The sequence below is a fragment of the Pezoporus occidentalis genome, unplaced genomic scaffold (genome assembly GCF_034315485.1).
Source record: "Pezoporus occidentalis ecotype Australia unplaced genomic scaffold, CSIRO_AGI_Poc_V1 ctg11, whole genome shotgun sequence".
NCBI classification, from domain to species: domain Eukaryota; kingdom Metazoa; phylum Chordata; class Aves; order Psittaciformes; family Psittacidae; genus Pezoporus; species Pezoporus occidentalis.
The window spans coordinates 3,288,699-3,803,341 of NW_026912886.1; the positions used below are offsets into that span (position 1 = coordinate 3,288,699).

The 514,643-nt window shown below is 39.0% G+C and overlaps 9 protein-coding genes and 1 long non-coding RNA gene across 34 annotated transcripts; 5 read left to right on the forward strand and 5 right to left on the reverse strand.

Annotated features, from left to right (window-relative positions):
• Window positions 1-1,828: 1,828 nt before the first annotated feature.
• On the reverse strand, window positions 1,829-54,758 carry RNF111 (ring finger protein 111). Of its 11 annotated transcripts, none has more exons than XM_062627352.1 (14): window positions 44,878-45,152; window positions 33,270-34,165; window positions 25,914-26,040; window positions 22,433-22,596; window positions 19,153-19,389; window positions 17,975-18,294; window positions 16,884-17,139; window positions 15,792-16,143; window positions 13,724-13,849; window positions 12,819-12,945; window positions 5,881-5,973; window positions 4,863-4,958; window positions 3,943-4,070; window positions 1,829-3,451 (listed from the first exon to the last, which is right to left on the reverse strand). In XM_062627352.1, the coding sequence occupies exons 2-14, from the start codon at window positions 34,144-34,146 to the stop codon at window positions 3,334-3,336; spliced, it is 3,021 nt and encodes a 1,006-aa protein (XP_062483336.1). In that variant the 5' UTR covers window positions 34,147-34,165; window positions 44,878-45,152; the 3' UTR covers window positions 1,829-3,333. The 11 variants fall into 11 exon arrangements, with proteins under 11 accessions (XP_062483336.1, XP_062483346.1, XP_062483317.1 ...); XM_062627362.1 differs by lacking the exon at window positions 44,878-45,152 and adding an exon at window positions 44,585-44,825; XM_062627333.1 differs by lacking the exon at window positions 44,878-45,152 and adding an exon at window positions 40,956-41,068.
• Window positions 54,759-54,802: 44 nt separating this feature from the next.
• On the forward strand, window positions 54,803-80,698 carry SLTM (SAFB like transcription modulator). 8 transcript variants are annotated; one of them, XM_062627262.1, is made up of 21 exons: window positions 54,803-54,997; window positions 55,756-55,843; window positions 63,935-64,008; window positions 64,288-64,473; window positions 64,921-64,968; window positions 65,914-65,941; window positions 67,297-67,765; window positions 68,327-68,376; window positions 70,305-70,423; window positions 72,071-72,220; window positions 72,311-72,420; window positions 72,508-72,668; window positions 73,007-73,098; window positions 73,322-73,485; window positions 74,539-74,713; window positions 75,656-75,780; window positions 76,859-77,029; window positions 77,903-78,217; window positions 78,641-78,791; window positions 79,532-79,689; window positions 80,042-80,698. In XM_062627262.1, exons 1-21 carry the CDS (start codon window positions 54,803-54,805, stop codon window positions 80,148-80,150), a joined length of 3,138 nt encoding a protein of 1,045 aa, XP_062483246.1. In that variant the 3' UTR covers window positions 80,151-80,698. The 8 variants fall into 8 exon arrangements, with proteins under 8 accessions (XP_062483246.1, XP_062483216.1, XP_062483238.1 ...); XM_062627232.1 differs by having other exon boundaries at window positions 78,653-78,791; XM_062627254.1 differs by having other exon boundaries at window positions 72,508-72,587.
• Window positions 80,699-85,140: 4,442 nt separating this feature from the next.
• On the reverse strand, window positions 85,141-117,063 carry MINDY2 (MINDY lysine 48 deubiquitinase 2). Its single transcript, XM_062627379.1, has 9 exons — window positions 116,259-117,063; window positions 109,222-109,279; window positions 107,312-107,376; window positions 104,750-104,908; window positions 103,772-103,874; window positions 103,040-103,182; window positions 94,369-94,542; window positions 93,168-93,341; window positions 85,141-91,781 (listed from the first exon to the last, which is right to left on the reverse strand). The coding sequence occupies exons 1-9, from the start codon at window positions 116,931-116,933 to the stop codon at window positions 91,662-91,664; spliced, it is 1,671 nt and encodes a 556-aa protein (XP_062483363.1). The 5' UTR covers window positions 116,934-117,063; the 3' UTR covers window positions 85,141-91,661.
• Window positions 116,932-119,230, forward strand: LOC134170380 (uncharacterized). Its single transcript, XM_062631735.1, has 3 exons — window positions 116,932-117,169; window positions 117,328-117,662; window positions 119,136-119,230. The coding sequence occupies exons 1-3, from the start codon at window positions 116,932-116,934 to the stop codon at window positions 119,199-119,201; spliced, it is 639 nt and encodes a 212-aa protein (XP_062487719.1). The 3' UTR covers window positions 119,202-119,230.
• A 591-nt stretch (window positions 119,231-119,821) lies between these two features.
• On the forward strand, window positions 119,822-162,348 carry ADAM10 (ADAM metallopeptidase domain 10). Of its 2 annotated transcripts, XM_062627374.1 has the most exons (16): window positions 119,822-120,115; window positions 128,117-128,267; window positions 139,572-139,690; window positions 140,920-141,078; window positions 148,148-148,251; window positions 149,620-149,769; window positions 150,918-151,010; window positions 151,594-151,777; window positions 152,511-152,674; window positions 153,776-153,959; window positions 155,088-155,238; window positions 156,716-156,899; window positions 158,034-158,142; window positions 158,423-158,643; window positions 159,502-159,628; window positions 160,094-162,348. In XM_062627374.1, the coding sequence occupies exons 1-16, from the start codon at window positions 119,839-119,841 to the stop codon at window positions 160,186-160,188; spliced, it is 2,472 nt and encodes an 823-aa protein (XP_062483358.1). In that variant the 5' UTR covers window positions 119,822-119,838; the 3' UTR covers window positions 160,189-162,348. The 2 variants fall into 2 exon arrangements, with proteins under 2 accessions (XP_062483358.1, XP_062483361.1); XM_062627377.1 differs by lacking the exons at window positions 119,822-120,115; window positions 128,117-128,267 and adding an exon at window positions 135,182-135,357.
• A 3,284-nt stretch (window positions 162,349-165,632) lies between these two features.
• LIPC (lipase C, hepatic type) lies at window positions 165,633-219,339 on the reverse strand. Its single transcript, XM_062627391.1, has 9 exons — window positions 219,189-219,339; window positions 181,422-181,609; window positions 179,455-179,634; window positions 177,505-177,622; window positions 175,913-176,146; window positions 174,321-174,563; window positions 170,666-170,786; window positions 169,712-169,930; window positions 165,633-166,766 (listed from the first exon to the last, which is right to left on the reverse strand). Exons 1-9 carry the CDS (start codon window positions 219,268-219,270, stop codon window positions 166,661-166,663), a joined length of 1,491 nt encoding a protein of 496 aa, XP_062483375.1. The 5' UTR covers window positions 219,271-219,339; the 3' UTR covers window positions 165,633-166,660.
• Window positions 174,506-300,351, forward strand: LOC134168090 (uncharacterized). 3 transcript variants are annotated; one of them, XR_009966404.1, is made up of 6 exons: window positions 174,506-174,660; window positions 175,399-175,519; window positions 283,460-283,613; window positions 285,330-285,470; window positions 292,223-292,328; window positions 300,283-300,351. It is a non-coding gene; the product is annotated as an uncharacterized LOC134168090 (long non-coding RNA). The 3 variants fall into 3 exon arrangements; XR_009966398.1 differs by lacking the exons at window positions 174,506-174,660; window positions 175,399-175,519 and adding an exon at window positions 256,514-256,941; XR_009966408.1 differs by lacking the exons at window positions 174,506-174,660; window positions 175,399-175,519; window positions 292,223-292,328; window positions 300,283-300,351 and adding exons at window positions 256,522-256,941; window positions 293,028-295,372 and having other exon boundaries at window positions 285,330-285,466.
• On the reverse strand, window positions 270,159-296,764 carry AQP9 (aquaporin 9). Of its 3 annotated transcripts, XM_062627406.1 has the most exons (8): window positions 296,659-296,764; window positions 296,245-296,373; window positions 293,761-293,814; window positions 284,986-285,112; window positions 281,335-281,472; window positions 278,698-278,816; window positions 276,890-277,107; window positions 270,159-271,529 (listed from the first exon to the last, which is right to left on the reverse strand). In XM_062627406.1, the coding sequence occupies exons 2-8, from the start codon at window positions 296,344-296,346 to the stop codon at window positions 271,367-271,369; spliced, it is 921 nt and encodes a 306-aa protein (XP_062483390.1). In that variant the 5' UTR covers window positions 296,347-296,373; window positions 296,659-296,764; the 3' UTR covers window positions 270,159-271,366. The 3 variants fall into 3 exon arrangements, with proteins under 3 accessions (XP_062483390.1, XP_062483400.1, XP_062483406.1); XM_062627416.1 differs by lacking the exons at window positions 293,761-293,814; window positions 296,659-296,764 and having other exon boundaries at window positions 296,245-296,621; XM_062627422.1 differs by lacking the exons at window positions 293,761-293,814; window positions 296,245-296,373; window positions 296,659-296,764 and adding an exon at window positions 296,094-296,238.
• A 5,100-nt stretch (window positions 300,352-305,451) lies between the features above and the next one.
• Window positions 305,452-361,449, forward strand: ALDH1A2 (aldehyde dehydrogenase 1 family member A2). 3 transcript variants are annotated; one of them, XM_062627452.1, is made up of 13 exons: window positions 305,452-305,577; window positions 331,476-331,580; window positions 331,756-331,896; window positions 333,498-333,627; window positions 338,409-338,470; window positions 341,204-341,332; window positions 341,466-341,579; window positions 350,853-350,955; window positions 353,859-354,043; window positions 354,788-354,952; window positions 355,380-355,537; window positions 356,332-356,406; window positions 360,029-361,449. In XM_062627452.1, exons 3-13 carry the CDS (start codon window positions 331,822-331,824, stop codon window positions 360,099-360,101), a joined length of 1,269 nt encoding a protein of 422 aa, XP_062483436.1. In that variant the 5' UTR covers window positions 305,452-305,577; window positions 331,476-331,580; window positions 331,756-331,821; the 3' UTR covers window positions 360,102-361,449. The 3 variants fall into 3 exon arrangements, with proteins under 3 accessions (XP_062483436.1, XP_062483444.1, XP_062483427.1); XM_062627460.1 differs by lacking the exon at window positions 305,452-305,577 and adding an exon at window positions 307,041-307,091; XM_062627443.1 differs by lacking the exon at window positions 305,452-305,577 and adding an exon at window positions 307,469-308,058.
• Window positions 361,450-449,212: 87,763 nt separating this feature from the next.
• Window positions 449,213-508,449, reverse strand: MYZAP (myocardial zonula adherens protein). The gene is made up of 15 exons (XM_062627494.1): window positions 508,243-508,449; window positions 502,121-502,210; window positions 491,584-491,742; window positions 488,974-489,066; window positions 486,388-486,501; window positions 485,384-485,536; window positions 482,504-482,629; window positions 481,561-481,689; window positions 478,927-479,012; window positions 476,056-476,161; window positions 463,748-463,831; window positions 463,231-463,331; window positions 452,057-452,749; window positions 451,189-451,411; window positions 449,213-450,249 (listed from the first exon to the last, which is right to left on the reverse strand). The coding sequence occupies exons 1-15, from the start codon at window positions 508,324-508,326 to the stop codon at window positions 450,118-450,120; spliced, it is 2,373 nt and encodes a 790-aa protein (XP_062483478.1). The 5' UTR covers window positions 508,327-508,449; the 3' UTR covers window positions 449,213-450,117.
• Between the last annotated feature and the right edge of the window lie 6,194 nt (window positions 508,450-514,643).

Consider the following 514,643-nt stretch of genomic DNA (forward strand, 5'->3'; position numbering starts at 1 on the left):
GGATGCTCTGCACCTGCAAAGCTTTCGGTTTAAATGCCACTCATGGCACGGAGCTAGGAACAGTCACGTTAACGACTTCCCGGAGCTCAGGACTAGTTCACCTCCACAGCAGTTGCCTCAACTTACATAAAAGTCTAATGAGAACCATTCTGCACTCTCTTCAGCCTCGCATTATGTTTGCTCACATACACAGAAGTTATGCACGACAACATAAGGGCAACACAAAGAAACACGAGGGCAGTTTCACAGGTGATTCTGTTTGTCAGCATATGCTAGACATCTCTGGGGCTTCGCACCGCACAGATGCCTCCCATTGCACCAGGAGATTGCGTATTAGATGGGGCTTTGAACACCTGGTTCAGGGGAAGGTGTCCCTGCCCGTGGCAGGGGGCTGGAACTGGAGGAGCTTTAAGGTCCCTTCCAACCCAAACCATTCTATGCTTTGATATCCAAAGGTTTCAAAAAAAGAATTCTTTCCTAGGCCATAGCTGTAATAACACATTTGCAAAAGAATCTGCTTACAAAGGCAAAACAAGGCAAAAAGAAAACTTACATAAGAAACAGATTTTGAATTATACCAGACTAACGTTTTATTTATTGCATACAAAAGGATTTCTTTTGACAATGGAATTTTGTATGAAAAGTAATTTGATGCATACTATTGAGAATCTTATCTTTAAAGTCAAAGATGCTGCAGAAAACTTAAGGCAATGCATCTAAGCATATAAAGCACAGTAAGTGGTGGAAATTCTCAAAAGCAAAAGCCTATTCTTTTTCCTTCCCTTAAATTATGGTTAAATCACAACTTTCTGGAATAGAAATAGGCTGCATCTTTATTAGCCCCTGCAATAGCATGTAAGATCAGAACACTGCGATTCCTGACAAATACCTAAGTGTTCAACATCACATTACAATGTTATGCATACATTTAAAAGCAAGACAGTATCAGTAGCAGTTTATAAAACAAGTCAATTCATGGACCACTAAAATACCTCTAGTACCTGGCACCCAGAGCGGGTGCATAAAATACTTCCTAAAAAGAAAATTAAATAATAATTATCCCCCAACCTGTGCTTCTTTGTCCTGTAAGGAAGCCAAAATAGACTTTATCACATAACCAGGAGCCTCAACTATTTCAGAGCAGCTCCCCCCCACCCACCCCCCCACCTTTTTTTTTTTTTTTTTTTTTTTTTTTTTTTTGTCCTATGTCTCTGAAGTACCTTCTTGGAAACTTTAAAAGTGAGTATCACCAGATTTAAAGCATCAGTGGTCAAATAACTTCTCTCCTTTTCAACACTCACTAAAGAACAGAAAGCCTGTTCAGTCCTTCCAGTTACTTTTATTCATTTCTACCAATGCAGCTTCAACTTCATACTCACTTTCAGTTTCCTACACCCATAAAGTTTAAGAACCTTTAGCATAAAACCATGTCAGGTTTTGAAGCAGTCAAACCATGTGTTGCCTCTCTCCCATATCCCCCATTGTACAAGCACATAGTGGTTTTAAGTTCAGTTTTAGCAATACAATTAAGTTTAAAAATGTCCATTTATCGCACATGCTGGAATAAAATTTCTCTCCACTTAAAGCCTCAGTGCCCAAGATGTTAAGTTTATTGCCAGCAATAGACACTGCACTGGCAAATGCTACTCCTAACAGATGAAAAAAAAATTAAAATGGAAAGGAAGCAGCTTTAACCAGACAAAAACAGGCATCAAATTAGATAAGGTAATATTTATAAATGGATCAGTTAGTGTAAACAACAGTTCATCTTCTAGGTTTACTGTAAACCATTTTACACTTGATCTGGTTATGAAAGACAAAGACAAGAGAAACTGAAGGTATTTATTATTCAATCCACTTACAAAGCAGGTGGCTTAATGCAAGCTTATGGACATGTTCATATATGATCCCCGAGGAACATCTTTTCCAAAGTGACAGTAATACTGTCTCAATGGTTTTACACATTTGCATTTTGCAACATTGAGCACATTTAAATAAACCATAATCTATTATATGTGAAAGAATGTTGATAAGCAACTTGAATCCCGATGTGGATTTAAAACCTCCTCCAAAGGCGAAATGTTAGTACATTATAACTTAATTCTATATACTATATTATTCAGCAAATCTTAACTATAGAAAATATTTCAATCAGTGATGGACTGTTGGTAATTTATAGAGGGAATCTATGATCAAGGCAAAAACTAGGTAACCACATAATTTGTGTCTCAGTTTCTACAGAAATTTACAGGCTTTCAATTTACTAATGAAAAAATAAAACAAGAGGCAAGTGGATTTAGCTAACTTTATTAAACTAATCGAAATCCCAAGACACACCTGGAACCCTCAGAAGTTCTATGAATGCATGTATATCTGCCTCCCCCACAAACAAAACCCAAAATGAAAAACACCAAAACAAAAACCCTGCAGCTCTAAGTCCTCATTGAATGGTTTCATAGTAAAAAAAAACCCAAAACCTCAGTGTGCGGAGATACTTCACTTAAGTTCGCAGAAGACCAAGCAGTTTCTAAGCTCTTTTTCCACTTCCCTAATAATTCTGTCAATCTGCAAGTATCTACAACCCAGCTAACTGAAATCAACATTTAGTGTTCACTAGAGCTGTTTCACAGCAGCAAGTATTTAAGTTAGGGATTCAAATTTCTAGACACAAGAAGAAAATGATAAATACAATCTGAACAGCAGTCTAAATGTTTAATATTGACATTCAAATATATCTGCATTGTGCTGAAATTTCAAAAACGAACACAAAAATCTGATCAGACAAAAACTCTGGTGGTGAGTATGCTATATGTATCAGTCAAACTGAATATAGTTCATATTCTGTTCCCAGTATTAAGGATGTTATTTGACTCAGAACTGATATTGTAAATATACAGCAGCCATTTCTTCCTAATTAAGGAATGTCTCAATACATATTGTCATTTTCTAGATGATCTTTATACATTTAAACTAAATATATGACCAATTAAATTAAGGAATCCAAGGTTAGTAATGAGTGAAATTATACTTTCAAAGCTTGATACTATGTAAAAAACCAAAAAACAAAACCAAAAAACAAGAGACCACACAATTCTACTTCCTAAAGCAGCTAGTCTTGCCTGCAAGTCTGGGGTCACAAAGCCCATAATATGTGCAAACAAACGCAATACAAGGAACCATGCAAAAATACAGTAATGAAAAGAAAAAAAAAAAAATGTAAAACCTAAAAAGTTTTATAAATACACTGAAACTCAACTGTCTTCTCTTTGGTTGACTGCAGTACCAGGAAGGATAAGGGAGGGAGAGGGACGATAAGAGTTCTGGAAAGCGGCGTCAACTTTCACTAGGCAGTTGAGCCTCAATGTCCACTCTGCAAATGGGGCACTTCTTATTAGTAATGAGCCACTGGTCCACACATACTTGGTGGAAAAGGTGCATACATGGCAGGCGCCTGTCATCAGAACAGAAAAACATTAGTGTTAATAAAGCATTTCCACATCAACATACCTACTGCATAAAAACAGTAATGTGGGCTTTGCTATTGAAGTGTCAGGGTTTTTTTTTGCACGTGCATGTTCTTCCCCAAGTTTCACTGGCCTTTCCAGTTGAACCTGTGTTTTCTCTAGTTCCAAGAAGAAATACATACGGGCAATGAAGTCAAGCATCAGCTAGCTTCTGCTCTACTATACCAATTTAAATCTGTCTTAAGATACACTGAAAGCCTGCTTAATTGAGGGTTCTTGGCTTGGGCTTATGTTATAAGACAGGCAGTCAACTTATGGAAGACTGTAAAACATAACCTACATTCTGCCCGAAGACAACAGAAACTGAAAAGTGTGTTTTCAATTGCAGGGAGTATTGCAGAGTAGTGTTCTATACTCAAATATGGTCTCAAACCCAGAATATTAACACTATGTTCTGATATTCAGTGGTACAATTTACCTGACATCTTCACCCTCCTCCAATATAGACAAACAGATGGTACATTTTTCTTCAGTGTCTTCTTCTGTTCCTTCCTCCCCATCTTGCTTGCAGTGCAGTTTCCTCTGTGAGAACCAATCAGTTGTTACCTTATTAGCAGAGATGACATTATTGACAAACTGAAGAAAAACTGTTTTTAGTACATATTCAACACATACTTTTTTGAAAACTTTTCATAATATTTATTCAAATGTATTTGAACCAGAATCAATCTAGAACAAGCACTTGGAGCAAAATCACAGGACAAATCAGATTTAACCATTGTTAGTTACAAAAATCCATTGGATTGACAATATATTAATTTCATATTGTTGCAACCAATCCTTTTACCTGTAGTCTATGTATAAACATATTCATTTCATTATGTGGATAGGACTCTATATTATGGTATCATAGACTCAAACTGAGAGACAACTTAGAGTTGCCCAAATTCTGTTCCAGATTCAAAACTTTCTAATGTCCCAGTCTTCCTACTGTGATCACAGTAAAGGCTAGAATGATACATACCAAGCAGATAAGCATCATTAACAATTTTATTTAATGAATTATCACTTGAGTCCCTTAACAATATAACTGTTACCAATAATTTCATGCTCACAGGGCTACTCATAACTGCTGGAAAAGTTAAGTCTTATTAAACCACTTTTGTTTCTCACATTATAGTAGCTCTTTATCTAGGGACCAAGCTTAAAATTATCTTTGTGAAAGAAGTGGCATTGTAAGCTTTGCCACATAGGCTTTGCTTACAATCCTTGAAACTGCAAGATACAGAAAACATGCACTCCCTGAATCTGCCCTTTCTGCAGATTTAACCTAGCCATAAACATTATTGCACTTTCAAAGAAGTAATACAGATGGGCCACAATTTGAGAAATCCTCACCTTTTTGTATTTATGTGGATATGTGCATCTTTCTATAGTTCCCTGTGTTGCTCCACGATTAACATTGCCTAATCGTTCCTCCAAGTGAATCAGCTCCTAAAAAAAAAAAAAAAAAAATCAGTAAGGCATAAACCGTGTAAAAACTGCTATTTCAACTATTTTGAGTGATTATTCTCACGTATTTGCAGAATGACAAACTCTCAATTCCCAAATTACTGAAATACAGACAAAGCAAACGAGTATGCCAGGAGGGAAAAAGTATGAGTTTCTGTAAGAAACCCACACCAACACTGCCTGGTATTTTAAGATGTAGGGAAACACTATTTCACTACTAAAAAAAAAATAAAAATCAGAAATTGTTTGTCAGCTAAGACTGGTTAACAGTATGTTCACACATAATTGCGTATCTAATGAGGAAAATGGAACTGAAATGTATTATGTAAATATTTGCTTTCTAACAGTCATTAAGGCTTAGCAGAAAATGCGTTGCTTAATTTGAAATACAATGATTTATTTTTCTCCAGCAATGAAGTTTATCAGAACCATGAGATGTCACTGATGATGTTTTCAGTGGACTAGGTCATTAACTCTCTGCATCTGATACCTTTTATTTTTTCTTCCCCCTGCCTCTTCTTCCCTCAGTTTCAATTCCTGCACTACATAACAAAGAGGACAGCACTGTTAAAGTTGCCAAGTTTCACCCTCACTAGGAGGATCCTGGCACAGTTATTTGGAAACATCACTAACATTTACCAGCTTATGTGAATAGAACATCCTACTAACTGGGTGGTGGGCAGAGCAAGATGTAGTATCAGTTAATAACCACCTAAGCCTACATTGTCCAGGGTACCTTTTACTGATTACCTTTTATCCCGGTTCACAACAGTGAGGTCACTCTATAAACAGAGGATATTTTATGACTTTTACATCTATATACAGAACTAGCTCTATCATACACCCTCCCCATATTCCATCATGCCACATTTTGACATATATCTAGTTTTATTCTATTACAAACCTCAAAATTGCCCCTGAAAGGGCCTCTGAATGATGTTCCATCCAATCCCGATGAAATGTAACGGATGTGAGGGTAGCCCGCCATGTCTGGTACCTATTCAAACAGCAGATGTTAAGTTAAACCTATTCAGAACAGTTTCTGTATTTTACTGTTCACTTTGTAAAATTTAAGATCCTTTTGCTTTTATTGAATCACTTATTATTTATACTCCTCAACTTAAACGTGCAATTCCAACCAACAGCATAGAACACCACCACTCTGAGCTGTCTAAATGTAACTAGAAACAGAAGTGAGACAAAATCCTCTGTTATTTCTCCACACCTGTATGACATACTGCTTGGTCTCACTTCCAAAGTCTCAAAATCTCAACCTACTTTGTATAAACCACCATAAATATCTACCTACTTTTGTAAACAAGACACCTTAAAAGCTATGCATGAAGTTACAAAAATGAGTTCCTATATATTCTCAAATACAAGTTTTTCATACCAGAGAAGAAACAAGGCTAATACTAAGTCTGGAAAAAGAGCCAATATCCTGATCTTACTGCAAACAACTGAACATCTGCAGACATGCTTGAAAATGAGAGGCAGATCAAAAACGTAACACTCAAAACTCGGATCTAAAGTCAGAGGCAACTCAATATATACTCCATATTCAAGCATCCACTAACTACCTTGCATGTCAGGGGAGACAAGCAGTGAACAAAATACCACCATCCAGTGATACTACAGGCACTTCAACCACCAGGGCTTTTCATACAGGAAAGCAGAAAGGTAGCTTATATACAAAGGACCACCTTCACAGCAGGTCTTCCATGTTTCACTTTCACCCCAGGGAAGATGAGTATAATAGCATTCACTTTTTGTCAGAAACATTTTAATGAACAGGTGAAGAATAAAAAAAATCCAAAATAAGCAGCAGATTGTTTGCTTAATCATTTAGACTGCACTGACAGAAGGGTTGTAAGCAGCAGTTTGTTTGGAAATAACATTAAGTACTATCTTCTGTGCTATCAGCTGGGAATGTCTCTGCGGCTGTATATGACAGCTCAAAATTCATCAAGTCAGACATCCCAGATATTACTGAATCAGGTATCCATGTGTGACTCTTCTTACTTCCAACAGACACTTCTAAGCTTGACATATATCAAGGTGTAAAACTGAAAAGAATTGTGAAAGCATAAACCTAGACTATGTGAGTTACAAAAGAGACAAATAAGGTACTTTCAGATACTTGTCAAATGCAGTCTGGTAACAAAAAGCTAACATGGACAGAAAAGATTCCTCTGCCATAAATAACTTTTTTTCAGAAAAAAAAAACCAGAATCTGACTGCAGCAGTTTACAGCATGGTGCTTGTTAAATGATGAGCATGTAGGGCCAATATAAACCACATACATCAATATTTGAGTTTTACAAACCAGAGAAATAGAAACTGAAGATTTAACTTTCAGAATGTTTGCAGAATCCCAATACAGTGTGTCCCTCTCATAAGCAGGCTCAATATCTGTTGGTCTGGTACTAGTTAGAGTTGGAGATGGGAAACAAGCAAGACAGGATGACTGCAGCAAACTCGAATGTATCAATGTAAAGTTCTGTTGTTGTTACGAAATATGCAGAATGTATTTACAGAGATTATATACACCAGTCTGTGAATTCAATGTGATTGCAAATACAGAATTTTATATCACAACATATATATAGTCATCTGCATACCTAAATATTTCATGTAAGTAACAATCTGTTGGTGTCACAGGACTTACTCTTTGACAATATAAACTATGGCTGTAATAAAGGAGAATGCATTAAAAAATACAGCATGTAAAAACCACATTGTAAGAAATCAATCTCAGATAATTGGTGATTTATGATCCATTCTCCATTTAATTGTGCATTTAAAGAACCAGGTCACTCATCCACACTATGAAAATACTTGTCCCAGGTTTTTACTATTCACAGATCTGTTTGGCATCAGTTGGGAGTTTTCACTGCCTGTTACTACACTGTGAATTGATTGCCTCCACCCCAGAGGAGGCTCCCGACAAAACCTAACCCATGTCTCAGGACTGATTTTCATTAATTGTTGTTTTTTTGATTCACCAGGATTTGAAGAGAGACTGCTGGAAAACAGTATGCCTGATAGCACGGGCACTGCAACATTACCAGAGCTGTGAAGTCACAGGTGTATTGCTGTAATGCAGTAATTCCAGTTCCAACTGCCTCAGAGGTTGGAGTTTACAAACTACAAGGACATGCACCTGGACAGGTCTCCTGTTTGGAACAATTTCTGCTACTAGACACTATTTAAAAAGCCTACTAAATTTTAACATTTCAAAACCAACCAAGAAGTTCTCAGAGTACACACCATAACAAACTACTGAACTTTGACAACAGAAATACTTGATTGGAACTATACCTTTTTATGCTAATAAATAGGCCTTCAAAATACGCTGCTGGGGAACAGTGTAACACCTCTGCCAAATTCAAGGAAAAGTTGCAGCTTTCATAGAGACAACATGCAAAGGAACAAGTAATGGGTGCTGTATAACTAAGACCTAACTGTATCAGAGTCTGAGGGAAACATAGTGAGTGCTATTCAACAGCCTATATTCTACCACCCACCGTCCCCCCCAAACAAGCCAGTAGTTTATATTAAGGGAAGAAGTAGCAGCTGCATTACAAAGTCCATTTTCTTTTTCAAAAAAATGCAGCTAAATTTGGTTCAAGGTGAACTTTTGGTTTGAAAAAGCTTCTATTAACTACCAAATTTATTTACTTAAACAAGCGCAGAAGTACACTAAGTTATAAAGCAAAAAGGAAACACTGCTTACTTCAGGTCTATATTCCATCTGAAATTTGGTTATCAGTTCAGAGCTGAAGAGATTTTACCTTTCCTCTTTGAAAAGGAGAAGATGGAAGAGGGAAGAAGTAACATCTTCTAGTTTTAACCTTCTAGTTTAACCTTCAACCGCCATCCACAAAAAGGAACAAATCCAATTCATAAAAAGAACACTCTCTTTAACAGAGCTGGTTTTAAATATAAAGCACTGATTTTTTAAGTGTCCAAGTAACAAACTCATATTCAGAGTAAGTCCCTGTTTCAAAGCTCAAATAAATCACAATTTCTGAATTAATGTCTGCAAATTTTTGAAACTATAGCAAATAACATTCTCTATTTTTCTAATACATTCTTGTTTTATGAAGCCTGAAAAATGTTAAGAAATATTTTCAGCTTTGCAGTTATAAAAAGTAATTGTTTTACAGCTAAACACAGCTGTAAACAGTCATTTAGGTAAACGGGTAACATCTGGGAAACAAGACACCATAGAGCTGGCAGTACAGAGAGGGGGGGCCATTTCAAGGCCTCCTCAGGCCAAATTAGGAACACCTTCTGGTGATTTATTTTTGTACCTTTTCCCTTCCAAATTTCATTACAAACTAGGATGCCTCTTTCCTGAAGCAACAGAAGAAAAGGAATTCTGCTTGGATACTGCTTACAGCAGTAAGTCAGAATTACAGCTAATATCTAGCCCATTATGAAAAAGTCATGCTCTTTTTAACATCTATCGCAGCTTATTACATTATGGAAATTTCCATCCTGTCCACCCAGATGTGATAACTGGTGCTTGGCACTCAGGGACAAAAAGCCTTTCATCTGCAGTGCCCAAAGAGCAGACAAGGTCATTCAGAGTAAACAGATACTGAAGTGGCATCTAACAACAAGCGGTCACAGCAGAAAACAGACAAAACAGACAAAACTCCCATCTTCTGTGCCTCTCTCATGTGAATGTTTCATTAGTTATGCCATGCACTGATCTTTAGTTGATTCTTCCTGAAAAGGTTTAAGTTTGCAGAATGGGTATTTGTCCAGAATGAAATCCATCTCAAAAAATCACTGACAGAGATCTTTCTGCAACATATACACAACCTTAAAGCACTAACAATGGGAACAAAGACTACTCTGAGCCAGGGTCACCCTTAAAGTAACTTATATCAAGGAGGGAAGCAGCCTAATCCTTGTCACAGATATGCAGGAAGCTCTTTAACTGTTTTTCATCTAGGATTCCTCCTGAAATAACATTTAAACAGGTGAAGGAAATTTTACTTCTCCCATGCTCTATTTGGACTGCCAAAGCTGCTGAACACTAATTATCTCCCCCAACTTATCCTGAGCATTTCTCTCCCTGAGGATTAAATGGCAGTCTTACATTCCAGCACTGATTACGTGAAAATAGGGTTATCTGCATCCAGTTAAAAATCTGAAATTTGATACATCAAATATCACAATAATTTAATAGCACAATACTAGTGCTATTAAAGCTCAAATCCCCCATTATGCCCTTTATGGTCTGGCAGTATTTTGAATGGGTTTTAGTACTTGAGAACAGAAAATAATGGACACTGCTTATTGGGCAGCATGCTATTTCAGAAAAGTGGATTTGACACAATTTTTTTAGTTGAACTACTGCATGAGTTACTTTAAAAGACACTCCACCCCCTCATAAAGAATGGAAAACATCAACATTTGATGACCTGCACCAAGAATACTACTAAGGAGCCTTGTAAATTGCTATTTAGTACCCTCTGTATGTACTGAAAGAAGAAAGCACTCATAACATTAATCATTTGACAGAAGGACTCTAATCACAGTTCAGCCTCTCCTCCCCTGCCTCTATTCCTGAAGCTACAATTAAAAAAAACTCAGGTGACAGCTGCAATTGATCTGCTGCTCTTTAATAAAAACTAAAATGGCACTTTTGCTTAATATCCAGTTAAGTTTATTAGATGAAAAACTTCACTAACTGCTGTATATTCAAAGTAAATTTTGCTGACAGATCTGTATTCTCACATATATGCAAACGAAGAAACCTCTGGCATTCATTATTGCCACAGAAGGGGTAGAATCATCAAAAAGTATTTGTAATGCTTTGAACTCATTGTATATATAATGCCTAGCAGTGCTCTAACCTGCTTCTGTGCTCTTCTAGTCTGCAATAGGAACACACTTCAAATTAGTCAGACTCAGAACACAACTTCAAAGTTGTTCCACTCGGTCTGATCACAGCAAAGTTCAAAACAGATCCCAAACACGTGATGAAGTACTGCTTACAGCAGTCTATCCACACTGTGAAACACACTGTCAGTACAGTGTGTGCAAAACCTCAAAGTACAAACAACTTCAGTAACATTTCATCCGGAGATTCATGAATTACTGTTACAAGGACTAGATATCCCTACACAAACACATTTCTGTAGCGTTAAAAAAACCTATTTTGTCTGGCACTTATCAATTAGTAACACCAGCCCCTGAGCAGAAGGGCAAAACTCCCTCAAGTATTTTAATCACATACTCAGGAAATGCTTCTGAAGATTCTCTATCACAGCTTCCTTCCATTCTACTGCTAAAAAGACGATCAGTGGGGTCCCATCTGCTTGCCTGTGTAACATTTCAGTTGTAGGAATATCCCTATGAAAGTTAAAATACAGCTCCAGGTTTCTCATCACACTGTAATATAATGATCAGCTGAACAATGAAGTTTCTCAAAACTTCACAGCAATAGTGGAAATAAATCCCATAATTGCCTTATCAGCCCTGATACAAAATGAGATAAAAAAGGCGTATGTTTAACTTGCTGCTTCCTAATGCAGTTGCTGGTCCCTGAACTATTAGGAGGGCCCTTTCCCTTTGAGAATCTAAAGCAACTGATACTATCTGCTAGAGTACCACACATGAAATACCAGTAAGAGAGGCAAGCCTCTTTTTCATCTACTTAAAAAGACACCTAAGTGAATGAGAGTACAGAAAAATCTTAATTTGACTAGATGATGCATAGGAGGTAAGGTTTTGCAGTAAGAAACTTGTTGGCCGCAATAATACACCAGATTCTACACTAGAAAGTGTGTGCTTAAGTATGCAAGCTGTGAATCAATGGATTACCAACCCTGATATGTCAGGGAAGTACTTCAGGATTCTAAATAGCAAGAAGCAAGCAATGTGAAACCAGACTATGAAGCAACAGCTATTACAGTATTGGCTGTAAATTTACTTTTCAATTCCTAGATGTCAATTCTGGCTACTAACAGAGGGATTCTGAACAGGCAAGACTTGCAGGTTGATTTTTAATTACAATTTCAGTGTTCATTTACAGATGAGCCCACAATTTTTATTAGATTATCTAATTTTAAGAACATCAAATAATGTGGTTTACCTACACAGAATACCACGCAGAAACACTGAACATACTCCGCTAAACTAAAATTTGGTCTTGAGTTTTCATTAAACAAAGAAAGAATATTTTAAATAAACCTACAAACACTCTTTGAAACGTAATATTCTGTAAAAGTCAGTTATGCTGATTTTCCTTAGTTTTCTACTGTAGATTACGTGTAGCATGGGACTGGTTTTACCCTCACACTTCCTGCTGCTCAAAATTATGTACTTTATCACACAGAATTAGGGTGATGAACACCAAATGATGAACAAACAACTCTAGATGGAACTCCAGCTGTGCTGTATGCTGTATACACACTGTAACAAAGCATCAGTGCTAATTCTCATGCACTGGGTGGAAAGTTGGTACCTTTAACAATACAAAATTTATTAAAAAAGAATCTAAACTTTAAAAATCAGATGCAGAGGGTCAATGCATTGCAATGCAAGTGGCAATTTAAACTCAAATATGTTCCATTTTACAAGAGCTGAAGTTAGAAATGTTAGTGTCCTATACTGTTTCCTCTTACTTGACAATGAACCTATTCTAGCTCCCTGTCTGGGAGCACCACACAAACACTGGAGCACTTTCTTCTTCAGAATAACCATTAAGTTTTGCAGCAACATATGTATGTCCAATTAAATGCAGTAAGCCATTAAGTAATTTTCCTAACAAAATAATTACAATGAGCAATGATCTTAATTTTTCATATGATATCACCTTACCATTAGAGGAAGAGGCCCTATCTGCAAGTGATGAAGCCGAGGAGGTGCATGGTAGTGGGCCAAGTGAGGATGCAAGGGTCCTGGAGGATAAGTAGCTGCAGTCACACCAGCTTCAATTCCAAGTTCCCTGTCACAAGAATGAAAGTGGCATTACAGTAAAGGTAGATCTTAACTCCTAGATACTATTCCACTGCTTTGGAAAGCATACAATACAGCAGTGCTACCACTACAGTTTTACATAAGTTTTTTCTAAAAACTTGTTTAAACCCTGCTAAAGAACCATCATAATGTAACTGAAAGTTGGTTTTGAATCAACTGTGAAGATTTAGTATGATAAATCTGTAGAGCCATCTCCACATTTATCATGTCCAGAAATATAATGAGCATGGAGTCTCTGTAGCTTCTGCTGTGGGAACAGCAGCTGTCACGCATGCACCTCTTCCCTTATTGAAAACAAACAAACAAGATGTACTTGACCATAATAAATATACTGTGGTATTTAAATGTTACCTTCATGAGTGGGCCTGATACAATTTGAAGTAAGTTCAAAGATGAGAGAAAACAGTATGTAACTCAAATCCAAAACTCTACAAAGAACATAAATGTGCTAATAGTGTTCAGCAATGCTTTACTTGCCTATTTTAAAAATCAACACTTGAAGTAACTAGAGTCAGTAACACTTAATTCCGTTTTAAAATCAATGGATAAAACCCTCTAGCAATAAATTTAAGATACCGAGTACTCAAAACACTATTTCAAAGCCATTAACAGCCTCATCACATTTTAAACTACAGGTGCATGCAGCACTTTCTAAAATCATTATCAGCATTATCAGCACTGTGATCAGCATATTATGGTCTTCTGACCTGAGTCCCGAACAACTAAAACAGTAGCTGATTACTAACCAGGCAGATCTCTCTGGAGCTTGTCGAGGATGGGAAGACATTGTCTGAGGCACATGAATGTGATGCCCATGACCATAATTGGGATGCATTCTGTGAGGATGCGGAGGAGGCCGCTCATGAGCACGCCTGAACAACATAAAACAAGAATTAAATTTCACGTAATTGTTATTATCAAGTAAGCAACATCCATGATCAAAACGTTACTCACGGAATTCATGGAATGCATTTAAAATGAAAATAATACTCTGCACACAATAATTTCAACTTTAGATACAAGTTAGAAACTAATTACAGTACAACTATCATATTCAAAGACACAGCCAGCTTCAGCTACTGTGATCTGTCTTTGGCAGACTTCACTACAGAAGGACTGACAAAGCGTTTAGTCCTAACGTAAAACTGCAGGTAGGAAAGCAAAGGCCACATGACAGTCATGTTGACATTCAATCATTCACAGTTATGCTGCAGCTAATTTTCAATAAAACCATAAAAGCAAAAGTAATGAGGGGAAACTTAATACACTAATCAGAGGACACAATTGCCTCATAGATCAAGTAGTAAGAATGCAGAGTTTTTCCATACCAGCTGGTACAGAACTACAGGTTTGGAAAAAAACCAAATCTTTGGAAACCTACTGGCTGACTTCTGTTGCTTTACCACTTCCCAGTTCCAGAAAGAAATGATTTGGTATTTTTCACTGCATTACTTCCAATGAAGAAAGTTTTCAGGGTTTTTGGTGTGGGTTTTTCTTTTTTTGTTGGGTAGGTTGTTAGTTTGGTTTTTACGTCAACATAGAGACTTGGATTGTGTGAGAAGCAGTACAGTGTGTTCAGATTAAGTACCACCTTAAACTACTTGACAAAGTACACTAGACATTTTGTAAATTTACCTGTCTAGAGAAATAAAAAGTTACTTTACAGCACACTGTTCTAATCACTGTAAATTGCCACTTCTCCAGAGAACTCTATCAAGCTTGTAGACAGTAGGCTAGAAGTACTAGTTTCCTTCAACAATACAGACCAATATAGGAATAGACCGATCAGCAGAACCTACTCCTAGTCTCATCTTCCTTCAGTTTATACTCTGTATAGATAACTATACAGAAAAAATCTAGAAGAACATTTTAATACAAAAATACCCACAGAACAACTTCCATTATTCCATAAAAATTTTATGTCACGTAGGCCCATTTTTCCTAAAATGAGTCTAAGATATAAATTTGAAATTATTTCCGTGAATGTAAAACTTCCAGGCTGCCTATCCCACAATTTTAGTCTAAAACAGGTGATGAGATTTAAAAACAGAGAATCGATATGTTCTACAAATGCAGTGCACCTTTACACGCTGCCTTTTCCACATTTCATGGCTGATTCAAAGACTGTAAGGAAGTTAGAGCTGTTGTACCCACACTTGAGACATGACAGTGAGGACTGCTTTCTGTTCATATTAGTGTCATAAATCTAGTTTAACAACAGCGGCATCTCTTAAACAGCAACATCAAAGCTGCATCTCAACACTGGTCGCATTTTCATACCGATACTATTCAGTCTTTCTTCTAAACACATAAAGGCATAGCAAACCTAAGTATTAAGTTCAATCTGAATTTAACCTGGTAAACAGTCTCTTAAAGATAAATTGTTCATTTTGTTTTAAAATGTTTAAAATTTTATATAAATTAGTTATATAAAAAGAATTTCAGCAGCATCAACAAGGTAAAACACAATGTCAAGGAACACATCCGAAAAGAAGTTATGATGTACTTTCCAAGCTGTTCAGCTTGAAAAGGAATTCCTGCCTGTTATCTGGAGGATGAGAGAAACAGAAGCTTCTCTTCCATGCCCATTCATGCCTTACCTGAAGACATTATTCCAAGATGCAAGGGAAAAGGTTCAGTCTTAATATGCTCACATGACTCTGGTATGTATGTAAAGACACCTTTTACCATGGTTTCATACTAGTAGCTCCTAATCATGCAACTAAAGGTTTGAGATTCACTTGCAACATTTTACAAACCTGAGGGAAACGAATTATATGTTTAGATATTGCTCTGAGTACATTTGTGACATACGTTGGGTGTTGCATCATTCTTCTTCTCTGGACCTCCATCCTCTGGATCACTTCATGAGGATGTAGCCTCTGTGCTGGAGGTGCTGTTGCAGGGATGTGATGGGATATAGGCTGGTGTGTTGCAGGAAGATGCTGTGGTATTGGAGCAGCTGCACTGGCTAGAGGATGAGTCGGTGGTGGAGGTGGAACAGGATGAGAAGATGCATGAGAGGAGATTGAAGGATGGAAAGGATGCACTGGATGAGGGATAACATAATCTACTTGAGGTGGAGGTTGTGGCTGTGGTGGAGGATTTCCATGAGCGTGAGGACATGCAGAAGCTTGATGGTGAAGAGGTCTGGTCAAAGAAGCATCTGCAATGAAAACATCAGGTGATTTTAATCTGGTCAGTTGCAGGTTATGACTGAAATTTATTTTAAAAACTATCTTTACACAAATGCTTCAATATTATTCCACCAATGTAAAAAGTGACAATGGGAATATGTGCCTATCCAATTTTTAAATTAAGTAATTCCAGCAATATACCCTACAAGAAACTGATACTTTCTGCAGCCAAAAGTATTCCACTTGCCAGTGTTGGTAATACAAAAATAATAATTAAAAAACCCCAAAAACACAAACAAGCCCCTGTGTGATGCATGCTGGAAAAGGGATATATGGGGAGAAAGTTTACTTCAAGTTTTTTGTTTATTTTCAATACCCACCCTGCCCCACCATTCTGTAGAGACATAAAATCCAAACAAAGAAATCACAAACAAATTAGTCCACTTTCTGAGCTTGCTCAAGCAGAGTTCACTGGGGGAATGGGATGGCACTGCTAAAATACAAAAGGAGATGAAAAATATTTTCATAGTAGATACAGTTTTTGAAGTCTGAATATTATTAAGGTCACTCAGAAGAAAATACTTTCACCTCACCTTGATGCCATTCAAATCCTTTACACAACCTGAACTGTTTAAATACATTTCTTAACATATGTTTTGCTAGGCAAGTTCCAAGGTCAAACCAAGCAGGTAGTAATAGTTTTCACAAGCAGCCAGGGAAGGTGTTTTCATGTTTGACTGGGTCCCTCCCCCATATACCTGGTACTTACAAGGAGAATGCATATAATGCCGACAGGAAGAGAGTGATGCCTGAGGAGGAGGTTGAGGCTGTGGCTGCGCAACCATACTTGATCCATATCCATCTATTGTTATTGATTGGCTCGGGCCAGCACTAGCCTGGTGCCCATAAATTGCAGTTCGAGAAGATGAACCAGGACAGCAGGGATCAAAAGCAGATGTTCCATGAAAAGCACCACTTCCATGACTTCTTATAGCGCTGCTGCTTAAGTCTACTGGCAATGCCTGCTGGGTAAACAAACCATCTTTTTTCAAGCAATTCTTCAGACATTGAAAACAGTAACCCTCAAACAATGTGATTAATAAAACCCGAATCAATCACAAGCAACTCAGATCCAAATTTTTAAGGCTCAATTCTGGAACATTCTTTAAACTATAGTTGACATTTCTTACTCCTAAGTTCTTGAATCTGGTGAGAGAGACCAAATTCATTACACCATGCTGCGTAAAATACAAACCCCAAAACCCCATGATGGATAAGTCAGTGAGTATGTGGGAGCTACATACATTAAAACATTTGGAGACAAAACCCCTTATCTTTAATGTTTTCAGTTGCAGAAACGTATTACGCTTAAAACAGAAACTAGATTAACAGTTCTGCACGATATAAATTAAGTTTCCTCAGTATTGTTCTTAATAATAACTGTCTTGGTTTAGAGCTGTGGTTTTAATTAAGTCTTAAAACCCAATGGTTTTAGAAGAGCAACTCTCTTACATCTTTTATAAACAGAGCATTAGATTTATTTTTTTTTTTTTCTTCTCTTAAAGCAGCTGAAGCATTTGCATTGCGAAACTGCTATGATCACTAGAGTGTATTTCAAGGTATTTATGTTTGGTTTGCTTAAACAGCCACTATTATCTTACAGTCGTCAAAAGGATGTCAGCTGTCAGTGACAGGATTATGACTGTAAAATTTCAGGTTTTGTGTGTCCATATATTATAGCTCAAATTTTCCTTTAGTTCCCTTCTGTAATGCCTGCTATAGAACAAACATCCCATTCCGTTCTCTCATAAATGTAATGACTTGAAATCACAAAGGTGGAGTCACAAGAATTAAACATGCCTGGTCATGGTAACTGGTGCCAGAACTGCTGCTTGCTCCACAAGGTGCAGGCACTGGAGGTGGCCTTTCAACAGGGCAGCTGGAGTCACTGAATGAAGGAGATAGTGGAACAGCTGGATGAGGGTTGTGGTGGTGGTGGTGGTGATGCTGAAAGTGGTGGCCATGCTGCTGAAAGCAGCTTGTATGTGGGTGCCCCAATGCATGATGAGTCTGTGAAGGTCCTCCACAAGGAGAATGCTGAGGGCAGCACGATGGTAACCTTGGCATGGCTGGAGGGCCAGTTTCAAGTGTTGTATTAGATGCAGCTCTTCTGATATCATCTTGAAGATAAAGAAAATTTGGTATTAAAATGAAAGAAATTAGTAAGGCTGATCACCATAAAACCATCTTAAATAGAAAAAAGTATTGTACTTCATGATATTATACTTCAGACAAATAACTGACTGAAAACCAGATCTAAACTAAAACAAAACAAACTGGATACAGAAAAAGATTTAGGTATGCCTTTCAAATGAACTAAAGCAAAATGGTTCAGGTGGATGTACTCAAGTGAACCACTGACTCTTGCCGTATTCCACTTATTTAAGCCATGTTATCAGCAGGGAAAGGAGGAAAAATTGTACCTGTTGTTAGTGCACAAGGACCTCAAATTCTTGTGCAGCTGTGGTCAGCTCAGATTTTCTGTACCTCACCTGACCTGCAGATAGCACCCATGTTTCAGGTATGTTATGAATGCTATGTAGATACAGTTTTACTACAGGCCAGTATCTAACAGGTCTGTATAAATGTGCTTCCAGTCAGGTAATATACAGGGATATTCAGGAATGTACATACCTCCTTCACTTTCTTACAACACACATTACAAAACACCCCTGTAACACATTGCAATGGAAGAATCAACTCCCTATGACATATATTCTATATAGGTCCCTGTGAACTATATTCCTCAGAAAGTAAGGTGGTTCATTGGGTACAACTAAATAATTCCTACAGGCAAAAGCAGAAGGCTCCAGCACAACTTCCTTCATCTCTGGGGAGAAATCAGATTCCTGTCCTCTCAAATCACTACTGTAACGTTCAGTAGTTAAAGTTCACATGCCATTTAATCTAGAGAATGACCATTAACCTCCTCTGTACCAGAGGGCAACACAACAGTTTAGAAAGCTCTCATTCTGTACCTCCAGGTGAACTACCAGCAGTGCCGCCACTGGGAAGACTAGCACTCGTCTCTGGTGTTGCAGAGGGTTGGATGTTGGAGACGTCTGGAGATGAATCAGAGGTCTGCTGAGATGAATCAGAGGTCTGCTCTGAGGCAGACCTACTAGAACTGTTACTGGTAGAAGAACTGGTGACCTGAGGCTCCACTCTAGCTGGTGTGGTTGGCACAACTGTAGGCTCTAGCAAAATAAAAAAAGCTTTCATGTTCCTTAAGCTTTAAAAGCAGCTGGTTTGATTTGGTTGATTTTGTTCTGTTTTTGTCTGGTTGGTTGGTTTTGGTGAGGTTTTTGGGTTGGTGTATTTGTTTATTACTGTTGCTGTTTTTAAATAATTTTACAAGAAATTCTCAATTCTGGTCTTGCCAGATGCTGAGCAAGTTGGAACACAAGAACCTGACAGGTACAAAAGACAAAAGTTAATTCTGTTTCACTTGTGCGTGGAAAAAACAGCATTAGAAAAAAAATTAACTCAAATTTTAAGGATTAATATAAAAATCAAGTCCCAACCGAATCTGACAGATCAAGTTTTATTTACTGAATAACATATTGCTACAAAGGAAATTAAATTACTTTGGTATTTTGTGATCAGCATTTGCTGAAATCCTTTTTAAATCCAGAGGCAAACTACTCTCTGGTTATTACCATTACCTTTTTTTTTTTTTAATGCCTACAAAGCAAAGACTTCTAGATAACTAACCAAGAGCAGCATAATACCATCTAAACTAAACAGTGCCACTTTACAAACTTCAGTCATTCCAGATGCAGAGTACCAAAGGCTAGAGCAAGATAAACTTGGTTTCTAGACTCAATTAAAAGCAGATTCATTAAATCAGTATTTGAAACTTCTGTTAAAAGTACATGTATGTTCATTTTGCATATTGTAAAGGTAATAGTTGAGAATATATTTAATATAGAGGGAAACAGACAAAACACTTCGTAAATCTTGTTCTCTACTACACAGCTGTAAACAGGTTAAAATTTAAATGGATACTTGGGGGCAAAATTCAAATCTAGTCTTTAAAACATCTGCCTTTGACTGCAAGTTTGAATTTATCTCTGATTACTGAAGAAGGCAATGACATGACCAGGAATATGAGATACCATAAAAGGGAATATCATCAGAAACAGCTCAGGTTTGATTTGCTAATGAAAATGCCTGCATGGATGTCAGGGGAGAAAAAAAAAAAGGGGGGGAAAAAGCATCATGGCACTTCAAATAATTTTTACACAAAGTTTCAAAACACAATATGACTAGCTTTCAAGACTGCTTTCTACATCTACTAGGTGTATGAGCAAGTCACAGGAACAAGCTTATCTCCCTTCTCGCAAGTCTTTGAACTCATTACATTAAAAAACCATGACCTGTTACCTACATTTAAAATTCTGTGCATTTTAATGTGGCATTCAAATATACTAGATTTTATTTACAGGAAAACATTTTGGGAGAAATGTATTAATGTTCAAATTCAGAAAAAAAAACAGCATGCCCTATAGGACACCTATAGCCTAACATGTCCATGTGATCACACAGTGGCTCAAGACTGGATGCTAATATGTTCTGAAAGCAATCCCGCAGTCAGACAGTTCTCAATTCTAACAGCCTCAATCACCCTGCGAGCCTGTTACTGTGTGGACTCACCATCAGCAATACAGACAGTTCTGTCCCATCATAAATATACACACTACAAAAGTAAAAGTTCATTGAGCAATAGTATTTTTAAAAATAATTTGATTCCTGAATTTAAGACTAAATTCTATAAGTTCAAATGTTTAAAGAGTACAATTAAAGCAATAGATGGCCTCTATTCTGCTCTTGTGAGACCCCATTTCAGTTTTGTCTGCAGTTCTGGTATCCTCAACATAAAAAAGGACATGAAGCTGTTGGAGCAAGTCCAGAAGAGGCGCATGAGGCTGATCGGGGGCTGGAGCACCTCCTGTATGAAGGCAGGCTGAAAAAATTGGAGCTGTTCAGCCTGGAGAAGGGTACACAGAGACCTCACAGCAGCTTTCCAGTATCTGAAGGGGGCCTACAAGGATGGTGGAGAGGGACTGTAGTGATAGGACAAGGGGGTAATGGGCTCAAACTTAAACAAAGGAAGTTCAGGACAGATATAAGGAAGAAGCTCTTTACTGTGAGGGAGGTTGCCCAAAGAAGTGGTAAATGTTCCATACCTTGCAGTGTTCAAGGCCAGGTTGGATACAATTTTGGGCAACATGGTTTAGTGTGAGGTGTCCCTGCCCATGGCAAGCGGGGTGGAACTAGATAATCTTAAGGTCCTTTCCAACCCTAACCATTCTCTGATTCCCCTTCATTGATACAGTTATGATACTTCATAGTAAATCTATAAAGAAAAGAATCTGTAAATTAACCCACCCTCTTCCTTAAAAACCATCAGAAAACAAAAACCAATTACAAACTCTTCCAACTCTCCAACCTACCCCAAAAATCAAGACAATATGAAGAATAAGGTATTGCACGGTACTAGCTTGCAATATGCTAAGGGATGGAAGTACAGCAGGACAAAACTTTTGTTAAAAATTAAAAGTAACATGAACCCAAGAAATCCCCCAAACCACCACCAACAGCAAAAAATGAAACTGTAAAAAAGTACAAGAACTTTAGTTTCTCCTTCTCAAATTCTGACAATACATGGAAGTTGCTCTTATGATTTTCAGCAGAAACAGATTTATTAAATGCTAGCAGATTTTAATGTTAGAAAACAAAGGTAAAGCTTCAGAAACCTAACAAACTTTACTAGTTTGGGGTTATTGGTTTGTTTTCTGGCTTGTTTGGTTTTTGTTTTGTTGGGGATTTGGTTCTGGTTGGATTTTTTCCTTCCTTTTTTTAAAGTAATTTTTACTCCAAAGCCTACAAGAACAGTAACTATTCCAAAGCACAAGGAGTAATAGATTTTACAGTGTTGAAGTGCATATTACAAAAAAAGCAGTTCCAACCTGTTCTATAATTTCTGCCTGGTGAGTCAGCCTTCAGACACACACCACACATACTCAGGTCAGTTTTGGAAGAAAAACTCTATCTAGCAGACCCATTGGGGATGGATAAACTTTAAAAGTAAAGCCACAAGAGGGTTTTCTGACAGGCCTGGAAATTGGTTTGTTTAGAATTAAGACATTTTCATAGAATAGTTTTGTTGTAACCAATGCAATTAATTTCTCTCCCCTTACACTGATCATCCTGCTTCTGAAAAGGGAGGAGATTTCTCAGATCAATGCAACTTACCATCTTCATCCACTGTAAGGTCCACTACTTCTGCTGCATTCTGTCTCAGCGGCTGTATGACTGTGGAGATCCTACTGCGGTTCCGCTGTTCTTGAGGTCGTGCAGCATGAGAACTAGAGCTTTGTCCCCAGTGTGATCTTGTGTGTCCAAGTGTTGAACGAGACCTTAAAACAAGATAACACCTTAAGCACTGGCCTAGTTTTTGCCAATATTAATTTTTCTCCTTAGTGTTTGAGAAGACTTGTAGTATTTTTTAATTATTATTTAGTCTTTTTATTACTAGAAAAGCATTCTGTTGTGCTGGAATACCCCGTTCCTCCACATTCACTACATGTGTACTTACAAACATTACTGCAGCCTTTACCATATAACATAATGCCAAATACTCAACAAGGAGAGTTTAAAGGTCTTTAAACCATGTTACTGTGAAATACATACAAGAAACTTATAAAAAAAATTCACTGTGAAACTCTACAACCACAGTCAGGCAGCAGTTACTTCTGATGCCATGTTTTAGCTTTGTTAACAGTAAATAAGGTCTCCAAATCCTACACTATTCCTATGCAATCTGAAACGGCAGATTTATGAATGCTGGCAGAACTGTAAAGACAACGAACATCTGTAAACATTAAGTTATTGTGCATGTTAACTTGGGACAGAATATTTTCAGAAGGTCATTTTTGTATTTTCTATTTCAAAAATGTCTTAAAAGTGCAAAATCTCTGGACTTTTCTCTCTTGAATATTATGTTTCTCCTCTTCTCAAAGAACAAGCACAACTTTGTGTAACATTTATATGATGAAACACGGTTTGAGAGAAAATCATAAGCCTGTAACCCATGCCTAAGGACAGAGGTGGTTTTATCTCTGCAGTATAACACTTAGCACCTCTTCAATTGAGCCATACAAACCCAAGCACTCAAATCAGTGATGTTCTGGAATTTAAGTTAAGAGGAAGAATATTTTTACAGCATGGTATTTACCAGTTACTGTTAAAAACCTGACTCTCCAGTATTTACACAGATCAAGTGGCTCTTATTTTCCAGGTCGAAAAAACAATGTACTCAGCCTTCAGAAATTCAGAAGAGGAAAATGTGAAGAAAAGGGAATGACTTCACTAAAAACAAACCAAACCCACTGCACATATCACCATGGAGCTCAGAATACATTTCTCTTCTGTCTGTACTCCCTTTAACCCATCTGTGTAACTCGCTAACAAAGATCAGTATATGTTCCTGTAGTGCAAAAAGCATGTTTGCTACAGTCTTAACTGACTTACACTTCCGCTCCACTTTAGTAATCACTGTACTTTAAAGACTGAGCTGGTACAAAAAGGTTAAAAAAAAAGTCCTTCAAGTCTGGGTTTGCATTATATCCAAATTGATTTGTTTGTGCTTTGTGTGTGTCCTACTGACCATCCAGAATAAAATTTACCTTTCTGGTCACCTCTTTGGTGACTCAAGGTGCTCTCTTGTAATACAAAGAATGGTTAATGTCTCACCTCCTACTTCATCTTTGCCTCGCCTGCAGTTAAGATGGAAAATGCCATCTCTATGTTCATTATCTATCCTGCCTACAACACACTGATAAAAGTGAAAGACTATCTTATGTACACTAACACGTTCCTGGGTCTACATCACAACAGATGCTTTGCCTCAACACTTCCAACACAAAACTGTTTTTGTTTCTAGCTTTTTGAAGTCTAAACACAAATTCCGAGTTTCTAAGAGATCCATGGGTTGTGTTGTCTGGAGAATGCTGGCTTCCTTCCTTGCTTCTTCAACTAGTTTTGTTTTATCCCACAAAAAAAAAAAAAATAAAAAAGAAGATATGACTAAAACGAAGATTCAGGAAGAGACAGATTAAACACCTCATGAATTTTCTTTCCTTCTTTCTGATCTTTAAGTCTTCTTTCTGATCTGGGCTAAAATGCCCAGCATGCTTGTATGCATGCTCAACCATCAGCTGACCCTCAGGTACTATCAAGTACATTCATACAAAAAAAATCCCTGTATTCAAGTGAGTCAATTCCTTTCAAACTAAGTTTCACCTGTAAATTGTAAATTTCCTGCATAGGAAATACTCTATGTACAAGGCACAAAAGATTAATTCAGCAGTTTTTGACATTTCAGGCTCAAGATGTGAATTTAAGATTCTTCTTAATCATAGAGAGGAATTCCAGAAAGCTTGCCATGCGTATTACATAAACAAACAAAACCAACCAACACTAAACACACAGAATCACTACTTTTTCCATTAACAAACTAAACCCCAGGTATTTCTTTGATCTTCTCAAAAAGTTTTCAGCTGAACATTTTCAGTGATGTCTTGCTGCAACAGTTGAGAGCAAGTATAGTAAAAAGTTAAAGAGCAAAACCTAATTTGACCATTCTGTTACAATCTTAAGAGAGATACATAATCAAATGCCTTTGGGAAATCTTCATGTTAGAAGGTCTAACAAACCAAACAGGCCAGAAATTTAAATCACCAGAACTGATTCAATCTCCTTCTCACTTAAGGCACCAGGCAAAACAAGACTAACATCAATTAAAAGAGAGAGGCCTGCTGCTCCTGTTTTGGCTGTAGGTAGGGTAAGAAGGTAGTAATTTATCCCCCCCCCCAAGTCTTTTATGGCTAATGCATAAAATACTCTCATTGGTGCCAGGAAGACAGAAAGCTATTTTCTAAAAGCATCTTTATGTCTTATGAAATTTGATTTCATGTTCCATAAGCACAATCGCTTTCATCTAGCCTTATTTTTTTACCTGTTAAAGCTTTTCATGCAAGTTGTAAGAAGCTAAAGCGTTAACCTGATGTAGCTCAAGTCTTTCCAAGCATACATGTTGTTCTTAATAAATACATTCATGTGAATAAATCAACTATTTCTAGAAACATGTTTCTAAACCTCAAAACAGCATTTGTCGATTCTGCAGCTTTTGTTTTCTTTTAAATGGAAGGAAATAAATATTGTTGAAGAAATTAATGTTGCTTTCTCTTATCTCTCCCTACTTCTTTGCTATAGATTGAGGCAAATATGGACCAGAACTTCCAGAGAGGCATGAAAAAAACAGGAAAGCATACACAGCAGGAACTTCAAAAGAGTAGGATGCTTTAGTGAGAAATGCTCAACTAATCCTTAGTCAACTCAGCCTACATTCACTCATTCTAGGAGCTGTACAGTGGTACAGCTTTGCTTCCCTAAAATTCTGCCCATCAGTCACACTAACTACAACCACCTCAACAACTCCCAGTTAGCTGAATTGTCAAGCTTTGGCAAAGCTGTGGTTTGGGGCTTTGAGTTTTAGAGGTTTGGTTGGTTGGTTTTTGTTTGATTGGGTTTCTAAATAAAAAAAAAATGCACGCTATGCATCCTGGGTAGAATTTCTATGACACTGCTTTAGGCGCTTTTAATGACACAGAGCCTTGTGACGAACTTGGGAGTCAAGAAAAACTGCATTAATTCAAATAGATGCAAATCTCACCTGTAGCTTTCACCAACTGTGACAATCTCCACTTCACTATCAGTTGAGGTAACATTTATTTCTTCATTAGCAGTAACCTGGGGAGTGGAGGATGCTTCAATCACCACAACATCTTCATCAATACTTCCTGATGAGGAAAAAGGAAGAAGGAAGTTTGTATATTTCATCTATCTCAGAAGCTGTCATTATAAGAGACTGTTTTTTTACTAGACTTTAAATGCATGTAGGTAAATTTCACTGGGTATGTCAAAACTGTAAGTATAATTGTCAACTACACGACCTAGTTATTAAAGGTATCAATTCTGCTGGAAATGTTGGAGTAAAATAAACAGAGGCAGAAGATTGGAGGGAGTGGATATACAAGCTGACATTCTACCATGTATTGGAACAACCACAGTGAATTTTACTAGATTTAACACAACAAAATTCAGTCACTTAATATAAAAAAACCCCAAGCTTTCAAACTAGCAAAGCAGTTGTGGTTTGTTACCATTAATAGGTTTTTTTAATGTTTTTTGTAGATATTAAAGTCTCAAGGCTAAACAGTGGCAACAGGAGAAAATATTATGCACCAACTAATATGTGTTAATTTATTTTTACAACAAAATGAACCCCACAAATCTATAAACGTCTTTACACTTTCAATGGCATTCCCAATCATATATTAGAGGAAGTTAAAATGAAACTACCTATGGTAAAAAAACAACCACCGATACCCCACAAATACCAATTTAGAAATGAGTTTCGATAGGAAACAAGTTTCACTTCAGGAAGAATAACTACAGTTCCAGCCCATTACTCAGATGCATGGAAACACTTCTCTACAGATGTAACACTGACAGTGACAAATTTGAGCTACCTAGAATACTTAAATTGAGCTATGGATTATTCAATATAGGAACACCACAGGGCCAAAAGAACTAACTAAGTAAATGAGCTAGATTTCTTGAAGAAATCTGCAAAATTTCAAATGGCAGTTTGCTATTTCTAAGCTAAGCACTTCAAAGCATTTGCTCTCATTCAAGTGAATGCTTAGATCCTGTATGGACTGAATGTTCTCAGCTGCTCTACCCCATGGCAAGGCAAGGCAGATTATTTCTTCTTCTCTTTCCCCCTCCATCAACATTTTTGTGTGTTGAAAAAAACAAGTTGTACTCCTTGTTTTCCAATGGCCTTTATCTGTTTCTGGTCATACTTATCCCAGAGAGACTGGTGCCTGAAGCAATGCTTCCAGATACAGGTACTCACCAAATTCTCATTATTGGAAGTTATATGTGACAAAATTAATTCTCAGAACTTGAACATTTGGGGAAAGATTGAAAATATTAGTGTTTAACACATACAGCCACATGCTAAAATTTAAAACACAGAGAGGCCAAAATGTAATATTTAAACTAGTTAAACACTACATGTAAGACAGTGAAGGCATTTTACAATACACAATTTCACATGAGACAGACTGACCAAGCCACAAGTGAAAACAGAAGAGATTTAAAATAAGCAGTCACATCCCAGTGACAGAAATAGCTTAGAGTTACAAGTTTTCACCAGATCAAGCAAGGGCCTGCTGAGGTCTACAGCCTCTCTGCCAGCTGCAGGAAGCAAAATTATGCAGTCAGAGTAGAAAGTCCAGGCTACAATCTTTAAGTGAAAGCTCTCACACCACCCAGCACCCACAACAGTGTTACAGATGTCAGAGAGCACTTCCTTGTCCATTCATTGCTCATGGACAGCTGTCAGTAAGTGTGTCTAATGTGTTATTTAACTTGCTGGTACTTTGTACCTCATAGTAATTCAGCTTGAAATGGATAACATTTTACAAATAAATACCCTATTAGTGTTAACAAGTACTAATTTCTTCAACTTTCCAACTTCTTGAATTAGGTATAAGCAGTATGCCCTGCTCCCAAACCCTGGTAATACAGTTAGCATAGCTAACGCCATTCTGATGCACGCAGCCATTCTCTGTGACCGAGCAGGTCACGTACTCATTCTGTTCCCCCTCATTCTCAGGCTCTGAAGGTCCTGTGAAACAAGCAGACAACCCAAACATATTTCTTCTTCCCCTCCCTAACAGCCTCAGGATTCCTGGGCTCCAGGACTATTACTCCCCTCCTTGCGGTCCTTGAAGGTCTCAGGCACCCGGCCAACCAGGTGTTGTTGATCACCCTGTCACAGAGCAGGAAAGCTTAACAGCACACAGAGCACTGCTTATAAAATCACCAGTTACAAATCTTAAGTGGGAACATGGACCAGAACTGCTGCTGGACAGTGAGAACTGTGACCCCCAGTGGCCAGTGATACCTCCACCACTGGCTGCTTCCTCTGAGGACCGACTCACTCTTCTATACAATTTTTGAGTCTAATTATGATTGTTACATCGATGCAGCAAAACACATATCAAAATTTTACCTGATCTGCAGATGGTCCAGGTGATTAGAAATTTTAAGTTGTGTTATAAACTTTGTATTAAGCTATAGACTGTACTATATTGGTTCTGCTTGCAGAAATGTTGTTCCATTCTAATAATAAATTCTGTGCTATACTAATCGTAATATCCTGCTAAGAAAATAAATCTTTAATTGTCACTTTGATTTAGAGCCATCACCACTCTTACAAGGATCCCTACCAAAAAACCTGCTGGTCCCCTTGGCGTTGGGTCACACTTACTAGAAGATGACAGTTTTTCTGTACCTGAGACTTATTTGGAATGCACTTTCCAATAGCAGCAGTCCATAACGTGAGAAAATTTCAAAACCATACAAATTACTTGGGAGTCTGCACCCTGGTGGAAAAGACAGTAAACAGAATTGTCCGACTGTGAGCCATGATAATACAGGCTAATCCCACACTCTACTGACTGTTCTTAACCAAGCACATAAATCTTAGTTCTATCAGCAATACTACAGCAAGCCAATTCTGGAAGTAGCATCCTTACACCACAGAAAGCTGCATCAGCTACAGGGAAGTGCTGAAGTGAATTCCACGCTAACTTCTATTACAGTAGCTATTTAAAGCTCCAATTCACAGTAGCTAGATATAGCAACAGTGGTTAATGTCAACTGTCACAAAGCCAGGTGCTTCTTTCCTCACCTCTTTCCAGTTCTTCCTCAAGCCCTCTCTATGAAAAGGCATGATAAAAAGGATCTGTATTCACTTCCTTGTCCACTAATGCTGTTGTGACAAAAACTCTGAATTATGAGCTGCATCTGTCACCGTGAGAAAAGGAGTGAATATGCTGTAGTTTTAGGAGGGATTAAATAACTGAAAAATAATAAACTCTACTAACAGGCAACCCATTTCTACTTGATACATGTTTATCTCAAAACTGTTAAAATAATCTCAACATGAAGTGGTGGTATATGTTTAATATTTTCACCAGCCTCTGGCTTTTAAAACATTGGATGTCTACATTCAACATGTCTGGGAGACAGACAACATATACATTTGAGGAACCAAGAGGATGATACTGAATAAACTCAGTCTTATCTTTCTAAGCAGCTCTGAACAAAAACTGGAGCAGCTTCTCAACAGCTCTATACTCTGAAAGTAGAGGAAAAGCCTGTCTATCACTAGCTGCTAAAAAATATCAAAGTAACATGTCAGACCCTGAAGGGATTTAAAGTGCTATTAGGTGAACAATTCATGACAATGCAAAATTCTACCAGGTTTTTTTACATCAACACTTTAACATTTCCTGGGCTTCAGCTTCACTGCCAAATCAAGATTATGTGAAGCTAAAACCTTCTTCCAATTTTAACTTTGGCTAGATTTCACTCCACTGACTGGATGTCTCCAAATGGCACCCACAGCCCTTTAAATCCAAGCTGAAAACCAAATACCTGTTCAACCATATCAGAAAATATACATTATTACAGAGATCCAGTTACATGAAAAGTTGAAATTTTGCCACATTTGACAAGGAAAGTCAAAGAGGATTCTCTCTATAGGTGCATATACAGGTCCTCCAAGTACCAGAGAAAAGTTTCTGAGCTACCTAAAATCAAAATCTGCATTTCACAGCAAAACTGCTGCTGTTTGCACTCATTTTAACTGTACAACCAGCAGTCCTATTAAAAGCAACTGCTAAACATTCACACTAGCATACCCCTGAAAGCACCTGCACCTTCAACTGTAACTGTATTGTTAAACTGCATGACTGCTCTTACACTGTCCTCATGCCCTCAACTCTCCTTCTCCTCAGTGAGGTTCATCTGGTCATCCCAGATTTAATGACAGCTGCCTGTTATGGCAAACAGTTGGTAAAACAATCTAATTCCCAGGTGTCTGGATTTTGTACTTGTTCAATACTCTCCCACACCCAAAGCAGAGTTAGACCTTTCCTGATAGAAAAGGAGGAAAAAGCCTATATAGGTTGTTTGGGGTTTTTTTGGTAAAGGTTTTCTAAAAGAATTTGTTGGAAAAAAAAAGCCAACAAAAAACCCCACAAACAAAAAACATAAAAAACCCCACCACCTTCACCAACAACAAAAACCAAACAAACCCCAAAACCCCACACCAAACCACAAAAAAAAACACCACGAAACAAAAAAAAAAATGCCAAAAATCCCCATCCACATATCTAATTTTCCAAAGATTGCTAAGTTAATAACTACAAGAACTAACCCACTAAACACTCAGTTAGAAAAATCTATTACTGCCATTTCTTGCAGTAATCAGAAAGAAACATCCAGCACAGAATACACTAATTCTTTAAATGCCCTGTAACTTCAGGTAATCCTCAACATGCAAAGAAATATTTTGTGACACATCCTTAATACAAACTGCTGTTAAGTGGGCTACAAGACTAATCACATCTCTTTGATGCCTCCTTATTAAAAAAAATCAGTTATTACCGTATCTCCTTGCATTTTCTTTTCTGATTATTTTCCTCCTTTCTTTAGTCTGTCCTCTAGTACCTTTACATATATGCTGTTGGCCTTATACATTTAGCAGAAGTTCTTTGTCCTTCAGTATATTCTGGGACTTCAGCAGATGCATATGTAACCTTCACATGCCAATCTAGAGCAAAAAATTCTTCCCTAACATTACCAGGCTAGTGTAGCATTACTAGCAATACAACCCTTTCCTGCTATACAAGCACCATCCTGCTTGCTCAGTATACAGATAAGTTGCATAGCTATTTTTCCAGCTGGCCCCATTTCTGTCCCAATTAACTCAGTAACTAGAAATGCTTTATGTAACAGCAGAAGGCTACAGAAAGCGTTAATCACACTTCCATTTTTACTAAAAATAGAACACTCTTATATAGGAAGTCTGCTCAACTTCCTGTTTTATCTGCAATGTAAATAAAATGCTCAAAACCTTCCCATCAATAATATTTCCACTGGAAAAAGAAACAATACAGCATTCACATACTCTAAGCCAAAATTACTTCTCAGCTCACTGCAAGTGTTAGTCCTGAAGTACAGACAGCATAATATGCATTAAGATGTACCTTACTGCAGTTACAACTGATGTCAGTGTTTTAATCTAAAATAACTGCTGCAGCGCTAATAATTTTTTAAGTCATTGGACAATACACTTTTTCACATAACTACATGAAGCAAAGTGCAAGTTTCAGTCTTCCTACCCTCAAAATAGCCCTGAATTAGCAGAAGTTACCTTAACAGCCTGAATATTTACTGATTATTACACAATTTTTTTACAGAGATCTCTCTCCAAAAAGAATCTTTTGAAATGCCTTTGGAAAAAGGCCTAACAGAAATACATCAAGGGAAATAAAAGCACAGAAACTGTATTAACTGAATCTGTGTTAGCACAGGTAGTAGTTTTTAATAGCTCAAATAAATGATTTGACAATTCTCTCTTTAAATACATTTATCATGGTTAGAAATAGATGGTCACCTAAGAAGCCATAACCTACATTTTCTCATCTATATATACCAGTGCCATCATCGCATGCTGCACTGTGTTAATGGTTCTGCATCATCTCTCAGTTACATGAAACTCCATCCCCTCCAAAAATGAGAATAAACTATTAACTTGGGAACAGAAATGTAGTTTCCCACATTGTCTTTTAATATGAATGCATGCATACCCCCACACCTTAATTATTTACAAGTCATATCTTCAATATGCTTGAACATGCATGCCAAGTATAACTTTTTAGGCTTAAAAAAAATGACATTTCTCTCCCCACAAATATGCACAAAGATAATTAAGGCTCCGCAATCATTCTTCCGTTTCAGAATTATTTATGCAGCCTGTGTGTGTGTTTGGTTTGTTTGCTTTAACAACAGCAGCAACAATAATCACCCCGAAACAAAAGAAGAGCCCTGTCCTTGTATGTTATTTTTTCTCAGTTGAATGATCAGCACAGTCTGAGATATGGTTTCACTTTCTAAAAGACATATATCATAGGGCAAAACCCATGGCTGTGCAGGTTAACACTATGCTGTGTTCTACGCACCTGCTCTCTAAAAAGCTGAAATGATAAACAGAAGGCACAGCTACAACACTGTGAATACTGTGGGTCCCAGTCTTGGGACCACCTTTTACTTGGCAAATTTAAGATTATAAAGGTCCAAGCAAATTGGTAGATGGGGAAAAAAGAAAACCCCAAACCCAAACCAACAATTAAACAACATATTCCCACACCCTCCCAAAAAAAAAATCCAATCAAAAAACCCAAACACCCCCCCCCCCCCAAAAAACCCACTCCAAACATTCAAGTATGCCCTCATATACTGTGTCAAGACATACTAGAGAAACATCTGTGTAAGTCAACTGCAAGATTACTGCATCGAATTTATTGAGGTAAAACATTTGGTATATATTCAATACTTTTCACAACTTCAGAGCTTAGAATTTTCTACAACAATACTAAAGCTACTACCTTCAACTGAATCCTATTTCAGGTACTTATCACAATGACCAACTCCGCCCACCTCCCCCCAGTTTCTTTGTCAAGTGCAATTAATTAGGTTTTAGCAGATATCTCTACATTCTGAAACCAGAGAGAATTGTCATCCCCACAGTCAGTTAACAAAGCTATTGCAGCTAAGATTTTTAATACAACTCAACAGCTAAAAAAAAAAAATAAGGAACAACTCCACAGCATGTGACTGATCAGGTTCAGCAACCTTCCAGTACAGTGTTGAGAAATCATTAACTTTACCTATTAAAGATTCTAGCTTTGTTGTAATTTTACTGGAAGTTCTCAATATTTCTTTTCCCATCAAGAATTTATGTTCAGATTACTTGCAGTAAGTCTATTTGTAGTAGAACTTCTGTAAACACACAAGAACAACTGCTCCAAAGCACTCACAAACAAAGCATATTGTACATGAGGAACGCTCATTAATCAGAAGTACCTCAGGAATTGAGCTTTACCTGAAGGAACAGCTGTACTGTTCTGGTGGTTTTCACCAGGCGACACAAATAAGTCTTCCTCCCCTTCAGTAGATGAACTGGAAGAAGAATCACTAGTAATGTCATTTTCACTGGAACTGCTAGAGCTGGGCAGTAAAGCGTACTTTCTTCGAGCTAACACTTCTCGCTTTTTCCTCTGCATTAAAATTCGCTCTTTTTGGTTCTGTGTCCTCTGTGATGAACTTGTTTTCACAAATCTCTTCCTATACGGAAGTCTTCTTAAGGAACTGCTGTGGAAACATGGCCTTTTCATTAATAGCTCAGGTACAGAGTCTGCCTCAGTTCGAGGCCACTTTTGTGACCTTGCACTGTGAGTTCTACTCGTAGTATTCAACACTGCCTGAGGGTGTCTCACAGGAGCATCTTTTTCTTCATCAGATGTTACTGTGTCAGAGTCTCCAAAATGTAGGCTAGATGAAGGTGAAGAGATACAGTCACTAAAAGAAGAATCATTGTCTTCACTCTGTGTTTCTAGATGTTGTCTTAATCCTATGATTTTCTGGTTTTCCTTCTCAGGACAATTTTGAGTATATGAAGGACCAGCCTGCTGGCTCTTGCGTTTTTTTCGCACCACAACACTTTTGTCTTGGTCTGTACGGTTGCCATTCATGTCCTTTTGCTTTTGAGAATTGCCACATAAGTGAGAGAACTCATTCCCTACTTTACTAGCAATCATCTCAACTTCTGCAGGGAAGCTTTTGGCTGCCACAGTAGGCTCAGGGTTCAAGAGGATCCCCTTCAGACTCTCCTGTCTCTTTGGTGCATCAGAAGGAACTTCACTCTTCATATCCGCTTTTAGAGTATAAAGTATGTTACATTCAGGAGTCCATTTAGACATGGAAAGTTTAAAGAAAGGCCTAGAAATAAAAACAGATATGCATCAAGAAAACAAGCATCAGATTTTGATAGCAAAATTGAACTAAAAGACATTCATTGCTAAGACCAGCCCATTGTTGGGAAAAGCGAAACAGCAGTAACTGAAGTACGAATGTTTCATAATATTAAGATTACTGCTTGACAATGTAATTTTGAAGTAAAACAGAACTCTCATAACTTGCATTGAAGGCAAGTTCTTATAGCCATTGAAAACATCGTAATTTTCACAGAGAAAATGTATCCTGACTGCAAAACGTATGGACGATGTCCATTTTACAGGCTGCCACTTATAAAGTTACATAACTTTCAGCTAAACAACCATGAACTAAACTGCATGCTTAAATAGGGCCTACATCTCCCTCTATTGCTGCATGTATATGGATAGTAAATACCTGGAACACAACACATGGTACAGTATGGTGACAACTGAGCTACAAAAATCAGCTACTTAGAATTCATGGTTCTTTTCTGACATAAAAAGGAACAGAACAGGAGAGATTTTGAACCCTGTTATTTTTAAGGTAAAGTAATAGAAATCTATTACCTAGATTTTCTTTAAAAAAAAATAATAATCACACAAGAATAGTGCCATGTACAGAGCTATTTTCAGTCCATGTAATTTTAACTCTATCCTACAACAGAAACTGAGCATACCACATGTTCCCTCAATAGTTGGTAGCAGGCAAACTTCCCTCCCTGTCAAAATACTAGGCCGTCAACATACAACAGTGCAGCATTAACCTCAAAGATTGTTTCAAAGAAAAACTTTTGTACTGGCAGACTATTGAGACACACAGGCAACAGTAAGCTCTGTAAGATATTCACCTTCAATCTGCTTCATCTGGCATCTCTGCCTTCTGTTTAAAGTCCCCAAAGGAAACAACAAAAGAATTTGGTTCCCACTGTGATAAACCACTGAAGTACTCTTTACTGTAACTAATATCACATTTTGGGCCTCAGATGAGTAAGGTTATAGCACACATTTGACACTTGTACTACTTAAGCAGTCACGTGTTCCCTCTTTCCTCCCTCCCTCACCACTTGTTTGAAGGAACACCTCCTATGCTGTTCTAAAAGAGATGTTTATGCACTGAACCAGAATGTACAGCTGACCCACCTGAAAGATCAGTTTCCCAGCCAGATCAGACACCAATCCAATTCATCATGCAAGCATTCAAACAGCTACACCTGGCTTACAGCAGGTTGTGCTGAACCACCAGAAGGCTGCTCAAGAAAAATATACCCAAGTATACCTAATGTGGAAATGAGGATCTTTATGCAACACAGCTGGAATATGCATGAAGCCATAAAAAAGTCTAAGGTAGCAACAGCAAGATCTACGGCAAGTTAAGTAGCATTGCGTACTCAGGTCCATAATCTCCTGCCTGTACCTCTAAACTCTTCAAAATGCTAACATACTATTCTATCTGGTGCCAATATTTCAAGTTCTTTATTTTGTCACAGAATGAACCAATACAAGATTGAGAATACTCAGAGTCAAATCAGCATTTCTTATATTGTCTCACAAACTGGTGCTTTTAGGAGCAGCTGTGAGCTAGTTGTGCCTAACAGACCTTGAAGAATGACTTACCTCACTTTGTAACAGTTATAAACTGATGCATTCTCTCAGAGAGCCTGTGTTCTCAGCCATAAGCAACTAATTCAGTTCTTCAACTGATGCAATTGGGAACTAGAATTTAGCAAAAGGCACATAGGCTGCAATACTAACATGTAAAGAAGCATAAATTCACTGGATCTTTCTGGAGATCCAAGAGTCTTGTGGATCCTAGAACCTCTGCTGAAAAGATCCCTTTGAATGTTGTCACTAGAAATCCTACAAAACATTTGTAGCAATTACTGTTAAATGCGAAGCCTATACCCCATGGTAACTGAGAAAGTGGCGCTGGTTTCTACTGGAATTACAGCAGATGTTTTACATCAGCAAGTCAAAAGCTAACCACATCCATGTTGGACTAAACCTCCTCTTTTGGCAAATTAGTCCAACAACAGAACAGGTTCTTTCACTTCAAAGTAGGAAATATTTCTTCTTTTCAAGTGTTAAACAGAAGACTGGCATTCTGGACATACATATTTCATTGCAATCAGTTTTAGTGGAATGCACTATATAAGAATACCCACTTCTCTAGGACTGCATAAAAGCAGTTGTAAAATTGGGAAAAAAAATGGATTAAACTTAAGAGCGTAAGACATCTACACAGTAAACAAAGAAGCCTCCATTAAAGCTGTGAAATTCTACCTATCCTTCTCTGCTCCTGACAGCTCTGGAGAAAAATACCAGCTCTCCCGTGCTCCTCTCTGGGCATGTACTTAGCCTCAGACACACACACCATCTTTCTCTGGTAAAATTAAGTTCAAGACTTCCATTTTATACAATTTCTAACAAGCACTGCTTGTTCTTTGTGTGTCATAAGCACACAGAGAACAAGAAGTACACAGCCTTTTCCTCATCCTCACAAGGTCACCTTAAGGCAGTATTTTTGTTCTGTTATTTACACGCCACTGTTCTACAGAAATGCAACACTCAGTGTACGCAATCTATTCCACAGTCCAAGAGCAAGCCAGCCCCTCCTGCAGTAACACCATATTCCATCTCAAGTTTTAGAAAATCCACAAAATCTTTCGGCTTGGGGAGTGGGGGTTTGGGACAGTTTCCTATCTTTCTAACATGATAAATTAAGGGGCCAATTTTATTTAATTCTGAAGTTTTTTAAAGTAAGAAAAATCTGACCATTTTCTCATTAAGTGAGCACAATCAGGGGCTCATTAACAAAGGACTCAACCCACTGGAGTGCTCACTCACACACCCCCTTCTATTGTTAAACTCTGGTGTGGAAAACTTCAGTATGTAAATTCTGCATTCTGAATGGGATTATCTTTGTATAAATGCTGTTTACTTTAGCACAGAGGCAGCTGTGCTAAAATACAGATATTTAAGTTACAGCAAAAAAAAAAAAGGCAAAAAATTAACATTTTGAGAAACATCAGACTACTGTAAGATGACAAAACTCCTAAACCACCACACAGTGAAAACTAGTGCACTTGAAACACTATTTACTAGCTTAGTTTTATTCCAACAGGCAGCCTAGATATAACAGCCAGTTAACTCAAATGTTTTGTGTATCTGCACTGTTACAACCATGTAAAAAGTCTGCAGTAACTGAACTGAGTAATCAAGAACTCTTCAGTTTTGTTAACCAATACAGAGCCTGAAGAACTGCTAACTCACCAGAGAGCTGCTGGCTTCCAATTACAAATCACACAACTTACATGCAAGTACATTTTTTGAAGTGAAGGGTACCAATCAACAATGGCAAATAATTCATTCCTTCACTATTTGGAAATGATACGACAAAGCTTTGAACAAAAGATTTGACCAAAACAGACAGAAGCTCGAAGATGAGCTTACATTTAGCTGGATTCCAACCCACTGTATTTTCAGTGGTTAGGCGTTAAGACCCACACTACATATAAGTCCAATGCTTTTTATACAGAAGACAAACTTTAAGAGGGACTACAAAAATATTATGCAAATAATTAAGACTCATTAGAATGAGATCATCTGCTGTTAAACATTTAGAAGTTCCTATGTAATGTCCCTAATTAGAGCTCAAATTTTCCAAAAAGCAGCAAGATGCAGAAAGCTCAATAAGCATTAGTATTCCTCCTTCCTACTCAAAACATTTTGCCTATTAACCTACAGAATAAGGACTTCAAGAGGAAAAATTGGGTAGTATCTTCTTCTAAGCCAATAGGTCTCAATGAAGAGCTGTCAAGACAGCTACCTGAAAACTAGAGATAGATATTCTAACTGCCCCTCTAAACTGTGTAACTGCTCAGAATCATGAAGCATACATGACTTTTATTCATTCATGTCACAAATTAAATACCTTTGATATTAATCATGCCAAGACATACAGCAGTGCAATAAAATTTATGCAAACAGAGGAACTCTTTGAAATTCCTAAGTAAAAACTAGCTCAAAGTTTGAGATCTTTACAGCAGACAAGTTTATGATCACATACAAAAGTACATGAGTTACAAGAAGGAGCAAAGCATTTTGTCATTAAGAATGAATACCATTACTAGCATTCAAAAAGTAAGATAGCACTGAAACTCTGTAAGTGAAATGGTTCATTACACCATGAACCATTTGCTGTAAACTTGTTTGATGAGTACATGTAACCTAGTATATCATTACCTCAAAAATGTATTTTCAGTTACATTTTAAAATATGGTCAACTACCTTCACCAGCAAGAAATAACCTCCTTTTTAGGCGTCAGAAAGCACCATGATCAATTCTCTTGGCTACAGTATGTACACAGTGATTTGACACATGACCAGCCAACCACTTTGCAGAAGATGCCTCTCAACAACATGCTTCTTACATAACCCCAAATTACTGGTCTTTGTCCTGTTGGTGCAAAATACACACCTAAACACAGCTAGCCAAGCAGTTTGTTCAGCAAATAACCAGACTTCTAGCCAACTTGAGGAAAAGCAGTGAACAAAAAGGCTTCATTTACAAAGCAGTCTATTTCTCAATTTTCCCCATCTGTTCTCCTGCTTCTCTCTCATTACAAACACAGTAACCTCCCTTTGTTTGATGCACCCTCCACCACTCAGACCATAAACCCACTTACAGGCATTTCTGGTATCTGGTAGGGCTGAGCCTAGAAGCCAGCATAGACAAAACTGCTTCCCAACATGACAGCTCTCAAGACTACCAAGAGCTTCTGGAACGCACAGTCATGATAACCTCAGAGAGAACACTGCAGTTCTGCTTACATAAGACAATAGACCACTTACATACCCAACCCAACTGCCCACATACAAAATGCTACCAGGCAAGAGAGTATTTAAGACTGTCTCAGAAAGGAAGCTTCTATCAGCTGCATCTGTACTTCCTTTATTCAGTCTTAAGTTTTACTTTGCATATGTTCACTGAACTCATGATTAACTTTTAAAATTAATTCCCTTCCCTAATATGTAGCCTTTCTCAGATTTTACTTCTAATGTTATTTTTACTCTAACAAGCTAATACTGGTACTGTTATCTTAATGAGAAAATCTCACTGTTGGGTTCTGCAGAGAAATTTTATGTTGTGTATCCTATTCCTACCACAGTACTTTTTTTTTTTAACTGGCAAACACAGCTATCAAGAGCTCAAAGAATGGACCAGTGAATGAAAGTATTGCATAAGCTGTATTTTGGAACAATCATTTCTTTACTCTCATTAAAAAGATGCATTTTTTTTTTCTTTCAGCAAGGCTGTTTCATCAGGTAAATCAAGACACCAAGAAACAGGATAATGGAAAAAAGCTTATAATATTAGTACAAGACCTTCAGTAAAAGTATGATAACCCAAGTACTACTACTTCCCTTTCTCAAGGGCAGAGTGCCAAACAAGACTGATTCATGCATAACCCTGATGCAATGGATGTTGACAGAGGACTTAGAGCCATTTGAGAAGCGGCACCCTCAACACAATCCCATGAAGATCAAATCTCAGCCCTATCATGCCCTTTTTCCATTAAAAATAAGTGGCAGAACAGTTCACAAAAAGAAACCCCCTTGTTAGTCTAAATGGGCAGTCATGCCCTACTCATTTAATTTCTATCAAGCAGAGACAACCGGTACAATGCAGAGTAAGTAGCAAGTACCCAGATATCCAAATTCAGTTCCACTTACTGGCAAAACAAGTGCAGCCTTTGAAACCCTATTGCATTGTTCTTCATTTTTTGTTGTTCTTCATTTTTACCACATTATGAGACAAACAGTGCTTTTTTTTTAAAGCCCATTTTAACTACTAAATTTTAGCATACTATATATGTGTCTTTTAATCTTCGCCAGAAAGTAAGCAGTTGATGGTTAAAGATCTATGATTTTTTATAAAACAGCAACAACCAGAATGCAATCATAGAATCACAGAATCGTTAGGGTTGGAAAGGACCTTAAGATCATCTAGTTCCAACCCCCCTGCTGTGGGCAGGGACACCTTATGCTAAATCATATCACCCAAGGCCTCGTCCAACCTGGTCTTGAACACTGCCAGGGATGGAGCATTCACAACCTCCCTGGGCAACCTATTCCAGTGCCTCACCACCCTAACAGGAAAGAATTTCTTCCTTATATCCAACCTGAACTTCCCCTGTTTAAGTTTTAACCCATTACCCCTCGTCCTGTCACTACAGTCCCTAATGAAAAGTCCCTCCCCAGCATCCCTATAGGCCCCCTTCAGATACTGGAAGGCTGCTATGAGGTCTCCAAAACTCTATTATGTCTGCTTTGATATTATGTAGCATCAAACATGCCTTTACTCACAGAACAATGAGAAACACCATTGCAAACCACTCTGAATTTCCTGTTTGCTTTAATGCAGCTACAGTGATGACACACTCCAGATGTTTGAATGACAAAATTACCCAAGAATTCCAAGCAGAATACTTGTCTTTTGTCCTACAGAAAAGTACAGTATTTCAGAATAACATGCACAGTATTAGTTACTAACTGCATGATAATGTTCTGGAGACAGGTTTCTGCCTACGATCTCCCAAAGACACTCCTTGACATCAGCCCAGACAGAAAAGTTTGTCTGTGCTTCACAGAGGGGTGCTACCGTTACATCAGCCACAGCAATGCAAACAACCTTACTCACTCCCTACAGCCAATTCTAGGAATCCTCACTGAGTTGAAAAGTCTACTTTTAAGTAAAACAAGATTATTTCAAGTTCACCACTACTCTTACTAACCTTTGTAAAGGCATCTCAAAGATAAATCAGACCACAGTGACTGTACTGGAAAGCATTGTAACAAATAGTATCCACCCTCTTGGACAAGCAAAGCCTCCTTAATTTTACCTCTGTAAAAGAAAAAAAAAATTAAAAATAAAAAAAATCCCCAAGTCCTTCAAGATTTGTTTCCTCATGCATAAGTCAATTCAGACCAGTAAAATTACCTTGAAACAGAAACGCAAGGCCACCTACAGAAGCCTCTGTAATGCCGTGCTACCTCATGTCAGAGATTTACCACTGCTCCATTCTTACGGAGAGACTACAGAAAGTGCCTGCCTCTCACACCTTTTAACAGAATCCAGCACAGGACAGCTATAAACGGAAGAGCTCTTCCCTACGAGTGGATCTATGGCCTGGCTCCAGATGGAATAGACAGAATGCGCAGCTGGAAGCACCTCAGCTACATGAGTTGGCAGGCCAAGAGAACTCTGCACAGAGGCCTATGAGCAATTTAGTTCTCCCACAATACACTATGAATCAGCCCAAGACCATAAGGCACCCACAGAAATTCAAGCATCAATCATCAGTGAAGCATTAGCATGCACATACCCACCTGGGCAGGGAATCTGTTTGGCTTTGCACAATGGATGCAAGCAGGTGGATTTGACAAATGTGGTGCTCACAAGCACATTCTTCAGTCTAGACATTTCTTTGCTCTGACCTACAGTTAAACTCAGTTAACTACATTACCACTATGTAAATCATGATTTTAAGACATAAGCATTATGATTTGGCAATTAGGAATGTTTTGGCTTCAGTGAACTCCCAAGACAAACATGACTGCAATGAACTTGGGAATAAGGAGTTGTAGCTTTATGAAAAAAATTACAAAATACACTTCTTTTTTTATTGGTGCTTAAGATCTTAACTAGGAACTCTGCTTCCAGAGTCAGCTAAGGAAGTTCTGAGCTACACAGCCACCAAAAATAAGTTTAAAATTATTTCTTAGTCCCCCTGGCAGTTCTGACCTTTGAGGTACATGTAATTGTTCTTAATGCAGTGTCACTCTGCAAGCACTTCTAGATAAAGCAAAATAAGACAGGATCTTTGACACAACTGCTAACAAAAACCTTGCCAGCAAGAACTATGCAATTAACCATTAGGACAGTTTTATGCTGTTCTTCAGGAAGTAGGGGATATTGCAGATACTAAACTGAGTAGATCTATCAGTTTAAGAGGGAAGGACAGTGAAGCAGGACTTCCTCACACTTCACTGAGTAGAGCCAAGCAGCAGTGGGTAAAAGCAAACATTTTACCTGACAGCAGCCAAGTATCAGGATGGCATTTTATTGACAAAAAATATATCAAAGTCTCTTGCTAATAAAGTTGTGAGCCAACCTTCACCTGGTAAGGAAGTTTAATAAGAAGACATCATTTTAATTCACACGTAGTTACTTGTCCAAATAGTATAAACTATATAAAACATATAAAAAAGCAAAATAATCTTATAAGCAAAATTTCTGGGTTAGTGAAAGAAACGTTTTCCTTTCTTTCTTCCTTCTCCTCTGTTCCATTAGGGGTCTCTGTGAGGCCTGACATCAGCCAACAAAAAAGAACACTAATCTAAACTTAAGCCTGCAGGAAGTTCACTCCTGTAACCCTTTGGCTGCAGATACATTTTGTGTTTAAGAGCACTGTAGAATTTGGAAGCAATTGATCACTGTCATTTACAATGACAAACCTTAAGGGACTATGACTGGGAATAAGCATCCTATTCCTATGCTGTAATTGCGTCGTATATGACATTACTCAATATGCACACTTCTAAATCTCAACCTCACTGAGATGCAAACAGCTAAAGTGCTACGGATCTGGTGATAAAGCTGACTTAAAGGAGGTTGCGCATGGTTAAACCTGTTTGGAAATCTTTATACAACATCTGCTTATGGTAAATTCATCTCTGTACTACCTCCACTGTTTACATGTGAACTAAACCCATTCCTCATCCCGTCCCCCAGAGCCATATTTTTTCCATTTATTAAGCTGCCTGACATCTAAGCCTCCATAGCTCATCAGCTAGGGAGGGGGGCACTATTACCTGTATCTTTTCAAAAGACTATCCTCACCATTAGAGGAAATATAAACAACTGAAAGATTCTTCATTCGGGGAGGGGGGGAAAGGCAGTAACTGCTGTCAGCTAAATGTAACATTAACTGTACAATTAGCTGTCAGCTAATTGTAACATGGCCACCTGCACTGAAAGACAAGAGCGTTACAACCGATCTGGTTACATAGGCTTACAAAGTCATTAATTTAAAGATAAAACACAAGTCACAGATATGTTAAGATACACTCTTAATACACTTTAATAAAAGCCACTGCTTCATAAAGGACACATTTCTGAAAGGTCAGAATGTTCCCATCCACATTGTGAAAAGACATGTGAAATATGCATGAATACTAAGAGCTGTTGTTCACCCCCAAGCTCCCAATACTAGATGTAACCACAGCTGTAGCTGCCAAGGCTTCAATCGTCAAAACAAACAGACTTTTAAACACACAAGACTTCAAGAGTGTTAAAACAGGAAGTTTGGTGCCTTACACACTTTCATTTGACTAGAGTCAGATGCTAAATACGTGCATAGCCTTTTCTGTCTTATGAATTCAACAGGCCTTTTTATACTGTGGATGAGAGCACGAGACAGGTGACCAGAAGTCCATCCAGTGAACTAAGATCCTATCTTTCCCTATCAAGGCTTGCACATCAGCAAGAATACAAATTTGAATTTGTGATAATCTTGGCTAACAGTTTTTTGTTTGGGTTTTTCACCTTAGGTAGTCCCTCTAGCCAACAAAAAGATGACTAAAAGCTTTTAAATTGGTGAACTGCTTTGATAGAAACACTACAGGTATCTGAAATACAGAAAGCTTCCATTTTTAAGAGTGACAAAATATTCCAGTTCTTTAAATACTGGTTTTCCTCAAAAATGTTTGTACTAAATACCTAGAATTAATTTATCTTCGGAGTTTTCTACTGGTTACAAAAAAGCCAATGTAAGGCCTTTATTTCACCACCTGAAAACCTCATTTTCCTCTATTAGTTTACAATACAGATATTCCACCATAATAAATGCTACCTAGGTCTCTATGCCGAGCAGTCAGTTCTTCTATTAATTTTGTCAGATATTTGTTTCTGAATTAATTGCATTAAAATCAAGTAAAGTCAAGCTGCTCCAGCACAACCTTACCTCCTGGGTTATATTTTCTTTAGGAGAATTACTCGAGTACCAGGAATTAAGGGTATCATTTAATCAGCTAATGCAATCAGGCCTTCTGATTCCACAAAACCACTTCAAGCCACAGAAGAGCTTACTCAACACAAAAATTCCACAAATGTGTGCTCAGCTCTAATCACCAAAACACAGACACTTAAAGAAGTACACGGACCCTTAACACCTGCCCACTGCAGTGAGTTACAAACCCGGGTCCCCCCGGAGGATCCTGGCCTACATTTCTGAATGAACGCCGCTTCCTTATGAGGCAAAGAAACCCGACAATGATTTTATTTTTTTCAATATGGGGGAAGAAACAGGATCCCAACTTCGCAAGCACCACAAATGACGTTCTAAAATCCACTATTACGCACACGAATAAAACTCATTTCCGTAAAGGAGAATTTGTGACCAATTCTCAAGGAGTCAGCCAGCCCCGAGGAGTGCTGCGCTTCCCGCAGTGAGGACGCTGCTTTGTGCGCCAGCGAGGCACTCAAACACACAGAAACACCCCCCGCGAAGCGCCCCTCGCCGAGCTGCCCCGCGCCCCTCCGGCCGGCTCCGCGGGAGGGCAGGGGGCCCAACGCCCGCTGCCGGCCAGCCCAACCGACACGGGATAACGCCCCGCAGGACGCGGGCAGCACCGCGGCCCCGCCGCCCGCCGTACCTGAGACGATAAGGCCGAGGGGGAAACGGCGGGTACCGCCGGCGCCCTGCTCAGGGCCGGAGTGTGGGAAGCGGCCCGGCGGTCAGTCACAGGAACCAACAACGCCGGCTCAGGCCGCTGGCTCCGCTCGGCCGGTCCGCAGCCGCCGGGCCCGTTGACACGCCGCGCGGCGGGCGGCGTTTTGTTGTTGCGCAGCCCCCGCGACTACCGCCGCTCCCTCTCCAGCGCAGCGCGACGCTCGGCGCTGCTTTACAGCAGTCCGCAAAGCGCAGCCGCGCCGGCTCACGCCCCTCCTTCCGATAGGCGCCGCTCCCGGAGCAGCGCTCCCTGCCGGGCAGCAGGGATACTACAGCGCGAGGCTCCCCCGAGCCCCAGGTGCCCGGCACGGAACCGGCGTCCGCAGCGCTGCCCGGCCGCGGGTCACAGTGGCTGCTGTTGCCACGCCTCGCCTTTAGATCCCGTACGAAAGCAGCAGCCTCTACCCAGAGGTGTCTCTTCCCCTCGCCCCGCGGTGCCTGACGCTGCTGGGCTATACCCACTATGCCGCCCCGCGGCACTGCCTCGCTGTGTCACATCACTGCGCGTCCTTGGCCACCGCCAAGTCTGGCTCCAGGGACTGCAGTCCTGCTGCACCGTACTGCCTTCCCCGGAGCCAACAACAGGAACAGCGGCTAGGAAGCGCACGACAACCCGCATTTACTGTCTTTAGAAACAGAGACTAATTTGCATTTACTGCAGTAATGCACTTTCTGATTTAGGAACAGGTGAGCCTGCCTACTCTGCCACACTACCAATGTCAGCAGATCTTGTACGGAACTTCTCCAGCGCATAATGTGCCTTCTGCACATCAACCAAGTCCCACACCTCCCTAACAGCACAGTAAGCATCAGAGCTTTGTGGAGTCTCTCCATGTTTATTAACTTTGTAACTGCTCAAGTCTGCCAAAGGCCATGCTATCTTTGTGCTAGAGAAGACTGTTCATCAATGTTAGTGTACACATTCGGAATAGTACCAGCTTAAAACACCGCATAGAAGAGCGTTGTATACTCTCAGTGACAAACAGATACATAAACCCAAGATTTCGGAACAGAAAGTGCAGCCTGATCTTCCAGTAAATATCTTGCTCAGGCTGCACTGCCACCACAGTCAGCAGTACATAAGCGTTCTTGTTTTGGAGGAGCCAACCAACCTTCATGCATCATTATGAAAGAAGCGTTCATTGGGGAAAAAAAATGCATTTTGAGACTATTAATTGAATAAGTTTCCGAATGGAATTTCCTTAAAGCAAAAGTGGATGACATAACAGAAATTATTTCTCAAACAAGGTAAAAAAAGGGTTTAAGGAAAGACTGTTTCAACAAATACCTACTTCAAATAGAAATACCTTCAAAAGGACATACTTCTAAGGGCAGGAAAAAAAGATTGCTAAGCAAAGGAATAGCTGAATGTCAAAGCAGAAACAAAGTGCAAAATATGCTAGACCACATAAATTATACAAAAATAAACAAGTTTTTCGGCTTTATGTATAATGTGAGAGCACAGGAAAAAGTGAGACCCACATACAGCGAAGGCAAAAAAAGATCACAGGTGATTTCCTGTGGTTCCAGAAATAATAATACATTTCAGTTCTCAATAAAGGAAAAAATAGAGGTCATCCATCATTAACTTGTTACCTTTTCTACATAGGGTTTTTTTTTTGTTTTTGGTTGTTTATTTGTAGAATCAAGGAAATACAGTACCCCACATCCAGCCAATGACATTGGGCCACACAGGAAAAACACTGAAAGGGAAGAATAGGGATCAGTATAATGCTCAAAAGGACATGGCAACAGTTGGAAGAAGGTCCTATCATCTTCAACAGAGGTCACTAATGGCTTGACTGTGTAAGGTGTAAGGAATTTTAGTATTTTTTGTTAATGACTGGAACCAAAGTTGGAATAATAAAAATCTGCTGGGGGGAGGGGGGGGAGATAAGCCAATACATAGGAAGAACTGAATGACCCTGAAGACCAGACTAATTGGAGCAAGGTTAAAAAAAGTAGAGTGAAATGTAAAGAATGTGCACGTAAACATTGACTAAAAGTTTTGGGATATATTGGGTATTTGTCAGGTAGAAGGCAGCTGAGAACTTCAGCTGAGATGAGAACTTCAGCTGAGATGAGAACTTCAGCTGAGATGAGAACTTCAGCTGAGATGAGAACTTCAGCTGAGATGAGAACTTCAATAAATTCTGTAGTTAAGAAAATGACCAACAGCCAACACCATGATGTAGACATTAATAAGCAAACATGTCTGTACAGTATTTTAGTCTAAATATTTTTGGGGGGAGAGGTTTCAATGCTATTTTAATATAATTTGTTAAATTAAAATAAATAAATATTCTAAATATTAAAAATGTATATAAATAGAAAACGTTTATATATAATATATAAAATAATGTAATATAAAAATAATAAAAATTCAACAAAATAGAAAATATAAATAAAATATAAAATAATTTCTGATGTAGTCTTACAACTGCTTTATCCAGCTTTTTTCATATGTATCCGGGAAGATGAACTTTAATCTTAACAGGACACTCAAGGGCACATAGCATATGTGCAAGGAAGCTAATGAAATCTGGCTGGATTACCTTAAGAAATGAGACAGGAACATTTTCTGTAAACTGATCAGAGGCTAATACTAATTAAAAAAACCCCACATACGAACTAGTTATGTATTTACCAACTCTCTTAATAATCATTCTGAGTGCCAAAGATGACAGAAAGGTCATTCTTGGCAGAGAAAATATAGTCACTATGCTCACCTATTAAAAGACATACAGAGACCATCTCAAAAACAAAACACAAGGGGCTAAAGAGTGGCTAGAAATTTCAGTTCACAAATAAAAAGCAATGCAGGGTAAGTATAAATACTTAATTTTCTCATAGTGCCAGTCAGAGTGGCCACATAATCTGCAAATGCTTTAACTGTGTATCATATGATAGAACTTTCCTCCTTGGGTAAATTTAAATAAACTAAAGGCAGAATTCCTAGGATCTTTATTAGCTATGATTCCCTAAAGCCACTATGGGCTACCAGACGACAGTAATCTAGTACGCTGTGGGCCAGCTCACCCTTTAATTAACACTTGATAGAAATTAGTTTGTCAATTATTGACTGGTTATTAACATATTTTTTAAAGAAAATTGATGGAGAAATGAACTTCAAAGCCCAGAATTATTCACAATTACTTTGAAATAGTTTATTTAAATGTTTAACTTCTATCTATGTCCTTTGATACAGCTATTAAAGTTACTGCTGCCATTACTTTAGGATCTCACAGAGACAGACAGTTGTCTTGAAAGTATTTTATGGACTCCTTCGACAAAACCAATTCTCCTTTTCACACTTCTTAGCTACAGAAGACCAAAAGGTTAACTTCATTCATTCAGATCACTAATGCAAATTTCAGAATAGCTGTCAGGTTATGGTGTCATCAATTCATACTGAACTCTTCAACTTCCAACTAGAGCAAACCAAAACCACTTATACACACACCCCAGGGCCTGGCAGAACTAAAGACAGAGAACAAGCTATCTTATCTAAGATAAGCTTTGATCTTATCTCAGATCAAAATATGCCAGCCACCAGGAGGCTGCACTTTACATTTTTGGCAAAAAGACAAAACAAAGCAAACCCCTATCTGAGGTACCTTCAGCAGCTTGGCTTCATAATTGGACACAGCTCTATGCAGAACTGCTGTATCAGTCTGCTTGCTCACAAATGAAAGTGAGGGACAGCCTTTTCCAGATGCACACACCAGCTTCTGGAACACAGTCCCACTGGGCACACGGCCAAGATGAAAGCTGCACACTTTCATAAAGACACGTCTTTGATCAGAGCTCTTTTAACTCCAAGCCTGGTAGTGTCCAGGACAGTAGGAACAGTATACACTGACAAATCTGCCTATACACAGGACTATCTATCTCCCGTCACAAATACTGCTTCTGGAGTAGCTCAAAATCACTTGCAGCCAGAATATTAGTCCAAGTGAAACAGCTCATCCTTGACATTTACATGATCTGTAGTTGTGTAGATTTAAAATAGACCATACTTAAGCATTTATCTAAATGTAAGTGTTAAGTCAATTTACAGTTACTAATACTAATCAACTGTAAAGCCTGTCATGGTAGTATGTTGTGAGAATAACACAAACATATCACAAAAATGGGATTGATAATCTGATGACACAAATTGCCACAGCTCCAATCAATCCAGACGATTGACTAGAGAAACAGGGAAGAGATTAAAAATGTTGCATGATTTGTGTAACGAAAAATTGCTAGTAGGAAACAAGAAACGACTAATGCATTTGCAGCATCAAACATAAAACTTGACAGCTGTCTGTGCTATATGTTTTATGGTGGTAAACACAGCAAATTTTCTAATGCGATTGACCTAAGAGCTTTCAAAAGCTCTGGAAAATAACACGCACCCCTCAGGTAACTGTGTATTTTAAAGATACATGGAAGAACAAAATCCACTACATTACAGCAAAACGTAGATACAGAAATGACCCACTAGTCACTAGCCATTTAATTTCTTACGGTAAAGCCTCATAGAGATGTGAAAGGTTCGAAACAGCATTTTCGCAACACGGTACTTTCAGAAATTATGCAAATCCCTGCTAAGGTCTCGAGCAGTTAGATATTCCAAGTGAGATATTTCAAGTAATTGTCATGTAATTATAAAGATGTGATATATGTAATTGCTTAGAACTAACAAGTTTGTTGACAATATTTTTAATGGGTCTTTTTCTTATCAAAAAACAAGTATGCCATCAATCTGTTAATAGAAAGATCACATGAGAAATTCCTTTATATTCTTTCAGTGCTTGTACAATAATGAGGCCAAAGATGTTTCTGCATTTAAACAATGAATCATTAGCTAATTTTAGGGCAATTACATTTAAAACAAACAAAAACATCCTGCATTTAATGATCTGATTTTACACCAAGAAATTCAATAGCCAATTCCTAGCATGTACATGTATTTTCAGTACTAAAAAAAAGAAAAATATTCATGTTTGATTTACAAGTAGATCCATGTTCTTCTGCTTGCTGTTCTGTAGAAGAATTACAAGAAGAGCTACTTAGGGATCAGAAACTCACTTCTGTAACCTTCTTCTCTCTTCTTCTGACTGATCATCATACAGTGTATCAATAATACATCAAAAAAGAAAACTACATATTTGGAGTGCAAAAGGCTGTTTTTTTTACAGAAGTAATGCAAATGAAATTATCAGTGATTTTTAATCTTAAAATTTATCTATTGTCTGTCAGGTATAGAAAAATGTCTCAAATTACTCATTTTTGCTTTGTCTTCAAAGCAGAGAAACAGTGCAGCAAGCATAACAGCTAATAATTTTTACATATAAGCTTGATGAGAGGTTTGAATACAGTCAGATTGATACCAGGAATTACTAAAACCAAAGTTTGGAATTGTAGTAACCAGACAAGGTAACGTGAGAACTGGGACAAAACTCAGTGCCTTTAAAGGTAAAAAGGACTCTTCCTGTTGTTTTCAGTTAACCTAGCATCAACCCAATGTCACACTCTTTTTAAAGAAGGGTTTGGTTAGATCCCAAAAGGAACTGAGTCATTGCATCATTTATTGCTGTAATAACTAGCTTTGACGTAGTCAGCACCCAAAGTAGAATCCAAAATACTGTACTTGAAACTTGGATTTCTGAAGCCAACAAACAAAAGCTTAAAGTTGAAAGGAAAGCACACATTGAAAACATGAGTTTTTAAACCACTAGTATGTTAAACAGAGAACAGAATACAGCTTCACTGATAAAAAGATACGTCTCAGATGAGACAGGATCCTGTTTAACTGTAGGTACTTTATTTGGAGATGATCTCCCAGCACCCTCAAGCCCTCCCCTTTCCTTAAACCAACATCTCTCGTAAAGGGATATGGACAAACGCGTGGCTGTGCAAAAGAAGAGAAAACTGAGACAGGATGTTCAGTGCTAGCTGAAGGCTCCAGCCAGGAGGCTTCCTCACAAGAAAAAAGGCAAGAACTACTTCCCTATGTTTTAAAAACATTGACTGTCACTGCACTTTTACAGATCCCAACCATGTTAAAACTGCACAGAGTATACCAACTGCATTATGCCATAAAAGAAGATGAAACAGCTAGTGTTTGGTCTTTCACTGCATTTTACTGTGAGGCTGACAATAGGCTGGTCAGCACCGTTGAAACCAGGATAATTTTCTATGCAGAGAAAAACAAGATGACAGAGCCTTAAATTAGATTCAAAATCTAAGGACATTCATGACTTGCAAGAGTCTCACACGTAAGGGACAAAAAAGAATTTACACAAGCACAATTGTGGACTCCTTCTTTGTTGTCATTTAAATATAAATATCTGGGCCAAACATTTTTCCTCTTCAGAAGTCTATTACCATTTCCTAATCAAACTTTACCAAAATTCCAGAAACTAATGGTATAAAACAAGCTTTTCGAAACAACTACAACTTTTTCAACAAGAGACAACAAAATGACAAAGACAGTATTTTTCTTAAGAAAAACCTGAAAACGCAACCATAAAATCAAACAGAAACTAACAAACTTGAGTAAAATTCCTGAACAAATTCGAAGTATTTGTACATACCTGGAAAATAAAAAAGTGACAAACAACTAGCATCATTTGTTCCTGACAATCTATCAAAACAATCTAATTCCCATTTATGGTTCTACAGACACGAATAAACTGAAAATCTTCACTTCATGAGGATATGCTTATAAACCCACAGCTGACCAGGCTGAGAGGTACTATAATATGCAGAACTCAAGAGTCTGAAATCACTGCAGAGGGTGAGGTGGGAGGAGAAAATTCTATAAATGCTAGTTCAGAGTTCTGCACTTAGCAAGAAATAAGCAATTGCCCAGAAAAGAGATACTGTAATAAACTTGCTGGAAAGAAACCAATAGGTAGAGCAGATCACAAGCAGAATACATCAACAAGTTTGTAAGGTTGAAAAAGGCATACATCCTACTGAGATACATAATCAGAAGTGTGGTCACCAAGATAACTTTGAGAAGCTGTGGAAAGACTGGACAGGAGCTAGAAGGGTGCAAGAACAAAAGGTCATCTTGTTTCAGAATCCTGATATAAAATAGGAAAGAATCCATGCTTTTAATAAAAATAAAATAGACTGAGCAAAAATATAGTAATAACCTTAGTTTATGCAAAAGGACGCTGCAAAAATAAAGGGAACACTGTCATAGAATAGAATCATAGAATAGTTAGGGTTGGAAAGGACCCTAAGATCATCTAGTTCCAACCCCCCTGCCATGGGCAGGGACACCTCAAACTAAACCATGCCACCCAAGGCTTCATCTAACCTGGCCCTGAACACCACCAGGGATGGAGCATTCACAATGCCCATGGGCAACCAATTCCAGTACATCACCACCCTCACAGTAAAGAATTTCTTCCTTATATCCAATCTAAATTTCCCATGTTTAAATTTAAACTCATTACCCCTTGTCCTGTCACTACAGTCCTAGATGAAGAGTCCCTCTCCAGTCTCCTTGTAGGCCCCCTTCAGATACTGGAAGGCTGCTATGAGGTCTCCATGCAGCTTCTCTTCTCCAGGCTGAACAGCCTCAACTTTCTCAGTCTGTCTTCATATTCACTTTGAACAAGTAGGTTAAACTGCAGCAAAAGGGATTTAATCTAAACATTCAAAAAAGGATAGTTAAGGACTAGACTAAGCTGCCTGAGAAATTAGTGAATCTGTGTTTAAGACTTTAAGATCACTTTAGGTTAAGAGGTTAAGTATCAGTCAAGGTTGTTTTAATAATCCTGCCTTGAGGCAAGAGGATGACCAAGAACACATTTTAAGGTCACTTTTGGCTCTGTGCCTGTTTTCTTATTTGGGAGGTGGGTTAGGTGTACAGCTGTAACATCTGCATTACATCACCCAGCAAGCAGTAAGGTTCAGGTAAGTCAAGCAAACCCCATTAAACAGTGCAAGCGCTGTTTGTTAACCCTCTAATCTTCTTTCCAGAAAGTAGACACATTAAACTTTTCCTCACCAATAATAGAGCCTAACCCGCTGGTTTTGTGTGTATTTGTCCAACAGTTTACCACAGTAACACTGACTGTCCTGATTGAGACTGTTGCACTGATGAATTCAATATAATATGTAAATGAAACACACTTAAGACTTTTTCATGCATTGTTCAAATGTTATACAATCACAAAACCCTTTTTCTATGGTCTAAATTTAAGCTACAGAGCTGATTTACTCACCTCAAAAGTGAAATCTAATGTATATGATGTTAATACAAATGTTACTGCAGCAGATAGCATATAATTTATTTACAACTGTTCTTTTTATAAAATCTTGGTACCAAGTGCAACAGCAGCATTATGTATTTAAAACACAGATGCAGTTATCAGTCCAAGCTGTGTTTTCTCTTATACTTTTGTGTGTTCTTAACTTTTAAGTACATGAATATTAGTCTTTGTTAACTGATAACTAGCTAAGCAAAGTATTATTTAAATACTTCAAATGCATTTTGAAAAGAAAGAAAAGGGTAGTGTTAGAAATCTTTTAGGATTCAGGACTTTATTTGCACAAAAGATTGTTTAACCAAACTTTATTAAGTAAGATAACCCTTTATTTGCCCATTTTTATCAATATGTAATTTCTGAATGGATAGGCAAAGCAAGGACTGTTGCAACTTATACTGATTTAGACATACTTAAATTCACAGTTTTGTCTCATTTCTAGATTTAATAGCAGCTGTAACATCTAATATCGACAAAATAACTTCAAACGCTCCCTACAGAAAGTGAATTAAAGTTTCATTACCTATTCCAAATGCAGCATAATAAATCATAACAAAAAATATTTGTTAACAACTTAAAACATTAGTATTGTACTGCTATAATACTTCCAATAAACAACTGTTATGCCAATAGATCTACTTCTCCCTAGGTTGTTCGTCCTCTGATCTTCAAAAACCACTAGTGCTACTGATTAAAGAAACTACTATTTCACCTGAGTAAAAGAGAGAAACCCAGCATCAATTATTTAAGCATATTTACTAAACCCTGCGAAGTCAGTGGCCAGAGCAAGCAAGAAGGTACAACCCAACTTGTTAATGGAAACGCAGAAACACCTGTACGCATTTTGCGGTTATATCAAAGAATTAACCTGACACGAGCTCAATGAACGCTTCGCTCCAAGAGCCTGCAAACCTTTCACATCCCACGGCAAAGAGGAACCCGGCAGCAGGTTCCCTCTCCAGGAGCCCCCGCACCGGTACCCCGAGCTCCACAGAGCAGCCTCACGGTGTTCGCACTTAAGTCTAACTCAGACGCACACGCAATCACCGCACGCTGATTATCTGGTAGTTTTTACTGAACAACCCCGCAGCTGCATGAAGTCTTCGACCAGAAGCTCTCAGGAGAAACCAACGAACCGCAAGGCCAAAACATTCGCGGTTAGAGCGGTGCTTCTAGGGGCCGGTCCCAGCCCAGGAGCCGGCGGCACCTCCCCACCTTAGCGCAGGCCCGCAGCCCAGCGCCTCCCGCCAGCCGCATCCCGCACCGCCCCGGGGCACCTCATGGCTCTCGGCGCCGCTCCCTGTAGAACCAAGAGCCCAGCCCCTCGCGGCACCAGGCGTGCACAGCCCGTCCTTCCTGGGCGGGCTCCGCGGGCCTCAACACAGCCCGGCACCCCCCGCCCAGCCCGCCCGCCGCCGCCAACCTCTCGCGGGGAGGTCTCGGCTTCAGGTGAGCAGCAGCGCGCCTGCGCTGCGCCTCCAGGTCGGCCGCGGCCTCCATCCGGGTACTCTTCGGCCCGGCCGGGCGGGGGGGGGTTTCATTGTGCGTGCAGCTGCCGCGCTCAGTCGCTCTAAAATGGCCGCCGCCGCCTCGTCTCCCGCCGCTGCGGGGGCTCCCGCGGCACCTGCTGTGCCGGCGTCGGTGGCGTTGCCCCCGACCGAGAGCAAGAAGATTACCGATCTGCGGGTAATTGACCTCAAATCGGAACTGAAACGGCGCAACCTGGACATCACCGGGGTGAAGACCGTGCTCATCTCCCGGCTCAAGCAGGTGAGAGGCCGGTGCAGGCCGCGGGAACCAGCCCCCCCCCCCCTCCCCTGCTCGGCCTTGTCCTGTACTGCCCTACCCGACCAGCCGAGGGGCCCGGCCCGCCACCGCTGGCTGCCTGGCTCCGGGGGCGGGGCCCTCGTCGTCCCGCCGGCTGCCCCCGGTGTGGGGGGCGGGACCTGTCCCCGTGCTGCCTCCGGTGTAGTGGTGAGGGTCTGCCGTGGTCGGGCAGCCTGGCGGCTGTGCGTGGCCCCAGCAGGGCGGCACGCCCCTCTCAGCCGCCGAGGTAGTGGGCGGCGGCCGGGTCCGGCTCGGTGTCCCAGCTGGTGGAGCTCGCCCCGCGGCCTTGTGGCCCGCCCGCCACCCTGGGCGTAGGAACTCGTCGGGCGGCCGCTGGGGCGAGCCCTGGGGCTGGCTGTTGCTGTAGGGTTTCTGAGCTTCCCTTCCCCCTGTTTTCGTGCTGCCCTTAATGCTATCATGGATGTCATACTAGCCTTCTGCTGATGTGTTTCCAAAGAGAAATGTGCAGATCCTTGATAAGCTGTGCTTTGAACATGCCATTTTAACAGCTTAAACTCTTGCCATTATTACTAGTGTTCCCTCCCTCACTCTAAGTGAAAGTTTTAACCCAAAGTGTTTTCTAAAATGCTTTTGAGATGGAAAAAAAGTAATTGTCTCACTGACTTCTTCTAAAATCGAATTGTCTGGAGTCCCACTGAAATCCATTAAAAATTGAATTTTTGTTTTTTGGTCTTATTTAGGCTATTGAAGAGGAAGGAGGCGATCCAGATAACATTGAAATAACTGTTTCGGCTGACACACCCACCAAGAAACCAACTAAAAGCAAAGGTTAAGATCTTTGGATATATATTATATTCTTAACTGGTTTTTGTGGCATATATCACCTTAAAGAAGGAGTGTGGAACTGTGGCCTGTAGTTTAGATACAGTTATGATTTTACTGTTCATGATTTCTGTCATCTGAGACATGTCTTGCATTACTTGTCTGGTTTTAGTCACTATATAGGCAATATATAGGCATGCCGGAAAGACATGGAAAATGGGTAGGTTAAGAGATGTGTTATGAGTTAGCAGCTGTCCTGCCAGCAGATCTTGTGGGCTTGTGCTGTGTGTGCTGAGGCTGTGTAGGTGATCTGTGGGCTTTTTGGAATATGCTGTGTTCACTTCTGAATGTGGAGTGCCACAGGTTTAGAGTGGGTATAAGAACTGCTGTGTGGCTCTGGGAGCAGGGATGGGTATCTCTATTCTCTTAGAGTGTCTGTGGTTAGCAGAGGGAGAACTAAGAGGTTGTTAAGCCATGAGAAGGTGTTGGACCTAGGCTGGTGGTGGGTGTACAATATGTGCTAGGGGCTCACTAGCTGAAGGGTCAAGTTCTGGTGTCCTCAACTAAGAAAGGACATGGAACTGTTGGAACAAGTCCAGAGGAGGGCCACGAGGATGATCAGGGGACTGGAGCACCTCCCGTAGGAAGGTACGCTGAGAAAGTTGGGGCTGTTCAGCGTGGAGAAGAGAAGGCTGCGTGGTGACCTTATAGCAGCCTTCCAGTATCTGAAGGGGGCCTACAAGGAGGCTGGAGAGGGACTCTTCCTCAGGGACTGTAGTAATAGGACAAGGGGTAAAGGTTTCAAACTTAAACAGGGGAAGTTTAGATTGGATATAAGGAAGAAATTCTTTACTGTAAAGGTGGTGAGGCACTGGAATGGGTTGCCCAGGGAAGTTGTGAATGCTCCATCCCTGGCAGTGTTCAAGGCCAGGTTGGACAAAGCCTTGGGTGACATGGTTTATTGTGAGGTGTCCCTCCCCATGGCAGGGGGGTTGGAACTAGATGATCTTAAGGTCCTTTTCAACCCGAACTATTCTATGATTCTACAACTGTATTTGGGTTTATTAGCATACTTTTTACTGAAGACAGGATTCATAAATAGGAATTTCCTGAATGGGCTCTGAAGGCTCACTCTGAAATGTCTAATGAAGAGATTTTAGTTTTCTTGTTGTAAAAAATAATTATTTAGATTCTATACAGATTTGTTTGGCAGGGATTGTTGCCTCTGTTTTCTTTTGCATACATATTTATTACAGTATTTAATAATTTTTCTGAGCTTAAGTTCTGTGGGGTATTAGTTTGGGTTTTTATTTTCTGTTGTTCTGAGAGCATTCATAATCAAGTAATACTGGGAAATGTGTGGTTTGTGCATGGCATTCCTCACGGAATGTATATGCTAGGAATGTTTGAAAGTGTGGTACAGACACCTGTTTTGGAAATGATCAATATTATACCACTGTCACTTAACTGAGGCTGAGTTTTGTGGTAGAAATGCTTATTCATGCTTTTGTCTGGTGCTGTGAATGGGGAAACAAGTAATAAATTCTGCTTAGAAAGTTTAAATAACTTACCTGTACTTACCTGTACTCAGTAGAAAAGTAAGAGGGAATAAAACTGTTTCACAATGTGGTTTCATTTTCTTCTGCAACATTACTTTATTATCTACTCTGGAAAAGTAATTGATGCTTAAGGAAACTACTTAGAAGCTAAATAAGGAAAAGCTTCTACAATTTTTCATGTAGAGATTTAAATGGCTACTTGCTCTCCTGTAACGAACACTTACCTCCTGCTTTTCATCCTCCTGTTCTCCAAACTAGTATCTCCATGTGCATAATGTTCTTGAGCCAGCATCTGGTTTAATTTTGCTTCTGCAGAGGTTGCTGCTGCCTGAGGCAGGGTTCAGTAACTGTTCCCTGCCACCTCTTCTGTGGAATTTTAAGGTGTATGTGTAACGTGTATGTTCTTGGTAAACTTCAAAGTAAAATATGACCTTCATGAAGTTCTTATCTGCCTACTTTGCAAGCTCAAGAGTTTTTCCTCATTACTTTTTGGATTATAAAAGTCTTGTGAGCAAATTTTGTGCCAAAAATAAGAAGGTTCATGTTATATTAATCTTCACGTGTTGAACAAGTTAAAACTCTGTAATTTGTCTGGGGAAAATCTTTTTTTATCTTAATTGGTTTACTTATAACTGTAAGAAAGAACTGTTGCTTGTATGTGTTAACTACAGATTCTGATCTTATCTCCCTTTCTGATGTTTTCTGCTGAAATATGTTTCTAGTAACCAGAAAGTATTCCTCAAAACTTGTAAATCTGGCACTTCAAAAAAACCCGTTCCCTAATGTGTCACTGGAAAAGTTTCAAAGGCTTGTGGGAGATGTATGCCCATCACTTGAATCCAGTAGGACTGAATTTTCTCTTAAATTAACTGTCTTGATCCCCTTGTGCTTATACACGTTCTTCACTATGCATAGTGTTGCCTCACTTACTGATTTTGCTGACAGATTGCTCTAGGCCTTCTGCTAGTGCTTGCTTCCTCCCTGCCCCACAGCTCAGCCTAATGCTGATAGATCTTTAATTATTTCCTGGTGTCCAGGCACTACTAGTTTTATAGTATTTTTTCCTGATGCTGCTATTGCTATACAAAGGAGGGTAGATATATCATATGGTAATTTATGAAGAAAATACAGCCTCAGAAAAGGCCAGGAAGTGGGAATAATGACTAAACCTCCTCACAGCAGGCAGAGGTGAATAGGAGAGACAGGTGAAGGAGGTTTCCCTTCCAAAAAATCATGAACTGTGTCAGATGGAATCGATTTTAGACTGAATGTCTTCTGTAGCCATTTTCACTGCAACTGTGGAAAAAGTGAGATGTCTAATTCCTTAGCATTGTCTGTTAGAAAAACTTAATCTGGAATGTTGATGCAGGCTTAAGTAGAGGGGGAATAGTGTGTGCAGGGGTGTGTGTTGCATTTGTTTTCTCTCTCGTTGATTTTTTTGTATGTATATTGACAAATATGGAGAGGAGTAGGAATAAGGCTAAGAGTGGAATTTACTTCCGTAGAACAGGATCTTGTAATGGCCTGATAAGTTGATCTATCAGCTGAGTATATACTGCAGCTTTTTACTGGACTGTGACAACCTTCTGACAGTGTGATGGTACAAAGCCAACTTCCTGTGAGACAGGAAAGAAATAACTGTAAAACAGAGTAGAATAATAAGACCTTGACTAAACTGGTTTGAATGTAGACCTTCTTTAAACAGCAGCTTTCCAGTGTCCCATACCAAGTTCCACAGCATAATGTACTGTATGAAAAAGGAGCCATATTTAGAATGGGGTGTTTACTGACTTGCCCAAAATTGATATAACACAGAGGGAGCCATGTGGATCTTCATTGGGAAAGTGGACTTCGCATCATGACTTAAAGAATGTTTGCAGAAGGATTCTGTAATCCAGCAAGAATCCTTGATTGATCCTGTATGAAAAGTTAGTCAAAATACAACACTTTTCCTAGAAGCTAATTTAATTAAATATTTGGGGTAAAGAAGAACTGCAGAACAGCTGATCAGAAAAACTGTGGAGGTGGGATCAGTTGGTTTTGCCAATTAAAGTTAAAAAGCTTAAGATGGAACAAATACCAAGTGCCCCATCTTTAATTGCCTCAGCTGTGCCTTTCCACACTGGAATTTAGTAGCTATGGACAAATTTCTCTGTTTGTGAAATGATAAGAGTTTTTGGAAAAAGATGTTCTTTTCAAGTCTGAACATTCTGCTGCTGCTTCTGATAATCCAGAGGAAGTTACTTCTAGTACGAAGTATTTTCCAAATGTTTCCGATGTGACCATTCCTTTGAACTATTTGCAGTCAAAAATACTGTGGCATATTGATACATCATGACTTAGTGATTGAAAGTTACTTTTCTGCCAAGTTTTGGAATTGGTGTGGGTGAGGAACAGATTCTAGGCTAATCAGTTTTAACCTTAGAGAATTAATGTGAGCAGAGATGTTTATTTGCAGCTTTTCAACTTTTTAAGGCCAGTCAGATACCTATTACTTCATGTCTTAAGTACCCCTCTAGTTTCTGACTGAATTTCCAATTTGATGGTGCTGTTAGATCAAATGCTGTAACCAACAGGTTTTGACTTCTTTATTAAAACTGTTGAGTTACTTAAAAAAAAACTAAGCTGTATACCGTTGGCCTTCAAAAGGCCTTCCTTTCTAAAAACTGTAAGCGAGTAAGAGCAGTATCCTGCAGATAATGGGGAAGACTTAAATGTTCTTGTTCCTCTGTGATACCGTTTAAGAATACAGAAGTATAACAGGATAATTTGCTTTCATTAATACTGTGGCAAATTATATTATTCGAATTGCAGCAGACCTCTTAACTAAATAATGCTATAAAGAGTTTACTCCATTGTAGAGGTTTTTTTTGCCTCCTGTTGCACATTTTTGATGAATCTTTGGCATCAGCTACAACAGAAACCTGTTGGGGCTCCAAAAGAAGTACCAGAAGAAATGCAAACACTGATTTTTCCAAAATTTTATAAGTGTGTCAATATACTTCTGCAGGTACCTAGCTTAAGGCTTCTCCAGAATACTTCTGTAATTCTGTATAAGCCTGAATTTCTCATGTAGAAAACCATTAATAGGTAAAACAAGCTTATGCAACTTTTAAGGCCTGTAAATGAGAGAAAAGCTAAACCTGTGTGGCTTTAAACCAGCATTTTAAAGATGTTCTACATCTCATAAGGAGAATATTCATTCTCTATTTAAGTAGTGGGTTGCAATTTTATGATATGTAGCCATTGCCTGAAAAGGGAGTAGGCATGGCTTATAAAGGAGTGCCATCATTCCAAGGTAAATTAATATTTATGGTGTTAGGCACCCAGCTTTGTGATGACTGCTGCTTACACCACTGACATTTTCAATAGCCACTGCATGGATAAATCTGTACAGAAATTTTATCATATTTTGACAACTGCTGTACCTGTAAGACGACTGCTGTCTGCAGAAGGTCTAGCTGTTCTGACTGTGATTGTTAATGTACCCTTTAATTCCAGTTATTTTCCCCAAAGTGATAGCAGTCTTGAATAAGGTCACTGAAAGGTGTTTGCTGCAATCTGATTCTGATCCTGTGTAACTGAGACAAGTGTGCCTTCAGTAGACTGCTGTGGATGAGTGTCAGTGTGGAAAAGTTTTGAATATCTGGGGACTCTGGAAGTTGTGAATTTTTGTGGATGCTGGCTTTTTGGAGTGTTAGTGTGCCAAGTTCTGAAAACGATTTGTATCAGAACCTTGGAAGTGCTGCTTTTGAGCAGTGTGACTGACCAGATCAGAGTGACCCGCAATACAGAGCTGAGAGGGGAAAGCAGATTTCCTACCGTTCTGTGGCTTGGCGCTGGAAGGTGAAGGTCATTGTTCAGGTCTCCTTATTTGTACCAAGTACCTCTGGTACTTGGAGTAAATGAGACTTGGTGCGAACAAAGACAGCAAGACTGAAGAAAGGCTAATGAAAACATGTATTCCTGTTTGGCCTAATCTAGCACCAAACAAAATATATGGACAGCTTCATTACTGAAAGGTACAACTTCCTCTTGATGAGGACATGTCAATAAAATGCATTTCTCTAGCTGCTATTGCAGAATAATGGGATTAATTTGAGGTAGATTTTTTTTTTTCTTTTAATTCCCTAATAAAGTCTAGGTTCTAGTTCACCTGTGAGACTTCCTCAGGCAAAATAAGTGAATCTAAATAGCTTTCATGGTAGTATATGCCAGATAGTTGCTAAATATGTCTAGCATCTGATGTGTGGTTTTGGCTGTCTCTCTGCACAGCTAGATATGGGATGCAGGGAAAACTTGGTCTTTTGGGTTTAATAAACTCAAGAACTGAAATGTGAGAGGGGCAAAACAGAAAACACTTGAATGTGTGTAGAAATCCTTGCTGTTTCTCACTGTGTTTTTAATTTACGTTGAAGACACATGTTGCTGTACATTCTATCACAGAGTGCTGAAATAGTAATACAGGATTTGGGTTAGTCTTGCTTTCAGACATCAGCTGTGATGCATATCAAAAACTCTCTAGTGTTAAGTGCATGCTTCTTTTTGAGGGAAGGTGGCTTTCCTAAGTATACCTGTGTTGCTGGCTTTCTGCACGAAAGTCTTGCAAATGTATTGCATTACAAATATAAATCGGGAATGTTTAGTTTGTTTTAAATGAATTAAAATCAGGGACAAGATCTCTTTATGTATTTGGATCTGAAGGCTTAGATCTCATATTTTGCAATCATAGAAGTAACTGGGGACTAGTGTGTGTCTAAAATTCAAAACAGTATGCTGCATATAGGAGTACTGTCAGAGTGCCATCTTTCAGTGAAATGAGTAAAACCAAAACAGTAGTCTCTTCTTCCCCTGTAGTTGAGCAGTTCCCAGCTTTGAAATACAATTTAAGAACTCTGTATGAAAGACTATGAAAATTAGCTGCTGACAAAATTGACTGTTCCAGGTAGTAGAAATCTCCATCTGTGTCAAACTTTGGCTGATGTTTTTCTTTTCTACTCCTTTTGAACATCTATAGGATTGATTTAGCCATTCATTAGAGGATGAAGGGATCATAGAATCGTAGAATGGTTTGGGCTGGAAGTGACCTTAAAGATCACCCAGTTCCAGTCCCCCTGCCGTGGTCAGGGACACCTTTGACTAGACCTGATTGCTCAAGGTTCTGGGCAACCTGTGCTAGTGCCTCACCACTGTCACGGTGAAGAATTTTTTTCCTCATGTCTAATCTAAATCTCCCCTCTGTCAGTTTAAAGCCATTCCTCCTTGTCCTGCCACCACATGCACATGTAGGAGTCATTCTCCAGGTTTCTTGTAGGCCCCTCTAGACACTGGAAGCTGTTCTTGCTTTAAGGTGTCCCCAGAGCCTTCTCTTCTCCAAGGCTGAAAAAGCCCAGCTCTCTCAGCCTGTCTCCAGAGCAGAGCTGCTCCACTCCTCACAGCATCTCCATGGCCTCCTCTGGACTCACTCGAGCAGGTCCACATCCCTCTTCTGTTGGGGGCCCCAGAGCTGAGAATGGGAAAAGATGTGATGTCAAAAAATAAAGCATTAAGTGGTGATCATGACTGCCATCTCATTTGCATCTGGAATTGACATGAGTTTCAGTAGAAGATGGTAAAGCCACGTCCTAACAACTGCTTTTGTGCCTTGAGTTACTGAAAAACATCGCATAGACTAATCTTCGATAGAATGAATCAGAGAGAGAATGCTCTGCAAAGGGGGTGTGTGTGGAGGTATTTGTATCTAGTGTTCTTTGGTCTTGTTTTTACTGAAGATTAAGGAAATGCAGTGGGTTTCAAAGGGAACTGTGTCTAGTTCTGAGCTCCACAGAGACAACTTTATTAGAGAAGAGTGTGCATGTCCTGGAAGAACTGAATTCTTTGATGATACATGCACTAGTACAATAAAGAACATGTAGAAAACACAAGGGCTTCACCTGACTCAATTCTTCTGCTGGTAGTTCCCTCTAGTGATGAAAAGCACTGGAAAAGGTGGCTTGGAGAGTCTTGCAGTTGCCATACTTGTGGATAGTCAAAGACATAGCTAGATAAAACATGAACCATCTGATCATACTTGGAACTTGGCTCTACTTTCAGCAGGAGGTTAGGTGGACTAGATGACCTTTAGAGGACTCTTCTAACCCAAACTGCTCAGTGATGCTAATTACACTAGAAGGCAAGACCTTCCCAATGTCTGAAGTCATAATGTCTAGATAACTCCAGTAATTCTAGAAACGTAGCTTGATGTTCTCCTGAATTCCATTATCAATCAAAATAGAAGGATTGGTGTTAAAATCTCTAACTTGGATGTAACTGGTTGTATATGCAACAGCATTAATTGTTCATGCTTGCTTAGCTTGCATTTTTTTCTGCTGACCTTAAAAATACTCAGTTTGGGAAGGGTCATCTTAATAGTGAACAGTTCAGGTAAACTAAGGCCCAACACAATATTCAGTATTGAAATATTTAGTATATTTTCAGTATTGAAAGAAAGCCTGGTATATGGAGTAGCTCTAGTAATCAGTATATCTTGTCATTCCAGGTAAAAAGCATGAAGCTGATGAATTAACTGGTGATGCTTCAGTTGAAGATGATTCCTTTGTCAAGGTAATAAAAGTATGTAATTTTTTCTTTTCTGAGTTTAACCTTAATGTTTGGCTTTATTTACCAAAATAAGCTTCCACTTCCGTTGTGGAAATTTGGAGCATTGTTTTTACTGTGCTCACAGCTGTGGTACCTAAGGGTGTGAAGGTGTGTGGGTTTTTTTAAACATGCTATGAATTTTTGTTATGGATGTGTTACAGCATTTTGCAGAAACAGTGATTCCACCCATTAGTTTCTCAGAATACAAGTAACACCCTTGTAATGTCAAGTAATTGTTTTTCACACCAAAAGGAAAGTGAATTGGAGACTCAAGATGCAAGTGATCTAGATGGAAATGATGAATTAAAGGACTTTAAAGAATCTGTTGAAGATGAGAACTTGAATTCAAAAGAACTGCCATCTGCAGAAAAGAAAAGATACCGGGACCCAGAGCCAGCAGAGACAACAGAAGAGGCAGAAAAGGATTCTGTGAGTCAGGTACTTTGTTATATTTTACATGTACATTTTTCTGAGCGTGTTTGTATTCCTGGGAAGTCAGAACTAGGGATTGGGGTTTTTTCTTCTAGTTTGTCTTGCTTATCTGTAAAAGATAATTTAGTACTTTTTTTTTCTTTCTGTTCTCCTTGACTTGTGTTTGAATAGTCCTGAAACAGATGTGGTGTGGATTGACTGATAAAATACTACTACAGTCCATGCAGAGTTCCTAAGTGGGCTTTTTCCCTGATACTAGTGGTGACATACATAATCTGGTCACTGAACTGAAAGATACAAGTAATGAGAACTGCTCATTGATGTTCACCTTACTGAGTGTGATTCCACTTAACTATAAAATGTTTTATGAGTTAAATGAATCTCTTGACTCTCTGAATGTTGAAGTGTTTTACAAATACTTTGCTGAGCAAGTCCTTTTTTATGTTCTCATAGGAAAATGAAGGTCAAGACGTGGAAGATTACACTTTTCCAGCTGTCCATGTAAGTTCCAAATAATTTCTGTTAAGATGATTTTCATATCTGTTTAGTTGGAAAAGATCACTTTAGACCAGCATGTATCCTAGAGTCAGATGATGTAGTACAACACAGGTAAGCACTATAGGAAGCTTTTATTCATAATTTTTTATAATGCAGATAATAGTGATTTCCAAATAAGATGCCCTGTTTAAGTGCAAATTCCTGTCTACAATTTGGGCATATTTAGTGCATAGACTTGGAAAGCAGTATGTTTCAAACCCTCTTAAAAACACTTCAGAGGGCTATGTCAAATGCTAACATAGTATATATGCCTAAACTCCTGTTTGAATGTAGAAATCTGCCTTTAGAGAATGGGAGGGGGGAGGAAGGGTTGGGTTTGGGTGGTGGTGGTGTTGTTAATACATCTGTAACATTTTTAAGCTCAGAAATTCTTTTGAAGTTACATGGAATTGATGTTTGAAAATGAGATCTTCTACAGCATGCCTTGGTCTGCGAGCCTAATGATAAATAAGTAAATACCTTTTAAGATCTTGTTTTCATTTTCATGTACTTAGTGGAGGAAGTCTACCTAGTTTCTGACTTCTGTCCTAAGATTTTAAACCTAATGAGGGATTGCTTGCATTGAAAGTAGTAATTAGACAGCCATTCTGAAGGCTTTAGCGAGATACAGAACAGTTTAGAAATGTCCCATTGAGTTAAAGGGAAGAAAATAGCTGTGTGTTGCAATTGCAAACTGCAGGTGTTGCAGATACACACCAGTGAAGTTTCGTAAAAATTTTCAGTGATTTCACAAGGGAGAGCTGCACAGGCTTGGTTTCTAGACCATTTTTTCTTTGGAAACAGTTTGGGTTTTATTAATTTGCCTTCAAGGGATAGAAATTCTGTGGAAACTACAAACTGTTCTGCTTAAAGTAGGAGCTGTTTAGTCTTGACTTTCTTTTTTTGCAGGATGGTGAAGATGAAGAAAATCAGAAAGGTATGTTTAAAGTTTAATAGAGTTCAGAGGTCTTAGTCTGGTAGAGCAGGCAACTTTCTCTTGTAATATTCAGTCTCTTTCCTAATACTAGGCTTGTCTCCAGTACTAAGTATCAGTTGTCTTCTTATTAAGCCCAGCACCTGGAATCATTGCAATCAGTGGGTTTATTTCACTCCTAAGAGTTATTTTACTCTTAAAGAGTTGATTACAGTACTTATCAGTTACTGTGGTGGATGTATAATATAGCTGTAATACTATGATTCTTAATGAAAAACCATAGTATTCAAGGACTCCAATTTTAATATACGGTAAGTCTTGATGTGAGAGCTTCCAGCTTGCACTGCAGTAACTGATTTTTAATTGAGTGAAATGATACACCGTTACACTGAGCTTGAGCACCCAACAAATGTGTGGACCATCATATCCTTGGCTTACTGTCACTTAGAAATACCAGTTGTATATAGGATGGTAAAACAAGTGTTTGGAAACCTGTGGAGTGGCTACATTTTGTAAGCTATGCTCATTAGTGAAACTATAGAAGGAATGTAATGCACTTGGGCAAACAGACTTCCTGGACAGAAGTCTTAAGGATTCTGCATATTGTGGACTACAAAGGACATGGAACATCATCACTTTACAAAAGATGGGATAAACACATTACTGAAGCTACAGGATAAAAATACAGACTCCATGTTTACGAGGGACCCTATGGCTGAAGTGCCCCATCTGCACAAATCCAAGAATATGGTTGGAGATGCCTGTGTCGGACTGAGATGGAAAATCTCTCCAGTGGATGAAGACTGAGAACCGTTTGTCTACGAACTCTGGATTAAGGCTCACTTCGTGTTCTGCAGCAGCCTTGTGCAGCTAACTTGACTGCCTAACAACTGCTTAGGAATGGAAAAAACAAAGGAGATCCCCAGCGTGGAAGACTGGCTGAAATTCTCCAAGACTGTAATTCTTTCGGATTTGGGAAGAAGTCCTAGAACCACGAAGATTCAAAGACGACTTAAATCAAACTGTGAGCATTCAAAGCAACTATTTTCTTCTTTAACACTAAATCCTAAACTGGAAAATGGATACTTCTTATGAAGAACGGGTATCTCCAGGATGGAACCATATTCCCCTTCCTAATGTTTTGGTATTTGTCTCTAGAAAATGTGTTTTGCCATGGAAGAATAAGTGATCCCGGGTAAAGGATTTATATATGTGTTAATACACCTTGTGTTTTTTTTTCTAACCTTCCATCAGTGCTAATAACTGGCTTTGTATTTTCTAGGTCCTATTCTAGCTTATGCATATGAAATTGTTTAAACTTCTGTTTTGCCATATTTATTCCTGTTAAATCCTCTTAGATAAAGCAGGTTCTGGTGATGGTACACAAGAAGTATCTAAACCTCTTCCTTCAGAAGAAAGCCTAGCTGAGGCTGATCACACGGCTCATGAAGAGATGGAAGCTAACACCTCTGTGAAAGAAGCTGAGGATGATAACATATCGGTTACAATCCAGGCTGAAGATGCCATCACTCTGGATTTTGATGGTGATGACCTCCTAGAAACAGGTAAAAATGTGAAAATTACAGATTCTGAAGCAAGTAAGCCCAAGGATGGGCAGGATGCCATTTCACAGAGCCTGGAGAAGGAAAGCAAGGACTATGAGATGACTGAGAACCATAAAGATGGTAAGAAGGAAGACTGCGTGAAGGGTGATCCCGTCAAGAAGGAAGCCAGGGAAAGTTCAAAGAAAGCAGAATCTGGAGACAAAGAAAAGGATACTTTGAAGAAAGGTCCCTCGTCTACTGGGGCCTCTGGTCAAGCAAAGAGGTTTGTTTTTCTATGTCAGTTCTTTACGATACTGAGTACCAGCATTCAATAAGATCACTCTACATTATGGGGGTAGCAGCAAGAATCTTATAATTAGTATCCTATGCTCCTGCCTATAGATTTTTTTGACCGCCATAAGTTACTTTTTAAAATTCAAGATCTTCGTATAGACACTATGTCCTTCTGATTGCATTGTCGCATTGTCAGCATTTATTTGTTTTTTTCAAATTGACGATTTTTTAAATGTCCTTGTGATGATGGTAATGAACAGCTATCAGTTCTAAGAACACAAAATGAAGTCAAGTCCCCGTCCTGAAATCTGGAGAAGATTGCCATATATCCACTGAATAGAGTTGTCAGAAAATCTAGATCTTCAGGCATCTTGGGGAAAATCAGTGCAAGAATCCATAAGGGAATCATTTGTTCAAATATACAGTCTAGCCCTTTTTTATTTTTATTTTTTGCAATGCTAACTTGTCTACTAGTATTAGTAGTGTAAATGCAACACTTACCACATGCTGTATTTTCAATTTTCTTCTGATCTTTAATTTGCTTCTCTAGCTCTACTAAGGAATCTAAAGAAAGCAAGACAACATCAAAGGATGATAAAGGTAACTATTACAAATTAGGGTAGTATTGTCCAGAACTAAATGCTTCCCCGTTTGAGAAACTGCTTGCCACATGCTAGCACAGCTTACATGACTGAACTCATACATCTGTAGTAAATTATGCTAGAGTTACAGTAGACACTAGTTATATGCTCATGTCTATGTTTTGGTTTGTTGTTTTTTTCCCTGTGTCAGATTCCTCATAAGGTCAAAAATACTTAAAAGACTCCATGAAAATACATTCTCTTATTTCAAAATACTTTTGGGAGCAAATTGCACTTAACGTTTCGCAAGTCTTTGTTTTGATGAAAAGGTGTAATTTTCAGAGAAGCCTGCTGTACTTTGCATACTACGGTTTGGGTTGATGTTATATGCAAGATCAGCAAAAAATAATTGCAAGTAATTAAACATAATGCCAATAATTTTTTTTTGTCTTGTTTTTAATTCTAGCTCATTTTTAAATAAAGTGAACTTTTAACCAAGTATAACAGCTCTTCTGGTTGTTCAGTGCATTAAACTTGGACCTATTTGTCTGTGTTGGAATTTCTGTCCATTTACTGTAAAACCCTGTATTACAATTACAAACTCATACTTGAGTGGAGCTCAAGAGCACGTTAATGTCACCAGTTACACCAGTGCTTCATACTTGAGCAAGTGCATTTGTATAATCTCATGAGTCTCCTTGTTTTGCCTGCAAGCTCTCTGCCAAAAACCTGTCAAAAAATCTCTCTCATATTACTAATGGATGAATGGAATTTTATCTGATAAATTAATTTCTGAGGAAAAATTTTTGCGATAGAGATAATTCAGTCTTCTGTAGATGCGTGTCTTTTCATGGTAGTTATATGCTTACAAGGAAATTAAGATACTGCAGATGTGTTTTCATGTAGCATATATAACTGTAATCGGAGCTATTGTAAGGCTGTCTTAAAGTACATAGCCAAAGCCAGCCATGGCTCTTTAATGATATCTTATGACATTCTAAGTGTGTCATGATTTATCAAGATATCCTATTTTGACAATAGCTGATAACTGAAATCTGTTGCTTTCAGTACTGAAGAAGGAAAGTTATTATTTTCTTCAAGGTGGTTAAATTACCTTTAAAAACTCCGCATACCACCAAATTTTCCAGCTGTTTAGCTTAAGATCCAGTCCTGGTCTTGCCTGTATGACTGGCTACAATTTAACATACTCAAAAGCAGTTCATACGTTTGGCAGCAAACAACAAGCTGAACTAACAATGTAAGGCTAAAAGATTTGGGAATAAGATTGCATGAATCTCTTGCTCCCAGTTCTATATTGTTGCAAAAATGATTGCTATCTGTGGGGAGCACATAAGGTTTTCCTGTTTTTTTTTCTTTAGAATCTTCCTTAGTTTGGAGGACTCATTTCAGTGGGTTGCATCCAGTTCTACATCCAGCAGCATTTTAAAAAAGCTGTTCTGGATGGAAGGCATATATTTGAAGAAGTTAGGGAATTGACTGCATTGTTCTGGAGGCTCAGTCTCCTCAACTTACCTTACTGCTATCTTTTGGTAATGCGAGTACTGTTAAGACATACTGATGAAGGACAAATGGGTGCTAAAAAAATGTTCTTGGGTTAAAGTTATTGATAAGTTTCAGAAGTTGATACTGAATGTACATACCCAGATGAGGGGTAAAGCATGCCTTTAACAAAGAACTGTATGATTTTTCTAGCTGTGTCATGTGGATATGTGTTAGCCAAGCTGTTGGTTCCAACACATGAGTAAATGAATGAAATCTTACTGCGTGTATTTTTTTTCATATAGAAGTCTTTTCAAGAAAGGTAGCCAGATAAACAGTTACTTAAAGGTAACAGGCTAAACTTCTCTTTCCAGCAACAGTTTAGTTCAAAATTCATGGTACCTTTGTCACCTTAATTTTTTGGCTGTTTTGTAAAACTTGTTTCAGGAAGTGCAAGCAGTGTTAGTGGTAGCAGTGGAAGTTCAACTAGAAACCTGTGGGTTAGCGGACTGTCTTCCAACACAAAAGCTGCTGACTTGAAAAATCTCTTTGGCAAATATGGAAAGGTATTTCGTGGGGTGTGATACCATGTGTGTTGTATGTGTCTCTTCCCCCTCCTCTATTCAGTTACAGAAATTGAGTAATACTTTAGAGCCTGAATTAAAATATCCAAGCAGTGTAAGCTAAAAATACCCTATATTTTCAGCATCTAAAAGAAGAGTGCATGCTTATGGGAAGAATCATCTTAATTTTGTAAGAAATTATTCTTCCCATAGGGGTAAAACCCATAAATTATTCTTCCAGTAAAATAATAAAAAAAATATTTATTAATACTAAAAAATTATTCTTCCCATAGAGGCAAAAGAAATGTCACAAATGTGACTTATCAGGACTGGCTTAAATTGTCATTTTATTAATTAAATAATGATGGCTATGTTCTTTTGTAGCAACTGTGTTTAACTGTGAGAGGAAGGTAATGTGCTAACTGGGAAAACTGTAATGTGAACAGTTTCTATAGAACCTGCTGCTTTGTGACGCTTTTTAAAACGTGTTCTGAGGGTCTGTGAATAAGAAAAACAGGTAAAAAGTTAGAGTCAGTGGCTGTTCATTTAAGGGTCTCTTTAATGACTTAATGAATTTTTTACAAGCTGCTTAAACTAAGTCTGTTTTCCTGGATTTTAGATTCAATTGAACATACAAATTCCATAGAACAATGCAGAATCCATATAAGCTAAGCAGTCTTCTTGAAAACAATTTTTATTGCAGTTCTCATTTTCTTGAAGGAGCTGCTGATAACTGAAAATTCAGTGTTTTTATAAGTCTTTGCAGTTATGACATTATTGTATCTTGGGCACTAGCTAGAACCTTAACGCTGTGAATATCACATATGTGTGCTGATTATTGGGTATCTGATTTTTCTAATGAATTTAGTAGGTGATTTTTATTTAATGCCGTCACAAGTGCTGAAACCCAAGGGTATGTTTTGTTAAAACTTCCAGTTCTTTAGCTGGTTTTGCTGTAAAGATGCTTGTTACCTGTATTTACTTAGCTTCCCAGTTTTAAATTAACTGGGAAATATATGTCTAAATGACTGTACCTTACAGGCTGCTAGAAAGACAAAATTGTTGCGTTAGAGCATGACTACATCAAGGTAACTGGCTCCAGTAATTACAGAAATTCTAGCAAGGAACACAGTGCTTTCTCAAGAACCAGGTGTCAAAGAGCTGGTTGCTAAAATTGCTTGATGCATTTGATAGATGCCTTTGAAGAATTGGCCCCCTTATTGACTTACTACGTCATACAACTTGCACCTTGCTGCCACTTACTTGGCAGCTTTCGGGGCGATTAATCTGTCAGACATGAACTGTCAAATTCAGATCAGTGGTGTTTCTGTGTATTGATTCTGACAGTAACTTTCAAAAGAAGCATTCAGATAATGTGCATGAGGTTGTGACTTCTCAAAATGGGATGTAATCATTAACATGCCTGGATGTGAAAGCTGGGATAAAGTTCTCAAAGCTTCAGTTTCTTATGGAATTACATGCCTTTGGAAACTTGGGAGTGTCAGTCTTCCCGGTGGGGTGGGGTTTTTTGTTGTTGTTGGGTGGTTTTGCTTTGTTTTTTACATACTAGGGTAAAAATATTATTGGAATACTATTAGTTCCTTACTAGAAATGTCTCTCTCAAAACCTAAATTTTACCTGTTTATGTAGGTACTTGGTGCAAAGGTGGTCACAAATGCACGAAGCCCAGGGGCAAAATGTTATGGCATAGTAACAATGTCCTCTAGTACAGAAGTGGCTAGATGTATTGCACACCTTCACCGAACAGAGCTGCATGGACAACAAATTTCTGTTGAGAAAGTAGGTTTAATGAGATGAAAACTTCCCAAAATAGACCATCTTATGCAAGAATCTGTATTAACCTATTTGCTTTTGGGGAAAAAAACATAGGTGAAAGGGGATCCTTCCAAAAAGGAGCTGAAGAAAGAAAGTGATGATAAATCTGGTTCTAGTAGGAGCATGGGAGATAAGAAGACTGCCTCAAGTGATAAAGCCAGCAAGTAAGAAATTGCACATGTCTTCTGAAGTTGTGAAAATCCTTTTAAGTTGAATTGTCCTCATTGCATTTGTGTTTCCTTCCTAATAAGAACTCCATCAACCAAAAAAGAAGAAAAGAAATCTGAGAAATCTGAAAAAAAAGAAAGTAAAGAAGCCAAGAAAACAGAAGGTAAAGATGAGAAGAGTGATAATGGAGCGAGTGGCCCCAGTCAAGAATCCACTAAAAAAACTGAAGAAAAGAAAAGAATAAGTATGCAATAGAGCCATGTCTTCCTCGTGTTGTATGTGTGTGTGTGACTTATTTTGTGGGCATGTTCTTGCCCTTATTGGAAACCAGACAATTAAAACACTTGTTCCTTTTTTACCCTCAGTAACATAATTACTTTGAAGCTGATGTAAAAGCTTCCAGATTTTATATTGCTACTTAATTACAGCCATGTGCTGGTATGCTGCTTCTGTCAGTAACACTTCTGTTCAGGGATTCAGACATTTCACTAAGGAAAAGCTGTAATAGGTGAATAGGGATATATGTGTGTGTTAAACTCTTTTTCTTTTCTTTTTCTTCTTTTCTTCTCCCCCTTTCACCAGGTGGTAAAAGCCCAGGTCAAGTTGTAGTTTTAGACCAAATGAAAGGAGACCAAGGCCACACTAGGACAGTTAGAAGGGGAAGGTTTGATAAAGTAAGTATCTATAGATTTGATGCAATGCTTATCTGATTAGATACTCCTTTACAGTTGATATTTTCACTGAGAAGTGAAGAACTACCACAAACTGTTAAGCTTAGATAGAAGCTTTGTATGCTTTGGGGATAGCTAAGTAGTTAATGATACTTGAACATAGCATCCAGAAATCTCCCTAAATGAATGAGACTTCTGAAATAACCATTGTAATCTCTATCTATAGCCACAGATATTGAGGAACAAAGAGCGTATTATTCAAGATAAAGTGAAATTCAGGGAATACAGGGGTAGAAAGGATATCTTGCCTTTTGAAAAGATGAAGGAACAGAGATTGCGAGAACACATGGTTCGATTGGAAAGAATACGACGAGCTGTTGAACTCCGAAGGTAGTAATTCATCTTTTTGCTAAAGGCTATTTTCTGCATTAATTGATCAGATACTATATTTAGAAACCCACTCAGAATGCATTCTGTCAAGCCTTTTGCTCAGATGCTGGAAGTCTGGGACTCTGCCTGTCAGTACCTTTATGTAAATTAATGGACTCCAGAATTTTTATTTAATCTGTTAATAGCCATAAATGTAAACACCCAGCTTAGTGCTGGTTATGGGGGGGTATATCTCGTAACTGTTACTGCATGCCAGTTTTCTCTTTGAAAAGATGAGAAGTTGACTAGGAGGTGTGGACAGAGGTAGTATTTGGGGGTGTCTGTTTTTCAACAGAGAACTGTTGTATATCTTAATGGCAAATTGAGCATAATAATCTTGTCCCTTTAAGTAAAAGGACTAAACAGCTATACTGTTCTGTTCTGCTCTTTTCATTTGTCCAAAAGCTTGCAAAGGATAGTTAAATGACTTCTGTTAGCTGGATTTCCCTAAAGAAAGGAATTTGTAGCAACCATAAAGCTTAATGAGAAAATGCCTTTCCTGATTCTTGTAAGGTACTGGGAAGATGAAAGCAAAACGAAGCTTTGACAAGCGTACCTAACCTGTGCAAGTCAAGTGTGGTGACCACTAACTTGAGTAGTCAAGTTAGTCTGTCTTGGTTTTGGACAGAAAACAAGTAAATTTTTTGTTAGCTTGAAGAGGACAGGAGCTAAAATAGCATTTATTTTTAAGATCCAAATCCTATTCTTTGCTAAGCTGTTGTTATTGTTTGCCAAATGGCAGCATAAAAATATGAATCCAGCATGGAATACATCAAGAATAATGATAAAACTTTTCCTAGATCTGCTGTCTGCTTAAATGGTTTTATAGAATATGCTAAAACCAGTTTGGCTACTTGGGGCTAAAAGGAGACTTCTTATTCTGGGACTTCTGTCAAGACCTTACTCTGAAATAGCTTTTTTTCAGTGTCTGTACCTCAGGTGATGTTAGTTTTGGATGAGAGATTTTAGATCAGTTTCTGCCACATCTTTCCCTTTTTCTCCTTTTTTCTTTAGGCGAAGAGAAATTGCTGAGAGGGAGCGTCGTGAGAGAGAACGCATACGAATAATGCACGAACGAGAAGAGTGCTTACAGAGAGAAAGGGAGCGATTAGAAATTGAAAGGCAAAAGCTAGAGAGGGAAAGGATGGAACGGGAGCGGCTGGAAAGAGAACGTGTCCGTATTGAGCAGGTGTGCGTATTTCTGTTTTGGCTTGCAGTGCAGTATCATTTTGGAGTATAACCCAGTTGGCATTTGCAGTGAATTTTGATCCTCACCTTTTCACCCAGCCCATAAAAGAACCAACCAAACACTACAAAATCCAAAGTGTACAACAGCAGTAATCTTTACCTTTTTTGCTTGACTTGTAATTTGATAGCAAATTCTTATTACTGGTTTATGTGGAGGCTATACATGTCTGTCTCTAAAAACAGACTACATCAGAGCATATTGTCCTACAGACCTTCCATAATTTTACTAAGAGAAGGCTGTGTGGAGACCTCATAGCAGCCTTCCAGTATCTGAAGGGGGGCCTATAGGGATGCTGGGGGGGACTCTTCATTATGGACTGTAGTGACAGGACAAGGGGTAACAGGTTTAAGCTTAAACGGGAAGTTTAGATTGGATATAAGGAAGAAATTCTTTCCTGTTAGGGTGGTGAGGCACTGGAATGGGTTGCCCAGGGAGGTTGTGAATGCTCCATCCCTGGCAGCATTCAAGGCCAGGTTGGATGAAGCCTTAGGTGGCATGGTTTAGTGTGAGGTGTCCCTGCCTGTGGCAGGGGTTGGAACTAGATGATCTTAGGGTCCTTTCCAACCCTAACGATTCTATGATTCTATGTCAGTGGCAGCTTGATGGATGTGTGCCTGAACAACAAACACGGTAGCGGTGCAGGAACTTACCTGGAGGTATTTCTAATAGCCAATAGCTTCTCCAGATCTGTTGTCTACTTTTTGTTGGAGAAATATACCATATGCTGTTTAATCTTAGATGCTATCCAAGGATTAATTCCATTAGATAGCCTTTGCTAGAAAATTATCAACTATTAATTCCATATACTTGCTAACTGTTACAAATATCTTTAATAAAGGGTTATTGTTTGTTGTGTTTATTGACCCTTCGCTCTCATGGTAGGAACGTCGAAAAGAAGCGGAGCGTATTGCGCGTGAAAGGGAGGAACTTCGTCGACAACAGCAGCAACTTCGTTATGAACAAGAGAAGAGAAATTCTTTGAAACGACCACGTGATGTAGATCACAGGTAATCTAATTCTCAAACCATGGTTTGACAGTGTTTAGTAAACGAAACAGATACCAGCCTTGTGTCAGACTTGAAAATGCAATTGTACCTGAAACAAGTCTTTACAGAAGAGTTGGTTTTCAGGTGTTTGGTTTTGACATCAGTTTATGCTAAGCATGAAACATACCTTATCTATAGGAGAGAGTTTTGAAATAAGCATCCTGTGAATTAATTCTTACTGTACAAAAAGAGTGTAACGCAATTCAGTACATTTGCTGAGAAAAGCTGAGAATGGCTGAAATTCCTAGCTTCTGCTTTAAGAATTCACATTTCTGGTAAGTGGATGCTTCAGGAAGTCAAAGTGATGGCTTTCATTTTTACTGAAGCTGATGACAATCTGTTATTTGGCATTTGAGCCACATGGATGAACTGGTTTTGGTCTTTACTTGGCTATAAAAATAGGGCTGAGACCTCGGCCATAAAATTGATGTATTGGGTACAGTGGAAGGTAAATGTAAGTTGTCACAGTAGATACAGTAGCAGAATATTAATACTTGTTCACTAGAGGACTAAATACAGCTACTGATAATAAGCTTAATATCTCACATTCCTATCACAGAGTAGCTGAATGTTTTTAGTGAGCAAGGCTGTGATGTTTCCTACACTGCTGTTTCCGGAGAAAGCTGTTCTGGTTTGTGGGTGTTCATTGTTTGGTTTGGGTTTGGGTTTTTTTTTTTTCCTAAAGGGCTTCATTTCTTTTTCCCTTGGAAGGCTGGTTTTTGCTACATTGATGTTTTTCTTTGGGTTTTGGTTTGTCTGCTGGTTCATTTTAAAGTGCCCAACACTGTGCTATTGCTTAGATTTTATTGCATATTTTATTGATGTTTTTCTCTTTAATTTGCACTTTAAACGGGAGTGCGTGGGTTTTTTTTCTTTAAGTGATTTTGTCCGCTATTTAAAGAGTCCACTTCTGTTAGTAGCTTTCTAAAGGTCAAATGCGCATCTTTAAAACAGACAGCTGACTCATAACAATTTTCTGTGTATTAGGCCTTGATTTGGATCCATGCAACTGATGAGAATTCATTTGTTTTGTTTAAAGGAGAGATGATCCTTACTGGAATGAGAATAAGAAGATGGCTCTTGATACAGATGCACGGTTTAGTCACAGTTCAGATTACAGTCGCCAGCAGAACAGGTTTAATGATTTTGATCACAGAGAACGGGGACGATACCCAGAAGGTTCTTCTGTTCCATCATCATCTTTTGATAGGTAAGCTTCAGTAACAGGGCAAGTATTCACCTGCCCACATCTCTTTGCATTTCACTCATAACTGTTCAAAATTTAAAATAGTGCTAAAGGCTTTATAGAGTTCTGATGCAATAGAATTGCAGCAGTGTCCCAAAATTTCTTGTCTTCAGGGTTGGCAATTTATACCATGGAATCCAGTTTGATTTTCTCTGAGGACTTTTAAGTTAACTGCCCGATGGTCTCTTCTGGGTGACATTTCAAAAGAGTTGTTGTGATCATTCCTCTTTCACATCTAGTCATAAGTGGGTTCCAATGGATTAGATCTGTCCGATGTGCTTACTTACCTGCTTAAGAAGCAAGGCTAGAAGCAACTTCCTTTATCAGAGTTAAGGGTATTTCTTGCACAGGTCACATTCACGAGGATCCTTGCAGTAAATTTACTGTGCATTAAATGCTGGTTCCAGTTCCAGTTTTGTTTCCATTAAACTTCTCCAGTAACCAGTTGTTAAGACCACGTAATTGTAGCTTCCGGACTTCTACTTCTGTGCTGCAGTGAGCTAGAACTATATTTTCTAGGTGACTTGAAATCTAGCATTCCCTCTGCTTCATACAAGGCAAAAAGAAAGCCCTACAATTGCTTAAATTATACTGACTAAAAAGTGAACTGGTAAATGCATAAAGAAATGTTAAACTGGCTGTAAGAACTCGAGATCAAAATCACAACTGTAGAAATAAATGCAGTTTAGATGGGAAGGATCATTGAGAGACATGTCGCATATATAGTAATGAACGTGTATAAAGATATTTTTTGTAAGCTCACATTGTGCTTCCATGTGCAGAGAAGTGGGAAAATGGGAGACAAATACATGACTTTTTTCTGCTTTAACAACTTAGGCGAGAACGTTTTGTAAACCAAGGTGAAGCAAAAAAGACTCGTCCAACAGCACGAAGAGAAGAGCCAGGGTTTGAGAGATATCCCAAGAACTTCAGTGAGTCCAGAAGAAATGAACCACCACAACCAAGAAGTGAACTTCGAGACACAGACAGACGAGAAGTGCGAGGAGACAGAGATGAAAGAAGAACAGTGATAATTCATGACAGACCTGAGATACCACATGGTCGACATCCAAGAGAGACTGGTTCAAATCCACCTAGGCAAACAAATTGGAAGAGTGAGGGAAGCATAAGCACAGACAAGCGGGACGGCAGGTAAATATGCTGGCTAACCAACGAACTGGTGAACATGCTGATTCTTACGGAGTTTACCCGTACCAGCAATTCCTCAAGAATCATTGTGTAAAGAGAGAACAGACCCCTCCCTAAAGAATGGCAAAGTCACTTTCAAAATGCATTAGAAAAGATGGTGTGTATGTTGTCACATACACTAAACCTTATCTGTAAACTTGGTGCTGACTCCCAGCAGCCTGTACTTAACAGTGTGTAGCAACATAAAGTAAGGAGGCTTTTCTGCAAGAGTGTGAACAAGTAACATGCAAGGTTTAACTCTTTAGAGAGCTACATAGATGTAAAAGAAAAAAGCTAACCTGAAAAACAAAAGGGAATCCTTGAAGTCTGCATGTGCTGTGATTCGGTACCAGTTCTATTATACTGAAACCAAAATTTTGATAAAAGCAATTTTTACAGAAGCGAGAGGTCGGATCGATCGGGAAGAGAAGTGTCTGGACATGTGAGAGGTGCACCTCCTGGTAGCCGTAGCAGTGCTTCTGGATATGGAAGCAGAGAAGGAGAACGAGGTGTGATGGGAGAGAGAGGTGGAGGACAAGTGAGTCGTCTTCTTGTGTTTGTATGTATGAGTGAGACAGGAAAAAGCAAAATCACAATGGAAAATGACCGTGTAGCTTCACAGAAATTACCACCAAGTGTTCTGGCTATTTGAAAGTTAGTTTATTTTAAAAGTTCTTTTTTGGTGGGGTTTTTTGTAAGCCAAGAAATGGCAGAAAACATCCCCAATTCTTTTTTTTGTCTAGCACCTTTCAGGTAGATCAGAACAACATCTGAATGAGTTGCTGATTAGGCTTTTAAGAATTCATTGTCATGTGTTTTCCGGGTCTCAACCTTATATTACCTGCTACTTCAGTGCAGTTTGTTCTAATCTGCATTGTGTTGTTACTGAGAGAAAAACCTTCTGTAGGACTTGTCTTTAAAGCCTACAGACCAAATTGGTCCATGCCACTAGATCTTGAAGCATTTAAAAATAGTCTTTCTCTAGCTGTATGGAACATAGTGATTATACGAGATCAGGGCAGAATTGGGAGTAAAGTATGAGCTCACAGAACTTTACTCCCTGCATACCCAAACACCCATTGCAAATTGGGTGTTTGTTACTTTTAATAGGACTCTTGTAAGTGTGGGTTAGCTGCCTGTGGACTAAAATCTTAAAAGATGCTTGAGTTCTGTATATTACAAGTTTATAGTGTGAGTTTAGCTGTCTTGAAAAGCTTGTTTCCTGTTGATAATCAAGTACACCTTTAGTTCTGAAAATGACTACCGCTTTCTTCCTAGCACTATAATGAGGACAGACATGGTGTCGAGCGCCATAGTCGTGAAACTGGACCAAGGAAAGAATGGCATGGACCTAGTTCTCAAGGAAGTGGGTATCATGACACGAGGAGAATGGGAGATGGCCGTGGAGGAGGTGGCATGATGTCTCCACATACAAGGTACAAGAAGTATTCCTTCCTCTCAGTTCCCTCGTGAGCTCTCAAAGCTTTGGTTGTGCTTAGGAAGTATAATGGTCTCAAGTGCAAGCAGTGTTACTTTCTGTGGATGGGTTGTTGCTGCACAGCACACAAACCCATCTTTCCCATGCCAGCACATGACTCCATAACTGTTGTACTGCTAGTGGCAGTACTGTGCACCTGCGCAGAAACAAGTGACAACTTGTTAAGTCTCTTTTGAGACTCACAGTTTAACAGTGGGGTGATATGAGACATAACAATGTTCTTAACTTGTACATCAAGAGTTTGGATACTTACCATGACTTAACATTTTTTTTAAAACCTTTGTTTCCAGTAATTCTTCACCAATTAATAGAGTTGTACAGATCACAGGGAATTCCATGCAGAGGGTAAGTGGCTCAGGATTTAAACCATTTAAAGGTGGACCTCCACGAAGATTCTAAGATCTACAGCTGCTTGGTTTCAAGATAACTTATTGAAATCTCTTGTAAACTTTCTCTGATTAAAACACAGGAAACCTTGTCTGGAAGTCCTGGTTAAATTTTTTTAATTTAACATGATTACTTTCCTCTCAATTTTGGAGGCATTTTAATAGTTACGTTGTAATTTTGGATAGTTTTTGTGTATCTTTGATAAGCGTTTTCCCTGAGGCACTAGAGCTGTGTAAAAACCAAATTGGAACCAAAATATTTGTTAATCCTGTATAAAAGAATAGTTTGCAGCCATGTGCTAGTAGTTTGATTTACCAACATTAGCTCTGTGGTGTCATGCTTTAAAGTTAGCTACTTCTCACAACATACACAACTATAACCTCCATTTTGAAGGTTGTCCAGGCTATTCTCTCTGCTTTCTAATTTGTAGAGAACTAAGATTGTTCTTTCATTACTGGGTATTATGTAACCTATTTTTGCAGAAGGTACTGTTACATCGAGTGCATTATGTGTATTCTTGCAAATGTATTCTTTTGAAATAAACCTTCATATTCTGTATAGCTTCTAGTAAGTCTTTGCAGCAGTCTTTGGGGAAGGAAGACAGAATTAAACAGACATGTTGCTATAGCAAATCAAAACACAGGTGCCATTAGCTTCCAACTAAAACTACTTTGTCTCCTTCACTATGATTGAATTGAAAATCTAGAAGCACATTTGATAGCACAAGAAAGATAAGTACAAAAAATATAGGAATACTCATGGGAGGCCTAAAGAAATAATTTTACAGTATGTTCTTTAGCAGAGCTCCAGCAGAACATTGATACAACTGTGTTTTACACGAGACTACCACAAATGAACTCTGCTTATAGTGCCTGGGGAATCTTACACATTGTTCAGGTAAATCTACAAGTGTTGATGTGGTCTCAAGTAAAAGCAATGAATCTCTGAAAACCTTTTGGTTTTGTTTAACATTGAATGGCCCATGTTACATTTTTCTTGATGAGGCCCAATCAGAAATGTTAGGTAGTCAGTCTAAGACTCATCTATCACCCAGTCACCCTAAGTCTGTAGTTAGAGCGCTGCTGTTCAGCAAGGAAAGGCAAATGTAATCCACCACATAGCTTTACCAGACTGGATAGTTAACAGAAATGAGCATAGGACCTTGCTAACAGAACATGAGAAGAGCTTGTAAAATAGTACTTGAATAAGAGCTGCTTAAGTTCAAATTTATTGGCTCAAATTATCTTTTAAAGTTACGAATTCTAAGGCAAGAGCATGCTGATGTTGCACGTGGATCTTTGATACATTCAGCTACAGTCCTGTTTGCTGTGTGGAAAAACTGGTAAGTATCAGCAGTATTCTGGAAGAATTAATAGCAGAAACTGACTTAAACAAAGCTGGTTTTCAGTAAGGAGCAAAGATGGGAGGAGAGAGAAACCTGGTATAACAGTATTTTCTGGAATTAATCTTGTCTGAATATCCAAAACTGTCAAATATTTATGTTTAAACAGAATAAATACACTGCATTAAGCAAGTGTGTCAGGACACATTTATCCAGTAAGTAATTTATCTTGATGCACTTAATACAACTTCTCCATTGTTCAGTTCTTAGAAAAAAATGAAGTTCAGTTTACTGAGGGTTTGGGTTTGTTTGGTTTTTTGCAGGAATTTCCAGAAGAAAGTAGAAGTTAAAACTTGGTTTCAGAAACTACATATCCATTTGGCTGGAGCACGTACTGCTTTAGGTGTGACAACACATACAGAAACGTTTGCTCTAGCATGAATTTGTAGTGACTAATGGATCAAATGGGAAATATGAAAGTTTAAAAGACAAAGCTATAGAGAGATACAAAACCAGAACTGGAGCTGCAGCTAATCTTGCCAACAGTAAACAAGTCTAGATTTTATCATTTAACATTTGGAATGCATAAATAGTATTTCATGACGTTTTTGCTTACTTAAATAAAAGTTACTGTGCGTAAGAAATTTAAAATAGTGGAACAAACTAGGGTGATGGGAAAGGTGGGGATGTCTGATTGAAATAAAACTGCCAAACCCCTTGTGAATTTATGAAGTATTTAGATCAGAAGTCTGGAAAAGGACAGGGAGGTGTTTTGTTAGGGGTTTTTTTTTAAGGGTTTCATCCAACCTTTGTTACTAGGAAAGAACATAAATACGTAAATGAAAAGTTTATTTAAGTTTGCTCACTTAAATCTGTTTACATACAACAAATATCAGAAGAATGTTAACCAAAATAAATCTCAGTAGATTAAATACCTTAAACTATAGAGAGACTGGTAACTGCAGATGCTTTATAAGAGAAAAGAATGTAATACTGTTTTCTTCACTCACACAAAAAGGAGTATTAAGATACAGCACTGGACTTCTCTGGAACTTATTCAAGTGTTCAAAATTATTTTAACTATTTACAAGGAAAATGTTGTTTCCTTATAGTCTTTAAAAACATATTAATGCAATAAAAACAGTTAAGGCTTTTAAAATGTGAAACATTCAGTAGTTGAACTAGATGCCATTACAACATGGGATAATGGTGTAACATCAGGATGAAAAGAATTTCAGGCGCATACATTGGTACAACTGGTACTGCAGGACCAGAGTCAATGTCGTGTACTTCTAAGCTGTGATTTTTAAAAGTGTAACTTCTTCTCTCTCTTGGTAAATAAAGTAGCTTGGCATTAGCTTTGATTTTTGGATTTCCTTTTAAAACCAGCTATAGAGACCAAGGTAGACATTAGGTAACTAACAGGCTCACAGCTACACTGATGTTTCATCATGGCAGTTGCACAGTTCTGGTGGGTCTAAGCATGGTCTCTTGAAGACTTACTAATCTGTGTGTGTCTTAAGAACTTCCCTAAAATACACAAGTATTTATATAGATATATAATTTGAATCTAAAAAGAGCCAGTCAAGACAGTTAATGTAATAAATCAAATTGACTTGACACCGTTCAACTAGAGGGAACTTCTGTAGGATTCATTTTTGTATGTCTGTTCTGCTCCTGTGAGACCTCACTCTATTATGTACAGTTCTGGTGTCCTCAACATAAGGACATGGAGCTGTTGGAGCAAGTCCAGAGGAGGGCCATGAGGATGATCAGGGGGCTGGAGCACCTCCTGTATGAAGATAGGCTGAGAAAGTTGGGGCTGTTCAGCCTGGAGAAGAGAAGGCTGCGTGGAGACCTCATAGCAGCCTTCCAGTATCTGAAGGGGGCCTACAAGGATGCAGGAGAGGGATTCTTCATCAGGGACTGTAGCAATAGGACAAGGGGGAATGGGTACAAACTAAAACAGGGTAAGGTCGGGTTATATGCAAGTAAGAAACTGTAAGAGTGATGAGGCACTGGAACAGCCTTGCCAGTGTTCAAGGCCAGGTTGGGCAGTGCCTTGAGCAATCTGGTCTAGTGCAAGACATCCCTGCCCATGGCAGGGATTTGACCTAGATGAGCTTATCATTCTATGATTCTGTTTCATCAGTTTTATCCATATTTTCTTTAATAAGCTTATGTCTCTGTAAAAGGTGATTATCAAATGTTGTATAAATAATAGCTATGCATCTACTGACCAGCTAAAAGGATAATCAGAAATTATGTATGTACACTTTGATGAGAGCTGCTTTCACTGAAAGCTATAATATGAAAGATAAACCAAAACTGCCACTTAAAGCTCTATAAGGTTATTGTGGAGGAACTGATGACAGTACCTCCATATTGTTCATTCCCTTATAAAGAAAGTTGCTGTAAGGTATTAATATTCTGTGACTTTGAAGTACCACTATCAATTGTTTTGAGGGCTGACCTGTAAACAGTGATTATACACTGCAGAAATAGAGGGGAGAAAACCTCAAACCATCCACAAGTGACATAATTTGTCCAATAGCAATGGGGGTAGGGGGTTACAATTACAACTCCTTTGTTAGGTCTGCCAGGGGTGCAACTGGCCAAAAACCCAAAACATTCTTACTACTTACCTCACATAGAACCTGGTTTCAAACTTTGAAGGATCTCACTAGAATTCAGTTGTAAACTAAACTGTTAATTATTAAATCAGCCCTTTTTGGCTCTGGCTGATCTACAGTAACAAAAGCCCTACAATTAAGAGACCAGTTAATGCCCTGACACCAAAATATGGAATAGAAAATGAAGTGTCAGTGGAAATAGGCTTAAAATGCTGAACAGGTAACATGCTGAAAAGCTTGGAAAGCTGGAGACACAGTTAAATTCAAAATTGAACTGACTTTCTTCTCAGATTACACAGGATAATGTAACAGCAGCTTTCCTCTTTTAGAAAGAAAAGCTAAAGGTAAACCCAGCATAGATTAAAATATATTTGGTCTGTGACTTATTTCAAAAGAATAGTATTGGTCATCAGCTTCCTCAGCCCTTTGGAAGCTCCAGCTGAAGCTGCACATACTGGCAGAGCTGAAGCTGCACGTACAGCAGTTGTTTCTCCCAGCTCTCTGCTTGTAGAGCTGACGCACATTGGTACATAAATATCAGACATTTCAATAAATGCTAGAACTGGCTGGTGTAAGTCTGCACTGCAGTGTCCTGTTCCTCTTCATGGCTGTGTCTGGGGGTGTGAAGTTGGACTGAATAGACGTTTAACAAAGATTTGGGACAAGTGTCAAGTATTGCAGTGCTGCTCCAGAAGTTTAAAAGGATCCTAAGACGCATTCAGCCACCACTATGTCCTGACCTGTCCCTACTGCAGTGCACAGGAGACCATAGGAAAGAAACAAAATGTTGCATTACTGTGTTTACAAATAATTCTTTTCCTGAAATTTATTCGATCCTTCCAGTGAAATTTCTACAGCTTAGGTTTGCTACTTATGAAACAGTTGGTTAGTTTTAAAAGGTGACTGCAGCATACGTAACTAAATACAGCATTCTCTTACAGAATCAAATGGTAAGGTGGGTTTTAAAAAAAATACTGTATTCCATACAGACATACTACAAGACAAGGAAAACACTGTGTCAAATCACTACATTTCTGCAGAAACTTCTACATGTTCTTTAATTTCCTAAGACCGAAAAAGACAGTGTTACAAAGAGCATTTCAAGGTAGTTTCAAAGTCTATAGGAAAACAGTCATCTAATTTTCTGTTTTTCTTCCACAGAAAGGAAGTGCAGTTATAGCATGGACAGAAGTAATCACGCTAGCTTTATTATAGCTGGCACATTAAATTATAATACAGACTTAATGACAATATGCACTTGGAATTAATACATTACATGGAGCAGTCCGTATCATTGTCCTCGGTATTAAAACTGTTAGCAGTAGCTAAAGATGGCATGGTTGTGTCTACTTAAACTACACTGTGTCTTCATGACATAAATGCATAAATTCATGAGCTGCATGAATTTACAGTAAAGGAACTGGGGCACCAAATCAAATGGGGCCTTTCAACAGCATCTGGCTAACACAGCTAGTCTTGTACAACTCCTGCCTATTCTGTATTCATTGAGATGCAGTGCATAACACCACTAATACCTTGTTATCTCTGACTTCATAGTTTCCATTAAATTTTATAATTTGCCATTGCCAAAAATAATGTTTTAGCAATGGTAAAGAGCTTTATTTAGATTTTCCTTTAACTATTCTACATCCATTGTATGTAAAAGCATCAGAGTTGGTAAGCGTAAATACTGACTGTCAGTGTTATTTCTGTGCCTGAAGGCAGAAGTGTTCCTATGTGTATGCTCAGCAGCATTTACTAGGTTACAAGCATAAACATTAATCCAGCAGCTTCACAGACTTGAAGCACATAAGCAAGCCTTAAGAAAAGATACTCAATGCAAATACTGACTGGATATGGACAGTTCATCTAAAGGGGGGAAAAAAGGTCTGTTTTTGTATTGTTATTTTGGAGCTTCCCCAAATCACCGATGACCCAAACCCAAGGATGTACCCACACTCAGCTCGCTTCAGTTCACTGACACACTGATGTTTCTTCTAATTGCAGTTTTGACCCTTTCCTTGGCATGTGCCAGTGAGCCAGAAAAAAGAAGGCTGCAGACAAAACTAGCAGTTATCCCAGCTTTTCCTGAAACACATTTAGAAAGCTAAGAATGCCAGGCTATGTCAATGGAAGTTTTTCAAGACTGCTTAGCATAATTCAGCTTCAAAATACCACAGCTGAAGGCTTAAGTCTATGCAAGCTTTACTAATGGCTTCAAAATGAAAAGAGAATAGGAACTTCAAGTTAAAACAGACTAAATGTCACATTACTTCATCCAACTCTGTGATGGAGAGTCTAAGATTCTGTGAGTTTAAAGGCATCACCTCATGATCATGACACTGGTATATCACTTTGGATCCTTATGAATTTCACAATAGGTACAACTTGAGCTGGATGGGACCTAAACTGAAATCGGGGTCAGCACTAAAGGACAGTTAAGAGTTTAATTTAAAAAAATGTGTAACTTACACAATTCTGTGTCCCTGTCCACTTCCAAGATCTATATGCATTTGTCTTAGTGTTTGACCGTATCAATCATATTTCACCCTTAGCCCCAGCAAGGCTCTTAGCGACAGCACCACCACCTGCTTCCTTAAATGTGTGATTCACCTAGTGATTAAAGCGCTTGCAGTGTCTTGCTTCATGTTTCACCAACAGATTAGAGAATGATTTATTTTCATCATATTGTTATTATGCTTACAAAAATTACAAACTTTTTTGTGAGCATAATGTTTATACTAAGCTAGCAAGCTCTTCAGTTGATCTGAGTACTGAAACTGATCTGAATTGTTCCCTATGGATTTCCCAAACCCAACAACATTGTGCTGAGAATTCTTCTATGCTGTCAAGTAAACACAGGATCATGACTTCTGAAGATAGACAGCTGAAGTTCTTAAATGCTAAAATCCAAGGAATTTCTCATTTCTGCACATGAAGCTTCTCCGTTAGCACAAGTTAAACTACAAATCAGGGAACATACTGTAAATGCAATAAAGAACTTTGAGGTTTCAGCAAGTTCTCCAGAGCTAACTCTCCAGGGTAAAGAGAGCTTAGGGCAGACGTGGTAAAAGCTGACACAATGACCAGGACTGAACAGCAGGGAACTGACAAGTACTGTAAATTATCAGAGGGTAAGAACAGCTCATCTTGACCTACAAGCATTACGAGAGCACAAAACAGAGTGTACAGGGACAGACAGTCCCAACCCAATATGAAGTAAGTTTGCTGGGCCTTACCTAGATGAGAAGACTTGGCCACTGCATGCTGTGCTGCAGCTGTTTATATGTGAAATAAAAGCAAAATTAAGGACAAATCCCTAAACAATCTCAAAAGGTGATGTAGGGACTTTTATGTTCCAGCCTCTTTCCCCCTCAGCATTTCCCTATGGCAGTTCTTCCCCATCAAAGCAGATGATAGTTGAACTTAAATGCATTGCTTTTTTACTGGACAACTATCAGAACAGTCTGTGAACAAGAAGCTATATGAAAACACTACAAAAGTTAACATCAAATTGACTTCTGTATAAACGATTTTGTATAACAAAGTGTCATTCATCTCACCAAATTTTCCCACTCAAAACAACACTGCTAACAGTTTATTGCTAATTATGCTTAAAAAAAAGCAACTGCACTGAAATCACAAGATAAAATGCATATGTTTAAGTTCCTGCATGTAACATTTGCTATCATTAGACTATATGAACGTTTTTCAGTGTCAGACTTTTCTTGCTACTGAGGTCTTGTTATCATAGCATATATGGAAGAAATGTCAGCATTATATTGCAACCAAACTAAGGCTTGTTACTTTTGCTTTTCTGTAATATGCTTTGTAATGCTGATACTGCATCAATTAACTTGCATTTCATGAGTCACCTGCTGCTTACAGTTACAATATTAAAGACTACTCTTACATAAAATGAATACAGCTCTTAATTCAGTACGTTGTCTTTAAGAATGTACTTTGTATAAACTTCAGCAATTGACTATGATAAGCATCCTAATGGTAAGAAAGCTGATCTAAGCAACGAGCTAGCTTTGTATTGCAGGTCTATTGTAGCAGGAAAGAAGAAAGGTTCAATTAAATGTACATTATCTTCACCTTTGACTTCAGTATTTCCTGCTGAATACACCAAAAGTTCAATTTCAAGAACTCAAATTGCCTTTTATTACATACTGGAATTTTTTTTTCCAAGAACTTGTGTGTACAAGTTTAAAGAAGCATTTGACAATAACGTGAAATACCAAATGGGAGTGGAGATTAGCAATCCAGTGCAAGTGTACACAGAAGAGCATATGCTTCACTTGTAGGTTGTGTGCCTGTGATCCACAAGAGCAGCTCTAAAGACAATCTGAACACATGCTGACTAGATGACTAGCTACAAAATGTATTTTTTGCATTGTATTGAAGTGAATTTTCAGGAATGCTAATTTTATCCTCGTGTTACAATCTTCCTTGGGATCTGCTGTGTTGGGTTGCAGATTCCATAAGCATCACAAGAAAAATGGTTCATTTGAGCATTTAAAAAGTGCCTTTTAGAAAAACATTTATCACTGTGGCAGTGCTCATTGTTTTTTGCCAATTCCAAGAATACCTGTATTTAGCTTTATTTCACAACTACAATGCAACAACAAAAAATTCTAGGATTCTGTCTTCTGTGCTAGCTTTTATCTAGTGGAAAACAAGTGCTACTCTACTTTTCTGCACACTTTCATATATATTATGTAGGCATTTGGAGCATGTGCATGCTAAATTTTATAAACAGATTTAAAGTATAAATCTGCCCTCTTTCACCAGGACGTTAGCTTCAAAAAGGAGGCAGATGAAGCAGTCAGAAGTAAACACTTGTCTTTCGGGTACTCCATCAATATTTTGTTTTCAAAGCTCACTGTTACAGATAAAAGCAATTCTGTTCATTATTTTTAATCATCAGATGCTGTCAAGAGATACCAACTGTGATAGTTGCTTTTGGAGTGCTTAGTCACAGTGGGGTACAAATAAAGCTTCCAGATGCTTCTCATTTTGAATACTATCAAGCTCATCCACTTAAAACTTTTGCTACTAACAAGCTCAGCCTGTGCAGAACAATGTACTAGATTTCACAAATTCTTTACCTTTTTTCCAAAGCTTCAAGACCTGTAAAGTAAAAAGGATAAAAACAGAGAACTGTTTGAACATCATGTTTGCCATCTCATCTAATCTGAAACTCTTTACTCCATTATTGAAAGGAAACCTGAATTATCTGGGAGTTCAGACTTCATGATGACTATTGACATTTTTTCCTCTGTGACCACATGACAACATTACTGTAACTACAGTATATTAGGTTTCAGGCACAGCTGTCTGAAACTGGAAATGTTACATGAATTCTTCTAATCTGAGCAAGTATCTTGGGGTGAAAAGATACACACAATAGCCACAATGCTGCTCCAGCTAGATTTGTTGAAAAAGGAATTTAAAGTGGCAGTACTGTCACTGAAAATAATAAGATAACAAACACTTAGCGCGACATATTTATTTTTCAAGGTCAATAAATAAATGTAAATACACAAATTTGGAAAAATCTTAGTAACAGAATGTTTTTAAACAACATTCTGGCTTAAAGTCTTTGTTATTGACACTACTGGAATATTTTCTGATCTGCTTAAAGTAGGTAAGTCATTATGTTGGTGATCCTCCATCACATTAATTTGAAGAAGTTAGGCTGCTGCAAAGGAAAGAAGATGTCCACCTTTGCTTTGACAGGGAAAATTATCTGCATACATTAAGTATTAAAATTACTTTTCTGGCCATGACTTTTCTAGGTAATAGAGAAATCTTTAAATTTGCAGTTTGTGTATTAGAGACCTCCTACTGTTCATTACCTCATTATTATAAAAGGGAAATTGTAACAAAAGAGGGAAAACCAAAAGAGGCATGAAAGAAAAAAGCGATACAAACTGGCCCTTTAGTTAGTAAGACATTCTTCCTCTATCCATCTGATTTTCATTCTAGGTTCCTAACAGCAGCTTCTTACTGGTGGACGTGTGTTTAGACACACTCTCCCTCAGACATTCTCCGAACACCTGAAACCAGGAATGTCATATCCCACCTGTCTGCCTTCGCTTTCCCAGATTATTGTACACTAATGCACTTACCCGGGCTTAGAGCGCAAATATGTATCTTGTCCGGGAGAAGCAGCCTTTTTCAAAAGTATCTACAAATTGCTAAATAGAAATCTTTATCAAAAAGGTTCAGCAGGAAGGTAACTGTTACTGACTTCAAAGTGGAGGAAGATCTGCAGTTCCCTCAAAATTCAGCAAGAGTTCTGTTCCTGCAGTCTATAAATATTACAAGACGCAACGTGTTTATTTGGTTCCCATAAATTAGAAAAATCTGCTTTCCAAAAATTCTAAATTAGTGATTTAAAAACAAAATATTACACCTGACCACCTTCCCAAACAGTCTCAGAGAACAGCCTCGCTTCTCACCACCCTTCAGAAGTGTGCTTTTTAAGGATACATGATTTATAAAACAAATAAGCGTTTTTTTATCTACAGTACACTTGCTTAAATATACAAGTGGACATGTTAGCATCATGTTAAAGTTCAAGGTACTTCTGGAAAAAAGGCAGATAGTTATTTTAACTCTGCATTCTTACATAGAATAATGATTATTATAGACCTTAGTCACTTCTCATCATTCACCTATCATATAGAGAGGTCAATAAATAAGAACTTATCTGGTCCAGTTTACCTACAAGAGAAAAAATACTAAAAGAAAAAAGAAGTTACCTATAAAATTACTTATTTAACCCTGATAACATCTGAGTTGCCATACCCAGTTTGTAATTGCAAGAAAAGCAAACAATATTCATCTTGCTTATAAATAAATGCCCCATTCTCTATGACAATTTTTTGTGTGATGCCTATCAGGTCACATATTCTTGGGGCAAGAAAGCTGGCCAGGAGGTGCAATGATAGCAGTAACACAGTATAAATCTGGGTTCAAAAAAAACGAACATACCAGATCCAGAAGCAAGGAAATCTGGACACACTGAGGAGGCAGTGCCCAGCTGTTATTCAGGCTCCTGTTTCATGAAGACTATACCGAGCCTAAGATATAGTTTCATACCATGTAAGTAACACAGAACTCCATTGTGCTAGTGTAAAGACTTCGGGAAAAAGTCTTACACAAAACAAATTACCTCCTTTGTTCAGAGTAGAAGATAAAATAGCTTACTAACTGATGTAATGAGTAATGGATGTCACTATGACACAGAACTGCCAAGATTTGTGTGTTCAGCTACAAGGTGCAGTATTTCTTATGACTAACTCAAAGCACAGCCGCATCCAACTGTGATTTGGAATTCCATCTTGAGCAGCACACACCATGACTTTGAAGAAAGTCTGTATGATTGTAACAAAGTCACCCATCCTCTCTTGAAACATGAACAAAATCCATGGGGTAATCAGGCACAGGCGGCATGTAACAGGTTTGTCTTCCTTTTTACTCCTTGTTTTTGCTTCTGAGGACATGCACTTGGCTCCAGACTAAATCCATTTTCTCTTACAAGAGAACACAGCTATTCTTCTCTTTTTCTCTCTCTTTCTCTCGAGGCTCTTTTCGTTTGCGTTCATTACTCCCAGATTGTCTTCCGCTTGCTGGAGAAGCAGCACCTTGTACCTGCTATGTAGAAAAAATAAAGTGAACAAAACAAACATCACTGTAGATGCAATCTGAAGTTATTACTCCATGGTCAAGTTCACAAACAGAAGGTTTAACTATTATGCGAACCAGCAGAACTCAGGTAGGGTCTCTGTGTATGAATACTCCAGAGCTGCCAAAACTTAGTATTTCTAAGAAATTGAGTCAGCTGAAAATGAAAATATATTTCAAGTCCTGTGTGTCCCTTCCATTGTATCCACATACTCAGATCAGTTGTTTCAATACTAAAATGTGGCTTCCAGCATTTTCTGACACTTGTATTTTACCGTACTGGAATTTTTTCCAAGTTTCTTTTGTAAGAGTATAATCCACATTTCAGAAGTTGCAGTTAAAAGTGCTGGTTTTGATAGCTAGATATGGCAAAGCAGCAGCTTTCTGTGACTAGAAACCAGTTAAGAACTTGGCAAGGGAGCTGCTATACAAAGGCAACGTAAGCTATTCCAGCTGCTATCCATTCACAGCCGCAAATGAGCGCATGTTGTTAGGCAGCATTAAGCAGATTCTTCAGTTCTACCTTTTTGCAACCCGCAGTAGTGAATCTGTGTCTTAGAAATAGCTACTGATGATTTATTAAAGCAACATGCAGTGGAAATAAGACTTTTATTTGCCACAATTCTTTCTTCATCCTTAACATCAATTAAAGGTTTTGATGCTTTAGGCCATCAAAGACTGAGCCTTCACACAGATTTTTCACCTATTTGTAAATAAAAGTAGTTTTAAAAGTCTTCCGTAGTTAAGAACTCTCTGAATCCAGAACACCAACTTAAACACTGCCTCTTGCACACAAGATTTAGTTACATGGTAATTTTGTCTATTAATGTGCATGAATCACATTTTCCAACCATGCTCATAGGGATGGGACAGAAGTTGCACAGGGAGAAACTATAAATTTCCTAATTTGAAACAGGACTGAATAAAATCGTGTATCAGAGTGAAACACCTAAAAAGGTACAGCAACAAACTTCTGCAAGACAAAGACCAAACTTTGACTACTATCAAAAAGCTCTTGTTTGAATGCTATTTTGCAAGTAACACAAATATTGGCTAATATAGTCTATGTAACCTTACATATTAACTCATCCCATTATTCCAACTTAAACCATATGAATGAAACCCTAACTTTGGTTAAGCTTGCTTTTTAGCATTTAAGTGGGAGCAACTGCCATACCTGCATGCACACTCCAACAATTACAGCATAGTTCTTAAGATTCCTATATTCATCTCACCACTTGCCATACAGAATGTAAATAGTCTTACCAATGCAAAGGAGTTACAAATGCAGACGTGTGTATGTAACTTAACACTCTGTAAAATTCATTATCATAGTCTGTAATGATGCTTTCTTACCTGGACCTGAGCAGCTGCTTGTTCTTGTTCCTGATAGTACTGAGAAGCTCTCCTGTCCTCCTCTTCCTGGAGCTTCTTTGCTAGCTCTAGATCGCTGATTCCTTCTGGGATCTGTTCCCAGTTAATCTCTTGATTTTGCTGCTCTTGTTGTAGAGACAATGCCATCAGGTAATCCTAAACATTAAACTTGTTTATTAATGCTTTTCCATATAGACAACAGTCAAGTCATATCAGTGAATTTTTCAGCACACAATACCTCACTTTTCTTACAGCCTCATCTTCAAATAGATTTACCTCATGGAAAAGAGGAATTTGAGAACAAATCCATAACCTCACCTGCAGAAAGGCTGAAAACAGCTACTTTACATTTTTCCTTTCGCAGTGCCTATGTCATACCATACAAAACACAAGAGCTATGTTGTGTACATATGTGTTTTTGATAAATAAAATCTCTATCAGGTTTTCAATTCCATTACCTGGACAGCAGCAAAAGACAGTGTCAGCTCATACAAGTTCTAGGTAGAAGTAAAGATTTTATTACCGTTACTTACGTCAGACTCTTCATTCTGCGAGAGATGCACTGCTTTAATTTATTAAAACCCACCTGTTTATTCATTTTCCCCCAGTATTTAAAAAACATTGGTGGTTATTATAAAAATAAACTTATTTTGCTTATTCAAAATGTCAGGTTTCCCAGGAGCTTCTTGCTATATGCTTATATATTACAGATGAGTTCCATCTCAGACACTAATTCTATGTAGTTAAAAAAACAAATGACCACCATCACACACGATCCGCTATGAGTTTTGTCCTACAGTCAGCAAGTGGGCATCAGAAGGCAAAGTTCAGTTATGACAATATTAATGACTTGAAATTAATTTGTTTTGGGGACAAGTTTTGCAGTGCTGTTTCTGTTTCCATATACAAGGCAGATGTGACATTTCACCCAGGTTCTTTGTAGAAGGAGATTCTAAGAGATTAAAATGAGATTTTCCAAACTATTCACAGATGACCCTGCTCTTCTTCCCTTTAAGTCATGCTAATACTTCGAAGTATCACATGTGAGAACCCCAAACTAAGTAGCTGAAGAATTTTTTATAGTCCTATATATGCACAAGTACATGACTAAAAACACATAGTAACTGTTGCACACAGTCACAAGCAAAAAGAGAAGTACAATAGAAAAGCAGAAATACAGTACTTGATCTATTTGATCCTGCTGCCCTCTGTAGACAGTTTCAGGGTCTGATGGAGGCCGTAGGTGGAACTCAGAATCACAGAAGTTTCCATCACCATCCACATTGTGCAAGCTTTCCCAAACAACTTTCTCTTCTGTGAGAAAGCCCTGATCTGTCACCAGCAGGTAAAGCTGGCCCTATGCAGAAGAATAAAGAAAACCTGTGAAACTAAAACATTATTTTTTACGGTCTGTTAGATTTAGCAGAAATGCTCAGCTAACACAACTGCTGCATTCCAGTAAAACATTCATTTAGATTTTTTAGCAAGATTAAAACATAAATGAATCAGTACAGAGCACTAAACCACCAGATACTAGCATTCATTGCTAAATTAACAGTCACACAGTTTCTGGATTCCATCTTGTAATTTTGTACTATTAATGAAAGTTCACATTCACTAAAAATTTATATAAAACATGAATATATACCTTTGATATCTCCCTGTAAATGCAATTGAGAAGTATGCCTCAAGACTTGTAATGTAAATTTGAAGTCCCAGGACAAACCACATTAAATTCCAAAGGCAAGATCTGGAGACAAAGGTGATCTTTCCAAATAATCCAAGAGGCATTACCTCAAAACAACTGCATCCCAGACTTCATGTTTTATAATGGGGTTTAGCAGAATGAAGTTTATTTCAATTGAAAAAAAACCTGAATTTAAAATTCTTGCTATCACTTGTCACCAGTAACTGCTTTTGTTGGATGTTGGCGTTTTTACAGTTCCACAAGGTCAGATTTCTTGATTTAAACTCTGAAATTATAAAATGGGCTGGTCTGGGAGTGAAAGAGACAATGCTAACAAGTCCAGAAGCCAAGGTACAAGGAGGATGAAATGCAAGTTCAGGCTGAAGGAATGGGAGAGGAGCTGAAATTAATGGGAAATTACAGAAGTGGTTCTCAAGTAAAAGGAGATGGAGCTGCATGTTTGAGGGACAGCAAAGCAGCAAAAAAATCCATGTTTAAATTTCAGTTTAAATGAGGTCTTAATCTTACCCTATTTATAATGTTTTTTAGAATTATACTCCAAAGCAAGAACATTATTTACGCTAACAGCCATATACCACAGGCACACACAAGGCAGTTCCTGTTCTAATGATTTCCTAGGTTGACAGGCAAAAAATGAAAACATCAGCCCTACTCAACAAGTATAGGACTGGCTCATAGACTTCTCTCAAGTCATTAGAAGACTGTCTATAGGATACAGTGAAATCCAAATCAGATCTTTCTAATCCTACTAAGTTACAGCCATCCCTTCTATGGCTGGTAGGTCATATGACAAAAATATTCTTTGAGGATTCACATGCAGCAATTGTTCTAATATTACCTAATATCACGAGATGTGCTTATACAAAAGGCCAAAGAGAACACGTAAAAAACCCACAAAGGACACAGTTTTATCTTCAAGCTTTGGAATGGCAGTTATTACAGCACAGGTGGGCTTATAGACATAAATGTAACTGTCAGCAGTAAGTCTGATCACATAACATGATCTAAGGATTATCTTTCCCTCAGAAACCTACATAAAACCTGATTGCTACTTCTGATGCTTAAAAACCACAGGAAGAAAATTTTTATTATTATTATTAAATTATTAAATTATTATTAAGAAGTAATTTCGAATCACCTCTAGTTCATACAAAACACCTTTTTCACAGCAGCTTAAATCTAAGTCTTTAAAGAAGTCTTTAAAAAATGTAAAAAAAAAAAAAATAAAAAAAAAAATCACAGAATCTTTAAGGTAAGTGTATTTGAACCTTTTCAATTTTATTTTGTCCAGTGCATTGACTCTAACAAAACCTAAAAAGAAAAAAAAAGGGGGTTGAGGGCTCTCAAGTTTTTTTCTATTATGCCATATATTTTGCGTTACTTTTTAAACAGCTCCGTGTAGCTTACTAAGAATACTGAAATAGAGAAATTTTAATGCTTTCATAATCTCCCAAGTATTAGAAGATGAACTTTCCACACACAAATATTAAAGTACAGAATTACTTCTGTGGGATTAGAATCTAGTATCTGTCATTCAAAGACATTTTAAAACTAGCAGCTATTTGAAAGAGAAATGTTTAAAACAAAATTCATATTCTTACTTGGGTTTTAAGACTTCCTCAGCGGAACTACACAGGGACGCTGATTTTTAAAATGTCATCTTAAGAGTAAATGAACATTTTAACACAGCTCCCTGATGAAAGGCAAGAAACTGCATTACGCATCACTGTATTACCTAAACAATACCACCCTAATTCCAGTATCAATTGCAAAGCTTCACTTTAACAAAACTTAGCAAAGTAACAAACACAGCCTCCCTAGTACTTGTGAAGAGATGGAGTTCTTTTAACTTTATTGGAATGAAAGAACAATGGGGAAGCACAGGTCAAAGATCTAAAGTCATCTTTCCCTTTTTGTTTGTTTATCAGTCACTCTGATCTCTACTTCATATTAGTATAATTGCCCCAAAAAACCCAAACAGATTCCCAAGGACCCTCATAACACTGCTAATACTCACATAACTTTGGTAATAACTGGGCAACTTTCAGCTTCATATACAAAATACGAGTGAGCTCTTTTTGTACTAGGCATCATCTCCACAGATATCAGTCTTCCTAAAACTTAAATGTTTTGCTCCATCTACTTGAAACAAGCAAATAAAGGCCAAAGGTACAGACTGTTTTTACAGGCACCGCTTTAATGCCAATGCATGTTCTTTTCCCAATTCTAAAGGCTCACAGGCCAACTTCACTGACCCAGCGAAATTCCACTGAGGGGATTTTGTGATCTATGAAAAGCTTTTTATGATACAACCTTCAACTTCTTATCATACGACCTTCACCTTGCCTCTATAATTTGAGTTGCACTAAGGAATGATATGGCTGGTGCCAGGAACCAGCCACCATTCTTCAGCACTTAACAGATCAGCCTTTGGTAAGAGACACTGATGTACAACCAGTATAACGTAACACTGGGATTTCTGACTGGATGTGTCCAGTAGTTCTACAAGACATTTGCAGCCTACCAAAGTTTCTGCACTTCAGCTCCACTCAGTGCAACACACAGGAAGGAAAAGTGTAAGAGGGCACACAGTGACAGAATCAGTAAGAATTATCCAGTGTTGAAACATTCATTTACACTGAAGTAAGAATTTAGGAAGGAGGCTTTAAAATAGGTAAAAATCAGAATGTGTTCTACTTATTAGATCATGGTGCTGATTCTGCATTTACTTTCTAGTCAGGGTTAAAGCTGAAACAGGATGATCAGCACACCAAGTTCATGCAATTAAGCTAATGAATGTACATGAATATGCTTTTCAAATACACACTGCAAAGAACAACATCATACTTGACAAAATAAATGTGTTTCTACCTTCATAAAATCTTAACTGGCCACTTCTAAAGTATTACCAGCTTATCTTTAAGGTTTATTTTTAAATATGGGGCTTTTTAATTAATAGTCTCATGGGTTAACACTGCCCCCAAAAGTACTAGCACATACTATGAGTAGTAACAGAAAGTAGTACCTGCTCTTAATAGGGAATAAAACAGTAAAATAAAGTCTTAAGTGGATAACTGTTAATGTAATCTGTCCCTACACTAAAGTTACAAATAATTATTTATCCTAAGACTCAATAGCTAGATATTGTAGACCAATGCCCAGATTTTATAGTTTCACATATAAAAAGCTTGAAATAAAGCCAAGGAAGGATAAAAGTAATACTACTCTCCTGAAGAACAATCTCTTAGTCTCTGGTTTGTACAGAAAACTACTCTGAAATGCAAACAGATGTAACCAGTAACATCACCTGCAGCCCACAAGACCTCCTTTCCTGGCTTAATTCCATGACCAGAGTAAATAATTAAAATTAATGGTTTTACAGTCCTTGTTCTGAAGCCAATTACCAAGTTTCCAGCAATTTAGAAAACTGAAAAGGAAAACCAAATATCTCACCAATAGCTTTTACAGTAAAGACAAACATTTAAAGCCTTATCCTTCAAAATCTATGAAAATGTTTTCTTGGGCTTCTGGATCAGACCCCTTGGTTCTTATTAAGAGGTCATATATATTTTACATCAATGTGAATGAGTGCTTTCTTGAGATTTTTCTAATCTATCTGAATGTTTTAACTGTTAGAGAAAAGTATGAATTGTTTTAAAAGGTAAGCACCGTTTGATTCAACAGAGTAATCCTGAGAAATAAAACCTGCACACTTACTAAGAAACGGAAAAACATTTAAACATGTTTTTAAGAAGTTATATACATTACCCCTACTATGCCAAACTCAGACATCATCTTAAACACCAAAGGAAAAAGTGCAATTATTGCTATGAAATATACTTTGTATTTAATTAAAAGTCTGTACTGAGTTCTGCAATAGAATCCCGATATATATAAACTAGAAAACAGAACTGCACCACACATAGTTAAAATCCAAACAGGTAAGTATCTTGTCACTTTTCAGTAAAGAAAATAGGTTGTATTACAGTCACACCAGTGGGAAAAACATTCCAACTGAACCAAGATACTCTTACCAAACTGATCCCCTCTTTACAGTCCTGTTTTTCCTTGATCTAGGGAATTATCATTTGATGTATTTATTATCTGTGTAATGAAAAGCAAAGGCAAAAAAAAAAAATAATAATCACATCTTTAAGTGCTGAAAATGATTACTGTATAATCACACGAGCCAAGACTATTAATATGCAATTAAAGGGACAGGAAGTAGAATAAATGACTACTCAGGCAAATGGACAAATAGTACTGAAAGAGATGAAGAATCTGATAACTGAACTGCCATTATTAACTAACACTCACCATACTTCAGCAGATGTCTAATACAGTGTTGCCATATTTGCTTTTCTTTTGTAGGTGATAATTACATTTTTTTTTTCCATAGGCATAAACACGATCCTAATACTCAGACTTTGCCCAAAACAGAAATGACAACATATTGTATTATGCAAATTTAATTCAATTTTCAGAAGAGGACTAGTAAAATATTTATTATTCAAGACCACATTAAATAATAGAACCTGAGTAAACAAACTGAATTTAACTGATGGTCTATTCTGAAATGCAATCTGTGAATTGTCACAATTACATTGCAATTATCAACTCAGCAGTTTAAAAAAATACCAACACAACACTCAAGTCTTTAGAGAAGGATCACTTCAAAACTTTTCCTAGTAATATCTGAAAAACCTCACTGTCACCATTATTCTACTACTGCTACTTTACTCATCAAGCTTCCATTATTTTGATGTGAAAGCTGTAACTAAAACAAAAAATATTACTGAATGAGACCCTTCCATTTAACTCTTACTCTTGGAGTCAAGAATTTGGAAGATTTGTAAAAATGGCACAAGTTACCTGGCTGAAGATTAACCTTTTAGAAGTGTCCATATATTAAACTGGAATACTTCAAAACAGTAACGAAAGGCTTCAAGTACAGTGACAGTGAACTAAAACCAGTTTTCTTCCTTTGACTTTTTCTCTTGTTCATAAATCAAAAACTCTTAAGTTTTCTAATACTTTTCACCTATAATTGTCCAGCTCAAAGCCTGAAGTATTGTCATACCCATAACTCGTGTAGAAATGCCTTTTAAATATCTGCTAGCAGAGACTGTTAATAAGCTTTTGCCTACAATATATAAAGCACTGATACCTTCTTACTCTACACCAGGAATTCATAATGTTGCTCTATGTTCATAACCATTCTATTTCTGTTCTTGCAAGAAGTACTTAAGTGCGAAAAACCCCAACCACCTATTTTATTATTGTTAATTTAGTAACAATTAAAAAAAATATTAAAAAGCCACATTTATGAGGAGTCACTCCAATTCCTTTCCTTACAGATTCCTTTACTATCCATGCAAAACCAAAAAAATCAATACACACTGGACACAAAGGAAGCACGAGTAGATTAACCAGCCTAATAAATCATAGAAGTTGGGCAAATAGTACCCCAATTGTTTCCAAGCAGTTCTTGTCACTATGCAACATCCTGTAACAGCAGCTTGTGAAAGAAATTTCAAACCAAAGACACAAGAATTCAGAATACTGCGCTGTTTATTCACACTTCCAAGTAACTCTCATTTGAGTAAAACAGCCCTCTAAAATAAGCAATTCAAAAGCAAGGTAAAAATCCTTTGATCTGGCAGTGGAAAGCCACTCTAAACTCAGAACTGGGTAGTGTTGTCAGTTTTAGTAAATCTTGCATTTTTAAATTTATACTATGTGTCAAATAATAAATACTGCAAACTCTTTGTAATAAATACTTCAAAACCAGAGAATTCAAATTATATGCACAAAGGATGTTACCAGTCTCCACCTCTCCCATATCTGCTCTAAAATATCCACAAGATTATCCCTCCTTAAAGAAGAACAGAAACCAGAAAATATCTATCACGTCTAAAACTACTAAAACTAGCTCACCAGATGGGATGTGGACCGGACTTTAGTACAACTTTAAAAAAAGTAATCTGAACAGCCAAGCACCACAAATATTAAAAATGGCTCAAACACAATCATACGATTGTTTCATGGCACCAATAAAGAGCAGAATTAAGGTTATTCTGGTTCATCTGTTCAATTAGAATAACATGTTGAACTTGAAAATGTCTCCAATTTATGACTTTTGCTCTTTGAATTATTTCAGTATCACCAAGTATTTTCTTTCCTAAAATTACACAGACTCTTCAATTCTAAAGCAAATTCCAGAAAACATAAGCACATAAAAAAACAGGCTTCTATGTTTCCTTTAAAAAGGATCAGTGATCTGGTTTGGTTTCTTTTGTTTTGTTTTTTTCTTTTAATTTCCTCCAATAAGTGCAGTTAAGATCAGCCTACATTCTACTTCCTTTGAAACATAACACACTGGAATCCTTCAAACACAACACACTGAAATCCTTCAAATACAACACACTGAAATCCAAGCCCCTTCACTAAAATATTGGCCTGAAAAACAAAAAGCTGAACTTCAGAAGTATCTCCATCATACAAGTCACTGTATCAGCTGTACATGAAAGTTTCCAAATAAAAGTTTTAGCTTCATTAGAATGATACTTAAATGGCCTAATATACCCAAGGGATTTTAATTATATATTTCTGCTAATTATTCAGACTGTCATTGTCTCTAAAACCGCACAAGTTTTATTATGTGCACATAGCTTTTATTATGGGTGTAATTCCCTTCTGTTTAACTTTGCAACTGTTTCTTTTGTCTGTTTCCATATATTGGTATGGAGGTGTAAGAGGGAAGGGCAGTATTAGACAGACAAACATATTGCGTAGTTCTTGCCCCAAAAGTTCTACACCTTCCATTTTCTCTGGTATATGTTGTGTCTTCAGTTTTCATAATTAATGGACTTTTCACCATAGTCTGGCTACTGCTGAATACTGCTCAAACTGTGACGTAAAGGAAACTCCATTAAAAATCTGCAGAGCTAGCATTAAACCTAGTAAAAGGAAAGAGTAAAGCAGTTGAAAATTATCAACTCTGTGACAACAATACATTTTGATTTTATGTGTGTATCTAGGAGGTCCAATAGTTTCTGCATTGCTAACCTTGGCTAAAAGCATAGACTGTTTCTGACTTCCTTGATATGAAATCATGTATCTATTGCAAATAGCTAGGTAGGTTAGAAACAGACAGAAAGGTTACTACTGGCTTTTAGAAATAAAGATTTTACGTCTTTATTAAAAGTTTCTTGATATCTCAAATTCTGTAATGTACTACTCACCAGAAGTCCAAAGGAAAATGAACAACAATGCTTAAAAAAGGCAGCCTCAGAAACTAAAAGCCTGTAGATAACATGAAAATTCAACACTAGCTGCACAAGGTCACCATAATGACTATGAAACGCAAGAATAATGGCTCCAAATTCCAAAACTTAGCATTTCAGCAGTCCAAGACTTTTCAAAAAGGACAAGATTAAAACCATACTGACTGAGAATTAGTAAAGCTTAAAATGCACAACTAATAAATAATACTATTCTTCAAATATTTTAATTCAGTATTTCTTAGGATTTAGTTCTTACAGTTAAAATTCAGAGGAGGAGTCCCAAACGCATTAACTAAGTTGTCGTTTGCTTTTCCTATCCTGGAATACTCTTTTCACAATTCTTACGGTTTTCCTTCCCCTGTTTCAGATTCAAAAAACCCAATCCCTTTAACAAAGGGAACCAGTACTGTAGCTCCCCCCTCAACTCCGCCAAACGTCTGGCATTTTGAACAACACGATGGAGCTACTCATCTGTTGGCCCAAACATAAAGCAAAGTTTTATATCCCCAGAAACAAAAAATTAATTAACTTCTTCACTGCCAATCACTGCCAGTAAATTTAAGCCATGTAAGAGACGTAAGTAATTATACATAACTGCAAAGGGAGTTAACACAGGGAACAAACTAAGCAAAGTGAAGAGATACAAGAAGATTTAAAGTGAGAATTCATCCCGGTATCTAAAACACTGTAATCAATAACTCACAAGTAACATTTGCTACACACCTTATATTCACCATAAGCCATACCTACATATGGCCCTACTCTGGAATTTATTTCTATTTCTAGAATGAGGAAAACCAAGATTTGCTTTGAAATGAGAATATAAGCCACAACAATAACGACAAATATGCTGAATATACCTTGTATTTGGTCATGGTGCTGAAATGATTATTCCTGAAGAATACACAAAGCTCTCCCTCCTGGACAGCTGAAGTCAACTCACACAGTCCATGGTATGTCAGCTGTGTAGCTGTGTTATTTAGAAATTGCTCAGCTACAAATCCTACAAAAGCAATACATACTGTTATGTGTGTCTATTACGTACTTCCTAATGTATAAAATCTGGGTACAATGGTAATATTTTTCCATCTCCTCCCTATGAGGATGCCCCATATTGCCACAAATCTAAGGGAACACATTTAGAGAGGCAAAAATGAGTTGAAAGTTCAAAAACCTCAGCATTTTAGATAAACCTCTCATGTTCAGAAATGCTACATCCACTTCCAGTATTACTGCTTTTTACCTTGTCATCATGTAGTATATAATTCATATTCTAATTATAAGAGACAATAAATAGCCAAGCTGAAATTGAAGTGGTGCCTGTAATACCTTTTCAGAAAAGAAGTCCCCTCCAGCTTTTTAAAAAGTATACTTAATAGATCCGAGAGAACAAGGCTGACCCTTGGCTTCGAAAGTGCATCAGGGAAGTTTAGAAGACAAGTACAGTGCTGTCTGCCCGCCCAGGGAAGAAGCTCAGCAGACAGAATGTAGCTCTTCACACTTGTATCTACATACCAACATCACATACAAAATACGTAACTAAGATTTGATAGGGTAGATACTTTGATGAAGCACAGAAGAAAGTTACCCACCTTCACTAACCAGTTCACTGTTGTCTGACTGTTTACAAGAAATTATCTTCTCCACCAGCTGATTGTAACTGCAGTTACCAACTGCTTTTACTATGTCAGCAACCTGCAACAGGGAAGACCACAAAACAGAGAACTTACCTTTGTAAGAACAGAAGACAACAGTGAGCCTATAGCAGTTATTCATAATAAGAGTTTCAATAAAGGACGGACATTATCCCCCCAGAAATACTATGACAGAAAGTTTTAGCAAAATGTGTAATAGTCTGGGCTGGCTTAGATCCCATTTTAAGTCCTTAAGTTAGCACTTAATATTGAAAGCTGTTGCTAAAGCAGATGGAGGACAGAATGGGGCATCAGCTGGCTCAGTCGGGTGGGTGGGTAAATTCCAATGGGGTAAGAGAACAGCAACTTTCATGACCAAGGTATGAAAAGAAAAAAACAAGGCAGATTATTTCAGCCAAACTCACCAGTTTCCCCCTAAGTAAAGAGAACCATTTTACTGTTTATTAAATACTAACATTAAAAATAAATTATATGTTTGTTAAAGATGCTGTTCTCTATAATTGGTTCTAATGCTCAGTTCTCAGAAGCACTGACTAGTAAATCAGAAGAAAGGAGAAAAGTAACCTTGCATTTCTTCCAAGTGCTTAGTGAGCTTTCAAAAACAATGACCGGGACACAGTATTTGGCAACTTTCTACTTCCTGCAGCACAACAGTTCTCATTTAAACAGTCATCTATTCAGCACAGACGGTTTTTAAAGTTAGTCTGACTATAACTGTAGTCTCTGCAAAGTCACCACACTAAAAACCAAGGGGGTCCAGTTTTTCTCAGTAGATTTAAAAAAAAACCATTAATCATTATTATTGACTCCAGGTAAAATTCTGAAACCTCGCCTTTCCCCCTGAGAAAATTCAGAATTACTTATATTCTGTTTGAATTATTGAAAAAAAAAACAAAACACAACAAAACAAGTTACCTGAGGGTCCACTAACCATCCATGGTACAAGGGGATATCAAGAAGATCAAACACTATGCATTCAGGTGTGTATTCAAACACTCGTACACCTGTAAACTTCACATTGACATCCAGACCCGTCTGTAACTTATGTAGAATCGCCATTGCATCACTCATATTCTTACAGCAGAAAGAAGGAAAAAAGAACAGATGACCAAATAGAGCTTTGTACACTTGGGGGTTACTCTTGTAAGCCTTCCTCATTCAGTACTCATCAATTCAACATTTTTGAGGGGGAAAAAAAAAGGGCAAAATTACAAAAGCAGGAATTAGCTAAACAACTGTTTCACTGCATATTCACATTATTAATTCTCAGTTTGCTGATCTCTTCTAGCACAATGAGAACTCTCCCTCCAATCAGCTGTATCCAACTATTTATTCTTCTGCACTCATAAGCTGCTTTTAGGCAGCTCTTATTTCTTTTAACTCTATCCCTATAACCACAAGCCAGTTATTTGCAAAAACTAGATTATAAAGGATTATCTCAGGGACCATCCTGAGGGTTCTTATCCTCTTGTAAGTCCTGCCTTATGAGTCAGGCTGAAGTACTTGCCACCACACCACAAATGAGCAAAGTGAACAGATCTACTTGCCAACTCTAATTTGGGAGTTCAATACTTAAAAGTGGTGACCAAAGATGAAGAGATCTGATTTTTTTGTTGTTTAATAAAAGTTTTGCTCTGCATTTCATCAGAAGTGACCAGGTATCAAGCTTTTATACTTCAGGTGTTTTAAAAGAAATAATTACATACTCTGCTAAATGAACAGAAAAAAGTCTATAGCAACTCCGTTAGCCATACGCAAATTCAGATCATACATCTAGAAGCATCAGTTGAATTTGTTTTGTAATGTTTACTTTGTAAACAAAGCAGCAATAAAAACTGTCTAGAAAGCTGCAGAAGTTCCTCACTACAATTTGAACAGTATCATTCCTGTTTTAGCTATTATTAAGCAAAGCAACAGACGTCTAAAAAAATGGATGTAAGTGAGGATATAAATATACAGAACAGTTGAGTTTGGAAGGGACCTCTGGAAGTCGTCTGGTCCAGCCTCCTCAAGCAGGGCCACCTACAGCCGGTTACCCAGGGGCATGTCCAGATGACTTTGACTACCTCCAAGGATGGAGGCTGCATAACCTCCCTGGGCAACCTGTTCTTAAGTTTGTGCATTTGAACTTGTATTTGAATGAAAAAATTAAATCCCTCGAGTATGATAAAAAAGAAAGTCGCAACTGAAATTAGTATCTTGTCATGGTATAGAAATTATTGTAATATCAAGCATTATAAATCACGCTGTCTGAAAAATTCACTTGAATTTCTTGTAAGAAGAAAACATTGTTTAAGGCAAAGAATATTAACTGTGTAACAAGATGAAACACAAAATTATGATTAACATCTAGACTTAGTTCTAATACTTCTGAAATGCAATAACTTTGTAAAACTCAATAGTGTAATTAGTTTCTTTTTCCCCTCTCATGTGATACCAGTCATGCATTCATAGAGCAGAAGCCTTCTTTGAACTCGTTAAGTTAAAGATTTAAGGAACAGGTTTGTGACATATAAATAGTAAACCCATATATCTGAGCACAAGAAAGTCATAAAGGTTGTACTTTAACCAGGTATAGAACTTTCATCACACTCCTGTGGTTGGTTCTGTTATCATCCATAGTACAGAATTGTGTGGAAAAAAATATAATAATCTTGTTATTACAAAATACAGAATTTGATATTTTGATATAATTTGGATTATTATTAAACGAATCCACATTCAGTCTTCATTCCGATTTCAACTATCCCAAGATACTAGTTTTGATTTTCAACACTGAATAAGACCAAGAAAAGAAGACCTAATAATAAACAGAAATAGCCTGAAACCCAGCAACTATAATAAATTCAAATCACTTTTCCATGAGTAACCAAAAAAAACAGCTGTGACCACAGAGCGTGAAAAACTTGCTCTGAGAGAATATATACTACACCAATATTTCCTTTAAAATAATAGCATCATCTTTAACACAGAAAGACCTCTGTGATGAACAAAAAATTGTGGTCAGTGCAAATAATATTGCCTTTCATAATATGGAATACACCTCCTTCCGTCCATCATGACTTAAGAATGGAGATCTCTCTCTTGCCCAGTTTACATCCTTGGAGCAAGTCTAGCAAGCATCACGTAACAGAATACACTTAAGGATGCCTAATAGAAGATTTCAAAAGCAACCACCCTGTTGCATGCTCCCATCTGCACTTCCACGTTACAATTCCCCAATAAAACCAAAATTCTTTCATTATACTCCTTACAGGCAAATAAAAATAATTTCTTACCTTACTAGATACCGAGTTTTCCTCCATTAATAGAAAGTATTTATAAATTATACTCTACATAAAGCCTAGAAAAAAAGGAGAAACTAACTACAAAGAATGGCTTGTATGCTTCTGGTTTTTAACAAGGTAAGCCTGAGGTAAGAAGAAAAAGGTTTAGTTCCTTTAAAAGTAAGCAACTATTTCAGGAGCAGTTCCTTACCTGCTCATAATTTAGACGCTGAATTTCAGATATCTCTTTAGGTTTTGCATCAAGAATATAGTCTCCTAAAAAAGGCAAAAATAAAATTAAATTCATTCCACACTCAAAGTTTCAACACTTTGTTGAACACTTCTGATTGAAGCTGACTGGTCATAAATACTGCCATTGAAGATTTCTACCAAATTAATGAGACTGCATTGTTTTACAACCTGAATTATAATTATGAAGTAAAACATGAGTATAAAACCATAGTAAGAACATATTAAGAAATAAAATTCAAATGGCCAATGCTGTTACTAAAGCAGCACTTCATAATCTCTTGGGGTATCACACTACTCTCTTAATTATTCACATAGAAATTCACCTTCCTCTGTGCCTCAATTTAAAAACAGCAAAAGGTCAAACTGTGTACAATAAGGTATGTAATTGCATTACACGATTACAAAGGCAACCACTTATTCTCACTGATACTATGAGTATTTTGGAATATGTTTCCATGCACCAGTAATTCTGACAGGCGTGTATTCCACCTGTGTCTACAACACAAATGTAATTAATCAGTTAATCAGCACACTGGAGTTCAAGAGCTATAAAATCTTTAGTGACCAGTATCCATAAACTGCCTCTCCAAAATGCTTCAGTTTTTATTTCAGTGCTTTTTGTATTTATTCTCTTGCTCCATTACTAAAAAATACATCTATAGCCAAAGAAAAACATCATTACAGGTTTCCATACTGATGATCTTTAAAGTTAAGATTGTTCATAGTGGTTAAAGAGCTCTTTTAGTTTTCTTTTAAGCTGTAGAAACCATTTGGGAACTGCTGATCCTGCTGATAGACTAGGAACCTAGATAATTTGGGCTGATAATTTTGTTATTCAATTTAATAAGGTAATTCCAGAAGCTAATATATGCCTGCAAGAAAGAATTCTAGTTATGTAAATGCATGTATTATGTGTGACTTCAGACAGTATTATTCTATCCAAACAGAAGAAATGTTTAGACACAGGCAGCAATATATCTTAAGATTTGTTTTTCTGAAGTTATGTAATTAACTTTCTTCTTCCACTGAAAGGTTCAGTGCTAGGCTTTTGAAAAGAACAAGCTACACTCTTTACAAGCAAAAAATAAACAAAGAAAATACAGTACTTGCTAGACTACAAAGGGGAAGAACTATGGTACACATAGCTTAAGTACTATAGCAACTGCACTTTTAACGATCATTCTGGGCTACCGACCTTACTGACATGTCAGAAGAAAACAGTTGCAGTTTTGCTGGATAATTGAGTAACGCCTGGAAATGAGACTCCTATCACTGTGAAGAACAAATTATTTTTTCCTGTTATTTTAATTGGGTCACACTATTAAGGATTAGAGTTACTGCAGTCAATTAAAGGCCCAGCTGAGTTACTACATTGTGTCAACTATAATAAAACAACATTGTAACAGACATTAATAAGTTTAAAGATACCACAAGCCATAGCAACTGCATCACTAAACTAATCACTCTGGAGAGCAGTACAGGAAACTTCTAAATGCAATTAAGGAAAAGCACAAGCAACTGAAATCCATAAGCAGTTTACAAAGTTGCCTTTGTAAATTGTGCAATGCAGTTACATACCTTACTGTATAGAGTTTGACCTTTTAATATTGTGAAGTTAAGGAACAGAGGGATGGAAATTTCTGTGTAAAATTTCTATGTGAATAATTAAGAGATTAATATGACATCCCAAGAGATTATGAAATGCTGCTTTAGTAACAGCATTGACCATTTGAATGGCCAATGTAACTATTTTTTTTGCAGCCTGTGTTCAAATAAAGCTGAACAGTAAATAAGTAAACCAGTTCTCCTGTATTACTCCTCACTGGTAAGAATAATACATAATTGAAACAATTGATTTTAATTACTAACCCAAGTATTCCATCAGCTGTTCAGCCGTTATGATTTCCATCATTGGTGGCAGCTTAATCTGTGAAAGTAAAAGCATATTATCCTTAAAATGTCAAAACACCACGATTTAGAAAGTATCAACATGGTATTTCTAGACAGAAGTCATCTGATCACATCTGCCTCACCAATTTATAAGAGCATTAGTAAACTGGGACCAAGAGCCTTCCCAGTACCTCTACTAAATAACAGCTACAAGAAGAGATTAAAAAAAGGCATTATGGCTTTTAGAGAAAGCACATGTACATGGTACTTTCTCTCACTTTAAGCTCTCTGCATAGCACTCCCTCCTCCCACCAAAACATTTCACCAGCATTCCCCTCAACTTCGTAAGAGTTCACACCACTCATTGCACTAGCTCGGCTGCAAGCACCTGGGATGAAAAGACTGGGAATTGTAGCCACACTTAAGAAAACTTCACTTTATTCAGAAGTCTTTGACTCCCTGCCTACATTGAAACTCTTTACTGAGTCTTAACTCAAAAAGTTCCAGCATAGAGACAATAGGCTGCAGAGAATCTGGTAGCAGCAGCTGCTGGGACAGGAATACCAAGACGAGGAAATGACCTCCCAGAACTCTCACTCTGTCCTGACATTTCAAGGGTTTGGTTTAACTCCACACAGAAGAGACTGGAAACACAGAACTTGGTGGTAAAGTTTCTGTTCCACTCCCTCCTGACCCATTCCTGTCATTGGCACCTGCTAAAACCAACCACCCTGGCAGCCACCAGAGCCAAAAGCTTCTTACATATTCTCATGCCTAAGGTTTAATAGGCTCCAACCACTTTGCTGGTTGCAGAGAGGAAGGAGGAACTTCCTCCATGAGATGAAAAAACAATACATATTGAAGCCTTTGATGTAGCATCTCCTTCATCAATCATCCTGAGTAAACATTTTGCTTGCGCACTTCCATTTACACATCTCCCTGCAACTACAGCCAGAGCACAAAGGCATGCTTCTGGCTATCTGAAGGAATACCATAGGAGTGTATCATCTTTAACCATACTGTGCTCAATTTTTCCTTGCATAAGTATGTATTGTATTTTGCTAGGGTTTGGGTTTTTTTTTTTTAAGCTTTCTCTTCCATTTTTAATCTTTTCATCCTCTTTTCAACATCTTACCACTGGAAGTCTAGAAAGTCTGGTATTTATTTTAAGAATTTTTAAATCAAGTTCCTGAACACTGTTCACAGTTCTCCTTGACATGAAAGACACAATGTGAGATAGGTAACTCATGCTTAAGGTTTAATAGGCTCAGACTACTTTGCTGGTTGTGGAGAGGAAGTTCTTTCATCAGATACATATAAAGTCTTTGATGAAGCAACCCAAACTCAAAAATACACTATAGCAACAGAGTACACTGTTCACGTTGTGATGGAGAGGGCTTCCTTCCCAAACTGAAAGCTAAGCCATTTTAATAACTTCAATTTAGTGTGATTGCACTAGATCTATCTCTCCACTGATTTTATTCATATCTGACAAAAGGCATATGGATTTACAAGAAGTTTCATTAAATTTGGAAGAAAGAGATCCAAGTTAATATGGCCTTGCTATTTATACACTAAGAAATATGACCATACTTAGGTCAGAATTGGCCACACAGCATATGCCACACACTAATCAACCTGGAGATGGTGGCTATAGAAAGAAGCTGATGGTACCAAGATCTGATGAAGGAAGGGAATGAAAGTATAAATTGTTAGTAAAACAGAAAATTCCTGACACATAAATTCATCAGAAAGAAGGCTTAATTAGTTCTGCTCATAAAAAACAATGAAAACGATATGAATTAAACAAGAAAAATCAGTCATGCATGCACAGGCACATGAATTTTTGAAAACATCTTTTAAATGAGTGACAACTGACTGGAGCTTACAAAATTTCTCAACCTTTCCCCAAAACTAATACTCAATAGGATAAAGGTTTTCATAATCTTTGATCTTGTTCATAATATTCATACTGACTATTCATATAAACATAATATTTGCATACACGTAAATGTAAATAACAGGACTACACGTTCAAAATGCTGATTCTTAAACTTCTAGTTCTGAATTGGCAGCAGTCAAGCCTTAGCTAACATCAGCTTGCACATCCCTGAGTTGGTTCTGGTTCATTACAGCTTCTAAGGCACGTGGATGTAATGGCACAGAACAGAATTACTTACGCTAGATCTGCTTGAAGTAGTTCTGGGACTACAAACAGTACACATGTGCCAGCATAATATAGTATAATAGCACTGCTCCCTCAAATATTAGCAGGAGTACCGTGATGACTCAGCACCAAAACTAGCTCTTTTTAGTATTTATTTAAAACCTTTTGCATCAGCTCAGCCAGCATTGCTTGGGGATTTCTGCTCAGCACCACATTTGGGAACCTAGAAGTATGCGTGTACTACAAAAAGCAGCTATACATGGGTTACCTGTATTTGAGTTCTTCATATTCCTGGCATAAACATACTAATGTTTCAGGCTTTATGGACTTATGGTATTATTTGTATCACTGATTAACAATCTGAATTTTCCCTCACAACTGTAATGCTAAGCAACTTATGTTTTTTTACTGCAGAACCAAAGCAGTTTTATTTGTATCTGCAGAACTGCTCACTTGAATCCTAAACAAAGTTAATGTATTACTTCATGGCATAATTTTAGGGCTGGCACGTTTTGTAGGACCTTGATCACACCTTTAAAGTTTCCAACACAGTCACAAGTACTTCTAATAGAGCTAATGTAGGATATAGAGAGAACATGACATTTCCTAACTGTTTGGAACTTCATTACGAGTGCTTAAGCTATAGGAAACAGGAAAGAAAAACACCTCAAAGCTTGAGAGAGGAAAAAAAATCATACAGAACCACAGTCATTCTCCAGATAAATCAACAGAAGAAAACAATTTAAGCAGCTGCTGTCCATAGCAATTTTATTTTGAGGAACAGTTTTCTCCATAGGTTTCAATGCTTAGTTTCTAGATTTCACATTAATTTTACATTTTAGGAAAAACATGTTTCCTCAGTTCCCACCCACTTCCTTTACCCCTCTATTGCAGCTTCCTAGTCTTTCATCTTACTCTCTCTCTTCCTAACTCTAGCTACTTTTCATTTCTGACATTCAGAAGTGGGAAACTAAATCTTTCTCACCCAACTATAATGTGAGGTACAGCTGAGCTCCCTTTGTAATTAAAAGAAAGACTGGTAAATAATTTTTGTATTGAACAGTTGCTGCAGTACAACTTCCACACTTCCTATGCATTAGAGTACAAACTAGAAAACTACATAATACTAATTTTAAATATTTCCCACTGTATTCTCCCACGCTTCAGAAAGGCTTGAAAAAACCAACTAAGTGATAAAGTCCCACATAGATGCTAACACTTCCAAAAATACTACATGTACAGACCATGCAAATGTCTAATGGCTTATTATTTATAGTCTCAGAGCATGTTTATCTAAAATATGCAACTCCCCTATATTCAGAGTTCTAGAAGAGGTAAGGGTAGCTTCAAGTTCCATGACAAAATCAATTAATACTCCCTGCAAATACATACCTTTTGCATTGTAGGAAAAGCTTCATGAACTTGTCTCGACAGCCTAATAGCACATGCTGCTACCCAATAACCTTAAGATCTTCCCCCCTCAACCAGGTTTCCTTCAGTCCCTCAGAGCAGTCTTCCTGATCCAGAAAATACACTACAGGTCTGCAAGCTCAGCTCATCCCACAGGTGCAGGAGAAAGGTTGCCAAGGCCTCTGCTGAGCAGTCATCAGAAGCTCACCAGCAGCTCACCTTCAGAGGCTAAGACACTCCATCTGAGCAATCTATGCAAATTCTGGCCATAGGGAGGTTTACCTCAGTAGCAAGAAAAAGTAGATCACGCACAAAGGACCGGTGCCAGACCTCAGACCTGGCACCACCACTGCAGACTCCAACAAATCCAACGGGTATCAGCAGGAGCATACTGTACTCGGCTCCTCTGAAAAAGGGCCATTTTTATGAGACCTAAAACTAAAAAATTCTAACTAGAATGTTTTTACTCTATTTCTCTTCCGCACCTCAGTTTGAATACATCTAAACATAAACAGTTCTGTAACACTTACTTACATAATTGTCACAATCACCTAAATAAGTAAATCATACAGTTCTAAAAGTTACCAGAATTTTAGTACAACTCTGCATGTAGGGAACACAGCTCCCAAAACCTTCCATTCGTTCAGAGGGCTGTCACAGAAAAAACTTTTAAAGACACTGTCAAATACACTACTGGGGTTACTCTCGCACATGAAAAGCTGTAAGGACAAGATATTCCATATGCACTCACTTCAAGGTGATATTAATATTTTTTGTATTGCATTATGTTCTCCCTTCGGCTTATTTTATGGTCCAAAACAATTTGTTTCTCTGTCCCCTGGACATTTCAGATATGTCATTTCTGTGCAATGCATTAAGGTTCAGAATTCTTTGGCTACATGACATCATCTCCTACCTAAGAATCAGAGCAGAATTACATGGCAAGCTTATTAAGCTTTAAGCATCTGCTGATTGCCATGGAGTACATCCTGAGGAGGGCTACCCCCCCCAAATTACAGCTTAATGCAATGCCAGAAGTTATCGGAAAGTGATGCATGAACCGTATGTAACAAAGATCATAAAAAGTACTTGGAAAAGCAAGCGTTGCACTGCTAAGCTTAACTACATAGTGAGCCACAGCCTCGAGGGAAAACTGATCAGCCTTCAGATTTAAACAAGCTGAAAGTCAGTGCCCCACACTGGGACAACCCATGCTTGTACACACATTTTAAATGTTTGTTTTGATACTCTAATAATGCTTTTCTTTCCATCACAGAAGCCTAAATGGTTACCACAGTTTCACAGTTACTTTTTCAAGTTGGTATGATACTGCTTTTGTTTTATTCTTTCTTAGAACATCTTTGTAACACTTGTGTAAGCAGAACTCCTCAGCACTATGTCCTTAAGGCTAAACTGCAAGTTACACTTAACACAAGCAGTCTGCAAAAACACTCTAAAAGAAAAGTGATAGCATAATTGTAACATTTAAAAGTACAGCTTCTGCAGTCTGCCACCTCAAAGTTGTATGCTCATACTCTATTGAAAGTATTGGATAAAAAAAGAGGTAGCAGTTTTATTGCAAGTTTACTTTCAAAAACTGGTGCTATCAAAAGGGAATCCAAGAGGTGCCAAGAGGTGCTACTATTTTTGAATTTCAAAAAAACCCAAGCATTGTCAAACCACTGCTTCACAGATGACAGCATAGAAATGCAAAATTCAAAGAATCAATTATTTTTAAGTAGTCTTTCTACCTGTATTTCTCAATAAAGAAGTGAATTCTAATATCAAAAAATACCTATTAAAAGTATAATAAAACCTGAATAATTATTAGGAACAGAGAATAATCTCGCTCCATTAATGAACAAGATCTTCTAGCTACTAAGAAGAAAAATTCTGAATATGTGGTACTTACCTAAGGTACACCTTATGTCTTCTTGTTATTGCAACCCTTTATGCAAATTAACAAACTACCTCTCTCAGTCTCTCCTCCCTCAGCGAGGACTATCCAAAAAAACCCGGAAGCATGGAATTGACCATGCAAATCAGAATGTTCATGAAAACCTGAAAACTAGTATTGCAACTGTGGTTTCTCAGCTTCGAGCATTTGAATCTATTCAGTTATTTGAGAACATACCTACCTACAGGATGACGAAAACTCTCAGCCTTGTCAGGATAAAGTTTTGAGATGGAAAGTTGGTGGCTGATGCAGGGAAGAGAGCCCAGCCCTTGACTGTTTATCCTTTTATTCTCTGTTGTGATTTCACCTCCCATCCTCATCTCCTCTTTACATCATTTCCCCCCCCCCCCCCCCCCAGCTTCTATTCACCTAACACATACTATGGTATTCTAGTTCTGCTTTTGTCTATTTTCATCTCTTGGTCTGCTCCCTTGTTCCCAAATTATAATTACTTGACCTAATCTAATGTTCATAATTACATTATGCCTTACTTTAATTGCTTAAAAGTTAAAAAGAATTATTTTAAGACTATAGTAAATCCACATCCATGATGGCTATTAGAATATAAGCACATTCAGGTCTCAGAGCTGCATTTATTACAACCCAGTTTTACTCGTTAATTTAAATACAATCTATTCTGCGTAACTGTACAAATGTACCCCTACTCTTAAGGCAGTTAACTTGCACAAATCTGTATTTTATACAACTCTGCATACACTTCATTGTACAAAACTAACTTTATTTCCCAAAATACCACCTATGTTTTCAGTGCTATAAATAGTAATGTTTACTTCCTAGAAACATGCACGCATCTGCAAATAATGCATCGCTTTGTTTAATAAAGGATCATCTAGATTTTTATTCTATTTTAAGGCAACAACAAAGTCTACCTATTGCAGCAGCATCTAAGTAGCATATTGGCAGTAGACTGCCAATATTTATTTTCCAAGTTCTGTATGTAAGATACGTGATTAACAGCAGAAATAAGTCTTTCTTGACAGAATCATAAAGTGGTTTGGGTTGAAGGGACCTTAAAGCTCATCCAGCTCCAATCCCCTGCCATAGGCAGGGACACCTTCAACTAGACCAGGCTGTTCTAAGCCCCATCCAGCCTGGCTTTGAACACTGCCAGGGATGGGGCAGCCACAGCTTCCCTGGGCAACCTGTGCCAGCGCCTCAGCACCCTCACAGGAAGAGCCTCTTCCTAGTATCTGAATCTCCCCTCTTTCAGATTAAAGCCGTTCCCCCTTGTCCGATCCCTATATGCCCTTACAAAAAGCCCCTCTCCAGCTTTCTTGATAACGTTGTCTTACTCGGTACAAAGTTCTGGCTGCGCATTAACGCGGTGTCGGCACAGGTGCCTCCCGAACGCTTTCAGCACTAAAGGAAACGCCCCGCCCGCAGCGGCGATGTCGGCGTTCAGGTCACGGCACTACCCAAGCGGCACCGCCCGCACCCGTCATGGCACCCGCAGCACGGTACCTTCCAGGCCAAGAGCAGTACGTTCATGATGGCCAGCAACGGGCAGGGTCCGTTCTCGTTCTGTGTGATGACGGGAGTGTTTTCCTCCTTCCAGCGGACCCACTTGATGTGATAGACCGACTGGCCCGGGAAGCGCTCCTTAGAGGCGGAGAGGAGCTGGGAGCCCGCAGCGGGCCTATCCCCTTCGGGCTCCGGAGCCGCGCCCTCCGAGGAGGCCCCTGCCACCACCGCCTCCTCGGCATCGCTGTTGAGCTCGGAGCTGCTCGGGCAGCAGGAGTGCAGGTTAGAAAAGGAGTCCAACGAGTCCAGGCTCCGGGACTCTTCCCCCGGGGGACTGGGAGCCCCGCTGCTCCCGGAGCCAGCCCCCGCGGGACCGCTCTCCGATGTAGGCGCCGCTTCGGGGCTTTCCAGCACCGCCAGCCCCGCGCCTTCCGCCGCCGGCGTGCTGCTTTCAGGGGCCAGCGAGGGAGACGTCGTACAGGGGACCACGGCGAGAGCGGGGGCCCGGGGAGGGGAAGGGCTGCGCCGCCCGCCGCCCTCCTCAGCCGCCGCGGGCCCGTCGCGGCAGCCGCCCTCGCCTGCCGCCGCCTCTTCCAGGAGGAGCTGGCTGGCAGCGCCCCCGCCGCCCGTCTTCAGCGAGCCCGGAGGCGGCGGGGGCTGCGCCAGGCTCTCCATGCCCGGCCCGCCCGGTTCCGTCGCTCTCTATTGGCACCGCAGCGGCTGTTCCTTCGCCAACAGCGCCCAAGACGCCATAACACCAGCGACGGCTCCGCCCCGCCGGGGACGTGTGGGCGGGAGCGGGAAGCAGCCAAGGGTGACCGCGGGGCCCGGGGCGGGGGAGGGAGCCCCGAGGGCGTGGCCGGCGGAACCTGTCGGCGGACGGGAGCCAGGGACCAGCAGCGAGGACGCCGGTGCCCGGGGAGTGGGAAGGGGGCAAACAGGGAGGAAGTGCTCGCGCCCCCCGTGAGGGGAGCGGGAAGCGCGCAGGCCTCGGCGCGAGCCCGGAAGGGGAAGCATGAGGCGGGGCAGGGTCGGGCCTACATCCCGTAGCCGGTGGGCCGCGCATAAGCGGGACAGCTTCCTGAGGCGGCGCGGGCTCTGAGGGTGCCCGCTATCCGCTCCGCACCGGCGCAGCGCCCGCCAGCGGGCGTACGGCAGAAACTTCCTCGTTGCCGCGCCCCTCTTTTGCAGGGAGGTGGCGGGGGCGGGCCGCGCCTGCGCGCGAAAGGAGGTGTGCGCAGTGAAGGGGGATACCTGCCTGCGGACGCTGGGCTGAACCGCGCCGGGAGCAGCGAGGGGAGGTCTGTGCCCGCGGGCGCTGAGGTGAAGCGCTGCGGGAGGAGGCCGTCGGCGGCCCGGTTGTCCCTGTGGAGGCGTTCAGAGCTTCCTGCTGCAGTTTGTGAGGTACCGATATTACTGAAGTACCCATACGGTGAGTGTGACCGGTAACTTAGGAACTGCTGCAGTCGTATTACTCCATTCACCTTAATGAATCCGTTTCCTTCTCTCCTTATAGAAACCTTCAGCTTTTAATCAAAAGTTTTGAGTACAGTTTTGGGAAGATAAATTCTTATGTTCTCTGTTCTTGGTAGTCAGACCTCTTATCTGAGGTCTTGCTAAACAACATTAGCAGCCTTATCTGAAGTACATTAATTGTAACTATGCTTACTTACACATTTATGTAACTTCTCCCTGCTGTACCTGTTGGGGTGTGTGTGTGTAATTTGAGAATTTGGGTTTTTTTATTCTGACAGGGCAATAGGGCTGGAAAAGGAAAAATAAAGGATGAGAGTATAAACTGAGAAACTTGTCACAAACCCTAATATAAATAATAAATCTTTGGGTGAGCATAGTTAAATGTAAGAATTAGCATATTGACTGTCAAGAAATTAATATCTTTAATGTCTTTATTGATGATCTGGTTAAGAGAATCAAGTGCACCCTCAGTAAATTTGCAGATGACAGCATCTTGGGTGAGAGGTCTGCTGGAGAGTAGAAAGCTCTGCAGAGGGAACTGGACAGGCTGGATAAATGGGCTATGGCCAGCAGGATGAGGTTCAACAAGGCAAAGTGCCAGGTCCTGAACTTTGGGTCACAACAACCCCACACAATGCTCCAAGCTTAGGGAAGAGTGGCTGGACAGCTACTCAGTGGAAAAAGACCTGTGGATGTTGATTAACAGACGTTGAACGTGAGGCAGCTTGTGCCTGGGAAGCCAAGAAGGCCAGGGGCATCCTGGCCTGTATCAGCAATAGTGTGGCCAGCAGGTGCCAGGGCAGTGATTGTCCTCCTGCACTGGGCACTTGTGAGGCCGCACCTCAGATCCTGTGATCAGTTCTGGGCCCCTCTCTAGAACAGAGATAATTGAGATGCTGGAGCACATCCCAGAGAAGGACAGTGAAGCTGATGGAGGTTCTGGAGCACAAATGTGGTGAGGAACAGCTAAGGGAACTGGAGGGGTTTAGTCTGGAGAAGAGAAAGCTCAGGGAGGACTCCATTGCTCTCTACACCTACCTGAAAGGAGATTGTAGTGAGGTGGGGGTCTGTCTCCTAAATAAGTGGTAGGACATGAGGTAACAGCCTCAAGCTCTGTCAGGGAAAGTTTAGACTGGATATTAGGAAAAATCTATTCACTGAAAGGGTGGTCAGACATTGGAACAGACTTCCGAGGGAAGTGGGGGAATCAGTCCCTGGAAGTGTTAAAAAATGTAGATGGAGGCTCCTAGTGGCATGGTTTAGTGGTGGGCTTAGCAGTCCAGGGGTAGAGGTTGGGCTTGATGATCTTAAAGGTCTTTTCCAATCCTGTGAAGCATTCTGCCATAATGGTTCATGTTTTATCTTCACTGGAGGATTTTCCTTTATGCTTGAACCATGAAGGTTACTCAAAATAGCCTCACAATGAAGAAATCCCTGTTCAGTGGGGACAACCTCAACATACTGTGACACACAGAGCACCAAGAGAAATAGGTGACTTAAAACTTGAAAAGTAAGTAAATTGGAATCTTCAAGGAAAAATGTATATCGAGGCCAACTGATACAGCTAACTGATGGAAGGTATTTACACTTCCATCACACCTCCTTAAAGGAAGGAGCCCCAAGGCTGCTCACACAAAGGTGTGAAGGGGCTGAGAGATGCTGCTCGGGTACGAGCCAAGTTTGGGCACCAGCTCGGTTCTTTTTTCACCGAGGATGCAGATCCTTGTGGCCCACGGAGATACCGGCACCACTCGGCCCCAGCAGAGCCCTTCAAGGGTTCAGAGGCCACAGCTGCCCCGCCTCGCCTCGCAGGCAGCCCGAGGGTGACGGCAGGCGCGGCCTCAGCCGAGAAGCCGCCCGGTCCCTCCGGTGCCGTGGGCGGGATCAGCAGCTGATGCCTTCCCGGTTACACCGCTGAGGAAACGCAGCTTCAACGGACCCGGCCGGGCCCGCGGAGGCAGCCGGGAAGGCTCCGCCCTGCCGCCATTGGGCGTCTCCGCTGACGTGCCGTCTTGCCCCGTTCGTCCGGGCCCCGCCCGTTGCGTGGAGAGGGAAACGGAGCTGCTCGTGCGTCCTGGGCGTGCCTTGCGGCCCCGCCTCGCCGATGGCGTCGAGCGGGAGGCCGGAGGAAGCCGTGGAGCGGAGCTTAGTGGGGCGGGGCGAGGCGGAGCGGAGCGCTGCTGGGCGGGGGGCGCCGGGGCAAGCTCGGCGGGGGACAAAGCGGAGGGAGGCGCGGAGCTTGTCCCTCCCCATCCCGGCGCGCGACAAGGGCGGATGTGCTGTGGGTAGGCGGCGGCGGCGGCGGTGGGGCCTGGGCCCTCTGAAGATGGATCTAGCGGGGACGATAATCCTGCTGTGCTCCTGTGCTGCAGGCGCCGGAGGTGAGGACGCGGCCAGGCCCTCCCAGCCCACGGAGCCCTGGCTTGGGGCTGCCGGCCTCCCTCCTTCTTCTCCTCTTCCCTGATCCCTCTCCGCCGCGGCGCGGCTCGGGGCTGGGGGCGGCTGGCCCCTCTCCCCTCAGCGCCGCGCTTCAGCGCCCCGGCGGCAGGCCGCGGCTGGGCCGCCGGCCCGGGCTCTCCTTTCTGTTGCCAGCTCCCAGACGCGTCCCCTCTGTCTTGCCCAGGCTTTTTTCCTCTCCGCCTGTGACTGCCCCGGCTCCCCTGCCCTTTTCCCGAGACTTTTTTTCCGCTGAGGTCCGACCTAGCTGTTCTCTCTTTTCTTCCTCGGCCCCTTTTCCCTACCGCTCTCGGCTGTGCTTCCCGTGCCCGGCTCTGTGCTCTCGGCTGCGCTTCAGTTGCTCGGGACTTTCCTCACGGTCCAAGTAGCCACTTCCCGGTTACCTTCCTCCTCCCCGCCCCTAGCCCGCGGACGGAGTTAGGCGGCGGCTCTGGGGAGCGGTGGCGGGCCCAGGCGGCTGCTCCCGGGAGGGCCGAGAGGCGTCACGGCAAGTGGGGAGCGGGCGGGCGGGGGGGCGCGCAGGTGTCCCGCTGCCCACGGAGCGCCCCTCACCTCGCCTTCCCTGCGGCCGCTTCCCTGACCCCGAAAGCCGGAAGCGCGGGTAGATGGGACGCTCAGATTGAGGAAAAAAGGCGAGCCCGGGTTTTTCCCTGAATTGTGACCGTAGCTTCAAGGAGGGTCTGTCTCCCTCTCTCCTAGGCCACAGGAAAACGTGCTTGTGTTTATGGGGACGAGTAACTTTGTAATGACTCCCGTTATGAGTTGATTTTCAGCAGGGAAACTGTTAGGGCAGTTTGTTGACTGTGTCTGGTAACGTTTAATTGATCAAATGATGGGTGGGAAGTAGTTTCAATTTTTTACAAGGGTAGACTTTTAAAAGGTGGACTTCGGAGGGTATTTCTAGAGAAGGAGTGGCAGAGCAGCTGAGAAGTCCTCTTTTCCAGTTTGGCCCCTCTCCTATTTATGTGGGCTCTGCATCTGTGTACATTAATACCTATGTTTATTAACGAAGAATTTAGCCCTAAATCCTGGTCTTTTGCATGTTATCAAAAAGTAATATCAACGTATGTGGAAACTTAGTTGGTTGTACTTGTGGCTAAGCAGTGAGATGAAAAGCAAGCTGATTTGAGTGGTCAGAAGTCATCCCATTATTTCTAGGATTAGGAGTGATATACAGAAAAGGTTTTGGTGATTTTCTCGTTAATAGATTCTTGTAAACTATCAAGATATTTTAGACTTAATTATTGGCATGCATTTCAGGGCCTCTTTGTTTTCTGAACTAAACAGTGCTGGCACAGAATTAACACAAAGTGATTCATTAACCAGTTGTGAGGGTTGTTCCCACTGTTTAATGCCAGGCAGGCAAATGTGCCTTAAAGTCATAGTAAGCATAATAAGTACTTTCCTCTGGATATATAGAAGCAAGCTCATGAAGTGTATTTTAATTTAGAAATTCATGTTAATTTTTTTCTTTGAGAGAAGAATGGGCACCTTCAAGATCTCTTGCACTAGGAAGCATACCTCACTAGCAGGTAACAGAAGCACATCTCTTGGTGTTTATCAATGAAGGTAAATGTCTAAAGAAAGCGTAATAATACTGGATAGAAATCTAGTAGTGATGTCTAATACACATCTCTGAAATACCCTATGAAACTTTTCTGGTAAAAGTCTCAACACTTACGAAAGACTTACTGTAACTGTGTAGAATCAAGATTGGTTTTAAATATTAGGACTTTCTGTTTTAACTGCTCACATTTTTAGAGTTTCCTGTATTTTTTTTTTAATTTACTGAAAAAAAAATAGAGGTCTTCATTTGCATGCTTTTCTTCTAGGCAGGCATTAATATCTGTGTGAAAAAGGATAAATTCATGATTCTTAACAGTTTTACTGTGACAGCAGTGCAGACTGGAAACAGCTGAGACCCAGCAATTTGCCTTGTTTCATTTGTGGACAGTGCTCATTAATTTTACGCAAATCTTGAAGCTAAGTTTACCTGTAATGTGTCTAGTTTTAAGCATGCAGGTATATTAAGCAGTACTTAATTATCCATATTTAATGGTGCTCTTTGGGGAATGGAAATAACTGATAGAATCATTCTACCTGAGCACCATTAAAAGAAAAAAAAAAGGGGGGGGGGAGGGAAGGAGAACAGAAAATATTAAAAGAGAACTTACGAGATCCACCAAAAGCTGGAGTTTAATTAGAGTGATCATGCCTTGTCTAGGCTGATCAGATGCTGACTCTGTTACAGATCTGTGATAAATTGCTTGTATTCACTGATACAACACACCCTTCTATGTTTTGCTAGGACTTTCAAGTAGTATCTTGGTGTCCTGTGCTGCTGGATATTGAAGTACCTATTTCCCTGTGAGCATAGGAGAAATTCTGTTTTTTCTGGACACATGGGGGAGTTGTGAGAAGGCATTTGTGAGATATTGGTGTCTGAGCAATTTAGTTTGCATCCTTGCTATAAATTGGGAAGAATACTAGCCTTCATTAACATGGCACTCAGCCTCAAGCATTCATCTGGGGTTTAAAAGCATTATGAATTCTATATGACTGGATGAGACAGTGTCTAGCAAAGACAGCTGTCAGATGGTTGCTTCAGAAATGCCCAAGGTAATTAAAAGTAAATAAAATCAGGTGTTTAGTAACTTCAGAACATGGTTGCCAAAAACCCTAAGACTGCAGTTTATTTTTGCTTTTAAAAGAATCTAGATGTTCAGTTATGCAGTATGGCAGAGCCACTGTAATGAATTACTGCTGTCTGGTGGTCCTGCTTGGCAGTTCATTCCCACCTCTCCTTCTTCACTGCTTCTTGTTTGATGGCATGTGGGAGCCAATTCAGCTGCTGATTTAAACAAAATAAATTAATCATTTCCTGCCAGACATGTAACAGTTTATTGTGCAGACCCAAGCCCAGTGGGAAGAGCTGAGACTTGCACAGGGTGGAGAGGAAGAGGGTAAAACAAAAAGAGGCCATCTGCTTACACGAATGGTGCTGTACTGTCTAACTGTGCCCTAAATGTGAGTTTTCAGTGAAGGGAAATGATCCTGACTTGGACTTTCTGGTTGCATGTTTTTCTTCCACTAAAGGCTAACTTGACCAGAAGTGTGGTTTTTCAGCCAAATCTGTTTTAGTGCCAGCACAAGGGAAGAACAGAAATGGAGTAGAGGAAAAAGGGCAGTGGGACCCGTCTGTCTGCTAGCAGCTATGAAACTACAGCCTGAATAAATTCTTCAGCGAGATTTAAGTCTGGAGGTATATGGTAGGATTACTGGCTTTCAGTATACTTAAGCATGGAAGGGCTAAATCTGAATGCTATGTACGCTCTTTAATGTTCCATGTAAAGGAAACGTTTTTTTTTTAAGAGGAATAAACTTGACATTGAAAACTGCTTGAAGAAGTGCATCTTGCTTTGATTATTTTAATTAAAATTATAATAATCTCTTAGAGATTTATCATATGGTGGCATTTCCAATCTGCAAATTAATTATGACAAAGTAAAAAGAGTTGTCTGGTAGGTTAGCCTGGCTGCTGAACAATTTCTGATAGTCTGTCAGGTTGTGTTCTGGGCTTTATTTTTCACTAACAAACTTGAGTTATATTTGAACTATTTGCCTTTGTCATGCAAATCTTAATGTAAGTTGTTTAGTGTAAACCTCATCTTTTAGAACAGTGCATACTTGATTTATCCTTTTCTGGGAAGGTAAATGTTATTTTTTGCCACAGTATGTACAAACTTTAATGTTTTTTTTTATGTTTACATTGGTAAACATTCAGTAGTTCTTTACCAGTTGTCTTTATATGCATGAAGCTAGCTTCTGTAAGGACTTCCTCCATAATCTTTTGAGATGATTATGAATGTTGAATATTATGCAGGAGATTGTGTATCAGTTGCAGACTTTAACTGCTATAGCAATGTTAACATTATACATGCTTCTGGAAGTTAATGTTCATTTGAAGCCTTGATTTCAACCCTGTCTGAAATCCCTTTTCTAAAAAGCAGTAAAATAGCATATGCTCTAGGTGATACATAGCTGCTTTTGTTTAGCAAGAGGAGAGCAGCAAGAGTGTTTGTGTTAAGTGTGCACTATGAGAGTAGTTAAAAGATAAGGATTTCTTTTAAGTTTTTGAGGAAGGGAAAAGAAATAGCATTGTTTCCCTACATGATCAGATAAAGTATATAAATTCTGGTTAAGAAAAAGGTGTTTTGCTTAAAACACTCTCCTTTTGCATAGTAGAGAGAACAGTTATAAGGCTGCTTAATGTCAATAGTCTTTTGCTGCCTTGTAACAGTAGTTAGCACTGAACAACTATTTGTGACTCAGTTGAGTGCAGCCTCTCAGTTTTCCACATGGTCATGAGACCTGGATTGGGTGGGAAGTATTATTGGGTCATCAGTAAATTTTCATGCTTTAAAACTTTTTTCCTAGGTGCCTGAAGCTGTTCAAGGAGTACCTCACAATACCGAGAAAAGAATGGCCTATAACAATATAAGGAATGACTTGTTAGAAGCCTCCTACCATAGAAAAGTTGGAGATAATTTAACTTGTTAAATAGTCTTGGGATTATGGAGCACAGAAGTTTTCACGTTCTGCAGCATACTGACTCCTGAGTTCTGATTAAGTTTTTAAATTGAGTTATTAGTATCATATTCTAGGTTTAGGTTAATGTTTTAAATTAAAACTTCAGCTAAGTTTTAATGTTTATCAGTTAATTTTGAAGTTTATGTTGGCACTTTGGGTCACATACCTGGATATGTGGAAAGCATGTATCTGAAGTCCATTTAATGTATATTATGCATCAGTTTGCTGTAACAGGGGGACTTAGATTAATCTTGTTTGGTTTATAGAAGTTCTTGGGCCATGGGAGGCTTTTCTGCTTCTGGGATTATGTTGAAAGTAATTAGAGAAACATCAGACAGGTGCGACATCCTTCATGCTGCAAATTCCTCATGCTGGTTGCTGAAACTTTGGATTTGTCCTGCATCTTATTTTGATTAGATTTTTTTCATAAATGTTTAGGATACTTAAGAGGTTTCAGGAAAGCTGGATGAGGATGGACTTTGGGACTAAGAGTGAGAGGAAATTAGGATTAAGTTGGTTTTTCACTGGACTGAATTTGCACTCAGCAGTAAAGAGTCAACATTTACATAAGCCTACAGTACTGCAAGGAAATTTGAATGGGGTTTTTCTGTAGTATATAATTACTTGAATTTTAAAAAGGTATAGCAGTATCTTATGCACGTTGTTAAATGCAAGCAATGTATTTGAAAATATTAATTTACTTAGTAATTTGTGTGTTGCTTGTAGAGCTTATTGGCCATCAAGTACTATGAAATGCAGTTCCTATGATATGGGAAAAAAAAAAAAACAAACCTTAAAATAAATCTTATACTCTTCATGAGGATATGTTTGAAGATTACTGATTCAACCTAGAACTGGAAAACTAGCAACTTGCACTTTGTGTTCTCATTTCATGTCATTAGTGTAGATAAGATTGTGTTTGTGTACCACAGCTTTCAATAGACAACTTAGGTTTTATGTGGCTGACAGTTGAATTTGTCTTTCTTGTGAAAGATTGTGTTACAGCTAGTACAAGTGATGCTATATATATACTGCACTAAGTTTGTCTTTGTATCATCGCATTGCATCTTGGTGAACTAGAAAGGTGTGTCCAACTTTTTTAAGTAAAAAGCAGTAGTTCACTGAAACATCTGAAGTTTTGGGATATGCTTTTTTGAAGGGGTCATGTAGGGAAGAACTTGTATAGCAATTTTTACTAAATACTGACAGTGCTGAAACATTCCTTCTACAAATACATTTGGCAATATATTGCTGTCAGGTTGCTTAAAAGAAAACTCGACTTTTTTTTTGCATAATAGCACTAAGATGGTGTTTACCTTTAAGTGGTTTGATACACGAAGTAGTTTCTGTAATGAATTTGCTCTTCAGAAACCATTGCTTGTATGGAGTGACAAGAGAAGAATTGGTTGTATATTTGTTGCACAAAGTGTATAAAAGAATGCTGCAAGGCTTTGTTTCAAACGGTGCTAATGATTTCATTCTAGCCTACTGATAAGTTATGTATCAAAACACGCACTTCTTGGAGTTTTGAAACATTATACATAACTTAGTATCTTTAATTCTTTGCTGTCTTTAATATTTAGTACATCTAGAAGCAGGACATAATTTAGGTCATAATCTGCTTTTGAAACCAGAACCACTGAAATGATCTCACTCTTGACTGTACCTTATGCATATTGATATCTAATTCCCTTATAATTTGATATTTTAAACTGTTTAAAAACTGCCTTTCAACTGTGTATGTTAAACATACTGTGTGCATTATCTGCATTGCAAAGACGATTTGCTCCATGAGTTGTTTTGCAGGTGGTTTGGGTTGGTTGGTTTTCTGTTGTATTGGGTGTGGCTGGGAGGAGGCTTTAGTGGTAGTGGTTTTCTTTCTGTTGAGGTATTTTTCCCCTATTTCTGCACATTATTTTATGCTGTTGGAACTTCTGTCTTTTTTTTGGTGTGATCACAGTTACTGAATCACATCACCTTAGTAATTCCTTCTACAGTGTCTGTTTTTACTTTTGGCAGGTGGATGAAATATTTTTCATGCATAATGGTCTAGTGCTAGTGTTTGATATCAAAGTGTCATAAGACTTGTGAAGTGTTGAATGTGCAGAGGCAGGGGTTGGAAAGCTTGATAGCAGTCAGGATATAAAGATATACTTATTGTGAAATACATGCTGTACTGTCCATTTATTGTGCATATACTTCTATGGTTGCTTGAGTTAAATTAACTAATAAGAAGGTGAATCCTGTGTGGAAACTGTGTACATATTTGGAAGAAGTGACCAGAATCAGAATTAACCAAATATCTGTAATGCATATAGTGGTTCCTTGTCTGGAGGAAAGTAATGTATGCTAACTTTTTTATGGTTTCAGTTCTTGTGATTACTGGCCTGTTGGCTGTTCAGTATGCAGAAGTACATCTGAGGGGTATGTTTGACAGGTGTCTGGGCAGTGCAATTTGCTTTTTAGAAAATTCCAGCAACTTGGAGTGAAAAATACTATATTTTGGTAAAGTATCTCCTGTCTAGTATAAATATAGAGCTGAGATGGTGATCCTCTGTATGCATGTCATACGTCTTTGAACAGCTCTCAGATGTTAGTGTCTCTGGTTATTTCTGCATGTCTCTTCCTTCATCAGGATAGGAGGATCAAAATCTTTCCCTGTTTCCTGTCATGCACTCTTAATGCAAAAAAAATACTACCTTATCAGGAAGTATCCAAACTAGACTGAGCTGGATCTGCCTTTTTGGAGATACATCTTTAATAAAACAACTCCATGTGATAGAACATCCCTTTTCATACAAAATGTTGTGTTGCTAGGTGGCATGATTTGCTCTTAATTTTTCTGGATATTTGGCATGTGGAACGTAAACATTCTGAGCAGATACCTTGGTGTCATGAGTGCAGAGTGAACCTGGAAGTATAATTCTTGTAGGGAACTAGAAGCAAGATGTTCAGCTGTTGCACTGCTTGTGTTTGTGTCACAAGTGCATTTCTGAAACCTCTTTCAAGCTTTTTTGTCTACAGTGATGTAGGTTGCATTGTGAATTAATTTTGGAGTAAAAGAACTAGTTTTGGTTGAACTTGGTAGAAGCTGCCTTCCAAGGTCCATGTAACTCACTCTAACTGCAAGTGTGCTTTCAGTCTGTGGGACCAGGGTATAATAAATTTCAAGGGTACAGAGAAGAAAAAAAGGAATCTGACATGCATGTAATAGGGAAGTTGGGTTTTATTCACCCACTGTTTTACACCACAGTTCTGCTGTACCTGGTGTTGTGATTGTAACTGTAATAATTTCTCAGGCATGCTAAACTTTACTTTTTTTTTTCTTTTTTCAGGCCAGTATGGAAATCCCCTAAATAAGTACATTAGACATTATGAAGGATTATCTTATGATGTGGATTTGTTACACCAAAAACACCAGCGTGCCAAAAGAGCAGTATCACATGAAGATCAGTTCCTGCACCTAGATTTTCATGCTCATGGAAGGTTAGTGATATTTGAAAAGGTATTTGTTTAAAGTATTTTATTCATGCGCTTATAGTGAAATGTAACTGGTGAAAGACAGCCATAAAACTGGTGCTAGGTAGAATACACAAAAATGCAGTGCATACAGTTTCTATGAAGTATTTGCTCTGATGTCCGGTATAAGTGTGAAAATGTTGCTTGTAATCACTCACTCAAACTGGTGGTAACTGTTAATGTACTTTGAAGCTTAAACAATGGAATCATACTGGGAGCACAGTGGTAGTTGATTCTGAGTTTCTAATGCAGCTTTGGTATTTTTTTTACAAAAATAATGCCAAACTGCCTCAGGAGATTTATTTGAGAAAAAGTAAAATTTCAAGTTGCACTTGAAACTACAAAATATGCCAGAGAAGTGTTCTGTTTCATGTGTAATGGTGTTGTCTGCTTTCTCTACTTTTGTGGAATTTGGCTATTATTCGATGTGGGGAAAACATAATTCCTGTTTCAAGACTTGTTTTGCCTTGCATTTAATGTGTGATGGTAACACGTTAGATATTTGGTGTGAGCCGCTGAGGTATAATTTGTAAGCTTCACTTATCTCTTTGTACTTCAGAAGTCTCTGCTGTATGTATAACTGAGGAGAAGCCGGAAGAAAAAATGGAACTTGATACATAATTGCTAGCTGTATGTAGAAACATTGTAAGTTTGACAGCAAAGGTAAAAGCAGGTTTCCTTAACCTGTTTTGAATATTGTTTTCTGAGTAAATGTTCTGCTTCTGTGCTGGCCTGTAATTTTTTCAGGGAATGAAGGGTTGCTACTGGAGGTGTACCCGGTAGTGACTGAATTTCAGTGAATGCTCCCAAAAGGTTAGCATTAGGGTTGTATTTGCAAGTGCTCTAGAACTGCAACTGAAATTCTGAATTTGAAATTCTGTTCTTAACACCACATTTTTGGTTGTGATTTTTAGTCCAGGAAATTCTGTTATTTAAAGAAGAGTCATATCGCCGCTGCATCTGCTGTAACTTCACAGGCAGTTTCTAGTCTTTGCAGTCTAATGCTGCCACTCTTAAGCTGCAGGCTGATGCTTAATTTAGACTTACCAAAGTGTGTACTACTGCAGAGAGGAACAGGCCTGTCTGCATTTCCAGCATCGTCTTTGTGCTAGCACTAGTAGTCTTAAAACCGTGCAAGGAATAGGATCCGGGAACTCATCCAGCTGAAAATTATTTGGCAAAAAAAAAATCAGTATGTCTTGGTGGAGGGATGCTGAGGCCATTCTTTTGGGGAGCAGCCCACATTTCGGTCCACTTGGGCAGGTTCATCTTGTCGTTGGTAAAGATCCCACAGTACTCTTTTGTAAAACGAAGGTCTTGGAATGTACAGGCTGGGCTGTGTTAATAATGTGGGCTAAAAATCCTTACAGTGTAGAACTGTTAACCATATCTATGATAATGAAGTCTAAAAATTACTTCCTCTCTTGCTTCATGGATCTTAGTCACACCAGACTTTAGACAAAAAGGTTTATAAAGATTTTTATAACAGCTGCTATTACTCATGAAGGAGAGTGTTGGTATTTATATGTGGAATTGATTCTAAATCCCTATGCTTTGAGGCACAAATCCATCACTAACTGAGGAGGCTGAATGGAAACTTACTATAGGGTCAAACCAGTCCATAATTTAGGATTTTGGTGGTTTCCTGTGAGACACCTAATGCTTCCTGCCAAAGAGGGATAGTTGACAGGCTGGAAATTTAGTCCACAGATTTCTGTTAATCAGTCTGAGTGTGCTCTTACAAAATATTTTCATTTTTCCTTGAATATGAATTAGGAAGGCTCAAGTGAATTGTGTTTTACTTCATGCAGTCTAACAGCTTTGAAGGTGTGTAGCAGTTTGAAAAATTGTAGTATAAATAGGATTGCCTTTTTGTAGTTGCAGATAGTTTATTGTGAATGACTACTTATAAATGATGGATCTCATCACCGAGAGCACCAACAGTAAAACCTTTCTATGAAATATTCTAGTAACTTTGTGGTAAGGTAGAAAATAAAGATTTTGCAAAATACTTAAACCATTTATATTTAGCCCACAGACTCTAAAAGTGTTGTATTTAAATACAGGTGTTGAAAGTTAGAGACATTCAGTCAGTGTGAAGTTTGAGATTTTGAAAACTTAAACCTGATTTTTTTTTTTAATGGCCTTATACCAAATGGTTAGTTAAGGGTTTGCCTGGGTGCAGAGGTGTGTTGGCATACAGCTGTCCAACCTGTGTCTCCTTAACTTCATTGAGAATTTGTTTCAAACCTCCTGTTGTTTAAAATACAACTTGTTATGGCAGATGTAATGAACTAAACTAAACCAGCCTCTATTCAATGCTGAAATACTAGCTTAATAGGACATTGAAACTGCTAAAACTCAGCTATGGATACCTATTAATTTCTTTTAAATCATAACTATGTAGTTTAGATGAGTTGACTTTACTGCTTCACCAGTGGTGCAAAATGTGTGCATTTCTAAAATGAAGGGATGTGAAGTTTTAAAACTTGGTTACGTATCATAGCTCTTCCACCTGCCAGTTTATATAGAGTGTTCTGGTGTGGGTTAGTTTAAAACTGTATTCTTGAGACCTGGATGCATGCAGAAAAATAAAGGGACTACATCTGTGTAGCATTTAACTGTATTGTCAGTCTTTTTACTTAACCCATTTCTAGTAACTTGTGCTTTCTAATTTTTTTCTTGATTTGGCCTCTTAATCACCCATCCACACCCATTTCCACCCTTTCTCCTTGATCAGTGGATGACTCTCACTTGGGAAAGTTGCCCATGCAACTTGAGTGAAGAGTTCAATTTTCAAGTGGTACTTGAACGCATGGTAATACCTGCTTATTACTAAATTAAAGATATGTTGAGAACTCCTTTCAGGTGTTTTGCGACTTAGCTACAGGTTTCCTTAGATTTTTACCTAAACTTTTTTTAATACTGTAATGTTTTAAGTTCAAACATGTTTGTTGGAATGTATGTTCTATACATGATGCTTGTAATAGGAGAACTGTCACTGGAAATGCTTGGAAAATTGCTTCTTTGTGAATCATACAAATAAAAAGACTTGTCATATGATTTTCCTTGTGACTATTAAAACATGCACTTGCTGAATATTGCTAGGCTCTAGAAAATCTGAGATAGTTTGAAAATATGAGCTTCACTAGTGAAAATGTTGGACTCAAAAGTACTTACTTTCTTCTGCCATGCTCCAAAATGTAATAGACTATTATATTTTCAGATCAGTCTGCATGAAATCTTGTAGAGGTTTGAGTTACAATAGTCAGAAACTCAGATATCTTCTAACTAATGATGAAATGCAAGCTTTGCTTCCACTGTATTAAAATAATCAGTGATAGTGATTGTTTGTAGTAATCCTTGGTGACCATTAAATGTTTTCCTTCTCTTTGTTTTCTTATTCACCAGAATGTCCTTGCTTGCTCTTCTGCAACACCACAAGGACATACCCCTATGTATTAAAAAAAGCAGGCATCCAGCTCTACTCTGGAACTTTAGAAATACAGCAGTAGGTGGTTTTTGTAGGGGAAGGAGTTTAAAAAAATCTTGCTATCCTATCTTTCTTGGGTTTGTATGGGGAGGGAAGGAGAAAAGAATTCTCCTTGGTTCTGTATAAAAAGGCAAATAGTGTACATGTGGCAAGTCCAGTGGGCACCAAGATTTGGTCATTATTGCTTTAAATAACTTGACAGCTAAAGAGCCTGTCAGTGCTTTCAAAAAAGGACACTGTGCCAGAGTCATGAAGATGCTATAAGGTAAGCTTCCCCTTGAGGTTTTTTGCCTGGTTATGTCAAAGTGCCAAAAGTAGTGTTTGATCAATAAGTAGCTGCAAAAAGCTGCATCAAGTCTCACTACTGCTATTGATAGGGGACTGCAGGTAACCTTTTTTCCCTGTAGTTAATGAACAAATTTTTGACAATGTCTTTATTATCAAGCATGCACTTTGTAAAGCTGTAATATGTTGCAGTGACTGTGGGATTCACCTGCTAGGTAGAAGTGCTTTAACTGACACCCAGTGTGGACTAAAGTTCAGTAAATAATTGGCTCTTAAATATTCTGCTTCTTTTTTACAATGCTTTTCCTTGAGCAGATGAACTTTTATAACAGGGAGAGCTTGCATACTGTGAAAATGTGACATAGGGTCTTAATCCATGCTCACTGTACAATTTGGCAAAGCGTTTTTTGCGAAGCGGTGTTTGTTGATTGGCTTTAATACTGGTTTTCTCTGAAGATACCTTTTTTTCATAATTATTTTGAGCAGCTACCAGTCATACATTATTTGAGCTTTCTGGTGCAGTTTTGGATGGCATGAGTGGACCACAAAATTTTAGAGTTCTTAAGTATGAGGATTTTTGATTCTTGGTTCTTTGTAATCCTTTGCATTGCCTTCAACAGTTGTTGACTCTATTTGAATAGATAAGGAAACTGAAGGAGGCTACCTGCACAGATACTGTATTTGATATGTTGAATTTCAAAGGTGACATTCTGAGCGTGCTGCTGTGCTGGCTGAGGTGATCTGACGTAGCTGAGCTTGGATTAAAGACTTTATATTGTTGTCTTCTGTTTGATACCAAATACTAGATGTACTCTTTATGGAATATATTTTTAAGTACTTTTGTAATTGTGCACACAACATAGTACTCAATTCATGAAGTGGCTTTGTCTTCTATGTTCTGTGAGCCTGTCAGAACATAGAGCAGATTTGCTGTTACTGGAGTACTCTGAAAGTTGTTGTGTCCGTGTTTCAGTTCCATGTGCACTCAAACATGCTCTTAAGAAGTTAGTCTGTTTAAATAGGTTGATTTAGCGCTCATCAAATGGGACTGACTGGTTGGCTTCCATGAAACTTCTGTGAATTATTTCCATGAGGTTTACTAAGGGAATTTTTTGCAAGGTTTGCTTACTGCAGCTCATTTTGGGCTTTCTGGAATTTAAAAAGAAAAGAATTAAAAATCCCTTTAATTCTTACTGCCTCTTTTACAGCTTTACTCAGTACTCTGTCACCGTTCTTCGATCATCCCCCATCTTTTGTACCTTGTAAGTTACGTACCTGGACGAAAAACTAGCCTGGTAAGAGACCAGTAAATCAGGTCTCACTTTCTATACCTGTTTTGTAAATAAACAAACGGGGACCGGAGTTCTTACTCATTTTTAAATTAACTGAATCTAAAAAGTATTTTAGAGGCTGGATCTGTTGGTTACATGTCTTGCGTTTTGGTTTAAATACAGTGAGTTGGAATATGTGTAGCCTGGGGGGGGAGGGGGGGGGGGAGGCATTTAGTGCTTCACTTGATTTTTGTCTAGGAGATGCCTGGTTCAGTGGACTGGGGAGAGTGGCCAGCTGAGACACAGGGTTTCCAACTGTACTCCTAAAATTGGTGTTTATGCTTTAGAACTTCGCTCCTTGGCCGACAAACTTCAATAGGGATAGTTTTGTTCTCAAAAAAAACATCTTAAAATTAAAAGCAGTGGACTTAAAGTGCTTAAGCTATGTGCTTCATGTGTGCTCATATTATCAGCTAGCAGATGTCTTTCTGTATCTTTATTTCTCTACGAAATCTGCTTTCTAAACTACTAAGTTTGAATTTGTGTGTTAGCTTTCATACCTTCTGATTTTATTTTAGTACATCTTTACCCAGTATTTTATCTCATGGGTTTTTCTCATTATGTTAGAACATTGCACTGCATATAAATATTCAACTCTATGTAAATATAACTGGTAAGATTATTTTAGGTAAATAGGAAATGAAATGACAGAATCTGCACTTAACTTCCAAAAGAAGTTTTACTGAAAGGGGGGGGAAATATCAATCTTGTGTAAAAACTCTTCTGCTCTTAAAATCTCTCTGTCATACTCTTCAGGACAGAAATACTTGAATTACTTTATTAGAATGTAAGTTAGCCAACATGTAGCTACTTGTAATCCTGCTTGGATGGTTTCTGTTATCTAAGATAGCATACATGTTTGCAGCTATGCATATCAAGAATAATCAGTGGCAAATTGTTTAGGATGAAGATTGTGTCCTCAGCTGTTTCCTAGAATAACAAGCTTAGCAAGTCTCACTTCTGAAGGTCAGGAAGGAGATCTCTGAACAAGTGCCACCCTAGGGGTGTGGATAGAAAATGAACTTAAGCTGCTGCAAGCATTTTGTCTGGGATTGCTGAGTGTTGCAATGCTGTAGAGATTTATTTTTTTTTAAATACCTAGGAGATGGTGATACCCTGTAACTGCATCCAGTTGGGTAATAGATTGATAAACCTGGAAACCCTATCATGTTCTGTTTCAAAGCTATGTTTTCTTTAGTGTCAGTAGCAGGCCCATGGGAACTGACAGTTAAATGACAATGGAATGTGTTGTGCGGATTTAATAGTAAGTGAAAACAGTGTAAAAAGTAATAATGTCCAGAAGTATGATGGTTCTGTAGACTTAGCTTCAGTAGTTTAGACTCACCATTAAGTTGTTAAGCTGTCTTCTATTTAATATAGCTCAGGGTTGGAGTGAGTCTGACAGTCTGTGAGAAATGAGTTTACATTTTGATGCCTCATGTGGAAGCAGTAAGAAAGAAGCGCTCAAATTATTATCCCCTGCCATTTATAGACCCCCCCCATTTTTCAGAGAAGCATCTTTCACTTCTTAAATAGGAAAAGTAAGGATAAAAGACCTGCACCTCAAGCAGAGTAGCATCTTCTAGATCCTGACTTGTGAGGAGGCTCAAGGAGGCACTGCTGCAAAGATTTTTCTGGTTCCTACCGAACCAACCTGTCACTTTTTGTTCCCTTTTTCCAGCCACTTCTTCCAGCTGTGGAGTAACTCTTCCATCTCCTTTCCTTTTTTAAATCTCCTCTGGTCACTGAATGCTTTTGTCTGCTCAGCCTGCCATTGGTTACAGCATTTTGACTGAGGAAAGGTAGGAAAGGGAAAGCACCAAGAGTGCCCTTTGGGTGTTCCACTGGTAGTAGCTCTTTCTTCCACTTTTGGAGAAGTCTGCAGACTTGCCATCAGTGTCCCAATATATTGGACATTTCATCATGGCGAAATAACTGATCTTAGAAGGTAAGTCAAAAGAAATGGAATAATAGATTAAGCGTTAACTCTTACATGTACACCTTTATGTTCATTTTACCAAGTGCTGTCTGTATATACACGCAGCTTTTTTATTTCTCTAAAGTACTTGCTCTGTGATTAGAGCATGGGATTGCTGTAACTCAAGCCCATGGGAAACTACTGGATTTCAGCTAATCATGATGTTCTCAACTTTTTTTCTTCAATTATCACTGAGTTGCTGTGGTACGTACTTGGAAATCTGACATAGTCTCCCTGAGGTAAGCTAAAGTGAATTCAGAATACCATTCTTGATAGTCTTTAGGGTGCTGCCATCAATGAATAAAATGTAGTTTATAATCAGAACAGATTGTATATAACAATGTAAACAGTTTTAGTAAAAATTCTGCCTTCAACCAAATGAGCTACCATACAGTAATCAAGTAATGGTCCGTTACCATGCCAGCTTTCAGGTAAGTCTGAGACAGGAGCAGTAACAAATAAGAAAGGTCAAGACATGGTCTTAATTGATTTAATTCTATTCTAGAGACCACTAAGGCTGGGAAATGTCTTGTGCAAGGTAGTAAATGTGTAAATAAAAAAAAAAATATTTCTGGAAATAGTTAATCTTCTGCCTGGTGTGTAGCTAGGCTAGGGAGTAGCTTAGTTTACGTAGGTGCTGGTATACAGAACTTGACGCATGCTGTAGAAACGGTAATTGCCAAAAGTCTTACTTGAAGCCTTATTTTTTCCATTGTGGTTAGTTTTAGAAACTCTATTCAGGAATGATACAGAAAAAATTTTTGAACTTCTCTGGAGACTCCTGTCCTTAAAAGATTCACGGAGTTCCTGGATTTAAGCCAGGAAAGAAACCTGAGATGCATTCTCTTCTGCATCATTTTGAGAAGGATAGCTACTAGATTATATTTGTTTCAAGAAAGGGGAAGAAATACTGGTTTGAAGAAATTCAGAGTGAATGTTAGGGAAACTTAGTATTGGGTGAGATACTGAAATGGATTTTGTAGGGCCTTTGAAGATTTCTTACTGAGAAATTAAAGTGAACTGGATGGGGGAGTAAGGTCCCTGGCAACTGTCCATTTGTTTGATTAAGTCATTACACTTTCAAGTCTCCCCACCTATGAACAGGCATCTTTTTAGTGCAGTGCATTTCATTGACGTTTGTAAGCAATACATCAAGATATCTCTACATATTGAGAAAGTAAATTCTGGTTTTATGCTTGTAGGCTTTATGCAGTGCATAGGGGTTTTAGATTTGCCATTGCTTAAAGTTTGGGGATTTGTTAAATTTGTTAATTCTTGGAAGTAGAGATGAATATATATTTGTTTTCCATGCCCAAGTTGCCTCTCATTTCCCTTCCCATTTTTGGTGGGGGAGAACTAAAGGAAGGTTTATCACTTTACATTTAGTTATTAAAAGGATGAACAGTTCAGACAGATCATCCTGTTTCCATCAAGCATGTTTGAATGGCTAGGAAAAGACCTGTTTAAAAATAGTGTGAGATGATCGAGTTATCTATGGTTTAACTAAATTCAGAAATAAATGGTCAGAGACTTGTTACTCTGAAACACAGCTGTTTTTTTGTATTTAGAATAGTTCTCTGATCCTGCAAAATTAGTTACTTCTATTAATAAATCATTAACAGCACAGCACAGGTTAGAATTTGTAGTGTGAGTTGTGTACCAATGCAGAAAGTAAAAAGGGGGGAAATGAAAGAATTATAAATAGAGGCTTCTTGATTTTAAAACTAGTGAAACTTTCTATTTGGTATATACAGCTTCTAACAGTCCATTTTGAAGTGATAGATAGGGTAATATTGATGGAAGGATATCTTACCCAGAAGGTAGGTTGGTTTGTTTGTTTTCTTGTTGTTGTTGTTTTGTGGGGTGTTTCTGTGGTTTTTTTTTTGTTGTTCTTTTTTTTTTTTTTACTCTCCCTCTCTTCCCCCCTGCCCCCCACCTGCTTTTTTCACCAGGAAAAAGTAATTTTTGCCCTAATAAGTGCTTTTGCTAGCATTAGTCGATACTTCCCCTCATCACAGGGGCAGAATGGCAGACTGCTTATGGTAAGAGTCTTCTGTCAACTATTAGAGAAGGGAGGAGAGCTCTTGTAATTTAACTTCAGTTTAGATGCTCTTGAAGAGAGTGTGATCCATCTTTGGTAACTCTGGAGAACTTGGTCACTGGGAATACTCAAACTAAAATGGACTTTTATCTCTGTAACACCTTAACCTATTGCAACCAAAGTGAGTGGAGCTTTTTGGAGTACTTGAATGAAGTTCATCAAATTCCTGTCAGTGCCGGTCTTAACTTTTTTTTCCTGACTGTTCATTTCTAACTTCTGTCCAAAAGATCCACACAAGGTGGCTTGAAGGACTTCTCCCCTGCCTGCTCCCCTCCTGGGAAAATGTATTGCATAATATTGTAGCATTCTGCCCTATGGTGATGGTCTGGGTTGATTGTTAATGTTATCTCCTCATCATCATGAACCTCTGTGATACCAGAAGGCAGATTTACAGAGCAAATAAAGACATTAACTTAAGAATAATACTTTTCATTTATATGTGATACTATAAGTACTTGCTGTCTGTTACAAAACATGCCTTTCAATGCGGGTGTGGATAGCTGCTGTTGGCTGGTGTGTTCTTCAGTGGCTCAAATGCTCAAGTGCAACTGTACTGAAGTATTTCTTCCTTTTTAATAGCAGAATCTGCCCTCATACGTTCATACCGAAACTACAATACAAGCACTGGTTGGCTTGCAAAAAGCCTGAGAGTCCCAGGGAATTGCTGAAATTTAACCTTCCCCATATACCAGCCACATCTCAGAATTCCATAACCTCATTGTAGATAACACATCACCAGAGGAGAACACTTGCTTTGAAGCTTTATTAACAGTGGCAACAACAATAATAAATAATGATAGTTTGTGAAGTACTGTTTGAATTACTAGTCAACATGAGTCAGTAGAGCCCATATCAGGTTTTAAGTGTAGGCTTGGCTTTTTTCTTTGATCTTGAATTCTGCATCTTAATGTACGGTTGTATTTATAATGTAATGTTATATTTAAAGTGCAGGTGAAGACAAGATATATTTTGTATATGCTTCAGCTATACTGAAAAGCAGTTAAGTTTATTCAACTTTATACTGTGGCACTTAATTGGGTTATTTTGCCGTTAACACAAACGGATACTAGTTTTCACTATGGAAAGTCAGCTCTATTAGTGTACTGGTCACGGTTTTTTTAGATGAAGACTGACAGATGTAGTCGACTTACAGAGTTACTTGCTGTGTAATAAATTGGTGACATAACTATAATATTCCTTCAATTTTGTGATAGTGCAGAAAGAGGAAAATATAGGAAGAAAATCAAGACTAAAATTGGAATGACTGAAGTTTCGAAACTTCACTGATCTGTATTTGCACAATGTTTTATACAAAATGTAAGAGAATACCAAATGAAATTCTGAAGCAAGCTAATGGTGGTCACAGGTATGAATTCACACAATGACAGGCATTTTAAACACTTTAGTTACGTTGCTTGACTTCACTGAACCAAACTTTTGGTTTTGTGCAAGGAAAATGTGGTATGTTTCATGTAAAGATAGCAGTAGGATTTGTATCAAAGAATGCAGTACTGTAATTTGAACAAGATCATTCAGTGAGTAAAGTAGTTATGCAGTTGTGCATGTAACTACCAGTGTAAGTATTTTTGTACTAAATGTTGTTTTTCTTATTTTTGGAGTTTCAATTGAAATGGTAATTAGCTCACCTACGTTTCATTTACACTACTTAAATGTTGGCAATGAAAGTGAAATAAGCGGGTGGTTGCTTTTCTTTTCTGCTCCACAGTGCTGTAAAATAAGATAGTTGCTTTTTCCCTTAGGCTACATCTGTGTCTTCTGGAGGAATGGGAACAAGTGTATAGTAAAAGTCAGCATTTTAGATTTATGCATTTAAGTCTAACCCTTTTTACTGGGTTAAATTTTGTAAATTTAGCTACTTGTGTCAAAAGCATCTAAATAATCGTGCTTAAGAAAATCCTTCTAGGCTGTGGTCTAATTCTCCTATAGTATAAACATTTTATATAGATAAATTTTACATGGTCTGCAAATTGTTTGGCTGAAAATCTTGGTTAGAAGTACTTTGCTTAGTGCTTCGGTAATTGAAGCTCAAAGCCAACTTACTGTCTTGTTTTATTCACTTTAGACACTTCAACCTTCGAATGAAGAGAGATACATCTCTTTTCAGTGATGACTTTAAAGTACAAATATCAAACCAACTAATTGATTATGATACCTCCCATATTTACACTGGACATATTTATGGTAAGTACAACACTTTAAAGTGGGTTAAAGTGCAGTCATTTTAAATAAGAGGGGTTTTAATTGTACATGCAAAAAATTAATATCTGTATGATTAGGGTTACCTGTATTATTAAACTTTAATAATGTGTCTAAAGGAATTTAAACTCCAGCTGCTTTTATTCTTATGTCACATTTAACAAATGAGTACTAATAATTTTCATATCCATAGAACTTGAACTTCAACTGTGTTTATGAACATAATCTTTGTAGAACTCTGCATTATGAAAAAAGGACATCTGCACTTAAAAAATTAGGCACTATTCTTAGTTTAAAGGAGCTTAAGGAGTGTGGAGCTACTATCATTAAGGGTAATACACCTAATTTCAGTAAATACAAAAGATAAAATTTATTAGGAAGGAAAATTAAGGAATTTAAAAATGGATGAAAAGAGGAGGATTAAGACTTTGTCCCTCTTTATACAGTATGGTTCTGAAAGGAATCTAACTGCTTCCTCAAGATCTCTTAGTAATATAAGTAAAGCCTTGAAATGTTGTGTTGGTTTTTTGTTTTGTTTTTTTTTTTAAACTGAGAAAGAAGTATACAGGCTTAGCACTTAAAATGAACCTGTGGAGACTAATTTACCAGTTGACTTAAGTAGGTCAGAGGGCTAAGTTTAAGTTTTAGGAGCATTATGCTTGAAAAGAAAAATGGTTGCCTTGAATATAGGGAATTTTCTCCTTGAAAGCTTGCACTCTGATTTTTTATTATTATTATTATTATAGTTGTATGAACAGATGTAGAAGAACAGGACTTGGATATATGTGCTCTGTATGTGACAGCTTTAAAATACGGAGTTGAATTCTTCATTATATGCTTCTTAAACATGTCACTTATGCACCTGATTAGGAAGCTATTGAACTTGGTAACTGGTTTTGGGATAACTGTATGTCTTACTATTGAACAATCTTAGTCTTTAAAATTTGGACACAAACTTCTGCAAGTCTTACTGCTGTTACTCAGAATCTTACTGTTATATATTTCATACAGGTTTTAGCAGTTGTGAGCTGGGGTACAATCAGTGTAATGATTCAAGTATCATTCTTTATCATTGACTGCTTAACACGTTTAGTGTGTATGCTTGAAGTTTGCACAGGACTGAAAGCTTAAAAGCAGGTTTAAGAAGGTATAAAAGGTATACATTTATATAGAAAGATATAAAATCTCTTAATGCACATTTTTTTCTTTAACAGGTGAGCAGGGAAGTTTTAGCCATGGGTCTGTTATTGATGGAAAATTTGAAGGATTCATCCAAACGCACAGTGGGACCTTTTATATTGAGCCAGCAGAGAGATATATTAAGGACAAAACTCTGCCGTTCCACTCTGTCATTTATCATGAAGATGATATCAGTGAGTCCATCCATTTTTGCTATAGATAAAATATTTTTTCTTTATTGAATGTCAAAACCTGTAAGCCATTTGTAAGCATCAAATGAAACTTTGCCTGCGTATGACACCAAATCATGCTGTCCTGACATGGTCCATATACAGTTATGTTCTGAAAGAGATTTATGGCAAACCAAACCAGTGTGAATCTTCCTTATTCTGCCATTTTAAGAATTCTTTAAGAGTATAAGCAGTGTATTTTGATACTCAATGGATACATGTACATGTTTCTTGTGAAAAATGCAGTCTTAAATGCTCTATACTGAGTGTTTTTTTTTTTCTGGGAACTGGAGAATAAAGGATAATTAGTGTTCAAGTCACTACATGTTTACTTGCATCTAATGAAGGTGGTACTTGTGGGAAACAAAAGCTTTCTCTGTTTTCATTGCCTTCAGATATCTCTTTAGAAGATACGTTGGCACCCAGTATGTCCCATTTTACACAGTAGATGGTGGAAGTGTACAGAGAAAACTATTTGAATTTGAAGAGTATAGCCCCAGAAGTCTAGTCTTAGTTAAAATGCCCAGCAGGATGAGAAAGTACCATGGAACACTTCTACACCTTCAGAACTGGTGCAGTAGGGTTCTCCGGCACTCCACCTGCCTTTTTATGTATTACCAGCCTTCAGCTGTAGTACAAGTAATTTTTATATGATGCTTACGGTAACTTTATGCTGAACCCAAAATACACAGCAATAAAGTTGTGATTCCAACTTTAAATTCCTTAAAGTAGATGTTGGCAGAGAGTCATTCTAAGATAACATTTTGATTATTGAAGCTAGCAAGTTGTGTGTTACAAGCTCGCTTCATGTAGGACTTCAATCTTGCTTAAAAATCAATTTAAACTATAACTTCATTTAAAAACTCATCCCATCAGGCCATTGTGCAAAGTGTAGAAGACTTGAGTTTGAAATCCCATTTGAATTGGATGAGCAGTCTTGGGTTAGGTCGTTAAAATTACTTGAGCCACTCTCGTGATCATTTTCAAAGTATGTCATAATGAAACTGTGTTGTGAAATGTCAAAAATAAGATAGATGAGAAAAATCCCTGCTTGTGACTTGGCTGTATATATTATAATTTTCTCTGTGCTGTAAGCCAGTGAAAAACAGGGTTGTTGCATAATACTCTCTCTGGTTACTACTCTTGCATGAATACAGGGAAGAGAAATGATCTCTCTCTGTTAAAAAGTCAGCAAATACTGTTTACTTTGTTTCTAATTGAATAAAGCTTCTGGAATACAGCTGTATTTTTGCATTCAGTGGCAAATATATATGCTGTCTTCAAGTATGTTAAAATTGCTGTAAGCTAGCAGATACGGTTGTCCTTCCTGTTACACCATTCTGTAATATGATTACTAACCCAAAATCAAATAGAAGTTGCAGAATTTCAAAGGGCTTCTGAATGAACACAGTTCCTGAATTTTATGTACATTGTGAGCTACACTTGTTTTCTGACTGACTAAATGTGTGTCTTCCTGGTGCATGCAAGACCCATATTCTCAAATAAAGTAACTTAATAGGATAGTGTTCCATATACTGCCTTTGATTCCCAAAGAGAAGTTGCAGCATGCATTTAATTTTCGGCTCTACAGAGCATTGCAGATGGAAGTCTGAGAAGACTGTTTGCCTTGCTAGCTGATAGTGGAGTATTATATGGTTTGCTGTAACAGGAGAGTAGTGTGGAAAAGTAGTAAGAAAACCTGGCAGAAGCCTGAAATGAAACTGTAAGATGCGACTCTTATAACATGTATTTCTTATATTTCTGTGAATAATTTGAGCATACTTCTAAATTCTTTGGTATGTCTTGTACGTCTCATCAAACCATACAATTCACTGCTTGATAGTGGAATACTAGACTACCACTTACATAGCACTTTCTGTGAATAAGTCACTGTCTGCTTTACAAAGGGTTTTATTAATCCTGTTGTAGAAAAGAGAGGGGAGGAGGGAAGTAAAGGGACATAAGGCAGTAAAGTGATTTGCCCAGTTTCCAAAGGCTAAGACAAGCAAGAAGATTGTCTTGTGTCACCCATGCTGTGTGGGTGACTAAAAATTTTCTCTTTTGACAGAAATTGAACTGTACCTTAAACAGAATTTGATTTTATGAAAGTTAGTATTGTTAATGTTAGTATTGTTTTGTAAGTGATCTCTGTTGGAGGAATAAATGGATTGTTTGAGAGACAGAAGAAACTAGTGATGAAATTGGTTCATATTAATGTGTTATTAAAGTGAATGGGAGCAGGATATGAATTTTTTAATTGTTTAGGTGATGTTATATTGGCTTACACTGGTTTTCCTCTTGAATCTAGTGCATAAAAATTATCAGTTAGAAACAAAATCAGGTTATCAGAGGGAATTCTCTAAACCTATTTTGAAGTCACATGGAAGCAACGGTACGATACAGCTTCCAGATTGCCAAGTGAACGACCATTGCTGCTCGCTCAGCGTGGTTGAAAGCAGCCCATCCTGTAGCTATGTCTGAGTGGCACTGTTTGGAAATGTGGCACTGCCAGTGGATGCTGTCCATACACAGTCTGATGTGCATGCATACTGACTGTATAATTTTTTTTTCATTGGTATCCTGGAGGCCTCTAGGATTTCTGTGGTCTGAAATATCTGGAGTATGTAACTGCTCCTGTCACTTTCTGAATGGTGCTTTTGAGGCCGATTTTTTTCTTTTCATGAGTTATTTTTGCATTGAACTGCAGCTTAAAAAAAAACCCAAAATAACTAAAAAAGCCCTAAGCTTTACAGTAGCTTTAAAAATAATAATAATAAAAAAAAGCCAATCTGTTGTTACTGCTCTAATCTAAAGCTAACTTTTGTGAAACAGTCAAGCCACTGGTATCTTGCACAGAACAAAATGCTAACATTTCTAACTCGGGAGAGACTGGGGGAAGAAGTCATCTTTGCTTTAATTTGTGATTTTGGTCACCCATGTTTCAGCCTTTTGAAACAATATGCTTTTTAGTGCTTTTCAGAAATCACAATGCAACATATGATTAGCATCTCAATGAGCTCTTATTCAGTAGTTAAACAAAAGGAGGTTTTTATAAGTGGGGATTATATTGTCAACTTTATAAGGCAGCTTTTGTCTGTTACAGTGGATGTGGTGACCAGTGGAAGGCAGCCTTCTTTCTATTCATGACTTGAAACACAAGTTGAATGATTTTTAGTTTCTAAGTCACTCTTGGTCAAACTGTTCTATAATTTAGTGCTAGAAAGATGCAAATTGCTATTTTCATTAAAATATTTTGGAAACTTTTAAGGATTAGGCTTTCATTGGAACTGTATTTACTTTATTTAAATCATATATGTTTCAGAAGTACCCCTGAGTTCAGACTGTAAAATACAAAATCTGTATTTCCTCAAATCAACAGTGGACAGGAAAATCGTGTTCAGACCTTCAGGAAAATAAACACGGTCTTTTAATTGCCTTTATTGTCTTGAAAGAGCTGTACAGCCGAGAACAGGAAGTCAAGTATCGTGTAATTCTGGAAAGCCCTAGGTCCTGAATGAACTGACCATTGCAAACTATGTGTTAGTGAGAATTCGGCTTCTTTTTTTTTCCTCATATCATGGTTGTCAGTTTAATAATGAAGGTCACTTGGCAGCTGTCATGGGAGCACAGTGTGACCAACTGCTCAGAATGCAGTCAGTAATAAGGTGGGGTTTTTGTATCTGCTTAAAGTTAGATTTTGTTTTGACGGTATTGCTTTTGCTAGAATTGGGCACATCTCTATGGTGGCTGAAGCACTGGATTTTCAGCATTTTTAATAGAAGTTTACTATACTCTTGCCCCAGTCCAGGATCCAATAAGTAGCTGACCTAAATGCTTAACAGATCACACTATTTACTGACAAGTAGAAGAAAAAAATTCGTGTGACCAGGAATTGCTGTGGGTAGGTGCCTTTCTTAAAAAGCATCTGTAGTTGTATATGTATTTATTAATGATCTGCCATCTAGTTAGAAAAAGATGTCACTGTCAAAATCTGAAATGTCAGGATTGAGGCAGGAGGGGTTAGGTTTGTTATTGTTAACGTTGTTCACAGTTTTAACATTTTGTCAGGATGTTCAGTAATTGAAATTGGGAAATGGGACAATATGGGAAAAGAAAAATAAAGCGTTTGTTTTGCTTGAGGATTTTTCTCTAGTTAGAGCATTGATCCTGTCATTAAAATCTTCTTTTAGAGATCTGATGGAAAGTAGGCTTCCAGTTTTTTTTCTCAACTCTGCATTCACTGTAAGCTGTCATTTAATGGTAAAGGCACGTGTGTTCTCTGGATCAATTCACAGGGTTGTGGTAGGGATAGACTGAGAAGCTGTTGATTTCAGAAAGCTGGCAGAAGGCTGTTCCTCTCAAAGCATTTAAAAGCATCACAAGAACATGGACCAGATTTCTGTGATGTGGGTCAAAATTGCCCAAGTCATCTGACACCATGTAATTCCTGATTAGCTCCAGATATTTAAAACTGGAACTGCAGAAGGGGGTGATGGAAATAGGAAGTCTGAAAACATGAGGAGGGAACAGTGCCTTCATGGTTTGAGGTAATGCAGCATTTATCAAAAGAAAGCTTTGTATGCAACTTTGTAGGCTAGACATGGTTGCAAGTGAACTATTCTATATTACCTGCCTCCTGTGGTTAGCAGAGTGTATTCAAATCTGTCCCTGGGGAATTTGCCTTTTCCAATGCATGCTAAACCATGGCAATAGCTGCTGCAGACTGTTTCATGTTCTTTTTACTTTTAACTGACTTAACATGTTTCTTACTAGATTATTACTTTTTAAGTGAGAAATATGTGTTTGAATTGCAGGAAGTCAGTATTAAAAATGTATTAAGGGATTTCCTAACATCTTTGGGGAAACAAAATACAGAGGAAAGACTGCTTGTTTTGTGTAATGCACTGAGAACACTTATTTCTAGTACTGCTCTGTCAATTGTCATAATGCCGCATTATGACATGAATAGAAGTGGTGATAGCAGAAAATGGTATTTTGTGCTAGTGTAAAATACGCTGTGCAGCCATGTTTCCATTTAATTTCTGTGGATTCCTGCAGTTACCACCTGCAGGAGTTGCTTCGAAGTTTCATGTAGATGAAGGGTGCTTATGGTGAGGCAGAATGGTCCATTATTCCCACCCTTGTCTAATATCCTTTTGTTGCAGAGATAAGTGGTTGCTGATGTGACATTGGTAGTGGGTAATGAGAATTTTAGCTAAGTTAAATACAGTAGGTACTTTTTTTCATTTAATACTATGATGGGGAATAAAAATGGAGATGAAGCGTCATATCTGTAATGCGTTGCTATTCACTCCCATCTACAGATAGTAAACAGGATCCCAAAAAGTACAGATGACTTCAACAGTGAGTGGTACTTTTTGTTTAAAATTGGCTATAGCAGAGCCAGTGTTCCACTACACTGCTAACCAAATTGGGTGAGGTAGCTGCCAGTAAGAGGGGTTTTTTTTCCCCCTTTCTCTCTTTATTCTTCTGGCACCGTGCTAGGGCTAAGCATACTGTCAGACGAAATTGTAACAGAGTACATACTCTTAAGGGTGCGAGGCTCTGTTCCAGCTGCTAAAAGGCTTTGATTTCACAGACCCAGACCAGAGCAAGTCCAAGGTAAAGTCCCTTAAAATGCATATAATGCAGGCATCAGGTCCTTGGTGCCAGGTCTTAGCCTTTATAAATCTACTCTGGTCTGTATGTCCTATTTGCTCTGTGATTCTGGATGCTCGCACTTTCATACAAAGGGGGGGGGGGGTGCGTTTGGCAAACCGCAACAACAAAAAACAACTGAAAACCAACCCACCACCAACTCCCCCAAAACAACAAATCTTGGTATAGTTTACACATTTCTGACAAAAGCTGCACCCCCTTGACGTGATGGTAAAACTGTGGTTTGCCGTACAGAAACTAATTCCTTAAGTGTTTGCATATGTGGCTCCCATAATCTGTACTTCATTTACCTCTTACTGGGACACCAGTTTATAATGGGATCCAGTCTGCAGAGAAGCTGAAGGGGCAAAAGCTCTTACCTTCAGTACTTCTTATCTCCAGAGGAAGCTTCTGCAAGTATGGGTTGCTTATAAATCTCCAATAAGTACTAACAGTCAAAACCTAACCATATGTGTCTAAAACACATTATATAGGTAATGAGAGCTGCATTAACAAGCACTGAAAGAATGAGGGTAAGCAGCCAATTGTATGATATTCTCACTGAGCCAGTTTGAATCTCCAGCATGGAGTCTTGTTTTACTTTACTCTAAGTTCTAAATACATCTGTAAATTTTGTAGTCTGTAGTTCTGTAAGCTTTAAAATTATACTCATGCATACACACATGCACACGAATATATGCATGCACACACTGATCTCTTATCCTTAATTGTACTGTTTACTTTCCATAATGGAAATTGTACATTTTATCTTGTCAGTCACATTGAGAGCAAACTCGTGATTCTAGAATTGTAGAATTGAGTTTGAGGCCAAGGATCATCAGAGTTTCTGTTCTTGTGATTGGTTGTTAAGTTGCATAATATAAAATTTTTTCAAAAATTCTATGGAAGATGAGTAAAGCACTAGTATCCTCTAGGAATATTAGCAAGGTTTCTTAGTTTTAGTTTGCCATGTAGAATAAAGAGAACCTTTCTCTTATCTGAGCAGTCTGTAATATACTTGATCTGTAATAGTTTTCTATTGTGAGTTCACTTTTTTAAGGCTGCTGTTAGCTCAAGTTCATTGGTACATCTGTATAAGTAATAGCTCTTATGCTAGATGATGCTGCTCATATTTTCTTTTGCTTTCTATAAGAAAACAATGTTAAGAAGCAATAGTCAGTTCTGTTTGTAAAACTAAGAATGTATCTTGGTAGAAATGTTTAATGAAAAACAGCAGCATAAAGCTTGAATAATAGAATGTTTCCCTCAAACCACATGAGCAATATTGGGTACGTCCTGAGTGAGTTGGAGTGATACAGCCATGTTTTGCTTGTACTTGGAATTTGAAAATTCAACCTGGCCTTCCTCTTTTTAGAATATCCACATAAATATGGACCACAAGGAGGCTGTGCAGATCATTCAGTATTTGAAAGAATGCAGAAGTACCAGATGACTGGTATAGAAGAACCAATAACAGAGGTACAATATAGACTAACAGATTATGTTGATTAGAAATTAGCGTAATAACTTTCTATTTCTTGTATGTTGTCTCTTCTACTTTTGGTCAGTCATCATCCCTCAGCATTGTGAGGTACTTCAGTTATTGCTAGAGGTTTCTTATTAACGTATTTTTCCGAATTCCTTTTCTCATTGCTTCTATAGCATAGATGTGCTAGCTCATAGTCTTAATCCTACATCATCTCAAATTTTTCAACAATTGGAACTTCAGATGGATGTAGAAATCCAGCCTGAGATGAGGAATCTACTTTATTGCAGTTGAGAAGGAGAGTTTCAAGATCCTTTGATCTCTAATATATTGGTCCTTAAAGAGTAATAACTTTCAAGTTTTCAAGTTATGTTAATGTAGCACACTTTTAATATCTGAGTGGTTTTAGTGGTAAACGAAGTCATATGAGTGAGAGGGTTTTAGTAGCAATATTGAAAGATTGAAGGGGTTACCACACACTACAGATTGCCAGTAATAAGAGGTAGGTGGTCTGTGTTTGAGTCCTGCAGGTTTTCTGGCTTCAGGTTTGCACTACTTGTCATAAAACTAGATTCCCCCTTTTAAGGTACAGTAATAACACAGTAAGTTGAGTTTCTCTTGCTATGTTCCAAACTGTTCCAAGTTTTGGCATCATTTTGTGGTATTACTTAAGTATACGCCAACTAAACCAGCAGTATGTCTTGTTAAATAGCATCAACAACTTAAAGTTTTACATTATGACTCCTAAATTATCAACAGTATTACACAACTGGGTGTTAATAACAATAACGTGCTTTCCCAAAAATTTACTTCTAAAACTTCGTGGTGGGGGTGGGCCATCAACCTATGAATACCTTGAGGCAAATGTGTTAACAGATACTGTTCTCACCAGCATTATTTTAAATTCACATTACTTCATTTACCATTTGTTTCTTGCTGAAGTGCTTAAATGTTTGTGTTTGCTGAAGTTGCCAACTAAGGTAACTACAATGTGAAATAACTTGTGTTAGGGAGGGTGCATTTAAGTCCCGCAGCAGTGTGTTTTTTCTGATATGCGAAGAGGATTATGAAAAAGGAAAACTCCAAAGATCATATGCATGAAAAAAACCTATTTCACGTTGACTGCCTTTTATATTACAAAATGACATGCACAGAAGGGTTTGACTGACTTACTAAATGTTGTACTTGAAAACTGGCTATAACCTACGTAATTCAAGATTCGTGAAATTTGTGGCTTAAAGAATTAAAATCTGTTTGGATTAGTGGAGTCTGTTTAGAAAAATCCATTGCTGTTCTTAGGTAATCTAGTGCAGCATGTAGATCTATGAAATTAAATAGATTTATTTCCTGTGTATATGTAGAAACCTTTTGAAGAGCCTAAGAACGATGGTCCACAGCTTTTAAGAAAAAAGCGTGCCACTCAGGCTGAAAAAAATACATGTCAGCTGTATATTCAGACTGATCATTTGTTCTACAAACATTATGGAACAAGGGAAGCCGTAATTGCACAGGTATTTCCAATCTCTTAAATTATTTGCTTTTACTATATTTGTGTATTTCTGATAAGTATAGTTTAAATTGCATGTATTGCTTATTTACTTTAGAATGTCTTGTTTCATTTGTTAGTGATCCTGACATTATAGCTTTTTTTTGTCACTAAAAAGATGGTGTGTGTCTGTGACAAAAATCACAGACACTTGTGTTTCCTACACAGGCACTTGTATTTCCTTTTAATAATGGCAGCTGTGTTTTGTTTGGCACCTCTGAGTGAGACTTGCAGTGTGACTTTTCTCAGTTCTTACTCAAAAAAATGATACTTCCTGAAGAGTTCTGTCTGTTTGACAGCCTGCCGAGCATCTGTGTTAACGCTTGCATAGCCTTCCTTTTGGAATTTCAGTTCAAAACACTGTGAGCTAATGACACCGTGATGCGTTCCTGTAGTGGCTGGTGCAGTGGAAGGTCATAAAAGCAGTGGTCACTAAAGGCAGATGCTTCTCATTTGTCAGTATATTATTAACTAGAAAAAGGGTTTGGTTTTTTGCTTATCATTTTCTAAAACTGTTACTAGCAGGTTAATACACATCTCTTGAAGTCTGAAGCTTCAGTGCCACTTGCAAATCTGACTCCTACTATTTATTCAGCACACTGTTCAATCAGTTTGAGTAACATTTTCCAAAGCTCTGAAGTCACCTTCAGAATCAGGTTTTCAATGAGTTAGCATTTTTGTGGTGCTGGAAAAGGGAAATGATAATTTTTTTCACATTTGTGTTCTACCAGGAATAAAATAATCATGCTGTAACAAGTTGCTTTTTTGAGAAAAAAGAAATGCAATGCTTTGAATAGAATTTTAACTACCATGCTGTCTTATCATAGCAATGAATTGAGTGAGTATCACAAAAGGTAGAATTACATGGTAAAAAATAAAAGGGAAAAAAAAAAAAGGGCAAAATGCTTTGCTGTTACCTGGCACGGTGATAATGTAGATAATAGGTTATGTAGTAATTTATTTCCATCAGCATTTGATTAAAAAGTCCTGATAGAGTTCATATGGCACAACATCTTATATGTAAAGTATAGGCTTTGTGATTGCTGCTACTGAAGATTACCTATAGTGTAGGGCATAGATCTTTGAACTGTCATGCTTCTGTGTTTTTGACAGATATCCAGCCACGTTAAAGCGATTGACACAATTTATCAGTCAACAGATTTCTCAGGAATTCGTAACATCAGCTTCATGGTGAAACGAATAAGAGTAAGTTGTTTTGGAAATACTTGTAGCTTCATTGATACTGCTTGGAGCCTGTATTGTTCAGAAGTCCTGTTCACTTGTCACCATTTATTAGTAGTAATTTTGTAAAACAGGTGTCTGTAGTAAATGGCTCCCTAACCCATTTATTGGTCTGGTTTTAGTGTTTATTGTCAAAAATCTGGTAATGGTTATGAATCTGTACTCAGTTTTTATAGGAATCAACTTGTTATATTTCAGCAGTGTTGACTGTGTCAAATAACTGTTGCTCTTCATGCAAGGTACTAAAATAGATAATGCCTATATAGGTGGAAAGCTCCATCTAAAAATGGTGATTTAAAAGCATAAACATAAACTGGGTACTGATGGAAAGGAAGAAAGAAATAGGGTGTGGATTTACTACACAAATGCTCTCTCTATTGTAGAACTTGTTTTTCCAAATACTGGGTAGCAAGTTAAGGCATATGAGTCTTTAGCAACATCTTTATTTAACATAACAAGGTATTGATGATTGTAAGCCTCTTAGCTGGTATTTATGAGTCAAGTGAAAATGAATCATGTCTTACAGCTTGTTTTAATTTACTTCTAGATTAACACAACTGTAGATGAGAAGGACTCTTCCAATCCCTTCAGATTTCCTAACATTGGTGTGGAAAAGTTTCTGGAACTGAACTCGGAACAGAATCATGATGATTATTGCTTGGCCTATGTGTTTACAGACCGGGATTTTGATGATGGAGTCCTTGGTCTGGCTTGGGTTGGAGCCCCTTCAGGTAATTATATCTAAACCTTCAGAGCTAAGAGAAAGTATTGTAGATAGGTACAAAGAAGACAAGTAAAAACTCATTTAAATTAACAGCAAATGGACAAAAATGTGATAACCAAATTTAACAATTTTGGTTATGGTTTGTTTTCTATATTTCTTTTTAAATATAAACAGCATATCATGTGTAACTTCAATTAGTCTGGCTGTCTTTCTATGAACAAGACATGAACAGTAAAGAAAAACATATTTCTTCCATTAGACAAAGGTGGTATTGTGGATGACTTTTTATTTGAAAGGCATGAGTGACCAATGACATTCTGTAGAAATGCTATTGCTGTGAGAAAAGATCTCCTGTGATTTTACTGTGGGGTTTTTTTTTACTTGGTGAAATCCAAATGGGATGTAGATTGAGGCTACCTGTATTGGACATTGCACCCTGCTAGTCTTGTTCTACAGGTATGATGAAATCGGGGCTTGTCTCTGCAGTGAAACACCCAAATAGCTCTTACTTAATAGTTATTCTAAAACAGCTAACTGTGTGAATGTAGCCATTCACTGCTGAGAGCATTAGTGTGGATAAATCCAATCTATTTTGTAAGTTGGGTTAGTATTAATTATACAGAAGAACTCTTGGTCTGTAAACATCCACTGAGGAGGCAAGCTGTTTCTTGTTCTAAATGTCACTAGAAATGTAACACAGTAGTACTTTTATTAAATGACGAACCTCTGTCTAAATGCAGGGAGCTCTGGTGGAATATGTGAAAAGAGCAAACTATATTCAGATGGTAAGAAGAAGTCTTTGAACACTGGAATCATCACTGTTCAGAACTATGGCTCTCATGTTCCTCCCAAGGTTTCTCACATTACATTTGCTCATGAGGTTGGGCATAACTTTGGTTCACCTGTGAGTATTGCTATTGATCTGTTAACTGATCTGCAGCCATTTTTAAGTGCATGATTTGTGAATGGAGTTTTTACTTCCTTATAAACAAGGAGAACATGATCAAGACTGCATGTGCATATTGCATGCACATTGCATACAAACAAAGCACATTGCCAAACTAACCCACTTTTATGAGTATTTGACAACACTGGTGCAACAGTGCTTTTTGTGAATTGTTTATTTCTACTAGCTCAGATCTCTTATAAAGGGACTACAGTATTATTTGCTAAAAACTTCCCCTGTTTTTGATGAAAGACTACAGTCACACACATAAAACACTTCAATGCATTTTAGTTTATCCTAGAGAGGAGAGAGAATCAATACAAAATTGGTTAATAGGGTACTTCATTCAACAAGTGAAGATGGAACTGCCTCTTATATGTTCAATTATTTATACTTACAAGTTTACCTGTGAAAATTGTAGAGAGGATTAAGATACCAAGAACAATATTTTTGAGCAAAGTTGTTTCCCAGTCATTTGGGCCATGATTTCTTTGTGGCAAGCTGAACTCATGAGGATTTTGGTTTTGCTGGAGATAAGAACAAAGTTTTCCGGTTTGGAATTCTTATCTTTAAACTAAGGTATTTAGGTTTTCTACTGTTTGAATAAAATGAAATCAAGATACGACAGGAATTACATGAGTTTTTCGAAAACAGATGTTCACATGTGAATGCTTTCTTCATATGCCCTGAGAAAATCCCTAATATCACTGCTGTGAGTGGGAACAAGCCTCCCAAGAATAACTAAAAATACGAACACATGAAACAGAAAACCAGTCCCATTTAACTGAATTAAATGTCTTTTGGATCAGCCTGGAAGATGGTTCTTCTAATTTTACTCTAAGTTGTATTTGATGCAGGGAAATATGTGAAAGCACAATGTTTTTTTGCATAGTTCTTGTATTCCAAGAAACCTTAGGGTATAAGATTATGGTGGTTTACGAACCTTTTATTCTGTGTTAATATTACTAAATAAGATTACTTTCACGCATCTATGAAATCATAGCAAAAAATACAAGAACCTGTCTTGATAGAAATAGTTTTAAAGTATTTGTCTTGCAGCATGATTCTGGAATGGAATGCACTCCAGGAGAGTCCAAGAACTTGGGACAGAAAGAAAATGGCAATTATATCATGTATGCGAGAGCTACATCTGGGGACAAACTTAACAACAACAAGTTCTCTATCTGTAGCATTCGAAATATCAGCCAAGTTCTTGAGAAAAAGAGAAATAATTGCTTTGTTGGTATGTATTTAGTTATCCTGAAAGCAGAAGGGCTAAGCTATTACTATAATGCTTAATCAGAAATTTCATACAATCAGTACTGTCCTTGACGAATAGTCCCTCTCTGGCATTCTTGGAAGCCAGCTTCAGATACTGGAAGGCTGCTTTGAGGTCTCCACACAGCCTTCTCTTCCCCAGGCTGAAGAGCCACAACTTTCTCAGCCTGTGTTTGTACAGGAATGGCTCCAGCCTCCTGATATCCTCGTGGCCTCCTCTGGACTTGCTCCAAGTTCCTTTTTTAATTTAGTTTATTGAAAGACTGTAAGTTAAGAATTGAATTTGCGATCTGGACTACTGTGTTGTATTCTGGTCTCCCTAGTTCAGGAAAGACATGGGCATACTGGAATGCATCCAGCAAAAGGTTATTAAGGGATTGGAGCATCTGACATACGAGGAGAGTCTGAGAGAGCTGAGACTGTTTAGTGAGGAGAAAAGAAGGCTGGGGAGGCGAAGGTGGGCTCCTATGTGTCTTTGTAAATGCCTGGTGGGAGAGAGTAAAGAAAGCAGGACCAGACTGTTTTCAGTCATGCCCAGTGAAAGGACAAATTGTAAGGAGCACAAATTAAAATATAGGAATAATATTTAAATTCCTGCAAAACCTTTATTTTCTTTTTTTTAAATATTTTCTTTCTGGCATCTGTCATGTATGAGCTCTCACAGATTTCATGAGATTGTGCAGAAATAGGTTTAGGCTTTGGAGTAGAAGTTGTACTTCTACTCCCAGTGCCATCAGCTTTTGCCCTAAAGACCTCAGACTCTTAAAGGGAGTAGAAAAAAGGACGTTGCTCTGTTGGAGGCTTAGCAGAAAGCTTTCTTGTATCACTGTTGATTTCCTATCTACACAAGAAACTCCCACTGTTAGCAGGAGAAACCTGTTACTCAGAGACTTAAAATTCTGTGAATTGTAGGAATGACTAAGCTGGATGTCAAATAATGCAGGTTGACTTGAGCCCTAGTCCAAAGTCCATCTTGACCAGGCATTTTCAGTCATGAGTAGCTGGATGCTGTTGTGAGTCAATGTAAACATTTGTAAGTCTATTTGCATATTCTTTGTACTGCTTTGTACATAAATATACTGGCATTTTTCAGAGTCTGGTCAACCCATCTGTGGTAATGGACTGGTTGAACAAGGAGAACAGTGTGATTGTGGATACAGCGACCAGTGTAAAGATGAATGCTGTTACGATGCAAACCAACCAGAGGATAAAAAATGCAAGTTAAAGCCAGGCAAATACTGCAGGTATTGTGCATGTCTGTTACAGTACAATTTAATTTGGGGAATTTATTGGTAGCTGTAATTGGTATTTTAGAAATTGAATCTGTGTACTTGTATTATTCCTGAAGTATTTATAGTGTTTAAAATGCCTTATACAGTGAGAAGTTTGTAAGCACAATTACGCTGTGCCATTCTTGGTGCTCTTTGTAGCTTGCTGTCTGTTAGATGACTGTTCTCTAGCTTTTTGAAAGGTAGTACAGCACTGAATTGTAGCAGTGTAAGATATCACAGGGCTGAGTGCACACAGATGTGTTGAGTTTCTGTTTCCTTTATTGGAAGTGGGTCATGCCTCTTGCAAAAGCTGGATGATTCAGAAAGATGTGCCCAGAATGCTGTTCTTACAATATGTACAGGAAAGCATTAATTGCCCCAATGATAATGGAAGATATGAAATTGGATCCTATCCTAATGCAATTTCTACAGCATTGCCTAACTGGAAGATGACTGAAAGATACAGTTGGTTGGGTTTTATTTTTTTTAAAGCCTTGTTTTATAAATGAAATCAATCTGTGTTTTTAAGTCGCCTTTATCTTGGCAGTGTTGTGTACACAGTGATTTAGAAGAGGAACTTTTAAAGATCGTAAGACTAACAGTGAAGTAAATCAACTTCTGTCTTTCAGTTCCATCACTTAAGATATACTTGAAATGCTTACCTCATCTGAAAAAGGGGATTTTTTTTTTCTACATGTAAAGCGTGAGCTTTTATGCCTCTCTGTCTAACATCTGGTTAGACTCAGCCAAAGATGAGGTGTAAGCCAGCTCAACTTTTTGATAAAACATAGTTCTGTTCTAATTCATCTCTCCTGCCCTAAAATGATCTTTGTCACCCTGGAAGTGGGAGTAAAAGTAGTGTGTACTGCTATTTGACAGTATACACACAGTAGAAGGACCATATCCTGTGAATTCACAGTTATAATAATTTTGCGTGTCTTCTCCTCCCTCCCCCTTGCAAATTTCTATTATTTCTGATAGAAGACCTGACCTGTCTCCTTCCCTTTTCTTGTTTATTTAAACAGTAAGTGGTGTGCCTGCAAAAAGTGGGAAAAAAATATTATGGATGTTAATTGGTGACAGATAAATCTCTATCACACTGAAACTGATACCATCAAACTCATCAGTTGTTCCTTGAATTAATTTTGTCAACTTGCTAACTTCACATTTTATAAACAAACTCTGAAATGCTGTTATTTTCTATATATTTAATTTAAAATGTGCTTGTGCTGTTTTTCTAACATAATGTAAATAGTTTAAATGGTTGCTACAAGGGGAGCGGTAACCTTTTGTTACCTTAAGGGGTGGAAAAAAAATAATTTCAATTCACATTTTACTTAGTACAAATCGGAAAAATGCTGACTTTGTGTATGTGTCAGGATCAAGAGTTCTTCTGGAATAGTTCACGGTTTTTCTTTACATCCAGTGTTTTTTATTTATTTATTTCTAGTCCTAGCCAAGGGCCCTGCTGTACTGCACAGTGTAATTTCAAACTGAGGACTGATAAGTGTCGAAATGATTCTGACTGCGCAAAGGAAGGAATGTGTAATGGTGTCAGTGCTCTCTGTCCAGCATCTGATCCTAAACCAAACTTCACAGATTGCAACAGGAACACACAAGTTTGCATAAACGGGGTATGGACTTTTTATCATCCATTTATATTGCAAGGCGCTGTATTATGAAGTGATACGGTTTCAGTACTTACTGGAGAAGTGTTTAAGATTAATCCCCTTTCTAATAAAAATGTTTGATTTATTGGTTCCAGTCAAAGAGGCACACACCAAATACTAAGAACAGGTAACAAATACCAAGCTAGATTTACTCTTTGAGAAAGTTCCGCTTAAAGCGTTTGTACAAATTGGAGTATGAAAGTGGTTTATTTCCTAGTTCCATCTTTTCATTTTTCTTCAGTCATGGTCAAGTAATTTTCTTGCCTTAGAAAATGAAATATACTATGAAAACTTGTTGAATTTGGTTTAATGAAAATACACAGTTCCTCTACCCATGTGTATGTAATACAGATGTGCAAGCATATAGAATTACTCTGAACTGCCATTAGTTTCCTGGGTTAAAGAGGCCATGGCAGTTGCCATAAAATATTGATGAGAAGCGTCTTATAAATTGATCTGTGTTTACCTGGAAGCAGAAACAGGTTACAGAGCTGTAACTTGCATTGCTGTAATTCTGTTTTCTGCAGTCCAGGCTTTTAATCAAGTGGTACTGCTTGTAATAATTCTTCAGCTAATTTAGAGTCATTTTAAAGGCTGAGGAATTGTCCATATAGTTCCTTGATTTTGAAACAAGAATATAAACACCCTGGAGGTTTTTTTTCTAATTTTTGTAGCTGAAGGGTCGTCCCACAGTGGGATTAAACACAGACTCTTTCCTGTCATTAATTTCATTATTTTCTGAGATAAGGTATTTCAAAGACATGCTTTTGATTATTTTTCCTGAGCAGAGTTTTGATGAATCATGTCTCAGGGTGAATTGCAGTGCTGGGAGAGTTTTGCTCTGAGGCCCTAAAAGAGGGTACAGTGTGGAAAAAAAAATAAAAAAAAATTGCCAAGCAAGCCTAAACACTGCAGTTGATTGACTGTAGGGTTTTGTGTTTATAAACTTCAGACGAAATTCAAGCTGTTATTATTACTGATAAGCACCTTTAGACCTATGATTATACTTTCAGCTATTAAAAATTAATATCTTTTCTAATGTCAGTGTGCTTAGAAGTGGAGTTGATTTTTGTGTTCTCTTGCTTTTGTCTCAAACAGCAATGTGCTGGCTCTATCTGTGAGAAGCATGGCTTGGAGGAATGTACATGTGCTAGTTCAGATGGCAAGGACGATAGAGAATTGTGTCATGTCTGCTGCATGAGAAAAAGTAAGATTTGTCTGAATTGTATGTTTAAACATAGCAGTAGGTATCTGAAATCTTCTTGGGGTGTTTGTATCTCATTCATTCATGAGAGCATACTGCAGTTCTGTTCATACTTAGTTTCAGATACATACTGCATTGTATTTTCTAGAAGATAAATAGTGTATTTTGTTGTTCTACAGATTAGTAGAAACTTAACTTTTTTCAAAAGCATTTTGAATGATTGAACACCAGAGTATTTATACAGTTTTTAAATTGATTAATCTACTTTATATTTACTTTTCAGTGGACCCAGCTACGTGTGCAAGTACAGGCTCTAACCAGTGGGAGAGACACTTCGGTCGTAAAACTATTACTTTGCAACCTGGATCTCCTTGTAATGATTTTAAAGGCTATTGTGATGTTTTTATGAGGTGTCGGCTAGTAGATGCTGATGGCCCTCTAGCTAGATTAAAGAAAGCAATTTTTAATCCAGAGCTGTATGAAAATATTGCAGAATGGATTGTGGTAAGTTTGGTTTTTTTTTTTTATCTTACTAGTCTAATGTAAAATTTTCTTGATTGGGAAGTGTTGCTGTGTATATACAGTACTTCAGCATCCTGAATGTCCCATCTCTGAAGTTTGCCCATCCCTGGCAGTGTTCAAGGCCAGGTTGGAAGGTGTCCCTGCCAGTGGCAGGGGGTTGGAACTGAATGAGCTTTAAGGTCCCTTCCAACCTAAACCATTCTGTGAATTCTTCAAAGTATAATCAGTCTTTGTCTCACTGTTTTTTTTTTTCTATAAACACCTTGAGTGTGGCAAATATTTGGTAGATTGAAGGGAATGGAAACAAGTAACAAAGCAAATATTTTGTGTTAATACCTCTGTTCACTTCACTGTTTTGGTGTTAATGTTCACATTTTCAATTTACTTGGGTTTTCCTGGTTTTAAGTCTTCATATTTGAATGCTCTGATTTCTTTTTAGGAACTAAATTTATTGATCTCAAGCATTTCTTATTTTTATTACACTTTAGATGACCCTTTCCTAATAATAGGCTGGGAGGAGAGCTACAATAAAACACCATTATAGAGCTGCATAGTCAATTCTGTGTAAGCTGTTAATTGATTTTAGGCTTATATAGCTCTGTTGTAATGAAATACTCATTTGATAATAGAATGGATCTGAAGTATTTTGGATTTTCTTTTTCCCGTGTAAGAATTTTGGGGCTGTTTTTCTTTAAAATGCTGTGGTCGTATTTTAAGTGATGTTTCAGAACAGCTTTTTGATGACTTTTAGAAGGCAAAGGAAAGCCATATTTCATGACTGTTGTTTCTTATGCATGTCTGCCAGCCCACCAACCCCAAATAATTTTTTCATGTTTTCAGGCATATTGGTGGGCAGTGTTGCTTATGGGAATTGCCTTGATCATGTTAATGGCTGGTTTCATTAAGATATGCAGCGTTCATACTCCAAGCAGTAATCCAAAGTTGCCTCCTCATAAACCACTTCCAGGTGAGTACGTAAAGTTATTAAATTTAGAGTAACGTTTTATCCTCAACTGTTTTGTTCTGAAGGGAAGTTTCAAGTGTCCCAACTTACAGTTGTTAGTCTGGCCAGTGTGAAACTAATTCACGTTAGTTTCAAAATGAAATAAAATTCATGCCACTGAAATAACTTGGGCCATATTCTCTTATACATAATATGCATATCAAAGGAAAGCTTTGAAGATGTTTTCCGCATCACAGTTCCTTTTATTTACTATTCCATGCTATATTTTTTAAGAATCAGCCTGTTTAAGAAACTGCTGTTGAGATAATAAAATGTATTCTGTAAATCCTCCGTGCAGTTAATAATCTATTTAAAACCTTGCAGGTCTGAATCTGGAGCCTTTCAGAAATTGTAATCTGTATGGCAACTTTTCTAGAAATTCATTTCTTTTAAATTCATTTTAATAATGTGCATCTTTCTTTGGAATAGGCACTTTAAAAAGGAGGAGACCACCCCAGACCACTCAGCCACCACAGCGGCAAAGGCCCCGAGAGAGTTACCAGATGGGACATATGAGACGTTGACTGCAGCTTTTTGCCTTGGTTCTTCCTAGTGCCTACAATGGGAAAACTCACTCCAAAGAAAACCTAATAAGTCATTGTCCCCAGTCTTAACTCTCAAAAATAGAAGAGGAAAAAAAAAAGCATGATATGCCCTCAAAACAAGTGGAAATGGTTAATTTTTAATGAGAGAATCTTCCAGCTCAAAAAGAAGAAAAGTGGTTTTCTTGCATATTTTTAATTTAGTGGCACAAAGTCCTAGAGTATCGTGGTTCTTTCCCCCTTCTGTGCTCTTCATTGCTGCATTTTCTTCACTTGCAGGCAAATATGGCTGTAGGAAAACTTTTACTCAAGAATTTGGAAAACAAAGTTCTATTTTTCAACTGCCAGACAAGACTAGGAAGCTAGACCACCTCAGCACTGGAGACATTACTTGTCAATGTATATACATTGTTATATGCAGACATGTATTTCTAACGTACACCCGTACTTGTGTGCAATTGTAAACAAGAGAATTGCAATATGGATGTTTTCTTTGTATTATAAAACTTTTCCGCTATTAATGAAGAAATTACTGTTTAATTGACATACTCAGGATAACAGAGGATTATGGTGTGTAATGGTCAAGGATCCTGTGATGCTTTACGCAGCAATTTGGAATCAAATCAAACTTTTTATCATGATCAAAGTTGTTTCAAGCACTCATTTCATCTTTGTCAAACAGCTGCTAAGACATAGCATACAAGATTGAATGGTCTTTTAGAGATATACCAGGTGTTCTGCAAACTCTGCAAATACCAGAATGTTTCAAAAATGTTTTATAGAGGTGTCTAATTTCTTGTAGCTCAGCATAAATATTCTCATTTTGTCTGATTCAGTTAAATAATGAATAGTTTGATGAAATATTTCCATGCTTCAGTAGAAAATCCTACCTGTTATTCAGCTTGTTCTAAAAATTGCAACCGATTTATTTGGGCTGTTCTTACAGTACAATTAAGTTCATGTTCTGAGGGATGTGGAAAGAAAGAAAGGCTGTAGGTTTTGTCTTTTTTAATTTATCAGATATTTGAATAACACTTCAGCATGATACCGTTGATCGATAACCACTAGAGCTACTACTGCCCAGCTACTGTGGCAGCGTTCAAACTGTAGTTAGGACTACCAGTTTTTCCACAGTTTTATACCAGTAGTGAAGTTCAACAGCACAATGTCCCATTCCAAAGTTTTTATGACGAATGTAAATAATTGGCATTTTTGAAAGAGGAAACAAAAGGTGTCTTAAGGTGCTTACTGCTATGCAGGAGATGAAAGGGGGCATTACAAAGTGTTTAAGCTTGTGATATATTTATTGCTTGTTTTCCAAAAGCACCAAGCTAATTAGAGATGCAAATGGCTATAATTTTCCTGGCTTTGCTTAGGAGAGAATTTACTAAGGGTTGGACAGGCTTCCTTTGTTTGTTTTTGTTTTGTTTTGTTTTTTTTAAGAGTATAAGGTTTACACAATCATTCTCATAATGTGACGCAAGCCAGCAAGGCCAAAAATGTTACAGAATATAATGGGATCTCTTCCTTGTAAACTTGTACAGTATGTGGTAACTTTTTCAAAATACAGCTTTTTGTACATGGTTTAGAGACAAATTTTGTACATGAAACCCCAAGTCCAATAGACTATATAAATAATTCTAAATGATCTTAACTAGTTAGAAGTGTGTGTAGTTGCTTTTAAGTCATTTTAAATACCTATGTTTTAAGACTGTGCAAAGATTGGAAGTGGGTTTGCATTTCTAAAATGGTGACTTTTATTCAGCAAGAGTTCTTAGTAACTTCTTGAGTGTGGTAGACTTTGGAACATGTAAATTTTTTGCCTGTAATGTTATCCTGTGGTAGGATTTTGGCAGACAAATGCTGCCGTATTTTAGTTTCAGTCTAAGTTAAATGTTTTCTGAAAACAGAAATGTGCACTGAACTCTCCACTGCAAGTCAAGATGTGGTAAAACCGAAAGAAAGTTCAAGACGATGAAATGGAATACTACTGTCAATTTCATGTCCACTGTGTTTTATACAGTATCTTTTTTGTTCACTTTGGAAATTTTTACTAAAAATGCAAAAAATAAAGTATTGTGCAAAGATATGTAAGGTTTTTTGAAACTTGAAATGCATTAATAAATAGACTTGATGAAATCATCTTCTGAAGATCCATTTACTTTCTGAACCCTGAAATCAAAAAGGAATACAGATTCTATCTCTATTTAAGTTTTGGTTTTTCATGGAAAGGGGCTGTCATGCCAAAAAGTAACTGGATAGTCTTTACAATATCCAAGTGCACCTCCCAAATTTAATATGTAGGAGTGGATGGTTTTGTGTAACCTTTTTAAGGAAAAGCCGTAAAATTACCTTTCAGTTACTTGTATGATTGCAGAACAAAAGCTTTCTCTGTTTTTACCTTCAAAATGGAAACTGGTCACTAGTGAGGTATTCAGGCCTGGCTGCGTTACTACTGAATGATAGCTTCTGAAATAAATAGATGTTTTTGCAGAGGAATACTGGAGTAAACACATAATGCTCTGAATGCACAACTGATGGGTAACACTTTTAGAAGTGAATTAGCTTTTTGCAAAGTGCTTTAAAACTGGTAAGCTGGGTCTCTGTTTGTTGGGTGTGTTGTTGATTTCATGAATAAGGCTGCTTTTTAAAGTCAAGTCCTGCCAGCTAGGCTCATTCTTAGGGCTGTTTGTTGAGAATGGCCTCCTTAGACATCTGTTTCCCTAACTGAGCAGCATACACTTTGATGTAATCAAAGCACATGCAGAGTTCCTTCCTCACAGTACCTTCTGATTTTTTCCCATGGCTGTTTTTTTTTATATCAAAGTGCTTCCCCTTGTAGCTAGATAGCACTGTCAGGGGCAAAGGTATTAGAAGAAAACCAGTTGGAGCAGAGCCCTTCTGCAAATCAGCATCATAGGTGCGTAATAGGTTCGGTGGTGGTTACAGTTACATTTCTATCTAGGAACGCAAACCAGAGGGGTAGAAATAATGCCCAGACATCTAAAATATGCATTTTGTGTCTATCTTAAAATGTGTTTGGGGAAATAAAGGTGTACATAAATAGCTGTGATTATTAGGTCAAATATTAGTTAGAAAAATTACTAGTTGTAGCTATTTGTTTATTCCTGTTGTATTTCTTAATGCTTTAGTTATTAAATATATACATTCACCTTTGATGTAGAAGCATGTATAGTCAGAATGGTGTGGGTGTGAGAAGGGCATCAAACTCCTCTTAAGCTATGAAACTGACTCTGTCAGTGACTCACTGATACAGCTTGCCTTTAATGTTCCAGTATTTGGGAAAAGCACACAAAAACGTAAGAAGGAATTTTTACTTCTGAATATGGAAGTCCTTTATGACAGAGAGGTGATGCAAAGAACAGCGTTCATTGTGTCATTCTAAGCTGTGCTTGCTCTGACAGGAGCAGGTTCCTGATGGCTTTCAAGGTCTCAACTCAGTTGTTTGGAGTGGCACAGGAGCAATTCCAATGAGCACAAATTAAGGCATCACTATAGGCACTTGCAATTGTACATGTAACTACAGTCTTACGTGCAGGCATTGTAAGATTGACTATGCAACAACTTGGGCTTTATTTAATTTTTATATCAGAAGTCAGTGTAATGGCTGTCAAAACACAGGGACAGGATTTATTTGGACATATTTCTACAGAAGATATCAGAATATCTTCATATCTGCAAGAGATCAAACACGGAATGGTCTTTTAATTTTCCTATTTGATTTCTGGAAGTTTTCAAGTTGCTTTATTTGGGGATATACCAGTCAGTTGAACTGGAGAACAATTCTTCTCACCCAGCCTCCCCCCCACCTCAAAATCTTCAGAAGCCCTCAAACTGCAGTATCCCATTCCCTGAGTTTCAGCACCCTGTAGATACCTCTTTTTTTTTTCACCTGCTTTTCCTGATCTAGTGCTTGCAAGCTTGCTTCTCCTGAAGTTTAGATCCCTTTATCAGCCTTTTCACCACAGAAGAGATACTAAGGTGAAAGAAATGCCAATTTAATGTCTAAAATGTTAAGTGTGTTAGGATGTGTAACTAGAGGAAAAGCATGACTCGAAAGGCTCTTTGAATGTTTTACATTATACAAATCTCATTAAAAGCTGTCTTGCCAACTCTTGTGCTCTTTTTCTTTCAGGTATAGTGAAGCACTAACATTTTTTTCTGCACTGGAGGAGCACAGTCCAGTTCTTTCTAGCCTTTGTCTCTTGCTCTGTCATCTTTCAGGATCTTCTGACAAAGCCCATTGAAGAGCAGGGTAGGATGTGGTTCTGAAAGCTTGCAGAGTTCATAGCTTAATGAATGGCATAGATAAAATTCACGTGGCGGTGTTTCAGTTCTATAAATAGACATATCTTTTATAAACAACCCAACCTGTAACATGAGAAGTAAGAGTGGCAGATCTAGCTTCTTCTAAAAGCAAAAACTGAATTCTAGAAACAGTGTAGGGAGATGCATAATTTGAGTTAGCCACGTGCATGCTTTTCAGTCTCGTTTTTCGTTGTGCTTTCAACACTAAACCGGCCACATCATTGTTTGTTCCTTCTCTGTCATTCTTCAGGACGCAGTCCATTTTAAATTTATGCACCTGAAACTGCTGTCACTGGGTGTCTAACAATTAAGTGTCTCCAGTGGATTATAGCATATGGTGTTGCTGAAATGTTCTCTTTCTGCGCGCACTCCTGATTGGACTTTCAGCTACTGTATTTAAGTGATCAGTTTATATGTAAGCACAGAACATTGTACAGAGCTGTAATAATTGTGTCAGGAAATCGGGGTACCAACCTGAAGCTTTGAATTAATCACATTTTAATTTTTGACAAGGTAGAAATGCTTTCTGTATTTAAGAAAAAAAAACACTTTTTTTTTTTTCTTGAGCAAAATCTTTTAAAGCAGAAACTTTCAGTGCAGACCTACAGGTTCTTTTATATGGAATTTGTATCAAAATCTATAAATATCTCTCCTAATCAAGAATCTACTCCAAGTGACCATCTTAAATATTAGGTTAGCTTCTGAAACATATACCTCTGTAAGGACAGCCATTCTCATTTGGAAAGTAAGTATCTTCAGTTCCCATTGTATTTGGTCAGCGTTTTTGGTTCAGGAATAGTAATTACTGAGAACAGCTTTCAGAAGTTAAAAGCTAGTATTCTGAACAGCTGGCAAAGATGCATTCATCATTTGATCACTGTTTGTTGTTTGCAGGATTGCTCGCTCTGCTCAACTTGTTCATTTGTTGTGCTTTTTAAATAAATCTCACTTGCATTGAGAACATCGATATATTTTGATTCAGATTTCCCACAATATCTTGGAATGGAAAATATGCTTGCCCCAGGCCTGAGAACGATCTCGCACATATTTTACCATTTAGAGAACATTCAAAACAAGTTACATTCAGAGCACAGAGCTGTAGAAACATATTTTTTAATGAATCTTGTGCCTAGCATTACGAAGTGACAAATTAAATACTCTGACATACAAACATTTCAGTATGCACTAACCATAAAAATAATCTGAGACAATAATGTTTATGAAGTTTCTATTCTGACATAAGAAACAAGGGAATTGTATGTCTGAATTTATAAGATCATGACTGAAGATGTTTGAGGGTTTTACCATTTTCATTTATTCATGTAGTTCCAAATAATACTAAAAATCTGCTAAACAGTAATTTAAAATCTAAAAATCTCCAGGCATTACCTGCTCATGAAAGTATGATTTTAAAGCAAAAGTTAACTTAGTTGTGCTAGAATTGTGTGTAGTATAATAAGCATCAATAAAATAATTCAATTACTAGTAATTTAAATCAGTACTTTAAAATGGTTAAACAACAAAGCATTTTTAGGGTCATATGGTTATGAACAATACCTCAAGCATTCTGTATGTTGAGATGCATTTTAGTTTTGGAATTTTATAAAGTAAAAAGCTCAAACTCTTTGTTAACAATTTTATCTATTTGGGAATATTTCCTTCTATGAATTAACGAATTTCCCCTTCATGAGGAAATAATACAAGAAAGTTTTAACTGACAGTAGTAGCTATTAATGTTTCAAAGTATTTAATGGGAAATGAGGCTTTTTTTCCCTTAAATTGAACAAAATACAGTTTTCCAAAAGCTTATCGAGATGATTCTTTCCAAGAGCAATTCTTCTATTCCTAGTGAGCGGCTGTTTCTCTAAAACTTTAAACAATTTAAAATTGAGAGTTGTCTTGAAATCACTCATTGATCTCTTTGAGAGCAGGCTCCTAGATGGACAAAGCACTATTTCAGCTTACTATTGCATCACAAAATCTAAAGTTTTAGTATATTTTCTTCACCACCTCTGAAACTATCAGGATATTTAAATGTAATGTAGCTGCATCTTTTTAAAACATTTTGCTAGATGTGTATTATTTTGAATGTATCTTGGCAAGTTGTTGATTTTTGTGTTCTTACTCATTTTCTGTTTTGCCCCTGAAAGCGATCTTCACATCTCACGAATGTTTTCTCTTGTGCTGGATAAAGGTGAAGGTTGTCAATGCTTTGAGAACAAAACGTCGCTCTAGAAAGAAAACACAGCACGTAAGCATAAAGTTACTTTTTAAGGCTACTATCTTTATAAAAGTGTGCTCTCTAGATACACTGAATCTGACTTTATCTTGTCTTTTACAGGAAGGTGTCTGTTTTCACGGGCTTGTGAGGAAAGAGATGTATCTGGCTACCAAATAGTAGGTGAGTAAAAGGGGCAGGCAACTGAGTGTATTATCCCTCTGTCTCTTTGTGGTGTCATACACGGCATGCTATTCTCCATCACATACCCGCACTTTTGTCTTTGTATTCTCGATGGCCATTGTTTCAACTCTTACTACCAGGGTTGCACTACTTGGCCTGCTAGCCCTTAGCTGGAGACTGGTATTTAGCTGAGGTCATTAAAATTTTGTTATGTAGGATGCTAAACCCACCAGCAACTCCATATGCTACAGAAATTTTTTCTATATATGGAACTCAAATATGTTAGAATCTGGTATTTTATTGCTCATAATTGTCTTTTATTAACTACTTTTTATGCCCTTATGTTGTGCCTAAGTGTTTCTCATTAGATAATCTAACAAAGGAAAAGTTATCATTCATATAAATTCTGCAACTGTTGTGAGGTAAAGGTATGTGGAGATAAAAGTCAACAGTTTGTTCAAATGCTTGAGAAAAGGACCAAACAGCTCAAAACACATCTTGTGTTTATTACCATTTTTCAGTATTGGATTTGCAAACTTCCTGTTTCTTTGATCCATTATGTTTGGTCTTTCCAAGAACATCAAAATCTACAGGCTCTTCTCTTTGAAGAAAATACTTTTCCTTAAATGTCCTTTACCCTTCCTTCTAGAATCACCTAATAATCTTTCATTTCCCCATCAAGCATTAATACAGTATTTCAACAGTAACACATCATTTCCATAACCATGACATGATTGCACAGAACAAACCCCAGAGGATTATCATAATCCATTAAAATCTCGACACAAACTCCCATTTATGCTTGCAGCAAAAAAAACTTGTAAGGAGCATTAGGTACCTCAAGATACTAGCATCATTTTTGTTAGTATAACAACTACCCGCCTCTCAGATACCTATTTCTTAGGATTTCTTACATAGTACATCAGCAGTAATTGGCTTGTGCCAGGTTATTGACACAGCTGTATTGCACAGGAGCTATCTGGTTAGAAAAATGAGTATACCTGACATAATCTTTCCACAGCCTTCATTCCCAAGGTACAAAAATGTGTAGTTAAAGAGCTCTCTGATTTGTGCTGTATACTACGCTATAATTTGCTCTAGCAGCTAGGTCAGTACTGATTTGGGATCATCACTTTTAAGAAGTAGCTTTTGATTGCAGGAGCATGTGCCAAGTGCTGCGTTAAGAAAATACCTACAAAATACAATTCCATGGGGACAAAATCCAGTAAAATGTGATCCTTTCTCTGCCTCTCACCACACACAGATTGTCTTACAAGAATGTCTCTTTCAATTGTTTGATTTGCCTTTTTTTTTCAGTATCAAGGAGATGCATCTCTGCCAATAAGTATTGTTCCACAGAAAGTCTTCAGTAGTAATAACTGGTGCTGGTAAGAAAGAGACTATAGCAAGGAAAAAAATCCCCTTCCAAGCCTGAGCCACAGTTACAAGGTAAGACATGCTTTTCTCATTAACCTTAATTAAACTGCTCAGTTAAAATTCTCCAAGGATTAAAGCAGTGGAAATCATTACAATTCTTGTTATTCTGTCTTCTGGCAGAAATTTCTTTGAGTGAATAAGCAAAAATGTTATTAGCGTTGCTGTACGTAGAGAACAGAGCCACTCAGACTTGGTGATACAGTTTCAAAGCAATCAGCAGGGGAAAAAGGAAAAACGAACACTACCACACACCCTCCCCACACACCCTCACACCCTACCCCCCCCCCCAAAAAAAACCCAAACAAGACACTAACTTGTTTGCATTCATATTTTTTTCTTCAGAAAGCTCATTTCTAGTGCTACTTCAGAGATCAGCTACCAAAAGTCACATCACTGAATTCACACTATTTAAAAAAGAACAACCAGAGTGCAAAAATTGGTGTCAAATGCCAGTGAAAGTATGATATGTACAAGTATGTACAGTCTTCTTGTTTTCGAGGACTGCTCACATTCTGCTCACCCACCACAGGAATTTCAAAATGTCTGTAGCTGAAGCTTTGCTTCCACAATGTATCATTTCAGGAACCTCTTACACAGCCTCCACGGTGTAGTAACTCCTTATCAGCTATCAGACACTGGACTGGCTCTTGTATGGATGAAGTAAAAATAAGGGAATTTTGAACCCTTAACTTCAATGAATAATGAGATAACTGTGTAGTTCTAGATTTGATATTTTAGTGAAAACTTTCAAGAATGGAGATGCTGAGTTTCTCTATTAATTACATACTGAAAGTCAAATAATTAAGATTTAGCATATTTTTTGTAAGTAGGAATTCAAATTTTTCATCACATTAATGTTGGAGCCAATATTTATCTTACAAAGTATCTTGTTTCTTTGAAATGTCATATGTTCCTTATGGAGCGAGATAATCACATTCTGAAAATAAGTCACAAATTGTTATCAGTTATTGTAATTAATTGTGTGGAAAAATTGCATTGCAGAACTTGTTAAAATTCTTCCTTGGATATGTATGCTGACTCCTCCATCTTCTATTCCCATGTATCAACAAAACCACCACTCAAGGCTACTGTGCCTTAAACTCAGATGGTGAGCCTGAACATTTCCTACTATTAATTTCTGACCTAAACCCAAAGTAATTATTTAATTCACTTGAAAATCATGCAGTCTGATAGGAGGGGGCAAAGTCAGTTATTGTACATGGATAAATTCACCATTGGTGAAGAGTGCTGGGACTTGGATGCTTGCATTTGAATGAAAATAACCTGTGTGCCAAATATCTGTGGTGTTATTTCAAATTGTACTTTCAGTACACTTACTTTTGCTGTGTTTCCCCTGCTTTCACTTTTATTGTCTTCACTATAAGGCCTGGTTGACGGGTGCCTTTTGTCCATGTCATTATGGTTTGAACTGTGTCCCAGAGATTTTCCCAAACTGCAGTTCCTTCCCATTTTAACTTGATCATTATTACCTCACCAATATCAGTGTCCAGGGTGATGAGAAAAGAGTAGGTTTTATTCCCATTTATACTTTCAGCTCTGCAGAAAACAAAACCAGAATAATGCTGTCTTAATTATTATGGTTAAAGTGAAAAAAAAACCCAAACAATTAGTTTGCTCTTCTCTTTAAAACCAAAGAAGGAACTATGTTTCCTCCTCCTTCTCCAAAAGGGACCCTTACTGTCTCTAGGATACTCTTCCTCCAGGTGCATAAAGTGGCAAAATATGGCAACATGCTGAAAAAGAAGTGAACAGCTGGAGAAGCCTGAACAGCTGGTGAAGCAGTTGGGGTTTCTGACAACAAAAGACAAGGTGTCCCATAATAGCATCTACGTTGTATCTTTTGTCTGCTAGAGCAAATTCTGACCCACTCTGTTGCCTTCGCTTCTGTTAATGCATATGGTGTCTATCATAAGAAATATCCAAAATTATTTACCTTAATTACAGCTGCTTATTTATTTGTGTTTTAGTTTATTAGATCTCCCTCTGTTACCCATGAGGTGGACCAGACATAAGTGGACAGGATACTTAGCATTCAGGGAAACTTCCAAGATTACTAAATTTGGTTTATAGAGATTTTTCGTGCAAAGCCAGTATGAACATTATAAAAGTTTGTGATTTTTAGGGAACATGGGTGAAGAGAAGACAATTTCCAGTTCACCTTCACTTACCTGTACTAAACCATTTCACACATAGCAATTTACATATGTGAGAGTGTAATAAATTGGCACCTTCTTTCTCACTTGCATAGTGATGTGTAATATCAATACTTACAGTGTGATGGGCAAGCTTTTAGCATCCTCCTTAGTGCCTGTCAGAGACATGGTAAAAGTTGGCTCTAAATGCTTGCCTGGGATTTCATTGATGAAGTGGATCTTGAACTGATAATGATAGACTGTAGAAAAGAAGAATTTGCAAAGTGATAAAATTAATAGTCAAAGAAGCAATAGATTTCTCAGGCAAAATAAAATTGGATTGATACTGTATTTTATTTTTTAGACAGATGTGTTGCAATCAAATCTTTTTTGTTGTTGTTGTTGTGATGGTTGCTGTGCTGTGTAATCCCTTGGAGTTTGGAGATCTGTTGCTCTATTTAAAAGGATGGAGAAAAAAAGGAAAAAGGTAACCTGGTTGAGTTGCCTTTGTAGATAAAACATTCTTCCATGGGAAATATTTCAGCTTTTCTTAAGTTTAGTTTTTAGAATTTCTGGCAAGCCCTCTATGTAATTACCAGACAAATTCTTATGACTGGACATAGCTAGAGATGTATGACACAGATTGATGAATTTACGCAATGTAGTCAGGCCTCTTCACTGATCAGCTGGAAAATTGTCCTGTGAAACAGATGACCCGCAAACTTTCTTTGACTGCATAATAATACATTGTGCTTAACATGCATATGTTAACAATGTGACTTTGTTCAAGCACATTACTGTAAGAAAGATATCATTAATACTTCGCGATTTGGTGGGTTTGTAGAAGAACAGTGTTTAGGGAAGTCTTTGAACTGAATATTGTCAGAATGAAGAATTAAATCTTCAGAGTACTGGCTGTGAGCAGCTTGACATCAGCAAATCATGAAAAAAACCAAACAAACCCCAACAACCAAATCCTAAGAGTTAGAGGCCATATGCACAGAGATATTATCAGCTAGATCTGAATGTTCAGAACTCTTCTGTCTGGTGATTCTAGCAGCCACCTTCTGACAAAACTGATAGATTTAGGTGTTAAGGAAGAAAACTTTAAGTAACTTCTATTAACAAAGATCACAGAGTATTTGAAAGAATTAAAGGTGCTTGCATTTATCCTTGCAATCTGATCAAATTACACATGGGAAACTGTCCTTGTAAAATATTATTGCACACTAGTTTTTGAGTAGAAAGATGCTCTTTGCTCATTTCCTCTCCTCACCCACTTCAGGCTTGGCTACATCTGAGAGTGGATCCACCATACTGCTGTCATCTTTTTATGTACGTGCACAGATCGATTTGTTTTGTGTGTGTGTAGCTCTCTGTTCACAATGGAAGGCATTTTCTGGAAAAGCTGTAACTTTTTGTGTTGTTTCCTAGTTAATGTATGTCAGTGAACAATGTATTTTCCCTAGAAAAGGTGCCAGAAAACAAAATGGCTGCTTCTTTGCTACAAACCTCATGAAGACAAAGCAGGCAGAGGCTTGTTTATAGTCACTTTTATTACTAAACTGTCTTGAATTTTCCCTCAATGTAAAAACTGATTATTCTAGTGTATATTCTGATAAAGCCCAGGCTTTTACTGTGGTTATGACACTCACTTTAGGGGGAAAAAGGAGAGCGTATTCACATAAAAACTCTGACTCAGGGTCCCATCAGAGCTTTATTATAAATGTTAACTTCTTTGTAACAAATGTTTTTTGTTTGAACTGGATTAAAGTGCATTCCAGAATATAATGCCATTAACTTGAAAAATGAAACACCAGATTTTGTGAGGGCGCGGAGCACTGTGAAGGATAATGCTGATTTTTCTGAAATTTCTTCTGTTTGGGCTTTTCACGTGATCTTCAAACCTATTTTTTTTTTTTAAGAGTATTACAAAGATGACTTTGTCTGCACCCTCCCACAGTTGCCGCCTTGTTTGGGAACCTTTGTGAAAGGAGACTATTGTCTGGAGCACCACTATCTGTGTATGCAGCAAGGATGGTTTTTTGAAGCAAAACAGTTCCAGGCATCAAAATGCAACATGTTTAAATTGAAATCAAAGCCAACAAGACACAGATATTTTACCACAAGCTGAAACTATCTCCACATCCAAAGAACGCACTATAGGGATCGTGTTTCTGTGCGCAGGCGTGGTGCCCTCAGAGCAACTCACCTTCCTCATTCTGAGGGTGACCTGACTGTACTGCAGCAAAGTCACACTGGGAGCTAGGCACAGCCTATGGCATCTTAAAATGTACTTAAAGTCGCTTCCTGAAGCATTTTTAAAAGTATAAGATGAGATCCAGCAGATTCAGCTGCTTTGAGTATCCTTGAGGGCTGAGGAGACCCCTCTGGAGTCATCACTTGAGTACTTCACAGCTGCATTAGTGGAAGACGTCAAAATTATTTTAAAAGTACCTGAATTCATGTGGGTTTTTTAATCTGTGCTATCGCAGCTGAGTACCAGGCACTGCGAGGAGACGAGATGTGTAATGCAAGCAACATTTATAAGCGCTTTTCCCCAGGACCGGGAAGCCCCTCAGTGTCCGTGCCGGGGCGCACTGCTGACATTCCAAATGCTTCCCCAAGCCCAGCATCTTGGGTAAGGGACAAGCGGGCTGACCCGCGCTGAGAGGAGAGAAACACCCACTTTCTGGCTGTGGCAGGCACAACAGGCCAGGGAGTGCAGTGGTGCGGGGCCTCCATGGCTGCTGGGGGAGCCTGGGGGCAGGCAGGGCCGTGGCGCTGCCGCGCTGAGGCGAGCGTAGGGCTGTGGTGCAGTGTGTGCCTGCGGGCGCAGGGAGGAGGTGGGAGCTGCTCACAAGCCCTGAGCGGGGCCGCTGCCTGGGCTGTGCCCTGCGCTGCTCGCCGTGTGCCGCCTCGGGAGCCGGGGAAGGAGGTGGTGAGGAGGAGCAGCATGCAGCAGAAGTACCTGCACTGAAAGCCCCTTGGAAGAAGTCCCTGCCATTCGTCCCGCACAGTCCTGCTTGTTCTTGCTTGAAATGCACGCAGAGCTTTCCACTAGGAGGTGAATATTTGCTCGTCAGCAGCAGTTGTTTTCAGTCTCTGACAGCTGAGGCGCAATCAGCCTACAGCCAGGCCTGCACCATTTTGAGGCAGACAGGCCTCATTTCCCTGTCACCGTGCTTCCCTTCTGGTAATATGTGCAGGAAGCCACACTGATGGTCTCTCTGAACTTTGAAAGTTATCATTTTGTGCTCTTGATAAAGTAATTTAATGGACTTCAGGTCACAGTTTTAGTGCTACTGTTCTGCCCTGTAAAAGTCCATGTTGTTCTGTTTTCTGTCCATTGTTTCAAAAGTAATATGTCACCTTGTAGGCTAATTGCAGATAAAATTTGGGCATACTTGGAACAGGCTGGTTTAGAGGCCTCCCAAAGCAATCCTGCTCCTTTTTTGGCTTGGCTGTATGCCTGCATATCTGATCACAAATTCACACAGGCCAGTTGCAGGAAGATCCTGTAGATCAGGACCCAAAGCATCCCCGAGGCCTCAGATCCACAGTTAGCCAGCCTGTGGCAAGTATGCAGCACGCTTTTCCCCACAGAAACATTGTCAGGATCTTGATGAAAGGGCATCAACATGGCCTATGGGGATCCTTAGTTATCTCAGCAAATTTATTATTCCCATGGATTTTTATAAGCTTTAATAAATGAGTAAACAGGATCCCAAAGCTTAGCCTCATTTTCACACTCTGTGATTGATCTGGACACTGTAACAAGTATTCCCACAAACCTTTGAAAGGCATACGAGCTCTTGTTTTCAGAAAGAGACGTCTGCTTTTTGGGAGCCGTTCCTCCCTGATGTTGTAGCCCAGTGTGTTGCACCGGTTCTTTCTACAGCTGAGACACATTCCCTTGTTGAAAGTGTTGATGTCGTTGCACCAGTACGCTGTGCTCTGCTTGTCATTGTGAAGCAGAGAGTCGATGAACAAATGAACTGACCTCTCATGAGCACATTTCACAGTTTGAGCAATGCCTGAAAAAATGCAAACAACAAAATTTTTCATGCCCTTGTGCCTCTTTCCTCTTCCTTGTTCCCACGTTTCAACTGCAGAGAAGTACAGTAACCAGCTGTAAGCAATACGTTATTGTTCCCCCCATGCCCTTTTACTACCCTTCACATAATTATTTTTTCCTTCTCCCCAGCCCCCACCCCTTTACATCAAGATTTTGCCTCAGAAATCGTAGATTGTAGCAACTTTACTTTTAGGATCATTAAAAAATAGTTTGGCTGAAGCCACCTGGTAATAAAATTGAATAATTTGCTTAAACTTCTCTAGCCTGTTTAAGACTGTAAATATGAACCTTGATTTCATTGTCCTGGCTGTTATAGTCAATATGAAATACAATTTAAGGCTGTATACAGTCTTTCAGATCATGCCACATTAGAGGCAGCAGTCACATTCTGAATGGTTGAACAGTGTTGTCTGTTGGATGCTTACCCACTAATGTCATCTTTTGTCCCTATCAGAGTGACAAACTCTCATGTTGAATTCTGTTTTCAGCAACTACTGAGGGGAAATGACCAAAAAAAAGTATTAAAACCATTATTAAATACATAGATCTGATTTTATGAGAGGTAACTTTTTCTTCTGTGTCATCGAATTACGAAAGTTTCCTCCTGTGTAATTAAGATACATCATGATGGGCTGTTTTTATGTGTTTTCACTGATAAACTTTCTAACTGATGCTTGGTTTCACATTTGTTATGAATTAGGTGCTATCAAGTCTACTCTTAGGCAGTGTGTTGATAGTTGCATCAGTACCTTTTTCAGTATGTTGTATCAGTTTCTCTATATGTTTATGTTTAGGTACATTGGAAATAAACTTCAATATATAAAACCCAGCCTCAAACACTGGCAATCAAGTCCTAGAGAAAGCCTCATCTGTGCACCTGAAGGACATGGAGTTGGGAAAAGGTGAACTAAGGAGGTGAGTAGTACAGCCCTGTGTTTTATTTGATTTGAAATAATTAATTACACACTAGATTAATCTGGCTTAATTAGAATAATTTTTCTCATTTCCTCTACTGCTAAAACAAATACCTTTGAAATTATTCAGAAGTGCTTGACAGCAGGATGCTTGTGGCCTCATTTTCTGAAGTGCTAGGCAGCCAAATTCGTTACTGGAGTCAGTAAGAACAGTTTGAACTCAATACATGTAAAAATCAGATAACCAAATTTTAGAAAAGAAATTTCTTGCATATAATGGAAGGTAATACTCTCACTAGATACTGTTTAAGACCATAGAGATCTGTAAAGTTTCCCAAAGATACCCTCAGTGCAGCTGCAATGCTTCTTCCCATTTTGTGCCATTGGTTCTTACCAGTGATTCCGTATTCTGCAATGTGGTTATACACATGCATGATGTGACAGCCAGGCTGAAAGGTGCCTCCATTGGGGTAAAAGTCGAAATGAGCCACAGGCTGCTTGATGCCAACACTGAGACCCATGTGCTGTTTAGTGAATGTATGAATCGCGTCTACAAAGTTTGCATCATCTGGAGATAACCGGTCTGTTGGTGACATGCCTTCAAACAAGGGACCAGCGGGGTCAAGGCCTGCAATAAATGCAAATAATCCAGTTGTGATGTAGTGCAGGTAGGCTGTTCTTTTACTGTTATGAGAAAATTTTGTGGTAAGTGTTTAAAAAAAGACAGCACTGGTACTTTACAAGGTCTTTCACCATAGAAACAATGCCAGGAACACTTGTGCAGAGGGTACAAGATCACACCAAAAGGTAAACACAGGCGCTGTAATAAGCAGTAACTGCTGCATGCACAAGGACACAGACCCAGAGATCGATTTGTTTGTTATAGACGAACCATGCTGCTCCTGCTTTATTACCTGAGGGATGTTTACTTAATTTTGTTTTCATACTCTAGAGGTCATGCATTTCAGAGGCCCTTTTGAAGATACCAGTCCCACAAGGATGACTTTTAGCCCACATTTAGGACCTGAAACTTTATAAAGCTTCACTTATTGCTTGAGAGACTGTATGTCTGCTAGACATTTTTTCTAATAATTGTTCAGCTTAAAAGCCTTCAAAGCAAATTATTGCAGTATTTAGAAAAATAATATACCACTGAGGGAAGTCATACTGACTTCCGGTGTACAAGATGTTTTTGCATGGTGCTCTTTTTTGTTGGGAACTGATTTATGGAGAAAGACTGCCTGCATAGCTTAAAGCTGCCCTCAGTTTTGAGAACAAGCTTCTAAAGTTGGTATTATGGACTAACGTAGTTGCATAGACGTAACTGGACAAGACTATTAATGCAGGCTACAAGCAGGCATGTCACCCTCAAGGCATGCAATTAGTTTTATTTTTAATTGCTTTTACACTATGAAATATTCAAGCTTATTGTTACAAGTCTGAGTAATTTGCACTGAAGAATGCATATAGGCGTTACACAAAATACGTTTTAATGTGGTTAAATGTTTTCTACTTATTATCGAGGTTTGATATACTAATATGCTTTGAACAAGCAGCACTGATGAACTGAAATCCTTCAGTGTGCACACAGGTGTAGTATACCACATAGTGTAAAATCAGCTTCTTGGCATGCAGGCACTGTCAACAAGAGCTGTTGTATAAGGAACTGTGATATGTGGCAATGAATCCACGATCAGAATTGGAACTTCAAACTAGTCATGTGTATTTGCCTGTGTGAAAACAATCAAGTGCTAACTTTGTTTAATTTAAGCCTCTATTAGGGATACAACATATGGTGATACTTCATTTTGAAAAGTGTTTAATTAAATTTCCTAATTCTTAATTTCTAACACAGTGGGTTGAATCTTCTAAACTGTGGCAAATATTGCTATTCAACAGCTAAATTTTGATATGATATTGATACATCAAATATCTGTGTAACTTAAATCCACTGACTGTTACATTTCTTAAAATTATGTCTCTTACCTGTAATTCTTCCAATCTTGTTCGTACCACTGATAAAACTTCCAGCAAATCCTGAAACATGAGCTCCTAGGCTGTACCCAATCAGATGAGCATTGCTTCTGGAAAATTGAATGGATTCCTGGAAGACAGTGGCAGCTTGATTTAGATGCAGAAAATGTGAAATGTAGACAGTGAAATACTTTACTACAAGCTAGGAATACCATGAATTACAGCACAGGAAACGTGTATGCTCATGATGGAAGTCAAATGAGGTGTGTGGATCATGCCTTGAATCTTTCCCGTCTGAATGTTATTCCTTGCCTCCTTTTCATGCAGCAGGAAAACACCACACATTTGAGCACTGCTACTACTATCTAGATCTTAAGCATTTCATGTGAGCTGCAAGGCTCAAAGTTTTTCTGACTTGTAGAGAATTCCCCTACTAACTCTTGGAGTAAGAGCACTGAGATTTAGTTTGATTTTATTCTTTATTAAAATGTTGCACAGCACTGCAGTTTTTGTTACAGCCACTGAGGATATTCCAAATTCTCGCCAGCCTGTAAGCAGACAGAAGCATAACTATCTAGTTAGGACAGTTAGAATGAAGAGGTTTTTCACTGGTAAACTCAGGAGGAGTGCTTTTCAACAGAAGGAAGGTGTACAGCTTGAACGCACTCAGTTGAATGATGTGAAAATTTGTGGTATATTTAAATCCTAGAGCATGCTGTGGTACAAGAGAAGCTACCTACAGTGCTGGAGCAAGGAACTGTTTATTCAGACCTCGATTTGTTTGCTGACAGTGGAGAAATTACAGACTGTCTTTAATTGTTGACAACGTGGTGTGTCCTCCTGGGAACTGGACAAAGTCCACCATTTCATTCATTCAATAATTAAACAGCTTCAAAATATGACTTTAGGCTCAACTTAAACTACATTTGACCAAGAGCTAAGGTTTGTTTTAATGCCACAACAAAGAAATAGTGACTCTGGCTCTTCTGCCTTCTCTTCTGTGCCTGTTGTCCCTAGCTGGGCATGGTACCTGACAGCTTCTTCTAGCCATTCCTTTTGAAAGCAGCTTAGCCATTCAACAGTATTTGCTACAAATCTTTTGGCTTTGCAGTGTATTTCCCTTTCACCTTAGGCCTCACCATATTCAAATTAATGTATTAAAAAAATCATTGTGAGGTCCAGAGGTATAATTTAATTCCAAATTAGGTAACTTAAATTAGTACTGGAGATAAAGGAAATAAGAGTTGCCTGGTTTGTATGAGTGATTCTCATTCTAGTGTTTGCTTTCTGCGTTTTCTTGAATAGTGCTGGAGACCAGCGATGCCTTGCAGACTTGTCTGCAGCCTTTTCAATCTAGCCATGGCAACTGCTCCTTATGTAGTAGTTTTGATAGGAGTCACTATGTTAACATGGCCCTATACTTGCTGCTGCTTCCCTGTCATCTTGTTTGTATGGCATGTCTGTCTGCTTGAAAGATCTCCCTTTACGTTCTGGATCTCTAATTATTTTAGAATAATCTTTGAGGAGCTGAGGCAAAAATCAGACACAATGGCATTCTTGAATTCTGCATTAAAAGCAGAAGATAAAAGCATAAAGATAAAAGATAACATGCCCCATTTTACTGAATAACCACTTCCAAATGATTATGTGTGTATGCTTTCACAGTGTGGGACTCTCAGCTGTCTGGACACATGCTAACTGAAAAGCTAAAATAGCATGAAGCTTTTTCACCTCTAAAGATATATAAAAAAGTAATAAGCAAGAGCACTTGCTTTTTTTTTCTCCTGCATAATGGAAGTTTTATGAAGTCGTGAAAGTTTATGGAAGAAAAACTTTCAATGTATTAAAGAAATATAAGGTATTGAAAAGAATATCATTAATCAGCATAGTATTTCAGAAAGGTGGCAGAAGCATAAGAACAGATAAATAGGCCTTTTCCAGAGAAACATGGGTGGCTCTTACCTCCAGCCATTCCAGGAAGTTGGCTATCTCCTGCCCTATGTAGCGTGTATTCTGTACAGCAATGGGGTAGTGCTGGTGAGCAGATACAAGCCAGTCTGCAACGATCACATTAATTTGTTTTTGCTGAGACTTCAGAGCTGCTGCCATTTTCCAAATCCAACTTTCTAATATTCCATCCACCTGTTTTATTAAAAAAAGAACAAAAAGCACCTATTCTTACTGTAAAGCAGTCTCTGCCAAATAGTTCTTGTTAAAAGCTCAAGGAAACAAAAACCGTAATATAAAGGAGGGTGTGTGCTGATAACTAGATTTTGGCAGCTACAGCATGCTTCAGTGCTGAGAGTCTTTAGATTTTAGTGGAAAAAAAAAAAAAAAAAGAATATAAGTGTATAATAATTTGTCTTGTAATATGAACTGTTATCGGTGATGACCCAGAATATTTACAGTCATCCTGAGATCATTGGTATTGCTGATTTACTGATTAAAAAGAAAGACAGAAATGCCCAGAAAATTTCTGATTTCATTCAAGAACAGATGTCCTCTGTATGTTTAAATTAAAAGGCTTGGAGAAGGAGGGAACCTGGAGGATTGCAGACCAGCAGGCATTTACTTCTACAGCCATTCCATTCTGAGGTTTGGTGGACCAGAATTATTCAGAATTCATAGAATCATAGAATAGTTAGGGTTGGAAAGGACCTTAAGATAATCCAGTTCCAATCCCCTGCCATGGACAGGGACTCTTCACACTAGACCATGTTGCCCAAAGCTTTGTTTAAGCCTGGCCTTGAAGACTGCCAGGAATGGAGCATCTACCACTTCTTTGGACAACTTGTTCCAGTGGCTTACCACCCTCACAGTGAAGAACTTTTCGTTTACATTTAACGTAAACTTCCCATTTAAGTTTAAACCCATTACCCCTTGTCCTATCACCTACAGTCCCTGATGATTGCTCTTGCATCAATTTCCTCAACTGATAGAACATCCTTATCTCTTCTGGTGTTTTAACAGAATTTGGGAGTTGCACTTCTAGGTCTCCATGCATGTTCCTCTTAAGAGCCCGACATGTCTGCAAACTAAGTTAATGTGAATGGCAGCAGCTGCAGTCATGTACATGTTTTTTGTCTTTGAGGAGGGTCTAGATTTTGAACAAATTCTGTTTTGGGAAATTTGGCTAAAGTAATCTAGGGCAATATTTCATCCAAAGTCAGCTCTGCTGGTTTTTTGTCAGGGAAGTTCTATGCATCAAGGGTGTTTTCCAAAGTTTCTTTGTGTATTTGCAGATGTTCAAAAAAAAGATCCATTTTGCTTCCTTGTTGTGATGGCATGGGTTCTACGAGAATCAAGGATCTGTTTAAATGATGTTATTTCTTATCCTGCCTTTTGTTTCAGCAGCCGAGAAGCAGCTGATCAAAGGTCCCATTAGTACAGCAGTGCTAATGCTAGGCTTTTGAGAAAGGTTTTCATGGGGGAATTTTTTCTTTGTTACAGTTTAACTGGAAGCAGTTCAGTGATAATTCATTGACAACGAAGGCTTCATTTTCAGCTGAAGGGGCTTAGTGAGAAGCTCTCTTTAAAGGTGTATCTGTGAGAAAGATATGGGGAGATTGTGTGCACTTTCCACTAAGTGTGTAAATGTATGGCAGTGAACATACCAGAGAAATGAATCTGATATTTAGTTCTCTAGAAGCGTAGCACGTTAATTCAGCTTGTTTGAACTCTCCGATTTAAATCGCGGCTGACCCTAATTCTTGGCATGGGACTCCCATAAGAAAAATTGCCTGTAGATTTCCTTCAGAATCGTGGGAAATATCCTCTTTATATTATTTCTAGCTATGTTTTCTACCAGGGGAATCCATCTTTCTAATCACAAGCTTTCTTCTGAAGTTACTTTTGGCAGAAGCATGAAGAGAAGGAAAGTATATCAAGTCACATGTAGTTTGAATTAAACATAAAATGTGAGTTCATACCGACCAGCCATGGACTATTATCACCAGAGGAAGAGAGGCATTGAAACTGCATTTATCAAGAGTCTCCAACTGATTATAAAAAATCCTACAGTCTTCTTTAGTTGCATCTGTATAGAGTCGAAATTTGGTTGCAAAGTTTTGGTGGTCTTTCTTTGTCCTAGTGTGCTGACTCTGCGATTCCTGTGCCTCTGAAATGAGATTTGTAAGGATGGAAGAAGTTACTAGTGAAACAGAGTTTATAAGACAGAGTAAACTAGTAAGACTGGAACTTTAGCTGTGTATAATTGCTGCCTACTCCAGGTGAGCCTAAGCTGTACATTTTGGGTCTAACTAGTGGTTTCTTTCAAAATTTGAGATGGTCTAAATGTGCCTCCAAGTCCATCTATTTGAGCAGTAACAATTACACAGGAAATCTTGATCTCATTACTATGTGCCCTTATAGAATGCATAAGTATTTTAAGAACCCAGCACAGGTGTTGTGACTTTACAATGTTAGTGCTTGCACAGGCAAGCACATTTATAGTTATTAACTCTGCAGGGCATATCTTACTAATGTGCATTTGCTAGTAATTGTTGAGCAAGCTTCATTACACTAAAATAACCATTTTATTCTGGGTTATAACTCTGCTTGGAAACTTAGGTTACTGCTTAAAATGACATAACACATAATACATGATTCTTTTTCTCTAAAAAGGCGAGATGAAATGGTCTTGTTCCAGTTGAAGTGTTTTTGGTGGTTTTGTTTTTAGATGAAATAGCTTGGTACATATAGGATAGCATTTTTGGAAATGTCTGTTAACTACCTGGGATGCTGTCTGTATTTAAGAAAGTGGGGGCAAAGTGAACTGTGTTTCATCAACATTATGAGCTTAGAAGGAAAAACATATAAATGTAGAGAAATTGTTTGAGTAAAGGAAAAAGAAGTAAAATAAAGCAGAAGCTTACAAAAACACATTGTGACATGCAGGCCTGGTGTTTCATTCTAGTAAGACTTCATACTCTTTTAGTTATCTGAAAATTATGTAATGAATTATTCCTAAACTACAAAAAAAATGGACATTAGTAGAAAAAAAGTCAAGTTTTCATGGACTGGGAAAATGAGAGGTTACAGTTGTTTGTGTTGGAAAAGAAACTTTGAGTGGAGAGAGTTTGCTAATGGAGTTCCTTGGCAACTGTTTTTTGGCTAATCTTGTTTTCTTGTTTTCATTAAAGAAGCAGGAAATATAAAAGACTGTCAAAATTTGGGAGATATTTGCTAATACTGCAGAGAGCAAAATGTTAAACACTATGAGCTAGATCACCTTGAATATATGACAACAGAACCAGGTAGAGATCTTCTACTATGAAGTGCAAAGTCATGCAGTTGATAGCAATTTCTTTAAAAATGGGGCTTATAAATTGGAAGTGACATAAGGGGAAAAACACTTGACTGTAGTAATCCATAACAAAACTGAGTCTCTGCTGTGATTTGGGTGTGAGAAAGGAAAATATAATCCCAGGATGCACCAAGGAAGATGTTGTGGGTAGGAAGAGAGGATGTTTAGTACTAGTAAGTTATTATTAACAACATACAGAGCAGTGTGTATAGTATTTTATTCACTGAGAAAGAAGTTAAATTATGTGTGTTGGACAGAACTCATATTAGTTAAATTTTAGTTCTTGATTTTTTCCTGCATGAAAGTGCCTTAATACACCATTAGTATTAGAAATACTGTATTTTGTCTTCTAAGTCAGCACATTTAATTTCTTTTGTACATCACAACTCATGTCTGGAGGTGCTTTCAGAAACCATCTAAAATCATAGCATGTTTATTTCTATATTCTATCTGGAAATGTATGCTGAGGTTCTCTGAAGTTGTCTTGATAGGAATTTGATAATTTATGAGGTACTTCTGATGCATTTATAGATGAGCCTTTATCCTGCAAGCAATTTTGGTGATGGGAAACTCCCATACTCATATATGTGCAGTAGTAGCATGTTACAATGCACAGTACAAGGAATCCTAATGTGAAAGCATGCTGGATTTAGATCAGACTATTTTTGTCACATGTCAGTCTTGTTAGAAATTTTATTCAGGGTTTTATTTTAGTATAATGATATGACATGATACAAACAGCACATTTAATTTGGTTAAGTGAATGGCAATTCTGGCAAGAAAACTCCCAAGCTGAACTGCCCTGGATGTGCACTGTTTTCTCTTTGTCCCTAATTATTGTACATTCCAAATAACTCCAGGCAGTGTTATGTTTCCTGGCTGGGAAACATTATTGTATAAAGTTGTTCAGTCTTTTATGAGAGCTGGAATTTCATAAGCTTCAAAGATAGATCGTGAAGGTTTAATTGTCAGAATTCTTACCTTTGATGTCTCACATTTTTTGTAATGACACTTTTAACTGTGGTAGCTGACTAGGACTAAGTCTGATCATTTCTCTGTTACAATGTCTGTTTAACAGCATTTCTGTTCGATTTTTTTTGCTGGGAGTAGACTCAGTTTCTGAAGAAAGTAATATTAGGAGAAAGTGAATCTAGGTAAAGAACTGAAAATTAGAGTTCTAATTACAGTGATATTCTCTACCTCTGTTATTTTCAGGCTTTGGGGGATACTCCTTACACAAAGATGAGTATTGTGCTCTATATTTAGCACAAAGAAAAACAAACTTGTGCCTGTTATTGTACACATCCTTTCTTTGTTTTATGCCTTGTTTTAATTTTCCTTTCGCTCTGTTTCTGCAAAGCAAAGGCGCTTTGTCACTTTCCGTATTGTTTGGGCATACTACAGAAAGCAAGTCTAATAAATAGCTTTTTTCTTTATACATGGACTGTGAAACTGCTGTGGTGCTTTAATGAGTGAGCTTTTGGCTTGCTAGTAAGTCTGAGATTAAAAATACAGTTTGAACTTCTTCAAGGCTGTCAAAAATTAAAAGTTCCAACAGAATCTGTTGTGTTACTAGACAAAACTGCTTCAATCTGTTAATCCATGTGATGACTTGGAGAAGAAAATAGTCTGAAGAGTTTGGCTTCTACAACAGACTTCTGCTAAAAATGCCGTACCAGTGACTCAGTGACATGATTGAAGGGAACTACAAAGTTTCATAGGTTGGCTTACAAAAACAACAACATAGAACTGCTAAAAATTTTCCTGTGCTAACTAGCTAAGAGGGCCAAGATCTTCCTGAAACTTAGAAAGTTTCTCTTTGAAAAATTAGCCCTTACTCAGGTGAGTTGCTGACTTAATTTAGTTAAGGGAAGAGTGACTTGAGTGTCATCTGCATGAATTTGTGCAAAGCGTTTGACTCTGTCCCGCACAAAATCATTGTCTCTAAACTAGAGAGGCATGGATCTGATGGATGGACCACTTGGCTGGATGGTCACCCTCAGAGTTGTGGTCAATGAATCGATCTCTAAATGCAGACCAGTGACAAGTGGTGATCCTCAGGGATCAGTGTTGAGACCAGCATTATTCAACGTCTTTGTCGGTGACATGGATGATGGAGTTGAGTGCACCTTCAGCAAACTTGCTGATGACACCAAGCTGTGTGGTGTAGTCAGGACCAGGACACTGGACAGGGTTTGAAACCGGGAAATATCATAATGTAGGGGGGAGGGGAGGGATCCAGAATCTAAATGAATTTCTTTCAATAGCATGTCTGGACATAATAATACAATTACAAAATATCTGCTTCACACCACAGAATTTGCTTAAAGGTGTCGGGAATGAGGACAAAGTAGGGTAGGACTGTATAAGGTGAAGAGCAAAATTTTAATATTGAAAGTCATACATTTTAAATTCGGCTTATGGTAAAGCATAAAAACTGATTAGAATTGACATTCCCAGTTAAGGAAAGTAGCTTTTCTGGTGAAGAAAACTGATGTTCAGCATCCTTCTTCCTGTCATGGAATCCTACGGGAAGAGTTTCTCAACAAGGTATCACTGAAGAGTGTTAAAGAGGAGGTTTCAGTGACACTCACCTAATCCATAGGCAATTGAAAAATTCTGAATGGCAGCTGAATTTTGCATTGCTGGTATGTTAAGTTTACTTAAAAAGTCATACGCATGAGCATGTGAATACACACCCCTCTGCCTACTCACAGCACGTTTTTTCTAATTGCCTTTTCACTCTTACTGCAGCATCCATTCATGTCATGAGTGGATTTGTCTGAGCTTCAGTATCTTTTGGATGGTTTTTACTGCTTTTCATTCATGTAAATGTTTTCAGAAGAGTGCTTACGTATTGTCTTGTTATTTTAGTGTGACCAGTATCCAACTGGTCACATTCAAGGAAGAAATGACAACTTTTTGTGGTCTCCAGAATTAGAGAATTCTGTTGTGAAATTGAGCAAAGGTACTGATGTGTTAATAGTTTTTGTTTGGGCCATGAAAAGTGACCACAGATCCATTCAATTCCATAGGGGGAATTGAATTCTGAGGGGTTCTAGGAGGGTTTTATCAGTTAAAAAAAAAGAGCAAATGACATGGGAGTGTTCAGGGTTCTTAATCTGACAAATGCTTCCCTTAGCGCTATTCTTGCTTGAAGCATAGTTGTTGGTGTTCATGTTGGATACGGAATATCCTCTTCAGTAACCCCTCTTATTTTATTTTCTAGTGCCTGTCGTAACTTCCAGACTGTGTGCTTACTAGGGAAAGCCATTTGCTGCAACTGACACAAAATGACACAAAGAAATAGTAGACTACAAGAATACACATTGTAATGGACTCCTAAATCTAAAAATCCTACAAAATTTAAGCACTAGTGTGTAAAATGTAGATAAATTGTATGTTTTAGTTGCTTGATGTTTACCTGAACATTTTATAAGCTGCTATAGGCAATAATTTTTGTATAATAGCAGGCACAAAATCAGGATCAGAATTCTGCTATTTAAAATGTATCCAATGAAAACGATGATGGGAATGGACTGGAAACATTGGGCTGGCATTTGTTTGCTTTTATATTACTGATTTACAGCACTACCTTCAAGCAGGGTGTGGTCCATTCTCTATTTTATTGAGACTAGTTATTTAAGGTACTTACATGTAAGCTGATTTTTGTTGTTTATGCCAGTTGAAGGCTTTTGTATGCCATTGGCTGACAGTTGAAAGCTTCATCTCATGTAGTTCCTGAGTGAGTACTCTAAACCTGTGTGATTGGGGGGGTGGGTTGGGGGAGGGAATTCTGGGTCTTTGATTGCTCCAGGATCCCAGGCAAGATAAGGAAGTCAAAACTAAGGTCTGTTGACTCAGGAGAGGTCCTCTCCCTTTAGGAGAGACTGTTAACTAACCATTGTTAACCTTTTGTTAACATACTTTAAAACCTTTGTTGAAAAATCCATTAAGAGGAGAGCCATTCATTCCGTGTGTGTTTAATGGCTTTCAAATCATCCAGATAATGCTACTAGAGGGTGGCATTTTTTGGTGTCTAAATACAGCTGATACTTCCTGAACCTGTTATGATCAGCCACTGTTATCATGCTTTGAATCACTGTGGAAGACACAGTTGCCTGAGATAATCGATAAAAATAAAAACTCATCCCACAGTTTAACCAAGAGAAGGTTGTTCTGCTGTGCTCTCCCTGGACCCCTCAGGTCTGTGTCCTGTATTTACCTGGGCTATTTGTGGAAGGGGTGAGGATCCTATAAGTTTGTTTGCAGGTGTAATTAGCAGCTGTAGTGTTAGAACTGTACGCTGGGCTGCATCAGAGTGGCCAGCAGGTCAAGAGAAGTGATTCTCCCCCTCTACTCTGCTTGCATGAGACTCCACCTGCAGTACTGCATTCAGCTCTGAGGCCCCCAACACAAGAGGGATGTGGACCTGCTTGAGCATGTCCAGAAGAGAGATGCTCTGAGGCGTGGAGCAGCTGTGCTATGGAGACAGGCTGAGCGAGCTGGGCTTGTTCAACCTGGAGAAGGCTCATGGGGGACCTCAGAGCAGCTTTCCAGTACCTGAAGAGTGCTTACAAGAAATCTGAAGAGGGACTTTAGACAAGAGCAAACTGAAAGAGGGTGGATTTATCAAAATGTTTATCTAATATTAGGAAGAAATTCTTCCCTGTGAGGGTGTTGAGGCCCTGGGACAGGTTGCCCAGAGAAGCTGTGGCTGCCCCATCCCTGGCTGTGTTCAAGGCCTGGTTGAAGGAGGCTTTGAGCACCCTGGTCTAGTAGAAGGTGTCTCTGCCATGTTAGGGTGATCTTTCAGGTCCCTTCCAACCCAAACCATTCTATGAACTGCTAGCAGAGATCCACATCCCTGTCATTTTCTGGTTAGTTCTATTCAGAATTCATTTCTGGGTGCAGGCAATTGGAGAAAGAAGAGAATATGATGTCTTGTTCAGTAATAGCAGAACCATGATTTTAATAAATTATTAACATGTTAATAAGGAGCTTAGACCTAGAGGATATTTCTCCCTCTCTTTTTTAAAATTAGAAGGCTTTCCAAAGGAAAAGTAATTTCAAAAAATATCCAGCACTGAATTCATGACATATATAAGCACTGTAAAAACTATTCAGAGTACTCAGTAAAGATCACTGTTCAGTACAACTTGTTTGCTTGGTGGTTTAAAGCATAAAGGGAGTGCAACCTACTCTCAGAGGTTGCTTATATTAAAATAATTGAAAAAATAGCCTCAGTTGATTTTTAAATTCTCTACTTATGAATCTTGTACTGATACTTATTTGAAATTGCCTCTTAAGGCAGGTAGTAGACACAGGTACAGACAGTTTCAGTTCCTTGCAGTGCTTTAACTAGGAGTATTTTTGTGTCTGGAGAATAAAACTAGCATATCAAAACAAGTCTTGCTAAAAAAACCTTGGAACAGATGATGAAAGGGATTAAATACCATCTTTTGGTTTCTGCTTACTGTCGTGTATCTATTATTCAGAGATATAGCTCTTAAGTCAGCTGTGAGTTCCTCTAAATTATCTGTTTATTATTTACATGTATTAATTGCAGAGAATGTATTTTAATTCTCCTCTAACTAAATTAGTATCTGTCATTGGTTTTGAACACTGGATTGTCTCAAAATTCTCCACAGAATTGCCTTTCTTTTTTTTTTATTCCTGTGCCTTACGCTTCTAATCTTCTTTTCCCTGTAAAATCCTTCTTTACTAGTGAAACTACAAAGCTTTTCACATGTCCTTTATTTAGAATCAAGTATTGAAGTGATGGTTAGAACAGAAGGCAAAGCAATAACACCCACCCTCCAAACTGTTAACTGTTCCTTTTGTCTTTTTATATCAGATGAAGACTTCATGGAAGTGCACTGATCTCAAAAGCTTGATATCTCTTTTCTTGTCTGATTAAGTTAGGTAAACAATTTTTTCCTCTTCTCTATCCTTCATTATAACATAATTTAAAAATATTAGTTCTCCATTAATTAATCTCCAGTACAATAATCAGCAAGCTTGTGAGGCTGTTGCAAAAGAACAGGACAACCAGTGCACAAAGAAACTAGCAGTGCCTCTTTGTTTAGAGCTCAGCTGCTGGGCTCTGGGCTGATGCCCTGTGAAGAACAAAACACTCAAATCTCTCTCAAAGAGTGCAGAAGGAGGCACCAACCACACAGCTATTGGACAGCTTGCATTATTTACAGGGTGACAAATATGCTGTCCTCCTAGTTTTCTCATGTAAAGTACTTATAAATGTGAACATTCAAGTGCTACTTGTGCAATGTGCTAAATTGAAATTACAACACCAGTCTAATCAGAATTTCCTGAAAAAAATTTTTGGAAATCATTACAATATGGTTTTCCAGGAATGTTTTGGACTAGCACATAATCTAGATCTCAAATTGCTACTATAAATTAGTGTTACAAGTAATCATCTCCCATCTATTACCTAACCAAAACTTTCAAGTAAGTTAAAAGCAGGTATATGTTGGGAAAAATACTTCCGCCCTTCATGAAAATGCTTCCTTTCAAATATATGCATGACTCAATTTTTTTGGCAGGGGTTTCTGCCAAGGTGTTCAGATGCCTGATTTGGAGCTTAAATTTCCTTTTTCTTGATATTAAAAGCAAAAAGATGAAATAATCACAAACTGCCTGTACAGAATAGGTTTGTGGGATGTTATCAGTAGAAGGGGCAAATGAATAATAACAAATGTGAAGCTAAGCAGATTAGGACTCTTCAGCCAAGAGACAGCTAAGAGGGATATAGTACCGAGGTCTGTAAAATCATGGATGTCATGGATCACTTGTATGTCTTTCCCAGTACAATATGTAAGGATTATTTTGATAAAATATGTTGACAGCAAAAGATGATGAAAGGATTCTCCTCAAGACATGTAGTTAATCTGTGGAATTCCTTGCTAGGTGTGATGGAGGTATCAAGCATTTGTCTGAGGTTAGTTGGAAACTGGAAGTATCTGTGTAAGAGAGGTCCAGTGAGGATTACTATACGCATAGACGCCACCACTTACTCAGGAGATCTATGAACTGAAAATGGTTGGTGGCTGGGAGAGTACATGGGGGAAGTGATATGTGTCAATGTCCTCTGCTGAATATGCATCTGCTTTTGGGCACTGCTCAGGTGATCGAACTAGATGGAGTCTGGGTTTCATCCACTACAGCCACGCTTCTGTTTGATTAGAGCTACCTGGCATTACTTCTAAAAAAATAATATTGAAATCAGAATTGATCAGCAACATATTTAGGCTTATTTATGTTGAAATGTTTGAACCTTTGATTTGCAGTTTTGTTGCTGTTGAAGTTTTGGCTTTTTATCTAGTTTGGGCGAGAAAATGTTTTTATAAATGGATATGAAAATATTTTCCTGTTTAGCTTAGTAAAATTCAAGTCATTTCTTACCCTGGAAGAGGTGAACTAGACCTGAACAGGAAATATAGACCAGAGAATTCAAAACCATTCATGTGCTTGCTTATAAGATTGTGATTCAGGGCACTGTTTTCTTCAATTTTATTTCTAAGGGACCAGGAGGAAGCTTCTATTACTTATGTGCATATCCCTTGGAACTGTTCCACATACACTGATGCTATCATGACAGGTGTGAATTTTGATTTAAAAAAGCCAGTCTTGCAAAAAACAAGATATTTTGGGGGTTGTATTTTAGGATAGCTGTGCTGGGAGTGGGAGTTCATTTTCTTTCTATGACCTTACTTTTTCTTCTGTGTGATCCTGCAGTGAAATCACGTGTCTGGTGCCAACTTGCTATGTCAGAAATTCTGGATCTCAGCATTCCTTAGGGTGAGGACAAATGAAATGTATACAGCAAGAACGTGTGTTTGAAGCACCAGAAAAAATAATGGGGCATTTACGAGAATGAGAAAACAGAAGCGTTAGAATTTTCGGAATGTTAGCACAGAAAAGTGTTACTGAGTCAAACTCAGTCACTAGGCTATGGCACAGCCCTCCAGGCCAGACTGCTGCATAGTAGCTGTATTTCCTAGAAGGCAGAGCTGAGCTGATGGGTGGTGACTGTAGGTGCAGACACAGTATCCATAGGCACAATCAGCCTTGTCAGCACAGGGAAATAAGTGTGTTGTAGATTTGCTTACAAATTTTTGGTACTAGCTGTTCTCAGAAACTCCCTTTGTGAGTATTTATGCTTGCCGCCATTTTGATACTCAGAAAAAGGTAAATGCCTGTCTCAGAGTTTGCAGAAAGGCTGTGGGAAATGAAGAGATCAATGGTGCATGAAAGACGATTGAGTGTTGCAGTGGCAAGCAGTTAAAAAAAAAGAAAGGGGGGGGGGGAATTTTAATGAATTTTAGCCTTAGAACTGTGGTAACCAATACAAAGAGGTAAGACAGCTCTCCAGTACCAGGCTGCCCATTTGTTAAGTGGGTGAATCTGCCTAGCTTAAGTGTAATTGAATCCCAGTCTACGGAAGTGGCCTTTGTTCAATTCAAGGAATAGAAGCAAGTGTCCAAAGGTCTCAGTCTAAGAGTGGTGATTTGGCACCTGATCCCTTCAAGTTTTCATACTTCCAAGAAATCTCTGTTTTAGAGGACGTACTGCAAAAATTTCTACGGATATGTTATTGGGAGCTTTATTTTGCTTAAATTACCCTCTCCTCCCTTCCTTCTTGTTTCCTTTTTTCTTGCCTCTCAGATATGGTCCTGTTTTTTTCCATTGTGTCCTTTGGGTTTGGGTTTGGGTTGTTTGTTTTTTTTATGTGTGTGTGTATGTGTTTGTTTTTGGTCTTTTTTTAATAGTGTTGTTTTATTTTTCCTGGTTTTGTCTGAAAGCCTGAGTTAAGTCAGATTAGCTGAGGGGAAATCCTGGTTTTGCAGCACATAGGGACTGTTCGCTTTGACAATGGCTAGGTGTGTTCATCTAAGCTAGGGTTTGATGGTTTTCACTGATATGGTATCAAAAGGCTTTGATCATTTAAAGTGTATCCTGAATTTCTCCAAACTCATCTTTTACAGTGGATGCCTGTAGCTTCCAAAAGCTCTGCAGTGCACACTGTTTACAGATGTTATCTTTATGCAATTATGCCTAGAAATGAGACTTTTCGCCAAACACTGATTTTATTTTTTTTTTTTTAATTCAGCTCTTTAAGAGGAAAGGAAATTTACTGTGGAGATATTTTAAGTAGATTCTGCATACTGTGAGCCCATTTTTATTATTGCTGTCATACAGTTTTTATTGTGGTTTTCCTTGTACAGGTGACCTGAGTCCAGATAGTAATTGATGTTGCTTAAGCCATAGTTCATAGAAATTTTTCAAGTACTTTTGTCTGATACCTCTAGTACAACTGTCTCTTAAGTGACCACTCTTAAAGAGTGGTCACACAATGTGTGACAAAGATTTGTTAGCTGAAGTTTGGGGTGAGCCAATACCAAAATTGGCAAAGCTGTTGCTGAGCTGTGCAGGCCTTTCCAGGAGTCCTTTGAAAACTATTATTCAAGATATTATTTTGTGGAATACTTAATACTATATGCATTCTATAATGCAAAAAGTCATTAAAATGATTAACAGCGTACAAAACTTTTATTAGGAGCTTTATCCCTTTAACCCGTAAGGCCAGACACCTTTGCACACTGTGATTCCAGTCATGGAGACAAGATGTATAAAATGATAAAAAATGCATTTTAAAAGTCATGGGGCTAAGGTCCAGTAAGTTAGATGTCAGGGCAGTTGATCTGTGCCCATTCAAAGCCTTAAATCTCAATTTTAAGTGAGATAAAGCTTCTTCTTGGGAACAGTGCAAGGTCACACAGTGCTGGAATTTTAGCCTGCTACTACAGTGACAGTGACAATTCATGTCAGGGCCTCTGGCAGTATTTGAATTTTGGGTGTAAAATTCTAAATTTGGGATGAAGAGAGAAAAGGTAGGTTTTGGAGCTGTTCCAAGTCAAGAAATCTGGAAACCAGTAGCAGTAAAGAAGTATTAGAGGGGAGTAAAGTAGTACCTAATGATACGTTAGAACATAGTTTGGTTCATAATTATCTATTATAGCTATGTAATTTGTATAACTACCTTATGTGATGTTGTACAAAGTGCATACACATACATAAACCTATATATATATTTATAAAAATCTATGCACTATTGTTAAATGCTATGTATAAATACTACAGTGCTTATATGTACTTGATACAGTATATGATATTCCCTTCGTTATTACAGCATTTAATATGAATGAAATATTCCTTTGGGCATTCGTATTAGAAGGTTCAAGTATTTGATATTCATAGACTGTATACGATACTCCCTGTGCATCCATGCATCACTGAACACTCTTTGTACAGGCCCAGAGCATGGCTGTTAATGCAGGTGAACGACATGCTAAGGTGACAGCGGCAGTAGTTCAGATAATCTTGATAAAACTTGAAGGCATAATTTCGTGGATAAATTTTGAGTATGTTTTTTCTTCTCCTGTATTATTTGGTATTGGTTTCTCTTTGACCAGATTTTTATTGTCTCTGGTTTGATCTGTTCAGTCTGTTCCTAAAGTCCTGTGTCTCAAGGCTTTGGCAACAGTATGTCAGATTGAAGGAAATTTTAATGTTCAGTTTCAGTTGGATCATTTTTTAGTTGCGTGTTTGTTGTTTTATCAGTTGCAGAATGTCATGAACCAAACTCTGAAGAATGAAGTTGCTTTCCATATTTCAAATACGTGGAAACTGGTGAACAAAATTACTGTGTTCCAAATTATAGTACAATCGTTATGTATTTGTTTTCTAGGACACCTGAAAGTGCACACAATTTTTTCAGTTAAAATGTCTTAGAGATTACTAAAACCTATTATGAAATAATTGGGAAAATGAATACATTTTGGAAGTGAAAACTGTCTTAATTCATCAGCTGCTCTTGCTCATTCTCTCTAGACTGCTTCCAGCTTCACAAATGTATGAATACGAGAACAGATACCATTCTGTGGAGCTTCTTTGATGTCTGCTTGTGATACCTCGTTGGGGAGAAAGTGATCATAAATTAACTGAACTATGAATGAGCTGTTGAATTCTTCACATGTTATTAGATTTGCTGGTGGACAGTTAATGAAACAGCCTTTTGTTCTGTCACCAGGAGCTGATCAACAGAATCCAACAGGGCAGGACACAGAAAGTGTGCTGAAGCCATGTTTGCTTTGCAAAGCAAACTGGATCTGCTTTAGTGGAGAAAATTCAACAAATACAGATAATATTAAATTTTACTATAAATTGATGGGATTTATAAATTGGAAGTATGAAATCTTTCCAAAAGGATGGCATCATTAAACAAGAGATATATTAAATCTGACGGCCTGAAAAGCACACAAAAAGAATGAAAAGACCAGTTGTCAGATAGTGAAAAGAAGTTGTTCAGAGCTGATTATGCAATAGCAAGGGTAGCTAAAGGCTTGCAGACTTCCTTTTGAGATCAGTGGGAGCTGGAAGTACTTGGTACCCTTCATGGGTCCTGACCAGTTTGTGGACTTTTACCTCAAGATTTTTTTCTGCTCTAGTAGAGCTTAGTGCCCTGGAAACATGAGTCCACTTAACAGCTTTGGTTGCTGACCACTATACTGTTGGATTTTAAATTTCCTAGTTTCTGTTGTGCCCAGGAAGTGAGAAATGTGAACTGCATAATATATGTATATATGATATTACTGAATTACAACTGCTTTGGTGAAAAGGAGATGACAGTCAACTGGCCAGTTAGTCGATCTCGGAGCATGGATGCTTTCCTGCAAGATCCACATGAGAAGTTCTTAGCAGGTTTGTCCCTTCTGTGATAAAGTTTGAATTTCATAATGTCAGATTTGACTCCCTAATGAGTAGGCTGATCTGTCAAGTTTCCAACTAGTCCAGTTATCACTTAGAAGGAAAAGGACCGATAGACAAGTAATAATAGCCTTCAAATCTCAGTAAAGAACATCTGAGTAGAGTTAATGCACTGATGAAGTCTCACAAGGTGCTGTCACTAAAATCACTGTACACTGACCATCTCTGAGCCGGGGTACTTTGCACATAAGTAATTAATAATCAGAATCACAGAATCAACTAGGTTGGAAAAGACCTTTAAGATCATCAAGTCCAACCGTTACCCCAGGACTGCCAAGACCACAACTAAAGCATATCACTGAGGGCCTCATCTACATGTTTTTTGAAAACTTCCAGGGACATTCTTGGGGATGTGCTTTGTGGGTAAGGTATTAGTTGATCAGTGAAGTCACTAATTTCATTTCCCTGTCATAGACGTGCACGGTAGCCTCTCCGAAGCCAAGGTTAACCTCTATATAACCTTCACATTGCCTTCTGCCACTTGAGCGTTACAAACTAGTCACCTGTGGGAACAGCTCAGAAAACATAAAGGTAAAATTAATTCTAACACGTATTAGAAAAATTCTGATAGTGGCGATAGTTACTTACTCATTTTAATTAATATGGTGGCAAGAAATAAATTTGCTGGCAAGAGACATAGGCTTATAGAAGGTCTTTGGCTTTGAAAAAACACATTGGTTTTGAGACTTTATTACATGAGAAAGAAAGCTTGTGTCCAAATTCTGTAGTCTTCAGTGCTTCTGAGTGATTCCATCTATTTATTTTTCTGATACAGGAAAGTCACCTACCCACCAACAGGTAGAACATGTTAGTTACCTGGTAAAAGGCCAGGAGCAGTACCACTGATGAAATCACTGTATCACTGGTTAAGAAAGAAAGGAATATGGAAAGGAAAGTGATTATTTTAATGAAAAATATTGCGATCAATGTAAATCAAACTGAAGTGTTTATGCTGTGTTGTTCTTTCTCAGTGCAAATGATCAGATGGAGCCTATCTACTTTCTACTTGCATTTTAAGATGCTAATTTGACAAGTCTTTTTGGAGTCTTACAAAAAAAATACATGTAACGTGCACATTAGTATAGCAGAGTAATTTCCCCAAATGTAATAACTCTGAGAATTATTATTTGCATTCTGGTGTACTCAGAGGCCTGTTCAGGATAGGAGTCCCATTGTGGCAAGCATTACCAGCCACTGAAGATGGCTTGAATATTCCTGTGCTTTTTCTCATGCTAATAGAATGACATCTCTGAAAGTGCCTGAAAAGCTGATTTTATAATCTGGCATAATTTGACTAGCACAAAGTATATAGGCTCAGAAGTTAAAAATTCTCCAAATAGTTACAGACCGTTTGTATTTGGGCAACAATGTGAAACTTCATAGACGTGGCTGGGAAAACCTAATGGGACTCTCAGAGGAAAGCTGGAAGCACATTTTTTTTTAATGCTTGAGAGAAGACATAGCAGAGCCAGAAAGTCTCCTGAATGCAATGTGAGGGAAAGGAACAGTTTGTTATGAATCCAGAAATTGCCATCTCTTACATTTGCAAGCCCAGAAGAGAGATCAGTGGCTCAGCTGAACATCCAGATAGCCATTTTTTTCTGCTTGGTGAACAGCTGCCCTTTCTGAACATGGGAAGCCTACAAAAAGCACTGGAACAATGTCATAATGGCATGTTTTTCCAGCCCTTCTGTGCAAAGTATAGATGTGACAAGTAAAAGCATCAGAAGATGCATAATCAGAATTACTATGCAATCATTTATGAGAACAGCTGTGTGAGTAAAATCATAATGGTCATCCTTTCAGCACTCTTGCCCAAGTAGCTGCATTACGGCATGCAGTAGAAAGGGAGGAAGCTGAGCTATGGGCTTGACCCTGTGATACTCTGGACAGGAGTACTCCTGGGGTAAGGCAGCCTGTGGGTGCTGCTGCAGGCCAGACTCTGTGAATGTGAGGAGATAACAGTATCTAGAGGGAAGGACCTGAGTGCACAAATATAATGTGGGGATTACCTTTCTGTGCAGAAATGAATTTCTGCCTAGGAATTCCGTTCTGCGTTGTCCTCCTAACTACTCTAGTTTGTCAAAAGCTGCTTTCCCATATTGTGCATAGGTGGTGCTTATAACACTGACTCATGCTTCTGACTTTGGTTGGCATGTTTTATCTAGAATCTGTCATGTTTCATAGGGCAAAGAAAATGGGACTGCTATTCATATGTAAAGAATTGAAGACCCAGAATGGGAGGAAATCCTGTGTGAAACAGTAGTTAAAAGTCATTCCGGAAGGCTGCTTCTTTCCACTGTATCAATTTTTCTTTTTTCCTTTCTTATTTTTTTTCAACTACTATAACAGTAGAAACAAAGTTATTTGAAGGTAGAGTTTCCTTTATATATAGAACCTGAATGTGCTTCAAAGTATATAACTGTGCTGCAGAAAACTGGTACTTTAACACCCATTGCAAAGGAGCATGTTACAGCAGTGGATAGGCCTCCTTATATGCATCCATCTTTACCAAGGCAGAGTTTATCACCTCCCACCAGTCAGAAATTACTCCCCTTACTGTTTCAGTGCTCCAGCGTTGGACCATTGCTTACTTGTTCCAAGGAAAATCAGCTAGGCTACCTCACATCACTGGTTTTAACTCTTTAAATTACCTTACTTTATACTGCTTGAAACAAATTAGGGCGTACTTACATGAACAGATCTGCTGCATGACTTGGATGAAAGTGGTAGCTTTCAGGAAACAATGAAAGCTGAGGGAGTGATGCAGGCAGTTACCCTTGACTAGAAAAAGGGTATTTGTTCGCAGCCTGAGATATATGCATGCAATGATTCAGGAACTTCCTGAAGACTACCTTACTGAATTTTTTGTGAATCCTTAGGATTTAAAAATGGAGTTCAGGTATATTGGCTTGTGTGTAATGCTCTCTCAGTCCTACTGTGAACATTATAATCTTTTCATTGTAGTATAAAAGTGCAGAAGTTAGATATAAATAGAACCTGTACCTTTTATTGTTGTCATCTTACTAAGCAGTAGAATCAATTTATGAAATTTCCATAGGCAGAAATAGTATCAAATTGTTCCCTTTTATTTAAATGCAGAAAACTCTATAATGATCCTAACACCCTTTTTGTCTCTCTAAACCATCATTTGGTTCACCTCAAGTGATCAACCTGGTAGCATAATCAAGAGGTTACACAGAGAAGTAGAATTATTTGCCTCTGAGTTTCATGCCTAGAACACTAAGTGGGTAAATTTGTCCACTTTGGTTTTTAGCACTACATCTGAGTTCACCCTAGACTCCTCAGAGCTGAAATTTTACATAAAAAAAGGGAAGTTATAATATATCATAGTTTATATGTCTAAGTCAGGGAAGGTGATGGTATCATGCACACTGCCAGAACATTTTGTTCTCAGTATCTCTTCTCTCCAATTCAGTGCATAATTTCCTTTTCTTTCTGGTCCATCTTGTCAGAGCTATGATGATATCCAGTAAACATTCATATCAGTTTCCTCTTTTTTTAAAAAAAAAAACAAAAACTCAACAAAAGAACATGTTCTGTTTAATATTTGCTTTAGGAAATGTCATAGCCACCTATTGTGCTGTTTTATGTGGACTGAGGAAAACCACGTGCCCAGATACGCAATTCAAATCTTCCCTGTCATGTATCAAAGCAACCGAACACAGCACAGTGTCATGTGTTTTATCAAAGAGGATGCTGTGCATAATCACATAGAAAATTCATTCTGTCACTGGAGCAAATTCTAGAGCTGGGGATTCTCCCATCTCCCTGAATGTCTCCAAGTACTGACATTCAAAAATAATAAAATCATCGCCACCTGTGCTAGCTTGGTCATTATAATTTTGCATGATTACAGAAGTAATTTCAGAGTGGAGACTGCTTTTTAGGCTGGAGTGGTGTGAATGTCCACTACAGAGTCAGCTTCAGCCAAGTTTGTTCTCATTTTTGTGAGAATTTTGCCTGAAGAATGGCATTTCTGACCTGGTAAAAAATAGAAAATAAGCTGAGCAGCACCCAGATTTCCTCACAGCTAGTGGCAGAGCAGTGAATGCTGTTGAATGAACCCCACAGCACTGTGACACAGGGACACATACTGAGACTTTATTCACCATCCAGTTCTCAGGTTCTTCTTGGAGACCTCCATTGAAAAAACACAGGAAAAAATCTATAGGAAACCCCCAGTCTATTCCAGTAGTGTGACAATTGCCTTGGGTTTATCAAAGGCTCATAAATTTAATGAAATCAGTATGGACACTTGGACACGTAATTTTTAGCTAAGGAAATCTGCAAAGACGGTTCTGCCCTTTACTGGCAGGAAATAATGAAAGCAGAAACATTCTGTAACAGTCATTTGCTGTTCTAGTGATCTTCATATTGCTATGAGGAGAGGAATAGATAGTAGTAATAGGGAAGAAAAGACCTAAACATCCACGTTCCCTTGCTCAGCATATTGGGACTCTGTGCTGCTGGATTTTTGTTGCTCTCTCTACAGTATACATCATGCATTTCAGTTGTAATAACCATTTTCTCTCTTTTCTTTAAAGACTGAAGAAGTGAACACAGGATGGTTATTAACCAGGGAGCTACGGGTGCTGTATTGGTTTTCTTTACAAGCTAGTATAACAGGTTTGATTTAAGAAGGTCTAGAATTAATAGAAAAACTGTTTTTCAAGGTTAGTAGAAAAAGGAAGAGTTATCGCTAGCAATAATTCTGTATTGACGCTGGAAAAATTAATTTTTCTCTATATACAGTCCAGGGGGAGAAAAGGATATATTTGAACATAATTTGTCACAGAAACAGTTCTTACTAGACTGAAACTATTGAGCAATAGATTTGAAGGATTCTAGGGGGAAATCTTGGTTTGTGAGTCAGTTTGTTTTAAATGAGCTGGTGAGTTTGGCCATGGTTCACAGCAGATATGAAATCTACCTTGGAAGTGACTGTTCTGTTTTTTCCAAGTACTAACATCCTACAGTTTTAACTAAGCACATTCTCATGGAAGTTCTCAGTGATGGTGTTTATGGTGTTTATGAGGAAGAATTCTTTAGTGGCACATCATGCCTCTGGTTTTGGAAATGGAAATTGTAAAGCACAAAACAAAACAAAAAAAAACCCAGCAAACAAAAATCCCTGTTTGTGGTAATAGGGTATTGTGGTATCTGCAGCTGTAGTAAACTTGAGCAGAAGCTGAATGTTGCGTGTACTCATAACCAAATTGATTTTTATAGAATAAGTACATGAAGAAAAGAAGGAAGATAAGCCTGACATAAACAGTAGGGACATATAATTATCAGTTAGACACCTAGATAGTCACTCTCACTGTTGACAATGATATTTGGTAATAAAAGCTGTTACTTCCCAGCAAGAATTTCAGATTAATAAAGCGCTATAAATTGACTTGACTTGACATATTTAAGAAATGTAAATTTTACAAGAAAATACCAGGTGAGCCCAGTCAGTGTACAGTAGGTTCTATTATTCTGGTTTTGGAATTACGAATTTTCTAGGAACGTTCTGTAAGTATTTCTCAGTCGAATTTGAAATGTTATGTTCATTTTCCTGTTTATGAAAATACTGACAGTTTCTCTGCTTCAAAATGCTGGAACTGTTGCTCCAGCTATTTCTGTAACTATTCATTCTGTAAAGCCTTTGTAATTTAAGTGACTTTACCTTATCGTAGAGAACTAAAAAAACCCCAAACCAAAACAACTCACTTCAGTGGCCTGCTGAGTGTGACCGGCCACTGGAAAATGGCAGAACATGGTTAAGGATAATTTAATTGTCAGGAAAGAAAAACAACGCAGCAAAACACCAACCTATACTGAGCTAACTGAAGAAAAGAAAGCCAAAGAAACTTTAAAGGGAAAAACAATGCTATGAATTTTGTCCTGCATGTTTTGTGTGGTTCTAGTGCAATCTGAACAGAACAGAAATACAAGAATTTATAATCCAAAGGAATGTGGCAAACACGTTGGCTGCTGTCACTGACAGTAATGGGCAGCTATCTGTGCTCTGTACTTTACAGGTATTTTCTATTGATCCATGGTTTGCACTGCATCTATTATTGCAGATAGTACGTCGTTTGATTGCATTTATTGATCAAACTGTCATTTTGTTCTTGGCTGTTTAGCAGGGGGATTGGTTTCATTGTGTTTCACTGGTGGGGTTTTTTGTTTATTTTGTTTGTGGTATTTGTATGTGGGGGTTCTGTTTTGAGTTTAGTTTTCTTTTTATGTGTATGTCTGATGATAGATAGTCCATCTGCAACTGTGTTGAGTGCTGGTGGATATTGCTTGCTTCTCAGGCTCCTGTAGCTATCAGCTGGAGATATATCACGCACTTTACATGGGGACTGGGTCAGCTGCTAGAAATGAAAGTGAAGCTGTTCTCTCTCATTTCATTTTGCAGCAGCATCATGGATTTTGTTCAGATTTATGGGAGACTGCCTAGACTAAACAACTGGCATTGCAAGCAGCAAAAGTCACTCTCTATTCAGTTCTTTTTGTATTAGAACCATCTATTATCCCTCTACAGTGAGTTTAATAACTGCCATAATTTTCAACTATAGATTCTCGTAAAGGGCATGTTATTTTTTAAAAAAGAAATATGTTTTCTTCTACCTGGACCTGACAAATCTATTAGCAAAACCTTCCATTAGCTGCAGGAGGAGTTTCCTTTATTTTGTACAAGTTCCTTCCTAACCTTTTAGGTAATTAACTGTAATTATGCTGCTGTGTAATTACAGTGTACATATTCTAACTATTCTGAATTCTAACCTCATGCAGCAGTTATTCTAGCTTTCACTCTTCTGTGGTGCTGTGCAGCTGTGAAGTAGTGCTTTTTGTGGTAGCTACCTTTTGGGGCACATTTGTTGAAATGCAGGGAGAATTATTCCTTAAGATAAATGTTCATTTTATCCTAAGGATACTTCCTTCACAGTCTTTAGCTTCATTGCTTCTTTTATTAGCAGCTTTGTAAGCTGCTTTACTTAGTCATGGACAAGGGCTTTTTGGGAGTAGAGGTAGGGCTTATTTTGGTTTTTATTAACAAACCTAATGCTATTGTTCTTACATGGGTGTAGGCTTATTTGTGGGGACAGGCTCTGCCCCACAGGCATTTTTTAGCTGCCAACCTTGCTGGACAGATGTTTTCAGGATAATTAAGTTAATGTAAGAGGTCTGCAATTGGTTGTACAGCCTCTGTCATAATGGGTCATTTTATCAAACTGTCTGGGGAGATGCTCTCCCGCCCCTGCCAGCTGAACTTTCCTGGTCTGCCACATGGAACTGACCTGGAATTTTCGCGTCAACATATTTTTGTGTTGATTTCCTGGTATATCAGACTGTGAACTTCAGAACACACTGGAAGCGTTCCAGAAATCACAAGAGAGATCACAAGGGCAGGGCAGCATTTCTTGTGGTGCTTCAGTATGTTTGCAGTTTCAACTAGAATTAAGTGGAACTGGAAAAACAAATTTGTCCAAAATTCTTAACCTTCCAATTTAATTTTAATTGCTTCTATCTCTTAGATACTTTTCTGTCATCTGCAGGATGGTCCCTGGTGGAACTGATGCATCCGTTTCCTTCCAGTGTGCACAATAATTCCTATTTCCCTAATACAGTTCTCCCCACTCAGCCTTTACTGGCGCTTTCCGGATGATGGAATGTTATTTATCTGAATTATATGCATGAAGTATTTGTGGAAGAGAAAATATTAATTATTTTCCTTCAAATTCTAGATAGAAGTACAATATTCTTTCTTATTTTATGAGAAGTGAAGAATAGAAGGACTATAAACTTGCCATTAGAAGATGAAATTCTAGTCCACATTCACATTGTCTCTTTGTCCCTGACACAAGGGTGAAAGAAGCTAGCTTGAATGAGGCCAGTTCTCAGCTGAGGTCTGACAACCTATTTGTATTTCTGCTATCCTGAAGTCCAGGTGGAAACAGAGTAGTCCATGGTTGGTTCATAATCCTTCAAATGGATATTACTATCTGCTGCAATTAAGAAGAGTTCCCAGGCCAGTGTGTTTGGGTCTGGAATGAATGTAAAATGGCAAAACCAAAAAAAAAATCTTCAAAGATTCACCATTCTTTTTCTCCAATAGGTTACTTGTAAAATATAAAAACTGTCTAAGTAATAATCCTGTTATAGTTAGTCCTCTTTGGGCCATATATTCTTTTGGACAGCAACCATGTCACATAGTATATCTGCAACATAAGATCATCCCAAACGGTGGAGAATGTCTAGGGCTAAGTGTGGGAAAGCAGCATCCACAGCCCAGAAGAGCTTCTACTAGTTCCATTAATTTATTCTTTCAATCAAATAGCTGTTACATTCTGTTGAACATAGTTTGGCAGTGAAACATATAAACAAGTTTACTGTAGCATTTCAGCCTAGGGTAGAGAGCCGTTTGCTGACACTGAAGTGTCCTAAACCTTCCAGGCAACAGATTACAGTTGAGTCAGCTTTTCTGATCTTGTCTTTGGCTCTGCAAGATGTGTCAGTAAGTAAAGAGTTTGGCCAGCATGCAGGGAACGTGCCTGGACAATCCGGCACATGTGACACGTGACGTAGGTGTGAAAACGCAATATTCTCATCCATTCCAGCAGCAGTCCTGGTCCACCTCCTTTATTCCTATGCCTACGAGGTGTGTGTCTAAACAAGTGTTGTGCTTTGCTCTGTACCGGTTTGAAATGTAACTCTGCCTGGAGGCATAAATTAAGTCAGTGTAGCCTTGAGATATACGTAAGATCGTTTGAGTTTAGATCCTGTTTAAGTCCAGTCAAACAGCTATTTGATTGAAGAAATGAAGGAATTGAATTAGTAGAAGCTCTTCTGGGTTGTGGCTGTTGCTGTCCTACCTAAAGGCTGCTGTATTAGTTTTGGACTAGACATGCCTAGGGCATGTTCAGTGAACATCATTCATTTGAACAAAATGCTGTAGTGATTATGCATATGGTATGAGAAGCCAGTTACAAGATGTTGTTGACTGATAGACCTGTCAGATAAGAGCAGTATTCAAAGAGGACACAATAGCTGACCTGTTTTGCCAACTTGAATACAAAGTTAATATTCAGTAGGACTGTGTGGGCTCAATGTGTTTATTAAAAGTAAAGTAGAGTATCATGTGAAGAAAGAAATATGGAGGTTTGAAGTCTGGCAACACAAGCTTCAAGTTACTTACAGGATCTCTGATGCAACTATTGCTTGGCAAAATGAGTTTGTTTGGAGGACTCTCTTATTTGTATTTTTCTGTTTGTCATTTAATCTAGTTGTAAATTCTATAAATTGTGAGTAAAACATTAGTACATGGGATGATTTGACATGCATCACAGGAAGTGTTAGCAGTCATCTCCGTGCTGCATCGGAGAAAAGGCTACCTTGGCCAAAGAAGCAGGAGAGCTGGAATCCAGTGGTAGAGCCAGAATCATAGAATAAATGTGTCTTCAAACACCGGATGTTATGGAGGATGCCTAAAATTTGTCTAGGGTGGTTGGGCCTTTCTCTAAAAGCTGTCTTGCAACAGACTGATTAATATGGACATGCTTTTAGGTATCTATCTTCTTTTTGCTATGGAGGCAAATCAATTTCTTTATAACAGCTTCTGATACTTCAGACAGCCAAAGATTATGACAGGATGAAATGCTTCTCTGTATTTAATTATCATGTTTTTAATTTGAATTTATCAGGAGACTGGTTGAGTAGAGTCTGCAAAATTGTCAGGCAAATGAATCTTCTAAAAATAAAATGCTGTTAGCAAGATATTCAGCATGCGTAAGATGGAGTTTATAAATAGGTTTAGGAAGAATTGAGCTTGTTATAAAATAAATCAAAGTTGGATTTTTAGGGATATGGCCACATTTCAAATTTATTTTAAATGAGCCTAAGTCCTCACTCTGGAGATTTTGACTCATTCTTTCTGTATTCTCCAGAGCCCTGCAATAAATGGACAGTATGAAAACCATGTGTGCTAGAAAGCAGGCATAGAACTGTCTGCCAGCAGGAATCAAGTAGTCTCAATCACCTGACATTAATGTACAGCTTTTCTCCACCCTTTTTATTTATTTATTTATTTATTTTATCCCCCCCCCCCCTTTTTTTTTTTGTTACTCGGGAATGTCACACATGGCCTCCCAAGAAAGAGAAGTGCACATGTAACTGGTGGTGGGCCACAGGCATCAGTTACCTGGGTGTGTGGTTCAGGACAGGAAGGTTTTGCGATGCCAGCTGCGGTGGGGGCTATGCCTGGTGAAGGACACTGTGAGAACAAGGAGAAGTTGGCAGAGAGATGGATTTGGTGCAAACCCACTCCTGAGAGTGGTGCAACCAGTCCTGAGACAGCTGTTTCTGAAGTAATGGGAAATATCCTCCAAAAAAAATTACCTTTGAGGACATTGAGGACATTTTTCTTGACATGCCATCAAGGGAAGGAAAAAAGTACCTAAAACTAAAACCAAGGCAGAAGAAAAAAGTGTCTCTTTTTCATGCTTATTGTATTTGGGGTACCTATTTTCAGTCTCAAGAGATATATTTAATGAAAATCATTTTTAAAACCAGAAAAGAATAAAGCAAAGAACAGAAAGGATGTACATCTCTTTCACTGCTTTCAGATTCCTTTTTTGGCATGCTGCTTTCTGTTACTTTAGTTCATATTTTGCTACCATATTGCAAGCAGTGCTTACAGCCAGCCTTTACTGTAATAAACAAGAAATAGTTTTATTATAAGTTCTGTTTAAGAACATGCATATTTTATCTGACTACTTCACAATGCAAAAAAACATTTCAGAGAATTGCATCATTTTTATTATTTAAGAACTTGATTGGGATGTCGAGAGCCTAGCTTGATTCCAGAAGCTTAATCTTCATGCACTAATATGTTCGGGAATTGCTATTCTATTTTCTGACTTACTGGTCAGGACTGGAGACTATAGGAAATGCCTATATTTTTACAAAGCCCCTAAATTTAAAGCTGTAGAACACGTCCCTTTTTGACTCCTTCCCCTGATTGGAGTATCTCCTTTCCAGGAACAAACTTGATAGAAATGGGAAGTCACCTAGGTTTGGATTACATTATTACAATGATTATATATTATTTTTATGGAATGGAGCAAACTGCCAAGGATCACTGGGCTCGAGCAGATTGAGGGCACCTGAGTGATCACTTAAGAATGATGCATTTAGGCTTTTATGTAATATTGCATCTGCTGCTCTTGAGTGTTCTTCTCCAGACTGCAAAAAATACCTTGTCAAGAAAAGATTGTATTTATCAAGCATTTTGTGTTTGTATGGCTCCTTAAATGTAAACTGGAAGTGAACTGAGAGAGCTATCATTTTCATTCTAAAAAGTGAAGGCTTTTGAATATTTGGGTTTACTAATACTGGAAACTACAAACAATTATTACTTTTTAGAATCCTGCTTAGCATCTTATTCTATGATGAGTGGATAATGATCAGTGTAACCACTCTGTGCAGTGGGCCATGTGTAAGTGATGCATGGTAGCTTATAGTAAGTGTCAAACCTGATGAGAAAGGGAAAAAGGATTTTTCTGAGAGAAAGCTTTGCTGAGAGCAGTAAAGTTTATGTTCTAGAGACACAGAATAGTTCTGATAAAGGCAGATATTTTAAAGCATTATTTTAAAACAAAGCTACCTCAGCACTAGTTTCATCATTTTTAATAGATGGTAAAAAAGACGAGACGTTAGACAGCTTGACATTAGAGAGTTAATGTGAAAAGCAAAGTCAGAAGTTCTGTAGTTGTTTGTTTTCTATGTACTTGCTAATCCCCTGGATTTTCTTGCTGCCTTTACTATGCTGACCCTTCAGGTTCACCAAGATGCATACTGGCTCACTGAAAATATCAGACAAATATCAGCGTATGCTGGAGCAATTTCTCATAGGTCCAGATTCCTCCTCTGAGCTAACAGCTGTTGTTCTAAAGTATATTTAGTGCCTCACACATTTGAATTGATATATGCTAAAAAGTATGGAAAAAAATCAGAGCTGTAACAGCAACAAATAGCTCTCTTAATTCAGTGGAAGTGGTTTAGAGATAACGCTAAAACTGTGACTATTACTGGTGCATTGGAGCTGTGGAGTTGTTCTTTAAAATTGTAAGTGATACTTCAAGGATGGCATAAAGTCAGAAGGGGCTGGCTGACCATTGCAGTCACAAAGTGTGATGTGTTGTATCACATGGAAGGGGCTGATGTATATCCTAAAGTCCTTATTTCCAGCTCTGTGATTGACTTTTGGCTGTATGAAAATGGATACAATATGAGAGTATATTGCCAAGTGGAGCTTGTGGTGAAGCAGCAGCCTCTTGGTGACAGACACAAACTTGAATGTAGTTCAGTGACACAGGCAACCCACAATCTGATTGATAGCCATTGTCAGCTTTCAGCTGGTGGGTTCCGCATCCAGCTTATGAAAAGCTGCCACTTGTTTTGCTGCACTGAGCTGGGCTCTGCAATTTTGCAAACATAGCAGTGTTTGTTCTGTGTTTATCACTCTTTGCTTTTTGCTTTTGCAAGGAATAGTAGTTGAAGACGCACCTTGCCTGTCTTGCTTTTTAAGACTTCCCATTCTTTTCTACTTTTTGTCATAGGTGGTAGTGACTTGCTTTTGGAGGTGAATCCTTTAGGTGCCAGATTCCTTTATATTAGGTTCTCCCATAAATATTTTGCCTAGTTTACTTCTTATAATCAGTTACTTTTCAACTCCTGTTACAATTTTGCTTACTTTTTGTAGATTTATTTCTAGACTAAAGGTCATACTGTGGATTATCTTCTAGACCCAAAATAGCTGATTTTAACACATTTTCTTTTTTCCCTTCTTCAAATAAATCCCATTTCTCTGTAGCAGTGCCTTTTACTAAAGAGAGCTATTGCTGTGCTCCGTTGTTCTGGCACTTTGTTAGAAATGTGCCTAACACACAAAAGCGATGGCTTACCGAGCTTTCATCAGCTCTTAGCCAATTTCAAAATTAGGATCAGTATTTTATTAGGAGCTCTGTGATTCAGTTCAGATCTCTCTAATTCTCAAGGGGGGGCTGCTCACAAGAGGAAAAAGTCAGTTTTCATACAGACTTGTCTTCAAATCTGTACATAAAACACTAACTTAAAAGAACAGCCTTGTAACTGAGATGGGATATGAATTGTCTGTAACCTGCTAGAGGGTTTAAAACACAGCACCATATAAGAAGTAAGGCCAGATGTCTTCCTTTTCTCATTAAGATTCTGTTTAGACGTTTGTAGAATTCCTTTGTTTTAGAACAGTTTCATCATATCTTTGTTTCTATAGATCTGCTTCATCATTGGTATATGGATCAGACATAATGTTACCAAAAGCCTACTCTCATGCAATAGACCTGTGTTTCTAAAGAGGAGCTATTTCTCTGAATCTTTCAAAGATACTAGCAAATTCTGCACCATATTGAGTGCCCTTTGGCTGCAGGTAAAGAATTCAACAGCTTGTGGAAGTGCTAATTAGAGCTAATAATAACTCCAGTGACCTGCCTTGGCTTTAAAATGCCTGACAGAAATTACCCTGTCCTTGAAGGACAGAGATTTTGTTTCTGTGCATATCTGATGAGGGACACCCGTGCCTTCAAGTTTTTGTTTAGTGATCACACAACTAAGTGGGTGCCTGTGGTGTGAATGAAAGAGAAGTGGGTGGTGTTGAGGAATCAAGAGGAAAATAGGCAAAGAGATCTCTCAAAAATACTATACCAGAATTTCATTAATAGAAGAATTTCTCTTGTAGGCTAAACAGGCTTTGTAAAACCAGAATTAATAATAAGAAAGCAATTAGAGTAGGAATTGGATTATTCATAATTAAGCCTTTTCTCTCTAATTTTGGTACTTTTACCATGGTTAGTTTGCTGAAATATGTACAGAGGGTCTGAGGAAAATGCAGGCTTTAATATGAGCAAATACCCCAAAAGCTCCAAGGTATGAGATTTTTATTTTATCTGGTTGATTAAGTTGCTGATGGTGCAGAAAAAATTGTATTTTCAGTGAGATTGCCCTTGACCTTTCTAATGAGGATGTTATTAACACTAGCCAGAAAAAAATAAAGTACAGTCATTGTTGAGCTGTTATTGGAATGATAAATCAGGGTTTTTTCTGGCTTCTCTTTCTATTGCGGGGATGCACAGATGTACAGATGACACTCAATGGTTAGGGTCTACAGTTCCTAACCTAGACATTTGGCTTCAGCACTGCCTGGGCAACTGTAAGCAGACTTTGTCCCTGTCTTGCTGCCACCTTATTCCTGACCTCCTGTAGTCCTCATCATTGTCCCAGCACAGCAGGTCACATAGCTGCACAGTGAACAAGATCAGGGAGCTGATCCAGCTAAAAGCAGAAGTGCCAAGAAAACATAGGACTATTTTTTACTGTATCAATTCCCAAGTTGTTTTGCTGCAAGCAAACTATTCTGCCACAATGGAGAAGTCTATGAAATACCTGCAACAGTGACCAGAGGCAAGGTCTTCTTAAATTATTAATGTCACTTAGGGTGTAAAGAGCTACAGAATTTCCCTTTGACTTTCAAACATTTGCCATCAATGAACACTGTAAGTATAAAACACAAAAAACAAGTATTTGAGGCCTTGATTTTCGTCAGAGCTGGACAGATGTAGAATGTCACCCCTTCTCTTCTGTTAATATAAATATTGGGTTTTCTCTTAGATTCTTATTTGGCTTAACTCATGTCCTTAGTCTCATTTTGGTTACACTATTAAAGGGTATTCTAAAAATCAGAGAAAAGACTATCTGCATTTGATTGCCTTATTCCTATCAATTAAGCTTGTTCAGGAATACAGCTATGGGCTGAGGAATTAACTTACTGTACAGCAAGAGGGAAGATGTTGGTTTACCGCATTTTCCAACTACTCACACCATCTAAGAACATAAAATGTACAATCAACAGAAATTTCTAGGCAGTGCCAGCTCACAGTAAAACTATGGGGAAATCCACTACCAGCTTTTATGAAATTTGATTTTACTTGGAATAATTTCAATCAGAATTAATTTTACTCAAGCTAAAATCAAATAATATTTAATGAAATAAAGGAATATGTGAAACACACAATCTTCCATCTGGAAATTTTAGGGATACAGAAAGTTCTGTAGTACAGAAGTTTTGTGGCTATGTTTACTTTGAAAAACAATAATAATACAGGTAGTCAGTAGCTGAATTGTTATTTAGAGTAGATTACTGAGTAACTGTAAGAGAAATCTTTAATTGTTCATTAAAAACCTAAAGAGGAGATGAGAAACAGTACTGTGCTGGAGTTGCAGAGTGCTAAATGCTGATCTGATGCCTGTGAGAAGTCCTTCCAAGCCTAGAGTACCAAGTCCCTGAGCAGATGCAGTGTAACTTTCAGAGAGTTCGGTTCCCTTCTGCACATCAGGATTGTCATATTTAAAGTATTCAAAGCCAGAAGTGTTTGGGGCTTTTTTCTTTTTTTTTTTTTTTGTTGTTGTTGTTTTGGCGGGGTTTTTTTAAGCTATTTTATGAACTAACATTGCTACTTGATAGATGGGAAGTAACTAATAAATATTTGTGCTCTGTAAGTATATCAGCTATTTGATGGTATTCAGGGGACTAATATTGTGTTTAAATGAATGGCTCAATATATGTTAAGGTTATGCAGGTATCCTCATTGGAATGCCTTGACTAGCACTTAATGTAAAGGTGAAGATTTTTTTTTTTGTGGATATGCAATCTTCATAAACTGGACTAGAAAGAGAGATAGAAAAGGGCACAGAATTGTAAGAGAAAAAACAAACAACTCTAAAGTGCAAACCCTATGAATCTAATAAAATTCCAGAGATGAGTTTGGGAGAAGGGAGATGTAAAGATTCCTCCTGAATGGAATAACATGTCACACTCCTGCTTTTATTTTTATTCTCTAGGAATCTCTATGGCAATTGTCTTCATTTCTGCTACCTAAAATTCCATATAGAAGGTACAGTGTAGCCAGCAACCCTTCCCATTGCCACTGAATCTGAGCTATGATTTAGGGAGATTAAAACCGGAAGCAGCATGACTGACTGTTTCGGGGCTGCATCAAAGACTGTAAGTTTTGTCCGTTTGCTTTAGTTAAGAGTCTCTGGTGCATTCCTTGGAAACACAGACACTACTAAGCCACTGGGTGCTGAGACACATTCCTTGGCTGAAGTTTTTTAGAAAAGTTCCTTTAAATTAACATAATAAAGTAAAAGATTATGTAATGGTCCTGTAGCATCAGAAGGGTCCAAGGCATGTATGAGTTCCATCATGTGGAACTCTTCTCTCCAGGAAAGAGTGCAGGCATTGCTATGGAGGTAAAGATAGAGTTCTGGCAGAGAAAAGGCACATGAAGTTCTTGGAAAGGGTGAATCCTAAGTGTATCTGTGCCCTAGGAAAAATGTGGAACTCTCCCAGTGCTCTCCATAGGACACACTGTTCTGCTGGTGTAGAATGAACGCTGAAGACCACCAATTCACATGTAGTAAGCAAATCTCATGTTTAGAGTGCATTTTTTATATATATATATATTATATATATATATATATATATATATATTTGATGGTATTTGAAATGTTATCTGTTGGCCAGAAGAATGCTTTCAGTGTTTCTGTTTTCTGTACGGACCTTGGTGTGCCCTAGAGAGCAATACATACAGGTCAACTGGGACCAGTTGAAATACTGTCCTTTTGGTGAAGGCAATGCCCATATGCTCTCACTGTTGTATTGCAGAGTACTGTAGTATGCAAGGAAGCTTGGGGATAATGAAGTGGTTATTACCCAGTATGTATAAAGATGGCAGAATTACAACCCTAGTAGTCAGTGAAACACAGAAGAGCAATTTCAGCACTGCACACTGACATTATTTTGTTTAGGAACCTTCTGAGAGCCTCATTGGGCAGGCTGTAGACAAAGATATCTGATAGAAACACCTCATTTTAGTATCTCAGCTTTCATGGCTTTTTGATGTCATCTACTAAGAAAGGAATGATGTATTATGTTCCTTACAAAAAAATGTTCCCTGTTGAAACATCAACCTTTAATTTCTACTCCCAATTAAGCAGAAGGTAAGCATGATGGATAGAGAGCACAGCAGATTTTTAGATGATGTGCCAGCTGTCTGAGTAGTTTCTGGCCCAGCAGAGGTCCAGTCACCAATGCTTTAAGCAGGTGACTGAGTTTTTATATTAATATTTTAAGTTCCCTTTTTCTTTTAAGTCTAGACTCCAATTTTACAACCTGCCTTGCTCATATCTGCACTAATGGAAGAGCAGGCCAGAGAATTAACTGTGATTTAGTCACAGCTCCCTCTGTCTGCTCTGGAGGGGGTAATGCATCCTGTCCATTAAACTCTGCACTGCCTCTTGAATAACACATATATGAAAACATACATGCTTTGGGGTTCTTTCAAGTATTCTTGTAGTTTTTCAGTATAGTTTTTTATTAGTATAACTAAGGAGCATACACACCTCTCCCACACCAGTCTGACAGAATCCCCAATTTCAGTGGCTTTTGGAAATGCAGATTAAACCTTAATTGTCATCCTCCAGCATTCCTTATGACCTGTTGTTGCTTGAAGGGAGAAGAGTGGTGCTTGAAAGCCAATAAAATTCTTCAGCCAGACACTACAGATTATCCTCAGACTGAGATGCATAAAGCAGAACCACAAGTGGTTTAAAATATAGAAGATTAATCTCAGCAGTGTTTCTATATATTTGTTAACAAAGCTAGCATTAAAATACGGGAAACCATGCCAGTGTAGCAGAATGCTGTGGGACTTGTCAACTCCAGCTGCAAAGCAAGATAAAACATGTGTGTATACTTTTCTTTTTTGTCCCTGGACCTGCTGTGACATCATCTCCCCCATGGGTCAGTACCTTCCTCTGTAAGTAGCCTCCATCAGTTTCACTTACTGAGTAAAGCAGTCTGCAAAATTAGAAAATGGTATTAGGATCAACTAGTTCAAAATATCCAAAATTTTGAGGGTTTCTCTAATGAAAATTGGTATTTCATGGTGGTTTCATTGCACAGCAACATGTTCAGACACGTTCACTCATATTCAGTATTTCTAGATTAATTTTTTGTAATCTCCATTATGTTATTTACCTGATAGCAGTTTGTTGCACTTGGCGCAACACCATGAAGTCTGGAGGTCAGGTAGGTGCCCAAATATAAATACTGTTGTTGGTAAAAGATTCAAATGGATTTTACTGGACTAGGAAAGCAAATTGGAAAGGGCAGGAGAATGTCTATGAGTACTTTTAAGCAACAACTCCCATTTCCACAACCGTGATGCAACCATGTTGTTTTGGAAGCATTTCAGCGCCAGCAAAAGCTTTCGTTGTCTGATCATAATGGGTATGTGTACGGTTGTGCAATCCTGTGTGGTTTATGCTTCCTGAGAATATTAGTAATGGTAGCATGTTTTGCTTTTTAAATTAAAAGGAACAAGCAAGAAAGGTATCACAGTAACAGCACTTAAACCCCAGTGCGTTTCTGCAGAAGGCGGCTGTGACGTATGACAGTGGTAATTTTTTTACTCGGAACACAGATATTAAGGTTCTTTTTTCTTAAGAATTGTAATTCACATTTGGCCTACTGCCAAAGCAGTGAACTTTATCACCCAGTCTTGGCATGTGCAGATAGATGGCCCCTTCTGTCTCTTTTGCCAGTTATTGCTTATGTTGCCAGGAAATCTTAATCATGCTGCTTGGAAGTGGCTGCTGTCCCTCTACCTGCTGCCAAGCTATTCCACTGTATATGGAGTCTGACTTAGCTTCAGAAAACAGTCTTATCTCTAGGTAAAATATAGGAAAAAAGGTCACTGTGCTAAAACCACCCTAGGGGACCATATGGCGTTACAAGCTACATCATCAATATTGCACTGCTGTTGAAGCAACACTATTATTAACCCTGAAGCTTCATGGGGATTGGGCATAACTATGTTTTGCAGTATGAAATGTGCAATATAAACCTATAGTGAACCACAAAATAAGTGGAAAAGAAAAAATTTAATGAATGTGTTTATTGATACTTTCCATTAAAGCTATCTATATACTAAAATCACAACTATAACCTATAAGGTATATATCTTATATAACTATAATAAAATCAGTTAAGCAATTAGATTGCACTGCCACATTATCAGGAAATGTTCTGTATGTTCATGTTTCTCAAGTGCTGAATGAGTTCCACCACTATTCATACAGTAGTCAACAGAATGTAAGTAAAGTGAATATCAATTCAAGCTCCTCATTAAGACGTTCAGTCACTTGCATTAGTAGAAATATTGATACTTGTTTCATGCATGGGTAGTTCTTCTATTGATTGAGTTCCCATTATTGTCTACTTTCAGGAGATAAAGCCGAGGGTCTTCGGTTCCTTAGTCCACAGTTATATTTTGGACTCTTTGGTGAAAATTTATGTCTGAAATTCTATTTGTAGATTTTTTCAGGTGCCAAAAGGAAGAATTGCTGGCTTAGGTATTAGAAATTTTGGTAGAATTCTAAGACTTCTGAGAGCATTACGAATGCTGTGTACTCATGCAGTGTTTCTGAAACACAGCCACTCAGAAATACATCTGTAGAAATTTTCCTAATAGCATAACATAGTCACTAGTGTAATTTGTTAGTACCTAACATTCTGCCTTTCAGCTTTCAGGACTTCATGGACCAGTGTTTTGGTATGTGATAAAATATAGCTCCTGAATCCCTGTTTCAATGATCCAACTAGAAGTAACCTGAATTTCAGGTCAGTGGTGATGCACAAACTCCACTGAAGTAAATTACAGATATCAGTGGATTTTAGCCTTGTTTCCATAGGCTGTAATCATGGTATATTTGTGCTTATGAAGACAAGGGGGAGAAAGAGAATAATTCTTTTTATTAGTTGGTTTTTTTTTTAGCCAATTGAAATCCAATTTAAAGAGAGAACGAGGTATCAAGTAATAAATTCCTACATGTTTTCTGAACATCAGCAGTTTGATAGAGAACAGACCCTTATATCAACACAGTTGCTATTGCATTAACATAGGATTCAAGTAAACATTTGATTCTAACACTTTGCTTATCCATAAGGCTTAGCTGTTACCTTGCACTCTGGTTATCATTTGGGGTTTGGAGAAATTGCTCATCAGACAGGGAGACTCAGAGAGGACTGGCTTGTGCTTGAGTTCAGCTGGTGTAGGCATTGTGGGTGCAGTTGGCTTAAACCTTTTTGGCCCTGAAATTTGATCTTGTTTGAGCACTGATACCAGACACAGGAGATGAGTAGCTTCCCACTTGGTGCAGTGAGCAGTCCTGGGCCAGTCACTACCTGATCTGTGAGCCTGTCTGCATTAGCCAGTCAATGGACACAAACATACCCCTGAAACAGTCATAGCATGTATGCAGAGCAAGGCAAAAAAGGCTAGGTAGCAGACATGAGGTGGTGACAGTAGTGCAGGGCTGGGGAGAGAGACCATGGAGTGGATCTCAAACTGATGAGGATCCTAACGAGGGTTGTGTAAGGTATATGAGGAAGCTGGAGTGTGCTGGGACATTCATGGGTACCATGTGAGACCCAAAGTCAGGAATATAGAGGTGCTATAGAAATGGGGAGATCAAACTGAGAATATTGGGACAAGAGTGTCATGGAAGTACAGGAGGAGTTTGGGATACGTAGAATCTAAGTGACTGGAAACCAAACATAACTTAGTTCTGCTGCTCATGGAAGTGCTTATGTTAAATTCAAAGTTGAGTTTGAACTTGTAGCTGGACATTTTAGCCAAGGAGTTTCAATCAGAGGAACAGATTACTGGGCCATTCTGTCCCATAAAAAGAGGTGATTTACTTAGTTTTCTGCCTATGCTGGAAAATTATAGTTTTCTCCGAAACTGGAAGACTGGATTACAAGTACCCTGTGAGCTTGTTGGCTTTGGTTTGTGTTCTTCTGTCATTTATTATAAACCCAAACCACACAGAATTAACGTGAAGTTAAGGCACAGATTGTTATTACACTGAAAACATTTCAAGGAATTAAAAGAAAGGTCTCCACATTTTTAGTATTTATTGTAGGCTTTAAAGAAATGTTAGATTGTAGAAGTGGTATTCACCTTCAGTGTCAAAGGTACCCATCTCATCATCTTGGCAGACTTTCGTTCCTATCTTTGCAGTTTAAATAGCTTTTGTGCATCTTCTGTGTTTCTTGCATTTCTAATAGTTTATCAGCTTCAGGTAGAAATTACTGCTTTGGTAGTTTTTAAGATCTGCTATGGTATACTGCATGTACACTGCATTTTATTGAGAAATTTTATCTGGGCTTTGGAGAATTTGATATACCCAACACGTCTTTTTATATCTCCATACTATGATTGGGGAATAAGGAAAACATAGCAGCTGTTCAAATTTCTGTATAATCCATTCCCATGGTCTATGTTATAATCTTAAAGTGTTGGTACTGTAATACTTAAAACACAGCAGAACTGGACAACTAAGATGTTACCTTCTTGTTTGGGAAAAAAATAGTCTAGCCTCAAGTGCCAACTGTGAGACTGTCAAGTAAAAGTGCTTGCTCAGTAACACACATTCTCATGGCAGCTACTATATATTTCTGCTCTACACAAGGGAGTAGCCTAATGGAATATATTCCTACCTAGTTTTATGCTTCCAGGAGAAGAATCAAAATAAATAAGAGCTTATGCTTAAATACTTCTTGCATTCTTCTAGAAAGAATCATCTTGGCTCAACTTCAGGAATGTTACGTTTAGGTGCTTATTTCTGGTCTTTTTCTGGGATGCTGCTTTTAGATAATGAAATTTTGCCAAAAATTGCCAAACTATTCCCTGCTATATAAAGAAACTCATGGCATTTCAGAGACACTCTTATGCCTTTTTAAGAAATAACTTCTGTGTGTGTTTAAATGAGATGTTGTGTTTGCTTGGTAATGCAGTCCATTTTATTCTCCATCATTAAGTATAAAATAAGAAGCTACAACATGTATTTATGTACATGACTTGATCAAATGGATTTACATACACCTGTCTACACTGATTTACCTGCTGGTGTCTAATTTCTATATATTTTGTTTTGTAATGTAATGTCTTTAGCTGTGTAGGTGGATAGAATAATACAGAGAAAATTGAAGCAAGGAGTTGATTATTTGCTGGCTACAAATAAACGAGAAAGACTTTTACACAGTGATTGCTCTTTTAAAGGATGGTTCCTGTATAGGCAATTGCTTGTGCTAAAATTACATGCCAGACACTCAGCTCTGAGAAGCCTTTGTACCTCCTTATAGTTTTACTGATTGTTGCTGCAGTTCCTGCTAAAATAAGAAAAAGCAAGCTCCAAGGTAGGGTATTCAGATAAAATGCAGACTATAGTCACTGGAAGATATCTCCACTTGACAGTGTCAAAAGTCCTCTCATGAAGGGCTAGAAACTTCACTGCCCTTCTTAGTGAGGATTAGTGCTATACTGCCATTTGCATATGCCATTGTGGCAAAGAGATTTGCCTTACTCAGAAGTGAAATGAGGAAAAAGACTTTTTCAGGTTGCTAGGTGTGGCCAACACATCAGAGTTGATTTTGGGGAAGACAGAACTGGCTGAGCTATACTGATCAATGAAATGGTAACAAAAATAAGTGAAATTTATTTGAGAGCATGGAATAACATTATCTTCTGGACAAAGCTGCTGTGACTGAGACTGGATTGAGGAAGGTGAAGGGGGGTGAAAGGTGCAGAAATACATTAACATAAATGGACAGTTGAAATCAGAGTTGCACCAATTTAAAACTGAGAGGAGATGAAGATCCGAGTTCAACATAATGGAGTCTCAGGGCCTTTAACCTTGTAACTGCTGCCTGTTAGTTAGGCTCTGAATAACCTCTAGAAGAAATCACAGTAGATTTTTTTTTTTGCATTTTTAGAAATGTACCTGCTTTGCTTCTTAAATCAGTCTCTTGCTTCAACATGCTATGAACTAGGCATATCTGCTAGTGCTAATATGACATGTGACCTGTTTTTTGTGGCCACATGCAAGGTTTTAAGCTGCAGAAGCAATGAGCAAACAAGTGAAGTCCGTTGACATAGGAGTAGTAGGTCATGAGGGGAAAGGGGGATGGAGAGAGTGAAGTGACTGACCTTGCTATAAATGGTGCCACATATAGGGGTGGTAGGAGAATGTGAGCTGGCATCAGGTAAGACCTATGACTGTAAGATACTGAGGGTGTAGCAACTTCCTGCCTCTGCTTTGTGTATATACCTAAGGTGAACTAAACTTTAAGCACACAGTGGAGTCTGAATAGATCTGGGTAAAGGTGATGTGAGAAGCCTCAAACTAAAGTTAGTGCCCTGATTTTTGGTTCTCTCAAAAATACAGAACTTGACCAAGGTTTCTAAATAGCTTGCTAAGGTTCAGCAATTGTTAAGGATGTGTGGGCCTTGCTGCCTTGTAAACCAGGCTAAGTTATGGCATTAATTGAAATTTACACCTCTCAATATGTTTTAATTCAAGGATTTTATATTGTACAAAATGAAACCCAAAGGGAAGTTCAATGTGCAGAATCAAAAAAAGGTGGTCCTGCCTCCTGTAGACTGAAATCACTGTGCCTATTACATACACAGTATTTTTATGGTAAATGTTTTCTAAAACTGTTAATACAAATTCACATAAATGCAAACCACAGCTACTGTAAGAGACCATACTTCTGTAAATTTCTTGCTTTAGTTACAGCTAGGGAGAAAGCTACATCTATTACCCCTCAGAGCATGAGAAATGTAGTTAGATAAGAAGGAAAACTAATGCTTGCTCTGTATGGCTCAACAATGAAGGCAAACATGGAATTGTCTTTGTCAATCACATTAGAGAAGTTTTAAGAAATGCAGTTATGTGATGCAAAGCCATACTCAACAGTCACACAGATACTGACATAATGTACAGTGTCACAAAAGCATAGAAAATAGTTGTACAACCATGTAAATGATAAAGATCCTCCACAGTACTCTACAAAACATACTACAGATGTATCTCTCTTACTCAAAGATATTCATCACACTTGTGAAAGGCAGCCTTATGTTAGGCAATGCAGGAAATGAAAGCTTAAACACCCTCAGACAGCTAGAAATTTCTACTCGTAGGAGACTGAATCTATTTTATAGAAAGTATTCTGGAAGTATCCATTCCAAGAAGATTATAACTGATACCAGTTTCATTTTCAACCAGTATATTTTCAAACCAGTACATTTTTAAATTAGCTTCAGCAGAAGTTTTTGTTAAAGGTCAAATAACCTGAAATCTATAGTCTCAGAATGTAGATTTCCACTGATAAATGTTTGTTGTAAACATTTTCTGGTAAACACAATTATAAATGCCATATTTTAAGGGAACATAACACTCAAATCCCCCCCCAGAACTCAAACCCCAACAGACTGATGACCAGACAGTCAATACTACTTAATTTTTGTAGCATAAACATTTCAAAGAAAGCTCATGAGCACTATTTTGGATAGGGTATTACCTTTTTTCTTTCCTCCATATGTATTTGCTGGGATGATGATATAAGAGAGCAATAAAAATGAAAGAAGTTGCAAACTTTTCATTTCTTCTTTCTCTGAATGAGTTGGGGAATGCACTGCTCAATTCTGCCAAGAGATGGGAAAAAGAGAGAATTACCAATGCTTTGCAAGAAATTGTTTGCCCATTAATCATTAACCTTAAATTCTCCTGTCCCCTGCTCTGGTCTCTCCTTTTATGGAAGTAAAAATGGAATTTGCTGGTTTCCAACCTCTTCTTTTTTATTTTCTGCCACTTGTGGCAGGAATAATTTGGAACTGGATTGTCCTCCCTTGCACAACAGTGCTCGGCTCTGAACACAGTGGGCTTCAGGGCATTTGTTCTCTGGTATACTCCTAAAGGCCATGAATAGACAGCTCAAATTTGGTTGGTCAACATCTCAGTCTGAACACATTGCAAAAGAGCTGAAGGTTAATCTAAATATTTCACTAACAGAGACAAATCCCAGTAAGGGAAGCATCAAAATTTTATATATACAATAAATACTTACTTCAGTGACAAAATTGATACCAGGTTTTGGATAGTTGCAAAATGTTTCAAATTAAGTGAGCAATTTTTATCACATAAAAAATTTGATAATGAAGCACAATAAGCAACAGCATCTCTCTCCACTTCTGGTGAAACAATCATAAGGAAGTGTATGTAGTGGATGCAGGAGTCATTGCAGAGAAAAATATGTATACATGCAAATATGGAAATCAAAGCAGAATCTTAATTAGCGCTGTGTGCGTATATGCCACAATGAATAGGTGAGTCCTGTAAAGTGTGACAGGGCAAAAAGTACTCTTGGTTATTGTTGTGGTTTAAGTCCAGTCAGTAACTCAGAATCACGTAGTTGCTCTCTCACTCCCCCCTTCCTCCCCCCCACTCCCGGAGGGATGGGAAGGAGAATCAAAAGAATGTAACTCCCACAGGTTGAGGTAAGAACAGTCCAGTAACTAAGGTATAACACAAATCACTGCTGCTACCACCAATAATAACAATGATAAGGGAAAAGAATACAACCGCTCACCACCCGCCGACTGATATCCAGCCCGACCAAGCAGTGATCTAGCCCTTCTGGGTAACTGCCTTCAGTTCTACATCCTGGGCATGATGTGCTGTGGTATTGAATACCTCTTTGGCTAGTTTGGGTCAGGTGTCCTGTCTCTGCTTCCTCCTGGCTCCCCCTCCTCCCTGGGAGAGCATGAGGCTCAGAAAGTCCTTGGTCAGACTAAATATTACTGAGCAACAACTAAAAACATTGGTGTTATCAGCACTGTTCCTAGGCTGAAAGTGAAAAACACAGTACTGCACCAGCTACTAAGAAGGAAAAATATGACTGCTACTGCTGAATCCAGGACAATTATGCAGCAAGTATTGCCACAAAGTGGGATCTTGCACAGGGACAGGACACAGTGCTGTCTTCTGGGTCTTGTTAGCATCAGTCTGGAGCATCATAGTTTTCTCACATCAGTCAATGTTCTTGAGACCTACTCCAGCTTATTTTAAAGTAACTGAGTGCCATTTATGATGTAGCCATGGCAGCACAGGCTTGGCATGGGCTGCAAATCGATCTGCATTTCCACTAATTGTTGGATTGCCAGCGTATTTGGGTTGATGTTGCTAACCTCCACCGCTACCTGCATACCTGAGCTAGTATATGATTAGCTAAATAGGCAGTCAGCATTGTGGAATTTCCCTGAGACATAGTTCTCTGGCACAGTAAACTGTCTTGAGGTTTTGAATGTGTCCTCATGTGCTGAAAAAGGGGTGATGGTGTAAATTCTTTTCTAAACTTAGTTTGTTAAGGATTTGCAGTTAGTAATAGCAAGTAGAAACGATGTTTTAAGAATTCTACAAGTATCTGTGTTGGACTAAACAACTGAAACAGCTTGTAAACTTAAAAACTGTGTTTTCAGTATTCAGTGACACCCAGATTTTTTATGAAGCCTCGTGTCACAATTACTGTGTCTAGAATGTGTGATATGATAGCTATACCTCCCCACCTTGAGGAATTTTTCATTCTTCATTGTTTTTATCATTAAGAACTATGTCAAAGTGTCCCAGCTTAAAGATTTTTCTCTCTAGAAGACAGTAAATCTCATAGGACCCATATGCCCTACCAGAACTACAAAAAAAGTATTCTCAGCAGGGAATCTCTGCTGTCATGTTTGACTCATTGTTTTGGCATACAGGAGCATGCTTCATGGTGTGTGGCCCATGGCGCTGGATGTTGCATGAATAAAGGAGAAAAGTACAGAGCACTCCTCAGTCCAAAGAGCTTTGAGCCTGGGATACATCAGACTGCTAGAAAACTCTACAAGCAATCTCTAAGGTCATACTAGTCACCACAGTTGACTGATTGATCAGTCTGTGTCTGTGGACATATAGTAATAAAGTGGGAATACAGAAACTGAGGTGATAATGACCAAACTGACTGGCTGATAAATACTTTTTGCAGCAGTATTTTGAAAGAATGCAAGCAAGAAAAGGATTTGCAGTAACTGCGATGGGACAGAGAACTTGGACAAGAATTTAGGCTGTCATGGTGGACAGGAAATGCTGTATTTTAGTAAAGTTAATGCTGGTGAAAATTATTGTTAAAATTTAGCACAGACTTGTAGAGAACTTAGTCAACTGTAAACTGAAGATGATGTGAAGATTACAGAACTGACTCACAGGTTGAATGGTGATACTAGACACAGTAATCAAGAAAGCAGAAAGCATTTAAGGGGCAAAAGATTGTAAGATCTATTTTCTTCAGACAGGAATTGTTCTAGAACAGGGTGGTAAATCTATTGGGTACAGAACAGACTGTTGGCTCTTTGTGAGGAGGTTGACTGGAAGTAAAGACTGTAGAGGTCAGTCTTTGGATTTACTTCTCACTTGAGAACCCATATAGGAAATCAGAATGGCATTACAAACATCTTATGAAGGGTTGCTTAAAGCAGTAATAGGAAAACTGGGAAAAAGCTTATGAAGGATTGCTTCAAGTGGTAAAAGGAAAACTGGAAAAATAAGAGTTGCAAAAGGAGGAGGAGTCTGCCTTCCTCTCTGCTATTTGCATCATTTAAGTAGCAATTTGTCTTTTCAGTGTTGACAGAAAATCAGCAATAATGGTGGGAGAGCAAAGCAGTGTTGTGGGAATACTTGTACAGCATTTGAACAAGAGATTCCACAGTATGTATTCAAGATGAGTTTATGTAGCACAGAATTGCTTGCTATGGCACATTAGTCCACAGAGAACAGATGCAATTGTGTTCCAGAGGACGGAGTTGCTCCCAGTGGCCTCTAAAACATTGTCACACAATGTTTTTTCGGAGTGTGGGTTTGGTGGTTTATTTTTGGGTTTGGGTTGTTGTGGGTTGGATTGTTTTTTTTTTCCCTTAGGTCTCTTCTCCATTTGATTTACATGAGTAATTCCAATTACCTTTATTATCTACTCATAAAGAAAAGAATGGGTCTCCTGCCATGTAATGAACATTAGAGGTAGAAGACTCCTGATAAATAATTTTCCTGTGAATCCACATACTGAAGTCATAATCATTGCCATCTTCACTGTGTTTATCTGGTCACTTGGTGAAGTTATCTACTTTGCTTAAGCTGCTGTTTCTCAGCTTGGTTAATTGTTATGTTTGGATAGCATACATAATATTCTATAAATACATCACCAAAATTGTTTTAGGAATTAGTTCCTTACATAAAAAGCATAACAAGAAGGAGTCTTTGGTGCATTATGAGAATAGGAAAATTTGAGACAGGCATTTGTCAGAAGGGACTGTGCAATAGCTACTCAGAGTTACTTGTAGCATGTTGTTATCACATACTGAAATGGCTTTTTTCAGGCACATTTGAAATTGTATGCACTGCAGTGACTAGGAGCTGCAATATTCTGAGTGAAATTAATTGTGAAAAATATTAGATGCTCTGGGTCTTCATATTAGTGCATTAGTCAATCACAGCGAATGCTGTCCGAATGAAACTGGGTACTTTTGAGATACAAACAGTTGTCTGCTGGCCTGCCAGGGCAATAGGAACTCTTAAGAGTGCTCTGCTACAGTTCTGAATCACTTGCAGTGACAAAATTTCCAACAGTTAAATACAGCACAGGTACTAGAAAATAAGGGAACAAAAATCTCAGGGACTGTAAAGAAAGCTGAGAGATTGATGTAGGTAAATGACACCTGGAATATACAAGCTACACTGTGTCCTGATGTGACTTTCAAGAGTGAGTGCAAGGTTCATTCTTTAGAGTTGGGTATGTGTTACTCATGCTCTGGGTGAGGCAAGTGGCTAGTTTGGTATTTGTAAAAACCTGGAGTCTTAAAAAAATGTATGAAATTAAGTTCTTAAATTTAATGTTTAAATATGTTAACTGCAAAATTTAAAGGATCCATTGGTAGTTATTATTTTACCAAGTGAGAAAAATCTGATCTCTCTTTTCCATAACACCCAGCATTTGCACATTACTTCATTTTCTGCACTGAAATCACTCATACTTACTGTAGTGATCTGGATTTTTAAAAATGCTAAATCTAAAAATAGATAATCCAAACTGCTCTTCTGTGAAACAGATAGAACACATATTTCGTGCAGCATGAAGGCTAGTGCTTTGCCTACTTCACATGAAATAGAACCTTTTCCTAAACCCACAGCACCCAAAACCAAATTTGTAGTTTATGTTGCTGTGTTTATATCTAGTTCGCATGTACTGTAAGAGGGCTTGATACCCTTCTCTCTTCTGCTAGAGATGCTGCTTGTACAACATATACCCAGGAGGTATACTCTCAATCAGAATCCCCATCTGCTTCTTAGCTAATGTTCCAATTATAGTTAGACTTCTTGCACATATTCACATCTATAATAAAATTGATGGTTTCACTATTGAGAGGCAGCATGTGACTAATCGTGCATTGTACCATGCAAGCTTTTACTTAAATATATCCTTCTAATCAAGTTAAAGGAAGGAACATGAAGCAGAAATTTGTCAGGCATACAGTCCTGTTCTTTTCCTGAGACCACACTGTTCATCAAGATGGTTTTCAATCACCTGAAGACCAATAACACTGTAGTACAAATTGTTCTTTCAGGTTTAGAAGAGATTTTATGGGCCAGAACTTCAGCTGGCATAAATTGGCTTCTGTGCAGCTATAATGATTTTCACCAGCTGAGGATCCGCCCTGTGTTCCTATAATTGCCCACTGGTATCCAAAAAAGATTCATGTGATGGTTTTGCTAATATATCTGAGGTTATAGGGCAAGAAAAAATTTATGTGATGGAATTTTTAATGCAATTTTTTAATCCAGAATTTATTCTGCCTGTTTCATCTTTCCTAGTATTATTTAATATCAAATAACTCTGAAGAGACATATTTAGATAAACTTTTGTATGTGGATTCATGGCCTGTGTCAGCAACTGCCCATGAGCCTGAAACTTCATTTATGGCAATAGCTATGGAGGCATCAAACTTCTCAGTGTTAAATTTGCAATTAAATAACTGATCAGCAAACTTTGTTTTCTGATATGAATGAAAACCACCCATTTGCATAAGCATAGCCCTGTGCAAGTATGAGTTTCTTCTGCAAGATGCATTTCATACTCTGTAGCCCCTGATAAGGCAGTCTTCTTCCAGAACTCGTCACCCAGAATATTGTCTGGCTTTCTGGCTTTCCTTGGATGTACAGCTAGGACTAATAATTGCATTTTTACAAGTTTAATGCATTCTGTATAAGTGTGCCTTTTAGTAATTTTTAAGATACTCTCCACTGAATAGTTTGTATTATAAACAGCTGTAAACAGAGAACAGAAATCCAACTACTGAGCATAAACATTGTGTGGTAAGTGGCTCATCTAGTCCTACTTCCAACTTAAAAAAAAGACATTTTTTTAACTTGTTTCTGTGATGTAGCCTCGTGCTTTTTGTAACAATGCATTACTTGTTTAGTAGCCTTAGAGGAATGCCATTTCTTGGCTTATGTGTCTGTCTGTCTTCCTAATGGGTACACTGTGTTCACTTGGTGTATGTGTCTGAAAGCTTAGCAGATCAGAAAAGCACAGATTAGATGAAATAAAGAAAAGGGGAGGACAAATCCCAATAAATCTTGGTTGTCTGTACTCTTGCATTATGTATAGACTGTTGTGTGCTTGTGTATTACTTCAGCCTTAAAATAGGTAAGGAGCTGGCCTACTTCCTGGCTTTCATTGCAGCTAGTTCTGTTCTTCAGCAGATGGGGCTAAATTTCTGCGTGGTTATACACTACTGAAAGGATAGAACAGCTGCAGACTTTTTTACCCACCTGCATTCTGTCTTATTTTCAATTTTCACTGTTGTCAGTGCCCTATTTCAGGGATGATTGTATGGCCTTGTCCTGGGTTCAGCAGTAGCAGTCATGTTTCTCCTTTGTGGTAGCTGGTGCAGTGCTGTGTTTTGACTTCCAGCCTGGGAACAATGTTGGTGAAACCGATGTTTTCGGTTGTTGCTAAGTTAAGTTTACCCTGACCAAGGACTTTGTGAGGCTCACGCTCTGCCAGTGCGGAGGGGAAGCCGGGAGGAAGCAGAGACAGGACACCTGACCCAAACTGACCAAAGAGGTATTCCATACCACAGCACGTCATGCCCAGGATGTAACGGGGAGTTAGCCGGAAGGGCTGGTTGACTGCAGGGTTGGAGGAGGCATCAGTCAGAGCTTGGTCGGGCTGGGGTGGGCGAGTTATCAGTCGGCTGGTGGTGAGATGATGTATTCTCTTCCCTTGTTATTTCCTTTATCATTGTTATTATTGGTGGCAGCAGTAGTGATCTTTGTCATACCTTAGTTACTAAACTCTTTTTATCTCAACCTGTGGGAGTTGCATTCTTTTCAGTTCTCCTCTCCGTCCCTCCGGGAGTAGGGGTAGGGAAAGAAGTGGGGGAGTGAGTGAACAAGTTGCCTGACTGGGTTTAAACCACAATAGGCCTATAAAATTTTACACTGAATTTATACTTGGAAAAGCAGATGTTTTTATATAGCTGTGATCTGTAAAACGTAGGAAATTTTCCATGAATTAGCATTGTAGCATCAATACTGTAAAGAAGAATGTGCTTTTGCAGAACCCAGCATGCATGCTGAGGACATTTCCCTTCATTGGACTGTGTAAGAAACAGCTAAACACGTGTAATAACCCAACCTCTTCTCTCCCACCCCCCATGAGGATTGAGCTTTATGGTTTTAAGCAAAAACAACACATGTGCAATGCCTTTTGAAGCTGCCCTGCTTGTTCACCTCCCTCACATCAAACAGAAGTGCATCTGAAAGAGATGAATACATGGCAAAACCAACAATGCTCTCTTCCCTTTCTAGCTACTGTACTTAGGAGGGAGTCTTTTTAACAACAAATAGAAACAGACTTGTTTTAGAAATTGATTGATGGTTCTTATTAATAAAGAAGACAGCAAGAACAAGACAACTAGGGCTTATTTTAGGCAACATATTTGAAGAGGATACACTTGAAAGCACTTAAAACCAAAGGCAAAGGACCATGTCAAAGTAAAGGAACTTGAAATACGTTAAACGTTCAAGTGCTGATTGATGATGACTCTTAGGACTTAACATGCTCACAAGAGCAAAACGTGGATCTCTGTGGAGCTGCTGTCACTGAAATTGAGTCTTTGTGAAAGGAAAGAACAAACAGACAAGAAAACTGAAAGAAGAATAGGATTAAAATACAGAGTAGGTACAAACAAACAGATAAGGAAATACAAATCTCTTTGGCCAATAAGGAAAAACAATGGGAAACACAAACCTTTTATCTGAATAGATAAAAGTCTTCACAGCATAGCCAGACTAATCCATACAAAATATTTCCAGGCAGTCATTTCTTCTGTACCCACTGACTGCATGACTTTCAGCACCTGTGTCTGAAACAAGTGGTTTAGGCCACCAGAGCCAGTAGGCACTTTCAGGGCCAGTACTGATGGACTAGGTTAAAAAAAAAAAGAAAGAAAAAAGATGGTAAGGGAAGGGGGGACCTTTCCTTGCAGCATCCTCTGTTCCTTTCTCACCTCCCCTCACCCTAGTGATTTCTTGCTCTGACTCAGGAGCTAGCATGTTTTGGCTTTCTGCACTGCAATATTGTAGTCATTGTGAGTGAGTGTAAAGAATGACAGGATGAGGGAGTATGTTGGGGGAAGCAGACTGTTTGAGGTAGTTAATTATCCACTGCAAATATTTTGTTTGTTCCAGGGCCTGAAACAGCTCTTGTTAGTCTTAGCAGAACTTGGATACTGAGTTGGGTAGACCCTTGAATCTGGTGTATTGTGGCAGTTCCTACATTCCTATAAGACAAGAGAAGATTATAGGATAGAAAATTGTCTTACTTGAGGGCTGAAGAAGCCTTAAATACTGTAAGTATCAGTTGGGATAAACATTTAAAAACTTTCTGAAAATTTGCCCCCAAAAATACCTGAAAATATTACAGAATAGTAGCAGAATTATTGACCTTATTCACAGAAATAGAAATTAATGTAGTCTGCTAGAAAGAAATGAAACACTTATTTCTCTTTTAGCTCTGGAACTGCAAATCTTTGATGTCTGGATTAACCATAGGATAATAGATTAAGAACTTCGATATTCCAAGTCCATAGTTGTTGAAATGATTCACAGCTCATCAGTAATCAAATGTCAATCAGTATTAGACTTGAAGTAAGTAACTGTGACCATGAATTCAAACAAATTCTTGGCACTGTCTTGTAAATACTGATGTTCCACAACTGAAATGAGAAATGGGAAGAGCTGTTAAACACTGAATTTAGCACAGATGTTTCCTGTTAAAACAGATTAGTAAAATTTCAGTATTCAGTGGGCCTTTAACACCCACCCTCCATCTGTGGTATTCATTTTTAGCATTGTGGAATAGGCCAAAAGAGCAGGCTTATAATTAAAAAGAAACCCCACTAGGGTGTTTTCTCTAGCTCTCCTTTCTGTTTTTTATAGCTTTGTTCCTTCATTTGTATGTGGAAACATTTTACTGGGGGGCAACATGGGTAAGACAAGGCTTGTTCTCCATCTGGGAGTCACACTTACTGCAGCCAAGTGCACTGCAAACAAGCCCTTGAACATACGCTACATACATAAGTGCTAATTGAGAAAGTCTGATGATGTCAGTTGCGTAACAGTGATATTCTTTGCCAAATGACCAGTTGGTACTTGTGGCTTTTAAGTAGCTTGGGTTCAACAAAGTGCTTGAGAAGTGCCTTTGCTTTGAAGAGGAGGCTGAGCAAGAGGCTGAAGGCAAGCTGTGCTGAGTGACCGGATGAGCACTGTAGGAGTAACAGGGTCAATAACCAAGAGAATTGCCACAGACCCACTCAGATAAAATGGTGGTAAAGATCATCTTTCAGTAACTTGTTTGGAAGATAGAAGAAGGAAGCAAGCATAACAGTGCCTCTGTCCATAACATACATTGTGAATACATTCACAATTTACTGTGTAAACCAACTTCTCAAGTTTCTTTCATGTGTATTTATTCACGGTTGAATGTCGGCCTTAATTTCTCACTCGTATGAACACAGGTGTTGGATATATGACATTAAAGACTTGGGTGGGATTTGGGGATTACTTATTTTTTTATTTTCATTGTTTTCTTCTAGACGTCAGTGTGAGTTTGCACCAGAAAAGTCCGTAATTCCTTCTGAGACAGAACAGCAATATCAAATGCAACATTATAAAACAGGGCCACAGTCTCCTGTAAAAGTGACTTGAGAGTTCAGAAACCTTGAGATACTTAAACAATCTGGCCTACAGAGTTATTGAAGAGGATTTTAAAGGCCTGAGCAAGAATTACAAGCACTGAGCTAAGAAGAAAATTTTTGATGCTATATGTGCACATTTTTACAGTGAATACCAGGGTTCTGTCTACTGGGAGAACAGTCTTGCTGCCCCCAAGTACTTCTGCTTTAGTGTAAATGCTGAGACTATACAAGAGTCAGACCAGGCTGTCATAATGGTTCCTCTCATCCAGAGCAATTCAGTCATCTTTCAGAGACAGACAAGGATCTGGTCACAAAATGTATCCCTAATGTAAGCTGCTGTTCGTTGATCTTCCTATTTTTCCGAGTGTTAAAGTGCATCAATACAATATGTTTTCTATTCTTGAAGGTTGAGAGTTACTTAAAAGTTCTAGGACATGATTTAATTGGAAAAGTACCATTTCATAGAATCATGGAATAGTTAGGGTTGGAAAGGACCTTAAGATCATATAGTTCCAACCCCCCTGCCATGGGCAAGGACACCTCACACTAAACCGTGTCACCCAAGGCTCTGTCCAACCTACAGAATCGTAGAATAGTTTCATTTCAATTTTGTAATTTTTTGGTTTTCTACTAGAGTGCCATTTAAATGTTTCTTTTCTGAATGCTAAGAATGTGTCCCTGGGTATGACCATGGCCATATCACTGTGGCTGACATTGGCAAAGCATAAGGTTAGAACAGTTTGGGTTTTTTTCTGTCCCTTTTTGATCTTCAGGGATTTGATTCATCCATATACCTCAATTATAGTGTGATTTCAGAAAAGTTCCATTAGATTTCTTAAGAGTAAATTAAATGCTTAAAAACTGCTAGTTTGTGATTTCTAAGTAAAGTTCCATCTCTGAGAAACAGATTCTGCTGTTAGGTATGCTAGTGTAAATCAGAGTTTTCATCATGGCAGATGCATTTGTATTCATGATGGTGACAGCAGAGGTTGTCCCAGATTTTGATTTGATATTGAGAGGATTCTCTTCATCTCCCTCTGTCTCATCACTGCACAGTGCTGTCATACAGCAGTTGTGGCTCAAGATGGACATCCTTTCCTGGTGTGGGATGATTCAGTGCTGATGCAAAGCCGCTGGTGCAGGGTGCAGTCAGTTTCTGTTATCATTACCTCGTAAAGAGCACAGGGAATCAGCAAGCTGACCTGTTCTCCAGAAGTGTGGTTTAAAGATTGAGCCCAGCTACAGCAGATCATCAAGGACTGTTGCCATGCATTAAAAAAAAATAATTAAAAATTAATAACCAAATCTAATAGCATGACAGTAAGTGGTGTAGTTTCCAGCTGTTTTGTCTTTGTTTTTTCCTGTCTCCAATAGTCTGTGCTGCTAAGAATTGATATTGCCTTTCTGACTGCATCTTTATCTACTGGCAATTCTCTCTCTTATTATTTACTTCCTCTCTGACACTGGTGAGCCATGGTTCAAGCTCACCTGGCTCTGAGTGAGGTTTTCAAGCAATTTATATGTGTCTTCCACTGACTGTAGTATTGTTTACTGTGAAAAGGGGTTCACTTAGAAAAATAGCGTCCTGTGCAGCATCAGGGAAAGCTGGTAAAGAACCCCACCCCCAAAGCAGGCGTGATAATGCCACCATTAATACTGTTTACAGACTGGAAGAGGAAAAGTAGCCTTTTGCTTTCTTAAGCTGAACAGTTTTGTTGTCTTTTAAGGAACGTCTTTAAACAATTCCACAACCTTCAGCTTAAAAACATAAGCAGTAACGTATCTACTGCTTAAAAGATGACCTTAGGAGGCGAGTGTTTGGATCTGGTTTCTTCCTGTGTCCCTTGTTTCCCCTTAGCTTACTGGCAATTTGCTCAATTTTCTGCTGGCTTAGATGCCCCCATTTGCTAAAGGGAGTTCAATAGTACCTACTTTTCTGGAGTGCGGTGAGGCTGAATGAATCCTCTGTAAATGCCATTGTATTTTTTGGAGGAAAGGTGCTATATAATTCAAAGTACTGGTTTTATATCTGATTGATTGAATAACAGATGGAAGCAGCTCTTAAGAACAAAATGTTGAACATTTTTTTCCTTTCTGGTATTTTTGTATCTCAGAACTCACTTTGAAATGAATGCCTGCTAAACGAACAGAAATATTAACAGAGTAAGTTTCCCCCATACAGTTATGTTCCCACATCAAAAAAATTTAACTTCAAATTTATTGGTTTCAGACCACACACATTACCAGGGCAGACTGTAGGCACAAGGAGGCAACAGCCATTCCATGTGCTGTTTGGCTGTAGCTCAACTTTGCTCCTTTGCAGTGGGGCACTGCTTCTTCCCATCACCTACCCACATCCACTGGGATCCTACACATTCAGCAGGGCACATGTTTTCTTTCTAATGAAAATAATAGCTCCAAAAAGTTTTTGACTGTCTTTCTTTTATAGTCTCGCGGGCTGAACAACTTCCTGTGAGTTTTGAGTAATATTGGTTATTGACAGCAAAGGGTGAGGTATGCCATGGCTCCATTCACAGCAAAACAATGCCCATACTGAGGAGGGTTGTGTCCCCATCACCTGCTACTTCAGATAAATAACTTCATGCTTTTTCCTGTTAGAGCAAATGACAAACTCAGATTTCCTTGCACATAGGCTCCCTGCTTCTGCTCCAGTTCCTGCATTTGCTTGAGTCCATGCCTCTGCCCTGGCCTTGATTGCAGTTTCAGTCTGTGCTTCCTTTTCTAGGGCTTCTCACTGGGTAACCTGAGAGCTGTCTTTCCCAAAAGGTGACATGTTATTTGTTGAATAACTTGGGGGGTAAAGCGCAGTTGTCAGTGGTCAGAGAAAAGGTAAGCAGTCTAAAACGCATTTACTTTGGAGAAGAAGAGTCCCACTACCTAATTTATGGGATGCAAACCTTTCTAAGCCCATACTTGCTGTGGCATCCTAGACCTGTATCTCCTAGATCTCCTATCATCCTAGACCTGTCTTCCTTACTGTACCCTGTGGCATGAAACCCAGGGCAGCCAGTGCTACCCTGCAGTGCCCTCCCATCACTCATAGGAAGAGCACAAAACCAGGCTGTGAGCCTTTCCCCTGGAGGATTTAATAGCTCAGTTCAAGCAGGGCTCAGTGTCCTGCTATGTATTCCTGTTCTTTTCTGTGTTCTAATTATAACTTCTTTTTTTTTTTTTTATTTATTTCCAAATTCTGTTTGCCATCTTGCCATACAGAGAAAGAATTCAGACTATTGGATAGAAACCTTTCTTGTCACATTGCCTCACAGATGGTCCAATCTGCTCTGCACTTCATGCCTGAAAGCCAGTTAATATGGCAGTGCAGAAACACACATTTACAATGCAAATTCTGGCTCAGCCTCAGGTAGGCATCTCAGCTATGTTCTGTGCCCTGAAATTGGAGGTATGCAATGGCACACAAACCACATGTAAAGAGAATGATCCTGCTACTATCCCTTACAGGTACTTTCAAAGAGTTACACATTTGGTACATATTCAAAGACATGGAAGAAGTATCTGCCTTTTCAAACTAAGGTACCTTAGGCATGGTAGTGCAAATTAATTAAGACAGACATAACCCATTTAATTCTAACCACAGTGGATACAGAAAATATGTCAGTCAGTGTTTTGGTTTGTTTTATCGCATCAAATCAACAGAAGGTTTCATTTCCTTTGCTCATTGGAGGGGAACACTTTGATGAATGATGGATGATAGCAGCCTTGATGAATGATAGCAGCCTTCCAATATCTGAAGGGCCTACAAGGATGCCACAGAGGGAAGAGTCCATCAAGGACTGTAGCAATAGAACAAGGGGAAATGGGTTTAAACTTAAACAGGGGAAGTTCAGGTTAGATATAAGGAAGAAGTTCTTTACTGTAAAGGTGGTGAGGCACTGGACCAGGTTGCCCAAGGAAGTTGTGAATGCTCCAATCCTGGCAGTGTTCAAGGCCAGGTTCAACAAAGCCTCGGGCAACATGGTCTAGGGTGAGCATCCCTGCCCATGGGAGAGGGGTTAGAAACAGGTGATCTTAAGGTCCTTTCAACCTTACCCATTCTATGATTCTATGATCTACCCAGAAAAAGAGGGGTACATAGATCCCCCTCACCTAGCATTAAGATAAATTGCCACACTTGTCTATGTACTGTAGCCAGGGCTGTCTTAATCGAATGTACTGTTTCTAAAATACTATCAAATTACATACATGTGTTTCCTGTAATGTGAAACATGTTGTAGGTTTTTGTGTTACTGGTGCATTACACAAATACGTAATTCATTACAATTAAAGTAATTTCATTTTGATACAGGTCTAATAAAGACACACCTTTGCTCAGTACCATCAATCTTATATCTGAAACATATTTAAAAAGCAGTTTGTAACTAAAAATTGGGGATGTTTTTTCTTCATAGAACTACAGGATCATTTAAATCCTCGTAATATTTTTTTTAGACAAAGAGGTTGCTGTGTTTCTGACAACATTCCATACTGAGTCTTAAAAACATGTGTCTCCCAGACTGTTTGTTCCAGATTAGTGAAATTGCCATGTGAAATTCTGCAAAAGTTATTACGCTTTAAATACATCAGGTTTTGTTAAAGCAAAAAAGAGAAATCTGAATTCCATTTGCTCCAGAACGACAGTCTCCAAATGGCAGAAACAAATTCCTCAAAATGCTACCTCTATTTTTGACTGTCCATTCTGTACGGTATTTGTCAAGAGATAAGTTAACATGAAAATTCAAATGAGTCATGTGAATTTTGAAAAGTTCTCAAACTGAAGGCTGAGTATTGAGCAGAACATTTAATGTCACATTTTCCCACTCCTTTTTGCTGCAGAAATAAGGAATTAAAATCAAGAAGTCAGGATGCCATTACGTTTTTATAGATCATATAGCAGTGTAAATTTTGAGATGGGTGAAGAGTTTTTCCATAATTCTTTTTAGTGAGAAAAAGTCTGCATAAAAGCTTTTAGAAGTGTCCCTGGGGATTCCAGTGAGGTGATGATGATTTTTGTTAGGAATTACTCTTAGAAAACTTCAAAGTAGCAAAAATCCTGAACATTTCAAAAAAACCCACAACTTAAAGAACAGTTCATAAATATGTGGACTAGCATAACCCCAGCTCTGAGCTTTGAAGGAACTGAATATTCCTGATATAAACTGACTTCCAGTTACTTTACTCTAAAAATAATCAATTTCAAAATAAGTGGGAGTTTAGCAATAGGGTAATATCTGGGGAAGTCACTCTTTAAGGGGGGGTTTATGGTGATGTAAAAACATACGTGGTAGAATCATAGAATGATTTAGGTTGGAAGGGACCTTAAAGATCATTCAGTTCCAGTCGCCCTGCCATGAGCCAGGACACGTTCCACCAGGACACCTTCCACTACACCAGGGTTCTCCAAGCCCTGCCCAACCTGGCCTTGAACACTTCCCTCCAGCTTTGTTTTTCCATTTAGACTTAGGCAGAGTTGGTCTAACTTGAAGAGCTGCTGTAGTTTCCAGAATATTTTTTTATTTAGCTACAGGTTCTTGATAACCTTTTTTCCATTTTCAGTGCTTTATTTAATGTATTGTAATGCTTGTTCCCTTTGAACAAAATATATAAGGAAATTAAGTTCTTACTTGTAATTACAGGATATGTGTATCACAGTTTAATTTTCATAGCAAAGGATATCTAGGCTGTATCACTGCCACATGACTACAGCTGTAGCCCTCAGAGAGCCATTAGTACTGATGTGGAGCATATTACATATAGCCAGTCTTCATTAGGAATTTTGACAGCCTAAGGAAAGCAGGTTTGGACTAGAGTATTTTTCTTGTATTTGCTTACATTTTGCATCATTTATCCCTGTATTTTGCTGATACATTTTGAGGGGAGCTATTAGTCTGGATTACATCGTGATGATTTTGTTTCATAAATCAAAACAAAATAAGAAAGAAAAAGGAGTTGCTTTTGGGAGAAGATGGGCCCATTACTTAGAAGAAAAATTACTTGATGTTAAATTAAGTGCTTATAAAAATAAATACAACAGAATATGATAACAAAGAATTTAGATAATAAAAATATGGAGATTTAAACACTCTTTCGTCATTCATTCTGTGCATGTGATTTGCTAAGTCAAAGCCATGTAAGCAATTCTATCTTAAACAGTTGGCTTCATAGTGATAGCTACTAGTAATGAATTACATGGCCCATTTATTATGGAAGTGATAACAGCTGACTTTGTATAATGTTGCCAGTTTCCTAGTATACCAAATAAGGCAAGTTCAAGTATAAAATGTCCGTGTATACCATCATTTCTAAAAGGAAGTGTTTCCCTACAAGGCTGCTTAGTTTCACTGGTGCTTATCAATAGCAGAGGTGCTCCTTTGTTAAGGAAATTGGTTTTGGATTTGCACAGGAAATTGAGTGAGGAAGTTAAGACTAGTGGGCATAGAGAAGGAAAACCCTGAAAAACTGACTTTTAGAGGCTTGACTTTGTATCACAAGGGATGAACCCAACACATAGCTGGAGAATTGTGCTGGAATGCCAGACAGCCAGATGCAGCAACACATCGGTGCTTCCTGTTTCTGGGCTGGTGGCACCTCCGGGGCAAGCCCTGGGGATGCGGCTCACAGCACAGCTTTCCAAGCTTTCACACCCCTGGCTTTCCAAGTTAGTCAGGACTGTGGAGCTCTGGTCACCTCCTTTCCAAGTAACAAATTGCCATTATGATCCTTTTCTGGGACAGACTGATTTATGAGGAGAGCAACTGTCAGTCTCAGAAGAAAGTGTATAAAATTCCTTAAAAATCTGAGCTGCCAAAGGAGGAACTACTACAATATATATAAGCCATAAATATAATAAAAGTGCATGAGCTGCAGTGGGAAATAGGTTTCATTTTCCATTTCTTTCAAGATTTGTGGTACTGTTTTGAGTGACAGAAACTCAGATCTGTAGAAAATGGGACATCTCAAAAGTGAGCATGTTCTTTTCCCTGAGCAGGCACTCTGCTCACCTGAAGGATTACTGATCCTTGTCCTTTGGTGATGACAAATCAGATGGCCTTTTAAAAACACCCTCAATATTTTCCTTGCAGAGATATTGGGGATTTTTTTACTGTGAGCTTTCTAGATTACTATGATATAACAGTTTTAAGTATAGGCAACATAAGCATCACATCTTTTAACTTCAGCTGCTAACTTGAAAGTGAAAAAGCATCCTTTGACTACAGTTCTTGGACTTCATTCAGTCAACCTTTGAAGAAACAGAATGTGTTTTTATATAAATCATGACCAGGCTTAAACACATGGGGCAATTTGCATGCTGAATTTGAAGTTAAGATTTGACATAACAGAGGGCAGTCCAAGAACTTACAGTGAAGTTTAAATAAATCAGTACAAAGCTAAAGTTTATTGCCAGTACTGTTCTCACAGCTCAAGGCTATGCTAATGTGGTCTAGGGTTACTTTAATATTTTACAGCCTCTCATTCCCTCAGTGCATGTTTTCAGCATGCATATCACTCACTTTTATAATAAAACAACTTGATAAAGCCTTCTCCTTTGTATTGGCCTCCTGAGGTAAAAAGTCACAGAGATGTTAAATCTCATATGGCTTGCTCCAGCTTCATTACTTTCAATGAAAGAAGCATCTTGGTCATATCTCGTAGCATGCAGTACTTCCTCAATAACTGGATTTCTTTAAGGGAGGACATTTTTTACCTGGATAATGAAATTGTTTCTTGATTATATCCCTGGTCGTCTTTGTGTGACACATATAGGAGGTTGGCAATGTATTAACAACTACTACACAGCATGATGGAAAGCTTTGAAAAGGAATTTTGTCTTTAGGGGTGGATGAGTGGAATCTTTACGGTCTTCCTGAAAGATGTACTGTGCAGCTTTTTATTCTCTGTGCAGGAAGAGGCGTGTGTATATTCTAAATATAATTATGGGTCAGAGTGTAAATGTTAGGCTATGTGAACTCCATGACTAAAACCAGACCTATCAATTATGTCAGTGGTAGGTTACTGCCAAGATCAAAAGTAGATTATATGCCTGGCTAAGCCTGTATTCATGCAGCTTTGCTGGTGCAGCAGTCTTGATGTGCAATCCTAGTAAAGAGTATGTACTAATTCCAGATTGCTGTGAGTGAAAGGTGCTTCCTTGAAAAACATGTTGTCCATATAACTATCTCTGTGCTACAGCTTTTGCTTATGCAAATAGTCATGTGTCAGTTCTGTCCATATTCAAGTCGAGAGTATTTACTAGCTCTGATTCATCATCGTAGAAGCCTGGCCTTCAGTAAATGGACTAACAGGCCTAAGTTGAGCCCTTGCCCTATGCTCTGGTGAAGGGGTTGAACATCCGTAAGATTCTCTATGCCATATGGGACAGGGATATTAAAAATTACTCACCTGGGTCAACCCCAAATAATCTTAGGGCATCCAAACCCCCAGTCAGTCATCAAATTAAAATTGCAAAGGATACTTCTTTCTGATCCTCACTTTGGTAAGGAAGTCGAAAAAGCAGGAAAAGCAACTTCTGGCAGAAACATAATTTGCCCTTAAGCCATTGCATGGAGAGTTCTTGGTCTTCCTCTTAGGTATAAGACAAAATTAGTCGTTTCTAAAAAGATAAGGCTTTTTAGTGTGCACATTACAATATAATGGCTCCCATTTCTTTATTACTAGAATATAGGGATTATAACTAAGGGATTGCATGGCATTGAATGTAGAAGGGTTGAGAAATGATGAATGCAGGATCTTTGTTACACAAAGAAGTAGAAAGCATTGATCAAAAATGCTCTAAGGCAAACCAATTAGGGACCCATTGACAGCAAAATGACCTGCTCATCCATCTTTCAAATGAAATATAAAACTTAGGTCCATATCATTTGTGGCCATTTTAAGCACTTGAACATTTTTACTGAAGTCTGAATGCTGTTAATTTTGGTCTCCTGGCCAAACTCCAAACTGCGAAATTGTTCTGCTTACCCCCTTCCTTAATTACAGCAATAGCTTCATTAGGAACAAATGCATTCAGAGTTTGCTGACCTAAACTCCTCTTATATTGCTATGCACTATTAAATGTTACTGCATTTCTATGGTGGATTAAATGACCTCTAGACAAAGCATGTGTAGCTTGTTTAAAAGGTGTTGGGACAAAAGGTGCTGTATGTACAAACGCTATCATAGAAATAATTTTAGACCCAGAGCATGCAGGCATTGAAGTGTGTTCGCTAAAGAGGGGAAACTGTTGGCATTTGCTGATGTAGCTGGATAAAAGACAGAGACTGTTTGGGAACAGAGGGTGTATACTCATGGGCTAGGAAGCTGGTGGCTGCTGATTATCATGAAAAAAGTACTTTCTCTGAGGCACATTGCAAAATTACAGAGCAAATCAGGAAGCAAAACGAGGGTGGGATTTACCAGAAACAGGAGGCTCAGTGCTTTGTGGCTGCCTGTGTCTGTATAATGACGCACTTTGTTGCTTTTTTTTCTAGAAGTAAAAGAGAGAAAATTGTTGAGAAGTCTGCTAAACTATTCCGTAAGTCTGTGCATGGTTTTTTAGGGTTCTGTACTTTGTTCTAATGAAGTTATAGCTTCTCTGAAAAACATCCATACTCTGCCTGGAAAGTGAGGGAAAACCTGAGATAGTCTAAAATACAAGCAAGAGGCTTTTACAGACTTTATCTTCCTATTGCGCTGTTTAGCTACAGCCTTATCCTCAGTGTCCAGTTCTCTGCTCATTGTATAGCACCTGAATGACTTGCCTGGAGGGTTTTTAAACTATGGATTTTAAAGTATTATATGCATTAGAATAAAGGTGCTGTATTTGGTGTACTATATTCAGTGTGCTGTATTCAGGTGTTCAGGGTGAACTTGGATACGACTATCTAGTCAATTGTTGTGTAACTGGTACCAAAACTCTACATCGCTACAATTCTTTTTCCGAACGCTGAAGCTTTTATACCAGAAGTGTTCAGTTCACTACTTGTTACCTGAAATTATTATCATGCTTCTCTGCAGAGCAAAAAAAAAAAGCATTTAGAGAAACTGAAGCAACTTTGAACTTGAAGCCTGCTATGAGTAACATGGGTTCATTTTGCAACAGACTTTATTTGCTATGAATAATTTGATGAGCTTTATTTAATTGGCAGACACAACAAATAACCAATCATACCACATTTCCCATAGGCTCTGAATCATGTTAGAGCCCTTTTGCACTGTTAAATGGTTACTACTTTTCCAACATCTGTTTTAGTCAGTCTTGCAAAGTACCCATTCACTGATGTTAGAACATGATGTTGAGTGTTTAAAATTGCAAACAGCTTTAGGATGGTACCTGAACAGCATTTAGCTCTCTCTCATTTTGGATCTTTTTTCTTTGTGTATCATATACTGAACTTTAAAAGAAAACACAGAAATCTACTGGTGTAAAAACCAGGGAGACAAAGTAAGTACATCATTAACAATTTCAGCAGAATTACAGATTCTCATTTGGCTTTCAGTAGAATATAGACATCTAAATCACTTAGGAAAATCATCAGTTTTTTATCCAAACAGAAACAGTCCACAGCCTTTTCCTGATGCAGTAGATAATGGAGACTCAACACTGCAATATTTGGTTCCCAGGATGAGCCAGCTCTTTCTGACTTGAAGGACCAGCCCTGGATATTAGTAATAACAGTAGATTCCTAAACCTCTCAAATGAACCAATTAGGCTTTTCACTAATGTTCTCATTCATAAGCAACAAGGGATCTTATGCTGATTTTAAGCCTTCATTCTAACCTCTCTATAAAAAAGCAGGTTAGTAAAACAACTTCAGTCTGAGTAGAATTTGGACCACAATGTACTTATCATATACAAAAACCATGTGCTTACCCAACTTCGCCTTATTTGATGATGGGTTCCAGTTTGGCATAAACTATTTTATAAAATGAAAATGGAAAAAAAGTGTTAATGAAGATTTCCTCCTTAGAAACAGTGGCTAGATATCACAAGTAAACATTTCTCAATTTTATATACTCTTCAACAGAAGGCACAACTGTGCCACATATTTGAATGGCTGGGGTTTCAAAATTACATGTTCTTAAAAATATTGCTAAATAAGATCATTGTGTACCATGTTCTTGTGCCAAAATACACAAGATACACTATATAAATAAGTCACATATGCATTTAGGCATCTAGGACAGGATCTCAGAATTGGCTTTTTTTTTTAACTGTAAAATAACAAGCCTCTATTATGAGCTAAATACTGTTCTTTCTGTGATACAACCATAACATTTGTCTACCCAAACTCAGCAGAACTGCTTCTCTCAAATTATAGCAAACTATCAGAGACAGAAGACAGAAAAGATTTAGGCCCAGACCCTGGCCATTTTTAACTCAAAGGCTGATCCGTCATTCCCTAAAAGAGACCAGTATTTTGCCTATAATGAACAGTTGCTTTGATTTTGGCTTTATGGCCAAATGAAAGAATAAGGAACTGTAAATGAGGGAGATGAGATTTCTTGTTATGACCAAGGATGCATAAGCTGGTGTGCAGATAAAAATCTATTCAGTAGTCTTCAACATGCTGGGTCTCATACAGGAAAGCAGTTCCATGTAATAATAGATGAACTTTAAAGGAAATGGAAATAAAAATGAAGCCCTAACATGGGAGGTCTTAACTGGTCAGATACAAGGACAAATACAAAACCACTGTTCAAGGAAAGGTTTATATGATATACAGAAGCAGTTAGTGGGCTTGTTATCTTACCATCATTTGTGACTGAGAATATTTTAAGACAGTTTTTCAGGATTTCATGACAGAATATCCTGAAAAGCATGATTTTGTGGCAGCAAATCAACCTCGGTTACAGGCAGAAATGTTCTACCTTAATTTTCTTGCTTTCTTCAAGGATACAGTGTCACAGCTGTGGCTGGATGATATAGGGGATGTAATGTGTGTTGAAACAGAAGAAGATGATTCTGTGCGTTAGTGAGAATTTCAGAGTAGGAGAAGGAGTGTGTAAAGGATAAAAATCCATCTTTGAACAGAATACTTAGTGTGATTATTAGAAAACGGTGCATTTCCTTAAAGGTCTGAGAGAGATCTCTTCTGTTTATCACTGCATCTAAGTACATGGGATGGCAATGTGAGTTTTAAAATAATCAATTGCTTATGAAACCAAGTGAAGAAATTGCAGAATGGTGCAACTATTCCCTAGGAGACTTATCTATTTAAGATTATAGCAGAGCTAAACGATCAGTCAAGTACAATGCAGACAAATTAATACTCTCAAGTTTACACAAGTACATAATGCATGTATTAAAAGCATGTTCACAGTAGAACTGAGATAAAAGATTTTAGTAATTCTTTCATCTTGGAAAATGCACTCAAAAAGCTGTCCCAGTGAGTTAGAGAAATGAACCCTACAAAGGATTTGAGGGGAAAAGGGGCTTAGCTGGGAATTTCTGAAGAATACACTTCCTAGCCTAGTGAAATAATATGAAAATTATACTTGGCTAAGAGAAGGACATTGCTTTTGTTTGCTTTCTCAGGGGAACTTGCCTTTTGGTTTAGATGAGAGAATCTGTGGGCATTTAACCACAGTTCTGGAGACTTTCTTCCAGCACAAAGTGTTCACCTCTCCAAATTGCAGGCCTGTCGTATCACTTTACATATCTTACTGTTTCTCTCCTGTTAGGAGCTGAATCACTGTATGTTTGCAGAGCAAAGTGCAATGTAGTCTCAATCTCTGAGGAACTTTAAAGCCACCTCTCTAACAAAGAGAATATTCACAGCAGGTGAGAAGGAAATAAAATGTGATGAGGGAGAAAAGACAGGGAAAAGAAATAAAAGAGGAGGCTGAACAGAAGTGTTAAACTTTCTCCTCTAGTTTGTGGGATAAATGCAGGCTACACAGCTCTACCTCTCCACGTTTCATGAAGATGCAGGAAACTTGGGTTTATAGTTTAATTTGTATCCCTGGATTTTACTCCCCCCTACACTGCCCTCATGTGGTCCTAGTTCCAGAACAAAAAATATGCTGTAAGCATTATGTTAAGGGGTTTGGAGTAGAGTGAAGCCAGTCACATCACATTTTGGACCTGATTCAGGTGCTTAATTCAGGATATTTTAACCAGTCCTACTGTTCTGGTCTAAATCTCACACTGAAGATTAGAATCTGTTGTTATGTGATCAGAACAATTGTTCTGAATCTGATTGTCAGCCCCTGCTCTGAAAGCAGTCCTTACTATGATCTGCCAGTTTCTTATCCTATTTTAGCCTCCAGGTTTATGTTTCCTGATTGCTGTCATGTGGCTTTTATGAAATGAGGTGGTAGTTCCAGTCCTATGTATAGGAGATGAGTGGTTATATCATGAAAATCAGTATCTCCAAGCAAATGGCATGATTAGCACAATCAGATCTCTGAAACAGAGAGGTGAAGGCTTTCGGTGTAGTAGGAATGCACTACTTTCTTTCAAATGTGAGTCATTAGTTAGTGAAGATAAAATTCCCCTAAATATAGAATGTGCTGAATTATGTTTTACTGATGTATAGAAGAGTTTTGGTCTCTTAATACTTGTGTCCTGTCACAGCTCTAAACTGTCTAGAAGCATAAAAGAAATTCCATGAGACTGGCAGGAGGCAACTGTTTATTGTAGTGTTGCCCTTCATTCACTACAGTCTCTCCCAGCAGTGTCTGAGCAAGATCTGACTGGAGCCAGTTGGAGCCATCCCATTGTGGCTGTGTGTACTGCTGAAAGCTATTTTCCTCTCTTAAAAACATAGAATTGCCTGGCTCTCAAAGTCATCTCTTCTTCCTGCCTCATGCTCTTTACTGTATTGCACCCGACTGCTGTCAAAATAAGGACCACACTTTCCAAGGATCAAGGGCTCACATTGTCTGTGGTATAGGCAAATGTAAATCTAATAAAGCCAGTGGCAATGTGCTGGCTTACACTGAATTGTGGCCTATAAATATTTCTACAGCAGTGATTTGCTGGGCAGTGTTTAACTGCTGCCTTAACTAATACTCAAATGCAGCATGGAGAGGGCACTCAGCCAGAGCTACGGGTTCTCTTCCTGGCTTGGTCATAGTCATGCTCCATCTGTTTTGCTGTCTGGGAACAGTAATACTGACATTCCTTTGTAAAGTACTTATATAGCTGCAGTGCACTATGTAAGAATTAACTGTTATTACCATAGACTTCAGGAGCCAAATTTTGACCTTTCAATGCACTCATATGTCATCAACTTGCCATAAGCTTTCTGAAAAAATTATTTAACCAGAAGGCTGTAGCAGAGTGAGGACTGCAAAAGCTGCTCACATCACAGATATAATTGAAGACTGTTGTCCCACCATCAAAACAGAACAGGAGACAACAGATCTAGACAACAGGAGGTCTTAACAACCATTTCACACCAACCTGTCCTAGGAGCAGTGAACTGATGGAAGTTCATTTGTGTGTGATTTGAAGAAAAATCTCAAGAGAAACAATGGATGAAAGAAACAAACATTGTAAGACTGAACGTCATGAGGCCTGTCAGGCCATGTGACTTTGGCTGTCTCCTTGAATCCCTTTATGCTTGTTAATGAATGCTCCTTTCCTTCAGTTCAGGCACTCCTCTGTTTAAGCAAACACAACAGCTATGTAGTTTTCTTCTAAGGGAGACAACAAAGAAAGCAGAAAGAAGTGACTTTTCCTTGAGAAACCACAGGCTGTAGCAACTCTTAGAACAAAATGGCTAATGCCTCCACTAACAGGCAGATGTCAGCTTTCAAGAGGGAAAAGACATGGTGATTTTGTGGAAACAACCCCCCTGCTGGGTGCCATCCCTTCCCTCCAGTGTGTTGACCACACCACACAGCTTGGTGTCGTCAGCAGACTTGCTGAGGGTGCATCAATCCCACCGTCCATGTCACTGACAAAGGTGTTGAACAGTGTTGATCACAACACTGACCCCCGAGGGACACCACTTGTCACTGGTCTCCATATAGACATTGAGCCATTGACCACAGCTCTTTGAGTGCAACCATCCAGACAATTTTTTATCCATCAAGTGGTCCATCCACCAATGCCTCTCCAGTTTAGAGACAAGGATTAGTAAGCAAATGTGAAAAAAAATCCTTTTCAGTTGCGCATCATGATTTCTCAACAGTGTGTCTATTATAGAATAAAATACTACCCAGCAAATCCTGATTGTCAATATGTAGGGACTAATTAATCACTGAGGAAACATTTTAACAGTCATAAAAATGAAGACACAAATATTTGAAGATGATCTGATGATGACTGATCTGTGGAAAGAAGGTTGAATTTTGGCAACTCCCTCCAAAACGAATTCCAACCTGTAGAAAATGTGATTTGCAAATTGCAATGATCCATACTTTCCAGTTGTACCAGAAGAGAAGGTATCTGAAATACATGGCTGAGAAACAGAGATTTGACAGCTCTTCTCCTGTTTGTTCTCCCTAATTTTCTACAAATTTCCTGTGTTTGAACCAGTGCCCCCCATTGTTGGCCCCAGACCCTTTTCCTACTAGGGCTGTCAGATGTTCCTTCTATGCTAAATTTCATGCAGATTGCCACAGGTGCTTCTAGCATCCTTGATCACAGTGATTATCAGCAAGTACAAAAGTGGAATAGCAAAGGTTACTGGACACAGGAATATATGGAGAGAGCAGGTAAAAGGATAACTGCCCTGCTAAGAGAAAAGTGAATGGACAAATGCACGAGATTTTGCAGCTAAATTATGCATTGAATAAGTTATCATTGTAGAAGGTAAATTTCATTCATCACTTGTGGAAATAAGCTGGTATCAGGAAGATGAAGAGTCTGCCTTACATTTGGTGTTACCTAGAATTTGCAGATGCCTGGATTGATTTTGCTTTATGTTGTCATTTCTTAGGGGATGCATGTAAATGTGTAAGTACCCGTAATCCTTAGAGAGGGCTATGACTCTTGCTCCTCTCCTCCCTCCCACAAGCCACCATCAACGAAAATGATCAATTTTAATGAAAGAACTCAACTACCATGTAGTAATTTTAGATGGCACCTCAATTATACTGGGAAGTTAGGTTCCCATAGATCCACTGCATATTAACGTTGTGCTAAATCCCAGCTTTATTGTATCTGGACACTGTGTTTTGTGCTGTAAGAACTCTGACAAGCAAATATTTTGACTAAATCCACAACAAAGCAATCTGATCTCCATTCTCCAGTTAGGGGCTGGTTCTTTGGGTTGCGTCTGGAGGTTTTATTGCAACTATTTGGACCTAAACTGGAAAGGAGAATGTCAGGAGGAAGAAGGAACAAAAAAAGTTCCTTTTATAAATAAAGTTTAGTTTTATTTGTAACAGAAAGCAATTTAGTTTGTGCTCAGAAAGGAAAGGGAACACTTTCAAATTCAGCCCTTCAAGATGTAGCTTTCCATGTTATTTTAAATTTGGATCATACTTCAGTTTATTTCTGTGGCAGTCCATCCCCCACTTTTCAAAGAACAGTAAATCACTGCATCACATTCTGACTGTGCAGGTGGGAAGCTTTTCTGATGCTCTTTCCGAGTCCTACAATAAATGAACAAGCCAAGGCACAAACTCACTTTTTAACTGCAGCTTTACTCCAGTCCCTTTTTCTGTCCCCCAAAGCAGACTCTGTTGTGGGGGGAGGTTAGTACACCCAAGCATGGCAACTTATTCTGCACGAGTGAGAAGATGAATTTGCAGGACAGAAAATGTTCCAGAACATTTTGCCTTTTGGACTATGGGCCAAATTTTGCTTTATTTCCCTGGTGTGAGTCTGAAATGGCTCAGTTACAGCAGCGTAAATTGGATAAGCCCTACTGGCCTCAGTGGGACAGCTGAATTTGGCCTATTGCTTTACAACTGTGTGATCAGAGCAGTCAATCTTCTGGCTGCAAGGAATAATATAGAAGAATTAAAATGTACATATGTTGGGGTGTGCTCTGGATGGCATTGTAACAGGACAGAATATCAGACATAATCTTGTTTTGTACTGCAGTGCTGACAATGTACATGTGGCAGTACTGGGGAGAAGAGCAGCCGCTTCATTATTCTTGGTGTGTTTTGCAGCACACCAAGGCATCTGGGCAGGGAGGCTTTCAGAACCATGGCAGTGCTGGAAAAAATTGTCTGAAATGAGGTGTAAAGATGAATAAAGAATTACATCCTTGTTTTAGCTTGAGGAAGAAAGTGTTTTTTTTAAAGAAGCAGGAAGATAAATTAGCAAGATTTGCATCTAATGTGAATCTCCAATATATCTCAAATTAACAGAAGAAATACATCAAAATTTATGATGAATGATACTTCTGCTTGGTCCTGTTCTCGTTATATATACCTCTGAAGTGGAACCAATGCCATTTGTGAATAATTTCATTAAATAATGACAAATATATGTTTTGTAGCAGACAAAACTGTAAACATTAATAAGGCTAAAAATCATGAAATGCAATCTTAATTACTAGAAACTAGAATAACCAGCTGAACTGAGGCAGACAAGTCTTTAGAAAGGAGTTTTCAGCTGTTAGGGTGGAGCTCACATCCTAAGAGAGTTGGCATAGTCATCTCTTTGAAGTGTACAACATTTTGGAATAAGCCATAAAAGCAACATAAGATCTCTTCATTCTGCATGTCTTTTGGATATTCTACAGCCCTTAGAATTTCTCCAAATAGTTTATGTTTTGGTTGTCTGCCAGCCCCGCATCTTAATAATAAATATCTCCTTCATAGTGGTGGCTAAGCTGTCATCAGGGAAAAGTATAGGCTAGATGATGCCCCTGGACCACTGCAGGCATTTGTGTTGTGTTAAGCCTCTCCTAACTATCAAAGTCTGCTTAGTAATGAGTAAGGTTTCTTGCATCTTGCCTTCTCCTGGGAGGAACTTAACTGGCTTGCCAGGTAGAAGCCTTCTGATTTCTCAGCTGACCCCTACTCTAAGCTGGGAACATTTTTTATAGCTACTTCTCTGCTTGGGTTTTTACCCTTCACCCTGGTGTATTTAAAGAAAACAAGCATACTCTTTGTACTGTAGGGTAAGCAAATAAATTGTTAGAGATCCCCTTGTCAGATGGACTCACCTTTCTCCTGATTGTTATTTCTATTTTGATTTCAGCTTTCTTTAATAATGGTACCAAAATTGTGCAAAGATTTCTTTCTGGCTGTAGAGGAGACACTTTTCAAACTGGGTCACCTTCTGCAAGGGTAAAGTTTTAGTCAAAGTTCAAAGTCAAAAGCATCAGAGAGCTGAGAGTTATCACTCTGAGGATAAAGTATATGGAGCTTTTAAACCATAAATCCTGCACTTGACAGCATCTCTGTGACTTAACGGCAGGCCAGAATGACACCATCTGCTCTGCGAGTGGCACTGCTTTTTTTTTTTGCCACGGTGTTGTTCATTTCTCTGCTTTTCATTCGCTGGTGCCTCATTTCTGACTCATCATGTGAACTGAACAAAAGAAGAGTGAGAACTGGTAGCTGGGGCTTCTGGTTTACTTCCGAGGTCACCACACTTGTCAGCCTTGTGGCCCCTGCGCGCCCGGGGCCAAGCGTTTCCCAGTTCTGAAGTTGCAACAGAATTACAAACCAAGCAGAAGTGCAAGTTAGCTAACCGCTGATCACAAAATACAAATGTGATTGGCAAATTCAGACAGCATTACAGTCTCTGAATAAAGAGGATCATTTAACCTTTGCTGTGGTGTTTTTAAGAGATCAGATTCTGAAACATGGAATAATCCATTAAATTTGGTAAAATATTAATCGGCATCACCAGTTCTTACTTGAAACGGTTTTAAATGAGAACGAAATTCCGAAGTTTTCTACTGACACGAATGAAACTCGGACGAGGAAAAGCTCTGGATGAAGTGACATCTAGTGGCTGCCTAGCGAAATGGCTGGAACTCCCGGAGGTCGGCCCCAGAGCACGTCACTGCGCTGCCTGTGAAGTTCAAGCCGATGCAGCTGTGCCAATAAAGGCAAATGCCATGTAACTTTGAAGGGAAAATACCTGAACCAGGCTTATTCAAAACTCTGCTGTTAGCTGGCACTTGCCTCTCAGAGAACGGTGCGTCCCTGGAACACAGGGCAAATCGTGTTCTAACAGAAGTGGGTCCCACTGCAGTCTGTGAAATATTAACATCTGTGTCCATGGGCATGGATTTCTGACCCCAAATTTTAATCCCAGATTTAAGGCTGACAAACTCTGTGAACCTAATTCCTCTTGGTTTGAGTTTTTCTATCTGCAAATTAGGCACAACACAGGGGAAGTTTTTGTTTCAGTGTGGCTTTCCAGAAGTGCTTTATTAGGTCAGTTCTTATAAGATGTTTGCCATTTTCAGGTGGAAAATATAAGTGAAGAGATCAACACTTAGCATTAAAGTCAGGTATTTTAAAAACAGTCTTCTACTGGCAGGTAATTGAGTTGATCATGCACAGGAGATGAAGAAGCTGGGTTGCAGCTCAGCCTAAAGAGAAAGAAAGTGCAAGTATTGTTAAAACAGTTAAATTTAGTCTTTCTCAGAAGTGGTGCATTTGGAAGACTTTGGAGAGAACACTTCTGATTACATGTGCACAAGTAGTGTTCGTTAGGCATCATGTTTCACCTTTTAAAAGCTGACATGGTCATGCTGTGTATCCTGTTTTCTAAATCAGCATAACCAATCATCTTTCTCCATAGCTTCACTAAGAACACCAGCTTTCAGGAATGAAGCATTTCATGCCCTGTGTACCAGTACAATAGAGCTGACCTGTGTTTCAGGCAGTGATTGTGGCCAAAGTCCTGTTTACACGAGTAAACTGGAGGGCGCATCAGCCAGCAGTCAGGATCACACTGACTGACATGGCTCTTCTGATAGACACCTGGAACAGTAGTGCTTCTTTCACCAGTGCACAGAGCAGTATGATGCTGCCAGGAAAGGGAATGCTTCCCACCTTTATATTCTGCTGAATTTTTTTCTGCTAGGGTTAGATTTATTAAAGCTTAATATTTATTTTCCCATTATTAATTGTTTGCACAAATTTTGCTGCTCTTGGCATTTTCTGTGTGTATCAAAGTTTCCCTTCCCTTTTTATATTTTCTTGAAAGTCAGTAGTTTTTTAAACACAATTCCAGATTGAGGGAATATAAGAAGAGTAGAATTTAGTGGCATGAGGTGCTGAAACAGGACAAATTTCAGCAATATCTGAAATGTCTATTGCTCCTTAGTTTGAATATACAGTATCTTTATTAGGTTTTATTTCATTCTGTGTCCATTCTTCAGCTTTCATTCTCTTCAATAACAGCAACTTAACATAAGTCATATTTGCCAGGAGCACCAAAGTTTGTATGCTGCCAAGAGCAGTTTTACACAGAAGATGGACATACCAGGGCTCTTAAAGATAAACAACTAAAAATATGGCTATATCTTGCTGAATTTGCTGTTCATATGTAACATAACTATGTTTGTCTTGGAGATAGTTTCTGTAAGAAATTCACACATGTATTTTTTTCCTAGTAAGCAAAATACTGTTCAACAATCATAGAATCATAGAATAGTTAGGGTTGGAAAGGACCTTAAGATCATCTAGTTCCAATCCCCCAGCCGTGGGTAGGGACACCTCACACTAAACCGTGTCACCCAAGGCTTTGTCCAACCTGGCCTTGGACACTGCCAGGGGTGGAGCATTCACAACTTCCCTGGGCAACCCATTCCCGTGCCTCACCACCTTTACAGTAAAGAATTTCTCCCTTATATCCAATCTAAACTTCCCCTGTTAATCTGTTACCCCTTATTTCCGTAGTATGTTTCAATGATAATCAGTACTGTTGGACAGTACATAATTTTTAATGACAAAAGTAGAATTGCACTTTTATATAGGCAGAGAACTGATTTCCTGATAGGCAAAAAATATCAGAACTAACTGATGGGGTTGTGTTTGTCGAGAATTAATCTAGGTTGAACCATATAATTAGATTTTTATTTAAGTTAAAGTGTTTTGTGCAACTGTGAATTTGTGGGGTTTAAAAGGTAAGACTGTAGGAATCAGGAAATTCAGAAGGGCTGGAAACCCACTTCACAGCAATGAGAATCCAAACAGCATGGAAATGCCCCAATTCCAATTCTTCAAGAAGTCTGGGTTGGGATTTTACTCCCTGATTCTCACCTAGTGCTTGAAGTGTTGGAGTACTAAGCAAGTCTTTTAACTAGTGTTATGACAACAGGGCAAGTGGATCAGTTTGTAAAGACTACTTAATGCTGGAAAACACAGAAAAATTGGTTCCTAGTCTATCACAAGTCTTTTTTATGTTTATATATGTATTTCTTTATAAAAACTTCATTTATAGAAACTTTATATTAAAGCAGAAAGCCCATGACTACTGTGTTAAATACTTCAAGCATATTGGCAAATTGCCTAATAGGGCAAATAAGGACACCTCACATTCCAGTCTTCGCAATCCTTCTTAAACAAGGGGAGAAACAATTCATTGCATTCTGTCACTAGACAAATATTCAGTTCTCAGATACAGCAGTACTGACTATTTTATTGAAACTTGTACACATCAGCCTGCACTTTCTGTATGTTCAGGGTTTTACAAGCTGTTTCCATTACAGTAAGAGATTGATGCTAAAGCCAGATAGTCAATTGGTTAAATCCTTTTAGTTTACCACAGAATGTAGGCAAAACACTATTCCCATCACCACACTAGGCAGATTCCTTGTTTATGCTTCCAAACCTTTTCCAGAAACTACTCTCTTTATAAAGCTTTCTCAGAGGATGATTCTTTCACTATCTCTTTACTTTTTATAGAATCACAGAATAATTCGGGTTGGAAGGGACCTTCAAATGTCATCTTGTCCATGCCCCTACTTTTCTGTTGTTCCTGTTGGGTTTCTTTAAATTGCATCTTATTCATTAGGACACTCATTTTCAGCCGCATAGAACTTCTAAATCCAGCCTGTTAAAAGGCCTGTTCATTTCTACTGTCTTCTATGAGAGTGAATTTCCTAGGTAATCTATATTTTCCATGGCGTGCTAAGTAGTGATGCTAGTCATGGCTCAGCAGAAAGCATAACCTTCACTGTCTGTGTAATAAATGGAGCGTTAGGAGGTTGCTGTATTCACAGAATATGCTCTTGGGTTTTGTCCGTTATTTGACTTTTCAGGGCCTTTTTACCAGCAGAGGCTCAGGTCCATTTCAGAGATACTTACGCTGTTGTTCTGTGAAGTGCAGATCAGAGCCTGCTCTGTAAGGTGGAATAGGCCAGAGCCACACTGCCACTCATGGTCTTGTCTTCAGTGAAGACTTTTTAATTTAATCTTTTCACCCACATGGTACCCCCTTCCTCTGAAACACAGGGCATGTATTTCCCATTCTGGTGAGCAGCATTGTCTTTCTGAGACTGCCTCTGAAGAAGGTCTCTGAGTTTTGGAGCTATAACTCTGCCTTGCGTAATTTGAAAAACTAAGTACTGTGATGCCCCTCTACTCTGCTCTTGTGAGACCTCACCTGGAGTATTATGTACAGTTCTGGTGTCCTCAGCATAAAAAGGACATGGAACTGTCGGAACAAATCCAGAGAAGGGCCACAAGGGTGATCAGGGGACTGGAGCACCTCCTGTATGAAGATAGGCTGAAAAAGTTGGGGCTGTTCAGCCTGGAGAAGAGAAGGCTGTGTGGAGACCTCATAGCAGCCTTCCAGTATCTGAAGGGGGCCTATAGGGATGCTGGGGAGGGACTCCTCATTAGGGACCGTGGTGACAGGACAAGGGGTAATGGGTTCAAGCTTAAACAGGGGAAGTTTAGATTGGATATAAAGAGGAAATTCTTTCCTGTTAGGGTGGTGAGGCACTGGAATGGGTTGCCCAGGGAGGTTGTGAATGCTCCATCCCTGGCAGTGTTCAAGACCAGGTTGGACAAGGCCTTGGGTGATGTGGTTTAGTGTGAGGTGGCCCTTCCCATGGCAGGGGGGTTGGAACTAGATGATCTTAAGGTCCTTTCCAACCCTAACTATTCTATGATTCTATGGGGTTTTTTTTTGTTTTTAAATCAGTACCTGATGCTCCAGGTAATCTGGGTTCTGCATAAGAGACTTTTTTGTTGCCAGTTCATAATGGGCTGTGAGATTTCCTAGCTGGCTGTTAAGAAATCAATTTATTGAAGTGAAACGGTTACACAATTGTCTCAAAATGTAGGGACAGCAGAATGAGTTCAGTAGGCAGAATTTCAAATAATTAATTCTCTAAAAGAAAAAAAGGCAAGCTGGAGGGTGTAGTTGTTCCTTTAAACTAACCTCTCCTGGAAAATTCTTTGCATCACCATTCAGCTGATTGACACTGTGTGTTTTATTTAGGAAGATGCATTTCAAGGATCAGTTTGTTAGGTGTCTGCAGTTTTAGTGAAGTGAATGGAGTCCTGTGCAGGGAGCAAGCTCTCAGACCACTGTAGCTCGTGTTATTTCTCAATGCCTACAGAAACGCCTCCATCTTCCTTCTTCTGTGTGCATTACAGAACAAACAGGGAGAGCAAACAAAAAGTACCTTTGACTCTTCAAATATGGGCAGTACTTGTTTGCCATAGGAGCCAGCTCCAAATCACCTAGGGAGATGTAGCACCCAGTTCTTCACAGATCTGCCATAGGCTGCACTGTTACTCTACAAAAGGCCACACTAGATCAGATTTTCTTACTCCATGTCTGTAATTCAAATGGAAAACATTTCATTTGTAAGGAAGATGAATGTTTCCATTTATTTCAGTGGCCTTTAAATCAAGAGCTTGTTGTCTACTTTTCATTCTTCTGAATTCTGCAGACATCAGAAAATATACATGTGTGTTTGTGGACATGTATTCTGTTATGAGAATGTAGATTCATGATGTTATCAAAGGATTAAAATATTAGGTGTCACTGCTATTTCACACGTACATGTCAGAAACTTAAAGGTTATGCATTCTGGAAAGAAAAATACCTACTTCAGTAGAAATATTTCCTTGATTTTCCATTCACTTCTATGAGTTTTACAGTAATGCAACCTTAATGTTTTCACTGGGCTTACTCCTGATTTACCACACTGCAGAAGAAAACAGAATTAGGTCTATATGCTTTTGCAGACTTCCACTGATTTTTGGTAGGTTGCTGATTTAGTTGAAGAGCTGTAATCTCAGAATAATACTGATCAAATGATTATTATCAAAAACATTTCAATTTCTTGAAGACATTTTTCATAACTTATTTGGCTGATTTGTGCTCTGGGTTTCAATCTGCTGTAGACTAATATAAATGATCCATGAAATTTTAAATTGTACTTATTAAAGGCAGTTTTCTTAACTGTCTTTGCACATATATCAAGAGCCTGGTGATAGTAAAACTTGGCTGTGATGTAGTTTTCTGGATGGTCATAAACATATGCTAAATCAAAGGGATTTCGTCTCTCAGATATTTTAGTCTCCTAGAGCACCTGTAGTAAAGATTAGTGTGAATGACTTATAAGCCATATCTACATAAACAGTTTTAAACACCTTCCCATACAATGAATGAACAACTGTCTCCAAGAATATAGCATTAAAATTATTAGAACACGTATTTTTAAAGTATCATACTTTGCATATATTACATTTTCATTTTAATGTTCTTATATGTATGAAATACCCTGTAATTCATATTATATTGGAGGATGAAAGAATCTTACAGATCCTTCATGAGCAGTGCAAAACTTTAGGGAAAAGAAAATCCTACATTAGAATATTTATGTTTCACATCTTAACATTGTTTGGGGGACCTCAGATGTAGGTTAGATAGTTCACAAAGTCAGACCTAAAGAAGCTGACAAGTATCCTTTTAAGATGGCTTTAGTGCACGTCTCAACTAACCTGGCTGACAGGGAACAGTAAGTTGATGGAGTCTGAGTTTCTGCTTCAGCATTTGAGGTGCAATTTCATACTGAGGGGCAGTAAAGAATTCTGTCCTCCATGGTAGAATTCTGTCTCTACCTTCCTTTTGTAGTGATTTTGTAGTGAGGAATGTCCAGCCTTCACTATCCAACACAGAACAATGAAAATTATATGCACAAGTATTTCAACAGCTTGTATAGCAGCAGGCAAATTATGTGTAGGAATGTTTGTTCTCTTGTCCATGTACTTGCTAATTACTTACCAATCCCCACCTTTTAACTATGAAATACTAAATAATGAAGTTTAAAATAGTAGAAGCTTTTACAAAAATTGTGCTTTTATGTAATGTGTGTCTCATATTTCATTGGAAATGAGGTTACACCTAATACATCAAGGCAGGACTTAGAATTTAATCTTTACTCCCACACTGGACATTAACTTGGACTTTGTGTGAATCCAAGGGCATTCATATGTATTTTGAAAAATATTGTCTGGCCAGTTGTATACAATTAACAAAGGAACTGAGTAACTCACCAGAAGTGATGAAAACCCTATCAAATATTTGTACTAACCAACCTTAAACCTCAGCAAGTATAAAAATCCTGTAGTGGAACCTTTCACAAGTATTTTCTAGCACATGGACTAAGCAGGAATGATGAAAATAAGATGTAGTGTATGGCTTAAATGTTGCAGGACCAGTAAGACATATAGGTAATGTGCTAAACAGAAGAAAGTACAATCTCAGAAACCAGAACTTCATATTAAGGTTATGATGAAATAATTTTGTATTGGAGTATCTTCTCATGCTTTTCTAGAAAGGAGTTTGCCTGCATCCTGTTATTAAATATATTCTGTAATGGGTTCTGAATGGAAAATTCTGACGTTTCTTTTTTCCATGAGGTCACTGGTTCTTAATGAATTACATGAACCTTAAAATGTGCTGCCCTTTTTTCAGTGTATAATATCCTGACTTTCTGTGCAAAAACCTGACTAGTCTGATTTAAAAATATTTAGGAGGGTGCCAAAACTGTAATCACTTACAGAGAGCTATGTGAAAGGAAAGGTGAAATCTCCAAAGTAACCCCTGCCTAGACCAGACTATTTGTATCTCTTTGTATGAAAGTTCATCCCTACCTTTGTGCTTGGAAGACTTGTTGACTGAAATGTTTTTCCCTTTGATCTTGTGCGAAAGCATGACACGTCAGATTGGGCCCCCAACAGCATCTCTGCCAGGCCCTGCTCTTGTTTCTGATCTTCCAAGTATGAATTTCAGTTTACTTCTGCTTTCCCATTTAACCAGAGCTCCCAACCACTGTGGAGCACTGTGAGATCTGTGTGCAAAATGAACTATCAGAGTACTTTATGGCTAACTAAATAGATGAACACCTTCTTCAGGATACCTTCTCCAGGAAGAATTCTGTTTATTTCAATAGACTTTGTGCCTGAGGAGGTCCAGCAGGTTATGTTAATGTGAACACTTAATAAATACATATTCCTTGGGGAACCTAATAACCAGATTTTCATACCTATGACTGATGAATGTACCATAGGGCTTGACCTGGCTAAAAGCATTTTAAATATTGGCCATGTGGAATAGTTACAAGCCAACATATGAATCTCTTGGGGCATATTCTTTTTAGATAGGAAGTTCCCAATTGTAAATGGTTTCCCTCCTTTAAGGCACCAGACTTTTAATTCACCCTTTATTGCAAGTGCATCTGGTTAATGTTAAATTAAAACACTCCAGGAAATCTGTACTTTTCACTGTATTTGTTATTTATGTAAATCTTTGGACAGCATCCATTGCTCCAAAATCAAGTTAATTTGAAACATAGAGCAACAGGCGTGAACACAGTCCCAGCAGACCATTCTACGTCTGATGCTGAACTGTTAATCTTTATTATTCTTCTAAGACATTGTCCAGATTTCTATGCTGTGATTCAGATGCTGGATGAAGGCATAGTCTTTTATACTGAATCTCATCTTTTTTTTTTTTTTCTGAAGACCATTCCTATTCTGGAGATTTTAGGCAAACAATGTAAGTCAGGTTGATGTAGAGCTAAATCTGTGCTCTGTTGACTTGGGGCTTTGGCTTATGTCTGCAAGGTTTGGGTAGATTCAGAGGTCAGAGTCCATGTCTAAGGGCGCAGATTCACTGAGACAGACAAAACTGAGATCTAAAGTTGGTGTTTGTATCATAAAGTTTCCCTTAAGTTGTCCACAGTGATGATAGCAAGGGAGGAAGTTTGCAGATGTTAAGTTTCAGGAAAAGAAGCTTTCATGGACACGAGATGTATTTGCAGAGAGGTTTTACTCTGTGACACTGGTTTTGAAACCAGTGTGGGGCTGAGAAGTGTCACATACTAGACTAGCATAACTATCATTGAGTCTCCACTTGCTTAATCAACAATTATAAATAGTAGCAACAAGTAACTGCATGTTTTTACTGGGTGAACACAAAAGTTACCGCAGGACAGCCCAGCCCCCAAAGTGAGACAAAATGAAGGTGTAGCAGAGTGGTTAATTGGCCGCTTCAGGTGCGGGTAATGCTATTTAGCCACAGGTGAAGCTTTATCTGGGAAGCCAGGCTCATGCCCTTGGCCAGGTGTGTTGAAGTGTGGTGTTGCTTTTGGGGAGCTGCAGCTTTCTGGGGAAACAAATCCTTCTTGGTTACCCGAGGATGCAGGTATGTGTATTCAGCAGACTTTAGCACTTCCACTTTGGAGAATGTTTTCTCCAAGTCATCTGGCTGCCTGCCTTCTCTCTCTTGCTCCCTTTTGGTCACAGCTGAATCTTGTTTGCTTGCCTTTTGGCAAATATGGCTGTTCAGCCTGAAAATGCAGAGAGGAGGGTTTCTGTATTTGCTACGTCTGATGAGGGTCTCTGCCTTTGTTTGCAGGCTTTAACAGCCCTTCTGAAATACTAGTCAGCTTTTGAGCCTTATTTCATCATAAGCAGTTGTAATTTTAGGGATCGTTGTATTTCTCTGCAGATTCCATGGACTTTATCAGGCATCTGACTCCTTTATTTTTGCTTGTCTTCTGCAATATGTGCAGTCCAACATCGAGGAGACATCTGTGTTTTCTTGTCAGAAGTGCCCTCAGATAAAAGGTATGCTTTTTGAAAAGTACTCAGTGCCTGGAGTACTTCATTGTTATTTAAAGGCTTAGTCCTAGCTTTTCATAAACTTTTCATTTCATGTAGAACAGGCAGTGGTTGGTTGGTGGTCTGGAATTTGAGAGGAAGCTACAGGCTATTCTTTAAAAATTAAATTCAAGCTATGGAAAGACATAAAATTTTATATAATTTATGTTTCAAAACTGAATTGACTGCTTTCTCTAATATATGTGTATTTCTGCATTTTGCACTCTTAAAGACCTGAAAATTATAATCAAATTTTAATCCTGACAGTACTGACTGTTGTTTTTTTTTTTTGCCAGATGGGGAGATTAATATATTTGAAAGTGTCTTGAAAGAGGTCAGATATGGTTTACATATATGAGAGGGGTTAAGTAAACTGTGTCAAGATTTTCTGCAACATGTTTCACTGAGACTAAATACAACATGTCATCAGGTCTTTATGGGCTAACATTTATAGAAAGCATAAATTACTTTCAAATGAGGGCTGTCTGCTGAGGGTTAGCTGTTAAAAATGTTTACCTCTCTGTTTATAGTTTTCTAAATCTGGGTTGTTAACAAAGGTGCAGGCATCTCCTTTAAATATTACACGTTTCCAAAGAGTTTGACTCAAGCACATCATTCTAATGGATGATTTGCTGCTGACTGTGCTGGCTATTACCATGAGATAAACAGGTGAAACGCTGACTACGTAATTTTAGCTGCTATGATTGTGAATGGGCAACTGCTGAAGTATGCAAGTGTATCTTGTAAGTCTAGATCAAACCAATCTAGTATGAGAATAATTATTAGCCATTAAATGTGTGAATCCCTCAGAAAATGGAGTTATTTCCTACAAAATATTGAGATAAAGGGGTAGATATTTTGTGTGCCCATGAAGATTCAAAATTCACTAAAATCAGTGGGCTTGCTTTCAGTGGGAACAGAATCCTAAGTTAATGTGCAGCAGTAATTCATATAGTAAATATAGACCTAGTCAACTCACCATGACTGTGGTTCAAACCCATGACCCTCCAGTGGCCTCCAAATGGACAGGGAGATTTTTCAGGAACCTAAAAGTTCTAATGCATGTCTTGGATCTGGAGATGCTTGGTCTATTTGGTATGACTCACGTTTTAGGGCATTTTGAAGTATGTTTTCATTTTAATATATGAACTTCAAACCATAGATAAGTTTACTTTTGATGATTTACAGAATTTAGAGAATTTTGGACTATATTTTTTTACTCTTACATGTACCTCAAACTATGAGTAAGTTTGCTTTTAATCACTGTTATTAAAGCTGAGGCAAATTTGTGAGAACATCATTTGATTTAAGTTTTAAGTGTTTCTCTGAGCATCATGCAAAACAAAAACAACTTCTGAAACACACATGCAGGCTGTAATGTATCATTATTTACAGCTATCCTGGGAACTCATTAGTTTCTCATTATATCTTTGGTATAAACATAATTTTCTTTTAAGTAATTAAGCAATGAACTTGTTATCTTGTTTTTTCCATATAATATGCTCAATTGTAATTCTCTTTTGGTAAATGTTACTGTGGAAACATTGCTCTGATTCAAAATCACTAGTTGATAAGAAAAATTAGAGTAACAAGAAATTTGTGGTCCCACAAATCAAATGCTATTTTGTAGCAACATTGGGCAAGGTACTAAGACTATACATTATATATAGCTTCAATAGTAGCCTACACAATTAGGCTGCCCTTTCTCATGGTATGATCAAATCTTTTGATAACATCTAGTCTTCATAGTTCCCCTAGTATAACAAGGGTTAAGAACATACAGCCCAAGTGATCTCTTGGTTTATATAGTTTTGCTTCTGTTTGGTCTCTGCAAGGTATTTTCTGCTCATGTGTTATTGTTAAATCCAGTGACTTTTGTTTGGACTAGATTTTCAGTTCCTGGGCTCTTGAATCTCCTTATTGTAACACCTATATATAAACTGCTTGGACACTAGAAAATGTCAGTAGATTGACATCGCTTAAACTTTTTGTCTTTGATGTAGTGTTCATGTTTCTTCTAACGTTCTAAAACGTCTTCAATAATAAGAAGATGCAGAGTTTGCAAAGCAGGAAAAAATAAAATTAATGGAGGGAAATTTTAAAATATCACACAATGTGTGCCTTTAATTCTGTTATTTTCAGAGGCTGAGAAACAGAAATTTTCCTGGGAAGAGGGAAAATTCAAATTTGTTACAGTTGAAATAGAATCTTTTTTAAAATCTGAACAAAAACTATTTTGGTTTATTTTGGAGCTTTGTAACAAATCACAAAAATGTAATTCTGGATGAAAACCCTGTTTTAATGCATATTTGGTAGATCCCAAAGTTTTGGCCTTAGCTGCCATTTAAGCAGTCATGCTTCCATACTTCCATGCTTCCATTCATGCCAGCAGCCTGCTTTATACCTGCAAAGCTTTATTACTGATTTATATATAGTCTGTTCTGAATGTGGGTACACAGGGAGAGCATCACTCAGGGTTCATAGGAAAAGGTATTTTTCTAGAACAAATCTTGAGGAAGAATAGTGTGCAGATTTCCGTAACTTGGGTGCTAAATTCACAATGCCTTTGCAGTTTTTCTGCAGATATTACAGATTGTGTAGCCCTCCTTGTCACAGCAATGGCTAATGGCTTTCTTCATCTTTTTGCAGAGAACTTGGATTCTGCAGTATTCAGGATGTGGGAATCATTTTAAGGGGCTGTTCTGTTTTTCATGGGCAAATCTGTCATTCTTTTTGTCCCTTTGACACTGCAATAGGAAAAGTAATCCTTAGGAAGATCTCAGATACTGACTAAAGAGTAAACTATTAGATCAGATTATGGCTGACATGAGATATTCACACAGTATCACAGTATCACAGTATGCTGGAGATTGGAAGGGACCTCAAAAGATCATCTAGTCCAATCCCCCTGCCAGAGCAGGAACACCTAGATAACGTTACACAGGAATGTGTCCAGGCGGGCTTTGAATGTCTCCAGGGAAGGAGACTCCACAACCTCCCTGGGCAGCCTGTTCCAGTGTTCCATCACCCTCACTGAGAAGAAGTTCCTTCTCAAGTTTAAGTGGAACCTCTTGTGTTCCAGTTTGCACCCATTACCCCTTGTCCTATCATTGTTTGCCACTGAGTAGAGCCTGGCTCCATCCTCGTGACACTCCCCCTTTATATATTTATAGACACTAATAAGGTCACCCCTCAGTCTCCTCTTCTCTAAACTATTCCCTCAGTCTTTCCTCATAAGGGAGATGCTCCACTCCCTTAATCATCTTGGTTGCCCTTGGACTCTCTCCAGCAGCTCCCTGTCCTTCTTGAACTGAGGGGCCCAGAACTGGACACAATATTCCAGATGGGGTCTCACCAGGGCAGAGTAGAGGGGAAGGAGGACCTCTCTGACCTACTAACCACCGCCCTTCTAATACACCCCAGGATGCCATTGGCCTTCTTAGCCACAAGGGCACAGTGTTGGCTCATGGTCATCCTGTCGTCCACTAGGACCCCCAGGTCCCTCTCCCCTACACTGCTCTCTAGCAGGTCGTTCCCCAACCTATACTGGAACCTGGGGTTGTTCCTGCCCAGATGCAGGACTCTACACTTTCCCTTGTTATATTTCATCCCGTTATTCCCTGCTGCAACTCTCCAGCCTGTCCAGGTCTCGCTGGATGGCAGCACAGCCTTCTGGCGTGTCAGCCACTCCTCCCAGCTTAGTGTCATCAGCAAACTTGCTGATAGTACACTCAATTCCCTCATCTAAATCATTGATGAATATATTAAATAATACCGGTCCCAGTACTGACCCTTGAGGCACTCCACTAGTTACAGGCCTCCAACTAGACTCAGCCCCATAGACTACAACTCTCTGGCTTCTCTCCCTCAGCCAGTTCGCAGTCCACCTCACTACCTGGTCATCCAGTCCACACTTCCTCAATTTAGCCGTGAGGATGCTGTGGGAGACTGTGTCAAAGGCTTTGCTGAAGTCAAGGTAGATCACATCCACCGCTCTGCCATCATCCATCCACCGTGTTATTTCCTCATAAAAGGCTAAGAGATTGGTCAAACATGATTTCCCCCTGGTGAAGCCATGTTGACTGCCCCTCATAACCCTCTTATCCTTGATATGCTTTAAGATGGCACCAAGGACAAGGTGTTCCATCACTTTCCCAGGGATGGAGGTGAGGCTGACCGGTCTATAGTTACCCGGGTCCTCCTTCTTGCCCTTTTTGAAGACCGGAGTGACATTTGCCTTCCTCCAGTCCTCAGGCACCTCTCCCGTTTCCCAGGACTTGGTAAAGATGATGGCGAGTGGTCTAGCAATGACTTCCGCCAGTTCCCTCAGCACCCGCGGGTGCATCCCATCTGGACCCATGGATTTATGGACGTCCAGATTGCTCAACTGATCTCTAACCCATTCCAGTGTGCTATTTCAATAATGTGTGCTTGCTTTGCTTTAAAGGTTTTTATTAAGGTTCCCAGGAGGCCAAACCAACCAGTTGGCTTCACAATGAGCTTTCCAGCTCGATCTGGAGCCTTTAGCTCATGTTACTGTATAGGTTACCTTACGGCTTTCAGACTCCTTTCTGCAGCTCCATTAGCTGGTGGCTAGTGGTGTAACAGAAGCAGCCCATTTCCCCAACTACCTCTTGCATACAAAGGTAGTTGTTCTTTTCTGTCTTTAAAAATACTTCAAAACTGATTACACTCTTTTATATAAGTACAACAAATAACCTAAAAATAGAGCTGTAGCTGGAATGTGAGCTACTTAGCATGGATTAGTGTGTTTATTAAAAATCTAGGGATTTTGGATAGTCTTGTGAGATACACATGACCTTTTCATGATACTCCCCAGAGATACTAGTCATAGCATCCAAAAGCAGCATAAAGTAGTTTGGTCTCAGACAAACAGTATAATTCAGGCCACTTTGAGCCTGCTAATGGGATATGAACACAGTAGTCCTGCTTGAATCGCCTTTCCAAGTATACTACAGTTGTCAAATATTGCAATTATTGGTGCAATTAGCACAAGGATTTTATATCTCTGGATATAACTGAGGTTTGTGTTTTCAGTGTTGAATCGGTTAGTTTTCTTAGTAAGCTTATGCTAAATTGTTCTCTGTGTAACAAATAACCAGAATCTGCCTCTCTAACTCTGGAGTACGTTGATCTTGGTTTACTGGAAGTCATAAGACCCAGCCATCTTGCTCAGCATTCATTGGAAACTCTTATTGGCAGTCTTGGCAGAGTGGTCAAGGACTGCACAAATGTAGGCTAATATATCTCCCCGGCAATAAAGGGCTAAGTTCAAGGTCAAGGATTATTGTGGGGCAGCATGGAGAAGCTGCATATTGTATTATCATCCCCAGTCCTGTGAAGCCTTATCATTGTGCTTAGCGTCATACAAACATAAAACAAAAAAATGCCTTCACTCAGACCTTAAAATCTAGTCAGTGTCCTCCCCATCTGGGCACAGAAGCCCCGAGTGACCTAAGTGTAGCATCCCCTTTTTGCATTACTTTTGCTCACTCTGTTTCATACTTAAACTGCTGCTAGGTACAGAAGCCAACTCTGAAAACAAGCTGTTAACATTTGAAAAATGTTCTAATTAAGATATTCAAATAAGCCAACAGCTTAATAAAGCACAGACATAGGCTGTGTATTTTAAGACAGATTTCTTTTTTTTTAATTAATGTGGCCTTGTCATACTCCTGACATTTACTGTGTATATTTTAAATCAAAAGAATATGTTTCTGTAGCATTTAAATCACTGTGTCTTAGTCTTCAAGAATAATACAGCAAGTAATGATGATAAAGAGCATCCTGTCCAAATCAAACTTTTTAAAAGTAGGCTTTGTTTTAAAAAAATACAATGATCTACTGTTGATATGGGGCTGGTGATTAAAGCTTACAAGTGCTGTGGCTTTCGATACGTAACTGATGGAAGGTATTCTAGGTGGCATTGCAGTGTTGCTGTTCTGAGGGAAAAAAAGACACCAAACAACCACTTATATTCACCTGTTCTGTATTTGTAATGCCCCTTGGTCAAAGGTTCCCAGCAGAGGAATCACATGCCTGGAGCACCCCCTTTTGCTTCAGTGCTGCATTTGCTACAACAGAATGTTTGTTTCTAAGTTTTTGTCTGACTTTTATAGCAGTAGAGCTGGATGCCTTTAGTCAGCACTGCACTCCTCTTAGGTAGGCTGGCCATCCATCCTCTTACTCTTGAAACAGTGAAGTTGGGGTACTACTGCATCCTTTGTGCTAGATGTTGCTTTCGATAAAACTGTCCTGTAGAAAGAGGACTGTTCTGATGGTGAGAATCTTCTCAAAGCCACTGCAGGAGGAAGGTTTGTGGGATAAAGCACTCTAGGGCTGACTCAACTGGTGTGTAACATGGGCTTCCAAGGAGCAAGATGATTATGAAGGAGGATGTGTTGTTTATCAGACCAAATAAAAGCACACAAGAAAGGACTGCATTTGTATTTATTAAAGAAAAAAAGATAAACCCACACACACCCCCCCAACTGAACTTTGAAGGAACTAGAACAGAGCAACAGGAGAAATGATGACAGAAGCAAAGTTCATAGCCAGAGGCTATGATGTTAAGGAAAAATAAGTTTGAAAGTAGTGCAAACTAAGTATTTTTGAGCGTGGTTATCTTAGTCATGATAACATCAAAACACCATCAGGAAGTATCGGATCATAGGAGTTCTTTATGGGCTTTTCATTTTTTATAAACTGTACACACTTGTTATTTGGGAGTAGAGTGAAGTTTTTACTTCTGGAGAGAGTTTTTTTAGGGGGGAGGATAGCTGTGCTCTGAAGTTTGCTTAATATTTTTAAGGCTATATGTTTGTTTCTTGCTTTCTAATTTCTAATGAAACTACCTGAAACCAGATGTACAAATAAGAGCTCTGTTAACCTCAAACACTTCCATCTAGAATCTGGAAGACAAGCTGATCCTTACCGATTTATGCATTGTATCCTGTAACGCATTGTAACTAACTACCCAGTTTCTCGGGGTAAGTCTTGTATAACAGAAAATCCACCGGTGCCTTGTCTATGCCTCTTGTTCTAGGATTTCCCTTGGGGGAAATGCAAGTCCCATATAGATCTCCCTTACTGAGGTAATTGTCATCTTGCCAGGTTGCTGTAAGCAGTGCATCTGATCAAAAGCAAGGAAAATGGTGCAACTGACAGATGAATACGTGGAAGCCCATTTTACTAGCAGTATACAGCTTGAAGTTATGTGGAGCCATATGCATTTTGAAAGGCATCTTGAAATTGTTTAGGGTGTTGAGTTTTTTTGCTTCATGGAAATGGAGTATTTTGGATGGGGCCTGGTGCTCAATGGGTATGAAAGACCAGTAGCACACAGTTGAGACAGGAGCATGAGAGAACCAGAGGCCTGCTGCTAGTTTTATTAGAAAACCAGGTAAAATACTTGGAAGACAAAAAGGCCCTTGTAGGCAAGGTAAATATTTTAGGTTGTTTTTTATTCTTTGTTTTAAAACTGTACTGTTTGGTTTCTTGTGTTTCTCTAATTTTAAAGATCCACCTGTGATAACAATTGGGGCTTATAATGGCTTCTAATATCCTGTAGTTTTTATTATTTTGTATTTTTGTGACAGAGCAGATTGAAATGTCTGCATATTCATATCCATCATATTTTCTTGTATTGGAAGTCTCAGAAGTACTAGCAGTGTTTGCATATACATTATGTTTGCAAGTGGCCTGTGTCCAAGTCATTCTTCTGTGAAGACTATTTGTAGGTGTGAAGACAATGCGTTTCTGAGTCAAGGTTTGTCTGCTGTTGCTTTCTTTCCCCCAAGACTTGCTTGAGTAGCCTTTGCACTTGCTTTATCCCCTGGGATTCTTTGGTAATCTGGCAGCTGGATTCATGTCTTTCTCGATTTTTGTGCTTCTGAAAGCTGTTCTTCAGTGCTAGCATCTCCAAAAAACATGTGTTGTTTCTGTAGCCTGAAAACATGAACCCACTGGGGATTACACGTGTATGAGATGAAATCCTCTCTTGCACTGAAGCCAAACAGGCTTTCTTCCTTAGGTTGCAGAGTAGTTACATAGCAGACGTTCTCTGCACTGTGTAGCCATTAGTTGCCTATGCCTTGAACATCTGAGATAGAAATGAAGATAAAACAATTCTAGTCTTGGTATTGTGTAGTTTTAATGGAAAGGTCCTTAGTGGCTCTTGTGAAGGGCTGTAGCATAGTTCACAGGGAAATTAATTAAGGAAAGTTACTACTGTGTTTCCCTTCTTCCCCATTGAGATTGCATTCTTTTTTAGTTTGGGGTTTTTTTTGTTTCTTTGTTGTTGGTTTTTTGTGGGGGTTTTTTGTTTGTTTTGGTTTTTTTGTTTTTTACTGTTTCAATAATCTGCAAGTGTTCAAATAATCAAATAACTTTTGTTCCTTTACTGTGGAAAATGATACTGCTATGGCTTAGTTCTTTTATTCTCAAATACAATTTATTTTGTAAGTCTATTTAAAAGGCATTGACAAAACACCAGACTCCTTGAATTAGCAATATTTGTTGCCAAGCATGTGCTGCCTCTTTGGCTTTATGTTTGTTATTTGATGCCTCAGTCATACCACAGAAAGTGTTGCATCTGTTCTGTTCTGGCTGAGATTGTTCATTTCCTTCTATTCAGATGCTGACTTTTCAAGTGTTCCCATATTTTTTGCTTTGTTGCCTTTTCATTCAGAGACCTCTTAATAACTGGAAGGCAGGCAAGGTTTCCTGAGAAGAGTTGTGCAGTGCAACAAAGTACTGTTATTTCTGAGGGTGTGAAAGTGTTCTTCACTTATTAGACTATTATGTACCTAATGCTGAGGAAATACTAGTATTAATGTGCCTATACCAGTTCTCTTGTTGATACTGAAAATGTGAGAATTTGCATCCAAGACAGATGAGTTTTCTGACAGGCAAACAAAAAGACCATCTTCTGATGGTGTTACTTAATACTATTGGCTTTATTTCTGTGTTTCCCAGTAAAATGTACACTCTTTTCTGAAGTAACCAAGCATTTATCAACGAGGCTTTTGGCTGACCTCTGGCTAAGAGGGCTTGTATTGTTTTACCAGCTCTTGAAGTTTTCTCTCTTCATTTTTATTGCTTTATTTGTCAGTGTAGCTACAGCAGGATCCTACCTCCTGATTTGATTTCTGGATAGTTGAAGCAATGTTCAGAGTGTTAAAGTGTTAAAGGGTGAAGTGTGCCTGCCTATGGCAGGGGGGCTGGAACTAGGTGGTCTTAAGGTCTTTTCCAACCCTAACCATTCTATGGTTCTGAAGCTTGATTTCTAATAAGCAGACTGCTCAGTCCCAAGGTAGGGAAGCAATGAAGGAATATATTAGTTTGTCCTCTACTAATGTCATGGAAAAGGAGCTGATTGCATCACCTGGCCGGAAAGCTTTATCATAGCTGATTTAAAGTGCTTTATCTCTGAAGCATCTGAAGGAGAGCTGATTTAAAGTGCTAGAGATTGGAAGGGACCTCAAAAGATCATCATGCAATCCCCCTGCCGGAGCATCTCTGATAATGTTACACACCGGGTTTTGAATTCTGAAGGAGAGCTGCTCCAGTGCTCTGTCACCCTCACTGAGAAGAAGTTTCTTCACAAGTTTAAGTGGAACCTCTTGTGTTCCAGTTTGTACCCATTACCCCTTGTCCTATCATAAATGTGTCATGTCTAGGTTCACACTATATGGATTTCTTTAATATCTGATTGAAATATACAATGAAACATCTGTGGCTAAAAATATTTGCCTGCTACTCTCTTCTCTGAGACTATATCATTACAGTGCGCAAATATGCAGAAAGACACTAACATTCACAGTACAATAATTATTTCTTTAACAAGCTGTAAATGCAAACTAGAAGATAAAAATCCTAAGTACTGACTGATGTGCACAGAATGCTTTTTTTTTTGTCTGCATGATCCTGTGCTATTTTTAATAGTGGTTTTAAAAAGGAAGGCTTTAGAAATTGTACATGCTTGAAAGAAGTAATATGTTATGCAACAACAATTGTACTAAACAGAAAAAGAGCATGTTACTGGAAGTTACAGTTAATTGTTGTATTTTCCAGCACAAGGTTGTTTGGTGGGAACAGTGGGGAAAAATGCAAGTAACTGCCAAAAACCAAGCGTGTGAGGTGAAACTGGAATTTGCTCTCATGAGAACTTTCTAAGATTCAGAAGTAACTGAGAAAAGCATGCTGTATTCAAATCTCTGGAGAACTATTGTGCTGTATAGAGACAGCACAGCACACAGTGTTGGTAGGAGAAAGGAGAACAGAAAATCAAACTGATAGGAAGGTGAGAGTCCTAGGGATGGATGGAGGCTGTTAGGTTTTGGGGTTTGGTTTTGTTTGGTTTTTCTTTTGTGTAAATTTGAAGCTCCTGTTCTTTCCTTCTCCCTTCATCCCCTCATGCCCACAGAAAGGTTTTCCTGTGGGTTTTGTTTTGTTGGGTTTTTTTAAATGAAAGAAGCAAAGCATGTCCCTGTTACAAATCTGTAGAGCAGAAGATAGCTAAATTAGCTTGGGACATTCTGTGAGCGCTGTCGGCCAAATCTTATGTGATATATTCATGTTTTAAAAGTAATCCCTGAAGAGAAGCTCTAGGCAAAACATGCCACCTAGATGCTGGCTGTCATAGGAGTGGTGGAAAGCTGTGGCAGAAAGCGTCCATAGACAGGAACAGAAGGTCCAGAGGCGAGGGGTCTGGCCTCCTAGCTCTTGGCACGCGTGCTTCCTGGCCCAGCAGTGGCCATTACTCAAGTGTGAGCATTTCTCTGCTTTGACACTGCTTCTGACCCACGAAATCTGCCACAGGGTCTCCACGCTGGGAATACAGCTTGTTAGTCAATGTGTTCTTCCAGCACAAGGCTATAAAAAATTGTAGGTCATAATAGGCTGCTATTTATTTCTTAATATGTCCTTAGGTGCCAGAGGGGAGACTTTTTATATAAAAATAGTACTGGAATGCATTTACTAGGGATTGACTGTATTTATTTTGAACCACAGCACATTCATCCAGATCCACAGTCAAAACTACAAGAAAGTACAGTTTCCACCATCCACTGAGCTCGATTCTCTTAGCACTTATCCTTCCCTCTCTTGCATCCTGTTGCAAGTAATTCCACTGGCTTCGATGAAGCAACATGAAGTAACCAACCTTAGCTCAGTACGATTTGCAGGAGCACTCTCCGCATTACTTCAGCACAAAGTATAGCTCTAAAGAACAAGCACATTGCCCAGAAAAAGAACAAACCCAGACAGAAAGTTAAGCAATAATTGTTGCTTAAGTTTGCAGCATTTCAGATGATCAAGCCTGATTACTCCTGACTCTTTACTTAGAACATCTTACAGCTGTAAAACATGTTTCTTGTTGCCAACTGTATTATATTAATTCAGTATGAACACAACCACTAAATATCACTTGATATTAGTAAATTACAGTTTTACAGTAAAAATACTTTGTTTTGCACAAAACAGATCGTGATATCTGTGTAAGGCATGAGATGATTATTATTGTTCCCTTTATGTTATGGAGATACTAGTTCTGTAGTTAAGACTCTTGAGTTTTGTCCCCAAAGCAGGAATTAGTTCTTATACTTGCAAATGTAAATTATGTCAAATGTGAGACAGGTCCATCACACCTTGTTCCTGAGTGAATTTCGGCTATTGTAAAGTCAGTATGAATTGTGGTATTAGTGCCACATATCTTCAGAGAATTTACAAGCATATTGAATGATTAAATAAGTTTTAAAAGTAAGTTCTTAAAGCAAAGACGGAATTGACAATTTGTTGAGAGTATATTTTAGATATTCCTATGCTAGCATGTCACTCCTTACAATTTGCATGTTGGTAATTTCAGGTAAGTAAATATCATTTATACAGAAACTCAATGCACAGGAATGGTGTAAGTAGGAGAAACAAGATTTCATGTTGATTTACAGGCAGAACATGTGGTGATCAGAAGAATTTTGAGAAAATATCCAGCTTGTCTGTACATTGGCTAATAATGCACAGACACACAGCACATGTGGGCTGGTCACTCAGTAGGTTGTATAAATAAACTGTCCCTTTCTCGTTCCTGACCTCTATTCTGCTTTTCCTCATGTTTTCCATGGTGTATTAAAGGGAGCAGTATTGTGCAGCATATGAAGCCTACTGTAAATTTCTACCACAATAAGTGATAACCTGCCCCTACCATTTTGGACAAAATCTGTCACTTCTGGTTAATCAGATGTCTTTTTTCTGCACAGATACTTCATGTTAAATGTTGGTGTCAGTGGAAGAGTAAGCATGTTTTGACCTGGGGGCAGTTCCTGCCTATGTAATCCCTCTCCAGACACAGACGGTTGGTGCTCCTGCCAGGTATCACCAAGGGGTGAAGGACAGCACTTTTTGCAAGGGAAAGCAAAAGCAGGCTTCTTCTGCAATTGCTTTTACGCACCATCTTGTTTTACGTAGTGTAACTTATCAACATACAGGCCAGATGGACAGTGGTGACTATGCTGCCAATATAAAGTCTACAGTTAGGAATAATTTCCACATTGTACTTATGATTCTCCTGCATTTGCCTCTGCTCATGTTGAGTACTGATTCTGTGAACCCTGCTTTTTTGTTACTGTGGCTCTCCAGATAATGACACAATGCAGTCAAACATGGATGGGAACAGCTACAACAGTAATTAACCCACAGCAGAGAAATGCTGAATCAAATGAGCATTTTGCACAGGGTTGATATGGTCTCTGGGCAACCTGAGTTTCTTCAAAAACAAAATAGGAATTACACTTCCTCAAGTATACAGCATCATCTGACTTTCTGCTGCAGCAGGCAAAGCTTTGATTGACCTGCTCATTCTGTCCCTTCACTGCCATGAAGGGAGGCATACATGAGAGCACAATAAAGGCATGCAGTGACATAGGCCCAATCTGCCGAAATGCTGAGGCAGATTCTAACCACAGTGTTTCCCAAGCTGCTTCTGTGGATATTTCACTAAAGAGCACAGGCTGTTACTGGCAATATGAAGGGTTCCTCCCTTCAGGAGTAAAATCAGAAAATAGTGTGGAATTCTAGGAAGTAGAGTTGAAGGAATACAAAGGGAAGAACACCCTAAAATGAGTGCATTTAACTAGTACTTTTGCCATTAAAATAGCTCAGGAGCATCACTGAATAGGATGTCTATTTATTCATGATCAGCCTTGTCACGCCTCCTCATATATATGAATATATATTAGAAATGAACTTTGATATAATTGGATACATTCAATTCACAATAATTAAGCAGAAATAAATTCGTTTTTCAAGGCTGGATATTTAGGAAGTGGTGTATGTCCAACCACTTCACTTTAGTTTTAGTGAGAGAGAGCCCATACTTCAGAACATGTGGAGTTGGCCTTCCTTGGGGACTTCAGATCTAGGACTAGTTCTGAGATCACTTTCTAATTTTAATTACTGCTATCAAAATAAAAATTACTCCCACAAAGCAGATGAAATCCTCCCTGACCCCTCCGGAAATCAGCAGCAGCAGGCCTCTTTAAGGCATATACAGACAGGCCTTGTGCTGACCTCTGAGCAGGATAAGCTTCTGTTGCTGGCGCTTCTCCACAGGAATGAATTTTATCCAGAAAGAACAGCAAAAGAGGTTTGGGTTAATATTCTAGGTTGGGTTTTTAATATTGGCTAACATAAAGGTCAAGTAAATGGTTTAAACATAACTGAATATGACTGCTATGAAGAACATGTGCAGAACTACAGCTTTGTGTCTTTGGTGTTGATCTTATAACACACAACTTCTACCTTTTGTGATCATATTCTGAGTTACTAAACCTCATCACTGAGTTCATTCCTTGCTGTTCAATTAGTGGCTCCATAAAAATTTAGTAAGTTATTTAAAACTACTTCAATTGATGTTAAGGTATTATTTTTAATTTTCAGATAAGCCATTCTTAAATAATGGCTATAAGAAGTGAGTAATGCTCTTGCCCATTAATTCAGCACTTTAACTGACTAATCTGCGTGCAGTTTTGTAACAATAGCTCATCTATTTTCAGGTAATTAGGCAACATGATTAAGATCATGTGTGGAATTAACAGGTCAGTACATCGTCTCACTAGTTTCATCTAGGAGATAATTTGATCTGAAAGCCATATGAAACAGAACAATTTACCCATTCTAGTCCCAAGTTCTCAGTTTTGAGTGTGGTCAGGCTGATGTTTCATGGGAAGAGGTCAGCTGTGAACTTGACTTCTATATGGATTTTCTTCTTTGAAATGTGAATTTCTAATTGAGGCATAAAGGTTTTATAAAATGGTCCAAACAATCATTTGCATAAAAATTGCATAACAAAATGAGAAAGAAAATGCTTCACTTCTTACTCCATGTTGGTCAGTTCATATTTATCATGCATGTCATTTTCTTCTCCTGGCTCAGTATCTGAATGATGAATTTCAATAAAAACAATATAGATCACTGCTCCAAGTATGCCTCCCAGCATAGGTGCAACTGTAGGGACCCACCACCAATTATTTCCAGCCCTGTAAGGAAAAAAATAAAACAAAGAATTAAAAAAGAAAATTATTGGTCTTCATTACTCTAGTGAGCGCCCTACCTTATATTTGGCAGTGAAAAAAATAGGGTGGCCTGACACTGGCTATATACTATAGACTTTTCTGTTTAGTCTCACTTTCTGTGTAAGGATGACACTCCTGTCTGTCCTGCCCATGCTGCGATTGAAATGCTAAGTACCAACCACCAGGCATGGTGGTCTATGTGCTGTACTCGCAGCTTAGAAAATCAGGCCTCTCTACTGCATGTGTGCTTTGGGGGCAGGGGATAATTTCTCCCTTGTGGAAAATGAGCTTCATTGACTTGCAACGAAATGAAATGAACAGGGGCGTACCTATTGCACAGCAACCTTGACTGATGCTGTTGCCAGATGCTCATGAATAGGTTTTCAGGAGTGATTAATGCAAATGTATGTTGCAAAAATGGTTTATGTCATCTGCATTGAGATCTACTGCAATAGTATATACAGTCTTCCTCTTGACAAGTATAATAGATTATACCTGATTTTGAGTATATTTGTCTTAAGGAATGTAATAAAACACAGTGACTGTAAAGTGGATTATACTTGGAGTGGTCAAGATTCAGATTTCATGATGTTGTGTCTTATCTCTGTGTTTGAAATGTGGGGTCTTTCAGTAAGAGGTAAATAAGCATTTAGAAGTTTCATACACCTAAAACTTACTCTTTTTTACAATTGCTGTGTCTGGGAAGCAAGCCTGGCATACTGGCTCCACTGAGCTGTTTACATTCCCTTTGCACAATTACTAGGATTTAATTTTTAAATGTGTAGCTTTATGAACTTTTTTAAAGAAACAAGTCCACCATTAAACAGTATAAACAAAAAGTAACGGCCTCTATACAGGAGATCTGGGCGTTTAGACTTGCTCTCCCTTTCCCAGAGGTCCACATTCAGACAGTAAATTACCGAGTATTGGTTTCAGAGTACAGCCTTTCTTAACTGTACTGGTGAGTGAAGGTGTTTCGATTTGATAACATGCTGTATTAATTGAATATGCGAGTCTGCAGTGAAAACCCAGCCACCTCAATTTCATGCATATTGAAAATGGAGAAATAACTTTTTCTTCCAGAAATACAGAGAGACAAATTTGTCTGTGAGAGGAACTTTTAAAATTCCAGGAGAGCTTTTAAATTGTAAAAATGATTATTCAGCACTCAGTTGTATAGATTTATGCATAAGTGAACTTGTGGTTAATTCACAACACAAGAATAGAACAGGACTAATATCACAGTGCCCTATTGATGTTAATGTCATTCCTTGTTCAGAAATGTCTTGGATGTGTATGTTTTGCCTTTGGAATTACTTACATTTTGCCCTGAGGATATAAAATAGCTCTTCACATTGTTCTACTGAGTTTATAGATCTGTTTGTTGTTGAGTCATAAATGTCTGTTGAGCCCCTGAATTTCTGGAACAAGCATGGACTAAGGTTTTATTGACTTACTCAGCACAACAGAATCTACAATCAAGTATTTGCATGTGTTTCTCTGTGCCCATACGTGTACGTGGGCATATAATGAAGGTGTTTCTTGGCAGGTTTTTATCTCTGCTTGTCCCATGAACTGACGTGTGCCTTGTTGGCTCCTGCATAACCTCCAAGTCATGGCCTGAATTTGCAGCAGCTGCTGTCAGCTGCACTACAGATACCCTCTGCTAAGATGATTGGGTGTGAAGTCCTTATGGAGGGTGATGCCAAAGCTGAAATGAGATCGGGACCAGCTTAGTTACAAGTTTCCATGACACACAATGCCCTTTCATTGACACGGGAGCAAGAGCTCTTTGTGTCAAGCATAGATAGCTTCCTGGAAATAACCTTAGTTCCCTTACACCCTTGCTTTGCCCAAGCACACAGCTTTGCTGCTGAGTTAGCAGGAAAACATCCAGCTATACCTCTTTCATCATCAGGTGTTTTGCAGTTGGGGAGAGCAGGAGGGAGCTGGTTGTGAAGGGCAGGAGTGGCACTTGGCTGAACTGCCACGATTTCTAGGAAACTACAGTGTATAAGCTTCATGGGCTGAGAACTTTGGCCTGTTTTAGACTTGCAAATACATGTCTCACTTAGCCAACTACTGCAGGATGGTGAAATAACATTATTTGCTATAAGAAATGCCAGGATAATTCAGGCATTCCGCAGTGTGGAAGGCGCCTGGCTACCGTTCGACTGTCCAGGAAAGATGCAGCATATTTCAGAGGCCGCTTTGCCATTCTGTCTATTGCCTGTGCAGGCACTAGGTGCGTGTCCCGACCCTTTCCAAAGTGCAGTTCTATCTAGTCCGGGCCCGGAGCCGCGGCCACGAGGTGTCAGCGTTACCGCGCCGGCGGCTGCCGGGCTTTGTCCGCCGCGGGGCCGCTCGGAGCACGGTCTCCACGATGCCGCGCTTCTGCCAGCGCGGGTCCGACCCGGCCTCGGCAAAGGGGCTACAGCACCCCTAATAAACTAGGGGTGAGACATTCTATGGCTAGCCTCAAGTGCTGGTGGGAAATACAGTTCTGTGGAGCCGTTTCTCACTTGCTCATTGCTGTTTCGTGTTCTCTTATGCCTGGTATTTTTACTCAAAGCTCTGGCTGTTTTCTCACTACAGACAAAACTGCTATTCCAACAACTTCTCTTAAGCTTCCTAGGATATTAAGCATGTGATTAAGAGATTTCTAGGTATCTCTGTGGTTTTAGAGCAAATAATTAGGAACATTTAGGTCTCTAAAGTCAGTGGTTGGGAACTGTCCTCATCATTAGAAGTATCTGTGACACCTACTCTCAACAGGTTGAGGAACACTTTGTAGGAACCCGCCACAGCGTTAACTACATCTATTCTATGCAAAATGGCGCTCTCTGGGGTGCTGGTCAGACACTGCCCTTCCAGCTGCAGTGCGTCAGAACAGCTTCTGATGAGAGCTCTTAACTGAAACGAATGCAGTTGCTCTGGCTATGGAAACCATGCCACAGGCTGTGTCCCCTGGCTTGATTCTCGGGGAAACTGCTCCTTCAGGTAGGTGCCTTTGTGCAAAATGTCTTAACAGGAACACTTAGAAAAACCCCGCCCAACTGCCTCCTTGTGCTCTGGACAACTCTGTGCTCCAGCAGAAGAGCTTCCCTATGGTCTAGTCACTGTTCCCTGCCTAAAAACATGATAAAACCAGAATTTACTGGACGTGCAAGCACAAAGAAGGATAGGGGGGATTTTTCTCCCTGTGAACTGATTATCTCAATGTTTACAGCATTTGCTTGGGATCAGGGTGTAGAGAATCTGATACTTCTGTATCTGATCTGTTCCAAAGTGAGGCTTTCCTAGTGGTCCCTGGCTGCCCTGTAGGCAGCACTCAGGGCACTCGCTGACCTGGACAGAGTGACTCAGTCAACCTTGTGAGATGTTTCCATTTTCACACCAATGTATATTCAATGTCTCTTCAGTACTTCCTAGTGCTCGGTTTGTGCAGCACTCCCCTCATGTCACTGTGGACGTTTCATGCTTAGGTCCCACTTCCTGGGCATGCCTTTTACTTGACAGCTTGAGCACCTGTCTTAAGGTTGTGAATTCCAGTTAAGCTGAGACATCCAAGGTTGAGCTGTCGACTGTGGCTGCATCACTTCAGTCTCTCATGCATATGTAATGCCAGCAGAACATCAGGCAGTTCAGGATCATAGCTACAATCAGTCAGACTTCTCCCATGGCCTGTAACTGTTCCAGAGCTTCCAGCTACCTAATCCTGTTGTATCATTCTCTTGAACTTGGTTATAAGAGTTATAAGGCTGTAGCCTTATAACTGAAGGCAGGGAGGGAGACTTCTTCCTCAATTTATACACCCCTGAGACTGCTGTAAATTTATTCTGGCAATGACCTGAGATTTAATCTCTTTTTTTTTTTTTTTTTTATATTCCCATTTTAAAATTTTCTGGTATGGTCCTTACATGGGGATGGGATGCATTTCTTCTCTGTATATAAATCCTAAAACTAAATTAGGGACGAGCATGTATGTGTTGGTACAGATGTGGAGTTTTCCTGTAACTTCTTAAATTTAAATTACTTTTGGGGAGGAGGGAAGTTCGCAGGTATTCTCTGACTTGACCTCAGTACAATCAGGCTTCCAACCTTTTCAGCAATGTAATAGTTCACTTTGTAATATTACAGATTACACACATGACACTATAATTAACATCATAGTTAACAACTATTTAGGCATGAGAGGGGAGAATCCTGAGTGTAGAATGTCACTGTGTGCTGCTATTTGTTAAATAGTGCAGTCTAATGATACAGTGGAGAGAGACCTGCCAGGGAGGAAGAGTTTGGAGGCGAGTGGGCTGGTGAGTTACCTCCTGCTGCAGCTGTGTTATGGCCAAGCTTTGGCATGGCTGTGTGCCCATTTCTGCTGTGCTGTGCCATGCCGTGCCTGGCTTTTCTTTGTATGAGAAAAGCCTTGCTGCTGCTCTCCTCTACTAAGGCAAGTGATTGATGTAGATAGAAGTCATACTAAATAAATACAGCTTATTTGTACTTGGTGAAGTAGCTAAAATGAAATCTCTATTAACCAGAGCTCTCTAGTGGTCTACAGTACTTCTGGGGATTCCTACTTGTAAATAACTGGAAAAACAAACCATACAAAAATAAACCAAAAGTTCTAGCTCCTGATGACAGAGTACTCTGACTTGGATATCCCAGAGTGCCTCTTACACTGGATATGTGTAAGCTGTGGATTTGATGTGCAACTAATTAGCTGTGCGTTTGGCCAGCCAAGAGTGTGTGTGTGCGTGCGCACATCCATGCACAGGGATTTGAGAGTGTGCTCTGAAATGTGGGAAAATGAAGGGAGCTTTCTTTTATTCACTCGTTTGCTCCCAGGCAGGAAGTCAGGCTTTTAGATTGTTGTATATTTCGGCAGTAACTCAGTAGTAATAATAGGCTAAATCAATCTGATATGTCTGTGTTTTTTTACAGCACCCAATAAATATTTCCACATAACTCCTCATGATGATTATTATGTTTTCTTTCTGAAAGCTGCAGGACAAGAGAAGAATGCACTCTTACGTTTTTAGTGACCTCTAAGAATCTCTAATATGTTGGGAAGGGTCTGCTTGGAACAGTGATTGATACTAGAGATAATGCATGTTTCATTTGCCTTAGGAGCAGGAAATCCTTTATAAAGCCCAGTTCCTAGAAGATGTCTGCCTTAAAGTGCATGAATAGCCTTTTCTGGTATGCAAAGAATTACCTGTATGTATATAAAGTATGACTTGGTACCATGTTGAATCAGGATCTTACTTTCCTAAGAAGCAATTTAACCAAAAGCGTTTTACTTCATATCCAGGCATACTTACGTGAATACTTCCATCCCCCATCCTGCAATGGCTGTGAAGAGCCTTGGGCCTAGATCCCTTGCCGGGTTCATGGCACAGCCACTGTTCATTCCCAAGGAGCAAGTAAGAACAATTATAAGAAGTCCTACTGCAATTGGCTCCAGGCCCTTAGGTACACTGTTATTTCTGCTGTCAAAAATAGCAAATATAGCCAGAAGAAGAACAGCTGTTGATATCACCTGCCCAATGCAAAGAAAAAAATATTGAATAAATATGTGCAGATTCCTTCCAATAATGAAAAGAGGGGTTATGGCAGCTCAGTGGATTGTGGTGGCTTAGACCTAGTATTTAGATTGACCCCACTATACAGAGTAGCAAAATTTGGAACCCTGTGCCTCTCTACTTCATGGTAAGGTATCTGTGCTGAAAGAAAAAGATCAGAAATGTGCTGAGGACATTAAGGGGAAGGGGGGGAGAGGCAACAACCTAGTCTCTCCTGTGTGACATCTGATGCTTTGTTTCTAGTTATTTTTTCCCCATGAAATTAACAGTTCTATTTGCGTGACTTTTGGTAGTTCTATCAGTTACATTGGTATCAAAATGTTTTATGTGACTATAGCTTACACTGATAATTTAGACTAAGTATGCACCACTTTATCCAGATATTGCATAAAGTAAGGGAAAAGTGAAGTCTGCAAAGTCAAAACCAAGCAGCTAAAACATTAGGAATTACCTAAATTAAGGTTGCACATGTAACTGTAACATGAACTCTGTATTGCGGATGCTAACTGAGCTGATAAAGGAAATTTTCTTGGCATTACTTTGATGGATGTGCTGCTTTGCTTAAACACCTTGTAAATATCGATTTTGCTAATAATTAACTTAGGGGGAAGCAGACAAAAGTTTCAGCCATGTCAAAGCATTTAATTTCTGTACTGATTTAAAGAAGCTTGAGTTTGGGTTTTTTATTATTATTTCAGCTGGTTTTAATTTTATTTTAAACCATCTGTGGGTAAAAAGCTCTCACAGAAAAGGCTGTTGGCTTATCCAAGAATCAGAATTGTCCTTCTTACAAAATTTCAAAACAATTTTTGCATTTTTTTGAAGCCAGATTGCACAGTCTTCAAGTCCTTTACGCGAGAAATTCCTGTGCTCCAGCAATCCCTAGTTCTTCATATTTACTTATGTGGTATTTACTTCTTGTATGTCTGAAGAGGGCAGGTAAATTGTTTAGAAGTAGATAGAAGATACGAAACTTCATTTTTTTTTCCCTGTTGGATAAGTGGCATTAGAGGATACAAATTGGAAATAAAGGGGAAAATTTTTTCAAATTCAGTCATTTCAAAACAAACCAAATAATACAAATCTATTTGCAAAGTGACAGTTGAAGAGGAGGCTTGTGGTAGCAGAAAACTCACTTGTTCAAGGTGTGTTAAACTGGCTGCTTAAGCTTTACTTAGGGAATAACAGGTCAACAAAATGGACTGGATTTTGAGGTAAATGGACATACCTCTGCTGAAGTTTATGGAGAAACATTGATTTATTCTGGGGAAAACCTCTTTCACATATTGCATTAAAGACATTCAGAGTACAAAAATTAATACGATGTATATGAAAAGGACAACTTTAAATTATCTTGCTTGTAAAATATGACTCAAATGTGACCCCTGTGAAGGGCACTGCATTATCATTGCTATTGTACACAGTGACGTACAAGTAAAACAGGGAGATTCATCATACCTGTTAGAGATATGCGTATTGTTTCTTACTGTTTGGTTTTAGAGTTCTCAGTATGTTTATTTTGTGGACTTAAGAGTAAGTGCACTTACCTGATCTGCGAATCCATTTATGAGGGACAGATATGGAGCTGGATATGTTGCAAAGATATGTGCTGTTGCGTTGGGTCCTATGACTTCAAGTGTTCCATTGCTATATTCCATAAAGGCATCTGTAGAAAACAGCCATTACCTGGTTGCACTTCTCTGTGAACATTGGGTTTTCTAGAACTAGAATGGATGTGATATGTCTATGTACTTCATATTCTCCGCTGAAACTAGTTGTTTTTTCTGGGAACATAGTTAACAGATTTGAGGTGATGCACTAATTATACCCTCCTGTCTCATCTCTCCTCCTGTGCCTTGAAGTACTTCTTTTATGTATCACAGCTTTCTAAATGTTGCTGTTGTTTCCTCTCCTCATTGCTCCAAACTCAGTGCCAAGGAGCATTTTCTGATTCCGAACACAGTTGCATTACTCTGGTAAAAGGTGCTGTATTTGACACAATGCCCTCCCAAAATGCATCCAGCCTCTTTGTACTGTTGTGTATTCCCAGCTACCAGGAATTATTGCTATTCCATTTGACAGCTGAGCAATAATGGCTTCTGGGAATGAACTCTCCTGAGAGACCTCCTGTTTTTCACTGTGTGGGCCTTATACCCTGCTATGCTAGTCATCCAAGGTGTGAGGAGAGATGCTACCCCCGAATCTTCAGTTCTTAGTGTATTTTTATAGATATTTTAAATACATGTATCTTTATATTAGTATATTTAAAGTATATTTCAATAATATGACTTCTGCATCAGAATAATTTGCTGCCTTGGCAAGCTCTGAAATGTTAGGAAGACATTAAGATGAAGCACCCTAAAATCTGCATAGGCAGACATGAATAACGAATACTATGCCTATATTTCACTAGTGGATCCATTGATGAGGTGATAGTTGTGAGTAAAGGAACAGCTTCCCACCTACCGTGGTAAGCATGGTTAGCTTCTCTTGAAGCTAACAGGCAAATCTATTTCTCCTTGCCCCTGTTTTTTCTAGTTTTGCTTAAGGCTATGACATGGGTGCAGGGAACATTTAGTTGTTTACTTGGTTGGTCAGGCGCTCTCATTTGCAGTGTTAGATTATCTTGTTGCATTTAACTATTAGGGAAAAAAATAAGGAAAAGAAAATGTCTCAGCTGTGAATTACTTTGTACACCTTTAGAAAAGCCTCATGTTTAGTAGTTAAACATGTATATTTCCTCACTCTTTCAGGCACACTGCTGACAATGAAAGCACCTAGCTCAAATATCTGTATATGGGGAACATGGAGGTTTTGAGCTCCTATGCCTTTTTCTACCCATGAATTTTCAGTGGACCTTGATAAGTGAATGAACACTCTTCTTACAAGTTGCAAGAAGGAAAAAAAGTACCGAAGAGGGTTGGGAGTTAATAGGAACAAGAGGAAGGCAATATTGGTCTTGATCAGACATAGGGGTATGAGAAGATCCATCACTCCTGACTCACAAGAAGTCTCTAACCCTAGCCCGAAGTTCCTGATCTTGGCTTCCTATCCTACTGCTACCCTTTAGCAGAATGCAATGAATTTACTTCCAACCATATGTGCATGTTGATGTACTGCTGCGTCATGGCTGCAGCCCTAAACTTGGCTGTCTAGCTTGAGGAAGATTCTAGAAAATCCTGTTCTGGAATCCCACAGTTTCCAAATTCTAACGCTAACCTTAAAACAAACTCTTCCCCTTTCTCCCCATTCCAAATCCCAAACAAACTAACAAACCCTGCATCAAACTTGGGCCACTTAAACAGTTTCCTCAGTTCCTAAAGGTTTTTCTGTTCTTGGCTAGTGCTAGCACTGAGTACCTAGCTGATACACAATGGGCATTTCCATTTTCATTTTTCCTCTGTTGCTCCTAGACCCAGCACTGTCTGCAGACATAATGCCCATCAGAGAGAGGCCTTGGAGGAGATGGGCTGGGTTAGTACAAGCAGTTTTGGAGTAGGTGGTTGAAGCAACTGATTGATCCCGCTGTGTGGATTCATCAAGTCAGGGAGTCTGTCACTATGTTTTTTCCTTCTGTGGCACTCTGTGTAAAATCAACAGCCTCAAGGATAGGGGTAACTCCCCCCCCCTTCTTTTCTTCCCTTCTAATATGTGACCCTTTTACCACTGTACCTGGAGTTCATTGCCTTGGAGAGCTACCTCTCTAGGGTGGCCTGATGTTTAGTCAGGGGGGACTTGATCTCATATCCTGTAACCTCGATGAACGATGTTGGTGATACTTGCCTACAGGCACTTGGATCAGGTCTTTAATGTTTCTAATTTGCTTGGAAGATGAATAGCCCTATATCCTGGCTATTAAGTAATTTAAAATCCTACTGAGAAATACATGATCTCAAAGTATCTGATTTCCCATGAATAATTTTTCTAAATTTCAGAACTTTTCCTGAATTATTAATGTTTCACGAGAGTTGTAGGATACCCGGAATGTTTGAGCCTTCCCTCTCTTCCCCCTGCCCTCTCCCCCCCCCCCCCTTCCTTTTTTCTTCTTTATGGCTTTAGCGTCAATCCTGCCATTAGCCCTGTGTGAGCAGTTCTGTGCCTGCTTGGCATTCATTGAGAAATTGGGGCCTTAGAGACTGCCTGACCTCTAGTTTGTCCTGTGAGCATGTCTGAGGTGTACTCACCATAATAAATCCCAAAGACAGCTGCTGCTCCAGTGAATGCTCCCAGGAGTTGTGCTAATATGTAAATTGGTAATTTGGTCCATCTTAATCTTCCAGTCACGCACATGGCTAATGAAACGGCTGGGTTTATGTGACCACCTGAAAAATGAATCACAAAATAAGTCATATGGATGACTCGGATACATGAGAATAGGTGAAGGATTCGTAAAAACATAGATGCTTTTGAGCATGAGACTAGTATATGCTTTTCTAGCTATTGTTTTGCAATTATAGCCTGACTGCAATTAAACTGAAACAAATTACAGGGGAGAGGAGGAAAGCCACCACGATCTAGCTTCCCTCTTAATGTTTGCAGACTGTGCTATTTATCAAACTGCTGTCCTGCACTGTATAATCTATAGACAACTCTTCTAGAAAAAGCCTAAGTCTGCCCTATTGGTTGTGATGGGAGGGTCCATCATTCTGCACATATTCTCTCCCCTTAAGTCTTTGGCTTTTTTTTTTTTTAAGGGAGAATTGTGGCAGCAGAACATTCATTCAGTTTAGAAAGCATGTATTAAGATTAAGGACTATTACTGGCTTGATCATATATCTTGAGGTAGATCTGGAGTACCTTGGGTTTAAGTCATGTTTATGACCCTGTCTTCAACTGGGGGTTACTTAGGAAGTCAGTTTTCATGAATATAAAACAATGTCAGGCCTGTCTAGCTTCGTGCTGACTGTTGGTGAGCTATGCCTAGGTAGGATCTGAGGACTGCAGTGTGTAGTTCTTCATCACGTTTTCATCAAGCTGTTACACCCTCCAGAAAGGTCCATGACAAGAAAACTGGTAAAGTATTTGTGCCGAAACTGAATTATCTGTCCTGTGGTATTTTGGAGTAGCTACATATAAACTCACACATGGAGAAGATTTCAGTAATACTGGAATTCTTTGTGACAATTTTAGTTTCTAAAATACGTCTATTATTACATCATGTGCTAGTCATTTCCCTCAGTGTCTTTTATCAACACAGAAAAAAAGTGTTGAATGCCTTTTTTTTAATATATAAATATGTAGTTGATATTTAAGAAATGCAAATTGCCAAATAAACAGATGGAACAATACTCCAAAGTAAAAATACAGTAAACCTTAAGTTTTGCAAGAACATAGCAGATCCATTGCTTACCTTCCAGGTGAAGTCTCACTTTGGCCTCATGGTTATTGGAAAAAAAAATTAGCCTTTTTCTTTAATAAAATAACTAAAAGAGTGTGACCTTTGTCTGTCAAAGGCTACTGATGGAGAAAGGGCCTCTATGTACAGTTTCTGTGTTTGTTTGCACTTCAGGTCAGCAAGTCATTAGATTATGAAATTCAGGCACCTTTGATACATAATGAACTGACAAACACAGATAACAAACTGGATAAAACCTTCTTTGTATCACTTCCAAAACTCTGACCTAGTGGCATCAGTCCTGAATTAATTTTGAATTCCTCACTGTATTTCAAATTCTTCAGCACAGAGCAAAGAGATGGCTGGCACCTTATTTAACAGCCCCTTGTGAATTTTGATGAACTGTTGTTTTGTCTTTTGTTCTTAACTCTGCCTGGAATTAATCATCTTCCTTTCTTTCAACACCTGATACTGTTCCCCACCTGTATGATGATTATGATGGGCAGGACAAGACATAATAGAGATATCTAATTAACATTGCATCTGGAAAGGAAAAGTCTAGTTGAAGGCCAAATATGCTGACATAGGAGAGTTAAAAAGAGTCTTGGTTCCCTTGCCACTGATAGTGTCCTGGTTTAAAAAAGAACCAAAACACTTTGGATAGCATGTTCCTGCATTCTTTTGTAGCTCCAGTGATCACAGTGATCCAGACACAGAAGATTAGGTGGAGAAAAACAAAAAGGAAATTTTTCCTAGATAAGAGCTCAAAATCACCAAGTGTACTATATTTTATAGTACCATAAAGAACTGATGCAAACTATTTTAGCGACACTTAAACATGAAACACCATGACCAAAAAGCCACAGAACTTGCTAACAAATTCTGTATAGCACCTGATATTCTGAAATGTCCACTAGTAATCATATGCTGGATAATCACAGCCTATTGAAATATCTGTTGCTATTCTTTTGCAGAGAAAATGCACTGTCTGCAGAATCCTTTGTCATGGGAAAAACACAGGAAGTGTAATACTGCAACATCTACAACTGCTCTGCCCTGCTGGGATTGAACTCTTAATCTTCTGTGTAATGGAGATTAATATCCCTTACAGATGCAAATGTAGGGCAGGTTAGTGTCTATACAGGTTTGTTTTTTTTTCATGATACTGTATTAGAAGGGTTGTAGTTTAGTGTTGTAGTTTAGAGATGTTCAGGTAATAGGAATTAACTTCATGTTGTATTAAGGAACCATTCTGCCCTGTTTCAATGACAGGAACATGACTGCCTGTTTTTCAGTACCTTGAGCACTTTCTAATGTGAACTTAAACTTCCTTGTGCACAGTGCCTTTGTAAAAGAATTTGTCAAAGAGAGGAGAAATGGCCGCACTGATTTCTGCTATAGCAGCTATTTATAATGGCCTATTTTTATCTAGTGATATCTGCTCAGATCTGCTTTACCTTTTTTATGAAGGGTAAGAAATGCCTCTATGAAAGCTGGAGTACAAGGGCACTGTTTGCTATAAGAGAGCAATACAAATTCCACATGCAACATGGAGTGTTGTCTATTATAATACATAACACTGTAGTATTATGTAATGCATAACACTATTATAATACAGAACACTGTATACATTAGTATGTGTTATAATGCATAACAGTGTATAATTCATAACACAACCCATCATTTTCTATTTTAAAGGGAGAATTTAAATGTTAAAGCCAGTTACGCTAATGTTTCTGATATTAATTTGGCTAAACTGAATGGTGGAAATAGGAGAATAAGCACCATCCAGTATGGCACACATAGATACTGATCAGTTATCCTAGCTACAGGCAAAAGAAAGGCTCCCAACCCATATACACTGAGGAAATAATACAGCAGAAAGAAAGGGGCAATGACAGTACATTGACAGTGCATCGGAGTTTATCCCTAGTATTCAATATTTTTTGCCTTTTCTGCTTTCTGTGATCTGCTGCTCTCTGAATCAGCAAACAGGAACAGACTTGCTATTACCCAGTCATATGAAAGGAAGAGACTGCATGCTGTAAGGTGAACCCTGCTCATTATACCCATTAGTGGGTCATTCTATGTTCTTCCAAGCTGGCAGCCATTTTAGCTGATGCCTCTACTGGATTCTGTAAGCTTTTCATGGTTATTTCCTTAAATGCAGTGCCTATCCTGTCCAGGATCAACTCTATTGACAGAATTTTCAAAGCAAGACCAAGCAGACTTCTGGCTTGCACAGACTATTTTCCATAAAAGCCAGACATGTGCCAATTTTGCACACTGTAGTTCAAATCAGAATTTGGTGGAAGATTTTGTCAAATGCAAAGAATAGAAGGAAACAAGAACACAAAAGATTTATGAGCAAAATTCTGATGCAGACTCTCCTGCTATTGCTGAATACATAATTGTTTATACCATGAAATGTAAGTAATTTAATAACATAGCCTTAAAACTGTGGCAATAAATGCTATATAAGGAAAAAAGAGTCACTTACCAGAAACTCCCCCAGACACATACACTGCTATGGTGACTGCCATTGCAAATCCAACCGATACCGTCATAGGCCCACCATGGGCTCCTCGGCTAAGGACAGCCTGGCCCACACACCCACATCCAAGCATCTATATTTTGAAAGAGAAATGTAAAACCATGTGTGTGTCTGTCAAATGTTGTTGGTTAGTTTGCAACTTCTTTTGCTGTCCAGATGTAGCTGAAAATGTTGTTAAATATTAAAACAGTGCTGGAATTTGAGATTAGTAGCATGCATGCCATTGTTGCCTTTGCTGCAATGAACATTTCCTTTTTTCCCCCTGCTCTGTGACCATGTTTGCTTGTAAGGACCTCTGTCTTCCCCGGAAAAGAGCTTTCGAGTACAATGATGGGATACAGATCAGAGTTTGGAGCCTAAACAAGATCTCACAGCCTCTACAACAAATCTCTGTATCTGAAAGTGAAGAAAGAATTAATTCTGTGTGGTAAGTTTTTGTTTCCAGATTGTTACAAGCAATGAAAAATTACTATACAACTTATGAAATACCGTTCAGAAAGCTTCTAATGTTTAATGCTGAAACTCTGGAGGGAGACAACTGTCTGGAAATCAGAGTATGTGTTACTGTTATGCTGCCTTGATATCATATATTACTTTATCAAAATATTTCACTGGCTCTGTAGCTTGAACAATTAATTGAAGTGGAGATACCTGAATAATTCACACTGGAGTATTCTCAGTGGATTTAAACTAGCTTCTATTTTATGTTGGTTCTCAGAATTAAATTCAGCAGCACATTTAAATGTATGCTAAAGATCATGTTTATCCTGTTCTAAAGCTTCTGCTTAGCTTCAAGTGTACATTTAGGTCCTATTAGAGTTGGTAGGAAAGATTTTCAGAGTTACAAAAGCCTTCAGTTTAAGATAGACTAGCTGATCGTTTTCTGCCAGAAATCAGTTTGTGTCTTTGAAAATCTCCTTTTTAAATTTATGCCCGAGTGCTTTGTTGAAGGACCCAGCACTCTGTGGAAGATATCAAATATCTGTAGTCAAAAAACCTTTGCTTCTTTGCAACTGTAAGTGATCTGAATTGTACTGGGACAATTCTGGGGTGGGACTAGATTTATCCTGAACCTTAATCCACTTTGATGTTAAATAGGAGATATATAGATAGGTATATAGATATCTGTATCGATATATGTATCTATGTACTTTGATGGTACATGGGAATCTGATTTTTTTCTTCTTATAAAGTCATTCCATCTTAGCCTGTGTAATTGCTTTGGTTAATATCCTTGCTTTGCTTTAGTATTCTGCCATTACTGCCAAACTACAACACTGCTTGTCACCAATGCCTGTATCACAAATATTCTTTCTTACTCTGCATATTTAAATACATAAAATCTAGTTCTTTTAGAAATCCTTATTTTCAGTTGCAAGGTAGTTGCATTCAGAAACTGCAAGGTAATGGGAAGATCTCTCCTGCCTTAGAAATAGACTATACCAAAAAGGTTTGGTGATTTAGGTTTAACAAGCAAGTCCTGCTAGAACAGATGCAATTTAAATGGGGGGGATCATATTTTTGTTCCCAAGGGTGTTTCCCCAAGGATTTTAACTAACACCAAAATGTGACAGAAAAGCTCTCAATAAAATTATGCTCTTAACCAGCAATGCAGACAGTTTCTGCTATAAGAGTGCCCCAAGATTGTGTCATATACCCAGGTGCAGTTCTTGCCTTGAGGTTATAATTATGTAAGCAAACAAAGCACTGGCTGGTGCCAAAGTGTTACAGCTGTCAGGTTAAGTAAAGGTAGGGTGGAGGTAGATAGCAGTAGTTTATTGGACTGTATAATTGAAAGTTGAAAGACTTTGCAACTTGACTATGCCAAGCTGCAGTCAACTACTGTGCAGAGGATGACATATGCGCTGTGTACACTGAGATGCAGCCTGCATTCAGGGAAGCAGTTAGATCTGCAAGCATGCGCTTGTGTTCTAAAATGGCATAGACAGTTTTGCAGATACAAAGAAAAGGATATTCTTTTGAAAGTATTACTAAGGATGTTATAAGAAATAGGAATAGGGGAGATGGGTATAAAAAAGGGTAAGGGACAATAACATCTCTGTGTATCAACTACAAATTCACAAGAAGAGGGAAGGAAATAAGAGAGGGAGGCTCTGGCCTCCCTTCCCTAATTACCAGAACTGAGGAGAATTGTACAGAAATAGCTGTGTGTCACTCTTGCATAATAACTTCTGCCCTGCATGTCATAGGGAAATACGCAACTACAGATGCTCCATTTTTGTGCTTAACTAGCCTCAGAAAGCTCAGTCTACAAACAAGAAAGCATGCAAGCCAGCTCAAACACAGCTGCACTGGCTTCTTGCTTGGTGGATGTTGGTGACTGCCTGCTCATGAGCGCTATTGCAGGTCCAGTCAGAGTGTGCCCATTTTGGGATGGGGAAACTGGGCACTGAGCCTATAAATCTGAACCATGTGACACTAATATTTTCTCCATCTGCTGTCATTTTTAGGAAGAGAAAACTTTTTCTCATACCTACTGTAGCTAGGTTGACATAACTGGAAACTGTCACCTAATCATGTAATTACAGGAGCAGCAATTTAATACCCTGTGAATCTCTGCTTGGCTGAGTTAAGACTGACTAGATCATCAAGTTGTAACTAATATTCTAAGTTTCTAGGCCAAGCTCAGCCATCAGCTGCACCCACACAAATTCATTGAATGAAGCACAAGGAATCAGTGGGAATTTAATTTACAGTAGAATATAACCAGATCTCTTTATCATATCTTAGGTTACTAGGCTTTCATCTTATCAGTTGTCTATAGCCTGACCTGCTTAAATTGAGTAGAATAGCTTCAGTACTAACTTTTGTTCACAAAGTAATGATATTACTGTCATAAATAACACGTTTGGGTGTGGAATAGCTGTCTGCACATTCCCTGCCAAAAAATCTTGCTTTGTACACATTAGAGCCTTTTCTTTGTCATGTGTAACAAGGATAATGTTAGGAAAGGAAAACAACTGGCCTCCAATGAGCATAATGTCCTGTTACTCCCTGAAAGCTTACAGAATTTTATCTCTGACATTCATCAGAGCATCTAAAGATCATTTTGTTTCCATTTGTGCTATTTTCAGGATTTTTGTAAATGCTTGTAATAGCATTTTTAGTGTAAATAGGATTTCCTGCCACATTGGAATCCAGAATTTTAGGTAATTTATTTTTCTACATGGCCTATAAAGCTTTAGACATCTTAAAGCAGAATGCTTATATAAAAAAAAGTTCCCTTCTGATCAAACAGATCTGGTGGTAGTGTGCACTCATAGCCATACACTTAAACATTACAGAAGCAGTCAAATCTCCTGCTTTTTAACAGTGTGGAGACAATGACAATTTTTTTGTTATATCTTGTACTTCACCAGCTGTCAACTTGTGGTGAGGGTACCACAGATGTCCCTGCAGGCAGATACAGCCTCAGTGGCCGCACATCTGGATGATGCTCTACGTGAATACAAGAACTCGGGGTGCTACATGGAATACAGAATCAGCAGTTACCAAAAAATAATGATAAGCTGTTACAATTTCAATTGGGAAATCCTAGAAAACCAGTTCAGAATTCCCATTTCAGTCAGTTTTCAGGACTCCCTCCACCAATTCACAATTTTGTGAAGATGCCTTTGTTCAGGTAAGGCAGCAACCCTGCCCCTTTCCCATGTCACTCTCCCACCTGTGTTGTCCTGCTGTTCCCCAGACGGGCATTTCCTGCTAGCCTATTGCCTGCTCCCCTTTCACACTGGACAGCCCTGAAGTACTGCTCTGGATTCTGCCACATGTGCTTATGTTTCTGCACAGTGCTGGGAAGGGGATGGACTCTCAGGAGCAGTGCAGTGAATTAGGCTCCAGCTGTGTGCTTGCAGTGAGTGTCCTACTATCCTGAAGCCACCTGTTCCAAGTCTGCCCTAGTATTTCACTTTTTAGGCAAACCTCTATGACTTCTCCAAGCAGCCAGACTGTAAATGGCCTATTTATGCCCTTAAAAGCAAGAATAGGGGTAGGAAGAGTCAGAAAGTCCCTTGGAGACTGGGAGAAGTGATTGTTTTCCCTTCACTGCAGGTAGGGATCTCTGAACAGAATTGCCCATGAAAACATTAGAAGTTATTTGTGATTGCCTCTAGCCTTTTACAGTTTTCCCTGCTCCCCCTTAATATTCCCATATACAGTTAGTTTGAGTGTTGCCTACAAAAGGAGTAAGTAAACTTTTCAGATATGAGACAATTTCTAAATTGATGGTGTCCTCCTAAAGGTCTTTAATTTGGAGTCTGTTTTACAATTCCCTTTCATTTCCAACCTCTTAAATTCTGAAGCAGACTTGCTTTTTAAATAATCTATTGCATTTCATAATAAGGTATTTTATAAAGGATTAGAAACTTTCCATACAGAGCCATATTTTTGCTATGTTTGTGTATTATGTAGGGCCTTGGTTCAGACTGGGCTCCTAAACACACTTTCAATAGAGATGGTAAAGCTGACAGCAATGTGTTAGATATATGAGAATTCAGGCCTGTAGCTGAATGAATTGAATGTGCAGGCTTTTAATTTGCAGGAAGCTCCTGTTCTTCCAGGAAAGAGCAATCTTTGTCTAATTTCATGTTTAATATTTGCTGTCTTTTGTTAAATCAGTATATAAGATTTTTAGGTGAGATTAAAAATACAGTTTACCAGTCATGTAGCTGTTAAATACTTTAAAAGCACATGCCTCTTATTTTATCATTAATTAAATATTTTGGTGGGGATGGGAAGATTTCTGTACATTATGATTTAATCAAACTTGAAGTAATAAAAAAATCACTATATCCATTCTCCTGATGATCTAGTGGGATATAACCAATATCCTCTGGGGTTCAAATGGATTTCCCTTTTGAAACCATTTTTTAATGACAGACAGCATTACTTCTTGGAGACAAGAATGTAGATTTAGTAAGGTTTTGGATGAATTGTGTATATAAAGCTTTTAAGACACACATAAAGATCAGGCTCAGATTGCTCTGTGGGAAAAACACAGTGAAAATATTGAGGCACAGACTGTGCTGTGGTATATAAGCTGACACTTTCAGATTTTTATTATTCCTTTTGCACATGCAATAGGAGACAAATAAAAGTTTGAAATCACCTAGAGAGAATGCAAAGGTCTGTATTCTCTTGTATTTTATTATGATTAATATTGCACTCTTCATCCTGAAATGCTGAAGTGCTTTTCTTTCCTGAATTCTATAGCGCAACTGGTTTGAGTCAGTTTCTTCAGTGAAGGTTATTTTTATTTTCTTACTATGTTGTAGGAATTCAGGAGAGAAAGCAAATGAAATATTTCACATTCAGATGCAAACTTTCAGGAGTGAAATGTGGCCCCTTGCAAAGGGGCTAGGAAGAAATGGCTAGACAAGGGAAGAAATTCTTACCTAGTGTCTTGAGGAGAAAAAGAACCTATTCACGTGTTGCTTCCCTCCCAGGTTACTCATTTATTCTTGAGTTGAGATGTGCCTCTCTGCTTTGCTTCCTACACCAACTGAAAAGATTAAAATCTTCCTGTACTCTTAAAATGTGTTTAGTCTCTGTAGCAGTGCTTGGGGTATTATCTGTACTATTCAGACATAGTGCAGGAGCGGGCAAGGCAGCACGGCAGTTTCTGAGAAATAAGGTTTTCTGTCTCTTAAGAGTGTAAGGGTACATGTAGCTTGTTTTACTCTTTCCTTTGGGTGCGGGAACCGGGTGGTGGGATCTTTGCTGTGTCCTTGCGGTTGGAGTTGCATGGTTATGGGTAATTAAAGCCTCAGCATGTTCTCTTCCTAAGCTGTTTTCTGTTAGGAAAAAAAAACCACCTTGAATGCTTTTAATGTTAAATAACCCTTTGGGTCAGAGAAACTGTGTTAAGTTTGCCTTGGACTGGGAGAGCTCACAAGAATTCTCTTTTATCCAAAATGGTTTATTGAACTGTTTTGATCACAGATCTCTGTATGGCATGAACTGCACTTACTATCTTTCATTCTGTTCCCCAGCTGTTTGTCAGTTTTTAAAATTATTACTTTTATTATCTTTTTTTATTTGGCAAAACCTGAAAAAGCATTCTATAAATTTGTGTCTAAAACACAAATACACGTGGAAGAGGATTGTTTGTGGTTGTGCCCTTGCAGTTGAATGTTGGAAGGATGCAAGTGTTCTGTAGGGACTTTTAGCTGAGCCTCAAACTTCATCCCTGTAGGTGCAAACTTCCTGGGGAGGGGGGAAGTATCTACAGAAAAAGATCCTGGAAAACTAATTCCAGCATGCTGGAGCCCTGTGGTTAAATGAGAGCTGAGGGTAGACACTGCTCATTTGTAGCATTATATAATATTTAAAAAGCTGTTGAGTGGCTTATCAAAATACCAGTTTAAGTTTTAATAACATTTTTAACTAGTTTTGACAAACTGAAGTTCACTGTCTAAGAGGCAATTATATAAGATTCTGTACTCCAGGAAGTTCATTGCTGACGGCAAACAAGGTAGCTCTCAAACTGCTGCCATTCAGTTTTCTACCTTAAACAAAACTCATTGTTTAAGCAATTTCATCCTATACAGAATCTTCCTTTCACAAAAACTTAGAACATGGAATTTATCTTTTTTTATAAACTTAGTATTAATTTTGTATTAAACACTTACTTAAGGAATGAATTATCGAAAGCTACATTTGCTTTCATGTAATAACATTGTGTAATGAGGATTCTAATGTATGCTATATTACTGTGCCATATTGTAATTAACATGCACTGGAATGTAAGGCCATAAAGAGATATGGAAAAGTTGCGTAAATTTTAATCTTCTAGACTAGGCAAATCCATGGAATGTCATATTTACAAGATTTTGCAGGCAACACCCAAACTCCACAACAAAGCAGGAGTGATACTTACAAAACTAAGTAGTCAGAATATGAAAACAAGATAAAAAGGTTTTGATGAGCAAAAGATAAATAGCCTTCCTTCTCATTAGTTGAATTATTTGCAATATGGGGTGTCATGCGTTTGTTTCATGCTCAAGCACTACACCTTTAGACACGCAAACAAACATTTGCTTCAGTGGGAGTTTCGCAAGAGGCTCCCCACCTCCAGCTGGAGACTAAGCTTTAGGATAGGAATACTTACACTACCCACCTGTCTTTACATGCTAAATGGAAGCCCATGTTCTGTTTCAACAAGGAAGCATACACTGTTCTGGGCTTAGGAGACACTGGCTCCTGTGCAGCTTCTTTCTGGGAAACTGTGTTTGGTAAGATGCTCTTAAGAGAGCCAATGAAATAAACAGGTGAGCAGAACTGGTAAAGGAAGCCACGTGGCCAATTTGGCATCTCTCTTTTTTTGGATACACTTAATGGCATAAGCCAGAGTAAATCCTGTTTTGTTTGAGAGCAGTGCAGCCAAATTCCAAAGTGTAAATATGGAGAGAAGGATGATTAAAAGCAGAGAGGCAGTTGAATAGGTGAGTTGCAGGCAGGCTCACTGAAAATTCACATAAACCATCTGCCTGGTGCAGCATGGCTTCCTGACACTCTTGTGCCTGGCACCCAGATGTTGTCCCGCAGAGGAGCCCCAAGAGGAAAAGCACTGAGCCAGGAGGCATGCTGGAGAACAAAAAGCTCTCCAGAGAGCTCTTTCACAAGGTGGCCTCAGGCAGCCCCAGATACAGGCTGAGGCTATATCAGAGGCTGGGAAATGTGTGTGTGCACAGTGGCCTCTCAGACACCATGAACAAAAGGGGTGGGTGTTCTCCCACCTCAGGAATCTATTGCCTAGGTATAGCCTCGGGGGGGGGACCAGTCCCACAAGTTGTTTCCAAACACACTGTGTATACATTATCTATAAAACAGTTGTACTGTTTTCAAATGTTCATTGAAAACTCTGTGGGTAGATTGTTGTGGGGATTTTGGTTCGGGTTTTTTGGTTTTTTTGTTTTTTTTTTTTGATATTTACCCTAAACTACAAATGGTACAATTAAACTTTGCAGGTTAGGGGTTTGCCACGTGACATCACCAAGGTAAATACAAGAAAGGGGCAGAAGTTCACAGATCATTTGCAAATACCCAGCATAATGCATGCTCCCTGTTGCCTGTACTGCAAATATAACTTAGTGATGTTAGAACTGCATTGCTCCATTTGTTTCATAGAAATCACGTAAGAGGTGAAGTGTAACATTTTCTCAGGTTGATGGAACATTATAAAGTGAACACAGTATCCAAAGCTCATCGTAACCAAACTTACATGCAATTTGCATCTGGTTATGGACTGTATAATTTGGGGTTCCTGCCCTGGTTCTTGTTCCAGAGTGTAATTAGGGAAGCTGTGCTATGCTTGGGGAGGCTTGATGCTGAAAGAAATACGTGTTTCCCAGCAGAATGTCTAAGCGAAATAGCCTACTCACCAGCAGGATTACCCAGGCAGGTGGTAACAGCAGCTGCTCTGTATACCATCAGATCTGCCTATACAGCAGGGCACTTCCAGGTTCCTAGGGTTTAGTGTTTCTCATTGAACCCTCAGGGGTTGAAGGCAGGTGCTTTGGTAAGCAGAAAGAGAGGATCACACACATTATCTGTATTGTCAGGTTGTGCAGTGCAAGCAGCTGGTTCAGATAACCTGACTGTGACATCTCAGGAGGGATTACTTGGGAGCATCTCCAGTCTGATCCACTGAATTGAGTATCCATTAATGGTCAGTACATTTGCTGTGATTCTGGATCTCACATTCCACTTTAGTTTCTTCTGAAAAGAATTCAGTTTATGTGCTCTGAAACCATGCTGCAAGGCAAACCACAGCATATTAAGTAGGGATGACCAAGAAATGCTACCCAAACTGTAAACCCACTGACTTTCTCCAGGCCTGTTGTCTCAAGTCTGTTTAAGATCAAGCAGAGTCCTCCTCACCCACAGGTGAAGGCTTGAGGTTTGTCTCAAGTGACTGATTTTATTTTCCATATATCCTGAAATTAATCTTAAAGTTTCTACGTTTTCCAGTTTGGGGCAATAATGTTGCAAGGTTTGGGTTTCCAAAGATGGTAGTTCAAGCTCTACTCAACATTACAGACCACAGGCTATTAACAGTATGGTCTGTGATGTTGTTCTCCAGAAAAAAAATGGAAATAGGTGATTTGGAGGACAGAATTACACCCAGCTAACTTCCAGAGGTTCTAGGTTGGTGGCAAAATTAGGTATGGTCAGTTAGCATTGAATTCCAGAAGAATTCTGTTGGTAATAGAAAGGCTCATCCTTGCCTCGCTCCCTGGCATGGGTGCTCCCCACAGGCTATAAAACCCATCACAGTGACATAAAATGGATTTCAGCAAAGATCTGATTCAACTGTGCTGTAAGCTGTGGACTCTGGTCTCACTTTCACTTTGTAACAGGAATAAGACATAGTAATAGGATGGTGGAAGAAAATTACCCCTTCTTTTGCATACACAGTATCTGTTTTTCAAGGATTTCTGCTCTCTGACTTACCATGTGCCCTTTTCATTAGCTCCAGTCTAAGTTAAGGGTTTAATATTTATCTGTTCTTAAAGAGAAACTACTTACTAGCTGACAGAGCCTGAAAGCAATAGCAGTAAATAACAGCAGAAAAGTCAGTTCATTCACAATAAATGTTTTGTACTGCCACTAACTTGTGCAGTCTAAACATACATTGAGATACCCAAGCACTGAAAAAATCGCTTTTTAATCCATGTGAGGCTCTTCTCTGTTTTAAACCAAGGTTGAAATCAGAAAGGGTAAACCAGAATTGAGAAACTCGGATTGTCAACAATTTTATAGCTTCATTTTCTACTACATTTGTGTGGTGAATATACTAGAAAATGGGCTCTGGATTTGCATTTCCTTCTAGTCTTGTGCAGCAGGACATTAAATAATAGCATTTGTGGTCTAATCTGCACTTTAATATGTTTTCTTTACTTGCTTAATTGTATTGATGGACAGAGGAGGATGATCTTGCGTCGAGGACAGAGTACTGGAAGTCAGGTGATCTGGGTTATATTCAGAGTTCTGCCGCAGGCTTCCTGTGCAGTCTGCTATAATCAGGTTTGCTAATATATCAAATGAAGATAATGACATTTCCCCTCCTTACCAGGGTGTTGTGACACTTAATTCATTAATGTTTGTAAAGTGCTTTGTTGTCCTTGCTTCTAAATGTGCTCCTTACTGTAATGATGTCTTATGAATGGTATTAAATTTGAGAATAATGTTGCTTTAGTGCCTGTGCACTGAAGTGTAGTAAAGACCATTATTTTCATGTATTTTATGAGGTACTGAAATTTTTTAGATGACTCACTTGAAATTTAGCTAAAATATAGTTACAGTTGTAAAACACACTGTCAGTGCTATGCCTGCTTCTTTTTATTTCCTTTTTCCTCTCTCTATGAAATATTAGGAATAAGCAACACTGTTTTGTTCAGACTAAAAGGAGGAAGAAAGAGTTTGGCATGAATACTCTAGCTGCTCGACTTCCAACTCTGCTACTGAATCTGCTCTCTACCCTGGTAAATCACAGGGAAAAGCTCTGTGTCCCATTGCAAAATACACAGAAAAACTGAGCAAGAAATTCAGTAAAACTAAATCTGAGTATATGAAAATGAGGAATTTTGGCATTTACCTAAACTGTAGCTGTACCACAGGACCAGGAAACTGTATACTTTATGTAGTACAGTTAAACCAAAAGCCCTCTGAATGTTTGGCAGTGCAACTTCCAATAAATTCACTGCAAATCACACAGCTAACTTTCTATATTGCATGGGAAAACAACTTGGCTAAAATTCTCTTAATGTGAAATACAATGTATTTGTTAAAGCACATGGAAGTTGTGCACAGAAGTGGAACTAGAATAAACTGCTGAGCTTTTTCAAAACAAAAGCAAGCATATTATTAACATTCATTGTGCGTACTTTGATTTTTCACAATGTGGTAGCTCACTGAAATTTTGCTCCTAGATGAAATCAAATGCTTATTAGACAATTATAATAAATACAGCTATCTTTTTTTTAATAGCCAGTGATAATTACATCAGATGAAGAAAGGAATTACAAACTTACCATAAATAGAAGCAGTTCATTCAAGGCTGTACAATGTTCGTCAGGCAGTAACCACGCTGCTGGTACAGTACAAGAAAAAGCATACATGTCCCCTTACAAGCACTGCCCAGCATTAGATTAGTAGGAAGAAAGGAAAGCAGCTGACACTTACTATCAGTATAAAAGTTCCCAGGAATTCTGAGAGGGCTTCTTTAACCAAGCTGTTCTTCAAGGCAAATTTCTCCTTTAAACTCCTTTTGCTTTTCCGGCTCATTTTGGCTTCCTCTATTGCTCTGGTGCCCTAGTTACAAACACACACAAATTTTGTTCTGTATTTGTCCCTGCTTCAGCTGAACTTTGACACTTTTACTTATACATTGAAATATGAGATATCATCTTGTACAGCCAGTGAAATCATCTGACTGCAGGCATTGACAGAACCAACTCAACATGCCCTAACAATTCATCATGAGTTTTCCATCCTGTGTCTTCTCTGAGTACACTTCTATTTTTTACTGGCTAGATAATACCAGTAAGTTCACAACCAGAACTCTTCCTTTTTCTTGCAGAATGGATTAATCATTACCTTTTCTGCTTTCCGGTAAAAATGAATAAAATGTTGCTCCTGTCACCTTGATTAAAAAGAAAGGCAAAAAGAGAAATCACAAAGTCAGACACCAAAATAGGGTTGAAAATTTCCCTCTGACCTAGATTGGGATTTAAACCATGCTCCTATTGGCTGTCCAAAACCTTTTCAAGGGGAGGTTGTGAAAGAGTGAATGCTTTAGAGAATGCTGTGCTCTAGCTTGTAAACAAACACTTCTATCTTGTCATTTCTGCGGGATTTCAATGACTAATGAAGAATCTTACCTTGGCCTGTAGTATGTTGAAATTGTGTATCCACCCACAACCCTCTTTTTGGATTAAATGCCTTGCTCTCTAGTGACCCATCCTGTTTACAGAAGAGCAATGAGGCAGAATAAATTAGGAACATTTAATGAAATCTCCTTCGGTCCAGCGGCTCCCTATAATGCAGTATAGGCAAATGAGGCACTATATGTCTCCAATATGTTTAGCTTAAAAATGCATAGATGCTATAGTATGAAGCATGATAATATTATGTTCCATGATCTTAAGACGTGAAGTTGCTGAATATATCAAAGAATCAGACCTTCTAGAAAAAAAAAAAAATACTCTTAATCTCTCAAGTGTCTCGTATGGTTTATCAGATGTGATACTGACTTGACTAACATGCTGTCTGGGTGATTTACAAGTTGTTTTTGTCATTTGACTTGACACCAAAACCTTAGCCCAGTTTTGGTAGGTTATTTTGGCAGATGTAGATGCTCAGTGCCTTGGTTTCTATGTTTCCTAAACCTTTTTCTCTTTGGTGGTAAATGTGTTCAGGTCTGTCAGTACCGCTATCTGCTGTGAATAGGATGGAGCTTTACAGGACTGGGCAAATGGGTTCACTTCTGTTACCCCATCAGTGCTCTTCCTTGCCTCCAACTAGGACCTGATGTATGTTCCCTACATTTACCACCAGTTCCATTTTTTAACCATCCAGTTCACCCCAGCACCCAATTTTAATCCTTAATCACTCTTCTGTGTCCCTCTACTCACCTTTCTCTGCCTCCACGTTTAAGTACTGCCCTGCCTTTAGTGACTGAGAAAATGATGGCTTTGTGGCAAGCAAAGCTAATGAGTTATGAGATGACTCCATTTGTATGAGTGCTGCATGAGCCACGTGAGCACCTGTGCAGCAGCAGGGATGCTCTGGGGCAGGAGTGCTACAAGTCCTGCCTGTAGTGCAAGTCAGCACTTGCACAGACAGCTGAGAGCTGACTCTGGGAAGCCCCTGAAAATAGCCTGTGTTGTACAATGCTTTCAAAACCTTTACCCTACACCACTGCAAAACAAAGATATTATTCAGGATGTTAATTGTCACAGCATGCTAAAGTATATGTTTATTATGTCTGTGAGAGAAGTCTTTCAGAATTATGTATACAGTAGGGCTGAGGGAGGATGCTAGGGAGGCCATTCATTACAGCAGGAATGAGATAAACCACTTCCTCTCTTCCAGGAAAATGAGAAATAAATAAATATGCTTATAAAAGCAATTTTTAATTGTATGTCCATAGTAATTCTTTCTTTTTTGTGCAGATGTAGGTCTCCCTCACACAGCAGTATGCAGATACCTCTTAGTTTAGTTTCATAACAGGTGTGAAGGCATTAATGCTATTTTTCAACTAACAGTAGGGCAATAACATGTCAGAGACATAAAGCTTTACTCATTTGTCCAGATCATGTTAGCTTCCTTACAACAGTTGTCTTTAAAGGGTTGAGAATCGGCACAAATACACATATTTTACATTTGCTTCCTTCAAATTTTCTTCAATGCTTTATCAAATTCGTACGATTTAACTCCACTAATAAGAAGCATGATGCTAAGTTAGAACAAAGGTCCTTCTCATTTCCATAATCAGATTCAAACAGGGGCTGTATGAAAGTATAGGACATAGTACATAGGAGATGATTGCTCCCTTGGTAAATCCTTCCAGCTTTTGCCAATTGTCAATTTAAAGTCTCTGCTACACTTTGGACCCATTTTCAAATAGAATTTGAAATTTGAATGAAGTTTCTTCTTTCATTGTATTCAGAAAGAGGTTCTCAAGACATTTCCCAAATCTAACAAATGTGTACCTAGCATTACAAGAAAGACAAGTAAAATGTAAATATAAACACTGTGAAAGCTTTGTCCTTAATTACTAGCCCATATGATCCATGCTCTGTGTCACTGCCTTTTAGTCACATGCAATGGGCCACCTGGTTGAACAATGGAAAGAAAATACACTGTGATTACTGTTTTCTACTGATCTCCCTCACCTGGGCCCTGCTCCCAGAGCCATAAAGGTAAGGATAGTGTCAATGCCACCCATAAACATTGACAGCTATGTTTTCTGAGGGAAGAAAATGCAGATGTTCTTCAAAAATTGAAGTTCATGTAAGCAAGGAGCATAGGAATAGGATGAGGTCTGTCAAATGCAGAACCACAACAGAGCTGACCAAGAAGATTTTAAGATTTTGCCGGGAATGTGGAAGAAATAACATAAACTGTTTTCAGAATCTATCACTAGAGGAGTCCTGCAAGAAAGTAGGTAAAGCAGCAGGGCTGAAAATGTAGAGGAAGTGTTCAAGGTGCTTAACTCCACAGCTAAAAAGCTGGAAGAATTATTTGCCATGCTAAAGAACCAAACGTTAGGTGGACTGAGGGTGAGGAACTGTCCTCAAATGAATTGTCAATAAGAAAGACTTCAAGAGAAATTGGTAAGTTAAACAGTAACCAATTGCTGGAGCTGTGTAATGTTTCCACCAAGGATTCAAATGTTCAGCTACTGAAGTGCTAGTGCCAGTGGGTTGTTTTTTGCTGAACCTGATCCTAATGCCAGCAAAATAGAACATAGGAAATGTACCACTGATCCACTGGTGTTTCAAAAGAGCCCTCCAAGGGTGATCATGGACACTACAAAACGGTCGATGTGACTTCTATGCCAGGAAAATTAGAGGAACTAATGTCAAGAATAAAATCATTAAGACACACAGATAAAGCTCTGTAGAAACATCCAATGGATTCCGTTAAGGGAGGGTGTGCCTCACAAATCTATTGGCATCCTGTAAAGACATCAAAAAGCATGCTGCTGATATTGTTCATGCTTTACATGTGATCAGTGTAACCTTAGACTGCAAAACTAAGACCCTTGGGATCCTTACCCAAAAGCATTCTGGACTGAACTATTTCTTCTCTTGCCTGTATTCAAGCAGAGCAGGAATTCACACAGTGTATATAACCTAACCATTTTTATAGTAATCTTCACTCCTATAGAAATAGCCAAGTAGAGAATTATGCATATAGCTCCCACAGTTTAAATCCCATGGGTAGCAGTATATACTGTGCAGAATTTTTAATAGCACATTATTCAGAGTATCACATAAATTGTTATTACTGATGTAATAAAACCTAAACCAACACAGCTGGAGAGACCAAGGCTATAAATACACCATTTATTTTTTCGTATTGTGACAATATGGGCCAAGTTATTTTTAAGCTTAAATCTGATTTTAGTTGAATTGGGCAAAGTCTGAATGTGTACATCTACTATAATTGACATCCCTGGTCAAAAGCCTTTACCTAATTTATGTTTTCATACAGAAACTGCTGCATGGTCCTTAAAGGATGTTCTATGGCTTATGGACTGATGCTGCTGCTGGAGGACTCAAAAAGAAAAAACAGGTGAGGAAGTTCTGAACACATTGTAATTCAGTGTTCTAAGGTTTTTGAGTATGTTAACCCCCCTATTTCTTTAGTTCTTGTGTTTTCTGATCATCCCTCTGTCTCTGCTGTAGTCTGTGGTGAAAAACTGCTCATGGGGGCAAACATTTGCAACATGCAGCTCAGGTCTAGCTGAGCACACCTTGGAGGGCAGACGAGATGACCTCTTGAGAATTTCTTTGTTCTTTCTTCTCTGTGATTTCAGTGTCAGAATAAAACACTTCAGATCATGAATATGAGATCAAAACCACACAACATACGTATGTTCCAAGCTTTTTGCCAGTGATCTTTTAAGGCCCATTTGAGAGCTTCTTGAAGTCCACTGTTGCGGACGCTAATTTCAGGGAGAATTAAATTGGAGAATTAAAGCAGGACCCAAAACTTTTCTTTGTCGGTAATTGGCTGGGCACATTATTGGGCCTCAGTGCGTAACTGATGTTACTACATGTGTATTTATGTTGCCTATAGTTATATAACTGAGGATAGTAAATTGTTGGTATATAACATGGGCCCTGAGAGCTTCCAAGGCAGTTTAATCTCCGTGATAGCTGAGCTTGCACAGTGGGGCACAGGTAATATTCCACACCAAAATGCTGCAGGACAGGACTGTCAGTGCTGGCAAAACGTGAATGTGTTAGTGAAGTGCAGTACAGATGTTGCGGGCACCAAGTGTTATGTGCTGGGCTCTGCTTCCTTCTGAATGTGCTGGGTATGGCTCTAGTATAAACTTATCTGGTAGGTTACAGTATGGGCACGTCTGACTTTCTGAATGCATCTGGAAAAAGATCATTCCAGTACAGGAAGAATTCTCTTTTAAGGAATAGATCAGTTTTGGGCAGACAAATGCTTTGGTGCAGCCAGTTCCCTGTTTTTTTTTCTCTGAGTATTCCCTCTTCTCAAACAGTTAATGTAAGGGAGGATTATAGACAGCATGTTCTTTTTAAAATAACTCCTTCCTTTTCCAAATTCCTTACAAAAAGTTCTCAAAATAGAGATAAAAATTTTAAATTCAGCTTTGCTATTAAAAGCAAAAGGTATCTTGGTAAATATATCTTTGCAGAGTGGAGAAAACCTCAAAGTATATCCAACACGCTTTGCAGTGATTGAAGGCTTACTGTTTTCTTAACCCAAATGGGATAGATTATCAAAACCTTTCATCTTTCTACAGGGCACAGATTCCCTACAGCAATGAGACTTATGGCTACTTGCAGTGTTGTGAAGAGCAGGAGATCTGAACCTACCTAATTAATAAAAGAAATTTAACATGAACGCCAAAGATAATGACAGATTTGACTCCACTGATAGGTAAAGTATCAGTGTTTGGCAAACAAACAGATGTAGCTAAACAAGACAGCTGATTTGTGGTTCTGAAACTTGTTTGCCATCAGGAAAGTGACAGTTTCCTGTATCTTACCAACCCACCTCCCTGCAGCTGTCTCCCACTGACAGCCCCCTAAGGATGCCATCCAGTCACGTTTTGAGTCTCTGTTGAAGAAATACTTGCTGTAAGAGCTGTTGTTGCTGGTGCTCTGTCCCCTCTCTCCTACAAGAGTTTGTTTTGCCTCCGTGCTCCCCTCATCCCTTGTCCTTTAGTAGGTGAGTTGCCAGTCTGCATGGTTTTCGTTCTTTTAATTCCATTCAATTTAATTTCATTTAATTTAAACATTTGAATGTTTAAATTCTCGATCTTTCCAGAAACATAAGCTTTGCTTCCTCTTACATACTAAATACTAACTATATAGATACTAAACTTATCTCAGGCTCATGTATAAGGCTATTGGATTGCCAGGTCCAGTTCTTTAGAACTCACCAGTTAAGATTTTTTTAATAAAAAACCCTGTTCTGGGTTCCACAGCTGACCCTTTATAGGGTGTACTTAGGAGCAGACCCAGGCAGCAGTCTTCTGTTACTTCTGTGTGGTATCTATATTCATGAAGGTAATGAAGCTATTAATTGAATATGTAAGTTCAGGTAATTAAATATAAGACTTATTTCTTTAGTTTAAAGGGTAACAATAAAAAATTTAAACTTGCAAACTAAATCACACATTTAGCGATGATAAATGTGATCTAGAAAGTGCAATATTCCAATATGAATTAGTTAATTGCATCCATTCATTAGGTGATATACATTAGCAGAAGGTCAATCCATTTGAAGCTTGATGTGTTTTACAAATAATAAATTCAAACAGGTAAATTGCAGAGAAATTCAAAATTAAAAGTTTTTTTTATACATTTAAATTCAGAATAGAATCCCCACAACCAAGAGCATATTGCCTGTAACTCCTCAGTTAAGGGCACACGTTCTTTACCAGCCGTCTCCCAAGGCAGTGCCACTCACCACCATGCATACTCTGCAGGAGAAGACAGGTGCTGTTTTGCAGAGGCTGGGTTAAACCACCCCACTCACAGCTGTGTGTCACTGTGTGCAGCGTGGAGACCAGCTGAGGAGCAGCGTTGAGCTGGATGGTCTCAGGAAGCCTCAGACTAAAGGAGTGGTACCTCTGGCTCACTCCGTACATGGCAGAACCAGCCTTCTGCACAACAGCCTAGTAGTGACATGGTGCATTTCAACTGGATACTTAACCTGTAATACTAACTTTTTAAACCAACCCAAGTATAAAGTGAGCCAAACACTGACAGTCTTTCCAACTGTATTCACTTGATCACTGTCACTGGAGTATTTGTGGCTTCCTTAAATCCTTAAATTTGAGTTTTAATTTAGGACTGACTTAACCATAGCAGCAATCAACACTTCTACTGGGTATAAAATGGCCAATATCACAGGTAAAAAAACTTATCCATTTGACTCATTTTTAGGAAAAATTATGTTAAATGAAGTTTTCTTCTTTAGCCATTCCTGGATGTTCAGTAATAAAAATGGGGTTTCTTGTTATCAGCATTTATTAAAATTTTATGTTAAAGGTAATGTAGAAATAAGGAAAATAAAAGTAGATTTTCTTTTGTTCCTTTAGAACTTAAAATATGTCCAGACTTAATCATTAATAAGATTTAGAATAGTGAGACAATCAATTCACTGTGATATCTGAAAAATGTCTGAAATAACATTTTATAGGATAATCACAGTATTGGGGGGTTGCTTTACATACAATATTGCTTATGTGTAGAACAGTATTTTTACATTATATATATAAAGCATCTGTCTGGAGTAAGGACTGATACCATCCTGCACACAATTCAAGGGCCATAATTCTTAAGAGATCTCAAAGAGTGAGCCTCTTTCAAATGACCAGGCTTAGAGACATTTAGAGAATTGATTCAATTAACCTAGAGGGAAAAAGTGCTATAATGTATGATTTATGTTTGCAGATAAATTAAAATACAAGTATCTCTTGAAGAGCATTTGCTGCCATCATGGTCAGTAATGAAAATAGCAGGCAATTAAAATTGGACACCTGAGGCTGAAGCTTTTACTGTCCATATCAGAAAATGAAGTTGAGATTTTTTAAGTGGAAATCTGAGCTGAAAAATAACTTGGAGGAAGTTTCTTTTCAGTCCCTATTTTTCTTCCAAAAGTGGTTTCTAAAGCACATAAGAAATAGGAACAGGCATTTACTGAGGCAGGAGGCAAAGGGTACAGAAGAGCAAGCTCTCTCAATCAACACTGAATTTGTATGAGGACCTAGGGATATCCTTGCTAAATGGCAGTGGGCTAGCTGAGAGAAATATATATAAAAGAAATTATGGGTCAGATTGAAATAATTTTAGAGCAGGTTTTGAAGCTGATCTTGAAATGAATCACTGGAAGTGTCTGACAGAATTATGTGATTCACTTCACGTGGGTGACAAAGTGCTTGGAGTCAGGAGCTCACTACAGAGCATAAGAAATGATCACAGATTTGAAGTAGCAAGAATGAAGAGCTCTGTCCATTTCCATGGTGTATCAGAATACACTTTGGCACAGCTTCTCTGCCCAGAAGAGCTATGTGAGATACAAATAGTTTCACCCAATTCTCTAGTGTTACAACTTCCTTTAGGCAATGGGGACACAGTAGTATAGAGCAGAAAAATACCAGTACTCTTAGCAGGAATGCCTTGATTACATCTGCATTGTCTTTGAAATCACAGCTGTGTCTTTTGCACCCTCTCTAGCTACCAAAGGTCCTGTTTCCATCAGACGTTGTTTGTATAATCAATGTCTAGGTCCTTGTCTATAAATAATAATGGTTTCTGAGGGTGAGTTGAGAAACTGAGACCTGTGAGTGAAACAAAGATGTTTCTTCAAATTATGCGTTCACATTGATCTAAGAATAAAACTCTTTCAGAATGATTGTGATCTTGGCTTATATACTAGCCTAAATTCTAATACTAAAGTAAGAAACAATTGCTTGGTTGTTCTTTATTTTTTTTGACAGCTATTTCCTCACAAAGTATGAAGGCAGCAGTATCTTTGCCATTACAGTCTGGAACTGAACATATTTGTTTCCTGATTCGCTAAGTAGGAGTTTAATTAAACCCATTCAATCGAGTGAAAATAAAGCCAGTTTGACTCAATTGCCAGTCGATACAGTATTAACAATTCACAAAAAAAAAACAGCAAATCAACAAAACAGAACAAAACAACCCCAAAACCAACCAGGAGCTACAGGAGTGCAATAAGAATAAGTGGTTTCTCTGTTGTACATCGGAGTTTAGGGACCGCAGAACTCGGGCTGAACCTGGGGTGTTGTTCCTGTTCTTTCTTTTCTTGGCAATTGTTGGACTCACTTTTTTAATTTCACAAATCAATTAGTTTGCTTCTGTATTCATTGTTATTGCTGAGTTATTGTCCTAATGTCCAAGGGCGGCCATCCCTCCCACAAAGAAATTGCACTAAATATCATTCACTTGCAGGATTTGAAGCCATGACTCAATTTGCCATCATAAAGTAGGCAGAGTAGTGCTGTATCACTGAAGCAGCTCAGCAAACTGGACCCACCAGTGTGACCAGCATAGTGTTACAGACCTTGCTCTTAAGTCTGTTCAGTTAAGTTACTGTTGTACTTAATGAGAACTCACTTGTAGTCTTTGTGCTAAGGCCTCCATCATTGTCTTCCAGGATGGTGGAAGAGGAACTGTGGTTGGCCACTTGATGTCAGGAAGACACAACAGCATGGCTGGCATGTTCTCCTGGGGAGCCCCCTGAGGCTGGCTGTAGACCAGAAGCCTGCAAACAGTAAGTGCAGTGCTGTTCTCCACTGGGGAAGGCCAGTGAGGTGTAGGTAGTGAATAGCCCAACCATAGTCTGCTTTGAGTGCTTTTGCAAACTGAATTGCTTTTAGATGTAAGAGGAGTGTGGTTTGTACGGCAAGTAGTTGATGGAGGTTGGACTAAGCAGCTCCAGATTATGTGGGTTTGAACTGCATCTCCACATGCACTGGAATCCCTTCTCACCAAAATCTCCTGAACCTCACTGACTTGATTCAGTAATGAAGCTGTTGCAGGGTTTCCTCATTCCTGAATCTGGTTGAAACACAGTCATTTTTTAAAGAAGCACATCCTCAGGCTGATTTATTTTACAAGAGCTTTCAGAAGGTGTCACCCTCGTGATGAAGTGCTGGGTCTGTGTTGCCAGGGTGCCATTAAAAATTGAATTTCTGCCGTTTAAAAGTCTCACTCATCCCCAGTGTCACAGTTCGACAGCTCTGCTGTCAATGTCTGTAATGTCGCATTACACACAGGACTGTGGATCCATTTCCTGTCGGGGAAAAAGGAAAAAAAAAAAGATGAAAAATGAGAGAGCAAAACCTGCAGCCTCCTTCATTACTGTGCTGGAGGTACACAGAGGCGTTTAACCCTCAAACAAAAATGGCACTCTGTATCTTGTGAGGTCTTTCTGGGCACAAGCAAGCTTTGTCCCATGCTCCAGTTCAAACACTCAGAGAACAGTGGGACAGACTTTTCAGTTGTCCACGAGCTTGTAAAACACAGAACAAGGAATATCTATGGAATCAGCAAACTGATACTTAACATAATCAAAATATGGCCCTTTCCCGTTGCTTACTCTTGGCTGGGTCAAAAGAAAGTCACCTGGTGTATTTGTTGTTGCTCTGTTTTGCCAGCTTTAGACGGCCGTAACTTTGGTGTCTTTTCCCTGTTGATCTGTCTGCGATGATGGTTGGCAGTGTTTGCCTCCGTAAGCAGAACCTTACTGATTTCGCCTAAAGTAACAGAAGTGGTCTGGGCTCTGTGATTTCTGTCGGGAAGTTTTGACCAGGGGGAGCGCAGGGCTTTGTCCATGAATTCCTGATGTCCCTCAGCCCAGCCAGGGAGCGAGCTCCAGCCACGAGACAGTGAGTGGTGGCTCCAGCTTGTGTTTGGCTGCTGACCCGCAGTAACCCACTGCAGGACGGTGCCCAGCCTCTTGCATCAGTTGGCCTCCTCCTACCAGGGCCCCCTAGAAATAATGGCTGGGAAGGGGTGGCTGCTGCTTGAGCAACTGATTCTGCCCTTCGGACCTCTTCCTTTGGCAAAGCGCTTCCCAGAGGGCAGAACGCCTGAGCCGGGCCGCGGGCCCTGCCCCTGCTCCCCCCTCCTGGTCGCGTCCTTCCCCGAAGGGAGCCTGGAAGCAGAGGTGTCCCCGCCGCAGGAGTCCCGCGCTCCGGGCTGCCCGGCTCGGGAGCGCGCTCTGCGTGGTGGCGCGGCCGGCAGGGGGCAGCAGGCGGACGGGGATGGCGCCGCCGCGGGCAGGTAGGGCTGGCGCGGGGGGGGGCGCTGCCGTGGCTGCGAGCGGGACCGCGCGGGCGCTGCGGTATCAGCTGCGGCCGAAGGAGAAGCGGCGCGGCCGGGGAGCAGTGGGCGCGGCTGGAGGGGACGGGAGGGCAGCGCCGGCGCCAGGTGCTGGCCGGGGAGCGGGGTCGGGCGCGCTGTCCGCAGGCGGAGGCTTCGCCCCGCCGGACCCGTGCCCTCGCCGCTTCTCGGGCTGGGACCTGTGAGGGGCCACCCACCCGGCCCGGCCCCGCCGACTGTGCAGCGGCTCCGCGCCCGGGGCCGCGCTGGGAGGCAGTGTCGCTGCCGGGTCTCCCCCCCCCCCGCCCCGGGCCCCGTTAGTGCTTCCCGAGTGTTGTCCAGACTCCCCCGCGGCGAGGGCTCCTCACGGGATGCCCCGGTCGGGGCGGCGCGGGGCCGGCTCTGGCCTCCCCCGGACGCGGCGCCTCCCCGCCGGCACGCAGCAGATGGGGGGAGGACACCGAGGCTTTGGCGGCCCCCGCTCCCCGCCCGCGCTGACCGGGCTCCCCAGGCCCGCTCCCCGAGCGCGTCTCCCCGCGCGCGGCGGGGGAATCCCCACGCGGGGGCTGCGGGGCGCCGCGGCTGCGCCGCTCTACGCTAGGTAGGACGGACCTGCCCCCCTGCCTCTGCCCTCATGTCCAATAAGAAGAGACCCGGCTTGACACCTGCCTATATACAGGGGAGGAGAGCAGCATCTTCAGCGCCGGTCTTTGGAGGGGGGGGTGGGGGCACCAACCCAAAACACATCAGATCAGAGCGGGGGGCTCGGTGATACTATATAACACCCCCCCCCCCCCCCCTCCCCGAGACTATGACTTCCAGTAAAATTGAGATGCCAGGGGAGGTGAAGGCAGATCCTGCAGCTCTGATGGCATCTCTGCATCTGCTGCCTTCTCCCACTCTCAACCTTGAAATCAAATACACCAAGGTAAGTTGTGTTCGTTTGTTCTGGCAGGGAAGTTCATGGCTTTCCCTCCAAAGGAGGGATTTTACTTAAAATCAGTTTTATTCTGCCCTACCCAACTTGAGTGTACAGATGAAAAACTGCTAAAAGGCTGCCTTGCATCTGTAATAAAGGAAACGGGTTCTTAGCCCTGTAATATCTGAAAAACCACAGGATAATAGAAGAGCAAATTAGATCTGCTGGGACTGGCTTTGCCACTTCTCTTTAAATGCAGTATTTTCTACAGAGCTGTTGGGGTTTCTTTTCAGTGCAAAATCGGTATTTCTCAAGTACATTTCAGTGGCATTTGATGTACTTCAGAGGAAGTTACTGTGCGTACCTGTATGTCTCAATCAGAAAATAAAAACGTTTTCTTTCTTGAATTACCGTGTGTGCCCAAGGGACTCCTTTTCAGTTCCTGGAGGACTTCTAATACTACCAGGTTGTTACAGCACTGGAACAGATCTCTGCTAACTTCTGTGATGCTTGAGTACACCCTTGAACAATATTGCAAGAGGGCATATTTTTCCTACTAACGTTTAAGACTGATTTTCGTAAAGAGAAGGTTAAGAACAAACCCATTGGGTCAATGTAAAAAAATCTGCTGGTTTTCTATGGTGTGTTGTGGGACTGAATTGTGGTTGTTAATTAAAATGGACTTTAAGAGCAGTCATTGGTTTTAAATGCAATCTGAATTTTTAAATTTGTTTCTATATTTTGGATCCTTGCATCTTTAGCATCTGTAGTTAAAGCCTGTTTTCGTTTCTGTTGGAGAAGTTTCAGATATATTGTATAAACAGATTACAATGTGTCAGACAGACTTTGTTTCTAATTACTGAGTAACTTAATAGGAAAATAAGCACATCAGCACTGGAAAAAGGTGATAACATTTTTATCTACTGGAAATACAACTTCAGAAGCTTTAAAGCTGATAGCAAACTCATTTTGGCTGATGTAGTGTATTTCTTTCCTCTGTATCATCACTTTAAAAGCTTTTCATCTTTTCTCTTTTTTTTCAAGCGGGTGCCAAAACCAATTTGTCCTCTAATTTGTTACAGCAATTCCATGTTCTAGAAGAATGTTCCGAGGAAAGTGAACTCTTTTAGGTTTCATTATGTTTCAGTGCAAACTGCAATATGCAAATTAAAACACGCATAATGTTTCTTGAATATAATTTCTTTGAAAATGGTTTAAATCTTGAATGGAGTTACTTGATGTTGTGTGGTGTTACACTTTGGAAGGAGTCATACTGTGCAAACAGTGTTTGGCATGAATTTTGCTCCTTGCTGGTTTCAGTGTGAGTTGTGCTTCAGGAGCATTTGGTGGATACTCAAGAGTAGTATCACAGTCAGTTTGTACAGTAACTGTGCTTGTGTTTCTCTGTTCAAATAATAGAATTGGTTCGAAAAATCTTGGGAAAAGATAACTTATCAGCAGTCACATCTTCTGATCAGTGAGAACTTAAACTGCATAATTCAGAATATATAGTGCCATCATCTCCAAAATATGCAAGATGTTACACATTTTATACTAATGAAACAAGGAAAAGAAAGTTATTTTATTTCAGTATTAAGCCAAAAACAACAGCAGCAAGATTCCTCTGAGCTTGGTTTTGAGATATCTAAAAAATAACTCCTGGTTGCTTTTGACAGAAATTTGGTTTAAGACAGGTATCAAATATTTCACTTTGCCGAATCCTCTGTCTCTGTTTTCCTGTCTCTCTCTTCCCTCCTTTTTCTCTGCAGGAAATACAAGTGATTTATAGATAATTGGAGTCTTCAGCTTGGAGTCTTGTCTTGGGCAGGACTTTTATCCAGGATCCACTTTCCCACCTATTACAAAGAAAAACAATCAAAAATGAAATAATGGATTGTAACTCGATTCTTTCTTTGGGGGGAGTGGTCGCTTCATGTCTTAAATGACAAACAACTTCCATAAACAATAAATAACATTAGACTAAAGCACTTCAGCAAAAAAAAAACCCTCCAACAACCCCAAACCTTGTAAAATCAGACATCTGTAACCATTCCTAGAGCCTCTCTCCTGCTTGTTAGCTGAGAATTTTAAATACACAACCAGGACTCAGAACGCTCAAACTCTTGACTACAGCTGTCTCTGAACATAAAACCTTCACCATTTGGGAGTTAATTCTTTATGAAAAATAGAGGTACCTGTGAACACTTGAACTGAGTGAAGTAATTTTAAGATATGTTTTTCCAATTAAATTCCATTTATGGAATTCTGAAATTGGGAAATAGTTTTGTTAGGATAGAGAATGTTAAAATTCCATGAAATGAGATTTGTTAAAGATTTGTCCTATGTGAAACAGAAATGGAGAAAAAGTAACTGTATTATTCATTAATCTTGAAAATACTGCGTTTTCTATGGGATCGCTGTGAGAGCATCTTCCAAGAACACAGATAAAACAACCACCACCCGTGTAATTTTCATTTGTTCGATTATTTGGCACAGTTACTGAAACTTGTGAAACATTCCTCTGGTGGGTTTCCTGACTTGAGCAGAAAATCGTGTGTGTTCAGCCCTTCTGATCTGTGCACCTGACGGAGCCACAGAGGTGATGGAGTTTTTCAGAAACAATACATTTGGTGATAAAAATTGTTTCTATGCAAGATGTGCAGCAGTATCTATTGTGACCTCAATACTGGCAATCAGCCTATGCTGCTTTAAAAAAACAATCATTCAAAATGTTTTTCCCAGCTTTTTAATACCTTGGCATAGTCTCTGTGAAAAATAAAGTGTGTGAGATGTGCGTGATAAGAATTGGTGGACAGGATGTGAACCAGACATGAAGACGAGTGTTCAAGCACACAGGGTTAAGGTTTTTTTGTGAGGCTGGCAAGTACTAAAACTGCTACATGCAAGATTGCCTCTTTTTTCATTGGAATAACTCTTTAACTCTCTACTTCTTAACATTAACTTTTGGGGAGGGGTTGCATCTACAGAACGAGGCATCTTCCAGTATTGCACGGAATTGGGTTATTCTACAGCCTTGTGGCACAGCAAGCCCTCCTTCAGGCTTGTCAGGACTGTGTTGGCAGTGCTGTGCTTTATGTGTTAGCAAGCATGCAGGTGGGAAGGGGATCCAGCTCTCTGGCAACAAGTCCGACTTCTACAAGTGTCATCTTGATGCCGGGAACTCTCAGAATGGGCTGCTCCAGGTCTATCAGATGGGTGAGATAAGCTGTAGCATGATACCCAGTAAGGATACGTTGTTAGCATGTTTTGTACAGGAAAGGCTCCTGAGCTGGTGGCTCTGTGAACCTGATAGATTCTGTTGGTGATCGGAGGATTCTCAGTTTAGTATTATATTGATGCCTTCCTCCTTGATGCTCTTACAAAAACTCCATTCTCCCTTCTGAGACCTGATGGTCTCCCAGGTGTATGACAGTAGATGTGGAATCAGCCTTTGCAGTGTTTTCCTCCTGCTATCTCTGTTTGAGGGGCTACAGGTGTTTCCACAGAATGTAGCTGTCCTTCCTTTGTTATGGCATAATCAAATCTGCATTACAAAGTATTTTCATAGTGGTTTTAGTAAGTCACATTGACTTCAAAAGACAGCTTGGTTTAAAACGAGGACCCTAGGGCTCTGTCCTGTGCTAGCTGTGCCTCTAAATCATGTAACTGAATGAACAGACATCTTCAGTTTGCATCATGCTGGGGACACTAATCCAGCTGGATGTTTTGTTTCTTGCATGCCAACTGATTTAAGTCTGAGAATGAATTGAAGAATTGCAGTCTTGAGAGCTTTTTATGAAGAGGTGCTCTAAAAGGGTGAAGTTACAGCGCTGTGGCAGTGAAATGTACAGGAGCGTTTCTGTCAGGAGAGCCTGTGAATTGACTGACAACTGGGGGGTTGTCCTGTATAAACGTGTTTGCCTCTACTCAGACTTCATAAAATCAAGTCAGTCTAAAACCAGATCAAGTCTAAACTCAGACCAGGTAAACTACCCAGCACTGCAACAGAAAACTGTATACAGCAATGCGTACAAAGCGTAGGCAAACTCTTCTGGGTAGACAAGAACTAACAACTACATTTCAAGTTCTCATATGGTAAGTTTTTGGGCTTAAAGTGTTTTGTTACTAAGTAAGTTTCTGTATTTTCATTCCCATTGTGCTTTCTTGGCATTAATGCTGCGGAATGCTATTACAAAGTCTTTTTACTAAAATTTCCAGTACGTATTTTCCAGATAAAATTCTAGACTGACATTAACATAGGAGGCAGGAAGTCTATTTTATTTAGAATAACATAGAGAATCCATGTGAGTTTTTGACAAGCTTTGGCAAAACTCAGGTAAGTGATGAATACATGCTATTTCCCATCTCTTTCCCTGAGTGAGCTCACTACTTTAATGCCTTCTGAAGTTAGATTCAGTGGCTGATAGCTGAAGAACTCAGTGAACCTTTTGGGTCAGCTCAGTGAGCGCTGTCCAATTGCAGAAGATGGGCACAGAAAAATCAGAGATGTTTGCATGAAGAACAGACAAAGAGAACAGCTACTTTTCCCCTTTATGGAACACTGCAGCATCTGGTGTAGACACTGGGTATGTCCCTCTGTATCACCACGTGTGACATTTTAGGGTATATACTGTATTTAGATTTATTGCTGTTTAAATCTACAGTTGAATTCTCTTCTAGTGTATTCATACTTTGTGGATAGTATTACAATCCATTATCCCATGTAGCAATTGCAAACTATTTACGCACTTCTTTCCAGTAACAGCCTGGATATAGGATCCTTTCCCCCCAGACCTTTAAGGTCTTCAACAGAACCCCAATGTAACCAGCTTTTGCATAAGGGATCAAGAAACAATTGTAATCTTATGTGTATTAAGTCCCCTGTCTTTGCTTACTCTTCTGCTTCTAACTGTGTTAATTCAAAAGCATTAAAAATACTGAATCTACCAGGCTGAAACTGGCAAGAGCTAGGTATCTACTGCAGATAACTGCTGCATTACTGAGTAGGTAACAATTGGAGCAGTAACCTCTCACAGTGCTGAATTTTTAGGGAAAGACTAAATTTTTAGGGAAAATGCAATCTGGTTTAATGCGTCAGGCTGTATGGTACTATACTGATGGGTAGGGGGAAATTTTCCTCTCCTTGTCCGGTTTGTAAGGTCAGGTAATACACTGAAAGACAAGAGTTGCACAGTTAGTGTTTTGCTCATCTTTGCAAACATGTGTATGATTTCAAGTATTCAGATACAGAAGATGCATATAATTACTTGCACACCAGAAGCAGAAGGTCAGTAATAATCAGAGCACTTGCATGAATTGAAGAGCAGCCAAATTCGTACTGCTGCTCTGAAGCAAAGAGAGCAGAAATGTGACTATGGATCCCTACTTTCTGATGATGGATAGGTCCCAGTTTTGGATGCTCTCTGTATTTGGCTGTCCCTGGAAAGAGTCTCATATTCCCTCCTGTTGGGTAATTCACTTGGAAGTATTTATGATGCCTGAGAGACATCAACTTGATAGCCCAGTGGGCAGGACACTCATGAGGAGAAGTACAATTCACATCTTAGCTCTGGAATACTCATGATGTTGGACAGAGCAAGGATTTGTTCCAAGATCTATGGCTATCTAAGCATTGACCCTGACTATCGAGCTGTGATAACGTCTTGAACACACACTTCCATTTTGACAAAAAAATTCCCTTCTTTAAATCTCTATTCCATTCTGTCCTTCAGAAACCTCTCCCATGGAAGTTCACCAATCCTGGTACATTTCTATATCAAACCTCTCTCTTGATGTGTCCACATTTTCTGATAAATCCCAACAGCCCATAATTCTTGATGATCTCTGCTCAGATTGTTCATCTCCCTGTCCATGCAAGATTATTCCCAACAGACCTTAATGGGCTCTGCCAGTGTGAAGTTGTTCACTGCCATCAACGGCTTTGGTTTTGGGAGCACCACACAATGGAACCACTGTATCCATTTCTCTTCCCTTCTTTACAATGCTCATTAACAGTTGCCTTCAGTAAGGTGTCCATAGACACTGCATGTCACCAGGGACATAGAAGGATCTAAAAGTAATTTGAACCCTTCCTTCCAACAGGTTTTGCTTTGCATTTACTATCTTTGGCAAATTTCATCTACCCTTGAGTTGGTCAAATGCTTTTTAAGCTCAGTCCTGGTGCTATTGAGTACTCAGATCAGTCTGAATATTTTTATCTGCAAACTATGTACCTTATATTAATGATCTGCAAAAGCAGGTGAACCAAGATATTGATTGCTAGGCACAGTAATGAAGGGGCACCTTGCTATTAACCTCTTTCCAGGGAGAATTATCCATTTATTTCCAGTCTTTTTATCTTATCTCTTAACCACTTTTTAATCCATGGCAGGACTTTATCTTTCACCATATGGTTACTAACTTTCCTTAATAGCCTCTTGCTAAGGACTTTATCATCAAAAGCCTTTTTAAAGTCTAAATAAATTATATCCACTGATTCATCTCGGCTCCTCATTTGACTATCTTCCAAGGAATCTCACAGGTTTACAGAGATAATTGACAAAAGATGAGATCAGTGGTCCGGATCGTAAATTCTTAGATTCTGCATAAAGTCACATTCTTCTTTTCCAGTTTTGCAGCTAAGCCTGAGCTGTAACTTTGTGCTATTTGTTTTCTGGAAATTGTTTCATTTTCTTCACTTCTAAAAAACCACAACTTTTTAACTGTTTGTTTGGGGTTGGGTTTTGTCAGTTTGCTGGTTTTCTTAAGATCAGAGCTCACTCTGTGAAACAAGAAACCAAAACATCAGTTCAGCTGAAAAAGATGTCAGATGAAAGATGCACTTATGCAGAGGCAACATTATAAGGCAGTTATGAGCACAGGCTGTGTAAAGGTTTAAGGGATCTTTGAAAAGTTGCAGTTCTGTGCAGTCCTCTACTGAGGAATCCTCAGACAAGCACTGGTGTCTGTACTCAAGCACAAACAAGCGCATAAATAGCTATGTGAAGACTTACTGTGTGAATACTTATTACTAACCATTACATGGAGAAAGGTGAAATCTAAAATGTGATTGTCATCTAAGGGTCTAATGTTCATTACTTTTGTGCTTACTCAGATGAATAAGAGGTATTCCCATCAGTCTGCGAACACCTTGTTGGTTTTCCCCAAAACACAAGTTCCATACTTCAGAACTTGTCTAAAAACATACTTGTACTGACCAGCATCTCCTGTTACTTTTAGTGGCAGTCTACCTTTGTGACATGAATGCCACACATCAATTTTAAGTTATGCAGTATAACTAAGCTTTAGGAGCACTTCATTACTAAAAGTATGATCTGTGAAGCCACATCAAAGAGTTACTGTGATAGCATTGCTCCAACTGACAAAAGGAAAAAAGGGCTTCATACTTGCTCACTTGAAGTCAGTTCCTTCTCCAGCAACCCTCATGAACTAGATTTTTACCTCATGGCTTGAAACATAATACATTCCAGCTTTGCTGGACTGAAGTGGGAAAATACATGCACATCAAATTCTGTGACCCAAATGAGAATGTTTAAGGTCAGCTCAATCTCAGCTGAGCTCAGCTGGAGATTAAAACACAAGCACCGCACTGGCCACTAAAGTATATAGACCTTAATCTTTGAGGGATTCATAGGTAATGAAGGTGTTGAACTCGGAATCTAAAGGGATACCAGTGGGACAGCTGTGGAGAGGCCTACAGCAGGTGTTGTGGTTATAGAAAGGATATACTTTGCTAATTTCCATGTGGATTTCCAGTATGCCCCAGTATCAAAGAAGTGAGTTACAAAAATCCATTTGGAAAGCCATAGAAGAACAGGCTGCAGCCTAGTTGCTGATCTCAGATGAGCAGAGGATGCCAGGGAGGCACTGTCCTCTGGTTATCTAGCAGTGATTACACAAAATCCCTTAGTTCTGACCCAGAAACTGTCAGAAAGTGCTTTTCCCTGCAGAAATTCCAAACACATGTGTTTGTTTGCACACGTAAAGGCTTCCTTCTAAAGTGAGACTAATTTATTTACAAAGCAGAACTATTTACTATTTCAGGTATGTACAGGTATTATTTAACTGGCATGTAAAAGGTGATTTTACCCTCTTGTGACTAGGTCAGCATGACTTAAATTTGGCCTCCTAGATCTGGTCAGAACCTCAGCTCTACATTTCATCCGAAATAGATCTCACCAACTGGAAGTTCCTTCCAGGTCTGTGCTATGGCATGCTTCAGTGGGAAAACCACCCCTTAATACTTCATCATCATCACCCACCACCCTGGTATACCCTTAGTGGCTTTTGAGCAATTCCTGATGCCTCAGCTTTTGAAAAGTGCAAGAACTGAGATGCATTAGCATTTGGGATTTCTTTCAGGAATGTTATTTCAGCTCTTTGCAGCACAGCTGGGACTGGAGCACCCTTGTCTTGGACATGGCCTTTAAATGATCTTCAGTGTACTGCTGGTGTTAGGTTTCTGGTAAAGATGATTCCCTAGAATAAATATTTTACCTGTCATCTTCTAGTGTTTGCACCAGTGGCTCTGCTTTTCTTCCCTTGGCCCTACAACACATACTAGATTTTGGCCAGAAATTTAATCTACTTTGGTACAGCCAAATTAAGATCCCCTCAAATGAGCTGCCACCTCTAGAAACACCTTCAGTCTTCCTTCTATACCTTTCATAGCCAGGTTGGTTTTGGAATCCACTGACTCTCCCTCAGCTTATATATACTTATTTATTTAACTTAGGCTTCTCTGGGCTGTTTTAATTGTGTTACCTTCTTGGTATTTTTCTTCAGAATACTTAGTAGCAATTTTTGATTTTTATTTTGTGTTTCTCTGCCTGTTAAAGTTAGCACTTTGGTCCTTTTTTTGCCTGTATTTCCTCTTTTATCTTCCTGCTTAGCCACCCCATTTATTTTCTTGATTGTGCTTCCCGTTTTTAGCCTTGGGAATGCAAATCTTCTTTGACTCTTTCACATTCTTGAGCCTCCATGCTGATTCTGTGGATTTTAATTTCCTAGCTTCAAGCAGGGAGTTTCTAAGTTACTTCCTCTCTTAAAAAAATCTGCTTCTTGAAGTTTAGTATCCCAGAGAGTTGGGCTTCTTCATATGTTTCTCTCCTGCAATGAAGCTGAATTTATTTATATGGTAACCACTTCTCAGGGGTTCAGAGACAATTTTTAGTCCTTGACAGGACTGCGTCAAACATTCATTAGGTTGGAATACAGAAAACTCTGTGTTCCTTGGACACTATCTCAGTGCAGCTCTCACTGGACTATTACGCAGTTACTTCTGCACCAGTCTTATTACCTTCATGTTCTTTTTCCACTTTAGTACCACTTCAGTGTCATTTCAGCTGCTCTTATCCAGAAGTCAGTACTTCACTCCTGCTGTTATGCTTCATGAACTGGACTGCCTCTATATCTGTGGGTCTGCATGATCTGTTTTGTTTCTCTTCCAGGAAATAACCACGCAATTCCTTGCACACAGAGCTATTTGCCCCTCTCTGTGGCCTGACTTTTCCTCCCTACGTAGCTTGCACCTAGAAATCATGGTATGCCTCTGATAATTCTCATACCCTTATGTTCAAAAAATGCTGTTTTTTTCCTGTAATACAACCCAGCTCACCCATACTTAGATTTCTGATGCTGGTTTACAGGCACTTGTCCTTTTATTTCGTAGCTCATGAAAATTGTGATCTAGTTAGTTGAAGAACACTGTAATCTTTTCAGCTCAGCCAGTAAAACACTTCCCATGACATTGAACCTCACTCTTATTTACCACTCTGTGAGTGTAAAAAGTCCTTAAAATAGAAATTAAGTTTTAAACTGCCTTTAATACTTCTTTACACTCTCAAATTGATTTGAGAAGGCATTTATGTAATTGCCAGTTGGATATACAGATCTATTTATTTTTCCTTTTATGGAGCCACTTCATTTTGGTTTTGGAAACATATTTAGAGTTTATTTTAAATATTCTTTGCATCACACATAAAAGCAGTGTCCTGATTCCACTGGGTGTTTTCAAAACTTACCAGTGTACCATAACAGACACATTTTACACTTGCTTAAGTGGGTTTTTTCAGCTGTAACAGAAATAGTTGAAGTTTATTCTCAAGTAGTTAGAAATTGCCAAGAAATGATCACCTGCCTTTCCAAATCAAGGGCTGTTTTCTTTTTTTATTGTCTCATTTCTTCAGTTGGGATGTTTGGTGGCAGCAGTCCTGTACTGGAATGGCCTGCACCAACTTTGGGAAACATGCATGTGTGGTTTTGAGGATGTCTGGCTAAGCCTTCACCCCCTTTTCCATCACTGCTTGCTGTTTTGATGGTCTTCCTCTTTTTGTCCTTATCACACTTTCATTTTCACAGCTACTTAATGGTCTCTTCTCTCTTTTGTGATGGCTATGTGATGCTCTTTTGCTGGAGATGAGCATCAAGCTCTGCTTTTTCACTTGTCCATCTGAAATTGTGATGCTAAGACTAAATGGGGTAGCTGTGCTGATGATGACAGTCTTGGTGGTCCAACCCTTTGACAGAGACTTTAAAATCCATTTGCTACATTACTAAAGATGTTTTTAGCTAGCGTCACTCAACTTCAAGTGTTAATATTCTGCTCCTTCTATCAAACCTTTTAGCAAGCATTAATTGATTCAGTCTCACTGTAAAACTGGTGACAAGGCTCCTTCACAGATGGGGGAGTTTAAATTTGTGGGAGTGTAACCATGACTAACTCAGACAGTAGGTCAGTGTCAGAGGCAGGATCTTTTGCTAAACCAGCCAGACTACCAGAAGATTAGCCCTCTTTTTCTGTACCTACTATTCTGTGAAATTGAAATACAGATGAATTTCAGAGCCAGTCTACACATGGGTGCATGTCTACAATTTTGTGTGGTATTCATCGCACACTTCTCTGTGTGCTCACCTATACATGCACACAGTGTAGATGAAAAGATCCCTTTCTTTGTGCTCTTCACTCTCCTTGTGCTGCTTTATCATATGTCTCTGCTGTTATTCCCTCAAAAGTCGCCTGGGAGGCAGTGCCCTCCTTGCTGGAAGATTTGCACGGTGAGTTCAAATGCAGCTGGAGCCTGCGGTGTTGCTCCCCTCGGTATGTTTCTGATAGGAGGAGTTTTTCCATTGGTGCAATGCAGTGATGGTATTGGAAGTCCTGGTTGTTGTCTCTGTTACTATTTCTATTCACTTTTCAAAGGCTCTGATTTAGTAAGGCGCTCTAACGTAGAGAAGGCCTTCCTATTTAGATGACAACCAGGAACCCAGTGCAGAACATGCCCAGTGACTGGTGCAGCACAGCTCTTCCTCCCATCAGCCAAGACAGTTTGGATTCTCGGTGAACCACAGATGTGTTCATGCTCTTGCTCTCTGTCTCAGTTTATTTCTGTCTTTGAGGGAGCAACAGGACAAATCCTTGATAACTTATTTCCTGCTTAGAAGCCTTTACCTGCTTTCCTAGAGTGGTTCCTTGTGACCGGGAACCTTTGTAGTCAGCTCTTCCAGCTGTTTGCCTAAATGGTCTTCAGGGAGACTAAAAGCAGTGAACCTGGAATAACAACATTTGACTTCAGCTAGGTCCCATGAGAATTTAGTTATTACTTAATGGATTGAATTGGCGACATACCTTATACCGGATAACTGCCAGAGGTTGCATGAAATTAACCTTCACAAATGGCTAGTTATTGGTATACTCCTCGCAGAAAGCTGGGCATTGGGTGACATATGTTCTCTGTAATTAATATTGGGTTTTATACCTTTACGTGCCAATAGTATTTGCAATGTCTGGGTGAAAAATCTCTCAGATTGAAGTCTCAATGGTGATTTTAGCCATTTAGTGATCATGTGTCATTGTGTTCAGTACACTGAGCATAAATCCTGTCTTGTAAACAGCAGGGAGACTAATGAGGTTTGCCCACATTCTGGTATCATTACAAGGGGTTCCAGCAGAGAAAAAGGGAATTTGGTTAGAAAGGGGAAAAGAAACATGAATTTTAAAGGAAAGTTGGGGGGGAAGAGGGGGAGTAAGTGGATCCCAGGACTTGCATATATGAGCATTTGGTTTTTAAGGAAGGTTTTTTTTATTGACAAGACTTATAACCTCCTTTGCTTATTTAAGGAAATCTCTGTATAGTTACATTTTGGTTTTGCCTTAGTCCATGTTTTTAGTGCTACACGTTTGGCAGAAGTTGAGGGTCATGTTTTTAATTTACACACTCAAAAGTTACTAGTCTGCTTCTGTTTAAAGGTAAATAGAAGAGTTCATTTTTCATGCAGGCCCACATCTCTCTACAGAATAGCTTGCCAGTCCTATAAAAATGCTCAACTCTATTAAATATTGGCATTATTTTGCCGTTTTATTTGCTTGGGACTGTAATCAGCCCTTGCAAGAACACTTCACATCCAATTTTAGTCTTAGCACCACAGTGTACTTCGGGGTGTAAATTTGTCAGGTATCCAAGCACAGCAGGATACTTAGCTTAAGCTCAGTTCTCCCCAATCAGCCTTATGAATAATAAAAAGTGGAATGACCCATTCCAGTTTTATATATGTAAAGGCAATGGCTTATCAACAGAAAGAACTGCAGAAGTCAGAACTGAACTCTGAGGAAAGGAAATCCAGCTAAAGGTTTCCTCTCCAGAAGAATATTCTGAAGTAAATAAATCAGTGTTTCCCAGGGCTTTTTACTGAAAAGAAGTTCCAGCCTGAGAGATTTCATTGCAGCATTGAAAGAGAGGAGAGGTTTTGGGCTCCTTTGCATCTTCTTGAAGAGCAAAAAGGGTTTATAAATCAGACTTCTGGGGATTGTTATCTCACAGCTTCTTCTAACAAACACAACAATTTGTTTTAAAGGCTTTCACCACAGATGTCATAAGTGGTAATCCCTATGTTGTAAGTGGGTACTTAATGTGATTTAACTTAATGCTGATGATGCAAAGCTATTCTCTCCCAAAGCCCATTAAGAACATCCAATTTTCTGGTAGACTAACACTCCTGCTTACTATCGTAGAGATAAGTGACTGTTTAACCAGAACAATAGGAATAGTTTCAAAGCAAGGCTGCAAAACTGAGTTGCCACAAAACCCCATCTCTGTGAAAATTCAGACTTTGAATGAAAATCCAGTCACAAACTGGATTTTTTTTAAATTATTTTTTAGGGGTAGTTTGAATTTCTGCATGTACAAATATGTACATAACAGGCACTTTCAGTCACCTTAATAAGCATATTGGTGAATATAATTTATGATATTAGTAAGCATGCTCTAGGTAGAAAAGGGCCTAGTGCAAGCTATTTATGTAAATGAAATAAGCTGAAAAATACTGAGTTTTATTCCACATCACCTGAAGTGCAGATAATTCTAAGAGTTTATCCAACATAATGCTTCTCATACTGCATGCTTATGTATTTGTTTGATTTCTTGTGGATTCTGTACATGTAGAATGATGGGAAAAGAAATGTCAGTGGCATCATTTAGCAAAACATGCTAAGAGTAGTATTTGAAGATATTAAGAATGCAAAGCAGAAGTTAGGGCAAACTTTCCAGGAGCCTAAGGCTGCTCGCTTGTGTCCAATATAGAGTTAGCACTTTGCAGGTCAGTGGCTCTGCTATTTGTCTCTGACCTAAAAGATCTGGAGTTCTTCACATCAAAACCAAGTCTTGCTGAGCTGAGATCAAACGTGTTAAGGTAAGGCTCTTGCCAGTGATTTATCGTGCCAGGGAGGGTGATCAGGCCATAAGGGGCCACTGCAAATGAAGCTGACATTCCAGCAATTTCTCATGTGTAGTTACAAAGTAATTTTCTCAGACAGAGCTTTTAAGGCAAAATAGATTTGTCCGTTGTATTTTTCTGTGTTGCCTACCTCTGAAACCTTAGTAGTATTTACTTATGCAGCATAGCTAATTTCTAAGTAATGCCTTGCTCATTGGTGCTAAACATTTAAAATGGCAGTTACCTACGAGTGATGATCTGCTAGATACTTTTAAATGGCAGAACATGTACAAATAAATAGATCACGCTGTTTTATGTCACGCATAGTGAGCACACAGATTTGCAATGCTCGAACAATGCAAAACACAGGAAAACTATACAGAGCAAGACTGGTTTTGTTTGTGCAAACCCCTCCTCATTCCCCTCGTTTCAAACGAGTGGAAGGGTTTCCAGGATCAAGTTCTTACCAGCCACAACTTCATTAAAGGCAGTGACAGCCCAATAATTGATTCTGTAAACAAATACTCCCTCCTCTGCACTCCTGAGGGATGGATTTTTAGAAATCTTTCATTATTTCTTCTTTTAAGTTGCAGTGACATCAAGGATCATAAAAAAACTTCATGAAAAAGCACTGCCATCCTTACCCAAATCATTCGGTGATGGCTTTTCTTTGTCATTAATGGCAATGTAGAACGTACTTAATCTTTAATCATTGTGGCTTCAGACACAATGTTTTCTGGTGCAGTTAAGCAAGACAGTAAATGTTCTTCTCCAGCAATTAAAGAGAGTCCCACAAGTGAAAGGATAAGTAAAGCTTAGGAGCTTAGTTCCTTAGGAATACATGAAATATTACCCAAGCTATGGGAAAGGGTTATTGCTCCTGTATTGTGCTACTAACAGCAGATAAATTCTTCATTAACTAAAAAAAGGTAGAAGTTACTTTGAGGAAAGCTTTTATGTGCTGTAAGTGAAGTTTCTTCCCACAGGTTTAATAAGGCAGCCAAAAGGAGTAAAATGTTTGTGGCGGGTATAGTTCAACAGGCAATACAATGTGAAGTTTCTTCTCTTTAGATTAATTTTCTTGAACAACCAGAAATAAATTTAATCCCTTTAATGAGACTGAATAAAATAACGGATGCTGTATCAGCATGTGGCACAGTGAGAAACTGAAATCGAAAAGGGTATCATCACAGTTTGGCAGCCTGGGTTTTGTGCAGGAAATATTTTGGGGGCTGGGGGAGGGAAGTAAGCATGCTACTGCATGTTGTTAAGATTTATTTAATCTTCTTAACTAATTACTCACACTTCCTAATTCAAAATCATACAAACAAAAACGTTTAGATAAGATGGGAGTTTTTTCAAATGGGTGCCCCCTACAGCTTAGAAAATAAACAGGACAGGTTTCCCTGTCTGATGTGCTGCCATTTGCAAAAGAACAGACCCAGCTCCCAGAAAGACAGAAGACTAATTAAGACAGGAAGACAGGCAGGTCAAACATTTGGTGTGAGGGATTTGGGACATAGGGGAGAAAAAGTCATGTTACATTCCACTTTCACAGCAGACTGACAGAAGGTTTCAAGCCCTTTCTCTGATTCCATTTGCTGCTCAGGGACCCTGGATTCCCCCAGCTTTTCCTCCCAGGCGAACCATTTCCCAGACCTCCAGCAGCTCTGAGCTGGCTCAGCGGGGGCTCACTCTATCTGCCTTTAAAAAGCACCCAAACAAGGTGCCTAGATGAATGAGCCGGACAAGCCCTTACAGGGAGAGGGTGACTGAGCACGCTGGAGGTGGTGGGTCCTGTCCTGAGGGGGGTACTGCTCCTTCTCCCACCCCACCGGGACTGGGAAGAGTCTGAGCTCTGCATTAGATGCCGCTGTTAGGTGCTAGATTCTCCTACAGCTTATGTCTGTCACGCTGAAGTCTGGCTTCATTTGCACATGCTGAAATGTCACTGAGATCTTGATGTAGTCACCTATTTTAAATACTTGGCTTCTGATCCAAAGTCCACTGATGTCAAGGACTGTTTCTGATTTCAGTAGTCTTGGCACAAGCCTTGCTACTTGGAAGTTGCATCCAGAGAAGCTGAACACTCCAGTCTTCTCATCCAGACGTGTACCCTTGGCACAGGACTCAAGTTGCGTAAACTCAGTTCTACTAGATTTCAACGTACTGCTGTGCTGACAGCAAACCAGAGCAGCCTCATTCACTGCTTGTGCATTTTATTTCCAATTCCACTTCTTTATCCTCCTGCTGTAGTATGCTTGTAAATGTTCAGAATTCTCCAATCCTCTGAGTACAGGTTGAAGTTTGGACTCTAGATTTCTTAAGTGAACTTTCAAGCTTTGGTTTGTGAAGGAAATCCCCATTTATGACAGACCATATCTAAAAGCTATGGTATTATCTTCCGGGCTCTGAGGTCAACATTTGAGGTCCAAATGAATTAAAACCCAAACACCCCCAAACACAGCTTTAGAAAAGGGCTCTTCCTTTTCAAATCTTTGGGGTTCTTTTGGCAGATGGGGGAGGTGTGTGGTGAGGAGAGGGAAGGGGTCAGGACATCCCCCCAGCAGCCAAAGAAGAAAACTAAAAACCAGCATGTTCTGGGGTTGTTTGGCCCTCACAGACCTCACAGCCTCTAGAGCAGGTGTCAGGTTTCCAGCAAAACAGTTTTGTCCCCCAGTACAAACACCCCTCTGTTGGCTGTTGCCCCTGCTTTCTTTTCATGTGCTGGGCCCCAACTCAGCTCCCACTGAAACCAGTTGGATTTTTCCTTTCATTTTCCTTGGGGTGGGATTGGACCTCTAGTGGCTGAAAACCAGCTCCATCTGCAGCAGCTTGCTTGCTCAGTACAGCATTACTCATGTACGGGTGGTTCACTGTTAACTCTTAAAACAATTACATTTCCTCCACAGTTGAAAGGCATCTTATTACAAGAACCAGAATGTGGGTAACTTCAGCAGGACTAATGCTGCTCTGTGGTAACTATAATGAAGGACATGATAACCATTTCTCCTTGCATGCTCGAGCCAGCCTGCTCTGATTTATGTAGGTGCATTGTTTGCAAGTGATGCAGTCACTGGCACTGCCCAGTGAGAAGCAGGAGAAACATCTTCCGCACTGAGATGTCTGGGGAGGTTGGCATCAAAGTCTGTGGCCCATTACTCATGACTTGTGAACTGCAAGCAATGAGCAGTAACTCTTGCTGTTCACCTGAACAATCCCCTTCTTAAAATAAAACCAAACAGCACTGCTGATGAATCGCTGGCCAGTCAGCAGTCAGTCTGCTGCGGTTGCCTTTTACTTTCATAATGCCTAGATATAAACCAGGTTTTTCACTGATTCCATAGCCAGCTGTTGGTTTCTAGTCACTCCCAGGAGTGCCCTACTACACGCTCTGGCTAGAATGTGAGATTTGTTGTATCAAGACAGCCATAAAAGTGAAGGAAAACAAAGCTTGAGAAAATAAACAAGCTGCACCTCTGATTGGCAATCCCATCTACTTCATTCCCTTACAATCGCACTAATCATTAGGACTTTTGAAATATTTCCAGAGGAGAGGAAATGAAGTTGCCGAGATGGGAAAGGATATGAAATTTCCTGACCAGACTGAGGCACAGGTGCCCGGTATCTGTGATGTTATGCAGTATTTACCAAGGGAAATCGTGCTGCTGGATTTTTTGCATGCCTCTAAAATTGTTGCTTGTCCCCCGCACCAAAAAAAGTGTCATTATGTGTTTCTTAATGCCTCCAGCTCTGAGAAGATGCTGAGGGCTGAACAGCTGTGATTCTTTTATAAACTACTTTGGCATCTGATGCCCCCTCCCCCATCCTTGTAGATTTAATGTCAAAAGCTCTCTAAGGAGAAAGTCACATATGAAAAAAAGATCTTTGATGGAATGAAACTATAACCAGCTACTAAATCAATTGAGTTAGGAAATTCCTATTCCTTCCTCCATTCATCCAGAACCAAATCTCCTGTGGAAAGCCATTATTATTTGGATGTTAAAATCCTCTTCCTGTACCAAAAAAACATTCGTGTAGCTGCAACAGCACAAAAACCTTGTTTACTAAATCCATGGGAAAATAATTCCACCTCCAAAGAGCTGAGCACGAGGCCACTGTCTGTCCTGCGGCCCAAGTTCCTACTTGGACAGCTGGGGAGCCTGAAGAGAACGGCTCATGACATCACCACGAGGCAGTATCGAATTTAGAATGTAGATCATCGTTTCACTCACACATCATCTGAGAACATTTTCGAGAAAGGAAATGAAACGTTACATTGTTACCACCTGTGTTGATTGCTTTTACCAGTTACAGGAGCACAGATTACTTTTTTCGGTATGTTTTAAGGGAGGACAATATAAACTGAGGCAGTGCGCAGGCAGGAAGCCCCAGTGAGGGAAAAATCAGTGCCATTTTCCAAGTCCAGGGCTACCCCCTGGGTGAATATCAGTGGCAGTCTGCAGTGCCATGAAACCAAATCTCATTCAAGAGCTGCAAAGGAGGTATAAGTTCTGTGCTCCATTTTAGTTGATTAATTAAATCAGTTGGTAGTTGTTTAGTACTTCCTCAGAGATAATGAGTGATGAAAACACAAAATCCTACCCATTTTCTCCCTATTCTAAGTTTTGCTACTACTGCATTGCAGATTAGATTCAGACTGGTTTTGTATACTCTTTGAACACTTATCACTCCTATTACCTGTATGGTTTGAAATGAACATGAAGTTGCTAATTATTATTAAGCCAACTGGGACAGATGGCTATTTAAACAAGATACTGTAGTTGTTTATTTGCAAAGCTTAATTTGCTTTGCTTTATGCTAAAAACATTTACTCTTGGCTTGGTTTCAAAACTGGGCATCCAAAAATGCTATTGAACTCAGTGCATAATGCTTTTGAAATGCAGATCTTATGCAAAATGCAGTATATGATTTCCTTCCAACTACATGTCAGTAGGACCTCAAGGTAACTTGAATTTTTACATGGTAACTTTGAATTTTTCTTTTGCTTTGCATACTTTTTGTGTGATGCAGTATCTCAAAGGCTCTCAACACTCCTGTGCCCTGTAGGATGGGTCAGATTGCTTCCTTGATTAGTCATATGGAACTCAGTTACAACAGCAGTTGTATGTAATAGACCATGGGCAGAATTTGAACCTAGCAAATACATGGTGGGAGCATTTTCTTGCAACATTCTATGAAAAGGTCTGTGAGAACAAGTGTGTGTGAGGAAGAGGCTACTGTCAGTGCCAGAGGGATGTGCCTGTATTTTTAAGAAAATGCCATGCCCTCTCCATCTTTCACTTGGGAAAGGAGCAGAAATTATCAAGACACCTTTAGGTTAGGATCTCATGGGAATGATGACACTTAAGGGCACGTTCACAGGGGCAACCAGGAGCTTCCAACCATACCTGCTATGTGGTAAAGCCTGGTTGGAACTTCCCATCCTGCACACATACACACCTCACTCACCCACTGCCTTAGCTGCTGCCCTGTTCTGCCTGTTGCCTTAGGCAGCATTGCTGGGGAACAAAGAGTATCTCATTTCCTGCTTAGACCACTGTACACCAACTACAGTCAGATTCCTCACTTACAAGAGGCATTCTGTGTTTTGGCAGTTGGGTTTGCACTTGGCCAAATCACTGTACTGACAGGGACACCAGGAAGGTTTGCCTTCTCTCTTCCTGCTCTGACATTACTGCAGTTATTGGCTCTACTGAGAGTAGATGGCAAACTAAATGTTCATATGCTCCAGAATTTTTCAAGTGTTCCCTTCTTCTTTCCATTTTGACACAGTTTTGTTGACAGCACCCAACTGGCCAGATTATTTAACTGCTCACAATACCACATAACAAATACATGGCATACAATATACTTTTCCTTACTGCAAATCACAAAAGGTAACATTAGGACTCAAACAAAAACAAATTACCTCAGTAACTCCTGGAAAACTCGAGTGGTTAATCAGTTACCTTTTATTTACATATATATGCTTAATGCTGAATTAAGCTGTAAAAACCAAAGGCTGATTTATAGCCCCAGTCAGCCTTAATTAACATTGATTCCAGGGGAATAGTAAATGTGAATAGCCTTTGCAATTGAGGTTGAACAATGAACTCACTGGGTGTTGTCCAATTTGTAGCATGATTTACATGGAAGCAAGCCCTTCTTTTTTAATAGGGTTACCCCTTTTTCATGTGTTGTTTAGGTTGGGTTATATATAATCCATAGATAGGAAGATTTGCTGTCAAATATTCTCCCTGATTTAGAGGTAGCCTTTACCATGGTCACTATAAATAAGGCAGAAAAAAACCCAATTTGAGGCTTTGCAGGGATTCCTTGTTCTTGCAATGTGTCATCACTTGTCCATTCCATGGCATATTTACGAAGTGGCCATAATGAAAGTCAGATTAAATGTACAGGATATATACATTTAATCAACAGCCATTGGAGTCAGTAGTGCTGGAAGAGTTATAAAAGCCCCTGTGAATGCAAATTTATTGCAAAAGAATCTGCGTCTTGGTGGTAGGAATATCTGCTGAATGGTACTACCTGACACAGAACACCTAAAACTTTCAAAAGTGAATTATTTAAGTGTAAGGTTTTGCTTGTAAAGCCGCCAGCTGCTGGATTTCAAGACTTGAAACCGTTCCAAAACATGGGACTAGGTACTTTATTTGTGCACTGGAGTAAATACTCTGATTTTACTGCCAATTTAAATGTGCTCAGTTTACAGTAATGAGCTTGTATAGGCAATACCTTGTTTATAGAAAGTGGAACAGGAAGAAACTAACATTAACCATTAACAGTAGCAATTTTTCTTGCCTTCAACTCTAGCTTTATGCCAAATAGATTCTTCCCATGTCCTATCTGAAATACCTGTTACTGTTCTTTTTCTAGATCTGGGGGATAAATGCAGTGTTTGATAAAATAATACACTTTGTAGTTCCAGTCAACTTGAATTGCAACACTCTTTGTAATTCCGAGGCATTATTTTAGTCCTATGGTCAAATGTATTTTTAGAACAAACACATCCTGTGTATTAGCAAGCCTGATGATAGGTGTTCATCCCAGCAGAATGTAGTTAACATTTTAAAATCTTTTTTAAAAAGAACAGACCACTTCTATAAGGGAAGAGTACTCAATTGCAGTTGCTACCACTTCTCAATTTCTTATTATATTCTTATATATAAACCTGGTTTATTCTTTCAAGACAGATCACACAAGGAACCTATGTCTTTATGTACATACTGTAACCTAAAACAAACATCCTTACATCCCCTCTGGCCATCTGCTTCTGAAGCTTTTCTCCCTTTCCCTCCCTCAGCACACCCACGCATGCTCTGGGCCTGGAGTTAACTTCACCAAAAGCATGACACTAAAATCCTTCCACAGAGGTCAAAGATCTCAGAGTTTCCTGGTTTCACTTACAGTTTAAAAAGTGACAATGATACACTAGAGGATTTTGGCTTATGGTATTAGTCACTAGAAATCACACTGGTGATTCTTTCTTTATTTTACTCTGGCTGGGTTAGTTCCAGAATGTCCTGATGGGGACCAGTACTTTGGTTTGCAGAGCAGTATAATCACTGAGCAGGAAGATACCACCCACGGACCTTACCGTCCAAGAACATGAACAGGTTCAAGATAAATACAGTGTACAAAGAAAGTGATAGATGGGTAATGGTGTGGAAGGTCCTGGGTGCAGCTACCTCTGAAAACCAAAACAAAAGGAGAGGAGCAGGGGTAAAGAAAGGACAGACTCTGAATGGATGGAAGGGCACACAGCAAAGTGGCTGAGGCTAGAGGCACAGGAAAGATGAGGAAATACAACAGAAACAACCATAAAAGTAAAAGCATATGTAATTGTTGGCTCTGTGCACAACTGTTACATTGCCAGGCTCTTTTCTAGGCAGGCACAGGTTCCTTCTGCCCATGTCCTGACAGCTGGACATGAGTCAGCTCTGAACCGGAAGCTGTATCACTGCAGTTAGTGTGGCACTCAGCCTGAGCTAATAAGCCCTACTGAGAAGAACACAGCTACATGACTTCTATTTGGCTTGGAGAGTAGGTTGAGCAAGCCCATGTCTGATAACAGAAAAATCTATAGACCCATCTTTGCCTTCACATGCAAATTGTGTGCAATTTCTTTGCTTTCTTTAAAATACAGAGGCATTTTAAAGTGTTCTCACCATGGTCTTGTCTTTTACTGTCACTTCATACCCTTTGGTGTTGCAACTGTTCATCTTGAGCTTTCTGACTGTATTTTCTCTTGGCTGCTTTTTTTGCTCCATTAGCTGGGGGGGTTCCCAGTTCAGTTTCTCTTCATCATGACTAGCTGTCTACTTGTTTCCTTCTTTCCTTGCAGGTATGTTAAAGCTTTGGTGATCCTCTTTCCTTAAATACCCAGCATGTGATGTTTAGTCTGCCTGATCAATGGGACAGTTTTTTGTCCCAGCATTGATGGTAGTTTTGTGGGGAAATTGGACCAATATTTAATTTGTTCCTTAGCCATGATCTAAAAAGATAGGTCAGTTTCTATAACCTGAGTATCTCTGACTGGAACTGAGTCTCCTGAATCTTTCAAAGGGTTTCCCTTTGCTTTCAACTCATCCACGCTCACAGGATCTGTATGGGGCATGGGACTTTGCTTTGCTTTAGCCAGAAAAAGGTTCCTGTCTCTGTAAGTACAATGTAATCCCTCATGCAAAACAGGGTGGTGAACATTCTTTCTATCTAGGGATAGATAGAAAGATATGGATAGAAATTCACTCCTGCCTCCAGTGAAGTCAGTGGTAAAATTCCCATGCATTTCAATGAGGCCAGAACCTCCCCTTACACATTTAAGAGTGTATTTCATGGGATACAATGAAAGAATATTGATACCTCAACTCCAAGGAATCTGTATGGTGCCTGGACTTTTTGAACACTTTAGTTCTTAGAAAGATTTCAAGGACAGAAAAAGTCTGAATACCTGGAAAACCTTTCACTCAGCCATTTCCTGGGGTGACCTTTTTCATGTTTGCTAATAAATAATTGCATCCTGTTCCTGAAAGTCATTCAGAAGAAAATAGCTGGCACATATGCAGCTACCAGTAAAAAAATCTACTTTAAATAAACTCATTACCTCTCTTAAGACAGCTCTTGTCAGCACCATTAAAATTCAAATTTAGCTTGCCCATGACAACAGAGAGTGAATTTAACAATTTCCATTGTTCCAAGCAGATAAACAAGTTAATTCTGTGCTGCAAGCCATCACTGTAGCCATAATCAACTGATTGTGTATTGAGGAACTGTGATGTTTGAGATTATTCAGTCTTGACTGGGTTGTATCAGTGACCAAATGTTTACTTACTGAGCTGAGTGATTACTCCAAATCCTTGTCTTGTCTCCAGCAGTTTCAAGGCTGTTTCTCTGATATAGGTAGTTCTATTTTGAGTTTGTATGTTAGAGTTTTTGAAGCAAATTTGAATGGCAACCATGTTAATTAGAGTTTGATATTTCTTCTATAGTGATACTGCCACAGAATACAAAAAAAAAAAATCACCTTTAGCCTGAACTCTTGAACACTGTAATTTTCACAGGCATAAATAAGTTTCAACTCTTGTGTTAGAATCTGCATTTTTTCCCCAGGAGTTGTTAAACACTTCTGTTTGTGCATGCAGGAGAGCTGATGGCTTTTCTTCCTTTTCTAGATTTTCATCAATAATGAGTGGCAAAATTCTGAGAGTGGGAGAATATTCCCGGTATATAATCCAGCCACAGGAGAGCAGATCTGTGAGATCCAGGAAGCTGACAAGGTAATGCATCCCGTGAATGGGCAGACATGTATAAATGGATCAAAGCAACAGGTCCAGAATAGCACTGTTGGACAGTATTAATCACGATTCCAAAACCCATCATGTGATCAAGCAAATTTTGTGAGCCTTTTACTGTTTCTTACCTCAATGCCTTTGTTTTTTTTCTTCTTAACAGGTTGATACAGACAAAGCAGTGAGGGCAGCTCGCCTTGCTTTTTCTCTCGGTTCAGTCTGGAGGAGAATGGATGCATCAGAAAGAGGCCATCTTTTGGATAAGCTAGCAGACTTGGTTGAAAGAGACAGGGCAGTTCTTGCTGTAAGTGCACATGAAAAACAACAGCCCAGTCACCTGTCAGTTTTATCTTCTGAGAGCAACTAGTTCATAAATGTATTAATGTGAATTGTATTTGAAAACTACACTCAGCTTGATGGCTAAGATGGCTGTCTACTTAAGACCTGATGCAAAGCTCATAAAAGTCAACAAGAATCCTACAGTTGACTAAAATGAGCTTTAAATTGGACATCAGACAAACAAATGGGTGTGCACGCATGTGGGTACCTGTCACGCCTGCTTGTAACATCTCTGAGATAAAAAATGGAAGGCTAAGTGATCTGTGCAGGCATTAATGAAATGGCAGGTGAAACACTTACTGACAGTCAACTGGTAACAGCAATACCGCACTATTTCACTCACGTACGAAGCCATCTAAACGGTGGCATTGTTAATGTTGTTTTCCGCATGTCAAGTGCTTTGAACTAAGCTGGTGAACATCTTAATTCCAGCTTTGTCAACACTTAAATCATCTTACCACCAGCATATACTGTAAAATCACCACAGGCAGAAGGAAGTGCACAGCAAATCAAGTTTACTCTGCCTGTCATTCGATTTTTATTTCTAGAGCCAAGTTCTTTACTGAATTGCACTGCAGGCAATGCTATTAATTGCTCTCGGGGATATAAGTCAGTGCAGAATTAGGCTTCCATTCTTCTCTATAGAAACTCATTTGACGGTTGGTGTGTTACACATGGGTGTACTTTACCCGTTCTTAATGATTTCTATTAGACAGCTATTGAGAATGAGTTAAGCTACTCAACATCTTAGGATATTTTATTGGATTATTTTTGCTAAATGATATTAGGAACCCCTAAGAGGATCGCTTATAAGATACTTTCAAAATAGGAATATTAACTTAAAAATAAGGACATTAGCTTGTTAATTTATGAGCTTCCCTAGAGGAGAGTTTGTTTATTTGATGGCAATAAATAAACTGGCTGTACAGTATAGATATCTCAGACCTCAGCAGGAGTCTTGGCAGCCATATAGAGAAAATTTTATATTCACATCAATTATATAAAGAGGGATATGTCCATTCTTCTCTTTATGGATTCAGATCATTCATATAGGGTTACAAGGAGCCCCTTCTCAGCTGTTATCATTAACATAACAGAACTGAGTTTGACAGGCATTTTTATCTTGGCTCGTGATTAAAGCAATCTAGCAATTATATATCTGGACCAAACACAGTGGCTGTTAGGTCCAAAATACACACAAGCACACGTACATGTATATGGATACACACACAAACCCACAAGACAGACACACACACATAAACACACACGCACATGTTCTTAAAATCATAGTCATTCCAGAGTACTCCAGAAAAACCAGATTTACTTTTTTTATGGAAAATGGGTTTGGGTTGTTTTCTTTTCATGTTTGTTTGCAAAAAGCACCAACAAAAGGGATCAGATCATTGTTCTGAACCTTCTGAGTGAAGACTATGCCAAAATATAACTGGTGGGTCTTCATTAAAATCTTTGTTATGATTGAAGAACTGTTAAGATGCTGAATACTTAAGTACAATATTCTAGAAATACTACTGTGCTTATATCTCTTAACTTTTTCTTGTCCTCTAGACTATGGAATCACTGAACAGTGGCAAACCTTTCTTGCAAGCTTTCTATGTAGATCTTCAGGGAGTCATAAAAACCCTGAGGTATTACGCTGGCTGGGCAGACAAAATCCATGGAATGACCATTCCTGTAGGTAAGGGAAATTAAAGCACAGGTATGCACCTAGATGTTCTCATGGCCAAATGACTTAGAATTACAGCTTCTTGAAAGGTGGAAGGGAACCTTGTTTTGGTCTTACAGTGTGTAGTTTGTTGCTGAATCAAATATTTAAAAGTCAGCAAAGGCTGGACTCAATGACCTGCTATTGTGCCCTACATGCACATCCCAAAGAGTGGTTTTTTCTTTTGTGTGTGTCCATCTGAGAAGAAACTATCTCAATAGCTACATTTAAATATTGTTACACTTATAAAAATGGATGCAGTATAACCTGACAGATACCTTGGAACACATGAAAATAGCATTAGCTGTATGTTGAAGAATGGTAGGCTTATATATATATATATATCTACTTTATATATGTATTCTTACTGCCTATACAAATCATTTTACTTGGGACTAACACTGGATACAAATTCATTTATAGTTTGAGTTTGTAACATTACTATAGAGAACTCTGCGTACTTATCAGATATATTTTGTCTTATTTGCTTCTTCCAGTTATTCAGTGGGATATATTTTATGTTGTATGTGTGAGACAAATGTTCATAAGTGCTAGGAAATTTGTTATTCTGCTCTTATTTTTTTTGTTAAAGAGATAAGAAAAAATCCTCACAATTACTTTTATTTAACAAGTCTCTTTGTCCTGCCCCTCCCTCCCAGCTGTTTTACAAATACAGGCTGCATTTCTGTTGTGAACATATTCATTTGCAGTCTGGACTAGATGTACCAAGTGCTGTAATTATGCAAAATGGGACATCAAAGAATGATTTTATGCAGGTGCAGTCTTTAGGATAAATGTGCTCATCTTTTACCTGCATAAAATAAATCTTTGGGAAAGCGGTAAGGGAAATTAACATTTATTCTATGGATTCTTTCTGCCTTTGTGGTGCATCCCGTTCACTGCACATGCATGTTTATTACACTTTACTGAGGGAGACCAGCAAGTAAATGAACTTTGCTGTTGCCCATCTATTTCCATACAATTTCATCATGTAACAGCCCACTAGCTAGGGTATTTGCAGTCCACTAGCTTTGCCTCTGTGCAGCAAAGCACAAAACTGTCAAAGTTAGAAAATCAGGTAAATTAAAAATATGGCCCCAGAATTTTCAGGAAGAAAACAGATCCTGTAACTCTTACTGCAGCATTACTCATCATGGTGTCTCAGTTATTAAAACTATAGTGTGTCATGATGATGTTTATCATCACTGGGAGATTTTCACCAAAGAAATGACAATTTTTCAGGTGTAGACTCTCTTGTAAGGACTCCTGAAGATTTGCACAGTTATTTTGGCTGAGATACAGAAATCATGGTTTTGCTGCTTGCACTTCCCATTTAAACTTGCAGAAATGCAGAGCACCCCATAAGTTAATATATACAGCAAATTTCCTGTTCCCTAATCTCTTTCTCCCTGGTCAGTGAATGCCTTCTCCTCACTCATTAGCCCTGCAGGTACACAGAATTTAAGTCAGTCACCAAAATGCATTGCCAGGTTAAGGAGAGTAAGTATTTTCTGCTTATTTTTGTCTTCAAGTAGTGTATCAGATGAACCCCCTTATTTTTTTTAGTGAAATAGGCTACACGGGGGAGAGGAAGACACATTTTCAGCATGCTTTCCCAAATTCAAGCTTCAGTGCTAACAAATCCAGCTATCAGTAGTGTAGAATCCTAGTCCAGTCGCAGATTTTCAAGGTATCAGTTCTTTCTCCTGGTTTAGTGCTTCTCTGTATGCGTCTAGTTTCGTGCCATAAATTTGTCATTCTCATAAAGCTATTTTAAAGCAAGGTGGGTGTTAAACAATGGGGCTCTTTACATTCATTTACCATCAGCTCATCAAAAGAAACCAAACAAGACAACAAAATCAAACTAAAAATCTGATTTAAATCACCTCTTTCTGTCCAGTGTGCTACTAAATCTGAAACCTTCCAATATTTCATCTGTTTTTGTTGAGGCTTCCTTTTCCTCTAAAATAAAAACAGGCAAGTCATAGACAAGTAGAAGAAGAACAGTGTGTTTTACAGTCACATTCCTTTTGGTCCCAAAGCTGCTGAAGCCTTCAGACTGCCCTTTGCTTGCTCCCATGCATAAAGCCTTGATGATTTAAATTAAAACAGAATGAGGCTAGACTAAAAACTGTTAAAACTAATAAACTGAATGCAAGCAAATACGTATCTTTAAAACAAGCTTCCCCACCCACTTTTTTGCTGTGTTCTGGTACATGAGGCATGTGACTGTATTATGACTGTTATGCAAATAAAATATCTGTGACAGAGACTCCTGATGGAAATCTGACCAGACACATCTGTGGAAGGTATTGCTTGTCCCAGAGTGAGATCCCTGGATAAACAGGGCTTTCTTTCTGATTAAAAAATAAAAATCTTTGGGCCAGGTGCTAAGCAGCTGCAAATTGATCTGGCTCTGTTAATATCAGTGAGGACTGAAGAATGCCAGTTTACATCAGCTGAGAATATTAGAATCAAAAAACACTCTTAAGACACATTGTTAGATTGGGTGTGGGATCAGACTGTCAGATCCCTCTCAGGCAATGTTCTGTCTGGCAGCTAGTAGAAGGATAAGAGCAACAATCATCATCAATAGTATCTTAGAATAAGTGTCATTAGCATAACTTGGATAAAGTAATCTTAAAACTCTAGAACGTTTTAAAAGTCTCCTATTTAATTTCTGTGCGTAAGGGTGCTTTCTATGCTAACTATTCAGAAAAAGTGATTCACTTCATCAACCTTGAGTTATTTTGCCATGGTAACAGCTTATTTTATATTATGGACAAGGAGGCTCTTAAATGCATCTTTGGCCTGCCCAGGGGCATCTGAATCTTCTGAGTAACTTCAAGTTGCATATGTTCACAAAGATATTGTTAGAAAGTAACTGCCAAAATCCCATCTTAACAATAAGTCTGCGGGTGGTGAACTTTGGAAGTAGGTGTCAAAAAAGGGCAGCTGTCTAGAGTCTAGTGGAAGAAAGCAGGGCAAGCAACTCTGCATGGGAAGTGTTGCTCTGTGGAAAGAACTTTCTGCCTACACTTGGTAGAATTAACCACCGCTTGTCTGACTTGGCAAGCAGGTTCAGGTTATCTATAACTTTATGTCATGAAGCATGCAGACATGTGGCAATGATTATGCAGTGACAAACTAAAGTCAGACAGTGCTAACGTAACTGTGTTACTGTTATGGTGTCACCATCCTTCTGGCTGAGAATCCACCTCTCACAGTACTACTGAGTACAATTTGGTATTTTTAGCTGACTCCCCTATGTGCCTCTTGAGCACTTAGTTCTGCCTGTATATACTTTTCTGTACTTTGACTTCTACTTTACTTCTGTCTGGTCTGAGTCGTCTTCCTATGGTCTGTGAACCACTGTTAGCAGCTGTGAAGGATAACCTAGAAAATCTAACTGATCATCTCAGTTCGTGAAACAAGTATTCTCGTCTCCACTGGGAAGTTTTAAAGTATCTAGAGATCAAAGCAGTACCATGACATTTTGTCAATGCAGAACAAACTGACTTACAACTATTTTCCTCCTCTGGCTAGCTGCTCTAGCTCAGGCTTTTATTGAGCAAATACTGTAAACTAGATGTATGTAAATAAGCAAACATGAAAAAAGTTCTCTCTAATCAAATTGAAGATCTGTTTATTTTGTGACTTGACTGAGGCTGCCCCAAGCTCAACCATACTTTAGTTCAGGACTGCAGATCTAGTGTAGTCCTCAGTTTAACTAATGATACCTTTCACCCCTGGAGGTTTTTTGCCATTTTTGTTCACCAGGGTCTTAAAAATAATGAACAGATGAGAGAGTTCATTGAGTGAGTAACTCCCTCTAGTCTCGTACCACCCACACCTGCTGTTTGTGAACATGCAGTCTGCTTTTCCTGTACCTTGTTGTCAAGCTCATTCTTTGTCCCTGTTCTTGTATTTGCCAAAAGTTTATTGAGAAAAGCCCATAATTTCCAAGTTTCCATTCACTTGGTCCCTTCATTTATTTATTCACCTCTGCCTTGTCCAAATGGTTTGCAAAAACTTTTCTTATTTCCTGTTGTCTTGTTTTCTAGCTGCATCCAACTTTTCCCTGTCACCTTAAACTGACTGCCTGTTTAGCTTGAGGCCATTTCTGACACCGGCCTTGATCTACAAGTCAGCTGTAAGAGAGTGGCTGTGTGACGACCCCTGTATTCTCCTTCGTGTTGTCTCCTACAGTAAATTATGCTTAATTACACATTAGTCACAGGCTTCCTATTTTCATTCCGCACCTACAGAGTGTAGTGTATCATTCAATTACTTCAAAATGCCTGTTTCTGCAATACAAGATGAGGAAGATGTACGTTACTTTATTATCCCACCTCTACTTGTATACTGCTGTGTTCCAGTCATGCCTCTCCGAAAATTGTCTTTGTGACACTTCCTTCTCTTCTATAACCCTGAAATCAGCAGAGGACAGTAAGTGGCTTCATTGCTACTGCCCTTTTCTGTGCAGTACAACTTGTCCTCTTTCCAAAAAGGATAAAGCAGGTTACTTACTTTCTGATGGTATGCCTGCTTCCCTTGTTCTACCAAAAGAGCACTTAGGTTGATCCTTGAGCCTAGGTTTCCCATGCTGGCTCATGAAAAAACATTTCCATGACTTCTTTATTTCTTTTACTGCCATCAAAGGCTGATCCTTGGAGCTTTATCCCCCTCTAATTTTTTTTTTTGTTCTGCCAAGTCAAACTGCACTTGAGAGTAACCATGCTCATCTGTTTCAGATGGAGATTATTTTACGTTTACAAGACACGAACCCATCGGAGTGTGTGGACAGATCATCCCTGTGAGTATCTCTACTAGCGCTTTCTATTTATTTTCATTTGAACCAGCTCTCTTTAAAGACACATAAAACATGGTCCTCAGCTATGTGTGTTTTCCATTACGAAAAAAGCTGAGCTCATATTGTTGACATATCTTTAACAGCCTCCCTGCAAATGCTTATTTGAACATGCTAATAGGGTTTAGGGTCTGTTATTAGGAGTTAAGTTCTCAAGTCATAGAATTCTCATGATTAAAACAAGCAAAGCAAAACACAGTGTTAATATGCTGTCAGTGGTTATGGATGTTCACACAACTTATGGAAAATTGATGCTTTGCTGTGGTAGTCTTTTTATTTATTTAGTTTTTACTGTGATTTAACAGGCTCCTCAATTCCTGGGAGAATGTGATGCATTTTAATTCCATTCTTTCCTGCCTATTTCTTTTACAAGAGTGGAGGAGAAAAGGAAACTCCAGGAGACAGATCATTACAATTAACATTGCGTAGCTAATAAAAGACATGAAATGTTTGTTTTATTTGTTCTGAGAGAAAAGCACAGCATTTCATCAAATCTAATACTCCCCCTACACCCCAGTACACATTCTTAATATACTCTTGCTGAACAGTGCATGGGAATTGCACTGAGAGGCTAACTTTTTCAGAAGAACAAGTTAACCAGCTTTGGCAGAAGTTTCAATGGGAGGCTCACATATAGCTATTAAAATACTGTGGAAGCCTTTTTTCCTTCCTAAAGCACTGGGGAACTAATCAGGACATTCTCTGAAATTTCTGTTGGTGTTTTTTTGTTTTGTTCATGTTAACCACAAAGCCACTAAACAGCAACATGCAGCAATTCCATTAACGGAGGAGCAGCCAGAAAAGATTACTTTAACAACGTTAAGCCCTTTTTCCCTATTTATATTTGTTGTTATTTCATGTCTTTGTTAGGGGGTGGCTATTGTGTTTGGCACTCAGAGAAACATGCAAATGACTCAGAGAGTCTGTGGCTACACCCATCCTGCACTTATGTACTCACAAGTGGTCCTTACGACTGAAGGATTCCACAGCTCTATCCATTCTTCAGCCAAGCACATGGATAAGCATTTGCAAAATGGCAAGCCAAAGATCTAACCCCAGATTTGCTTGCCATCTCTTAGGCTTGTCTCATTGAGCTTAACTAACAGATCTGTTGAAGAAACTTGGCCACAGGCTGAAGATCATGCCAAAAGCAGGATTTCTTTAGTTTAGATTTGCAAAACCCTTTGTTCAGGGTACCCAGCCGTCTACCATACTTGGTCATTCCTACCCCAAGTTTGTCCTCCAAAACTCCAACATGGCTGTCATACACATCTATTCCAACGCTGCTGCTAATCTGCTACATGCTGCCTCCGCAGCTACCCGTCACAGAGTAGAGCCCCTGGGCTGCTGCGTGCACTTAGTCATTACACTAGCAAATATGTTATTACAAAAATAAAATTTAAACAGCAAGCCTCACACTAAACTCCTCAACCTCTTTCACATCCTAGCTTCCATCAAAACATACGCTCTTTGGCAGCTTTTAGCATAAACAGGGCTATATACCACCCTATAAAACCTATCAGAGCTCTCCTTGCAGTACAATTAGAAGCACAGGCTGTTAGCACACTGTTGGCCCTATAGCTCCCCTCCCAGGTTTATATACTGGAGATGGAATTAAAACATCACTTTGTCTCCAGAGTTTATAAACAACCGAGGGAGTAAAAAATTGGGTGTTTGGTGAAGGAAAGACAGTTGTGTATTTTTCCAAGCTAGCCAGGGGCTAGAGAGATGTCCATGAGCATGGCAGCTGATATGCATCAGGCAATAACAAGTTCTGGCCAGTGGCTGACTCTTTGTGACTGATACTTTCTATTTTTCTTTCCAAAGGAGATTATTATATGCATTTATAAGAGTGATTGTGCAAAGCAGTTATTTTATTACTCTGGCATTTCCACTGAAACCAGGGGGGCTATCCACTTGACCTGTTAGGAACTGGCCTTGATACAGAAAGGCTTGTTACTCTTATCCATAACTTGTTTGTGCATCAGAAGAATGTAATTCACTACATCTGCTGCTGCAGTAACATGAAGTTGAAATTAATGATGATACAAAAATTTATATCAGCAAAGATATATCAGTTTTGCAACTTGGTTTTTGCTGTTCTATTAAAGTCTTACATATAAATTGCTCAGTAAGACGTTTTGAAGAACATGAAATGCTTTGCCCAAGCATTAACATTTGGGGTTTTTACTGCAATCCCATCAATTAAGGGTTATATCTTTTGGGTATAAATTTTATATCTAGGGATGTATTCAGGGATAGAAAATCTGCATCCAAAAATGCTTCAGCATGAACAAACAGAATGTTTGTTCCAAATGTATCAGAATTCCAAATGTATCAGAAACAAGAAGTATTTGTGATGGGGGAATCAAAAGTGCCAATTGCAAAACAGTAAATGAAATAAAAAATTGTGACCAAAACCATTAACAGGTAACAGGATTTCTTTACGAAGACTGCAGTTGGGGGCTGTATTTTATTGAACAGGACAGAAAGAACAAAGAGGTCACTATTGTCACTTTTTAATGGCAGCAATTAAAAAAGAAAAATCCTTGCTTTGTGCTGGGAAAGATTGCTGTTGAGGATCAGCCTGAGAAATGAGCGAGGTAGCAGCTTGACATCTTGAAAACAAAATACCACTGCAATATTTTTCCATCTATCAACTTTTATTTTTTCCTACAGTGGAACTTCCCCCTGCTGATGTTTGCATGGAAGATTGCTCCAGCTCTGTGCTGTGGCAATACAGTAGTTATTAAACCAGCAGAACAAACACCACTCAGTGCTCTCTATATGGGAGCCCTCATCAAGGAGGTAAGAATAAACTGACAGGAATAATGTCTCTGTCTCTCCTTGTGGGGAAGGAGCTACCAGCACATGCCTGGTTTAATGTGTTTTGTTAGTTTTCGTAAATCATGCTTCTCTTCATTCATTCCTATTTTGACAGGCTGGCTTTCCACCAGGAGTTGTCAATATTTTGCCAGGATTTGGTCCGATTGCTGGTGCAGCCATAGCATCTCATGTTGGCATTGATAAAATTGCTTTTACTGGATCCACTGAGGTAAGAGGATTTATAGATATGTTACTGTAAAACATGACTAAATACTTAGGGAGCCAGCAGTAAGTTGTTGTGCTACATTTCTCGCTGTCACTGCATAGAAGAGCTACATCTAAATAACAGTGGTTTGTCCTTCCCAGCTAAACTTGTGTGTCACAGCACTTTCAAACCAGAAATGGCTCCTTTCCTCCAGTCCCTGCTGTGCTCGGCACCTCAGCACAGGAGATACGCCTGGAAAAATATTGCTGGGATTTCCTGTGGGCTTATGAGGATGCGAATCACATGCAAGTAGGCAGAACATCCCATGTATATCACAGCACACATAAATGCTGCTTTAGCATCTGTCATTTGTGTATCTTGGCGTACTTGGAAAAAAAGGAGAGGAAGGGGGAAGATTGGGACAAATGTACTTCAACTTTGATGCTGCATTCAAGTATATTGAAGATGAGGAGGAAGTCCAAAAAGGAAGGAGTGCACAGAGAAAAGGAGATAGATAGTCCAAGATGCCAAAACGTCTTACTGTGAGTCTATGATGCAGATGTTACAGAGGAGGTTTGGTCTTCAGATGAAGGCTATAATCTACAGAAAGAGTAACAAATCCCTCAAAACTCAGATCACGTCTTGCTCTCAAATATGCATAAAGCTGGCTGTTATCAGGGTTGGGGCAGGGATGACAGAGGTACTCCAGACTCAAGTCACAGGAGAAGGGGCCTTATCTCATAGGCTGAAGGCAGACAGAAAGGAATCTCAGTAGGAGTTTCAGGGCTGGTTATATTTAGAGAGTGCTAAACCCAGCCCCTTTTCAATTCAAAATTTGGCAGCCTATTGTACGGAGGGAGCTAAACCCCAAGGATTCAGTCTGACTTTTGTATGTTTGACTCCCACTTGAGGCAGTGGGAGGCTTTATGTATCCCAGGGGTACTGCTCTTCACAGTGAGTCAGTTTGGTTTTGATTTGAGTTGATAAATTCACAGACCAAGCAGCCATATTAGATAGGTGTGGGCATCTTCCTGGTAGGCCCAGGGATTGCAGAGACCAGCTCAGTTATTTCAAATAAATTATTCTGGTGGAATTAACCTGTAATCAAGTTTGAAAGTCACCATTCCCAAGCTTAAATTGCCAGTAAAATGTGGCTGTGGTCGTATGCCTAATTTGCACAGGTACAGTTCTGCAATTACTATGTGCCTATACATGATTTTTTTTTTATGGCAGTTTTAGATTATAATATACACAGGTTCCATTCAAAGTCAATGGCAACATCAGATTTCAGATTATTCTATGGAATTACTCTAGTCATTACTTCTCCTGTAACCAATTTATATTAGCATCCTGGAATACAGAAAACTTTAATATGAGCTGATTACCCCCCATAAATTGAGTTGAAACAATTGTTTTCATAAAGATATGTGGTCTCTGTTTAAGATAAATATTCTATTATACAGGATGTTGCACTGTTTGGAGGAGGAAAATACAGATGGGTTAGGTTTCAAAGTTGTCTTTTGTAGCCAAAATAAATTTTTATTGTAGTTCCAGACAGCTTTAGTTTTAATAGGCGTTTAAACTCAAAAGCTGTGGGTTTTATACTAACTCAGTGCCTACCTTTAAAAGCCTTACTAATAGGAAGTGAAAAGCATTACTGAGATGAAAAAGCAGTTCTCTAAGAACCTAAAGCAAGAACAGATGGAACGTTTTAATGGAGAGTTAGTGTAAACTATTCCATATTGTTTCTGATTTCCTGTAACACTGAATTTTTGTAACAGCAAGTCAACATTGTAACATTTTAAACACAATGCTGTGATAAGAGCTGTACTATTGAGGCTCTGACTTCTCCAAAACAGATTTCAGTTTTTAATGAAGTAATAATTGAAATATTTTGTGTCTCTGGTCTTGTCTGAGGCATGTCCAGTGATGTGCATTTCCGATAGCCATTAGATACATAAATGCCACACTATTAACTTCCATTCCCATGTTTCATCCAGGTGTTAGTTAAGGCAGTTAGTAGTTTCAATTTCAGCAAGTTAATGATAAAACCTATCAGGACAACAGCAAAGATCTTCAAGATTAGACGTCTGAAACAGGTTTTTCTCAAGTTTTTACCGTGAGGTTCTTTTGGAAAAAATACAGTTTCTTTACAGTTTTTAAAGTTTTAAGTATATGCTTATGGCTAATGAAGACTCCCCATTTGCCTGTAAATATCACAAAACCCCGGCTATTTTTAAAAATAAAAGGGTTCTTTCAAAGACAGAAAACAGGCTGCTCTTCCTACAAAAAGAAAATAATGCTAATGATTTCCAAAATTTGTAGAACACAGTCCACAGAAATATGAGCCAAAAGGCCAAGTTCATGACCTTAACTCAGTAAAGCCTGACGTAGCCACACCAAAGATCCATCCAGCCTAGCACTTTATCTCGCAACATGACCAGTAACAGATGCTTGTAGAAGAAGAGAGCATGTGTAGAGTGATCCTTTCCTTGCTGTAGCCTCACAGCTTCTGGTAATCGACAGCTTAAAGATTTCCTGAGCCTGAATGTGCATGTGAACAATTGTGTTTAATAGCAACTGATGGCCTTGTCATCTGTGCATTAGTCCTGTACCTCTTGAAACTTCTGACCAGTGTGAAGCCTCAAGCCCATGCCTATGCAATGACAACACATAAATGACTTCTAATTTATGATACTGGCTTCTAACTTATGATGCTGGTCCAGTTTGCACTCTCCATTCCTTTTCTGTTTCTTAGATTCTCTAGTGCTTTCAAAATCAAGTAAGTAATTCAAGTAATTTAAGTGTTTTAAGTACTCCCCCACAAATAATATGTGAAAAATCATGAAAAGCTCCTTTTTTCTGTAGTACCATCACTGTTTGATTCCACTTCTCTTTCCTTCTGACCCTTCCTTTATGGGTTAGCTCACACACATTAACAGAGCAGTCTGCCAACTCTTTCATCCCTTAGCCTGCCTGCTTCTTATGAAACACCCTCCCATGAATCACCTCCTCTCTCAGTCCCCTAGTGCGTGGCTCTCAAAACTCTTCCCTCCACAGCTCGCTATGAAGGGTTCTGCAGACACCCAGCAGGCTATTCATTTCACTTTGACAACTGTCACACTGCAAGAAAGAAAATCATACTGAGTAGGAAAGTAAGCCTAAAAATATAGTGCCGCCTCAAACTCTAGCAGCTTGGCTTTTCTGCTTCTTTTTCTGCTTCTTGGCTTTTCTGCTTGCTTTGCTTCATCCTCTTCAGCAGCTTGTTTAGTGTAGGCATTTTAAGGAAAGTGTTTATTTTTACTGTGTTGTTTTCAGTGAACCAGGGCTAATCTATGATCCTCCTTAACTGAGATAATTCCTCTCAGGCTTGACACATTTTTTCCTCATTTTCCACAATCTGATGAAACTTAAAACTGCCAAAACCAATCTTTCTTCCACTTAATCTGACCATGTCAACACTTGCTCCTATCCCTTCCCTACCTTCTCTTGGAAGCCCATAATCAATTTAAATAACTCCTTACATTTTACTGTATTTCTCCTTGATCTTTCTGGTCCCAAGGTGTAAGGTGAAACTCATCAGGACCTCAGGAGTGGTTCTGTAAAGCTCAGCTATCTCCCACACTGTCCCAGTTGTACATGCCTTTCCCTTTTACTCTGCCCCTCTCTGCCTCAGCTTCTTCACTGTTCCATGTATACTTGTCTGTTTGAGCTTATTTTGAGAAATTACTAGCAACAATTTAATTACAATAAAACTCAGTCATTTTGTATTTTCTGAGCTTGCAAATAGATCCAAACTCAGGATGTCTGGCTTACCTAGACATTGGGTATACATTTACTCAGCCATTGTCTACTGTTGGGCTGCAGAGCTCAGAAGTACAGGAGAGGTTATACAAGACTCTGTCTTTCCCAGTTAAATGAACAGTGGGGCTTATTTATTTCCAAGACAAGTGCCAATGAGGAGACAATTCTGACACAACAGAAATGCATGGAGGTTTGGTATATGACTTTCTTATTTGCTGAAAGAACTTTTTCAAAGCAGCAAAAGTGAAAGGCCTTCAAATAGCAGAGAAAGGCAGCCATCAGGAGCTGCTTTACTCTTCATTTGCCTTTATATCCTCTTGGATCTGTGAATTCAGTTACAGGCTTTGCAAATACAGCCCCCAGCAGACTGCTGGGGGCTGTCTGCCCTTGTATGTATACATACGCTCCATTTCAACAGGAACTGTGTACCCTTAAGGTCCTGGTGCACATGGAATAGTTGGGTGCAGTATGTTCTGGGTTTAAGATTAGAGATGATTATGGAGAGCAAGAAGTTATACATTTTAAAATATGTGCATTTAAAGCAGTGGCTGCATTAAAAGATGTATTTTCCTTATTGCAAAAGTTTAATGATTTCTAGTAACTTCTGTTCAAAACCAAATGTGTTACTTCCAAATCAAAGTGGCTTAGAACTCTCTCCAGTTGTTAAATACTCTCAAGATGAGAATAATAGATAGCACACAAAATATTTGAAGCCCTGGCCAACAAGAAATGTATCCTAAGTGGTCAGTTTCCACTTTGTTCAAACTACAGCCCATTAAAATGCAGACAGACTAAAGACAGGAGTCAGGTCTGTGTTCGTGCAGTTCTGTAGAGTAACCCAAATAAATATCCAACAAATTGGTTTGGATGCCTGTGTAAACAAAACGTCTATAAACAACTGCAATAAACCCCCAGCAAAAGAGTCTGCATTTTGCTTGTCAGAATGTTTTCTTTATACACTTAGATTAACAAACCATGATCTCATCATTAGTCAACGAGATACTAGAGAGACTTTCAAAGCAAACTACAGGAGAGTCAAGATTGATTCATGCCAAACAAATGTTTGTAGCTAACAGCTGTATTATCACTGATTCTAATTTACTCAGCAGGATTCTCATTTCCGAAGCAAGATGAATGTCACAATGCATGATTTAGACAGAATGTCTACCTACTGCATGAGCAATGAGTTGTGTCAGCTCTCCTGCATCACAAAATCTCTTGCTGGTTTGGGGTATCGTAAAGAATTGCATCCTGGCATTTTTTACTTCAGCAACAAGAATCCTAAAGGTGATTTTACCTGTTCTGAGATGCCTGTCAGCTTCCAGTGCTATACACATGCCCTGCTCAATAGAAGGACAGTTTAGTTAAGTTGCATTATCATTCACTCCTTCTTCTGCTGAATCTTTTTGATTGTATCTTGAACAGCTTGTGCTTCCTGAATGAGAAGTAGTTGTTTCCCTTTTCCCTTTTCCTTCCTTGGTGTTTTTGGTTGAGGGAGCTCTCCTTAGACAAATATTGTGCCTCTTTGCCTGTAAAATCTACATGTCAAAAGAATTCACCTTCTTAAAACTGAAACTAATAGGGTGGTGTTTATCAGCCCTGTCAGAGTTAACAGCATTTAGCCACGGATTTCCATGGGGCCAGGATTTAACCAAAGAACAAAGGAGCCCTTTATTACTTAGGATTCTCTCTAGGAATTTCTGTTTGGGATTGCCTTTTTACTTGTGCTGCACCATTCACTATGCTCTTTTCAGGGCTGCTTCTCACACAGGGCACTACACAGTCAAATAAAGCTGCTCTTCTTCATGTCAGTATTTTAAAATTCACTTGGCTTTGCTGGAGACACACCTTGAACATGCCATGAAGGCCCTAAGATGTTTCTCAGAAAGATATTGCATACAATCTGGAATTCAAGAAAAAAATGAGGCAGGCTAAGCAAGCAGCAGCATGGGGTTGAAAGTTTTGCCAAAACCCTGACACGCTGTGCCTCAGTAGCTGGAGAGGGAAAACTGCAACTCCAAAAAACACAGAAAATTCCTGTCTGATCTTACAATCTCCCCAGAACTTAATCTCTTGTAACCCAAACCATTTACTGTTCTTCAGATGTTCTTTCAGTATCCAAAGAAAGGTATAGCAAAGGTGGGCAGTAACTGAAGATGTAGGTCTTCTCTGTCAATTTTTGCACTCTTCATGGAATCTTTTTATCTACGTATCTCTCTGTGCTGTCTTACCTTCACAGTCTTGACTGTGGCAGCATGCAAATAAATGACCTACTGTTCAGCTAGACTGCTGTTCCCCTACAGTCAGGTCTTTCCTAATGACTTAATGCATATCTGTGATCCAAAGGAGGTTCAGAGCAGAGAAGAAGCCAGGCATTCTGACAGAACTGTAGAGGAAGTATCACAAATCTTGGAGTTTTGCTTTTGACTCACAAGACTCCCAGTGCTTTAATAGTAACAGGCAAACCCACCTGTACCATTTAGAAACACCGAGTTCTGTCTAAAACCAAAGAAAATTAAAAGAACATGAAAAGCAACAGACTTTTTTGTATTTCTGCACGAAGTATTTAAAATGTGACTGCATGAGCCTCTTGAAAGATACATTAAACTTCCAAACACAGAAGGCATAAATAAGTACAATCAAATGCTTTGTGTCATGTATCTCAATGCCTAATGTCATACACTTTACAGTCCAGAAACAGACTCTTGCAGGACTGTTCTTCAAATCACCTTTTTGTACAGAGGTACCACAGAATGCTTCTTAAATCTACTGTTGTTGTTCTGAATAACAAATTGCTTTCTCTGAGGTGGGCCAAATTACATCTGCCTCACCCTCCATGCAGTTTACAAGGTTATGGTACTTCACAAGCTATTCAGGGATAGTCCTGATATCAATCTTGAAGCTTATTCAAAACAAGGATGGGGAGTCAGGGTTTTCTCTGCCAACATTCCTGCTGGATAATCGCACAGCTCCATTATCTGTGGGGGAGTCCTCTCTTCCAGCGTTCCCTCCCAAGGCTGTACTGCCTATTGGGAGCTTGCAGATACAGCTGAGAGACACCACAGGAAGCATGTACTGAAAGACCATAGAGATTGCAACACTATCACTTATCCCTTTCATGCTGTCTCTCTCCAGAAAGAGAGGGTCAGACAAAAGGCTGCCTTTGTCACTAAATAATCACAGTGCCTGCTGCCTTCCCTAAGCCTTTTCTCAACCTGTAAGTGCATAGGGCGCAATAGGAACACTGAACAAAAAATGCTGAGCAGCATGAGCCCTGCCATCCTGATGTATGCACTAACTTCTAATGGGAAGGACAGAGTGAAGCTGTCTGTTAAGTTTATACTTGGGAACTTGACAACCACCTCCCTGTATTAACAATACTCTGGACCATATTTTTCTGAATTAGCACTACTGCCTCCAAGCCCTTTGGACTCCAGTATTTGCCACATACATATTTGTCATATACATAATAATTGGATTTGCATATTTGTCAATCCCTAGTTTGTACAGAATCCTTTCCAAATCTTTACTTACATGGACATTAAAGTGGTAGAATGGAAGGCAGAGAGATGCAAGCTCAACATACTGCTTTGGCGTCCTTGTCTGTTCTGCTCTTTGTGAATTTTTTGAGTGGGAATAACTGGCAGTTGTTCTTTGAGAGAGGGAGGTTCAAGGCAGTGAGGGTGTGAATGGTATTGGCTGGCACTGGCTATAAACATGGCACTGTCACTGATTTCCAGTGTACATTTTCAGCACAGTTTGAGAGATTGGAATTTCCAGATGACATGCTCAGTGTATGTGGTGGGGGTGGAGGGCAGAAAAAGTCCTTCTTTTTCTTGTTCACTTCTGGCTGTCAGTCAAACATAGCAATAAAATCAGCTCCAATTAAGGGGATATGCAAGGAATTTCATGATAATGTCAACACTCTGTTCCACTGATACAGGGGTAAAGAAGAGAAACTCATTTTAAATTTATAGGCTGGGTTTTTGTAAGAAATAACCAGTCACAGTGGACTGTGGTATCACCAGATAAACAGTTAATCACAAAGGTACATGAAGCGGTTGACAATTCCTTCATTATCCTGTGGGGTTCTTGCTTTGTTTTTTTTCTGTGGGGGCCCTGGTTTCTGTTTCATTTGCTTTCTGATTACTCCAGTGCTGACTTAACTTTCTCCAGCAGATTGCCTTCAGTTCTCTTAAGAGATTCAGCTTCTCATCCATTAACCCCTTACTGCAGGGAATTTCACTCACCTGCCCTCAAATAGGAAACAGCTAGAGAGATCAGAGTACCATGTGGAAAGTCTAGCTCTGGATTCACTCCCATCTTACATCTAACTCTCTGCGTGATGACAGAGCATGTCCCAGTTAAAAGAACACATTTATCAAAGCTCTCAAACTTCTCAATATTCAATAGACACTTAATACTGTGTTTTACCATGTAGGGCCCAAATCTACCTGTGATTACTTCCATGGCTGTAAAATGGGCATAGTTACACTGCAACACTACAAATCTGATCGATTTTGGGTTCATTGATCCAGGGAGGTGAGAATTTCCAGGGAACACAAGTTGCCTCTCCATCTGTACTGATGTGGAAACAACATCAAATATGTAGCTGTCAGATTGCTACTCCATTGAACCTACCCTCATGTTCCTTGGTGAGAGCTGCAGTCTGTGGCTGCTCCAGCTGATCCCACAATCTACAAAGACATTTTGGAGGTGCTTTTGACCTCCTCAACCAATATTTAGATTATCTGTGGTGCAGCTGAGGGTCAGGTCTGGAATGGTGCTTTTGTAACTTCTTGCCCTACTTGATCTTCTGCTATGTGCTCTTAGTCCTGCAGAAAAGGCTGATGATTTCATCAGAATTTGACATACTGTGGCTCATGATTTCATGGTCAAATTACTTAAATGTTTGGGCACTGTAAACTGTATTTAGAGGAGAACAAATGCCCTCGTACACAGACTGGCTAGCAGTTTAGTAACTATAAATAGTAAAGGGTGAAATAAACTATAAAAGCAGTGATCATGTGGGGCAACTATAAAGAAGTATAATAGCAGTTATTATTAATGAATAGTAATATGCTTAGTACATGCTCAGATATCAGATCTATTTTTTTTTCCACTAAAAAATTATATAACTAAATCTCTTAATAATAGTATCTAAAAGCTTGTGAACATGCCACTAGTTTGGATGGAAGCAGTTCTAGTTACATCAAGTTCAGATTTTTAATTCAGCCTTCTTACTGCACCCTGAAAGCAAGCCCCAAGCTGTTTCAGCATAGATACAACCAGGTGAAGGGTACTCTGTGCTCTGCCTCATCCCTTCCTGATTTCTAGCAAAAAAGCCTGGAAAACTGTCCACTGCTGATGAGAATCTGGATTGAAGAACCTGCTGGCTTATTTAAAGCTCTGTTCCAATGATAGCCAACATTGGCTGTTAAAATGAACTGTATGACTACATTCCCTGTAAAATGTGTCTCCATTTCCTTTCAGGTTGGGAAGCTGATCCAAGAAGCAGCTGGAAAGAGTAATTTGAAGAGAGTTACACTGGAGCTGGGTGGGAAAAGCCCAAACATTATTTTTGCAGATGCTGATTGTAAGTCAGCACTTCCATATTTTTCTTACAAATACGTTTGTGTTGTGCTTTTTTTTTCTTTTCTTTTTTAATTTATTTTAGGGCACATTTTTCATATGAAGTGACTTGGCCCAGTAGAGCTGTCTCTAATGGCACTTTTAATCTTACAGAAGCAGCCTGAGGGGTGATATTTTTTATAAAAAGACAATATTTGAATCCACAGATTCAGAAACAACAAAAAAAAACGGAAAAAAAGTTACAGCCAAACATATAGAAATGGCATTATCCACAGTCATGGTCCCATGCACATCTGTCATCCTCAGCTCCACAGAAAGGTGGTTTAAGTGCTTTACATTTGGAAATGCTATGATTTTTTTTGGCTTCACAGCATTATTAAAAGGGAGGGCTTTAATTTACCCTTGAATTACTAATCTGGTCAGTGCAATATTCCTTTGTTAAGGTGTTTTGATAGTAGGTATAAATGAAGACTATACCATGTTTTAAATTTTCACAATTGAAAAATTGTGTATTGAAATATCCTCATTGCCACTGTCAGCAGGGAACTGAAGATTTTGGCAGCTGGATGATGTTGTGCAGCTGAGATTTTTGGCACCTGAGAAGGTACAGGGCAGCTGTTTAGGACAGGATAAAAACACAAACTAGAAGTCTCTACCTAAATGATCAGCAATGAAATAGCTCAAAATATTGATATCTAAATAATCAGCAGTAGATTTTGACATTAACACCCCACTAAGATGAATGGGACAGTTCACACCTTGCTCTGAGCTCTTGTTTCAGGTTGTGTGCAAGCATACTGTACTCAGTGCCTTCTCTGAGAACTTTGTAACCCAAACAAATAGACATAGAAGGATATGATCTTTTAATTTAGAGGGGAAGGCGAATAGACAAATGATTCTGAATAGCCCGAATTATGAGAGTTTGTCAACAAGCCTATATTCATCTTACAAACTTTCTGATATTTGGAAAACTAGGGAAAGCTGGAGAACTTTTCAGGAGCTTTTCTACATGGAAATGCTTCACCAGCTTGGGGATCTAAATTATAGCCAGTTGTGCTCATAAGCTAAAAAGGCTCTCGTCAGCTGGAGCCAAATGCAGATGTTACAGCCTTCTACCCCAGTTACTCATCCTCATCTCTCACCAGAATTCACCACATCCCAAATGTCCCTAAGCTACTAATTCAGACTGGATCATCTGAACGTTTCTAGTAGAGTAATATATGCTGGGGGGAGGTCTGTGTTATGCTCCTGCCTGCCATACAGAGCTGTACTTTATCTGTGACTTGCTGTATTTGCCAAAAAAGGTTGAGAACCTTGGGAGAAGTTGCAGGCAATGGGGGAATAACAGAGTGCAGTCTTCTTCCTGACTGTCTGTTCTACAGTATGTCATACTAAAGTTCTCTGGTCTTTCCATAATTACAACCACCAGTACCTGACCTGAGATTCAGACTTCAAAGCACCAATTATTTAAGAACAGCAGGCAATTTGCTCACCATTCCAAAGGAGCTGTTTGTTCTGTTTGAGGAACACTGCCAAAGGTTAGCAGAAAGCATGACAAAGCTGGTGAAAGTTTAGTCCACCCAAAAACCAGAATGGTTAGAGCCCCTTTGTGGTGGAAAAACTGAGGTAACAATAGAGGAAACATCAGTTAATCAGTTCTCTCCACTAGCGTTTTCAATCTCCATGGACTGAATTGGAATACAAAGATATGATTATGGTCCAGGGAACACACCATATAATTTTTTTCCCCACACTGAGGGCAGAATAAGACATTTCTGTTAGATGGATTTGTCTAGAATGTGTTGAAAGCACTGTTGCTTTGTTTATTCCATTATAGATTGTACTTTAAGCAATGCTGCAAAGTGCTACAGCCGATAACATGTATTACAGTGCTGTAGGATATCACTGTTTAAGGGTGGCTTCAATATTCTTGTCTAGTCAGCTATTACACCCAGTGGGAGAATTTAGCTCTGAATGTCTAAATACAACTGGATCCTCTCTTGCTTGGATAGTAGATGAGTTAGTTGTACCTCCAAGGAAGTTAGAGTAGAAATCAAGGGTTGATTGTTCTATAATTGACTGTATTTTTAAAGCCTTGCCCAGTCGTCTGCATAGGCTGAAAAGATGTTTCTGTCTTGCAGAAAAATAATGTGGCCTTTTGGGAAGGATAGGTGTTGCCATTATCAAAGTTAAATTCTCTCAACCACTTGAGATATACTCACGTATGCAGTATTAAATCGAGTGCAAACTTGCAGTCACAAATTTCCCCCTCCTCTACCCACCTGAGTCAGACAGACTTCTGTAATGTGGGGCACAAAACCACTTCCTAAGGTCTCCTATGAGTTTTATTTGATAAACTACATGCTGCTGGCATATAAGATACTGCTGAAGTTCTTGCATACCCTATTTCTATAGACTGCTAAAGTACTGTCTTAGTGTAACTTGATTTAACTTTTGCAGTGGATATAAAGCAATATTTTGTGACTTGTATCATGAGATGGCGTGTGGAATGTATTACTTATGGACCCTCTTTTACCTAGACAATGTCTGAAGTCCCAGGTGGTCCTTTGCAATCTAGTGTTTCTGAAACAATTGTAATATTCCTAATATCCATCCAGTATAGCTGTGTCCTGGGTGGAATAAACGACAAAAACATCAGCTTCAGACATGTTTAAAATCTCCATATGTTCACAGGGATTATGATGCAAAATGAAATGAATCACCTTAATTTATGACCCTACACAACAATATTATGTTTTGATTTGGTCACTCTTGTTTTATTTAACCAAACCCTACTTCTGCTTTGAAGTTTGGGGAATGTGGCACAATGTAATATGCATGACAGTGGTGTAATAGCACCTGTGTCTATGACGTTTCAGAGCAACATATGCTGTCTTGTTTTTTTAGTGGACTATGCTGTGGAACAAGCTCACCAAGGGGTCTTCTTCAATCAAGGCCAATGCTGCACTGCAGGCTCACGGATTTATGTGGAAGAATCAATCTACGAAGAGTTTGTTAAAAGAAGTGTAGAACGTGCAAAGAGAAGAGTTGTGGGGAGTCCTTTTGATCCAACCACAGAACAAGGTCCACAGGTAAAGGAACAGAGCTTTGATTCTACAGTCCAGCAGCTGCTTGAAGTATTTAAACTCTTCTAAGACAGAGGTCAGTCAGTGCATGCTCACTTGCACTCCAGGGTAGCTGACATGATAAGCATTTTAAAGATTAAAATTTTAAAGGAGTAGATAATCTGTGCAGCTGAGAGGTGCTTTTTGTTAAAGAAAAATTCTCATCTTAAATATCAGTAAGTTTGCCTCCCAGCTTTAACCACAAGGTTCTGGTCTTCAGCATCCAAGATACAGCTGTAAACTGTGAGAAGCTCTCAAAAGTTTCTGTGGACACTTACTTTCAAGAATTGTTTACAACCATTAACTGTGCTCACTGACCACTATAAAGACAGGAATTCTAAGCAAAAAAAATGTGCAGAATTACAAATAGGTCTTTAGAAAATGTTCCTGCCGCTAATAACCAGCTGGTCTGACACCATTTTCAGGAAGTTAACCTGGGACAGGAAATAACGATGTTTTGTTTGGGCTTAGAAAACCAGACTGCTTAGCAAGAATGTGGATTGAGCCACATACATGGGGGAACACATCCTTAAGAAGCCTAAGCCCTAGGTTACAGTCAGCAGCTATTTGTAGATCTTTGGCATCTACAGCTCAAAGAGCAGTGAATACAAGCAGAAGTCTGCTCTCTGGGACATGACGCCTAAAAAAACAATTTTCACTTGATTGTCAACTGTATGGTCTGCAAGTTAAAAAGCTGCTTCTCTCTTTCAGATTGATAAAAAACAATACAACAAGATCTTGGAACTGATTCAGAGCGGCATTACTGAAGGAGCAAAACTTGAATGTGGGGGCAAAGGGCTAGGAAGAAAGGGCTTCTTCATTGAACCAACGGTGTTTTCCAATGTAACAGATGACATGCGGATTGCCAAGGAGGAGGTATTCACATACATGGGCAAAATCACTTTAGAATGTCCTAAACATGACTTTTTTTTCTTTTGCTTACTTTATAGACAAAAGCTTTAGAGTGAAAATTACCGCTATACTTAAAAAAAAAGTAAAATCGTTAAATCTTTTCAGAACTCCTGATGCACACACAGCAACTGACAATATGAGTTGGGTAAAGAAACTATTTTTACACTGGCTATAAAGTCTCAGATCTCCAAGAAGAGATCAGGGAAGAATGGACGAGTTCCACTGAGAGACAACTGCTTTGGAAAATTCATGCAGTTTTACAGACACTATTAAATGATGCTTTGGGAATTCGTAAAGACAACAGGAGAGAAAAGAAAAATGCAGAATAAAACAGGAATAAAATGTCTCTGAGTGGGCTGGTTTATTTATTAATGATTAATCTTTCTTGCAGATTTTTGGGCCTGTTCAAGAAATACTGAGATTTAAAACCATGGATGAAGTTATAGAGAGAGCCAACAATTCTGATTTTGGGCTGGTAGCTGCTGTCTTTACAAATGACATAAACAAGGCCCTGACAGTCTCTTCAGCAATGCAGGCGGGGACAGTCTGGTAAGGCAGAAGTTATCACTCTCCTGCTCTTGGAGATAAAGACTTTGACTCATTATCGTTATGACACCTCAGTTTTGCACCCTTTGTCTGAAAAATGTTTATCAAGACCATCCTGGTGGTGAATCACTAACCAAGATACAGAACAGCTGTAGGGAGGTGTGACTGCTCACTGAGGGTGAAAACTGGAAAGTGCCGAGCTTGCCATTATCATGGTGGCCACACTGCTGAATGGCATTCCTGAAAACAAACAAAGCAGAGTATGAACGATACTTTCTGTGGAGCAGAAGAATCCTGTGAGGTTTCTGCTAAAGGCACAAAATATCATGTACTTCTGCAACATTTAAGGAACTGAGAGGACACCTTTTCTCTCTAATCCTTAAAAATAAGTAACACCACTTCTACAGTTTCATAGCTTGCAATTTGGTATGTCAAGCCTGGGTATTCTAAAGATTGAGAAGAAATCAGGGAGAAAAAGGACAAATTAAAATCTAATAGCTCTGTGTTATAAACTGGCACTGAGGTTTGTCAGCACATTAACAGCTCATTACCGAAGTTTTGTCCAAGTATTCCGTGCTCTCCTCCAGTCCTCACAGGCCAAATCCCTTTCTCCTAATGAGTAAGGAGGAGAATATTGTGTTTTGTGGTATAAATACCTAATTTCTTTTCAACATGAGACAAGGTTATTATTACTACCAGGTGTACAGTGTCTTGAGCCCCACAGGTTTCAGCCCCTCCCCGAGTTGTTCAAAGGTCTCTGACAGTGCAGTTGGACTGAATACCTCTTCCTTTTACAGGATAAATTGCTACAATGCCTTAAATGCCCAGAGTCCTTTTGGAGGATTCAAAATGTCTGGCAATGGGAGAGAGATGTAAGTATTATGCTGCTGTCTTCTGAACTGTTTTCAGCTCTACTAGTTAGTAAACATTGGTGAATCCTTCTATGCAAATTAAGATCAAGAAATATTCCCATCTGGGGATTGAGGCATAATATAAGATGACAAATTGCAAGTGGTTTACATGATTTACTTGTAACCTGTGTTTTCTGAGATTTTTTTTCCTAGCCATATTACCTAGCACTTTTGCAGAAAGATTCTCTCTTTAGTACTGCTGTGTGTTTGTTGACTGGTTTGGTGGTCTTGTTTCAGAGTTTTTGCCATATATTTTGCCTCTCTTGCTATTTTTTTCTTTCTTTACTTTTTCTTACATTTATTAATATAAGTGAATCTGAGTTTTATTAAAATGTTATCTCTTCCAGATTTATAAACAAAGTTAAATGAAATCAGGCCTAGAGAAGGCTAGAAAAATGTATTTACATCCCTTTCAAAAAATCACCTTCCATTTCAAAGCTTTTTATCTGTCTTATTCCATTTAGAACTAAGTGGCAGGTATTTTGAAATGGAGCTCCAAGCTCAAATACTGTCCCAGGTACCTAATTTAAAATCTTACCAGTTTTTAATTCTCATTACAATCACAAGGAAGTTGAGCAATTGCATCAGCCCCAGATTGGTTACACGTACAAAGGATTCAATTAATTTCTGTGCAGGAGGCATGTATACCAGATATGTCTCACCTAAGCTTTCAAAATAGCTTATGGCTAATGGCAAACTCAGCAATAAAACTAAAGTAAGGTCAAACTCTTTAAAACTTTAAATATGTTGAAGCATACAACTTGATCTATAAAATAAGCTCTATGTAGTCTGAAATATTTTCCCTCATTAGGGAGTACTTTGAATAACACATTCATACTAGTCTCCACATTCATGAGTTATGAGGTGATCTCACACTGGCATAAATATGTCAGCTCATCTAACTCTTATCATTGTGAAAATATTCTAAAACTACTAAGCTCCATAGAGCACATGAGTAACTTGACACCCAGAAGTGACCCCGTTGACTTCAGGGAGGTTAACTGTGCAAGCAAGATACTCACATATTGATAGCGAGGAGTTTTTGAAAGTGGAGGAAACCAACCAGGCAGCACTCCAGATCCCACGGAAAAATCTACGGTACTTGTATACTTGATTCCCAGCTAGAACTTTGAAAATATTCATCATAAACAATAAATGTTTGGAATGGCAGTAATCTGTATCTTGCAAAGATGCCTAAAAATCTACTTATGAGTAATTATTCTATCGCTTTCAGAACCTCTTTGATCAGATATCACCTTCTAATTCACCTCCTCCCCCCTGGATTAATATCTGCTTACTTTTTATTAAAATGCCACAGTTTCTTAGATCTCTGTTTTTAAGGGATACATTTTACAACGTAAATAATGTTGAGTCAGACAACTAAAGAAGAAAAAAACCACACTGAAAGAAACAACAACAACAAAACCAAACCAAAACCAACAAAAGAGATAGTGTCCATACATATGTGTGTTATTGCTAAGCTAATACTGTGTTACAGTCAAATCATAATTGTGTCACTGTGCTGCCTGTGCTAGCACTGTATTATTTGGGACTTGGTTTTTTTCCTGCATTTAATTTCACAGATTTTTATAACACATGGGGAAAAAAAATGAACACAGGAAGTTGAGATGTGCTGCACTCATTTCACACTCCCACAACATGTAGCAGGGTATGCACATAGCAGTAGAGCACCAGAACTTACGTACGCAATACAACTGATTCACATTAAAACTACTTTAAGAATACAAGAATATTGTAAGCAGTCTAAGAGGTTTTTTTTTTTACATTTACACATCTTCAAGGGAAGGAGGTGTCATTCTGTTGTCTGAATAGCTCTGAGATACAGGAGTGCATAGTTGCATTCCCAAAAAGAAGTGCAAGTCAGAGAATGGCTTGGAGTTATAATTCTTTTCCTTATCTTTTTTGTCTCTGAGATGGAAGAAAGCGTGTAATACTTCTTTTGGAAGAGAAGTTTGTTTCCTTTCCCTTACACCTACACAACCAAGAGATAGCATCATGCAAACTTGACCCATGGCCTCCTTTCTTTTCACATACACAACCCTTATTATCACTCTGATACCGAAGTGCCATCCAAAAAGACACAAAAGCAGCCATAGAACAGGATGTTACTGCTCCCTACTACCCTCTATTAGGCTGTGGGGACAAGTGAGACCTTTAATTGAACACACACAGTTTCTTCCACTCTGTGTGTCTGGAGTAACCCATCTCCCTATTCAGCAAGAGCAATTTTTTAACTTTTGAAGAATACTTGCCTTAGAATTCATCACAGTTGTCCACATCAAAACTTCTGGCCAGAAAAAAACATGTAAGGCCTTGAAGCCTTGAGCTGAAGAAACAAACAATAAATATATCTAATTTTGTTTGCCAGACCAAGATTAGAAACCAGCTGGCAGTCAGAACATAGGTAAAGCATACTGTGTATGCTAGGTCATTTTCTGACTTGCAGAAATGCATCCAACAGATGTCTGGAGCTAAGCTGCAGCCCTGCTGAATCAAGCAGAAGCATTCACACAGACATACCAGCATTAGTTACTGGGCTCCACGCAGCTCCTAATGACAGCTTCCACTGAGCCATATGGGAATGGTTCTGTGGGTCAGCCGAGTCTGATAAACAGCTGAAGTTTTTGGTCATTCTTTTGAGACAAATCCAACACTTTCTACTGAAAGGTGGAGGTGGAGTGGTCCAAGTCAATGGGATCCTTTCACTTGTCATAAAATCTTTACTAATGTATTTCCTTGCATGTATGTAGTCTCTGAGAAACCTTAAAATGCCTCCTGAATCATCAGTCTGAGTTGAACATCAAGCGTTGTATCACACATGAGGTTGGTTGACTGAAATGGACTGGTAAATACTGGTATTCCTGCCCAAATGAAGTGACTTTCTTTCCTGGTGTTGTATTTTGTTTAAAATGTATGGTGTAGAGATAAATGCAAAGTAGGCTATGCAACACCAAGAGCATACAGAAGGGCTTAATGGCTTTGAACAGTGGCCCCTCACTCCATTCTGAAAGACACACTTATTACAAAGAGGTTCTGAGGAATTCCCCTGAAATAATCTGTATGGTGAAGTTAGCATTAAATTCTGCACAGTCAAGTTCATCTTTATCCAGGGTTGTGAGGAGGAGTTCATTTTCCATAATACTCAGTTTGGACCTTCTCTTTCTTGAGTGCAAATATAAGCAGTAATTTTACTGGCCAGTGGTGTAGGTCTTGGGTGTTTGGACATTTTCAAGGTCTGAAAGGACAGAGGACAACACTCCCAACAGTTCCATCAATGGACAGTGAGTATTTCTGGGTTTAATGTTGTTCTGTATCTCCTTGTCAAATGCTGGAGCCCATCCATTGGAGGGGGGTGGGAGTTGACCTAAACTGAAATTTCATCTTCAGGTTTTCTGGAAGATGGCATGAAAGGAAAACCTGTGCAAAATCAGAAAACAACAAAAACCTATGCCAGGAATTTTCGCTCATATCTTAACTTTACCAAGAAATCACTTTGCAGGTTATTGCTTGATAAAGAATTAATGTCTGGTGTAAGCTGATGCTACAATTTGGTTTCTTTTAGGGGTGAATGTGGATTGAGAGAATATTCTGAAGTTAAAACTGTGACAATAAAGATCCCTCAGAAGAACTCCTAAAATGATGAAGAGCACGTGATGCCACCCTCTCTATTGCTTATGGAGACCAGCACTCAGGAATAAAAAGCATTACACAATATATATTTAAAAAATTAAGTTGCAACTTATATACTGGGCACATAACTGCGTCCCTAAAGCAAACCAACTCTGCATGTTTTCACAAAACTCTCCTGAGAACCATTACATCTTTATAAAACAAATCATAACAAGAGATAAAATTGCTATTGGGCATCATTTAATAACGGTTCTAGCTAGAAAACTGTTAAATGCAAATGCATGCACACACACGTTTATCTCTTCCTTAAATAAAGAAGTTTCACTGCTTTCAGGTTGCCTTCTCAAACAGACCTGCCTTGTACTGACATTCTAGATTCAATCATGGCTTTACAAGCCAGATTCTACCCAAAACACGCAATGAACAACATAAGTAAAATTGATGTTCTCAAAAATATCAAAAACTCTGAGCAGTAATGAGCCAAAAGCTGGTATATTGGCAACATTCCAATTAGCATGCTCACATAAAGAGATCAGACTGGGGAGGGAATCAAACCATTATATGACTAATGAAATCCAAATGCTTATCAGTGAGATTTGAATTTCACAACCCGCAGTGATTTCGTTTTCAGAGCTTATTTTCATAATTAGTTTTTGTCTTGCATTAAGCAAAAATCCTCCTTCACTTACAGCAACTTGAAAGGTTTTACCTGACTGCCAAAAGAGCTTGGCCAGACAGGGTGGGAGGGTGTTAAGGAGGACAGGAACAGATTCCCAAAGGCTTCACAGATAATTTCAGCTTTCACTGCTTGTCTAGCTTTGGTGTTGCTACTGTTGTTTTCACTTATTTTAAACAACTATATATGCACATGCAGACTCCTTTTGTTTGTTTGCTGTTAAACTGTCCATGGTAACACTGGGAATTAAGTATTTGTTACAGCAGGAAGAACCCAGCAAAAGCCCACCTGACAAGAAGTAAGCTTGACTTTATATTCTTACTAAATGAGGACTTGCAACCCTTACCATGCTTGTGAGCTTACTGGCTGGTACTGACTTTTCAATTTTATCTGTTCTCTTTTTTTTGGCCCAGGACAAAAATATGTGCAAGTTGTTTTAGAAGTGAGGTGTTTAATACCTATCACATTATTACTTGCTGCCCATAGAATCTCTTCCAACTTGTAACTAACAAACCAAACACCATCTCTTTCTCCCTCCCAATGGCAGAGCTCATTGATTCCCCGTACCTTTTTAAAAAGAGTTTTCATTTTATGTTTTAAATTAGAATTATGAAAATTTACTTTAAGAAGTACAGTAAATCATCTATGCTGGGTAGCTCCATTATATGGGATGTAAGGACAGAATTATGGCCTCAAGTGTAACAGTTACCGTAGCTGCAGAGTCTGTACTATGAACTGTTGAAAACTCGAGATCTGATCAGCAAATCACTTCTGCATGTTCTTAACTTCCTTTACTCTCTGAGGAATTCCTCATAAATTTGAAGTTGTGTGTGTCCTTAAACTTACTGCTGGATCAGGACAAGAGTATCCAGCACTCTGTAGTGTGGTGGCCCTCAATATTTTGTATTTTTAACTCATGTCAAACAGTATGTTTTTAAAGCAATATGTATACATAGTGTTATTCAGAAATGACAGTACATTTGCAGACATGGAGATGAATCAAAATATTCCTGAGTTGTTAAATGCAAATGCCATATAGTTTGAAATGTAGTGTACGTCAGAGTGAAGAAAACCAAAATACAGCAAGTAAGAGATTAGTTATCTTTTAAACTGCAATACAAAATCTGAAAACGGAGATTTTACTTCTTTTCTCCTATTTACTTAAAAAAGACTCTTCCTGTGCTAACAGCATTTACACCGTGTACTCTTTTGTATTCTTTTTGTGTAACTCGTATGTCTGTGCTCTATTCCCAGTACCTTCAGGTAAATAATATAGAGTTGCCATTTTTTTCAACACTGTCACTGCAGCTCCTTTTGATGCACATGGATTTGTGAAATCCTTATTTTAAATGTACCATTTGCATGGATCCAAGAAAACATTTTTCCAGTCCCCACAGTTTTTTGTTACAGTTTTTAATCATGTATATAGTTATATGTTATTAAAAAAGTAAAAGGATATTTTCTATGAAGTTTTTTCCATTAAAAAGGTTTAGAGAAAGACTTTAGACTGTGAGACTCCTTTCTTGTTGACAGAGCTATAAAAATATTTAAAGAAATATTTTCTTAGCAAAAGATCTGCTCTCACAGTAGCTTTATTTTCATTTGCAAAAGTGAATGAAGTAAAAGGCCAATTACATTTTCTGGAATATTATTCCAGCTGTATGAAAACCACTTGTGAGTTGCAGATCTAGGTCATAGCCAAAGTTCATCCTCACCCTCATGGTCATAAAGTTTAGCTATTGAGGAAGGTCTGAAATCATCAGAACCAGTGGGGTACCCTTGCAAACTGCTGCATCACAGCTTGAGTTTTGGATAATGTTTAAAAAAATCATGATGCCTTTTCTTTCTGTACTCAATGAGTCACAGAGATGATTAAATTAACACTCAGATCTTTTATGGAGTGATATTCTACTTTTCTTTAATTTCAAAATGCTAAAACGGGAGGAAAGGATGGATGAATGTTATTTGACAGCCAGTAAAATTCACATGGCCAGGTACTGTGCAACTCACATCCAAACTATTCCTTTATCCCAGTGTTACTTTCATTGCCAGGACCAGCATTCCTCCTTTGAAATGGTGCCAATTTGGATAAAGTAACTTACTTGGTTAAAAAAGCCAAGCTACTTCATTGTATGGCAAGCAACAGTTATACTTCAGTGTCACAGAATAATACTGTTGGTTTAATCAGCACTCTACAGGCAACCACACTAGACTAAATAGACTAATAAATCATGACAGACTAAACCAGATGGGATAAAGAGAATAAAACTTCATAATAGCAGTGAAATTGCATTCTCATAAAACAGTAGTGTTCCTGAAAGTCTGGGTTATCAGGAATATGTTAAGTAGAGTTTAATTTCTACTTAACTAGTGGCATGGACAACACTGTCACAGGCCTGGGAGTGGACAATTAGGACTTTCCATATTCTGTGTCTCTCTGACCTGTTTGCAACCTGTCTCACCACTCCAAGAAGTCACACAGGCACAAGCAATGGGGTGTTTTTCTGAAAGCAAAAGGAAGGAAGGTTGTTCTGGAGCCCACTGAAAACAAGTGTTGTCATTTAATAAAATGAGCAAAGTTCAGTCTGTAGTAAATAAGCAGTCCATGGAGTCCCAGACCGTGAAAGTAAATATGTCAATAAAAGTGTACACAGGTGTAGTAAAGGGAGAGTTTGGAAATAATTATGCATTTCTTATAGGAAAAGGATGTGAAGAAAGGCTAAAAGAACTTCAGTTCTGTGGCCTTTAGACAAAGCAATGGATACTCATATTACTTGAATAGCATTCACACTATATTGGTGCCCTGTTACAAAGAACACTCTTTCTCTTCCTCCCCACAGAGCCAGGATGAAAAACCTTGCCTTGCAGATGCAGAGGCACTATGCTGCAGTGCCCTCTTATTTCTCAGTTCTGTCCTGGAAAAAAAAAACACCATAATAACACTGAATTCAGGACACCAATTTAGCGAGAGAGCAAGTCGATGATGAGCAATACACTGTATTGTTTACTCATGACTCTCTGTATTGTCACACCTGCAGTTCTGGAGAGCTACATTTACAATCATCTTACATTTGCCTCCATACATCTCCATTTACTGCATGCTGAGTCCATCAACACAGGAAGTTATTTTTCTTGTAACAACTTCATACCACAATGACTGATATTTACAGTGCTACATCTATCAGGAAGCAGCAAATGCCTCTGCGGCTATTTGATGCCATCAGCATTCCTGACCCATTGAAACAGACTTCCCGCAGCACATCAGACTACAGTTGCATAAAATGCATCTTTCTGCCTTATCCTTGTTAAAACACAGAGTTGACTAATTCTTTTTGTATCTTCACTCTATCTTCTGTGTCTACTGATGGCACACAGGTATTGGGGAACTATGTGTAGCTCTGCCAGAAAGCTCAGGAACTTCTGAAGCAAAGCGGGGGGCTTCATGAAGTTGGGCCATTTATACAGACAGATTATGCTGATGTGAGAGTAGCGATATCATTTCATGTGACTAAAGTGTGGCTAGAATGTGCTACTACTAGAGCTTGGGGTCCTGCTTTCCTCTTCTACACAGCACAACATGGAGTGCTGGGATGCTGGTTTCAATAAGAACTTGCCTAATTCTTCTCAGAGGACCGGAACTGACACACTGAAATTCAAGGTTAACACAAGCAACAGATTATTGCAGCTGGCTGAAGTGCAAGTTCAGTCATTTTAGTGGTGAAGAGCAGGTTAAGCTGTCTGTGCAGCCACAGCTGCTTCACTGGGGCAGTGTTCAGCACCGAGTACTTGGCTGTCTAAGAATGAAGCCTAGAGGCTGTACACACACATATGACTGAGAATCTATCCCAGCACAGTGAGTGGCATTACAAAGGTGATTTGAGTCTTGGTCTGACTGAATTAAGTCACCAGAGCTGTTGCATAGTGTCCCTAATTCCCTTTGCTTACTGTTAGAGGGGGAGAAAAAGCACTGAGTGTCCCTGGTTCATAAGAATGGTTAATTCTAAAACAGTTCAACCAGCTGAGTTTAAATCCTGAAACCTGACTAAAAGCCAACCTTAACCCCCTAGCACAGGTGCTCTAGAACCCAGTTGCACCGGTAAAAGCACAGCTCTTTTTTTTTGACATCAACAAATTTAGGCCCATTCAAGCCACTGAATAGAGGGACTGCACTCATGATCCAGTGCTGCTCTATGGTGAGCGTCTGCGCCATTACTTTTCATGGGTTTATATAGGATGAGTTTCATCAAACAGCAGAGTTGCCCTGTACTGGGCACATACACAGCACATACATTTTTGGCTGTGCCTGCTTTGTCAGGAAGCACTCCAGGGAACATTATTTCACCCGATTTCAGGTGACATTTATAAACACATTACAGAGGACCCTTGCCATCAGCTGCAATGCCCCAAAGACTCCAATGCCAGGAAGGCCGAGACATCTGCTGAGACAATTCACCTTAAGGATTGATGAAGTCTGCATTACTGCTATGTTTCCCAGTGCATTACTGTAACCATTCCTTGTATTGTCATTTAATCAAAGTACCTAACATAAAATCCCATTATTCCAGGCTGGTTGTGAGGTGGTTTTATCTGCCTTTAGTCTCCTGATAAGACCTGCAAAATAAACCTGGATTGTGCATCGCCAACAGCCACAGACTGTATAAAAAGCCCCAGCTGCAGAGGTTGCCAAGAAGGCTGTGCACACAGCAGGCTGAAGTAACCCAAAAGGGTGCTTGCGAAATGTTTGTGCTGCTGGCAGGCAGCACATTGCCAGGACAGATCACACATCATGCATTTGCACATCAAATGAAGCTGCACTGGTTTGAGAGCATGGGAAAGGCCTGTCTTGAACGGCATGTGTCCTACTTCCTAAACATGTATACTTTACACTTTACACTTGGTTATTGGCCAGACTGAAAGTATCGCAAGTTCCCCAAAGCTTGCCGTTTTGCCTTTGAAGTAGAACTGTTTGGATAATGTTTCCTTTGGCAATTTATCTATGTAACAAAGCAGGAACTGGCCTCGCAACAATCCACCACTAGCTTTTTACGAAGTATTCACACACTTGTGTATATGCATTCACACACAATTTGTCCATTTTCATGACCTTGCTTAGCCCTTCTCCTTCTCCCTTGTAGTTCATGATGAGGTTGGTGCAACCTGTGCTAATATTAACTCAGTTCATTTTGGTTTTTTTTCCCTGCTTTTTGTATGCCTGGTTCAGTTCCCATTCTCTACAGCAGCTTAATTAGCAAGACATTTGTGTGCAGTTCACTCTTGCTGCCCAACAGAAAGAAAACGTGTTTGCACTGCTTCCTCTGGCAAAAGGGCTCCATCTCAAGGTCCACTGGGTTTCTCAGACTCTCCTGGAACCAAGAGATGGGACACAGAGCATGGTCTTTTGTGAAGCATCTGCTGTTTTCTGCTTTCTACTGGTCCAAAAACCTCTCCCACAGTCTTTGGCACTTGACATCCAATCTCAAAGCACAGTCAGTGCCTGGCAAGAGAGGCCTCCTTTTAGCTTTTAATTCTGAATTTCACAAACACTCAGGTTTCTGGGGAGGATGCTGAATGGTAAGGGACTCCTCACTCCCACCAAGAAACTGCAGATTAAGGACTAAAGCTAAAGCATTATCCTTGTATCTGATGGTCCTGCCACTTGCCAGAACTCCCAGCTCATTCATTCATCATGACAGAGTGGCTCTCACTCAGAGCTGGCTAATGGGATGACCTATAGCCAGGCTGCACAGCTATGGGGGTGAACCAGGCAGCCTTTATTCAAAACAAGCATTCACCCAGAAAAATCACCAAATACTCTTCAGCCTTATTCTTCCAGCATCATGTGCATATTCTCTCTTAAATACATCCTGGCTGTGAAATTAAGGAGAAAAACATGTTGTCTCCAAAGAAATGGGCATATGTACAACTACCATCTGAGGTTCCTCAGTAGCCTGGAACTCCTGAGCAGTACAAGGAAAGCTCTTACACTATGATGTTGCATTGCACCAGGATTGCCTTATCACAGTGGCTGCCACATCTGATGTAGACAAAGAGACAAGTCTAGTGATGCTGCTGAGAGCACTTTGTTCCTTCTGTCCTGGCATGAATCTTAACTGGACCCATGGACTTTTTTCTGAGAATCTGTTCTCTGTTTCTCCACAGTGCATACTGCACACCTTAAGTCACAGGGAGCCATTGCTAGGGAACTCCTGGGGACTGTTAATTTGGCCAGGCCTCTGTTCACATCAGTATATGCAGAACCACCTACTCCCACAACTGAAACTGCAGCAAAACCCAGAGCAATTCCTGTTCTGCCCTTGCTACAGCCCTGCCTCTCCAGCAGTTTTCTCCTTGCAGCATTTGCCTCCCAAGGACAAGCACAATTTGCCAGACATTTATGGGAAAAATGCCCAGGAAATGCCACTGGTACAACACACTTCTACAGGAGTTCCCTTCGGGAATACATAACATCTGACCTTCTCCGTGATTCCCATTAGATTTCCCTTTGTGAACCCTTCTAACACCACCATTTCAGATTGCTCTAATGGGAAAATGGCAGTAGACTCCAGCTGCCCAATCCCTTTCAAGAAGACCCAGAAAGATGCTCTCATCTCCTGTATCTGTAGTGACTTCATAGCCAAGGCTCTGGGACAAATGTTTTAAGTTAATTTCATATTCTAGCAGCCATAAAAAATACAATGACAAAGTCACCACAAATACTGTTCTCAGTGTTTCAAATCACCTTGCAGCTCTTTCCTGTGCAAAAGCCAAAGCTGCTTTCTTCCCCGTAGTGAACTGTGACACATATTCCCTGTAGCATGCACTGTAGAAGAGCTGGTGCAACGCTCTGCTAAAAGACTGGGTTGCTAGTTGGTTTCTATTTTAAAAACACATAGAACATCCTAAGCAATTTCTCAGGGTTCTGGCAAAGAGGCTCCTTTAACTGACTGCGTTCTTCGGTAGAACAGCAACAAATGGGTCAACGATTTGTTTTTACAATGTCCTCTCTGGGAAAGACTAATTACCAGCCAGCCTTCTAGCATGCAGTTTCAAACATTTGGGGCCCCATTCTTTTTCAAGCAAAATTTGTACTGCGGATTGCAGAATCTGTCTGAGTGGGGGCATTTTGCTGAAAGTTTCTAAAAGATTTAGGATAATGGGCTGGCCAAGAGACTTCATGACGTTTCTAGAAATTCAGTAGGAAAAAAATCCTGCTTTCCTTTGTATTACTATTTCTCTCTTTGAGGTAGTAACACAGACACCAAACCAAAGCCACTGCAAGTGCTGTTCTCAGCTGTTTTGTACACAAAGCTCAGAAGAATAAAGGTAGATCTCATGCGCTAGTTGAGAAAGCTGTGTTCAGCAGCAAGAACCACATTACACAGTGCAGTACAGTGTGTTGAGCCTCTAGCAGATTCTGCCTGACAAAGGAAAACAAACTGATGGGACTTCTTCCAATTTGTCTCTTTTACACAAAATTTCAGGACAACCAACTTTTCCTCCTCATTATTCTCCCTCATGGACTTTTGTCTCTCTCTTTAATTCCTACTCCTCTTGGAGTAAATGGTACCTCTCTGAAGTTCTGGCTGAGGTAAAGCACTGAACATTTAACTGTACTCTCCATACAATCTCTGCCAGTATTTTCCAGCTTTGCCATTGAACACTGGTCATTCTGGGCAGTAACTCCTCAGTCGACTATGTTCCTGGGTGATTCAGGCTGCAGAACCAAGGCAGCAAACTTAACTGACATTTTGGACTCAGTCTCTGTAGCCAGTATTCTGTAAGTCATTATCAGTCTCACCTGCACAAGCCTATCTCAAACCATCCAACATGACTTTTTCCCAGTTATAGATATCAACCTTCACAGCAAATAATTCTGTAATCTTTTTTAACTGTGAAATTAGGCAGCAGTGAAAGTATTGTATGTTCAGAACTCACTGTTCAAATAAAAAATAAACAGTCACAAAGGCTTGCTAGGTTTCTATCCATAGTTCTTTCCCTGCTTTGAATGGAAGACATGCTTGCTTACTTTAGCTTGAGCCATAAACCATCTCCTGTTGCAATCACAAGCAAATTGGTATCTGAGCAACTGCAGATGCTGCTGAGCCGAATAAAACTGATAAACCAGGATGAAACTTACAGAAGGGAAGGGGTAGTGGGAGGCTTAAATGGGCTTCTATCCCCCCTCCCCCCAGTACTAAGGACACCTCATACAACCTCATGCCTCAGTCCCAGTCAGGCACTTGATCACATCTCCTACACAGCTCCTCTTCTACAACCTTCAGCAATTGTCATTTAAGTGGCATTATTTTTAGAAATGTAAATGGAAAGGTTCCTCTGTGTATAAGAAATCAAGTTACATAAACCCCACACAGCACTCAGAATTTCCAGAATCTATAGAAAATCCAAACCCATGAATTTGCTTCAGCTGCTTATTTATGTCAGGGGTGTTCAGAAGTTCAGACCTGGAAAGAAACTTGTTCTCTCATCATAAAAACGCAGATATGGGCACTTCCTATGGAGTATATTTACAACATAACTAGGCTTTTGATGGTCTACAAACCAAAGTTACAAGAACCAAGGGAGTTACAGTTACAAGGTAAGCATCCATTTTGCAACTGTTATTTAATAAACAAATAAAATCAATAATAAATTTAATAAATAAATAAAATCAAGTTATTTCAGCTGTGATAGCCTGCAGGGACAACAATATTTGCTTTCTTTTGCATTATCTTTGTCAATCCTCCTTCATGGCACAGAAAAAAGGGGAAACAAGTGATAATTGATCACCTGATTATTTATATGCAGTTGACCAAAACCATGACCCCACTGTCCTCTACGAACACGACAGATTTGGTCTATGGCTTGAAGGTTTTAAAACTAAGATGAAAAGACATGCAAAAAAGGAAAATCTTTATTACTACCATTTTATAGACAAGGAGCTGATTGAGTGAAACAAATGCAGCTACTCATTCAGAAAGCTCCTGCAAAGGCTGGGACCAAGCAGAGATCTCCTGGCTCCCAGCACAGTGGCCTACTTGGTACTGATTTTTTCCTGAGCTGTGTTTCTTGTATATAAACACTGTAATTATACTATTGTAAAGGAGAGATTAATACATGCAAACACATAAACAAAGAACTGATGAGACTCTTACAGAAGTATTCTCTTTGACTGAAAATCTGTAAAATTCATATATTTTTCATTTCTGACAAACTGAGCTGGGAAAGCCCTTGAAATTCTTTGGAACTAATGATCTTTTAAGACCTTTCAAGGTGGGGGGGGATGTCTGACTTTTCTTGTTACACAGAGACACACCAGCCATTCATTTTTACATATCTAGACTCAGTGTAGGATCTCTCAGCTAATAAATAATACCATCAACTTCTACCAGGGCTTGACCATAGACAAATTAGCTTTTCAGCACTTGTATCAGTTTACTGCGGTTCTGGGGTGTTGTTTCCTGTTTTTCCACAACCAAGTGGAAAGCACCGTACTTAGATATGACTCTAAGATTTTTATTTAGTTATTTCCATTGTGTGCTTTCAAGCTGCAGATTTTTTTATTTGGATGCACTCAGTTCAATCCGTTGCATTCCCTTTCTGTCCCCATTCCTGCATTTGCTCTCCACAGCAGAAGGTAAGCTTGCAGAGGAGCTAAGGGCTGTTCATCCCTGCTGAGTTCACTGGGAACTGACAGTGTTCAGCACCTCTGAAAACTTAGGTTATATAGGTATTTAGGTATCTGCAAGGCTTTAACTGAAGGAAGCGGTTAGGCATCAGTTTGCGGCTGGCTGTGCTGGACATCAATTTGCCTGACTAAAAGCCTTTGAAAAGCCGAGTATAGAAAAGGACCACTACATGAGATTTCTCACAGAGGCCCAGCCAGCTAAAGCAGTGGCATACATAATTAGAGCTCTAGATTGAGATGAGCTGTTCTCTAGACTGTTGGCCCAACTAGATCTGTTAAGGCAGCAATGGGAGATCAGACCCACAGGGCAGGTGTCAACACCTCCAGCACAGACATATCAACTTACAGTGAGATTCATCTTGCCCAGGTTCCTAATTTAGGAGTCTTATTTGAAAAACTACATTTTTACCTAGATGAATTCAAGTTATGTTCAATGCTTCATTTCTTAAACTCAAAACTACTGATGATTTGATGACAAAGTTACATAATTGTGTATGCAATGTGCTAGGTTACCCTCAGGAAACCCTGATTACAGGCTCTTTAACAACTAACTCTGTTGTTAAACATCAGGGTGCCAATACACAACTGCACTGTAACACAGACACAACAATGCCTTGAGACTGTCAAAACTAAAATAAACCCCCAAACCAAATGAGAAATCCAATATAAAAACATGCATGATTTTGAGTAAAAAGCTATTATTTTAGAAAAATATGCAGAAAAAACACTTCAGTGGAAATAGCAGAAGTTAATTTTGAGTTCTTGATAATCACCATCCTAAACACCAATAATTCAGTAAACTGATCAAACAAGTAATGATTCATTTTTTTCCTAAACTTTTGTCACTTTTTGGTTCCTTATTCACCTAAGCAGGTATATAGTGTTTATATAGATTTATGTCAGCCTGTATGTTATTTTTCTCTGCTCTTTTATTCCTAGTCTCAGTATTCTTTTTTGCTGCTAACACTGAACAAACTACATATAGTCAGCTTGTTCTCAGCTCCTGATACTTTCTGTTTATAGTGTAGTACTCTCTTAGAAGATACCAGGTACTACAGATAATTCAGCTGCCTTCATGACTACAATAATATGCTCGAGCCAGTGCAAACAAGTGACACAATGCAAGCTGTGATCTTCCCAAGGGTGGAGAGCATCCCCCAGCCAGAATCCCAACTTGTTTCTTCCCAAGGAGAACAACTTGTAAGGTCACTTTTGAACCCTTACTTCCCATGGGGTGGGAAAAGAATATTAACTTCTGAACTATCTTTGGTCATGTACAGAGTACATGGACTAGCAAAGAGCAATACATAACGCTAACTAATTGCAGCTTCAATTGAAAGATTTTTGTAAATAATCTGAAAAGATAGAAAACTGCTGCTGAATTCTTGTAACCTTATCTGGAAGCTTGAATTAGATGGTGGCAACACGATGTGTAAGCTGTGTATAGCTTTCAAATGCAAGAGCCTCAGTTATCTTCTTAATGTTTCTGTAAGAGCTGCTAGTGATTCCCATCTAAATTGATCATTCAGAAAATGGTTTAACTACAAGAAAACTGCCACCATCTAAATATGCTACAACCTCTATACTTTTTGCCTTTTAAAGCATTGTGGAAATAGAGAACACTTAAATATAATAATTAGGGTAACAAAGGACTTGACAGGATTCAATTCTTTAGTTATTAATCATGTTTCTTTATATAATCATCATTCACTGTTTGATCACCTAATACCTACATTTGTTACTCTAATGTATATAAACTGCATTTTTTAATTATGATTATCTCCTTTAAGCAGCCAAAATACGTATCACTGAGTTGGCCCTTAATGGGATTTGGACTTTCAGTAGTTTTTCAAAATAGTGAGGATTTTAATACAGATTACACAAATAAAAGTCAATCCGTATTTCAAATGTGTAACTAGACACAAACTGCAAAGCATTTAAAAGGCAGCATACAAGTCAAATGCATGAAGAAGTAGTTTGAACTTTTGCAAAATATTGATCGTCCCTTGAAGTCTCAAGGCTAATCCAAGTACACCTCTTCTTGTTCATTCCCTTGCTTCATTCCCGTTCTGAATCTGTTTCATCTCTCAGTGCATCAGATAATTTTTTCTTGTCATGACTGCCTTTTTCCAGCTGACTCTGGTTAGAAATCTCTTCTTGTGGCAGCCCAACCTATTCTCCACACCAAAGAATGACGATAAGCAACCAGACTTCTTAAAGGCCAGACTAGTGTTCTTTCTGACCTTTTCAGACATTGCTTGCTTGTAACATAGAACAAAACACTTTCATACCAGCCTTTTGCAATTAAATCAAGATTCTCATCTAGCAGACTAAAGAAGCTCAAAATCCTGATATTTTGCCTTAAATTTGTACACATCCTAAAAAAAAAAATTAAAATAATCCAAACCAGAATACATCAATGCACATAGAAATAGACATGAGAATACACACAGCAGATGCTAGTTATTCTGTACTACTGGAAGGTTCTCAGACTGTACATGGTCTGGAATAGTCTGAAGGGAGACTTTTATGCCACCTACAAAACAACAGTGTTGCAAGGTTTTCTAGCATCTTTCAAGCAGATAAACAGCTTCTGCAGTGTTATAAAGGACCATGCTTGGGGCAACTTGGACTGGATTGGAGAGAAATTGTGCAGCTCCTGTACGCAATAAAAAGTACAAGTTCTCTTGCACAGTGTAATACAACCTACTTAAAATTTAATCTTAATGCTTAGGGCATCTATAGGAATTCTGAACCAAAGGTCAGACCTTCCAGTAGGTAACATCTGTTGTCCCAGTGATGTGTTCCACAACAAATAAGGGCATAACACTAAAGAAAACATGTGACATTGGTAAAGAAAAACAAACAAAAACACAGAGGGAGAAAAGACAAGAAAAGACATCAACTTTTTTTGAGCAGGGCAGAACAAATGTTTGACTGAAAAGTCTCAGGTCCAGCTGGGAGAAGGCCAAGACTAATTTAACCTTTGGTCAAATGGTTGGGAGTTAGCTAGTTTCCTTTTTCCTCTTACATCACTCCCAGAGATTTTGACAAAAATAATATGGCCCCGATTACATGACATTACAGTCTCTCATAATGCACTGGGGAGGACAGTGTTGAAACTCCTTGGAGAAAAATTAATCCCAGCAAAGCAACAGCTGTAGAGCTGCTATAAACAGGGAAAACAACTACGGTGTTTGCATCATATGTGATTTTAATATCACCTATTAATAGGATTGGAATATTGGATATTTTTTAACAGGTGTTATCATGAAAATATCAGTTGTGGGATTGCATGTAGTTGCCATTAAGAAATGTAACTACTCAGTACATTCTTTAAAAAACCTAAAGCAGACACAGGTATAAGATGATTTATATTGCTTTCAGAAAACTTAGGCAGTCAGAAAATACGTGATACACATGTACATTTAAAATATGCCGGAATGGATCACCACTGTTGTCATCATCTGCACCACACAGCCCCTGATCAGGTGAAAAGCACCTGCTCAGCTGCCTGCACCCTAGTCCACTGCTCCAGGAGCCACTGCAACAAGTCCCCTGCAGGCCTATTGCCAAAACCTTCTTCAGTGTTTGCGCTTCCAAAAACTTAAAGAATTCCCTACTTAAAGAAAACACAACACTCCTGTCCCCTGCTTTCCAGTTACTTTACAGACATACCCCTCTTCTATTACTCTTACCACTGCTGACACACTATTAAAGATGCTATAAAGCCCCTTTGACTGTAGCTCACATGCTCATTTTGGAAAACATCAACATGACCTGAACAAGGACTCCAGTTTAAGCCTCTCCTGGGCCCAGGCCACATATCCCTCTCATGTTTTGTGCCCAGGCCCATATGCTGCCTCTGAGCCAATGGCAGAGCTCAGCCTCCTGTACCTCTCCTTGGCCCTTCTCTGCATCTTTGCCATGGCAGTCATTCCTGAGGCCACATGTGCTCCAGGCCACTAATGAGCCTCCCAAGAACAGACAGTGGCATTTCAGTTCAGTCAGATTGCAAAGCATAGGCTTACCCCTCCCTGTGTCCCTCACCCATGCACACCTCCTCCTTCCAGAGCACCACAGTGAACCCCGAGTGTGAGCCCCACACACTGAGGCAATGGCACTGGGAAGGGTGACACTTCCAGCACAGGATGCACGTGGGATAGGTGAAGAGCAACACCAGGCCAGGGCCACAGTGGAAAGCTGTGGCCATGACCTGGCACTGCGAGTTCATCAGCTGCACCAAGAACCACTCGCCATGCCCGCAGACTGGCATGGCAGCGGAAACCCCTGGCACAGCCTGGCCCTCCTCCTATCACCCTTCCCAGCACAGCAGCTCTTGCCCAGGCAGCTGGACAGTGCCATGCAGGAAAGACCTCAAAGAAATACAGTGTTTTCTCATGACAAAGCAGCCAAAGCTACCTTCCTGAGGTTATAGCAGCTGGTGGAAAGCTGTGCAGTAAGCAAGTTTTGACAACTCAACATGCGCTATGAGGAGACCGGGGGATGATTTTTTTTTTTTCCAAATTGAGAAAATATGCTCATACGGAGGAATATTTTTAGGTGCTTTGTGTTGCTACTTTGAGAACAGGAGCTGGTTGGGGTTTATTTTTCCTTACTTGGTTTGGATTACATTTCTGTCTTCCAGGTTGGAGAAGTAAAGATAGATGTTCACGGTAACTGTGAAATATGACAATACATTCACTTTTAAGAACTGCTTTTGTATATTGTAAACTTAATTTCATCAGATTAAATTTAACACGTGACTGCAACTTTTAGTACATTTAACAGATTGTAGCCAATGTCATGACTATAACAAGAAGTATACAACAAACATTGCTGTGAAATTTAGTGCATATTGCAACTTATACATTTCATGAAAGGCATAAAGTAGTTTCATAAAAATATAAATTGCTTTTGAGTAAGCACAATTTTTCACATCAAATTATTCAGGTGGGATGAGATATGACTGGATATGCTGTTATTTTCCCCTATGTATTTACCCATTCTATGTGTTTACTTCATTAAAACATCATGACTTCATGGAATTTCATGACAGATTTCAGGAATATGTTGCAGGTGCTATACCTACACATGCTGTATCATTATATTGTATGCAATCCATAGGGGCTTAACATGTAAAAATCCACAGGGGTTTAAAAAAATACTTTCTTCTTACACAAATTTTAGCATAACATAATAAAATGTGTAAACTTGAGAACAAGTGATTAGTAAAACCAGTGAAAGTTGGCACACTATGTTGAAAGCTCAACACTACCCACAAACTTAAAACTGTGAATGCCTACGTCTCTGGCTGCATGGTCTTCACTTCAGGTTTGGGCTGGGTTCCTGCCCATCTGAGGGTAGCCACATTGTGCCAGAAAGCAAAGTTTTCCCTGATAGCTCAGACAGGTTCCTAAACCCCACAGCTTCCAATAGCCTCTGCTGTGTTGGCGGGGGCAGAGGAGGTGCAGGTGGCCCATGGAGCGTGCTGCCCCTGCAATACCCAAGGCGTATCCAGCTCTATGTAAGGAGGATGAAAGGATTGAAACAGCATGTTATCTGTTGTTCTGTAATTGCCATTCACACTGCGCACAAAGTCATGGTACAGGTCTACTGTGAAATCAGAAAGATGGTGAGTGCTTCCAGGCCACATACACTGCCATGCTTGTAGTGAACACAGAGATGTTTGCTGTGTCTTGCTGGGAATCGGGCTCCAGCAGTCAGGGGCTGCCCAGGGACCACCCCGTTGGCCTGGCAACCACAGCCTTCCTATATTTAGTGAGGACAGGAAAGTGAACCTGCTGGGGGACATGTTGTTTACAGGAGATCAGATAAGCTATTATGTGTGTTCTTGTGGAGAGCATAGCTATCACATCCTAAGAGATGCAAAGTATGTCTCAAAGACAAAGGTCTCCGCTGTTACAAAAGGTATGCTTTGATGTTATTCCTCTGAATGATCTTCCAAGATCTATTGAATTGGAAAGGTATCTCTACATATGATGGAAGAAACAGTAACATCTGTCAAGTAATAAGGCTATAATAGAGCTCCTTCCTTGAAACATAATTGTTCTGCGTGTATGCAAAAGATATACAAGTCTGCCAGGAAATAAATGAGGTTTTGCAAGGATCATTCCAAACCTGGAAAGGTAGAATGCTCTTGCTTTACAGATGTCTTATCAACTTAGAGTATTTTCATGTATTTTCTGAAGAAAGTTTACAGTCTATTTAAAGTGTATGACCTGCGCCAAGAAAAGAAAAAGGGGGAGGGGGCGCATGGCTAAGTGTGAGCAATACTATAGAATATGCATCTAGGAGCTACATTTATGCCTTGCAGAGCTATGCCATCTTTTCAGTTCTACATTATGAGAGCTGCACTCTCAAGCAGGCACAAAATAAGTGAGCCAAACTAATTTAAACGTGGACCACAGTACAATCATCACAGATTTCTTGACCTGAAACTGACCTTAATACTGTGCAACTGCGAAGGACATAATCTTGGCCATCTATAAGCATCTAAACAAATAAATACCATTTGATCAGCTTTGCTTTAAAGTGGCAAGTAAAGAGACTTGCCTGTTTCGGTAAAGTAATAACATAAAGGAATGCAAGATAGTAGCAAGGAGACTGTTAAAACAACCTGCAGCATAACAAGCAGTCAACATGAATGTCAATCTTTACTAAGAGTGCCATGAAAATTCATTGTTTTCAAACAGGACACTAGAATATGCACATACTATCTACTTGCATACTTCACCTCTAACTTCAGAAGGAAATATCCAGTTTGGCACTGGACACGAAAATAGGGTGTTGGCCACTCATAAAATCCTGCTGACCCCAGCAGTATAACACATTATTAAGCCAGTTCCTCAGCCTAATTTTTGTAAAGTTGCTTGTTAAAAATATTGGGACCATACTTTTCTAGTAATTGCATGAAGAAACTCTTAGTGTTGTTTAGAGTGTTTCCCCTAGTAAGGGGAAACTAATCAACACAGTCAATTTAGAGGAGCAATGAGATCAGAGTTTGTGGCACTTTTACATTTCTGCCTTATTAATCACTACAATACGGAAAAAACATCCCTTCCTAGGATTGACAAGTCAAGATCTATTGGGTGAAGGAAGGGAGAGCAAGCTGAGGTTGCTCTCCTGGATTTCTGCAGTAAAAGCCCTTTGAAGGATCCTGCTTTTGATAGAACATTCTAAAAAACTAAAAATAAAAGTAATTTTGCAGCCTCACTGCATATAAATGTATACATGGATATTGCTGGAAGATGTATTTTTACTTAACCTCTGAATATGAGAGCCATGCCAGTAGGCAGACTTCTCAAATGTCTTCCATTTCATGGTACACTTTTATGGTGGGAAGTTATTGACATCAGAAAGGAAGAATAATGAAACTAAGGTCACGGAGTTATTTACACTGGCGGGTGGATCCCACAGCATTCCTGTATGATTCGATTGTTTTGATGACCCTCTTTTGGGGATTCTGTCACACATTACGTCTGATATTTGGATCTTGGTAAGTTGAAAGGGACACTCAGAGGTTTGTTTGGTTACTGTTACCATAAGGTTAAAAAGCCTGTCCCCGTTCAAGCCTACGGTGGAATTCCCAATGACTTCAGGAAGCTTCCAAACTCCCTGCCCCAAGGTACTAACAAGCCAGAAAGAAGATACCAAGATGAGCAAGGGACACCCAGAAAAATATGACTGAATTATTGATGGGGGGGGAAGGAGAAGGAATAGTCATGCGTATGAAAGTAACTTTAAAAGGCAAGCTTTAATTTTGCTGTTGAAAAAGAATTTGCGAATTATTGTCTTGAAGTCTTTCATTTAGAATTGGGAACTGATGGTCCACTGCTGCATAAACCAACAAAAGAAACAGAGCACAAAAAGCTGTGTTTAGATCATAACCAGAAACCTCATAAACATCCCAGTCCTGAGATGAGCCTTTCCTCTGTTTTCAGACCATTCTGTAAAGCTGTTAACCTTCACAGATACTGCAGCCCAGTCTGGACAGCAGGAATTAAAAACACAGGTCACAGTAATTGGAAAAAAAAGACTAGTGACACATTAGCAACAAGGACGTGTAAGTATGGCTGTGAATAACATGGGTCTGATCCTAGTGCAGAAGCTAAGGGCTTCATTACATTTAATTACTTCCGGCTTTAAATCAAGGCCTGCTTCAAAATGAGGGTGGCTGCTATTAAACTAAATTACTTTCCCCTCAAGCTTGTATGGAAAAGTACAGTACTGAAGGAAGAGAGCTTCTATTAAAAGCAGTATGGTAAAGGTGCTGCTGCCAACCTGGAGATGGTTTGTGACTGGGAGCAGCTCATAAATGAAGTTTTATATGGTATCTGTACTTAATACTTTATGAGAGAGAAACCTTTTTATTTGCCTTGGTTCCTTTCTGCCTGTTTCTTTTTGCTGCTTATTGTATCACTCTGAACTGCTATAAAATGACCTTTCCTGATGCAGAAGTTTCACATCAGCACACTGATTCTTTCTCCTGAGGGTTTTTCCCCCTTGCAGCATGGATACAGGGAATGACAGTACAATATACAGCAACACGAGACTTCCCAGAAATACGGTGTACTCCGAGATGTGGGCAGCTTGGATGACCATAAGTCTGAGCATAGATTTCAAACATAAACACATTAAAGTGGCAGAAGAAACCCTTTCCTGCAAAGGTCACAACACTTATATCCTGGACCTGCCTGGATGACAGGCCCAACTAGTACTGATTAAAAAAGCAGCAAGAAGCAAACACCAGCAACAGCCCTTGATAAAATAATCTGCTGTGGGATACACCATATTCCTAGTGGACAAGCTGAAATTAAAATGAGGGATGGTTACTTAAATCAAACCAAATATGAACTGAATGAAGGTCTACCCAAATCTTCTGACAGATTCTTAATCCCTGTTGTGTTTCTGGCTCTCACTTGTATTCAGCATCTGCTCTCTATCCTTGATCACTATCCGAATATTTGCTTCGTGCACTTAATTTCATTCTATTTCATTTTACAGCCTGCATGGTTCAGTTGTTCATTCTTTGATTTGCCCTCACATTTACTGAGCTTTTCATCTTTTCTGCTTTTTTCCATCTCCTGCTTTATTGTCTCTCTTTTTTGCCTCAGCCTATACAGCCCTAAATTTTCCTTCCCTATTTCCCTGTTGCCTTCCTGTCACCATTTGTTTTCTATCACCCTCCTTTTCTGCTGGCTGATGTTGGAAATATTTCAGGAATTTCTAATTCACAGTGTCATGAGAACTGTTATCTTTGCATTTTCACTAGTGAAAGTGCTCTCAAACGGTGAGGACGATGATGGAGCAAGCCTGGGACAGAGAGGCTTCGGATGGACTCTTCCCTGAGCCCACTTGCCTCCGGAGTGGTATGCTCCAGTGTGGAATGTGTGAGAGGAAGCTGGGTCCATGGGGAGAGTGCGGGCTGGGGGCAGGGAATGTGTATTGAGAAAACTCAAATTCCGCACAACAGAAATGACTACAGGAGAAACTGAAATGTAAGAGAGAAGCAGGATGAGGGAGCAGCTGGAGGGAGGAGGGGAACAGGAAAAAAAAATACACCCACCACCACCACACCCTAGCCTTCAAGTGTTTCTTCCATGCAGGTGCAGATGAGCAGCAGTACCAGCCCTTGGTAATAATCACTTGCTCTGAGTAGCAATACTAAGAACATCTCAGAGCTCAATCTATCCATTATTTCTTTCCCTGAGCAGGGTTAGGGGTCACCTTTAAAATAACAACTGCAAATGAAAGGCAATTACAGGGAATAAAAAATGATCAGTGACCAAAAGAGCCAGCCAACGCATGGACTGCTGGTAGCTTGTCACTGTAGTATGACAATATGCCAACGCAAAGTCACCACAGAGAGAAAAATAAATAAATGAGTAAAGTGACTGTATTCCAGTATCTAGAAATGTCTCAGGAAAAGACCATCAAAGGTTAAACCACCTACTTTGTTATTGCTTCTGCTGCTCCTGCTATTGTTATTTGTATTCTGGTATCACCAAGAGGCCTCAACCAAGATTGAGGATATCATGTTAGGCACAAGATAAATACGCACAGGAAGAGAAAGTTCCTGTTTTAAAAACTTAAAGCTTAATGGATGAGCAAGAAGTTGAGGAACAACAGAGATAAAGAGAAGTGAAATGACTCAAACTGAGTCACAGCAGGTCAGTCAGAGCTCTTACCCTATGTTTTATAGTTGCAATAAGAAATTTAATGGGAAGAAACAGCAAATATTGTGTATAGTTATTGTTTGTCAGAATATGTTAATGTTTAGAAATGTAAGAATTTCACAGGCTCTTACATCCACAGTGATGGAAGCCTCCCCTGTATATGCAGATAAAAGTTCACGTTTGCTGTTTGCTAGGTTGGTCCTTCACATGCTCACATACTGTCTTGCCATGCTAAATGTACATGATATTCATCATTACAGATCATGTATAGATGGTGATGAGACAAGGATATGTTCATGTGTTTTAAAATCTTCAGAAACATTTTACTCAAGTGCCACAACCTGCTAATGTAAGATAGTACAGAGATGTCCCTAACTGCTAATTGCAGACTAGAGACATACCAGGATGGTTGGATGGCCAAGCCCAAAGAGCAGTGGTGATTGGAGTTAAATCTAATTGGAGGTCAGTCACAACTGGTGACCCTGAGGGCTCAGTACTGGGGCCAGTTATGTTTAATATCTATCAGTGATCTGGACAGGGGGACTAAGTGCACTCTCAGTAAGGTTGCAGATAACGCCAAGTTGATTGGGAATGTTGATCTGCTGGAGGGCAGGAAGCTCTGCAGGGGGATCTGGACAGGCTGGATCGATGGGCCAAGGCCATTTGCATGAGGTCCAACAAGGCTGGGTCCTGCACTTGGGTCACAACAACCCCACAAAACGCTCCAGGCTTGGGGAAGAATGGCTGGAAAGCTACTCAGTGGAAAAGGACCTGCAGATGACGATTGATGGAGCTGAACATGAGGCAGCTTGTGCCTGGGCCAATGGCATCCTGGCCTGTATCAGCAATAGTGTGGCCAGCAGGGGCCGGGGCAGTGATCATCCCCCTGCACTGGGCACTTGTGAGGCCAGACCTAAAATCCCGTGTTCAGTTCTGGGCCCCTCACTGCAAGAGAAATATTGAGGTGCTGGAGCGGGTCCAGAGAAGAGCAATGAAGTTGGTAAAGTATCTGGAGCATAAGTGTGATGAGGAACAGCTAAGGGAGCTGGAGGGGTTTAGTCTGGAAACAGAAGGCTCAGGTGGGACTTTATTATTCTCTACAACTACCTGAAAGGAAGTTGTACTGAGGTGGGGGTCAGTCACTTCTCCCAAGTAACAAGGAATGGGACAAGAGGAAATGGCCTCAAGTTGCGCCAGGGAAGGTTGAGATTGGATATTAGGAGAAATTTCTTCACCAAGAGAGTTGTCAAGCACTGGAACAAGCTGCCCAGGGAAGTGGTTGAGTCACCACCAATGGAGGCATTTAAAAGATGTGTAGACATGGCACTTAGAGACATGGTTTAGGGGTGGGCTTGTCAGTGCGGGGTTAACATTTGGACTCAATGATCTTAAAGCTCTTTTCCAACCTAAACTATTCTCTGATTTTACAGAAGTGCCTATCACCACCATCTACATTTTTCAGAACTTTAAGAACTCCAGACCTTAAAATAATTGCAGAATCATTCCAGTGCTAGTCCAGTAACTACAGCTACTCAACAGGATTTCAGGATGGATGAACTGTGGCTGGTAACATTGCAAGACACTCACAAGACAATTAATCATAAGCTTTGTTCACACAGGGTCCACAAGACATAGTGGTACCCATGTTTGTAAGAGACAAACTTGGTTAGCAACACCTGAAAAATATATGGGAAAAGATGCCCCAGTCATTGAAGCAGTCACTAGACCAATTACAGCTTCAGGCAGAAGACCTGTGACTATGGCAGAGAACCCATTAGTCTTTGTCCTCATGATTTCCCCAAAAATTCTATTAACTAGTTAGCAGTGACTGACAGTTACTGGAGCACTGATTGACTCCTGCCTTTAAAGCACAAACAAAAGTAGCGTGTTTACCCAAAGCTGTTGAACAGTTAAAGATGGCCAACTGGAAATGAAACAAGACGTTACAAAGCACTGTTAGGGGGAATGAGGAAAGTTTTCTGAAACTGTAGCAGAAACAAGCAAGGGGAGGAACTTCCACGGAGTGTGCCTTTCAGAATGATGCATTCCTGAGCACCTATTTCAAAATTATTTGAGCCCAGCCTATAAAGATCAAAACCCAAGAACACCTAGCAGCAATCAGCTGAGAAAACAATTAGGACAAGACAGAGTAGGTTAAGCACTGCAGCTTATTTAAAGCACTGATAAAACAGAGGTGGTCCTTTGTTCTCAGCAGTCTTCAGGCACATCACCACAAAACCCCTTAAAGAGAATGATCAAATTCAAGGTACCTAATAAACCTCTTCTCAGGTTCTGTTCCAAATACTTTAACTTCATTTATAATCATTAAGCACTGGTAGCCTCAGGACGCAAGAAAAGGAGGGAGAAAGTCAGGAAAGTAGTCAGATATGAACCAAAATATGCCTGACTACAAAAATACTTCATCATTAGTTTCTAAGCTTTTGAAAAAATGAACCAACTTTGTTGAAAATACCAGAATGGAAGTGCTATTTCAGATGGTATTCAAAATACAGCATAGGTAAAAGCAATGTGGACATACCAGACAAATGGAAGTTTACAGAATAGTATCTGTGGTTTATTGTGGATCACAAACTGAATATAAGTCAGCCTGTCACGCTGTTGCCAAAAGAAAAAAACCTAAACACAACAGTGCAGAAACAGCAGCAGAAGCAAGAAGACATGTTTACAGGGTACAGTTACAGGCTGGAGATAGTGAAGAGAAAATAATGAGGCGGATCAGTGATTCTGAAAGCACAATCACAGAAAGATGCAACGAAGTAGAGGTACACAGCCCAGTGAAAACACTCCCAGTGATGGGAGGTGGGAAGATCAGGAATGGTAGCAACCTCTGAACATCCAAAAGGCTATACAAAAAGGACTGGAAGAGTCTGACCTCCTGAGGAGAAATTCATGCTGGGCATTAGGAAAAATCCTTCTAATGTTCCTGTTGGGAACAACTGAGGTAGACTGCATCACCCCTTTGGGCAAGGAGATAGACTGGATGTTTGTTCAGCACAATGATTTTTCATGTTTTTTGTTCTAATTGGTCAGTTACCTGGTATGAGTTATATGGAACTCCCTTCTCTGGGCAGGGAAACAACACTTGACTTCTGGTAATGCTCGTATTCAAATCCCGCAGTTGCCAGACATTCGAATTAGAGAATGGGTTTGGAAAATAAAAAAGGGAAGTTATCAACACACCTTGAATGGTAATCTAAAAACCAGTGAAGGACAGATTGCATTTGGGGGTGTCCTCAAATCACTTCCCACATTGAGAAACCACAGTCATAATTTTCTGTGTAACTGACACAGTTCTGCAATAGCAAAGCCACCTTCATGTTAGCTCAGGTATTATGTCTTTTTATGTTGTCTGATGTAAAATTACTCTTGAATTTTCCTTTGGAGAAAAGAGAGGAAGGGCTCTCTCTACAAGGCTTTTGGGCAAAAACAAGAAAAAGGTTGACAGGAGTTTTAAGCCTGATTACCCCTCCTGTTAGGTTCAAAACATTATCTTCCTTGTTCAACAAGTCAATCTGTTTGACTTCTGTAACAAAAATAGAGTCAGACCTGTGTATATTGTATTTCAGATGAGCCATTTTTTAAAAAACCATCTGTTTGGAAGTGTTAAAGTTCTGCTGAAAAACCTCACACAGATGTGGGCAGCATGCCATATTCTGAACAACAATAGACTCTGCAAACATCCTCTCAGGACATCCTTAAATAAAATTCCCAAAGAAGAATGAAATCAAAGGTTTTTAAACCAAAATTTTGTTTTGCTAGGCTGCACATGGTACCATACCTGTCCAGCTGCACGGAAGACCAAGTCAGCTGCCACCTCCTGGCAGTGCCATGTCTTGCACTATTGCTTTTAGTTCTATTAACATGGTTCCACACTCCACTACCCCATGTCTAGTGATCATACACGTTAGATAAAGGAGAAGAAAAAGGGGGTGAAACACCACAGAACTCAGAGCATTATGTTTTTCCCATTTCTTCCTTTCCTTTTTTTTTTTTTTTTGCCATTACAGTACCCTGTATGGGCTGAAGATTTGTCAGGATTCTCCACCCAAACTTCATGCTCTCAATTCTCCCATATTTTTCAATACTCTCTTTGGGATTCTCATCCCATTGTTTCTTTCAGATTTCATTTTCTTCTCCCTTTTTCTCTTCAGCTTTCTTTACTTTTCCCCCTATTTTTCACAGTCCCTCTCACCCCTGCAGGAAAGGAAAAAAAAAAAAAAATAAAGGAATGAAATGAACTGCATTTTAACAATCAGAATAACAGTGAAACAATGCTCTTGAGATCCCATCTGTTGCCAACACATCTCCCAAGACAGCAAATGATGGGCATTCCTGGCTAAATAAAGAGAATTTCCCACACCCATTAAAGATCTACACAGCAAAGACTGTTGTTTAAGTATTTACTTTTTATGGCATACAAGAAAACTACCTGGAATTGTAAATACCAATGACATATTGTTCACATCTCTACCAAACATGTGGTCAGTGGCCATATGGATAACTTCTGGGTGTGAAATGTCCTTTCTCTTTTTTACAGTGCTGCAATATCCTTGTGCCAGAAGCTTTTTTAGACGTTTAATTGCATAATTCTGCCTCCAGTGGGTGAAATTAAATTCTATTTACAAACAGAACCAACATCTCTTCCTACCCCAAACATCTACTAAAGCAAACTGTAACTCAGTTCATACATCCTACCCAATAAAGAATTGTGGGGGGTTTATTATTTTTAAATTCAAACATTCTTGGATCAAGACTTCGCATTTCTTTATCTGAAACAGCAACATTTATGCACACCATTTACATCCTCCATCTAATTCACAAAGAAGAGCAATGATTTAGAATATGACTGCCTTGGATTTCTAGGGTGGACTTATTAAAAATATCAACACTGGCATAACATTTCTCACAGTTATATATTTTACTAAGGACTTAAATAGAAACACAGTGAAGCTACAGCAGAGCATGTCCAAAGTGCCATTTCTCATTAACTTGCTAATGAACTTCTCCATTAAAAAGGAAAAGTGACAGACTTTTTAAGAGATATTGTGCGAGTTCTTAAGAATTTTCAGGGGAGTTGCCTTGACATCCCTACTGTTTCTGCTTTAGGTCTGCACTCTAGAGAAATGCAATTTCCATATGGTTAAGCAAATGTTTCTCACCAGCATATCTTCAAACCCAAGTTATTTTGTATCTCCTTTTTCATTAGAGTCATATCCCAGATGGTGCTTCACAACAATAGGTGTTACTGTGAAAATACTGAGGCTTCAGAAATGTAAAACCATGACAGAAAATCTGAGACAAAGATGGAAAGAAAACGGTGTAAATTACTATCACTTTATTTGCATCAGTGCTGAAGAGCTTTTTGAAAATGGGTGAAAATCCATGATCCAGAGAAACAAAATGAGGAAAAGACAAATATGGAAAAATGTAAGAATAGATAACAGGCCTCTATTAGTGGAACAGAGGGAAAAAGGGAGAAAAAGATTTCCAAACAGAAGGCTGAAATGATCAAGCAATGTTGGGGTTTTTTTGAAGCAGCTTGTGAGTTGAGTGGGGAGCTATTTGAGTTGTTCCAGGATGTGGGCAATATGGTTATGCTCTCTTGCATATAAATGAGAGAAGCTAGACAGTGCTGTTCTGCACAAGCTAGAATTTGAAAGAGAGGAAGCATGGAAAGACATATAGAAAGAAACTGCATTAGTAAAGGTGGGAAGACAAAACCAACCGCAGATGAGATCGTGGCTAAAGCAAATCTGAACCCTAGCACGTATGTTTGGTGTGGTAGAGGTATGATAGATGGTGAGAGGAGGAATTCATTCAGAGTTCAAACAGAGGGCCAAATTCCTAGCTATTGAAAGTAATCAGAATATCTGAGCAGAAGAGGAATGCATTTTTTATGGAATAATATTGAGGAAATTGCTCTGCTTTTGAGAGATACTTAACTGAAGACATTAGCTGAAAGATATTTATTGAAGGCTCTGAACAGATTTACTGGTGAACCTGATTAGGATGAAAACAGTGTCACTAAAGCTATGACAACCTAAGGCACAGTTCATAGACAAGGGTCACATCTTTTATTATATGTAACTGATATATCCCACACAAATACAACACAGTCCATGTTTTGGAATAAGAATAAAGATAAGATGTCTGAGAGACAGAAGATGGTGGAAAAGACAGAGGCCTACATAGTATAAGGGTATATATGTTAGCAGAGAGCATTATCATTGCCTACTGAAGAGAAAGGGGAGACTACTGTCTGGATGATGTACATAAAACCTTGAAAGAAGGAGGACAGATGAAACATTACAGAAGGAGGAATTTGAAAGCAGAGTATATGAACTATCATTATCTTCCATACAACAAAACCCTTAAATGGAAATTCTAGAGGATAAAAAGACTGGTGCCAAACTATAATGTATCTTTCCAGCCTGAGTACAGACATCTCTAGCTCAGGATTTGATCCTTATATCCAGAAAATGTGTTTTTCCAATTAATGCTCTCTACACTATCATTGTAACACTACCAGAGATAGGTTATTGCTAATCTGATCATCTGCTGCTGTGACAAACTACTTTGGAGATACATCAGGAAGTAATATAAAACCCAGTTCCTGCTTACATGTGATATGCTGGTTTTACTAATTCACTACTCAGCAAGTGCACAGTTGTATTGCAAAAACTGCTTGTGTCTCTTCCCTGTATTTAAATAACCATAGCCAGAAGTAAAAAGTCTGAGTTTCCTCAAAGTAAAAGAGGAAACAGGAAAGGCATGTCAGGAGGAAATGGTCACACCTGTTTAGCAATGCCTGACTGATAAAATGGTGTGAACACATTTGTAAATGAGCTAAAATGCCTGAAGGATTTCACATTGTGGTTACATTTATGCTTCCTTGTCCATTCTGACAAAGTAACAGCCTCTCAGATTTCTAAAATACTGCCACAGAGGCAGGAAGCACATACAGCAGGTACAGCTTCATACTCCTTCCCAGTCGGAATTTGTTAAATCACTTTTGCCTGTTCCATTTTTCATTCCATGTCCCATTTCACATATTCACCTCGTGGTCAGTTCCCTTACCTGGCCTTGACTGTGGGATGGATTTGTACCTTGCTGCACATGCATATACTCAGTCTCTTATGCAAATCAAGGACAACGGATATTTTCCTTCTGTTTTTTTTTGGGGGGGAGAGCAGGAGTAGATTCTGTAAGCAATTCTGAATGATTATAAATAGTTTCTGCTTCTCTTCTGTGTGACAAACTCAAGTCAGCAAGAACCAGCTAGCCTTATGCCTTCCATCTTTCCTCTCTCTATGAGATAAAGAAATCCACAACCAATTTGCTACCTGAAAAAAGAAAAGGACATAAAGAGCACAGTTCTCTCCCAGATGATGAGGGATGAATTCACAGACTTTACTCTTTAGCAACAGCCATTGTTAATACTATCTCAATTATGCTTGATGATGATGAAAATATAATTAACATAAAGATCCATTACGTTTTATTGATGTTAAGTGTATGTTGATTATAAATGGGACAGGATGTATTTACTTGAGCTTCACTCTTCGAGGAAGGTTGTGAAATCAGAGTCCAGTCCTGCACTGAGAATAAAACCTGCACCTTTTATAATTGTAATTGTATCCAGATGTTCCTCTGTAACATAGATGCAGGTGGTGAAAGCAGTAAACCCGTATGGAGCAGATGTGCTCTAAGCACAGGTGGGACATGCTCCCAGTGCTACAGTGAATTTTGCACTCACTGATGTAACAAAGGAAGAGTCCAGAAGATATAAAAGTGTTATAAAAAAGTGATATAGAAATGTATGAAAACTGTTTCAATTTTGGTGACACACCTTGCCACCTAGACTAGAAACTGCAACAATCCAAAGAGACCAGGTAACTGACAAAAAGCTATGAGCAACTGAGCGTGCCCTGGTACAGAAATCCTGGAGGGTGTAGTACTTCATACTTTGCGGGATGTGTGTAATGTGCATCAGCTGCAGAGACTGGTTTTGCCTCATGCCACCACATAAATAATCACTACAACCATGTTTTGACTGTATATTAATTACCTAACTGACACTTGAGAATTATGCTCTTCTATACTGTTCTAGTGTGGTAGATCAGGGAAGATTGATTTGACTTTGTCAGCAAGCTGAGCCAACCAGCCTGATTCCTATTAACTTTTCAGACTGCATCTAAATAAATCTAAGTCTTCACTGTCATGTAGAACACACTGTTCCTGAAATTTTACACAAATGCTGAGCACCACTTGTACTTCTCTGTCATTATGTAACACATGCTCACAGAATATGTGCATCAGTTAGCCTCTATCTATGCCAGGTGTCAGACCAATTTATATCACCCTAAACAAGGGTAATCTGTGCCCCAAAAGTACGGACACTGAGAGACAATTGAATATTGAGAGAGGAGATGCACTTGGAAACTGGGAATAATCACCTCGACAGCATTCCTATGGACTGCTCATGTTTTCTATAGGCATATGAGCAAGGGAAAGTATTAAAGAGGGTGACAGTGGGAAGGAATGAGAGTGTGGTGGATGTTTGTGGAGTACCTGCCAAGTGTACGAGGCAGCATCAGAATATATTCAACAGATTATAAGAGATCTAGATATCAGAGACAGAATTTGTCCTCTGGATAAAGAAAGCCTAGGCTCTGAGTGACTGCAAAAATGAAACCGAAATGAGATCAGAAGTAGGAACTATTTGAGGGATGTCCTGACTTACCTGAAGGGTAAGAAAGAAGCCCCACAGACACACTGAGTGGATCAGAATGGTGCAAGACTATGGGTGTCAGAAACGGGGAAGAAAACATCATGTAGTAAACTAGCGTGGTATACCTTGGCTTGCAAAACACCTTCAATAAACTGCAATAGTTTAGTCACCAATGCACAGATTTATGTTGGGTTAGTTTTCATTATGTCCAAGTCATTATTTATACTAGATGTTCAGGGAAACCACCCAAAATAGGTGCTTTATAGACAGATAATAAAGAGCCTGGTTCCTATCCCAGGGAGCTTGCAGTCTAGACAAAAACATCTCTGCTATTCCTAATCATACCAAGCTGAATCTTGCTGCTCACATTTGGAACCCAGATGAGACTAAGATTTCTGAGGCATGCCCCATGACTACTTCCCCTCTGTGAGTTGAGTAATCAAGTTATAAAGCATACCACGATGAGCTTGGCAATTAAACATTCTCTAATTCACCTAAAGAGATTGCTATGGTAACAATTTCTATACCAGCTCTATTATTGGTCCCATGTCTTCTACCCTTCTTCTTTATTTAGGAATAGTCATTCTTTATCTTCTCTCTAACCATACAAGGTGGTTACCCTGACAGCAGCTGACATACGTAGTCTAAGAATACCACTATATAAGGAAAATGTTATGGCTATGACAGGTCTGGACCACCTTTACAATGAGCAAAAGCATATTTCATGGAATGAAAGTTCTTACGCATTTCCATAATAAGCCAACTTATCGTGTTGAGAGAGAGGAATAAACATCACAGTCCAAAAGTACTGGTTGTAAAACTTTTCCTACCAGCAGAAGTCAGCCTCACGAGAAAGGTCTATGTCAATGTGAACCGTTTGGTTTTTAATTTACAAAAGCCTGCTATAGGGCAAAACTGACAGCCCTAGTGACTTAGCTGTTTCTTCTCTTCCATACTTTTAAAGGAAGGACAAATAAGAAAACAATTTGGAGTCAAAAAATCCAAGAAGGAACAAACAAGGAAAAGGCAATAATTGCTCTGCTTTGAGATTTGTGGATGGGCAGAACTATGCAGAGATAAGTATTATGAAGAAAAGGACAAGAGGAAATGACCATTTCATGAAAGACTCCTACCTGTTCCAAGCATCAACAAATTCATCCTCCGAAAAAAATCAGTCCCTGAAGAAGGTAAGCACATTTTCTGCATGTATCTTTGTAGGTAGTATAGTTGATATAGTCTGGATATGATAAGTCCCACAACACTAAAGAAAACAGATACTCAAGATGTAGTTTACTCACGTAATAGCAGGCAAACTTGTCATAGGAGTGAGTAAGCAACAGCACTGCAGAGTTGCAAGAACACAGGCACCACTGCTGCACTATAAAAATCAAGGGAGGCCAAATTTCAAATTATTCTGTTAACTTGAGCTGACTACAACATTTGCAAAGTTACTGAAATTTTAGCCCAGAAAATCAGTTTTGAGTAGCATATGTACCTAGGTCCTAACCTGTGAAAAACTACAGCTAATAACTAGTCTTGTTTTGGTATTTTCACCTAAAAGGCAGCCACAGAAGGCAGAAGTACATAAAAATCTTAGGATTAAAGCTTAATAAAGATCTAAAGAGTTCCAATACAGGTAGATTTCAGTTGGAACAATTAATTTTTACAGTACAAAACATGAGACAGTTTGGTTCAAGAATGCTGGAAGTCAAAATCAGCATTACAGTGAAGAAAGTTGTTTTTTATATTACCACCATACATATGAAACAGTGTGTTTATTGGATTTTGTTTCCATCGTAGCTAGATATGATGTCCATTGCAATGCAAATTTTTTTTAAACTTTATCACAAGTACCCTCCAAATCCACTTTTTTTTTCCTAACCAAAGCAAAAACCAAGTGGTGCAGATCTGTTTTCCTACTCTCATTAGGATCTAAGCACTAAAAATAGTTCACCTATTCCACTGATTTTTCAAGGCTGAGTTTCAGCTCAGTGTGAATGTGAACATACACAATGTGAGGGAAACTGATAAGAACAATGATAATGTGACTTGATCCACATGCTGGTGCCAAAAGAAAATCACAGCATTTCTTACCCTTGTTACTGCATTGACATTGACTGACTTCCTAAAATAAGCACTATAAGTAGAACACATACTCATGCTGTTCTTTCTATCCAGATAGATAAAAAGTTATCTAAAGGATATGAGTCTTGTAGAAATTTTATGAGGTTGAGTACTGCCTCATTTCACATCTGTATTCCAGAATGATTTTGGTCAGGTTTATACTTTATACCAAAGCTTCAGGTGCTGCCTTCTATGGACAATGATGCCTTTGCATCATTGCACCTGTTGTGAATTCTGCTTTTATTGACTGGGTTAAGGGATTTGTTTTAACACTCAGTTGGCTCCATGCCAATAATACCCAATGAAATCTTCGGGAAATGTAGGGAAGACACTAAGAAAGACTGCGGTGAAAGTGGAGAATACCTAAAGGGATGCTGTTTGGATGCACGCACTTCCTCCAATTGTTCCACCTCTGGCTCTTAGTGTTGTCACCTCATCTTACTATTGATCTTTCACATGGGCTTTTTTTGGTTACAGCTGCTGTCCCCCACCATAAAAGGTACATTAATAGAACAGAAATGCCAAATCCCTGCTTTCTTCTGACTGATGTGCATCTCACAGAACATAAACAGCTGGAGTTTTAAGTTCTGTGTTCTGGATTATACATGGCTGGGAGATGAGGGAGTGAGGGAGAAACCACTCTAAATTTAATGTTTAGTTTTTATATATATAAGAATCTAGGGAAACAATTAAATAGTCTTTGTCATGGTGTGTAAGAGCTGATACCCACTGTGCCATATGCAGTTATTACCAAATAAAGGTCACAGTGTCAAGTAACACACATTACCACTGTAATTATGGCTGACATAGAGGGCAATATTTGTCAGTATATTTTTATTTAAGCAATTTACACCAGGGATATGTTTGGTCAAAAGTGAATTAGCATCAGTTCTGAGGAGTCCTTAGAGTAACTTTTGAAATAATAACCTTTTCTCACAGGTAATTACTTTATTTCAAACTGAAATATAATTAAGATTTAAGCTTCTCTCAGGAGAACCCATATACTGAAGTAGTCAGATGATTAATAATCAAATTCTATCCTTACTACAACATACATGGGGTTTTAATTTAAAGAAGTGAATGTTTTTGAATGAACTCTATTATGCCATTTGGTGCTTGTACCATTTGATGTATCTATGATTTTCATAAAAGAAAAGATCATGATGATACTAAGACTCTCAATGCTATTGCACCTTAGAGATGTCAGTGGACATCAAACTGACTTTCTAGTCTGTCAGAAATGCCTCTTCTCCCAGCCAGTCTTGCCTTACCAAAAGGCTGGGCCTTCCCCAGGGATCTTTTCCTGGTAGCGCCCCCAAAGATGTTAGCTGCCCATCTTCCCTCATGCCCTTTTGTGGGCATGAACTGCAGATTATTGGTTTCCCTTCCTGCCATCAGCTGCTTTTTTGTGAGCAGCACCTTATCCCACACTGAGCTTTTGGTAGTAAGAGTGATGCACAGTGTCAGCAGAACTGGGGAAAGAGAGGACAGAATCCTCTTCCCACTTCCAATTGTCAGAGCATGGCAGCCATGAGAGGCTGGGCAGAGAGATAGCAGAGACACAATGAGGCTTCACTTTGCTGAGCAGGACCAAACTGGTGCTGCACAATGCATAGCACCTGGCTGGGTACAAGTATCACAGATTCAGCACTTAGGAACTATTTTTTCTTTGGTTCCTATTGCTCCATTTCAGCCATTATTTCTGTGCTAACAGCCAAAAGACAGTTCTAAAAATGTGCTGCTCAAGGAAACAATTTACAGGAAGGTAGCACTCTCATGGAACACAAAGCTAAGTAGAAGAGATGCCAAATTGAAATGTTGTATTTCTAGGGTATTTACATTGCCATTGTCTGTGTTTTCAAGCAGTATAATGAAGTTTGTGCATTTTATGAGAGTAAGAATTCATCACAGTATCTCTAATTAGTAAATGTTTTTATTTACTTTGAAAATAAAAATAGTGATGTACTTCATTCAATAGTTTACTCTAAAGCATTTTATATCACAATGTTAAGGAAAGGAAACATTTTCTTGAAGAGCTCTGCTTGAAAGAGGCTCTCTCCTATGCTATCCAGTTCTCAGAGCACAATAAACTCTTCGGCAACACCTTCTAAGCACTTCCTATTTCTTACTCTCAGTATTTCCTGTACCAGTATTTCTTTTAACTGGGCCTTCTTCAGGAACTCTCCTTTTACTGTGACAGAACTGATTGTACATTAGTTGGTTTCTTCCTAATAAATGCCACCTCTCCTGATAGACAATCTTAGCTCCTCTTGCCTCCCTGTACTTTACCACATGCAATACCAACTAACTCCCCTACTTTCACTGGAAAAGCTGACAAGCCACTGCTTCAGGCTAGAGATCTACAATTCCACTTTCCTCCACAAAAAAAAAGTACAACAAAATCTCTTGCAAACACTCCACAAATAATCTCTCATTCACACCTGTCTTTTATTAAACCACAAAATCTAACATAGTCAAACTGATTTCTACTCCACAGCCCTCGCTCTGGAGAAGTCTCAAGTTGTCCTTTCCCCTTCCTTACCAATACTTTCGACAGAAAAGCAACAATTTCTCTGTAGCTTTAATCAGAAGTTGCTGATTTCATCTCCCCCCCCTCCCCCCCCCCCTTTTTTTTTGGAAGTAATTAAAAGCAAGAGCTTTCTAACGCTGCTGTAATTCAAAATACTCCCCACCTATTACCTATCTCATGTCTTACAACACCAAGCACTAAACGTGGTGGTGGTTTTTCTTCCCATTTGTTGTTTGTTATGTAGCTAAACACAGGATTTCATAGAAGATCCATTTTATTGATCTTTTCATCTAAATAGGGCATCTAAAAATCTATGCCAAAGGTAAACCCCAGTTCCAGAGTGCACATTAACCTTATAGACACATGTTTACACACACGTTAGGGTGCTTCTGTTAAACAAGGTCCTTTCTTGGATGGGGGCTAAAATTTGTTAGGCATAACTGAACTGTAGCTCTAATACACTTTTTTTTAATCAAGAGGCTTCATTAATTATCGTTATGCACAAAACCAGCACTACAGCTTTCATATGAAGAGTTTAGGAATATTCACTAAAACCAGAAACAGTGCATCTGAGAAATTTCTGTAGAGTACATTAGCTGTACCACAAGTGATAAAGCTATTACCAACAGCCAAGTTTCCTTCCAACTTTTCATTTCTGAGTAATTTTTGCAATGAAGACAGAAGTGTAATAGACATGAAGGAATGTGGCAATCCATTTGTTTTATTTCTATGAAATTATTGCTGATTGCAGGTTTGGAGGATGTGTGGGTGAAGTTTGCTGATTTATTTCAGTTTGGTCAGGAATGCTTTTTTAAAACACCTTTAACCTTTTTCTTCCAAACAGTTAATTAGGGTCACTACTTTTGCACTGAAGCTTTGATTGTTAGAGGAAATACTTCTGCATACTTTTGCTCTGCTGTAAGAGAGGCAATATGTTGTGGGCCATATGCCAACAGATTTTAACCACAAACTTAGGGAAAGGAGACAGATTAGATTGTGGTGGTCTTATAATCAGGGTTTCTCAGTGTTCTTTCCTTGCTGAGAACAAGCATTCACCACTAAAGTGGTTCTGTGTCATACAGATGGTGTATCCATAGTAATAGGGCAAACTAAACCTGCTCAGCTGCATTCCTCTATGCTCTGACAAGCATTCTATAATAATTTTATCTCAGAATTTTTTAAAGTGTCCAGCCAAATAATATACTGTAAGATTTTTAGTGAGTTCTGAACTATTTTTCAGCTGTCTGCATGCAAGTATCTTACTCAATAGAGGGAGGTATTAAACAAAGACCTGAAGGTTTTTGATAATGAGGAAGAGCCTAACTTCTATTCAAGCATTTACAAACACTGTTCCTTTTAAAAGCTGGTGGTCAAGGAACAAAGAGAAACAAAATCTATTTAGCCACAGCATCTATCTGCCTGACAATGCACATTTGCCTCCAGTAGCAAACTTTCTAGTTGTTTAGGCAATCTAGCTTTAACCACCTAAGACATAGATCAAATAGATCCTCCACCAACTCTCTAGGGAGCCTACTCAACCATTTAATAAGTGTCTATGATACTCCCCTGATTTAACTTGTTAAATACTTCCCTTTCTTAAAGTCTTCCATTTCTGTGAAACTCCGATTGTGTGCTCTTATGCTGTACATTCTTTTATTCCATCCCTTACTCCTTAGCAGCTTCTGGTGCCAGAGCAGCATGAGTTGATGTGGTGACTCACTCAGTCAGCACCTGGGCCTGTCCGGATCTGAGTGCGTGAATGCCCTAGTCAAGAAAATGTATTAACACAGTGGGTGTTCCAAGTTGCTGTGAAGGAAGGGTGAGCCATGCACCCTGTAGATGGGAATGCAAGACTTTTCAAAATATGTAACAGGCTAGCCAGATGCACAGTCTGTGTGATACAACAGCTGGGAAGGGATGCTCCTTTCCTATGTTGACATTGTGACACAAATACACCATAAAACCTGACTGCTTCCATATTCCATCTTTACTTGAAACACAAACACGCAAGTGAAAACATAGTCTGCTGTCAGACTGCTGCAGTCGAGTGCAAAGCAAGTTATTTCTTAGGCAATAAAATAAACAAAGGTAGAGCATGAACCCACAAAACCACTGATGCATCTTTAGGTAGAGGGAATGTCAGTAACCAGTGATTTCCATTTTATACCCTAATGGCTGAAATTTCTAACAACGATGCTGCTTGTCTCAGTGTAGAGACTTGATTTTGTAATTTTTAATTGCTTAGAGGGTCTGAAATGAATGCACAGAAGGAGCACCACCAGCAGCAGTACACTAAGGGCTTTAATATTTAAATAACTACCTATATAAATGAAACTTTGAGGGTTTATACCCATGTTTCCTGAAGCCATGTCAGTGCAGTGCTGAGCCCGTGCTGAAAATCTCCTTATCAAGCCTGAAACTGATTTGTAGAACAGGAATCCACACAGAGTGCTTTTTCTCAGATCTCATAATCTCTTCAGTGGCTCTGTTGTGTAGAAAATGGAACTCGTTACTAAGGAATGAGTCTCAAGAACTTACACAAGGAACCTCTTTCTCCTTAGGAAGAATGAGTAAGTGATGGGCACTCACATGAGACAGCTTTTGCTTAACATGTCCACAACAAATGCAGAATTTAAAAAAAGGCAGTTTACGGCAGGGGAGGCAGGGAGGGAAATGCAGAGCTAGCAAGATGAATAAATCAGCTTCCCACCTTAAAAAAAAACATCAGGACACAATTTAAGTTTCTATGTGAAAAGTAGCCTTGTAATGCTGGCACATGAAAAAAGATGGTTGGAGAGCTTTGTCCTGCAAATTAAGTGTTCTACCCAATTCTTAATCTTAAGGGTTACCTCAGGAGAGGAAGCAAAAAGCAATGGCAGCTTCTTACCCCATTTAAGGGAACCTGAAGTATGAACTTCTGACAGTCACTTAACTTCTCTGTCTCTAATTACTCCCATTCAGACACCCTCATTTGATGATACAAATATAGATATAACTCTAAGAATGAATAAGCTGCCTCAAACTAACAAATATTGTAGCTAATTAGGTTCCGTCTCCTCAAAAGGTACTACCATCATTAGTGAATTTAGGCTGGGTTCAAGTATATGGAACTCAACTGAGTGCACTGGATCCCACTCTCAAAAGGATCCCCAGAGATCAGCTTTCCACAGGATCAGACACACTGCCTCACATTTGACTATCTCCATCCTGTCCTTGTTTACCTCTGTTGGAAGTCACCCTCACATGGATTCTCTTCAGGAAAGGAGGCATGATGGAGAAACATCTCATCAAGAATTAAAGTGGTATTGCTGTCTGGCTTTTAAAAAGGGTAGAGGATAAATCTGTATGCTGAATATCTGAATATCTATATATCTGAACAGCTACAGATTAGCAAACCTTTCTTCCACACTGAGCAAGTGGTTTGAATCTGTAAGAACGGAATGGTATGCACAGATAAAAAATGATAGGGAGAACAAGCTTCTTATAAGTAGAAATCAAAGCAAGAACTTTTCAAAGACATTAGAAAAAGACCCCTCAGGACTTTCAGCTGTCACACTCAAACAGAAAGGACCTTTTTCTTTAAAAGAGAGAAAGCAAAAGTAGATATTAAATGGTCATTTTGCACCATAAGTTGGCTCCAAACAGCTGGGACCAGTAGCTTTTCAAATAATGCAGAAAATGGAAAGAATGGTAAGAAGGCACAGAATTCAGGATAAATAAAATTAAAAATAACCATGAAGAGCTGAAAAAAGTGTTGGTGACATGACACTGAATGCACAAATAACAGAAATTCAGTGTTGATAAGTGCAATGAAATGCAGAGAAATGAAAACAAACCATAATTATAGATGTTAATCAAGAGGATCTATATTATCTATTACTGCTCAGTTAAGACATCTCTTAGCCACTGTTTTTCAAAACTGGTCATACCAACTCAATGCTCAATAATAACTAGAGAAAATGGATTGGTAATAGTCATCAGGAACAAAAGCAGGAATAAAAAAGATCACCATATCTTACAAAGCATTGCATGTGCTGCCCCATTGGACAATTTGAGTAAAAGGCCAGCTATCTGTTAATCAGTTACACAGATTATGGGAAAAATGTGCATTCATTTATTCTTATGAAGATAACAGAATATGATGGAGAAAAAAATGTCTGAAATGATGGAAATTACAATGTTGGCAAAATAACTTTTGATTGTTTTTCCTTTTAGGCACAACACTGTAATTTGTGGGAAAGAGTCCCAGGAAAGTTTTCTATAGCACTTTTACCCCAAATGAAACCTATTGCGTAAATGTGTAGGTTTATTAAACCATTCAGAGGAAGAAGTGATTGTGAGTAAAATAATTTGTTAGGAGTAGTAGGTTCATTTTATTGTGTTCCAAACCAGGATAAGTCTAATCACCGTTTCAGTGTAAAAATGAAAAACAATTTCTCTAGCCTTTCTGGTCTGCTTTCTTTACTAAACTGAGGTAGAAACATTTGAAAGTGTCAGTGGGATGTGTTTTTCTGCAGTCATTGCTTTTTTGTATCCCCTACACCTAAAGCAAAGATATAAATATATTTTCAGCTTCTAACTCCTTCCATAGATCATTTTTCCTTTGACAAAGCTTTGTTGTGGACAAATGGTGCCTTCCCAGCCTCCTCAGAACATCAGTTTAAGTGAGTGTACTTTGCTATCAGTGTTTAGCATATTGATTAACTTGTTTTTAGATAAAAGCTGTGAAGAAGAAGATGTTTCTTTCTTCTGTTCCTCAGCAGGGATCTCAGCAGTTTCTCATCACCTCCAGACTACATGCTGAATAGAGGTGTGGGTCCAAGCTGTCTGCAAACACCAACAGCTGTGCTTGGTGTAGCCAGCAACCCAAGCACATGTCATCTCAGCACTGCCCTCCAGGTGTGTTATTTATGTTTAGTGGGATAAACATCAGAAAAGCTTAGAAGGAGAGGTTTTACACAAAACAGTAGGAAATACTATTTTATTAGCTCACTGCTCTTCAGCTATCCTATAGAGTTGATACTAATAGTTTATCTAGACTACCAAAAATATATAAAATGGACTAGGAGAAATGAGGTTCCATTTGCCATTCTCTAGTACATGGGTTCTTTTTAGATAAATGTATTCATTTTACTCCTACCCTAGTCTAAAGGTTCTTTAGAAAGAAATAGAAAATCCAGAATTCAGCATGATTCAAAATATCATTCAGGAATAACAATTTCTAGCTTCATTTATCATTTTGGTGATAGATATGGCCCTGCTTTATGATCTTTACCATGGTTACAGTTCTGGTAACCAGCTCCCCACGAGTTTTTGAAAGATTAGGTAGCTTAATAGCCTCATGAACAGGGATTTGCTGCATTTCATTTTCTTCAGCATCAAACACTTTCAACATTTTCAAGCATTTTTAACATAAAAGCTGAAAATAATTTTTCCTCTGTGGAAAAAATCTCTACCCATGAATCTCTGAAACAGTTTTGTAGGGTCATTTATTATCCATGTACTTTTGAGGTCAAAGGACACATAGGTATTCACACAGCCACTGCTGGATTTCAAGATCATTCTGAAGCACTTTCCATACTGACCCAACAGTGATGTGTCTGCCCTGCAGCAGCAATGCATGACTGCATTCTGTGGCAACTTGCCAAGACTAGCTCGGCACATCAGCAGTGAAACCATGAGAAGACAGAGCATCAGCTTGGTGCCAGGTGGGAGCCCAGAGCCTTACGCAGGCTTTCTCAGGCTGGAGCTTCAGTTCATGCTATTGTCTATAACAAATTGTATTTTGTTGGGTCAAGACTGCAATGATAGTGGAGGACATACCAGAAAATACATTATAGAAGCTGCTGCAGATCACTACATTGTGAAATGAGGATTTCTCACAGTTAGCAATGAAGCAGTGTTTCAGAACCCAACTCTCCAGTTCTTCCCTGACACAGAGAGAAAAAAAATCAAGTTCTAATTGGATTATAAGTAAAGCAACAAAACAAACCCAAGTTTCCTCCCTCAGTTCAAAGACTGGAGTTTGTTTCATAAGGGGATGCAAAACCAGAAGCACAAACTGTTCCTCAAAGCTAGGATGCAGCTGAGTAGCCCTTACTGTCGAATTCAGGTGCCATGGGAACAAGCCATGAAGTATGTGATGCAGATCAGTATGTTCTAACACTTTCACTTCTTCTTATGAAGTGATTTCTTTATTTTTTTTTAGGCATCATTGGAATAATGAAGGATGGGTGCAATGTCAGGGTTGACAACTTCTCTTCAGTTTCATGTTGCTTTTAAGTTAACATCTTTAGAAGAAATGCAGGCATAGTCATGTCCTCAGCAAGCACATGAAAGAATATCACGAGAGAACCAGAAGTTCACTAGCTAAACGCACGGTTCAGAAGCTGACCATTTGCTTGCAAGCATATGTAACATTTGTTTAAGTTCCCATTCTGTTGAGATGATTCACAAATAGCTTATTTGCCCTGTTTTTTTCCCCATGTCATAGCAGCTCTAGTAATAAACAATTCTTTACAAAGGTAAAAAAAAAAATCCTCATACTGTTACAGAAATCTACTGAATCACAATAATCAGAGACAACTCATTTGAGAGGCATCATATTATTAAAATGGGCATGTTGCATTAGGTATAGTTGCTTAAAAATTATATGTCCATGAATAGCTGTTTTGGAAACTAGCCGACATTTTTCCTCAGCTTTTTACATCGAACTCCACACTGACACGACTCCATACCAACAGTCCAGAATGTGGTCAAGCAACATATGAACACACAAAATGTCATCCAGTATCATGACATCACACATAAAAAAAAGTTAACCAAATGTACTGCTTCCCTTTCTTGTAGCCTAATACTTATTTAAACCAAGTTAACCACTGAAACATAATGATATACAATTGTTTGCCTTTGCTATTTCATATTCATACAAAGTTAAGACATTTTTGGATTGCAGTGATGTAAGCTACTAGAGATTCTTCCTCGTTTGCACCAAAATACTAGCTACATGATGTAGCAGAAGTGATCTATTACTACTGTAGTTTTTAACAAAAAGAAGAAACCCAGGTAAACTGCAGCTGGTGTATGCAATCCAACCTGCTACAGGCAAAACAAAGGTCTACCTATCCTGAATTTGAATTTTGCTTGTATATCTGCACCTGCATGAATTCTATCCATATATATACTAAGTGCTTTTTATGAAACATATGTTTTCCCTAATCCAACCCAGATCTGTTCACAAAAATATTTCATTACATTTATCAAAGGCTGCATCAGGATCTTTGTACTATGAGCAGGTTTTATAGGCATCAATACCTGTGGAAAGCATGTTTGTTGCCTTTGGCTCTGCCAGTGTTCTGCTAAACCGCAATAACCTTTAATCAAAAATATCAGGATAGGGAAAATGCCTGCAAATCAAATTATTGTTTTCCTTTGCAATTAACACGGCTTGTAAGTGGAATGTATGGATTATCTTCAGGCATTTTGAATATACTGAGACTTAACATCAGTGAAACTCCTCCAGTAGGAGGAGTTGATGTTCTGAACAAAATTTTTGTATTTTCAGGTCAAGCTTTCAACCATGACCACTGAAACAAATGATATTCTTCTGAAATGTGCATTATACACGTTCTGAAAAGTCAGGACCTTGTAAGATATTTTGAAATAGTCATTGAAGAACTGAAGCACAGAAAGCCACAATCTCCTCTTTAAAGCCTGATTGTGACTTGTCCCACCTCATGTGAAATGGTAAAAGCTGATAGAATAACTTGATATTCATTCTAGTCACTTGAAGCTTGGAAAGGTTCTAAAGGACCGATATAAAGATCAGTTTAAGAATGGACTGAAAAACATTAAAAAATACCTCAAAGGTATTTTGAAATTTACAAAACTACTTTGATGTCAAAGCAGACAATTTTCATTTACTTTTAATCATTCATTTAAAATCTGTATTAAAAAGTATTCTGAAATCTGTTTTTATACGCCTATTTCTCTCTTTTTTCAATTTTGAAAAAAAGGAGAAGACGAGAAGACAAAATGTGGAACATCCTTTTGTCTGTTGGCATTGCTCTACAGAAGAGAAAGTACCTACATGCAGTTCATTGACAGACACAGAGAGACGCATATGCACACACCTGTCCCAACAGTTATGCTTTAGATGTACAGTTTTCTGAGGATGGAAAATGTCTAGTCAAAACCCTTGTACTTTAAACTTTTGAGATATATGTTGGCTAGGCAGATAATTAACCCATGTGATTAATGTATCTATTTGTCTGTAGGTTGAACCATAACCTTGCCCCTAACTAGCTAAAAATCAAAGTTTCTGCCTGGGCTTATTTGATTTCATTAGCAATGCAATTACAGTATGGTATTGTGAAGAAAACATTTTACAGTTTGGCTAGTGTCATATCCAGCTGCCTTGACTTGCCCATACCATGTGTGGAGGTACTCATTTCCATCTGGTTTGCAAAGGTCAGCTTTCAGAACAGACTAATCCTAGACCCAAACAACCCAATCTTTTCTGCTGCTTCATGCAATTTACCTTCTGAAACATGAAACCACATGGTACCCACAGACAACTTGTAAGTTGGTTGAGAATTTTTTTTTCTAAAGTATCTCGTACTGTTATCTCACTTCCTGATAGGATTAGAAAGTAAATGGCTCTATACAAGTCGTAATCATGAGCATGTTACTGCCAAGAGAAATTATATATTGAGTATATATTTAAAAAATAATAATCTGAAAGACAGAGGCTTCTCTTTCACAATGCTAACAGATTCTGTCATTGGACAGGTGTGGTTGTTGAGAAGAAACTGCAGAACCCAGCTCATACATTACTGTCAAAGCCATTTGTTTTGTTAACTACCTGTCAATGTTGCAAAGTGATAATCTATCTGAGGTACATAGATTCACAGCCTTCTTGAATAAACACTGTACTTCCCCACCCTGAACTTCTAAAGAAAGGGTTCAAAAGAAAAAGCCAAGTTCATTTTCATATGCTGAAACAGTCAGCAATTAACAACCCTTGGTTAAACAGAAAGGGTTTATTTCTGACTCATCAGTTGGTCAATATATTTGAGCAACTACATAAATTGATGTGTCTGTCCATAAAGCTAAGTCTGAAGCACCACATTAAAACACCAGTTATGTCTTTAAATGGGATGGACTGTCAAAGTATTTCACCATCCCCATTAGTATTTCCCAAAATGCTATTCAAAAGCAGAAAGGTCTGTCTACATAGCAAAACAGCTAAGTTATTACAGTAAACAACTGACAAATTCAGTGTTCTGCTGAACCTTTAATAAATTTTATCATTTTTAACAGTGTTGTAGCACATTTACTAAGTCAAACAGCAAAGATTTCCCCTCCTTACTAGGTGCTGCAAAAGCAACAGCATAAGTTTCCTGCATCTTCAAATTTGAGCCCAAGGTAACAATGCCTTCCAGCATCCTTAATGGCAGACCACTGGAAAGTAGGATAATTTATAAGTGCTTTGCTTTGTAAGCAATCACCGTTTCTTTGATGTGTTTGCTCAAGAATTAGCATAAATTATTCCCAAAGTAATTTTTTTGAGGTGTAGGAACTATTGGAACACTCCAGCTAGCATTGGACAAGATCTTACAACCCTGTCACAGTAGATGTATATCAAGCTGTGGCAGTAATATTGCTGTAAACTGTGGTGAGCAAGCCAGCAGTCCTGGAATGAAGCGATAACCGTTTATCAGATGGAATGATAGAGCTAGGAAGGACAGACAAGATTTCAAGCACACAGGTCAATCTGACTGCTTCAGTGCTATTTTTCAGCAGAGTGCTATTGGAACTAAACATCCCTTTTAGCTACAAGAAAGATGAATCAAGAAAGATGCCATTTCACTAAATAGGTGTCTCTAAGGCAAATTTTTGAAGGTAGAAAGTTTTCACTTCTCAATAAAGAGTAATTCAGGCTCCTTATCTGTCAGATGCACTACAATTCTGGTGTTTCACCATGCTTTCTATTTGATGAACCCTTAGAATCACAGAATAGTTAGGGCTGGAAAGGACCTTAAGATCATCAAGTTCCAACCCCCCTGCCATGGGCAGGGACACCTCACACTAAACCATCTCACCCAAGGCCTTGCCCAACTGGTCTTGAACACTGCCAGGGATGGAGCATTCACAGCCTCCCCGGGCAACCTATTCCAGTGCCTCACCACCCTAACAGGAAAGAATTTCCTCCTGATATCCAATCTAAACTTCCCCTGTTTAAGTTTTAACCCGTTACCTCTTGTCCTATCACTACAGTCCCTAATGAAGAGTCCCTCTCCAGCATCCCTATAGGCCCCCTTCAGATACTGGAAGGCTGCTATGAGGTCCCCACACAGCCTTCTCTTCTCCAGGCTGAACAGCCCCAACTTTCTCAGCCTGTCTTCATACAGGAGGTGTTCCAGTCCCCTGATCATCCTTGTGGCCCTTCTCTGGACTTGTTCCAACAGTTCCATGTCCTTTTTATGTTGAGGACACCAGAACTGCACACAATACTCCAGGTGAGGTCTCATAGAGTAAAGGGGCAGGATCACCTCCTTCAACCTGCTGGTCACGCTCCTTTTGATGCAGCATTTTTCCCCCCACATATCTTAAGCAACTTTTATGTTCTAGAGAGACCACTTTTGCATCATCTTAGCATGAATAGCATTCCTAATGATGTCCTTTAAGAAGCAGAACTCTAGGCAATAATATTTCTTGCTGCTTTCAGAGAGGCAATGCAACTGTAGAAATGTAGTTTTAGGAGTGAGAATGCTACTTCTTTAGTCAAATGGTCTTGAAAGATATTTTATATCTGATCTCACAGACATGATGAACAGGATAAGAGTTCAAGGGTACAAAAAAATCAACCTGAGTGCCGTTACTTCAGTGCCAAGAGATACAGAAGTCAGCAGTCCTGTTCTGGCTGCAGCTGATTCAAGTGAAGAGTTTACTGGTCACAGCTGCTTCCTAGTACATCCAAGATCACTGCCCCACTACTTGCTTTGTAATCTAGTTCAACTAAAAATGACTAGGTTAGCATAAACATTTAAAAAAATATATGTGTAACTTTTTTTCTCAGATATTCTAGAGAGCATTTACACACAAAGTTATTGTGGCAGACCTCTAGGGAGTGAGAAAAGAAACAGAAGAGAGCCCCTTGGGCACTAACCTGTTCACCCTGCAAAGCTGCAATCTGAACAGAATGTGTGACTTTATTCTATCTTCACATTATGGTTCCCTAGACAGTACTGAGCACTGTTTCCTTTGTCCATAGAAACAATGGCACATATAACTCCACATGAAAAAGCTATTTGCAGAAGTTACTTGACAGTATTGCATTAATCAGACAGAGTCAAGGTTAGCAATTAAATTGTGGAATCAACAGAAAAGCACAATGAGTGCATGCAATGTACACAATGAAGGAAGTGGATATGACAAACAAACTAAGGGAAGGTCAGGTTGTAATAGGTACCAAAGGACACTGGAGGGATTATAACAGAGATTCTCCAGGGAGAACTGAGCTAGCATGAGACTGACAACAGCTGATAATTCCATAGCAGAACATCTTACAAGTCTCCAAAGCTGGTAGGTCCTCAGGAGAGATGGAATTCTTGTAATCAGAGCATTCATCACAAGAAATATTTGGTCAATGCCACCAACATCTGAATGCCTGAGCTAGAGGGAAGATGTTGAGAGAGAAGGAATACTTGTAGAAAGCATAGTCTCTTATTTAAAGATACAGGAATAAAGAAATTGTAAAGCCTGAACAGGTAAATAAAGCTGAGGAAGAATTCAGGGAGCAGTTTTAATTTCTTTCCAGTGCAACAGTTCAACAAGCACTGAAGATCCTGTATCATTAGTATTGAATAAGTGTCATGCTTCCTCATGCCAAAAGATGACAGCATCTGATTTTGAAAGGGGCAACACTGTCTTTCTGCCAAAATATTGGTTTCTGCTTTTATAACTAGAACTTTAGAGAGACCCTAGATTAAGTCCCTCTGTGTAGTCAATGCTGTGAAGTAAAACTTTAAAGGCCAAAAGACCTGCTGGGCAGTGCAGAACAGGCCTGCCGGAGGAACAGGGGAGAAGGCTCTTATAGCACAAGAGCCTTTATGGGATCATCTTGGCCAGTGCAACCTGCAGGAGACCAGAATAAAAGATGCTCTGGAGGAAAGCTCTCTACCCCCCACTCTGCCTCCAGCTGAGAGGAGAATGCATGAAGATGACTGCTTTGAGCCCTTTTTTGCTGTCCGCACTAGTTGTTTGCCTTGAAAAGTAACAAACACCCTTTCCCCATCCCCTTTTAAATAACAAACAAAATAAAACAGCATAATCAAGTTAAAATAAATTCTGACTTATTCTGTGACTCCAGCCATACAAATCCTCTGCAGGCTATTGAGTTACACAATAGCCTCAACCCACAAAAAAATAACTTACAGGCATTACATCATCCCATCAGACCCAGGGGCAACAGCATTGTTACCTAACAACTTCAGACAGCTGATTAATCACTTTTTGTAGGGTGTCAATTACACCACACCCTGCTTGTTCATAACACGGTTGTTGACAGCACAACACAGCCAGAGAAAAGCATACTACCCCCCACATACACACTCCATGTACACACACTAGTGCTGCTGCCAAAACTGTATGTTCAATTTGTCAGTATCTCACCTAGAAGTACTTAAAAACCTCCAGTAAATAAATAAAATAAACAAGCACAGCAACATAATGGCACATCTGGGCTGCTACGAGATGGTATAGTGAAACTTTAAATTTCTTCACGTTACGTCACTTGTTTGAGGAAACAGAGGGTTTTAGAAGGAGCAGTGAAGATTTTTATGATGGGAGCCATTCACCCTTGACACTGCCACTTTGTGATTCAAGAGTCACATGATGGAAAACGTTCTTAAAAAAAATATCTTTAATTCAATTTCCTTCTCATTCTTGCTGCTCATCTTTAAGGTACGTTTCATCATTATACACATTACTGGTGCTGAGGAATTTAAAGTGATCTTTTCAGTTTGACACAGAACTGATAATGTGCGATTTCCTTATAACCTCTCCTTTCCATGTGCCTGCTGGAAATTGTTTTTCATTGTTCGTAAATCCAAGGCATGTTTACACTGGAATACAGGAAAAGCTAAAGGAGAATGCTAGTGTGTAAGCCATAGTGGCTTTTTTTGGCTTTTGCTGTGAAGTGATAAATGATTCTTGGTCCCCCATGGGTTAGAGGGCACCAAACTTCAAATAACTACAACATCCGATAACAAAGTTTTTCTCCATCATTTGCAATCAAAACACCAAGAACACAGCCCTCTGGACCTCTCATCCTTCATGTTCAATTGTAAATCCTGATTAAATAGCTTGCAGGTGTCAGGATTAGAGTATATTCATTGGGAGCCTAAACATAGCACCAGCTGGGTTCCTCATTTGCCAGTTGTAGTTGCTTCTTTGTTTTGAAACTGTTGACAGTACAACTAAAAATATTCCTTTGGGTAGAGACAGAGTTAAATAACATGCAGGATGAGTAAGAGAACAGCTGTAGATATTTTTCTGTGTTTAACATACCTGCCTTGTTGATTTATAGTAAGCCCTCCATATAATGTACATTCTGTGTAATCCAAAACATTTAACCTTTCGAGCTGGGGCTGTGATAAAGCTATCAAACACAGGAAAGGGTTTTGACAAGTCCTGTATTACCAGCCTTTTTCTCAAAGGAGAAGTGAAATACAGTTTCACCTCACTTTTAGTATACAATAACAAGCAGTATTATGCCTTATCAGTTGCTACCAACTAAACAGTATGCCAGACATCTACCCAAACATCTGTGTGGAAATGGAAAAGACCTAACTTCAGCAAGTTCTCAAAATCTTGCTCTAGTGAGTGTCCAGTTAGTTTGAGCATGGCTTCCCTGAAGGGAAGTTCAGCTCTTTTAAAAACACAACCAAAATGCTTAAAGAACAGAGAGATGGTTTTCACTTTGTCCTTCGCACAAAAGCAAATAGCATGTGCCAGCAAGCAAGATCATCAATTCAAATTCGTATCTCTTTTATTATGATTTTATAGTGCAAGGGTACTCCACTACCAGTACTGCGGTCTCAAGATGTAACACCAAGGTTGCAACTCATTTCTATCATTAAAGAATTCCTGTTGGTTTTGCTGTTTTGGCCAAAGCCATCTTCGATTTAGAATTAAGTTCTGGCTACTTAACAATCCCTAAAATTTGCAAACAGTTATTAATTTTGACTTCCTGTCCCAAATTCTTGAGTAAAACAGTTATATTGTAATCCCAAAGGCTGCTTCATTTAAGTGGGCAGTGAACCAAGCCATACGGAATAGATGTAGAGACACACATGTGTATAAAAGACATGACTACTTTCCCTATAAAAGAGCAGAGGGGAAAAAAAAAAAAAAAACAACTCAAAAATTTAATAGACTTTATTACATGGCACTGAAGCAAAGCAAAAGAGAGAAAATAAAAGGAGGGATTCAGATAATCAGTCCAAGATAAGCTTAAACAAAATATTGACTACTTTACACATCTGTATTTATGAGGGGGGAGGAACATGAGTAGACATGGGCCAAATGGTCCCAAAGCAATTTGCACAGTAGTGAGGCACTCACCTCACTCATGACTAATTGAACTCACTTTTCCCAACATCAGGTCTCAAGAGAAATTCAAAGAACACTATAGCATCTAATACTGAGATTTTAACAAGTCAGCTTCCAAAGCTGCTGGAGTTTTAAAGGCAAGTTCTTCCCAGTAAATAATATAATGAGAAAACATCAGCACTTGAGAGGATGCCACAGGGTTAATGCCAGGTTTTAAAAGACTTCAAAATGGATTTTACCCAGTTCACATGTCAGGAGGCACAGCACGGAATCAATTTACAGCAGGAGCCAAAGATCACAAATTTTAGGGGAGCCTGGGGACTGATTCCCCCAATCGGTGCCGTGGGGTGCACAGATGAAAGAGCAAACTTGTTTTTTTTCTTTAATGGTGACAGCATATTCTGAAATTACACACAGCAGGCAGGAGAAACCTGCATAGATTTCAAAAGATACTGCAGGTTTGTGTGCTGAAGCACACATTTAAGGTCCTAGTTAATGTGCTAGCCTTTCACCTCTGGAGGCCTGGGCTCGGATTTATCTAAGGTAAGATGAAGGAGAATTTGGGACTTCTATCTTCTTAACCCTTATTGGGTTTTAGTCCACATCACAGAAGTATAAACATGTTATCTAACTTTGGCTCAAACTCTACTTTTACTATTCTGAAGTCAATCTGAAGTAATTGTTCTAAACACTAATAACAGTTCTGGGTTTCCACTGATTGAAATTTGACTTTCTGAATGAAAAAACAAATTCTGTTCTTGTTTATATCAATGGAAACCTAGACCTGTACCAGTATTCAGTGAAACAATGTAGAGAAATTAAGCATAAGACATGAGAGAAGACACCTACCCAGACTGAAAAGCAGACTTTTGTCAGGTCCAGAATATTTGCTCAGAGCCTGCTCGGAAGACACCATATTCTGCATTTTTCTTATCATGCACAAATGATGTGTAAGTATATATTTTTAAAATGTGTGCATACATTTGGCTTTTACTAATACTGTTCTAGATAGAATTAGAGTTCAAGATGTGCCAGCCAAATTCAAACACACCCAGATAATCCTTTTTCCTGAAAGTGTAGAGTATTAGAAAGAAAAAAGTGACTGTCAAAAAAAATAAATCAACCAAACCAAACAATCACTAAAAAGCAGCTATTTACATGAAGACTATCCAGGCAGAGTGGTAATCTAGCATCCATCAACTGAAGAAATTAATTCTTAAAATAGGGAAAGACAGCTCAGAAGACCTATTTGAATTATCCAGATCTGTAATTTTCAGGGCTTCTATAGAATTGTTCCCATATAGTCATATTTCCAAGTGCTTTTCTTAATCTCATTTCAGAATTTCCAAGCATCAAAGTACTCACCACTTCCGCAGCCCAGCTTTTCTCACATCTAAGAATTTTCTTTCCCATGCATTCATTCTCTTTCTCATTCTCTCTGACTCTTTCTACTCATGTGAATAAAATAATCTACAAGAAAGCTTTCCTTTCTAGACCTACCAACTACAAATCTAAGGTTATAGACAGCTCTGTATACTGTTAGGCCAATTCTTACTATGTCCAATATCTATGTTTCAAAGATTTGCACTGCATAGGGTGTATCACCTGAGTGGGTGTATTACACAATACTTTTTTCTAGAAGAGCCATTTCTCTTGCAGCATACTCCGAGGATAGTGATCTCTTTAGCCTTATATGCAAGGGAAAGCTAGTCTGCATTCATAGGTCTCATATACAGAGTCTTCTCTCTCATCCTCTGTGCTGTCAGATAGGTCAATTAAAGCAGCCACACCTAGCCTTCATGCTGACCAATCCTTATCCTCTATCAAGGCCAAATAGACCTTTATTGCACTCAGGTACTTACTAGAGAAAGGTACAGTACTGAGTTTAGTTTCATGGGATGCAGGTGAAGCTATGTACAAAACCCCCGGTCCTATATATAAATCCAGTCCTTACTAAACTTATCTTGAACCTTCATCACCCTCAGCATTGACAGTATGCCCATTATTTCCTGCTAGTATAGACAGCATTTGTTGTAAGCTAGCAATTTTTCTGTTAGTGATCTTCCTAAGGACAGACATAACTTCTTGCAGGATACAACATTCCTGAAAAGACATACAGCTTTTTTTGTTTATTTTAAAACAAAAGGTCATCTGAGGCAGAAGTTTATCTTTCCATTTGTCTTGTTCCCTTTATTTTTACAATTAGCATAACCACCACAGTAACTCATATTCACTGGTGCATTTATATATGAAAATGCATTTTTCTCTCACTGCATGCAGTTGCAATTTCCTTCAAAAAAAAACCCAAAAAAACACACAAAACCCCCAAACCCCACCAAATTCTGTCTATTAAAAAAATGTCTTTGCACTTTACAGCTTTAAAATCATTTTCTCCAGACAATAGCTCCAGAAAGAGTTAGGCATGATTATTTTAAAAAATATCTAAATAGCTTTGCTTAAGCTGATTGGGGGAGGAATCTTAATTTCCTCTGCAACCATTACTTTTAAAGTCCTTCTAAAGTTTAAACAATGCATGTAGCATTAAGCCTAAAAATACCTCAACAACATTCTTTCCACCTTGGTTGCAGAAGTTTTGTAGGAAAACATGATAATCACCATTTCTGTTTACTCATCAGGAATGTTCTTCTTTTCCATGAGGGACCTTTGAGAAAATTCTGTCGATAATAAACTTACAAAGCCCTCAACAGGTTGAGAGACTGTTCTTAGAGTCATTTTTATAACCACCAAGCCAAAAGAACTTGCTGTATACATTCACCAGAGTCTCCCTTCCCCCTACTCACTCTTTCCAAGTTCATTCAGTAATCATGGGTATAAAGCAGCCTAACATACACAGCTGTTACAATATTGCTGGCTAGGAAGTCTAATGTGAACATACAAGTTGGAAGTTTGGCAGTTGTTTTCGTTGCATGTGTTGAACAATGTTTTGTCTGTACTTCAAGTGACAAACTGGTTTCAGAAAGAGGTTTAACATGGCAACATAAATGGCGATGAAAAGGGGCACATCTGTAAGGTAATGTCACATTTCCAGAGCTCACAGAGAAATATATGGAAACAGAATAGTCAGACAACAGAAATGAATCAGTTGTGCCAAATCATTTATGCTAAGCAGGAAAGGTGCATTATACAATCCCATGCAAAGGAAAAAAATTAACTGTGCAAAATATTGTAATCTGACATAGTAGACAAGCTTCTAATACACAGAAACATGTAGAAACAAATACACTAGACTGAAGGACTGCACACAAAATTACAAACTACAACTTTGTACTGGAAGAGGCAGCCATAGATAATATATTTTGCTAAAACTCTTTCTTGCTGTAGCTCATTTTCTTTATTTTAGAGAAATGTTTTGGGGGTTTTGGTGCTTTGTTTTTTTTAGTAAAAAAAAAAAAAAATCTGTATTAGCTCACTTGAAATCCTAGAATTGGGTTAGAAGGGACCTTAAAGCTCATCCAGTTCCAACCCCCTGACATAGGCAGGGACAACTTTCACTAGACTAGGTTGCTCCAAGCCCCATCCAACCTGGCCTTGAACACTGCCAGGGATGGGGCAGCCACAGCTTCTCTGGGCAGCCTATTCCAGGGCCACACTAATGTTGAAGAATGCCTTCATAATATCTAACCTAAATCCACCTTTGTCACTTTAAAGCCATCCCCTTTGTCCTATCACTTCATGCCCTTGTAAGAAGTCCCTCTCTCCAGGTTCTTTGTAGGCCCTCTTTAGGTATTGAAAGCTGCCCTAAGGTCTCCCTGGAGCTTTCTCTTCTCCAGGCTGAATAACCCCAACTCTCTCAGCCTGTTTTCATAGGAGCAGTGCTCCAGCCCTATGGTCATCTTGATGGCGCTCCTCTGGACTCAATCCAAAAGGTCCAAGCTATGTAACTCCATAGCAGTTTTCTTTTTTAATTATATACAATCAAAGCTTTCAAATCTGTTCTCTTTTGGAAGTGCTTCTCCCTCAGTATCAAGCTGGTTTACTAGATGCAAGTTCTGAAGTTTCGCCTAAATAGAACAGGTGAGTGAAGCAAAGAAAGCAGTGCAAGCTTCCCGAGCTACACCTGACAAGATGACAACTTGAACCACACTGCACAGCAAACAGTCTGTTCAGAACATACAGATAACAGAAGCTTTCTCTTTATATGTTTCTTATAGGTATAAACAACCAAATAACTTGAATGTCATCTCTTATGATCAGATACAACCTACACTCATTCAGTCACCCTGAGGGATGAGAGACATTACTTTGTATCCACAGTAAAAGAACCTAACGTTTTTCTTCAATACAGTTCTATGCCTATATTTGAAGAAATATATTCCCCCAAACAGCAGTCTTCATTCTGTTCTAATTCAATAACTGAGGGTAGAAACTATTTGAAAAATACGAGTAAATTTTATGTTAATTAGTGCTTTAATTTTGTTTTCTTACTGACATAAATTAAGCATACCCTGAACAGCTCTTACTGAACTGCATGCTGCTATTATATGTAAGTTTTGTGTGTGAATTTGTAAACACAGAAATAAAAAGCATGCATGTCTTACATAAGAAGTTGATTAGACAAATAATTTGCAGATTTGAAGTTTAGATTTCATCATTAAAATACTGTCAATGCCAAGAAAGTAACTTCAGGGAGCTTAAGTACAATGGACAGTCTTGTGTCCAGAGTTGTTGGAATTTTGTTTGTCAAGAATTAGTTGGAATAAATCTTGATCTATTCATAGAGGCCAGAACAATGGCACTGCAAGACAAATCATGGAACAACCTTCAATGCTACTTAATTTTAAAGGGGACTTGCTTGGTTTCTGGCAAACAGAGATATTAGCCTGAAGCATGGCCACCACAAGCAAAGCATAAAGGCATTAATTTAAATTTAAACACTTGAATGTGGCTTTTGAGACTCCTAATCAATCTGTTGCTCCTGTTTAAAAATACATTCTTTTTTTTCATGGATGATACACACCACCACCCATGACAGTGTGTTAGTTTTACCACATGCACATGTTAAATCTGCGTAAGACACCTAGCAATACGAACCCTGCATTCTATGCCTCACAATTTGCACCTCACTTTTGTACCCAAACAACAACAGACTTGTTTGTTGAAACTAAAGCACACTAGCAGAAACAGCATCAGTTAAAAGATACATCATAATAAATCGATAGATCAAATCAAGTGGTGGCCTAAAAGACATACTGCCAGCAATTGTTAGGGTATCACTGATTTCTTAATATAGCTAAAGCAAGAAAACTGGGAAACTGGGAATCAGCTGCTCATGATATATATCACTCAAAAGAAATCAAAATGACTATTCAACAGAATACCAGAAATACCAATTTATACATGTTAGAAAGTATTTGGCATGGTACTAACTGTACTTTAATCCTAACAAAACAACAACCTTGCATAAAAAGGAAGATTTTCAGCATACATTTTCATAGAGCACATGAATTCTTTAATCTTTCATTCATTAAGCAAAATAAATTTGAGATCAAGACATAGAGACTGAAATTAGTACAGCTATCTTGGTGACATATGTCAGTTTAGGGTTTTCTCTTAAATGGCCAAATTATTCCTACCCAATACAGGTAATTATGTTCAGAATAATTATTTTCTAAATGAGTTGCTGCCGTATGTTCCACAAATTCTGCTACAGTACTCCTAAATATTTCCTAAAAGATGACGGAATTCCTGAAAATTCTTCCTAGTCATAAAAAACAACAATCCTATACAACCTCAGATATTTAAATCAGCAAGAACTAATTATGAAATGATGTTTCATGGAACTTTATGCCTAATCTACCATTAAGTATTTTCATCAAATACGATGGCTAATTTTACTCTAAGTAATAAAAAGCTCTTTCATGTAATGTAAGCTGAAATTACCACATTTTTCAGCAAATGAAACGACATGCTGTCAATGAAATTTAAGCAACCTCAGGAGTACCATAGAGGTTTGACTAAGTAATGATCAGATGAAAAACTCGTTGGTTAAGTCTTACCAAGGATGTCCACACATTAGAGTTAAGTCTGCACTGAAGTGCTGCATAAATATATACTCCTTTGGCATTCCTTTTCTTGTTTCTTTCTTTTTTTTTTTTCCCCTTTTTAAAGTGAGTGTTTTTCATTTAGAGATTATATCACGAACAGATGTAGGATAATGTTAATAGTCCCTTCTGGAAACATTAATCACAAGGTTTTACTTATTATTTGGTGTCAGCATTTAAAAGTTAAAGCATTTCCAGAACTTTCACCACTGAAATATTCCTTTTGCTTAAAGCTAAATTACAAAACACTAATTTATTTTACAGTCCCAGCATCTTTTTAAAGGCATATATAAGAAGGGAAATGGCAGGCAATGCCCTGGTCTTATGGCAACAGTGTAGACTGACAGTAGTAAGACTGTTTCCACTTTAGGAAGTGGACTGAAAACCCAGCTCTAACAAGCTTTTTAAAAGTTTGAGCAAATTTAAGTCTCCACAAAAGACATTTTTGGTTGTCAGCATGATGCTAGCATGATGTTTTCAAAAGTGGATTTCTCATTCCCAGCTTACTGAGCAAACATTAACCAGAATCAAAATAAAAGCAAGCTAGGGCCTTGTTACCAAAGAGATCTCAACTCTCTGCCATACTTATTCCCACATGTAGAATGCTCTGCAGGTGAATCAGATTGCTACTACTTCAAAGTACTTGTTAATGTATGTGCAGAAATGTCTTACGAACTACAGTCAAAACACCTAAGAAAGTAACCAAAACAAGTCCATATCCTTCTATTCCCACATAATGACCTCATTGGATACTTCAATGTGTATCCATATGGTGAACTCTGCATTATTCTTCCATGTCGAGATTTGCTATGTACCACCCTGCACAGGTTCAGTGAAGAGCTTACATGCACTGTCCTTGAAGCATCTATGAGCTGTAAAAACTCATTATGCACCCACATTTGACCAAGGTGAACGTTATTAAATACTTCACATGAGATTTACGTAAGGTTTTAAAGCAAGCAGATAAGACTACTCATTTGTTTAAACAGTGCTTTATTTGTTAGCATACAGAGGCCAAGAATTTTTTCTGTAACAACATCCATCACTTCTTCCCTTTAAGAATATACAGGATGAACATCAAATAAACTCCTGGAGATGCCTGTCTCTCTCCGCTGGCTTTAGAATTGAATCATTTTCAACTAAGTACCATGATTTTGGAGTGCTCAAAGTGATGTGAAATGAATCCTAAAGACCATTTAGCCATTCTCTACACCTTTAGTTCTGAAATTTCAGCTTAATCCTCCTCTGTCTAACCCCACTAACTAGTCCTTCAGATCTCCTTTGGCACCTCTGGAGAGCAATAGCAATGGGCTAAAGTAAAGATGGAACTGCTTTTGCTTCCACATTAGTAAAAGAGGTCAAATCATGCATTCCATACAGAAAAGTGGCTAAAGCCTCCTCCCTGGCAAACTGATTCTCTACTTAGTTTCCACAGTATAATTTTCTAAAATGTCCATGTAAAAATGCAAGCACGTGCACCAAGGATTATTTTGACACATGGTATCCATCATTTGGATTTACTAATTTTCCAAAATAAACTGTTTTGTCAGTTTCCCTGTGCATGCGAATTTTTGAGTAAAAGCTATGTGTAATGTTACAAGACACATTCATGTGCTGACCTTTCACAAAACTGAAATTGTTAGTAAAGCTAGGGTGCTGGAAAGCACTCCATTTTCATTTTGGAAAGAAAGACTAAAACACCCAGATTTGAAAAAAGAAGCTGACCAGCACTAGCCTGTGGCCTAATTCTGCTGCCTCACACGAATGACAGGACTGGGGAGGCAGCATTAGTAAAAGTTACTTGCACAACAAAATGTTTATATAATTAGATCCTTTCAGAAAATTTATCTGCATATGACGTGTACAAACCAGGCCTATAGAAATAACAGTAACTAGCTACAGCTTATTCCAGATCTAATTCCAGAGGCTCTATGCTCCTTTAGTTTGGCACAAGTATTTCTGCTGCACACACAAGTTTTGTGTACTCCTTCCTATTCTATTATCACAGCTTAACCCCTACTTTTACACAATCAAGGATCATCATCAATTTAACTCCATGCTTAGAAAGTACTTAGTACTTAGAAAGTAAACACGGTTACAGACACAGCAGTAATAAGGAACAGCTTTTAACTAAGAATCTTTCACACAGGTAAATTAAACCCTTACATAGTCCTTGTCTGGAGCTGCACTCATCCTTTCTTAGGAACTGAGTGCATAACCTAAGATGGATGCAGCCTTTACTACTGGAGGTCTTCACTAATCCCATACCTTATCACAGTTTCCAAGTCCAATTCCCTTGGAAGATGTAAATAAATACTCTCCTCTCTCCCTCCTCCCACCCTTACAAAAATTTACATATGCCAAAAAAACAGAGAATAAAAAAATAATAGAGCTTTTCTTCACCTTGAAGCTCCTGTCTTAAATAATATCAAGTAAAAGCACTTATGTAAGGGGGAATAAGCAATTTATCTTCTTGCAAGTATCCGTATACAGATGTAACAATCCTTAGACTGTATAATCCACCTTAGTAGCAGAAGGAAGTTCATTCTGGAAGGACACAGAACTTCCCACCCACACAGCCCCAGAGCATGTCTGTCAAGGACATCTGACTTTGTACCTATTGGATTACACGACTCAGTAATAGGGGTTAGTGTTTGCAGTTTCTGGCAGGATCCCCAAAGTAATTTTCAATTAAAAGGTTAAATGCTGGTACTTGTCAAATGTGAAGACATACAGTGTCGTAACAATATGAAATAGCTTCCTTACAATTAAATTAATTTCACCGGGTATTGAAGTAGGGGTTGCAAATATTATGCCTTTGGATAACTTGAAGAAATACCTAAATGAAGTGCAATCATTTTCTGTCACTACAGTGTCTCAAGTGGAATATAAGCCAGGCCTTCAAACCCTTTCAACTGAATGACTCAAACACATGTAGGTCCACCAAACTGTTGAATATTTTTGTTTCCATTAATAGCCTGGTTTTGTTAAATTAGCCATGCTGTTAAAACAGTGCTGTGTCCTGTCTTCCCCCCGCCCATGTATCAACTAACCATAAATGAAGAAATAGTGATGCTTCCAGAAAATCACACAAAGAACAAATGACTTCAACTAAAATGAGACAGTACTGAATAACTTACACCCCCCTCAGGTTAAACTTCCTTTAGTCAAACTGCTCAATAGAATTATTTATTTTTAACAGGTCCATAGAAAAAGGCTTGGGAGACAGAACGCACCTGAAACAAGGAAAACACAATGAATGACGGGAACTGAAGCTCCATCTTACCCCCAGTGAACTCAAGAACAAGACTTTCATAATCTTCAAGACATATATACATATATATGACTGGGGCTCTAATTTGGTTGAGGAGTAAGAATTATGGAAAGATATGAAAGTACATTTAGCCAGAATTTTGAAGCGGACCTGTGGCTAAGACCCTGGCCTGGATTCAGAGGATGAACTAACAAGACTTTCATGTTTCCCTGGTTCAAACACTTGCAAGCACTTAACTTCTGCATGTTTCAGTTTCCTCGGGTGTAAAGAGACAATAATGATATTTTATCCTATTTTGAAAGGTACCTAGATATCTGTCTGTGAAAATATTTCATCGTTATTTTTAATTTTCAAATCTGTTAAGTAAAATAATATTCTCAAATACTGCTGCTATAACCTTAAGAGGTCAATGCAAAGAGCCTATGCCTGGATCACTGTCTGAAGTACTGCAGGATTTAAAAAACTCTTTGTGATTAAAGCTTTGATTCAGCAAAGTCTTACAAAAGAACTCAAGGTAAGTGATAAAATTATCCTTGTATTTAAAATTAAGTGTGTAGACAACTTATGTGTTTAAATGCAGAAGTTCAGCTTGGCTGCAAGAAACATACTGCACAAAGAAACAAAGCAAGAATAAATCTCAATTTTCCTGTGCAGATGTAGGTAATTCCCCTCCCTCTCTAGCCTTGTAACTTGTCCTCCATTCATCAGCTGGTGTGTTTATTTTTGCTGTATGTGATGTGACTAGCAGAACTTAGGCAATGAAAACTTTTTAATCAAGTGAAGATCTTTTGAAGAAAAAAGAGGACCTGCTCCACTTCTCAGAATGCAAGGTCAAGAGTTATATACACACATTTAGAGCCCAGTTTAATTTAGCTAAGTTTACAACTAAGAAAAGGAAACATTTCTTCATTCAACCTGTGAAACCCACTGCCACATAGAGTTACTGAAATAAATAATGTTTTGGCAGTAACAGAAGCAGAACTAGGTAAGTGTACTACCATTATTAATCTAAATACTTATGCAGATTATAACTCTGTATCGGATCATACAGCCCACATGAGTAAATAGGAGAGAAGTTACTTCCATCTGATGAATGTCACTATTCTCACCCCTAGACAAAGCACTGGAGAAGAGGTGGTTTTATGCACTCACCTATCGCCAAAGTATCAAGGTTTTTGACCAGTAGATATATGAGCAGTCCTGTAAGTCAGTAACTAGAACACAGAATCAGAAATTAGTCTCTATCAGTCTGTCCAGACTTATATTGTAAGATAGGAGCACAGTAAAGACTAACAATAACTTGGAGTGAAACACACACACTGCTATGGGGTAAAGTTAGCAGAGATTTTTAAAGGATTAACCAAGCTCACCTCCATTTTATTAATTTCCGTGAAGGGCATTATCTTATACTTATTGTAGAACAAAGACACAAGACTGAAAACGGTCCTACCACTGCTAAACATTTCCCTAGAGACATGGCCTTCTCAAAACCTCCAAGTTCTTTCTTTATACTCCTGGGAAATGTCCTGGGGAAACATGGTATATGTGGTCTTGCCTTTAAAGTGCTAGCAGCATTTATTAGAGGTGGAAATGAGAAAATAATTATTCCTGCACTCCAAAGAATGTATAGAAAAAGGGGAGAAGAGGGAAACTACATATTTGTTCCTGGTTTAATTTTCCTTGTTTATTTCTCCTCTTTGTTTCTTTGTAGAGGCAGAATAGACTAATTTCTTTTCTGCTTTCCAGGCTTAGTTAGAGAAATACAGTCAGTTTACATGGGGCTTAGAAGACAAACAAGTCATGGGAGAAGGAAGGAATGAAGCATGCACCAGCAGAGGAGGTGATACCTGAAACTTAAATGAGACAGGGCAGTGAAGCTGCCCGCATGGTTTCATAGGTGCAAGGCACAGCTGCAGACCAAACATTGCACTCTCTTTAAAATGATGAAAGGAAACAAGTCAAAACTACAGACAGCCTTCTCCATTCGGCCTCTCTCACTTTCCATGTATGCCCAAAACTATTTCCCCCCACCCCACCCACCCCATTTTTTTCAAGCAAACCCAAAAATCCCAGCCAGGTTTCCTTCTCCCCTCCAGGGGAACAGTGGGGCTTGCTTTGTCCATGGCCCCTGTTACACAGCCACAGTGTCTCTGCTCCTTCAGCCTCGAGGTTCCTTTCAGGAGGACAATGCCTGTGCTAACCCTGTGCAGATGCTTCAGCACTTTCCTGGGGAGGGCACTCTACATTGCTGCAGTTTGGCAACCAGAGGTGGATTACAGTGTCAGTCAAACAGAAAGTTATCTGCATTCCTCACAGACTACCAGAAGGTTACCTGAAAGCCAGGTTGTAGCTGTAGTGATATACGTACCTCAAGCATCTGTCCTTTCATGGTAATGGAATGTGTGCTATTACACACCACTGTCATGAGTTAAGTTCCCCTCTCTCCTCTACCTGTAAGTGCATCATGAAGTTTCTCTTAGGCAGAACCAGCGTCGACAAAGGCAGTTAACACAGCATGTATTTTTGACTGTGGTTTCCCTTTCATTTGTACCTCACTTTTATACCCGCCTGTCCTTAAGCATGTGAAGTACACCTGTAGCTGAAACTAAAGATAAAGCTATGTGTGATTACATAGGTTTGCAAGACCACTGCAAAAAAAGGACAGAACATCACCATATTAGGAGAAAAAGCTGGAGAAAGAAAGAAGTAAACATGAGAAAATGAGGGAAAGTGTAAAAATATGAACTGTTACAATCTATAGGCATCAGGAGTTTGGGTCTGATGAGAGTGGGAGAGAGAGAAGAGAAAGAGAAGCTGAAGCCTAGGAAAGGAAGAGTAGTTTAGTAACAATATCTGACAAGACCAAAACCGAGATGGTTAAAAACAAAAAGGCTCAAGTAAGGACATCTTTTGGGCTTAGTAAGGTAACTCTTCCAGAATGCTATAGGTTAGATTTAAAGCTTTTGGATTAAAACAGTTTTATTGGAGTTAAAAGCAGAATCAGCTTCTTAGCTCAGAAGAAAATTTCCATTCAGGAAAATCATAAACACAGCTTTCAGTAACAATCAAGACAAGAAGATGGAATTGTTTTCATTTTCTTTTTTAACTGCACAAGAAGCCAGTAGGAGGAAGGGCTGATTACTCCACATAGGTATAAATTGTGGGGTGCATCAGCCCTAACAGCACTATGACCGCACTTTGTTCTAAGCAACCAATAAAGAAGCCACAGTTAATGATGAGGTCACATTCAAAACTGCTAAATTCTGTGTGGCCTTTCCATATCAGACTACAGCACTAGAAAGGATTTTTATGAATTACTCTGCAACTGCAAGCTGTTCTAAATAATATAGAAATAACTAGAAATAACCAAGAATAATCTAGAAATAATCATGTTTTACACAGATGGCACAGCTTTCGCGTTAAGATACAATCAACTTACATTCATTTAAAAATAAGTTTTAAAGTTTTAGCCAGCTTTATCAAACTCTCACTCTATTTTCATGTGTATAGATTCCACTCACCTATTCTGTCAGGTTCAGATAGTTTAGTTCAATATTCAGTCTAACTTGATTCCTTCTGGGAAGCCTAAATAACTGTGTATTTGACTCTATGGGTTTATTTTGTCAACAGCTCTGCTACTTACTTTTAATCCTCCTATTGCAATGTCCATTTTCCAGAGAACTGAAATTCAGTGATTTTTCCATTGCCGAAGGTAAGTCACTATTATGCCCAACAGAGGATGAAATATGGCCTTAGGGAAATCAACAATGTCAGATGTCTTGAAAAAGAAATGGTAGAATTAGAGGGGAGAGAACGAGAGGGAGTGCATGCAGCTGAAGTGATCAATGGTTTGCAGCAGTTCAGCTAACAAGGAGAGACCAAAAAGTCTATGATCTACCAATCTGAAGATCAAGGGGGAATGCAATCAGGATTCCCAAAATGATGGAGTGTGAAAAATTAATGTAGAAATCTTATTTGCAAAAATTCTGAAATTTTCAGTCTCTTATGAGGCACTGAAAGAACATGTAATACAAACCAGCTGAAGTACTTCTATACACAGAACAGTCAGTATAATTCCTGGCCTAGCTGCCATAGTAGATGGTAAGGACATAATGTACCAGCAGGTTCAGAAAGGGATTATGCAAATTCATGGACAATATGTCCAAAAGTGGATAAAACACAATTATTATTGGTGGGATATACACACTGATATCCCAATATAGCAACTGCAGATGCTGGACCACTGTAAGCGGCCAGGTTCATGTGCACACCCTAAGTAGAGTGTCTCTTGTTGCAACAGCTGGAGCCACAGAGCTCCTCTGACCCTCTAAGGTATTTCTTATCTTCTCTAGATGACCTTAAGAAATCAGTTACTTTATTTAATCATTCACTAAGGAAACGTTATCTGACTTGTATACCAAAAACTTCAAGAGAGCTGCACACAGGTCAGATTTTTTTGTGATGCTAGAGAAGAGCTGTGTGGAAATGCCAGAATGCATTAACCTGCATTGGGTATAGTTTAGGAATGCATAAATAGAAGAATGGTATTTCTGTATTTAATTTGGAAGATCTGATCAACAGTTAATACTCATGCTTATCCAGAATACAATGCAGTGGTACATATACAAAGACTTTTTCACAATTCAGTAATTGCCCTAGCTGCAGAAGTCATATAGAATAGAAGCCTCACATGGAAAACCATTACTGTGTCAAACCAGAATGCAAACTTTGAGGTTTCTTTTTTCAGACATAACATTGGGAAAACCATCACCATCCTTTCTGCGAGCAGCAAGCATAGCAAGTTTCCTGAACAAAAGCGCTTCTTTCAAGAAAAGTTTTCCTAAAACCACAAGGAGCATAGAAATACATCTGAAGCAATGCATCTTAAATTTTTCAGGCTATATTACAAGCACAGCTGCACAAATGTTAGTATATGAAAAAAAGGATTTTGGCCAATTAGCATGCAAAACCATCATGTAAAAGCTCCGTTGGTATCATTTTTTGTTTCAGTCAGAAAAACTCATATTTCAGTTACAACTGTTCTGGGCTATTTTATGGCAATCCACTTGCAAGAAGTTTGAATCTACTTCACTTTCATTGAAAAAGATGTTTCTAAAATGAAACATCTGGCTAAAAGAAGAGGAGGAGTTTTGGAATTGCTGGGCTTCAAAAATCTTACATGTATGAACCTATGGTGACACACATATCAAAAGGAAAAAAATTAAGGGGAAAAACTGTCATGAGCTTAATCCTGCCAGAAGGACAATTGTTTTTCTTCTGAAATAGAAGTTTTACAGCAAGTTTTAGAGGATTTTCAAAAAGTAAAACTTATCTCACTTAACCAGAGAACATAAAACACTGATTGATGTCTATCCAAATTTCCACACAGCATATTTATTTTCATACACTGCTTCATTCTATTGCTATGAATGGGAAATACAAATGAAAGATTTTTCTTTGAATACCATGCCATTCTGATTAGACCCCGAATATGCTGACAATTTTATCAACAAGTTTTTGGCTATGTATAAATTAAGGGAGACCTTTTAATAAGAAGAAAATTATTCTGGTTTCACAATACCTTCATTTCTTGGGTGCTCACAGGTGGAAGCAGATAAGAAGGGACTTCAGCACAGGTAATTTTGAGCAAGTTATAAGCACTAGTTATGATGTGAAATATTTTGCTCATTGGGAAGTTAAAATGCATGGTCCATCCAAATGTGTTTAGTGGAATAAGCACACCTTTGTACTATTAATTGGTGAAAAATGAATGTTATAAAAAACACACTATAAGACACCATGTGAAAATCTGGGAATCCATGAAATTTGGAATAAATGTTGGTATTGCAGAGAAGCTTCTAGCTCTGGACAGTGATTTGCTAGTCTTTCAGAGGGATAATGACAGATGACTTTTAGTGCAGCTTTAATGCCTTCACTTCTGAAACAGTAAGGATTTGTTAAATTTTGTAGAAAGTAAAATCTCATGTAATTTCTGTGCACTCCTTAAAACACTGCCATCCAAGCTCTAACCAAAGGGGGGGAACTTAGGATCAAGAAAAAAAAAAAAATCGTGAAGCTCATCTACAAGACTTTAGGGTCATGCCATCAGCTTAACCCACAGAAAGGCATACTTCTAATAAACTGATACAGGTCCATAATAAAACTAGTTAGTTCTTCTTATTCCATCCCACTCTGCTTGTTCCAGAACCTGGCTCTTGTGTTAGAAACCTAAACTGCAGCTCAAATTTCCTCAAGGTCAGTTTATAACTTTTTTTTTTTTCTCTTTTGTGTTTAATTGTTATCTTTTAAATAGCACTGCTTTTCTGGTATTTTCTCACATGGATATATTTATAAGTCGCATCTCGGATTTCATTTGCAAGGCTAAATAAACCATTGCTAATTTAGTTTCTTCTCACAGATAAGCTTATCATTCCCATGATCCTGGTAACTTCTGCAGCTTGAGTTCTTTTTCTTTTTTCAACAAGGAAATTGGAGCAGTACATGGTATTCAGATACAGCTTTATCATGCCTTGTCAGGCCCAAATACTTCCTTATTTCAACTGGGAAGATTTGGTCAATCTCAAATTCCATTTGCCCTTTTGTGTCTAGAACATATTGCTGACTACTGTGATCACCAAATATACTCGGGTCTTTCCTATTTTTTCCAAACAATGAGCTTCCAGTTTATATCAGAAATTGTCATTAATCTCAAAGTGCATAACTTTGCACTTCCTTCCAATAACTTTCATTCTGTAACTGTTCCTATTATTCCAAACCTAGAGGTCATCCATTTCTTCCTGTAGGGTATTCCTTCACTTTCTGCATTAGCAATGGGTCCCAACTGTATATCATCATCAAATTCCCTGTCTTGTTATGCCAAAGACATTCATAAAAGTATAAAACATATCCAATGACTAATCACCAAGTAACTTCATTTGCCACCTTCCTTCCCACCCACTACTCCCCCTCTCAACATAACCCACTCTCCTCTCTCCTTCAGGTAGTTCTTATCCACAGTGTCCATGCAAATCCCAGCCTCCTACAGTCTAACACCAGGACTCCCCCGTTGCTCTTTAGCAAATGTTTTGCTGCAAAACATCTAGTACACATACACTTTTTGTAGGCAACCTATTTTTAGGTTTTAAATACCTGTTTGACCAGGTATTTATGATCTAACTTTGGCAAGCACATCTCATATGTTATCACTTTTTATTTCTTTTTTTAATAATCTCCATTTTTAATTACATTTTGACTTTAACATCTGTTCTAAGCCTTGAAAGTACATTATACCCACTACAGGAAGCAGTATGGAGTGGCGCACAGATTCAGATTCTGAATTCTACCTAGTCTTGAATATTTTAAGATCACATTTCTTCCTCATTGTTTTTCTGCCAGCGAGTTGGAAGCAGAGTGTATTGCACACAGATTGGTTGGTACTTTTTAATTCTAGGTCATTTGATTGAAATCTTTACTAGAAAGAGATGACAGATAAGAAATAGCTTCAACACAGTGGGAAACAAAACAAAGTAACATTTTAGTTGAAAAGAGATAACTTGAAGGAATAGGAGGAATGACCAGTCATTATTTTTCACAGTAAAAGAATAAAGGAGAAGTACCATGTAAAATGACATGAAGAATTTGTTAACATAGGATATGTGGAAGTCAAAAATGAGAATGTCTTATGAAAGGGATTGTGATCAGTTCATGGAAGATGAATACGCCTATGTCTATTAAACATCATAACCCAGCAGAAGATATTCTTTAGCTGCCAGTTTCCAGAATTCAGAGGGTCCATACCTGACTTTTTAAGAAACAGCCACTGTTGGTACTTCATTAAATGCATGTTTGGTCTGACACTGTGATTTTCGTTCTAAAACATGATTGGGCAGAACATCTGATACAGCTAGTTCATTCAATGATCTTCAACTTTATCATTCGTGGCACTGACTAGAATTCAGGCCCCTTCATCACCACACAGAGAATATCCCTTAGAAATTAATGGAACATATTTCCATAATCTATTCATCCTCTCACACAGAATTCCTGAAGACTCTACAATCCTATTTTATCATGCTTCTCAACAATTCACTCAGTTCTCTGCTGAAGTGAACTTGGTCCCATATCTTTCTTACACAGCACAGAAAGTATTTCTTCCCTTTAACTTTTACATTATTTGAAACTCTGTAATAACAAAACATAAATAACTAGTCATGTATTGAAAACCATGGGATAAATTTCACAGGAAACCTTAGCACTTAGACATACTCAAATGAAGTACTTCATGTCCAATACAAACTCTATCTGACAGTATACCTGTAAGATCCAACACACTCTAGAGAGTTCAAACTCAGCCAAAAATGTGTTTCCTCATGAAGCATAAGACAAAGTCACAGCCCCAGAAGGAGGCTGTGGGTGGAAGAGAGATGGGGGCTGAATCATTCTTCTCCCAAAATCAAGGAATTGTTTTGGCTTCTTCTTTGCTGAGGTCATTTTGTGTCTGCACAGATAATAATAAATAAATATATTGTAATCACTGTGGATTTATGAGGCAACTGAAGTTATTTGGGCTTTTGCAGAAAGCAAGGCTGGGAAAATAAGCTGGCAATTTTTTTGATGTGTCACATGCCCAACTAAAACAAGCTTAATTACGATTTCCCTTATTCATCTATACTTAAAAAACAAAAAGGAACTAACCACAGCTAGCATTAAACCCATAGTGTGTGGGCAGCTGTATAATGTATCCACTTGGCAGATCATTCACAAGCTGGTCACAAAACTGACAAAGCAAATCCTACCCCAGCTGATTCTTACACACCCTTGGCAATCAGTTCTCTTTCTGCTTATTTTTCTGTCTTAAATTAGTGTTCCAAATCCTATACTGCTAGCTACAACCTGCTAATTTTGTGTCATAGTTATGAACACAATACAATCATTAGAGGGTTTCTCCAGATGAGCCACCACAAAAATAACCCCCACATTTTATTTTGCTTTGTCTTTCCTGAAAGGAGAAGTTTTTGATGTGGCATCTAAATTTGGATATCTACAGACTAGCGTAGCAAGCTGTCTCTACATCTAATATCCCAGCTCCCTCTATAAATGTTAAACATTTTGGAGCTTCTATAGGAAAATGCCAAGGTTCAAAATACTAGAAATAACACCATGATACTTCCTGAAGTGGACCTTGTAAAGTCAATTCACCCTGGCACAGCACCTTATAAATACATGCTATACAAGCAATACATACCTAGGGCTTCACACCATTTTATTGACAGTTTTTTGCCATTTCATCTGTACATTTATTTAAGTAGACTACTTAAATTAAAAATATACAGTATGCTGCTTTTCCATTTTTAAGTTCTGAAAAGTTCTGTAGATCCCAGCCTTGTACCTAAGCCTTACAGGGAAAACAGACAAAGAAAGGAGATATAAGGAACCCCAGCCACTTCAGTTATGAATGCACAGCTTTTTAAACAGTCAATGAATTGAATTTGACCTGCTTCAACTCAAACTACTGAAAACACCAGATCTTCCACGTACACTGAAAATAAAGTTTTGGCCGTCTTAACAGGAAAAACTCAACAAATCGAGTGAATGGGATAAAAACCTTTGTAACAGTATTGCCAGAATTAGAGGACTCCACATTCGAAGTTGACAAAAAGATATTCTTAAGAAAAAACCCATTCTTAAATCTTCCCTAGGGATGGTGGCACATCTCTAAGGATATCCACGAAAAAGCCCCCAAATCAATCTCTATTCACTCGTTGAACATGGCACTTCTTTGTTGCTGATGTTACAATCAGAGATGCCAGTTTACTTAAGAGAAAGTACTTTAAGTTATCTTAGTAACATGACTGAATATTAACTATCACAACTACTACTCGAGGTCCACATCATGAATAGGAGTCAGGACATGGATCTTAGTGCCTAAAGACCAAACAAGGCCAGGACCCCTTCTTCTAACTATTGCCAACGCCTGTGTACACTGAAGCAGTTTAGGACAACAGCACAGACACAGGGAGGGGATGGCACATACAAACAAACAGAATGAGCAACATCAGACCACTCACAGTCATATTAGTTCTATATTTATGTATTTAATTTTAATGAATAAGACAGTATGTCACTACCAGGACATACTATCTTACTTACCAGGAGCCTAGCTAGCTGTAGTGAAAATGAGCTGTCTTTAATTTCCCATTCTTGCTAAGCAGAAAACCCTGAGCATTACAAACGTATATCTGCCACCTATGAGATTTTGCAAGGTTTTAAGAGGCAGGAACAATATATTGCACAACACGGGTTATGCTGTGAAGTTCCAGCTTCCCTGAAGTCCACAGCAAAATTCCCATTGACTCAAGCAGAGCCAGGACTTCCTATCAGTTCCCAAGAGGTCAGCTGTGCTGAGAACTGTGAGCTGTGTGCATTGAAAGAGCAAGTATCACCAACTCTTCAGCTTGCACTCACTCTTCTTGTGATAGTTTTTGCATGTGGTGAGTTTAGCTTTGCGTGCTTTACAGATCAAGAAGCTACCACAGCATTCCGGTTTCGGTTTATTTATTTCATGCAACAATGAGGCACGCTTAAATTCCATTTTCCAACCAAAAGTGCTGCAGGGATGGAAATTAGATAAAACCTCATAATTCATCTGGTCTCCCACCCTCACCACCTAGCTCTCTTTGTAATTACCCATTTGTTGCAGCTCAGTTACTAAAACTTTTCCCTGCTCCAAACAAGCTTCAAACCTTATTTCTTTCAGCTTCAGTTACACATTATCAACAGAGCTTAAACTGTCTTTGCCTTACTGATGCATGTAAGGAATCTGAAGACAAATTTAGATTTGGATGAATTGCTGTCCCCATAGAGACAGCAGTTTACTAAAGAAAGACACTGCAGTTCTTTGGCAGTACTGCTCCTGACAGCTACCACCATCAAACCCTCTGGCCTCTAGGGAGGGTAAGCAAAGCAGAGGAGACTAAGATAATCTGCATAAATGGATAGAGTTTGAGCTGTAGGAATTTTTGCATGTTTGGCTTGCACAGGTTCTCGGGAAATTTTCCTCAGGTTTTTCCATGTACATATTTTTCTACCCCCTGAATTTCACTTTGAGTTTCAGGTTTGAACAAGAATGTTAAAAGTTAAAATTGAAACTCACTTGAAAACATCAGATTTCATTTGCAAAACCGTAAGAGGGCTTTAAGTGATTTGGAAGGTCCAAATTAAGGAATTTAAGTGAAACTTTGAACAGACAGTTTTATATTTAAATGCAGAGCAAAACTTGAAGGCAGGAAAGTGTTGCGTGGTTCTGTAAGAAACATTTCATGCAACAGTTCTCCTGGGCTTACACTTGGTGCATGTGGAGAAATGTTCTCTCTGCACTCTCCTAAAATATTGCAATACTCTAATATGCCAGATTATTTTTTCTTTAAGCCTTTCCTTAATTTCTCTCCTCCTTCCTCTTTCTGGAGCAGAACCAGCACCAAAACCTTTGGACAATGAACTTTTATAATAATTCCACAGAAATCTCCTGTCTTTAGGACCTAAGGGTTTCCCTGCTCATGGTTATGCACCATCTGTCATTATCTACAAAGACTAAAATGCCAAGGATGGCCTTCAGCTGTCAGGTCTGCCCGTCTGAACAGGGTGTTACAGGATGTCTCATTCAACATTTGCAGTCACAGGAGAGGGAAGATTCTTTCGTTCAGAGCAGGGAATATCCTCCACAGCTGCAGAACACAGGAGGCCCAAGGAACTTCCTAAGGCCAGCAGCTGTGGAAGCAAATTTTGGCTGGATTGGTCCATTATCGTTGATGTACATAAGGCCTGAAAATCAGTATCAGGAAAGAGTGCACATGCAGAAAGACTCATGGTTTTATTTTTCATATTTAGCTAAGTAACTGTATAATACTTAAAAATCTTGCTTTAATGCTGTGCTTAATATTGCCAGTATTAATAAAAACTTGCACCAGGTCTTTCAGTGAAGTTATATTTAAAGGAAATCTCAGACCTGCCACCACCTCCCTTTTCAAGTAAACCAGTCCACCAGCACAGTAACCATGACTTGAAAAAGTTGCCACATGCACAAAGCTAAACTAAATCAGACATCTCTTCTTTCATACAGTAGTATATATGAAGTTGGGAACATTCAATTTTTACTCTTACTGTGAGTTAAGCACCAACTACTTAACATCCTATATTACCCAGCAATATAGCTGCATGCCCAATCTCATTGTAAAAGTGCATCCTTCAGAAGCTTCCTAGGTGACCTACATGAAGGCAACAAAACCTAACGTTGTGTTCAGCACTGCATTTTTTAGACAGTCTGGCTTTGTCATTATGCACAACCTAAAGATGGGGAGATTTCCTGTCACTCTGCTGCCAAATTGCTTAAGCCTTCTTGTAAACGCTGGGCTAACTCATATTATTTTTGCACCTTGCTTTCAACTCTCGTAACATGGAAGCAACTCTTGGCTAAGTTTACACAGATGCGTGTTTAGCTCATGACCCTCTGATATTCTCAGATGTAAATTCAGAACATTATTAGTAATGCACATAACCACAGCAAGGGCTAGGAAGACACAATCTTTCCATTTCCTTCCAGTTTCAGTCTGAATTGAAGTGACAAAGACCGCCCCTCCAAATCTAATGTTCTGCAAAGCAGTGGCAGATTCAGCATTCTCTACTTCGTACCTTGCAAACCAAGCCAAAACCTTAGAAACTGAGACTTGCTCAACAGCTGAACAAGAGGCAGAAACAGATCCATTCAGCAAGGAGAGCCAAAGGAGTCAGAGAAAGCCAAAGCCACCAGTTTCCTCCTGCTGGCTATGCAAGTAAGAAAGGAGCTCAAAAAAGTGGAGGCAACAGAACAGCATTACACTGGGGTCATTTGGTTTAGTTCCCAAATGGCTGCAAACAGATGCCTCTAAGTAAAGCCTCCACATCACTGCTGCCTCATCACCCTGGAGCCACATACCCCATACTCAGTTTAGCAAACTGCTTCTCCTCATCTGCTTCATCTACTCAGGCTGAGACCCAGACAGCAATGGGCCTATGTGGGGGGCCGACAGACCCCCAGTGTTTTGGACCCATCCCTAGAACTGGTAATTATTCCTTTGGCAGTGCTTGTCTGCCAAAGAGCATCTCCCAGCCCGCCCCTGTGGGGTTATGAGAAAAGTGCAGCTGAGAAAAGGACTGACATAGAATGGGTCAACTGATAAGCAGTAAAAAAATCAAAGACCACTTGATAAGCACAGGAACAGAGGACAGTGAGGCAGGAAAGGACACTGGAGGACACTAAAATGGACAGATCACGGGAAAGGACAGAGAATTTGGGCAACAAGAACATAAGGGGAACACTATGACATGGTGGCTCCTATGGCTTGAAGGCAACAGACTGTAATGTTGCTTTGACACAGGAAATGAAAATATTCTGAGGACATGAAAAACAAAATATGGTGCTGCCAGCAGCTTGATACTTGCTCAATGTGACTGGTAAGCCAGCACAGGCTGAGGAGCTCAGCTCTGTCTCCCTTAGCTAGAAGTTAAAATTATTCCACATGATTCCCCTCCAAATTATTATTAATATTTTTTTTGTGGCTCTGTCTCTGGAGGTACTTGGTTTTGGAGCTGGTCAGCTCTAGCTGGCTACATGTGCGGGAACACACTGCAGCCAGGATAAAATTGTCACAGCCCATTTCCCTGCAGACAGGTGAATATCACATAAAATGTCCCCAGCACTGCCTGTGGCTGAGCAGGTCTCTCTAATCCTTAGTGCTGCTCATCTTGGTAATCTTACCAATGAGATGGTGACAGGCACATAGAGAGATGGTCAATGCTACTTTCTGGGCTGATCCTGTTTCCGAGGGTATGATCTTAAGTTCCAAAAGTGCAAATCTGCCACACTTCACAAGTTCCCAATATATCACAAAAAATTAGACTCCTGCTGGAGATCAGATGAAGGAAAAGACCCTCCTGTGAGAATCAGAGGATTATAAAATTTGTTCATTTCTAACCAAATAAAGCCTGGATTGGTTATTCTCTGCTCCCCATTTCCCATACATGGTGATTTTGAAATATTTCTGTTTATTTTACAATATGCAGCAAAATGAATGCTTCTTACACGCAGAAATAAACATCCCTTTTTCTCCCTTCCATACACACACACAAATTTTAGTAAGAAACTTCCTTCCACATCCTTCCTTTGTGGTTGTGAATTCTTCTGGAGCTGACACAATGCCCAACAGAGCCAACAGAACACTTGCCATTGCTTTCAGTCAGAATATGATTGTGCCCCTTTCCTGTAGCAGGCAGAGAGTTAATTGAACAGAGTTGAAGATGTATTGTAGGAGACAGGAGTAAATCAAATTATATGAAAACATTCCCACGGTTTTGATTTACTTCACAGAAAGAAGCAAAATATTAGACATCTTATATTACTTCATGGTTGCCTGGAGGGCAAAAGTGAGGTAAAGGTTCAGAAAATTCTAAAAATGTAGCAATAAGCCCCTTCTACTAAGTTCTGCATTACTGAGAATACAATATTATTCTAAGATGCTGAATAGGAGCCTCTAATCCTGTTTCAGAGGGCAATAGATTCCACTGGTTTAAATGGGCTATTCCTTTGCAAAACTGTAACTGGAAAACTAGCTGTAATTGTAAACAGGACTCTCGAAGTGGTAAATTGGGCAAGATTGTAGCGTTGCTGACATCTACTGAGAGAAAGCGAAACCGCACGTCTTAGAAAAGGGATGAGGGGAGACTTGTGCCTTATTTGGGTTTTTTCCCATTTTAGTTTTCAGCTCATTTTATGCACACTTGCATATTTATTACTTACCTTGTATCAATATTCCACTGCTTCATTTAAGGTCCGTGAGTCAACAAAGACGTTAAAGGGAACGGTTAGAAGGAAATATCAGGGACATTCAGGAGATGTCCATATCCCTTAAATAAACACTGAAGATTTATTCTTAGACTGAATGCCCAGATTGACACACAGTATGAGGAGGCACACCTAGCTCATACTGACTGCACATAAAACCCTTAAATTTTGGCATCTGAAGCCAAAATCTACATAGTACAAAACACTGGATTTAGGAAACCATACTGCAAAAGTGATATTGAAAATGTACATATCATTTGTTTCCTATAGGAAATGGGTAATTCAGCTAAACTATGGCAGGAACAAAAACATCACCACTAAGAGAATGGTACTCAAAATAACAGTTTCTGATCTGTGTATTTGTTGTTACGATGGTACATGGCAGTTACACCATTCAGGCAATCCCAAGAAAACTTTTTGCTGGTATCTCATGCATTATAATGTGTGTTCTTTCCCCATGCTGAAGAGAGAATTCACAGCCATCCTTACAGCTGCAGAACAATAACCGTTACCACAAATCTCATGTCTACAGATTTCATTCTAGAAAGTTAACAGGAAAGGTCTGTGTATCTCAGCTTGGGTAACAGCAAAACTAATGGGCAGGGGAAAGAAACTATAAAATTGTAATAGAGTTGGAATAAGTCAGGGTGACAATGACTGTGAGTGGATTTGTGTTTCATCACTTCTGAGCAACTTTCTCATCACTGAAGTTACACTGAATTTACAGAATTATAAATAAAAATTAATTTGGCCAATAAATATTTGTAACGTAGGGCAATGCTATCAATAAAGCATCTTTATATAATAAGATAATGTTTTTTGTAATAAGAGAAGCATCCAAAGTCAAAATTAAATATCACATTACCAGATTTGATCTGTGATGAAATTGTTATGAAATGCCTCTCTTACCTTGACAGGGACAGGATTTCAGTGTCTGTATGAGCTTTTCACATTTGTTTCTGCAGATTCTGAAATGGATATAAACATGAGATCTTTGGTTCATGTTTCTGATGTATAAAATATCCCCACTAGTAATTCTTGGTCACACAGGGCAATACCCCAGCTTTTTTAAGTGAGTAGGTCCAATGGATAAAACTGATACACATGCAGCTCCCACTTAACTTACGCTTTGAGTATCACACATAGTTTAAAAACGGCAGCGCAGTGCTGAAAAACCTCTCCTAGTTGTTCTCTGAGAATAACTCATTTCCATTTATGGTGCAGTTATCACCTTATAGTTTTCTTGGTACCTAAAGCTTGGCTTCTACAGGCATTCTGACATGCCATAACCTTGAGAGGACTATACAACTCAACACTTCTCACACCAGGGTCCTTCAGGATTTGTGCAGTCATCACTTGTGTCTGATCCAGCATACATTCTTATTACTCATACTGGCCTCCTTAGAAAAAGTAGTTGCAGCCTTGCCTTTCATTCTGGAGTAAGAAAAGGTGGGTAATATAGCTTGTCCACCACAGCAATCCTTCAAAGAGCGACTAGAACCTAATCTTTCCCTGCCATGTGTCAGATAGGTTAGAAACCCAGGCCATTTTCTCCTTCTCCCCATGCCTTGTTAAACTGGATAACAGCTTCCCCAGAGGAGATAAGCTTATACCAGCACAGAACAGTTTGCAGACCTGTGGCTAATTAATTCTTCAGAGACATAAAAGACTTGAAGAGAATAGGTGCTCTGCAGTAAAGAGATTTAATTACAGCTGAATTCTACAATCACCTAATCATTGGATGGTGTGATTTCAGAGAAACGACAGTCACCTAACTTCTGAAAAGAAATTCCTAGGAACCTGTTCTCCTGTGAGACTGCAAATCCAAAGTACCTGTAGGTGCTTCCCTACTGGCTCTCTTTTTGCTTTCTGGTCTGATCTTTATCTTTCAGAGGGGGCTTCTCATGTGTTGTATAAGAAGCCTTGGCACTTAACCCTTGGCTGTACCTTCCACTCTGTGCTCAACTGGAAACTGCACAGCACAGTGCTCAACACTGTAACATCTTAAGTCTCAGAAAATCTCTTCATGAAATGCCATTTATACACTCATACCAATGCACTTTTCACAGGCATTTAGGAGGGTTAAGTATCTAGGCAAGCTAAAATCCCACAGCCTGGTACTTGGATGGAGTTTTAATACAGCATTGTATTTAAAAATACACAGATCAGAAATAAAGATGAGGGAGCAGATACAGTTGAACAACTGTTCCTGAACAGAAATAATTTCCTTATTTTATTATAAATCTATTTCTGATTGCCTAAAAAGAATGTTGAAACATTTGGCTTTCTAGAAATAACTTGGTTCCAAAGATGACTCTCTGAAAAAGCTCGTTCTGGCTTGCACTCACTGAAAACCAAAGCACTCAAATTAATATCAACATTTTGGCAATTCTAATAACAGAGACTGCCAAAAGTATGTTGTCTATCAAATGTACACGGAAGAAAGATGTTAGAATATTAAGAACAGATGTCACAGATATCTTCGAAAATACTCATGCTCCCCAAGTACTCTGCATTGCAAGATGTACAAAAGCTCATGAAAGATGAAATTAATGCATTCTGCCCAAATGCTTCCAAATGCTGTATATGTATGTAAACTTATTTATAAAATATGTCCATTTGAAGATGTTAAAAATGAGGATCGTGTCATGATTTGATAATGGCCTTGTATCTCATGATTTAGAGCTTTAACAGTTGAATAACATGACTACTTTTTATAGCCTGTTATTGAGTATTCATTTATTTACATTTTAATCATTATTCTAGTGAAAAAGTTTACAAAAATCTCCTGTTACAAAAAATTCTAAACTTGATGAAAGTAATCTTTATACAAAAATAGCTTAGCACCTAAAATTAAAAGATGACTTAGAAAACCTAAATACCTTGAAAGTTTATTTGAGCAGGCACAGAACATGCTTTCATCCTCTGCTCCAGTTATTTTCAGTATTGACAATTCCAAACAGTAAAAATTAAGCCAGCTTCCAAACAGAAAAATCACGGGGATGGGCTGACTTACTTATTTATTTAGTTGTGAACATAGGAAGCACTGGATTCTTTTTAACTGACAAAAATAAAGATTTTACCCCTAGAGCTGATGTTTCTATATCTCAGGCATAGAAAATCATCTTACACAAATGAAGCCAAAACTTTCATATATGACAGATTCAGGCAATGGAGTGTCAAAAAACAAACCACTTCTAAAACAACCCTATGGAGTTCTATCAAATATGCCACCAACTTGGATTCTCTTGAGCATGCAGAGCTGAACAACACTAGTGTTTAAGTCTAAACGTGCATGCACGCTAAACTAAAATTAATATTTTCTGAGGTAAAAGTCTATTCTACTTAAAATTACTGTGCTGAGCTCAGAAACAACATACATAACAACAACATCACAACATAACAGTCATGTTGTGGATGATGTAAAAGCCAGATAATAATGTAATAAACCAATACAATCATAACATAATTGTAGCAACAACACTGTCATTTTCTGTTCTCTAAAGTTTTTAAAACAGCGCTCATCTCTTTTACCATGCCATGCTGACAGGATAACAGCAACACTAGACTGACAACTACAACAGTAATAGTTTTCTTGGCTGAGGGAGGCCTGGGGTGCCCTCACAGCTTCACAGGACTGCCTGTGGCGCTTCAGCCCTGCCATGGAGGCCAGGTCTCCTCCAGCAGCACAGCCTGAATTTCCGTAAGCACCTGCATGTGTGAGGGCTGCACTGAAAAGGGATAAACGTAAGCCTGTTCCTGTGAAGTACACATTTACAGGCTTTGCTGAACCAGGCCCTAAACCACGACTTCCCTCTTTTTAAAATCATCCCCTTACAATTAACAGATGTGAAGGCAAACTTGGTGTATACAGTCGGCTTAATATTTTCCCTTTGAATAACCTGGTTATATGCAGTTTCTGCAGCACTCATGTTTACACTGGTGGGGTTTTTTTTCATTTCCCTCTTTTAATAATGCAAAGCAGATGCGGTGCGTCTGATTTACCTCAGGAGGCGGGGGAGAGGAAGGGTGCTGCCGGCTCCTCTGCGGAATGCACTGAGGGGAGTGGAAGGGGCGCTGCGGTCGGAGTTATTTATTTTGTTAATATCTTCGGACCCCAAGGGCCCCATTCTCGTCCTCCCTGGCTGCTCTCCAGGCCGAGGCTGTCAGCCAGGGAGAGGATAATATCTTCAGGCTATGGCCCATTTAAAGTTCTTCCTCAGCTCTCACCGAGCTTTTCCTGCAGCTCCGGGGAGGCCACACCATCCTGGCTTGCCATGGCCACCAGGTCCCAGGCCCAGGTGCTCCCAGGGCCTGTCCTCCTGTGCCTGCAGAGCTCAGGAGCCCTCCCTGAGCCAGCTGGTGCAGCTCCTGCTGCCTGAGCAGCCCCAGACCCGGGTGCACCTCAGCACCACTCTGATCTCCTCTCCCCCTCACAAACAAAATCCCTGGGTCAGTCCTTGATGCCAGAGCCCTGGCCCCTGGCTTGCGGGATATCTATCAGGGAGCCCTTCCTGCTCTCTGCATTTCCCTTCTTCTTAAAGTCCATAAGGAGGTCCGATATTTAGTTAAAGTACCATGAAATAACTAGATATTTAATTACGCGATTATGTCAGATAGCCTAGACTGGCTGAACATATAAGTCCATGGAAAAATGTTTAATGTTTAATGTTGAGCTGTTACCCAGAAACTGCAAACAGGCCAGCTATATGGAAATAGGGCTAATGTCAGGTAGGGTTGGATACACCTGTATTTTTCAGTACAAGTATCAAAAGGCATTTGAAAACCTGCTTAAACACGACTCAGAATTTATCTTGGTTGGTTACTCTGCTGACATAAGGGCACACTACCTAGCACAACATCATTCGTTAGTAGGGCTTCATTAACCCAGGCAGAGCTCAATGCTAATGAGGCTATACTGCCTCCAGTGCCTTGACAAGCCAGCCAGCTTTCAGGGGTGCTGCCTGGTGTCATGTCCATGTCTCTAATGGCGTTACACCAGGAAAGACCAGCTAATTACATAAAACACTAGTTACAATTTTCAAACCCTAAAACAAGTTACAAACAAGGCCATTTTTTGTGAGGGTAAAAAAAGTATTTCTGGTTTCTCTCTACCTTAACATTCCTATGGCAGCCCTGAACTATTGGCACAATGACAAAAATACCCCCCCAAAATGCCTTGTATGACACAGCTCAGTTTAGTGGCAGGGAATGGGGTGATCATGGAGGGACATCAACTCTCCAGCCAGCAGCACAAATTGGCACTTTACTGAGGTCATGGCTCAATCAGACAGCAAGCCTGGTTTTGAACACCTAGTCTGGACCACAAACAAAACGCTTCTGGGCAGGTGAAACAAATGGCTGCACCAGTTCAGACTGACTCCAGGAGCTCCACATGTGCTCCAGCTGACGTTGGAAAACACCTTTCCCCTGGCAGACTGTGTGCTGGATTATTACCTGTTCTTATGCGGCTGGCATAAAACCATCAAGGCAGCGTAACCAGCACACTGGCTGCTCTACCTAAATATAGACAACAGGAATAAGTTGTGTACCCATGCAGTATCGGGGTTGAGTTAGTACTGTTGGGTGTTATATAGTACCAGTATTACTAACAGTAAAATCATAACCTGGAAAAACACTTCCGGCTGCAGTGGCAGGCTGTGAAGTGGAGAGTTTGTCCTTCAGTAAGTCTCCTGGCTCTTCACCAGCTAGACGCGGCCAGGTGGTCCTTGATCAAAGGCCATGTACAATGTATTAAATGCAACCTGATCCAGGGCAGCCCTGCAATATATAACATTCCTACAGACATCCTCTTATATTACTACCATCCTAACTGCAGTGTCCAGGCAACGAAGTACGGATTTCATACCAAGTTCCATGATAAAGTGTAATCTGACTCTCCTGGCTCCTCTACTCCCACCAGTAAAGCTACTTAGACATCAATTTAGCAGGGAACATGTAAGTATTCAGTATAGGCAAGGTTTAAGGATTCATTCTCCCTTTTGTGGCACATGGCTGGAAAAGGCATTTTAGGCTTTCATGTGTATCATTGACTCTTAAGGCCTCCAAACATTTTGCAGCTATCCTTTCTTACACACAAACACTCAAAACACACTGAGTTCTCTGGAGTACTTACCTCTTAAACTGTGGCAGAGAATTATAGACCACATACACAGGTTAGACAGATGTGACACAGGCTGAAACACAAACTGCTACTCCCCCACAGGCCTATGAAACTTTATCTCTCATCTCCCCATTTTTAAAAGGTCAAATATGTGCAGTTCAGGTGACAGTCTCCCACAGATCCTCAATCCACCAGTAAAGCACAGTCTGATTTCTCTAGCACAAAACATGAGGCATAGCCCCTTTTCTGTGGTAAAAGGGTATGGTACCTTGTAAAACAGACATAATAGGTGAAATCTGAAGTGGTGCTTTTCCAATTCTCTTTGTGCTAAAAGCCAAACACAATAGATAACCCTGAGCAACTACTTCAAAGATAGAGAACAGAGCTCCTCTAAACAACTGGCTAATAAAGTAGCAAACTGTGGCTTTACCATCTAGTGAAATATTTACCGGATTATAATTTCTTTCTACATCTTGCTTTTTGTCTTTTTTAAACTTTCTCTGCATGTAATGTAGGTATGCAGCATGTGAGTACAGAGTCAGCTTATAATGCATGTACTTCAAGGCTTGTTATCTTTGGATCTCTACAAAACTTTATAATCATCTGTGAATAAAAATACCTAAACAGAGCAATGACTAGATTTTAAATGTCAAGTGTCTCAACAGCCATTCAGTACAAACCTATAAAGTTGACTTCCTCTCTACTGCAGAGCAGTTTGAATTAAGGGAGGGGTCAAGACACCCAACTCAAGCTCTTTTGCCTTTACACAAAGCATAAAAAGCATGCATAAAGAGAATTTACATCTGCTACAAATAATTTGAAGTTAATTTTATTACTACTTTCTACCAGCATTTTTCATTCTTGGGAAAAAGTAATCAATGTTGGAACAGGGCACAGCTGATAAGTTACCCACACTGCTCCATCCTTTCAGCAAGCTTAGAAAAAACAAACTGAAGGAGGAAACCAGAACTGCCAATATATTTCAGATTCAAGACCCGATGAGCAATTTCCATTAAATTTAATGGGATTTAAGGTAGCCTAGTGTAGCCAAATCAGATCCCCAGGTTTTAATCACAAATAGAACTGAAAAAAGTGGCTGCCCTGTAAGACAGCGATATGCTGCAGTTACAGCATGGGGCAGAACAGCAGCAGCAACACATCCTGATCACTCATTTACCTGGTTAGCACAAAGCTGTTCTCCATAGTCAGTACTTTGCTCAGTGGAGTTTTAAGCACCTGCAGATGAGAACCTAACACTTTCTCATGGAGGACCATTCAACAGATAATTCCTGTTACAAGAGCTTTTGCTTAATTGTCCCAACCTACATTTTCCTCTTAGCTTTATCCACTCAGCATTCCTCAAAGGCATCTAAGTAATAAACCTCTAAATAATTCGTCTTCCTCCTCTGTGTTCCTATAACAATGAATAGATTATACTGTCTGAACTATAACACTACAAATTTCCGATGCATAGTTTTAGCAATGAAGAATTAGGTATTAGAATAAATACCAGGTTAAAACTAGGGGAAATTAATTACCAAGCTATAGATCAATGAGCAAGAGGTGAAACTGCTGAAGAGATGCTCTTATTAGATTATCCGACTTAAGGCTGATTTATAGCTTCCTTATCCATCATTTTTATAGTACATAGAAAGGGTTACAAAGCACAAATTGTCTTTTTTTAATTAACATTGAAGTTTTAGATAGGCTTAGATCAGGGTAACCAGGCTTGTTACCATCCCCCTGCTCCCCCAAAAAAACGTGAAAGCAGAAAATATATTTTATTGATTTGGGAAGGCTATGACAGAGTGAATAGTTCAATACACTTGTCAGCCTGCAGCTTCCTAATATGGTTGCCTATTATTTGCCCAGAAATGACAACAAGCTGGGGAGCAGCCCTGCTGAAAAGGCCCTGAGGGTGTTGGTAAAGAGCAAGCTGCAGGAGCCAGAGGTGTACCTGTTCAGGCTGAAGAAGGGGAGACTTCAAGAGGATCGAACAGTACCTCCAGCACCTACAAGGAGGCCCTCAGAAGACAGAGCTAAGCTAAAACAAGAGAGGTTCAGAATGAGTTTAAAGAAGAACTCCCCACCACCGCAGGCCAGAAGACAGTAATACACAGGAACATGTCACCCTGAAAGACTGTACAGTCTCCATCCTTGGAGGTTTTCAATATCAGAGCTGACTCCATTTTGCGTGAGGTCCCTTCTAACCTGAACTGCTATATGAACCCAAGCCTGATTCAGGACACAACAGCTTTGACATCTAGCATAATAGGGACATGCTGAATTGTACTCAAACACAATTCAGTCTCTTCCACCTCTGAAAGGGATGATGACCTGTAGGTCAGGCTAAAACATCAGTTCCCTAAAACTTAACCTGTTGGTATGGCATAACTCAACCAGTGGCTCAACAGCATTAGCAGCCAGCTTACATTAGTACTCCTGCTAGTGACAGCCAAGGTAAGAAACTGTAGGAAGATGTGCTGACGTTGAGAACCTAGGCTGTGAGGAAACGTAAGTTAAACTGAAAGTGGCAGTGAAGATTTCTAAATCTTGAATACTCTTCAGAAGAAACCTTCAGCTTGTCCAGGGCCCTTGGCAACAGAGACACAAATTGTCTCAAAATAATAAAAATAATTAAAAATACAATTTTTAAAAAGCATTAATGTAGTAGCTTTAATATGTGTCAGTAACTCCTCAGCCTCAGAGACATGATTCATTTCTTCTGAAATAAGGGACTTTGCACTTGTATCCCACACAAGAGGCTTTTCTAAGGAATATAAAAGTCGGACAAAAACTGAGCATACTTTTACTTGCCATTCCCTCACCACAGTTGTAATATCAGGATCAGATCTGGACTGCAAACAGTGTTTCATTTAGTCCTGTAACTTCATTGCTACCTCTTTTAAACGCTTCAGTACATATGAATACCACTGCCTGTAAGGAATACGCTGTTCTTAGCACTACCTTGTTGCCATAAGTAAAAAAGGAAAGAATCTTTAAAAATATTGAGAATAACTTTTAAAATTATTATCGTTTTCTTTTCAGTACAATTTAAGTGGTTACCAGAGCTGGAATGAATTACAGTGCATTGCCAGGATTTTCAGAAAAGGCCCTTCCACCCCAGGAAAAGTTCAGTTGCATTCTGCTTTAATGGCTCTTGGCAAGCTTGCACTATTGTTTTTGTACAAACAGAAGTAAATTTGATACAAATAAAAAATGGAACTTTATGTGAATGTAGCAAACATCAAATTCCTTAATCTTCAAAAGAAATTCTATCCCTGAATAATTAACTATGATATATTTATAAAACTAGAATAATTGAAAACAGAATTCTAAGTTGATTCATGTGGACTGCACTGAAATATTTATTATTGCAAGTCCAGAAGATCTGTCTGGGTTTTGTCACTGGAAATGTCTAAACTCAGCGTCCAGATGTTTATTTAAGTTGCTCCCACATAGTTCTAATGTCAATTACCAGAGGTTATCAGAGAGCATCACTGTGTATCTTCCTTGACTAATATTCTCATTTCTTCTGCATCTTTGATGTTTTGTTTCATTAAAATTCCTGGCTCCCAGCCACAGAAATCTGCCATGCAGGCAAAAAACTGGTCTGCAGACATGACACATGATGATGCCCATTGTCTGTGCAAGGATAATATTTATCATCAGCTATCATTTAAGCAGTACTATAATCAGTACAACACCAATTTAAACCAGCTCAGAGAAATACATGTGAAACCAGGGAATAAGAACTGCTAACCAATGTGAAATAACTTGGGTCAGTAAAAAAAAGTATTACTGCATTGAGTGAAGATTTTTGTGATTCTGCATGTGGAGTTTTTTTCCCCTTTAGGAAAAAGCAGGGGGAAAGCCACTGACAAAGTAATTTCACACATAATTACAAATGGAACTGATGGATCTGTAACTCTGGAAACCACAATTACATCGAGACTTTTATAGTAACCAGGAGACAACACAGGCCACTTGTAACAGTGACTTGAACAGAAAGAGCTTATCACACAGTCTCTGAAGATTTCCTACATTCAAATGAAAACAGTTGGCTAACACAGCTTATTTCATATATACATACATAGATGTGTATGCATGTATATATACACATATATGTGTATGCATGTATATATACACACACACATACAAAATTTGTTTGCCCAAAACCAGTTGGTTCTTTCAGTTTGTAGAAAAATTCTACAAGGTTATCTAGGCAAGATTTAAAGATCTGTAAGAAAACAGAAGAAATTCAATGCTAACTCAGTATAAATGGAAGTAGAGATAGAAGAGGGTTCTTCTATCTGCAGGGGGCCTACAAGGATACTGGAGAGGGACTCTTCATCAGGGACTGTAGTGATAAGACAAGGGGTAATGGGTTTAAACTTAAACAGGGGAAGTTCAGGTTTGATATAAGGAAGAAGTTATTTATTGTGAGGGTGGTGAGGCACTGGTACAGGTTGCCCAAAGAAGTGGTAAATGCTCCACCCCTGTCAGGGTTCAGGGTCAGGTTGGACAGAGCCTTGGGCAACATGGTCTAGTGTGAGGCATGGGTGAGGGGGATGAACTGGATGATCTTAAGATCCTTTCTAACCCAAATCATTCTGTGATTCTAAGAGGGCTGGACAAATAGTGGCTGATGCCACCTCATGTTTTCACATTAGCACATGGGTACTAACAGCAGGTTCCTCCCTTGGTGAGCAATGTCATCCATTTTAGTTCTGATCAACCAGTAAGAGACAAGACACCTGATGACTTCAATGGAAAACGGTCTACATGACTTGGAAATGTAAATCTCAATGATTATGTAATTTAACTTCTCTCCCTACACTGTCAGCTTGAGAAGGTGTACCCACCTACCAGACAAAGCCCTAATAGCTGAGCCTTCTGCCTTGCTGAGAATCATTTCCCTTCACCGAAATCTTCAAAATATGTCTTTGCACTTTCAGATTCAGCTGTGGTTCTCTGTGTGTCATAAAAAGTCCCATAGCTCCTTACAGAATAGCAAGTTTTGCCATAGAATTTGTGTTCACTTCAACACAGATTGTGTGCAACCTGCACGCACTGGGAGGGCAGTGCCAATACTACCCTCAATTCAGAGATGGATGCAGATCACATGCTGTTAGAACAACAGCTACATTACTGACACCACTGTCTGATTAATCTATGTTACTAGCATCAAATAACAACTGAGAAAACTTTTTTCCATGGGGAAAAACAAAACCAAAAATAACCATGACACACCACCCAAACAATGAAACCAAACAACAGAAGACATGGATAGAAATTTTGCAATTGAAATTTCTATTCAGAAGTGTACAAAGAGTATCTCCTATCAAGCGCTTAGCTTCAGAGACTCAGCAAAACCTTGGACTGCAACTACTTGCCACATTTTATCACTGCCTTGATCTAACAAGCAACTACATTAATTCCAGCTGTGTGGATAGAGGCAGGAAATATGAATATGTTCATTAAGCATTATGGCCCCACTTATCTCTCTCATGACTTCAGTTGAGATGTGCCAATTCATGCATGATGCTATTATGGTCCCCAATATCAAACCTGAAAGAAAAGCAATGAGGGTGTCACTTCTTACAAATTTCCCTGTCAAGAAATCTCCCCTACTTGCTGCTGGAGAAGAGATCCACTCCTATGCAGATGATTAAAAGTTAAATACTTTATTCAATGATTCTAGCAAGTTGAAAATCAATTTCCTTCCCACACACATTTCAATGTGCTCATTTGTGTCTTCTCCCCACATTCAGTAATTGGTTCACAACTGTTATTCAGAGATTCCCTTGCACGCAGAGATTAAACAAAACACAGAGCGAATATCCCAGTTCAACAGAGCACTTGCTCAGAAGTGCTCCTAGAGGAACTAAACTCAGAGTTCAGTGCACGCTTTCATGCTTCACCAAATCAAGGGCCAATTTAATAAAATGTTAATAACCAAATTATCAAAACAGTTGCTTTAAACAAGAGACTAAAGGCCCCCAAAGCTTTGCATACATATGGAGAAATAATTAGAGTATTTACAAAGGAGTCAAATGGAGTCAAGCACTATTATCCCACAGAAAGTCAATGTGAGTGCAAAACATTTGGACCAGTCAGCTAACATTGGCCTGCCACAACGTCAGCAGTGACACAGCACCGCAGAAGTACAAGAATAAAACACAGCCATTGGCTTACTGAAGAAGAAAAAAAAACAGCACAGCAAACCAAATGTTGTTTTCACACAGCTTTTCTACTTCCCTTCTCCTCCCAAAACGTGGGAGTTCACAACCTAAAAACAAACAAAAGAAACCAGGAAATCTCAGTGGCGATCTCTACATATACCAACCAGCCTAAGAGCAGCGGACTGGCAACAACAGATGACCACAAACTCAGGAAAAATACAGTTCAGTTAGCACCTCCCTGGAACAAGACCACACCATGCACGACCTGAAAGGGCTGTCCTTACAAGACACTTCAGAGAAATTACACTTCTTACTCTGAAAAAGAAACAAGGCTGGCAAAGCAGAATAAAGACATCTTTTCCTACAGCAGAGTGCATAGGGTGGGGCATAGCTTCTTCCAACAGAGAAGTCTAATTCTCTGTCCCTTTAATGCCACTCCTGATATAAAGACCAAGAATTCGCTGCAGTTCCCCCAGCCTAAGGGTACTCTTTGCAGGCAGTAACCTGCTAAAGGCAGATAATGAGCCAGATGCCACTCAAATTAGGCCAAAAATGTTCTGAATAGTGTCCTACTACTGATTATTTTCACTGGCAAACCCAGCAGGGCACACAACTCGATTACAGCTGGCCTCCTGGATCCAGGGAACTGGTTCTACAGTAGTGCTGCACAAAACCAGCCAGCTGGCCAGATTCCCACCTACAACTGAGGCTATTCAGGTCCCACCTCCTCCTAAGATTGTGAAAGGCTGCCAGCTTGTGGTGTGTCTGCAATACAAGAATCATCTCTGAGTTCCATGCAGAAACCCCCAAACTACAGCCTGGGGCTGCTCATGGAGCACGAGCAGCTTTTGCCATGGCTTCATGCGCAAGTTTCAATTGCTCAGTCTGTAGCATCTGGATATTCTTTTCCCCAACTCCTGATACTACATCCCTGTGGCAGGTTCAGAAATTCCACAGCACAGAGCCATGATTTTCAAATTCTCTCAATTTGCAGACCCCATTTCCTCCACCCAGGAGCCTGCAGCTTACTGTCAATGACTTCTATTTTGATTGCATAGCCCTTAGAAGCAGCCCACAAGCCACCAAACTACAAACAGAACTGCTGACCTATCAGCTAGGTTTGACTAAAAACTACAAAAAGTAGTTTTTATGCATCTTTTCTACCCTTAGTCCCACACAAAATAATTAAGTACAGCTGCATTCAGGTCTTTCTCCTTTCAAATGCTATTTCCCAAATACTTAAATCCTCTGGATCATGTTATTATCATCACAGGTAGCAAACCAAATTGCATGTTCTGCCCCTCAGGAAGTGTTACAGCTGTAAACAGATACTCTAATACAGTGCCTTTCTTCTGTGCAGTTTGGGGATGAGGTACTCCTAACAATACAATAATCAAGGAACTACAGCTGCTGCTGCAGATACTTGCATCACATGCTATAGCACTGATTTGCAGCTCTCCAGTTAAGACCTGCCTCTGTGCCATCTTTAAGACCTGTATGACCACCCATATTTAGGTTTTACAGACCTGTTCTCATCTATTTGCTTTCCCAAAAGTTTTCTTTCACTATATAGCAGTTGTTTCCTAAATCCATCTCCAGTGTTTTCCTTGTGGAGCACTGAAGCAAAAAGTTCCACTTTCCCCCACAATGTGACTTCCTACTTTACACCGTCAAAACATTATTCACAAAAGGAGTTTCAGAAACCTATTACCAATTCTTTGTTTTCTACTGGGTTAACAGCCCAACTCCTAGAAAAGAGAGCGAGCTCCTCAATTCTCAGCATACTTTTTGAAATGTTCTGGAAATGGACAACAGTGAAATACACAACAGCAACACCACAGAGGATCAACAACTTAACTTGGTACGACTAAGCCATTCTATGATTCATCCTCTTGTTCTATAACCCTTTACAAACTTCTGGATTGCACACCCTCCTTAACATGGAGGACTCTTATTTGTACCCAACTCTTTGCTTTCTTATCCCTCACAAAACCTTAATTCAAAGTATATACCTGTGCTCAGAACCCAGGACCAACAATCCCCATGAAAGCCACAAGTTTTGAAGTAATACAAACCCTGTGGCAATAACTTAAAATCCATACCTTAAGCTTGGTTTTGCATTCACACAGCACAGGCTCTTCCAACACCGTACTGAACAGCTGCTACTTGTAGAACAAATACATAATGCACTTCACCTGGTATCAGTGATTCTGCCCCACCTCCCCTTAAGGGTGAAGCTTGCCCATTTAGTGGATCCACTCTGGCAAAGTTCCAACATGTTGAATGCTACCAAAATACAGATCAAGAAAACTGCCCCTGCTTCACAAGGCTTAGAGAGCAGAAGTAAGCCTTAAAAGCACAAGGAAAGAGCATAGTTAGCACGAAAGAGCAGAAGCCTATGTTGAGCTAGATTTCCGTGATCTAGAAAACAAATTCTTAACTCTATAACTTCATGTAAATTCCTTCAGCACAGAAAAGCCAGATAGAGAAAACACACACAATAACTTTAAAAGGGGTGACTGCACAGTCAGGACAGGGACAAGAGTGATGACGTTAGTAAGAGGGAGAGATGCAAACAGGTCTGGAAGTGGTAACTTGTGCTTCATGCAACACCCAAGGGAAAGCCAGTTCTAGTCTTCTGGATCAGAATTAAGGACCTCTGGTCCTTAAGCAGAACGACAGACCAAAATAATGGGAAGACTGATGATGAGACCCAGCTGGACAAGCAGGTGGTAGCATGAACAATGACTATTTGAGAGATGAACCACAGCCACAAGAGAGGAGCTGTTCACTGGCCTATGGAGTCAGACCCACACATCGAAGGAAGTCTTTCTGCTGAGGGCTGAAATACATACAGCTGTGGATCAGACAGGTCATCAACACAGGTGCTGAGGGATGAATAATGACTGAGTATGTGCCAAAAATAGTGCTGACAAAGGCAAGTGATGGTGAGAAGCTGGGAGGATGGAGTAGGAGCACAGAAAAGAGGAAGGAAAACTAAATACTAGGGGGTGGAACAAACCAGGAAAAAGCAGTAAGAAGTAAAAAAGGAAGATATAAGGCCTAGAAGTGGCAAATCTTGCAAAGCCTGAAAACAAAATATGAAATAAGAAAGCCTCAGCAGGAGGGCAGCTGTGGCAAAAACATGAAGACATGCAGGTCTCTGTGAGATACTGAAGTGGCTGAGAACATACGCAGGTGCACAGCTGGCATTTAGATGGAGTTACAGACATCAAGAGAAGACAGCAATAGCAGGAGGATGCATGATACTTGGTGGAAGTTAAATGCAGACACAAGCAGTGATATGTCATATGAAAGGGCATGGGTGGGGCAGGGATACAGAGTATGAATCTGCTCTACTGACAGGAGGTAAGTCTTATGAGGAAAAGTGAAGAGCAAACAGGTGATGAGAAGGCAATAAACAATGAGAACAAGAAACCTGAGACAGGGAAGAGTACAGCTGTACTCCTACATAGGATTATAGGGGGGATCACAGATAAGCAACCGATGAGCTGGTCAAAAAACACCACATATTGGCTTAGCAGCAGTTCCACCTGTCAATCTGCTTTGCCAGGGTATGGACTGTGCCACAGGAACTGCCTGGGAGAGGCTGTGGAGCATCTGGGAGAGAGTTACTGCCTGCTAGTAAAGTGCTGTGTGCATTCAAGAAGTTGCAGAGACTTTAATCCCCCATTTCTAGATGATGTGCAGCTTTTTGAAGGACTCACATGCGGAGCTCCCTTGCTTTCCAGAGACACCATTCCTGCAGGAATACAGACATATCCAGGGAGAACTTTGTGCACAGAGCCACCCTGCAGACACAGCTATCGCTGTGTCTTGGAAAACAGGTTGCCAGGCTATACATGGCATCTCTGAGGTTTGTATTTTAGAACTGAACTCATGCTAGGCTTGCAAAATCCTACCCAGCAGTGGAGTACCATTGTGAAATACTTCTCGTATGTGTTCCTTGGCTTTCAAAATTCATATTAAAAGGCAGAAAATGTTATTGTAAGGAAGAATATTTTCTTTATCTTCAAAGAAAGCTAAAACTTCAACACATACAGAACATCATCTCGAAGAACACCAGAGGACGGATCTCTTAATTTACATATTTGAACTATGGAAAAAATAGTATTCAAAATATTAAAGCAGTTTGCAAAAACATGGAAACCCACCAAGACCTTTAATAAAAAGGCCAGTCTTCACAGTAACTTGATGTCTTGACGTGCTTTGCAGTAACAACCAAAAATGAAACAGCAGAGTCCCTTAAAGCCCAAACAGAATTTGAGTTACAAAATAATTTGAAATTCTTACCTATTTATAACATAAGGACAGAAAGTGTTATTTTAAGGTGCAGGCAGAGAAAAACAAGCTCTTGTGTGATAAGAAGCTAACTTACAGCCTATCACTTATTTACTGTAGATGTACGGCATGTATTTTCACCATACGGTAAAAACAAGATAATCTTCAATAGACAGAAGAAGTATCTCACATTTATACAAGACAAGAGCTTTCCTGTGTGCGAGCAGTTCACAGACACTCTAGTTTACTTTATGAACATGTGTGCCAATGCCCTGTGCAACTGCATTTCTGCACAGAAGGAACTTTCTCTTGTAGGTGACTCATCACAGCCTGCAAAAGTGTATTAAAGAGTTCACTTGGCTGTAGTTGAAAACTATGGGGCACTCCACAAGGATTAACTGCCCCAAGTGCTCAAAAAAGAGTCCTCAAATAACACCAGGGTTATCACTTAATAACACATTTATGAGGTTTATACTGAAACCTGCCCATCGCTGTAACGTTAACATTTTAAGAAAACAACTACTAGATAAAGCATTCTCAATATCCAGGTTTGGGTTTTAAGAAGTACTGCATAAAGATCAATTACGTAGCTCATCCACAGACATCCCTGCTTGAATTCAGTCCTCTGCTGAAGAATAATCTTCATCTCTTCCATCTCTGTATTGCAGAACCCCTTCTGGTTCAAACCTGAGCATTTTTATATTCAATCTCTCTGCAAGCTTCTGTGCTGCAAGCTTGGCTTGCATTTCCTAGGAAAGAAAGGAAAAAGGACACAAGTTAGAAAAAGCATTATCATTTTTATCCTGGTCATGAAAAAAAATAGTATACTGAAGTATAAAGTTGACATAATATATCAGTAATTGCAGAGTGGGCTTACTTAAACATAACTAGCAAAGAAATTTCAGCTCTAACTTCACACTTAAACATGACTGTGCTATTAATATTTGAAGATGCAAGTTTAAATTCCTCATGTGGCAGTCCTCATCTGTGATACACTAACGTGGGCTTTAACAGAACAGAATCAGTCCATGTAAGAGAGCAGCTGTGCACAGTAACCATTTAGCAATAGCAGTGCTTGACATTCAGCAACCTCTGCAAAAATGTTTCCTTTTTCAAAATAAATTACCTCTCTTATAGTGTCACGATGGCTAAGCTAGCAAGTGCTTTTAAAACAATAAGGAGCAACAAACACTTTTACAATAGCATCTAATTCACACATTAGCTTGGCACTACATGGAAAGTCAAATTCAAAATCCATTACAACAGAATTTGAAGCACCTCAGAACTCTGATTCTTCCAGCACACCATAAATATAGTCAAATACAGATACTTGCATATTTTAAGAATAACAAATACTGCTAGGCCTTCATTAACGCAGGGGCCAAGAACTCTTTAAAAACTAATTTCTAGTCAGAAGTGGAGCAAGTGCAATGAAGTTAGCATATCAACACACGAAGAATAACATTAGGTTTTGCTTAATGCAGGAATAACAGTTTCAGAAGGGATTACCTACATTAATTGTTATCATTAAAAGAATCAAATAAAAAAAAAAGTACCTTTTCTCAAAGTCTGACCATCTCGATTTCATCATCAAATTCATCAGAATGAAAAGGTCCCTTTATGCTTTCTTTTTAAAAAGTGATCCCAATTGTATAATTACTTTTCAGACCAAAATTGTGAATTCATACCTCATAAACTGCTTTTTGCTGTATCTGAATTGCTATGGATTCCTCTATGGATAGCAGCTTAGTAGGAGAATGGTGAAGTGGTGGCAGCCGAGCTGCTGTGATCTCATTCAAATGCTTCTTATCTCTAAGTCGTCTTTCTTCAGTGGTAATTGGAGAGCCACATGCCCCAGGTGACTGACTGGATGCGGAACCACGCAATGATCCGGTCTGCTCTCCTGATAATCTGGAAGAGGTGAAACATAAAAGTTATGCTGCAAATTTGGGTCACAAGTTTGAATAACTTCAGTTCCAAGACTTGTTATTTTGAACTTGTAAGAGTTGAAAAAAAATCTGAAAACGTTACACCACCACAAACAAACAATAAGCAGCACTCAGCAAAACTGAAAAGGTTTCTCTGTGGAGAGACAATATCACAGATCACTCCTCATAACAAACAAAAAAAGGTACAGCAGTTAATTAGCAAGCATGAGATGGCTATGTTTTGGGAGTCACATGAACTATAAAGCACTATCAGTACAATGTGAATTGCGATTTCTCTAGAGGTGCAGTTAAAGCCAAAAGCTACCTGCTGTTCAAGTTCTATGAGTTCTAGAAATGACCCACAAGAAAGCTTTGATAATGATTTGTTTCGTAGCTTAAGCTATGAAACTCCGTGAAGATTCATGACAATTGTTTCAAGAGGCTATAGTGAGACCACTGCTTGACATTCCATGGCACTTAACAGAGCCAACATATTAACTCTGCATGTCAAATAACTTTAAGTCTCTTTGATCACCACAAGAAAATTAACCCACTATGCTCGTTCTGTGCCATTTCCAGTTTCAAGTCAAGTATGTCACAAAAGATTTTTCCGTTCTGTAATACTTACACATTTGTTTTAAATTTGCTTTTCTTTATGACTGGGTTCTTGGCTCTAGACTCTAGAACTTCAATATAATGTGGAGTCTTGGGGTGCAGGCTTCCAAAGATACTCCCCTTATGTTTAGCCACATTGTGCTCTTTTTCCAATACTTTTTCACCATCATCCCCACCTACAATTGTAACTTTTTGAAAGGCATCAACCAACTCATCTTTACTGTTGTCCAAAGCACCTGCACTTTCTGTGCCATCCTCAGATTTGCTACGCGGTATCTGCTCATTTTTCAGCTGACTGCTTGTGTCTGACTTGGAGACAGCTTCACAAAGCAGATACTGATCTTCTGTAACAGTCTTTAATTCTTCATTTTTCCTCCAAGTCCTTTGATTTTCCAGTGCTGTATTTGTGGCATCGTGTGCAACACATTCTGCCTCCTGCCTCTGGGAAGAAATCTCAGAAACTTCTTTAGTATTAGAGTTTTCATTAAAGACTGTGGAATCTTCATGGTTTAGTCTGTCCTCCTTTAGGACAGCTTGCTGTTTGTTTGCATTAATCTCATCCTGCTTCACCTGAAACTCCAGCCTAACTGCAGATAACAGCTCAGCTGTCCTTGCTACTTCTTCTTCCTGTGAAATGGCAAGCTTCAGCTTTTCCACAAAGTCGGAGACCTTCTTACCCTTGTCGGGAAGCCTTCCAATGAATTTCCTAAGACAAAAAAAAAATAAAATAGTAATTTGACAGGATAGAAACACTCCTATTGCAATCTGAGATACGGAACTGTTTCATTAGAATAATATACTCATTAGAATAATATTAGAAAATGGCAGGGTTTTCACTCTAACGTTAAGTTTCTTATTTACATGCTACATTTCTGAAAAGCAGTGAGATGCAAAGCACCTGCAGGCTCTGTGCTGCGATAAAGAGAACTTTACAGGTTCTTTTGTTCAAAGACGTAACTGCTGCTCTAAATAGTGCAACAGCCGGAAGCTCCTGAGGGTACATGGAGCTTCATGAGCCCCGAAAGGGCTTAAACCAGGGAGCGGCAGGCCTAGCCCGCTCCTGGCCGCCTACTCCTCACCGGTCGGCCAGCAGCCGCTCCTGCCTCCTCAGCATGTCCCGCAGCTCGGGCAGGCTCCGGCCGCGCAGGCCGCCGCTGCCGCCCACCGCCGCCATGGGGCCCTGAGCCGCCTGCCACCGGGGCGGCCGCCCGGTCCCGGAGCCGCCGGCGCCGCTTCCGCAGCAACTCGGACGCCGCCATCTTACCGGAAGCGACGGTAAGCGGCAGGGCCGGACTTGGCCGGAACGCGAAGGCCGACGGCGCTGCGGGCCGCGGCTCGGGGGCTCGCAAAAGGCGGGGTCTCGCCGCGTGTCCGCTCCCGCCATCGCGGCGGAGGGCGGCGTGAGGCGTCAGCGCCGCGGTCGCAGCGCTCCGGGTTGGCCTGAGCAGTGCTCGGCGTTAACCGTGTGTTACAACGTCTGCGCCGCAGGAAGCGGGCGGTGTTCGAGAAGCAGAGCGCGCGTTATCCCGGGTGCGGGAAGCTGCGCGGAGCAGAGGCAGGCTGCCGGCATGTGCCCGCCCCGCTCAGGCTGCTCAAGCACGGCAAAAGCGTCAGTGTTTCTTACGTTAATTACTTTGCATTTGCACTGGCAAAAGCCAGGCCACTTCCGTGTGTTTGAGTGGTTTTCAGCAGAGCATCAATTCCTGTTTAGGAATCGAGGTTTACTTTTTCGCGTGGCATTTAACATGCTTATGTGTGGCAGAGACTGAACATAGACATTTAGACTGCAGTATAATGTCGGCCTGCTTATGCCAAACTTTCCCTCCTGATACAAGTGCCATGAGCTTTAGTAAGTCTACTCCATCTCACAGTAATAAGGTCATTAGCTGAATGGTAGTTCCCAGGCCGCAGATGTCAGCCCTTTTAAGTTGATCCCAGTGGAGGTTTCTTGATCCAAGTAATTGTAGAGGCACATTTCTCAGAGCTGTTAGAACAGTTGTTTTATGAACAGGGCCTACCCTGGAGGGGCTGGAGGAGGAAGCGTTTTAAAATGTCTGCCTGCCCTGTGTTTGCTCAGCTGGACGGGGAAGGGGAAGGCTGAGGCCAGGGGAAATGAGATTAATCAAGTCGGCAGCTACCCATGGAAACAAATACCACAGCCAGTGTGAGAAGAGCCAAGCTCAGGGACTGGTTGAAGAGACTGCTTCGCTGTGTGTGCCGCGCAACCTGGATCATCTCCTGCGCAAAATCCCTTGGGGAGCTTTCCCTGGGAGCTCAGGGAAGAGGAAATCGCTGAGATTTTCTCACCAGGAGATCACCCACTAAAGGGAACAGGTTCCCTGTGTTGCAGCCTCTGTCATGCAGGCTTAAGCTATGCCATCTGTGTAACATTCCTGCATCTTGCGAAAAGGAACACTTTATCCTGCTTTTTATCTTCTTTCTCCTGTGCAGATTGGAGAAAGTGGGAAGGCTGGCTGTGGAAACAGAGTACTGTTTCTGCCTGCATGGAAGTGAATCCAGAAGGAATGATCTCATTTGACCACTGCTCTGCGCTTACAGGATGATGATTCATCTCAGTCCACCTGCTGTCATTATATGGACAAAAAAGTAATGCTGGTATTTACAGTGGATTTCGGCTTATGTGCTGAACTGCATAAACACAGTAAAATACAGCAAAAGGAAAAAAGTCCTAATAGCATGACTGCTGGGAATCACGATTGATCATTCTGTAGCCTTGCAGTGAAATGCCATTCACCAAGTCTGTGTTTATCCAAGGTCATTGCGAAGGAATATTATTCATCTTTATAGTTAGGGATCATTAAGTGTTGGAATACCATAGTTCATTTACAAGTAACACAGTTCCAGAGTGATGAACAAATAGCTGAAGTTTGGAAGGTGCCAGAACAAGTACATTTTTGCTTATGGAGACATGGGCAGCATCCAGATACAATGCAATCTAGATAGCATCCATTCAGACAAGAATATGAAGAAGGAAAAGTAGATTTAAGCTTCCTTAGCCAAGAAGCAGAAGGATGGAGCATTTGTAAGTATGGACTCAGGAAAGTTATATACTTAAGGATTGCTTGCCCTGGGTTAAATACAGGTAGGAAAATCTCACTATCCACACTCCAAACACAACTAAGCACCACCCAGCAGTACCTACTGCAGGTTTAGTCTCAGGACTTTACTCTTGCTTCTCTTAAGAGACTGACAGACTGGCATTATTTGCAGTGAATGGTTTTATTTTCCTCAGAGCATTCTTGGCCTTTTGATTTGAGGCTAGATTTTGTATCATTTTCTTAAATATTTTGATTAGCATTCACATGAACAAAGTATATAGCAAAACAGGGTTTTAATAATTTCTTACATAATGGGCTTTCCTGTATTTCTCACTTAGAACATTCTCTCGAGCTATTATGAGGTACAGTTTTTGGTCAGTCTGTTTTCAGTCACTAGACATTGAAATAGAACTTATTCTGCAGTAGCACGCCTGCAATTACTGTGCAATTTAGTATTACTTCTACAGGAAAATTGTTAGAATGACAACGAAGAAGATCAAGTATACTAGCAAAAAAGAATAAACTGCATGGAAAACACAACACAAAGTGTGACCCAGGAATGTTTGCCTTTTTGTATGCTATAGCTAAAAAGAAAGGTATTCAAATAACTGAGGAACTTATTCTAGCTTAGATTTTTTTCAATAGGTTACCAGTTACAAGAAACATTACAACAGACATTTGTGCCCCAACTTTTAGTGTTCCTGTTTTATCAATGCCAGTTGCAACTAAACTGATGCATTCTAGTTGTATGACATTTTGGGGGAGATGGCCATGAAGTATAACTGGCTGAATTCTTTCAGGTGGAAAGATCTGCCAGCAACATCTGAGTCTGCACAAAACTGGATTAAAAGTAAAACTAACACTCTTGCTTCTTTTTTGCTAAAGGCATAATTTGCACCATCCATTTGTCCTTTATTCAACTTTATAAATATATAAATGTTACTTCTTTTCACTAGGAAAAGGGGCAAAAGAGCCTTTGGACTGTAGGTCTCTAGAAGAAAAAACCCATACTTTTACAGCTGCTTTGCTCCTAGGTGGAAATATCAAAGGGCAGGAGAGGAATCATGCCACACTTGCAAAATAAACAACTCCAAAAGAAAATTTAAAAAATGGTATGAATATTTGGAATGTAAATGAATCATTTTAATTTCCTTTAAAAAAGCCCCCACCTTTTTAGTCAGCATGATTTGTAATAATTATTTTAGTTAATATAAGGAAAATAACTCCTCCCTTAACCTTATTTTTCTAAAAAAAGCCCCAGACACTTTAAAAGTAATCCTGTATGTGCTTATACCTATCACCATACTGTTTTATGTATGGGAAGCAACTGTCAGGTTGTTGTAGCATGCCTAGACACCCCACACACCTTCACAAAATATTGTAACCTCATAGATGTTCACTTGTACATATTTTCTCTTTAATCTGCCCGGTCCCTTTTTCTCTTGAAAATGTTCACATACCTTAAGTTGTAGAGGTCTCCTGTTACCTTGTTTTCCTGTATTTCTTCTGTGTTCTAATGATTGAGGTAGGGCTGGAAGGGCCTTATCTCATTAGGTCACTTAAGAACATTCCTTCTTTTACACATGCAAATAGCCCCGGATTCTGAATGGGAATGAAATAACATGTAAGTGGCGTGAAACCCTCAGCATGTGCAACTCCATTCTGTGAGCAGGGATTTCCTGTACGGAGTTACAGACTTAGCAATGAGGGGAGTTCTTACCTATTTGCTTATCCATCCATGTCTTCAGATGTCAAAAGAAGGATTTAAAGACTCTTGCAAAAGCATTAGTACCCAACTCCTAGGATCCTGTGTTGTAGGCTCAGCACTGATCTCAACAAGATTTTGAGGTCCTCTTGGCAACTCATATGGAATACATGTGCACAGGGAAGCACTGTTAAGTAAAAAACCTCATATTCTTCAGCTGAGCATTGCAAACCAGTAACACTCTGTTATGTTTGCAGCATGACCTCTTCTTATTTAGTTGACATGTAGATTGTTTCATTGTGACAGTCTTAAAAATAAATGTTATCAGTGAGTGGATACAGACTGTAAAAAAATATAAAAAGGGGCCACAGTCATAACAGACTTATCATGCTGAAGCCTGGAGAGCATCATCCCAGATGTGTTCTGATGTTATCTGTGGGTTCTGAAGTTGTAGGGGTTTTTTGCAAGGGATGTGCTGCCCAGTTCTTGTTTATCCTGTGCAAGTCAATAGTTCTTTATTTTATGAAAGAGTTCATCTGCTTTTGTTACTTGGCTTTGAGAAGAGTCTTTAATAAGGGAGTGTCTTTCTGTTCTCACGAGCCCATCTGCCAAAGGAAACACTGACAAAAACATCAAGGCTCCAGGGGAACTGCTGTTCTATTCATACATGTTTTGAACAAACAAGATGGTGTAAGAGTTTGCAAGGTCTTAAGGCAAGTTTATTTCTAAATGAGTGTTGACACAACAGAATAGAAAGTTTAAATACAATGTTTATTGCAATTTATCCTTTTCATGTCCTACATACAGGATGTATTAAAAGCATACAATGTAACGGCATTATTTATATGGCATATATGAAACTGTATCCCAAAATACTTTCCAGAGTATCTGAAATAAATCACAAAAGAATACTTATCATGGTACAAATGTAGTCATACAACTGACATATTTAATGCACTTTCTGGGGCCTATTTGTATGGCTTTTATTGATGTTTACAGAAATTAGTTTCTAACATTATAATACTAATTAACCCAATCTCAAATTGACAAAATTTATACTGAAGTGTTATAGTCTTTTCAGTCAGGTTTGTTATTATCTATGCTAATTTACATTGCTGCTGATTTGAGTGGAAAGCTCTGCGTGGTCGAGAAACACAATTATATAAATACTGTTCCACTCCTGTTCTTCAAAGTTACCAAATTTAAACCAGAAGCCCAATCAAATGGTGGTCATCCAGCTCATCGCATGTCAAAATGCTCTTACAATATAGCATAGTCTTCAATCCTTGTTTGGTTTAGAAAAATAGTAGCACATTCCATCAAACAGTCAAGACAGAATTTACACAGACAATTTTTACAGGAAAAAAATAATGCCCTGCTGCAGTCTTGGGAGAGCCTTGAGCAGATCATAATTTTGCAAGTCTGAGAGTTAAAATAGCTTGCAGTAGTTTCAGAGGAGATCCTCAGGAGTGCAATAAAAGTAGAATGAACTTCCTTTTGAAGTCTGTCAAAACAGCATTTTGATACTTCATCCTGCCCTCTCCTGTTCACTGAGCACCTCAGTCATCATGTTCTGTTTTCTGAACTCTGGCCAAAACCAGAGAGATAAAGGATTTATACTTATTTAAAATTGTCAGTTAATGTCTTTCACAACAACGTGCATTTCCTTTTATCTATAAATACCACCTTCATCCATTCATATAAAATTTGAAGGTAAATTTCACAAACTATGGTTTATAATTAAACTCCTGAAATGTAGAGGGACTATTTGGGCACTGTCCTGATTTCAGCTGTGGCAGTTAATTTTCTTCCTAGTAGCTGGTGCAGTGCTGTGTTTTGGCTTTAGTCTGAGAACAGTACTGATAACACACCAATGGTTTAGTTGTTGCTCAGTAGTGCCTACTCTGATCAAGGACTTTTCAGTCTCATGCTCTGCCAGTGAGGAGGGGCACAGGAAGCCAGGAGGAAACAGAGACAGGACACCTGACCCAAACTAGCCAAAGGGGTATTCCATACCACAACACATCATGCCCAGTATAGACACTGGGGTAAGTTACCCGGAAGGCCCAAATCACTGCCTGGGTCAGGCCGGGTATCAGTCAGTGGGTGGTGAGCATTTGTATTGTGCATCACTTGTGTTTTCTGAGCTTTCATTTTTTTGTTCTTGTTGTTTCCTATTATTATTACTATTGTTGGCATTCTTTCTATTATCACTATATTTGACTTCATTTTAGTTATTTAATTCTTATCTCCGTGCGTTTTACATTCCTTTGGTTCTCCTCCCCATCCCACCTGGGGCAGGGAGTAAGCAAGCAGCTGTGTGGTGCTGAGTTACCAGCTGGGGTTAAAGCACGACAGGAACAAAAAAAAAAGCTAGAAGGCATAATGTGATGAACTGAAGCTTGCATCCCTAACGGGGACATTAACATGGCCAGCTGGGATTATACTGCAGCTTCTCTTACAGAGGATACTGCCCAAGTATTTGCTGTTATCAGCCACTAGAGGGAGATATGATTACACAAGTCCAAAGCTTAACCCTGAAGTTTGAGCTGGGTCATTACCCATCCTCTTCGGGGTTTATCAACATACATTTCCAATTGAAATGTCTTCTCTTTTAGAGTTTCACTTCATTATCTTAGTTGCTCATAACCATAATTCATTTAATGATTGATCAAACTAACTGTTATTTGGGAACTTTTTTCAGCAAACTCAGTCTCCCAAATTCAGTCAAGAATCAAAACTTCAATCAAAAACACCCTATGCACTACAGAAGACTACAGCTTCTCCCTGTGTCAGCTGTTTCCAAGTCTTTGGTATTCAGCTACAAGACAATTCCTCTGCTTTGCATAATGAGAGGGTGCTTTGTCTGAGGACTGTTCTTATAAGGAAGGAGCAGACTGTTCTTCGGGACCTACTCTTCCAGTGGTTTCCCAGAGAGATTTTGCACCTCTTCTTTGGGAGAAGCCATTTAAGCAAAGGTGTGGTATTAGGCCTGTTTACTGATGTGACAGCTGGAAGGGTTTCTTTGCCCTTTTGGTATCTATGAGATCTTCTGCACTCCCTCAGCACATGCAGAGTAAACAGAGTTTCCTTTTAGAGCTATTAAAACTAACAATGTATTTTTTTAATTATTATTTTTAAAAGAAGCATTGAGCAACTGTTAACATTTGTGACCTCCCTATCAGCAAAGGTACAGGCTTCCTTCACACACTAAAGAATTCACTTTTCTGTTAATGGCTTTCATTGCAATTATTTCTTGAATTTTGTGCATAAACCAACCCATGGTACTGTGTTCCACTTCTTAGAAAGAATGGCCATTTTAAGTTCTCAGGAACAGACAAGGTCATGACAGAAAAAAAAGCTTATGTGCAAACAGGATCGTCTAACACAAAAGCTGGGGAAGTCTGAGCTTCCCATTTTACTATGCATATGCTTTGATTATATCAAGCAATTCATGTTCCTGCAAGATTCCTGTACCACATCAAAACATCCTTCAATCCATCCTCCTATACAGGCTTCTTTATTTAGTAGTTAAACAGCACAGCTAGAGAATAAACAAAGTTATCTAACAAATCCAGAAACCCATGTAATAATGCAGGAGTAAGATCTGGATTATGAGGTCAATATTATTGTTTGAAATACAACTCTACTAAGTATACTTAATTTGAACAGACAGTATTGAACTCAGGAACTTGCATTAGACTGGAGATAAAAGCAATCACTTCGTAAAGCCCTGTGGCAAGGTGAGTACCTCCTGGGATTGACATTCAATGCAAGAATGATATTAATCATACAAAATGAAAGTTGTTTTCAATATCAGATACTGTAATAATAAAAAAATACCCTTCATTCATGATAACAGAACTACAAGAAAATCTTTGTAATTCATTTTAGTTCACTAAGACTGGAAGATCAAAACAAGATGTAAAAAAAATGCCCTGTGTATATGTTTAAATAAGGTTCAGTACTAGATGCAGTCATTCCTGCTGGTACTTTGAAGTCAAGAACAAGATTTTAAGTGCTTTGGGAAAAAAATAAAGAGTACTCAAAAATCCTGATTCAGGATTGCTGTTGATGTAGGAATTGCAGGGACTGCTGCAGGCTGCTGTAGGCAAAATTCTGCTTCATTTCATTTCCTCTATTGGAAAAGTAAATAAAAAGAAATGTGACAGGGATTTTCCTACACAATTACTATTGAATGTATCACCAATAGTCACGCTATCCCATGACCAAGGAAGTGCAAACCAGTGTCTCAGTCCAACAAAGCAAAATCCATTATAATCTGCTCTATCACTTACTGTTTTGAGCAACAAACATGATACTCACCTGCAGGTGTGGGGGGAATTGCTTTAAACAGCCCAGTTGCATCTGTCCCTCCAAGCAAAAGAGTACTGGTTATGAGTGAACTTCGAGGTGAAGAGAGCCCTCAACTACAGCAGGTCTCTGACAGGCATGAACAGCCCTCACACTTTGTACACAAAGGAAGATCTCTCAGACTAATGCCCTCTGCCAGCATAGTTTCAGATACTGCTTCTAGTAGCATTGAAAATAAAATATATTAGAGCTTCATTACACAAACAATTACAACACAGTTGAAGAAAAAAAACCTGTACAGCTATACAACTCCTTCCTTACAGGCATTTGAAATGACGCATTGCACTAGCTAGCTTCTGAAGAAGCAATATTGACTGCTGTTTCACTCATCCCATTTCCTTCATATTCCCCCCCCACACACACACACACAGAGTTAATGTCAGTAGTAACTTCAGACAGGAAGTTACTAAAAAGCTGCTTTCAGGATAGATTTAGCAAGACTCCGTGCTGCTGTTCTTCTCTAAGACTTGATAAAAAATTATCTAATCAAGCTGCAAAGGCGCAAGGTATTTGCTTGCATTTAGAAAGCAATGAAAGACTTGAAAGCTCAAGATGTACTGTTCTTTGTGCTAAATTCCAACACTCTCTTGAATGGGGTGTATGTCCTCACAGGCCTTGCACTTTCAGGAGATCTTCCATTCTCAGTACTTGTACTGTTAAGGAGACAACAAAAAGTTTACAGAGTTAATGTCAGAATATCAGAGAGCTAGGCTGGAAATGCCATGGCAATGAACTTGTGCCTCATTATTGATATTGACAGGCTAAAATTAAACTACTCAGACTATTTGGTATGTTCTATACTTCTTTTCTCTATTGCCACAAAGAACATTTGATAAAAACCAGATACTGGGAGGTTTACTGGCAGACATCTGCTGCAGCTCATATTGCAATGTCCAGCAATACTAGTTACTAGGACTAAAGATCCTGTAACAATAAAGGTAGGAATATTACATTTAAGAACACAATTAATTTGAGTAATTAAGAGTAATTCCATAAAATCTGAACTGTAGAGAGATAAATTTCTATGTAAATCTCAAAACCAGGAAAAATATCAGATAAGTAGGGGTGGCAGTTACATACAGAGGAGCCCCAGAGAGGACAACAAAGATAGCTTTCTGTTGGCACACTCAGTGAAACACGCTGGTTTTGAAGTTTCAAAATTCATTTCATTAAAACATGCTCTAGGCTGAACACTGAAATGAGAGTATTTATTAATTGGGAAGGAAATTTTAGTTTGTATTGCAGCTTGCTGATTTCATTTGCTGATTTACATTGCTCAAACTAAATGATTTAGTTTGCAGGGCAGTTAAGATGAACAAGTTTACCTGTTGGTAGTAAAAGTAATGTGCAATGGTCCTTCTTACCTGACTATTTTGGTTTCTGTTTTTCCCCTTCCACAGAAGTAATATTCAAGTGCATGTCCATAGTCTTGCTCCCAGGGCTTAGTGCAACCCTGTTACAGTGTTCAGGGCACAGAAAGGGAAGGAGGAGAAGCCAAGGCTACAGAGACACTGGCCGCCACAGATCAGAGACAACCACCCCAATGCAGAAGGGGTAATGTTGCCACACTCTTTACTTGGCAATCTTCCACCCAGGGCTAGTACATCTCCAAAAAATTGCTGCAGCCCTAAACTTTTACTGTTGGTTTTACCTGCCCTTTAACATGGTCCTGGATGCATCTCCCAGAACACAAATAATAAAGCAAGCATAAAGCCAGCATTAACCAGCCTCAGGGTAGAACTGTCCATTGTTTTTTGCTGTGCTGCCAGATGACACAATTCATCAGTATTTCCAATATTTAGTAAAGTTTTATCTCTTGACTTCTTTTACTCCCTTCTTAAATCATGTTACTGTAAATAAGTACTCCCCAACGATCTGCATAAGTCACTGAAGTACACTACACCTTGTAGATGTAATCTTTTAAACTTAGGAAAATTCTGTAAAACTCCACAATCCACTCTAACAGTTTAGCACAATGGTTTACTAATACAACACCAATAAGGGAGATTATGAAGGACTTTCCTGTGAACAAGCAGAAAAATTCAATACCTGTATGGGAGATCACATCCTACACCAGTCTCTCTAGTTTCTATATTGGTCTTTGGTTGGTTTTCCATTAAGTAGTCCAGTTTATCTTGTAATTCTTTATTCTGGAAAACAGTAATTTTCATTTCATATGTTTATTTTATTCATATTGTGTTAATTAAGCAAAGAAATAAAACTGCACATTGGCTTAATCCACATGAAATAATGTAAAAGTATTTCTTGAGAAAGAGGAATCCTTACTCTCGGGAAAAAAAATATAAATCAAACCAACAGTTGTATTCAGAAGCTTCTGTTTTGAGTAATTGTTATAACAACTGTTTTAAAACTGTATGTGAAGAAAATCAGCACTGAGACTGTATTACACACATTCTTCATGTTACTGGTGTTGTAAGTTTGATTGCCATACTGAAGAACAACAAATATATATAGTAAATATGCATCCAGATAACATCAGATGACATTAGTTCAAATTTTATTTGGTTTCATAAAACTATCACAATAATATAAATGTAAAAATTACCTCACATTCTAAGAAAGAGATTTTTTCTAAAAGCTGTACTATGAATAATTCCTTTTCTTTCACTTTCTTCCTTAGCATTTCAATCTATGAAGAAAAATAAAACAGAGACATTTAGTCTAATGGGAATGGGAAGAAGATGAACAAGACATAGATATGGTAGGAAGAAAACTTTTTTAATTTTATTGTTCAGCACCGGCTGAGTACCTATGCATATTTACAAAGTAGTCAGTGGATTAGCTCTCATTGCATTTATATAGATGATTCAGTATATAACATGGCTTTTAAGAATTTGTATGTTTTGGAAGAAGTATGGAAACACAAACATTGTCATATAACAAAGCACACTAGGGAAAACTCCATCTTTGACTCAAAGGCCTTTGCTTTAGTCAGTTTTAACTACACCCAAAAATATGTGGCACATTTCCTAGCTTCCTGAAGGTCTTATTTGTTCATTGTTCATACCAGGCTCCTAGAGAAAAAGTGCATTTCCATTTCAGACCTAGGGAATGGAAGAAGTTATTTACAAATGTTCATGAAAAGTAAATAAAGTCAGCTGCACCAGAAGCATTCCATCTCAGTACCGTTCTGTGTGGAACAAAAGACAATCTTCCTTATGTTCTGGGATTTCTCCTGCTCATAGAGACGTACAACAAGAATTTTTACATTAAATCTTTCCCTGCTACCGGCACAAGCAGGGAAAGGCACATACTCAGAGAAACTGGTTATTTCATTCTGGTCCCTTACTGTTGACCCAAAGCTATTCTGATTTTGAGGGAATGGCTTTCTAAAAGTCCTAAAGTCACAGATTTCCTTTTCTGTTCCTCTGAACCCTTTGCTTAAGGAAAGATTCGCTGTGTGAGGTTCATACTGTTAGCAGCAGTAGAATAAGAGACCTGTTGATGGCCACAGAGGTCAGTTCCTTTCAGCTGACCACATTTAGGAGACAATAGCATCTTGTGCAAACAAACTGAATTTTCCCCTTGGACCAAAGGCAAAGTCACTTGATATTCTCTCTCAAGCCCTGCTGACTACACCCACCAAAACAGCAGCTCATAAAAGGAGCAAACCCAAATAATAGCTAAATAACAACTTTGTTACTGCTTCCTAGGAGGCAGTTCAGGTTATTACTGATCAACAGCTGTAGACACACACCACTTTACAAGCACAGCAGACAAGGTGCTTCCTGTATTTGTAGTGAGTCTACTTCAGACGCAGAAGGCAGTGTTAAAAGTATTTCTAAGCAGAATCATTAGAAGTGCACTGAAAGATCAGTTTGAGGGAGAAATGGGATTCTGCATCCTGTGTGTGGGAGAACTGGGAGAAGATGGATTCCTCACCTTGTTCTGTGCTCATACAAGTCCTGTCCTACAGCAACAGCAATGAAAGCTGAAAGCAATGGATACTTTTTGCTTTCACTGCTAAATGGTGTCAGGTCACTAATTTTTCCAGTTAAATTTCAATCCAGCTTCCCCAAACAAACCATTCCAGGTCAGACGACATAAAAATCAAAACCCTATTTTCCCTCTATTAAATGTATGGGAATATATCTCTCAACTGACATACTGCAACATCATTAGCTAAACCCCTTTCCTTGCTGTGTGCCTGTCCAACAACTTCTGCTTTACCAAACAGTGCATTATCTAAGGCAATCATCTCCACAATTCACTGAAGTAAATTAAAGATATAAAAAGTTTCTGATCTTAAGCCTGAAAGCAAAATCAGAAGTAAAGCTCCTAAATGGATGGTCCACATCACAAATGGAATGCCAGAGTCTGTCATGCACTGCTTTTAGTAAAGTCTACACTACTGTATATATAGAAAAGTGCATCCTTCAAAACTATGTTAGATGAGGAAAGAAAGATGCTCACATTGACACTACAGCATTAGAAAAGTGTGTATCCTGCATATTCCTTTGCATTTTTGGGCAATATGCCAATAGTGGAAAAATCACAAGAAAACTATAAAAATACCTATGCATAATAAAAAAATAAGTACTTTCTATAAAGCTTTACATTAAGTGAGCTTTACTTTGCCAGGTTATTGGTTGGCTGTCGCCTTCACTAATACAATTTTAAGGAAGAAAAGTAAAAAATATTTGTTAGTAAAAAATCTAGTGGACTTTTACTGAAGTGAATTCATTTTGTAGAACAGCCCAGTTGAAATCAAGGAAATCTCAGAATACATGAGCTTTTTCCTGGCATTCATTATGTTACACTGTTATGCAAGAAAGACCATTTCTAAATCCTTCAGTCAAATTTTCCATGCATTTTCACCAGTCACTTTTTAACTGTGTATCTTAAAATCAATATTGTGAAAGCAAATGAATAAACCCATTCAAAATCAACAAACTTTTCAGCATGTCTAGAAACAACGATTAGTAGAAATATTCACATCCTGCTAAAAGAGAATGATCAAATATGCAAAGGTACAATAAGCAAAACAACAGTAGTACCATCACCCTCCCAAAACTTTAGTGGTAGATGTTATAAAACACTTCAAACAGACAAAACTATGAAAAAAATGAAGCAAAACAATTGCGTGAATTAAACCAAAGAAAAAGAGTTCTAAAACTAACTCGGCTCTAATTTAGTTTCCATGATCTTCAGTTATCACCTCTCATTTGACACAGTGACCACTTATTACTTGGAAAAGCTAAAATACAGTGTTTTCAGCGGAACAGTTACAGATTATGAGTGCTGTCATCATCCATCTTTCTCAAAATCAGGTATTTCTTTCTTTTTCTTCTTTCAAGTGCATGTAAAAACTCTCCATGTCATCTAAAGCTATTATCATTTCAGTTTTCAAATCACAGAAACCACAAAGCTTGTAGCACGTTCAGAAAATCTTCAAACATATTTTGATCTCCATATTTAATTACAGCTTTGTTTAATATTAGGACTAAATTAAGTCACTGGTTCAACAGCTCCAGTCTCACCAATAAGTTCTGCTTCAGAAAAGATAAACTGTTCTTCTAGGACTTTCAAGTGGGTCTGCTCTTAATGCTCTGTTCTGCTATGCATACAAGGAAATAATTTTAACACCAGTAATCAGTACAACACAAAGACGACTGAAGCAAACAAAGCATAGCTATGTGATCAAGGGAGGTTTTGCCCTGGCAGATATCCGTTCCTGTTATTGAAGATAATGTACCTCATCATCTGCCTAATACGGTTTTTACATCAAGCACACAAAAAAATCTGTTACCAAATAAGCGATCAAATTATCAGTTATCCAAAAGCAAGACCAAACTCTTGTGTTCTGTAACCATTTACCTTAAGTTATATTCACTCTATGATACAAAGGCTCTAAGATATGAAATAAATTGTGTCAGTAACCATGTTTACAAGTATTATGTACAAATAGATTTAGTATAAGTTAAACTTATATTTTTTATTCTTCACAATGGCTACAGAGACACAAACCCCCTAAGAATGTTTCTAAGTTAACTGCAATATTCTGAAGACAAAAATGAGCATGGACACCTTAAAATCTAACAGAATATAAAGTGGAAGATCTTGACAAACAGCTTCCCCCCCCCTTCCCAAACACAAACCCAAACTCCTTTTTTTCCTCATTGAGAACCCGCCAAGGACTTGCAGACTGACCACACACAACAAACAGTGTTCCCTGCCTTTTTTTAACGTGTTTACACAGTACCTGTCAGAACCCATCACATCAATCTGCTTTGGCCCTCTGAAGAATTATGCCCGAATTTTAAAACATTCCTTCTCTTCCACAGTGCAGAGAAGAGACAATGTGGCACTGTATCATCACACACACAAAGTCTTAGCCTAGCAGTAAACCAGAATGGAATGATTAGACCATGCAGATTACAGATACAAGGCTGTGAACTGGGTAACTTACATGGAACTTTTCAGTGGATGTTTAGAACATTGTGAACTCAAAGACACAGCCACACAGACCAAACATATTCCAGGGGAAACTCAGCAGTTGCTAAAATGAGAGGCTGATTTGGCACCAGGAAAAAAGCCCTGCAGTCCCTGCTCCCCAGATGCAGCAGAGCTACCTTGTGAGACCCTTGCAGAAGGAAAGCAGGGCCAGATTGTAGCAGGGCGCCTGTATTACTTCATACAGAATGCTGCACCCACATGGCCAACTAGTTATCTTAGCAGCTTCTGCAGTCCAGGGTCTGAATCAACTTCCAGTTATGACACACTTTTAAACCTACCCACATGCCTGACAGATGACACATCCCACCAGAGTAGTTTACTACAAAAAAAGTTTATTTACTGAATACGGACTTGAGTACACATCATCTTATGCCATTAGCACCAGGAGTGAGCAAACTTGATGTGATTAACCCCTGACAGGATATAGCACAGGAAAACAGGAATAACTTTAGGGGCTTATATATATTCATATATTACTATATTAAATATACTAAATAAAATGCAACCTTAAATCAATACATTTATGTAAGTCACGTTGCAAAAGTAAAAGTGATGCTTTCATTTACGAGAGGAATATAACAAGAACACTGGGTCATAATGCTGGTATGGGGTAAAAGCACTTCAAGAATAAAATCCATGCCATGCTACTTAACTTCATTTTTATTTTTGCATAAGAATGTTAGTTATGGCAAACTAAAATAAGATGATAACACTTACAGCACCATAAACCTCTACTGGACAAACCCAAGTCTTGAGAGTGTCTTTGTTTCAAGGAGCTGTATAAAGCAAGAGAACAACTAGCAGTTGACAGAGCGATAGGTTTTGCCTTTTGGTTGAATATAAGGTAAGGAGAAGGAAAGGAGAAGCAAGACAGGTCAAACACAACACTGGACTGAGTGCCCATGCTGTGGCCAGAATAGTCTAGGGTCAGAAACAAATGGCTGCAAATCAAAGACTCTCAACCACCACAGACTGACTCTTGAACCTCGGTCACTTCTGGACTGACTCCAGGATGTAACTATCACCAAGATGTTCCTACGTTTTCTTTGCTCAGTAACCAAGGCCTATAATCCACCTCAACCTTGCTTAGACTTCAGCAATTCACCTCACTGCCAGCTCAGCAACTTGCTCCCAAATCTGGCTTTTGCACAACTACCCTCTAAGGCTCCCCCTTTCAAAACAATAGAAATGTGAATTGCTAACAACAGAAATATGAATTTAGCAACCCTGGACCACACCATCACCCTCTTACCTATCATTTCATTACCTCTTACCTCCCCCAACCCACTGTATTTGTTGCTCCTACTTTCACTTCTCCTACTGGGAAATGTTTGATTATTCCAAAACGGGGAAGGGAAGAGCTACAAGGCCCAAGCTACAGTTAGTAATTTATCTGGTCTGTCAGTGAGTGAGGGGTATCTGTGCTCTTAGGCCACCCCAGGAGCTGGGGAGCATTCCCCCAGTGCTGTAACAACTAGGAGATAAGAACGCTGGCTCAGTCACCCAGTACGTTCATGTTGCTCAGGGTCTCTGTGCCTGGTGACAGGCCAACGCAGCAGGGTGCGTGTGAGCCCAGCCCCTCAGCCACCTCATTTCAATCCCTGCTGCCAGACACAGGAAGGACACCTGATCTCTCCCCATCATGGCAGGATCCATGAAGTTCCCTGCAGACTGTGTTGGGTGTGTAGCTTGTATTTCACATACCCACTGCAATTTCCAATTACCTGAATCAGCACATAAGGCCTCACAGGCAATGTTATCATTCTGAATTTATCCACTGGCTCAGGATTAATATGACCACAGCACTCCTTTTCAAGCTTCCTCCTCCTTGATTCAGTCCTATTGCTGTTACCACCTCCATGCTTTTGCCTCCTTCTGAAATCTTTCAGAGGTCATTTCTCTCAAACTCCCTTGAGTTCCAGATTGTTACTTTATCTATTTATCAGAAGTGCTGCACTTCTGAATTTCTCTTCTTCCACCAATCAACTAAAGTTTGCTTCGATAAGATGAAAAGCTAGATGTAAGAGTCAACAACATTAAATTGGGCTCACAGATAGAACACCTAAGAAGAACAGTCAAAAGGAGAACTGCAAGACTTAGAAGAGTCTCTAGAGAAACGTTGGAGATGTGAGTAGTGGTATTAGAAGGGAAGTCAACAGAATTACAAAGCTGTTCAAGCAGAAGTAAAAAGCATCTTAAGAGAAAATTCCAGTTGTGTCCAATTGTAGAGACTTTATATAAAATATACGGAATAGCAAACTTTATTCTGTGTACTTAGACACAGTTCTGGAGGCTTGAAATATAGAGTGATCTATTGGATTGGAACAGATTCAGCTGTTAGATAATCTCAGTCAACAATTACCGCTTGATATTACCATCCATTAGTTCAAAATGTTTGTCAGAACATGACAAGGTCAACATATTTAAGTGTTACATATTATTCAAGTATCCTGATTTTTCCTTATTTGTCTACCATTCACGGATTGTACACCTGTAACACTGGTGCAGACATTAACAAACTGGTCATAAATATGACTAAACAGAGGACAAACACATACTATGTGACACAAAACAAGACACGCAAGACATTGCAACATCAGCCTGAACTCTCAGAGATAATTGCTGTACAAGGAGAACTAGATTTTTCTCAGTCCAGTATTTCACTGGACCTTAAGCAGTAATTCTCAGAGGCAAAACAAGAGTGTTGAGATTTTTTTCAGGGAACATAATACAGTGAATAGGAATGAGCACCTTCACCTTTTAAGCCTCCTTAAACCACTTGAGCCCCTCAGTACTTTTTTTATTTTAAAACTCGTATTTTAAGAAAAAGTAACAACTGATTAAGTTAATGCACCACCATAGAGACCTTCCTAAACTAACGAGCTGGATGAACCCATTACATCAGTCTCTGATCTGTATGTATTGCTAAAGCAGGTCCACAGGACCTAGATGCCCTAATGAGTTATAAACATTGCCACATTGTCTAACAGTTCAACCCAGTTTATTAAGAGCTACCTTAGTAATGTGCAAGTTTTCTAATTAATGACTTGGCCAGGCAATTCTCAGCTGAAAGAGCTGATGCTATGCATGTATAAACACTCTCACCAAACACCAGCAGTGATTCTACTTCTGCCAAAAGATAAGCAACATACTGCATTGCTCAAGTCCACTGAGGCGTGCCAAACACTTGAACTGGGGGGTGGTGAGTTATTTATGTTCTGCCATTTATCTTCTTCCTCCCAGCTCCGAGGATGGGTTTCTTTTTCCACATTTGCTGTTGTGTTTTGTTGTTGGTTTGGGCTTTACTGTAGGTACTATGCAAAGCAGATTTTGGTTAATAAAAAAATGGCATCTGTCTGTGGCTGGTAATTCCATCTTCTTGTCCCTTATGCTTCTGTGCAGCTTCTTTTACTTTACCTAAAATTGAAACTGCACTTCCATAATTAAGCTGGAATATTATGCTGTGTATCTGGAGTTGGAGTATCTTGCTGCAGAATCTTTCAGCTGGTTATTAAGTCTTCGGTGGGCAAATTTCTTCTTTATTCCCCACTTGCATAATACAAAGTATCTTCAGTATCTGGGATATCATTTGCTCATTAGCACTTTGTCCTTCGTGCAAGTATCTTCTACAACAGAACAGGATACAACTTCTCCCTGGGGTTTGGTCACCATTTATTATCCAACGAATCTCAGACTAAAGCTGGAGAACAGCTCATGGGCCATGACCTAGAGACAGTTCAATTCAGTAGTTAGGGGAATTTCATGTGACATCTGAGTTCTGTAGATAATTTCTTGGCATGGAATCAAATATCCTTTTTTCTTCTCAGTACCCTTTAGAACAGCTCCTTGTATCTGCATCAACCCACTCACCTTGCTTACAAGATGTAAATGCTTATTTCCTTCCCTCTCCTGCTTCTAAACAACGAAACAATATTACATATAAAATAAGCTTATTGTGCCATGAAATGACAATCTATTTCAATGTCAATTGCACAGATCTCAAAATTAAAGCTCTCTGAAATCTCTCTAGGTTTGAAATTGAGATAAAGCCAGAAAAAAAAAAACATCTGTTGCTGATTTAAAATCAATGTTTTGTATTTCATTTGAAGACTTCTAGCTTTATATTAGACTAAACTCTCTCCCACATCCTAGAATGGCACACACAGGATAAACTGACTGACCATATCAAATAGATAACACAAAAGACAAGCTTCCAGCACTCTCACAAAAAGCAAAAGCAATTTCATCCCTGCAAGAAACAATGTGGTAACAGCATCCCTTGCCCTCCTATTGCACCCCTGTGCCTGCCTCTGCCTGCCCAGTTCTGTCTCTGCATTGGATACTCTGTAGTGGAAGGGCCCAAAATTAGCACAGTTCCGCCTTTCACACTGTGAGTCTTCCTGCAGATTTTTCCTGTGATCGAACCAGCTTTTCCCTGGATCCTCTTTGAAAGTCACCCTCTGTCCAGCTGTACTTTAAGAGGGCTACAAAGACAAGAGCTGAAAAAAACCCCATACCTACTAATGTTCACCGATTTCACCACTGAGCTCTGGGTGACCCACTCTGGCCATCTGTCTGAATCTTTTGAGAAGGCTTTTTTGAAAGCCTGCTATGTACAAATAGTATGAGAAAAGGGCTGGGTTTCTACACATCTGCCAAATAAACTCCTGCATTTCATATAAAGTGTACTGCACTAAGCTGAGAACAAACAGATTTACTTAACAAACAAGTTCGAAGCAGGGATAAGTCTGTCAGCCTTAAATCATCTGCAACCTCTAACAAGAACATGAGGCTTTAAGACTATGTAGAATAATTTTCTGCTCAGCTGGTGTGATCTTGGGTCTCACAGCAGAGAATCCCTGTGAGGCTGAAAAATGGGTGTGCATGGGATCTAACCTGCAGAGATGTTGAAAGTTACCGAGTCCAGCAAACTTCCATTTAATTTCTTCCATTTATTTTTTTCTGAAAGTTATTTTCCATGCTCCTATTTAATTTATGTCTGGTCTGACTAGGTCAGGTTGGCAAATGTTCTATTAATGCCTGAGATGGAAGGACTTCTTTTCAGATAAAAAAAAAATAGAAGCATATTTCTTTAATAAGGAGTATAAGCACGTGGAATTGTGATTGTTCTTCTTCGCCTGGGCTCAGTTCCCTAGGTCACACATCTACTGCATTCAGTACCAACAAGATGGGCCCTCAAAAAAGGAGGATTTAATACTCTTTTCCTCCATGGCCTCCTGCGTTTGGTGCTTCTCTGCCAGCATCCCCTTTCATGCATGCCTAGATTAGGACTGACCACAGCCTCCTAACGCATTTCCCATCAAACAGCACTGAAGGTGTTAGAGCTGCCTACTGCATCACAAAACTCCACTATAAAGTTTCTCTTTCACTTCCTCCTTATGGCTTGCTGCTCTTTTACAGAATGCCCTGCATCTGTCACTTGCCAACGATCCATCATCTTTCCCTAAAAAGGCCTGAAGAGCAACCTATTCTGTGATTTTTCAGCCAGCATATTCGTCTCAGCACTTGTTCAATTTTGACAGTTCTCTGCATGAGTTTGAAGCAGCAAATCTTTTTATTCAGCACCCCACTGAAATAATTCATCATTTCTGTAGCTGCACTTTCTGTTGGAGATGATAACAGCATAAACCTGTTGTGGTTTACACTGAAAAAATAAACCCCTCATACTTGAGGTCTCTGTCCAAATATACCAAGCTTAATACTAAAAAAAAGCTCATTCTGTAGTCAAGCAAGCCTAGGCTTAGCCATCCTTCACACTTAGTTCATACAGTAGCTTTGTTTCAGCATCTAGCACTATACTGCTGATAATGTTGATTACTTTCTTTCCACATCTCTTCTGGGTTTCCTATGTTAGCCTCTTATCAGTCTGTTCTCATGCAACAGAGGCACTAAGTGTTTCAGAAAGCAGGCTTTCTAGCTGCTTTGATCATTCTTTCTCAATTATATAATTTAAATGCAAGTTATTGATCATTATAATGCCCTCATAAACCCTAAAATGGAATGTTATTTTACAGACAGCAGCCATGAAAGTATTCAGTAATGAGTAACATGGTAGGTTTTAGTGACACTTTTTTAGATATTCCTATCGGTTACATTCTGCATTTAGTTAAATTTAAGTAGAGGAGATTTGTGCTCATGCATACCCTGATGAACATATTTTGTGGGAGTTAAATAGTAGCACAATTACACAGTCTTCCCTATTTACTCTTGAAAGTATATTTGGTGATGTTGCTCATTAGTTTTTAACTTAACTCCACAACAGCCTCTTCAGATAGCATTCCTTTTCAAGAGCCTACCTTTTAAGAAGCATTTTCATTGCTGATTTCTCAGCTTCTATGGCATAGTTAGCAAGTGTTGCTTAAAGTAAGCCTAAAAATAATTTTCTAATGTTTACTCAGAGAAGAGCACAAAATCATGAAAAATACCACATGCGTGGATAGCTCAGGGCACAAACATCTGCAGTGCTTTCAATCTTCCTCCGTGGCAGACAGTTACCCTCCTCTGCACTATTAATGCTGCTATTTTTAGACCTTTAATGAAGAGTCCAGTTTAAAATAGTGTATGCCAACTGTATCATATGTATTTCCTCAAACACAGTACAAACACAACCCATGGACAGCACAAAAAACATTAACTGCCTAATGTATTTAGTACCATCTGACGTGATCAAACTTATGTTACAGGGGTCTTTAGACTCAGTAACTTCAGTTACATCATACAGATGCAGCTACAGGTATTCATGCAGTTATCAAGGAAATGGAATTAAAAGAAAAGCTAACACACACAAGGACTAAAGGAGAGAGCAAAAGTGCTGGCTACATGGCAGTCAAGGGTTTGTACAGACATTTAATTGATTTTGAGAAGAAGGTAGTTTGACATCAAGCTAGGTAATATTGAGACAGCTAAATAATGAGTTGGTCACCTAACATTCTACTTGTTAAACAGGGTAACAAAAAGATCTGGAAGGGCCTTCTATGTATATGAAGGTAGCAGCAGAGATAGATTAAAAGGAATTGGCAAGCTATTACTTGCATAAATGTTGGGCCAGTTATTATTATTTCATATTACCAGAATCATTTGGGTTGCCACATGTATCACAGAGTGGCAAGTCCTTTAGAACTTTTGGTCAGAACAAAAGAAACCTGATAATATGATGGTCATCTTACAGATATACAAAATACATTAAATAATTGTTCCCATAATCCATTAAATTGATGGATTGGATTATTAGAATGGAAATGTTTTTCTTAATAGAATACCATGGTATAAAGTGTTAGCCCAGTTTTTGACCACCTGCTGTGATGTTTGAAAACCCTGAAAATGGCAAGCTGAACTAGAAACAAAACCTCAAGACTTTATACTAGTCTATACTGATGACAGAAGAAATTTAATGCAAAGAGATACTTTTGCATCCCTCTGTGTAAAAGACACTTAGTGTCACACAGCGGGTCATGCAGCAGGACTACATCAGAATCTTATAAAACAAAGGAGGTGTAGGCATTTAGGTATTTATATATAAATTCTACCTTGATAAAAATTGAAAAGCACCATGTCTAATCAGAAATTCTATTGTAGCACATTGAGAATGCAGAAAGAATGCCTTAGGTTAGAATGATTTCCAAACATTTGATTTTGTGAATGTCTGATGTCCAAATACAAATAAAAGATATTTCATGAGTGCCTCTCCTCTGTTCAATTGTGTAATAGTGCTGTCAGTCTGCTTTGTAAAGCTCCAATTTAAACTTAATTTACCTATTTCCCATGTCATTCTTTCATCCACTTGGAGAAACACAGATCTTGCAGTCACAGCCTTCTGACTGCTGAACAGATTATTGGCATGCAGGCAGTGTGTAACTTAAAGCCACTTTCCAGCAGAAAGCCACTTTAAGTTTTACAGGAATTTTTATCAGCTAAGATAATAAAGATGCCCCAAACCAGGGTGAAAACGATGAGCGGTGAAAGACTGTTTGCCTGGCTATTTCTGTCAGGAACCACACTGAAAAAAGAAAATTAATTAAAAAATAAAGCAGTTTTTGCCTTCCATGTCTGTACAGGAAGGAGACCCTTAATGAGCAGTCTGCACTGTTTCTGCAGTTACCTTCTGCATGCTTCAAATTAAGTTGCAAGTTGTATGTGTATTTCCTGGACTACCATAAGGAGTTCCAGAATTAGCGTCAGCCTAAAATCACAGTATATAAACCACAGTCACTGGATTAAACTGCTTTCACCTAGTCTTTCTGCTTCACTAGTTCATCTTTTGTTGCATTTGCAAATAAGGTGGCATAAGGAAATTGCACGCAGAACAGAGCTCTCTTTGGATTATGTACTAAAACAGTGTTCCCTCAAAAGGCTTAGAATTGTTTTACTAGATCTCACCTCCTCAACCATGTGCTTGACTTTCTTCTGTTGGCAGTGGACCATATCATCCAGATGTTTGATTCGCTCTCTTAGGCTAGCTGCTACCTCCTCCAAATGCTGTGACCTAGCAAAACATGGAAGAATTAAGTATATGAGTAGGAATCTATGCAATAAAAGCAAAAGAAGAGCAAGCTCCACAATCCCACCATAAATCAGGAAAACCAGGTCAAGGAGTAGGCAAGTCATATTCGCTGACAGATGTCAATTTGTCCAAAGTACATTTTAATGGTAGTCTTTTAGTCAAAGTGGCTGTCTCCACCCAAGTTAACCCACCTTTGTGTCGCATACTGGCTTGCTTACTCAGTGCCTGAAGTGCTGACACTTAAACAATGTGATAAAGCTCACCTCCTTAAGATGTCTGTTTTTCCTTGAAGTGAAAAGCGTTTACATAACTAGGTCTTTATCACAGAATCACAGAATGGTTAGAGTCGAAAAGGACCTTAAGATCATCTAGTTCCAACCCCCTGCCATGGGCAGGGACACCTCGCACTAGACCTTGTTGCCCAACGCTCTGCCCAGCCTGGCCCTGAACACTGACAGTGATGGAGCAGTCACCACTGTTTTGGACACCATGTTCCAGTGCCTCACCACCCTCACAGTAAAGAACTTCTTCCTTATATCTAACCTGAACTTCCCCTGTTTAAGTTTAAACCCATTTCCACTTGTCCTACCACTACAAATCACCAAAAGACACATTTATATTGAGTTATTATCACCTGAAATCTTTTTGGAAATGCATACTAACTAAAAGCCAGGAAGCACATCTGCTGGCATCCTTTTCAAAGCTCTCCCACTACAGTTGAGGATTTGGCATAGTTGCCAACAGCAGAGTTAGTATTAATAACTATATATAATAACTGGAGTTAGTATTCTGGAGTTAATACTGAAGTAATACTAACTCATCAAAAGCAAGAAGTGTAGTGAATGTTTTAAGTTTGTATGAATGACTCTTTAGATAGATTCTGCATTTCTTCAAATCTGTTTAAGACAGAAACTGAAGACCCCCAGAACTCATGCCACAAGCTGGTTTCACAGCTTACCAGAAAAGTAGTTTTAGAATACACAAAGACACAGGAGGGAAGCGGTTTAGTAAGTTTGGGGCATGATGGCCATGGGAGCCTCCACTTTTATCTGAATGTACAATTCTTGCAGTTCTTCAAAGAAAGCAATTGCTTGCTTACAAAGTAAACTTTTGTACTCTTAGGTTCAGGATTGGACACAATTTGAGAAGTGGAGGAGGGGAATCAAAACCAAAAAGGCTCTTTTCATCTTGGTCTGTGCACAACAGAAGAAACTGTTGAAGCTGCATTTAGAACAACCATACAAAGGCAAAGCAGCAGATGGCAAACTGTATGACAAGACTTCAGTGAATGACTGTGAAAACTTTTTCCCCCCAGAAAGAGTCTCTATTAGCAGTGAAGTACTCTACAGAACTATAACTCCAGCACTTTGACAAGGACTCAAAAAAAATCAAGGCAGTGCTGCAGGTTTTTCAGTCCCACAAAACCACAATTTACATTTTGACTGCAACTGTAACACGTATTTGATCTCTCTTTGGAAGATTCAAAATTTTAAGCACTGATGGCAATGGAGCAATGTAAAAGAGGTCCTTCCTCAGGTGGAGCTCAAGTGTCTGGTGAGGTATAGACCTGTAAAGAGAACTTAAGAACTTCAGCATCTGAACCCACATTCACTGCTTGCATTGCATAAATTGCAACTCTGTGCATCCCTGAATTGCACAAATTCTTGTCTGGACACTGCCTTTATACTGCAGTATACTGCCTTTATACTGAGTGGCCAGAGAAGGATCCACTGAAGCGAGAAGAGTATCTGTTATGCAGAGGTAAAGGAAGAAAGCAATTATCTTTCATCTCCATATTATATGTTGTATGCAATATCTGCTCACTTTAAATTATTATTTTAACAAGCTGCTGTGAAAAGCTGTTATAACCCTTAAAGCAGATAAGCTGGTCATAGATCAATGCAACTAGGCAGTGAGATGCTCTCAGCAAGGGCCTCCTTTTCTGTTATGCTTCCTAAAGAACAGTGAGATGCCAAAACCTTAAAACTTTATTTCTTGGTGCCACAGAAAACAATTATTCAGTCTCTACTTACGATTCATGTTTACCCACTTAAGTAGTGTCATATAAACTTTTAAACAGCAGATGCAATTTTCACTCAAATGGCAGTTATGCTATTTCAGTGCTGGATAGATTTCCCTTGAAATGTTGCCTTTGGCTTTCCTTGAACTTTTCTTTTGCCTGGTCATGATGCTCTGTCAGCCTCAAATAAATAGTAATGGATGCATGTGCCGTCTGTGGGCAGAAACAGCACATCCAGGTGCCACCACACTACCAGATCTTTCTTCTAAGCTTCATGCTTTTGAGAACAACCATTTACAGGGGACTCACTGCCAGTAATATCGACCTTACTTTACCCAAATAACTTTGTAGCTTACTTCTGCATTGTGATGCTACATGACAGATTTCTTCCACACCTTCACTTTGTTCATGTGCATACGTTAATGTGCACCACATGTATAGACCAGCTCCTCCAAGCGTTAAATATATTTCCTGCTTTCCCTCTTTTATGCTTTTATGTTTGCAAACAATTTTTAAGAAAGATGCATCGATGTGGGGGTTTTGTTGCAAGAATTAATCCTCTTGATATTTTATGTGTAAATAAGCTTACATTCAGATGGACAATCCCTACAAGACTGCAATTTTAAAGATAGATAAAATAAAATTCAGGTGTCTTCGAAAAACAAACCAACCACCCCCTAAAGTTTCTTAGCAATACCACAAGTTCCACAGACAAGATGTATCTCACCTTTCAGTGTCGGAGTTGTTTTCGGATTTTGCTCCAGATATTTGCATTTCATTCAGTTCAAGTTGTTTTTGCAGCTGGTGACGTTCCTAAACAAGAAATGTTATCCTTCAGTTACCCGTGTGTCAAAACGTAAAGGCTTTGTAAAGCATATTTCATTGCAATTCAAAAGATCTTTTGTGAAATTAAAATAGAAACTGATGAAACAAAATTCATGAAGGCACACAGGATGCATAAGAATAAAATCAAATTCCCAGCTATGCATGGAATTAAGATCAGAGTTTTCAATTTCCTTTTTGAAGATGTGCAGTTGTACTTGAAACTGAGGATTTTGAATAAAAAGATGAGTCATCTTAAACAACATAAATGTAAAATTTTCCAAGTTATCCCTTCAAAAAATCTCTCAATCCAAGGCTGAGATACAAGATATTGCTCTATTTTCTTCTCCAGAATATTCTTGTTTAATTTTCAGGTGTCCACCAGCACAGCACCTGTGAAAAACCTATGACGCTTTGGGAACTGAGTCAACACAAACTAACAGAGGAGTCTGCTGTCCACTTCAATGGGAATTTAAGAGGCATTCGGTTTTATTCTGCAAGTATTGGCCAGATAAGAGCAACTTAAATAACCGACATGAAGAAACTCATCTGTACTTAAGAACTATACTGCAATCTTTCATTCACTGCAAAATACAAATTGTAGGGAGAAACCCAGATTAAGTTAATGGAGCTGCTAAAGGGCATGTTAAACTGAATGACTGCTCAGTATAATCACTAGTTCTGCTAATAGATTTGCAAGCATTAGATAAGAGAGGTTCAATATAAATTCACATTAGACTACCCAGTCAAGCCAACAAGACAGGCTCATAAAAATCTATTTCTTGGTAACAAATATTTAATATACTAAATTTCAGCCACTGAAAAAAACACCTCATGTGTAAGAACAGAAGATCATAGCCCCTTCACTTACTAGAATGCTCTCTGCTTCTATATTTTAGATAGCAAAGCACAGATCTTTAAAGATAATGAGATGCCTGCTATTAAATGAAATGAGAAATGCCAAAGTACATCCAAGAGCACTGGAGCCTTTTGGAAGGGCTGCTCTTATGCTGTCTAGGGTGACACTCTTCAGTCTGAGGACTAAAGAGTAACATTCATTCTCAGTTATGGGAATGATACCAGAAAACTAAGAGGAAATTTCACCATAACTGTTAGGCTGATACTTTTAGGCTTAACAATAGATTAAAATAATAATAATTTGATGACTAGTTTGAGTTTTGCCCTGGAGCGTAGCCTGTAAAAGAGAAGAAGGGAAATAAGGAAATACAAAGAAGCAATGCAAAAAGTACTAAAACTAGTTTTACAGAAGTGTCACGCTTGACAGTGTCACAAGAGGTAAATGTCTCAGAGCTTTTCTGCTTTCAGAGCTTTAAAATTCAATTGTCAAAAACTTACTCTCAATTACAGTTTGGTAGGGAATATTTAGCCAGGCAGAGGAATAATTAATGCTTTTTAATACCAGCAGGAAAGGAAGAACATAAATTTTGGATTAAAAGGTAGTAAAAATGATTTTTTTAATTCTTTCCTCAAATTATTCTGAGCTATAATCTAAACAGGATATCAGAATGGAAGATTAATTGATTGTTAGATACCCACAAAAAAATCCTCAAGACATTTTAATCTGAAGCTTTCAGTTTAGCATTTCATCCCCAAGTGGAGAAATTTGGAGATACAATTCCTATCAGGACTATAAACAGCTAAACAGAAGTATCTATTGCTAACTAAGTACATTTTAATCAATCATAGAATCATAACTGTTTGGGTTGGAAAGGACCTTAAAGATCAGATCAAGATTTGGGACTGGAAACCTGCTGTAATGTCTGCCCAGAGCCCTCTCTTCTCCAGGCTGAACAAGCCCAGTTCTCTCAGCCTGTCTTCATAGGAAAGGTGTTCCAGCCCTTTGATCATCTTTGTGGTTTCCTCTGGACTCGCTCAAGCAGGTTCACATCCCTCTTTTGTTGGGGACCCCAGAGCTGAAGACAGTACCCCAGGTGGGATCCCATGGGAGTGGAGTAGAGGGATAAAACCCCCTCCCTCAACCTGGTCATGCTCCTTTTGAAACCAACCAACATTGTTGGTTTCTGGGCTGCAAGCACACACTGCTGGGTCATGTTGAGCTTCACATCAACCAACAACCCCAATTTATGCTCTCAGTCAGTTCCTCATCTATCCCCATGCAAAACTCTATGCACTCCGTGAACCTACAAACAGCAATTCTAAGAGACTTTGGATCATTAGGCTTAGGAGACCTTGCACACTGAAGGAAGACTGAACGGTCTTTTTAAACTCTTTATTTAAAATAATGGTTAATTTAATAAATATATTTTGACACTTTAGGCAGCCCTGACTGTAAAGACCACTACAAAGATAGAACCACTTAATCATAGTGTCTTTGTGGTAGACCAGGTCCATTTACTTATATGGATACAATAATTAAGATAGATGCAAACAGCAATAGTATGTCACTGATCAGGGTACTGAGCAGTGGAAATGGAAAAGGGAAAGTTAAAAAAGAAACTGATTTCCTCCATGCACTTCTGTATTTGATATAAAGTTGGTACCTGACTAACTCTCATACCTCTTCCATGCGTTCAATCAGCCGGTCCAGCTCACCAATTCTCTGGTCTTTTTCCTGTATGCTTGTTTCTGTAATCTGCATCTTCTTATTTGCCTCTTCAATAGCCTTCAGAAGCCGATTTGTTTCCTCCTTCAAATAAGAACGTTTACAGTCACATTAACATCCCATAGAGCCAGGATAATGGCTTTCAAGCAGAGCTCAAAGCTTTTCACTATATCTGCCCAGAAGTCTGGAAGAGTTGTGACCTTAAAGGTGAATTGTATAGAACAAAAGATCTGGGGTATTTTTATTTAAAAACATCATTATGAAAATCCAAGAAAAACTTTTAGCCATTTCTTAGATATTTGTTTTCCGTTCTGAGGATGCCATGAGTAACAACATAAGAAAAATACGCTGTTGCAGAAGATAACATTTTAGAAACCAAAGTTTGCTACGTTCAGCTTTGTACTTTCCTTATATATAAAACAATATCAAGAGACTGGGGAATCTACCTTCAGTTTCCATCATTATCTACTTTATCTGCTAGAAAAATGCAATGACTAACTGCTCATAGAAAGCTTTTACTTGGGAGTGGAGGGAAAGCAGGGAACAGGAACAGTTCTTCCTCCAGCATTATCCAGTTAAGTTGTTCCCTCTCTTCTTAAAATATAACTAAAATTGGAGATTATATTTTCCTTTCTTTTTTTTTTTTTTAAGAGAGAATCAAAAGTCAAAAACTGCAACTTACTCCATATCAAATTTTGAAATCTACATTATTATCACTGTTACTGTGTTTGAACACATTGTTTTCTTAGTCTTTCAATCACAAAAGCTTGGAAAGCTTAATAACCTTGGCATGACTAGTTCACAGAGACAGGCGTGAAGGAACACATCAGCTCTGGAGTATTACGTGATTCAGAAACACCCAAGATAAGCACCACTCTTACAGACTGATTGTACATACTAGGAGGATTTCTTTCTCAGCTTTATGTTTCTGCTCCTCTTCTCGCATTTTTTCCTCATACTGATTGTACAGTTTTCTTGTCATCTCTCTCATGACTTCAGCATTGGCTTCCTGCGATGATTCCACCTATGAGAGAGGAAAGTTGACCTGTCAGTCAGTACAGCACTGCTGGCAGCAGGAGGAGTGAAGTTCACATGGTGTGAGAGTAGCACTTTGAACTTCAGCTCCACCTTGTTATAAATTTGACACTGCTGAAGCAGATTTTCATTTGCATCAAGACCATTTACGGTACTCTGCCAATACGTAAGTAATCTGAGTTTGTAGAAGTTACCATTTCATCAGGTTTCACATTGTCTGAATTTAACTGGTTATTGCTCATCCAAGACCAGGCTATGACCCTTTACTAAGCCCTCTGGTAACAGACCCAAATCACTTGGTTTGTTTCCCATTGAAAAGATATTTGTCTCCCCTCATTTTAAAGAAGCATAGATTAGAGATGGTCTAGACTCAACTATTGTTTCTAAATGATCATGAACCTCAAAGCAATAATTACTTCAAGCTGGACCTAAGCATGTCTTTTTAACTAGAAGACACAGCTGTATGGTCCCTCCTCCCTTGGTTTTCCACACACTGCTCTTTGTGTAGGCAGAAAAACTGGGGTGCCCATGAAGAAAAGCAGATTAGAGAACAATCAGACAATATTCTCAGGGTGTGGAAGGGTTAATTTCTAACCACATGACCAGAAACTTTACTATTGCTACAGGGAAGAGGGCAGGAATGGTAATTCAGAGACAGGATTTCCCCCTTCTGTTGGCTCAAAACACTGACTGAACCACACCCTCAGTCATTAAACGCCAGATAGGGTAGTCATAGCTTAAACCCATCGACTCTGTAAGCATCAATAAAATAGCTAGCCCAGGACTTAGTTCTTTTATTACAGATGCTATAAATCAGACAAGGTTGTACTGAAATGCTGTGGGTCCTACAAAAATGTCAGGAAGAGGAGGAATACACTGTCATGTGGGAGAAGAATAAAGTGCTCCTTGCCCATCACTACAGTTCACACAACCACAAAATGCCTGGTTCTGATGATTAGGGTTTTGGTATCACTGGGGGCTTTTTTAGGGGGTGGGTTTGGATCTGTGTGTTTGCTTGCTTGCTCCTGGGGTTTTTATTTGTTTGTTTTTCCATTTCAAGGACTGAAATATTTATTAAACCCCTGTGTTTATCTTGCATGGGGGGAACAAGCTGTGTTACTACCCTGTTTAACAACAGCATATTTCATCCTGAAAAGAGTCTGAGCTCTGAAGAACATTACTTGCACTGCAGTTGTCTCCTTTGGTGCCTCACCTAGACCAACACTGGGGCAAGGGCAGCAACCTACACTTTGTGAGAGGGAATGAGTGGAGTTAGCTCTCAGTACAACAAAAAACCTTCCATATTTCAAGAAGCATGAAATAATCATATAGTTCAGAAAAAGCCAACAATGAAACCCCAGAGTCTTTAAGATATGCTGAACTGGAATATGATCATTGGCACTGTCTCTCCATCATTCCTTTGCTTACAGGTTGAGCAATCAGGAGAGTAAAAACAAGCATGAAAAAGTAGGCGCATCAGGGCATCTGTTATGGGACTCTTAAGCAGTGTCTCCAAACTTAGGTATTGTTATGATTGTATGAATAAGCCAAAGATCCTTAATAAGCTACAGGGGTGTGTTCTCCTACCCAGAAAAGGATCACAGCATATGGTAGTTACTGCTTTTCAACTGCTATCCCCCCGGATTCCAAACCCTCCTCTTACATTCACCCCTGGAATTAAATCCCAGATGTCTTGCAATTTTATGTTTAATTTTCAAAGACAGAAATGACGTATTTTACCCACTAACTTCATAATAAAACTGCAATTTTGAGGGCAAAATTTAAAGTTTTCCCTCATTAAAGCAGGGTATGTATTATGCAGACCTTGACATGCTCAAAGAGAAACAAGTTCTTATGTATTCAGTTGAACTTGGACTGAACCTGTGGTTCTCTGCCCTTAGGAGCAGAAATACCTTCTTCTCTTTTAACCATTCATCACTAAGCATGAATGCAAGTCACTAGAGAGCCAAAAAGAAACATCTTCATTGGAAAAATTAAACATTAATAAACCAGCAGTCACCTTAATTTCACAGTGACAAATCCTGATACAGTCTATATCCAAATTAGTCTACACTGAGCAATTTTAGAAGGAGCAAAGGTTTCCAGACGTTTTTTTGCTTGCTTGGTTATTGTTGCTTTTGGCTTTGATTTTCTTTTTGTTTTGTTTTGTTTTATTGTTTTGTTTGTTTTTTTTTTAAATGACATTAAAGGAATACATTTGGCAGATGAGTGGAGAACACGGTCAAGATTTCTGCCATGTATTACTTTTCAGTTTCCATTTTATTCCCTTGCATTTCTCTGAAAGGAATAGCTGAAGTCTCTTTCCAAGACACTGGCTGTTACAGCATGTATCTGTGGATCACATGTTCATAAGACTTAACAGATTACCTATTAAAAATTGTGCAACACCAAAGAAATTCATTATGAAGAAATTCTTATAGCACCATATAGAGTTATAATATTGCTTTTCTTACAGCAATGGACGCTAATAACTATTCTATGGTTTGAATTTTCACCTGCCAACATCCCTGAATGACAATCCTATGTTATGGAAAGACTGACTGCTGCCAGCTGAAATTCTCTGTTATTGAAACAGGATTGATTCACAGCAATACGTTGGCTCTAGGGAATGATGAAGGCATGAAGAATGAAGAATACTTTACAAATACGATATAGGAATTCATTTAATATACTCCTAATGCCCTTACTGGGCAATATTTTTAGGGGAGTTTATATACCACACCTTTAATTTCAGTAACTGGTTTTCTATTTGTGCTGTTTCCAGTTGCTTTTGCTTCTCTCTCAGCTTTTCCATAGATTGTTCATGCGTATGTTTTAAATTCCTTATTTGTTCCCTTATATCAGTGTTCTCCAATGTAACGTCAACTAGAGTTTTCTAGAGGAAAGAGGCAAACCACATATTAAAAATCATAAATAACTTGGTGAACTAATACAGTCAAGAGATTATGGAACAGACAGAACATTTAGTTTCCTGATGTATCAATGCAGTGGGAACAATTTTGCACATTTTAATGTTTAAAATGATAGCTCTAGTTGTATTTTGTTTACTAGGAGATATTTCCATGAGGAATGTGCTAAGTGAAATCAAGTCCTGGAATGCTATAAGAAAAAAACCAACAAAGGAACATGGATATATTTCAGCATGAATACTACTCCCAACAGTCTTCCTTTCTTCTCTCCAAGGGCCATATTATACATATTAAATACACTAGACTGAGGAAAAACTGTGACATACAAGAAAGCAGGAACATTAAGTTTTTCAGCTCAGATACCTGTAAGTCTTTAACACAGAAAATTCATTCCCACCTTCTCCCTCCCCCTACATTTCACAGGTATGTAAATTCCCACAAGTGTTTAGCATCCAAACAGGCCACTTCCATTTCTGTTAACCGGTGAAGGTAGGGATCAGTCAGGAGATGAACCGTTTTGCACAACACAAAACAAATCACATTTTCACCTTAGATATTTCATAGAGATATGCCTAATGACATTAGTCTGCTGCAGATCAGCATCTCTTTATTGTATACTATTTTTAATAGGTTTTAAAAACACAGGTGTTGGAATTTGGTCTTTGCTTCCTAAATTAGCTGCCTTAGATAGCCAAGACAGTACTTTATGATCTTGTTTAGTGTTAGAATCTGTATCTGTCATCCATGTTTTATGTATGCTTTTAAATCCATGTCAGAAAAGGTGGTTGTCAGCTGTGAAACAGCTATTAAAATGTACCTGCAAGTCTATTGATGCTGATGTCAAGGAGCTGTTCATTTCACTAAAGCTATCTAAGGCTGCAGCCTGCACTCGCACATGATTCTCTAAGGATTCCTGATGAGCATTTGTCACCTGAGCAGGAAAAGAAAAAAATAAATAAAAATTATATAGAATAATGATCAAGTTTACCTATTCTTTCAAAGGGAGCTACATAAGAGAAAGACCCCATGGTTAATTTTCACAGTACTAGGATACTAGGATGCTTAAAATATACAGGCCTCAAACCATATTCTTGTACCTCAGAAACAAACAAACAGAATTTAGAATCCAAATACTCTTAACAGGAATAAGGCACAAGTATCTATGTTTATGGCTAGTCTGTAATTGCTGTAAAAGCTGTTCTTTTTAAGAAGGACAAGAGGATATTTAGCAGATGGCTACTCGGAAAGCTTATGTACATGGAGTGGGCAGATTTTGAGAAGTCACAGGGTGAAAAGCAGAATAATGCAAGAAATAAGGAAATCTAGAAAGGTTTTGGTGAACTGTAGAATAGCCTTAATTAAGAAGGAACTGACTAATCAGGTCTGCAAAGAAGCAACATCAAGAAGACTTAAGGATGAAACAATAGGAAGCAGGTAGGAAAAGTCAGCAGAGAGCTTTGTTGTGTGAAAATGTCATCTTTTGTTGTGTACAAACACACACATGCTTAAAAACTGGAGGGGGTTTGGGGGTGATAGGCACAGACTGTCATCATTTAAGAGACCAAAACCCAAGCTGTGTAAGTAATTATGAAAAATCCAATAAAGAGAAAAAAATTGTTACTAATGGAGAACAGCCCACCTCACATTCTTAGATGGACCAGATTTGTTTCTTGATAAAAACATAAGAACACTGGGGACTGATACGGAGAACAATGAGTGTTTAGTAACCAAGTCATACACAGATTAGGTCAGCATAAGGAGTAGAAGCCAAGCAGTTACAGTTAACCCTATATAAACATGTGCTCATGTAAAAACAAACAAAAGCAGAAATGCTTTAGATGGATTAAGAAAGCTACAAGATAAGAACTGAGGTGAAGAAGCATACTGCCCAGGGCAGTATATTGGAAGTACAAATTACAAACAAATTTTATGAACAAAAAGTGGTCCTGAAAATCGATGGGAAAAAAGCATAGTGATTCAAAGCTGAAGCAGAATATATAAATTATTTTAAACAGAATCCACAAATAGCATGAAAGATGTTAGTCATGTTAACCCAAAGCCAATAAAAAAACCCAACCATACATTATTAGGTAGAACAACACTTGTGTTTTATTACAAGCAGTGTAAAGTATTAAAAAAGGGGGAAGAGTGTCTCATAATGTGCTATTTATGTCAGAAGGGGTACTTCATAAACTGCTAATTTGCTGCAGAACTAGAGATTCTGTCAGAGCTGATCAGAAACCCTTAATTAAGAGAGATGTTCAGACTAATGCAGGATTTCTACTGGTCTGACAGAAAGATCTGGAAGTGCCACATATCATCACTGTGATATTCATCACTAACTGTTCAATAAGGATCAGCAGCAAAGATGACAAAACTTCATCTGTATCAGCATTTGCCTGTGTGCGTGGTTGGTGGGAGACTCCCCTTGTTGACATCATTAAGATTATTTGACACAGTCCACAGCAACTGAATGTTCTCCCCCTCCTCCTCTCAAGTCAGGGTGATTTTTTTGTTGTTGGGTTTTTGGGTTGTTTTTGGTTTTTTGAGATTAGTTGCCATAGAGGTACCAGTTTAACAGCAAGTTCTGATCTTTATACATAATAGAGCATGCAGAGAACTGACAGCCTCCAAATAAGGGTGGCAGAAGGGCATAAGTCAGGGTCTCAGTCCCCTGAAGTCAGAATACCTTTAATAGCCAAAGCTTCATCTGAACCAGGGCTGTGAAAATCAATGTTGAATATCAAATCCACAGCAAGTTTTCAGGAAGATTTTTTTGGACCAAAGAACTCAGCAGTTTTATATGAAGGATACTTACTTCTACAGACTGCAGCAGCTTTTATTGCTAAAGCAGCATGTCAGAAGAAAGAGAGGTCATCGAATAACTATTACAAGGTTCAATTAAGAGCCAAAAGGTAAGTCATTTTTAGAACTGTCAAGCGCTTTAATATTAAAAAATACTGCTGCTTCTTTCACTATAGTGTTTAAACAATAAAGTCAGTAAACCAGAGCAAAGTCTGTTGAAATGACACCAAATTGCACTTTACTCCTAATTATGCACATTATTTATTCAATTCACCTGGCAGCTTTGTGGTACAAACATCTCCACTAATTACCAATACACACAGACAATGCTATTAAGATCACTCTTTTATTCCCAAGAAGCAGGCAATTAGTAATTCCATATATGAAAACATCCCTGTCCTACCTTACCTTCCTGAAGGGGAAAATAAATAAATAAAAATTTAGATGTCACATAAAACAATGAACTAGAATGGCTCGAGAAATTATTTCTGCTCTGTCAAAGCAAAAAAAAAAAAAACACCAAACCCACAAAATCTTTTTAGATAACACTGGGACAGTTATTCTCATATGCCTTACCTCCAAATGAATTTGTACTTACTTTCAGTTCATTTGTAAGCTGCTGTATTTTTCGTTTCATTTCATCGTATTCGCCATACATTTTCTTTCTTACTTTTTCCAGAGTTGCTCTAACCTGGTGTCAGAAAAAAAATTAAATACCTTTATCAAACTTATTGATGATACTCTTTATACTAGGACGTGACTTTTTGGTTTTGATAAGTTCTACATTGCTACTTCCAGTAATTTCCATTATTAATTTACCTTTTCATCAACAGCAATTTACTCTTAAGAACAAGACACAAACTGAAGTCTCAAGACTTGTCTATATAGGGGTGATACAAGTAAATGTCTCTGAGTAATTCTAAGCTTCTCTGTGCACACTCAAATGCTTGTAGATTAATAATTTAAATAATAAATTATCCATAATTCACTCTAACCTGATTACTAAACAAATTAAAATTAATTTGAGCATATAATGTTTTCATTCTGAAAAAAAAAAAGCATCCACACACAGATTTAATACACCTTCATACTTTTTAAAGTGGTTAATTAGTTTCCCTAAGTATCCTTTGAAGATAAACCCTTTAATTTAAGACTTCTAGGCTTGTACCTAGCTAAACAATATATTAGCATAAATTTATCAATGCAATTTCAAATCTGAGGAACAGAGTAATCAATTTGATTTTATTTAAGAACCAAGGACGTAAATTATACCTTGCCTTCCAAAAAAGAAAAGAAGGGGGGAGGGAGGGAAAGCATGCTGGAAGACAGCTTGGGCTTACATGCCATTGCAATCATGCACACAACCAACCTTCTCAAGAGTACACATTGTAAACACTAGTTAAATGTTTGCCTACAGTTTGCATTCCAGCTGCATAATTCAAACTCCTCTTCCCCCCCACTCCCTATCAAACACAGACTGATTGCAGATAATCTAGGGCAGCAAGGTTACCTCCTCGCTGCACAAGCTTGGGGAAAGTGCAAGGGGAAAACAGTAGGGCCTTATAGAAGAAGGGATGTTTCCAGCAGCTCTGCAGTATACCCACTCTCTCCCAGAAAGAGGGGCATTGGTCACAAAATCTATGCAAGAGGTAAGCCCAAGCCTACCCCAAGCTACGTGGTCCCTTTAGGATAAGAAACATGAAAGGTAGATGATTCCTTCACTTCACCTCAGAAAAAGTCCCTTGCCCTGTCCCTCCCCACACATGCACACACCCCGCTCCCCTTCTTGCAAGGTGCATATTTGACTCAGCTACAGAGGAAACTGTCAGCAGTTCTGATGCGGCCCATCATTTCTGGTTTAAGCCTTCACATACGTGGCATAAGCTGAGGACTTTGTTTAAGACTACTTTTAAAGATGAAACTTACCTGGCAGACCAGAGTTCAGCAGTTAGCATAGCTGAACACAGCTGCCAGAAAAGAGCAAGAGCTAGTTCATCTCTTCCTATGTTTTTCCCACTTTTTCCTGTTAGGATCAGTACTTTGAACATACACACACACACACACACACAAGACTTGCAGTCCACCTGGTCTGACACATCCCTCCATGCCACAAGCCAGCTGTGAACAGCAATAGGGCAGCCCGGGGAGCCAGACCTCATGCAGATTCACCCATCCCTGACACCACCTCAGCAGGGCAGGCAAACAACCAGGCAGGCAACCAACAGCCGACTCAGCTCACATGCCATGCGTGCACCGCAGTGGTGACATACCCTAACTGTGAGTGCAGGAACTTGAGCATGGTGAATGCTAGGGGCAAACAACTGTGAGCAGCAAAGGAGAGAAGCAAGAGCTGACAGCTAGAGATCAGGCAGATGTCAGAGCACCCATAATTCTAGTCTCTTACACTGCTGGTTTGACTCAGTGTTACTCCCTTTTGTATCAACTCAGCTTGCACTTGCATCAGTGTAACACATAGACCAATAACTTCCTGAGTGGTGAAGGTGGACAGAAAGAGAAGGTCAGTTACTTGCCCTAGGCTAATTCGGGGGTAATTTCCAAAGCCTGTGAGCCAAGGACTGATGGTCAAAGAGATGCTGAGTTTCAAGCACAGAAACCAGCTGTGTCAGAAATGCCTTTTTTTTTTTTTTTTCCAGGAGAGCTTCTGCCAATTATGATAAATGAGCATGCACAGAGAAAGTAGTACAAAGTCATCCTTATTAGGCTGACTATTTTAAGGCTGCCCCCAAATATACCCAAGTGATTTTACTGTGTCACCTAATTTAGGAGCCTTTTCAAAACTGGGGGATTTGGGAACAGGGGGGAAGCAGAAGAAGAGAGGAGAGAGTTTATCCTTTAAGGTGTCTGCCTGCATAGTTTCTTCTGTATGACATTTGAAATTCTGAAGGCTTCAGGACAGGAACCTTAATATCTGTTTGGCAGTCTGCACACCCAGCTGAGGCCCAGTCAGCAAGCACTAACAAGTATCAGTTGGCACAGAGACCTTGAGTCTGGACTGCACAGTTGCCAGGTATAGAGCACCCTTTTTTCCAACTCAAGCACTAATAAGTCAAGTCTTCAGCTTAGAGTAGGTTCCCAATTAAGATTCGGGTGTTGGGCTAGACATCAGTCAACCCATATACACTCACAGCTCAACAGGAATACATGGAAAGCATATTTCACACATTTTGAAGCTGAAAGCATAACTCACTTCTTTAATGTAATTCATCTCCTCTTTCAGCTGATCAGCTGACCAGCCATAAACCACCATTTCTCTCTTATGGTTGTTGTCAGTTCGGTGCACAACACCATACACCATCCCATGAGAGAGCTTCCCTGGAGACATGCCATTAGGTACATGGTAGAGCTCCTTAAAAATAGAAAAAAAAAAATAAGAAAGTTATTTTTAAGTCAGTACTAGAATAAAAAAATAACAAAAATACAGTATCACAGGGCCACAGGAGACAGTCAACTCTAGTGAAAGCACAGCAGCACCTAAGAACACTAGTTCTCAAATGTTTTGGGGCCAGACAGTCAACCTTCATGGTTTTAGAAAGATGAATGACCAATTTATACTTGATACAGATGATAGAAATGTCTAATTTCCACTGGCTTTAATGGAATTGATACAGATACAGCTAGAGACAATGGGCTGGATTTGTGCAGGGAGAGGTAAAGGCATGTGAGAGAAAAAGTTATCCTGGCTTACTTTAATTCACCAATACATGCTACTAGAAAATGTTCTGCATTATTTTAGCTCTCACAGTTCCCTTTAAACTCTTGCAACCACAGAATTGCCCCTCACTCCCCAAACTCCCTCCTGCAGGAAATATAAAAATTCACAAGTTCAATCAAAATTACAGAAAGCTCTCAGAAGAAACTAAATTAAAACATTTTAAGCAAGGTCCCTTAAGCGGAGCTCAGAAAATACTTGTTTACATTGGAGATAAATAAAGTAGAATTTCAGTTTGCATTTAAAGCTAACTAAGAACCTCCAAAGCAATCATTCATTTCAAGGCTGCACTGCTCTTATAGAAGTTGTCAAACTAACTTTGTAAGAGCCAAAGCAAAGCTATGAAAGAGCATTTATGTGGGTGTTTCAGTGTTGTTAACTGTTGTAGGAGAATAAAAGTTTGAAATCAGGTCTTGATAGGTAAATAGAAAGGCTGTTTTAAAGTGCCAACATTTGTTATTCTAATGATCTCCAGGAATTTGTAAAACAATAATTTTGTGTCTTTCTTTAAGGCACTCTTTGCAACAGACTCCTCTTACTCATCTCATCAATGTACTTAGTAACAAAAATACTCATGCTAACAGTAGGAATCATTTCCCTTGGCATGTAAATAAATATCTGTAAGGTCAGATGGAACCACCTCCTCCCTTCCAATCAACCCAGAGAAACATCCTTCTGTAGCAATCATCTGAAATGAGTCAGTCTCCAGAATAACTAATTTCTTCTCTTGATTACAAAGAATTAAAAAGCATAGCTTAGATGAAGACATCCACATTATGATTTTTTAAAAAGGGAAAAAAAGATTCTTACCTAACTTTGAATATTTGCAAACTAGGAACCTAAAATTAGGGATTATTTCTGAATAGAAAGTCAGAAAGACACAGTCTTGGAAACGTTGTTACTGCCTAGCTTTGCACCTTGTTTTTGAAAGGCCAGTGCCAGAGACAAATCAGTCTTACACTGGATACACCAGGACATGGCTAAATTTGGGAATATTCACTACATAGATCTTACAGCATAATCTGTTTGGGTTTGTTTTGTTGTTCAGTAATGACACTGTAGGAAAACCAATAAACTTTGAGATTCTTTACTAAATTGTCTAAGCAGTGTCTAATACTGTCTGTGACACTGAGCAGAGGCTGAAAGAGATGAAGCTCAGCATCTTACATCCATCTGCAGCTGCATCGTAGAGGGTCTCTAGTCCTTCACCATGACTGACAGTGGGGATAGCATCTGCAGTCTAAAGCAGTACCACTTTCAGCTTTTAGCAGTCAAACTAACACAACTATGGTGGCAATGTAAGAATAAATTCTTCTTTGGGTAAGGGAAAAATGAACAGGAAAATCTACTTGCATTAAGAAAAATGGGTAAAGACAGACATTTGGTTTATACTGCCCTCCCACATGGCACTGAGATTTTCTCAACACTGTAAATCCTACAGTCCTTTCCTTCACCATATCATTACTGGCTTAACCATCCTGCTGAAGCTCTGGGTGTGTATGCAGGGCTGGGAGTAAGACAATCACAGAGCAGACGCCTGATAAAGAACACTTCAGGCAAAGAACAACAAAGGCTATAAAGCAATAATTTAAAAAGAAAGCCTTAAAACCACTTAATGGAAAAACATTGGGCAGCCAGCTTTCCTTACACGATATCATTTTGCACTTGGAAAACATTACATGCAAAGCTTCACATCCTGATAATGAGAAGTTTTGTATTACGTATTATTGGGGGTTTTGTTTTGCAGTTTGGATGCATACAAACAAAAAGCCCACACCTGGCTTTTTGAGAGTAGAGAGAACACAGAAACTAGATGGCGACATGATTCAAAACTTTTCTGTGTTTGTTTGTTCCAGGGTTGTACATTTTCTTTGACAGTGTCATCACAGCTCCTCCCCTGCATCTGTATAAAAGGATTACATACAAGTTTCCATCTTCCTGATAACCAAAAGAATAATCACTTTGATTGCTTAGAGATTACTAAGGCGCCAGACACTGAATTCTTAAATCCATACCCTTTACCCATGATCATTCCTTTTTTATGAGATGAACAGCTGAATACCAGCAACTACTAAGATCCTTTGTGCCTCCAAAACATTAGCAGAATTGTTTAAAATGCCATTTGCAGAGTTCTGGATGAAAATTATGAGCAAGTTCCTTATTTTTAGCATATTATTAACACATTCCTAAGGAATGTACTAATTTGAAGGATCTCCCCCAAGGAAACACCTACAAATTCAGACCAATGGGTTTGCAGCTGGAGAATCACCCATGACACTTACATATTTCACAGAAAACAGACAAATTTACATCATAATGGACAGTACATGCAGGATTAAGTATGCACAAAGCCAGACTGGGTACATGTCTCTTGCAATAACCCTGCACTTCCCAGCTGTCTATATTGCACAAGCCTCCCAAGATGCTTTTGTCACTTCTCTTTCAGAAGAATAAAAGAACCTCCATCATCCGTTCAGTGTCCCAGTTCTACTACGTGCTATTTAAAATACAAGATACTGCTCTTACCCACCCCCCCCTTATTTCTCCTTCATATCACAACCCCCAGGGCAAGCACCTGTTAAAATTTCAGTGCAGTTCTTGCTTGATTTAAGGCTGTGCAAACCAACAGCTACACGCGTATTTGTTCTAATTTCTTTAGTCTTTTTTCTTGCTGCTCTATTTCAGCTACGCTCACCTTCTACACCCCTGTCTCTCTGGTTAGTAACTCTTAATTTCCACTTAATGACCTCTTGTTTCAGGGTTCAGCATATGCCCTGACAAAATAGGGCTAACCTGATATAGCCTCCTCTTAAGAGGAAGGGTTACAATCAGAAAACTTTGCTCAGTGCAGCTTTGAGAGGTGGATAGGTTGCTTTGCTTGTTGACTTTTTTTTAATATACCTTTGCCTCTAAAAGAGGCCTTGCTGAAAGGCTGTTTCTTGAACTGCTCCACAGAACTGCATTAGTAAGTACTCTTTGAGTATTCTGCAGTTTGTCTCCTGTCTTAAGCTACTTCCACCCACCTTGTGCCTTGTCCTCTGCTCTTCCTCCCTCACATCTTTTCACTTGGACAAACCTTGCATTTTCCACATCCCCAGGGACTACAGAATGTTTCTAAGCCAAGTATTTTTCATTGTTTTCCTCATGTGCCATGCATATCCACTCTCAGAACTTAGATATTTTTCTGAGAAGGCCCTTGCCTGTCTCCACTCTGATCTGCAGCAAGGCATGTCAGTGATGATAAGAGAATAAGTAATTATGTGCAAGTATTTAGGAGCAAGTAAATACTGTAAATCTATCCAGTGCTTGAAGATGGAAGGTTTCATTAGATTAGTTAGCCATTCCCATTTAAGGTCAAAGTATCAGCTAGCTCCAGCGAACAGGGAAGTCCTCTCTCCCTACCTGCCTATGCACTTCCTGCACTGGGACAAGCACAGCTGTTGCCTCAAATTGTGCTAAAAATCCTTCTAATGGGAGCTGCTGACCTGAAAAAGCAAACTTAGCTTAGGTAATTTGTGACTGTTTCTTTGTACCTACACTCAGTTATATGACAGGCCAAGGTAATAGCAAGAACACATCATGTTGATACACATGAATACAGCAGCTTCCAGGAACATGCTTTGTCTATTTTGCAGCAACAGTCATGTTGCACTTGGTATGATCATACAGCATGTACTAAAGAAACACAGACTGTGTTTACTTAATATTTAAAACAGAAGCCTACACCCCAAGGTTGCAAAAGTGTTGATAATTGCCATGTATCCTGTTTATGTCTGTGCCCAAGGAAGTAGCCCAAGTAGCATGAAACATGTGAAGCAAAGACACTATCAACAGAAACACTAAATATGAGCTGCTTTTTGTATTGCCAGTTATTTTACTGGCATTGTGTAAATAACTCCAGGAGATGATTTGCTTCCCAGTGTTTCTTCATCAGTTTCTGAAATGTAGAGTCAGATACCACCACACTTTACACTTTCTCCCTGCCCCAAAATTGGAAGGAGATCTACAGAAAAGGTCCTTTTACCTCAAAATAAAATATAACTAACATAATGACTGGCACAATTCTGGGTTTGGTACTCATATGGCCTTAAAATTTTGTTAAATTGTGCTCTTCTTTACCTACAAAATCTAACAACTCTTCTTTTAATCAGAAATGTATCAGCTAAGCAAGGCTTTTTCTTTTATTCAGCTGCCACATTCTGGAGGTTTCTGAAATATCCAGTTATCTTTTACTTGTTCACTAGTTGTATACAAGGAAAAAGAACATCCACATTCTTACTTAGTTTACATATTTTCTGTTCAGTAAAATGACAAATTTATGCTATTGAGCTCACCAAGGAAAGTTGCTGTGCTCTGACAAAAGGCAGATGTGTAGTCCTCTGCAGCCCATGAAACTCATGTTACGTTTAGAGATGTTTCATATATAAACAGTATTAAAATAGGGAATGTATGCCAAGACATAGACATGAGTGTTCTTGGATTCATGGTGCTAAATAAGAAGCATCATTTAACACATTCCCAAAAAATAGAAGTGACAGGCGTTACATGAAAGCTGTATCTACTCAATGAAATCTGTACACAGAACAGCAATACTTGTATACTAAGAAAGTAAGATCAAAAAAATACAGCAGTAACCACAGAAGTCAGTGGAATTCTTTCTGTAGTTCTCATGTAGTGCTGTTTTAATGAACGTGTCGCTTAATTAGTACACATCAAAAATCAAGCAATCAGTGCTGCAGAGGCTGAAAAACCCATTAGCCACCTCTAGCAGGTGAGCCACATTTGTTATGACACAAGTGCTGTGCTGATGGGACTGAGCTGGCAGCAGCAGATCAGCAGAGAAAATCGGCACTGTCCTAAATTTAAGACACACAACTGATTAAGGTCTCACACAAGTTTCTGCTTGATTCTCTCCATCACATACGGGAGCAAATTCCCCTTCTGGCTTCTTTACAGCCTACTTTTTTCCTGGGGGAGAAAAAAAAAAGAAAAAAAAAGAAGCTTGCTATGCTTCTGTATTCCTGCTTACGAAGCAAAAAGAGTTTCACCTCTTGGTTGTGATGCTTTAAAAGCATAAGAAAATTAAAGAGTTTGAGGATATATACAGAGAAAGTACCAATTAGAGTTTGGGCCTAAACACTGTTTCAAACTGTTTGAAAGCTACAAAGACAGGAAAGTGACACAAATTTCTAGAGTGTTATATCATTTTAATTCTCACATTCATGTGTCCTAATGAAAACTAAAAATCTGTGTACACATGTGTCCATATTCTGCCCTCGAATGCGTAGCTGTAGCTTGCAGTGACACTTCCAAATTTAGATGCCAGTGAAGAAAGGGGCTGATGGATAAAAATAAGCCCAATCCCAAACAGGGACAATACAATTGTCTAGTAACCCTTCATTATGCAAGAGAAGGCAGGCTTCAGACATACAGATTTTACATACAATCCAGCACACACAATATTCCTTTGTACTTCTTGGTGAAGAAAACAGCCTCACACTACTGTCATCCATTGTCTGTGATTAACAGAAGTAATGGAACAAAATGAGGATAGTTTCAGATTCTCCCTAAGTAAGTGCTAGCAACTCAGAAATACTTAGCAGTAGGCTTTTAACCTGTAAAAAGCAAACAAACCAATCAACCAGCCTCTACTTGTGACTTCAATTCTCACATGCTTCTTTCAAGGTATCATGCCTAAATATGAATACAAAAATCCAATCTGAGCACAAGCTCAGACCCCCTTCCATTTTTGAGATCAGCTTCTGCATACCATCTGCCAGCCCTTCACAAAAGACAGGGAGAGGCCATCCTAGTACAATAATGCCTGCAGCAATTTTATTACAACAAAACTGCCCAGCTCCATCACTCTGTTTTAATCTCATATACTGATTCATTTTTATTTCATGGGTGTATAGCAATAAAAAGTCTATCTGGAAACTTAATGCACTGATAATAGATATAATGAAATACAGCATACATTTGCTGCTAAACTTGGACTACAATGAATAAGGCTAAGCTAACAGCTACTAACACAACCAGTGAAGTGGTGATGTCTGATCTGACCTCAAGCTCCAAAAAAAGTTATTGAGAGGATCAGCACTACCAAGAGCTTCTGTGCAGTTCATTAGCTGATTTTGCAACTGAAACATCTCTTAATAGTACTGAGCCCCAGAAGGATACAGAAAAGTAACAAATAGTAAACTATCACTATGTCACATTAGGGCAGCTCAAAATCACCTCCTCCTAATGAAAGATTTGAAAGAAGAGATTACAAGCAAATGTCATGCCATAGTATATTTATAGTTTTCTGGCATTCCCTCTGACACAGCAAGGTCCCTGCTCTCTTCCCTCACCAGCAGCAGCCAGAGGCAGGGGAGACTGTCTCACTCCAGCACTTGTCCTGCCCAAACAGGAGAGAGCCTGGCAGCCAGGATCAGACTGCCTTATCTGCCTGGGTGCTCCACCAAATACTGTACAAACCCAAGAATTACCCTGCAGTTCATCTCTGTAAGTCACACTAACATATTTTAAATACATGTTCCATTTAACATGTTCCCATTTTCCCCATACTCAGCACTTAAAGACAGCACAGAACTCCAGATTCCAACAAGAGACCTGCTGTTTAATCTGATTCATGGTGAAGCTGTATTTTTTGACCTTAGATTATAAAGTGCAAGGCAGAAAACTGAGCAGCTCCCTAATTTCTCTCTGTTATCCCTATTTCCAAAAAGGGGGCACAGTTCTCATAGGACTGTGCAAGGATTATCTAACATTTGTAAAACCTGTTATTCTCAAAGTGCTTTGAACAACTTCATTAACACTAAGTCAGTTGAACACTGGCAGATCAGCACAGACGCTGGATTGCTGCTTGTAGGAGATGCTTTATTTTTTTAATTTAAATTTTGCAGTAAGAGAAAAGTATCACAGACTTGTCAAGAGCCCTGTGTGCACTGTACATTATTATGTAAGCAATTCAAATACATAAAGCAATACATTACATAGACAAAACCCTTCAGGTTAACACATTATGGTCTTGTTTTAGAGACATGAGGAAAAAAGGGTTCATGATGTGATTTTTTTGTACCTGCTTCTATGCACTATGGCTATTTGTAGGGCTATTTTTTTAAATTACACAAAGACCATGAGACACAAGTCAATAGCACAATTACTCTGTGTTCCTTTATTGCTATGAAATTGACTAATCGGATCCCACCTAGCTCTGAAGATGGCACGTATGCTTTCTAGAAGTCCTTAAACTGTGCAAAAGTGCTGAACTTTGCAAAACTACTCAAAACATACAGTAACTAAATTACTTATCACTTCAACTAAAAAGGACCCGTCTCTTAAAAATCACTGTGCAAGATACCGGAATGTAAGATGAGCCAGATAACTTATTTAATATCTTAACATCCTCTGATATAAACCCCACTTACCTTTACTTCTATTATAGGGGAAACACAGGTCTCATTAAATACAAGGTCCCACAGGAAAAAAAAAATAGTCACATAAGAAAGTCACTACAAACTGTCCAAGCCCTAATCATTCACACTTCTTTCTTATTATTACACTACTCAGCACAGTAAAATGAATAAGCCATGAGTCAATATCCATCCTCCTCCAAAACAAACTGACATTACTCTTAGGGCAAAGGACCCATATGCTTAGGCTAGTATCAGAGTTTCTGTAGATCCAAACTAACAAGAGACTGACAGAGTAAGCACTGAGGGAAGCTACTCTATGTGCAATAAGTAAACACCTCTGTATAATATGAATTATTGCTGTTTAATGGTGGCTCAAACCTAGTTTGCATTGAAGCCTCTTTCATCCACTCTGTAAGTAACACTTCTAGATCCTCGAGCACTGATTACTTTGCCAGAGCAGATCTTGTGGTTTAACTGCAGTCGGCAAGTGCATGCCACACAGCAGCTCGCTCGCTTCTCTCCCCTCTGGTGGGATGGGGGGAGAGATTCCGAAAAAGGAAAAACCCACAGGTTGAGATAACAACAGTTTTAATAATTTAAATAAATTAAAATATAATAATAAAAAATAACAATAATAATAATAGGGAAAAGAGAGAGAAAGAGAGAAATAAAATTCAGGAAGCACAAGTGATGCACGATACAATTGCTCACCACCCACTGACTGACACCTAGCCCAACCCAAGCAGTGATTGGTGGCTCCTGGCCAACCCCCCCGAATTTATATACTGAGTGTGATGTTTAATAGTGTGGAATATCCCTTTGGCTAGTTCAGATCAGCTGTCTTGGCTGTGCTCTCTCCCAGCTTCTTGTGCATCTGTTCACTGGCAGAGCATGGAAAACTGAAAAGTCCTTGATTTAGGGTAAGCATTACTTAGCAACAACTAAAACATCAGTGTGTTATCAGCACTGTTCGCAGACTAAAGCCAAAACACAACACTGCACCAGCCACTAGGAAGAAAATTAACTCTATCCCAGCTGAAACAAGGGAAATAGTGTATGAAAAGCTGAGCGTATACAAGATACCAGCACAAGAAATATCTGAGAAGGAATCTTTATCTTGACCACTTTTCTTTGCATTTTGTTTTATTGCTTTAAGATGCTTGCCTTTGTGAGCCATTTTACAGTTACATTCACTTCTGAATACCACCAAGAAATTATTTTAAATAAAACCTATTGCTTTTTTGCTTCCTAATGTCATATTGCTACTCAGACACTGGCTCTGGAAAACTTAGCCAACTTCTTGTTTAATTTTGGTTTACCAAAGTGTAAATGTGGTGAAGTTGTGGAGCCTGTCCAGCTTCCGTTTCTAGTCTCTCTCCATCCTTAAGACAAATTAAACATCATCTATTGTTCTGAAACAGCTCTTAAAGAACTAGTTCTACACCAAAGCAGCTGTAAGATTTTTTGTGTGTGTACACACTTCTGAACCATTCTGTGCACATGACCTTCAAATCACTTTCACTTCAGAACATCTTGAATTCTTTATTTTGTATTTCCTATTAGTACATGTCCTGGGTTCAGCAGTAGCAGTCATTTTTCTCCTTCTTAGTAGCTGGTGCAGTGCTGTCATTTTGATTTTCAGCCGGAGAACAACACTGATACACCGATGTTTTTAGTTGTTGCTCAGTAATGTTTACTCTGACCAAGAACTTTCTGAGTCTCATGCTCTGCCAGGGAGGAGGGGAAGCCAGGAGGAAGCAGAGACAGGACACCTGACCCAAGCTAGCCAAAGAGGTATTCCATACCACAGCACATCATGCCCAGTATAAACTGGGGACAGTTACCTGGAAGGGCGAGATCACTGCTCGGGTCGGGCTGGGTATCGGTCGGTTGGTGGTGAGTGGTTGTATTCTCTCTCCTTGTTATTTCCGTTATCATTATTATTATTATTGGTGGTAGCAGCAGTGATTTGTGTTATACCTTAGTTACTGGATGGTTCTTATCTCAACCCATGGGGGTTACATTCTTTTGATTCTCCTCCCCGTCCCTCCAGGAGTGAAGGGAAGAAGAGGGGGAGTGAGCGAGCGGCTGCGTGGTTCTGAGTTACTGGCTGGGCTTAACCCATGACAGTACATCACCCATCACCAAAATTAGCTGACACAGCAAAACATCTGGGTTTGAGCTCCCTACACATTAAGGCTCAAATCTAGCACACTCTTAAGCCTACCTGAAATATAAAATCCCCTTCAGGTGAGGATCAAGATCCTGTTTAAAGTAATACCTGTTCTTGATAGCAGTTTCCTACTCTTTAATATATAAATATTAAATAATCAAGTCTTAAAAGTACCTTAGTCACAAATCACCTACAATCTCTATGCTGTTCCTCTACTACTGTCCCACTTTACATACAATTTTGCTGTCCTCAACTGCAAAGCTCAGGCTTAAAGTTCACAGCTGACTTGCTCAGCTTCCACATGTTCTGTGGTCTTCTGAGATCTGGGCTTTGGGCTCCCAAAACAACTAAATTAGCTTCTGTGGATGGCAACATTTAGTCCTTGCTTATACAGAATTTAACTTTGATTCTCAAAACTTACGTTTTTCTTTCTTTCAGGTTCCTTTGCTCCCTGTTCAGGCTGTGAGCCTTCATCAGGAGGTACAGTCAAGCGTAACCTACAGACATTCATCTGAAAGAAAAAGAAAGGTTTGCTTTTAGATTTACGTGTTAAAAACAGTTACTTTAATAACTTATATTACAGAATGAACTGTACCAACATTCAAGTTTTAATTTAGTATTTTTTACCTGCTGCCTCACAGCTGACAAAAGATTCTTTTTTTTAAAGTTGGAGGGGGTTTTAGCTGGCAAGAAATAATTCAAGGGCATCCCCATAATTACATACCTGAAATAGCAAAAATCCATTTCAATCAACAGTATGTTCTTATGTACTCATAAATGACATTGACAGCTGAGATAACAGAACAATGAACATGATTTTCTAGTTTCTCAGTTCGGTTTGCAGATTTAGCATACTTTTAATCTTCAAAGGGGATTATTTATAAACATAATGGGTATTCCGGACTGAATGCTTCTTTTCTGTTCAATATGTATCCAAGCACTTGATCCAAGGATACTTTAGCACTGCAATTCCACTGAGTGTGAATAGAAATATTATTGAAATCTGGTACATACAAGTTGTTTGTAAAAATTAAGCTTCAAAACACTTCAGAGAAAATTGAAGAGGTATTGTTTCCTATCTGATTTCAAAAAAGCCATTCTCTCACTGAGGAAAGAGGCCAGTGGGGCTGATACCTTTCTACGCCCAATTACAGTTTGCCTTGCTTTTGTCTGAGATCTTTGGTGTAATGATATTCTTCAAACAACACATTCCATACAAGAAACTTGGTTAAAACTTTCAGTCTTTGTCCTGTTCATGAGATATTTTCATGGAAAACAACTGCAAGTCCTAAGCAGAGCACAGAAAATAATGAAATGAGAAATTTTTCTATTCAAATTTGAAGCTGTTCATTGATAACAAACTCTTAAGGCTCTTTCTCAAGATGTCTAAAATATCTCTTTCATGATTACTGTGGGCCATCACCACTGTTCTTCTACAGTCCAGAATCTCATTAGATCTAGGTTTCTCTCTTTTCTCTTAACTGCCGACTTCAGCCATGTGTAATGTGTACCTTCTCTCTGAAATATACCTTTTAATTGCACTTGTCCAAGCTCACAGCTTGTGTCTTGGTCACAACAGCACTTCCTTTCGCCTTGAAAATGACAAGCATGTCTGCTCACAGGCATTCAGAGCACAGCAGCAATTACTTTTCACAGACCCCAAATTTTACCATTTTATAATTCACTTCTTTCAACTGTCACTCATATCAATTAAGCTAACTTGACTTAACTTTCAAGGCTCTTTACAACACAGCCTCCTCAGAGCACCACTACTCAGCATGACAAGGATTCCTGGTTTCCGTTTCCAAACAATGTACCTTTTTTAACTTTACCAACAAGCTTTAACCTTTTCTTACCAAGCAAAAGCAGTTGGAAGAACTACCTGCAAATACCTGCAGCAACTTCACTATTTTAATTCCACCCTTTCTTTAAATCTGTTGAAACAACAAATCAACAGTGTTTAGACTACTGGTATGCTGCCAACTGGATTTTAAAAATACTACTTTATATTGGTTTACATCTTCCTCTCAGTTTGGTATTGCAGGTCTGCAAGGCCTTCTACCAATAAGGAACAGTGTCCTGAAACACAGATACGGTTCCTGTAAAGTATGTTAGCTGTGTCCATATTATAAAGATGAAGGTGAAATATAATCTATTCTTTAGACACTTTTGTGGAGGCTACTTTTTGTGCAGTGGGCTACTCACCATTAATTCGTCATTCACCCACCTGCTAGCAAATCAAGAACAAGAAGCCACAAAGAAAGTGATATAAGCCCCCCAATACTTAGTATAAAAGAGGCTATGCTTTCACAGTTGCTAAAGAATTCTGAAATTTTAAAGTGAATTCTTGCACATTGGCTTTTGACACTGATTGTCTGCTGTGTTCTTCTGAGAACGCCAGACTCTCCCCATAAACTGCAGAAGCTGCAGGTGCTTCCTGCTTACAAGTTAGTTATCAAGATGTATTAATTAGAAACTTCTCAACTTCAGAGCTTATTGATTCGTAAGGTAATTAATGCTACCTTTTCTCACCTATTCATTTTTCATTTCCCTATGCTGTCCCTTCCCATTAGCTTAGCAAGGTTCTTTCCTCTTAAAACATGGCTGTTTACCACAAGAAGGGAAGCAGAATCTGGCATTCCTCCATATAGGCAAACAAAGAAAGACCAGGCCCATAAATAGGAAATAGAACTGAATTTGTGCTGTGCTGTGCAGGAAGTGACGGATGAGGCCAACTTTTTCTTACAGCGATTTCAAATGAAGAAAAAATAGATTAAAATGATTGAAAGGGTTGTTAGAAGAAAACATTAAAAATACCTCAAATAAATAGGAAGAGATAATGCCTGGCAACATGAAGTTAGGAGAAATGGAATTGTGTATGTTTCCCCAAAGCTGGCAAATGGCTTGCCTGTTAGTCAATATGGGACTAATTATAGTCAACATACTTATAGATAAACACAGTACAGTGATTGTAAATAAGTTATTATCCCTGTACCTGTACACCAGTTAGTGAATCATGACTGCCTGTGATGTTACAGCAATCATGTGTTAAAGGGTTACTATGAAGGAAATCACAGAAGCCCAATGCAGATGGCAGTCAAATCACAACTATGTTGGAAACACAAATTAATAGTGGTAATTTGTTGAGACTAAAACCCCTGCACGAGCAAAGAGTTGTTACCATTTAAACTGGTTTTCTTGGTCTTTTCTTTTTACACTGCCTTCTCCATTACCCCTAAAATCATTCCCCCCCCAAATCATTCCCCCCCTCTTCATTTCCACACTATCTTACTTTTAAAGTACCTCAAATCAGTATCATATGTTTGGCAGTATTTCTGACAAAATACAAGTTTGAATGCTTTACTTTGCAGCCTGTTGCATGCAAACACCAAACACAGGGTGGCATTGGTAATCATCTAACGATTCCAGCCTTGAAGCCAGGCCCAGTGAGGCTTGTACAGAAGTGGCAAAGTACCACCCAATTCCTCGCTAGGACAAACTTATACAGGCTGTACTTTTGCAATCGCTTATAACAATAGGACTTCCTCAGCATCCCTTGGGAAATAGCAGCAAACGTACAAAGTAGCCATTCACTCCCGCTCCTCCTGAGCCACAGAAGATGTACTCTACCTAAGGACAGAACTACAGAGCAATCTGTTAAAATTCAAGAACACTATAGAGATTGGAAGGGAAAAATAACAGGCACTGCCTTTTTCTCTAACCTCCAGAAGCAATTATGAATACTGTACCTATGCTGTTCTGCTATGCAGCGCTTTCTGGAGAAACAACGCACTGTACCTTCTGTCAGCAAGTTTACTTGACCAAATGAATGAGCAGGCTCACATGGAAATTGCAGCAAACCCTCCTCCAACAGCAAACCACTGCTGCAGTGATGCCTTAAAATGGAAATTAAATGGTAACAGGAGGGGCCTCGACTTAGTGCCAAACAGTGGCAGAATAATGTGCAACTGAAGATGAAGGCGTAAACTCCAGAAACAAATTGGGTTATTCAGAGAGAAAACAGGGAGGAGAATGAAAGAGGACTCCCCAAGCAAGGAAAAGGCTGTGATACAATTTCCTTCAAATGCTGACTGACAGTAAGAACAAATGAGGAAAACCAGGGACAGATATGTCTTCTACCCCACTTTTATGCCACTGACATTGTAACTTTGTGAGTATAACTTCAGAAAGATATACTGGGTAGAAGAAGAACTGGGTATCAGATTTTCTAGCCTTTAGTTTGATTTGCAGCATCTGTAGCTACAGCAAGCCAACAACATAAGTAATCTTAATTGTGCCAACATTTTGTGTTCACTCCTGGCTTTTTGACACCAACAACCCAGGAACAGTATTTCCAAAGCTTGTCTGACATCATTTGTGAGATGAATACGCAGACATGAAAACAAAGGCTGAGAGGTTCAGCCCAGCACTCCACAAGACAGCTAAAGTTTGCTGAGTGCAATGTAAATTAACATGTGAAGATATGCTCTTTTACCAAATTTCCAAGACGCTAGTGGGACAACATAGATGAGAGCTACTGCAGTATGGCAGTTAAGAAAAAAAACAATCTAGGTTAGTTAAAAATGTTAAGAATTCATGGCCCAGATCCACAATCAACATGCATGTTTACCATCCTACTCAATTCACTAGGGTGCAACTTAAAACAGAGATGACAGATTCAGTCTGAGTAATGTCCTTCAGCCTCTTCTTCCCCATTCTAAAAACTAAAGCGCCCAGAAAGCCATTGATCATAGTTAACTATATACTGAAATAATTAACAGTAGCATTAAAATAATGAGCAATGTTTTTATAGAATAACCAAAGTTACTCGTACAGCAATAGAAAAGTACAATCTGTTCTACTAAGCATTCTCATTCTAAGATTTTTTACAGTACCCCCGCAGGGAAGACACCAAAAGATATTGAGCTAGATACTAAGCTAGATCAATATTTATCTAGCTTCAACATAACTTTAGAGTAAACACCACCCAAATCTAACACTGGTGATCTTTCTAACGTCTGATACTAAAATAGTTTTGAATAGCATGTTTGTTGAGTAACTATCCTACCAGCTCAATGGCCAAAAATCATTCACTCTGCCTAAGACCTGATGTTAGCTTTAGACCTTAAAGGTGAAAGCAGAAAAGAACTAGATATTTAATCTCAGTCAGTCCTAAAAAGCAAAGAAGAAAGTACTTTCCTTGGTCATTTATCTGTTGATTAGCCTGCTCCATTTATGAAATCTCTGCTACGAGATTCCCCACACAATTAAACAGCACTTTTCTTCTGACCACAGGCACACAGGAAGGTGACACGCATCTTTCATTTATTCAGCAGTTACTCTAACTGTCTTCCTCCCCTCTTTTGAAAACTCATGGTAAGGGAATCACATTTCACTAAAAAAAGCAACAGCAGCTTCTCAGTGGGTTTTATCCGCAGTTTAGGTTTTACCAGTTTCCTTAAGAGAATGTATCAAATACAGCTCATTTTACACTGTCCCTGAGAAATACATCATAGGGATGAAAGTAAGAAAATTATCACTTTAACAACTTCTCTTAGCTTTAACTTCTTTAAGAAATACTAAAACAGGAAAACTCCAAGGAAACATGGAAGATACGTAGGAACATAACTGGATTACCAAGTCATCTTAGTTTTTCCACATACATGAACAATATCATTGTTATGAAGGCAAAGGATTTTTTTCTGCGGAAGAGCCTGACCCTCATGTTATCCTGTAAAACATGGCAACATGGCATTCCTCATTGTTTCAATTATGAACTCGTATTTTTGGAGTGTCAAAACAATCACTACATAATTGAAGAAGCATCATGACCACACGATTGTATTCCTTTGTAAGAACAACTTTATAAGTTATTGTGATTTATTTCTTCACACGTGGAAAATGCGTGCACAATGACAATAGTGTGCTTACAGCAGCAAAACAGAACTATTTAAAACAGGGTGCCTGTAGAGACATTCCTGTCGTTATCTGCCAGAATTTTAACAACTTTTTAGAAGCATTTCTCAACAGATTAATACAGCATTATTAGCCATCTCATTTATGAAAATTACAAAAGACACATCAGTAAACCGTATTTCTGTATTTGAGGAGCCGATTATAAAAATAAATTACTATTGCCATCTAAATCATTACGGTGAGCTTCCTCATGGTAGCTAGAGCTTCAATAGGCAAGTTCTCAGTTGTAAATACCAACGCTCATTTGGGGGGGCGGGGGGGGAGGAAAAGCGGAGGGGAAGTCGTCTCCAACACAAGCACACCTTCCTCGCAGGTTTCCCGAAGAACAGCCAGGGACTAGCACTAACAAAAGCCTTGCAGGACACCCCAAAAGCTCTTCATTTCCCAGTACCTACTACGAAAGCGCGAAAAGGTGCTCTCGCACACCGCAAGCTGCACCTGAGAACGCCGAAAATAAGCAAGGGAAACTCTAAGGGGAGGAAGAGGCGGGAGAGTGCGTATCAAACCGCCGCTTCGCCCAGCAAGGTCCGCAGGACCTCCCGCCACCCTCCAAGCTGCCCCTCGCACCTTCCGCCGGGCGCGGCCGCCGTCGCCGGGCGGCCTCCGGGGGGTGGTGGCGGTGACCGTGAGCCCCGAGCTGTAGCGCAGCATCCCCGCGGCAGGCGCTGACTGCGGCTCCCGCGGCGCCGCTCCGCCCCGGCGCACATGGCCGCGGGCGGCCGCAGGGGCCGGGCTGCGCGGCGGGGGCGGGCCAAGAGTGGAGCTCCGCTCCGCGCAACTCGCGCCCCACGCTGGCTCCTGTGCCACGGAGGTGCCCGACTTCCACTCGGGGGCAGCCGGGCGAAGCCACTGAGGGACGCGGCCCCGCGAGAAAGGTGTCCTTGGGATGCTGAGGTCCCATCAGAGCGGCATCCCCTCTGCTCCCGAGAGTTTTGGTTGTTGGGTGTGCGGCGTGGGGTGGAGGGCACTGAGAGGAGACCAGATCAGTGTATCACTCAGCTCTTCCCGAACAGTGGAAAATAGAGGCTAGGGCTCAGAGGAACCACTGAAGGCCACTCAGTATCGTTCTCTTGTACCCACCTGAGTGCTCTAACCAGAGAGTGCTATGGGAAAGCTGGACACTGTTCTCCTTTCCTTCTCACAGCTGTAATTCATAAGCCACTCAGGCCTTTCAGTTTGTTAGCAGTGCTCCAAGAACAGGTACCAGATTGATCAGAAAACACCCAGATCCTAGACAGCCTTGGGTGAGAGGCACAAAGCTGATGCAGCTCAGTGCATGAGTGAATGTCAGCCTTAGTGCCAAAGGTCCAACAAGGAGGTGAGTCTGGTGCACTAGAATCAATTGGCCCTGAGCCAGGTTGCAGGTGTGGACTTCAGCATTTCAGATGCTCAGCTCTTCCGGGATCTGGGCTAAGGGAATGCCATAACCCTACACCACTGAACACAGGCCTAGGCACCAGTATCTTCATCTGCAGCCTTGTGCATCTCTCATGAGCAGTACATTCCTCAGCAATCAAAGGGGTTACGACCAAAGGAGATGCCTTTGTTTGAAAGAAATTGCAGAACAAATACCTATAACAGCATTGTACCTTGAAATAATTAAGACCAGGAGAAAACACAATTATGGCTATTCAATGTCCTTGCCTGTTACAATGTTAATGACCATGCTGGATCCTGTTTTGGAGAATGCTGAAGAGAGGGAAGTAATTTGCATTAAAAAAGGAAACAGCACTGAACTACCAGTGCCTCACCCGTCATGTACAATGTGCCTGTTCTCTTCTGTGTCTCAGTTCCTTGTCCCCAGGGCAAGATACTGAGCTATCAGCATTGACCAGAATATGAGGAAGAGAGGAAGAAAGCATTGCTCAGGCCAAGTGGAATGAATGAAGAGTCTGCATTTAGTATTCAGCATCTTTTCTGTTGTTTCCCCAGCTACTAATCTCTCCTTCAGCTGAGGAAGGTAATATAGCTCAAGGGCAATAAATTAGAACAACTACTTGTATTTGGATTTCTCTCAATTCAAGATTGACTGCATGTTACATTATTTTTTTTTGTGCCAAGGTGTCTTGTGCCTACAAACAATTGCCTTTCCGTATGAATAATCCACTGCCTTAACTCCTGCTTGTAATGCTTTTTTCAGAGTGGGTTTACAGGTAGACAATAGGTTTATCTTCAACAACAGGAACATGTTCCTTCACAAGTATGTCAGCTATCCACTAGGCTGTCCTTTAATAGTAGTCATTACTTGTTCCTGCTCGTTCTGATGAGCGGAAATGTCTCAATTTAAATTTCGCTATGCAGCTAGCTGGTGGCCTTTGTGGTTTCAGCTGGGAAAGAGCTCATACACCCATGAGATTCGCCTGGTTAGAGAAAAGTTGTGCCTTCTGAACTTCATTGCCCTGTGGGAAAAGGTGTGGACACAGGGCTGTCTAGTCACTGCAAGGCACAAACAGGAGAGGTGCTTTTCTAAGAACAGGTACAGAAACTAAACTTGTGCCGCACTCTGTGCCTTCCCATGCACTACAGCATGAGAGAGTAAGGCACAATAATCAGATCTCTAAATAAACAGATTTGGGATCTTCAGCTTGGACAACAAACAATGGTGGGGAATGGGCCACAGAGGCATAAAAGATCATGACCAATATGCTGAAGTGAATGGGGAACGGCTATTCATTATTTCCTACCCTTGGGAACAATGGTTTTGAAGTAAACCAGGTGCCACATACTCAGATTATGAAGAGTGTTCAGTGCTCTCAAAAAGCAGCTGGGTAAACTCATGGAAGGCAAGCTATGAGGGCTATAAAACATGAAGATATATCTACAACCACTGACTTAGGAGGTCTTTGAATTGTGGGTTTGCTTTCTTGATCGCTCTCCTGTGACAGGACCTCTGACCACTGTATTTTCCACCTGAACATGACCCTCCACCAATAGTGGTAAAGGTGAGAAGCTTCTAGCAGGTTACAGTTCTCTGCTCTGAAAGTAGCAATCATGCCCAGCATCTGTCCTTGCCTAGGGCAAGCTCTGAGCATATTTTTTTTTCACCCCCATAGAGACTTAAACCAAGAAGTGACAATTCAGAGAGTCACTCCCTCTTTCACTCCCTGAGAGATCAGGGAGAAATGTCTGCTTGGTTTCAACTTGTCCCTCTTTGCGAGGACCTCTGAAACTCCCTAGTTCTCATCCAGTCTGATGTAGATTTGCCACAGTTTACAGCTCTTTTCCCTTGCAACGGTCACAGTACACTGCTGTGAGCATTTCATGCTGTCTTTTCGACATAGCACTAGCTTACAGAAACAGGATGAAGGAATGGAAAGTAAATGACTACTTGAGAGTTAAGTTTGACTGAAACAACAGCATTCATTCTACTCACTTTTACAGCTGGACAGACTACAAAAAATATATACACTGCCATACAGACTGCTTATGGATACTATACAGTGTAGTGGCAGAACATAATTTGACCAGGATGCTGAGCTTTCAAGTTCAAAACCTGCTAGTGCTTTGTGAATGCAATGATCCAAAGACACAGCAGGTTAATAACAAGATGACATTACAGTATGAGTATCTAGAGCAATAGTTGTTACGAAACAGCTAATATAATTACATAGAAACTGCAAGAAATTTTAAATGTAGCTACCTTCTTAATTTTTTTGCAGACTACCTTGTTCCACCACCAGCATTACTGAAATGCTTTCTCCCCAGGAGACCCGAAATTCATTATGCTGTGAGAAAAGTGAAACAGGATGTCACAGATCAACAAGCCCTTGGCCACAAGATGAACAACAGTATAGAGTACATGGAGTAGGAAGCTGGTCTGCCCTCAAAGGACAGCAGATCATAAAAGAATTCCTGCATGAGTGCGTAAGCTGATCTTACCTTAACAAATGGCCTAAATATGGGCACGATAAAAGACTGATTTTTCTTCATCAAGATCTTGTCTCCATCTTCATGCCAACTGCTGACAGAGTCCACAGGAAGAAGAAAAGTTCCAATAGCACTTGATCAACTGGAATATTAATCCTGAGGGATTTGGGAATAATTGCAGAGTTACAAATTGAACTCAGACCTGTGGCCATTGAGGTTATAAAGTCCCATTTGTATTCCTTCAAAAATGAGGTGTTATAATTAACTTCTAATAGCCTTCACTTTCCAGGGGGATTAAAATCTATTCTGTCTTCATCATCCCTAAGCCATGAAAAATGTTTATAATAGAGATTATCAAATGTACAGAGGCATGAAAGAGATTACAGACCAGACTCAGTAAGAACTGTGGGCTTGATCACCTATTTTTCTCCTGAGAGCTGGGTTATTTTTGTCTGCTTTCACCCTTGTATTCTACAGACACACACTTAGCCCAGCATCATATAACTCTGAAGCTCTCTCTTTTCGGCATTACAGCTAGCATGAAAATTTTAGCCTACTAATGGTCATGAAAGAGCTTGTTAAGAGACACATATTAGAAGTTGAGCTCCCAAATTCATGTCTCTTCTTAAGCTGATCAATAAACTGTTTCCTGTCACTTAACGCTCTTGATACATAGAATCACAGAATGGTTTGGGTTAGAAAGGACCTGAAGATCATCCAGTTCCAAACCCCCTGCCACGGGCAGAGACACCTCACACTAAACCATGTCACCCAAGGCTCTGTCCAACCTGGCCTTGAGCACTACCAGGGATGGAGCTTTCACAACTTCCCTGGACAACCCATTCCAGTGCCTCACCACCCTTGCAGTAAAGAATTTCTTCCTTATATCTAACCTGAAATTCCCATGTTTAAATTTAAACTCGTTACCCCTTGTCCTATCACTACAGTCCCTGATGAAGAGTCCCTCTCCAGCCTCCTTGCAGGCGCCCTTCAGATACTGGAAAGCTGCTATGAGGTCTCCATGCAGCTTATATTTTCCAGGCTGAATAGCCCCAACTTTCTTAACCTGTCTTCATACAGGTGGTGCTTCAGTCCCCTGATCACCTTGTGGCTCTGCCTGGGACTTGCTCCAGCAGCTCTGTGTCCTTCTTATGTTGAGGACACCAGAACTGCACACAGTGCTCCAAGTGGGGTTTCATAAGAGCAGAGTAGAGGGGACATGGCTAATATAGGACTACCACATGAACTCAGAGCCTCCCTCACTGATCTCACATACACAAATCTATAATTAGGAAGTCCCACACCAGGAATTTGAAATGCAGAATATACATCTTGCTTTGCAAAGCCCTTGGTACCCATTTTATGCGATTATTTCAGTTATGGTTGAATTGAATAAAAACAGAGATTCCTGGAGTTACCTGCAGTAACAGCTTGATTCCATCTTTTACTGATAATGTAGAGTCACAGACTATAATTGAAATAAATGTTTCTTTTAGTGCTTTCTGCTTTTAACTGTTGTCCTAGCTTCCTACTTCCATCTTCCTTTTGAGTTTCTCAAAATACTTTTTTGAACATATGCCAATAAAGTCATAAAATGCTAGATAGCTCAATAAGTGACACAGTTTAATGTGCACCATCATTTCCTCTGGAAGAGACAGAAAAGACAAAAGAAAATGGATTAGTCACTCAAAGCTGTATCTGGGCAAGATCATAGAGCAGGTCCATTGAATCCACTAGTATCAGGATTCTGCCATGTACCTTTATGCATATATATCTATGTCAGTGTATTTCACACTGTTAGTGCACCTAGCAGTTAGAAAAATGAGGATTTCACCTGGTAGCTATGATTTGCAGACTCAGACTGTTAGAAAGCAATAATGAAATAAAAATAACTCCCAAGATTTAAAGAAGGCTGCAAAGCCCTATGAGGGCTTTTTTAGGAAAAAAAAAATATTTTTTTTTAGCTTTATTTGGGAGGGTTTTTGATTGAGCATGCCTGTAAGTTATAATTATTACAATGCTATACAATCACAGAATCATAGAATAGTTTGGGTTGGAAAGGACCTTAAGATCAAGTTCCAACCCCCCTGCTATGGGCAGGGACGCCTCACACTAGACCATGTTGCCCAAGATTCTGGCCAACCTGGCCTTGAATATTGCCAGGGACGGAGCATTTATATATAGTCATGGCTTTTATTTTATTAGATAGAAAATAAAAGCTTGGACTTGACTAAAATCAACTGAGAAATATATGGAGACAATATAGGACAGTTTAACTTATCAAGAACATGGCCACATATGAATGAAAAAATAGCGCTATAATTTTTCAATCACAAAATCCTAGGGATTTAAGTAGCATCACTACAGTTTTTGCTGAAGCATATAGGGCATCACCCCAGTCCTGATTCAGCAAAAAAAAGTACCACCCCTTCATTCATCTTCACCATTTCCTCTTTCATGTAGGTCTCCAATTCAGTTAACAACTGGGTCACAGCCCTTAGCAATGTGGCCTGAGACACACATGCAATGCTGGAAGCCTGTCAGTCACTCTTCAGCAGTAGGTTTTGGTTTAGTCAGTCCACACAAGCAGGACAGTTCAGCATAAATGTCATGTAAAAGTAATGCAGCACAGGAGCAGCAGCATTGTTCATACTGGGGTGTGACCTGGCCAGGTCATGTAATTGAACTGGTTAAGGTAGGTAAGAGAGTAGAAAACAGGCACACCCCACCATTAGCACCACAGTTATATTGTTAGCTAACTGCATTTAAAATCATATTCCCCTCCCTAGAGATAATATCAAAGGATAGATCTCTTCCAGAAGACTGATTGCAGTATTGTCGTTGTGGCAGGAAATTAGAAAATTTTAGAGGCAGAAATAAATTGCAAGTTCTTCTGTAAGTGTAAGGCATGGACGGATTTCAGGGAGTGTGAGCACTAAGGACAGGAAATCCATGTATTTGATGGACTTCTTTTAATTTAAGGAGGGGAAGATGAGACACATTTCACCTTTATTTCTCCGTAGAAAAGGAAATATAAGAGGAAGAAGGAAAAAAAAAATGGAAAAATGTATGGAAAAAAACTATATTCTGCTTCAGCTCTA

What these genes read in the sequence shown, in the direction of transcription:
- LIPC (XM_062627391.1), bottom strand. Translation starts at nt 219,270, where the DNA reads ATGAAAAGTTTGCAACTTCTTTCATTTTTATTGCTCTCTTATATCATC. An exon ending in CAAGATTGGAAGAATTACAG is followed by an intron (nt 176,147 to 177,504) that starts GTAAGAGACATA and finishes CATTTATTGCAG; the next exon opens with GCCTTGACCCCGCTGGTCCC. An exon ending in AAAAGCTTGCCCATCACACT is followed by an intron (nt 169,931 to 170,665) that starts GTAAGTATTGAT and finishes TGTTTTCTGCAG; the next exon opens with AGCTGAAAGTATAAATGGGA.
- LOC134170380 (XM_062631735.1), top strand. Translation starts at nt 116,932, where the DNA reads ATGCCCGGCCCGCCCGGTTCCGTCGCTCTCTATTGGCACCGCAGCGGC. An exon ending in GACCAGCAGCGAGGACGCCG is followed by an intron (nt 117,170 to 117,327) that starts GTGCCCGGGGAG and finishes GCCGCGCATAAG; the next exon opens with CGGGACAGCTTCCTGAGGCG. An exon ending in TTCCTGCTGCAGTTTGTGAG is followed by an intron (nt 117,663 to 119,135) that starts GTACCGATATTA and finishes TGAACCATGAAG; the next exon opens with GTTACTCAAAATAGCCTCAC.
- RNF111 (XM_062627333.1), bottom strand. An exon ending in CTTTCAGGGGCAATTTTGAG is followed by an intron (nt 4,959 to 5,880) that starts GTTTGTAATAGA and finishes TTTTTTTTTTAG; the next exon opens with GAGCTGATTCACTTGGAGGA. An exon ending in ATCCACATAAATACAAAAAG is followed by an intron (nt 4,071 to 4,862) that starts GTGAGGATTTCT and finishes TCTGCTAATAAG; the next exon opens with GTAACAACTGATTGGTTCTC.
- ALDH1A2 (XM_062627443.1), top strand. Translation starts at nt 307,942, where the DNA reads ATGACTTCCAGTAAAATTGAGATGCCAGGGGAGGTGAAGGCAGATCCT. An exon ending in TTGAAATCAAATACACCAAG is followed by an intron (nt 308,059 to 331,475) that starts GTAAGTTGTGTT and finishes TTCCTTTTCTAG; the next exon opens with ATTTTCATCAATAATGAGTG. An exon ending in CCACAGAACAAGGTCCACAG is followed by an intron (nt 354,044 to 354,787) that starts GTAAAGGAACAG and finishes TCTCTCTTTCAG; the next exon opens with ATTGATAAAAAACAATACAA.
- MYZAP (XM_062627494.1), bottom strand. Translation starts at nt 508,326, where the DNA reads ATGCTGCGCTACAGCTCGGGGCTCACGGTCACCGCCACCACCCCCCGG. An exon ending in AGATGAATTACATTAAAGAA is followed by an intron (nt 489,067 to 491,583) that starts GTGAGTTATGCT and finishes TTCTGACACCAG; the next exon opens with GTTAGAGCAACTCTGGAAAA. An exon ending in TCTCTTTCTTAGAATGTGAG is followed by an intron (nt 463,332 to 463,747) that starts GTAATTTTTACA and finishes ACTGTTTTCCAG; the next exon opens with AATAAAGAATTACAAGATAA.
- SLTM (XM_062627262.1), top strand. Translation starts at nt 54,803, where the DNA reads ATGGCCGCCGCCGCCTCGTCTCCCGCCGCTGCGGGGGCTCCCGCGGCA. An exon ending in TCATCTCCCGGCTCAAGCAG is followed by an intron (nt 54,998 to 55,755) that starts GTGAGAGGCCGG and finishes GGTCTTATTTAG; the next exon opens with GCTATTGAAGAGGAAGGAGG. An exon ending in ATGATGTCTCCACATACAAG is followed by an intron (nt 79,690 to 80,041) that starts GTACAAGAAGTA and finishes CTTTGTTTCCAG; the next exon opens with TAATTCTTCACCAATTAATA.
- MINDY2 (XM_062627379.1), bottom strand. Translation starts at nt 116,933, where the DNA reads ATGGAGAGCCTGGCGCAGCCCCCGCCGCCTCCGGGCTCGCTGAAGACG. An exon ending in TACTGCTCTTGGCCTGGAAG is followed by an intron (nt 109,280 to 116,258) that starts GTACCGTGCTGC and finishes TTACTTTCACAG; the next exon opens with ATTAAGCTGCCACCAATGAT. An exon ending in GCACCATGACCAAATACAAG is followed by an intron (nt 94,543 to 103,039) that starts GTATATTCAGCA and finishes TCTTCTGCATAG; the next exon opens with GGCCAGCTTTACCTGCTGGT.
- ADAM10 (XM_062627374.1), top strand. Translation starts at nt 119,839, where the DNA reads ATGGCGTCGAGCGGGAGGCCGGAGGAAGCCGTGGAGCGGAGCTTAGTG. An exon ending in CTGTGCTGCAGGCGCCGGAG is followed by an intron (nt 120,116 to 128,116) that starts GTGAGGACGCGG and finishes TTCTTTTTTCAG; the next exon opens with GCCAGTATGGAAATCCCCTA. An exon ending in TTACACTGGACATATTTATG is followed by an intron (nt 139,691 to 140,919) that starts GTAAGTACAACA and finishes TTTCTTTAACAG; the next exon opens with GTGAGCAGGGAAGTTTTAGC.
- AQP9 (XM_062627406.1), bottom strand. Translation starts at nt 296,346, where the DNA reads ATGAGCCGGAAAAGCAAAAGGAGTTTAAAGGAGAAATTTGCCTTGAAG. An exon ending in TGGGAACTTTTATACTGATA is followed by an intron (nt 293,815 to 296,244) that starts GTAAGTGTCAGC and finishes TTTGCCTTGCAG; the next exon opens with CATGGTTTCAGAGCACATAA. An exon ending in TGTCTTTGGGATTTATTATG is followed by an intron (nt 278,817 to 281,334) that starts GTGAGTACACCT and finishes TGTTTTCTACAG; the next exon opens with ATGCCTTTATGGAATATAGC.